Genomic DNA, 457681 nt, shown 5'->3' with positions numbered 1-457681 from the left:
ATAAATTACAAATTATATATTATATATTATAAACTTGTATAAACGTCTTTAACAGATTTGTGTGCGTGCGTGCGTGCGTGCGTGCGTGCGTGCGTGCGTGCGTGCGTGCGTGCGTGCGCGCGTGCGTGCGTGCGTGCGTGCGTGCGTGCGTGCGTGCGTGCGTGCGTGCGTGCGTGCGTGCGTGCGTGCGTGCGTGCGTGCGTGCGTGCGTGCGTGCGTGCGTGCGTGCGTGCGTGCGTGCGTGCGGTGCTGCTGCGTGCGTGCGTGCGTGCGTGCGTGCGTGTCGTGCGTGCGTGCGTGCGTGCGTGCGTGCGTGCGTGCGTGCGTGCGTGCGTGCGTGCGTGCGTGCGTGCGTGCGTGCGTATTGATAGAATAATTCACACTTTACATACCAACTAAACAAACATCAGTCCTGGATATCTCTGATCCTTTAATTTGGAAATGTTGTGAAAGAGCTATGCCTGCTACTAAACCTGCTTCTCCATAGAATAACAAACCTTCTATTAATCCCTCAGCTAAGCTAACTATTTCACCATTAGGGATTTTCTGCGATACCACATTAGCCAATCTCTGTTTACGAAAAATTGCATCTTAATTTTTCCATTTTTCCTTAAAATCATTATTATGATAAAATTAAGTGCGATTAATTGTAATTTTTAATTACATAAACTAACTTGTACAGCTCCGTGGAATACTGATGATTCATCAATCATCAGTTCCTTCTTTATTTGTTGTATATCTTCACTTAAGATATTATCGAGTAATACATGCCGATGACGGGCTGCAATGTCCAGAGAAAGAAGCATACAGTCTATTGCTAATGGTCTCAGTGCGAATTCAGTGTCCGCACACCAGCACAAAAGTCTTCCTACCAGTTTCCCGGCGTCCAACTTGCCACCTGGATATGTATATTTCAAAGAGTTATAATAAGACCTAAAAGAAAATACACATTATAAATATCTACATTATAATAAAATAAAAATAGATTGTAATAATTACTGGAGTACTGTGTGCATCACTAATAAAGTCGTTTTTCTCTCAACATTTGATTTGGATTGCATCCAGGGTAATAATATGTCGACTAAGTCAGCTAATGCATCCGCTGAATTGGATACAATTTCGCTGGATATATTGCCCAGCTCATTTATGACTAGTTGCATTACCTCTGGATGTAATTGCAGAGCAATCTAAAACAGAGATTAACTGATAAAAATTAATAAATATAATATTGCAATTTTAATTTTGGTACCTCTGAACTGGCACTAATTGTTTTATCCAGCACTGCACTGAGGAAAATCTCCCTTTCTTCATTATTTAGCTCTGGTGGTATACGTCTACAAAAATATTTGGAAATATTTAACTATTCATTCAATACATATATGTGAAGTTGTCATATCAACTTGATAGAAAATCAATTGAGAGCTCTAGCTTTACTTTCAATAACTTTATAATTGTCTATTAAATAAATAAATAGATCTAATCATTAATGTACAAAAACATCTTAATACAAACTGAGATCCTAAGTTCACACAATATTTCACTTTATTCAGCGCGAATTCCATTAATATTTATTACACGATTCCTAAAGATTTATAGTTCCACAAGAGTTCTAAAATTCTAATGAAAAATATCGCCTTTTTAATTTTGAAATAATCTTTATTATTCAAAAAAGAAGTCGCGTGCGCGTGTGTGCGTGTGAGTGCGAATGGGTGTGGAACGGAACAATTTTTGACAGTTCTATCAGTTTTGAATCCTGATGTCCTGATGTCTATCCTAACATTTTATAAAAAGGTCTGAATATAAATATTATTAGTTTATTTTATAAATAATTTTTATCACGCAAGAAAATCCTAAACGGACATATGAATCAGACACTGTTTGACTTTCAACAGTTCTATCAGTTTCAAAGCAGTTCTTGTGTAGCTCTGAATATATTATAACATTTTTCAAAGAGTTTTGAATTATAATTAAATTTTTTGAATTATAAAATTAGTAAAAATAAAGCCAGAATTCCCAATAATTCATGATTTTCCTAAAATATAGATGATAATCAAGTTCACGCATATCGATGCGTGATGTCAAACAAATGCATTGTTGAAACATACATTAAAGAATTTGCTGCTTTCAATATCGCCGCATAGAGTTGCAATGGTCTATATCCAGTCGATGACTGCAAGATTCCCAATAAAGTAGCCAAAGCAGTAGCCTTTATTCGTAAGCCTTTAGATTCAGGCAATCTGGTGGGATGAACAGCATTGGCTACCTACAAATTAAGATTTTATTACAACAAGTAGAAAACATTATATATTGAAATATATTGATTCGTTAAAAAGATTAAATTAAATTTCATTGAGTGAGGGATTAATCGATTTCAAAATTGATTATCGATTTATTAAGAAGAGGAGAAACCTAAGAACAGTTAGTGAGCTATGTTGTAAGTTCGATAATTTAATGACATGTGGTTCACGATATAAGCATTTGTTTTAAATATTTATATATATTCAATGAAGAAAAATTATTCGACACTAAAATCCTGTCTATCGATTAATAATCTGATCCATCTATGTTCTGATTGTTTATATTAAATTATTTAAATTAAATTACTTGTTCCAACACTGACAGTCCTGCTTCCTTTGTAGATAGCTCCTTGCATTCGTGTAATTGTTTAATGGTCCACGGCAACACGTGTTTTTCAAAGACTGAAAAAAATTTCTGCGGTTCCCCTTTCTGAGCAATTTCAGCATAAGATTGTAGTAAACCCGCTTTTGCAGCCTCAGCAGTAGCGGCAGCCTTCGTATCTTTCACAAAACCCAGCAATTTCACGGGGGCCTTCCTAGCATCCTCGACAATGCAAAACTCTTCCATTAATTTTAACACGATATTTAGATGTCGTTTAGCACAGATGCCAACCGCTCGTGCAAATTCTTTGATAGTGCCGTGAGAACGTGTGAGTTCAACAAGCAGAGTGATATGAGCGTTGTTATTGCATGTAGATGCCAAAAGCGGCGCTACACCCGGTGTGTTTGTTTTCAGAGCGAGTTCATCAGCGAGCTTTGCGCCCCATGACTCTCCTTCCAGCTTTACACTTTCTTCTAGCCATTCTATTATTTTTTTTTCCCAGATTAAATCTCTGTAGATTAAAAAAAGATTAAGAAAAGGTAGTCTTAATAATGCAAATCAAGTCCATTTATATGTATAAAAAGCGTTACTGTTGCGTGATGTCTTTAAGATTTTTTTGCGAGTTTCTTTGTTCGTCCTGCAAGAATTCTTGCAAAAGTTCCTGCAGTTTCTCATCCCAATAAGATTTCACTTGATGTCCTAGCAAAGGTGCTGCCGCTTTTAAGAAAGTCACTATTGCAATTCGATTAGCTGGGTTGCTTAACAATTCCAAGCATCTACCTAAGACTTTTGTACCAGGGAAATCCCTCTCATTTGTTGAGGAGTTTTCATCGCATATTATTTTTGTTGCTAATGGGGATAATGAACGTAACACAGACGTAACCTATGGATAGAAAAAAATAATTTAATAGAGATATTAACGTTAACATAATTGTAAAATTATTACTTACAGACGCTGTGCAAGTCGAGTCCAATAACGCATTTATCAGACAAGGCCATAGCCAAGACTCGACACCATCAACAGTTGTAGCAAGTAGATATAAAGCTTCGGAACATGCCTCCATGTCATCACTCTTCGCTTCACAGTGTGACACCTATAACAAGATAAAGTTAATTTCTCAGATATTTCTCTCTTATTAATCTTATTTTACGCATTGTTTGCATACCATATAACGAACAAATCTGACTCTCTGTGATGGTAAAAGAGGAAATGTTGGTCGTGCCACAAGTGCCACTATAGCACTAACCATCTGAAGCGCACCATTTTCTCCAAGCGACTCCTGCAAGCTAAGTGCGATTCTCTGCAGAGATCCATCGTCCTAACGAAACAGTATGCATATAAAAAAAGTTATGTATTTAATAAAGCTACACATTTTTGTACCTCTGATGGAAGAGTGTTTATGAGATGTCTCAGAACTACTAAAGCGCGAGCACGCTGATTTGTGACTGGTGACTTCAATTGCTGCAAAATTCTATGGAAAATAAAAAAAATGAACGACTAAATATTTCGCAATCTTATAATTTAAACCGAAGAAGACATAAGAACGTCGATTACCTATCAAGACCTTCTTCAGGATATAAGACAACTAATGATCTAGAACATTGTAGTACTTCATAATGTGTCAGAACAACATCCCGAGCTGCTTCAAAGGGACAAATACTAACAAATTCAAAGAGGACTTGATGGATATTCTCTATAAATGGGCGAATTGCCTCTTTGTCATTTTCATTCTCGACATAGCTTAAAATCACAGCTAAAACTCTAACAAAATAATAAATTTAAATTAAAAAAAATTGATATTCATTAAATTTATTAAAGTATGTAAAAAAGAGATAATATGAATAAGTGAATAATAAACTTATTTTTTGCTGGATGTTGAATTTACCTTACAGCAGCTAAACGTATATTTTGTTTCCTACAAAGATTTAAACATACAGGTATCAACTTTACAATTCTTTCACTATTCTGTTGTGCAGGCAGCAAAGATATCATAGGCACAAATGTTGTTAAAATAATTTCAGTTGATTTAGAATCTCGGGATGTCTTTAACCAATTATGCATCAGAAAATCAAAAATGGAACAAATTTCTTCCACAAATGTCTGTTTATTAATTTCCATAGTAGAATCTTCTCCGTTCATTATATAATCATTTATAGCTTCACAAAATTTGCAGATCACTAAAAATAAAGAATTCATTAAAACAGAACTTTATTAATCTTATCAAGAATATCATAAGGCATATGTACTTACTGAAGCAAATTGCTTGTTTGAGAACCTCTTCGCGTATCTGATTCAGTATCGGTAATGTAATAGTCAGTGTTATTTTGACAAAAGATAGCATCCCATATGGATTAGTTGCTGCCAGCTTCCCTATTGTGAAAACTATTGCAGGATTAGGAATGATTCCAGGTTCTAATCTATAAATATCATAATATATTATAGTGAATTAATATTATATTCAAATTTTCATAACATACTTATAAAAATAGATAAAATTTACAGCTAAAGTTTGTTAGCGCATACTTAGTTAAAAGTTCACCCGTGGCTTGCATGCAATGTATTTTACAAAGCTCGATCAACAATTCAGCTGCCTCATTCTCAGTTCCTCCTGTTAACTCGTTCACTGCTATCTCAGCAAGAGACGTCACTAAATTTACGCTCAAGCTTGTAGCTGAATGTCTACATATATTAGATATAACATTCAACAAAGATCCCATATGTTCCGTAGATATCTTTGAATAATAACAATCACATAATAATATAAAATACAGCAATAACCAAATTATCTAAATTATCAGATATTAACTTTTTTATGCATCTCCCAGAAATATATTGCAGCATGAATGACGATTTCTGGATTTTTCTTACTTATTCTTTCAATCGACTCGACCACAGACCACTTTACATCTGGATTCTTGTCATCTAAAGTGTCCAACAGGGCTCCAATCACGGCTAAAAATAAATATTTTAATCATCAGTACAAATATTTTATTAAATATTATCTTATTAAATGTTAACAAATTATTTTTAGCTCTCTCTTTTAATCCATAATATTTTAAGTTTACCTGATAATTCAGAGCTGTAAATGCTTTCTAGTTCCTCCTTCATGTTGATAAAGCGTTAAGATCAATAACAAGTGTTAAGATCCGGCAAAAAATCTTAAACTTGAAATTTTAAGCTTTTATTGACACTAGATTTGAAAAATCATTTGTTACACGTTATCTCACGCAATGGATAAACTGTTTAAAGTACACCGAGGAACAAACATGAGATCCTTTTTCGGAGTAAATAAGCATACCACCGACGAGATATTATTAAAGACCGACAACCGTGAGTAAATTTTCGTGACCACCAGAGAGAAACCTGGGGGGTGCCGTCCCATGGAGCGTATCGCGCGTATCAAAAATCTGATCAATCGCGAAATTTACAATAATGGATTCGACGAAACGGCTATGTATCGAAAATAGCGAACATCCGCAATTGGTCAGATTTTCGGGAGCGGCCGAGATGCACACATTTTTAATTGGACACACCACTCACATCAGCCGATGCCTAGGAATTTTCTAGTGAGCCACCTATCAAAAATTTTTTTATTTAATCGACCAATCGGTAATGTGTCCGATTGGACCTCACCTACATTTTCGATACGCGTGATCCGCGATATGCGCAATACGCTCCATAGGACGGCACCCTGAGGGTATGCGGCATAACTTGCGTAAGCGTAATCTGCGTATTTTAATATTTTATTAAAACACGTTACACCATTCTGAAAGCCTTCTTTCACATAGAGCATATTTCGCGGAATTTCGAGAAATGCGTAATTAATACAACCAATTGCTGATTAGGATTTCTGTTGTATTCTCTAACAGAAATGCTAAACTAATTTGTGATTGGTTTTTGTAATCTGCAAAAATACGTTTCATGGGGAACCAAGACTTTATGTACGAGTATATGTACGAACAAATCAAGTAGATGTAAATCTAATTTATAAGAATGTATTCAGAAGTCATTATGGACTCTGACCTATTGTTATTAATAATGTAGAAGCGATGGCAAAAGTGGAAGAAAATGAAACAATCTCAATAACAGAAAATTAGACGATAGAATATTTTAAAATTGTTTGGAATATAGAAACTGACGATATACCAACAGGGAAAAGCTCGTCATAGAATGTGGATGCGTCCGATATTCGCAAAAAAACGAAGATTATTACAGAGTGATAGTAACAATCTGGTCAAAGAAATGGAATTTGAAGATTGCGAAATGTTCTACAATTATTGTAGAATGTCCATAAAAATGTTTAATCAGTTGTTAGATATTGGACCACGCATTGAAAAACATTATAAATTAATTTATATATATATATATATATATATATATATAATTAATATAATATAATTATATAAAAATATAATTATATATATATATTTATTATTAATTAATTTGATATAATGATTTAATTAATCATTATTATATTAATTAATTAACTTATGATATTGATTTGATCTTTATTCATTTTGTCGAAAAGCTCTGATTATTCTGATTATTCACTGTGTGTGTATTTCTTCCGCAAAAATTAGATTTAGCGTAACAATAATAGCGTAAACAGTATAAAGTAACTAGGCGAAATTTGATTGATTAACATTGACATTAACATTGACAAAAATACATTTATCAATATATTAATTTTTTATACATTCACATACATATACATTTCGATTCGATGTTGATTCGATGTGTGTCGATTTCATTAACATTTCTCGCTCGGGATATTAGTTCATATTATTTTTTTTTTTTTGTAAAATTTCTGTTTGATATAACAAAAATAAATCGTGAAATTTATAAAATATGATATATCATATATTAATCAATACTTTAGTCTATAATAAAAGAAAAATTACACGAACGTGAATATATATATATATATATATATATATATATATAAAATTATATATACATTCTCATCTACAATTTGTCGATGTAGCATAGACTCGCACCACATTTACTTCACGAGACATGATTTTATCGGCAGTGTCACAAAATAGATGTGACTTGTAGTTCCACAGCTCAATTATAGACGTTGGTAGCGGTAGTGTACAGCAATTTTTACGATATTACGAAAAAGGCCGGCGTGACCGCTCTCAGATTCCTTTCTGGCACTACTCTCTATATCGGAACGCTATTCGTGGTATTGACAGTATTTGGAGCGAATAAAGGAACGTATCCCTAGTCAGTCGGTGTGATTAGTTCACTGATAATCAGTAGTTGACTTTTACAGTGAGTAATCTGATATGGGCTTTATACTGATTGCAATCAACTGCAATTGTGATTCATTTATTATTGATCACTGTTTTTTTTCTTTCTCTGGTAATTCAGTCTATCAAACCGAAATAATCAGCTGTATATATATATATATATATATATATATATATATATAGCATCATTTTCCTTCAATTCTTTACAGATTTTCTAAGTATTGTTTATTTTATTTTAGTAAAAAGAATTACATACAAATCAATTAATATATTATGTATGTATGACATATATTGTGTGATTATTTAAGTGAAGATTAAAGGCATTCATATTTTCACCCGATGAATATTAAAAAAATATAATTATTGTTTTTGCTTTAAAAAATATTTTTTTTTTTAAATGACACAGTAAAATTATATATATTAATAAATTATGTATATATATTTATTTATTCGTTTATTTAATAAACATATAAAATAATTGTTATTATATCTTATGCTTTTATTATAATAGATATATTCATGGCAACCAAGGAAGAAGTAAGTACAACTGAAGTGAAGATGGAAGAAACACCAGATAATTCAACCACTGAAGAGGTGCCAACTAGTCTAGAAACTATTCCCGAAGGGAATACAGCGCGAAATGGACTTCAAACAGCACCGAGAGACAAAACAAAGAGTATGATCTCATTATTATTACACATGCAATTTTACAAATGCACATAATGAAGTATATTTAAATTGGATGTATTTGATGTATTGGATGTAAATTTCATAGTTGATATACTGCTGAAAGCTACTGCCAATGCTCCAATCATGAAACAAAAGAAGTGGTCGGTCTCTCAAGACAATCCTATTGGACGAATCTCTGAATTCATAAAAAAGTATCTTAAATTGGATCCCAATGAAAGACTGGTATATTAAGTATCCCTTTTTCAAAATATTTTCTTCGATAGTAAAATAATGACAAATTTTTTGTCTTTCAGTTTCTCTATATTAATCAGACGTTTGCACCTGCTCCCGATCAAACAGTCAAGAACTTGTATGACTGCTATGGCGCTGATGGAAAGCTAGTCATACATTACTGTAAAAGTCAAGCATGGGGTTGAGATTCCTTGATGCTATTTTATTAAAATTAATTTTCCCTAATAATAATATATAAGTTAACATTGTGATATAATTCTATAACTTTTTGTATGTATAATATATAATTATTACACCTGATTTTTAGCTTATTTATAGGAGAAATCTTGAAGGAATTTTATATACTTCTGTTAGAAAAGTACAAAGATGTCATGGTTTTATTGTATATCATGTACATCATCATTCTTTCAATGTAGCGATATTGGAGTATAAATAAGTCAGCCTGATAAAATGATCATATATTATGTCTTTGATGTAATAAACTTTTTATTGTCCGAATCCGAAAATTCCTTCGGTTTTTCCGGCGTCTTCGCTTTATTGGATGATCCGTCGCTCTTTTTGTCCTTACATCGACATTTCGGTATACATGTGCTTAATTTGGAGTTCATTGAACTCAGCGACGCGCACTTGCAAACGGATATTCTTTCTTCATGAATTTCTTTTTTAGATCCTTTACTCTGATCGGAGACAGCAGACAACAGCTTTTGATCATCTGATGAATATTAATATTATATAATTTAATATTATTAAATAAACGTAAATTGCAATGTATCAAGCTTTGTCATATATTTGAAAATATGGTGTGCTCACTTAAACATGACGAAGTGGATGTTTTGGAGGATTGTACAGTCCGATTCACTATGACGCCTTCTTCATTTTCCGCTTTTTGTGAAGATAATTTATTTCTATCTCCACTAGGCAAGCTGTGTGCGGGACCAGATGCTTTTTCGTCTGCAGACTTGAAATCTTTCACTGACGGACATTTCCAAATCATAATCGCACCGTCAGCACTGGCCGTTACTATATAGTTGCCATCCGCGCTGAATTTACACGCTGTGATTATTGCGGCGTGCGAAGTACCGATATAGATGAGATCCGCATTGTCGTATTCCCAGATCTTGACAGTGCAATCGTTAGATCCAGTGACAAAGTATTGTCCGTCTGAGCTGATGTCGACGCAATTCATCGTTCCGATGCTGGAACCTTCAATTTCACGCACCAACGAGCCATCCAGAGTTTCCCAGTAGGCGATCTTTCGATCTGTACCACACGTCAAGATTTGAATGCCATCCGGTGTGAATTGCGCCGTCATGAACATCGTGTTCCCCATGAGAATATATTTCCTAATGCAGCGTCTATTACGAAAGAATTTTATTTACATCTAACAGTGATTTAATGCTTTACAGGCGTATACTTACGTTATATCCCAGATGACACACGTGCCGTCTGTACTCGAACTGATCAAGTTCTCATTGTTGCTCGAAATGTGTAAGGATGTTATCGGGCCACGATGTTCTTTCAGAATACTAATTAACCGTCGTACATTACATTTTATATCCCAAATACGCACCTAAAAATCGAATGCATCCTTACACTACTGGTGAACTAAATGAATAATGTGCGAATAATGCATTTGCACAGAGTCAAATTATTAAGGACCGTCTACATAGGACGCAAAACGCAAGTCGCGAATGCAGAAAAAACGCAGGACGCATTCGCGCGACGCAAATCTCACGTTGCAAGGGTCTATGAAAGATATTTATTAGATTCGAAAAAATAAACGGAAACCGACTGGATTTGAACTCGGAATCTCCCTCGCCTACTACCAAGACATTTAGTCTGCACGACCGCGACAGCTCCTCTCCGTTAACTGTTTATATTCCGAATCTCTAATGCTCGCTTACGGTCGTCTATTTCTTACATCTACATTGAACGCATCACGCAACTGATTGTAAGTTTGTCTTGTCTGTTTGTTTGTTTACTCTTATATACTATCAACCTTTGAAACATTGTGAACTCTGAGATAAAATGGATAAAGACAAACGTTTGCTATTATTTTTATTTTATAATGCCCGATTCTATCAACGTAGATTAACTTTAATCTCGGTTCAACTTATTCTTCATCTTTTTCTAGTTCTAAGAATCAACTTAGCACCATGCTTGATTCTAGTTCTAAGAATTATTCTACGTTGGTGGAATCGAGCATTAATAACAGAATTAAATTTACGTAAGCTTCTAATGAAAAGAAAAAAAAGAAAAAAAACGAAGGTGATGAATTCGCCCGATAAATAGAACACGTAAATTAAAAGGACACTACGATAATATGTTTATGTACATGAAAAATTACGATCATGAAGAACTCTTTGAATTTTTTTCTCTTTGCTGTGTTTCATCACATTTCACAAATTTTAAATGTAGGTTTTTTAGGTGGGTCCCCTTAGCGCACGTTAGTGCGATAGCACACATCGCTGTTATAAACGCTGATATACATAAAATTATTCAAATGTAAAAATATATAAATATTTCAAAACAATTATATAAATAGTCAACAATGAATTTCGTATTATTTAGCTAAATATGAAAATTATAAAATTAATAATTTATCAAAAAAATAATATTATGTTACTACATTAGATATTTTCTATATAGCAATCTTTAATGTGCATTAACCTAGAGTAGTGAATCGGCAATGAATCGAATTCGTTATTAAAGTTGGTTCAACTAGTCGCATATAAACTTGCGAAATCGTCATCTTGCATGCGCATTTGCGATCTGCGTTTTGCGTAGTCCTATGTAGACCAAAGAGCTTATTTATATATATATATATATATAGAGAGTAGAGAAGGCATAGGGATCCCTGTAAGTAGAAATGTTAGGCAATAGAAAGAAAAAAAATATAGAGAGGGCCATCTTTATCCTTATTTAATATTGCGCGCAACAAGGATGCTGATGGGCCTCTCATTTTTTGTCTTCTATCTGCTCACGCATTCTTAACTGGCTCCTTTACTCTATGTATATAAGTTCTTTGATGTAGATCCTTTAAGCTTCTAGGTGCAATGCTTTTGGTTTAATTTAGTATATGCATAGTACATAAAATTAATATTAATTTTCCATAGAATAGAGTAAATCTTATTCTTATTACTTCAAATTAAAATCCGATATTAAAAGATATACTTTGTGTAAAGCAAAATAAATCACCTGGCCATCGCAGCCACCACTAATCAACTTTGTGTCGTCGCTTGTGACTGCAATCGTCGACACTGCTTTCGTATGTGCGTTATGAATGGAAAAGTAGAATTCCCCGTTATGTGGCCTAAACGCTCTTATTATACCATCATTCCAAGCTGAAATATATAAACAATAAAAATTTTTGTGCAGTTTAGACATGAAAATAACTCGCGTTATTTTACACATATGCGATAAATCGCAATTGTGAGAAACTTTGAAGTGTGCGCGAAGAACTTTCGATGAATGAAAGATTATTATGTGCTGAAGTTAGGAATAGTAATCCTTATCAATTGTGCAGATAACAATAGAAAAATATTATAAAATTGTAACGTTATATGAAATTTTTGAAATATTAAAAATTTCGGTAACATATAAACTGAACTAGACATGCATACCGGAAAATAGCACTTGATCATTGCACGCAAATTGTAAACTAGAGCAAACGAAATTCGCTACGGTGATACGAATTATCTCCTTCTGCTTTTCCAATTGCCACAGCCTGATGTCGTTCTTACTGCCTGTTGCAAATATCTTCGAATGATTGCTACAATATTAGAATAATGTTAATCGAACTCAGTCAATCCGTTGTGAATTTGATATCTTTACCGTGGAAATGCAATGCTATATATACAACTAGTGTGAGAGGTGATGAGTAGACGCATGTGAAAATTTGACAGTTGAATTTGATAGATCTCGCACCAAGATGTCCCAATCAACACGAACTTGTTCATATACAGAATCATGGACATTACGGCACTGCATACATTCTCCGCTTGATGCTGATAAAAACAGATAACAATTACAATTCGGTCATTGTAAATACTCCGCAATTTATTTTTATGTTTAATGATTTTTGTCACTAATTTTTCCTTGCAATGCGATATTTTGTATCAATACTTTGATGAAAACCATTTTATGAAAATATATGATTTTTTCTAAAAATTAGATTTTTCATAGAATATAAAACATTTTTAAACTTTATCAAATATAAAAATAAATATAAAAATAGATAGAAATAAATATAAAAATAAATATAAAAATAAATATAAAAATAGACGAAATAATAAAATTTTCTTTTTTGTCTGTAATGAAATTCTGATAATGTATAAAAAAAACTTGAAATTTTCTATTTAAACATAAGATATTTTTTTTATCTATCTTATATCCTTTATACAATTTAAAGATTTTCATAAGTTTTTAATTTTTTTCTGAAAGAATACAAAATAAAACGCCTTAGGATAAAATTATAATTTTTCTGTTAATGATACATGTGTTCTCTAAACTTGTATTTTTAATGAATACTTCTACTGTTAAAATTATATACTTTTTAATATTTTTTTCAGAAAATGTTGAATAATACATATTTTTTCTGAAATAATTCCTCCTACAAAATATTTCACTGAAATTTTCAGAAACATTTTGTTGCACAATTTTACAAAAATTATTAAAAAAATATGATCAATGAATATGTCAATGAAAGTCAGAAATTCATATCTTGAACAATAATTCCAAGAAAAAAAGATAATATGATTAAAAATATTTAAATTTATCTATATTTGTTTCAATAAATTCTAATCATAGATGTTTCTCAGAAATTTTTAAATTTCTAAGAAATTTCTTTTACAAATATCTTTACAAAGAAAAAAAAACATTGCAGAAATAATTAGAAAATAAAAAATATTTTTAGAAAACTATAGTTTTTTCATTTTTATAAAATATAATACCTTTTTAACGTTTCCTACTTTTCTCTAGAAAATGCTTCAATTTATTCTTTTTCATATAATTTTATAATTTTATTATTTTATAATTTTTAAAAAAGATTCAGGAAAATATTTTCACCAGGAACTTTATGGATAAAATATTGCTAAAGTATCTAAAAATTTAGATATAGAAAGATCTGAAAATAATCTTATTGGGCTATTCAAATTATTATATATAACGTTTATATATAATGCTGTAAAGATTTTTTATATTCTGGAAATTAATTTGTACATTTTTCATAATTATTTAATATTTATCTTATTTAATTTATTATTTAATGATCTAATAAAATTATTTTCAGCTCTATATCTGCCAAATTTTTAGATATTTGTTTGTTTTTTATTTTTCTTCATTTCTATTAATTGCAAGGTTCGTTTTCTTTTTTTTCCTTGTGTGTGTGTGTGTGTGTGTGTGTGTGTGTGTGTGTGTGTGTGTGTGTGTGTGTGTGTGTGTGTGTGTGTGTGTAGGCGTATATTACAAAATGACTTAAATGACTTACTGTAAGTATCTGCGGTGTATTAGGAAACTTTGACGGCTTGTGCGTTTGATTCTTCTTTTTGTTTATTATCTGAATCAATTCGACGACACCGTCACCAGTACCAACCACCAATTTTCCATCTTTTAGAAGTAGTAGACTCCTCACTCCTCCTGCATACAAATCACCTTCACCTATCTTCATTTTTTTTGGATCACGCGTTATCTTCGAGTAGCAACCAACCATTACCGGCAAGCGCGCCGGTTCGCCACATTGCAAATCATCATGCAAGTTTAATCTGCAAAGGAAGAAGATGATTAAACGACGAGGACGAGTAAGTAAATAACATCACTACGAAGATGAAGCACAATATCACGATTAAAAGATAAATCTTAATTAAATAATAGACATTGCAAATATATGTTCTATGTGACCTTGCTTTAATAATATCACCGGAAGAAGTGCCGCAATAAACGATCTCATCTCTCTCGTCCACGGCGATACAGTTGATGATGCGCTTCAATTTGCCCACTTCCATGTCGATCCCGTGCATCTTGCGCTTCTCTGTCTCGATCCACCAGATCTTCAATGTCCTATCGCCTGAGGTAACGAAACATTTGTCGTGAAGATGCGTCCTTGCGATGTTATATGCATCGCCGCTTATGTCATTGCTGGCGAACGATCCTGTGTAGAAAATTGTTTTTTAATATTTGAAATTCACGTGTTGAATTTGTTATGTGCAGATTGAAAGAACCAATTGAAAGAAAAACATCTCGTGTTTCTTCATTCAAACATTCTAGATAGTAAAATTGTAGCAGTTTACTGACCGATTGGCAGCGAATTCGATTAGATTTTTATTACAGATCCATATGTTTACATTAATCTCAGGATCTGTCAAGATAAAGTTTGCTGACATGTTTTGCCAACAGATTGGCATTGCATATCAGCAGACTCTCTGGCGACAATTTACCGACATTGTTAGACGTTACAAATTTTGTGCAAAATTTGTTGTCTTTCTGCAAAACATTCATCAAACCATCGATAATCATCGTGATGGTATAATCATCGATAACGAGATCTATTCAAAATCTGTCTTTGTAAATTTAATTATCTACAAAAATCTCATATATGCGATTAAGATTTTCCGTGCAGATTGGCGTGGATTTGAAAGAACATTCTGAAGAAAAGAATACCGCAAATAAGAGAACTTTTCCGGACATCCCAGATGATTAAGTTGCCGTCGTCCTTGCCGCCGAGACTTATGAGGAAATCGCTGTTGCTGGTGAAACACAAATCCACGACGCTGACTTTGTGCGTCTCGTAACTGCTTTTTATCGTGCCTTCCTTATAATTCCATACGATTACCATAGCCTGTGAAGCGAAAAAATGCCACTCAATAAAAGTGAATATAATATCGGATATAATTAGATATGAGAATATTAAAGATGTACCTTGAAACCAAGATGATTGTTTTGACCAGAAGCAATATATTCGCCGCACGGAGAAACGCACAATGTCGAAACATTGTTCGTGTGACCGCTGAGGAATCGTTGTTTGCCAGTTTCGATGTTCTTTATAGCAACCTTAAGGCCCATCGGATAGAGGATGTGCTTTTCATCCGGATGCAAGTGTAGAGCGTTTTTCGTTATACCTTAGAAAGTGAACGTATGTATAATTATATGTACAATTCGAAAGAAACGTAACAAATACAGTAAATAATTATAAATAAATGTAAAATTAATTTAAAATATAAAATAGAAAGGTAACACGCCATATAAAATTTCATGTCGTCAAAGTATTGTTTTCAGATCTTTCAAAAATTTAAATCTCCTGCAATAAAAAATGTTTTTATCTGATTGATATTAATCAATATTATTTAATCAATCTTATTAATCATCCATTTCGCTTAATTCGCTTCCAATTCCGTCAATATATTTCGAAATTCACTTAATTTGTTAAGCTCGATAGAATTCTGCATTTCCCCATCTAAAATAAAATCATGAAAGATAAGATAAAAAAAATTGCTGCTTCTCGCACAAACCATCAAACGCGATTATTCCAATCGCTTCGAGATTCTGAGGCTCCATATCGCTTTGTTCAATGATACTATACAATAATATTATGCTGACACAACATAAATTCGTAGACTGTGTAATTGTGGAAACAACGACGGCGTCACCGTGGTGATAAATTGACTGTTTACACACCCCATACACTCTCATCAAAATGCAAAAATGATTATCCTTATATCAGACACAAATATAAGAAATAATCAATTTTTTAAATAATTTTAAATTGTCATATATTTGCGTGTGTCTTGCAACAAAATTAAGATATAAAATTAAAATTTTTTATTAAAAATACATCATATTATTGTGTCCAATATAATTAATAATTATAGAAATATATTATTTCTATGCACTTTATATAATAAAATTTAAAATATTATATATATATATATATATATATATATATATATAATATTTTATAATATCTATATCTATATCTATATAATTTTATATATATCTATATAATCTATGTAATTTTTGCAGTAATGAATGAAAAAATATAATCAATAAAAATTTGCGAATATACAAATTTCATCTAAAATACATCTCCTCTTTCAATAAGATTTCTCTCTTATATATTATATACTTTATTTACGATTTCTCTCTTATATATTATAGCACTTTATTTACGATTGTTAGTATCACAGTTCTCGTTCATACCGATTGATTATCTTTTCATTTTCAAAAAATACATAATTTTTCTACATAAATTTTTCAAATAATATAAATGTGTCATATGTTATACATTGATTAATATGATTAATATACTTAATTAATTTTGAATGAGATTTTTTTTTATTTAAATCAAATAATGAAATAATTGTGATAAAGAATCACAATATTATAACGCATATGGCTTTATCTTTGTTTAGAACGTGAACGTGAAGAAACATCGGCACACTATCTTTTTTGTTATCTCTATATAAAATAAAAATATAAGATATTTACAGAATTGTATAGGTTGTGATATATAATTTTTTAATTGAAATAAATTGCTTAAAGAACTTTGGATCGCTAACTTCTTGATATAAAGTGGCAAACAATTAAACTATCATTTTCATTGCACTGGAAAATGCATCGCATTGGATTCAGTAGCCTTGCTTCCTGCTCGAAACGAGATAATTAGCATTGATATCGCGATCAGCATCGGATGTCTGGGTGAAAAAAAGTCACATAAATCAGAATTTACGTACACGCGACCTGTCGGTGATGATGTCGCGGATGCGTCGCCATGAGATTGCACGTGAGGAGAATTTATCAAATCGGAGGAATCAATTACGAAGGACACGTAATTCCACTCTGAAAATAAAATTGAAGATGAATGTCTTATTTCGAGCACAGACGATTCAACAGACCGAGCTGATAACATTAAAAAAATCAATACTTTCAACAAGCGACAAAAAGAAGTAGAGATAGATATGCGAATTATTCGAATATGAATTGAGTTGAATCAGAAAAGATTTGATTTTATTTGGATTTGAATCTATGATTTGAATTCGAACTGTTCAAAAATTTTAGATTTTAGGAAGCTTAAATAAATCACATATGTATATTAACAATATTATATATTATGTTTCCCATTAAGAAAAACAATACAGCTATTTGTTTTTTTTTTTTTTTTAAGTAAAGTAACAGTGCATTCTATTTCACATATGCGCAAGTGATTTTACAACAATAATTATGTTGTTTATTAAAATTTATAATTGATTCAATTCAATTCCGAATGAAATTTTGTCAATCTGATTCAATTGAAATTCCACATTTCTTGATTGAGATTGAAAAAATTTCTCGAAATCTAAAAAATTTAGAAAATAAAAAAGATTTTATTTCGCAATTATTTCAGAACCGATCCAATTTTCAAACTTGTTTCGATCGTAATATTTACGTTTTTCCAGAAACATAGACAAATTTTATAATATCTTTACACGGAAAGAATAGTTTTGCTGAAGTATTTAAAAAGTTGATTCAGATATATATATATATATATATATAGGTCTAAAAATAATTTTGTTAGGTCACCAAAATAATTATGTAGAACGTTCAAATTAGCTCCTAAAATATTATATTTTTGTAATATTATTATCATGCTTATGCTTATGTATGATAATAATACTACATAATTATTTTTTAATTGATTTAATGATCCAACAAAATTACTTTCAATTTTATATTTAACAAATTTTTAGATACTTCAATAAAATTATTCTTTCTATTTTTAGAGCAACTTTTTAGATTTATAATTTGCTAAGTATAGATTCGTAACATATGTGAGATACATGTTCAACAAAAATTAAAAAAATTTTGTGCACAAAATTCGGAAAATTGGAAAGCGCATTTCTTTTAGAAGTATACGTATCGCGAAAAGTTTCCTCGCGGAAAAGAGATGTCAGAACGATTTCTCTTCACTGCCGATGCGCATAGTGTCATAAAATTCAATATTCGACATAAAGCTGTCCGGAAAAACTAGAGAGAGACAATCGACTCCCTCTATTTCTCTCAAAAACGTCGAAGCACGCGACCAATTCGCAGCCGTAGCTGAGTTTATCACCTCCTCGCCGCTCTTACCTGTTCCTCTGTCATTCCCCACCCTGGATAATGCGCGACGAGCACACATGCAGATATAAAGCGAACTTAACGAGGGTGCCGGATTCAGTCGCTCGTGACACGTGCGTACGATTCGCCGGGGACAGGATAGGAGCGGAGTCCATCCGCGTCGGTGTCTTTGCATTCAGGAAGCCCGGGAAGTCCTTGCAGCCTTCGAAAGGGCAATTTCGCCCAGAACGCCAACAGTTTTGGTTTTAACAATTTATTAAAAACGAAAAAAAAGGAATCATCGGCGCATTCGTGTTTCCCCGAGGATAATTCCCTTCAAAAATGATTTCCGCGTGGAAAGCATGCTGTAAGTATGATCTCGCGCTTATAGCTCCCTCCGTGAGAATTCGTTTGTTGGATAAACGCGCGTATCTGACCGATTTCTTATTCATCAATTCGCGGATTCCGAGTGATTTGATACTAATCAACAATTCTATCGATTGCGGTAAATCATTGCGCGCGCGCACGAATGAATGATTTGTTTCATCGATATCAGGAGTTCGTACCTATTGAATACTAGATCAATTGTAGCGGAGAGGAACGTCGGTATGTAGAACATACAAAAAAAAAACAGATTGACGTTGAATATTTTGCAATCTCTTAAGTGGGTGATATGACCGTGAAGCTATCGCGATGAATTAGCATGCGAAGATAGAATCGCGCATACCGCATAAGTTTTCTCGAAATTGTGTCTTTTCGATCAGCACGTGATTGAAGTTAGCACGCGCAGTCTTCGATATATTTTATATAGAAATAGAGTTTTTATCAAAATATACAAATCGATCGACATGTATCTAATATAACAAAAAAACGCTGATATTTTTGGCCATCAAACAGAACGCGTAATGTTTATGAATTTTATATGCTATATTTACGTTTTCGCGAGATTCAACTAAAGAGTAAAAAAATTGTATCTATCATTATATTGCAAAGTGCGACTTTGCCGCAAGTTAATCATCGATAAACCAGAAATCCTGATTTGTTAAAGCTGCATTTGCCTAAATAATCTATCAACTTTCACGCTCGCTCGATCACGGAAAATGCCTTGACATTAATTACAACCCGTTCGTTTGCTCAGCACTTCCTAACATTCAAGTAATCGCAAATGTATCCAGCAATCTAATCATATAATTAATCATTATTTAGTCAGTCATTAATCATTTCTCTTAGCTGAATCGGATCGGAAGGAGAATTAACGGAACCAATCGACTCGATTCTCGAGGCAAGGATCGGAAGCAAAAAGCTAGTGAAAGAAATAAAACAAAATCCCGGAAACTCCGATTCTTTCCTCTATTTGTCGACTATCGATCAAGCTTGATCTGAAACCAATCTCTCTCTCTCTTTCTCTCTCTCTCTCTCTCTCTCTCTCTCTCTCTCTCTCTCTCTCTTGTAATCTTTGATAGCGTAACGATCAACCTGCAGAAATCGATGCTCGTATCACATCTCCCTATCAAGATCACTTTTCTTTTACATTCTTTATATAGCAAAAATACGTGAGGTGCAAACGTCTCTTGCTTATGCGACATCCGTGAATCATGCGTTCGTTATGAGATTTTAATAAATGAATAATCGCAGAATTGTTGGAAGTGATTGTATATATTAAATTAAACAGAAAGTTTGTCATTTTTCCTTTCAGTAGAAAGATAATCGAAAATAATCAAAGATAAGTTCAATATCTTGATTAATAGAGTTTTGATTTTATTCATAACACTTTTCTTTTAATTTTCTTAAGAAAAAGAAATTATTATTTATAAAAAAATAAATTTTTAAAATACTTTATTCTGTCCGATATATTAAAAATAGCCTAGCATAAAAAATCGATTTCACGGGAAAAACTTAATAAAAAATCAGTTTATAAAAAAAACCGTTATGTTTTAAAGTTCAGCTTGATATAATTATATAATACTATAATTTCAAATAATCAGTCATTCAGAAACTTTGCATAATAAATAATACGATCATAATGAATTGCATTATGCTTATATTTTTAAAGTTGATTTGAACAGAGTACTCACAGAAAATCAATATTATTATATTTTAATCATAATTCAACATATGGTATTTATCTATATGCTCGACTTTGACATTTTTTCTCCCATAGGTTGCGTAATTAATTTTAAAAAATTGGGTAATTAATTTTGCCTTCGTATATTTTTTACATAGTTAATTTCTTCATTAAACAAAAAACCAATATCATATAAATTTACGTAAATTTTTTTCAAATTTTACAAATATATTATCAAAATATTTTTTACTTTTACATTTTACATTTTTTTACAAAAAGCACAGCACTTTTAAATGATTGTAATTAAAACAAATATCATAAATGCCAAATAAACTTTAATAAATTCATGTAAAAATTATTGTTAATTTTTTGGCAAAAATCACACGATTAACTGATTTCAAATGTCGACGACCCTTTCTTCGAAGTTGTAAATGAATTAAATGCTATAAGTCATGGTGATTTCAATGTGCAAGAATCCTTGCTCCATGATCTTCCTTATCGAAGTTTCGCGATCGATCATTTGACATTAACAATCTTGTGCTCGCGGCTCCTCGCGACGCTTAATAACACATAAATTAAATAATAAGCTACTTGCACCGCGTGCATTCGTTCGATCATTGTATGCTGCGTTTATTTACGAACATAATCACTGTCGTTCAGGGAATAGTTTAGATCGCGAGCCTAATTATAGAAATTAAATTGCAAGCGCACATTGATCCACTCCGCCATGGAAAACAACGTTCTTGTTACCATCTAGAATTTGTTGAAACAATCAGTAATTACAGTAGATTTAGAAAAAGAGAGAGAGAGAGAGAGAGAGAGAGAGAGAGAGAGACAGAGAGAAAGAATATTATCGGTTAATCTTCATTCTCTTTAGACATATACTTCCCGCAATACTTATCGCACGATAAGATAACGTCCGATAAGTAAGCAATCGGCATTCTTTATAAGAAGAAAAGCAATTGTTATATGCTGCTACCAGCGTTGTCAATTGTAATGTCAGTGACAAGTCGTTTTTACACGCTACATTGCACACCACCGTAGAACTTATTAATTGATGGCGGCAAGGCTATGGATATCGAGAATATCTAGAGAAACGCGCCTCTATTGTATAATCGTCGTTCACATTTAAAATCGAAGGTTTTGACCGGAAAAACAATCACTCATCGAAAAAAAAGGTAGCGAGATTCGCGACTTATTGCGCTTTATTGTATCCCATAATCAGTCTATTGCGACTCGTTAAGGATATTTTTTCTACAACTTTACCGAATAAATTTTATTGTAAATTAATAAAAGAAAAATTATCTGACCGATAAACTTGATTTGCTCGTCGTATTTAATCAATCAATAAGTTGTCTTTTTTTAGAGTCCTTATCAAAATATATAGATTTTTGTATTTATCGAAATTACAAGTGCTTTCAATACTAATAAGCATGATTCGATGTCGATCGAATTTACAACAATTGCTCTTAATGATATCATAAATTATTATTATTACTTTCGTGTGACATAATTGCAGGAAGTTTCGAAAGATAATGCGATAGATGCGATTCTGTTATGTCAAATCGACTTCCACGTTAATTATTCGGATTGATTGATGCAGATTAGTTTATGCCTTCTTCGATACATACGCGCTCTTTCACATGCACATGCGTATTTACATAAACTTGAGTCGCAAAGTTCGATCGCGCGTGTTTCGGCATTTTTATAAATTAAAGAAGGATTGCGTGCCGGATATACAAAGTATGTATTGCATTATTCCCAACATGATCGCGAATAAAATTCGGACGTAATATCGTGTAAATAGATTGAAACTGAACGGGATAGATTCGCGCGAACTTATTTGATTTTCCATAAACCACGATCGCATGAGAATTCATACAGCGCGTCACGCCATATCAGATTTTAGCAGAAGTTGACATGCGAAGAATATCGTTGCTTTTTAACGCGATCTTGCGATCGAGATTGATTGAATTTTGCACGGGCGTGATTCCCGCTCGCCAAAGCGTGAATGTTTATAAACGACGTATCTTGTAATATAAATTAAATAATCGATCGCAATTAAGTCGCAGGCGTGCGAGTGCGTATCTTTGTGGAACGCATTTTATCAAATTTTATATCGACACTTGATTAATAAGCAAACAAAAGATAAACGCAAGGCAAATGCAGTAGTTCGCAATTAAAGGTATCGTTTTTTTTTTTTTTTTTTTTTTTTACATAAATCGCATAATGATTATTGAAGAACGAATCGACGACAACGACTTGTCACCTTTCTCTTCGTTGATGACAGTGGAATGTTTTCGTAACTGTAATTAATAGCGTCGATTAATTCGCGCGCAGATTAAACTATCGAACAGACTTCTGGTGACTTAATCTGTAACAAGAAAGAACTGATAATATGATATATGCGCTCTGCATTCTTTTCTTTCCGTCAAATTCAGAGTGAAAAGTTGTATATTAAAGTTTGCGCAATTCGCGGCGCGAAAACCAAGTAATCGCGATTAACTTGCGTAATTGCACATCATCGCAATTTTTTCCCTTTCGTTGAAATGTCAAATATAATTCTGTGAGTCCGATGATGTTGCACCTATTTCACGATTTCTCCCTCGCCATTAAATGCAGCAAGCAATCTCGCGGATTTGCGCGTCTTACATATCACACAATTTCTAGAACCCTTGAGATCGTAAATCACATTGTTGTGTGTCGCAAGTTTATTTTTTACTAATTCCGCACCAAAGGCAGCCCGAGACGACGAGATATCGCACAGATATATCATATTCGATAATAATCTATTTTAGCTGCTTCAATTCATTTGAGCTCCGATAAGGAAAAAAAATTCGCATTAATCCTCAGAAATCGATTAACGATCGTCATTGTCATTGTTGCGCAAAAGCAATTGTCATTTTATCTCGTATCCATTCAATAGATTTAATTATTTCAAGTAATTAAAGTGTATTGCAACAAATCTATGACTTTCATAAAGTTTGATCATCAATGCTGTCATCAGTTTATCACTTGTTAATATATAAGGAATATTAAGGATTGTATTACATTCCTATTTTTTAAAATTTTTATATTTACAATGAAAACATTATGAAAAGTTTACAGATTAATCTAAATTACATTTAAAAATAATACGAAAAGGTTTAACAACTTGGGTTTAGAATTTGGATCAAAAATTATTTATATAAATAAGTAGAAGTGTGTAATTAAATTCATAATTTGTTCATTATATAAAATAGGTATAATATAATATATCTACACATCAATCTCTATTACACATCTCAATTCTCGTGTGTTTTAATAAAAATGTAATTAAAAAATAATTATAAAATAATCTCATTTTTTTATTTAAATACATACCTACCTACCTTATATTTAAATAATTTTTGATCCAAGTTCTAAACCGTCGCAAAATTTTGTGTATTACTTTTAAATGCGATCTAGAATAATCAATAATTTTTTCATAATTTATTCATTGTATAAAATAGGTATAATATAATATATCCACACATCAATCTTTATTACACATCTCAATTCTCGTGAGTTTCATAATAATAAAGAACAAAACTCCGTTTCATTTCCTGTCTATCGCTGTCTATCAAGGCTCTCTCAATCACATCTTCTCTTTCGGCCCGCTTCGCGTTTGTGTGAATGAATGCACGGGAATATTGAAAAAGAATAACGTGACATCTAATAAAAAGGAAAGAAAAAAATTAAAGTAAATGTATGAGACGCACGGCCACGCTTATCTGTGCTGCGCGAAAGCGGTAGCAATTATGATATCCCAATGATTGGATTGCGCCACGACGTCAAACAAGAGTACGTCACGCGCGCGAATGACGATTACATAACGTTTCATACCGATAATTGACGAATTTTTAATACCTAGTCTTATAATATGGGGCAAATGGAGGATCACTATCTCGCGACGTAATTGAGACGCTGCCGATCATATTGGCATCGATCAGCGCGCGCTTCTCTTTTTTCCTCCTTTCTCTTTCTTTTCTTCGGGTGAAGGCGAACCTTCCCGCAAGGAATTTTTCCTGTTCCTGAAACCCTTCTCGGAGGCTACCGGCTCACCTCCCGCAAAAATAGTTCCTACTGCCTGCCACGCGCGATAATTATTATCGATCAAGTCGGCACTTCATCGGCTTTCGCAAGACACGCAAAAAAACCGCGGCGTTTCTGCGGCGGTGAGATTTTTGCAAGATGCAGTATATTTCCACCGACCACTTTTTCCAAGGCAAAAGAAACACTTTTGCGGTTTTTCCTTTTGCGGTTTTTCGCGTACTCGAGAAAAGTTCAGGCGTGAAACTTTGCCACAAGATTAAGGAGAGGACAAATGAAATAAATCTAATCGTAAATGGAATCCTCGGAATTTTCGTTTATTTAACAATGATGAGCGATCAACGTTCGAGGAAACTTGATCTAAATAATTTTCTCTTATTCCTTCTTATTCACTTTTGCGAAAACGTTTTTGTAATTTTTGTAAAAGTGTTTCCGACATTGCAAATCAATTTATTCGCGAGCAGGATAATTCTGCTTGCAATTAAAGAATGTATGTATTGGAGATTGTATTGAATAGTAACATTCTATGTTTTTGTTACTATATTTTTGTTACTATTGTACAATCCATGTAAGATTGTACAGTAGTAACAAAAATTTATCAAAATTTGAAAAAACATATTGCTCATATCATTTGAAACATCAAATAAATATAAATTCGAATTATAAAAAATTAAACAAATCAACATGATGTTTAACATTTTTCTGAAAGAAAATATTCCTACTTAATATTTTTTTACTAAAAGACAAAAACTTTTAATTAACAATATTTTTAAAATCAACCGATAATAATAAGAAATAATAAAAATTAATAATTTTTTAAAAAGATTTGAGTTACTGTAGGACTGTATGAAATAATTTAACATATGTATAAAATATAAAAATAATTAATTATGCATATCACAATAATAATTTTAAAATAAAATATAAATTTTGAATATACTATTTAGTTCCAATATTAATGTTGCAATACTCGATTTCTTTGTACATAAATCAACGGAAATTTAAAAATTGTAATTTTCAAATATATCGTATGCTTGCCTATTTTCTACACAATATTCAGAAAAAATAGTAGAACACTAATTTTTATTAATAATTTATTAATATATATTGTATATTTATTAATATATATTATTAATATATTTTGATGTATTATACATATATTTTTATCAACAATATTGCCAATCATAGATTCGATATATAAATCTGATCGATTATTAATTTGTAAACACTATGTGACAAAATACACAAATATATACATGCGACAGAATAGAGGAATAAATATCTGAAAAAGTATCTGAAAATCAGTCGCATCACATATAAGAAAATAAAAATAAATAATGAAGCTTGTTTCTAATCGAGTTTGAGTAAAGCTTTAATAAAATCTAGAAGTTTAATTAGTAACTTAATAATAATAATAACTCATCTATTTTTGAGTCACACTCTGCATACATAATCTATTAGAAATATAAATGACTAAATTTCACGTTTAAGAAACTTGACGTAAGTGTCAAGTGTTCTCCATGTAAGTAATGAGGCTAACGGGATCTAAATAAAATTTTTACGCATGTGCCACTGCATCCTCGAGATGTCTCGTCGAAGGTACCGGCAAGGAAAGTCGAAGCCGCGTACGAGGAAGGAATAGCGATCAATTCGACAGCTGAACGGACGATGTTCAAGCTATTGCCATTATATAGATAAAAGTCAGGCAAGATGTACATTCCGTGGCTGAATGAATTTTAAGGGAGGATGTACTTCTTAAAGCGCAACCCTGAACGCGAAATCCTTGAAGAGACGGAAGGCCGCAATGCGATTGTTCCTCTTCGTTATAATGTGATCGAATCGCATAAGTAAGTTCACCGGAACACATTATGTATATCGGGACACGTACCATATGTACGGTACGTGCATGCGTGCGTGCGTGCGTGCGTGATCGTAGACGAACAGCCGTAGAATAGAAAACGCGCAGCCGAAGGTTCATTCACCAAATTGGGAAAAGAAACTGCCATGCAAAGGTTGACCGAGTTCAACGAAATCAAGAAGTCCCATCGCAAGCATCTTCGCCTCGCACATTGAAATTATTTTCCTCGTGATTTTCCTCGTGTTTCATAATATTAGATCTAAAAACACTTTCTTGTACAGTACAAATTTTACAGCTATTTCAATAATACTGCTGCAACATTGTAACGTTGCAACAATGTTGCTATAATATAGTTGCAAAGTTTATGTTGTATGAGTTTTATCAAATCTGAGAACCGTAGTTAAACCGAAAGTAACCTGACATATGTGTTTAGTTAACCAAATCTCGTCTTAATGCAAGTTGCCGTAATGTTTTGCCGAAGTCAAAAGTAGGACCCGTAGAATAGTGAAAGTACAGTTTCGTACAAACATTAACGCGTGAGCGATTTATTGGATAAAAAAGTTATAGAAAAAAAAAAAAAACATGTCTTTGATAACATCTTGAAACAAGCGACAAGTAATCGAATAACAAAATGTATACAACAGAGATAAGCACACAGTAATGTGATCAAAGTCCGATACGTGAATCTTTGCGATGGATGCACAAATAACTTCTGTGTGAGTAAATGGATTAACCCGTAATACCCAAAGATCTTTTCATTACATTGTATTGCTTTCTGATTACATTTAAATAACATTAAAAAAATAACACAATATAATAAGTAACACTCGACAGAATCTTAAGCACCTAATAATCTTTTTTTAGTTTTTTTTAATTTATATAATTTATATATACATTCAAGATAATGTATGCTTATGTTGCCCATCATGTGTCGTTATTTTTAACAAATTTACAACATGGCAGCTCAAAACTAGAGCTACATTTTTCTTTTAAATTGATAATCAAATATGATATCGATTACTCCCCTTCTTTCTCTCGAGAAATTCTTATTGCAAAATTCTTATTTGCAAACATTATCATCTTAGCTAGGATTTGAATTATTGGCCAGATGTAGTGATTCGATCACGTGATAATATTTATCGCAATAATATGTAGATACAAGATGTAGTGACAAGGACATTATTTTTTAGTCGACGTAAAAAATAATAAATTTAACATAATAAGCCGAGAATATGTCCAATGTTGACCAATGATGAAATCTTTTTAATAAAAAAATTTTGATGCGCAATGATATTTTTCATTATTTCTAAACTCTTGCAATCGGTGAGTGTTGCAGCAATTATTGCTTGTGTTTAAAATTACAAGTCATAGTGATTAAAGTTTGTCTCAGTTTGTTAAACACAACGAAATTAATCACGTAGAGTTTGCGAAATTATGATTGTAGGTGGTCGATTGCCGCAGCGATGGATATTCGCTATCATGGGATTTCTGGCGATTCTAAATGCCTATACCATGAGAGTCTGCCTCTCAATCACTATTACAGAAATGGTGATTCCCATAAATCATACTTACACAGACGATACTTGTCCCGCAAATTTATCAACGAATTCAAATAATGATTCAAACAATCAATATGATAATCGATATCACTGGGACGAACGTACACAGGTAACAAAGATTTTACACAAAATTTTAAATTTTTTAACTATCTTAACTAAATCTTTAACTATCAATAAAATGCATCATTTAAGATGCATCATTTTCATCATTTCATGCATCATTTTTATTTTCGCTGTTATCTTTATTCTTACATTTGCTCCTCTTTGTATTTATTTGTCTTTATTTTTATACCTTTTTTCCTCACTCCAGGGTCTTATCCTCTCATCTTTTTTCTGGGGCTACGTCCTCACGCATCTGCCAGGCGGAATGCTAGCTGAAAGGTTTGGTGGCAAGTACTCTCTCAGTCTCGGTATTCTTTCAACAGCGATATTTACTCTGTTGACGCCGGTGGTGGTTACGTGGGGTGAGTCAACTGGCCTGATCGTGCTTCGGATTCTCATGGGCTTCGGTGAGGGCACGACCTTTCCGGCATTGAACGCTATGTTGGCGCAATGGACTCCGCCGGAGGAAAGATCGATTATAGGTTCACTAGTGTTTGCTGGTGCCCAACTTGGTACAGTGTTCGCCAATGCGGTGTCTGGCGTAATTATACATAACTATGGTTGGCCTGCGGTCTTCTATGTGTTCGGCGGCATCGGCGTACTATGGTTCCTCATATGGGTATTGCTTTGTTACAACAATCCGTACGAGCATCCGTTCATCTCCGAACGCGAAGTCAAATATCTTCATGAACGTATGAACGAACATACTCATAGTAAACCACCACCGGTGCCCTGGCGGCATATGCTGTCTTCGTTGCCTGTCTGGGCTCTGATTACCGCCCAAATCGGCCACGATTGGGGTTTCTTTACTTTAGTCACTGATCTACCTAAGTACATGAGCAGCGTTCTGAAATATTCCATCAAGAGTAACGGCTTCGTCTCAGCATTGCCCTATCTCGTCATGTGGTTTAGCAGCATAGGATCATCCTGGCTGGCCGACTGGATGATCACTAAAGGCATCATGTCGCGTACTAACGTACGAAAACTCGGCACCACGATCGCCTCCGTAGGTCCAGGTGTCTTTATTATCGCCGCCTCATATGCCTCGTGCGACAAAACGCTAGTGGTGGCCATGTTCACTATCGGCATGGCTCTGATGGGTATGTAATGCAAATTTGTATCATTCCTTAAAATTTTATAATCTGCAGTTTGCGAGATAAACGCGAGATAAGGACCTTTTCTCATGTTTTTAACATTTGTCTATTTTCTGCAGGTACCTTCTATCCTGGGATGAAGGTCAATGGGTTGGATCTTAGTCCTAATTATTCTGGTACCCTGATGGCATTGGTAAATGGAATCGGCGCCTTCACTGGTATTATTACACCATACATCGTTGGCGAGTTGGCACACGAGCAAACGCTTACCCAATGGCGAACCGTCTTCTGGATCGTCCTGGGCGTTTTCATCGGTACGAATATAATTTTCGTTATATTCGCTAGTGGCGAGGTTCAATACTGGAACGATCCCGACTTTGTGATACGAGATCGGGAGGAAAGGCGGTTGAAGCTGGAAGGAACAAAGGCCGAAAAGAATAAGGAGGATAAGAAATCGGTGGAGAAATATTGAAAATTGAAGTATTGAAAGATGAAAAAATATTACCTCCAACATTCTTCCTCGCGATGCTACAGAAAGCGTTATTTCTTAACGAACGGGAAACAAATCGAACTCTCTTTCCCGTTAATAATCTCACGACCATCCGATTCCGAGACATCATCTTTCCTCGACAAGCTCATTCTCAAGGTCTGCCTGTTGTTTCGCCGCAACTTTCAATGAAGATCTCACATCCGCGTGAAGAGATGCCCGAGAAAGATGCGCATTGACATCTCTTGCGCATAATCCTTGAATAGTAATTTTATGCATTAATTTATAACATTAAGTCGCACAGTCGGAATGCATCTCGAATTCACGTCAACTCGTATCGCGAGCGCTCAACGTGCCGGCGACGTTTACGCAAGCGAGCCTTTTCGTTGTGAAAGGAGAAACTGTAAATTAAAGCCGATAGACCATTAACCATTGTACATATTACAAATTGTATAGAATTATAAGTAAGCTTATAGTGTGAATTTAATTTAATAATGTTCAAATTTTAAGTTTAAAGTACTAATCGCCCAAATCGTCAGTATATCGCTATTTCTAATAGAAGTATACATTCAGGCAATCGAGTTCTTCTCGAGAATTCGATTCGGCAAATCCTATTGCGAATTAGTAATATACTGACAAAATTATCGAACCATCCAGTCATGCTTAAACATAGCCATATTATCCAACGGCCCAAAATATAAATAAGCTTTAAGAAGTATCAACCTATCAATTCTTTATTTTTTATGCTTCGTAAATTTCGCTCAATATAGAATAGATATGCAATATATATGTTACTTAACAATATCATGAAATATTTGACATGAAATATCGTGTCAAATATTCGCGTTAATCGAATAAGTGACGCAATAATCGAGGCGACAGTTTCAGCTTATGATGGATTTTACGTAATACACGTGTCGTTCTCCGTCTTCACGATAATCGCATTATCATGCATCATACCTAATTATATATGTTCCATTCGTCGCGCTCTATCGCTATTATATCCGTAACTGCCGTTAAAAGTGCCTTAAATACGAAAGCGCGTCGTGGACGATTATACTCGCGTCTTTTCATAAACGTCGAGTTTAAGCGTGCTTTATCGAGAATCAAGCGGAAACATATACCATATACCAATTGCAAGAAACAGATAACTGATGTATTCTCCAACGAAAATTTTTTGAAATCTCTTTCTTGCTGCTTAACGCGATTCGCAGAACGCGTTGGTACACGCCGCGGAAATATTCAAATAATTCCGCGTCGTTTCTTGCACATTTCTTATCACTTTGCAAGAGCATACTTTATAACGAGCATATATTTTGTAAAAATATCGACAGATACGCAGTGTGCTGGCTCACAACTTATGTTAAATTAGTCTTTGTCGTATCCGGCTTATTAATTCGTTGATGATCCGCTGCTGATTCCACGAATCTGTTTCGCGAAATCCACCATCGATCGATCGAATTATTTTCTGTCATCGCTCAGGGATTAACAAACTTTTTCTATAAAAGACTGGATGGTAATAGATATTTTTAATAAATTTGCGAGTACAACAAGTAAAATCAAGGACATTATGTAGATATTTGTAGTAAACAAACTTTTTATTGATGAAATTCAAAATATAATTATAAAAAATTACATGGGTTGCTTTATATTATCATAGTTTTGTACTCAAACTGTCCGGACAATGCACCGAGATTACCTCAATCAAAGAGTTTCGACAAAACGTTTGAATACGGACGCGAGTGCAAATAAGGAATTTCGTAATCCAAAGTCCGCCAAAAATACGAAATCAAAATTTCTTTCTCGAGCAGCGAGCAGCCGATGTTTCGTGTGCAACGCGTTACATAATCAAGAGCGGAATTAGTGATAATATTAATATCGTCGATAATATCGTCGATAAATATTTAAAATCAGACGCGAATGAATGTACCGAATACATTGTACATCTTCGGTTCAACCTCCCACTACATTTTTTTTTTTATCGTTTATCGGAGACTGTTAAAAACAAGATCTAAACTTATACAAACAACTGGACATGACTGGATAATTCTAATCAAAGGACACTTGATCTATCTCATTATGAAGTTGAACATTATATAATTATATATAATTAAATATATATTTTTAATAAACTATATATTTTTAATAATTACTCAAACAGTATAAAATCCAAAATCTGGAATATAAAAATCTGGAATATAAAATCCAAAATCTGAAACATAAAATGTCTTAAAGACATTTAAAAGAGATCTAAAATATTTTAAGATATTTTACGTCCCGATTTTGGACTTTGTGCTGTTTGGGTATATAATTGAAATAATATATATATACAGTAAATAAGGAATAAATGATGGGAATGAAAGACAGATTAATGAGTCTCAAAGATGCTTACAAGTTCCATCGTGTGTTACTACTTATATCTACTTCATAATAATTTAAAAATAATTAAAAGAATGCATTATATATTAATCCTATACAATGGAATTCGTACAACTCATCATTGCATCATCTCTTTGGATCATCTCGTTGTACATCTGTCATTGATTTATCTCTAATAATATATAACAAATTCTGTTACATTACTCAAACAGCATAAAGTCTAAAATCAGGTCATAAAATGTCTTTAAAATGTCACAAAAATGTCTGAAAAATAACTAAACACACATTCGCGCACATTCGTGGAGCGTGTCGTTCCTTTGCGAGAGATACGCCGTGATCACGGGACGTACATCCACAATATCACGGACGATTAAATTCATCCCACAAAAATACGTGAACCTTACGAAGATATATTTCGCGAGGAATGCAATTCTTACGAGGATTGCACATAGACGCGGAAAATGCGATTCGGCAAAAAGACACATTTGCGTAACGTGCCTTGCTTTAGTTACATTTTTTACCCCGTGCACCTTCCATCTCCTCCTCCTCCGCCCTCACTTTCTCCTCCTTCTCTTTCTCCTCTCGAAATTAGAATGTACATTTTATAGATAATACATACGCTACTGACATAAATGCTTCGTTACAAATGCAACGAATAAAAGAACGAAATGCAACGAATAAAAGAACGATTAAAGTTCATTAAAAAAAAATATCAGGCAGCCACAATTTTATTTTTATATAAAATATTTTTATATAAAATATTTCAATATTTCTGAAGTGAAAGAACTACATCCAGATTGCATTTAAGTGCGTCTCTTGATGGTACTTCTATAAATCAATGATATTTTTATCTTGCTTGCTTTTAAGTATAGAGATAGGGAAGATAATGCACACTTCGCGTACACATTATATAATATGTGTGTGTGTGTGTGTGTGTGTGTGTGTGTGTGTGTGTGTGTGTGTGTGTAATATGTGTGTATATATATATATATATATATATATATATATATATATATAAAACACACATTCTATAAATGCGAACTATAATATTTGTAGCATGGAATTGCTACAGCAAATAACTTAAGCAAAGTTACCGCACACGTATCATTATCGTTCGATAATAGATAAGAAAAAAAGTTATATTGATTTATATTCATATTATGCAGGAATTCTCGGCAGTGTTTCTATCACGGCTGATAATTGCTGACACAAATTGGATCTCAATTTTTTTTCACCAATGTAATTCATTAATTCAAGCATCTCGTTGTATATATGTATATATGTACATATATGTGTTGTTGTGTGCTCTAAAATTATTTATTTCTTTTCATTGACTTGCAAACAAAAAAAAATTAATTAAAGAATAACAAAGACATAAAATTAATTACATTAGAGCAATTGTAGCCTTTGTTCAATAAAATGTATAATTTAATTAAATATTATTAAAAATATAAATTATATACAAAATTTATATAATTATGTGTAAAAATGCAGAAAGAGAGAGAGAGAGACAGAGAGAGAGAGAGAGAGAGAGAGAGAGAGAGAGAGAGAGAGAGAGAGTATGTGTGTGTTTTATTAGAAAAAAATGTGTATAGCAAAGTAAATGTGCATAGCAAAAGTATACTGTTGGAAAAAATGTGTTGAATTTAACATAAATCGCATGTCCCAAACGGTCCACTCAAAATTTTGTGTTAATTTAACATAATATGGATGTGTTAAGTAGTAACACCGACACTATGTTAATATTTCAACAAAAAAGAAATGTACTCTTGATCTTAATTTGAAGTTAATTGTGTGTTACAATTAACATAATAATTTTTATTGATAATATATAAAATAACATGTCGAGACGCGTCAAAATTCAAGATTGTGCCGAAACCACACAAAGAATAATAATAAGTCATCCCCACTCCTATTATAGAGTAAAACCAATATTTTTTTTTGTGTAAATTTTAACATATTGAATAAATACGTACGAATTGTATTATTAACACATTTCTTAAATCATTTTAATAATTTTACATTTTATATTTGTTAAGATCAGTTAACATAGTAGACATGTGTTAAATTTACATATAAATATGTAGGTTATTTAACACAAAAATTTGAAGGACCGATTTTAACACAAATCCAAAATGTTTTTACTGTGCATGTGTTAGGGCATACATATATACACACATATATACACACATGACATACGCATGCATGACATATAATAACATAACACACCACACACACGCATACATCACCTCTGATCATACAAAATAATTTATAATTATGCTTAATTATTATATAGGTTCAAATCAAATGCAAAGAATTTATTATTTATCGAATTTATTATTGTTTCGGGGCGATAATGATGTTTACGCATTGCAAATATTACAAATGTCAGTTAGGTATAACATTTGCAGAAATTTAATAGAGATGTGCGAAAAAGATCTTGCGATTTAATTTATGTACCAGAAATTTCGAAAATATATTAAACATGAATTATTAACAATCGCGAGCGCTTTATGAGAAATTTCATTAAGTTGATTGAAAATTAAATGTTTTAAAAAAATATATAAATGTACAGAATGTGTTCGCATGCGCACACATTGAAACGTTCAAAATGTGTGACAAACTTGTGCGTCATTGAGAATCCTGCCAGACTGGAAGTGGTGATTTGCGATTGCTGTGAATTCAATATAAAATCTTTCTCGCATGTCCACACTTCTCCTTTTAAAACCTAACCTAATGTAACTTATTCTAACCTTAATCCTGACTCGATTTCATCTGGTCTGTCGTGCTGAGCTCGCGCGATGCCAGGCATCTTGCCGAGAACATCGGCGATCCCCGCATCGCTTCGCTCCGTCATCTTTCACGTGACATTATCCCCCGTTGCTGATCATGAATGCAGGATACGACGAGGATCTGTCGGAGAATCATTTCCTGCGGGAGCTCAAAGATGAGCATAAGGCCACGTTCCAGCGGGCCGTCCAGGAAGGTTGGGTCGTCTGTGTTCCACGTAGCGGCAGCTTTGTCAGTCGCACGTTGCATGAGGATGAGATAAATGTTCATATCCTGGTCCCTGAACAAGACCTCTCTGTCACCCGATTCTGCAGCCTGAATGGCAGCAAGATCTTGCTCGAGGATCAAATTCTGCATGTTGAACACGATGACGCCGAACGGTATTCCTCGCGCTTACTCTTCGAGGAGATCTTCTACAACGATGATCTGCATAAATACAGTGTATGGTAAGCTGGCGTATGAACGTTGCAATTCCAGATATTGTCTATTATCATCCTTTGCAGGTGCATTGAGCGGCCTCTAAAAGCTAGCATGTATGTCTCGGACAACTGTATAAGTGTAATCACGAATCTTCAAGAAGCCATAAATTTTCTTCAGGTGGAATTGCTTAATGGACAACTACGCGATGACCTCGAAATCAAGATCAAGGATTTTCTATATATTAATAAAAATTTGCAACGCAAATCAATGCAGGAGCAGAAGGATCTGGTATACGAGTTGTATGCAGATTGTCTTGGAATGTTAATGGAGAATGCAACTTTGAAAAAAAAAATTACAAACAATAAGCAGTATCAGTGGAATATCAGAGTGTCATTGGAGACATACATCTTGTATGCTTTGAAAAACATCCTGATAAAATCATTGTCTGCCTGTACTGTTTCAGAGGATGCATATTTGAATAAGATCATCAGAAACTTAAATGGGATTCAATTGAACGATCTCCGAGTACGGTCAGACCTACAATCTCGCATCCATGGTGGAAAGATAGAACTGGCGCGGTTAGACAACTTTGTGACCGTACTGGGCAAGATCGAATGCCTCAGAAGAACTGTCAATTATATATCGCATGGAATATCGTCGTCTGTCACGTCGGATGATCTTTTGCCAGTACTTGTGTTTCTCGTCATCAATGTCGGTCTATCAAACTGGACGGCACAGCTGTATTTCATGAGACAATTTCGCCTCTCCTCAAACTCCACTTATGAAACGGACGAGATCAGTTTTCTGATAACATCTTTGGAGGCCGTGATCATGTACATCAAATCTGGAGTAATCTGCGGCGAGGACAAATGCGTGAATAACTCGGACAAATATGATCAATTGATGAATCAATCGGAACGCACGTCCATCTGTTATTTGTTCGCATGCATCAAAAATGGTAATTTGTCTGAGGTAAAAAGAATATTAACTTATGATAGATCCAGTCAAGTCAATGATGTTATGCTCTGTCATCCTTTGTGTACTTGCCCATCTTGCGAACGGAATTGGACGAAACAACGGGATCTGAATACATGTCCCAAGGACGACAAGGGTCTAACGCCGCTACACGTCGCCGTATTGCACGATCAAATCGTGATCGTGGACTTTCTCCTCGACCATGACACGGACATAAACGCCGTAGACTCCGACGGCATGACTGCCCTTCATCACACCTGCATTAAGGGCCATCAAAACATTTTGTTATTGATGCTGCATGCAAACGCAGATCCTACGGCGATAGACTCACGGGGAAACACGTCGTTGCATTTGGCAGTAGATCGTGGTCACGAGAGCTGCGTGAAGGCATTATTATACCTATCGGAACACATGAGAGCACCGATTGATGTAAACATCGCCAATGACAATGGTGACACACCGTTGCATCTCGCAGCCAGATGGGGATACCGCACGATCGTCGATATTCTCCTGGAATACGGCGCGAATTGCAAAACGACCAACAAGAAGGGTCAAACACCGTCGATGATAACGTATAGCGAAACCATTGCTGAGTTGATCAGATGTAACGCAGCATCGGGTAACATCTGCAACGATGTCGCCTTATTCCAGCGGCGTATTTTCGCGCAGCCTTGCCAGCCAATGCCTTTTCAGCAACAATGTCATCGAGCCCTGTTGGAGAACAAAAACCCATCGCACGTCAAAAACTATGTCAACGTGATGCAGCACCGTATGATGGACAAATTGCTCGCCGCTATAGTCGATGGCGATATATGTCTGGCGTGTTATTACCTGGGTCTAGAAGTCTATCGTGAACGGCCATCAAGTGCTCGCGCGAATCTGTGCCATCATCCACTATGCGACTGCGAGCGGTGTCCAGTGACGGATGAGGATAAGCTGGAGCGCAAACAAAGACAACGGGCACTCACGATCAACGCCTGCAATGATCTAGGTGAAACGGCGTTGCATTTGGCGAGCGCAACCGGTCGTACCAAGATGGTGCAGCTACTGCTCGACGCCGGTGCAAACGTGAATGTAATGACCAAGTCGGAAGGTCGTTCTCCATTACATCTAGCATGTCTCAACGATCATGTCGACGCGGCGAGATTGCTGCTCAATTGCGCGACTTGTAATATAGATGCCAAGGATCACGACGGCGACACACCATTGCACCTGGCGACCATGGCCGGCAATGTGAAACCTGTGAATTTGCTGATCAGACACGGCGCCTTTATTAATGCACGCAATTTGCAGAATAAGACTCCGTTGCAGCAGGTAGAAGAGAAGCTTTCTACCGCCTTTTCCACGAATCATGCTGGTATACTGAAGATTCTGAAACAAAATTCAATACAGCCGCCCGGTGATTGATTGACATGAACTATTTGAGTTTTCAGATAATTTGTTCTATCTTTTTTTACGTCTTTTCTATTTACCTTATAGATAACAGAAATAATATTTACTAGTATAATACTCACATATTTTCGTTTGTTATTCTACTCAATAGATAAACAAAGAAATGTCCACTCAAGCTACTAAAGATCTTAAGGCAAATATCTGCAAGAAAGAATGATCATTAATTTTTACTTCGTGAGATCGATTCTGCTTTATTTTTAAAATATATACCTCATAGTTAGTAGTATTTTCTAGCATAATTCTAACATAACGTTCTTCGTCCAAATGTGATTCAACTCTGGTCTATGCATCAAATCTAACATCAAATCTAACGAGTGCAATTATAAAATTAAATTTCACGCGTCTTGATATATTTCCCGAACTGAGATTTCTTCTTTAGAATTACTTGTGTAAATTACACAAATTATCATACTATTGTGTCATTCCAAGCGATACTAGTGAGATTAATAATATTAATAGATATGTGTGACAAATGAGTGTAATAAATCTAAACACAAATAGTTTTATATATAAACGAAAACTTTATAAAAATAATATATATATTTATGAAATAATATATATATTTATATAATTTAAGTTTTTTATTTGTATTTTTTAAATAATTTACCAAAAATGAAAATTATAAATTTATATTTTTACTGCTGTTACTTTTCGTGAAGTAGACTTATCCAGTTTAAAAATTACAAAATCCAAAATCGGAATGTAAGAGATTTTTAAATATTTTTTTATATATAAGAACATGTATATATTCTTATATATGAAAGATGTTTAAAATATCTGTTGTATGTTCTTATATTTATACTTTTCTTATAACTTTTATTAAAGAAATTTTGGAACTTTATTCTTAAGAAATAGAAAATAATATGCAAAATAAATCGTATGATGATCGATTATACGATTAATTAATTGCAAAATATAAAAATATAAAAATATATATTTTAGAATTTGGATAGCAATATAATTTTGATTAATTTGAAATTAATTATAACAATAATTAATTTTAACGATAACTGGCTAAAATTACTTTTTATATAAATCAAAAAAGAAACTTTTATCGATAATATATTAATATATAATATAATTATAATTATAATGTAATTATATAATATATAATACGAAATCAAATATTTAAATTTATTTTAATAAAGTTCGTTATAAATTTGAATTTATATATTGTAATATTTTTTGTACTAAACATTTCTTTCTGTGAAAATAATCTATTTCAAAGCTTGAAGTTATATTGAAAAAGTGCAAAGTTGCGCAAAGTTAATAAAAAAAACATCTTATTAAAAAATTGTTAAATAAAAAATTTTTTATTTAACAAGTGTTTATACTTCTTTATTTTATATTTCGTAAAATTATTTAATATTTCATATAAAAAAAATAAAGAGAGGATTACCTTTCAACAAAAATACTTTTATGCTTCGTTAATGATTAATCCGATCAATACTGAGACAGAGATCACTGATCCAGATTAGTCTAGGGAAATTTAGAGAGTTTATTGGTTGAGTACCAGTACTTTTTCCGATCAGAGATCTGATTATTTGTCGTAAACATTCGTTAAAACCTAGCTTTGCTTCGCTGCATGAAAAAGTAGCTTTAAAGATAAGTGATATGTAGGTACTATTTATGAACGCACTCCAGAATAATAAAATTTCATAGTCATTTTGATCACATGATCTAGTTTGCGCGCTGAACGTCGAGTATTAACATAAAAAGGCACCTTTAACGAAACATTGGAAACATTTCGTATAACATCACTATCAACTTTATTTCATAAATTGTGATTATTTTCCGTTTCTCATGTGTGTGTGTGTATGTGTGTGTGTGTGTGTGTGTGTGTGTGTGTGTGAAACAATAAAAAAAATATTTCAACAGCAACGACAAATAACGTGAGAATACATGAAAATAGTTCGTCTAACCTTTAAACACGTCAACTGTCAAATAAGAATCTGAGTAATCTAATCTTTTATTGTGAATTTTGCAAAAATCAAATTTCGAACTGTTTCAATAAACTGACGAATCGATAGGTAAGATTATTTTAACTTTTGTTAGATCTCTCTATCCTGATAATGCCGGCGTTTGCGTATATCTTGCGAATATTGCGTAAGACATTAAAAACGATCAAACTTTGATCAAATCTCAATTAATTTGATATAATAAATTGATAATTGACTTCTGCCAAACAATTTTTTGTTAACACAAACGAAATTATAAATTTTATTCTCGTTTGATGTGAGACTATTATATTTTCATATTTTTTTTTAAATATAATTGTGTTGATTAAATTCAAATCATTGTTTAAATCGGAATTTGATCAAAGCTACCCTAAAGATCATCTTGCAACCACTTCACTAATTGGCATTCCTAATTAATTTTTACAAATTTATCATTCTGAAATTTGTTATTAACATTTCCCTTCATGTAATACAAATTTCTTTTTTCTGATTGAATAAAATTATTTATCTTATTGAACAAAATTTTAAAGTGGAATGTCTGTTGGTGATTGTGTTTGTTGTAATCAAGCTTTAGTTTAAATCTGTTCATAATTATTCAAGAAAGATTGGTAAGTATTATTATATTTAAAATAATATTTATAGAATAAAATAACTTTCATATCTGCCTTTAATATAAGATTTATAATTCTAGATTATAAAATTGAATTGCTTTATTTTCAGATACAAGTTTTTCTTTAAATTGTGAAATTGAATCAAGATGTTCAGATTATTAAAATTTTCAAGGAACTTGCCTTTGAAAAGTACAGCTTTACAACAACACATCGCATATCGTACCTTCCAATCGTCAACGAGTATTAGATTCAATACGTTATATTCACAAAAAGAGCTGATGCAAGATGGACTAAGTAAATTTAAGAAGGGTGAAATTCTTCATGGGTTTATAGTAGACGAAATCGCGAACATAGATGAATTGTTCCTTACTGCAATTAGACTAACGCACTTGAGTACAGGGGCACAATACTTGCATGTGGCCCGAGACGACACCAACAATGTATTTTCTATTGGATTTCGTACAACTCCCATGGACTCTACAGGATTGCCTCATATATTGGAACATACCGCTCTGTGTGGCAGCGAGCGATATCCCTGCAGAGATCCGTTCTTCAAAATGCTAAGAAGATCTCTGGCTACGTTTATGAATGCCATGACCGGACCGGACTATACGATATATCCATTCTCAACGCAGAACTTGAAAGACTATCGCAATTTACAGTCGGTTTATTTGGACTCGGTTTTCATGCCGAATCTACGAGAACTGGACTTTCGACAGGAAGGATGGAGATTAGAGCATACAGATGTTAATGATAAAAACTCTCCTATCATATTCAAAGGCGTGGTCTTTAACGAAATGAAGGGTGTCTTCAATGACAATCAAGCTATTATGGCGGAACGTTTGCTGAATTCTATATTGCCGAGTCATACATATTCCGTAATTTCTGGCGGCGATCCCCTTGTCATACCTAATCTGCAATATATCGATCTCCTTAACTTTCACATGAAGTACTACCATCCCTCTAATTCGCGTTTCTATTCCTATGGAAATTTCCCACTGGAGGATCATTTGAAATTTATCAACGACCGATACCTTTTCTTGTCTGACAGAATAGATGCTTCCATGTCAAAAGTACCGGCAGAAAAACGATGGAATGTAGCTAGGAAGGAGCACATTGCATGTAAACATGATCCGCTTCTCGCGGATCCTAGTAGACATGGCACTATTGCCATCGCACATTTGTGCAATGATATAAATGATATACAGACGACTTTCGAGATGTATGTGCTCTCGCAATTGCTATTGAAAGGTCCGAATTCGGCATTTTATAAATCTTTGGTCGAATCGAATATAAGCACTGGTTTTGGACCATTTACAGGTTTTGATTCACAGTGCAGAGATACGATGTTTGTCGTGAGTCTACAAGGAGTGAAGCTTGAAGATTTTGAGAAAGTTGAAAATATTTTCAACGAGACTGTACAGAGAGTTATCAAGGAAGGATTTGAAAAAAATCACATCGAGGCTGTTTTGCATGGCATCGAATTACAAGTAAAACATCAAACATCGAACTTCGGATTGAACTTGCTCTTCAATCTAACATCTTTATGGAATCACGATGGTGACTTGATACAGTCATTGCGAATTAATGATGCGGTAAAAAAATTTACGTCGCGAATGAGAGAGAATCCCAAGTATTTGCAAAATCTGATTGAAACTTATCTCAGGGATAATAATCATAAATTGACGCTAACGATGTCACCTGACAAGAAATACGAAGAAAATAAAGCACTCGCTGAGCAAAAATTATTGAAGACAAAATTGGAAAAACTTTCTGCGGAGGAGAAAGACCAGGTATACCTCAATGGGAAGATCTTGCTTGCCGAGCAACAAAAGAAAGAGGATGTTGGAGTTTTACCAACGCTGAAGATAGAAGACTTGAAGGCCGACATAGAAAGATACAAGACTTCCGATCTGGAGATATGCGGAGTGCCCCTCCAATTGTCCGTGCAACCGACAAACGGGATTTCCTATTATCGAGGAATACTCAATACACAAGCTTTACCGAATGAATTGAAGCAGCTACTACCGCTGTTCAATTACGTTATTGCGAAAATGGGCACGCAGAATTACGATTACAGAAGTTTCGATCAGATGATGCAGCTAAAGACTGGCGGTCTAAATTTCATGAATCACATCGCCGAACATAAGGAGAGTGAGCTCAAATATGAAGAAGGAATCTTCATAAGCTCATATTGCTTGGATCGTAATTCTGGCGATATGTGGAAGTTGTGGACGGAGCTGTTTAACAACGTGAAACTGACCGACCTTCAGAGATTCGAAACACTCGTAAAGATGAACGCGGCTGATCTCATCAATGGTATCTCGCACGCTGGCCACATGTACGCGATGAGTAGCGCCGCTAGTCTGGTCTCTCCGATAGCTCGGATCAAAGAGAGCCTCTCGGGATTGCAGTACATCGCGAGGATGAAGAAAATAGCGCGGATACGTGACTTGACTTCCCTGCTGCATAATATGCAGGAAATAGTAAATTATGTTCTGAACAAGAAACACTTGCGGTCGGCCATTAATTTGTCCGAAGAGCATCGGGACGATGTTTTTCAGGGTATTCACGGGTTCTATGATTCATTGAAGGGTCACTCGAAGAATTCACGTATTATCACGAACGCTCAGAGCATCGAAGCGAGAGAATGCGGCTATCATCATGTACTGCCATACACGGTGAACTACTGCTCAAAGGCTATTCTGACCGTTCCTTATACGAATCCAGATTATGCCGTGTTACGCGTATTGTCCAAGTTGATCACCTCGGTATATCTGCATCCGGAAATTCGAGAGAAAGGCGGGGCTTACGGCGGAGGTGCGAAATTAACATCGGAGGGAATCTTCTCTTTTTATTCCTACAGAGACCCGAACTCTACACGCACCTTCGATCTGTTTGACAAAACGTATGATTTTCTAATCGAGTACTCGTTGCCTCAGAGTGACATAGACGAAGCAAAGTTAGGAGTCTTTCAACAAATCGATGGCCCTGTTCCTCCCAGTAATCGAGGTTTGACTAAATTCATAAACGATATCACAGACGATGATATTCAAAAGCAAAGAGAGCAGTTGAAAGCTGTAACTAAAGAGCAGCTTTTACACGTGGCAGAAAAATACCTAAAACCCGACCAAAATGGTGTCAGAATCGGTCGTTCGCTTATTGGACCTACAAATGTAGATATTTCGAATAGGTATAAAGAAAATTGGCTGGTGCTAAATCAAGAAGAAGCAGATCAAGCACGAGCCACTGAATAAATAGAAGTGAAAATATTAGTTTTATTTTTATAATAAAAAGTGTTTCATATTAAACTGCAAATATGTTGACATTGTTGTTTTCCATAAGTAATAGGAATTGGAAATTTAAGCGTATATTATTTAATAGTACGTAATGTTAAATATTATAATTTATGCTATTTTATACATTAAATATATCTCAATCAAGGGATGCAAAATAAATGTTTTGTTTAATTTATTCCTTCCATTTTTTTTATTCTTCATAAATGTATTGAATATATTTTGTAAACGTAAGAATATATTCACTTTTCTTTTTCAGTCAAATGGATATCGATGTTAAAAAGAAATATTTTTTTGAAGCATTATGCCTATTTCACGAAATACAATGGCTTCACAATACACGAGTAACCGAGATATTAACTAAAGCGTCCTTAGATGCAATTCCTAAAGAATGGGTAGAACATTTACAAATTTTAAAAAACGATGAATTTAATAATTTTGTAATGGGAAAATTAATAAAGGTTAGCCAGAAGTATCATATAAATATTATAGATTATTAAAATGATTAAGTGGATTAATTGTTTTAGTCTGAATGGCCTGATTCGTTAAAAACATATATTGTACGGTGCAAGAAAATTAATAGATTGCCGACTGTAGCCGTTTTGCCTTCTACCGTAGATTTACCGCGAAATTTTAAGACGGGTTTCAGCAAAAAAAAACAACATGAAATAATGCATTTGGCTCATTTAGTGGATATTCAATGCAAACAGCACGATATACGAACAATCATTGATTTGGGTGCGGGTTTGGTAAGAAGAGCATATATATAAAATAATAAGAAAAATATGCAAATCCAATCAGATTCATGCTACGTTATTTTTCTTCCAGGGATATGTATGTCAAATGTTACATTATTTATATAGCTATCAAGTTCTAGGATTGGAGAAAAACAAAGAAAATATTAGCAAAGCCTTTATTAGACAGAAAAAATTGTATTCTGATTCGTTGCATAAAGTTAAATATATTCTTTACGATGTAACCTGTGATTCTACTGATGTAATAGAATCCATTTTGCAACAAGAGTTCCCTGACGTTACAAATGTGTGTCTAATAGGCTTGCACGCCTGTGGAGATCTCAGTACAAGCGCATCGAAAATCTTTTGCAGAATGAACTCTGCTAAACTCCTCGTTTTAATCTCATGTTGTTATCATAAACTTTCGATTTCTAAAAGTGTACAGATTCCTATGCAGGAAAAACAATATTTTCACAATTTCCCTACATCTAACTGTCTGCGGGAAACGATTGCAGAATATAATTTTGATGTAGGACAGTTTTTAAGAATACCCTTTTTACGATTGGCATGTCAAGAATCGGCGGACAAGTGGCATAGCATGTCCAAAGAGAAGCACGACGAACATGCTTTTCATGTTCTTGCTAGAGCCGTGCTCGAATTGTATTCACGACAGCGTAAGTGTTTAATATTATATGATGTATATATATTCTAATAGCCAGGCTCCGGATATTCGTGCGATTTCTCGTGCCGCGCGCGGAGCACCGCTGCGTGCGAGTAAGTCGAGTGCTCGCTAAATTGAGATAGTAACATTTCTCAAAGAAACTCGAGTCGACATAATCTAAATTAATGATTTCGGCTAGCGCGCGGTCTATTGAACGTAAACAAAATACAGAAAATAATATGTTTGAATTTTATTAGAAGTACAAATTAAAACCATATTTTTTAAATCTTAAAATGTAACATAGATTAAATGAAACAAATACAATATATTAAAAGTAAATAATATAGTATCAAAAAAGATAAAGAGTAATATTTCACTTTAGCGAGCACTCAACTTACTCGCACGCAGTAGTGCTCCGCGCGCGGCACGAGAAATCGCACGAATATCCGGGGCTTGTTAATAGCATTTTCGACTAATAAACATAAATCGGCCTAAAATCGATTAAATTGGATGTGTAAACTCAAGTTTGATTAATAGCGTAAAATATAAAAATATAAAATATTAAATTATTAATACATTTACTGTAACATATTTTTATATAATTACATTTTCGATATATCTTTTGACGTATTAAGCATCTAACTATTTAAATATAATTATGATATTATATACATATATATAAGCAAATAGCAAAGCAAATCGTGACCTTATTAATCTTAGAGTGATCAAAACCTAGCAGTCGAAAACATTGTAAAGATTAACTAATCATAGACAATGTGTTATATAGATAATTATAGTCTTAATAAAAAAGTTCGAAAAGGTACGAGAAAATCGCAATGCTTGAATTTTCAAACTTACATCAAAGATTCATTGCTAAGGTATGATTTAATACCCTATAATTTAGCATTAGAGGATTACGCAACCCTAACAGGTAATTGTTAATATAAATCGATACTTATGAAGTTAATATACAATTTAATTAAAATGAAGTTTTCACATACAGACAGAATGATCATGCAAGATGAATTGGAGAAAGATATAACACAAATGTGGGAAAAACAGAGTAAAAGATTGAAAGATGTAGAAATTTATACTGGATTGCAAATGATGCTACAACTTCCAGCAGAATCATTGATTCTACAGGATCGATTATGTTGGTTGCACGAACACGGCTTGGAGGCTATTATAGTGCCTGTGATGAACAAGTGTGTTTCTCCCCGCTCGTATGCAATCGTATCCCACAAACACTAAAAAATTATTATAGTTTGATAAATATAAAGAACGATTTATATTGATCTTCAAGAATTTGTAATTAAGTAATTGTAATAATAATGTTTCAAATCATATTTAAAACATTTCTATAATAAAAAGTTATTTTTAATAATTATGTTTAATAATTATTTCATTATATTAATTATAGATGATTATACTAATTATAAATGTATATAATAAATATAAATATATATATAACATTGTGCGTGTGTGTGTGTGTGTGTGTGTGTATGTGTGTGTGTGTGTGTGTGCACATTTATATCGCACGCACGCACGCAGAGTGAGGAGAAAAGGTCCCGACTCATGAAATATCTCGATAACAAAACATTTTTGAGAAAATGTTTCATACAAAAGTTGTAGGATTTTAAGAGATGCCCGATAACAAGGTTAATCTTGAATAACGTTGTCAGTCACGTAAAAATCATGTTGAAATTTTTAGATAGAAATCTTTATTTTTTTATTGTATATTCTTGTAGTTTATTTCAAGAGCTTTCCAAAAAAAAAACATGTATATAATTTGCAAGGAAGTGCATATTTTTTTTTAAAGCAACTTGGGTTTTCTCTACACTACTTGAGTTATCTCATTATTTTGTGCATCAAAGTATTAAGGATTAACTCAAAAACTGAATATTTTACAAGATATTTTGTATTTTTTGTCAAAATACCGTAATATTCATGTCTCATAACTCGGAAAGTCTTAAACGAAAAAGTACTTAATTATAGTGTTTCGGAAAGCTCTCAGAAGAAGGTACAAGAATATGCATTAAAAAAATGAGGATTTTCATTTAAAAATTTCAAAGCGATTTTTACATGATCTAATGCTATTCAAGGTCACACTAATCTTGCTACACTGATGACTGATGTTTCTTAAAATTTTACAACTTTTGTATGAAACATTTTTTTCAAAAATACTTTGTTATTGAGAGATTTCAAGGATTTAGGATTTTTTCCTCACTCTATATGTACACATATATAAAATTATTTTATACTAAAATTAGAAACATAATTAGAAATGTACCAGTGTATGAGCTATCAATTATTATATAACATAGTTTAAATAATGGAAGTACTGTGTTATATTTTTATCTATACGGATGAATTTGCGATGCTGCTTTGATATTTGTCTTTATCGCACTTGGTGCTTTGTTCATTTGTCCCACTAGAAAGTAGTAATCCAAAATTATTATGAGTATATTATTATGAGTATATTATTATGAGAAAAATGGAAATCTTTGCAAAACTTACTTGGTGGATTACCTAATCCTTGTCCCGTCGTTTGCTGTTGATTGCCAGGTCTGCCTACCATCATGCTATTAGTTACAGGATTTACACCCGACTGTACCATTTGTATCGAATCAGACTGTAAACATTAAATAACATTAAATAACATTAAATAACAAAAACAACATGATATCTATAACGGATATATCAAAATGAAATTATTGATTGTTCTAGAAATTCAATTCTTTTTTTTTTTGTTATAACTTACTTTCAGACCTTTACCCATCCCTACAGCAGCCAGAAGAGCATGAGTGTCTGCAGCGCTACTGGTCTGTGTTTGTGTTGCTTTGGTGCTAACATCACTCTCCCATTCATCACGTATTTTATTCATTATGTCCCATACATGACTGATTACTTTTGTATACTGTGCCAGTTGTTTCTAAAACCCAAGAGAGATACACGAGAAACTTAATAAATATCAAAATTCACATGTTCCACTCGCTAAATGGACCATTCAAGAAAACTCTGTATAGCGAATGTTTATCTCAAACATCAAACATCTATAGCTATTTATGTAAGCTTGCATATATAACATCAATTTCAGCCCAAAGCGAATGGAACCAACAAAGCTGAAGCTATCTGATTTAGCAGCTTACATTGTAGTCCTAGTTGTTGTTTAGTTAGCACATTAACAGAAAGATAAAACATTTTCAGTTAGCTTTATATCTTAACAATATATCTTAACAGATATTACCTATATACTTAATAGTATATACTTAATAGTGATCAATTAATCTTAAAAATTTTTAGTCGTATTACAGTTATATTATATATTTAATCTTTAAATACTTTTGTTTTTGATCAATTTGAAAAAAAGTTTAATGATAAATTAAATGAGACGTTTGCAAAAAAATGCAGAATATAAAGAATTATGTCTCACGTGCGATGTATCGATGTTAACATTCGCGGCTTTGGCTTCCAACTGCATCATTTTCTGTTCAGCCTGGGGCTCTAATTTCGTCCTCAAGTAATCCGGAACTAGATCGTGTGCAAATGTAGGAATTCGATTTTCGGTCAGTCGAAGCAGCTCCTCGTCTTTTTCCGGACTCAGACGTAGCGGTAGAACCGTAAGATTTCTGAGATTTGGCGCTTTATCATGTCCGAGAATCTTCGAGAGGCTAGTCAACTGCACAAACGGCACGCTAGCCGTAACTTGATAATAGAAACACATGGTCGACACAAAATGTAGATAGGCGCTGAACCATGATTTTTTTAACAATTAGTTTAACAATTAATAAAACAGGACTTACATGACCTGAAATGAGGGCGAAATTGTCAAGGAAATTCGGCCAGTTTAAAGTTTCGTACTCGTGTTCCACCTTGAATATCATTGCAGCAATTGCAGTTTTTAGATCGTTCACTCGCATTATTATGGCCTCTAAAGCTGAATCCAATTGCTTCTCCTCCCTTTGCATCGTATAATTTTTATTGTAAAATACAATGGATGCCCTGCAACACGACTCCTCGTTGATGCAACTTCAACTAATTTCGACAAATTTGTCTATGCTCGCCCACACCTCTTCTTCGGCTGCGTTCCGATATTTATTGCCAGTAGTGAAAATCTATAATATACGTGACCTAAACTATATATTTTCAATACTGGCAGTGAATATCGGAACGCAGCCTAAAGTCGTAAGTCCCGGTCTACAATAGGTGATTTTAGTCTTAAGTTATAAGAAATGGACGAATCATAATCGAAAAATAGGAGAATAATCGACTATGATTGGTTAATTTTTTGTAGACAGAGACTAATCCAACAGGATCAACTACAGACTTCTATATATAATACTAGACCGCTAACGTGTATAAGAATTCGCGATAAAACGTGATGCGAGTAGCCATCTTTATTGTGGGTGAAAATATCATATACTTGGTGTTTAAGAAAAATAATATGTAATATTGGGCAGTCCACTTGGTGCTATAAATACTTCGAAGCATTTTTTGATTGGTCAATTCATAAAATTCTTTGTTCTGATTGGTTATCAAACGCTTCAAAACTTTTGTAGCGCTAAGTGGACCGTAGCTATTGTTTAATGTGCAGTAACTATAGAATAATACAGTTTAATTTAAATAAATAAGAAATAATATTGTTAATTTTAGAAATATTAAAAATGCCTATGACGTCGAATTAACATTTATAAAAAATAAAATATATAAGTTTAAAATTTTACACCATGTATATGACTTTTATCCCACAATCAATATGGTGATGCTTCATCATAAACACCGCCGTTAGCGGTTTAGTATTATATATAAAAGTCTGTGGGATCAACACTCAATGGTAATCGTAGAATAGGTGAGTTAAAAATTACGGTGCATAGATAAAGATGAAGAGCGCTACAGGCGAAAGAAAAGGGAAATAAACGAGGCGAGACCGAAAGGCATTATGGAGAGAAATTCGATTCTTTAAAAAGGATAGTAGAAGTCTGCAGAGAATAAGTGAGCAAGATCTCATTAAAGACTATAAATTATGAAAATAATTCGGAGAGAATAATTCTTCTTCAAAAAATGAAACAAATATCGAGCATTACAGCGAATGATGCTGTATTTGAATATCATGTAGTTAAGATCATATCTGGAGTTGCCGCACGGACACGACCTCAACCTGACAATATTTTTCCTAAACTAACTAAAATTAATTTTAAATAATTTTAAATTGTAGTGATTCCGAGTCTGTTGATTAGAACTGAGTTCTAGTTAAATTTAACGAACCAAAGTATGAGAATTTTGAAATTATTGTTGAATAAGGCTGGATCCTCATGCAGACATCGGCGCTTTAACAAAGCTAATTGATGAAAGATGAATGGTGAAAGTAAGTACTATTTACTTTCACTATTCATTTTTTACCAATTAGCGCTCTGTGTCAAAGCGCCGGTGTCTGTATGAAAATCCAGCCTAATAATAAAGTAAGCAACTTTGTCACTACGTGACATATGATTTGATAATAGAAGATTTAATAATTATTAATAATAAAAGTCACTAATTCTAAATAAATAAATTTATTAATTGTCCTTTCCTTATTTATACTACATTTTTAATATTGCGAGAAAAACGCTGATTGGCTAATATATTAATATGGCCGGCTATTTGTTCCATCCTCATTGGTTAAACATTTTTATGCGCAAGAACACATCTTGTTTTTTTATACCATGTGCTCGTCCTTTTCTCCGCTGGATCACAGTTTTTTATAGTTTAATATAGGGATGGCTTAAGGTGAATTGCCACTGAGCGCGTCACGCGTCGCGTCATTCATTGCGTTACGACGCGACGCGAGATAAACTTAAAGAGCGTCGTTTTTATTCACACTGAATGCGTCGCCGCCGTTGCATTGCCGCAAATCAATGCAACACATAACCTAATATCAAAGTAAAATCGTACGTAAACATAACCTCTCTATCTCTACACATATATTAATTTGTGCGAGATACTAATTTGTGCGAAATAAATATCAGGATTGGAAGCACCCTTAAAAAAAAAAATATATATATATATATATATATATACACAGAGGTGGGCAGTATTTGAAATATATGTATTTGAAATACGTATTTAAATAATTTTGTATTTTGTATTTAAATCCTTTTCTTAAGTGTATTTTGTATTTAAATACTTTTTTTAGAGTATTTTGTATTTTGAATTTTATTTATAAATACATTTAAATTTTGTAAAACGATCAACCAAACAGCATTGTGTCTACTGTCTTTGCAGTAGCTGAATTCTTCGAAATTATTACATATGAAGATAAGTCATGAAGATGAAGTCCGTTTCAACCAATCATGGCTTGAAAAGAAATAAATTTTGAAAAGAATATCGATGGCAGTCTGCTAATGTTGCATCATGCATAGAATGAGTGGTGTAGTGCATCCGGTTTTAGTGATCGCAAAACAATCATTTATTTACATATTCGCATCACAGCGAGTTAGCGTAATATTAGATTCGTCGTATAACAAATTTTTTAAGCGTATTGATTGGCTGCAGGATAGAGCAATTTTCCAGTTTTTAGAAACTTTTTTATCCTGCAGCCAATCAACACGCTTAAAAACATTTGTCATACGACAAATGTAATAGTATCCTTAGAGCCTATCCAGACAAACTTGCATAGCAGCATAATCATATACATAAGAAAAATTATCCAATCGCATTTTAGATGGTCTTTATGATAGAAATGTGATTGGGTAATTTTCCTTATGCGTATGGTTATGCTGCTATACAAGTTTGTCAGGATAGAACCTTACTTGAGTTTTTTTTACGCAGACGTAAATCTATCGGTGGTTTGATTTTTTTTAGACTGCCATTGACTGTCCCGAATGTGTGCATAAATAAATTCGATATCGTATATAACCTATATCAGACTAAAGATTAAGATTGAGAATTAGATTGAAATTTGATCAATCTAAACAAAGTTCACCAAACTTGAGATTGATTTTGTTGTTTTTCATTGATTAAATTCAAATCTAATCTCAATCTCAATCTCTAGTCTGATAAGTGTAATGATGAGGGCTTAAGTGTAATGATAAAATAATAGTGTAAGTGAAATGATGAAGCAATAGTGAAAGTGTAATGAAACATTTCCGTATAAACTAAAATCGCGTCGGTAAATATAATTAATATGTTAACCAAAGGTGGGCAGTATTTGAAATACATGTATTTGAAATACGTAAATACATTTTGTATTTTGTATTTAAATACTTTTTTTGAGTATTTTGTATTTAAATACTTTTTTTGAGTATTTTGTATTTAAATACCATATTTAATGTATTTTGCCCACCTCTGTATATATATATATATATATATATATATTATATATATATTTACATGTGCATATACAAATATATTATTTTAATTCAAGTGTTATTTTTTTGATTTGTGTTTATAGAATTATAAACGTGCACGATTTGGGATCCAGTTTCTCCTTCTTGTTGGAAATCCTTTGTCTAGAATGTCTCTAGAATATCTCGAGCAATCTAACCGATGCGTCGTGCAAGGAGTCGCGCGGCAAATGATGCAATAAAATGGGGTGTTTTGATTGGTCAATTCATGATGCGACGAATGACGCGACGCGTAACGCGCTCAGTGGGAATTCACCATTACTCCAGTATATGGGTCTGTTCTTTTTGGCTGAATTGGTTGTACTAATTCACAGTTTATCTTTCTTCTTCCAGTGTAATCGCATTGGTTAATTGGCCGAATTATTCAATTGGTTAATTCTCTTTCCGCAATAACGCAATTGGTTAATTCTCTTTCCGAGATCTCGAATCGATTTCTAGCATCGTGAAGGCATAAGAAAGAAAGATAAACTGTGAATTAAAATACAATCAGTTTAGCCAAAAAAAAAAACAGACCTAATATAGCTTATTGTGCCGCTATACTTCGTCGGTATGATAGATCCTAATCTGAATAATCGTCAACTTTAATGATTAATATCTCGATTTGCGGGGCAGAATGACACTTTTTTTGCTAGATTCTTTCGTTTTGTGCAAAAACGCGTCGAATGAGCCTAATTGAAATTGGAGATGAGGCTAAACAATTACTATTTGTATCAAGGAATAATACTGGGGAAGGAAAAATATTTATATAATAAATAAAGGATTAAATAATATTCAAAACAATTTTACTGATAATTATGTCCCAATATCAAGTATTTATATTTTTTATAAAATCATAGTGTTAATCTGTTGTATTATTTACTATCTATATCATCTATTTTGATTATATATGACGAATACAATAATGTATAACTAATTTTTTTATATTTTTAATCTTAATAAACATTTAATTTTTATACTTAATATTTTATTATGCAAAAGTGAATTTCTCTCGTAAAAATCTGAAATTATATTTAATTGTGCAGACAATAATAAATAAATTTAAATTTATTTATTCTAAATTTATCAATCCATTATAGAATCAGAAGAATTGAATTGATATTAAAGTTATAAAATAATTATATAATTAAAATTGTATTGTAAAAATAGATGAATTCTTTAATTTTGTGCCCAGAATATTTTTTTTTTAGAACCAACTTATAATTCCTCTATTATTATTCAAGCCACCGATCAGCTCAGCCATTGAGTCTCGAGTGGCAGTATAAGAATAGTACATGTCCCTTTCGAAATTGGATTGAAAAATTAATTTCAAGCCCTAGTTAATGGAAGACATGCACTTGTGGCTACCATTTCTGCTTCATCAAATTGTACATATATCATTATCATTGGATGTAGAGAAGTAAATCAGCATTGGTGTAATAATGAAGCTTGAATTACCAACATTCTAACATCCATAGATTATGACGATTAATTGTATGAATTAATATAAATCATAAAATTAAATGATGTTATAATTCAGAATTTGATTATATCTCTTTCAGATTTAAAGGATAGAGTCAGCCATATTTCATTTTCTTAAAGAAATAAAAAAAAATATATTATTTTTTCAACTATTTTCTATTTACTTTTCTTTAATAGAACAAATAAACAATAAAACAATTATCATAATCATGATAATCAGATTATATCGTGTTATAGAAATATTTCATATTTTGTCATAGAAGCATTACTTTAATTTAATAAATTGACATGTATATTGGTAAATATTCTCTGATCTACAAACTTACAATTGTTACAAAATTGAAATATTTAATTCATAAAATGTAGCTTTATATCATATAAATTAAATGCAAATAAGATTTATATTACTATTTTAATCTGTTTCCATGGCAACAGCTACTTGAGAATCCTGAGGACCTTCATCAGCAGGTGGATCTTGTGGTGGTCTGCTGTCATCCTGTACAACAGGTTCAGTAGGTCTTCCACGTTTTTCATCTCCTTCAATCTGGGATAAATAAGCAGCTGTCGTAGTTTCATCAAGAATAGCAAAATCATAATTCTTTCCCACTATTCCGATTGATACATTCTGAAATATATAAACGAAATTTAACGTTTTCTCAATCAAAATTAATTTGTAAATTAATTAATAAAATTGTATGTAGCGCGCGCGCGCGCGCACACACACACACACACACACACACACGCGCGCGCGCGCGCGCGCACACATAACACACACACACACAGTATATATTAGTGCTGTTAACAAAGGTGGCATACTTCATTATTTATCAAGTATTCTATAGAACATTCTCATTCTATTTACATCTCAATTTTCAAAAAATTGATTTGAAAATTTTTCAATTGAATACTTTATTTCGGAAAAATCAATATTTTATAGTAAATGAATAAATGAACGAAGCTGAATCAAATCTTACTTTAATTGATAGATCAACTTCATTAGGCAACGTGTCACGTAATGCTCTGAGACCATGTTTCACTAACTCATCAAGATCACATGACAAAAATTCATTTAAGTGCTTCTCTAAATATGTCCTTGCACTTTGGGATCGTGCTCCCACAGCCATCGCTTTACAATCGAAATAATTTGCCGAGGGACACGTCTGATATATATGTGGCCCTTGATCCTATCAAGCATAATTATTGTTAGAGAAATATATTTAGCATTTAATGAATTAGATGCTATAATTATTAATAAATTCTCACATCGCATCCAGCTACGAGTAAACCGACGCCGTACGGACGTCGATCATATCTTTGAGTACACATTTGCATCTTATTTCCCAGAGATGCAATTAGACGACCCACAGGCAATGTATCATCATGAGCAAATTTGTAGTTTAGACATTCAGTTCGCATGTAACGACTGAAAATAATAATTCATTATCCTAAATTAATCTATTTAAAGGTTGATACGAAGTAAATTGATCATTGTCCATTGATAATATAAGCTAGAATATATTCATGAATTAGACTGATCCATATGCTGAATTTCTTCTTTGTATGTATGTGTATGTGCATACACACATCTATTAATCACATCAAAGTTTATTAATTTCTTGTTTTAATTTATTATCTTTCTCTAATTCTTAAAAATAAAAAAATAAAAGATTAAACTGAAATTTACAATTAATGATAGTTAATTTACATGTTGACAGAAATGGACATCAGAATAATAAGTTAGATTTATTTTCCATGATTTAAACCAAAATATGCATCCATAAGCTATTCAAGAATTAGCACCTAGATATTCTTTTATTTACATATAACAGCAAATGTATGGAATTTTATGTATCAAATAAATTACATATCACATAAATAAATCATGTAGCATTAAACAGGTTAATATTGCAAACACAACATTAATATCGCAAAATATTAAGTAGCACATCTTTATCTATGGTAAACATGAAAAACTGCTGCTTCGGTAAATTAAAGATAACTGACACAAAAGCAAACATATACATTATAACATTTTCTAACATATACTTTTACACAATAAAAACATACAAAATAAAAAGTAGCATATAATATACCTTAATATTCTTGCATCAGCTGTTAAACCTGAGATACTAACTCCCATATGTTTATCTATTGGTATGATCTTCTTCTGATGAGCTGATAGCTCTGATGATGCTCTCTTTAATGCAATAAGAACAGCATGTGTTTTACTTTTAAGACCTACAGTAGCTGATCCAAGTTTCACAGCTTCCATAGCATATTCCACTTGATGCAATCGTCCTTGTGGACTCCATACTGTCACATCACTATCATACTGATTACGAAACTAAAAGATATATAATTGTAATAATAATCATTTATGCATTTTTATTCAATATAAATATTTTTGTTATGTTTTTGACTAAAGGCATTTGATTTAAATCTTACATATGTAGGACGATTCTAAATAAATACAAAAAAGGTTAGATTTAGATTTTTGTCAAAAATTAATGGAGATCTTTCATATAAACATACACTTCTACATCTCTGCTTGAGGAGGTATTCCATCAAAGGATGAAGTTAAAATTAGTTTATCTTTTTTTTTTTTTAAATTTTGGAGTTCAAGTTAAAAAGTAAAATTTGATAAACATTTTTCATTAATAAAAAGAATATTTAACTATATTCTTTTTAACCTTCCCGTATTGTTATAAAGAGATAAAACTAACAATCTCTATTAAATCTTTATTAGAATTTTCTAACAACCGGAATATAAGCATCTAAAAATATGAAAATTCGGTTCGTTTAGACTTTTTTTTAGAAAAGTGTAATTCCTCAAAATATAAAATGTATCTTTATATGAAAGACTTCCTTAATTTTTGAAAAAGCATAATCTAAAATTTTTCGCATTTATTTAAAATCACTCTGTACAGATTGCTATAAAGTTAATCTTAAAATAGACATTTAAGTTTTTAAACTTTTTAATCTCAAAAACTTCAAAACAATAACATTAACATACAAATATTGTTTTATTTTTAAGACAATATAGTTCTTTTTTTCAGACAGTTTTTATCATTATTTATTTATATTATATAATGATTAAGTTATTTACAGTTCTTGCATATTATCAACCACAAAACTGACCGGCATGATTTACGAATTCTCTTTATATCAAAATAGAAAAATCGTTTAAAAAATATAATCTACTTATAATCAATTATTCACCATTTTTATTAACAATTCCTTGTAATTAAACGAATGAATATTACTTGCAAAAATATTCGATAATTAACCACAATGCGAACGAACAACACGAATGAAAGTTTAGTAACACAGATTTCCTATCCTATAGAGTACAAAGGTGCCAATTCATGCTTAATGTTCAGCTTTGGTGTCAAACATGATGAGTAAGCCTGGATCCTCATGCAGCACCGGCGTTTTGACACCGAGCGCTGATTGGTGAAGAACGGATAATAGGGGTAAATAGTAAAGATTCATTCGCCGTTTTATCCCTACTACTCATTTTTCACCAATCAGCATCTGTGTCAAAGCGCTGATGTCTGCATGAGGATCTAGGTTAATGCTGGATTCAGACCAACACGATTACACGAAATGCGATATCCAATGAGCGTACAGCTTTTCCGAGAAAAAGATACAGGCTGCGTTCCGATATTCGTTGCCAGCATTGAAAATCTATAACATACGTGATATGAACTATGTATTTTCAGTACTGGCAGTAAATATTGGAACGCAGCCACAGCTTTTTCGGGAAAGCTGTACGCTTATTAAATATTACGCATCGCGTATCGCGTCATCGCGTTGGTCTGAATTAGGCTGCGTTTCAATATTCACTGCCAGTATTGAAAATCTATAATATACATGACATAAACTCACAGATTGTCGCGAACCAATCACAGCGAAAGAAACAGAACAAACAGAATGAATAAGTTTTCTTTTGGTTCTTTCGCTGTGATTGGTTCGCGCGTTCCTTTCCGCTGTGAATTTCCGCGCCATGAGATGCCAGCCTCACGGTATGCTGGTAGTGATTTTGGAATGGTGTCATAGTGCTGCCAGCGCTGACAATCAATTTTGAAACATAACCATTATAACCTCAGTAAACAATTTCATTATACTATTATCGCTAAAAATGTCTTATAATCCATATTTAGATATGGAAATTCGAAAATTGAGACCTGCTGAATTATATACTTTAGGAAATATATTAAGCATTTCTGATTCGTGGAAGAAATTGATGGCTATTGTGACTAAAGAAGGAAATGTACCTAAATTTAATAATGATCATATCAGGTAATTTATGAAACTAAAATAATTTTTAATTAATGCTAGTAATAATTCCTTTTTTGGTTATATAGAATCATTGAACAAATAGCACATAAAGATAAACGCAATGCAGCTCAAATATTTTTGGATGAGTGGTGTACTATGGGAAAAAAAAGACCAACATTAGAATTATTATTGGAACTTCTCATAAAAGCCGAATTATTTAGAGCTGCTGATTATTTGGCATGTGATATTTTAAAACGTAAGTTGATAATTATGTACACACCATATATGTGTATATATAATTTTTTATACATCACACACACACACACACCCATACATACACACACATATACACACACACACACACACACACACACACTGTACAATATAACTTTATCATTTTAACTCCCATATCTACTGGACCAATTTAAATTCTGTTTTTAATTTTTTTTATTTAAAAAAAATTTGATAGAAAAATTTATAAATAGATGTATCTTTTTTGTTTTCCAAGTTTTTTAACGAAATTTTTAAGATCACTTTAAATATTTTTAATGGAATCTTATAATCTTTTTTATATAATTTGATTTCTTTAATTATTTTAGATATAAAAGTATTGAGATAAAATTATAAAAAGTAGTAAGTCCAAAATGTATGATTCCACTAAAAATCACATTTTTTGTAACAATCATCAAATCATAAAAATATATATATATATATATATATATATATATATATATATATTTAAAATATATATGGATAAATTTTAAGGACGGAGCATAAGATTCTTTATTTAATTTAATTTAATTTAATTTAATCAGTCAATAAACAAAACAGTACTGATATTAGTTTTATATATATATTTATAAACATATTTTTTTATGAATTTTCCAGCAAAGTTGTAACTTTTACAGAATCTTTAAAATTTTAAATATGCTTTGACATTTTTGATATTTTTTAAAAATGCAACTTTAAAATTTATACATTTATATATGCTTTCAACAGATCAATAAAATCAACAAAATCAACATAGTCTAGTTGTATTATTATTTGTCTTTGTTTAGCATTCGATAAAGAATGATATTCGATAAAGGATAATAGATGATGTAAATTCGATAAAGGATAATAGATGATACTAGATGTAACTAGACACTAGGTTGTGTCTTGCTGAAAAGTACTTATATATTTTTATAGCTTGTTTTATTGTTATACTACAAAAAATGCAGTTTTTAGTGAAGTGGTACTTTCGAATAAAAAAACAATTTATAAAATATTTTATATTTTATTCTAGCATATTTTGACATGAAATATAAAGTGTAACTAATGTAAAATAACTAAAATGTAATAACTATTATTTTTTTATAATTGTATCTTGATATTTTTATGTACAAAATAAGGAGAAAAACATAAAGCATGTAATAGTTTTTCAATTGAAGTGTGTATTTGTTATATTACAAATTACATAATTTTTTAAGGATGACTACATCTTCTTTATACTGACTGATTCATCTCATTATTGAGCACATTAAAATATAGTTAACAAAATAAATAATTTATATTTTATATTTCATGTTAAAATAAGTCAGAATAAAGTATCTCGTAAATTATTGATTTTTTCATAATTTTATCTTGAAGCTTATCCAGAAGAGAAGAATCAAATTATGTATAAAAAATTATATAATTTTAAAATAAAAATAAAGTGAAAATTGAAAATCTTGAAAATTTTATTAAAAAAAGATTGCAAAACAAAGATATGTTTGTTTATAGATTCTTCTAAAATAAAATAATTAGTTAAAAGTATTTTAAAAAAATTTCATTTGGTCCAGAAATATTAAAGGTAACAAATAATTCATTTAAATGTCCACTTATATGGGTGTGCGCACGCGGACTTCTCTCCCCCTTTCTTCTCCCTTCCTCTTTCCCCTCTTTCTTTCCTCCTTCTGTTTGTATGTTGTGTATTATAAAAGTTTTAGTATATTTAAAAACTATTTATTATTTATTTTCTGTATAGAAGACAGACCAAAAAGACCAGATAATGGTCCAGCTGCTTCTATCGATATAAGTGATGCAGCCATAGATAAATTATTAGATAAACAACTTTCACAGCATGCATTTGCTAATTCTGTGATAGTAGGATCAATATCAGAACTCACTGAAGGGATTAATGAAATGTGCCCTTCTGCAGACATACAAAAAATGCAAAATGATGAAGAATTTAGTTATAATGAATCATTATCATCTCGAGATTTGCCAGTAGTTATAAATAACTTACAGAGAAGTTCTCAATAAAAAAAAAGTTTGTTTAATTTTCTATATAATATATATAATATATATAATCTGTAATCTAATTGTATAAAATAATGATTAATATCTAATATTACGATTATATTTTATATTAAAGTATGTAAAATATGTACAATATATAAATAATATCATAAAAAGTACTAACAATTTCCTGGATCGTTAAGTCTGACTTGAATAGATTTTGTAAAGTGTTTATTATAATATTATAGTATTATAATAAGATCCCATCTAATCTTTTAATGCATTCTACATTGCATCTTTTTGTTGACAAAATTTACAAATTTATAATAAATTATAATTATATAATAATTTATAAATTAATATATTAATTTTTACTTTGTTTCGAAATACACAAGCCACCTCCCGATAGCACACATTGGTTCAGTAGAGAATTGGTGTTCAGTAGAGAAAATAGCTTAGCGCTTTATGCTAATTGGACTTCTATCGGCCTACTGGATCCTTAGAAATTTTTCAATCAATCATTAATTAGAAAATTTTATATTTCCTTGGCAAATTATCGACACGGGTAAATGGATCCTACTTTTTAATGAACAGTTACAAAATTGAATGTATTAATTATCCCATATGATTTAACAACATTGCAGAAATAGGATCAGTTTTATTGTCTCTCATTAACTTAACTATCTGATTATTCCATTAGAATTGAATAATCAATTTAATTAATCGAAGATGATAAGATTGGCCCGTAGAGTAAAATTCAATATTCATATTCAGATTCTATTTAAGATAATTTTAAATATAAGAAAGCTGGCTCTATACGAATATCGTCTTATTAATATCTAATTAATTTTATTAGATTATAAATTATTTCGGTAAATATATCTTTTTTTAAAGCATTTTTAACAAGCATTAAGCATTTAACCGTTTAAATATAATTATAATCAGTTGGATCGTAACTCTAGTAACTCAAAACAGATCATATGTCATTAATTACTCTTGGAGCGATCAAAATTATGGGTCTGTTCTTTTTGAAGCTGAACTGGCTGCACTAGTTCAAAGTTTATCTTTCTTCTTCCAGTGTAAGAAAGAAAGATAAATTGTGAACTAGTACTACAACCAAAAAGCCAAAAAGAACAGGCCTTTTTTCGGCTTCAAGTGCAGAAAGTACGATATAGTGCAGGTACAAACAAGAGTTGTCATCATGGATCAGCTATTTATCAGCTGATCATCGTGATCGTTCGGAATGTGAAAATTATTATCATCGTGATTTACTTTTTTTTTTTTTTACAGGAAGACATTTATGCATAACGTTATGAAATCCTTCCGCGAGGTTCTCGCGAATGCTAATAATATTCTGATCCTAACTGGTAGCGGCATCTCCGCGGAATCCGGTGTACCGACTTTCCGAGGTGCCGGAGGATTTTGGCGTAAATACCAGGCGACGAGTCTCGCGACGCCGGAGGCCTTCGCAGCAAATCCCTCATTAGTCTGGGAGTTCTACGAGTATCGCAGGCAGTTAGTGAGCAAGGTCAAGTCAAATAAGGTAAGCTGTCGCTTGAAAAATTAAAGCGTATATAAAAACAAAAATCAAAGTTCAATGTTTACATTGATGACAACAGAGCTCTTCTACTATTTTAATTATTAATAGGATACGTCTAAATAATACACTAAATAATACACTGAGAGTTGCTTTATAATATTATATTGCAGGAGAAGAATTTTATAAAGAGAATACACTGATAGCACAAATTGAAGTATATCATATAAATGTTTTTTGAAAACAAAAAATAGATTAATCGAAATCAAACATTTGAGTTTGATTAATTATTACGTATTATGAGTAATTATTACGAGTAATTATTACGATGTTTAACAAAATCTTATTGTACTATATATTCATGACATTAACTTAAAAAGACAAATTAAAAGACAAATTTTCATGTATAGCGATCATTATTAAAGATTATTATTAAAGAAAATCTTCAACATATATTAAATATTAAAATAATATTAATAAAAATAATAATATTAAAAAAATATTGATCTCAAACAGTCTTGAAATGAGTTTTTTTTTTTATTCTTCTATCTCCTTTCCAGGCACATGAAGCTGTAGCAGAGTTTCAAAAGCGTAAGATAGTAGAGGGTAAAAGAGTATTGATCGTCACACAAAATATAGACGGTTTGCATCAGAAAGCTGGAGCGACGGATGTAGTGGAATTGCATGGCTCACTTTATAGGACGCGCTGTACTAGATGCGGTGATGTCGCTGTTAATAATAACATTCCAATCTGTCCAGCATTGGCAGAAAAAGGGTATGCAAAAACTTTTGTAACTATATCACTATGTATATAAGTGCAACATATCTCCTCTTGTCAATCTGATGACACTATGTCTAAGCAGATCTCCTGATCCAAGTATTATGTCCTCTGATATTCCGATAGAAGAATTGCCACGTTGCAAGATCAAGGATTGTGAAGCGTTATTGAGACCTGATATTGTATGGTTTGGAGAACAATTGAACCCAGATGTGCTACAGAAAGCTTGTGCGTTATTTTATTTTATAAATATAAAATCGTATACATTCCATTTATACTGTAAAAATAAAAGACTCATAAAAGAAATCAAACTAGTAGTACAAGGAATCAAATATTAGTACAGGATATAAATAGTTATAGGGAAGCCGCGATCATACAGACTAATAAGTATTGCGCGTAGTAAATGAAGAAGTTTGAACTTGGTGTTAAATCTTACGATTTCTTATAGTTTAAAAAATTACGTAAAATTTCACACAGGAGACTTCTATACATCTCAAAATGGATAAAGTAGATAACAATTTACTACGCAGCCGAAAAAGAATTTTCAAGGATATTACTGCACTAAGAATCCCTTGAAATTCCTTTAATTTCAGCTGCAAAGTAATGTGTTACGTATTAAATCCGTATTTTTTAAAAAATATAAAGACTTGTGTGTAAGTTTCTATTTTATTAAATTGTAAGAGACAGGAAATTACTATAATCGACTGGACTCGAATTCAGGATTTTTTATTTACATGACACTTATAACGAATTCGATTCACTGCACTATATTGGATTAATGCTTATTAAAGACTGCTATATATGAAATATCTAAATATAGTAATATTACTTCTTTGATAATGATATTATTAATTCATATTCAGCTGAATAATGCGATAAATTCATTGTTGACTATTTATATTTATTACAGAGTCCCCAAAAAATGGCCAAGCCGTCATATGCAGGTGAAGTGAACTAAACTGAGTTGAAAAATCCTGTTTTGCAATTTTCGCAATAGTTAATGAGTTAATTTATGAAAATAGTCAAATTGCAAGCGCGCGGTGAGATAGGACTGTCCAGTGAGACACGCGTTCGCCGTTGCTAGACACGTGAAGTTGTTTACAAGCGGCATTGACTACGCTTTCTTCTACGTTACGTGTTCTAGCGTGCTCCATATAGGCGCGTCAGGATATATGTATAGCATATAGCTATATATCCTCACGCGCCTATCAATTATGATCAGGCGGGAATATCTTGCCGGTGGGCCGGATTAATACAGTGATTTTTAATAATTAATAATTCGATAATTATCACGAAAATTGTAAAATAATAGAGGACTTTTCTACTCAGTTTTATCTGCTCTACCTGCACACGAAAGGTAATATGACCGGTGTGGTCATTTAAAATGTACAATGTATTAAAAATGTAAAACACACACACACACACACACACATACAGGGTGTCCTATAGCATGTGTAACACCGCTCATGAGAAGATAGACGGGAGCGAGATAAATGAAAATGTCTTATATCATTTTGCGATATTCACAATAATTTTCGAGTTATTAAATATTAAAGTTGCACAAATAAGATCGCGCGAGAAGAAAAGGCTCGTCTGCCTGAACCGTAGGACGGCCCAGCATGATGACAATGGCCATTCGGCGCTCGGCGATGAGCGGAGCGCGCGTGGCGAGGGGAAAAATAGTAGCCGTCATTCTCGCTTCCTATTTGTCCTACGGACAAATATAGCTATTTTATTGATTAAAATGTAATCTTAAGATAGTCTTAAATATAAAAGCTGATTATGAATATCGCTCCCTGCATTCGCCTTTTTTGTTCTAATTTTTTTCTAACGTTTTCATCCTATGTCCATCTTGTTTTAGTACAGGAAATATATTATGATGTCAATAATCGCCCTTGGAGCAATCAAAACTCATTGTAATTGAAAACATTTAGCCCCTACAACCGCGATGGTTTTCTTTTCTTTTCTTTTCTTTTCTTTTTTTTTTTTTCTTTTTTTTTTTTTTTTTTTTTTTTTTTATGATTAACTCATGATTGAACTAACTATAGATATCTTCTACTAATATTTAATTGATTGCTTATAATCTTTTAAAATATAAAAATATAATTTAAAAAAATCAAATGCGCGACTTTCTTGATTACAAATGCAATTTAGTGTTACGTAAAATATATACAACGAAGAAAGAAAACTAAAAAATATTTATCTTGATCGTTAATTTTTTTTTGTAGTTGACATTGTGGAAACATGCGACGCTTGCTTAGTAATTGGAACTTCGGCGATTGTATATCCAGCCGCGATGTTTGCACCGCAAGTAGCGCAACGTAATGTACCAGTTGCGGAGTTCAACATAGAGGAAACGCCAGCTACAAAACAAGTACAGTAAGTGTATCATTCCTCATCAATTAAAATCCTTTGATCATTATAAAAGTATTCGTTGAAATATAAGTTTAAGTTTGTATATTATAATTAGGAAGATAAAAAAATCTGTAGATACAGATATATAAATACAAATATCACAATATAAAATATAATGCTCGTTTTCCTTTTCTACACGCGCATGCAGTGTAATTTTTGAATTATGGTAAACGTGTCACAGTTCCTCATGCTTTCGCTTTTGTCCTTTAGAATGACTTGCGTTTGACTGTAACAAAAAAGATGTATTTGATCTGCATATATTATTTATATATAAATGATAATAAATCGATAATTTAAAAAAAAATGAATTATTTTACAGATATCATTTTCAAGGCCCTTCTACTATTACTGTGACAGAAGCATTGGCGCCTTAAAAGGTTAAAAGTGATTGAAGTAATAATAAAATAATAATCGAGCTTTTTCATAGCATAAAAATTATCACCTCGCAATAGCACACTTCTGTATTTAGACCAAGTCGATTCAAATAATCTAACCATAATTTTTGTTTGGTTGACAGAGAATCACCCGGACCTTTTACCTCCACAATCTTGTACTAAAAAAAGAAAGAAATTATATTAGGTTATAATTTGATATAATTTATGTTTGGTAAAAATATAAAATATATTCTTAAGTTTTTTTATATAAGCTCTTAAAATTATAGAAAACAAACTGATTTACCTGTTTTGTATGTACATTCCATACAATTAAATCTGGAAAACCAGCTGTCCAAAGTGGAAAATTATGGATAAGTCGTTCACAAATTCCAACAACACCTTCTACTCCTAAACAATACGTCACTTCCTGAAAACAAATTTACAATTATAAAAATTATCTTTCAATATAAACTTCATTGATTTGACTTGCCTGAAAGCTGTTACTATTATCAAAAATATTGCCTTGAAAGATAGATTTATATTCGCAGTGCAAATCGAATTCACGCTTCAAATGTCTACTCAATGTTTCCTCATCAAATTTTCGAACAATTTGAAGCTTCATGTCGATCTGTTTCTTTCTATTCTCGTAAAATTCCGAGGAATATAAATCCAGCGGCGCATCCTGATATAATGATACCCAAGCACCGGGAATATTCATATCATAAATCTCATCCCAGAACAATATAGTGAATAGGGTGATTGGAAAAGCACCTTCGCAATGCGTGCCCTTGATATAACCCTTGCATTTGTAGTGATATAACGCTAGACTTTCAACCGAGCCATATATTTGTTCGTCTACGTCATTGGTGATACACCAATTACTCTTCCTCTGTGAGGTATTTCTGAAATACAATATATATATGTGTGTGTGTGTGTGTGTGTGTGTGTGTGTGTGTGTGTGTGTGTGTGTGTGTGTGTGTGATTTATATATATATGATTTAAATATAAAAAATGATTTAAATGTAAAAAAATCGGTAAACTTTGATTTGTTAATATAAGCATAGGAATGAATTGGATATAGAATAGAATTTATTTGCACAGCTTTACAGCCAAGAAGAGGACGTGGTTTACAAAATTAATTATTTTAAACCATACTCATCCTCCCATATCTTATTATCTATCCTGTGTACACTATACCTGTTTTTACTATATCTTCTTTGCTTTATTCTTTTCGCTTACTTGTAACTTTTGCTCATCTTTCCTATTCAATCCTATTTGCCTACTATTTACTTGCTTATTCCTATCTATCATAGCCTCTCTTATCACAATCCTTTTTTTGCGAAAAACTTATTTTCTCCCCTTGTTTTTAATCTTGTTGTTTATTTTCTTCGCTTTTATTGTTAATTTCTTCGCTTTTTTTCTTTAATTCTCTTTCCCTTTCTTTCCACACTTTCCTTAAAACTTTCCCTTTTTCTCAATCTAACTTTTTCTCTCATAATCTTCCTATGATTACCTCTTTGTTCTTACCTAACACCATTCACTAACTTTAGTTCTCTGGCATTTTCTTACATAATGTTCTATTAGATCTAGCACTTCGAATTTTACTCTCTTCCCATTGCCTCTGTATATTTCTTTCTCTTCAAATTAATTCTTCACAATTCCTTTCCCCATTGTTAAATCCTTTTCTATAGCCTCTATGTTCCACTCGTATTCCTATTGTAACACTTTTCTCTTTTTTTTCTATATTGATCTCTCCACTTGTATACTCTCTTTTCCTCCTAACACATTTTAACATAGCTTTCTTCATTTTAATTTTTAATTTTTCCTTCATATCTTCTCGTCCTCAAATCCTATCCTTCATTTTATCCATAAATAACTCCCTATATCACATACCTCGGTGGAATGAATGGAATATAAAATTCTTTTGCAGGCTATTTATATTATATTTTTAATTGATGTGTAAGTTGAAATATTTTACTCTAAAAGAAACTATATCAAAACTTTAAATGCGATTTTTTTCAAATCATATGCAATCATATATAGTTTAACTGGCTTAATTTGAGAACGAATAAAGATATCACGATGTTCTTTTTTTTCGCTATGGCAGATTTTAATACGTAGCGCGCGTAATAAACAGCAAATGTTTGCGATCAACGCTATAAAGGGTAAAACTTTCCTGTAGCGTTCATTTTGCAGAGAAGCAATCATCAAGTATGGAACTGCATTATAATAAAAACATATATATGCTGAACAATGTTAATTAATAGAGTATTTAAAGGTGACAATAGCATCAAATGGTTAAATTTAGATACGAACAACACATACCGAACAAATTTTTAAAGCACCTTTAAATGCTAAACATGAAAGGATTAAAGAACATTATAATTTCTGACTATAGTCAATAAAGTGCTATTATTTATATTTCATAGCAATAAAAGTATTTTTTCAGCTTGTTTTGTCTACTTTGTCACTTATTATTAATTTATATTAGATTTTTTTATTATATAAATATGTTGGAAAGCTTCCAAAATACAATATCATTTGACTCAATTAAATATATAAAAAAATCATCTGTAATCTGTAAAACCATAGTTCTATATGATTTACACTGTGTTATGAGTGAAACTGCAGTAGCTTTGTATATCAATATTTTGTGAGTTTATAAATAAGTTTTTATTAGTAATATATAGCATAAATAATCCATGAAAGGATTTCATTTCAATTTATTTCTGTCCGTATTAACAAATCAAAATTTACCAAATTTTCATGCATATAACTTTTCTTTTTTCTCGCTCTTTCTTGCATACGCACGTGCGCGTATGCATAATAAAGGTTCAAAAGCATAAAATATCTTATTACCTTATTAATATTACTTTTCTTAAGAAACTGTAACATTTATTTTACAACTTACCCACACAAAATGCCTTTTATCGTAATAGAATTCTGGAATGTAAGCGTCTTGCTAGGTACATTGGCCAATATATATTTAATAGCATTTCTGGTCTGTTCGCTGATGTCGGATTTTTTCTTAGCAATCATCTCTGCTCTCTCGAATAAATCTAATCTGTCAACTTCCGTTAAGTTCTCATATGATATCGCGTCCAATAATATCTCGACACTCGCATCAAGATTCTTTCTGTGATACATTTCTATCTTGATTAACTCGTTGTACCATTGACCTTTTCTATTTTTCATATGACAATTCTGATTTATTAATATTTGCAAATATTCTATCGCTTGTGACATCGTTTCTTTAGTCTTTTTAAATGCGTCAATGCTTTTGGACAAGACTTTAAGCCACATATAACCCGGCATAAAACGCCTAATGTGGCGAGGCAGAGTAGAATCTCGAAGACTGTAATTAGATACACCTAAATCATTTTATAATGAAAATTTACTGTGAATAGATATATTTTATTAATTTTGCTTACCTTTCCGATTCAGCTTCTAAAAAAAGCGATAAATGTTGTGCAGCTATAGTTCCAAGACTTCGTACAGTTTCCCATTGTTTTTCCTCGATTGCACTTAATACATTAAATAATGTATTTTTAGCCTCGATATAACTATAAGATATAAGATTTAAAATTTAAGTATGAAAAAATTATAGAAATTCATAAAATAAAGTAATAATAATATCGCATACTTTAACAGATGTCCTTTACTAGCGAAAATAGGAAAGTCACTTATGGTTATTTCTGGAAATTTGATTTGATCAGTCGAAACTCTTAATAACATTAGGAATATGTCCGCTAATGTTTCAAAAGGATCTCGATCGGGTATCAGCAACGTAATTATTCTATCAACTATTTCTTTCACTCTAATATTCAATAATATACAATCTCCCAGGCGCTTATTCACTGATGCACGTAATTTAGTGGCGGGACTTGACATTCCAGGAAACAATGATTTCGTTTTGCGACAAAATGTTAGAATAGATTGTATATGATTCTCCTTCTTTCCACTACTGTTGATCTTTAATTCCTGACAAAGCTTGCGAACTTCATCGACTTGCAGCAAATTTAACAAAACGGATATATCTTCTTCTTCCATATTACTTTTAAAAATAGATCGTGATATAAGTTTATCAAAAATAGGCTTTAGATCACTAGCTATCTCATCATATTTAATATTGCTTATTCTGCGCCACATGCATTTTCTCTTTAGCATACGTATCAATAATGCTTGCTCGCGGCTTTGAAGGGTGATGAGCGAAAATATCAAATCTCTCTCGTCCTGATCGAAATATCCGCAGTTGATGGGATTGGAGAATACAGTAACAATGACTAAGAAAAAATGTAACGAATATGTGTCTACAGGTACAATCACATCATTAATTTCATATCTTGTCGAAGTTGTAGTATCTATAGAATTGTATTCTAAGTTAAATTTTCCACTTGAGTAAACTTTTTCCAAATTAATGTTATTGTCAGCAATGGCTCCTTCCTTGGCCAAGTTTAGATTTTTTATTGTTTTAGATATTAACTCATCAATTCTATCCTTAAATAACTTCTTTCGCACTATCTTTGCATGTTCTGATGAATTGTCTAATGCATTTTTTATTGTAGATGATTTCTTTGGTGTGAATTTTATGCCACTATGCATTATAGGAGTTTGTTGTTGACTTTTGATAGGGGAAGTATATTTAGCAATTGATGATGTTACTGTTGTACTTTCTATAACTCTAGTTGGACTATAATTTTCTATAGCTTTAGTTGGACTATTATAAGCTTCGCACAAATGAGACGTTTCATTGTGTGACAAGAGATTATTTTGCTTCTTTTGTTTCTCACTCATTTTGGATGTAGTTTGTTTATTCTTATATATAGAAGTTTTTAATTTGCTTGATAATCCTTCTTTCTATAACAAAAAGATAAAATAATCATTTTGTAACTTAAATTATTATTATGTATCAAGTGATAGACAGCTTATAACTCACCGTCTTGCCAATTATTGAGAATCTCGTATTAGATGATTTCTTATCAATACCTTTTTTTACACTTTCATATTTTCTATTGCTACTTGTAATTTTATAGAACTGATCTATTTTAGTTTGTGCCATTGCATCAGAGACATTCAGGCTGGCATTAATCAAACATTAGTCAAATCATCTACACGTAGCAAACTTGCAGTACAGATACAAGTGCATGATTTGCTACATGAACTACAAAAAAGAAATCCAATGCAGATCCGATTGCAGATGCATTCTTGAACATCTCAAGGAACGGTTCATTCTGTATTAAGCGTATTTGTTCTCAATTTTCTTTTATTTCGTTCGTACATTATCCTATCCTTAGAGAACTTAATCTAAACCATAACGGATCGACCAAAGAAATTACAATATTTACAGCAGTTCATACAAATCACTGGCGAATACAAATGTTGGCTTATTTGTCCAAACTTACGGACGCGGATCCACGATGAAATGCCACAATGAAATCTATGTAAATATCGACAGTGTAATACTTGTCGCTCGCGACATATCCATAAATCTCCAGCTACGCGAAGGATGTCGGGAGAGATGAAGCCTAAGTGAATCCAACTGATTCTCCTTACCTTGAAGACAAAAATCCAGAATCTCCCGCGTAAAAATGCCAGAGAAAAAATTAAAGGGAAGTCGAAAAGCCGCGGTCGGTGAACGTCTGTGTATGAAAATGAAAGAACAACTCGACGAGCAGCTCGAGGTCACGCCGCTCAGTGTCAAACCTGGCCGTTCTGCGCGCAGGCGCGCGGATCCACGTGGCGGGAAGTAAACCGCGTTTCCGCGAAACGTAAATATAACCTGCAAGGAAAAATTTTGGAAAAATAAGTCCGGCAATTATGCATTAAATTTGTTAATGTCATGATGCAATTGCAATCTAGCACGACGATTCGTATCTCCCAATATATAAAAATTATATATAAGATAACAGGAATTAATCTACAAACGCATATTTATCAGGATATTGCCATTAATATTTTTATCTTTTTCAGATTTAAATGTGATAGAAGTCCTTTTTGACGAGAAATTGATTTCTTTTCGTGCACGCCTTTGTATATTCCAGTAAACACAAAGTAACAATGATATTATATTGATATTACAATTTTCTACTCACCAATGTTACATATAACGTATGTTATATTATATTACATATTGCTGAGTAGGAAATTATAATATCGATGCAATGGTAGTTTGCTAGAATATATATGCACACACACTCGATAGCCAAAACTGTTGAAAACTGGTTCTATAAAGTATTTGTTATGAATTTTCTTAGTGAAAATATTATAGATCTGATATAGGATCTGACATATGCAGTAACATTGATAGTTTGTTAACAAACTAGGATGACACATTAATGACGAAAAGCTTTGGCATACTTGCTTTATAGTTTGATGTAAATTGGCTAAAGAAATCGAGCAGGATTTGATAAATAGAATATATATAATCAATAAGCTCTGCCGGCAAAGCATAAGTTTAATGCGGACAGAAATGATACTAAATCTGTTGGTTTACGAGCATCTATCAATTTGTTTATACTGCGGACAGTGTCTGTTCACTGGGTATATACATATATACGAAAAGTTATCAATACTAATATAATATTACCGCAAAACGTAAAAAAAATAAATTAAGAAAGAAAAGATTGTTTAACAGCTAGCACAATTGGGATTTATTTTGGCAGGTCCGCTTTGTCGAATTTTGTCGTCTGTTATATTTTCAAATAATTTTTTTTCAATCGACATGTGAGTGCAAGAGCAATCTTTTTTTTTGCTCAAGAGACAAGGAAATGTGGAATTCATACGCGACGCGTTTATTAAGAGTAACGTCTAATTGCCGCGTGACGCACGGTGAAAATGCAAACAGAACGGAATTTCAGGCTCTCGGAATTACTTTCAGCTCGCCGAGTTGCTCAGAGATACTGTATACAGCAAGTTGTAACCTAATTCTTCCTTTTTTATTTTATGTACCTATATATATATAAGTATAAGTACATAAAATATACATTTATATTTATGTATACATGTCGAGTTTGCATGTACAGAGCTGCATTATGTGTATATATACAAGTCCACTATATGTATATCCGTCGATTTCTTTTTTCCGTTTCCCTTCCCCCGCATTCTGTCCCTTTATGGTAATTAGAATATATTTAATAGCCAAAGAATGCAACCCGTAAATTGACTTATATACATGAGTCAATATAATATAATGTGTGCGTGTATATATATATATATATATATATATATATATATATATACATATACATACACACACACAATATATTTATATACATACACACCCAGTTAGTTACATCGTCCGCTACCTCTCGTGGGTCGTTAATCGCAATGATTACGAATAATTAATATTTAGGTCTTTATACATAAGTTGTGTGAGAAATGCTGACTCGTCAACCTGGTAACACCTCTTCTCTACCATGTGCTTGCAATAAATAAAGATCATATCTCTCGCGTTTGGAAAATTGAAATCGTTTTCTCGATAAGAGATTGCAATCGTGCGTTGTTTTGTAATCAACTGAAATGCAACTGCAAGCTTGACAGAAAAAACGTATAATTAATTTGGGAAGTAAATGAAAAGTTTAATAATAATAATAAATCTGACTGATTTCGATAAATAAGACACACGTTTCGTAGTATTGAGGGATGTTATCAGATGACGGAATTGAATTAACGACAATGTCTCGCGTCGAGGAACAGATCGAAGGGCTGTCCGGAGCGAATGTTCTACAGAGTGTTTCGTAAGTCCAACATTATGGAGGACTGTTGACGCATAAAATGTCATTATCCCTGACACCACATATATTTTCCTACCGGATAAAGTGTCTATAGATAAAAGTGTTTCGTTAATTCGTTTTAATTCTTTTTCCCGCAATACTGGAAACTTGTACAGGATATTCCGTATATATATATATATATATATATATATATATATATATATATATACACGTAATTGTATATAGAATTCCCTGCATCTCTCTCTTTTTCTCTCTCCTTCTCACCCCTGCGAGTCCTCCGACTGTACAATCATTCTCGTCAAGAGAGATTTGCTCATGCCCAAAGTTTCGTTTAAAGTTTCGTTTGGAGCTTTGGCTGAAGCGTCATCTTATCTCTCTTTTCGTTCCGACCGGATCTTCCTGTCGCACAGCGACGCGGAGAAGCCCTATATACCGTATTCACAGAACAAAATACACGTATATAAGTAGATAAGACATCGTGCCTCGACGCGTCGATCGATATTAAATCGTAAATCTGTTTTTACGCAGAAAAAAATGTCGTGGAGTCTTTCTCATTTAGATTACCTATTGACCAGTATTAAGCTCATTCTCGTCGTCTCTTATCCGCGAACAAGCGATCTAGTTTCTTTCCCATTCTTTCCTCGCTTAGAATATATATATATATATATATATATATATATATATATATATATATATATATATATATATTTGCATCAATCGGGCACTTAACTTCTACTTATGATGATACACTATTGTTTCTCGCAAATGCAACGAATTGGGTAAACACGAAGTCTCACCGTTCGAGGTACGACCGATCTCTCTGTTTCGCTTCTTCTTTTTTCGATCGATCAAATTTTCCGGGAATGCGTCTCTCGTGCTCTCGCACGAGAATCCGAAGCAAAGACGAACACTTCATCGGTCTTAGCCGTCAATGGAATTCGTGTTTGCCAAATCAGAGGAATGTAAAGCGAACTCAGTCTTTGGTTGGAACGATCTTCAAATCTTGATGATTCTCGACGTTTTATTTAACTTTAATGGCTATCGGATTATCTTTAACATTAATAAATTTTATATAAAAATCCATATACACCACTATACCTCGCTCTTACAGCGTTCCAACTAAAATATAAACAAATTACCTCTTTTACAATACAAATACATTCTCGCGAATCTTTGTATCTTTTCTTTTTTCTTCTTTTTGTTCACATAAAGTCGCTCGTTCTTCTCAAAGTCATGTTTGGCGGAAAAGTTATCTTTCATTTTCTTTGCTTTTTTCAAGGCATCGCTAGAAATCTCGATACATACATACATGTGTGTGTGTGTGTGTGTGTGTGTGTGTGTGTGTGTGTGTGTGTGTAATATATATATATATATATATGTATGTATCGAGATATATAACACATATAATGTCACTGTGTATTTGTATATATTTCACGACAAACAGTTAATGTTTATGAAAGCCAAATGCTTACGAAATATACGAAACCGAACAAGGTGGAAATAATACATAGGAGGAATTTCGGTTTCGCGCGCAATAGTGAATCTGAGAAAAACGAGATAAACGACGACGACGAGTATCTAAAGAGTATGTACAAACACGTGTCAGAAAAACGGATCTCCCAAGAAAAAAATGACAATATATAGGCGAAAAGTGTGAAGATCTTAACAAAATAATAAGTCCTATCCAGGATAAAATTTCTTTATTACTCCTCCTTTCTAAAATCGTCTTGAAATTCATAAATTTTCATACACATTTCGCTGTGCGCCTACCACAACAACGGTTTTTTTTTTTGTAATTACAGTTATTCAGTTAATTACCTAAAAGTAAGAGATACAATAAGCGTAATTATTTTATATGTACAATATATCTGTTTTTTTTTGTTTCATTTTATTACGAGTTCGAGAAGTCTACGATTTGTAACCACATTCGCACCTTTAATCTTTATTCCCTCCCATTCTCGCGTTACGGCTGGCGACAAATCGTTTCATGGCTCGCTACCGCGAGAGGTTTTCCTTTGAGACCAGGCGTTCACAGATAAAATCAGGAATCCCTTACACCGGTTATACTCAATGATCAGTGCCTACGTGTTTCAACTTGCAACAAATAACAATCAAGAGCTACATAATCTCAAATATCCATCGTTCACTCTTGTACGCGATTATTCGGCTTGCAGTAATAAGAAAACATACAACTATCAGTATGTCAAAGAAGAATAGAGTCAAGTGTAACTGTAAAAGGTACAAAAAAAGTGATCTGTTTTTTGTAAAGTATTTCAACAAAACAAAGCCGTTCTGATCTCTCCCTCTCTTCCTCTTTCTCGATGTAACCTGGAAAGATGTCGTTCATTTGTCGTCTTATCTACATCGTGTACGTTTTAAAAAATGAAATATACAATCGATAATGCGATCATATAAAGATATCTTTTCGTTTTTTCTATGTGTTTCTTATATTTTTTTACAGCTTGGCAAAAGGAGGAGCGTCCTATGGAAAGACTAAGAGAGGAAGAGAACCGTTATGTCACCCGTATTACACATGGGAAACCCAAGAGACACCGCTACAAGTGTTATTTTTTTATAATAATGAATCGAGTGTTCGTCAGCGACAGCGTACACATTTTGTTTATCTAGAGGAAGGTTGCGTCAATGAAACATATGAATATGATGAAACGTTCTGTTCGGATTAATTGTAGATACATCCAAGATAATTTGTTCAGTTGTATCAACAGACTATTACCTCTCGGACTTTTGCGAATTATACGTATCCCAATAAAGGGATCGACTGTCATTTATATATAATTTGCGACGCAAATATTGCGTTCTCGAGAAATAACGTTTGAGATATCTGTCCAAACAGAGCCTTAATAAATGGCACGCCACGAATCTTATTTGCATCCTCGAATCCCACAAACCTGTACGGTGTAACAACGCATGGCAAGATTCACACAGGTGTTTGAATTCTGATATCTCGTATCTAAGCCGTAAGAATTCTATTCTACAAATAAGAACACGTATCGAACGGCTCTTTTCGACGTTTACTTTTTTTACCTACGGTAATACCGAGTCTGTGAAAGGACAGATAAAAGTGTGATATGACGTGCAATAGAGTCGTAATAGCTTGCTTCGATCTTATCTCGTAGATTTGTTCATACGGGAAAAGTGTATGTATATATATATGTATATGCATTTTGTGTGTGTGTGTGTGTGTGTGTGTGTGTGTGTGTGTGTGTGTGTGTGTGTGTGTGTGGTGTAAATACACATGTATACATAATGTATATACATATAAAGAAAAAAATGAAAATCACGAAATAAAGAATCGCGCGTAGAACACATGTACAGTTAACGCGAATCCGCTTTTAGATACGATTAAATTTAACCGCTTATATATCAGTTTGCCAAATACTATTGCTCCAAATATTTCGTGTTCGGTATCCGTGTGTCGCTAGTAATAATTTCAGTCACTGATGGAAAGACATAAGTATTCTTATACGTCGCTCCCCGGTGAGCTTTGTAGATTCTAACACAGTATATATTATTATAAGTGATCTTTTCGCAGTGCGCATGCACACATAAACAAATTTTTCGTGAAACAAGCTTTCCAAACGCAACATTACAAAGTTATATTATGATTGCATTACAATCGCATATTAGTCGCATATAACATGTGGCGGCGGATATGCAGATATCAAAATGTACATTTTGGCGATTACTGGAGAGAAAGAGAGAAAAACAAAAGAAAATTCTTTTACGATTATGACTTAATGCTATCAAAGATTAATTAATAACAATAGCTTCAATATTTCACAGCCTGGAAGCCTTTAAACGTAGTATCATATATATATATATATATATATATATATATATATATAATATATATATGTATATATAAGGATTATTATATAAAGTTGTATAATACTCACGAACCGAATCTATATACAGTATTGAGAAAAATCGTACACTTTCGTAAGAAATTAATTAATCTACTTTCCTTTCCTGTAGTCTTACTTATCTGGAAAGCGACGAGATGTAATTCGAGCATACTATTGTACTTACAAGCAGATTACTGTACAATCCCTGTCATTGCTAATGTAATGTTTTGTATCTATTTCCCATGCACGGTTGTGAAAGAATCTTTAGGAAGTTATCCGAAATTATTTCTTTTCAAAAACATGATCATTTGTTTTTATAATAACTGAATAAGCTATGATAATCGATCGAATATGTCTACAATGCCTCTATATTCTTGGATGTCTACTCGAAAGATGAATGTTATGAGCGAAATTAAAGAACTTTTTTTCCAGAATTTCAATAATTCAGTAATCAATGCTGTGTCTGAGAAAGCTTGCTGCATTACTGTGCATCAAATCGTGTCGCGTGTAACTGAACAGTACTGAACTGATAAGTGAGGATTTTAATGTCAAGATAAACTTAATGGTTTACATCTCGAGTTTCCGATTACAATTTTCCTTGCACTGAACGAGTAGGATTGTTGTCATTCAAAATAATGAAGAAGTATTATATGCTATTTTTAGAATAATTTATTACACATATAATTTCATTATTTTTTCTTTATAGTTAATTTATTAGTTAAATTTGTATCTTTCGCGAGCCCCAGAACCCAATTTATGTAGATCACACATCATTTTTTATCCTCAGAAAAGACGGAGAACGAGCAATATCATTAACAACAAATTTAATCTCGAGTAATTGGATAATTTTGGAATCTTGTATCTACAAGAAATAAGGACAATATTTTTTACATAATTATATACCATTGTATTTAATGATAAATGACTATTAATCGTTCAATGAGCAAGGAAAAAGATAATTTAGAAAATATGGAGCAAATATCTCCCCAACGATAAGAAGAAAAAGAAACTTGGTACTTGCATTAGAATCCACGCTATTGCTGATTAGCATCGCCACGATAAAACAACCAATCAGAGGAGCAATTTTGCAATTGTACCTAGCCGTATCGCTCTTTCATTGTCAACGTAGCGCAATCTATCATCAGTACGCGTCCGATCTCCCGCCCGAAGCAAATATCGTAGGCAAGGTAAGAGAATTAGCGAAGCCCCCAGTGACGTATTGGCGGCAACAGGGGTGCCAATAGCAGGCATCATGTCACTTCCATCGCCAGTGAATTTGTTTTATTCGTTCGTACGAGCTGTTGTTGCTGCGATTTGCTGTCGCACGGCGAACCATCCACTCCATCCACTTCCATATCCAAACTTTCACTATAATCAAATGGAATGATAAATCAAGATAAAGTTAAAACTGTAAAACTCTATATATGATCATGCTACCGCAGTGGCATGGTTTCAGTTTACTAAACACTTTGTTACAATGCTCTTGCCAATTTTTAGTACCACAAGCATCCGCGAAGGAAGATTCGTCATTTCTACAAATCTTATATAATTATTGGGATTACATGCAAAAATAGATTACCTATTACTATTAAGCGTAATTTCCCCAGACGATGGGACCTGTGGAGCCTGATTTTGTGTCTGTTGTTGCTGCTGCCTCGCGAGGCTCGCCAATTTACTTTGCGTTATCAGGCCGGGTAGCAGATTGGACGGTGGATGCTTCTGTGGTAGAACTATAGTGGACTGTTGGTTGTTGACAATGTGAGTGCTATTTGTTAGATTGTTAGAGTTGTTTATGTGTGGCAGCGGGCCGTTCTGATGGCTATTACCAAAGTTTGTGATATTACTGCCATTACTGCCACTACCACCACCACTACTACTACCACCACCACATGTGGTATTTGCACTAAACACTCTAACGTTTGCACTACCACTGCTACTACCACCATTGCCGCAGCTGCCACCATTCCTATTATTTATCGGACTAGTCAAGGATTTCGAGAGAATGGAGGCAGCAGTACTGTTGTTTGGCAATTGTCTGTGTTGTTGTTTGGGCTGATGATTTGACTGCACATCAACCACAGCACTGAGACCAACAGTGCACTGTGTGGACACTGTATTCGATGTCACAGTGGCTTGATTGGTCGCACACGCGACGACGGAGGACGACGGAGGAATCGATAAAGAACTCATACAAGTATGTACAACACTAGATCCACCACTAAAACCACCACTGCAATGAGTAAGCCGAGTCTGTGTCGTGACGGGCGGCGCGAACAGATTATTCGCGAGCGGCGTCACCATAAAATGTGAACTGCCCAGCTCGCCGTCTGTCCGTGATTCGTTCACGCCGCTATCCGAGAGACCACTGATGCACGCACTACCCGTACTACCGAGGCTCGCGACCGCGAGCTCAAAGTCTGATACGGCATCCATCGCGAAATAATCCGCGATATTAAACTCCGATGTAAACGGTGATTCGTCACCCGCACGTTCCGGTTCCACCTCGATGCATATGGACGTCGCCTCGGGTGGAAATGGATATGGAAGCTTAGATCGAGACACTATTGGCTCTACATCCGAGTCCATATCATCGCTACTTTCCTCGCTTGGACTATGCATCGACACTGGAGGAGTCTTTGGTCGAAAATGTAACCTATCAAATTGCAACACAAATGTAATCATATAAAAATTATTCTTTCATAAAATTGTAAATGGCAATTTTTATATTTTATAGAATAATGTAGTTTAATGTAAACGTTATAAAAATATTACCACTCTTTCTTGATGGTTGTCATTGCTGTGGCGGTTGCGTTTGAATCTGTTGTCTCGCGCTTGGAGTCATGTATTGTGAAGTCTAAAGTAGACCATATATCATCCATATCGGATGCGCAGCGATCTAATATTACTCTGCAAATCATCAAGAAATAAAACAAATACAGTCAAACATCGTTCTATCTCATGTTTATCGCGTCGATAGATGTCGTACCTGCCACCACGACCAATTCTCCGTCGTGCGAGACCGATACACCTTGGCACTGGTTTGCTAATACTTGTCAATGCAAACCTGTATTTTTTATCAGCCGCACCACCTTCACTTTTATCACACCAAGGCCAATTTCCAAAACCACCTGATACAGGCTGTAAAACAAAATTAGTATTCTAAACAAAATTAGCATATCTAAAAAAATAAAATTTTTAAAAATAATTCAGATTATTCACATACTATCTTAATGGCCTAATTAGTTGCGGTAATATTTACAAAAAGAATTATAAATATAAAACATATGCAGTATTAATATTATCAATCTATTAATGAAATGCAAGATTGGCGATTAGTACAACTAATAGTTAGATAAATAGTACCATTCAAGGTCTAATAAAAAATTCTAAATAAATAGCATATTAATCACTCGACATAATTATTTGATTGTTTCGAAAATAAATCTAGATAAAATATTATAATGCAAAATTTTATGAATAGTATTTGACTTTTATATCTTTAATATTTTGCCAATATTTTAGGCATTTATATTGAATTAATGTCATCAATAATGTATCAATAACAAATTGAGTAAAATTATCTTGACATATGTAAACTGATTTACCGGTAAGTAAGAACTATTCCTATTTCGACGAAAGGCGAATTGACCCTCATCTGCGGTGTCTTCGTCATCACGATCGGAGGGTAACGAGGGCTGAGTGTGTGAATGAGATGGAAGCGAACTGTCGTCGTCCGAACTGATGAGCGTATCCAGTCCACTTCCAAGAACTCCTGGGCGATTTCCTCGGCCACCACCGCTACCCGTTCCACTACGGATACCAGTATCATCTAAACTTCCTCCTCTACTGTCCGTTTTATGTTTCCGTTTCTTATACTGTCTCTTTTCTTTCCTGGGTACTACTTCATCCTAAATTAAAAAAGAATTAAAATTAAAATTAAATAATAAATATGAAAACAATATTCCTTCGAAACATATAAAAATAAAATATCAAAGCTAAATAAATACTTTCTTTGATATCAATACATACTTTACAAACTTTGTTAGTCCAGTTTTGATGAACACCGAACTGATTAGTGAAGAGTGGAGCAAATGCTGGTCTCGGTGTCTTTAATGCTGATACCTCTGCCAATATTTGTCCACTGAAGTCTTGCGCTTGATATCTGTGGAATAGAATGTAAAAATCTCATGCAAAACACATAATATATGCAACAACAGTATCATTACAATTTTACACAAACCGTTTCTCATAAATCTCGATTGTAAGATGCAAGTGTTCCCGTTTCGTCTTTTCTCGTCGTTTAACCATCTCCAGAAGTGTGACTGCTCTACTAAGATCTCTACGAAGCTTCAGCATTTTCTCATAACTGGTTTCATCATTTTTGCGATTCTTACGCGTTTGCATTTTCTCCGTACGTCGCCTAAACGCGAGATATGGATTGTTGGCAGCCGAGCCGAATCGATTCTCTGTTTTAACCGTTAATAATAATGGATGTTGCTATAAAAAATAAATGATAATGTTAACATTGTCATAGTGTGTATATTCAAGAAACTGATATAGAAACTGATATAGAAATATTAGAAATTTGATCAGTTACAGAAAAAGAAATATAAAAAAAGTCTTTAGTATAAAATTTGTATGCATTTCTATTTCTTTTTAATAAACAATTTGAGAACATATAGAGAGTGACATAATCTCAAAATCTCAAAATTTACAAAAATGTGATACTTACAGTTTTAAGACGCTTATTGAGCCAATAATCGAACACTGCGATAATTAAATCATCGTCTTCTTTCAAAAGTGCCTTAGCTTCGTTGAGGGTAACTACAGTTTGTCCCGAACTCTTCTCCAAGCGATCCATCATTTCTTCAAATTGGAGAGGAGTCAATTCCATTTTGCGACTTTGTAGCGCAACCCATTTTTCATCTTCTGAATCCATATCGTAGTCAGGTATGTCTTGTTCCATAGCAAAGGCTATAAAAAGAAGATAAATTCTCTAACTTATTAGTTTTCTGGAAGTATCTTCCCAATATGGCAAGCAGTAAAGAAAAAAATATAATAAAATCAATATTCGACGTCATCTTACGTTGCATGTGTATCAATTGGCGAGGCAGCTTATAATCAGCAGGATATATCTTGTCATAAGCTTCCGCATCTGCCAGATCGGTTACTTCAGGAGTAGGAATGATTAAACCTGTACATATCGCTCGTTGAAGATGATGTTCCTGTGTAATAAACAGAACCATTTATAATTAAAATTGCATTCTGCATTCTCATCGATCAATAGAATTATTACTATACATTATTTTTGAAATACAATATAAAGACATTTTTGGGATTTAAATTTTGGCACTAAAATTTTATTATAGAAAACTCAATGTAAATACTTAAATAATTATTGAGTTTTATTCAATTGCAAACGTGTATTGTCAAATTATATGTACAAATCTACAACAATCTTATTAGACATATATGTTTCTGACAAGACACTTTAGTATTACATGTTATAAAAATTATACTTGATTTATCAATCTAGAAATTATCGAGATGAAATAAAACAGATTCAAAAAGTATGTCTTGCTTGTTTCAATGCTGCATGACTACAATGTTTTCACTACTTAAACAGTGCCTAATGGAATGCATATAATAAAATTGACAAATCAGTATATAATAATGTATTATATTAATATATTATAAATATATAATTGTAGAGGTGTAAAAAGATTTTAGTATTATGTTATTTGCAAACTACATGGTTCTGGCATCTAGGGAACATTGCAAGAATATCATGAAAGCGTCGGGAATAGAGACGCTTGACATTTTGACGCCAGAAACCAGAGCGACGTAGGGAGCGGCGCGAGAGTTCGCGATTAATGGCAAACCAGACGTTGACAGTTGTGGCGGAGAGTCGAGCCAGGATTAGGAAGATACGGAGAGAACGGTCGAGAATCACGGGCGAATTGGCAATTACGTTAAAGGCGGAAAATTCACAATTTTCCAGAGTGCACGATGACGGGCGGGCCGCCATCTGCCGGTTGTTTACGAAATTTTCCGCCGTGAGTAAGATGGCGGACGGGAAAAACATGCTGGAACGAGATGCTAGACGTTCCGACTTACACATTCCTCCTCCTTTTCCATGCCGCTGGGCATTTGGGGCACCGCGCGGTTAATGGCCGAATAATCTGGTAGATCCGGCAGCTCCTCGGCCATGTAGATCGGCATGGGCTTGGAGGCGTCCAGGGCACGCGCCCTGAACGACAGCTTGCTCATCCTGAGGGCGGCTGGCTCGCGCGTGTTGACAACCAAGGATGGCTGGCCGCACCGTAAGAGGCCAGTTGGGTCGGTTGGGGGGCCTCGGGCTCGCGGAACGCCGTAGACCTGGCTATTGAGGCCTGGCTGGGGGCCCTGGGGCCGAATTACCCGGCACAGAGAGCGCTCAGGGCCTCATCGTTCCCCGGCCATCGCGCTGGAACACGGTCACTCAGTCACCAAACGAGATATATCACTTTGAAAACATGTTTGCGTGACACGGTCCCTGCTCAAAGCCATCATGGCCGACGCACAGCCATTTAACACGTTCGGCCGCCGCCGTGCAGTTCCGCGGGCGGACGTGCGCCGCGCGGGAATCGCTGCGTCGCTGTCGCCGACGTTGTGACGCGGCTCACGCGCGCCTATTGGCTGCCGAGCTCCCGCCGTATGCCGAGTACACACCGTCGTCCTGCGCGCGCACCTCAAGTTCCGAGTTTGACGACTTCGCGTAAATTCGCGCCGCGTTCAAACGTCGTTTCGCGCTGATGAAATGTCGTTTCGCTCAATGCGCGATTTTAAGAAAAGATCATTGCTCATTGAAAACACATATTGAAAACACACTTTCACAATACACGTTTAATGTCCGTTTAATCTCATTCGTATTTGCGTGTTTGCCCACGCGTTCACATCCTCTTGTAGATCCGTATGTCAAATATCTAATTCTGTAATAAAATGTAAATATAAATACAATGTAGGATTCTTTTGTCCAGAAAAAATAGCTGTAAATTATTTTGCTCACGCGTGTCGTCACATAAATACACTTTCCTCAATAATTCTCATTACATTGTATTTTATTATTGTGTTACTAACAAGAATTTTATTAGGAAAAAAAAAAAATTAAGGCGCCCTAGACATGTTAGACAGTAGGAATGATTCAGAATCATTTCTGCGACTCCCGCGCATGCGTCGGCGCAGCGCGGCGAGCGCTTGAAGTTGGTCGCGATTTCATTCGCCGTCTCGAAATCATTCGAGATGCGCGCCAGATCCGAAATGAGAAGTGTCACACCATTTTACGAGATCTATCACTTTTCTGTACTTAGAATTAAAGCGTGCATGGTTTTAAACATAAAGAGAAAAGAATAAAAAAAAAGACTCGCAAGAAACAGCGAGTGTAAAATGTACAATTGAAGCAAATGATCCATCGCGTTCACCGACGAGGTGTTTGAAAATTGACCACGAATAACGTTCGACGTCAACGGCGCCAAAACATGCGTCGCGATAACACGTGACGACGTATTATCGCCTTCAGCTGCGAGATGAAAGCGGAAACAAACCGGAGTTAGGTCTCATGTTTGACTCACGTAGCCGTCCGTCACGGAAATCGTGCGGCGGAATCATGACAACTTTGGGCGTACAACATGACGCAGGTCATCGCGGTTCTGTCCACGATTCCTAGGTTATCTTACCACCTGCAGTCGCGGCTGCCGAATCTGCGCATTTCAGACGTGTCGCCAGGTAACAGTGCTTCGTACACGCACATCACGATACGTCCGCAACCAAAGACACAATTTCTATGTTCGCTAAACTATCCCGCGTATCGCTCCGTTTCGTCTTGCGATGATAACCCCCTCGCGACGAGCACGTGTCGAATTCCCACTGCCTCTACCTGAGATCTCTCGTTGTTTCCACAAGAGGGCACGCGCATCAAAGCGGAAAAATTCAACGATGTTATATCTCGCTGCGAATAATTCGATATCAAAGTATAAGAATCATATTGGCTATATAATATTAGTAAAAAGTCATAAAAATTTAAAAAGAACATATTTCTTATGTTTACATATTTACTTATAATATTAAATAAATCAATTTGAATGACGAAGAAGTTAAAATATAAACACAAATTACATAGTTTTCATGAAAGAAAATATTTGAAATTATTTTATATTATATATTTTATTATTATTATATATTTTATATTTTTTTAAAATAGAAAATATAATAACAAAAATTTTTAATTATGAATATCCCCTAAAATCAATTGCAAAAACAAAAATAATTAATAATTTATAAGAAGATTTTGAGTCATTATGGCATCACGTAATTTAAACATATCATATGAAATATACAAAATCGATTATGTATATTAAATTCATAATTTTTAAGTAAAATATTTAGTTTTCGTATTAATATTGTAATACATGATTTTTTCTTTATTTCTTTCAGTCAAAAAATTTAAAAGAGTTAAGATTAATATTGATAAACCAAGTCGGTTACCAATAAATTAGTAAATAAATAAATAAAGAAATCTAAATAGATACAATAAAAATTACAAAGACTGTATTCGGAAATACAAGCATTCACGAAATGTATAATAAAAATAATAAAAAACTACGCTTTTCTGAGATTGAAATAAAATATATATTTATTATAGTCATTACAATTTTCTTAATTCATTTCAGAGAAAAATTTATAAAAAATATGCATGTAAAATAAAGTTTATAAATAATCATATGATTAAATTATTATCTAAATAAATTTAAATGTACGTATTTTTATTAAATATATTTATTAAATATACTTTTTAATATTTTATTAAATATACTTTTGAATTATAGGACAATCAGATACTTTATCCAAGCTTAACACAGCGGAAATATTAGTGGCCGATTGCGATTTATTAATACCTTATGCAAACAAGTTGACATCGGTCAAATGGATACAGGCGACATGGGCTGGCTTGGACAAATTTATTCCACATATACAGAACACGCAAAGAGATTATATACTGACTCGTTTTTCCGACGAGTCATTTGGTCTAGCCATGTCTGAATACGTAATAGCGCAGATTGTTAATTATGAGCGCGATCAGAGACAACAATATGAGAATCAAAAACTTGCTGTGTGGAAACAAGATGGTAAACTGGGGGATCATAGATATATACATGATTTAACTGTAGGTATTCTAGGGGTAGGAACGATAGGAAAATCTGGTGAGTTATGAATACCAAGAGTTAAATTGTATATCAAAAAAATTTCTCTTTCAATTCTCTTTCATTTCTTAATATTTTTATAGTGGCAGAAAAACTAAAACTGTTTGGCGCGACTATTTGGGGAATGACACGTACCGTCCCAAAAGAGAAATTATCGTACCTTGATGAATACAGAACTGTAGAGGGTCTGTCAGACATTCTGAAAAATTGCGACTATGTCATCAATGTACTGCCCTCGACTCAGGATACAGTGGGTCTCTTAAACGGGAATGTTTTGCAGCATTGTAAAAATAAAGATTCAGTTTTTATTAACGTGGGACGTGGTTCTGTTATTCGAGAAGCAGATCTGATAAATGCTCTTGAGCAAAAATGGATTTCAGCTGCTATCTTAGACGTGTTTGAAGAAGAGCCGCTACCAGAAGAGAGTAAGCTATGGAAATTACCCCAAGTAATTGTCATTTGTTAACCAATAGATAAAAAAGCTTTCATCTAGAATTGATTAATATGACATTAATATCTGTTTAGGTAACTATTTCACCTCATAATTCGGCTCGGACGGTTCCACAAAACGTTGCAAAGCTATTTGCTACAAATTATACTAGATACATGAATGGAGAAAATATGATAAACGTATTTGATTTTAATAAAGGCTATTAATTTCACCAAATATCGTACGTCGGAACAATGAAACTTATATGCAATAAAATATAATGAGTAAAGATATATAGATCGAGATAAATAATTCTTGAGTATCTTGAGCTGTATATCACTTCTGATATCGGAATTTATAAGTTTTAATTTTACACTTTACAATTTTTTAAAGATTATAAAACATAAATAAGATTAACTTATATATTTTTTTTAATTCAAATTACATACATTACGTATATTTATAATTACGTATATTCGGAATTATATCAATAACTTAGCATTAATAATCTAAAATATAAAAATCTAAATAAAGAGCATATATTTTTATTATATATTATATATGAACACTGTGTATCTTTTTTTGCACATTGCACTCGTTATATTTATGGAGGTATATTAATGTAAAATATTGTGAAAAAATAAAAAAAAAAGAAATTATTCGATAGGCATTTCTTCAATAGGCCGGGGCGATGGTATCAAACCGCGAATGCACAAATCGTACACTACTTCTTCGATCTTCTTCACATCGTATTTAAGAGCATCAAATCGTTTCCTTAATATATCGTTCTTTAAATTTAATAGCCGAAATCCAGCATTTATTTTATTAACGAACGTCGCAATTTCCATCGGCCACTCATAATTACCATTCGTGACACTATTTACAGCGAAACGACTCTAAAAAGTACACATTGTTACAAAACCATTATGAAATAAAATTATAAATATACATACTAATTCGGCAGATAATTGCAGCAGGCCTAGTAAGTAATCTTCCAGATCTAGATGGAAACCATCTTCTCTATTATTTTTTACTGCAAGAATAATAAAAATTTTTCTTTTCTATTCAGGTATAATAAACAAATGTTATTTAAATATTCATGTACCTCCTAATATATCTGCAACAGTCTTTTTATCAACCAAAACTTTAATTTCAAAATATATTACTAGAGCAACTAGAAAGGACAACCTCTGGGTAACAAAACGCCATTGATCATGATAACGATAATATTGATTACTTGGTACCACTTCAGCTAGACTTGCATATTGGGTCCTTACATCATCAAATATTTCTCTTGCCTTTCTACAATATTTTGATACAACTGTAATTTACCAATATCAGGTGAATATTATTTATGATACATCTTATAATTATTATACAATATGTTATCCCTTCAAATTTAATCTTTTTAAATTTAAATTAAATTATATTTAAATTTATAATAATTAAACAAAAAAATAAGAGGAAATTAATAATATTATTTGTTTTACTTTTTCATCAATATTAGAATTTATTAAGAAAATTAAATATATCAATAAAAAAACATACTTATATTCTCCTCCATTGTGTGATCCACTGTATGAATATTTTGTAAGGTCATTAATATATCCCTGGAATTCTTCTCAATATTCTTAACAATAACACGGATTTGCTGCAACAAAAAAAGAAGGTTCATGAAATTTTGATATATTTCACTGTATATTACTTATAGCATTTTTGATTATAGTAGACTTTGAGTTATGCCATCATAGTGCACATCCTATACTTAAAGCAGATGGATATAGAATGCAACATTGAAAAAAGGAAAAACAAAAAAGCACATGTAAGAAATGCACTATGATAGCATTAATCGGAATCAAATCTTTTCCTTTTCTTCTTTTTTATGTGGCCATTGTCCTAAAGGTCAATATCAACTATAATACATACCAAATGCAAAAATTATAATAGTAATAAAAAATTAAAAATTAATTAAATTAGAAAGTAAAGATTGAAATGCGTGATTACGCAATACAAAAATTATATAAGGACATAACACAACGAAATCTGTAAACGACTTTGAATCAAAACCTATTGCAATTAAAAACACTATTAGATCAACTTTGAACAAAATTAAAGTAACAAATGATGACATCTTTAGCAACAAAAATTCTCGCATTCTCAAGAAAGAGTTTATCCCATGTTTATTTCGGAAAACGCTATGAAAATCCGGCTTTGAACAGTATCAAGAGGGTCACATCCCATGATGTAAACCATTCGCATGTTTACATGAATTACGAATATAACCCGCCAGGCAAGATTAAAAACGTAAATATAAACGTAAATGTTGATTCAGTCAGATTTCGTGATTTCTTCTTATCAGAACTGATTAAAATAATACGGATCGCGAGTTTGCCGCGAAAAGCGATCTGACGTAAAACATAACCTAACCTATTCGAGTTGCACTCTCGAAAAATGAATATACGCACCTCACGCACTTCTTGCTCATTGTTCAGACAGTCTTGAAACGAAATGAACATTTTCGTTATCGGAGAAGTCAGAGCGTCTTCCATTATTTTCAAGAAACAATAATTCTCGTGCAATATTGGACCGTCAATGAATTACGCACCGATCAATTTCGTTGGCTGATACGACATCTGTCATCTGTTTGTGGCTACGTTCAAAAACACCATTGAGTTCTATATTGGAGCCTTCAAGGAGTGGAGATGTCTCACTTACTAAAGAAAGACAACGTGCGAATTGGTATCGCTCTTTTTGTTAAGAGATTCTCGGATTGGTTAATGTTATTCTCCATAAGATTAACCAATAAGTACACTGTAGAAAAGAGATAGATTTCAACTTTAGGGGTGGGGCCCGTTTGACCACGTTGCAATTGATCCCTAGTCACTCATAGCGTTTAAAACAAAGGAAAATCTCTAGCCACCGGCCGCTGTGAGTGGCTATGGTCAATCGCAACATGGTCAAATGAGATGCTCCCCAACTTTAGTATGCCCGTCCTTTTCTCCGCTAGGTCGCGGTTTTCTATAGTTTAGTATAGAGAAGGCTATACAATAGCGCAACTCCCTTCAATATGGGTGCTTTCCATTTAGTGACACGAGTCGACACAAGTATCATTTTGTTCTTGTTATCATTGAAAGGTATCAAGAAAGATAGAACGATACTTGTGTCGACTTGTGTCACTAAATGGAAAGTACTCTACATGAAATCAAAATCGTAGCGCGCAAGTTGAGACTTTATACAATAACGCCATCTGAACTTCTCTCTTGCTTACTCTTTCACCTTGTCTTTATGCTCTCTTTTTAATTCATTGTTATATTAGAGAAATTGGATTTACAAATAAAAATTGTCATACAATACACATATATTTGTTGTAAAAGAACAATCTTAAAAAAATAGTATATATTACATTTTAAAAAATAAATATGTAGATAAAAGATATTTAATAATATAAATTTATAACATATTAAGGTATAATAGCTAAGTTTTATACTGTATTTAAAATAAAAAATACATGCTTTTATACATAAAATATATATATATCTCATTTTTTATTTTATTTCATATAAAATGTTTCATATTTTGTATTTAAAAATACATTTGTCTCTCTCTCACACACTCACACACACACACACACACACACGCGCGCGCACTATATATTTTATGTATAAAAGCGTGTATTCTTTATTTTAAATACAATACAAAACTTAGTTATTATATCTTAATTTGTTATAAATTTATATTATTACCTACATAACCTCCAGTGGACGTCTATTGGATCTCCATGACTCTATTAAACTCCCATCGAACGTCTGTCTCTACGATGGAAATCAGATAGACATTCATTAGAAGTCCACGATGGACGGTGCTCTAGGATTTCATCGTGGACGTCCATAAGCCGTCCAGCCAAACTTCATGGTGGACGATCTTCTAGGATTCTGAACGTCTATTAATCGTCCAGTGAACTTTCACGGTGGATGGTTCCACACTGAATATAACATTCATTAGAGGTCCACATAACCTCCACGGGTAAGGTTCAACGGACACATTGCCGATTAGTCGATTAAATAAAAAAATTTTTAATAGGAACTTACTAGAAAATTCCTAGGCATCGACTGATGTGAGTGGTGTGTCCGATTGAAAATGTGCGCATCCCTGGGACGCTTCCTGGAGCTCTAATGGAGCTCTACCAAACCTCCATTAAGGCCATATCAGACTAGCGGTTGCGCGGCTACGGTTGTCGATTGACGATTGATTCTATTTCAGCCAATCACAATGTAACAGATCCTGGTTATGATCAATGTGATTGGTAATAGTAGATTGTTCTACAATACGTCGCATGTTGGTGTCGCAAGCCGCAAGCCACAAGAATTGACCAATCATAGACAAATGTGGGGAGAATATTTGATTGTGATTGGCCCATTCTTACGGCCCACGATCCACGACATCGCACACGACGCATTGTAGAATAGGCTTAAGGCAGAGAAAAACGTACATGTAAGAAATTACACGTATCCGTGAAAAGTTATTGGATACGTATACGTTTTCTCTGCCTTAACCTACATCTACGTAAGCGCTTACGTCTCGTTCTCTGCCATCATCTATTTTTCAGCCTTCATCTATTTTTCCAGCCACTACGAAAGAAATACACAAACTAAAGCAACTAAGAGCCTCTTCCAATCTTCGGTTAAGCTAACCGACGGTTAACCGACTCGACCGTCACTATCGCCAACAACTGAGAAGTAAACTATTTATAGATAAGTATTAAAATTTTTGTTTAAGCAAATGATTGTTTAATCATTTTTATTTACATTAATTATCGGATATTACTTACAATTTCATCTACCTACCAAAATACCTACAACACGAAAAGAATATTAGATTAAAAAACACACTATTTTCTGAGCATTGAATTATAGTTGGCACTCCTGCGAGTTAACCGTCGATTAACTTAACCGAAGATTGGTGAAAGAAGGTCCTAAGATAATGACAATAAAAAACTTATTATAATTAAAACGTAATGAAAAATAATAGGAAAGTAATGTTTTAGAATTTAAAATTAATTAAAATAAGAATTAGAATATATAATAATAGAAATAAAAATAAACTGATTAATCGAATCTTTGATAATTTTTATATAATCGATATTTTTTTGATCTTTTTTATTTAGTCGATTTTTAAAACATCGATTTATTTTTAAGTATCGCTCATTCCTGAATCGACGTAATAGATGGCAACACCTCATCATTTTTGGGAACAATAATGCGATTGATTTCAATCAGGTGGCACATAATTAATTAATTGACACTTATCGTATGTATGTTTAAAAGAATTTGTGTGAGGAAAATACCTATGAAAAAAGAAAGGAGGAAAAGGAACGAGAAAGAAAAAAAGAAAAAAGAGAATTTTTGATATTTTTCTTATTTATTTGTCGTTTATAATTTACGTGCAAATTTAATAATGGAGAATTCAATTTACATATAATTGGTTAGAAAATTAAAAAAAATTAATAAACAGTAATATTGGCAAGATCTTACGTAATCTTATATTATATATATATATATATATATATATATATATATATATAAAATAATGTTAATTTATTTTATTGCATATGTATTATTCAAACGCAGGTAAAAGCATTTCATCGTAAAAAGTATAAAATAAATCCACTTTGATATTTTTATACAAACTATACATTCCTTTGTGGTAATCTATCATTTCGTTTGATAAATTTGAATTATTTCTGAATTGTTTCTGCGATTAATTATTAATATCTTACGCAACTCCGAATGGTCCGCCGCGCGTATACTATTTATTCATAATAACATGCAATTATGAATTTCCATGCTTATATTAAATTTTCGCTGGAAAAATATCGCTTCTTTATGATTACGTTTTCTCGATGTAACAAGTGTAAACAGCCTGGATCTTTCTCTGGTATCGGGAGTGCGGAGGGTCAATCACGCATGGGCGGCGGCGCGGCGTGGCAAATTCGAGTCGTGCACGGCGAGAGGTGCGCCGATGAGCGAGCCGCGTTCATTCGCAAGGTCTCGTGCTCCAAGTGTATAAATAGAAACCAGTAGGTCCTGCTGCGCGTGCGAAGTCGAGGAAGACGGCGGCGCGGCGGCGCATGGCTGCGGTGGCTTGGAATTCTGCATACATGCCGCCCGTCGCGCAGCCTAACGCACAGGAGGCTCTTCGGTGGTCGGACGGAGTGCATCCCTGCAAATGGGGGAGAGAATCTGCGGGCACACATGTCATTGATCCCGATACGCCGCGCCGACGACCGAGCAACATCCGCGGAGAATTGAGAGGGAGGGAAGAGGGGAGGGAAGGAGGGACTCGTTTTATGGAAAAATTCACGCGCCCACGTTCCACGGGGCGCGATCGTTCGTTCGTTCGAATTAACGCGGCGTACGAGGAGTCGCGAGATATTTCGAAGTGTCGACAGAAGTGCGCGGCGAATCATCTTCTTCGAAAACGCTAATGTTACCCGTCCCGGCGTAAATTCGACAAGATCGCATCGCATCGAGATCGTTCCCCGAGATATTTTTTCGCGTCTTTCGGACGAATTCTCTCGCTGGTATCACATCGAGTTTAGATCCGAGCTCTTCTTCTTTCCCTCTCCTTCCTCTCCTCACCGATATTTAGGTCGATAACAAAGTTATTTTCGGAGCGTCACGGTTAATGGGAGTTGCTCGCTGGATCTTGTTGAATTATCGCGCTCTCGTTACATGGCTCGGGCCCTCGTTCTGCCATCGGGGACGATGAAGAAACGATGAAGGCACTCGACCTTGCGGCGGCCTTCGTCGGGCCGCGCGGATCTCCTCGCGCTATACTTCGTTTTCGATAACTTCAAGAATCTTTTCGATGCATTTTTGTTGAAGCTTTCCCTCCGCGTTCCGCCAATAAAAATTCTCGCTTCCCGTTCCGCGACTAGAGCGGAAAAAACATTTACGCGGATCTGATGTGATGGCGCTGATAATATTCGTGAAAGCTTTTGCGGTATCTTTTCTCGTTATATAAAGCGGTCAACAGCCCGTATACACATACATGTACGCGATGAAGTTCGTCGTGTATGGCAGAACAAGGGGGACGGGAGGGAGAGATGATGGCATGGTAGGGCAACGGGGGGGCCCCGTTAAACTTCACATTCCTCTTCTCTTCGGGAGGCGTCGATCTCAATAAAATCCCGCCGGTGTGGGATATTGTCATAAATTTTTGGTACCTCGGGAACGATCTCGCTCCTCGCCGGTGCGCGCGCGCTATTTTTAGCGATGCCGATCTTATCTCAGAGAAAAAATAACGCGGGCGTACGTACGGCGGGCCTCACCGGCGTGTAAGGGGACCTCTCGGGACCCCCCTCCTCCCCCGCCGTCACTCTGCCGTCACCCCGCCGTGGCCCCGAGGCGTCTCGGTTAACATGTGGGGATACGCTCGCGCGATTCGCATGGGTAACACCTCGCGTGCTGTACGATCGCGATTCCCTGGAAAAGAGAAAATCCGCCATTCGTAGCTGTCGTTGCATAATTGGAGAGCGATGTTTTCAGGGTTTCCCAACTAATCGGGACAATAAGGACATTCATAAGGCTCTGTAATCTTGTCGTGTTTTTGCGCGACAAAGAATGATACGATTTGATAAACAAATTAGTAGTGATCGCTTATCTTACAAATAGATTCAAAATCCGTTTGCTTGAATATAAATGTAGTTTCAAATTCTCTATGAATACTTCAAAAAATAAAAGCAGCACTTTTAAGGAGACTCGAATCTGAACGAAATCAGTTCGACTCTCTGCGAGAACTTTGAAAAACGAGTGTTACTTTCAGCCTCGAACTTGGATTAAATATGCTCGAATTAAATATATTCTTTTATAAGTACTTAAGTATTTTTACGTAAATATTTTTTGAGTCAGAACGTTTGTATTATTATAATGTTTAACAATAAATAATAAATTACTCATCATGAAAATTAAATATAAAAATATAGAAAAGTTATTTAAAAGCTTTTCATATTACGCTTTTTAAATTTTAATGACTTTATTTTTAAAGTTTGACTACATGCTTGTAAAAGATTTCATTCTTACAAATTCTTACATTCTATTTATAAATACATTTCAAATTCTGCAGATATTTAGTCTAAATTTTCGAAAATAACTAGATGATTAATTATTTTACGTACAATATATGAAATATTTTTTTTATGAGTATTACTCAAATCCTAGAAAATGAGACTTGATTATTGAGTTTTTAAATATATATTGAACTTGAGTCCGTCTCTACATATTAGTTCGCGTGTCTTATAGTTCAATTTATTATCTTGTCTGAGCACTTTAGTAGTTAGGTAAATAATAGGTTTGAAAACTTATTTAACGTAATAAAATTGATGCTTATTAAAGAAAAATATCTAATATCTATTTCTACTAATGTGTTAATTTGAATCTCGGTTTTATTTTCTAATTCTTAGAAATAGAAATAAAAATTGACCAGCACGATTAAAATTTGTTCGCGCGTCCAGAAATAAACTTGATATAAGGTCTGTTCTTTTTAGCTGAACGGGCTGCACTTTTTTCTTCCAGTGTAAGAAAGAAAGATAAACTGTGAACTAGTACATTGTTTTACAATCACTTTCGCCGCGCAATTACTTTCAAATCGCGCAGACAAACAAAACGAAATACGAGTATGTCGAAGTGGTAACGACAGAATGGCGGAAGCGGTTTGTGAATCAATGTTTGCGCTTTAAATGAATTTACACAGGTATAAGCCTAACGCGTGCAAATGGCAAAGTAACAAATTGTATTTACACACATAAATATGAAAATGGAATGCTTGAAAGAATAACCTGAAAAAGCAGACTAACACGTAACTGTGCTCTTTGAGAATTTCGTCGAGTAACGCGCACGAAGATTACATTATTAACGTTCCTATGGTCATTATCTAGCTAATAATTTTTATCTGATTCAAGGTAAAAATAACATGATCATGTATTTCAATATTTTTATACATAATTATAAAGCTTCACTAATTAAGCATTACATTCTTGTATTTTTTATACTCCTCTCACTATTATATTCCAAAGGAAAAACGTTATTATTAGTTGAGAAACTTGTACAAGAGTTCTTCCGGAGTTTCATTTCGCGATGTATGTTTTCCGACGAAATCGAAACGAATCACTCGAGAGTCTCGACCACCAAAGACAAAGACGCAGATGACACGATTAATGGGAAGGAGTTAACACGCATAACACATGCAAAATGCAGCGACGTAAATGTCAGGGTCATCGAGTCGGCAGCCTACCAATTAAATACCAATGCCACCCCGGCAGATTTATATTCATAGAAATGGATATTTTCTCACGTGCCAATCGGATTAAAGATTGCGAAATGCGACGAATGGGGATATTAAGGATGTATTACACCTATATTTATAATTTTTATGTTTACAATGAAAAAATTATGAAAAACTTACAAATTATTCTAAATCATATTTAAAAATAATACAAAAAAGAGGTGTTTTAGAACATGAATTACAAATTATTAAAATAAATAAGTAGAAGTATGCTCTAATGGAAATGTAATTAAAAAATAATTACAAAAATCTCAATTTTTTTATATGAGAAAATTAAAAATTAGAAATTTAATTTTATTTGTATCAATATTCGTTTTGTTTGTACTCTTAATAAAAATTTAATTTTTATTTACAGCACAACTAATCTCTGTATCGCTGAAACTTTATATAAATCATCTTAAATACTTAAAATATTTATATAAAAAAATTGATATTTTTGTTATTATTTTTTTATTAATTTTTAAAGTATATTTTTATTTTATATTTAAATAATTTTTGATCTGGATTCTAAACCACTGCAAAATTTTTTGTATTACTTTTAAACGCGATCTAATATTTTTTTTGTACCTAAAGGACATCAGCAATCAGACTTTAACTATAAGCAGATTTCTTGAATGAGTTATGCGAGAAGTAGATAATTCTACGATTTCATATAGGATTCACCATCATTTAGTTCTAGGATGTGATATCTTTTTAGGTGGATGATTGTCCGAATATAAGGTTATTGCCAAGTGATTAGAATGGTTTGATAGCTTTTGACAATATTTTAGGTTTTTTGCCCTTATTTCTTGTTTGATTGTAGACATTTGGAGATACTCATGTACTTCTGTTTTTTGTCAACCATGGAGTCTGGGCTATGAGTTTTAATATACTATTTTGGTATCGTTGTAATATTTTTATATTTGAGTTGCTAGCAGTTCCCCACAACTCTATGCCACAGGTCCAGATCGGCTTTAGTATAGTTTTATATACTTTTAGTATAGTTTTATATATTAATAGCTTATTTTCGAGATTAAGCTTTCCTGCCAAGTAAGATCATAAGCTTTCGTGTTTTATTTGCCAACTCATTATTCTTGGCACGGATATGTTACTTCCAGGTCTGGTGGGAATCTAGGAGCATACCTAAGTATTTAACTGTTGTAACCTGTGGCAAAATTTCATTACCAATTTTAACTGGGCAACTTCCCCAATTCAAGGTAAAGGTTATATGATTCGATTTCTGTGGATAGACTCTAATTCTCCAATCCAGTAACCATTGTCATAGTTTGGACAATTGTATTTGTAGCTCCTAGATGCTAATTCTGGGTCACGATTTCTAGACATTACTGCTGTATCGTCTGCAAACGTCACTATTATCCCTTTGGTTACTCCTTTCTCAAGGAGTTTGGATAATATTGGTAAAAGATTGATGAGTCGATAGAACAAACACAATTTACCGGTTTTTCATATTTTTGGATCAATATAATCTGTGACACCTTCTATTTTTGAAAAGCAAGCGGTTCGAAGGACGCCATTGAACAATAATGCTAGGAAGATCACCCCTTTTTTGGATAATTGTCTTAAGACTTCTGCAGTTATGAGATCAAAGTCTAATGTCTTTTTGTCTGAATAGCATATTTTTTATTTCTGTTTTAATTTCATTTAATTTCATAATTTCATAATTTTGGACTGACAGATGTCAGTGATAAATACAACTGAAAGTCACTGTCCAAATATTTCTCAATTTTTTCCTCGTTGCTATCACATATACTGGCAGGGAATAAAAACGCCTTCCAGTAATTGAGCAAAAGCTTCTGCTTTTTCTCTATCATTACGAGCCCATTTGTTGTTTTCAAAGCTTCAAGCTTCAAAGGTGTCTTAACTGTAATAGATGCCCTAATATTTTTAATGATTCTCCAAAGTAATCCATTGATGCCATTTGGAGTTTGCGACTGCATTCTATGCGTCGTGGTGTCGTTATCTATTTTGTACAACATGGTTTTGAATTCCTGCTCTATTTAGTACTAGTTTGTCCTCCGGATATTTGTTTAATTGCAAACTCTTCGTAGTCTCCGCTTTTTCAGTACTTTTGCTCTTATTTCAAGAGGATAATTACATCCTTGATAGGTCCTACTCTTTCAGGTGTGCTCTTCCATGCCGCTGTTTGCCATGTCCATGTCTCAGTTTGATAATATTATAGATGGCAGCTTCTTCAGCATTCTCCTTGATTTTCAGATGAATTTGTAGGTTAATTTTTTTTTATCAAGTTGTTCTCTAAAAGCTTCCCAATCCGTTCTTTGGTTGCTTAGATGTAATTAGGGTTCCCGCTGAATAATTGCGGTACTCAGAGTCACTATGACGAGAGAGTGATCCAAGGAACCATCATAGCAATTCTTAATCTTGGTGTAAATTTCTCCTATTCCCTTAGTTATGAAGAAATCTATGATGTCTGGAATTTTACTACTGTCAGTTGGCTAATACGTAGGTTTCCCGGGTGACCAATATCCAAGTCCACTTTTGTCAATGCTATCCTCCAGGGCAACAGTCAGTCTAGAGCCCCAGCAAGTGTTTTTTGCATTCTAATCACCATCAATCACAAACCTATTGTCAAGAGTATTGAAGAATTCACTAAACATATTTTTCGTAATAATGTGCTTTGGACGATAATACACCGAGGTCACGATGAGTGGACTCTGCCAGTCGGCAACTACCACGCCTGAACACGCTTGAATATGCTCTGTCTTGAAGTCAGCCGATACGTGGTGTTTTATCGAACTTTTAATAATGATTGCAGATTTATCGTGGGCAGTATCGTCCGGATGGTTTATCGAGTAGACTTTGAAATCTTGCCAAGTAAAAATTTTGTTGTAAGTCGTGTGTGAGTCTCAGAGATTAATAATATATCAAGTTTATTCATAGCGATAAGAGCCTGGATCTCCTTCTTGCTAGGTAGTAGTTCATTGATATTCCGCGTTGCTATTCGAAAGGATCTTATTTTAGTTTCGAGGTTAGTGTCATTACAAGTCCTATTAGGGAACTGAGTTGGCTGACAAGCATATCAATTTTTTCTGCTTGTTTGTAGATTACGTTTTCCAGTGTGTTGTAATGTTGTCGATCCCCTTTTGAATTTCAGCGTGTGTAAGTATGTTGGATGGTGTGAACTGTGGTATCGGAGCTATTGCTTCATCTTTCTTTACGCTTTGACAGATTTTTGGTTGATCTTTTTAGGTTTGCGTTTGGTGATCACGATTCCTCTTCTTTTTTCAATTTCTCTGTAGACCTCACATCCTTTATAGTTTGCAGGATGACTGCCGAGGCACAGTGCACATTTGGGATATTATGGTTATTATGGTCTTTCTTTATACATTCAGCTGTTTTATATCCCTCTGCACATTTAACGCATCTATAGGGACGTAAGCAGTTATTTTTGGTATGACCGTATTATTAACATTTCTAACAATTGTGTACAATTGTCCTTTTTTTCTTTGGATCTTCAATTGATTATTCGTGTATTGAAGATGTACGTGATATCCTTCACTAGCTTGTTATTAGTCCAGGTTCTATATTTACAAAAAATGTGTTTAGAGACTTCTTTTTTGAACCAAATCTTGTATTTATGTGATTTCTCCTCTTATTTTATTGCTTGTACGTTTTATAATTTCTTTAATAGCTTCAGTAGGAGTTGTGAAGTGAAGATGTTTTACTACTCGATATGGCCTGTCGTCTTTCTAGGTAAAGGTACAACCAATTAATCCTTGTTCTCTAATCAATTCTATGATCTTCTTGTATTTTTTAACACGTGTGCTAGAGATCCTTAGTTGTTGTGGAGTCACTTTATACTTGTCATCTGCGAAGACTATTGTATTTAGCAGCGTCAGTTTCGTGATATCCTCTATGCCGTACAGCAATATCGGAAATAGTTTATTAACTGTTTTGCTAACTATATTGGAAGTGAGATTACTCCCATCATTGTTAAGCGTTGTAGAGCAAATCTATTGACATTTAAGATTTTGCCCTCAGGAGGTGAATCTGTTCTCTTTCTTTTATGTTGTCTCAGAACTGGAATCCTTTGCCATTCAACATTCTTCCGGATATTTCCATTTTGTTGAGCATCATTAACGTTTCCGCTAGTTTTTTTGATCTGGAGCTTGCCCAAGAGAGGAACTCCGAGGTCTGAATAGACTATCAGCTGATTTGTTTTTGTCGCTATTGTAATTGCGGCTATGGCTGTAGTTATCGACGTTGGTCTCGGCATCGAGTTATTCTTCCATAAAATATCAATAGTAGGCAATGGTTGGTCCCTCCCCGCCCAGAATTTATGGGGCCGACCTCCGCAGGTAGATTTTCCGAGCTTTTCAGACTGCCACTTGGGATAATCCTGTTTATCTGTTTTATCTATTGCTCATGTTGCTAGTTTTGGTCCACCCCGGGTATTTTATTTCCCCGGTGTCCTCCGGCATGCCGGCGAGCATTCCCCAATGTGCCACCAGGGAAGGCACCCAATGGGAGACTAGCAACCCTACATGGGCGATCTAATATAATCTATAATTTTTTTCATAATTTTTCATTGTAAGTAAAAATAGATGTAATAAATCCTTAAAACACAACCAGATTATTCTGGCAATATTTATGCCGTTATATTTTTCATGTTGCACTCGAGAAACGAATCTTCGATGTTTTAAAAATCAATCTACTTCCGTCGCCTTCCGCAAGTTTTCATTCCTTAAAGGCTTTTTTGTCTTTTTTCTCTCTGCCCGCTTGTCTTTTCAGGTATGTACGATCGAGCGGAGTTGCGCGATTGGAACTTCTCGAAATTAATCGTGCGTCTTTTGGTCGCAATCTCAATTTCAGATGTTCTCACGCGGATGAGGAGAAGACGCACATCGGCCGGAGAGAAGAACGAGAAGAAAAATTAAAGACAAAACCAGGTGAACAAGGATCGCGTCACATTGCGCCTCGCGCATCCATTAATTTTTCCTACCGGAAAACATCGCGTCGCATAAACAGTGATAGATCTTGGTACCCGGTTGATCACACGGACATCAACTGACAAGCAGCCGGTTGTCGACACGTGGCGAACGTCGCGACCGTTTGTTCGACGATGCGTTTCGGATCGCCGACGATTACGCGAAATGCGATTTAACGGGAAATTTTATCACATTATACTTGGTGGCATCCGGCGTGCAAATTCCCTCGCCCGTCCTTCCCATAAACTCCCGTAGACTCACGTCGCTCTAATCAAGATCTAACCGTTGGATTTGCCTCTAAAAGAAACAATGTGGATCGCGCACGCATTGGGCCCTGGAAGCGTGGAGACTGCGGGCCAGATCTCTCTCTTTCCCTGTCTCCCTCTCTCTCTCTCTTTTTCTCTTCTTTTTCTCCTCTCCTTTGGAGAACGCGTCTATAATTAAAATTGTAGACAGCCGGAAATTAAGGTATGTTCGTTCTAAGACTGAACCCGCACCGGAAACCGCAGACGTTACTCACATATTTTCTCGAGTTAAACGCGAGCGCATTTGCAGAACTATAATCTCGCTTGCTGACTAAATTATGCGTTAAACCTGCCACTTGGTTTGTTGAACGGAGGCATTAATGCTTTCATTGTATTACTTTATAATAAACTCTTTCTATTTTTAGTGACATAATTAATATAATACACGATTGGTATATACGATATATAAACTATATTTCGTAAGAAAATTGTCGAATATTTTGTTCTTTGTCAGAAAATAGAGTAGAGTTTTATTGATTTTTTTTTTATCGTAACACTATAAAAAGCATTAGTTGTAGCGGGTATAAAAATTGCAGTCCAATGCTATTGGTATTAATAGACATCTCGCGATAAAAAGTGTGTATTTTTTAATATTTAATATAAATAATATATTAATATAAATAATATAATATAATAATATAATCTCGAAACAAATCAGCGAGTGTATATTCGCGTTTCTTTATCTTACCATTTGCTTTACGAGCCACAGAAACTGTTTTTTTTCCTAGCTCGATACACGCAAGATTATCGTTCGCTCGCTTCTCTTCCCGACGTAGACTTCGCCGAGAAGAGATCGAGACAGGAAGAAGAGATAGTAGGATCCTCATCTCGCGGTGTACGCGACTAAATGTAATCCTGTATTGCCGGCGCCGCGCCGAAGAAACGTCCCCGGGGCGCTATAACTTTTTACGTCACAGCTCGAGAATTTCCTACTCGCCGTTGCTCGCCATCGTGAAACAGCCGTCATTGCTGGCGCAATGTCGAATCGTTAAGGGCCACGAGTGCGATCCGCGGTATCAAGAATCCAGGCGAATTACGGATTCCTTGGAAATGCACTCGTTATCGGGCGAAAATTGCATTGACACTTTTTTCCGCAAGGTCCAAAATTGTAACATAAAATAGCCTTAATGATATATTACATCTATTTTTATTTACAATGAAAAATTATGAAAAAGTTATAGATCACTTAAAAGTAATATAAAAAATTTTGCGGTTTAGAATCGATGGATAAAACATTAAATATAAAATAGAAATGTGCTTTAATAGAAATGTAATTAAAAATAATGATAAAAATTTCATTTTCTGTATATAAATATTTTAAATATTTAAGATTTTAATAAAGTTTTCATTGCAATGCAGGGATTAATTATTTTGTAAATAAAAATTAAATTTTTATTAAAAGTACAAACGAAACGAGTGATAATATAAATAAAGTTAAATTTTTATTTACAGAATAAACTACATTAATAATTTTGAATATTTAAATTTATTTAATACTTATATAAAATATTTAATATTTACATAAAAAAAATTAAGATTTTTGTCATTAGTTCTTAATTACATTTCCATTGCATTTTTAATTTATTTAAATAATTTGTAATCCAGATTTCGCCATTAAATTTTTTGTATTATTTTTAAGTGCAATTTAGAATAATCTTGTATTTTTTAATAATTTTTCTATTGTAAATATAAAAATTATAAAATTAAATGTAATACATCCATTGAGATGTCTTATGTCTTGATTTTGGATTTTGAGTCGTAATTGCTCCTTTACACGTCTTGCGAAAAATAAATTCGCAAATTTCTAATTAAGACAACCGATTGTTTAATTGGATGTTGAAGATTAAAAGATTTTCATTTCGGACTTTTGTATTTTTCTTTCATTTTTAACTTATCTATTTTTCCAAGAATTTAAGACAAGTGATACCCCGATGAGGGGTGTCGAGGCATTTCTGCACTACAATATGTCCTTGCATCTCTCGACCAACGTCAAGTCCATTGCGCGCATATAGTTACATAAAGGCCTAAGTATAGCGTATAAACGTCCAGACTGTGCAATTATGAATTTTATACATTCCATTACGTGGGATTACACTCGAAGAACATCGCTTGTCAGCAGCGTACATAGTTGCCAGGCACCACATCACGTCTCTCTCTCTCTCTCTCTCTCTCTCTCTCTCTCTCTCTCTTTTTCTCTTTGCATTTTGCTGAAGTCTCGCTGGACACACGCGGCTGAATCGCAGATGCAAAATGCACGTGAGATATGGGAGAGAATGATAAAAACTGGCTGATGTATTATGGATGCTGTGCGTTAGATTGCCTTGCGCGGATTTACCTTGCCGCACATCGTCAGTCTCTCTGATACGCATTGAAAAAAAAGTACCATTAAAACTCTTAAAAAACGAAAGATTATTATTCGTATAAAAATAAAGAAAAAAAGGCAATTTATGACTACAGATATATGCACAGCATCCTCTCTCTCTCTCTCTCTCTCTCTCTCTCTCTCTCTCTCTCTCTCTCTCTCTCTCTCTCAGTCATCTGTCAATTAGATAAATCGTTAAGTATTAGATAAATTCCGGAATTAAAAATAGGCAGTGTCTGTACGTACGAGGCCGTTTCTGTGACACGCGTATATTTACGTGCGGACACAAGTCCGAAGACCGTCGGTTAGGTAAAACGGTGGGGAACGCTGAACTTTGCTCTTTATCATACGCCATTGCCAGAGAGACGTTATTACGATCATTACTTGACTGTCGTTTTCCTTTGCCCCTCGTAACGCGCGAGAAGCGCGTGTATATACGCGGGAATTCCGGCGGGAGACCACCTTCTCGCGCTCCTCTCTTTGCGTTCTCTTTCGCTGCAAGAACTGGAATGCGAAGGAAGAGGCCCGGCGCTTCGACATGCGGATGATATCGGCTATCAACCTCAATTAGATAAATTAAGCCGCGCGCGAGAATGCGAGTCGGACTGTACCCGCTTGGGGGCGGGAGGAAGGGAAGGGAGACGAGCGGGTTTTCCGCTCGAGCGGAGGTACTTTCGCGTTTCGAGCCGGTCGACCGACGTCGGAGGCCGGTCGATCGGGGCCTTCCCAACAGGTCCAGCAGGCGCGGAACCGACCTGCCGGACTAGTTAATAAATTATCATAGTCCGCCATCTTCCGCGCGTGGACTCGCGTCGCCGCGGCAATTATAAAATGAAGCCCGCGATCGTCGCGGGCAGCGGCATGTAAATAAGAAAAAGAAAAAAAAGAAAAACGGGAGAGGATAGATATCGCGACTTCGCGTTCCGGGGAGCCGCGGGGGAGCCACGGCGTCGCCGTCGCGGATTGGCCTCCCTGTTAATGGAGCCGTCGCGCATCACCGCGATCGTATTTTAGATTCTGATATGTGCGTATGTAGCTGACGATAAAATCTATCAATACACATCTCCGCAAACGCGACCAAGGAGGATGTATTACACTTATTTTTATTTATAAGGAAAAAATTATAGATTCTTCTAGGTCGCGTTTAAAACTAATATATAAAGAATTTTACGGTGATTTGGATCAAAAATTATTTAAATATAAAGTAGAAATATAGAATAGCTTTAATAGAAATGTAGAATTAAGAAATAATGATAAAAATATCAATCATTTTATATAAATACTTTAAGTATTCAAGATATGATTTATATAAAGTTTAGAGATTAATTGCTTTATAAATAAAAAAATTAAATTTTTATTAAGAATATTAATGAAACAAGTGATGGTTCAAATAAAATAAAATATTTATTTACAGAACAACTGACTTTTGCATTGCAATGAAACTATATAATTAATCTTGAATACTTAAAGTACTTAAAAAAGAAATTTGATATTTTGACATTATTTCTTAATTCCATTAGAGCACTCTTCTATTTACTTATTTAAATAATTTTTTTATTCAGATTTTAAACTTTTTTGTATTTTGTATTTTAAATGCAATTAGAATAATACGTAAGTTTAGAATAATACGTAAGTTTTCTATAAGTTTCTTTGTAAATATAAAAATTATAAGAATAGGTATAATATATCCTTAATTAACCGTTGTTGGTTTTCAAAATTTCGAACGATCTGAGAGTTTCTCGGAATCGTCTACCCACGTTCGACGAAAACGAGAAAGAAAGAATGAGAGAGAGGGAGAGAGATCGAAAATTCGAATGGCCTTGGTAGCCTCGATCCTCGATCAGTGTTCGATCAGGATTGAGAATTCTGATGAACGGAACAGATGCACGGCATTCGTGAGGCGCTTTTAAAACGGTAGATGATGCTGCGCCGCAGATCCAGGAAGAGAGATTAAATGGAGAATCTTCCATCAAATTTTCTCAACGCTCAGAACGTCCTGTCACGTGGATGACATCTGTATTTTCCTGGGGAGTCACGGCGACGTATGGATGACGATTCCATCTCTCGTTTAGTCCGCTCTCTCGCCGACAGATAATGCGAATTGAAATGCGAAGTAAGACCTTCCGCGAGAGATATCCCGATGTCACAGTTCTCGAAAAAACGCAGACGCAGACGAATTACGCACGCTCGCTGCAGCGAAGAGATCAAAATAAATTATGATAATTTAATTGATGGATTCCACGTGGTGACGTCCACGCAGCCAGCGACATCAGCAGATCGCCGATCACGGACTTGATGGAATTATATCAGGATTATCCGTAAATGATTACAGATGAGTGATTACAGAAGCGATAAGTACAATTATCGCGGCATACACGTCGCGAAGAATGAATAAACGAACGTGCAAAAGGAGAATGTAATGTGACGCGCTAATACTTTCCCACTGAAGGCATTTCGGTCGATCAGGTATGAAGGTGTTGGCGTGCGCCGGCTTGCGGACAAAAAAGGCGACGAAACGGAATCCGGAGCTGGCGCCGAAAACACACGAGTCCATCGTACTTCCTCCTGCGAGAGAAGGTATCGCGCTTATTTACGCGGATTTCCACATATGGCTTCTGTCTCGACCATAAATGGGGCGCAACATGCGGACGATAACTTTTTACGGTACCCGGCTTTTGCCGATATTGGATGCCATTAGCACAGGGTGAACAGGGTCGAACGAACAGCGGTATATCGTAGCTAATCGCGGAAAAATTTCCAATTAATACAATTTATGAATGTAATATCGCTTGTTATATCGCGAGTCACCGCGGATCAGATTTGTTCTCCATCCGCGAACAATGTTTGCGCGAAGTAAACTCCATAAATCCGAGAAGACTTTATAATTCATAAAATTCACTTTAAAGGCGAACTTAAGGCGTTTCTGTATAAATTACAGACCTATTATGCGCTACATTTCTATATCACGTAATTTGCATTATATCGCGAACACATGTCTGAATGTATCTCGCGAATTACGCGCAGAAACCGTGAGTGGCGCGACGGCATGATGTATTATCGTACCCTGATTTCCGTATAATTTACATATTTCAAGCGATTATCGTTGAACTCTTTGCTAATAAGTGATACGAGAGAATACGTCAGATACACGAAAATAACGATTATAATGAAAGAGTCAAATGGACATTTCTTCTTTTGAAACGGAAATCAAAGTCGGAAATCAAAGTCGGCGCCACGCCAAGATAAGAAGCAGTGAGAAGAAAAATCCGTGATGGAAACCGAAATAAAACGGAAAATCTTTTTTTTCAATCTTGCGATAAAAAAGTAAAACTTCGCTTCGCAGGAATGAGCAAAAACAGAAATAAAAGCAAAGTCACTGCAAACGTTGCGTATATCGTGCGTATATTGCGTCGTATATCGCGAATATATAGATTATTCAGGAAGGTAATCTGCATACAGCTCAAGCGTGAATTATCAGACCGTAGACATTGTTATATTCAAGAGAATTAAATTTCTCGTAAACAAATCAAAATTTAGATTCAAATGCAATAAGAAGAATAAGGAATAATGAATTAAACGTAGGGAATTAGAAATTAAATTTCATATGGGAAACTATGTTTCAATATATATATATATATATAATCAAGGAGCGCTGTAAAAGATGGAAAATTAACTGAGTCGACCAAGTCTAAACTCACTCTTTGTTTGTTATTCAGAATACTTGCGATTAATCCGCATGATTTCTCTACAATAATTATTTCAATACCTAATTGGCTCTATAACCTTGATTTTACAATTCTAAAATTTTCATACTACCGCATACATACTACTGTTCCTTTGTCGAAAATAATTTTCTGTTCTTAATCCTTTATATTTAATTCCTTATTCGCTTAAGCATATGGCAAAGCATCAAAATTCTATGAACATCGATATAAGCTACGTTGATTCGCCCATTGAAGAGGAGAAAAAAATAGAGAGGACGATCTGAAGCTGAGCATATCTTAAAAGCTCCACGATTCCCGCGTACTCTTCGTTTCTCGCGACGTCGCGACGTGTAATCTTTCTCGTTATAATGCGTTATAGTCTGCTTGCGTGTGTACGTTTCGATTAATTTCGCGAGAGCAAAAGTCGGCCGAAAGTGGTTCAAAAAACCATCAGAGAGAGCCCGATCTCTCACCTCGAATCCGCGATTCGAGACGGAGGGGGAGGAGGAGGAAGAGGAGGAGAAGGAGGAGGAGGAGGAGGAGGAGGAGAGGATAAGAGGATGAGGTGTGTAGAACGAAGGAGAGAGAAGCAGACCGGCTCTTACGGGCGAAGTATACGACCTCTTCCCTTCTCCTCGAGTTCCCTCCACGGCAAAGATGCTGCTGCTAGCTGCTGTTGCCCACCGCCCGCCGCTCTCTCACGTAGCTAACGCATAAAGATACATATATTATCCTTCGTGAGCGAGCGAGCGAGCGAGCGAACGCGCACCTTAGCCTCCCGCGGTTAGTGGTTCGTGGGTGCGCATGCGGCTCGCCGGTGGGTCGCGCATACCGCACGTGTCATCGTCATCGTCGTCGTCATCGTCCTCGTCACCGTCGGGGTATTCCGCTTACGCGGCTGGATACACACGCACGCTGGCCACGTACACCGCTGGCACACCGCGTACGTGCCACTTTTTTTACGATTCCATCTTTACGCTCACGCGCGTAAATTAACTCTGTTGTTATCGGGGATGTTCGACGTGATAATTCGGGGGTGATTGGAATAATCGGAGTCGGAGCGGGAGCAGGAATGAGGTGACAAAAATGGATAGAAAAAATGCGAGCGGCATCGCCGCGCTCTCCCAGAGAAGGTAGATCGTCACGAAAGATTCCGCAAGGACGTCAGCGGGACCACCGTCGCCGCCGCCGCCGCCGTCGTCATCGTCGCGGTGGGGGTCAGTCACGATCTCGCGATCGGCTCGTAATCGCGCCGCCGACGGCGCGGTCGCGCGACGATTTTTCCGCAGTCACCGCGAGTGGTACCACGGGCAGGAGCTCTTCGTTTGTCATTACGTGAGGCAGTGGCGAAACAATGTGAGAATTTATCGCAACGCGATTTCCCTCCTCGCATTCCTCCCTCTCCTCTTTTGGATTTTTCGCGCGTGACGAGAGGACGGCGCCGGGAGGAAAGTGAGACGCCCGGAAATGGGTGCACGTCGCACCGGAGTGCTTCCGTTTACGTAATCGCGCCGCCGCCACCACCGTCGCCCGAGATACAGGAGATATCGCACGTGCGGGCATCGAAGTCTCCCCAACGCGTTGGTTCTCCGGGCGCGCCGTGCGATCCAGTGCCCGCCTCTCTTTGACCCTTACCTCTATCTACCTCTATGTCGCTAAGTGGATTCTCTTCGAGAGTGCGTGTCGCGTGTATGTATGTGTATGCGTATATGGTATACATATACCACGAAGGATTATTATCACGTAAATGCAAGATGGACTTTCGTCATCGACGAACGGCGATCGTAAACCGCAGCGTCCTGATAACGAAATCACGACTAGGAAGCTGATATTATTATTGCTGCCTCTGGGCGATTTAATATGTTGTTTGCGACTGCGAAAATTTCTGCATCGAGCACGTAGCATTTTGCTTATTCAGGCGGATGCTCTTCCATCTTCGTCTGATAGCTGTCGGCTGTTCGCAATTAAAAAAAAATATTCAAAATCATATTCACAGAATGTGTGAGGAGTACGCTTGTACACGGTTCCTTCCATCCCACTTTCAAATTACAAACTGGCATTTCGACATGTCGATACAATCGCGAAGCCATCGTAGCGGAGAAGGGACCTTGGACGCACTTAACCGAGGATAAGTCGGACGTTTATATAACGACGACGACTTTAGAAAGTATGAGGGAATATTCGAAGAATTTTCAGGAATACGATAACGCGAAGGAAGATAGGACGAGGAGCAAAAAAATACAAGGAACGAATATTAATAGATAAAATAAAAACGAGAGTAAGAGTGGTGTCCTGTACATCTATCTCTTATCTAGTAGATGCCTAGGAGAAATAATTTGTCAAAGTTCGACATAAATATTGCGAGTCAACATCGATTTCTCTTGTGTTCGTTTTACCTGGTTTCTCCCACGTTTCTCTCAGACTTTTCGGCTCAGACGGTCTTTTAGACTTCTGCGTCATTCGCATATCTACACACATGTATTTTATGTAATATTATATTCCACACACACACACACACACATACATACCCACCCACTCACCCATACACACACACACACACACACACACACACACACACACACACACACACACACTCTGAATATTTTGGTTATATTTAGTGCACGTCGGATTTACGAAAAACGAAGAGGTCCTCTGCGAGAAAGAAAAAGAGAGAGAGAGAGAGAGAGAGAGAGAGAGAGAGAGAGGGGGGAGGGAGGTGGGCGCGCGTCCGCCCGGTGATTTGAATACCAAATCGTTGTCTCTTGTGCAATTCCACTCTTGTTTATTTCTCTCCTTTTTCTTCTTCCCATATTCTGTCCCTACGACCTTTTCACGTCTACCTGCCTGTGTGCCTCGCGTATTTTTAGGCGTGACACGCTTTCTTTGTGCCGGACCATTGCCGTAAAAATGACTCCTGGCAAAAAAATACGCGCGATACTGTTAAATGTATTTCTTCGATGCTCCTTTTTATGTAATTTTCTCTATCTTCTTTTCTCCTTCAGCGTCTTTTATGCATGTCTAACGAACTCTCTTCTATTTTACAATGCTGTCAAGCTAAATGTTTAGTAAACTATTAATACTTAAGAAATTATATTCTTTTTCAGTTTGAAAGTAAAACGACAAAAACGTAAAGAATTTTAATTAATTTAAACTATCCTAACAATTATTATATTTTTTTTAGCATCGATTAATAATAGAAATAAGGGGGAAGGGGGAATTTAATTATATTTAATAATATCTAATGTCTAATTATATTTAAGTGTTTCATTCAGATTCTCTTCAAGATATTTGATAATTTTTCATTCCAGTTACTTCGTTACCAAGGTTTGTCTTTGTAATGTATGTACATATAATTCTGCAATTTAAATGTGACAGACACTGAGGGAATACGTAATGGATTTCATACGGCGGATTTTTTCTGGCGAACTTTCTTCAAAATTCTAATTCATTTTCGAATCTCGTATGCTACGAATGATAACAACTGCGTGACTCGAAATTATTAATTTGCGATGTTGGATAATAATATTAAGGCGGAAAATTGCGTAAAAGAATTCCTCGTTTATGTTAAAAATCTCTGCGCAGTTAGATTTATTAAAATTATCTATATAAGTTATATACTCAAGCATTATTTTATTTTGATTATTATACATAGTAAGGATAACTACAAGCAAGCGGAAACTATCGTGGGAAGGAGGCTGCAAAAAGAGTGGACCAGACGAAGACAAAAAAAAAGAGATGAGAAGAGAAGATTCAGAGGAAAGAGAACTGAGTGACTTGATTTAGCCTCTCCTAGGCTTTGTCTGTATGGGAGGACAGAGACATAGCCTAGAATAGGTTAGGTCAGGGCTCGTTCAATATGGATTATCCTCCGACGCATGATCCACGATGTGGGGGGAGAGTACTTTCAAGATCAAGCTCAAGGTTAGCACTCGGCGAGACCGAATTCAAGGGATGTCGCCTTGGAATTCGCTAAGAATTTTAATGTAAATTAATTGGCGTTACGTAGTCTAAAAGAATTTGTTAAAGTGATAAGGCATGATTGAGAGCGAGTGAAAATACAGATTATATGATTACCGAAGATTTGCACACGCATTTAAACAATATATTAAATAAATATTTATGTTATAATATTTATGTTATATGATTATATCATGTTATATTATATATGTATATATAGTTATGTATGTATATATAGTTAGAATTTAATATAATTTACATTTTCGTAATTCGAAATCGTGTCATATTTCGTAATCTTCAGTCAGAAGTGAAAGAGAAATATTCAAGTAAAGATTGTATACCTACGGTCATGTGTGTTATCGACACTTTATATTACCTACTATTGAATAAATAAATCGCTTCTCCGTCGATAAATTAGTTCTATATATTATGTGCTAAAGATCAATAAAATTTATTAATCAATGGCGTATCGTAAGAAAAAAATTAAATTTAAAATACTGTAAATAACAATTTGAAAATTTAGTATTTTTGACATAATTACAAACCATTTATTATAAAAACTCTAAATAGAAAACTCTTGAATCAAATTTTAAATTATAATTTCTTTTTTCTTTGTTAATGTAATAAAAATATATCCCAGAAATTAAGATAAATGATTACTCGAAACATTGGAGGGAAAGGAATAGATGTTTTTCGATTCAATAAAATTTTCATTAATGCCATTCGTACATTTCGTAGCGGAATCTTATCGATTTACCATCACAACTCACACTTCCCCATCGTGATTCCCCACCGAAAATTATACGTCGAGATCAAAGTGTATACAAATTTCTAAAACCATTCGCTATACTATCAATTTCGAAAAAATCGAAATTTATTTGCAAATACATAGTACATGCCATTCACAAAAATTTCAATTTTTTCGACACATTTCTCTTATTCCTGCGATCTTATTTCGATATCTTTTCATCAAACGATCTTGAAAGAATAGAATTTATAAAATGATCGCTATTATGTATCCATGGACTTGATTCTAAGAGCTTTCTAAGAGATAAAAACATGTGTAGCTCGAAAGTACATTGCGAGCAAAGCGCATCGTCGTACTGCTTTTCTCTGTCTTTCTTTCATCGAATATATATGTGTATTATATAATATTATATGTTTTATATATATATATATGTATATATATATATATATATATATATATATATATATATATATATACATATACATATACATATACAGGATCCGGCACCGGTCATATCACTTCTCGGTAACGGCAATAGCACGAGCCGTTTGAAATAAATTCCTCATGCATCTATCAACGATGATCCCCGAGCGGGAGTATCTTACCGTATGCTTGCATTTGCCGGGTTAATACGGTGATTTTTAATAATTAATAACTCAATAATTATCGCGAAAATTGCAAAATGATAGAGAACTTTTCTACTCAGTTTTACCAGCACACGAGAGGTGATATGACTGATGCCGGACACGCTATATACATACTTATATATATATATATATATATATATATATATATATATATATATATACATACAAATTTACATATAATATTAGATATAATAATATATATTCAAATGTTTGCAATTCTGCAGCCGTTCGATTTATTTATAAATCATATCCCGTTTACGCAGAAAATATCTACTTTTTCGCAGAAAAATGATATAATTTATACAGTTTATAAAAGTCATGAGCGCTGGACTTGCTGGCGAAATTATTACTTGAAATTATCGATTTCGTTTTTGCTCGATTTTTTCGGACACGTCAAGCAAAACGATTTCGACGTGCTATTTCATTAGTGGCTATGTATATACGTAGACACACACACACACGCGCGCGCACACACACACAGTATAGTATATGTATATATACTATATATATAGTATATATACTATACATAGTATATATATATATACTATATATAGCATATAGTATATATATATATATATATATATATATATGTATGTATGTATGTATGTATGTATATGTATATACACATAGCCACTTTATACGTAGGATATATATATATATATATATATATATATAGAGATAGATAGATATTATATTCGATCATCATTAAAATTATACTATAGTTACTACTATAAGAACTATATACAAGAGTTAACCAATGGATAATTGTAAATAGAACTCGCATTAAATTCGAATTTAATAATATAAATAAATAATTGCTGCTTTTCTATGTGATGTAACATGCTACATTTTTTTTAAGATATATTCTAAAATGATGTATACCCTTCCTTGGATTATTTTTCGAAATAAAATGGCCTGTTGCCAAAAAAATTTAATAAATTACGATTATTAAAAAATCTCTTAGTATTTTCAAAAGCTCAATATTTTATCATGCCAATGCCATGGACAAACATATTTTTCAAAGTTATAGCAAATTGCATAATTTCAAACATCAGCTAAAACGATTACGTAGCAAATGAGTCAAAATCAATGTTTTATCGTGTCAATGCCATGGACAAACATATTTTTCAAAGTTATAGCAAATTGCATAATTTACAAACATCAGCTAAAACGATTACGTAGCAAATCAGTCAAAAATGCAAAATTAATTTCGATTATATAAAAATTGTTTTGTGCTTCTAAAATTTCGACTATGGTTGAAAAATACGCTTGTCTATTGATCGCTTTCAAACATAATTTATGCAAAATGGAATTTTAATATAAACTGTACACAATCGCAGAGATATTTAAATGAGAAAATTCGAAAAGAAAAGGAATGCAGAATTAATTCTTATTTTATTATATGTAAAGTATATCGTATACGAAATAATGATAACGTATCGTATACTAAAATCTTTCTTTTTAAATTTGACCAACATAATGTCTCAGTAAGATCATATTTTATTAATGTAATGTCTCCTAATGTATTGTTGTAATTTCACATTTGTCAAAAATAATTGTATAAATTTTGGTAATTAAGTTCGATATAAGGATTGTACCAATATATAAGATATATCGAAATATAAGAATTTCGTAATAACAATTTTAAAAAATTTTTATCTCTCACTTATATATCCTACAAATCTCACGTAAAAATCTCATCTCAAAGTATCGTCTCTATTCCTGTATACGAATTAAAAACTATGCGATCAGTCGAATGTGTGACCAAACGTAAACTCTAAATTAGAAATGGTATATTTTATGATGCCGCTTGCAATATCGTAATCGTCGGCTACTTAAAAGATCTTAACTAATTAAATCCTTTTAACTTTAACAATAAGAAGCAGTCTCTCTCATAGGGACACAAGGATTACCAACTGATCGTGAATTCCAGTCTGAATCCAGCGTGATATGTATACGATATTCTCGGTATAATGACAATAATAAATATTTAATATTAGTAAAATCAGCGAGTAATTATATTTAGTATTAGTAAAATGCATGTTTGACCAGATTGTACGAGTATTGCATCCTCTTTCGATCACTTAATCAGTTGATAATCTCATCGTGTAAAACACAAATTGTATATACGTTGTACATCGGTTAAACATAATTCTAACGTAAGTTAGGAAAATAGTGCCTCGGCAGATCCTCTAATTTTGATCAGTCTACTTTACTCATCTCGCATGATCGGCTTTACGTATTTCTCCTACGTGTTTCTAATCAATAATTCGACTAAGGCCTACAAATCTAGAGTGCTTGCTCATAAATATGATATGTCGAGTAAAATGTAATATGTGTATGTGTACGTGTGTGTGTGTGTGTGTGTGTGTGTGTGTGTGTGTGTGTGTGTGTGTGAGCGCGCGCGTGTATATAAATATATCTATAGGTATGATGATAGACTTAAATGGTGTAGCAGAATTAATTACATAGAGTTGCATATGTGCCGGCATCGGTGTTGCTTCAATATTATATTACATTTTGACTAAGTTCCGATATGAAAAGAAGCTGATAGAAGCGTCGTATGTCCTGATGATGAATTTCGTAAACATACTTAAAATTTTGAATAAAAGTTCTTTGCTCGAACGTATTGTAATTCTCGTGTTTCATAGTTGCATGTATCGATATAGTCGCAATAACGGCACCGACACAGCTCATCAGACTTTATGATCAAGTTTACAACTAATTATAATTTCCTTAAACAGAAATGAAAGATTTCCTTTGGGATTTCCATCGAAAGAAGATGAAATCATTCCCTCTCGAGACAATCATTGGAATGTGTAATGGCATTCATGCGTTAGTAACGTAACGATCTTTTTCTATTTCTCTTTCTTCGATGATGTCCATAAATCTCGGCCCGGATATTAATCTCTTGTATACGGATAAATATATATCGATCGTCAACAGTCTGATATGAAAAATTCGCTAACCGTGATGGAACGCATAAATATTTATTCTATTAAGTTCATTTCTCTGTCGACATCTTCTCCAACTTGATAAAATGCCCGAAAACGTTCGTAAAGTGTAACTTCTAAATTCCGATGATCCTCGTCCCTCTCTTACATTCTTATTGCACTCTTTTACATTCTTATTGCCTAAAGATAAGTTGCCTCTCTTTCTTCCTCAAGGAACTCTTTTTACATTCATTCCAGTTTGACGATGTCATTCATTGTTTGTTGCCAACAATGATAAAACTTTAGCAAAGTTTTCTCAAGTAGATTATAGTGATATTACACTTTACATATGTTTACGTCAAGACATGTGAACTCTTGTAGAAAATAATGTTCTACATTTTAATATACATGTCACTATATAGAAAGTCAGACGCACACATGTTTATACATGTAATTTATCGTAAGCTTGAAGACGATTAACGTTAAAAATGATAATCTCTAGAGTTTTTATGTTGCAAAGCTGAATATCTTCCATATCTTTTCTCGTTCAAAAGTCTTTATTTAGGAATCGAGATTTCACACGGCAGCGTTTATGTTATATGAATCTTGCCCGACTTTTTATTTGTTGAATTAACAGCCTTCTAGCGTCTAATTAGCAGATGTAGTACATGTTAATAAATCGGCAAAAAGCGGAAGTACTCTGACTATACCATTACTTTTCCTTCATAGGGGAATGTTTTCCGCACGTGAAACCAACTTGTCATTTCTCTTCTCACCAAAACATAAAATTATTATATTATTATAATTTATTTGTATGTAATAAATATTTATTACTATAGTTTCTGGTGTGATCAAATTTGAATGAATATGTATCTTCCGCAAACTATATTCAAAGTTATATTCAAGTTTCACATTATGTATCGGTATTATTTAATCCATAGATCAAAAGAACAGCTATTCTATAAGCGTGATGTCTCTCTGGAATAATAATTGAGATATCAAATTGCGTTACCGATATATCTCTAATTAATGTTTCTTAATATATATCATATATCATTACGGATGATTGCACATCCTCATTAAAATTGACACGTTTCATGGCGTAAGCCTTATTAAAATAGTTGCACATATGTGTGTGTGTGTGTGTGTGTGTGTGTGTGTGTGTGTCCTTTGCTTAATACTTGCACAACGGTAAATATATCATCAAAGATAAGATAGTAGAGTAATTATATTAATTTCAGAATAACTTTGCGCATAAAAACATCTGTGTCAGCCAATCTTGAAATCTTCCATTTTGCTTCGTTCAAATATTAGCATCATTCGCATATAGCGTTATTCGACCACATTCTATAAAATAGGATACAAATATATTTTGATCCAATTCCAAGCTATATCTGCATTAGCAAATTATGAATGTTCTGTGCGTTTCAAATATGCAAGTGTTCCCAAAAGACAACAGTGCTTACCTTCGTTATTACTTAAGATATGTCACTTTGTACAAAGTCTCATTTTCTAAAAAATTTTCTCTTTTTGATCAATAAATTATTGACATGTCTTGAACATCATTTTTTTTATCGAATAATTCTAAGAATAAAGAATTAAATGATAGCATATTTCCTCTTTTATCTCACATTTGAGATTATTCTTTTTGAGAATTCAATCGTCAGACAACAAAGTACTATACAGTTTTCGTATGTAACTATAAATTTTTATCTTCAGATACGTGTTGCTAATACTTTTTTCTACCGATGAAAAGTTTACAAGAAGACAGTATGAGTATGAGGCAATTTTAAAGTTATAATGCTGGCGATCAATAATGCCAGTGCAGTCAACAGTGCAGGCGCAATTAACGGCGCACCCACTAATGTCTGATATGTTGTGGTTCCTATCAGACCTGATGTTCTTATAGCCGCTGCTATAAGCCCAAAACCGGTGCACCTATAGGAATACATTAATAAATGCTAGTTTCTTTTAAAATGATTTTCATCTTCTTTTTTTATAGTCTTAATAGAGATTTTTAGGTTTTTACCTTAAGTGTGTAGGGAAGCTCTCGACTGTCACCAAAGTTAATGATGTCCACCCAATAGCGAAAAGAGCTGTAAAGCCACCTTCGAAACCAAGAATTGCCGAACTGTTTTGACGAATGAATATCAGGGATAATGCAGTAACAGAAGAGAGGAAAAGTGAGAGATCTGATTACAAAAAAACAAGTCAGTTAATTAAAGTTATATTTTGAAATCTCCTCTACTTTCAATGAAACTACTCTTCAACTACTGACCAATTAATTTTGGCCGTTGGAGAACGGTAAGCGCCAATCCCGCTAGTGCGGCAGCAGGCACAAAAGCCAATTGAGCAACAAGGTGAGCATGCAATGCCTCTTCAATATAAATGTTATAATCCAAATCAAGAGTCGGACAGGGCCCACTTAAACTCAGCTCTGTGTTATTCTCCAATTTACATCTGGTGAAAACTTGTGCAGATAAATCTGTGTCAACAAATCTGTAACAAAATATATATGTATGTCCAATTATATTGATAAACATTTTTTATATCGTATCGTATAACTTTGTTGCTTACTTCGAATATACAATAATACTGTCTCTAAAATGGGTTTTGCTAGACTTAATACTACTAAATTCTACCGATTGGAAGGTACAATTGTCAAAATCAACGTGACTGAATACCATTTTAGTAAATCTGCAAAGAATTTAGAAATCATGTTAATACAAGAAAATAATTATCCATAGTCTCACTGATTTCATTTTCATATATCAAGTGAATATAGTGTCCATACCTGCAGTTCGAAAATGTACAGTTTTTATACTGACGATTTTCCCAAGAACCAGTAAATGTTGTACCATTGTGATCTTCTGTGTAAAAGTGTTCAGTGACAGCTTCATATTCTTTTGCTCGCAAAAGCTTCAGATATTCGGGACACCATATCATAAGACCGTAAAGACTGAATATAATATAAACAAAATATATTTGTGAAATCCTTAACTATTGGTATAATCATTTAAAAAATTAAATTAAAACTTACCTAAATGAAGCAGCGGTCCATATAATTAACAGGATTAAAGTCACGCGTAAATGAGGCGTTGCAAATAATTCGAGAAAAGAATTCCAGAACTGTGGGTAAAGAAATATATTAAATCCTAAAGTTTTTTAAGATATGCTCAAATGTTTAATCTTGGTGGAATATTTACCATTTCGATCGAATATATTATGTCTGCCAAAACACTAGTGTGATTACTAGGAGATGGCGGCGCCAAGCCGCGAGGTCTTTTAGTGGGAAGTTCAAGTTCAGAGAGCTGATATTGGGCACCTGTTGCACCTTTTCGGGCGTTATTCTTATATATCCTCTAAGACATTAAATTGTCATGACATATAAACATTCGGTATTAAGAAGCAAAGTTTATTATCGTTTACGTTATACATTTTTATTTCTTTACCTGATAAACCATCATTGCCTCTACATCTCGACCGGCCTCTATGAGATACCTTGGACTTTCCGGTAAGAAGATAAGACCAATCGTGGAGCACAACGCCGGCAGACAACATAATAACAAGAAACGATGCCAAGCGCTAAAGTGTTCCTTATTTTCTAAGACAACCATTTCTCCCGTCGTAGGTACCACTGCCCAGGCTAAGAGTGCTGCGTAGACGCCACCGAGTGCACACGCTGCCATTAGTATACCCGTCCAACGACCTCTACTTAATTGTGGACAGCATTCCGCGAGATATACAAATGCCAGTGGTACAGCTCCTCCCACTCTGTAACAGAACAAATTGAATAATATGAAATGATAACGATAACACGATTGATAATTCTTGTTCTCAGAAATACAAAATCGTGTATTTAAATTGATAATGAATAGAAGAGATTATAGTTACCCAAGAGCTGAGCAAAATCTAGCCGTCATAAAAGTGCCATAAGTGGGCATAAACGTTGCAACGCCACTGAACAGAGCATGCACAGACATGGCTGAGAGAAGGGCTCTGCGTCTTCCCAATCTGTCACCGAGACCACCCCAAAATAATCCACCCAGTGCAAGACCGACAAGGGTAATATTTCCTAGAAAGCACATTGTTTAATATTACAAGATACATTTTTGTAGAAAACATAATAACTCACCGAGCCATCCTTTTTCATTGTCTTCGATGCAAAGCTCAACTTCTGCACTTGGCAGTATATAAGGTACAACGAAAAACTCAACAGTGTCGGCCGCCAAACTCAAACCTGTGCAGAAAGCCGCAAATATTTGGAAATAGCCGACACCAGCCTGTAACATTACGTTCCATCTGTCAATACTTTTATACAAAAAAGTTTTGTATTGCAATAATGCAATATTATAAAATTAACATTTGTCAAATACTCACAAGTAGAAAATATAAAATATAAAACAAACGTAACATATAAAATGTAACATTTAGTTCAATTATTGTAATCAAAAAAGGAGATTTTTTTTTCATTATTTTAACACACGAATGAACAGATTAACGATAAAAATATCGATTTTAGTAATTATTGTTCAAACGTGTATCCGTCTTTCTTTGCTCCGCGGCGAGCTCCGAGCTGCAGTGTAACGTCAACTAAAGAATATTTACTGGGAAATCCTTCAAATAGTCTGGTACTTGACGCGGTACGTATTTTGCCTTCACGATCGACTCATCCAGGGCTTCATCCATTTTGTCAGGGAGAGAAAAAGGCTCCGGTTCGCTGGCACGAGAACAGAAGTCATTCACTTGGAGCCGACGAAATCTCGCCCGCGAACGACGCCATTTCGCCGAGGTTATGTTTTTGTTCCGCCCAGCATCCCGCGATCCCGCGATGCTTTTGATGCCTTTGTACGCATCTCGCGAGCTCGCGACAATCGACAGTCGCGACAATGGCGATTCTCGAATCCGATCGGTACGATCGATACGGGATACGATTGCCGTTCGCCAAGTTAATCGCGTTCGAAATGACTTACCGCGTAAATTTAGAATAAAGAGATAACGCTATTTTAATTATTTGAGAATTTGTGTTATCACAATTTATTCCACCTAATAGAGTAGGTAATTTATTTTCGTGTATCGAGTTTGTGTGAGTCCAAAAGCGGTTAATTCGAAGTCGTGACAATCTTCCATCTGCAATCTGAATCTTTTCGTCCAACTCAAATTTTTTTATTATTTTAGATTTTCAAAAAAAATTTGAAAAAATTCAGGATTATTTTTTAAATATTCCTATTATATTATAAAAAATAATTTCTTTAAAACTCAAATGTTAAAGTTTTTGTTTGACAGGAATTTCTTTATTTCGAAAGGAGAAGAAGAATTTTCGACACAGTATAAATTTTGCAGCAAGATTGCTGCATTGTTACAATATTGCAAGATTTATATTGTACGGTTGTACATTGAAATTTCACTTGTATCAAGAAAGATCCAGATCACAGAGGATTAATAAAGATTGATTTCAGATAGCAGTCTAATGTTAATTTGTAGAAATTGCGCGAAAGATCGGTCTTGGATTTGAAAGAAAGCGGAGGCAAACTCTTCTGAATTGGGATTTCCGTGAAGGGGGTGAAGCCTCACCTGTTTGATGGCGTCCTCGTGAAACTGCGCCAGAAGAGTCGCGTCCGCGGTGGAGTCGATGAGATCGTGCTCCGCGGAGTCGGCCGAGGCCGAGTTGACGCCGGCGGTGGCGACGCTCGCCGGCTGCGTCGTCATCTCCTCGGTGTAGAGACCGGACCTAGTGCTCGCCCCACGCTCGCCAGCCCCTGTTTTCGTCGCGCTGCCGCCGGAGGATGCGAGACCGCCCCCGCTGCCAACGAGCCACTGGCTTTCCTCCTCCGATGAGGGCATCACTGCCAGAAACCATCTGGAAATGAGATTATGGATAACGAGACAATGAGCCGGACGAGGCGAATATCTCGTTAATCTCATCCTCGTCTGACGACGATGGGATCCTCTATCCTACCGGTATTGCACGCTCGCGATAATTACACGTCCCGCGTCTCTTAGGATAAACGGCTAACGTGTCCCAGCCAATTCAATTCCGGATGCTCTTATGGCGGACTGAACTTGAAATCGCAGTGTCTACAACGATGGCAGAGAGATAGGGCTCTGCCTTTCTTGTTCTACGCTAGTGTAGATAAGATAAAATGAGCGAGCCGAGATAAAGGCGGGAGCGCTGAGTCAATATTGACATTTAGGAGACAAAGCCGGAAGTCGAAAAGAGGACGAAATGAGAATCGAGGCGAGAGCAATTTGCCGAGAGTAAGCTAATTTTCCACGATGGAGGCACAGAGATTGTATGGGTGAGGTATCTAACCGTCGCGCGTCATCTCGACTTTCGCGGCCGTCCTTGCAATTTTATTTGCTTTCGCGACGCTTCATTTCACTGACGATACTACATTAAACGGGTGACTTTGCGTCCCGAGCGGAGCGTGAAAAACGACCCCGGAGAAGATATATTTAATAATTATTATATAGTTATGATTCTTTTATCTTATTGGATCAAGCGTTGCTAAAAAAAAAATCTTGACGATGTCGAACAATACATAGACTAATTGTAAGACTAGACGACACCTGTACTACGTATCGCGGTATTCTAAGGTTTATCGCACGTTACACGTGTTTGGAAAGGCATGCGTCACGTCTTCGACTATAAGCGCGGTTCACTGACCAAGGTTCATTCTGTACGATATTCTGTTCGACATACGTCATAGCGACAAGTGAAATATTCAACATTCGCGACTTTATTTCATACTGGCGGATAACCGGCGATAAACAATGCGATAAACGAATGATTTGCATATTCAGGAGAAATTGAGAGAAATTTGCGAAAGAGAAATTTGTATTGCATTTACATATCGCAAAAGTAATCGCAGCTCCTGCACAAAGTTAACGTACGAAAAACATTTTATCTCTGTAGACAATTTTATGACGGCAATTTATTACGCGTCTTTTTCTTTTATAGATGATTTGTTCCCGACATGATTCCTCCATTTGATTCATGCATTTTACGGCGGATTTGCAATGTTACCGTTGGTCTTACTCGCCATCAGCCATCAGTCACGAACGAAATAGCTGGAGCAGTTTTCGCGTGCGTTTACATTTACTTTCGTGGCTATAATTCAACGTTTGCAAGCCCGAAACACGCGGAGGTCGCGCGTCCTACCAAGGCTGACTAATTCCCGCAATTGATGCAAGACCCGTCGACAATGCGCGTAGGTTTTCTCTTTCGCGTGTCTTTACATACTAATTTACGTTCGACCTGCATCGAACGTTATATGACTTTCAGTACGTGTATAGAGCTTGATGAAAATTCTAACATTATAGAAAGATTATGAAATGTGATATGTAATAAAAGATTTGAAATCTGCGAGATATGTAATGGAGCTTCTTTAAAGTTACAAAGTATAATCTAAGACGCAAAGTAGTATATAAAATTGTGGTAAAAAAATAATGCATGTTGCGGGAAGACCTTTGTTAACGTTTTATTGGCCGTGGAGCGACTAATGCTCGCCCTTATCAGCTTTATCTCTCGTGAAAAGGTGCGGTATTACGTCAACGGTTCCCAGCTGTGAAGAACAAAAAGACGGTGCTACATCAACGATCGCAAAAAAGGCGTTAAAATTACTCTTTGACCCTCGCGAAAGATAATGCCGGTCCTCCCGGACGCACGCGCACGTTAACACGTCATAACGTGATTCGATTTCCGCCAACTTTCCGCGGATGGTGTGCTTTACATTTCGTGAAACGCATCGGCGCTTTGTATACGGGCGCGACCGCACATGTATGCGATTTATCGATCCGAAACCGATTATATGGTTCCATAACGCGCGTAGACCTGTGTATACACTTTCCGGAACACGTGGTATATACATATGCGCACACATGAACACGTCGTGTGTGTGTGTGCGTGCGTGCGCCGCATGTATGCACGTGCACGTGTCACGTCACCTCGCGACCGCCAATGTCGCCGACAATCACGGCCGCGCGGCGACTCGCAGTTTTCGCAGTCCTCTATTTTCTCGCCGTTAGTTATTTTTGAAACGCGACCGCGCCACGCCGCACACTGTAGCGGCCGTCACTATCGGCAGGCACTAGCGTTTTGTCTTTACCCGCCTTTACTCCAAAAGCGCCTTTTATAGAAGAAATATTCTTATCTCCGGCGATTCTTAGACCGGGAGATGTAAGAATATTTCTCTGAATATATATACTTTTTTTTAGATGTGTTAAGTTTCTGTTGCATGTTGAGCTTAATCACATTCATATCTAATTTTCAATTAATTTTTGAATTAGTTTTTTACAGATAGAGTTTTTCGAAATCTCTTTCTTCAAGTAATAAAACACTTGACTATAATTATTTTAATTTTACATTTATTTTTTCAGATTAATTTTGGAATTTTGGCTTTTTTTTTAAAGAAGCATATTTCTAGAAAAATCTGTTTTTTCAATAATGAAATATTAGACTAATTACTTTGAAAATTTTATATCTGTTATAAACAGATAATTTTTAAATAGATTTTTTTTTCTTACATAAGATACATCTTTTAGATACGTCTTCTTCTTTTAGATTTCTAATGAAGTTTGTCGCGCAAATAACAAAACTTGCACCGTCTGCTTCATCTCGATAGAGTGAAATCTCATTTAAAATACCAACTTGTTAAAAGATGACGTTACAAATTGGGCAAGTCTCGACGAATGACGAATGACATCCTGCGTTTTTTGCTAAAGAGAGACTGGCTCCGAATCTCATGCCAGAAATTCGCCTGGGAAACAAATCACGCAATTGCACACACGCGATATTTTATTTTTTTTCTTTTTCACATTACACGAGCGACAACCTTCGAAGAGACCTTTGCCTTGGAGGAATCCAGGTAGCAATTTTAATTTCAATCAAAACGTCACGCCGAGATGCGAGAAACGACATTTCAATTTATACTTAAACAAGCTGATTTATCTCGCTCGGCGTCGATGAGGCGAGAAAAATAATATCCGACAGCTAATTAATGCGTGACGGCGCGTGATGTCTCGATGTCTATCTCTGGTAACGCGCGGTCGTCCGGGTAATGATTGCGAATGTACGATTGCGTGCTCATTATCGCCCGTATTCGACCGTATTTTGCACTGCCAACACATATGCGCCGCACGTGGGACTAACACGATACGCATAGATAAGTGCGAGCGACGAATACGAGCCAAATGACGACGCGACGCGACGCGTCGCGTACCGCGGAGGGAAGCGCGACACGCGATTTATAAAGCTTTATTCTTGGACCCGGCCGCGAGAGTTCATCTTCGCTTCGTGCGATTATCGCGCGGAACTGGTCTGCATGTGTCTGCGTAAATTAATAATAATTCGGTTCTTTCCGCTATAATTAACAACGCTCATTAACGGGAAACGAGATCGGAATTAGCAAAAATCTGCTTATAACCAAGACCCTTGCCTTCAAAACACTGGGCTGTATTAAAAATTTCTATCTTGCTTGTCAAACTTTGAATATATATGTATTTCGTTTTAAGTACAAGTGTGTACTAGTTTGGTTACAAAGATCAAATCTCAGGTGATTTTAAAGTGTTAAAAAATTTTAAAATATCTCGTAAATTTATTTTTTGATAATCATATTTTAATACTTTTGTGCACAAATCGATTAATGTGGAGAAAGCATATCGTCATTAAAAAAAAATGTTCATATTGCTAATTGCAAACTTTTTTAAAACAATTATGTATCTTCTTCGCGTCATTTGATTCATCTCATTATTTTATGCACAAAAAATATTAACATACGATTATCAAAAAATGAATAGTTTGAGATATTTTATGTCAAAAATGAATGAAGTATAAAATATCTCGTAAATTACTGACTTTTTGATTTGTATCCTTAATATTTTTATACCTTAATTTTTACCTTTAAATTTTTACATCTAGAATAACTAGAGCAATCATTATATTATGTAACAAAAATTGATTAAAAAAATTTTTTAAATCTTAATAATTGTATCATTTGTGCATGAAACGATATCATAATTATGTGATCCCTTCAAAACTCTACAATTTTTACGAAATATTTCCTTCTTTAGTGCTTGGTTGACTGATTTATTGCGTGATTTACAAATATTTAATTATTTAAAATAAAATGGGATAGGACATTTTTACCAATGTAGATCAACTTTAATCTCAATGTAATTTACTTTTTATTTTTTTTTAATTCAACGTCATTAGAGAAAGATAAAGAATACATTAAATCTGAATTAAAATTAATCCACGTTGATAGAAATAGATATATGTGTTCATTTTTATTATCTATTAATTTTAATCCCGATTAACTTATATTTTTCTTTTGTATTTTGTATTTTGTATATTTTGTATTTTCTCCAATTCTTAGGAAAAGAATGAAAAATAAATTCAATCAAGATTAATCTATATTGATATTAATGGAACAGCGAGAGAACTTTCCGAATCCAATATAACATTTCTTGTTCTTCTGGGCTTTCAATTAGTCAAACTCTCGTCAAGGTCGGCTTATCTTTTCGCGCGCCACTTTATTTGTTTGGGCTTTGCAGATAAAAGAGACCTTTGCAAAAAAAGCCGCGTGAAGAGATAGGTATATATAAAGCGCAATCGGGAGAAATAGATGCGTATGCATGTCGTCGCGATCGGGCGTGAATTAAGTCATTAGAGCCGCTTATCACGGCGTTCTTATCATGCCGCATATAAATCACCCACCTGGTTGATAGAGAGTCGCCGTGAAATACTGCACCTTCCCGACGATAATGCCGTTTCTCCCGTTTGCACCGATTTCACCGATGAGAATGGAGAAAGTCGTTCGCGCCAATTCTCGTCGATTAATTTTCGTGGATCACCGGGTTATCGATCGAGAGTATCGGCCACCGATTCGACACAATGAAGAGAGAGAGAGAGAGAGAGAGAGAGAGAGAGAGAGAGAGGGGGGGGGGGGGAGAAAGTTCGAGCGCTTGAAGTTCGAGGGTTGAAATAATAGTGGTGTTTTATTCAGCAGCACACCTCGCCAACACAGTCAGCGCACTTGCCGTCGATCGTCCGTCACAGAGTTCTCGCGGCACGAGTCAGCGGCAGCGCAAGTGCGAATGCAATCGAATAAATTTTACGTAACATCCACGGCGCGATTTCGCACGGGCGGACGGATGGACGAAAGGGTGACCCGTCCCACTCCAGCAAACTTTGACTCCTCGTCGGGAGGTTTAATCTCCCTCCCGTTATTTACATAACGGATGATACGGATGTTCGGAAAATACGAGGGATATGTTTAAAAGAGCATAGAGGAATGCGATCGCGTCTCTATCTTTTGGAAACAAATGGGATCTCCCTTCCCGTCGATGATTTTTTTCAGCACCGTCGTCGAGCGCCTTCCGCGAGGCGATCACCACCGTCACACTCGGTCGCGTCAGCGACCTCGTTACGAATGCACGCGGAATGTAACGGACTCTTCTCGCTGCTCCTTTTGGATGCGAAGGACGCAAGGAACATCACCACGTCCGGAGCTCGCCTCGTCCTGCCACGTTTCGCTGCGTCGCGTTCTCTCGTCGGGGATCGATTCTCGGCGGAGCGGGAGGCGGTGCCGCGCGGAAGAACGCGGTGAGATTGCTCGCGACGCGCCTTTCCGAATGGGAGAGGAATCGCGGGACTTCGACGTCGGAAACGATCGGAAGCGCGCGAGCTTATCTCGCGCGATCTCTATATCGCGACAGCACGCCACGGGCATGGCGGGCGTACCGATCGCTCCCGGCGGCAACCCGTGAAAAACACACGGCCCGGTGACATTTTCGTGATGACGAGGCAAACACACTGCCGCCGCAAAGACCGCCGTCGACACGCCGCCTGCGCCGCGTATCGATTTGCGTCGCGACGCCCGACGCGAGTCGTCGGTAGCGCCTTCGCCCCGCGCGCGCCACCGTTTCCCCCTGCGAATCACTAGCCTGATAATTATTAACGAGATGATTCCTAAACTCTCGAAGAGGCTTCACAAACGATAGAGTACTTTGTAGAGTTGTATAATATTTCTAACTACCGTTGAAAAAAGATAAGCAATATACTCCTGAAAATTGTGTATTTAATAAGAAAGGCAGTTTCATATATTTGTGGAAAAAATGGTTATTTGAATCATATATACTTGTATCAAGCTTTGCTTATTTCATACAAATAGGTAGAATTATCATGGAGGAAGAGGGGGGAGAGAAGTATGTGCTATTATAAAAATATACATATGTACACGTATATGTGTTTATACACATATCTTTATTGACTTGTAGATTCATACAAATCTGCATTTTAGTAGATATCTTTTGCTATTCAATAAATGCCCGGAAAAAGAACAATTTGGGATATTACAGATCGATTATTTACCAATTGTTTCAAGTGCTCAACATTTACAGATTAAAATCACTCACTTAGAGTATTATTTGTTACAAAATTTTGAGATTACAAAAAAATTTGTATTAATCTTCATCGGAGTCCTCACTTGCCACGGTTGTCTTCTCCTTATCTTCCAATTTAGTTCGTGCAATAAGTTCTTTTGCAGGATTAAAAGTACCGTTGGTCTGGGCATTGCAGATATAACATCGAGTACTTTTCCTATACTGTTCCAAAGCACATTTTTCACAAAAATAATGCTTGCATCTAAAAAACAAAGAAAATAATGGCTCAATCATCAAGAACATTTTAAAAGCATTGAACAAATTAGTAAGGATATAATTTAGTCTCGTACTTAGTAACGACTGGATCTGTGAAACTGTTTCTACAAATGAAACATTTAAACGGTAGATTTTCCTCATCACTGTCAATCTCATATTTCTTATCGTCTTCATCTCCGCTATTGTTATATTCGCCTGTGGCAGCTTCTCTTTCCAATTGCCATCCCAATTTATAATCCGACCTGTCGTGCAGGAATTTACAGCTGTCTATACAGAAAATAAACAATTTATATTAATATCAATTCAAAATTATACGATTATTCGGAGAAACTAATTATATAAAAATGTCACATGCCTCCAAAACCACAAAAACCGGTTTCCTTGTAATCCTTGCATATATCGGGTTGATAATCCCATCTCACTGTCGCTCTAAGATTGGATGGTGCTCGAATTGGTCCTTTCCGTACCATTCCGCTAGATGCATTTCCAGCAGCAGTATCCTTCTTCTTATAATATTGCGCATAATTATTTAATCCCCTATAAATCTTATCATCCTCTTTTCCTTCTAACGACTGAGAGTCGACATAGACACATATATAATTAATTTTTTTCTTTCCAGATAAGTTAATTGTAAACTTCAATATGATAAACCAAACTATACCTCGTTTATTTTTTGAGCCCTTTCAAATAGTGCTTGGGCATCTCTATCTTTTTCTGTTTCTGTTTGAAGAATAGCTGTTGCTCCTTGATCACTTGGGCCAGCTGGTAAAGCCGTTCTGCTACTTTTATATGATACAGTCACACTGTCATCCTCACTACTGTCGTCGACATTATAACTGGTCTTTTCCTGATGCCTTTTCACATTTGTCTATAGAAATGAAGTTCAAGCTGCATTTTATAACTTAACAATTTATTTGGAAGTTAATTTCAGCAATGAAGTGCAATCATAAATTTAAATGCTTCGGTGCCAATTTTCTGAAACTTTTAATTAAAAAGAATATAACATGAAGAAAGTTCAGAAAAAGATACAGAAAAGCAAAAAATCTTGAATAAATAATATATTGTAGAAAAGTTGCACAATAACGACACTGATTGTTCCAGTTATTGTCAGTATTAAAATATAATATGTATAATAATATATATTATATATAAATTATATATCTTTGATGACTGAATTTTTGAACATAATCATTGTTATTAATATTCATTTTTACAAATATCTATTAATTTTGATTTCGATTTATCCTTTATCTTTTTCTTTAATTCTTAGCAATAAAAGGAAAATAGAAAAATATATCAAAGATAATATATTATATATATTATTATATTACAATAGGCTGAAAATATGTTTAAATGAATAGTAATGATGGGCAATTTCAACAGATACCTAAAAGTTTCTTATTTTTTGAATATATATATATATATATATATATATATATATATATAGGTGCGTGTATATAAATAAATTCAAGAGATGATTATGTCGCTAATCATGTGATTATTTTTAATATACTTGCAATATAGCTAGCAATATAATTCAAAGAGCTAAATTTTATTCTTTAATAAATCAGCAATCAAATATGATAGTAATTATTTCTCTTCCTGTTGGAAAAAATTCTTATTGTGGAAAATATCAATCAGTCAATACAAGAGGCTTATTTTTTTAACTGAATTTTTTCTATCATTCATCTTTTTTTTCTCCAACATGGAAAGTTAAAGAAAAAAAATATGAATTGTGGAAGTTCAGCTAAAAAGAATAGGTCTTTTAATAGAAATTGATATAAGAATTACAGAATACAGAATATTGGCTCATATTAATGAGATCACGTATTTCCATTCGCGATGTGGAATACTCACACTTTGTATCATAGGATTGTGTTCATTCTGCTTTTTTTCCTTCTTGACTATCGTGGTCTCATCCTCGCTGCTATCTACATGATAATACAAATGTTTATCCACACATCTCTTTAGACATAACCTAAAATTTTTGATTCGGCTAGATTCATCTGACAGATAGGATAGAATTTAAATCAACTTTTTTATTATCGAGGACTTACTATCGCTACCGTCTGCTTCTTTCCGTTTTCTCGTAGCATTATTACGAATCTTGCGTTTCTTAAATAAAAAGGTGCAGTTTTTCTTCTCTGTCCCCTGTACTGCGTCATCCATGTTTGTTTCGTAAACACTGGACAATTTACCAGCAGTGGTAAACGTATGTACATACATACATAAACACCGTCCCTCTGTAACATTCACCGTAGCCGGATTGTTTTCTTTCCATTGTTCTCTCAGTGTTACTTCTTGCGTCAAAATAAGTGATCGAAATTTTTCGACTTAACAATTCGCGTAAGTTCATACAAAAAAAAATGCATCTTGTTGTCTCGTCTCCGCTCGTAACGAAACAGATGGTTATGTTCTCCGGACTCTGGACGCACCGATTACGCTATATTTATAAATGTTTGCGCCTTAAATTCAAATAAAATAAAAATAAAGGTTTTTAATTATTAGGTTTACGATGTGTAAAGTGATTATGATAAAGTGTGTGATGTTTAATTATTGTGAAAAATTGTGGGAAATTTATTATAGTAGATTATATATTAGTCTTTGTATATACACATATAGATACACATATGTGATAAGTTAATAATTAAATATTAATATATTTTCATATATATATTATATATTTTCATATATATTTTACTTACCATTTTATCTATGATATTACATCGCAAAGCATTGTAACAGTGTTTTTACTCCCGACTGCCAACCGAAGGTTGGCAAAAAGCAGGGAGTATGCATTTCATCGAGTTAATCGGTTATTATCAAAGATCTCAGTAATTACAATATATTTGTTTATCAACTTTTATTGAGTTTTGATCACTACAGGAGTTTTGATCACTACAGGAATAAATAATGATGTCATGATCTGTTTTGGATTACTAAAATTATTATCAAACTAATTATAATCATATTTAAATGATTAGATATTTAACTTCAAAAGTATATAACTTCAAAAATAATTATATAAATTATATATTTTAATCAAACTTGAGTTCATGACATATATCTTCAACTACATTCAAAAATGTTATAAGAATGTTGTACATTATTAACTGCTATATTATTATTGAATGCTGTATTATTATTAAACATTTTTTTGGATAATCATTTGATTATTTACAGGTCTTCCAATTTCCTCAAGTTGTTCAAAGTTAAGAGGAACAATGAGTAAGAAGAAAAATATGGCAATTGATTTCCAAGACAATATGATATTGCTCACCCGAAAGTATTTGAAGCGTAAAATAATGTGTCCTGAAACTAAATTTAGACATCATGTTAATGAACGATCACATATTTTGGATTTAGTAAAACGTACTGTTGAAATAGGTGAAAGCAATTCTGCTTTATTAGTTGGACCTAGAAGCAGCGGAAAAACGACGGTATATAATCTTTGAAAATATTAATATACTTATTGAAATTGATGATAACTTCCTTGTACAATTTCAGCTTATTAACAGCGTCTTGAAAGAATTATCAGCTTTAAAAAGTTTTAAGGATAATGTATTAATAGTGAATCTTCATGGATTAGTACACACTGACGATCGTTTAGCGTTAAAAGATCTGACTCGTCAAATGCAATTAGAAAATGCAGTTGGTGATAAGGTTTTCGGGACATTTGCGGAAAATCTAAGTTTTCTTTTAGATTGTCTGAAATCTGGTGATAAAAAACGTTCCAAACCAGTCATCTTTGTACTTGATGAATTTGATCTGTTCTGTGAACATCACAATCAGACGTTACTGTATAATTTATTCGATGTTGCTCAATCTGCACAGGTAAATATTTTTGTATTAAAATGAAAAATATGCCTGTGCATTACTCTCATATGTACACCACAGACATATGAGAATGAGGTAGAATAGGCCCTAAAAATCTACGAAAGTAGAAGAAGAAGAAAAAGAAAAATATTATGGAAGATTACATAAATTTTAATGCTAATGGGTATTTTTAGGTGCCGATATGCGTATTAGGTATAAGTTGTAGATTAGATGTTGTGGAATTATTAGAGAAGAGGGTTAAGTCGAGATTTTCGCATAGACAAATATTTCTATTTCCTGGCGATACATCATCTTCGGAACAGCCTATATCTGCGTTTGATGATCGCTTGGAACTTTTTCGGGATCTTCTTAGTTTACCTGATGACGAGAATGTAAATAAAATAGAACAACAGTATGATGACTGTATGATAGATCCGCAATTTGGCTCTATATGGAATAATTATATTAAGAGTTTAACTACTAACGTTACACTTGTGAACTTACTTAAGAGAATGTATCACATCGACGTGAGTGAGAGGAGCTTTAGAAATTTTCTCGCGGTAGCCGTCTCGACATTATCAGAAAAGCATCAAAAATTGGAAGTAAACGATTTTGTGGAAGCGAGTAAAATCTTTTCGGAGGATGATAAATTATTGATACTCGAAGGACTATCCGTTTTAGAAATGTGTTTGGTATGTTTTTTTACAATTATCTCCTGAAATTATCTTTAGTAATAAAAAAGAAATACTTAAATTTCATTTATATATATAAAATATATATATATATAAAATATATATATATATAAATATATATAAAATAATTGTCGCAGATAATAGCAATGAAACATGAGACGGAGATTTATGACGGCGAACCATTGAATTTCGAGGCAGTATACAATCGTTATATCAAGTTTACGAATCAGAATTCCTCTATACAATCTGTGCAGAAACCAGTCATCATGAAAGCTTTTGAACATATTAAGGTAAGAGATGTTTCATTATTGAAATTATTTTTCTTAAACTCTTGAAAAGGAGAGATGGATAAACACATATATGTTCTGTAGAATTTGGAGATCTTGCTACCGGTTGGAAATACAAACACGAAGTTTGAAAAGGAACATCAATATTACAAATTCACACTAACATCGCAGCAAGTTATTGAAGCTGTAAAAAATTATCCAAGTCTTCCTACAGAAGTTTCCCAGTGGGCATTGAGCAGTATATAATGATGATACAGTTTTATGCTCAATCTATTATGTTCTAAAAAAATTACACATTACGCGTAATTAATAAGTTTCTGTTCACAAGCGATGTGCTTGTAGATTAAATTTAGGCATTGCAAGACTTTACATCGTATTAGTAGAAGGAATACACTTGTGAAGTAGCATAGAAATTAATAATGTGTTAATCTTTTAGATACATTTTTATATGTTGAACATAATCATCTCCATATCCTTAATTAATGATTATCACAAAAAACAAAATACTACACGAGAAAAAAAACTATAAAGATATACGAATGTCATCTACATATTATGCCCTCCAAAAAATGTGATAGTCTAGTCTTGTGTGTGTGTGTGTGTGTGTGTGTGTACCACACACACACACACACACATCATTAAATTTTTTAAGAAATTTTTTTCAAATGTTTTTCAATCACTTAGAATAAAAAATCGAAAAAAATATCAGGAAAACGCAACGAAATTGTGAATATATAATATATATCCTCAGTATTAATATAAATATGAAACAGGTCGGAGAATAATATTTTGTGAATATATATTAAATATGGATTTCAGAAATAATTCCTGCCAATATATAAACAGAGAATTGATATGTTCATTTTCATATGAAATTAATAAGGAAGATACATAAATATTTATCGAAATATTTTATTTTCTACAGTAAGCATTAATGTAGATATCATTATATATATCGAGTGTCGTGGACAGTTAATTAAATACAGTTAATTAAATTTGACTGAAATCATATTTGTGCCATTATCTAAGCATCGTGTTTAAAATTCAGTTTTTCTGTGATCCCTCCATGATCATGTCCATATTTATCTTTATATCGTGTGTGTGCGCGCATACATGCCCGCGATCAATATTTATATGCGTGAATGTGTAAAAATTTAAGTATTTATTAAGAAACTATCTTTCTCTTTTGCACATTCAGACACATATTGCGCGAACGCATTGAAATGCGACAAAATTAGAATGTGCACATGTCTACGTTTATACATTTGTAATAAATTTACGTCTCTGACGAAGTATCGATATTTCATTGTGGATGTTTTTTAATTTAATCCACCCAAGCAAATTGCGGTTTTGCTTCTGCGGTCATCGCAACGTCTGCGATTGTTCTGATCTGGGAATTTCTCATCACTAACTTTTTTGACAATTGACGTTTCTCAAATTTCGCCAACTTTTCCAATTTCTTCTTTTTATGTTGCGCGATATATAAATCGTGACCTATGTACAAAAAATGCATGTTTATTACGTATTTCAACACAAGTTTTACATTATTTTGTCTTACCAGGATTCATGCCTACAGGAGGTACGTTTCTCAATTCTTTTTCCATACTAAATGGCCGAAGCGCTGACATGGCACGACTCACCCCTATCTACAAATAAAACGCAAGTCAAACGCGAACAGGCCACGAAAAATCCAAATTGCTCGAGAAATTAAGTTATTAAAGAAATTCGCACCTTTGAATGACGTATTCTGTGCTCTACAAGATCTGCTCCGAGTACTTCTTCATAAACTGACATTCTAATCGGTATTATTTTATTTATGATCTACAAAAGGGATAGTTGTTACTTATATCTTGTATTTCTTTGAAGAAATATAGTCAGACAATACCCAGAGCAATACGATTGAGATGCTAAAACTCCAAACACTTAAACAAAGCGCAGATAAACTTTGTACTCCCAACAGGTACCAGCCACCTCCTATAAAAATTCATGCAGACTGCACAGACTGTATGATTTAAAACAAAAAAGATATATGCGAGAAGATATGCGCGAAATGGTCATAAAATACGTACCTTTAAATAAGCCTTTCCTTCCATTTGTAGTATCAAGAGGATATGGATCATCGGCAAATAAGCCGATGGCGACAACTCCCCAGATACCGCTTGCGCCTGTACTTGAAACGAATGCAAATATTTGTTGAAAAAAAATTTAAATAAGTTTGTTAATGGAATTACATTAGACGCACCGTGAGTGGCGACAGCTCCAACGGGATCATCTATGTGAATTTTATCCAACGCTGGCATTGCGACACACGTGATAAAACCACCTATCATCCCGACTATCATCGCTTCCCAGCCTTTGTAAAGAAAACACCCACCTAACGCAAGATTCAATATAAAAAAACATTTGAAAAAAATCTGCTTCAGTCCTCCCGACGATTTCTATATTAATCAAGCATATACCGGTAACTGCTACTAATGCACCAAGAACACCATTTATCTGGCTAAGGATATCAATTCCATTTGGATTAGTCAAGCTGAAGCTCAAACCGACCAGACCACCTCCCATACTGGCTATCATCGTGGAGACGGCCGCTCGAGCGGCGAACTGCCACCGATCACCGGTTACCCCGTAAGTACTACCGCTGTTGAACGCTAACCAGCCCCACCTACATGGTTCACGGTATATATGGTTCACTTTTTATATTCGATTTACTATTCGTTACGTTATTTATTCGTCGTAGTAATCTACGACTGTCTTACCATAGCACGAACAGTCCCATAATTGCATTCACTGGGCATCCGAGTGGTAAAGGATCGATGCCATTGTCGTATCTACCTATCCTGGGGCCGAGCATGATAGCGCAAGCGAGCGCTATATAGCGAACAGGCAAATTAACGTATGAATTTTATCGTCTATCACTCGATCGAGAGTACACACTTGCATGTCTTTGATTACCCGAAATACCGCCGACAAGATGCACCGGGCCCGAGCCAGCGATATCAACGACTCCCATGCGATTCAGAAAACCATGATCGCCCCATACCCAGCCGGCCGGTAGGCAATATACAATAGTGTTCAAAAACGAGAAGAGGCAGTACGCCTTAAAGTTACATCTAGAAATGGAAAATGTGCAATCGACTACGCTCGTTACAGTATCGCATTTACAGAGATAAATACCGTTCCGCCATAGCACCGCTAACAATAGTCGTAGAGGTAGTGGCGAAGCTCAATTGAAATAAAAATGCAGCGCAGATCGAACCCATATATTCGTCATCGACAGGGGGATCTACGAATATACCTCCTATGCCGATGAAAGGATTGTTGGGCTTGTTTAAGCCAAAGCTAAATCCGAATCCAAACATCCAATAAGTTAGACCACCGAGAACTATATCAACTACATTTTTCATCATAATGTTGACTTCATTTTTCACGGATACACAACCGGATTCTAACATTCCGAAGCCTATTGCAAAGTACGAAAAGTTAATATAGAAGTTAGTACAACGAAAATAGTGCTAGTGATAAATAAATAATTTTATATCTTGATCGGTGTAAGAGAGGGCAATTTAAATTTTTGGAAAAGTGTTTCTTCGTATTACCGGTTTGCATTGTAAAAATCATAAAGGAACTTGTGACAATCCAGTTACTATCTTCTTGCGTAAGATTATACAATGCACTAACATATCTGTCAACAGTAACGTTTGTATTGTTTCTTTCATCACTCGATAGTTCCATGATGTTCAAATCGTTACTTCATTGCTGGAAGAAGACTGGCTACTGATGTTTTCATTCGCATATATGGAAATAGACGGAAGAAGACGGGACAAACAAATTAAAAATTGAAGCTGTACGGGCAAAACAAGTCTGATATTGGTATTGGTATTGAAAATAACGTCACGACTTCTGTCAGCAACCCGCATCTAGCGCATCTATTAAAAGGAGTGGATTGGTAGAATTAAACCAAAAAGAAATATCTAAGATCCCATAAAATTTTAACTTTTTTTTATTGGCCTTACATTTTTTCGAGATGTTACAGAAAATTTTTTTCTTCGCTCGTATATCCAACAATTTCTCTTCGTTCGTTCAATGATTAAATAACGTCAAAATCATGTATAATACAATAATACTAATCTAAATTGTTGAATATATCACGTATAGAATTCTGTTATCTATACCATACTTCGAATTTATAATGGTACGATAATTACTATTCTTGGAAAATATATTATGAATGTAATGTGCAGTGAAACATAATATGCGACAGCAAGTTAGCGATATTTGGCAATACAAAGATTTTTTTTGGTTTTTTTTTTCATCTCTTTTGTTCTTTTTTTTTTAATGGCCAGGCTAAACATTACATCACATAATTTTGCATAGATAGCTGTTTTTCACATTGTACGATGGAGCCAGTGGTAAAGAAAGAATGAAATCAATAAAAAGCGTTTTTTTATCATCCGAGGATAGAGTCGTGTAGTTTTTCGGGAGAAGCAAATGTGCAGCGAGATGTAAAATTCAAGATGTAAAATTTCACAAAGTGTCGATATATGTAATTTTGTATGCACGGTTTTCGAAAGCGGCTATGAAGACTACGTTGGGAGATGGTAAATTTTTGTCGCTGAATCCTTTTGTTGTTTTGGCAATTTGCTTGTTCCATGGGGCTTAGTGACCATACACATTCTCATCACTGTATGCTATATATAGGAAGAAATCTTCTTCATGATGTTCCTGATTAAAATTAACAGGAAAGAACACGTATATTAAAAAACTTAAAATATCTCTTTCGACATATTGCATTATTTGTAATAATATCCATATTAATTACCGCATAAAGAGAGCCCATTGTAGCGCTTGTCGGAGGAATGATGTTGTTGACGAAGAAGAATAAAGCATCTTCGGGACGTAAATGAATTCTCTTACGAATTAAAAAGTAAAATTGGCCGACAGTCAAGTCAGAAGGTACCAAATACTTTTGCTTGTCCAAATCACTGATTTTTGCTTTAGGCGCCTTCTCAACTATCACCTATAACAACATTTATTATATCTCCCTCAAATATGTTTTTCAAATACATAAAAACATAATAACGATTAACAACAATTACGAAAGTTTAAAATATTAATTAGTCATTGCAAATAAAAGTCAACTTCTATCTCCACTAGAACTAGGATTGCCATATTAAAATTTTCAAAACTAGGACTCACAAAAACCCCGAACCCCCCGCCAAAAACCCCGAACATTTCGGTTGCAACCGCGGACGCATACAAAAATGCGCTTAAATTAATAAAATTGATTGAGAACAGTAAATGAATCATTATTTCATATCTAATTGTTCGTTAGCGTTCAGAGCAAAGAGAAATTTGAATTGGAAAATACTATTTTGATTAAAAATATGTTTTATTATAGATTTAGTTTAAGTTTTATTTGGTATTAAAATTAAAAAATTTTAATTTTTTTATGCGATATCTGTGCTATTTGGTAATGCAGAGTAATGCAAGAGAAATCAAAACAAAACATTTAAAAGCTTTCCTGAAACCCCGGACGCTTTCAAAAAATTCTCCCGGACGTGCCCTAAAAAAGAGGATAGTGTTCCGGGGAAAAGAGAACGGATGGTAACCCTAACTAGAACCCACATTTACTTGATAAATTAGACAAATTTTAGTCTTGTTGATGAAATTTTCTAATTTTTAGTTCACTCGTTTTTTTTATAGATTTAAAAAAAAAACAAATTTCAAATATGCACATAACGCAACGTGAGTTTGAAACATGTCAAAATGTTGAGTAACAGGATTCGGATTCGAGTCCTCTCATTGGTCCCGGTGAATACACGCATATTGCAGCATAAGGGATAATTTCGCGTGAAACTCCGATCATGTGATCGCTGATTCATACACATAACAATGATAAACGCAATTATTCTTTCTTCTTAACGATCACGATTACATCCATGGCGCGAAATTCGTAACAAATTAAGGAGACACAGAGGTAAATTCTAACGAGTTGGATTTTTAATGTCTCTTGAAAAGTAATTAATCCGTTAAATGTTAATTAATACACGAAAGTAAAATAATTATCGACATTATTCTGTCAATTTTGATAATTATTTACTAATCAATACTTTTGCGAAAATGAAATGCTTTATAACGTGTTTTTTCCATGATTAGGATATAAAATTAAACGAACAGCAAATCTATTAGAGAACAATTTCAATTATTGGGAAGATCGTTGTAAGATCTGATTCAAAATATATATCGAAGGATAAAAATATATTCAAAAATATATAATGTAATCAAAATAAAATTCGTTAGGGCCTGCGCAATATTAAATTTAGGAAATAAAAAATTCGGAATAAAAATTAAAATGTAATGCACAATGAATATAAATAAGCATATAATCATATTTTATACTTACTTATGTTCATTGTGCGTTACGTTTAATTTTTATTTTAAACTTTTATTTCTAAAATTTAATATCTAAATTTAAAAAAATTTAATTTATTTCTAACATCTTCTCCATTGTGCAGAGCCTTAGTGATCTGTTGTGAATTCAGTTATTTATTAAAAAAAGAAAGATTAGATAAAATTAATTAACTATGAATTTGTAATATGTTCAAAATATCATTACGTATGAAATTATTACATGATCTTCTCAAGTTTGAAAACGGGAATAAAAATAACAACAGGATACTTGCACAGGCGATCTGTAACTTCAAATGTAAATCTAAGAGGATCTTTGATTCGACGCGTAATAACAAGATATTGACAATCATCGTTTGTCAATGGGACAAAAAGTTTCAAGAATGCGACACTTTGTGTCCCAAGTCTGTCACAAAAGGTGGTGCCGAGGGAATCTAAACCGAGCGAGTCATCTCGAATGCCATGTCGAATACAAGATTGATAAGTCCAAAGGTAATTTATGCTTTCCGAGCGTAAATTTCGGGATTCGTTCGGAAACTCGGTCGATTGCGCGTCGTGAAGCAGATCAATACGCGCGCGGGGGGAGGACGTAGGCGAGGAGCAGCCGGATTACACCGCGTAATAAGCGCGCAAAAAGAGGGCTCGTCTCGGGGGGAAAAAAAAAAATTGAGGACCGAATGCGACGCAAAATACGAGGACGACCTTGAGCTCGTCCGGGGGACCCGGATCGAGATACGATCGAACGTGTTGCGAAAGCGCCTCGTTCTCGTTCGCGGGTATCCCTCTTTCCGGAATTATTCGAGGAGGCGGAAGGATAATTCGAGACATCCTGTCAAAACGCGAGAATGGATTCGATACTTACGGGCACCCGATCGGGATATTTCCGTCGGATTTTCTCGCCCTCGGCCTTCCTCTTCTCAAACGGATGCTCCTCCTTGTACTGGAACTTCATCGTCCCCGTCGACAGGGGAGGACTGCGTGACACAACGACAACAATGACAATCGCAATGCTCTTGTCAATCTCACTCACGTCACCAATTCGCCCTTTCGTTTACGCACTCTCCCTCTCGCTGTCTGTTTCTGTCCGTCGAATTGACACGACGGAGATCCCTCGGCGACACTCGCGAAACAACAATCGCCGTGCGTCACTGCGTTTGTGCGCCTGCGCTATGCGATCGCCTTCGCGGCAAGAAAGTAGTCCCGCTTGTTCGATAAAACTCTTGTCGATAAAACAACGTCGGGAAGACCGCCAGTCGTTTACGTGAAATTGCTCGAAAAAATTGTCGCATATTTTTTAAAACAGGATTAATATGAAGACAATCAGTAAGATCAGACAATCAGAAGAATAATTCGGCATACGTGTAAAATGTGTATGCATGACGAACAAGTATACGATCGTGTATGAGATTTGCACTTCGCGATTGCACCTTCCACACCTTTTCTTTTCGACAATGTATAGTATACAGTATACATACAGTGTACAGTATCATACAATGCAATCGTATACGGACTGGATTCCAAAGCGCTCTTTTTACAATATATATATGACATGAATTATTAATAATATGTGCAATGCACTTTCCCGGAAGCACTTGACGAAAATTTTATTATGAAATGTATAATTTTTAAAAAATTTTTCAAAATATTTTTCAACTTTGTCATAGAGATAAACGAAATTTTTCTGAAATAATAAAATTTTTTTCATTTGTAGCGAAATTCTGAAAATAAATTCTATTTGAATATAAGAAACTTTTTTGTATTTATTTCTATACAATTAGAAAATTTCGTAAGTTTTAATCGTTTTTTTCCGAAATAATATAAAATAGAATGCCTTTTAGAATAAAATTATCATTTTTCTGTTAATATTACATGTCTTTTTTAATCTTAAATTTTTAATACAATAATGTGAGTATCTTATATTAAAATTATATTTTTAATATTTTTTCAAGAATTTATTGAATAATGCATACTTTTTTGAAATGATTATTTCTTCTGCAAAATATGATTTTCTTTGAAATTTTTAAAAGTATTTTACATAATTTTGCAAAAATCATTAAAGAAAGTATGCTCAATGTTATTAAAAGTCAGAGAAATTTATATCTATTGAATAGCAATTCTGAGAAAAAAGATAATATAATTAAAAATAATATTTGAATTTATCTATATTTGTCTTAATAAGTTCTATTCTAAATAGATGCTTCTCAGATATTTTTATAGAAAGTAGAGAGATATTTTTATACAGAGTATTTTCTAGAAAAAACATCCCTTACAGAAATTTATTATTATTATAAATTACTAAGAAATTTGCAGTAATTAAGTACTACTATATAATATTTCAGTAATTTTTTGGCCAGTATTAAACTATTGGTAACAACTAATACAAAAATTTATTACTGTGAAATTTATTACTAAGAAATTTGTAGTAATTAAATATTGCAGTATTTCAATAATTTTTAATCAGTATTAAATTATTGGTAATTACTATAATAGAAATAAAATACTGAATACGTTATTATTATTGGTTGCATTTATTGCACAAAAACAGAGAGAAGATTTACATTATTTTTATAATCTTAATAATAATTTTATACTCAGTTTCAAATAAAAAAAGGAACAATAAAACAATATTGCACGCACAAAAGGAAAAAAATATAATTTCCGTTATTATTTTAATATCTGTTTTTTTTTTAGTCTTAGTTATTTATATAATAAAAGTTAACATAATAATATAGTAAAGTTAATGTAAAATAATATAATATAGTAAATGTTAATATAAAATAATGTAAAAAATGTTATAATAAAAGTTAATGTAAAAATTGATTTAATAATATAAAATTTATGCAAGAAAATAAATATTTTTTTAACAAGTACCTAATATCAGATATAAATTTGAAAATGACTTAGGCCATCAAAATTACCATTTAGACCGATTAGATATACAATAATAAAGATAATAAATTACGAAAATTTTTAATATTTTAAAGATTAATTTGAATTTGTCTTATGTAAATATTTGGATCTAGCAAAATTATATATATATATATATATATATATATATATATATATAATTTACAATTATATATATATATATATATATATATATATATATATAATTTACATATATTTACACACACACACACACACACACACACACACACACACACATATAAAAGTAAATTTTTAATTAAATATATATAAATATATATATATATATATATATATATATATATATATAATTTTAACAAAAGTTCTTTTCGTCATTATCGAACATCAATTACTTACAAATAGAGAAAAGCTTGAGAAGCAAGTATGTCATTTTTATATAATCATTAAGCGATATGCTACATGATCATGTCATATTCACGAAATTATTCAAGAGGCAGTGATTTTCTGATCATATTCTTGAAATGCATGATACTGAATCAGAAAATTGTAGACGTAACGCGGAACATAACTGAAAAATCATGAACACAACACAGAACATCACAATAGAAGCTTGGACATAACTATTTTATTTCTCGAGTAGTTTCATATACATAACTACGTAGTTCAATATTCACAATTGTGGACGTGTGGCATACTCTTAGCAATTGCATCAAAACGATGACCATGATCACTCTCAAGCTTCTTCCTCATAGTTCATGGAGGAATTTTAACATCATCTATATAGGATCAAAATATATAAAACTAAAATAATCATGTATCACATTAAAACTTTATGCAAACGCACATATATTACATACTAAATGTCTTGGATAATTCTCACAGAAACAATATCTCAGATACTTCTTTCTTACAAAAACAATTTTTCATAAAACAAGAATAGTGGGATTTATCACTCTTTATTAAAAGAAATATGTACAGATACATCTGTAATTAAAAGAACACAAGAATTATTCTGCATCTTCTTCATCATCATCTTCCTGACTGTTAATCTGGAAATATCGTAATTCATATGTTTCTTTGTCTTTTGATACCACTCGCAGCCAATCACGCAACTTGTTCTTCTTCAAGTATTTCTTCGTCAAGTATTTAAGGTATCTATAGTAACAAAGTTTTCTAAATCAGTGCAAATATCGCTCTTTCTGTATCTTATGATAACAACGAGACATCTATTTTTCATTGCTGCACTAGATTACTCTAAAATTTTCATTTTTTTAAATTAAATCTCAAACATATATTTATTTTATTATAAATACAAGTGTACACTAGTGCAACTATAAAAAATAAACTTTTAATATCACTCTATATAAAGTTCTACATATTTTGTGACTAATAACTAAAAAAAATCAATCAAAGAACAACAAAAATTATCGTGTCCATTTCCAACAGAGTTATAAAACTAAATCACAATAAGTCAATGCACAATAATTATTATAAATATATGATATATGATTACAAAAATCTAATGCAATATGATTGATACATCATGCGTTTACAACAATTATTGTACATTGACTTGTAATTCTGTCAAAAATACATAGTTATGATATCTGAATCTTAATGATCTTAATAATCTCAAACTTCTTTATTCATCGCTTTCTATGATTATTGTAATTAAAAAAAAACACAACGTTACCCACCGCTTCGAGAAATCGATATCACTGTTGATGGTAAGTTTCATCTTGTTACGCTCTAGGACAACATTGTTGCCAAAATTATTAGTTTTACCACCAACTTTGATTTTCTCATGCAAATATTTTTCCTGAAAAATTACCATTCCATAATAATTCACGACGTAACACGGTCAAAATTTTAGTAAACATCTTGCGTTTTAAAATAATTTCAGATTCTATGTTTAGAGGTTAAGAATAAGCGAGCAATAAGTTAGGTTATATCAAGCTCGAGGTAATTTTGTATAACTTGTAAAAACTTCTTATTAGAAAAGAATAATATCATAAGAATAAAATAATTAAATAAATTAAAATAATTTCAAATAAACTTACAAAATTGCTGACATCCATAATATTATCCTCCACAGGATGCGTGCAGTCAATAGTGAACCTCAGGGACACCTTTTTCTTCTGACCCTTGCCCCGAAGGACTTGCTTCTTAACTGGGCCTTTCGATTTCTTCGCCGTCTGAAAATTCGCAACCAATAATCTTTAAATGACAATATTATCATAGTTGTGAGACACGTGCGGAAGCGGCGAAGCGTCAAAGTATGAACAGGATGTATGCGAATCGGACTCGAGTAAAGTGATCTTACGATTAAACGAAAAGCCGAAGCGTCGCGATTGATAAAGTAAATATGTTTTCTCAGTGCACGGCATTATTTCGAGAGGATTTTGCGATAATCACAAATAATTAACATATTTTTGTTGGAGCGCAGACCTACCGGAGCCATGTTAACGTCTATTCGAAGAATGAAAGAACCAAAAAATTGACCAAGATGTACAAGCTGAGACTGGAAACTGAGGTTTCAGTTTTAGTACCCCGCGAATCCTTGGTGGCGCTGCTATCACTGAAAAATGCAGCGGCAATTTTTTAAAATATAGACAAAGTCTATGCTGTTAGCTATCAATTACATCCGTTATTGCTATTAATCATTGTTACTTCAAGTGTTCACAATAGCAGTAAACGAAAATAAATTAAAATGGATTGAAGAGAATTCATTTCATCGTTCGCAAATATGTACTGAAAATCTGAAAATCCATTTGCGAACGATGAAATAAATTTTCTTCAATCCATTTTAATTTATTTTTGTTTACTGGACTTAATAAATTATATATGTAAAATATATAAAAACATATAGTACTTTGCATTTTTAAGTATTAGCATTATATACTATTTTAATCTATCTGCGTTAGGAGTATTTTTCTTATTTTATTTACACGTACTAATATTTATGCAATAATGTTATGTGACATAATTAAAATAAAAACATTCTTCTTTTAATTATGTCATCATTATACAATTGTGTGTAAATAAAATAAGAAATGTATTTTTTATATATAGTAATGTAGAGTAGATTATTATTTTATATAATATCAAAAACTATAAAGTAATAAAAGGGAAGGAAGTTATTAGAATAGGCATATTGTTTTATATTGCCCCCGCGAATCCCAGGTGGCGCTTTCTACGCTCTCTTGTGGCATTGCGATCGTCCCTCCGGCGGTGCCGGATTGGATCTTCCGACTTCGTCCACTCTTCTTCGTCCCTTTTTTTCTACGGGGCCTCCTGAGGATCAATCAACTATAACTTTACGTGAAAATTTTCACTTTTCATTTTCCACTTTTTACTTTTCATTTTTTACACCTTGACATTTCACGTGAAACTTTTCACGTACAGCGATTATGTATGTAGCTTGAATGCGTAGAAAATGAAATTATGAAACATAGTTTCATAGGTTTTATAGCTAATGAAAATTATTTTATTAGTACAATATTATATATATCTTTTAACCAATTGTATATGTACTACGTACACTTAATTCTAACGCAGCCCTAATCTTCTCTAATTCCGAAGCATATTTATTAATTCCCTAGATTTCCACCTTTCCGCCACCAAAGTACATGGCGAAAAAGTTCACGTGAAAAATTTCACATTTTCACGTTTGAGAGAATTACATGATCCCGCAAAATCATACATGATCGTAAATTCACGTGAAACTTTTCACTTTTCACGTTTCCGCCCTAGAGGAAAAGTTACATGATTGACCCCCTGTATAAATAAATGGGTCTGATAACGCTGGCAACTTGCGCTGACAACTTGCGCGCTAGCGCTTGGAATCTTACCAGCGCGGGTGACAGCGATGGTCAAGTTGGCAGCACTGATAATGGCGGAAGCGGACGTGTGTGCGCCACGGTGCGGGTATGGAAGGAACCGAGAGATTCATCTGAGGGATAACTCTTCTTGGAAAGCTGGTGTATGTCTTTTCGAAAAAGTGAATAAAAGTCTCGTACTGGAGATATCGAGAGAGGGACACATACAGGGTATTGCATTTATTATTTATTATTTGTTTTTTTATTATTAATTATTAATTATTTTTAGTTTATTAATTATTATATATATATATATATATATATATTATATTTAATATATATAATAAAATTATATTTTTTTTAATATTACATATGCCAGCCATTTTCAGTTGGAGTTTGAAAACATACTGCAACTGCGTTCCATTTTATAATCTTGAAGCAGTTAGAAAGTGCACGAAACTAAAACGGAACGATAGCCGCAGTACACTTCCATTACATTATAGCATGAGCACTCGGAGTGAATAAAGGAACGCACTCCGAGATAGCTGCACAGGTGAGCTACATACCTGCGTAAACGACAACGAACTGCGCTGTAATTCGCTGCAGTCACTTTCGCAGACGGAATAAACAAACGACATCTGCGATAGTAACTGCCTAAACGAATGCACCCAACTAGATTGTTAACTAGGACTTTGGACTTGTGTCACATGCGGTTTTCGGTTGTATGCGAGAAAATGATGGCAGTCCTGTGTATATGATGTGATACTTTGTTATTATTTGTTGTAGGTAGACCTACAACTAATAATAAAAATAGTCCGCATAGCAATAAAAGTAATCCGCATGAATCTCGGAAAAAGTCTTTCGAAAGACGACACAAATGCATGATCATCAAAATTGCGATCAATCTTTCGAAAGACTGCAGAAACGCATCGCGCGAGAATATTACGAAAAGCCTATTAGCAAATTCCTCAAATTGCTGATCGAACCGAGCGTGATATTGATCAATCAATATCACACGATCAATCGATGCAACCGATCAAAATGCTGATCGGGCATCGACCAGTCTATATATAATCGGCTACACAAGGCGGAGTCGAGAGAAGTTAAAAGTCGTTCGGAATCGAAATTATAAAAGTCGCGCGAGATATTACCGAATCCCGTCGCGAAGTTCACGCGGGCCGTATTATCAGCATCTCAGGTGTCACACTCGGTCGTCGGCCGCCAGAGTAACGCGAGACACGCCGAGCCGCTCGACGACGCTTATCGTCGCTTAATCGTGTGTGTAAAATATAACCGTTATAATATCAAGTATTTGTGCTCTTGTTTAAAATAAATCAATCAAAGTAAAAGTGTGTGTTAGTGATTTCAAGAGGACCCCTACATTCCTTTGATCCTGCTCGGAGTTCCAACTCCTTAGGCTTGGCGAATCCGACTATCCCGAATATTAACGTCGTCGTAGTCCATCCGGGGTACAACACTTGTTTGAATTTTATAGCGTCAGTGTATGTATGGCCATTAAATTTTTGTAAAAATGCCAGTATCTTGTTGCATTAAAAAGTGTCGTAATAAAAAAAAGATGGTGTTAGTCTATTTAAGTAAGTTTTACATTTATAATAAATATATAAATGTTTCATAAAACATAAATAGTGGTTAATGTAATTTTAGATTATGGTAAAAACGAAATTTTTAATATTTTAGATTTTTACTTAAAAAAAAAACTATTTAAAAAAATGGCTTCAAAATATTGGAATTTTCCTTTTAACAAAAGATAGCCATATGTTTTAAAAAGAAGTATATACAATAAAGTTGTTACTACAGTAACAAGAAAATTTGTATTAAATGTATTTCAATTAAGGCTGCGTTCCGATATTCACTGCAAGGACTGAAAATCTATAATATATAGGCAAAGCCTCTAATTTATTATCTTTATAATTATACTTGGTGATCTTAGTTTTATAAAAAGAGGATAAAAAAGGAAGGCGTGTGCCACGACAAAATCCGACCACGAAAAATTGTAAAAATTCGCAATTATTTTGCGAAAAATATCACCTTAGCCAGCAACCTGAATCTCCTGCTTATCGGGCAGGCATCTTATCCTTTCGACCACAAAGACATGTGATGATATTTATCGCAAATAACGTATTTAGAATAATACGTCAACAATTCAATGGTACACACATATATACATACATTAGTTTTGTTTTATAGTTATACCATTTACTAGATAGTAAGCAATAGGTAATTTTCAGGCTTGGTTTATACACATAACACAAAAAACTAATGCTTCTTTTGCAATTTTTGTTGTATCGCATTCCACAAGTATCATAATCTATATATCCTACGAATTTATCTTTATAATAATCGATATGCTGTTGTATTGCCATCTCATCAAATATCAATGCACCTATCAATTTATATAAAACGGATTTAGCGTACGCGTGATTTAATAGTTTCTATAATCTCATTGTTAATATTAGGCTCTCCATCTAATAAACGATACTATTGTGATAACATTTTTGGATGTGGTAACATTGTAAAATTTATGCTGAATATATTTATATGCTTTTGGTGAGTAATAATGCAATGACCCTAATAGCACTCATCTATTCTGAGAACGTTTCGGGATATTATACAAGTATATTCGAGATATTCTCCGAACATTCAAAATACGTACTGTGATATACTGTGGAATGTACTTAAATTGTTACTACCGCTCACTAACCTAATCCCTAATATGTACTGGAGAATATCCCGCAGTATGACCACAGGATGAAAATGGTTTAAAAACAGTATATCATGTAGGACATGCATAAGAGTATCCCAGACAGCCATATAGATCGTGAAAATTTATAATATACGTGACACTTTTTACGGAAAATAAGTGAAAAAAAAATAAAAAAAACTGAGAGAAAGTAATGAAACATTATTTATCTTGTATCATTGCATGTTTTTAAAACGGTCACCCATCCTATTCGGGATCCTGCTCGATGCCATTTAACTTCTACAATAGGATGAAACCTGCAACTGAAATGATGACATAAGTGAACACGGAATTTGATATAAAATATGACAGATCCGATTGATGAATGTTACTATATTGTCATATAAATAATCTTAATTTTAAAATCTCGAATGCATATGTAATTCTTGTGGATAAGTTAATTATATATAAATCCGTGAACCTATATTATGTTTAATGAGAGTCATTTATTATGAAAATTGTTTATAAAATGTTGAATATATTTTGTTTATTTGTTTATGAATTTATCAATAATTGTATTAAATATGGGAAATATTTTTCTTATTTATATATTATGGTTAATTAAAAAGATAGTAATTAGTAATGTTATTTCATTATTTATTTATTAAAAATGATTTAAAAATGACGATTAAATGACAATATATTTATGATAATATTTCGTGACAAATGTTACGTTTATTTTACGTTGTTTTTTAGTACACTGACAAAAAATGACCTTAAATCATCGTCATAATGACATCATCTTGCTACTTGGAATACATAGATTTTATACGAATAATCTTAGTATTCGGTTAGTATAATCACAGTACATTCAGTATAAATACAGAATATTCGGATGATATCATATGCTGCTAGGATATTCAGTATATTCTGAAGATGAGCTTAAGAATATACGAGAAATGATATATCATCAAGATGTCATATGAATGTTCTCTAGTGTATTAGGCAATAGTACGTATGACCAGTACTTTCAGTACGAGTGTAGAATATTCGAATGATATCATGTGCTATTAGAGGATAACGCAAATTGCTAGATTGATACACTAGATATAGGCAAATTTTTCCGCTTTCTTATTTCATGCTTTATTAATTCCCTTGTACCTTCGTTTAAATATTGCAATATGTCGCTTTCCTCTACTGTTAATAAATTCCGCTTCTGTAGACACGTTTTTTTTAACACATTTTGTAGAGTAATCAGTTTCTTTTGTATTCTTTTTTGTATTCATAATGACTTACAGATAAATTTCTTTTCACAGTTTTAATTTCACGTGTGTACATTTCTCGAATTTTAACTGTAGTTGGTGAATTTATGATTCTGTCAGGAGATATGAATGGAATGATTCACTAGTCGACTATTGACTATGATAAATCTGTATCTATGTTATCTTCTGTGATTGTTTCTGTATTTTCATTATTTTTGCGTGTAATAATATAAATTTATTGTAGTATTATTTTATGAATAGATATATTTATTTGTACTAACTAGTTTCATTATTAATGTTTTTTTCTATAGAAGTATTTTGTCCATCTATAAATTAATTTGAACTGCAGGTTGAATCTCCTCTTCGAGTAACTATAAAAGAAATTTGTTAGTTGTCACAATATGTTACAATTATTATATTCAATAATTGTAAAATATTTTTGTAATATATGGATATATATATATATATATATATATATATAATATATGTGATGTATATATGAATATAATGTAAATACATATGGAACAGCATCTTTTTTTAATTTGCGATTTGCATAATTTAATTCATAATCTGTATTTTTAAAATGAACAGAACAAACTGCCACTGATTTTGTTGGTTCATAATTTTCTAATTGTAAGCTTCAAGCCATTTTTTTGCGTCTCTCCATATTTTTGGGAAATCTAAAACAACATATATTGTATATAATATATAATTACTATATATATATATAGAGTTATATATATATAGTTATATATATATAATATATTATATAGTATATAATTATTATGTATATATATATATATATATATTATATAATATATTATATATATATATATATATATATATATATATATAATAATTTTACATATATAAACACACACACACACACACACACACGCGCGCACGCACAAATATGTACATCAAATAATAAATTAATTTAAATATTACAAATTTTTAATCCACATAATTTATATTTACAATACTTACAAATGAAACGAGATTTTTTATTTGTAATATTTTCCATCTCTAGCTGTTCCATATTTTTTTTTATTATGTTTCTGAAACAAAAAATAGGGTGTTCCATTTAAAAAAATCGATGTGACTTTGACCTGACCTTGGCGATGCCACCTAAGGTCAAATTGATAAGATCAGTAAATAGATCTTTTTAAGCTTTACAACTTTGTCTGAAACATTTTTCTATAAAATTTATATTTTCTGAGTTATTCAGAAGTACCGACCTTTTTTCCTCACCCTGTATATGTAACGCATACATGCACGCACGCATGCACGTATCACACACATATGTGCGCGCGCGCATACATACACCTTTCTGTTCCGTAAAATCTTGATTGCTCGTAGCTAAATTTTGTTGCAGGAGTCTCCAGTTTTACTGAGCTAAACATGAACGCCGTTCAATTTAGAGAGTAAAATAAATATAAAAATAATTAAACATTAAAGAGGAAAAAAGAGTGAAAAGTAGAAAAATATAAGTTGTAAAAAAAGAAACTATCAAAAATAGGCAAAAATAGGTCAAAACAAGTATGCAGTTTATATTGTAAATTAATTATTATAAAATAATTTCACACTTATTTCACACTTATTCATATATTTGTAATTATAATGCAAATGTATAAAATTAATATTACTATTTTCATTGTAAAAAAATGTTTATGATAAGAAAACATACATAGAACTGTTTTTTAAATGTTATTTATTGTAAGCCTAGTGTACAATAATATTTATAATATATAGTATTACTATTATATAATATATAGATCTATTTCTTTTTCAGTGAGATATACAGCTGAAGGAGTATTTTGTAATATAATTTCGGTATTCGTACGTAATAATATATCAACAGTCTAAGTGTCAAAGCGTCTTGCTATGATGCTATAATTACAAATCTATATTTAATTTATTATTAGTGTATAGACAAATTTATCGAATCTGTTATGATTTGATTATCAAGTGAAAGTAGTAACATAATGTTTTATTTGACAAAGAATATGATTAATACATTTCTTTTTTTTTTAAATAACTAGTTTTATATATCTTTTAATATATTGAAAATATATTGAAAATATATTGAAAATTTAATAGTAAGATATTTCACATAGACGAAAATAATAGAACAATAAGATTACGACAATAATATAAAAATGTACCACGCATTTAATATAGCGATTTTTTTCACTTTTTTAAAATAAAATAATATTACTAATGTATTAATATTTATATACATGTATATATATATATATATATATATATATATATGCATGTATATAAATATATATATATATTAATACATATATATTAATACATATATATGTAACATTGCTAAATTACATGCTAATATCTTTAGACATTCCAACTTTGCAAAGTTTAATTTAATATCGCATAAGGTTATTATCAATCACTATGTTAATGCTTGAAAATATAGGAATCAATAATTATCCTTTCTATGATTCGATTATTTTCTATGGTACATTTACAATCTAATTTTCTTCTTTTTAAAGGAACAAATTTTTTTATACATTTATATAACGGGTTCTAAGATGTGGCATATGTATGATATTTAAAAATCTAAACTATAATAAATAATAAATTCAAATATATAGTATCTAATATATAGTATCTAAAATACGATACAAAGTAAAACTAATTAAATCGTGCAAGGAATGTGTTTAAGTGATTTGTTTGCTAAAAAATTATATCGAAACTTTTTCAATAATTTTAATAATTTTTACAATAATGGCGATTCGCATTGTAATAACATTGATCGCAAAAAATAGAGATTAATATAATTAAAGAATTTGACGTAAATAAGTCTGTTCTGTCTCAGAAATTATATCGTCAGAAAAAACGTTTTATAAATGCACAAATAAATACAATAAATCATCACTTACATGAAAAAATATGTGATGTGCATACTCGACATTTTTACATTTTTCTTGATCGAAAGTAGGTTTGAAAGATCTGCGTTCTTCCAATTGTTATTTATAATTCTCCTTTATTATCGTCTCTTCTTGTATTTAATATATAAATAATTTATGTATTTATATATATGTACATAAAGCTAATCTTACATTAACAATTTGTAATAATATATGTACATATACATGTACATACGTCGATAGACGTGCCTATAGTTTCTTATGAATAAATTTCGCTTTTGTTGCATGTTTTTCGTAGCAATTAGCTGAGCGTAATATATAGACTTGTAAGATCTTTCGTTTAAGTATACTCTCATTGAACATACTCTTGCAAATAAAGCCTTTGTTGATTTCGTAATAAAATTGCCTAGAATATAAATCGCTTTTTTTTCTCGACTATCGAAAAGACCGGTCGATATGTCGCTTCCGTTTACAAACAACTTAAAATCACGATTAGATTAATAAAATGCGATGCAATCGAATAAAAATTAGTGAATAAAAATATGTGAAGATAATTTGCACTCTAAATATTATACATCTCGAGAAAAGTTGCGTAATACGTAATCATCACTAGAAGGACATAAAATTATTATTAATTATTACTTCATACTGAAAAAATAATTCAACGTTAAAATGACCATACGCGATAGTCAAAAGTAATTTGAGCAAAAATAACGATGTAAACCCATAACTTGGAAAATTTGTTAATGTTTCTATCATGTTTTGTTTCAATAATGATTCAAACGAATTAACCGTCAAAGCGAGTATGTCGACCAGTTATTTCTGCTGAGGATGAAGACGTCATTGTCAAGGTCAGTCATCTTCGTTTCTTTTTTCATTACTTCCATCTAGTGTCATCATCGTGTCGCATTTAGACGACGCTGTGTATACCGGTCTCCAATTTGCCGACAAACGCGGCTCCGGGAGTTTGTGGCGCGTTACCACCTGGTGCAGTGCCCGTCGCTCCTGAGCCACCCGTTGAAGGTGCACCGGGTGCTGGGGCCCCTTGCATATTAGGACCCGGCTGGTAGCCTGGCTGATAACCGTACGCTGGTGGCGGCGGATTTGATTCCGGCATGAACTTCACTGAAATGTTTGAATAAGAATCCTATTAGTTTCTGATATGTTTCCCGATACGTCAGAGCATCGTTCTACCACAATGTGGATTAACTGTAATCTCAGTTTAACTTACTTTTTATGCTCTGTTTTTAGTTCTAAGAATTAAAAAAATAAAAAGTAAATTAAATCGAGACTAAAATTAATCTGCATTAGTGGAAATAGACATTAAACTGACATACAATGCAAAACAATAATAAAGGTCGGTAAGAAATTCTCTGATACGCTGATATATTGCTTTTAATTAACGTAGTCTTTGCCCTACATGAAAGTTATGATACCAGTTCTCCATTGATGCACAGTTCCTTTGAAACTGTACTCTGCGTATTAATTCGAAAGAAGTAAGAAGGAATATGTTAATCCGAATCCAGGCCACGAAGGAAACGAACGAACACAAATAAACGCGAATAAATGTTTCAATGAGATGCATACATGATATGGGATTGTTCGTCTTCACTGAAACAAGGTGTTCACTTGTACTTATTCATGCTTGTTCGCTTGGATCCTATTTTAATTTGTTGTTTATTAATATTAAAGAATAAAATTAATATATTGATTGATTTTTTACTACTATCGTGTGCACAAAATATATTAAATATCAATAAGATATTATACATAATAGAGATGAATATAAATTTTGTTAATAATAAAAAAAGAATTCTTATTATCATATCTTTAAAAATGTGATTTTACATATATTTTCATTAAAAGATGTTTGATTAAACAATATAATAATTTCAACAAAAAAAATTGTAAAATGGATAAAATACAATTCTTAATCAAAGCTGAGAAATTGGTGAAAAAGTAATTTTGATTTCTTTGTCAACAATTCTCTATTCTCTAAATCATAGGATCTATCTTTTTATCTACGACATAAAAATAATATATCGTGTTTGATATCTTTTATTCCCACATTTTTATAACGATTAACACACAGAAACACATAATTTGGATAAATGAAAAATATATAGATTGTATGACTAGAACGCTGAAATATTCTTATTTGTTTTTACTTATTTTTTTAACAGTGTTGTATTATATTGTATTATATTACAGAATATTCTCTCTCTTTCTCTCACTCTCTCTCTCTCATTCATTCTTTCTTTCTTTCTCTCTTTTTCTTTCTTTCAAAATGAAAGTTTTTTTAGTTTGTTAATAGTGTATAGATATTGTCGCGTTTTACTTTAAATCTTGACACTCCTCATATCATTTACATATGAACTATACGTTAAAATTGTTGTAGGAATGAACAGCGAATTAAATAATTACAAAAACGGTAGTAATTAACCACGCACATATTATTACGTGTCTTCTACTGATAACACGATCACAGAAAACGTAAATTTATTGTATTGTATTGTATTTATTATAATTCATATTACTAACACAGCGGTATTCAAACGTGATGTGATAATTCTCTGAAATAATAACGTGTAAAATAATAATGAAATTGAATAATGGAATATATAATGATGAAAACATATTTTCTCTCTCAACACACACAAATACATATAAAACGAAAATTGTATGAGGAAACGCAGATAATAGAAAACCAAAAGTTGTAATTTAAAGATAAAAAGATGTATTTACAAATCTTTTTAACATTTTGCAAGTCTATCGGTGTCTTTTTAAATAAATAAAAGACTTTTTAAAGGCGGGAAACTTAATTATGAAAAAAATACAATTTACTAATAAATCAATAGTTGATAAAATAATCACATAATTTAAAAAATCTTTTTTAAATTAGAAATTTTATATATATATATATATATATATATATATATATATATATATATATTATTACAATATATAGATATTATTTATACATTAAATATTATATATTATTTAATGTGCCATTTCTAATGTACTATAAAATTATGCAATTATCATAAGACTAAAGAAAGTACAAATTGAAATCAAGTAAGAAAGGATATAAAAGTTTTATAAAAAAAATAGATAAATGTCAAGTAATATGCACACCGGCATATAATAGCAAGTTTATTGTTCTTACCTCCTGCATGGATTTAATGAATATTAGGCTTTATAATGATCCTCTTGCTGCAAGGCGTGTTGCGATACATATTCAATCGCTAATAGATAAAAATGATTATCACGTGACTTTTTTCCAATCGAGACCGAATAAAACTTCTCGGGAAAGAAGGGTTTTTTACATGCAGCATTAATGATACAAAATAAAAGAAAAAGAACTGAAACGCGCGGCATTTATTATTTATCGAGTAATAAAATACGCAGAGATATCAATACTTGCACGGAGAAATATATAAAATCTCTACGATTGAAGCGAAAGCACGATTTGATCCAAAAACTAAAAAAAAAAAATTATAATCAATCCCTTTCTCCGTTACTTCTTCATAACTTCAATTCAATACGCAGTGTATTTTTTATTCGATACTGTACAATTGTTTAAAGCGCAGCATCATATTCGTCATTAATAATTAAGGATACGTTGACACGGTTAAGATATGATGTATAGCTATGTGTTTATAAGTTTGTAAACATAGAGTGATCGTCTTTAAATATTATTAACTCGGGTTGTATGTGCGGCCACTTCGCGCGACAACTTTGAAGAATTTCTCATTCATCGATCGGCCCTTCGCTTTTCAATCCTTGCGATTTTCGCGGATTTAGGAAAGCGTATCGCGTTAACAATTCGTGTGGTCCCCAATCATCCCCATCATCCATATTATTTTTAACAATGTCACGAGACATTATGCTAAGGAGCAAACAATTTAAGGATAAGAAAAGAAAAAGAATACATGATTTTTTTTCCTTTCAATTACGATTGTGATACGCATGGCTAATCAGACCATTCAGATTGCAAGAAATTAATATGATACATCGATACTTTTTTCGCTTTTTATTTTGATAAATCTCGCTTATTAAAACTTTTCTTAAAATAAACGCCAGCACGAACCAAAGCAGAATCAATCCAGCATTCTGCCAATCGACACGATGAAAAGCTCTTCTCTCTTTTCCGGTGAACTTGATCGCATCCGGAAGTCGCGGCGGAATGGCGTCTGCAGACATATCCGCAAATATCGCGCGTCGGGACGGGATCGGAGGGAGGAACAATTGCGGAGGATCGCGGTCGGAAAAACGATCATTTCGTCTCTTAAGATTATTGCTGAATCAGCAGCAGCAGCAGCAGTAGCAACGAAATCAGGAAAAATTGAACGGAAAAAGGAAGGGGATTGGGAAGGATCGTCAAAAATCGACGATGATCTCGTCGGACTCGTCGACAAATAATCGGCGTGTCAGGCGCGATCTGTCCTCGTCGCTAATGTCTTATCTCGCGGATGGATGATAAGAGGATCAAGGATGAAGCATCCTGAGTTCACATCCTCAAATCGAAATAACAGTTCCTCTTTCTTTGATGCGATCGCATCCGCGAAGCGAAAAAGTCAACTCCCTCTCTCCATCGTCATTTATTATAATCATTATTAATGTTAGCGTTATTATCATCATCGTAATTATCATTATTATTAACATGTATACATAACATTTTATAAGTAATTCATCTTAAGCCTTATCATTAAAACGTTACTAGCTGCTGCGCCTCTTTACAACAAGGCGTTTCTTTCCCATTCCCTTCATTTCTTCTTTCATCCCTCTTTCTCTTCCTTCTTTTCCCCTTTTCTCTCCTTTTTATTATTTTTTAGATTCTCTGTATACAGGCTGCTCGAAAACATCACCGTCTTCGACGAAGGCAGGCGCAATCCGCTGCTGCAATCCGTTTTCTTCTTCTTCTCTTTTCTCGTCCTTCTATCCATCGGTTTGCTTTTCCTCTACAATTCGCGAAAAGCGAAAAGCAAGATGCAAGACAAGGGAACAAAGGACGTGTGTGACTCTCCTCGTATAATCGGAGCGAGTTGAATCCGATAAATGGCGCGTGAGAGACAAATGATATATTATTTACAGTTTGCATGATTTACATTTACATCTATAAAGTAAATGTCGATGATATACATTGCGAACGTGCACCACAGCAACTGCCTTCGTCGGAGAGATTTTACATATTAGTTTTCATGTACACCCTGTCTCTCTCTTTATCTTTCTTTCTTTCTATACACACACACACACACACACACACACACACACACACACATATATATATATTTCATTATACATGTATATATATATATATATTTCCTATATATTTAAGTATTATATATCGCTGCTACAATGAATCTTCCCTCTCTTTTTCGCGAATCTTCCCACTCCCTTTTTCGCCCCTTTGTATACAATAGCCATCTATTTCTCTATTTCTCATTTCTTCTAACTTCTCTCGGACAATCTTGATTAACGAAGATGGACGAAGGAAAGCGCGGTATTGGTATCACTCGCTTGATCAATTGGCCACGCTTAGTCGTGAAACTTTAATGATATTAATTTCAATGTTTCAATGTCGCTTGTCTGGCAAAATCTTTTTAGCTTTAGCAGCCACGTAGAAATTTATTTTGCGAAAATTCAGGAAGGAAACTAACGTTCCTTGCGAAACGATTCTGGTAACAACAAAATTACGAGACGATAACTAATAATCTATATATAATAAAACGAGACAAAGCAAAAATTAGTGGAATCTCGCGCGATTGTAAACTATCGTGCGCGATCTTCGTCCATGCTGCAAGATATGGAGATCGAATCGATTCAGCCGATCTATCGACTTCCTCCGCTCGATCTAAAAAGAAAGGAAAAAAATGCTACAAAGGGTAATAAGGAAAGTTCCGTAGTCGTCGCGACGACTCTCTTCATTATTCCCGCTCGGATCAATGTTCTCCGCTTCCGATCATTCGTTCTTCGCTTCTTCGATGAATCTCAAGGCCGACGATCGATCGATCGATTCCCGCACGCGATCGATCCGACGTTACGTCGCGGAGAACTCCGACAGAACTCATCAACGGCTCATCACAATTTCTATCTCGCGAGATCACCCTTTCTGTATCCTTCCTCTGAAAAATAACTCCACATCTTCATGAACCATTCTCTTCAGCTGCCATTTCTTCTTTCTCTTCTTCTCCCTTTTCTTCCGCCTCTCCTTTTACCTTCTTTTTTATTGTTGTTGTAGTTGCTGTTGCGTTATTTTACTTTAGCTCTTACTCTTGCACTCAATTTTGCGTATTGCTGCCGCCGGTGACGCTCGCTGAAAATAATAACAACATTTGTTCTCTTCCACTGAATGGACGACGATAATTCGCCCCGTGTTGCTCTTAGTTATTGTCTCTTCAAATTTTAATCTGTTTCTTTCCGCACTCCCCTTTTTACTATTTTTTTTCTCTTTGTCTCTACTATGTCCTCCTTTGCATGCGAGGACACGCGGCGGATCGCACTCGTCGTGGACAAATGTTTAAATTTAGCAATTCCAGAATCACAAGAAATGTAAACTCATATCTAATATTTTAAAAATATTTTCAATGAAAGATACTATTTTATTTACGCTCTTATATATCCATGACGAAGCGTCTCGTTAACTAAGTTCATTGACGTGCGCGCCTTCGCAGTTTGAAGCTACATGACAATTTGTTAGTCAGGAGGATAAGGAAGAGTTGCATGCAAGTAGATACGTAGGAAGCATAAATGCATATAGAGGCCACTTCATATACACAATACATAAACCTTCTTCTGCGAAAATGCATTAGCGTTGAGATAAATTTCCACTTTTTTGCCAGAAGTTCCATTTGTGATCCGTCTCTCTCTCTCTCTCTCTCTCTCTCTCTCTCTCTCTCTCTCTCTCTCTCTCTTTTTTTGCGACTCTTGGAAAAATTCACCGCAGCTCGTAGGAAGTTCTGGCTGAATTTCTGCTCAAAATTGTTTGCGTTACAAGCATTTTTTAGCGCATTCCATTAACGCATAACATATAAGCCATGCAACGCTACGCCGGCTTTCAATCAAGGAAGAAATAATTGAATCGAACATGCTCCGCAATAAGAGGTCGATGCGCGAAGATCGTCCCAGAAACGTTTGCTTGATTTGTCTTTATAATATTGGAATGCACGTTATTAAAGTATGCATATCCTGAGAATATATGGTGTATGAGTTTCGCGCTGTACTAAGAATGTTATTTAAGAGAAAAGAAAAGGATGAGTGACGAGAGAGAGAAAGAGAGAAAGAGAGAAAAACATGCAAAATGTAATATGCATGAATGTATCTTTAACGATAAATGCAAATAAAATAAATAAATTGATCGTTAAATATTAATAATCTTGTATCTAAAAGGAAAATTAAAAATTAAATAAATTATTAAATTTATAAACAATCAAATTATAATTATATATAATATATACAATCTTCAGATACAAGATAATTATAGAAAATAAAAAAGATGTTTTTCAAAATTTAATGCATATTGTGCATTTATGCGGAATTGTTCAATATGTAAAAATAAATAAATAAATAAGAAGTATATTGATACCAGCCGAGTACATGTTAAGAAACAACATCAAGTAACACAACCGTATCCCCGGCAAGCAAGATCTTGATTGCTAAATCTTTTTGTATGAAATAAATTCAAATCATAACACCAGCTACGTGCCACTTAAATTAGTAGACTTTCATAACGTAGTGATTCTATAATAATTCGATAATCAATATTTTGATATCGATTAAATCCCTATCATCTCCCCTACTAAAATTATATATTGCGAAAAATATTACCTCAATTAGAGATCGAACCTGGATCGCCTGCTCTTCGGGCAGGCATCTTATCCATTAGATCACTGAAGCTATGGCAATATTTATCGCAATATTTAGATAAATAATGTGTCAAACGACTTTTTCCGGCGCATGAGAATAAGAAATATATTGATACTAGCCGAATACATATTAAGAAACAACATCAAGTAACACAGCCGTATCCCCGGAAAGCAAGATCTTGCTAAATCTTTTTGTATGAAATAAATTCAAATAATCATATCACCAAATAAATAAATAAATAAATAAAAGAAACAAATATAAGAAAAAGTGCTTGAAGAAGATTTAAATTGCATTTTGGCATAAGAAGAGAGAAAAAGATAGAAAAGTCATATCGAGTGCAACAATAAAATTATAGCTTACCGTACCGAAGAGTAGAATAGGATTAAACAGAAACTTTTGTTGTAGTTGTAGTTGTTTAATAATTCTTATTGTTGTCGATATTGTGCTTGTTGTTGATGTTGTCATTTGTCGTTGTGGTGTTTTCATTTCTTGTGTTTTCATTTCTTGGTGGTATTTTGTATCGTTTCTTTATTTCTGCCGCAGTTTGCGTACACAATTTTTGAAGTTGTACGTTCAGTCTGTTTCACACTGTTTCTTTTTTTGGTTTTTTTTTCTTTGTTATTGACCACCAGAAAATTGAAAATCATTGCCTGGGACCAACTTCAGAAAGAGGATACTACCGAAAGTACAGACAGACACATAACAACGATTACAGTCGTAAAACACACACACACACACACACACACACACACACACACACACACACACACACACACACACACACACACACACACACACACACACACACACACACAAAGAGAGAGGTATGACTGTGTCACGTAAAACATTCCTTTTTAAAAATTCATCGACATTCGTGAATGAAACCAACAGTTTTTCCTTTTCAAAAAATTAATTCGCGTAATACATCTCTACTTTACAAGGTCTACTTTAAACGGTTTAAAATTCGTATCAGAATTCATGATATGCATTTTACTTGTGATTTTATGTGTCATGTAATATGAAAAAACAATTGAAGAATCAAAATACGCACATATATAAAATATGCTTGAACATACGCTTAAAATATACTTAAATATTTTGCTGCAGAAAAAGAATAAATAAAAACGCATAGAATTTTTATCCTAATCTGGAAAATCTGATGCGAATTGTAAATCATTTAAAATGGATTTTAGTCAACATCGAAATTGTGATAGATATCCGACGTTGAAATGATTAAAATCATCATAGCGATTTTCTCATGCGTCACTTTTTTTCCGTCTTGTGGACTTTAAAGAGACGGTCGGGACGTCAGACAAAGTGCTGAGAAAATCCCTAGCAGAAATATATGTATACGACGATAAGTAAAACTCGACGGTGATTTGAACCTTGTGTTGTGATAAGAGAAGAGAACAGGGGAGTATGTCGTCGAAAATTTATGAAGGCTCGCGGTATATTGACAGTATTTCTTAACTGGAGCACTTCCCAATTAAATCGGTGGTTCATAAATATGCAACGACACTGGGGCGGTGATGAAGAGTTCTTATGTAGGGAAAATACACGTAACAACAGATACAGCAATACCTACCTATCAGGCAGACATAATATAACACTGACTAGGAGCGCCAGTTTTATAAATATGCAGACATACTTGGATTTTTCTCGCGAGAATGTCTGTGTGTATTACCGATATTAGTCATAATAATAATAATAATAAAATACTATAGCACGATAATTCTTATAACAATGTTCGTTATGTCGTAGTTTGGACGCTTACGGTCCACAATATTTAGTGTATCGAAATCGCTATTATTCTTCGAATAAAGCATTCACGCTTTCTTCTTTATAAAACTTATAAATTCTTTATAAAACTGGCGGCATGATTGATACATGACATATTCAAATTAAGAACAGAAGCTTCGAAATATCTGAGTGAGGGGAGTTTTTACGTATCGGATAGTAAATAATGAGAACGTAAAATTGGAAAGACGGATTTAGGTATACATTTTCTACGACAAGTAAAAAAGAAGTACGAGAAACGGGGTGAGAAACAACAGCGATACGCAATGTCGCAATTGTTTAGCTTTCTCTACCTTCAGACTCACTCACACACAAATCTCTTCCACCAATCAGCGCGCCTACATGAAGTTCGCTAGACGGGAAAAGAGAAATACATACATTTCACACGTGTTAGATGATGAATGAACAAAGGGAAGACAGAGTGACGCCACTTTTTCAGACGGATCACGCTGCATAGCGATGTCTTTCTCGCACATTTCATGTCGTGCGCGATAAAGACATGTTATTGCAAATAAAAATGATATATACTCTCGTTTCGTTTCATAAAATGCACAAGAATGATGTTGTTAGAAAGTAGAGTTTTTTTCATAAAGCTCAAAGTGAGAAATATTCTGAAAATACAGAGAAAAGAAATGCTCGCGAGTAATGATATTTTCGGAAAAAATTTCGTGAAAGATCGAGGCCAAGTAATCGATGTAATTTTCAGGCCAAGCACGATAGATAGTTTATCTCGGCACATTTCTTCGACAAGTCTCGAGAGATCTCTCGGAGGGATTCTCTCAAAAGCTATGCAAACCCGTGGATAACATTTCGCTCGTCACATCGCGTCGTTTTTTGCATCGTGCAAACACAATCGCTTGTACGTAGACGTTTCCTTAGCACAAAGGGTATAGATCGGCAGAAAGACATTAGCTGGGAACGACTGATTCAGACGTAACATTGTCAAAGCTGTTAAATTAAGTTCACCAAATCGCGATAGAAATTCATATTCATCTCGCGTTGAAATATGCGATCTCAAAAGTGAATATAAATTTCCACAATTTATTTAGTATTAAATAGTCAGCATTTTTATAAACCATCGATATAAATACACGTTAAAAAAAAAAGTAACGTTGAATTAGTCGCTCGAAATCGGGACGAGATGTACAACGACGAGATGGCACAGAACATTTAAACAATTACAGTTGTGACAGCTGTTAAATGTCAGTGCGTCAGTGAAACACTTACCGACAATGATGGCCAGTACGATAAGTGCAATGACACCCATGATGATCATCATCTATCAAGAGAAAAACACACGGAACAATTTTTAATATTAAGATTTCGAGAGTACTTTTAGTTTGTAAAATCTAATGCTCACCTTTAGATTCTGTAGCCAGAACTTTCTCTTTAATTTTCCTGCTTGCTGTTCAAATTGTGACGCTCCCTGTTGGAGTGCATCTGCAAAAGCCAATTACGTCTAGTAATCCGATTAATTTCAAAAAACATCTTAAAGTACAATTTTGTTTAATTTTTATTATAAAAAGGATTTTTTTAGTAGAAATTGTCCTCTTGCTCTATTAACAGTCGGAAAAGACAATATAACTTTATTCGAGAGAAAAAAACGAATAAGAAAAATATTTAGTGAGAATAGGAATAACGCGATATATCACTGGAAAAATATATGTTTGCGCAAATAATAAATGTAACGTGCAGATTGCGTGAAAAAAGATCGACGTTCACCAGCCACATAACGTGGCATCGATTCGAGTGTGTCACAGTAATCGATATCAACGTGTAGTCAGACGCGCAGGGTCGAACTACTTTATTGCTACGGTGCCATGAATGGAAGGTGTAGTCTTCCCACGATATCATATTTTCTGTCTAGCCCTTCTACTCAGTAAAACGACAGACCAGTTCGTGAATAGCAATAATAATATTGCGTCGTGGTGGATGCGACATAAAATGCAATATAATTGGTAACATAACTCCCACTCGGGTTATAGTTATATCTTCTTAAAAGTTTGCGCGATATTCTCTTATACGACATACATTTTCACTCTTCTGAACTCGGCATTAATTAATCTCTCGACGTGCAACAAATGATATTCATTATGAATAAGTAAGTGTCTGACGTAGAAATAGTGAACAATGGACTGATGTATATAATAATTAATGAATATATCGATGTAATCATGCGCAAATACAATATACATAATAGAATACACACACGCACACACACGCACACACGCGCGCGCGCGCGCGCGCCCGTGTATATATATATATATATATATATATATATAAAATTACAAAATAAACTATATATAATTTAATAGAATAGAATCTAATTTAAAGGATTAATTATCGATTAAATTTTTAAATTTGGCCACGTCACTCAAGGTTTTGTCAAAAAGTTTTTTCAGTTGTATGAGACATATCGATCTCACCTGCTCGATCATCGAGCTCGGAGAGCTTCTGATCGCGCTCCAGGACTTTCTCGACGTTCGTCTTCATGATGTCGACGACCTCATCGACTTGCGCTTGCGTCGCCTGCAACCGCTTCTGCGAGGCGATCTGCTGGGGCGTCCTGGGACCACCGACGATGCCATCGGTGCCGGCGCCTGCACCTGCAGCTGCATCCGGTGCTAAACCGCCCTCCGTAGCCCTGGGAAAGAAGACGCGATTTCGAGAGGATGACAATTAACATATCGCAGTCGAATGTATCGTCATAATACACAACTGGGCGCTTCCATACAACACGATTTTTTACAAATATACTGATTCTCATAGAAATATTGTTGTTTTAATAAAATTTAAGGATGTATTACATTTATTTTATAATTTTAATATGTACATTGAAAAAGTTAGAAAAAATTTATAAATTATTTTAAATCGCATTTAAAATAATACAAAAATGTTTAATGGCAGTTTAGAACTTGGATTAAAAATTATTTAAATAGATAAGTAAAGATGTATTTTGGAAATATAATTAAAAAATAATAATAAAAATATAATAAGAATTTTTTATATAAATTCTTTAAACATTCAAGATTATTTATGTAAAACTTGATTACAATGCAGAGATTAGTTATTCTATAAATTTAATTTTATTTGTATTCTATATATATATATATATATATATCTATCATTTGTTTTCTTTGTACTTTTAATAAAAATTTAATTATTTTTACAGAATAATATCTCTGCATTACAATAAAATTTTATATAAATCATTTTGAATACGTAAAATATTTATATAAAAAATTGCGATTTTTGTCATTATTTCTTAATTACATTTTTATTAAAAGCATATTTGTACTTCATATTTAAATAATTTTTTATCTAAGTTCTAAACCATTGCAAAATTTTTTGTACTTTTAAATACAAATGTAGAATAATTTGTAATTTTTCATAATTTTCCTATCGTAAGTAGAAATAGGTGTAATATATTCTTAATGAGAAACAATCGAAAATAATGAAGAATGTAACAAAACAATTATGGTATACATTTTCGTAGGTATGAATGTAAGATAAATAAATAATAGCGCCGATGGATACACACGCGTGAATATGAAAATGCTCTTCCAGCTGCCGATATAATTTCGCTATCGAAAACCAACTATTTATCAAATATGTATTTATTATCGATACGTTTGCATTTGGCAGTTTGTGCATGGTTTATTTGTGCGTTCCGGTATGCGCGCGCATTTCTTTTTGGCTCTAAAAAGTAAAATAAACACGCAGGTGGGTGTCGCTTATTCCAGGACGCGCAAGCCGGGAAATTATAGCGTCGTCGCCCCATGGTAGTGGATGCTGCGTGAGGTTTTTCCCATATCGAGCCGCTGATGGAAACCGCTGCGAAAGGGCAAAGTTCGTGACACGATTTCGCCATTCGCGCCGTTTAATGGTAAAAACTTGATGCGTATTACCTCGACGCGTTTCCCTCCCACGCGTTTCTAAGGAGGATACGACGACACGACACGATAGGACATGATGATGAAGAGAACACACATCGCAATTAGAAAGGCGGTGAGTTGTTGAAGACAAGCGGATATGAAAAGAGGAAAGGTCGTTGGTAATGTTGCCTACTCGTGTGGCCCCAGGAGACTGTGCTCCAAAGAGCACGCACGTGCACGTACACGAAAATATAATATATGCGAAATATAACAATCGTGATCGTCTCTTATGGGACCCTATTATTTATCCTTGTTTTGCCGTTGGTAAACAATAAAAACGATAAGTGATGTAACTAGACTTGTGTCTGTTGGTGGAAAACATCCTTTGCAAGATCTTCACGAAGAAACTTGGATGAATCCATGCATTTATTTTTTTTATGAAAAAAGGATTATTCCTGAAACATTTAGGATACTTTTGATCATTTGTACTCGAAGATACTTAGACTTAGGTTGAGAAAATATACATGCTTTTTCTTGTGTATCATGTTTCTTTCAAACATAATCCTATATTTTGCCGCATATTCTTTATCGTGAAAAACTGTTTCAAATAGGATTAGACGCACAGATGGTTTTTCATCTATTATATATGAAAACACTCTGCGTAGGATTTGACATAAATATTATGGATATGCACGTCGTGGATTTCTTTCCTATGGGGTTTTCGACAAGCCATCTGACCTTTCGCAAAGAGACAGAGCGAGACCTTTTTGCGGTATCGCTGCGAGCAATGTCAATTTAATTACTCAACAACTTATGTACTGGGATAATTAGATTTTCCCGTTTCTTTCTCGACATAGCATTCTGTTCTTCATCATAAAATCTCCCCGTTCGTTAAATATATTCTCCGTATCATTAAGGAAGAAATTGTCAAGAAGAAAGCTACAATTACATCGGCCATACGATTAATGAAGGACAACAATTGTCATCAGTGTAATTTTTCAATGTAATTAGTCAACTAAAATTAGAAAAAAAGATTACATAATCGCATTGACGAAATACAATTGACCGATCGATCTATCTGTGGAGAATTAATCCAATTAATCGTTGCTAAAAAAAAAACCAGCTTGGCGTTTATCTATGTAAATGCCAAGTGAATGCCACATCGAATGGGGACGCGTGATGTAAATCACGAAAGTCACAAGTAGTACGTGTGCGTAGGTTAACGATATCGCGGTATCTGCGATTCGGAAAAACGCCGGCTACGCGCGATGGCGGATTAAATAGTGGTTGACGATGGGTTACGGGTTTTATTTTTGGCCTGGCGATCGAACGACCGAGTGGCAACAGCCGATCGATCGACTATTCGAATACCATTGGTGGAAATAGTTAAACATGGAGAGTTGTACGTGCCTTTCCTCCATATCGTTCTCATTGAGATGTCGGAATATTCGACCGCTGTCGTCCGGCATCTGCCACGAAATTTCGACGCAATTCCAGCTAATGCATTTTACAGAATGATCAATAAGAACAGCAGTTATCATGTCGGAGTAATCTACCGACTCAACTAAAATCTAGAAAATTGCGCAATTATAATTGAACAAAACGTTCAAATTGCTTATTAGAAATTTCCACAGTATTATCATCATTCTTAAATGTCCTACGTAACTATTTTAATAGCTTAATAATTGTTTATTGTATTATTTATCGTTCTAACGTATTTATTCATGAAATTGATTATTCATGAAAAGGATTCGTTTCATGAATAAACATTTTCATTTATTTAAATACTTTTTAATACTTTTAATACTTTTTCGATGTCATATAAAATTTCTTATTGCTGGTATTTATTTCATTGCAATGTAAATGTCTGATATTTAGATAAATACTTTCCAACCGCTATAGTTGTAGATCATGCGCGCAAAAGTCAAGAAATATTCATCCTGTGACGATATATAATGGGATTAATATATTGATCGTTGCTTCTCTTTTCGTTCTTATTATTAATGTAACTCGCGTCGAACAATAAATACTTATGGGATTTGTACTACATCGCGTAGAATAATGTTAAAACTTCCTTTTGTGCTCATTTTCTCACACATAGCGATTAATTTACATTAACTAAAAAGTTTATTAAGATCCTTTAGCTTCAACTGGCGTTGTTATTTGTATAAATAATATAAAACGAATAATAAAGTGCAAAACATATCAGATCAATACAACAAATTGGTATATCGAATTATTTGCCTAAAAAAATTGATCGAATTTTCTAATATAAATTATAATATAATTATTATTTAATAAAAATATAATAATTATTTAATATATAATAATTATAATTTATAATAAATTTCAATAATATAATAATATAATAATATAATCAATAATATAATCAATAATATAATAAATTTCATAAACCGTGTTAAAGAAAAGCTTTCGCAAAGGCAATTCTATTAAACTATCGGAGACTGTCAAGGACTAAATTGCAACCGGTATATCGTGGTTCGTCGCCGTCTCGAATATTCCATCATACATCGTCTTTGATCAACCCTTTTGAACAATCCGGTTCATTGTTCGCTACTCGCGGGTCGCAGCGCGTGTAAGTTACGTACAAACGCGAACCTTTCCGTCTAGCAAAGCCGTAGAACATTGCCGTAAATGTACTCATCATTGATTATCTAAATATAGAAACTGCGAGCCGACATGTAATAGCAGTGCATCGCGTTTCGTGCGATTGATCCTGATTATATGTGTAAGTGTGTGTGTGTGTGTGTGTGTGTGTGTGTGTGTGTGTGTGTGTGTGTGTGTGTGTGTGTGTGTGTGTGTGTGTGTGTGTGTGTGTGTGTGTGTGTGTGTGTGTGTGTGAGTGAGTGAGAGAGTGAGAGAGAGAGTGTGAGAGAGAGAGAGAGAGAGAGAGAGAGAGAGAGAGAGAGAGAGAGAGAGAGAGAGAGAGAGAGAGAGAGAGAGAGAGAGTGTGTGGAGTGTACATATAATCGCAATTAGGCCCGCGACAATTACATCGAACGCTGCAGCGAACTTTGCGCAAAACGCGCAAAGTAATCGCGATTGCGCTAATCGCGATTGCTCTAATCGCGATTGTTCGTAAACAAAGAGACGCAGAGTTCGGAGGAGGGGAAGAGGATCGCGCGGATCGATAATATTCAATATCGCTTTTTAATCTTTTTCGCGCTCCGCAACGCGATTGCAAGATAATCATATCCAAAATTATTATATGTTCTTTGGAAAGATCAAGCTCTATGGTGCCAATGTGTAGGTGTCTTAATGATGGACGACGCTTGAATCATCCTGCTTGAATTAGCCCACCATCGGGATTATCCAAAATCGCGAAATGCCCGAGCTAATAATAATGATATTATTTATAAATACGTCATCTCGATTGATCGAATGAATATAATTCGTGTAATCGAGCTGGTGGATGGAAAATGGATACAAAAGATCGTAATGAGGAAAATTAGAGAGTGAGAAATAGAGAATGGACTCTATCAGTCTGCATTAAAAAATGAGATTAATTAACGTAGTTATATATCGCATCGCGATCCGATTACCGCCCATATCTAATTCTCTCCAAACTTGTCGGTAACAAACTAATGAATAATTCGGATTCGTTAGAGTGATACAATAACCGACGTAACGTAGTGAAAGACAGCCAATGTTTCTGAAACGTGAAGGAACTTATAGCTGACGTACTGCTGAGGTATAGAAATTCTTACGCGATGTGCCCATTTCGTCGATATCTTTTCCGTGATCGACTCGTGCTGGTGCTACTTTGCGAATAAAAAATTCGGATCGAATGAGGTCGGTGCATTATCGTGCATGACGTGCATCCAAAGGCTCGAAGGGTCATGGCATTGTGGGCTGCCGATTAATTTTTCCGTGATTTTCCAAGGGGAATACGTCCAAGGGGAACTCCGTTGCACTCTATCGGAAATTTTGTCGTGTGCCGCGGACGGATGGGTCGTGCGAAGAGGATCGATTGGCGGCGACAAGCCTCGGCAATTGCGTCTTAAAACGCATCTTACTAACGCCGTGGCAGCGGAAACTCTCGCCCTCTTTGCCAACCGTAGCGGCTTCCTTACGCGATCCTTACGGTGATTTTTGCGCATTCATATCCGCAAAATTCATCGATCGCCGCACCTTCTCACTGGACTGCTTTCTCACGGCTAAATCGCGGCCGAAGCCAGAATAATGTATGAAATATGAATAATGTATGTAATCGCCAATTTACTCTAATCTGGTTGGTCTAGTTATGTCTCGCAAAATAAAATATAAATATATAAATAAATATATAAAAAAAGCATAATTAAGTCAATGTATTTTTCTTTTTTTTTTTTGAAAAGACATTTTTGAAAAGACACAACTTTAACGCGAGTTCCTTCGATTCGCTTATCGCCAGGAGAAGCCAAGAAATTTACTCTGGATGCAGTTTCACGAAACAATCGCCATTTGTATCATCGTTCGAGTGCGAAATGAAAGTTAAGAATATTTCGTTATCCCGATTTCGAATTTCTCGACGCGCTCGGTATCGGATACTTTTGATGATCGCGAGGTCTCGTTGACAAACGCGTTTCCGTAATACCCGGAAATATATCCGGAAACAACACATCGACATAGTCGCGAATCCGATCGTCCGGTATAATATGCATCCTCCTGCATTATCCTTTATTTAATACGATTTCACAGTTACCTCGTCCTTAGATATCGCTTCGCGACTACTTGTTCGTTAGAACTACCTGAAAGAATTCAATTCCGGGGATCATCCAAGATTTCCGCGACTGACATCACGGGTTGGAACGGTCAAAGTCGCGATGTCTTCGCGACGTCCTCACAACGTCCTCGCAACGTCCTCGCGGAGAACCTTCGAATTTTCATCGAGGCCTCTCGTTCGCGACTTCCTTTAGGAAGTTTCGCAGGCGTTCGGGGTGCGTTATTCTTGCAAGCGGCGTCAACGTTATTATCACGTACTCACATGCTGCTCGTAGTCGATCGCCTCGGGCTCTTTCTATTCCGGCAATCCTCGTCGATTTGTCAATCGGCTCGCTCGGCGGCACCTCCGGTCGATCGTTCGGCGTTCGGCGCGTAACTTTTCGCGAACGACTGCCAGCAAGACTAGATGGCCGCCACGGTATTGATAAAATTTCCACGGCACGCCGCCGTGCGATATCGTCGGATGCGCAAGCGTACGACTTACGCGATGTCTCGATAGTTCATCCTCGAATTTTAATTCTCTTTTCTGCGTTCGCTGTGGCGCGTTCTGCTCGCGCTCGTCTACCACCACCGCCCGAAACGGCCACCGGTCCTACCAAATTCGCGTGGAGATTACCTGAAATCGGCGAACGCACGGATCGCGCTTTCGAAAGCGAGAGTCGATCTCTCGAGGCTGCAGAATCGACGGATGACGTGCCAACGTGCGCACGTGCAAGACAGAGAGTTTGGTCGATAAACGCGATGCCGCGCCGCCTCGCAACCCCCATGCGCGAACACACCCTACGCGACTACCAGGAACGTTCTCGCGGATGCGGAGTGCCATGCGCGTTTCCCTCGATTCCATTTTACGTCGGACGACTTGAATTGTTTTACGTGTAAAATTAGATAGAAACTTGTCTGCTTAATTGTGCAATCCTGCTTGTGCAATTTTGCTTTCCGTACAGAAGTAACTTGAGATGGTCACGTTTCAACGAATGACATAGTCATCGTGGTAATTTTCACTTCGGCGAAATCGATTTAAAACGATGATTGACGATTCTCATTTGAGAATCGTTAATTTCCATTACAATGAGCAATTGGATTCATTTACAACAAAATTCTGTTTTAATCTTTAGCTTTTTTACTGCCTTAACGTATTCTTCTCATGTTCAAACTCGTTGGTTCATGCAGATTATTTAAGATTATATTGAATTTTTTAATTTGTTATGGGCGTTTAAACTCCGAATTTTTGTATTTGTTGGGGCATCGTTGAAGATGTTGCCTGGAAAAACGCGAAGAACATTTAATCGCGCCCTTCTCTTGGCAGGTCAGAACTTATACTTCGCGTACGTTCCTGCAACCGACGCGGTGCGCACGGGCATCCGCAAGATATTTTATTTATGCCACCGTTGCGAGTCACGTCGGCGTCACGATGAACGATGGCACGCTCCTCATCGGCGATGCTTCCGCGTTATTGCTCATACTCCCGATTATGGCAACTCGTAGCGGTAAGTGGTTCTTATTCATAAAACGAGAGCTCACTTCTTACGAGAGAGGTTGCTCATGTTATCATCGCGGCGCACATTTTAGCAGCATTGGTCTCTCCAAGATCGAGTTTGGCTGAATCCCATTTCCGCACCATTTTTCTCAACATTTATCATTAAGATCTATTTATTGGTCCGTAAAATTCCGAACTATCTTCCTCCATATTGTGATCAAATATTTTAATGTTTATTTCTATTATTAGTAGTAGATTAACTTTAATTTCGATTTAACTTACTTTTTATTTTTTTTTAGTTTAATTTTTTTTAGTTTTTTAGTTTTTATTTTTTTTTTAATTCTAAGAATTAAAAGAGATTAATCTACATAGAAATAAACTCGTTGATCCTAAATTTAATTGAAATCTCGTTGAAGCCTCCTTTATGCTCTTCTCAACTGTTTCGATCAGTCGCATGATTTATTATATTTTATTTCTCATAGTTTTATTATATACAATTTTTACAAATTCAATTACAAATATTAATTGAGCTTTTTTCATTTATGCTTTTTTGCTATTTTATTTCTTATATATTGTCTTACGACGAGATTATAATTATAATATCATTAATATCTCTCCTTTTGTTTGCATATCATTCTTGTAAAATATCAAAACATCCTTGCAAAATTATCATTATTATTAATTTTATTTTTCTATTTTTTACTTATATTTAAATATTATTTATTTTATTTATTGGTGAAAATGACATTGAAATGAAGGTAACATTCGGAATGGCTTAAATGCGATCAAGTAGACTTTCAGTAACGCAAAATTTAACTGCAATTCAATTAAACATAGTTAACTCTTTTGCTTCGGTTAAAAATCGATGATACGGTTCGAGGACTGTTCTTTATAGCAACATGCATTTATGCAATAACACTACGGCACCTTCTCAATTACGATTACCATTATAGTCTTATTAACTTTAAGGGCCAACTTTTTTTGAGAATTAAGACATGTCTTGTTTAATTATTTTTAAAAATTCTTGAGATTATTAAATACAAAAATAAGATCAAGATAAAAATTTAAAATAGCAGAGTCGATATAGTATGTAAGAAATAAAATAATGCCCGCGTATAGTAAAATTTTTACTCTAACCTATGTGGTAATAGTTTTAAGTCTTTAAAAAAATTATGTTATAACTCAAAAATTGTCATAACTCAATTCTAGTTGTGCTCAAGCTAAAAAATAAAATCTAAGTGCTAATCTAAACTATCTTTATGATTTTTGCATTTATTGAAGAGATTTTTTATTTATTTCTTCCTATTCTAACCCAAATGGCACTAGCTTTAATTAAAAAACAAAAAAATTTGTTTCCACATTGCCAACTCAACTCAAATATTATTTGTATAAAAGACTTGATATCAATAACTGGCGCCAAGTTATAATCCTACTATAAAAATTGCGTTACTCTATTAAAGTCAAGTGATATGTATTAAAAAATAAAATGTAACTGGCATCTGTTATATAATAATATTTTAAGAAAATAGAACCTAAGTGGTACGTATCTTTGTATCTTCATTGAAAAATCTTTTTACTCTAACCCACATGGTAGTAATCTTAATTCTTTAAAAAAAATTTGAATTTTTAATGAAGAATCTTCCTATTCTAGACTCAAAATGATACTAACCTTTATTTTTTAAAAAAAATTTTGTTTCCACATTGCCAACTCAAATGATTGTAATAATGTATAAAATTTGTATAAAAGATTTGATATTAATAATTCGGCGCCAAGTTATATAGACATTGAGCTACAAGTCTACCTTAAATTATGTATTTCAATTGTATAAAAGATTTGATATACCACGATTTAAAAAAAAATAAAATCCAAGTAATAGTATCTTTAATTTAAAAATAAAAATCAGATTATATGTATATCTTTCTATTCATTCAAGACTCTTCTTTTTCTAACCCAAGTGATAGTAATTATTTAGCTTTAAAATATTATTATATAAAAAAATTGCTTTACTCAATCTATCTATTTTTATCACAAAGAATTAAAGAGTAATAATACAAAATAAATGATAAAATTCCATTTAAAGAAAAAAAATTTTTATGTAAAAACACTTGACTTAAACAGCTATGAAAGCCTTGAAAATTACGCGTTTATATCATTGTATATAGTGTAAATATCATTAGGTATTTATACTATCAGTTTATATTTAAATAATAGTTATATGAAAATAATATATACTAGTAATAATATAGTATACTAACTAAACACTAAAACATACTAAACATACTAAAAAAAAATAAAGTAATATATCATATCGAATGTTCTTTCAGATTCTTTTGATTAGTTTGACCTTATTACGTAAATCATTTTTTTATACTTTGTAATTGTACTTATCACAACATTTTTTAAGTTAAAGTTTAAACGATTTTCTTAAAACAATAATTAACATAATAGTACTTACAAATATGATTTTTTTAAATATTTCAGGTCATTAAGGATTGGATTTTAAAAAGTTAAAAATATAATTTTTTGAGTGTAAAAAATGGAATACAATATACATAAAAAATTTATTTTCACGTTTCATTATTATAATATTTAATGAAAAAAATTAATGCATAAGAATTAGTATTCTTCTGTTCAATCTATTTATATGCATTCATTCGCTTTAATTGTATATTTTATTACATATAAGAACATAATATGTAATTGTAACTTATTATTTTTGGATAAGAAATGAAAGAATTGTAATAAAGCATCCATATAAAATAAAAAGTAACAGGATTTAAATTTTCAGGATTTGTTCTCTTATCTGAATATAAGCAGTAATAAAATATACATATTCAATATAATGTAAAAATTGCACATTCTTTTTTTATAAAATTGTTTTATTGCTCTTCGATAGAAATGCTCTTTTTGTATGTTACTTTAACAAATTTTATAACTTGGTATTTTTTAAATATATTTATCTTGACGTAAACTTTGATGAATATTGTGCTGAAATTCTCCCTCAATTGAAATTCTCTCTATTTCATTATTTCAAAATTTTTTATTACTTTTCAATAGTATACATTAACTTTCCTTATTTTTCACAGTATTACATATTAAATTTCGTAAAAAAAATTGTGATTTATTTTGAATTATTCAATAATTTTTTAATAACTTTTATTTTATTTTTCATTAATTTCATAATTTATTATCATATTTATGTAATTGATGAAAAATAAAATAAAAGTTGATGATCCTTATTTATTTATTTATTTACTTATTTATTTACTTATTTATTTATTTATGTCCTTATGAAATTCAATGTAATACTACAAATATAAAAAAAAGTTAAAGAATACTGTTCAAAATTTTTGAAATATTATGTATCATAAAATTTATTGAAAATTGCATATATTGAATTGAAATAATAATTAAATGAGGAGAATGCCAGCAAAATATTTTCATCAAGGAATACATACATAAATTTTGAAAGTCAGATTTGTCTTATCATCTCAAAATGACATCACAATAATGAGATTAAATAATGAGAATAATGAGAAAAAAAAATGTTTATGTAGAATATAAATTATCTCCAAATTATCACCAAGTTTCAAGTTTAATGGACTACCATTTTTACCGACCAAGTAAATCTGACGAAGTGAGTTGTTTTTAGATGGCGCAAGTAAATACTATTTTGACTTTATTGTCAATAAGTATGTTCTTTTCAACTGAATTTCTTGCACAGTTCATTTTTCTTTCTTTTTTCTGCATATTGAAGAAAAAAAGAAGAAAAAATGAAATTATGTGAAGTTTAGCAACAAAAAACAGACATAATATTAGATTTGCTTTCTGTTTCTGCACGGGATTGCACTAAAATCTTCTATCTCGCTTTTGTCAAACATTAAATTGATTAGATATATATCTATTTCATTTTAAATATGTATAACTAATGTGCATTAGTTCAGATATATGAAAAGCAAACTAATTGATTTATGACAACGATCTGCAATGTTTTATGACCAATAAATTACATCATTGGCATATATAGTTATATAAAATAAAAAAAATTTTGATTGAGTCGATTACGCATTCTTGCTATTTCTTTTTGATAAACACGTCATTATAATATCCATGACGTCATGATTATCGCCATCTTCTATCTGTGTCCTGTGGCCACTGTTGTATTGTAAACTTTAGTCACCAGCCGTCATCGCAATAATTTGTAAAGTATCATCGCATCTATATTTACAGATTTAATTGGCCCGTTTAGGTTCGTTCTTGTATTTGATCCTTTTAGATAAGTAAGAAACAATTCTATATACACAATATTGAAATTGTAAAATAATCGCGACAAATGTATATTGCGATTAAACTTTTGTCGTTCTATTACTTCCCATAATAGTATTTCCTCAAGTTTTTATCTTTATGTACGTGGAATCTTTTTACTTGTTAGCAAAATGAAACAGTGAATATATTGAGGATTGACAGATGCACAAATAAAATTTATGCAAAAACATATGTGTGACTTTTAAGGTTACGTTTGAGGGCGTGTACCTGTTAAAATAAGTTTGTTTATATTGCTTTTACTTTCTAGAGTTTTCAGTACTTAAAACAGGATAGAAATATTTACAGACGATGGAGAAAGAAGTGCAGACAAGAAACTTGAATACAAGAAATATAAGCAACGCGAACAAATCTTTTGTAACCTAATTTCTCTTTTGTAACCTAATTTCCTTCAAGTTATAAATAAACTAGTATTCTTTATATTATTTTATTTCTCCTAATTTAAAATTGTTTATATGATGACTGTGAATCAAAATGTGTTTTTGGTTCAAAGTTCAAAAATCAGTTGAAAGTTCTCTATTGATGTTTCAGAATTATGGAAGGTGGCAATGCAGGAGGAGAAATGGGCGGACCACACAATGCTCAGCAAGCAGGTGCCAGCAAAAAGCTACAACAAACACAAGCCACTGTAGACGAAGTCGTGGGTATAATGAAAGTTAACGTGGAGAAAGTATTGGAACGAGATCAGAAACTCTCGGAGCTGGAGAATCGTGCCGATGCCTTGCAACAGGGTGCAACACAATTCGAGCAGCATGCTGGCAAACTAAAGCGAAAATATTGGTGGAAGAATCTTAAAATGATGCTTATTATTGGTATCATATGTGTCATTATCTTAATTATTATTATTGGTAAGTACACGGACTTACACGTCTAATGGTACCATCTCTAATTTCGCATTGTTACATTTTTTTGTTCATTTTTGTTTATTTTTGTCATAGCTTCGGTTGTGCCAAGTTCGTCTTCGGACAACTCTTCCAATAATTCTCCAAAATGATAGCGCAAACCAAAGGAAAGACACGGTATCGTACCAATCAACCATTCTCTCTTTTAAGATAAGTTATGTATTTGGAGTACATACGAAGGGGACCGTAAAGTTAGATGAAGCATGAACATAGGATACATGTTTATCTGTAATGTCTGCACAAAAATTGGGAATAAGAAGAACATATTCTTGAGACTTATTATTGTATCGAAGCGCACATTATTAACTAACCAGTATTACGGGTGGCCTTCCTTTTTTTTTTAAAGAAACAAAAAACACTGGGATATTCTTATAATGTTAATCTTGTTACAGCAATGCTTATTATAAATTATATAATATATATAACGTTTGTATACTCTTCTTGATTGAATTTGTTAATATTTCAATTCTTCTCCAGCCTCCTGCGTTTGTTCCATCATACGTACATTGTAATTGAAAATACTCGTCGAGTGAAATTGCAATTTTTTTTTTTTTTGTAAAGTGATTATACTCTATATAATACGTAATTGGCATAATTTTCTTCACTGGCAATACCACGTCGAATTGTATTGAAGTCATTAGAAATAATATCGTATGAGTCATCTCTCATTTCTCGGCGTCATAAAAACGGATGCTTCGTTAAATGATGGTGATTCGCCAACCGCGTGTATTTTTACCGATATAGTATCCGCGAATATCCCTTCGGATTCTATATCGATTGTATGTTTAGGAAATGTCTGCTCATAAATATTTATACTTCGATGCTCTTCCACTTTATAGTATTGTTCTACAAATTTTTTATTTCATTCGGTCAAAAGTTGCCTATGTATATTCGCTAATAAGCAGCTTTTGCACTATTAAAGTTGAAAATTCAAGGCTGCCTTTCCGAAGGGTTTCGCTTAATCAAACGCTACGCGTTGTAAAATTGCATTTTAAAACAAAGCAAAAGAATCACGTGATAGATATACGTGATATAGATATACGATAAGCGCATGGTACGATTAGATCAATGGAAAAATCCTTTAACGAAGGTATTGTGAAGTTCGTATGAATAGCGCAGTTCGTATGAATATGAAGAAGCGCTCGACTATTTTTGGTATCGCGGCATAAATTATGCAAAAAACTTGCTATATGTTCTATGTAATACGCGATACTGATAAACGCTGTCACATTGAAATAAGAAGAAAACATATTTTCATTTTCAACGATGGTATATGTGTTTATGTGTCATAGGAGGAAATGTTCATACAGATATAGATAAAATAATTTGAGATAATTTTGCAACGAAGAAAGTAGCGCATGACTGATCACTATTGGGCATTAATACATTTTTGCTATCTCTTCGATCGTCCAAACGTGATTCAAACTCGGAGCATTACCGAGGTCGCCGGTAGGCGAAATTATCGTGTCTCTTTAATGGCCAATTAGTATCGTTCGCGACGGTCAAGGTTGATGGCTCTTAGTAACGCAGAAAAGCAAAAAATGTTTGTATAATAATATGATAGCTGCTCGTGTTGCATACTAGCAAAATGACTTTAGCATGTAGAAACGGAAAAGGAAAAGGTCGTCGCCCACACTCTGATTCATTAGACTCGCTGAAAATTTATCGCATTAGATAAAGTCAAGTTATGCGTTTCCGTCGTCGAACCTCTTATTCTTGAAGAAATGTCAATTCTCTTTAACATTTTTCCTATTCAATATTTAATTATTATTATCGTCGCTCGATCTAATCTTTCTAATCTTTCGACGTTATCAATCGTCATGATGATTGAAAAAAATGTTAAAAAACACAATTTACAGAGTATTATCTCGCGAAATAAAAGCAGTTAAAATATTAATTATTTTTTTTATGATTATTGTTTCTAATGTAAGAATCTAAGTAATCATTAACAGGCAAAACCGACAACGCTCGGTTCTACTAATTTTAGATTATCGCAATAAAATTTCTTTGTGCGTCGCACGAGTGCTTCGTTGATGGAACAAAAGTCTGCAAAATTCGCAAAATCCACACGCTTCTCTTTGTAAACAACCGAAGGAAATGTCGCGGCGAAATTTTACTCCGAAAGTGTGCGAAAGCACACGGTGGACGACTTGTGCGATTTTATGTCGGCGAGTGTCGCGCAAATCCGCAAATCGTGAGAAATCGATCGCAAGGAGCAGCACTACTCATTTTTGTCATCGTCGTCGTCGACGTGGGCTTTTGAATTTCCTGCAAAGACAGAGAGTGACTGAAATCTCGGCCGCTTCATTCATACACCTATCAGTTGGCTCACGACCGTCCAGCCGGGCAGTCAGAGGCGCTCGCGAAACGCGCGCTTGTCGTCGACGAGCGACGATCTTTGACTAAAAAATCCCGCACTCCGCGACGTAAATCACGTGGACGGATCCGAACGAATACGAATACGTTTCCGCGTACGAGCGACGAGCGAAACCGGCCTGGCGACGCCTCGGAAGATATAATTCCATTTTCTCTCGCGCTCGTTATCTCTTCCTTTTCCTTTTCGAGAATTTCGAAGAGGCGACGTCCCTTCCTTTTCCTATCCAGTAGCTCCATTTAACTTCAGCTCAGTGCGATCGTCTGAAAATTTTCACTTTTGAAGATCTTTATAATTTCGCGGGACAACTTGGGGAAAGTGAAGTGACCACAGGGGGATCTTACGGGATTTGATTCTGCTGTGCAGACTCGATCGGTTCCATCGGCGGAACGGTATCGCTCTCGCGCTGCAAAGCGCGATAGCACTGTCAAACGTTGCTCGCATACCGCTATCGTGACAGGGGCGTCATACTTGGCTCGCGGAACGTTCTCGACGTCACTATTTATTTACCAGCTCGAAAGTCCGCCTCGTGTGTTACGGAGACGACAACGGATCTCTCGGATCGATCGATTGTTGGACCGAGTTCGTCGCGATCGTCGGCCGATCGCGCTACTTAAGTACTCGCGGTGTTTGTACAGTGACTGGATGATATTTTCAGCCTTTCTTTATCTTTTGTTCGCGGCTGCGAAAAACTATCGACTAGTCCACGTGATCGTCGCAGCGCTTTTCGCGCGTACTCTTCGAAAGCGCGTCGTCTTTGCGATTTAAATCGCGAATGTGTCCGAGACCCTACCGGATTCGGCGCTCCTTGCCGTGCGATCGACGATTCAGAGATAGCTGCGCGAAGAATATTTTCGGTGGATTCAATAATTTGACGAAATATACGCGAGTGGCAAGGTCATTTCTGGAGTGCGGTCTTATCGGTGTGATAAATTCGGAGTAAGTCGTCGCGAAGCTACACGATATATCGATCGTAAGCTGTCCAAGTGAAGATATGTATAAGTAAGCTGCGATTGGCATCCTGACGACCTGTTTAGCCTGATTGTCCGTAAAAAACGGACAATCATTATATTCTGTGTGTAATAACAACGATTATTTTCATACTAAAAGATAATCGGCCTTTCCGTATATATCAGAGATTTCGCTTGACAGCGAACTGACTTCCCTTCGAGGAAGCACGCTGATCTCTCATTCGCGTGTTTCGTAATCGACTTATCGGCAAATCGTGACGATCATGTGAGACGATGTGAGACCGCTCCGCCGAAAGTCGGAGCTCCGAAATTCTTGAGACGCGCTGAACAACGCCGACTACGCTGACAACGACGCTGGTTATTATACATTCGAGATGAAGTGTATCATTGATGAATTGCTGCCACTGCGAGGAGAAGGAACGAGGAAGAAGAAGAAGATCCTGGCTCTGATAGCCACTCGTGGATCTGTCATTCTTTTTTTCTGAATTTCCGCCTTTTTCAGGAGCGCGGTATCAATTTTTCTGAAAAAAGAAGAAAAAGCTAAATTTGAATCCAGACTCATCTGCAAATTTTCTTTTTATTTATTGACTTCTTTTTTTTTCGACCATTCCTCTTCTGCCTCACTATTCTTCGTCGAAAGTAGCGATTAAAAGATTTTTCGACTTAGCCGCAAGATAAGAAATCAAAATGTCTTCTGGCCAAAGAGAAAACGAGGAGTATGGATTGGGATATCAGAATACTTTGGTGAGTATCTCGTTCAAATTTCACAAATTCTGCAAATTGATGCAAGATTAGTATTAGTATTAATATTAGTATTAATATTGATATTAATGCCAGATTTTTTATGTGCGATTTTAACTAACCGTCTGTGAGAAGTCAATAAAATTTTATTTTATTATCTGAATTCGATGAATTTTTTTGAAAACTAGTAGAAAATTACTATTTTATTATTAAAAGGTGAACAAAAGAGAGAGAACAGCTTGATAGCATATTGAGCCATGGATTTAAAAATTATCGGTAATGATAATCATTACATATAATTTTTATGTTCATGATTATGAATTTCTAGAAATAATTAATTTGATTATGTGAAGAAAAAATAACGTGGTCGTAATGCTATATTATTTTATTACATAAAGTTTGAATTAAATTGTCGGCTTGTGATGATTCAGTAAATTGAAGATAATTTTTTTTTCTGAGAACGACAGATATGATTATCAAGCCTCTCTATAATGTAAGATGTAGATCTAAATTATTAAATATTCGTAATGTAAATTTATTTTGTGGACAATGATATTCATTCAGACGAGAGATGACATTTAGGAAGATACAAAATTACTATCAGGAAATAATTATAAATTATTTATGAAGAAATGTTTTTCTAAAACTTGAATCTCTTTGTTTTCTCATTGTCTAAGCTTACCTAGAAAAGAATAGTGTTTTCTTCGTAATATTTAGACATATATTATAATTTATATAACTCTTCCAATCAATTTCTGCAATCATTTTTTACGTAAACGGAACTTGGCAAATAATTATATATCAAAAGTATTGATATTTTCGTAATATTATTAAAATCTGCAAAATGTCACGAGGCAACTTAAACAAGTTTTTATATTAACGTATTTAACATCATCAATTAATAGGTTTTATTGGTGAATAAAAATATTAAAAAATTTATTTTGAAAATTTTGCATTTAACTTGTAAGATAAGAGAATTAAACAATTGTTAAGAATGAATGATATTATTTTATCATTTTTTCTTTTTTGTAATATATTTTATTTTTTTCTCGATTTTAATTTTCTTTCTTATATATAAGGGAAAATATATATTTATGACACAACTTCTTCCAGCTATCGCAAAGATCGCGAATGCGCTTATATTTTTCAACGCAGCGTGTTAACATTATTCGTTTTGTCGATCTTTGGATGCTCATAAATTATTATTATCAATCATAACAAAGTTCGCGTTTTTATGACTTACGATTCATTGAGAAAAATAAATATCGATAAGAAATATTAGTAATGGAAGCGAAATGTGGGTAAGCGAAAAAAAATTGCAACTTGCTGTCAAGGCACGTTTCTGGCAAATAAGCTTTCGAACGCGTATCAAATCGTATAAACTTTTCGCTTTCATGACAGAGCTAAGCATATCTTTGTTGTTTTTGAATGGAAATATATTGTTGTAATATTTTTATTGCGAGGAAAAAGGGAGGAGAGAAAGAGAGAACGGTAAATCTTGCCAAAGATGACACAAGGTTGCAAGGGTTGAAAACCTATATCTTTGTCTATTTTCGGTTGTCTATTTCCGTTAGACACAAATAGTCCTCTCATGTTGCAAATCTCTTACCGAATGCCTTAAAATTCTTTATAACTTCTTCACTTGCAGATATTTTATCCAAGAATACAAGTAATTAAAGAAATATTTGCAGTCGCATCATAATTGCAATGAATTTGCAATCATAATTATAAAAAATTTATGAAATACTTTTAGCTATGTTTATAATTATATATCAAACTTGTAATTCTGCTATTTGTGTGTGTGTGTGTGTGTGTGTGTGTGTGTGTGTGTGTGTGTGTGTGTGTGTGTGTTTATAATTTCTACATTTATAATAGATATACAGATCATTATTTCCATTTAATCTTTTTTTACTTTCCATTAAATTTTTTTTAATTTTATTTTAGAACAGAATTAGAATATATTTTTATATCAATGATTGATCTATATCAATATTCTTCCCAAGTAAACTCTGATAAATGTATTCATTTTATCGATGTTCTTATTTCGTATTCAAATAAAGGCAATATTTTTTAAGTAGCAGATCTATAAATTTTTTGGATGAGTCATTTAATGTTTTACTCGTAGATGCATTCGCAAAATCGGTGAAATATATTTTGGACGAGCCTCTATGTAGCACGTGTTTGACTTTCTCGCGTGCTCATGCTTTCTTGCGATGCAATTGATTGCCAACTCGCACATTTGCAGCGGAAGTGCATGACCCAATGGAAATACATACTCGATAATAAAAAATCTGACCGACATGCATAACAAACCCACAATTATAATTAATAAAAAAAAAGATTTATTATTTTTCCACGATTAGATCGTATATAATTGTAATAAAATATATATGCATTTTCTTATTTGTATATAAATAATTATCATTCATAAATTTATAATATTTTATTGTTTTTAGGATATAAATTAGAATAAAGAAAGAGAGAAAGGGAATATATAAATTAATTATTTTCTTTTTGCATTTGCATATTTTTGTATTTGAATATATGCATAAATTTGTTATTATTACATGTTAGTCTTTTTTTACTAAATATGTAATTTTTTACTAAATATGTAATTATATAAATACATTAATACATGTAATAAATAATAACTTTGTGAAAAAAATTGGTAATATCTAGTAGCTGAAATATATGACATGAGCATTTCCAATTAGTTTGAGACCATCACGAACATGGTTTGGAACTGAACGCATATCATATGTCATTCTTTATCAAAGAATTCACAACTTCACTTTGCTACAAAATTGCTTATTGCTATAACATTTGTGAAATCACGAATTGCACATTGATGTTATTTACCTCGTCGATTATTCCAAAATGTGAAATTTTTTTTTGTTAAATTATTTTTGCAGAGATATATATTATTTATATCATTATAAATTGCAAATACTTTTTAATAATTTATATTACAAGTGTATCAATATATATAACAATGTATCAATATAAGTATATAAGTTATCTACAGCGTTTTTTCCGTGAACGTGTATAAATATTAATTTGTAGCGCTTCTAACACGGTAATGAAACTTTTCCCCGATGCGATCTAGATCGATCGAAATATAATTAAATTCAAACTGAAACAAAGTTTGTCCAGCTGTGCGAAAAGAGGTCGCGGATTCTAATGCCGCTCTCTATTTCCATCTGTTCTCTTCTCTATTTTGCAATGAGTCGTAGAGAAAATCCGCGAGATCACTTGTCACAACGTCTGCCAAGTCTGTGCCCGTGGAGATTTCAAGAGCTTTCCGCGTGCTTTCGAACGAGATGACAATGCGTTACGGCCTCGGCTAAAATGCGTCGCTATGCACCCTGTGCAATCGCGCAATACTAACCGGCATTCGTCATCCAACGTATGTGCCGGTGTACGTCACGTGCGAAATTTTTCACATATCCATGCTCTTCGCAAATTTGCAATCTCAGCCGCAGGTTATACTGCGACTGCGAATTCTCGATCATTCTCTTTTTCTCGTATGATTCCGTATTCCGATAAACCTCATATTTTGTAATCTTATATTTTGAATTATGAGTTGTGAAGAATGGAGAGAATAAAGAAAATCGCAAGGTTACAATTTTTCGATAGAAGAGACTTTGAAATCGCGCATATAATAAAGTTAAAATGTACTAAATAAAAATCTTTTAATGTCGAAATTATCTTGGACCAAACTTTTGAGGAATATGAATTGAATTATTATATAAATTATATGAAAATAACTAAAAAATACTATTATGATTCACCATAATCTATGTCGCTATTAAATAACGAGCACGTTCGCCATCTCGTCTCTTAATGTAAAGAACAATTTACTTTATTACGTTTGTTCAGGAAATAAAGTACTCGCATAAGATTAGGCGCGTACTTTTCGTGACACACGAACGGCGTGTTTAAGGAAATTTTATAACCTGCATTTAAGATAATCTTTCTATTTTCTTCTTTATATCTGTTGCGTCTCTCGAGATTCTATCTAGAATAGGACTAAAAAGATATTATAGGATTCTAGATGTAAAAATACCAAATTTTTTGAAATTAGCGGAAGCCAAAATGTTGCAAAAAGTTATATTCTTTTGAAAGGCTTGTCGGTTTCTTCTGTCATTTCTCATTTTTTTCTAAATATTTTTTAATCCCTTTTTTGATTCGTGATTAATAATTCCTATCTATCCTGCCAATTACGTGTTTCTGTCACGCTACTCCGCACGTGATCGACACTTGAGTAATTAAAAGTTGTTATTTGACTCGAAAATTTGACATCTCTAATTTATAGCTTAAAACATTTATTTTTGTTCGTATAATTTGCATAATTTATTCGATTAACGTCTTAAACAGCGCTTTTTGCAAAGCTTTTTTGAATTTTGGTAATTAAAAAAAGCTATAGCGTAAAAGCTCATATATCTATTTTATTCGCTTCTTTTGCAGTTTTTTAATATAAACCTACTCATCTTTTTTATATTTAATATAAAATAACAATTATAAAAGAGCGAAGAATATGTTTCTGATCGTAATTGTGAGATTTTCGCATTTTTCGTTAAGATTAATTTTCCAAACCGCTGTCGCAGAGTGTTTTCTCCCAACCGATTTATGGCTGTCGCTCGTTGGGTAACTCGTAATCGTGTTTATGAAATTAAATATTTATGATGTAATCTTGCAAATGTGTGTCGGTATATGAATCACTGGTAAACCTCGATTTGATTTTGACGTGAGATATGCACGTGTTGTATGTGCGACCGGCTGCTTCAGACGGTCTCTCACGGAAAATGCGTGTTGTAATCCCAAGTTATTCATGACGGCAGAGTGCCATTACAATTAAATAAATTGCTTATTAATAATTAAATTTGATATATTGTATTTCAATATGCGATACATAATACATAATTATATAATACTCTTCTATACACCATCATCAGAATCGATACGCTAACTAATCGTTAGAGATCTAATCGTCTTCTCGATTAGATCTCTAATTAAAATCTTCATATTGCACCTACTCCTTCCCAATTCGATTTGCTAATGTTATATAACAACGAGTTCACTTATTACTTATGGTTGTATAATATCATTTTGTTTTTAATGAATAAGATAAACATCCACAACCAATGTGAACGAAAAATAATAAGTCGATTATATCGCCGTTTGAATTTGCATGGTGAAGACTTCCTTGCACACATCTCTACAATGTCGATATGTTTATAAAAATCTCAAGATCTGGAATCGTGATCAATAAATCTCTTATGAACAATGAAGGGAAATTATCATTCGAAATCGTGCAGAAAGTTTTGCGATGAGGATGAGATGATTATCGTCTGCAAAAATTGCCAACAAATAGAGCAAAATTAACCGAGAAATCCTTTTTTTGTCTTGCTCGAACACTTTGCATTGTAAAAATGTGCCTGATTAAACCCACGATAATGTACTGCATTCTGGAATTCGCGCTTAATAAATTGCCTTTCTCAAAATGATTTTTGCGTATCAAAGATACTAAAAGCAATAAAAACTGCAATAAGGCATTTTCATCGAGTGTGAAAAGATCTTTATGTTATTATGAAATTTTTAAATCTTCCTACACAGCACAAATGACTATTTATCGATTAATTGTCGACTTTTTTCAGTTGACTTGAAATCGATTTGTAAAATCGACGTTTAGCTGTGACTATTTCTGTAAAAATCAACCTAGTCGCCATAATCAAGTAAAAAATATCGGCTTATAGTTGTCATAAAGTTGACCTTAAGTCGGCTGACTTATAGTTGGGACATTTGTCGACTATTAGTCGGCTATAAGTTGATATTCAGTCTAACTAAAGTTGATTTTAGACTTCTTCTGTCGACTTATAGTCGACTAATACGGTCGACTACGGTCGACTTTGTGCTGTTTAGGTTGTTCTTAAACAATCGCCTTTTTGTGAATTAAAGCTCTCGTTGTTCGCGATTAAAAAAAAAACTGTAACAAATTTTGCAGAAGGCTGCTGCTCGCGATCCTTTCTTTTCCAAGTTCTCGCAAGTTTTGCGTCGCGATTAAAATCGGAAAAAGCTGAACAGTTACATTGTAATAATAAGCGAGCGGTTTTACGAAATGTCGAAAGATCTAGATTTTGCCTTTTACTTAGTCGAAAAGATAATAAATTCTTGCAATTATCATGGGATCGATCTAGAAAAATCTCAGTCGTTCGCTCGATGTGCAATATAACGACTCCTATAGTTTTTTAATTGGAAGCTGGAATAAAAGAGTTGATGAAATCTTTACTGTCTCAAATTGATGATTAGAATTTTATGATTAAATTAAAAAGTTTAGATGAGTTTATGGGACGAGAAGACCCTGTAGAATTTTATTAAAATTTTTATTTATGAGTTTGTTTACAAATAAAATAAATATTTTAATTTAGTTGGGAGGATTATTATATTAATTAAACTATATAAATAAGATGATATTAATTTATAGATTTATGTGTATATGTTATTGATGCAGACAACGTTTGTCCGCGGATACGCGCACGCCGTTGTACACATCGTTTCAAGGTTTTTCCTCATATTGAAGTCCGCGAATCGATTTACAGGCGGATACAACTAAAAAGAACCGAAACGGACGCAACGGATCGATTGCGATGTCGCGTGACTCGCTCCGTTGAACTTGTTCTTTTTCTTATGTCCGATGTCATGGCGGTTGCATAAAACGACAATCCATGCATAATTGGGCCGCATGCGCGATCAACGTGGGTGTCGATCTTGCATGCATCTCATGAGAAGAATACGTGTCTTCGTTTATGTAATGCAACATCACGCTACTCCTTTTTGCATCTTGCTCGTGACGCGATTCATACACGTGGCCTAATTTTCCGAAGCCATCGATCGTGCGAAACGAATATCGCGGATGCGACAGCAATCGATTAGCAACACTCAAATGTCAAAATGTTCACGCGTTCTTAATGCCAATATGCTGTTGTTATAATCGCAGTTGTAATAATTGTTATTGTTCACGTTTGATTAATCTCTCGGAAGAGGGTAATATACAAAAAATATGTCATCTTTCTTTCAAATCTGTCAATGCTGGCATTGTGCTGTGAAATATCCGCGAGAGATTCATGTAAGTCTAGCATGTATGTAAAAAGTGCATATATTTGTATTATAATTGTTTGTTAGACGATAAATATTTCCTCATTTTATATATCAATTTCAAGGTTATATATTTTCTATATATGAGTTCTATAATATAAACGTAAAAATTGATGGTTATTTGCTCGCATAAATGTTGCTTAAACATATTTATTGCCGATAACTTATTTTAATAGTAATAACATTCAAAGCTCCCGCCAAAAGAGGCGTTATAGTTTGATTCCATTTTCCGATATTGGATAAGTCAACACTAATGTCGACGACAGTGTGATGAGCGAATTCAACACGTGGGACACGTTGTCAAAGAGTTTAAAACAATATATTTAAAACGATATTTAAAACAAACATATAGAATTCTTCTTCCTCACAACTTCTTCTTGAAAGAAACACTGACGTCACGTTTCTTCTACAAAGCGAGATCTGTATGCGAAAAGAAATCACTGTAAGTGAAGAAAATGAAATATCACTCGAGTCTGTAATTGCTGATACGTAACACTTTGGTCAACTATATAGCGTTAAGCACGTGATCTCTCTGGCTTGGCGCTAAATTTGAAACAAAGTAGAGAAATAGAGAAAATACACGGAATCCGAAAGAAAGAGAGAAAAAAAGAATTATTTTACTAAGTCAACGTGAAGGAAGCAAAAATTCCATCGTCTACAGCCATCGCTTCGTTCATCGATTTGTTATCGTTACACTAATGATATATTTTTATTCTTAACATCAAATTAAATCGAATCTTTGAAGAAGAATTCAATGGTCGTGCAATCGCGCATCTCTGATTTTTATCGTGATCGATAAGCGATAACGAAAGTAAATGAACTGTGACGTATTATAACAAATATACGCACAAGGTTTAATTCGATTTGATAGAGCGGATCAGCTACTCGTCCTCGATAAGGTGAACCGAGCGATAAAGCGAGGTCGTGCAAGTTAGTTGGCCGATTCGCGACTGACGACAGAAATAGAGAATCAGAAGCGAGATGCCGATCGTGGTTCATAGAGTGTCGTTCAATCGTTTCTTGAAACTTTTAACGAATACTTCGACGTTGCGTACCGTTACCAGAATGGCGTCTACAGGATGCCAGGATCACGATCAGAAGGTCGTCCCTAAGGACGAGGTCATCAGATTTATCGAGGAATGCATGTGTAAAGCTGGCACCACGGTGGAAGACGCGCGCATCGTCGGTCATCATCTGATGACAGCGGATTACAGAGGCCATTTCAGTCATGGAATGAACAGGATGCAAATGTACGTACAGGATATCGAAAATCGAATCACCGATCCCGCCGTCCGGCCACAGATTGTCACCGATTTTCAGGTGAATGCCTTCCTCAAGTTGCTGGTGGAATTTGCACATCGCGAAAAAAAAGTTCTGTGTTCATCACAGTGTCGTGCTCGTTTTGAAATCTAGTCTATATGTGCGAGTGCGTTCGTTATCAGTTGATTATAACCGCGAACATATCAGTGATGTAAATATTTTTCGAGTATTGAGTCAATTAAAAGAGGATTTACATGTATGATACCATAAAAAATGATATTTGCATTTCACAGTAATGATGACGCCGGGAGTCTCCCCTCTTCTTCCCGCTTCTCGTTGTGCGATTAGCCTTCGTATCTCAACAACTGATGACCCGATAAGATACGCGTCTCCCTGATTAATAGGCTTTGCTTTCTTCGCCGGCAAAAAGGCATTTGTTGCTGACTCGCGAACCCTACATATGTTTTTCTTATCGTATTTTCGATCAGCTATAAATATTAAGCGCCTGATAGTAATTGCCCACGATAACAACATTCTATTTTATTTTCGTGCTACTCACATTCCATTTTCGTTGAAACAGAACGGAAATTTTTCAAATGTAATTCCGTTGACAATTTGACGACTGGCAACAAAAGGCAAATGTTAATTAACCGTTAGCGTAATTACTTTTTAGAGTAGCGTCGCGAAAACCACTGGCACGATTGCAAGCACGCGCGTGGTAATTTATCGAATAGACGCGCCGGTAATTTGGCGATCGATAATAAACACGCAAGCGTTAATTAGCATGGCTCTAATTATTTTCTAATTCTAATTATTACCGCAGATCTAATTATTACCGCAGTATTATTAACCGCGAAAATTACAAGCTGTTAGGAACATATGCATCGCGTGTATGTTACCTTAGTCGAATATGACAAGCATGATACATATTACATATTTAGCAAATGCAATAAATGATCTCGATACTCGCGTATAAAAATTTTATTTTTAAAGAGATTAGTAATTTAAAAATAAAAGCTAACTCGAAATTAAATTATGACAAATTCCACCGGACGTATATATACGTATCTCTCTAAATTTCTTGAAGTGAAATTCCACTCGAAAAATGGAGTGATCACTGAATCACTCAAATTGGAGTAATTTTTCACTTATAAAGAGTGAATTTTTCCATTCTGTATCGTGAAGTGAATATTCTTTCATTTTTTTCAGTCTATGTTGTATGGTGAAAATATTTTAATTCTTAATTAAAGGACGAATTTAATACGCTTCACTAGATTTATATCTAGCGAGTGGTATGTGACATTTTCATCAGATGGACGCGGTGGAGTTTTATTTCTCGTAAATAAAAATTACACAAGATAGAATAAAAGATTTTATTAATATTATAATATCATTTTAACTTAATTTTTACTTTAATCATTTTTAATGACACAGGTTTTTTGAAGGTGAATCCCCCAAAATAGGATTTCACTCTATAAAGTTCTTCCAAATGAAAACTCGAAAATGAAAGTAAATTAAATATTATTTTAACAGTACAAATATGATTAAATCATATCAATAATGATAGATAAATCATTTACTCGAAATATTCAGTCTACAATTGAAATTAAACATTCACCCTTAAAAATAAAAAGTGAAATATCATTCCATTTAAATTGCAGTATCTTCATTATCCATTGAATGTTTACTTATGGATAACTATTTTGAGTGAAATTTCCAAGAAATTTAGAAAGAAATTTAGAAAGATCTTTTGCAATCACAATTTTCAGGCGATAGCTCTCGTGGACGGGAAGAACGCGTTGGGCCAGGTGGTTGGCAAGTATTGCATGGAGCTCGCCATAGAAAAGGCTAAAAAATTCGGCATCGGCATGATAGCGGCGCGCGGTTCCAATCATTACGGCATCTGCGGTTATTACACGATGATGGCAATGGAGCAGAGTTTGATCGGATTTACTTGCACCAATACGAGTCCGTTGATGGCGCCAACGCGCAGTATGAAGGCCGGCCTAGGAACGAATCCCTTGTCCATGGGTATGGTCGCCTGCAACGGTGACGAATTTGTTCTCGATATGGCGACCACTGCCGTCGCTCTCGGCAAGATCGAGTTGGCCATACGAAAAGGCGAGGACATCCCTGAGGGTTGGGCACTCGGACATGACGGAAAGGTCACCCGCAATGCCGAGGAGGCTTTTCGAGCGTCTCTATTGATGCCCCTAGGTGGCGCGGAACATAATTCCGGGTATAAAGGTTACGGTTTGGGTCTGATGGTCGAAATACTCTGCGGTATTTTGAGTGGGAGTCATTTCGGGCCGAACATTCGTCCCTGGAAGACCGGTGACAAGATCGCCAACCTCGGGCAATGCTTCATGGCCATTAATCCAGAGGCATTCGCACACGGATCGAAAGAAAGATTAACGATCTTACTCAAACAGTTGAGAGATCTGCCCGCTGCCGGCGAGAAACCGGTCCTGATCGCCGGTGATCCCGAAAGAGAGCACATGAAAAAAGTTGACAAGGAGGGCGGGATCACGTATCATCCAAATCAGCTGGAAGCTTCGGAAAAATTCGCTAAACATATGGGCGTGCGACCGATGAAACTCGTTTCTAAGTTTGCTTGATTCGTCCGTTTTTTTTTTTTTTTTCTTTTCTTTTTTTTTTTAATTACAAAGAGATCGATAAGAGAAAAAGATAAAGTAATTTCTTCAATTGTCGTTTTGTTTTTTTTTTTTATATTTTATTCTTGGTCAATTTTTATAAGTTTTAGTATAGAGATAACATATAAAAAATATAATCGATAAACTAATTAAATATTGATTTATATTTCTCGATCACACACCAATTATTGTGATGATAAAAACAGAAATAGATATTTCAATTCTGATTTACGTACCTTATATAATATTCTATTTGCACTGATTGAAAATGATTATGAATGCAATTTGTAGAACAATTGCTTCTTTAAATGATAACCTGAAAGCGTAATGAGATTGATGGTAAGACTTATAGAAATCGACGGGATGATTATATCAATCTGCGAGTTGTATGCGAGCAATGTTTGGTCTGAGGTAAATCAGTTCGCGTGTGCAATTCGATGATTTGATGTACACGCCATTCGCGTATGATGATATAACCAGCGATGCGATTTGATCGCCGGTCGATGATGATGATGACGGCCTTGGACTTGTCCGTACATTCTCGATTACAGTTGTTACGTCTTTGCGAGTGGGTGTTGCCGATAATATGGAACTTGGCATATTATCGGAAATAAATAAGTCGCAAAATACGTGAACAATCAAGATCATTGCTTTATAAATTTATAAGGATTATAAATTTTAATTGTTATCTGCGTATTGGTTATTCGTTTGAAAAAAATTTCATAAAAACGTATTCGAATCGGTATATATGTACATACAATAAGTAAAACGTATTATTTTTTATAAAAATTATATCGATTGTAATTTTATATATTATATACTTATATATTTTGTATATATTTTGATATATACAAAAATATATATTTTATAATATTGTAAACTATAATATTAAACTATTATACGAAAATACTGTAAATTTTTTCTATATTAATGTAACTTTTATAAGACCAATCTATTTCTATGTATAATTAGACTAGATTTTAGAACTTAAAAGATTAATTTGACAAGAACCTCTTCTTGCATTTTGCTCGCTTTTACATCAGAAACAGTAAGCAGGGTTATCAACGACTGTGTCATGTAGACACGGCGTCTGACTCGAGGTTGTGTTATCAGTCCTCGAGAAAGAACAAGATTACAAACACTGGTATTCGCCATTAATTTCTTGGAACTGAAAGTTAGTTATTAAAATGGATAAAGAAAAAAAATTAATTTACTTTACAAAGTTCAGATTTAAGATATTACAGGCTTATCATGACTCATCCTCACGAACAGTTTTGTTGGCAAATCTAAAAATTTGTCCAGATCTCAAAATAATTTTGTTCCTTCAAAATTATTATGTACAACGTTCAAATTGGTTGCTAGAAGATGAAAAATTTTTGCAGTATTCATTATATCTAAGCACCTTATATAATAATTTTGGTTTTACAAAATTATTTTCAGACATGTGTCAAATTTTTAGATTTGTCAACAAAACTGTTCTCTATGTTTGATATCAGAAACGAGAAAAAACACATAATGAAAATCCCTGTAAAATACATTAAAATAAAAATATTTTTTAATAAAACAACATTGCAGTTGATAAAACAAACTTGTAAAGTACGTTGAAAACTTTCCTTTTGCTTCAGTAAACAATAATTATATATCTAGAGTTAAATTATGTCAAGAATATTATGTTCTAATTGAATTATTTCTTATTTTTAAAAAAGTTTCACTATATGTTTTCTTGCTTTTAACGTCATCCAAGATAATTAAGACCAAGATAATTTTAAGGATAAATTAGTGTAATTATTTGTTGAAAAACTTTTATTATAAATCTTTTCTTTTCCTGTAACTGAATACCTGATTTCTTCACTATATTCCTTAGAAAGATTGATTTCTCTCTTAGATTTCATTGACAAAATTGGTATTCCATTCCGTCAAATGATCGAATAGATTACTTCGCGTGTATGCCGAATGTATGTCGCTTTCGAGATGTGAATTGAAATCACAACATTGCGTTCTCTCGGTCAATGTGTTAATAAATTTCGAAATGTACGTGACGTCTTTTGTAACCTCTTAATAGAATTGATTTATAATTATATCTCTCATGTGATCACTTTTAAAAACATCTTTTATAAAATTTTGTATTTTATCTATATTTTGTCTTTTTTATATTTTTTTTTATATGTTCCATCTTTTTCTTTATCTAAAAGAATCTCTTTCATTAATCGTTAATATTATGTTTCGATTACTATAAGATGATTGTGAAATCACAGTCGTTATTTCTTACATTAAATAATTGAAGCATTTCTATAATAATTGTTGTAAATTACATCGTCCGTTGCGTCCGATGCAGTTAGAACTCGCGGTGAAGGTCGGTTGCAATTATCACCATTGACTTTATTCCGAAAAGAGAATCTACGTAAGCTACTGTGTGTACAAAAAAAGAATCTTTAGAAAAGCGATTTTACGGAAAATCTGTCTTCGGAATATCGCAACGCGCTAATCGACTGTCGACTAGCGTTGTATCTTAGAATCTGTTGTTCTTGAAACTGTTTTGTTTAAACCTATTGTTTCATTATGCAATAGAATATCTTCTTCTTGAAAAATGTACTCATTAATTTTTAAAATAAATGCAGTTATATAGCAACACGATTATTTCGTTTTTTTTACCGATGACCGATCTGTATATTTTTCAGCTCGACGGAATCAATAGATGCACAGAGGTTCAAAAGTTATCGGCACACTTTGTTTGTTTTCGCATTATCGAGCAGACAGGAACGACACGCTGTTTCCATCTTTTTTCACTTGATAATACGACTCGTTGCACGATCCAAGGGCCGAGTGCCAATTGAATACTTAAATGAAAAATATGTTATTCTATAAAATCGGTATCGCTATTAACGATAAACTTGAAGATAGAAGGCACACTTCTAAAAATTTGCATAATTTATCCCCCGACACATATAATACAGCGATGATCGACGAGTTATAAAGCATAATTTGCTAACAGAGAAAACTGTATGAGTCATTAAAACGTTGACTAATCACAATCGACATTAATTAGACTTATCTCTTTTGTCGAATCTCTGTTTGAATACTCAATCATAATACTTCTTTACCAATATATCCTGGATTTAAGTTGTAGAAGGAATAAATAATAAAATATTTTGCAAGACCTCTACTAATGAGCATGCAAATAATCTCCACGGAAAAAAAAGATTTTGTAATTTTGAAAATATCTAAAAATTTGGCTAGCTGCAGATTTGAAAATAATTTTTTTGAGTTATCAAAATTATTATATAAAACTGTAATGATGATAATATTGCAGACAATTTTTATATTTTAACAGAATTAATTTAAGTACGTATTACATCTATTCTTATTTGCAATAAAAAAATTATTATAAAAGATTATACACTAGATTATTATAAAAGATTATTATACAGACTACACTACAGACTACAAAGTAATACAAAAAATTTGCGATAGTTTAGAATCTGGATTAAAAATTATTTAAAAGTAAATTAGAAATATGCTTTAATAAAGATGTAATTAAAAAATAATGACAAAGATTTCAATTTTTTTTATATAAGTATTTTAAGTATTCAAAATGATTTATGTACAGTTCCATTACGATGCAAAAATTAGTTGTTCTGTAAATAAAAATTAAATTTTTATTGATGAGTTTTTATACAAACGAGTGATGGCACAGATGAAATTAAATTTTTATTTACAGGACAACTAATCTCTGTATCGCAATGAAACGTAAGTATATAATATTATATATATATATATATATATATATATATATAATATTATATACTTACGTTTCATTGATATATATATATATATATATATATATATCAATGTATATATATACTCTTGAATGCTAAGTACTTATATAAAAAAAAAAAATAGAGATTTTTGTCATTATTTTTTAATTAGATGTCCATCAAAGCACACTTTTACTTATTTATTTAAATTTATTATTAATTTTTGAGATTTTCTCCAGGTTTCAAATTCCAGGTTTTAAATTGCCGCTAAATCTTTTTGTATTATTTTTAAATGCGATTTAGAATAATCCATAAGTTGTTCATAATTTTTCTGATGTAAATATTAAAAATAGATGCAATACATTTTTAAATATTCTACATAATTATTTTTATGACTCAATAAAATTATTTTCAGATTTGTATCTGGCTAAATTTTTAAATACTTGAGCACAACTTTTCTTCGTATTGTGTACTCATATTATTTATTAATCAAGATTGAAGTCGAATAAATGTCATTGCATTTAATAATTACCTTAATGTTACATATTGCCATAAGAGAAAATTGTCACAAGTACATTTCGTTTGTAAATCATGTGCGCGTACTCGAGATAAAAAAGACCGTGATGGAGATAGACAGAGCCGACGGGTGTGATTCATCTCTTCGCTGCGGCTAAACAGGAAGGAAGATTCAATAATTGGACAAACGATCCTGTCCAAAATGCAGTCGTCTGCAGTGTTGACACATCACGGGCACGATAATTCATCATCACTCGCATTAACTAATTCACTACGATCTAACTATATTGTCAGGGGGTCATGGAACTCATGGGACATCCGTGGCGTTCTGGGTCTTGCATTCCCATGGCGGTTTATGGTATAATATTAATCCGTATGAAATATTAAACTGCCTTTAATATTTTTTGAATAAAGCACGTGTATCTTATCTTTACAATATATTCAATAAGAAGTAAATATTTTTATTTCCTATTGTATATATTTTTATTTGCCATTTAAATATTTTTATTTACTATAATAAATATTTTTTATTTGTATGAAAATAAATAAGTTATAACGTTATATATAATATTATATAAGTGAAGTGCAAAAGATAAAATTTATTTAATGCAAATTATTAATCTTTTATTCATTTTTATGAATTCAGAAATGTCTTTTTATTATTTGAAAATAAAGATTTTATTATTCAGCAAGAATCGCGTGAAGATATCGCACATTTGTGAAATATATTGCATTTTCACAAATAATATTCGCCGCGTAGAAATTCGCGTCATTCGCAGTTGCGAGAGCAAGTATAATATGACATTCAAATCAAAGTATTCAATTACAATGTACAATAGTGCGATGATTGATGAACCTTTGCCACGCGCGGAAATGAGACCGTGGGGAAATTACGTGACAAATAATGGAAATACATGTTCGGATTTGTGGTCGCGGGCGTGCGCGCGCGCGCGCGCGCGAGAAGCAACCGCAAAGTGACGTGAAGAAACGTATTGCACGTCGCTGCACAATGATGTATGCTCGCGCGAATGCAAAATGCGCGTTGATCGCACGGAAATTATTGAGAGGTCAGCTGATTCTCGGAAGGAATTTATCTCGGGTTTAAACTGACAATGAGTCAATTTTTCAGGGATCTTCATAGCGATTAATTACCACCATTGCCAGGCGTTGCCGCTCGATATCCGTTATCAGCATTTGCGATCAGCAAAAACAGCATCTTATCCGCTCTCGAGCTTCGCGGTTTTTTTGCGTATCGCTTCACAACGATGCCTATCGCGAATGAGAGATCGTTGCAGTTTCGTGAATCTCTCGAGCTGTGTATAAACAAATTCATTGACATAATCATGAATATGCAAAACGGCGAAGTAGGAGAGTCTTCGCGGCAGCAAAGAAATTTGAACCGATATCTATCTTTTGACGTCTTTTGACTTAATGACGTCATAAAAGTGCCTAATTGCTGAATTACTAAAAAATGTGTCATGTATATATGAACTTATTTTATACTTTTATGAGTCTAGTCTTTGTGCATCCTGCTTTCAAGATATAGACGAGACTTGGTTATTTCTTAAAGAGGCAGGTAATGTTTGAAAATATATTACACGTATTTTTATATATATTGAAAAAATTATGAAAAATTATAGCTTATTCTAGATCACGTTTAATATAATATAAAAAATTTTGCGGTTTAAAATCTGGATCCAAAATTATTTAGTAGTAAATATAAAGTGGAAATGTGCTTTAATAGAAATATAATTAAGAAATAATGACAAAAATCTCAATAAATACTTTAATTCAAGATAAAGTAAAATTTTATTGCGACATTGCAGATTAATTGTTTTGTAAATAAAAAATAAGATTCTTGTCATTATTTCTTAATTACATTTCCATTAGAACACATTGCTACTTTGTTACTAATTCATTTAACATTAAACAATTTTTAAATTTTTAGATTTTAAATTGCTGCTAAATCTTTTTGTATTATTTTTAAATGTGTTTTAGAATAATTTATAAATTTTTCGTAATTGTAAATATAAAAATAGGTGTGACACAATGTCAATCAATCGCCGCTTCTTTCTTGCTACTATTTCTCACGATTGTATGGCAATTTTTTAAATTTCTCAAGACGCCAAGGAATAAGCGCAATAAAACATTTCGTAAATCTTATTAAACCGCGACGAAAGAGGCGTATCGGAAGTTACATTATAGCGTGGTACTAATTTGCTGGCGCAAATTTGCGCGCACGGCGGAGCTTTTGTGCACACGGCATTATCTCTTTACATTACGATGATGTCCAATGTAGAAATAAAGCGACGAATCAAACAAACAACTTTTACAACACGATCGGTCAACAATTAAAGACTTTGTTTATGCAGCCGAGCAGTCGAGATTATCCCTCTTGTTTAATTAATTTCCGTACTTTATTTTCGAAAATCATTCGACATTTGGCTATCGTGCGAGGAGGTACGTAACGATATCTCATCTTTAATATCGTGCGACTGTACGTTATTTCGGACGGTAGAAGACTAATATCGGCTATAAAATAATTAATTTTCTTCACATTTGATTGTTACGGATTGAGTGAGTGAGTTTATTGTCTTCGATAAGGTGAGACGGTTAGACATTAGCGGGACTGGTGCCCAAATACAAATATATAACGAAATATATAACGTTCGAGAGATCAGGAAATTAGAAATCCATTATTTAAAAATTATGCCGAGATATCGGAGAAGTCATCGATCGGAGCTGACAGCCGGCACTGGTTAAGACGACCATTCATCAAATTACGTGGTAATTTTGGTCAATGATAACTCATGACTTTGAAGGCAGCTTCCTACGAGCCCTCGTCGAGGGAAGTGGCCAATTGCCGTGCACGGCTTTCGTACAGTCGCTACTAGAAACGCCTCCAATAAGATTCCTCTCGTGATGATACCTTGATAGGATTATTTGCACTTCGGAGCGATTATTTTTATAAATTTCTATTATTCGCAACATCGAGTAAAAAAAATTCTTACGTATGTAAAATTTCGCGTTAAAACTCTTTTTTTTTAAGTTCCTCCATCCTTTTCCTCCCTTTTCTCTCTTTTTCCGTTTTTTTACAGTCAGGAATCGGATTGTTAGTGATTATGATATTTTGATTATCAGTTCACCGACGTGACGTTCTTTCAGGTACTGTCTTTGAAAAATGATGTTGCCTTGATAAGAAACGAATGTAGAATAATACATAAATGTTAGCTCTTATCGGCAAAACGGTGTATCTCCCGAATTGAATTAATACGTGCGAATTGAATTAAAATGTCGCATTAGATAGGAAGAGGGAGGGGGAGGGGGATGACAATTTCTTCCAACACCGCGACGTACGCGAGGTGTCCGTTGACAATAGGCAATTTGATCGGCTGTGAGGGGGAAAATCGCGCGTGTACGTACATACGTATGCGACGGTCGACGGCTGTCAGTGCGGTGCCTAATGAGTCTGTAAATTGGTTCAGGCTATAGGGCCTCCTATCTGAGAATTGCACAGTCGGCTCTCTCGTCTCGCTGTTAGTGTGACTCACTGGCTTCGTGTGCGTTCTCGCTCGTGATTCTCAAACTTTCGACATTTCTCCCTCATCGATCTGTCCCCGTGTGTATCCGTGTCAGTGTCACAGTGTACTCGTCGATTTCCCCATTCCGCCAGTCCGACGGAAAAGGAAAGGGTTCTGGGTCATCAGATTTTAGGTTTCACATTGACAACCATTTTGCAAAGGGAAGGAAATATAGCGGAACTCTACGAGTTCGATGTATCGCGCGCAGATCGGTTTGTCGCGAAAACGTCATTGGACATTGCGCAAAGCGAAAGAATCGGCTATCAATCGATCCTTTTCGAGGAACATGGAAACTGCATGTTTAATGTGCAGAGAAGAGAGAGAGAGATCATGAAGCATTAATGCATCGGAAGGAGATATCGGACGACTACGCGCGTGCGCGAGTGTATAATCCGTGAAATCGCGACGCGATCGAGCAAAGAGCGCAAAAATGGCAGGCCAAACCGTGAAGAAAGAACTTCTGGAGGAGACTCTACATCATCAACCGGAAGGTAGCGAGGAAGAAGTGGATAAAGAATGGGAGGAGTTTACGAGACTAATGGCGAAATTAAAAGAGAATCGCCGGAATCGTCCACACAGGTATATTCGCGTGCAACATTCCTCCTCGATTTTAATAAAGAGAAGTAAAAAGTAAAGAGAGAGAGACACCGAAATTTTGAAAAATCTATCTAGATATCTGAACAAATCTGAATGTAAAGCAAAACGAGGAGGAGAAATGAGAAAATAGAAGCAAATCAATAATTTATCGATCATTTTTTAATATTATATTAAAAATATTTTGTAAAATAGAAAAATAGAATTAATAATTAAGTAGCAAAAATCGAATCTAAAATCTTTTTTAGACCTTCTCAGGCGTTCTACCCATGTCCTCCGCCAAATGCGGACGAAGAGCAGCAGGAATTCGATCCTTTCGACTATATTAACACGATTGTAAGCAATTCTTTTTTGACAGTCGGTTAATTATTCGCTCTTCTGTTTTTTTAAACGATCGCAAATATTCCACGTAAATTTGCGCTATTTGTTTGAATATGCAGTTTAAAGGATATTAACCACATTTGCTTTATTAATTAATTATTATTAATTATTATTAACTTATTATTAATTTTCTAAAGGTTCCAAAATCTTACACTTTATTTTAAAGGCCGTTTTTAAATTCAAATTCTGAAGGCATTTATGATTATATATCATGCCATGATGAATTAATGCAATTTTTAATAAAATTAGTGACTACAGAAACAGTTTATAATTAAACCGTGACTATTGTTGCTAGACAAAGCCTAGACTAAGACGCTACTTGCCAACACTTTATTACGTTGTAATATAACGATTTGTTCAAGATTTTCTATAGTTCATAAATCATTTTGCAATACTGAATCCAATGGCGCGACCTTTGGACAATTGCCAAATGGGTGAGATTATATTTCAAATAAATGATTTTGCGACACGATTGTTGTCAAATTTAGAGAAACGTACAAGTTTTCTTCTCTTATTATTCAAATATCATGCCATGATGAGTTATTACAATTTTTAATAAAATTAATAATTGCAGAAACAATTTATAATTAAACCGTAATTATTGTTGCTAGACAAAGCCTAGACTAAGTCGCTACTTGCCAATACTTTATTGCGTACTAAATCTTCAACTATTTCTTCTAATGTATCTCTTTGTATTTTTTTATCTTTCTATCTTTTCTATTTTTTAAATATTTTTTAATTCATGATTTACAAAAATTATAAAAAAAAAGAATATGTGATAATCGTCAAAAGTTCATGTTCTGTTTTCAAGAGTCCGTACAGTCTTCAAATGTCTATAAATTTCATTTTTCTCAAATATTTCGCTATAATCCGCATCATTATCTTATCGACGTGATGCTCACAACGTATATGTCATTACAAAAATTGTGCGATTTGTCCGTGATACTTGGCAGGAGTGTACGTACATGTTAGACCTTGACTCGTCGCGTATCATACGAGAGAGTATCGAATATTTTGTCGTGTGACGTCTGGCTGCGAGTGTCGAAATCTTTTAATAAATTCAGAAATGCCGGCCGATATGGATCTTAATTTTCGCGCGAAACCGTATAGAGAAAAAAAATCTAAATTCACATTTCTCTCTTAGGTCTCTCGCGTGAATATAAGAATCTCAAAAAAATAATTTAATTGAATAAAATTCTACAAAATGTCTCGAGACATAAATTCACAAACGCAGAGACATCGCGAGAATATTATTTGTGCATATTTTTTCTTTTTATGTTTTTTGTGAGATATTTGCTGACAATTCACATACGGTGCTAAGAGTCTCTAATAAATATTTCTTACGTAATCCTGTGCTTGTTGCATTGCCTGTTCGCGTTATGAAATTTACGATTTACTTCTGACAAATAGATGGGGAATAGATGGGGAATTCGCGATTTATTGACAGTCTCGTACTTACTACTATATTAAAAAACCGTGGTAATCTATCAATTGGTGTGTTTAAGTTACGAATCTTCTTTTTTTTATATGATGTCGTGTTGCAAATTGTGACGTTCAGGCAGATTCTTATTTTGTGAAAACGTGTGTGTTTCGCGTCGCGACCGTATATTCCGCGACCGGTACAATTTAATAACGCGTGGTGAACAATTTACATCAGTCACTGCAATTAAGCACTTGATCAGCTGCCAACGAATCGCAAACGATTCTCGCGACTATTTCGCAATTTACGGCAATGTAAATGCGGAATTCTAATGACGTATGCTCTTCTAGATGTATATTAGTAAAGATGTGTAACGCAAAATCTTTTGTACGTGTTCAAACTGAACAAAAAAAAGTGCAAATTATTTTGCAAAATATTATCAAGCAAATTTAATTATTATTATTTAAATAGTTATAATAAATGTTTATTATTAATGCATAATATTATTATGTATTATATTATTATTTTATATGTCAAATTTTTAGAATTTCTGATATTTCAAAATCTTAAAAAATCTTGACATCGAAATGTCAAGACAAGTTTTTAAATGAAATGTATTTAAAATCACGTTATTATTCTAAATTCATGTTCTTATAATTAGACATGACACATCTCATAGTTATTAAAACTGAAAATATATAAATAAATAAAGTTTTCACATATCTTTATTAGTCAATCTGATATTAACAGTTATTATGCAAAGTCTGGAATTTGTTCATTAATTAGCGAGTTTGATTAATATTTTGTAATGCTTTGGTTCACGCCAGATAACTAAATTCTCTGCTGTCTAGCAGGAAGCTTTGATTTGCGTTTTTTATGCAAAGTATTCACGACAGATTTCAGGAAATACTCTAATAGTGCAAGTGTACTCGCGTATATCAATTCATAGAGTTTGATAATCTAAAGGAGTACGCGTGATCTTTGCCGCAACGCCTTTCCAAGCAACGCTTTTATGCGCGCGAATGAACTCTTAAGGACTCGTTATATTTATTGAATATGCGTGACCAGCATAAAGAGATCCTCGCGTTACCATCATGCATACATATATATATATATATATATATATATATATATATATATATATATATGCATATATTCCAGCATTTATACGCATATGTGTGTTTTATCATACATGAATATATGCATGTGATAACAGCACAAGCTGCATGAAGCTGCACTCTCGTACAATTTCTGGATGCATCTACACACTGCCTTAGCTTTTTTTTATTGCTAGCGTTTGCCACTTTTAAATATTACCAGCTTTTTGTAATGGTAAGCGATAATACCAATTATACGGCGAGATAACTAGCGTGGCCATAATAGGATGAATGAGCAATTCGAATAATTGGGAAATTTCTATACGCGCGAATGTTTATTTGAGAGGTCGTCTGTATCACCAATCAATTAGGCTTAAGATAATATATTACATTAACTTTTATTCACAATGAAAAAATTATAAAAAATTTATAGATTATTTTAGATCGCATTTAAAAATAATATAAAAAGACTTAGCGGCAGTTTAGAATTTGGATAAAAAATTATTTAAATGGAAGTGCGCTTTAAAAAATATAATTAAAAAATAATGATAGAAATCTCAATTTTTTTATATAATTAAATACTTCTATAAGTATTTAAGATTTTATATATATAAAGTTTCACTGCAATGTAGAGATTAATTGTGTTGTAAATAAAAATTGAATTTTTATTAAGAGTACAAATAAGCGACAGTATAAAATTAAAATTAAAATTTATTTTAATTACAGAATAATTTCATTCTATGCATGGCAATTTATAAACTTTATATAAATAATCTTGAATACTTAAAGTACTTATATAAAAAACATAAAGTTTTTATCATTATTTCTTAATTATATTTTTATTAAAACACATTTTTATTTTATATTTAAATAATTTTTAGTACGAGCTCTAAACCATCGCAAAATGTGATATAATTTGTAAGTAAATTTTATAGCTTTTTTATTATAAATAAAAATTATAAAAATTATAAAAATAAGTATGATAGTATGAAATATGATTTTTTCTTTCTTTCTTAATTACTAAAATTAGATTAGAGGCCGATTGCCCAGTAAAATATGGTCGTTGCTGATGCCACGTTCGTGCGTTCGTTTTTAGATATTGCTTGTATTTCTCTTGTATTAATCTAGATAACCGAATTTATTCTGATTTGATCTAATCTCGCGTTTTTACGACATCTTCATATTGAAATCGATCGTATCATGCACGATTAAAACGTGACTATTGAATATTTCATCGGCATTAGCTTCTTTGTACTATGTAGCAAAATGCCAAGAAGAAAAATGCAAATGACTAATGAATCTCTAAGTTGGCTATTAATATCAAGATATTTCGTCAAGTCGAACTCTACGATTCTTTATACGATCGTAACCGCTCAACAAAATCGCATCATGCATATTGCATACATATTTAATAACAAATATTTTATTTTATTTTTATATTTTATTAATAAATTTTGGCGATAATATTAAAATTATAGCATCATACCGAAAGAACAGTTTTGCTAATTTAAAAATGGCGAGATATAAATATGAATATAATTTTATTGAGCTAATCAAAATAATTATGCATGCACGATAATATTGCAAAAACTTTTATATATTTTAATAATTAATTTAAATGCCCTATAATTATTTTGATGGTCTACAAATTATTTTCAGATCTTTATCTGATTAAATGTTTAAAGACTCGAATAAAATTATTTTTTCTGTGTAATATTATGATCAAGATTATTGATGATCAAAACTGAAATCAATTAGCAATCTTGTTTTAAAATATTTTATATCTTTAAGATAACGTTTTGTGTATATTTCTTTAGAGAAAAGAGAGTGATTCGCAAAATTATGATAAAGAAACGTCACTCACACGTTAGATATTCATCGATGTTTTTCACTTGTCATAATATTATTTTTTGCTTGCTTAAAGAGATCTGCGTGATAACAAACGTGACTGATTATTAAGCGGTTGATTAGAGAATAATATAAATTTGTAGCAAACGAATAAATAGACCGCAGTATCGCGTGCCGAGTTTATAATTCGTGAGTGATCGAGAATATTAGATTTATCAAGAAAGCGTAAACAGAACATAAGTGGTAGCGAATAAATAACAAACGCGATGGTGTTTCATGCCAAGTATATTTTTGCGCGGATCTTGAGATGCACTATATAAAATAAAAAAATAGTTTTTGTATGTGCACTACATGCCTGCAATGCGATAAAATCTAGATTCGAAAATGTTTTTCGAAGAAAGTGACTCTATACTGATACGGATTTGTGATAAAGAAGAATGCATTTTGAAAACCAGAACGCACATCAGATGAATTTATATGGCATCAGGTGAAACGTCGCAGCTTATTTGACAATAAACAATAGGATTTCGCCCTGTTGATGCTGGCTGGGCAATGCTAAAAATAAGGATTTTGATCGTTGCCAAACTTCAACAAATATTGCTGAGGTTTGAAGCAGACATCCACGAGACGTCGCCGTTCAGTTTGCGTTCGTGTGCACATATGCACAGATGCATCGTATTATTTTTTTCAAAAATAAAGGAAGTTCTTCAAAATACTTGTGAAAATTAGTATAGACATTGCCGCAAGTTTATCGCTATCCGCATAAATCGCCAGGCTCACGAATACGAATAAATATATGACAGATAAACACACATAAACATTACACGCGGGGGACATAAGCAAAATTTTTATAAGAATTTCAAAGTTTTATGCAAGTGGATTAGTATTACAATAAAAGATAAGAAGTTTTTTTGTGTGATGTTTACGGAGAACGTAAACGAGATTCGTCTAGTGATGAAAGTTCTAAAGATCTGTTAACGTAAAAGCAATAAAGAATTTTAATATATATATATATATATTAAAAAATGTAAATGTAAACGCAAAATTTATGTAATGATTTGGAAACTCGTTAAGAAATTATTAAATAACAAGAAAAGTGAATGATATAAAATATTTACAGTATTTTTCGTTCAATTTCATTAATTTTTAATTTATTTATTAATTTATTTATTAATTTATTTATTATCCTCAAAGTGGATTATATAAGAATGCGCAAGAAACGAAGAATAAGACTCGTGCATCAATGCCAAAACTACAGATTTCGAGATTTAAGTTTCTAACATCTCCTTTAATGATTTCTGACGAACTCGATTACAACGATATCATACGATTACGACAATATCAGACGGCAATTTTTTGAGAGAGTAAAACATACTTTCTGATGAAATGTATGACGGAGAAACAGTTTTTTCCGAGATAAAATCGGGAATGTCCACACGGCGGAACTGTGGGACAAAAAAATAAGTGATGTACGATCGTGCTCTGATGATTTACGAAATGGTGGAGAAGTCGAGGACCAACGCATCCTTAGACTTGGATTCGAGCAATTCGAGTGACGCGTCCTCTACACAATCCAAACTCTTTGCCCAGTTCTCCTTGCCGGCCTTGATTTTGAACAGGGCGTACTATGTTTGTAACGACAACTACCTTGTAAGTGCATATGCTCGTATTCTAATCCTTTTGTTTTCCCGCGGTCGGATAAGTTTCCTGTTGAGACATCCTCGTGCACAGTTTTCGCCGGCATTATGACTATTACGAACAATTTCGTACAATTGTTTCTTGCGGCTCGCCGATGATAGCTCGTCGTTTATTGCCGCTCGTATGAAGACGATAATGTATCAACATGTAGACAATAGTGACGTATACGTCGACGAGACAACGCTTCATTAAAAAGCGTGATATATTTTTATCATGCGTGGCACTAAATGCCGCAGGCAATTATTTTTCACATAAAATTGATATTGAATTAACAAATTAATGAAACTTCGACTACTTAAAAAAAAAATAATACGAATCAGTTGTGAATCTTTTTTCAAACTGTCGATTATATTGCTGCGGTCTTTTGTCTGTCGAGAAATTTTTATCGTTCACGTGATCGAATACATTAATCAATTGCGGTTTTGTGGGTTAGATAAATGTTCGTTTTGATACATAGTACTTGCGCCGGATACGATATCAGATATGATTTTCAGTTTTGACACAATTATTTTAGTGTTAAATTAACAATAGAATGTCGGAGGCTTGCTCTTTCAATACTCTCATTCTCTCTCTCTCTCTCTCTCTCTCTCTCTCTCTCTCTCTCTCTCTCTCTCTCTCTCGATTAGGATTGTAGAAAGTTTTTAAAATCAACGTCTAATTTAAACAAATTGATGACAACTTTAAAGTAAATTTCTTTGAAAGCAAAGCCAAGCACTTTCATCAGATCACTGATTGATAGATACGTATGTGTGAAAAACACATAAATTGCATTTAAAATTTTATCGATAAGGCGATATCACGATATTTGAGACAGAGTCATCACGAAAGATATATCACTCCTTTTCTTGAAAAGATTGTAATCATTTTGAATATCATATAAATATCCCGATTAGATCAATGATACGTGAAAACACCTTTTTAATCGAATTAAATTTCTCATTCAATACGATTAGATTATACGGCATGAAACAAAGTGTGAAAATTATTATTACATTTGAATAATATTTATTGAATGCCGAATGCAACTGTTATTCTTAATTATACATAATTTTTTTATATTATTTTAGCATAAATTCTGCATGAAATTGTTGAATAATGCTTTTATAATTGCATAGAATTTATATATTTAAGTTCATATTTGCATAACTAATTTATCTAAAATATAATTGTTATTGAAATTTTTTTTATCTCGTTGTTTTGAAAGAGTTCTCTTGAGAATTTATCATTAATCTGAAAATATTTGCGTTTGTAATTACCATTCTTTCGTAAAGAAATTTAAATTTTTTAACAACGTAAATATGCTACTTTTATAAACAATAGATTTTTGGGATTTTTGTAAAATTGTGTCACATTACATTGCTTTGAGAGTGATGGAACTTTAGATTAAATTCCGGCATCAATATAAATAATATATGAAACGTTGTCGCATGCGATGAAAATGATATTTTACGATGTCGTATATCATAGCGAATTAAATTTCATGTCTAATTCTGTGAATTTGGGTTAAGCATTGTTCAAAACAGAAAATTTAAATTGCAAAATTTGGAAATTCTATCATCTTAGAGCGAATCTGTCGTTTCTCGTCTGCACATGAATTGATGAATTAGTAATCGAACGATTAGTAATCGAAATGACACGAAAAACCGGCTGCCTCTAGATGTATGGTCGCTACACGAAGGACTTGGGTGAGTACGCGAAGGAAGAGGCACGCAAGCTCAAGTATCACGAGAAAGCGAGACGCAAGTATGACAAGACAAGAGCTGAGGATCTGCGAAAATCCAGGCGAGGTCCACTGTGCCGGAAACTGCTGGCTCTGCTGGCATTTGCTTGGAAACACACTGGCGCTCGATTAGGGGAAGATTGGATCTTTCTTGCACTTCTTGGCATCATCATGGCGCTTATTAGTTATGCCATGGATCGTGGCATTTCCATATGCAATAACGGTCAGTCTGTTTTGCTTTTGATAATAAACTTCATTTCCGAGGAAAAAAATCTCAAATAATTATCATATTTATAATATTAACGTTTATTAATTTTTAATAATACTTTAATAATATTTAAAATTATTATTTTATTTTTAATTTTTATTATTAATTTGATAAACTTTGATAAATTTGTTAATACGGGCACAGGAATGAATTGGCTACCAAGTTCTTTTGTAAGCTATTTATACTGTATTTTTAATTAGTAATAATAGTTGTAGCAATAATAAAGCAGATAGGATTAAAGGAAGGAAGGAAGGAACTTAATGTTCTTAACGTCATCTAGATTTAAGAAATTTTTTTGTGACTTTCAGTCGGTTTTTGAAGTTAAATTGTCAGTTCCAGTCCAGTATTTTGTACCAGGTTTATGAAACTGCTCACCCAATTTTTCTCTAGATTTTTAAGCTCAAGAGAAATTGAACTCCAGGATTTTTAAGCTCAAGAGAAATTGAATCCCAGGATCTGTATTTTTTTCCGACTATGTTTGCATTAAAAATATTTCCATAACTATTTAGATTTTTAATAATGTTATTCATGAATGATTTTTAAATAAATTGTTGCAACTTAGATATGCTCTTGATTAAAATAATTGAGAAACTTTTGCTGTAATGCAAATTAATTTGTACTACTGGAATAATAAAGTTCGCCATTCTTTAGATAATCTATGTTATTCCTCTATAGTGATCTCTTCCTTATTCGCTCCACGTTTCTTATCAAACAGCTTTATAATAATCGAACTAACATATAAAAAAACTTGAATCTGCGTGTCTTTAGGGCTTCCAGAGAGAAGCTGCTGATCAAGACGATAAAATAGACTTTCTCTTGCTTTCTCTTACAATTCATTCTTCGATAGGTTCGCATTTTATCAAAGAGCTTGATAGTATTTTCAACAGCCAAATTTAGCTTTTTTACGTTCATCATATCGCTTGGACGGCTCATCAATTGATATCGAAAGTGTTTACAATTCTGATTTTGATAGATAGGTCTTATAATTAGTTCGCCATTTGTTTGTTAAAACGGTTAAAAATGAACATATACTTCCTGATCTTGTAGTCTCTCTGATCTGATGGTCTCTTGATCTTTCTCACTCTATCAATATACAGCTTCTGTTCAAGATAGCTCCCTGGAACAAGCTCATTCAAGCCAAGTCCTTGGTTATCTAGGCATATGATCTACGTAGATCAGTAATCCTAGACTTCTTGTTCCGATGATTATCTGGATGGATTAAAATATTGTGATTCGACTTAGTTTACTCTTGCAATTGACACACACACACACACACACACACACACACACACACACACACACACACACACACATCTTTGTCTCTCAAATGCGAATCCAACTATAAAAATAGGACTATGGGCTTTTTCAGTCAACTTTCCTCTATAAAGTTACTTTTCATATCGACTGTGCTGCTATAATGAACTCAAGTTAGTTGGACTCATTTTATCAGTATCAATCTGTTGTCGTTTCCTAAGGAAGTTGCGTCCTGAAGGATTTTATCTAGACTTTTATCGGTTAATTCTAATCTGAAGCAGTCGCATTATATTACTCGAGTAGAACCACGACTCGTAGCTCGTGGTCGGACTCGTACTCTTTGCTCTTTGCAGCTTACATCTTGACTCGGAAGATTTTTCTTCATTGATTGCACTTAATTATCCACTTGAGTGGAGTCCCTTAATACAACTATAAGTCATTCCATCACTTCAAGATGAAAATTCATTCGGAGGGATATTTTTAATTAATGTATGAGTTAAATATTTCATTCTGAAAAATTATATTAAAACTTGAAACGCGATTCCCTTAAAACTATGTTTTTCAATACTTTTGCAGAGCTAACTCAAATAAAGTATCGAAATATTTTTGTTTTAAATTAAAAAGTATTAAATTTTCTATGAAATTGATTATAATCTACATACTGTTATTTATTTACATTTTATTGCTATAAAAAGCAGTTTATTTTTTCATATTTTTGTCGCTATTTTGTTAATTTTTAACGACTTTTTTTATCGCAATTCATTCTGTAGTGGAATATTTCCTAAATATAATAGGCTCATTTATGTCAATTGAATCATCCATAATCTTTGCAAAGCTGATTTACATCGTGATAAATTAAGCTGTAGCAGCAAGGATTTTACATTCACTACATTTTTATGCCTGTATTACCGAGTTTCCATGAATTCAAACTTTTTTATTCTTCTTAATTTATATGTATTTATAAAATAAAAACGAGTGTTATGAATCTCACAAAATAGCAAAGCTGTAAATTGTAAAAATTGTAAACTTTAATACCGATAAGCTCAATTAAAAGGATAGGATTTTTGTAAAAGTAAAGATTGTCTTGAACGCCAAGTCTTTAATATCGATATACTGATATGACGCATTAACAACGATCTCATTTCACCAGCCAGGATATGGCTTTATCAGGACCTTACGAAGCATCCGGCCTTGCAATATCTGGCATGGGTGTCCATGCCCGTGTGTCTCATTCTGTTCAGCGCCGGCTTCACCGCAGAGCATAGGTTCTGGCATTCCGGAAATGAAGACTATTCTACGCGGCGTGGCGTTAAAGGAATATCTGACCTTACGTACCTTGATCGCCAAGGTTAGCTTGCAACAACTTGATCCATTCGTTAAAAGCTCGAGATAATCAGTCTTAAGATTGAGCGCGCACAAGTTTAAGTTGGATTACAACTTTTTTAAAATTCTTAAAAAAGAGCGCGTCGGAATCCTGTGAAACGGAGACGGGAATAATAAAGATCGTGATATGCCAAAGGTGATCGGCTTAACGGCGACCTTGGGCTCGGGGTTGCCGCTCGGCAAGGAAGGCCCGTTCGTGCACATTGCTAGCATCGTCGCAACGCTCCTCTCCAAATTGGTCACTAGCTTCCAGGGCATTTACGAGAACGAGAGCAGGAACTGTGAAATGCTGGCCGCAGCCTGCGCCGTGGGCGTCGCCTCCTGTTTCGCAGCTCCGATCGGCGGCGTTCTCTTCAGTATCGAGGTCACCACGGTATACTTCGCGGTCAGGAATTACTGGCGGGGCTTTTTCGCAGCGGTTTGTGGCGCCACGATGTTTCGTTTGCTGGCGATCTGGTTTCAGAGCGAGGAGACCATCACGGCGATGTTCGCCACTAGCTTTACCATGGAGTTTCCCTTCGATCCACAGGAGCTCCTTGTCTTCGCTCTAATCGGCGTCGGCAGCGGACTGCTCGGCGCCTTCTATGTTTGGTTGCATAGACAATACGTCATTTTCATGCGAAAGAACAAGAGCATGAACAGCTTTCTACAGAAGAAGTAAGTTACTCAAAATTGCATATTGATATTGCTTTCTGATAATCACCATGACGCTAATTTTTTTCATGGGGCTTTGATTAACAGACGATTAATCTTAATTTTAGTCGTTTTTTGTATCCCGGCATCGTGTCTCTGCTGGTCTCGTCCGTGTCGTTTCCGCTCGGACTCGGTCAATTCATGGCCGGCGATTTGAACACCCACGATCAGGTTTCTGGGCTTTTTACCAACTTTACTTGGACGAAGAAGAATCTCACTGTCGAGGAGATGAGTATCGTGAAGCACTGGTCGACATCATACACCGACGTCTTCAGCGGACTCCTTAGTTTCGTCTTAGTCACCGTAAGAAAATTACTTTTTTTTAAATAAATGCTCAATTTTGCGATTATCCTTAAATCATACAAGATGTAAAAACAAAAGAAATCAAAGAAGAACCTTCACTTTAATCTAAAATGAATTTCAGTTCATCTTCTCCATCATAAGTTCGACGGTACCGGTACCATCTGGAATTTTCATTCCTGTTTTCAAGATCGGTGCTGCGCTGGGTAGAGCAGTTGGTGAAGCTATGGCTCTCTGGTTTCCCACTGGTGTGCGTTATGGTGGAATAATTACGCCTATTATACCAGGTATTTTCGTCTATTTAATTGAACGTATCCATTGTAGATTTATATTATTTCGCATTACAATATTTAAAAAGTACTTATTACGAATAATTAATAAAAACTATGTTTCTGATACATAAGTACGATATCGAATATAAAAGAAGTATTGAATCGGTGTAATAACATCATGTAAATTTAGTTGGATTCAAAGAAGATGCAAAATTTGTTGAGGGAAAAATTAAATTTACTTCATGAAAATATATTATTTAGGTGGTTATGCCACGGTGGGAGCCGCTGCGTTCTCCGGCGCGGTGACGCATACGATATCCGTCAGTGTCATCATCTTCGAGATGACTGGTCAGATCACACACATTGTACCCATAATGATAGCGGTGCTCATCAGCAACGCCATCGCCGCGCTTCTGCAGCCCAGTATATACGACAGTATCATCCTCATCAAGAAATTGCCCTACTTGCCTGATCTGCTTCCATCCAGTTCAGGTAATTCTTCTCTCTGTTCATTTGACCCTTATCTTCTTTCATAACTTTTTCAATTAACTAAACTAATATTATGCATTGCTATTACTTCACAAAGCATTTTAACTGAGCGGAATAACTGAGAAGGTAATTTTGCACTCGTAGTTTTGCGTTCTCTTCAGATTTTTACGATCGAAAAAAGTAGTGGTGTTAAAAAATTATTGTAGGAATGTACAATGTTTACGTGGAGGATTTCATGGTTCGCGATGTAAAGTATATATGGCACGGCATCAGCTATCAAAAGTTGAAGGAGATACTGAAGGAGAATCGTAAACTTCGCGGGTTTCCGCTGGTGGATAATCCAGATTCTATGATTCTGCTTGGGTCGATCCAGAGATTAGCGTTGATTAAACTCATCGAAAAGCATATTGGCCGCGAGAGGAGGTTACAGGTAATGAGGAGGTTACGAATGTTTTGGAATTTCATTCGCGAGCGTTATTCTTCATTGCTGAGCGTTACCATAAACGTTTCAGGTTGCGCAAAAATGGCATAAGGAGGCGGAAGAGAGAGCGCGCGAGGAAATAGAACGACAACTGCGGGAACAGGAGAGGACAAGGAGGCCTTCAAGATTCGAAGTCATCCCGGCACCTGACATTCTCAAGATGCAGCGACAGAGCGTTAACGATCTAACGATGTCGCCAAACAACGGCGGCGGTCCCGATCATGTAAGCCACGCGTTCGTGTGGTTGACTTTGACGTCACTCGTGATTATTCCTCTCTGTTGCTCCTCATGTAGATTAATGTCCTTCGTGGGTTTTAGCATACATATCATTCGCCGGTGTTTGGCTCGCAACCGAAGAAGTCGATCTTAAAGAAGACCAATTCTTTCACTCTAAAAGGATTCAGCCCGTTAGTTAGTCCGGCAGTGACACCCTATACGACAGTCACAGGCGCGGAAAGCAGGCGGGCGAGTTCCTTTGTTGCTTACAATATTAGCAGTTTCTTACATAATGAAAAAAAAAAAATATTATATTCTATATTATATTCTATATTATGTTCTTCAATATTAATCTATTTTATCTTAAAATGTTTTATTAGAAAATATATATCTCCCATCCCTTTTGCTTTTATTTTTATGTAGGCTTGAAATATCGCAAGATTGAGTAGTAACTAGTATTTGAATAGTAACTTAAAAAGTTAAAAATTAACTAATAAAATTAAAAAGTTGACTTAATTTGATTAATTTTAAATAAATAATTAATCTATAACTTCAACTAGTTATTTTTAAAACGTAAACTTTAACTTATTAACTTTTTTCCCAAGTTAAAAATTTACCTATGTAAAAGAAAAAATTGTAAAAGGAAAAATGCATTTCTTAAGAAAAATCAAAATCAATCAAAATCTAAATCAAAATCAATCATATATATCATAAATACATTACAATATATAAAAACATTCTCTGTTATTTATATATTATATAAATTTAATTTACAAATAAAATATTGAATTTATTTGATAATTCGTATTGTAATTGCTTTGTTATTTAAAATACTAAAAAAATATTTAAAAATATTTATATTAAAAATATTTAAAAAAATTAATTAATTTAAATTTAAATTAACTTCTAATTTAATATAAATAATACTATTTTAAAATTAATTTTAAATTTAATTTAGATTAATTTAATTAACACAATTTATATTTGAGTTAATTTCTTGTTACTTTCATATTATTTTTAACGTAAGTAAGTTAATTTTATAAGCCATTAATACACATAACTTTAATTTAATTTAGTTAAAAATATTAATTTACCTGAAATTACGTAATGATATTGCGAAATTTATCCTGAAATGTCGTAGATATTAGAAATTAGAACATCTGCGAAATTATTAATAAATAAAACACACAATAATTATTAAAAAGAATAATTATTATTATAATTATTGTAGGATCCGTCTGGCCTTCGAAGCGATCTTTCGTAAATCCGCTACGTTACAAGATGTAGAGCCTGATCCGGAGTTAGGTACCAGACAAGAGAGTCAAGAAGTTATTAACGCGCAATCTCATACGCCCATGCTGGCCCCAAGTCCGGCAACATCGAAAAAAGTACAATTGGTAAGCAAACATTATTGACTCCATGAGATACAATATATGAATGACATTTGCTCGTGTTAATTTAGCCTCGCGAAAGGGTAATAGACATGTCAGCCGAGGATCAGAAGCGATGGGAAGAGAGCGAGATGGCACTCGAGGTTGATTTCTCGAGGTGTCACATCGATCCGGCTCCATTCCAGCTTGTCGAAAGAACGTCCTTGTTGAAAGTTCACAGTCTTTTCAGCATGGTCGGCGTGAATCACGCCTACGTAACAGCCATTGGCAGGCTGGTCGGAGTCGTTGCGTTGAAAGAGGTAAGATTTCTCCAGCTAAGACATCGAAAAATTGACGAATTCGAGACATTTTCTCGGTTGAGAGAAAATGAGGGGTAAAAATTAGAAAATTACAAAATTTACAAAATTTTACATGGATTTTATTTTGCAGCTGAGGAAAGCAATTGAGGACGCAAACGCCGGTATTCTTCCGATGCATCCCGAGTCGCATATCGCCGAATCAATCTCAAGTTTGACGAGAAGCGAGACGGACACGGAGAGCAACAAGAACATCAACGCGATGAACTCTATAGGCCCTCTGGATTGCGAAAAAGCGGACAAGATCTGAGGGCGTCGTGTCAAGAAAGATTATATTGTGATAGTCGCGTCGTCGTTGTCGCGTGACGCGGCCTAAATAACGCGAGAGAGCCGTTTGTTTTATCTAATCCTCATTTTCCCTCCCACCCTTCCTTCCCAATCGTTCGCGATGGAACCATTATGCGCGAATAACGCGTAACGATACTCTCAAACACTTCTCTCGTACTTAAGCTTAAGGTGAACGATATAATGAAAATTCCGAGGAAGGATGCGAGTGTGAGAGATTGTGATTAAGCGATGCAGCTCCGTTCTGGAATTTCCTATTCTATTCTAACGTAATATCTTACGATATTAAGTGACGCGATCGCTGATCATATTTGCGTTCGCGTGCGTAGAGTATTTTTACTGGATAGACGGATAGATTCTCGCGCATTGAGATTCGTTTCTCGGCGGACGATTTACGCAAGACGCAAAACGTTTCATCAGAAAATATCGTGGAGACAGAGAGAGAGAGAGAGAGAGAGAGAGAGAGAGAGAGAGAGAGAGAGAGAGAGAGAGAGAGAGAGAGAGAGAGAGAGAGAGACAGACAGAGACAGAGACAGAGACAGAGACAGAGACAGAGACAGAGACAGAGACAGAGACAGAGACAGAGACAGAGACAGAGACAGAGACAGAGACAGAGACAGAGACAGAGACAGAGACAGAGACAGAGACAGAGACAGAGACAGAGACAGAGACAGAGACAGAGACAGAGACAGAGACAGAGACAGAGACAGAGACAGAGACAGAGACAGAGACAGAGACAGAGAGCGAGAGAGAGAGAGAGAGAGAGAGAGAGAGAGAGAGAGAGAGAGAGAGAGAGAGAGAGAGAGAGAGAGAGAGAGAGAGAGAGAGAGAGAGAGAGAGAGAGAGAGAGAGAGAGAGAAAGTACATTTTGTATATTTAGTTACGATAATGCACATTATACCTGCGTTCGTTTACAACGCGCGCGAGGTCTGGATCAAATTGCGAATTTCAAGTTTTAGGCGAGAAAGACGACTAAGATTTGAAATTTAACCCAAGAATGCGTTTGCGAAAAATATGTTGTGAATCGCGAGCCTATCGTCAATGTCGCAAACGAAGATAAATGTTTTTAAACGATCGAATGGAGTGAAAAAGTGATTTGTAGTGCCAAAAGTAGCGACACTGCAGCTTCCCACGTGATAAAATGTGCATAGTCGATTATTCTATGTACGAAGTCATTCGGGACTCCTATGCAGGTGCTTGTCTAGTTAGTAAGTATATCTGACCATGGTTGTGCCAGACTATTATTTATTATTTTAATTTGTTAATTATTGTTACTCAAATATGCGAAAAGATCACTAAGATGTTGTACATTGAACTTAGCGAGGAAATGCAGATAATTCTCTTTCATTCTCTACACGATACTTAATTTAGGTCGAAGAAAAATACTTCGAATATCCGTTCGATTTCTTCTAAGAATAATTCTAACTCGCATTTATTTCCATAAACAGAACAGAAACATTCAGAAATTATTCAATTTGAAAGTGCGACTTTTACTTTTCATTAAATATCCAGTTTGCGCGAAAGAAATGTGTCCTAGCAATCACAAGTCGTACTCCAGATGTATCAGAATGAAGAGTATTTCCTTGTAATTCACTATTAGATGAATGATTAGAATGTAGAAGCAAAGAATAATGTATATCGCAATTATTATTCCGATTATTTATACCAAACTGTGCATTATTATTATCGCAATCCAAAGAAAGGCTCTAACATCGTTTTATTATTCTGCCATTTGACCAACCGTAAAAATTGCTGACGATATATATTTAAGGTACATTTTACATTCCACTCAACTAAATTCTTAACTCGTTAGATTGTACATTTATTACGTCAAATATATTGTCGCATTATGTGCGATAATGCTATCCGATTGTAAATACGCACTGCGTGGAAAGATATTAAATAATTTATTATATTCGTTTATTCAACGATACGATATTTATCAACATAATTAGGAAAAAAATATAAAGAATATAGTTAAACCTGAGCAGATTGTTTTCGATTATTTAAATTACTTTATCATCTATGATTCATTATTAAATCTCAGTAATCAGTAGAATCCAGACGGAAAGAAGAGAGATAATTGATAAAACAGTTAGATTAATTGTTACATTCAAATTCCCGAAAGAAAGGATTTAAAAAATATTTGAAATTAAATAAAAGAACGCTTCGCGAGATGTTTTGTGAGTGATCGTTCGCGGGTGTTACATAAGTTCAAGGAAGTTAGAATCATATGAAGAGAAATTTAATATTAAATTTAATATTAAAATAAAAGATTCCGTCTAGAGATAATAAGATAATAATAAGTACAATACAGGAAGAAACAAACAAACTAACTATATAATATGTGTGACTATGTTAAAAAGAAAAAGGAAAGATGGGTTAGATAGTTTATTCTGTGACGAAAGAGACAAAAAAAAAAGAAATTCTACCGAGAATATGGAATTCGCGGGAGATGTATATTGTTATATATAATAATAAGGAGAAGAAAGTAGATCGAATAATAGAGAGAATTTAGATACTCACTTAGATGAGTAGATGGAAAATGTTAAATGAAGAATCTCATTAGTGAGGAGGATGGAAGAATAATTGGATTCAGGAAAATAGCAGAGAAAAAGGAATTTCGCGAATTGTTTGAAAAGAAGAAATTGGCGGATAACTTGTGGAGCTGGTCTAGATAATTTTTATAAACTGCGTATGTTTTCTTGAAGTCGCGTGATAATAAAAGAAGGCATCTAATAAGAAATAAGAGAGATCTATGTTAAATCTGATGATCATGTGATATTTTTATTGCTATGGCTCTTCTGACAAGTCTAGCCGTTCAATTTCCTATAAAAATTTTCCGTAGACGTTGAACGAATTCCAAGTGGGCGAATTACAAGTGGAAACTGTAGGAGTAACAATGTTATTCCTTAAAATAAAATAATAAACAAAAAGAAAGAAAGGCAGAATGAATAATGAAATTGTGACTTGCTTTCTTGAATGAATCTGCTATTGATACTATCAAAAATGATCCAGAACGATCTCATTCAATAAGTAAACAATATGGATGACAGCGTAATTGATCGTAAGTGACAGATTCTAATTTGAGGATTACATCTATTTTTATACTTTTTACAATAAAAAAATTATTAAAAACTTATTAAAAACTAAAAATTATTAAAAAAAATATCTTAAATCACATTTAAACATAGTACAAAAAAGTTTAGTCGCGATCTAAAATGCAGTTTTAAAAATTATAAAAACAGAATCAAAAATTATATAAATAAATGTATAAGAAATGGAATGTGCTCTAATTAAAATGTAATTAAGAAATAATAACAAAAATTTCAATTTTTTAATATAAGTATTTTAAATATTTACGATTATTTATGTAAAGTTTCGTTGAAATGTTGTAGAGATTAGTTGATCTGTAAATAAAAATTTAATTTTATCACTTTGAATCACTACTTGTTTTATTTGTACTCTTAATAAAAATTTAATTTTTTTACAGAACAATTTGTCTCTGCATTATAATAAAATTTTATATAAATTATTTTAAAATACTTGTATAAAAAATTGAAATTTTTGTCATTATTTCTTAATTACATTTCTATTAAAAGCGTATTTGTACTTTATATTTCATATTTAAATAACTTTTATTCAAATTCTAAAACGCCGTAAAATTTTTTTGTGTTAACTTTAAATACGATGTAGAATAATCTATAATTTTTCACAATTTTTTTATTGTAAATAAAAATAGATATATATCCTTAACTAACTGATTGAACCGAATGATTTGATTCAATTTACTAAACTGAGTAGAACTGAATTGAGTTAAATCATGAGCTCTCACTCGAATTAGTTCTTTATCAAAATCTTTTAGAAGAGTGAATCTTTGATTTTAAGAGTTAAATTGTTTAATTCTTAACGAATTAAAGTTAGTTGTTGTTCCAAGTTGTTAGGAATTCCGTCTATCCTGCATAAAGTTCTCTTATAGAAAGTTTCTAATAATAAGACTAATGATAATTTGATGTCATCCTAAATCTTAAAAAGGTGGAAAGATTTATTAGCGTATTGTATACACAAAAATCTATCGCTAAATTTTACAATTTTTCGCATAGATTTTTTTAACTCGAGAGATCCTGTTAGCAGATATGTCTGCGATGTCATGTTACGGATTCTAAAAGTCCATTTGTCCGTTTGCATAGATTGCAACATGCAAAACGTAGTTCGCATTAGAGAATGCAGAAAATATATTGACATATCTATATGAATACGTGAATATGCCGCACCTAATCGCATCGTCAACGTTACTAGACGTAACGTAACATATAACATGGTTATATTAAATTTATTTTAAAAAGCTTGCTCTAAAAAGAGCAAGAAAAGAAAAATGTTTTCTTCAAAAATTTCTTTAAAAAAATAATTTATATAAAGAAATAATTTATATATAGTTAAAAATAATTCGCTAATGTGTCACGAATTTTAACATTTTTATAGCGATGATAAATCTAATCCTTAATTCTAGTTAAATATTATTTAATATTTACTTCTATCAATGTATTATAGATTAACTTTAATCTTGGTTAATTTACTTTTTATTTTTTCTAATTTTTAAAATTAAAAGGAGATAAAAAAATAAGTTAAATCGCAACAAAGAGATTAAACTGGATTAATAGTCTTTCTCCGCTCAATTAGAAAATACTATATGTTTGTTTAATAGTTTCTTTCGCATTCGATTATTTATCCAGACTGAACCAGCCGTGCAAACATTTAGGCACTGGTCCGGGTGTGTCAAAAGTAGCCCTCGTGATTTCTGTAAATGTCACAGCGTCCAAGATTAACAGGCCGACTTGGGTCTCTCTTTCCGTCCAGACAAGCGAACTCACGACTACGCCATCGTCCTCGTTCTAGACATTAAAAGAGCGAATATAATTTGACATACTCTTATTTTTCGCAATTTTGTTAATACCTTTCCATTGGGATCCGGCACGAAAATTGGCTCGCTAGGGTAAACACCTTTTTCCGACCACATTTTCTTAGTCTTTCGAAGTGTATCGACTTTGATGAGCTACAAATAAAATTTAATTTTATTTATACCGAATGAAACGCTTCAAAAGACTTCTTATGGCATTAAATTAGATGACATGTGCGCAGATTTTGCGTGCTATTTTAAAAGTTCGTAAAATAAACTGACCGTCCCGGGATTATCGAGATCCATGTCGCAGGAGATTGCATAAAAGTATCGATATTCTCTACCGAGGTAGGAGTCCGTGTTTATCCGTGGAGTCTCGCAACCGACATCACAGAGAAGCTCGGGTTTCACTAAGATCCTGCCGTCGGGTAGTCGATGAGTAGACGATTTCTTCTGTAGAACGCTTCTGTGCTCCTTTCGCCAGTACTCGGCTTTGTCATTATATTTAACGTCGTCTTCATTGTCGTTGATCTCGTAATCCGTTTTACAATCAGATCCGCCGTCGATATCACGGAACACTTTCAAGCTCTGATGCACCATCTTAATCGTGATGAGATCGCATTTTGGTGATGTGTTCGGGTTCGGCTTTCCCATTGGAAGTACAAAACGCAGCGGCCTGGCGCGGAACAGCCTCGAATAATCTGCATCCCCGTGCATATTCTGCGTTAACATAAATGTATCGTTAAAGTCGTTATAGGAAGATCATGCTTCAGTGCGATGACACTTTCCTATGAATATCTTACCTTCATCGCATTGATGTACATACACTCCAACATCTTCGGATTTCGATAACAACATATATCCAGCACGATGTACTCCCTATCACGAGTCTCAAACTGATTGATGATGTGGAGATAGAAAAAAGTCTCCGCAACGAATGTCGTCACCATCTGACCCGTCTCCCTTGAGATCACGTGGATAAGTGTCTGATAATAAAAGCATTGATTATAATTTATTAATAGGTGATTTAGGTTAATTAGCAATTTAATTTTATTAACAAATACCTACGTTTTCATCTTCATACCATTTGAATGTGTTTATCATCGGTTCTTGCTTGAAGTGGTTCATAGTCATCCTTGCGAAGGAGATCGCTAGTGGTTGTTCAACAATGATAAAGAAATTCTCGGTGATGCCGAAAGTGTGCATGTACGATGGATTCAATAACCACCTGCTAGGCACGCCGCCTACTATTGTCGCTTGATCAAACATGGAGAGTTCTTTTTCTTCTCCGGAATCATCTAAAATAATCACGTTCGAATTTACTAAAGTGCTCAATGTAAACATTTGAATTTATAATGATCTAAGGTATTGAATATGTACAATTTTTTTACGGGATTATAATGTCAAAAAAGGCTATGTTTTATTATATTTACTGAAAGTATATATATTTCTATGTTTAAAAATTTTTACATTAAAGTTCCAAAAAATTCTAGATTATTACAACAAATAATATCAATCAGTGCACGAAGACAAAATGAATTATAAACCCCATGTAATTCCGCTATGTGAATGTTTAGATACACATTCTGACTAGTAGCATTGATTTTTTTATTATGTTTTATTTATTAATACAAGATGCTACAAGATGTTTGAATGAATTCAAAATATGTATAAAGATTTAATATGTATAAAGAGAAACAACAATATGTGAAAAATAGCTCTCAAAATAATGTGTAGCGTAATCGAAATTGTGGCTTATTTGGCAATAACAATAGTAGTCATGATATAATAATGGAATTTGTTGCAAATATCAATCGGGCAAAGATCTCTAACGAAAAGGATAAATAACCGTATTTATAACGCCAATATTGACGCACAGAAACGTTTAAAAAAAGCTATTAGAAAACAGGACAAAAGAAAATTGAAGAAAATATATCTTGGAAATTTGTTTCCACAATCCAGGCAATTTCTATAAATAGATACTATAAATATAAATGATTGATATGTAGACATCGTATTAAATCTTTAACAGCGTTTTTTTCAAAACTTGATTTTCCATTTTTTTGCAATAATATTTTAAAAACTATGCATTATATCGATTTAGAATTTAAATATTGTCTATACACTGATTTTATCATCATTATATCACTTAATAGATAACTCTTTTAGATAACTTCTTTCATTCTAAAATATTAATATTTTTAATATAAAAAAATCAATTTTTAATGATAACACATGCTATTTTATTTAATTTTTACTTGCTTTGCAGAAGTTCAAGTATCCTGTACAAGTAATTTTATATCGAGCAAAAGAAAGTTAGAAAAAGAGTAAAACGACGATTATATTTAAAATACGGCTTGATCAATTTTATGATACAAAAATATTTTTTTATTCTCCATATAGTAAAAATAAATATTATTAAAAAATTTTCTTTGATATTAGACTAGAATATTTATTCTATTTTTTAAGAAAAATTGATAAAAATAAATATAAAATTCATATAACTAGATTCTAGATACTAGTCTAGTTTAAGAAACGTAATTTATTTTTGTTTCAAAATTAATATTTTCAAATTAATTTTTGTCGATTTTACTGTCTAATTTCTTATTTGTTTTTAAATAATTGCCCAAAATATTTTACAACTTTTAAAAAACTTAATTTATTTCTTTTACTGCAAAATAATTTTTTTTAATTTATAGCAATTAAATTAACTTTTTACTAACTTTGGATTTATTTTTTTATTTCAAATATTTTTTATTATATTATATTATTTTATTATATTATTTTTTTATTATAAAAAAGGAAAGAACGCTGCGCAAGCCACAGAAAAAATTTGTCATGTTTATGGAGAGGATGCTCTAACTAGACAAACAGCAGCGAATTGGTTTCATCGATTTCGAGATGGAAATTTCGATATCAAAGATACACATCGTTCTGGTCGACCTGGAAAATGTCGAGGAAATCCTCTAAAAATTGAAGAAAATCATCATGTGAGCAGTTATAACATAGCTAAGGAATTAAACGTTGATCATAAAATCGTTTTGCAGCATTTGCGTAAGGCTGGATACATAAAGAAGCTCAATGTTTGGATGCCACATGATTTGATGGTAAAAAATTTAATAGATCGAATTTCCATTTGCGAATTGCTGTTGAAACGAAACGAAATTGAACTTTTTCTGAAAAAAAAAACTGATAACGGGATAACGAGATGAAAAGTGGATAACAATGTTCGATAATAATGTTCGAATGTATGATAATAATGTTCGAAAAAGATCGTGGTCGAAACGAGGTACCACAAACAATCGCAAAACCTAGATTGACATCAAAGAAGATGATACTGTGTATCTGGTGGGGCTGGAAAGGAATCATCCATTACGAACTATTGCCGCCAGGCAAAACAATTGATTCTGATCTTTACTGTCAACAACTAATGCAATTGGAGCAATCCATTCAGAAAAAGCGGCCAGAATTGATCAATGGAAAAAGCGTTGTATTCCATCATGACGCTAGACCACACACAATTTTTATCTTTGATAACTCGACAAAAATTGAGAGAGAGCTTGGCTGGGAAATTTTGATGTATCCACCGTATAATCCTAATCTTGCACCGTCCGATTACCATTTGTTTCGGTCTTTGCAGAACTCCTGACTTCAAAAGAAGTCTGTGAATATCATTTATCTCGGTTCTTTGCCGAGAAATCACAGAAGTTCTACACCGATGAAATAATGGTTCTACCCGAAAAATAGCAAAAGATCAAATGTCGATCAAAATGGCACATATTTGATTTAATAAAAAGTTTGTAAATAATTTAAAAAATATGTTTCAAAATATGTTTAATTATGCTTCAACTTGTAAAAAGACTTTTTCCCTAATTCAATATATCACGAATATTTTAGGTTATTACAAAAAAATATGTATGTATATATATATATATATATATATATATATATATATATATATATATATATATATTACCAATGGTCACGCGGCTAGGATAGAAGCACACAATATTATATCGAGGTCCCATCGGCGTTATACTTAGGCCCACATTGTAAACCGTACCGTCGGTCATAACATGAGGATGTGAAGTGTGATTTACAATGTTGACATATTTTGACACATTTATCTGCAAAACACGAATGGAAAAATAATTTTAACAACTAGAATTTATTATTAATATAGCAACAAACTATTATTAGACTTTACAATTGGTATCAGAAAATGATAGTTAAAGTGTTTATTTAAATTTAAATCTAAAGTAAGAGATATTTAAAAAAAAAGCGTTTACCCTGCCCATCGTCTCTAAATTCTTCGGATCGATTCTATGCATCACTGGTGCTTCCGTGAACGTGTAATATTCGTCACCGAAGGGATATATCGAAATCATGGAATTGTCTGAGAGCGTTTGATTCGGATTGAATATCGCGGCAACTCTGAGAAATCAATTAGAAAATAATTTGAAAAAGAAAGAAAGATTTGCAAATATTGGAAATTCCATTAATCAGCCAAGATTATCTTTATTTTGTGTGTTATAATTATCTCTGCTCTCTTTTTTCTTCTGTTTACCTGCGAAATATAGTATGACAAGGATCCGGCGTTGCAGAGGTACCGAATTCATTGAAAACTATTCTCTGAGCTGCCATGTTTCTCTTGTACACTTCGGTCTCGACGAATCGTCGCTGATAGGTGACTTTTCCGTCTGCGATACCAAATCTACGCAGTTTATATTCACATTAATAAAAAGGAGTCGTCAGATTTTGTTAAATTTCCTGTAAAACACACTTATGCAGCAAGGCGGAGCTGTCGAAGAGATGCTGAAAGCGATATTCGCCCACTTTTAGATTGCCTGGACCGTTTCGCAGCAGAGTGCCCTTTAACCACTTGGGAATGTTACCGGTGATCTCTGTCGATTGTACAGGTTCGATTACCTCTTTCTCGCAACTCCTCATCCATACCGAGGAGTCGCAATTGGTATAGTAATTCGCTTCGTGGTCGCCTCCCATATTATTCGGTATTTCATTTTTGTTTTTATCATGCTACAAAATAATAATATTAACAATATTAATTTTTAATAATTTTTAATATTAATATAATCATAATTTTAATATTAATTTTTTAAATAATTAATATTAATAGGCGAATTAACTTTGAGTAAATTATCTTTTGCATTGCAAGATATAATATTTGTTATTTAAATAAAGGACCATGCGAGGAGACTTACGTAAAATTCCGATTTCAACAACTTCCCACATTTTGCGTGTTCGAAATTATCTAAAACGTTTAATGTACGAGGTAACGAATTATCAAACGATGTTACGAGATACTTAACGCACTCCATAATCTATTTTCGTAGATATTTCGTAGATATTTTCGTAGAGATTAGTTCATTATTTAATTAATTCATTATTTAATGTGAATAATACGATTGTCACATGTGATATTTTAAATATTATCTTATGTTTATATAAAACACATTTACTTTTTTAAATCAATATATTTTATTATTTAAAAAACTGAAACTTTCAATTTCACCCAAGAATCTCCTATATCCAACACCGATCATGCCAATCGCTCGCAATGAGATACTCGAATAACCACAATTAAGTGTTTGGACAACTTTTACAATTAACTTTTACAATTAAAATTAAATTTATAATCGCGAGATTATAACTTTTACATATTTTTTAAAATTTTCATATAATGAAAAATATATTTTGATTATGCGTTCTCCTCTTCCTCTACTTCTTCCTCGTCGACGACAACGTTATCTTCAATTGCTGATTCCGACACGAGCGGTCTTAAGATCGAGAAGAGTATCTGATGTACTCTTACGTGGGTAAAATCCATCATTCGTGGTATACGTTCTAACAACGAGTGGCCTCGTGACGCATAGTTCTCCTGACCTTAAAAGCAACAATAGCCTTTGATGCTTTAATCCAATTTAACAAGCGACACCAGTTGATCGAAGCCTCTGTTCGGCATCCGCCTGTTGTATCGTGTTCACGTGAAAAATGTGACACGTGAATGTAAATCGGGCACGTGATCCACTTTCCGATTAGATTTAAAAATAATATTCAAAAATATTCAGATTTTCAAGGAAAAAAATTAGCTGATGCTTTACATAAAATATTATAAACTATATTGTAGAATAAAGATAGCAATAAAGTTCTTTTTGAATATTTGAAAATTCATTATGTATGTGAGACCCTATACAAGTTGAATTGAAGGGCGCTCATTTTACGATAAACCATTTTACATTTACAATAAATATGACATGACTAATAGATAAATACGGACACACACATATATGCTTTACACACATATACGAATCTAGTCATAATATACAGGGTGCGTCAAAAGTATGAATACAGTTAAATATTTTGTAAACAATGCATATTTGAAAAAAATTCAAATAAAAGTAGTAAAATCATTAATTTTTAATTGATAAAATATTTTTCATCTTTGTAAGATTTTTTTTTTAATTCATAAGATTAAAAGTTGGCACCTCTTTTTGATATCATACTTTTTATAATACATAAATGCTTTACATAAAATATTATAAACTATATTGTAGAAATTTAGAGATAGCGATAAAGTTCTTTTCGGATATTTGAAAATTCATTATGTATGTGAGGCCTCTTATACAGGCTGAATTGAAGAGCGCTTACTTTTTACATAAATTCAAAATGGGTTATTTTCTGATATGGATATTTTTTAATGAAATAAACTTTTTGTATATAGAAATGAGAGTGTGAAGAAATTTTCTTATCAACAATATTTATTTATATTAATCATGCAGATAGATTATATCTATAAAAAAAAATATTCTATACACAATTTGCAATTATAATGTTGTTTAATTAACTCAATCTTTTTCTTTATTCTTTTTTCTTTGTAACATAATAATATATTCAAATTTTAAAAATAATATTATATATTAATAATACTAATTGGCTAATATATTTGCAACACGTAATTTTATGATAATGAATACACGTGAACACGAATATATATGTTTTATCTGTTCAAACGCTTGCAATTACAGACAAAACTGAATAATTAAAAAATAATCAATTAGTACAAATCAATTAGTACTTTTTAGCACAATAATTATTTTTAAAGAAGACCTTTCTACACACACACACACACACACACACACACACACACACACATATACACACGCGCGCGCGCATACACGCACGCACGCACGCACGCACGCACAAAACACTTTACTCGCGAGTAAAATGCTTTTATTTCTTAAGGGAGAGAAAAACAGAATAGATAGAGTCTGACCGTGTTCCAATACACATGTATAAGAAGGCAAGATATGCGTTACGGCGGGGCCAGACCACGAACCACTAGTCGTGAAAATTTGTAATTACTATTTTTGCGAAAAATATCATCTCAGCCAGGAATCGAACCTGAATCTCCTGCTTATTGGGCAAGCATCTTATTCTTTCGACTATAGAGACATATGATGATATTTATCGCAATAATGTGTTTAAAATAACATGTCACACTCCACTGACACACATATATTACATATTCATATATATATACATGTATATTCTCGAATCCCCACAACCGATATTCCAGAGAGATGATGATCTTATTCTCTCGAAATCTAAAATCTGTAATATACATAATGTAAACTATAGGATTTTCAGTATTGGCATTTTTAATCTTGCATTTTCAATAGATATCTATTATTTATTCTTTTTTTGTTTTTTCTCTGTTTCCGAGATAAATGATAGACTCTATCGTCTATCTTTTGTTTATTTCCTTTGTTTATTTTCTTTTTGGCTCCTTCAGCGAGATGGAAGAGTGGAAACATTTAACTCGAGCAAAGTGTTAGACAGATCCGAAATAAGAAAATGACACATGTATAGATCTTTCTATGTTTACAAGACTCACTATTTTTTATGTTGGCCAAACAAAGAAATTTTTAAAAATAAGAATAAAAGAACATATGAACAACATCAAATACGACTGCACTAAACATACGGTCATCTCGGAACATATTGCTTCATTAAAACATGAATTCGATTGGAAGAATATACGGGTTCTTAATCGTGAACCGAACTATCAAAAAAGATTGGTATCTAAGATGATTTTTATTAAAGAGCAGAGAGAGGGTATTAATTTAAATAAAGACACGGAATTATTCAACAAATCATATTTTGACATCCTTAGACAATTATCCATAACATAAATGTTTTATTTACCCTCTTCTCACTAACTCCTTGTTATATATTTTATGAACGTTTCCTTCGTTTGGCCACAATGTCAAACTCAGTTCATTGTTAGTTTTTATTTTGTACACGGTCTTTGTCTTATTCCCTCGTAGAGTTCCGTTCTGTAACTAACATATATTGTGATGATATTATATTGTAATTTCCGACTTTTTCAACTTGCAACATTGGCGGTCTCCAAGGTATTGTAATTGTTTGTCATAATTTTGATCATTTTTATTATTACATCTCTTCTTATTTTTATATGTTGCCATTCTTGTCAATTATTTTCTTGATGTTGGTCAACTTTCACAAGTCATTATTTTCAATTGATTATTCAGGACCAATAATCGATCTCTTAATTATGACGTCGCATTGCATTATGATATAATATTATTTGCCTGGAGACTTTCCACGATGCAGTTACACAAGGTTTCTGATACAATATCGACTTCAGCGTCAATTTGTCGTATCACGAGTCAGAAATTTGGTTTTTCCGACTCTTATTTTATCATCGATGACTCCGCCAAATAATGTTTTATGTCCACATACAATTTTAATTTGTAACTATTTTTTAATTTTATTTTTAATTTTATTTATACAATTTTTACCAACGGAATATCTTGTCCGAAAAAAATTTACGGAACATTTCTTACTTATTGACGCGTATTTGTTAAGATCGTTATGTTTCTTCAAGTCTTGTTTTTGATTAATTTTAATTTACATTGAAGATGACCTAATATAAGATCAAAACGACGTATGTTGTTTATTAATTATGTATTTATTTTTCACTAATTATAAACACTATTTGCGTGAACATACTGTATTCGCTTACATATATGCTCCTGATCATTTATTTTTGAATTTAATAAGCGCCTTCTAGTATGAATTATAGATTTTTGATTTTATATATTATAAACGTAATAAATATCACCGTTATTTGATCTTGCCAACAAGATCACATCTATTCTCTTAAAAATTTTTACATAATTCAACAATAAATAATAATATAAATAAATAAAAGAAACCTAGATATTTATGTATAATCTTGTATGAACATTTTTTACATATAATAAATACAAAAATATAATTTAGAAAAATTTATCATATAAGTATACTTTTGCAGAAATAAATGTGAGCCTAATGAATCTCTTACACATAATCAACAATGTATCGAGTTTTTTTTCTTTCCACTTTCTCTTTTTTTTTTCTCTCATTTACTTACCGGAAACAAATTCTCGATATCATTTGAAGGTAGCATCTTAGTGTCTCTCATGTAGCAATTCTTGAACATTATGCAGAATACATGCGACGAACAACATACTTAGAACTGACGATGTTTTCCTTAGATCAAATTTATAACAGAATGTTGACTGAATTAACAAAGTCGTGGAAGCCTGCGCAGTAACGATCCGATTTACTCGCAATTTTGGATGCTAGCCAAAATTATTCACATTTTATTCTGCAATATTATGTATGTCTTATTACTGTCACGTACAAACTGCAGTCCGTATTTCTTTTTGAATAAAAATTAATCAATTTAATTCTCGATTTAATAACAATACTAATTAAATGGTTTTTAGTTTTTTTAATAACAATGCTAATTAAAAGCTGTTAAGAGCGAAGACAATGAAGAATATTGACTAGGACGTTTTAGAAACGTGGGATTAGTGAAGGAAAGAAAAATGATATATGTGTAGTGAGTGAATGAATGAGTGAGTGAGTGAGTGAGTGAGTGTGAGTGAGAGAGAGGGGAGAGAGGGAGGGAGGGAGGGAGGGAGGGAGGGAGGGAGGGAGAGGGGAGAGAGAGAGAGAGAGAGAGAGAGAGAGTGTGTGTGTGTGTGTGTGTGTGTGTGTGTGTGTGTGTCACTATGTTTGATTGTTACCGTGTCCGATTGCAGCCGTGTGTCCATTTCCTATTGTGACCGATTTCAACCACCTTGTGTCCGTTTCTTATTGTGTCCGTTTTTAAACCTATGTCCCATCCATTCAATCTGCTGTGTCCAATTTATTCTGTGTACAACTGGGACTCACTCTTATTTATTCACCTGTCCTTGGTTTATCCCTTCTCCTATTGTCCAGAAGATTCTGAGTCAGGATTTGTTTAGGCGGTTTGTCATTAGGTTTCTTGTATACATGGCTGACCCATCTCAGCCTGGCAAGTTTAATGTACTTGACTATGTTTATATTCTTCATATAACTCATCTTTATATCTTCTTCTCCATTCACCATTTTCGTGTTTTGGACTACAGATTTTCCTTTGAATTTTTCTCTCAAAAATGAGGAGCATTTCTTCTTCGACTTTTGTGAGCGTCTCATATGTAAGGACAGGTCTAATTAATGTCTTGTGTAAATATTGCACTTAATTTTTCTGGACAGGACTCTGGATCGAAGTTGTTTAGTCAGTCCATAGTAGCATCGATTTGTTGTCATAATGCATCTCCTGATTTCATCTTTTATGATGTTGTAGCTATTCACTAGAGTATCCAGATAAACAAATTTCTTGACCACCTCGAAAATATGGTCATCGTGATATTCTGACCTATTCTTTTGATGATGCTATGCTTTAATGCTTATTGTCATTTTTGTCTTCTGTTGACTGTTAGTCCTAGTTCCTTAGCAGGTTTCTCTATTTTAAAGAAAGTTTTCCTGACTTCAGGTATCAAGCGACCAATTATATCTACGTCATCTGCATAACCTAAAATTTGAATAGATCTGTTCAAGATAGTTCCTTTGTCCGTTGCCAGCAGTTCTTATGACCTTCTCAAGCGCTATATTAAACAGGATACACGATAGGTCATCACTCTGCTTGAAACCATCCCAAATTTTAAAGTCTTGTGAGACTTCTCCATCTACCTTCATCATTCTTCGAACACAACGCATTGTCACCCTGGTCATACGTACCAATTTCCTTGGTATTCCAAGTTCATTCATTGCCGCGTATAATTCGTCTCTTTTAATCGAATCACATGCAAATTTAAAATCGACGAATAGATGGAAGGTGATATTATACTTTTGAGTTTTCTCTAATATGTCTTATTATGAACATCTGATCGACTGTGGACTTTCCCTTCATGAAACCGCACTGATAGTTACCAATAATTTTCTCGAGATATAATTGGATCCTGTCACAGATTATGTTCGATAGTACTTTTGCCCGTATTTAATAACGTTATACCTCTATAATTGTCACACTTTAAGATGTCACTTTTCTTATGTAATGGACATATCGCGCCCGTTTCTTGCATCTTCTCCTGAATATGTTCTTAATTAATTCGTGCAGCAAGTTGATCAAGTGTCCATCTCCATATCTAAAATGGAGTAAAAAGTAAAACAATTTACTTGATATTCTATTCTGTCTCGGCGCTTTATTGTTTTTTAATTTGTTCAGAGCTCTCTTAATTTCTTCATAAGATCCTGAGGTTTTTTAGGAGAGTTGCTCTAGTATAGTTCTAAGCTTTCCAGATTCTGATTCTCCGTTCCATTTACGATTTTCTCGAAATGTTGTCTCCACTTCTCTAGTATTCTTTGCTTATCTATTAGTGTTCTATTTTTGTCTCTGCATGCGACACATCTAAAGGGTTTAAAGATTTTTCGAGATTTATTTACTCTTTGATAATACTTTCGTATGTTCTTTGCTTGTTGGAGCTGCTCTATCTCCTCGAGATTTGCTCTTATCCACACCCTCTTTTTCCTATTGTATGTATCTTCCTTTCTTCTCTTCTTAACTCCCTGCAAGTTTCCCTGCAAACCTCCATAACACTTCACGTTCTATGCTTTTGGAACGCCAGTCTATATGCGAAATTTTTCCTGTTATTTCTTCGCATTCAGAGTCAAACCAAACATTCTTCCTCCCTGCAGTTCTCAAATTCCAGGGATGTTTCGACAACCCGGAATACGAACTGTTTACATTTTTCCCATTTTTTGTCCACGTTTTTCACCTGAGTTGCACACAAATTCTCTTAAAAATTCGTCACGTACATCTCCTCTACGCTCGCTATTTTAAGGCGTTCAACATTATACAGTTTAGCCATAACGGCCCGCATTTAGTGATAGATATCCTTGTCCGTAGTTTTGTCCCGACTAAAAAGTGAATCAATAGCTCCTCTATATGATCTAACATCGAGCAGACTCGATATGTAACGATTGTCTATTAATGATCGATTTAATTTCCTGCATCTCTGTTAAATCCCGTTCATGTAATTTTGTGTATCTTCTTGTGTTCGAATTTAGTACTCCCTACAAACATAATACAAACATAATAACATATGCCTTGATGTTGCAAAATCCATGAGTCTTTCCATTGTCATTAATTCGCTCGTGGACACTGTGCCTGCCCGCGCACTCCTAAGTAAATTTGCTCTTGTCCAATCTGTGCATTAAGATCTCCTATTAAGATTTCTAGGTCGTTGGAGTATGCCATTCCCGATCCACCAAATTTCCTGGATTGCTTATATGAGCCCTATATTTCTTCAGTTCTTCGACTAGCATTCTCAGGATTCCTGGTCGATATAGGAGAGTACATTCCAAGTAAAAAGGTTTATGTCGTGTTTTCTAAATCGTTTGTCCTTCTTCTTGCCATTTCGTTGCCATACAGACTGTCCGGTTATTTCTTTTTTGACCTTCTCAATAATGGGGTTTTTGCAGGATCGAGGTGTTAACCCAGCGCTCAACCTTCTTCCTTTATCCGGGCTTGGGATCGGCAGGGAGATTTATCCATGACAAGCCGCCCGAGCGGAGTTATAATATAAATATAATAAATATAAATTAGCGACGTATGATGGAAATAGAGATTTGGAGAAAGAGAGAATATAGCGTTTAGAATAAATTAAATATATATAAGAATATAAGTAAAGTATAGTACACACACACACACACACACACACACACACACACACACACACACACACACACACAAAAGATAAAGTCGGAAGCGCTGAAATATTTCGAAAACGATCAACTATAGTGAAAAATATGTAAGATGCAAAGTTGTAGAAAAAAATATACCTAAAAAAAATATACCTAATGATGATAAGAGTTTGACATCGAATAAAGTCTACAAGGTCATATAAAGATCTAATTAAATTTTTTAAATGAAATCTTTTGGTTTTTATTGCATGGTCTTGTAGCTTATTTTCAAAAGCTTCCTAAAACATTATATTAAAGTATTTTTTATTAAATATTAAGTTATTTAGTAATTAATTATATAATTTTGAGTTATGAGGCTTGAAATGTATCATTGGCATTAGCATTACCTAAGGTGCATTAAAAAAAAATTTTAATATACATAATATAAAAACAACAAGCTTAAAAACTAATCAATTATTTAAATATATAATAAAAATATAATAAAGTTAAATATATAATAAATAAAATAAAAATATATTAAATTACCAATCAATATTTTGAATCTGCTCCTCGATTATTGCCGCGCATGGGAAGCATGGATTTTGTCACAGATATAGAAGTTGCAACGCTTTTTTTATCGATTTTAGGAAGGCGCAATTAAATTGAGGATATTATCTGCTCATGCGTGATGATTGTGATACTATTAAACTTTTATACATAATATGTAACATAAATTTAAATGATAAATATTATATTTAAATGCTCGAACATTTTTGAAATATCGGTTCATATGCATCTGTTTGAAAAGTCATTTGACTCTTTATTTAAAATTTAATTATGTTAAATAAAAAATATTTTGTAAGAGCTTAGGAGGGAGAGAATCATAAAAATTCGGCCCTGAACTTTGCTTTGTTTTTGAGGTTTGAGTATGTTGCTATGAATGCGAGCGGGACAGTGTGTAATGAGATAGAATGGTGGATGGATGCGGCTTGCATAATTGAGAGTAAAAATAATAGTTATAATAATAAAAATTATAGTTTACAATTTAGAGTGAGACATAGAAGAGACAAACATGCAATTTTATGTTATAATTTGATTTTATCTTAAATTTATCTTAAAAAATATAAATATTATTATTTTTTGTAATGATACATTTAATACATCTTTAGCATTATCAAAATACTTATATATTAGAGACACATTTTATTAGTTTATATTATCGACATAACGATGATAGAGATGAAATTATGCAAAAGATCATGATGAAGAGATTATATTGCGAAATGGATGGTAAATTCGATATTGTCATTCAAAATTTATTAAATATATTTTTACGTGCTAATAGATAAAAATGATAAAGCAAATAAAAATTCTGACTATTCAACTAATTCATGTAATTATGGAGTAAATATTCAATAGTAAACTATTACTTGTATTTATTCTCAGTAAAGCAAGTAATTATTCATGTATACACGCACTCACATAAAGTGATGTAAATCCGTTTATCTGAATTGTCACAACTCATAATTTTGCAATAGAAAAGAACTAAATAAATTTCATAATTTTTAAAATATCTTAATGTTAACTATAAAAATATAAGTATATAATGTTATATATAAAAATATAGGCTTTATCTAAAAAAACTAAAATTTTTAAATGATTTTCTTTAGATTTCACCCAAAAGTATTTTCTAATAGAATTTTTAAATTTTGCAATTTTTATGTGAAACATTTTTTTCACAATCCAATATTTTATTTTTGAAATATTTTAATCTCAAAATATTTGAAGATTTTCAAGATATACTGTATAATAGTACATAATAGTATATATTCTACGCATGTGTCCGTTTACATATGCATAGGATAAAATCATTGTTTTGTAACACTTTATTTGTATTTATCGAGAAACAATATTATTATTCACGCTCGAACGTTCATTAACGAATTTTAAAATTGTTATCGTTCAATGATCGAGCTTTTGTTCAAACCGTAATAATCTTAATTGCTTTCGTAGTAAAAAACAAGAAATAAAATATAATAAAGCAAGGCTGATCCACGATAAATGGATCGGCCTTGTTGTATAGTTATAGACGAAATCACGATAAGAGGAGCAATAGTGATCTTGACAATTAATTTGTCAAATATTAAACTGTTTAAACGTAAACGTTTAAACGAAAGTCTTTATTCACGTTCAAATTCTTAATTTACTTAGTCAATTTTTATGAATATATTTTGCTTTTTCTACGTATTATCTATTGTCATCTTTTCTTTTTTACAAAAAGCCAAAGCAATGGCCACAAGCGTAACACGTCAAAAAGCGTACTTCTGTATCGCTTTACATTTTGGAATTAACTAAATTATTACACAATTTAATTAAGAATTATAAAAAAGAACATTAATAATTGTACGATATTGTAGAAGACAGAAAAATGAGTAAAACCGACTAAACGTTAAATTGCTGGATCGGCCTTTTACGAGCCTAAATTTTTTACAACATAATTATATAATATTACATAGATAGATTTAATAAGAATGCATCAAGTTTAAAAAACATTAAAAAACATTAAAGAGGTAATTGACATTTGAAAGAAAGGAAAATTTATGAATTTCAATAATGCGTGTCCGCATGTGCGGATGCTCAAAAATCAGGCGAGCGCAAGCGAGCGCGAACAAGCGCAAATGAATAACTTGCTTCGAGAAACAGTCGTTTACATTCGTTGAAGTAAGTTGTGCTTGTTTGCCGTCGCTCGTTAAGTCCCGGTCTGTCTTGGCAGATCTGTCTTGTGCTTCGCTTGGCGCGGAATGCAGTAACGCTCGTCGACCATTCTTAAAAGTGCGAAACGCACATGCTCACGCCACGTGTTATCCACGTGCTCGCGAGGCAAGAGGCATATCACGTGAACACACACATCAATAAAGTTAAATTAGTGTCGCTATGTACCCGATGAACAAAAAACAATGCGGTCTTTTTCTCATTCCAAGTACCGTTAGCGTGGAGCGCCTCGTTAGTGAATATTCTGTTGTTCCATGATTTACGTTTATGTAACGAGCGAATTACGTGATTGTACCGAATAGAAAAGTACACACACACACATGAACACACACACGCGCGCGCGCGCGCGCGCGCGCACACGCACTACGCACGCACTACGCACGCACGCACGCACGCACGCACGCACGCACTTGTCCACTTCATCCTATTATTTATCTTTTAAGCTTGAAAAGCTTATATGAGCTTATATGAGGTTTACACAAGAGGGGGGGGGAATAATTTTGACTTTATGAACTTGATAGATATGACTTGATAGGTTATTTATTAAAAAATTGTTATTTTGTTACAATATAAGTTAATATTATTCATGTAATTTTTTTATTTACTGTTTTATCATTAAGCATGCTTACGATAATCATAGTAAATATTGAAATTTATTATTTTATTATTCGTTTCATTATTTTCACATCATCATTAGCTGAAAATTTTCAAAAAACTCTAGGAGTAGGGTGAAAATTAAATCAATATCTCAAAATTTAAAGAATCAAACAAAGGTGCCTTGTTTTAATTATTCATAATATAAAATTATTATGCTTACGGAAATTGATCATTTGAGAGTCTATTCGAATATATTTTTTATGCTTGAAAGGCAAGAAATGAAGACAGAGAAAACGGAGAATATATTTTATATAAGTGAATCAATCGTAGTACAATGAAAACAAGTTATCATTTTCGATGACTGACAATTGAACTTTGATTAATTATCCAAGTAAATTATCCGAGCACATTATATTGAAAAAGTCAACTCATGTGCTGCTCACAGCTTACACCCGGTATATCGAGATATCGTATATTCCGGGGATACATGCTTGTTTTCCACTGTTTCATTTGTCATATTTGTCTCGCGGTGGCCGGCTTTGCTGTAAGTAACGAAGCTCCATCGCATTCCTGAGTAACATACACGCGCATCAATTTCAATACTTTTATCGAACTGTTTACTCATCTCGTTAACAAGATTATTCGAGACGATTAATTAATGGTGGGCATTCATGGTAGGGCATGAATACCCTCCATACGCGCATCAATTCACAATGGGAAGAAAAGAACAGATAGAGTAGTGCCGAATTCTTTGTTTCCTTTTTAGATTTTGCACTGCACAAATACCTAGTAAAAGTTTAACGTGAAAATAATTGCAAACATCCAATATAAAAAATAAATTTATCGAAAATTCATGGCAGTTCTACTAAATAATTTTTTTTAATTATTCTTTTATCTTTTAGAAATTCTTAATTCTAGATAATGCTATAATTTAATCGCATAAAATTATTTTCTCTGCGCTTTTTTATTTTTGCTTTTTAAACGTATTAATATTTCCTAAATTGCTGTACATATTTATTTTCCATTGCTACCAGCCGGCAACTTTCTCTGTTTTCTTCTAGCTTAATAAGTATCAATTATCTTTAATTAAACATCTGTCTATACACGACAATACTTATGTGTTTTATCCGAATAGCCAATTAATATTTTGTCATATAAAATTGTCATATAAAATTTGTATATAACTTTAAATAACGATTAATTTTCACAACTGAAATTACTTATCTAAGAACCGACAGTGCAAACTTAATTTAAATTTAAATGATCAAATTATATTATTACATCCGTCAATTTTACACGTCCGCGAGTTCTCACAGATATCTGCATTCATGGAAAGGTTTACTTATGAAATAAGCGAAACCATTTTAAAGGCAACATTGAACCTTATTGCACTTTATTATAAAAAAATTGGAAACTTCAGAAGCGTTTCTCAAGAAAACCATCAAAAAATCGCTGCTGTAGTTTAAAAGATGGCATCAGTAAAGATCAATCTTCTTTTCTTCTTTTATATGAAAAACAATGACTCATTCAACTAACTTCATTCAATAAGTGAATCTCCGCTTGATCATAATCATATTACTTATTTTATCTATTCAAATTCTATCAAATTTTTTTTCCTCTTCTGCTTTCTAAATATAAATCTTTTTTCACATTTTTCCATTTTTTTCTAATTAACTAAATCGTATCTATCATCTATCATCTATTATAGATCTATTATAGATAAATAAGTTATTTATTTTATTTATTTTAGCAAATTAATTGAAAAATTAGCAAAATGTTTTCTGTTTTCAATTTATATATTTTTGTATTAATATTATGTTTAATATTTAATACAATTTGGCGTTTTATGTTTTCCCGTATGCATTATCGTCAGCAATTCCGACTATATCCAATCTCAACGTAACTCTGCAAAAAATATAATTAATGACTCGCTTGTAAGAAAAATTAGAAATAATCTCTTGATTAGTAACATGATAATAAAAATTTATTTATTATTTTAATTGCTAATCGATATTTATTCGACTATCGCATTTACGAGTCTTATGAGATAGATCTTTGATTATATTACTTAATCGTCCGATTATACGGAATAATAAAAAATCACCGCTATGGTGCAAATATTAAGATGAACAATTATTTTTAATATACAAAATATAAAGAATTGTCTTTCCAATTTACGTCCGATAAGTTTACGAAGCATACTAATTTTACAGATTAACAGTAATTTTTTTACAATGGATAATATGATATAATATGAACTATATTATAATGGAATTAGTATCTGACCAAAATATTCAAATTGTGCTATACCAAAAGAGTTAAAAGAGAGTTAAAAATTAAAAAATTTTTATTTTAATTTGATCTTTATTTAGAAATATAAATCAATCAATTGACAACATTTGCTCCATAATATTTACAAAAGAAGTGAATCAATTTTTATCTTATAAAGATCCATTTTGCGCATCTATTATAATAATGATAATTTCTTTTTAAAAAATAAATTTAAAAAAAATAATAAATTATAATTAATCGAAAATATGTTTAAAAAAACAGAATCTTAGGCGTCTAATAATTTTATTTTTAATATTTTTAATTTTTTTTTAATGTGTGAGTATGAGTGTGTGCATGCATGCGCGCGCGCGCGTTTGCGTGCGTGCGTGCATGCGCGTGTGCGTGTGTGCGTGTGTGTGTCGAGAATTCGAATGTGAATTTCTCAACTATACTTGTCGGATGTCTTTATTAATTCGACTACTGAGTCAGGTGGTGATTTGTTTTAATAATTAAATAATATATAAGTCCTTTTCCAATTAACATAAAAAATAAACAAGTCGACGTAATAAGCCGAAAATATATTAAAAAAACAGAACATAAAATAATTAGCATTACTCTCGGTAAACAGGTATTTTATAATCTTAGATGTCTGATAATCTCACAATATTAATTTTTTAAATTTATATATATATATATATATATAATTTTATATATATAGAGAATATATATATATATATTCTATATATATATATAAATTCTATATATATATATATATATATATTCTTATATATATATATATATATATTCTTATATCTATATATATATATATATATATATATATATTCTTTTGAGGAAATATAAATATAAAAATATAAAAATATAAAAATATAAAAATTTATTTTATTTTGCGACATAAGCAATTATCTTGAATTCTTATTTTTTAATGAATGTAATTTTATTTTCGTAATATTGAAGTGTTTTAAAAAATACTTATAATTAATTTATTCAAAATCCTTTAAACAATTACACAAGCATTATGATATTTACTACTGAGCTAATAGCATTTAATTGAAATTTTTAATTGCCCTTTTTAATTCACCTTTGATAACCTCTAATTTTTTTTTTCTTTGTTTAATTTTTTTTCTCAATCTTCAATTACGTATCTGTGTTAATCTCGTCTTATCGTTAAATATTATGATTTATTATCTGTGCTGACATCTTTGATAAACAATTACCAAATTTATAGACTGATGTGAGAAAAATAATTTCTTCTTTGTCCAATTTTAGAATCATTCTTGTTAGCAATACGTCACTAAGAGAGCTACTAATTTACGAAGAAAATGTCGGATCGCTTACCATATGTTATTATGTTGAAAATAAATAAAGTCGCCACTTTTATTTTCGTCTGCTTGGCTATATAGCCAATTGTCAGAGATTAAAATTCTATTAAAATAAAGATATGATTGAAAAAAAAAAAACAAATCTCGTTGTTTAAATTCTCTTCCGAAATTCTCTTTTTGTTCGCCAGAGGCGTTTCGCTATTTTTCATAATATTTTTATGCGAAAAATTCGACCCGGAATTAATGTAAAAAATCTGTGACGAACAAAACATCCTCTTCGAGGACATCTATATTAAGAACAAATATAGATTCGCGAGTGCGTGTCAATTTAATTCAACATCGGTACAAATCTCTAAGCAAGCCCACAGCGTCCTGTGAACTCGCCGTACTGATGTAGATCCGTCCGCACGCTCAATTACTTCATGTCCGCAAATAACCGATCGATATTGACACATAGCAGATTGCACGAACGCATTGGTGAATTTCCACCCAGCTATGCTGCTCTTGCTGTCGACACCTGCGGTCGAAAATAAAAAAAAAAAATATTTGTCAAAATCAACTTTCGTGCCGGCGGTACCAGCAACTTGACAAATGAAATCTTCTCTTCCTTTCTCTCTCTCTCTCTCTCTCTCTCTCTCTCTCTCTCTCTCTCTCTCTCTCTCTCTCTCTCTCTCTCTCTCTCTCTCTCTCAAAATCCCTGTCAAAATCCTTGTCATAAAGGAAATTTCTTAGATCTTCAAATATAATATTTACACGTAAAATAAACATATCAAAACATATAATACTTATTTATGATAGCCATGACAATATAAAATTGTGATGAATGGTAACAAGAACAATGGTAACAAAAATTCAGAAAAGAAATTTCTTCTTAAAAAAAAAATAAATAAAAGTATGCATTCCAATTGTTACTTATCAAAAAAATTCAGAAAAGAAATTCCTTCTTTAAAAAAAAAAAAAATAAAAATATCCCTTCCGATTGTCACTTATACCGCCATAAAATCGCAATTTATAGACAGAAAGAAATAAACAAATAATTAAAATAAAATTTAAATTACAGAGTAGAGAAAGACAACAAAGCATTAATGCATATTATCTCTAGTAGAAGAGATATTAATAATCTTTAAAACAACTGATAATTTTTGTAATCTCTAACGACTCTTTTATTGATCTATCTTATCGAATGTGACCTAAAATTTTAACATCCATAAAACTGGAAAAGAACTAAAGAAGACATTGCAAAGATTGTAAAATAATAATAATTTTATTAACATTGAAGGTATGAGCTTGTTTTTTTATTTATTTGATACGTACATGTTTTAGCATTTACATCATAAACTCATAAAGCTCTTTACTTTTTTATTGTTTTTAAATAATTATGTAAATATTGTTTGATTTTCATTCATCGTCTCTTCGATGTTTGGGGAAGCTATTAAGATAATTATTGTTTCGTATATGTTCTATGTGTAAAGTGACAAAATGCATAAAAAAAATTCCAAAGTTATTATTTGTCGTTTAAATATTTATCTAGAAACCAACCAAATTTACGTGATATCGACAAAATAAATGTTTCCTAAATTTGTTCTAAAACTGTTTCCTTATTCTTATGTGTTTGGGTACGTCTCATTGAGTCAGATTGTGTATCACATGGCACGTGATACGATGTCGAATTGTCACGAGGGGACATTAACTATTGTTATCGAATCTCGTGACTCGTTTGGTTTATTAGTAGTTCAGACAAGAGAAAAACAAGCGTGACGGTATCACTCCTCATAATGTTTTAATCATAAGTAAATACTTGACTTGTTATCTCGATTTATCATACCGACTATCTGTATATTCATCAATGCGAGAGAGTTATTCAGCAAAAATAGTACGATTAAAAATAATATGAATCTTGCATCGACAATTATAGAAATTGTGACTAATATCGCTCATTACATTTCGCAAGCTGAAAGCACGTCATGTTAAATTCGCGATCTGATATACTCGTAGATTCGCACTACAGCGAGAGAGGACGGATGAAGAAGTGACCTAAAATAGTAAATAACGTATCGGTTTATCGACGAGCGATGTGTAATTGCGTTCAATCGATGAGCGACATTCAAATCATTTCGTTAAAGCGAATTATCATTAAGAGGATGCTGGATCATCTCATCTGTTTTACCGACTGAATATATATTTAGTATTTTTCCATTTTCTTCGCTTTCCTTACATAGATTAAAAAATTCTTTTGCAAAATGAGAAAAAATATCCAACTAAATATGGAAAGGTATTAAATAATATAAAAAAGCAAAAAAAATTTTTGTATCACAATTTTCTAGGTTACTTATTCTCTTGATATAAATAATACCAAGTAACTGTTGAACTTGAAACTTACTTATCCATATTTGTACAATATCTAAAAATATTTTCTTCAAAGATCTTCAAAATATGATTTGGAAGCTTATAAGAGAAGTAAATGGAAAAGTACGAAAGTATTAGCGAAGTTTAGGCAGTTAGGTTCATGGGCATGGTATGTATGCATGTATATATATATATATATATATATATATGATGAGTGTATGTATGTATACATAAAAATGTATCTATATATATTTAAATGTGCATATGTGTAAACGTCAGAGTCGCTCGTCAGTCCAGCATCCTCTTAAATAAATGCGCATTGTTTATCCAGGTCCGTTGCATTTCCTTCTTGCGATCGATTGACCGTTCTCCTATATTTTGCCGTCATATTTATGCATGATTCATTATTTAAAAATGGAAAGGCGGAATTTACCGTATTGCGAGCCGCTCCTGGTTCGAAGCCAAAGTTATGAGCCAGCGCGGCGTCGGTCGATCATTCCGTTCGGTTGGAAAATGACAACGGTGCGCGCTTAGATCGCGATCGACTCGCTTTGCTCCTTACGATCGATCCGGTATCCGCTCTTACGCGTGTATATCGCCACGCATACAATACGTGATCTCGTTCCTGCCAAGCGGACAAACAGCGAAGGGCCGTTGACCGCATGGTTGGCCGTCTCGATTCCTCTTAACAACGACCGAGAGATAAAAGTCTTTGTCTAAAAATAAATGCGGTATAGAAAAAAGAAAAAAATGGCATGTTCACTCAGGCTTGTCCTATTCTTGCCCTTTGTCTTGCCTTTGTTAAAAATATTCAGATATGTCAAAAATTTAAAAAATGACATGTACACAATTACTATAATATTTTGCTATTATGCTCATTAATTCATTTTGTTTATGAATTTGTTTGTGTATGAATTCTTAAGCCAATATACTATATCATTTTTGAGATAATAACTATGATATATACATGTTCATAAAACGCGAAGAGTGCACTGGTCATTTGTCTATTACGATATTTCTTATATTAATAAAACTGAGATAAAGGATATTAATAAAAATTAGAATTTTCAACAAAACATACACACACACACACACACACACACACACACACACACACACACACACACACACACACACACACACACACACACACAGATAGACAGACACAGAAGTAGATTTTTAATAATTTAGGAAAATATTGATCTCAAATCTGAAGATCTGAATTTTGAAAAAATATTAATTCTATTAATATGCATTTTTTTTAAATTTGATAACAACGCATAACACGTATAAATCGCGCGTAATAATAAAGGTAAAATCATTATGTCAAAATCATAAATCAATATGGCGATCATAAGCTAAGGTGACTTCATTTCATGTAATGTTGCCAAATTTCACTTAATATAATTTGGTTTTAGCAACAATAAAACTTTTCTTTTAAGAAACCAGTGTTTATTAATATTATTTAAAAAGTAATATAAAAAACATACAGAATATCTTTAATATTGCTGATAAAAAAAATTGTCCAAAATATAAATTTTATATTTTATAGATAGGTCATAAGATAAGGAAGCTTCTGTGCCTTTATAAATTACTTTATAAATTGCTTCCTCTAATCTACTAATTTATTTATTTAAATAAATAATAAAATTAAAATTAGACGATATTTGAAAAAAATCTTACTTAAAAATCCTTTTGTAATTTAATAATGATTAATTTTATTATCTTAAATTTTTTCAAGTAGAAATGGTCATTTGATTGGTGAAGTGCTATCATATATTTTTAATTGCGTGTCGTTAGTATTATGTCAGAGAGATGTTAAAAATTATAACAAGGTATCTGATGCTGTTTTTATTTTCAACCCATGTCAAAATTTTTTTCTACTTTTGATTTTATTTGGGATTTTTACATTTATTTTGATAGTTCATTTAATTAGAGAGGCCGTTTTCTTTTGATATTAATTATCTAATACAATTCCCTTTTATAACCACTTCTATTGAAGACAAGTGAAAATTTTCTTTTGAATTTTGAAAACTGAAAGTAAGAAATTATTTGTTTATTTTAGAAGTAGAAGTTCAATTTATATAAAATAAATTTTATACAATAATCTTCTAGAACCTAACTCTGTAAATCTTAAAATTAAAGTCAAAAGTAGATCCGAGTAGAAATTGGAACTCATATGTATCTAGTTATGACACAAAAAAGCTATGTCTCACATAGTATATTTAGTTTTTTTAGTTAAGTGTTAGCCAGAAATGTAACGCTCACTTCTTCTAGTGGTAATACAAAATAAATTGGCTAATAATTAGACATAAAAAACTAGTAGCTATCTAGCCTAGACTAGACAGTGACTAAACAGGAAATAAAACAAAAAATGTATTTCCTTCCGTTTATAATTATTTATCTTCTCTCTATCAGAGGTACTTTCCTAATCCCTCAACAATATCATCCTTAACTCAGAATTCTGTATCAGGGATACCTAAGTACTAGATAATTTTTTTAATCACAATTGTTTTCTATAAATACTTTTTTGTGTTTCTTCTTAAGAAGAAGGAATGCCAATTCTTTCTGTTCCTAAAAATCTTAATTATAATTTCATTTAAAATGTATTTAGAAAAAAATCGCTTACAATTACTAGGACTTGAACGTTGGGACCCGTAGTGTTATGGTCGCTCATCTTACTGTGCCACTATAGCATTGTGATACGCATCTTTTGATTGTCTACATATTTTATACTTAATACAGCTATATAATTTTCTAATAATATATTTTAATTTTACAAAAGAAATGAGCAATGTTTTTAATTATAAATTATATTTTTCTGTACTATTGTTTATATTTATTATTTATTTATTTATTTTTTATTTTATATTTGAATTGAGGTGACAAATGTAATTGTCAAAAAAGAGGATATAAATATTAATATAAAAAAATTCAAAAAGTTTAAAGTTATTTTTAAACTTTAATATTTATAACTCTTGCTAATTAAAAGATAATTTTTTAAAATGTTGATTAATATGTTAATTAATATTTCTTTAATTAGTACCTATATTATTAGTATCTATATTAGTACTTATATTAGTAACTAATTAGTACTATATACTTGCTAAAGAATAAGAATATGAAGTAACATTTGTCAATGCAAATTGAATGCGCTAATGTTTTCGTACAGGTTCACGTGTTTTTTCTTTTTTATCCATTTTTTATTCTTTTTATCACAATATTATAAGCTAAATGATGTTATTAAAAGTTAATAATAAAAATTCAAATTATATTTATTATGAATAATTTGCTGTTCACGCACTCTTTTAATGTAGTAAGTCCAATCGTGTATTATTTTATTATATATTTCAAAAAAGCTGCGCCATCTATTACTATTTTTTTATATAGTGACTAGACAGGTGCATTACAAAAACTGATTATAAATATGCACCCAGTAACTAATTAATGACGAGCTAAAAAATCTAATAAATACTATCTAGTGATTATCTTATAGTTAACACATGACTTACAAGAGAAATTCTTTGCAAATTCAAAGATTCTAACTTTAACGAAACTTTGTATACATATAAAAAGAAAGAATAAATAGATGAATTTACAAATTATTAATTAATATCAAAAAAGAATTCTATGGAGTAAAGCCACTTTTTATTCGTAGAATGACTTTTGACCTTTTTCAATATCTCAAAAATTGTTCACAACATATAAATAAATATTTTATCAAATTTCGTTAGCACTAACTCCAATAAGTCCTGCATTCATTTATCTGTTTCCATATGTAAAATTTCATTAAAATCAAAATCTTTAAATTTGCTAAATTCCTTGTAAGTCTCATGTCAACTACTAGGCGTATTTTTTACATACATTTTTTATGAAATGAGATAACCTCAATATGATTTTAATTAATTTAAAATTGCTAGTGATTAGATATTACTATTTTTTTATATAGTGACTAGACAGCAGGTGCATTACAAAAAATGATTATAAATATGCAGCCAGCTAATTAATGACGAGCTAAAAAACTTAATCTAATAAATAAAATTTACCTTTTTAATTTAAATTCGACACAAAGTAAATTGAATTTCTTCAGAAAAGTCAATATATAATGTAAGTTATACATATATAACGCTATTTATTAATTATTAATTATTAATTATTATTATTCATAAATAGACTTGCGTGAAGGGATGACATCACGCACACAAAATCGTAACGAGTAACACAATAAAAAGCAGATTGTAGAATTTGCTAGATTATAGAATCTATTTTCGTTGTCAAGTTCATTCTAATTGAAGAACGCAAAGTCCGGCTGCAAATGCACTTTGCTCGATCAAACGTGCGGATCAATATGCCCATGTCACACTACGCATTGCGAATCGGATTGGGATCGCGGATCGCGGATCGAAATTCAGCCAATCAAGGCGAAGCAGCTTCGGATCCGGATTGTAGATTGCAGAATAGATGACTCTCTATTTTCGCGATCCATAATTCTGATCTAAGCCAATAAAATACTAAGTTTTAATCATGTCATCCGTTTATAAATTGACAAACAAAAATATTCGTCTGCTGTAATTATTTATGATACAATACCTCAAAAAAATAATCTTTTTACGAGAGATATAGAATGTACCATGATACAAATGATAAGAGAATGTTCTCTGCTCTGGGACATAACAACAGAACCATATCGCCGAACTGATGTAAAACGAATGCATTGGGATCGAATAGCGCAAGCTCTAGGTCCCAAATTTACAGATATTTATTTTATCTATTGAATTTATTAAATTTATTTATTGAATTTACGTTATTGTTTGAAATAAAAATACGAATAATTAGATTATTTGTAACTTTAAAAAAATGAATAGTGAATATATATAATACATACATACATAATACATACATACATAATTAGTTACTGAATGAGGTTATGTAAAAATTGAATTCGTAGTGTGAACAAAGAATCCAAATTCACTGATTCGCAATCCCAATCCGATCCGCATCCGTAGTGTAACTAATACGTAGTGTGACATGGGGTTAAAGTCGTAAGTCGTAAAATTAAAGTTGTATTACAGACGCGGATTGGATTGGGATTACGGATTGCGGATCGGAATTTAGCCAATCAAGGCGACGCTGCCTCACCTTGATTGGCTGAATTCCGATCCGCGTCTGTAATGTGTAGTGTGATAACAGCTTAAGACGTGGAGAACGATATTTTTTGCTTATGCCAAATGGTCACGGCTCCGTTCTATGAATATCATTTTATAACGAGCGGATTGTGATTGGACTTGAATGCGCGCGATCGATTACGCGAATTTATTATCAATGCTTTTCCACTCGGAGGAAAACCTGTCGAACGAGTATTCTTATTCATATATGTATAATTAATCGTGTTGGCGATCGTTCAGACTCGAACGCTGTGACTTTTATTTATTCGATTGCGTATCTAATGAGATCTGCTATTCGCACTTCCATGCATCTCCAGCAGATTGCAAAATCGTATCTTGTGAAAGTAGACGCGTGTGGAGCGAAGAATCATGCGCTTTTATTTTTTAAGCAGGAACAATGTCGTGAGAAGATATGGTATATGTAAAAAGAATTTATAGAATATTTTAAGGATGTATTACATTTATTTTTATATTTACAATGAAAAAAATTTATAATGAAATATTTATATATTTATAATGAAAAGTTTACAAATTATTCGAAATTACATTTAAAAATAATACAAAAAAGTTCAGGGTTAGAATCTGGAAAAATAAAAAATTATTTAAATAAATAATTAGAAGTGTGATCTGAAATTAAAAAATGATAAAAATCTCAAATTTTTAAAATGTACTTTAAATACTCAAGATTATTTATGTAAAGTTTCATTGTGCATAGATTTAATTTATGCAAAAATGCTATACAGAAATTTAATTTTTATTTACAGAACAACTCTGCATTATAATGAAACTTTACATAAATAATATTGACTACTTAAAGTAATAATATTAAAAAAATAAAAATTTTTGTCATTATTTGTTAATTATATTTTTATTAAAACTTATTTCTATTTTTCTATTTTTATTTATACTTAAATAATTTTTGATCCAGAAACCGTCTAAACCGTCTAAACCGTCGTAAATTTATTGTATTACTTTAAATTGTAGGATAATCTATAATTTTTTTATAATTTTTTTATTATAAATAAAAATAAATGTAATATTTTTAATTAGTATTGTTTATTTTATTATCTATTTATTAAAAAGAAGATTTAGCTTTGGGCCACTACATTTTAAATCCTTTAAAAATAATGTTGATACATAGTTGCCATAAGCAATTATTTTGAATGTATATATATATATGTAAATTCAGAGAATAAAAAGATTATTAAGTTCTGAAGATTCTATTTTTCTGAGTATTGTTTATATTTTAATCTTGTTTTTTGAACAAAGCGTATCTGTACCTCTAATGAATATCGAGTTATTATTATTATTATTATCGTCATCATCATCATGATCATCATCATCATCATCATCATCATCATCATCATCATTATTGTTATTGTTGTTGTTGTTGTTGTTGTTGTTGTTGTTGTTGTTGTTGTTATATTGTGTCGACAACGCAACGGCACATTTTCCAAGAGAAATAAGAATCAAAAAGTGCAAATGATGAAGCATGATTGATATAAAGCATGATTGAGGTACGTGTACGCGAGCATGGACACCAACTCAAGTTAACTCAAAGCACGCGACAACAAGCTTCTCAATTGATTAATTCGCTCATCAATCCGCGATATCAATCGGCATTGCTCCAAAGTCTTTTTAACCTCCTTTCGCTTCTTGGAATCAAATATTCTCGAAGCCGTCGAGTCATTCGAAAAGATATGTATACTCTTATTGTTTCCGAAGAGTATATCTCCATATCTGCAAACTCATTACATCTCATTTCTGAATACCGATTATTTTACATCAGCATCAGCAAAGATATTACAATTAAATGTTATGTAAGTCATTAATAGAAAAACGAGATAAACGTGGAATATTTGCAACTATATTCGCAGAATCGAATGTATCTCAGCACACATTCTCGAGTGCATTGTTAATTAATGGATGATTCATCATTGACTTGATTGAATTGAGAATCATTCACCTCGATTTGTTAGCGAATAAATTAGATGAGATATATCAGTTCGCTATCTATAACATTCAAATTCTTATAGTATCTTTTTTCTTTGCATTTTTTTTTAAAATTCGTCTTAAATGATTTAGGCTTTAATATTAGTGTCATACATTTTATTGCCTTAGAAATGACTTTAACTCTATAAATTTTTCCAAATTATTAACATATTTTCGACATCTTATCTAATTGCACTGTTTTTCTACTTTTCAATATTTATTATCTTTATTGTTTATTTTACATATTTGTTTATCTTAAATTGTAAGCAAAGTGTGGCTTCTATGACGAACGCTATATTAAAGAAATATTTTTTGTGTATAACTTATCAACGTTTATTTATGGAAAACCGAAACGATGAGTCAGAGAACGAAAATTAAATTTGTCTGTCTTTTGCTAGTGAGAACAAATCATTTTATTATAAAAAAAAGTTATAAAATTCTATTCGTCGTTATTCAACGAGCGTATGCAAATTATGACTTGCGTAACATGTCTTAATCTATTGCCGACAGTCACATGCTGTCTGTAATCGTATTGCTGATAAAAGTACAGCCGCAATGTTACACTGATGAGCGCTGGCAAGCAAATAAATATCAATAAATCATTTATATTTGTCTATCATTCTTTTGCTTTCTCTAACATTTTCTGTGACACGTTCTATGCTATATTTTTCTTTGTTGTATTTTATTTACGAAAAAATTATGAAAAAAATCATAAATTATTCGCATTTAAAAATAATATTTAAAATTGTGTTATAGTTTAGAACTGTATCACAGTTAGAACTGTATCAAAAATTATTTAAATATAAAGCAGAAATATTTTAATTTAATTTAAATTTAAGTTTAATAAAAATATAATTGAGAAATAACAAAATGACAAAAAATTTAATTTTTTTTTTTACATAAGTCCTTTATATCAACATGACTTACATAAGTTTCATTGCGATGCAGAGTCGTTTTGTAAATAAATACTTAATTTTATTTTGAATACTTGAAATACTTCTGTAAAAAAATTAAGATTTCTGTCATTATTTTTTAATTATTTCTTAATTATTTTTGTCATTATTTCTATTAAAATATGTTTCTATTTTATATTTAAATAATTTTTAATTCAAATTCTAAACCGCCGCAAAATTTTTATATTTTTAAATGCTTTTAAATGCAATCTCAAATAACATATAACAAATTAATCTAAAATAATCTAATTTTTTCATTCTTTATTCAAATAAAAATAAGTATAATAATCCTTACTCACACGCGTGCATTGTCAATCATGTATATAAGTATAAAATTTTGCGGAGAATATTTACAGTCAGAAGCGTAACTAGATACTGTCCGATTTTATTATTCAATATTCCTTTTATGTTCTCTCGCGACTGAGAAGAGCAAACAGTTTCAAAAAACTTCAAAAAACATCATTTTTCATAACTTAATTTTAAATTCAATCAATTTAAACATAATTAAAATAAATAAATATAATTAAAAAGCTTCTTAAAAAGGATAAAAGTCTGAAGAAAGATCAATTTTAAAACAGTCACGTTGCACATAACTATTGCTGATGTTGGAAGCCAGATTTCCCTGGATTTTTTTTTTGAGTTTTAAGGACTCCGCGGACAATCGGAAAATCACGTACGTAAAGAACGGATTTATGATACCGATTTGTCCTCCTTCCTTATGCGCGAAACGCGACACGCGGTCTGCTCTGTGCCCTGACGGAGTGCAACGAACGTGAACGCCGGCATGAAAATAAGCGGAATTGAAGAAAACAAGACGAACGCGGAGGAGCACATGACTGCTCGGGTTGATAGCAGTAAACTCGTGACCACGATAAATTACTGAAAACAATTTCATTCGCGACCACGACTGGCCACGTACGTGTTCAGTCCTTTGCCGGCATGTCCAGGAACAGGAATTACGAGACGTTCATCAGTTGCGCGGCAGACGTGTCGTCGCCGTCGCCGCGACCCGAGTGAGTTATTCAATCTCAAACATCGTTGCTTTTGCCTGAGCTTGTTATGCTTATCGCCGTTATCAACATCGTCGTCGTCATCGTGATGTACACATCCTTATCCTTGTCGATCTGAAATAAAAATTGTGCGCGTACGTGTACTGTACGTGATACTAGTAATTTTCAATGTGCCTTCGATTCAAATAAGAAGGCTATGCCTGTCGATAAGTGGTGTCAAATGTTATTCTGTATACTACATGATCCCACAGAGTTAGCGATTTGTCTTTATGCATTCTACCGCATACATAATACATTCCGAATGTGTGCACACACCCGATGTAGGAATTGTTTTTCAACGATTTGGAGTTTAACAATCTCCTTAAAAAAAGGGAAAGGGCAGAAATTAATCAATTAAAATTTACTATCGATTTATGTCTGACTTAATATTTTAATTAAAAAAATAAGGGCATGTAATCAATAGAAAGCAATTATTCTTGAGTCCATTTTAAAAAGATCGCACAGGAGATTTCATCGTTGCGATTGATTTCCTCGTTTTGCTCATTTCGTGCGAAGGGTAATTATCAGCATCAGAAAATCGTCCGTTTTTGAGAGTTACTATATAAAGAGGTTATATAAGTTATATAAAAATATTTTATTTTGTATTTTCTTTAGTGCATTAACTAATTTAATGTTGAAAATGATAATGTTAATAATTATAATTATACATTTAAGACTCGGTTCTCTCGCGGCGCGATATGAGTTGTGTGATGTCAGAGGCGAGAAATGACATGTAAAAAGTTTCTTGCGTCGTATAGCTTTATCTCGTACTTTTCCCTTAAAGACATTTTAAAAATATTTTCGTATTCTTAAAACTTCTTAAAACTTGTAAAAAATAAAAAAAAAGAAAGTAATATCTGTCCAGTAAATCACGTAAAAGTGTAAAATAATTCTTGAAATAATAGTCATTGCTCAACTATTAGAAACAACTAGATCTGGTAATTTCTATATAGCTAAGCAGTGTACCATTTTTCAAGATTTATTTTACACTTTTACGTGATTTATTGGACAGATACTTACTTTCTGGTATTTTTTACAAATTTTAAGAATACGAAAATATCATGTTTTTAAGGGAAAAATACAAGACAAAGCTATACGATGCAAGAAACTTTTTACATGTCATTTCTCGCCTCTGACGTCATAATTCAATATGCTGCGGAGAGACAACCGAGCCTTAAGTATAATCAGTTTAACAATAGTTTTAATAATAGTAATAAAAATAATTTTCTTCATGTCACACGACAGCTGCTGATAATTGCAATATAAATTGTAGAATTGATCTGAATTTTATATTTAATTGAAAAATATAATGCTAGAAAATGAATAGCGTACTTCTATAATGTCTAATGTTTATACAAAATTCCAAAATAAATTATTAGACGTTAGAGATCCTGCCTGAATAGAAAATGTCGTTTATACTTCAGTTGTATTATCTACAAAATGTCCTGTCATTATCATTTTTTTCTAAGAGTCCTGTTCATTGGAGCCATACTTAAATTATGATATTAAAAGGCGAGAAAACACATGATGGAAATTCTTACAAGATTAGTATTAAGTATTAAGTTAAACATTTTCCGATAAAATAACATTTTCGTTCGATAGAATTATAAAATATATTGAAAATTTTTCTTTCGTTCCATTAATCAATAAAGAATTGTTTAGAATTGAATTGTGATTCTCTTTTTGATTAAGCACATGGTCGATCATGCACATAGTTAAAAACTCAATTTGTAATTATTAAAAATAAAAAATTCTTGAAAATTCGAAACTATATGAATGTAGTTAAAATATAAATTCTTTTTAAATAATTTTTTTTTACAAAACAGCAATGGTTTGAAAAAAAATTCAAAATTTTATTAGATTTTAACATCTTTAAAAATTCTTCTTTTCAGAAATTAAGAATTAACAAAAATCCCTAAGCTGAAAATATTTAAACAATACATAGGTATAAGCCAAGTACATGTTAACAAACTACAATGCAAGACATGGCATTTTTTTCGGCAAGCAGGATCTTGGTTGCTAAAGTCTTTATAATATGAAAATAAAGTCAATTAATTTTTATATTACCAACTATGTGCCGCTTCTTTAGCAGACTTCAACGTAGTGGTTCTATAATAATTCGATGATCAATATTATTAATATCGATTAAGATCCCTTTTATTATCCTCCCCATCAGAAATATATATTGCGAAAAATATCACCTCAGCCAGGGATCGAACCTGGATCGCCCGCTTTCCGGGCAGGCATCTTATCCACTAGACCACTGAGGCTATGATAATATTTGTCGCAATATTCAGAAAAAACCTTAGAATAAAGGATGTAAGATCATTGTAATGATAAATTATATGGTTGACAGAATTTTTGTGCCAAAATGAGGCTAGATAGGGCTTGAATTAGACTAAAAGTTACTTTAAGATGATTGACCAGGTATACACATTTTTGTCATAATTTATACAACTCGAGAAATATTTCGAATTTCATTAAACATTTTAGGAACATAGTAAATCTCGAAAAATGTTAGACGCCAAAATTTTTTACAATCGTTTCTTATATCAAAGTATGAAGAAATCTGTTAGTAATTTAATTTAAATTGATTTTTTAATTATGGAAAAAATTTTCTGAAAATATTAAAACAATATAAAATATTTGAAAATATATAAAAGATAAAAATATGAAAAAACATAAAAAAAAAGTAAGATAGATTAATTTTTCTGCTGCGTAATAGCAATTTAGTTAGAGATTCTTTGATTTTTTTGGTTAAGATAATTAAGATAAGGTTATTTAGATAATTCAGATCAACCTTCCTGCTGTATTTCTGAAAAAAGTTTTTTTACAAGTGGAATCGTTTTTTAACTGTCATTTTGGTGTGTGTGTGTGTGGGGGGGGGGGAGGGTGCGTGTGTGCGTGCGTGCGTGCGTGCGTGTGTGCGTGTGTCGTTATAAAAAATAGGATATAGATTTATTCTCAAGAAATATTATTTTAAACGTATGTAAAGTCGTATATTTGTATAAAAAATTAAACAATTTTTACTTTTTTTTTTTAAAACTTAATTAAGCTAAAATTGATTTCTTCATATTTTGACATAAGAAATAACTATAATAACAATAAAAAATTTGAAAAAAAAATTTAAGTTTGACATTCCTCGATACTTGTAAGACATCATTCTTTCAAAAAAAAAAATAGTTTTCTGAAAATGTAATGTACTCCCTTAAAAGATTATGTTTCTAATGATGTTTTTTAATTATTAAATGCATTGAACATAAACATACTGTATGTGATATAAGCAATCGTGTTTTTTCTACACTCTTGCAGTTCCGTCGAAAGAATCTTGTGTTGCTCACGCGGTCTAATCAAATGTCACGTACGCGACGATTATACTGTTTGCGTGATCGAATATTGCTCGCAGTCCGAGGTTATCTCGTCGTGTCTGCTAGATTTCATTTACCGTAGCGCGCGACTCGTCATGCTCGAATTTACGACAGTGACCGTCGAAGACAGCAATACCGACACATGGAGGAAACGCAATCAAAAAACGAATCAGCCCGCTTTCAAATGATGTTGGTTTTCGCATTCGGGTTCCTCGATAATTTAATATCACTTTGAATAATTTATTCATTATTAAATAAAGTCATAAAATTATATTTTATTATATATACAAAATACAATACTTTATGAATATGAATATATATTTATATCATTTAAAATATGTTACATAAAAAATTTGATTTATGTAAAAAGAATCTTACTCAAATTAAAGAACTATTAACTTATTTAAATAAAATTATATTAATATTTAAATAAATATTATATAAATTTTGTTGATACCCATACGCATGGTACGATCATCTTGATATTTTTATCATTCTATTTTTTTTTATTGTTAATCCGAACTTGGAAGTATTGATTCTTTCACGTTGCAGAAGAACATGAAGAGTGATGTGTCAAAACACTGAGTAAATATTAGATCATCTCCGTGGTTCCGATGCGAGAAATCTTCCGACATTATAATTATCTTTCATTCGACCTTATCGCACACTTATAAGTGCTTACGTTACATCGTTATTTCTTTTTATCGCATTCGTTCGCGCATTTTTACACGGAAATCGTCATAAAATAAATTTCCGTGCGTATTTCAATTTATTTTATTAAATTGACTGCTATATCTACACGCTCTCGGAATATATTTCTGATAATAGATGCTCTTCTTTTAATAGAATTTTTTTATTCGTTGAATAGATCCTTTGTAAGATCTATTACCGATAATATACGACGAAGCGTATAATAAATTTTGTAAACATAAAAGAATGAATATAACACATCTCGTACAGATCCCTTGTGTCCTTTTGTTATTTTTACTTTTTGTACTTTTTCTCCATTTTTATTTTTTTGTGCCTTTATTTCTGATTTTTTTCAAAAAAGTCAGAATTTTGTAAACATAAAAGATATCGCACAAAGATCATATTTCTATTGTATTACATATATTATATTTTCTATTGTATTACATATATTATATTTTCTATTGTATTACATTTATATACAACTATAAATTAAACTAATTTCCTTATACTATTTCACTAGAATATGATAGTTATAATACAACTCGAATAAAATAATATAATATTAATATCCAATGTTATTAAATGCGATTAAATGTGATTATATTTTTCAGTTGCATTTTTGTTCCTGAGACGCTACAAAACTATTATGCTACTAATTGCGAGTATTTAAATTTTAGAATTGTCACATTATAGATCTATTTTTTTTCGAGTGCGACTATACGTTGCTTTTCACCGCTTAAACATTCTAAACCCGCTAGACTGGATTTATCGCATTTTACGTAAATGCGAAGGAAACGTTTCACGAACAACAATCGTGAACAATTTCATGTCTCGGGCACCACGAGATACGGTACTATTTTTCTTAGATAAAGAGATGTGTGATCGTGCGTCCCGTGGTCGCGAGGTTCTTATCGATGTCCAAAGTAGATTACGTCTCACGTAAATAACTGAATCTTTCGAAACGTAACAAATTCAATTTGGACTGCAATTTACGACGGTAATAACGTTATCACGATGGTAAAAAAAAATGTATTCGAAACTGTTCTATCGTCAAGTATCACTGTTATCGCCGCATAATCACATGTTGGCGTATCGGAAATGCTGTTTCACTCGCAAGATGGTTATTGTTAGCGCGAAATATTTACAGAGTACGTTTGCAAATATTTCAATGTCTATATTACTGCTGCGTTTTATAAAAATATTCCTTACTCATATCCATTTTACCTTATCGATGTCTTTACATTTAATTTTTCTATATATAAATTATATATATATATCACAGACATTGTTCGCCTGGCTAAGGCATTATTATCGCCAATAAAACGAAAAAGGAAACGACGATGATTCCACAATGACAAATAGCGAGAGAAAATTTAATGAATATTGTCAATTCCTTCTTGTTATTTAAAGATGTATCACACTTGTTTTTATAATTTTTATATTTACAATAAAAAAATTATGAAAAACTTGCAGATTATTCTAAATCGCATTTAAAAATAATACAAAAATGTTTAGGAGCGGTTTAAAATAATCTATAATTTTTTCATAATTTTTTTATTGTAAATAAAAATAAGTATAATACATACATTCTTAATTATTCAATCGTTCGAATCATGTGTTTCTCTCTTTTTTTTTTTTGTTATACGTGTCACGGTCTCAACCTTCTTCCGTTGGACGAAATTTACTTCTATTCGCATGCGCCTTGCTGTTCTCGCAGGCCGGCCTGACAGCTCTCTCTCTCTCTCTACCTCTTTCTCTTCTAGCGAGCGGCGATCGCTTCGCATATAAAGCTTTCGGGACCTGTTGCCGTCAGTACATTCGCTTCGCGCGAACCGTAACGTAAACGGTAGATTTTCGCGTCAGCTGTTCGACTTTGGTCTGGACACACGCGGCAGTATTCACCGAAAGAGCTACGCGATCGAGGAAGGGTAGAGACGCAGAGGAGGAGTATCGACAGGAAATTAACACGGGTGCGAAAGCGACGGGAAAAACGGCGGGGACCAGGCAGATGCATCGCACGTGGAGGAGGACCCTCGTGGGCTTTTACGAAATCGGTCGTACGATTGGTTTGCTGACTAGCCTCTGAGAGTAAAATTCTCGAGGATCCTCTCCGATCCTCGAATAGCAATTCCGTGGCTCGTAGACGACAATCCGGATCGGCGATGAGCCGCGTATCGTCTAGTGATACAATACTGTGATTCAACGGATTGTGATATATATATATATATATATATATATATATACATATATATATTCCAGTAATACATTATACATTACATACATATTGCACATCTCATCGGGGGGGGGAGATCGACCGACAACAACGTGCACAATGGCGGAGTAAGTAGACATAAAAAAAAAAAACGCATCTCATGCGTTTCTGCAAAACGCTCTCCGGTTGTTTAGTGTCGAAATCTCAGAATTTTGAAGCCACGCAGCGAGTAACGTAGCTACGCGGTTAAAAGAAGCGGGACGTTTATTTCGATACGTGATCGCAGTTTCAGACCAACAGCACGTGGCCGTTCTTCGGAGTTAAACTCTGCGCACAACGGAGAAACAGGAATAAATATTAAGTTTTGGAAATAAAAATTAGGAGTAAAGATTAAACGTAACATACAATGGACACAAGTACAAGGTAGCTACATCTTACTATTTACTTGTGCGTTACATTTAATTTTTAGTCCTAATTTTTATTTCTAAAATTTAATATTTATATTTAGCCTTAATTCCTATTCCTGTTCTTTCATTGTATACAGACCCTTAAGAAATATAGAAGCTCCGTAGATATTCCGGATGAAAATTTAGAGAGATTTCGTATAATAGGTGAATCTTGCGAGTTCAATCATTGTTACATTGTCATTACGTCATGTTTCGTTGTGTCACAATCGTTAAATTGGTAGTTAATAATTCAATATAACATTGTCACTTTGATTTCAGACAATTTTCTTTCTCAAAAATAGATTATTACATTTAAACATTTTTACGTTAATAAGCATGTTCTCTTTACGCATTGCGTTCGCGATCGTTGCAGTTTCATGTGAATCATTTATGATCAAGTGTGACTCCAAAATGAGGTAAGAAAACGAGGTTGTAAAGTCGACACAAACACGCGATCAACAAATGATTCTATTTCCAAGCTCTTTCAAAATTCAGATCTCGGAATATTACAACAATGAAAATCTTCAGTATTTGTTCTGAAATCACGTTTCTCTTTCTTCTGCAATAAATTGTAATGTTTACTTCAACGTAGAATAATTTTAATCTTGGTTTAATTTACTTCTTCATGAAAAAAAATAAAAAGTTAAACTGAGATTAAAGTTTATCTATATTAAAATGTGTGGACATAAGATGTGCGCTTAATCAAATGCCCGATTTATTAAGCAGTTAAGTATTTTTCAAAGAATATATGATTTTCAAACTACATTACAATTGAATTGACGCTGAAAAATTGTTTCTCGAATGGCATACTTAATTTTTAATTTTCATTTTCGTAACAATTGTGTCATAGTCATTGAATTTTCATATGACTATACACGATTGTTATGAAAATTAAAAACGTTGCTTCTCATAAGTATAACCTTGTCAGTCCTCATTAATATTTCCGAAATATTTAGGAAAAATATCTATTTCATAATAAATTCAATATCGATGTCAAGTTTGTTTTTTGACATGGAACATTTTGAAATGCAAAACTTAGGTGAAAAGTTGCAGATTTTATATTTTTGCTTATAACTTTTTAATAAAGCATTTTAAGACAACATTTTATATTTTTTATGTAACATTTTTTTCTTATTTGAATATACTCGTAGAACATATTGTTAAAGTTTGTACGAAAAACTTGGAGACACTCTGTGTAGACAATTCTACAAAATCTAACAATCGAAATTGAAAAGGGATATGTAGTAAAGAAAAAACGAAATTAATTAAATTTATCCAAATTCAGTTAAATTCTCTAAAGAGATGCTCGAGGTGAAGATGTTGCTTTTAATTCAGCTCTATACACGAACGTCTAATTTTAAACTTTTAGCCTATTTAACATGAAGAATGTGTTCAATGTTATCAGAGCTTCGCCTTATGCTTTTCCAAGTGGAACATGGCACGCGTGGACTATAATCGAATATAAAAAAGATGTGTCATTCCATTGCCGTCCTCATTGTGTTGTTGAGAAGTGTTTTGAGTTGAGAGGTGCGCTGTGAAAGCATCATAATATATTTAGCATTGCGATATTTATCGGCGGAATAGAACAACAAGATGCCTCTTTGACATTTGATAAATTTGTCAGTCAGAAGTGTAGCAGCCGAGGAATAATATTGTTAATAGCCGATAACATGGGCATCTACACATCTGACGTTACTGATGCAATTAATCTATTAATATTGCATCGGTTAGCACTGGCAATGCGTGACACCAGCTGTCGATCTGCAGACACCGTATCGCAATTACGGCAATCTGTATCGCAATTCTCGTCATCATTGAACCGACTACGTCATTAATCTGTTAATTGTCTTTTAATGACGCGAAGCGGCCTAACATTTCTCCTTCATCACTCGTGCATTATTGTAAATTAAAAGTCACTATAACTGTGCGAACAATGTATCGTCTTGCGATATTTAATTTAATATCAATTTATTTAACTGCAGTGTCATTGTCCAAGGCTACAACTAGTCGGGATAATTATTAATGATTTATTCATAACGTGTTACTTCATTGATATTACTTAGAGAGCGCTTATTCTTTTCCTTTTACTTTTGCGGAGACGCGAATCGCGCAATTACGATAAATTGATGCTCGTCGGAGGATGAGCGGGAGATGCGCTATTTTTACACCGGTAAAGAACGCGCTCGTAAAAGTTGTCGTCATCGAGTTTTTTGCACGCGATGATCGATCGTGGCCTTGCGAGAAAAGGATTAGTCGACGGCGGAATCGAGATAATATCGACGTAAATGAAGCGGAAAAATGAGTCGCGAACAATGACAATGACGATAATGACGTTATCATCAGCTTTCCAGCTCTCTCTCGTGAGAAATAACACTTGTCCTCCCCTTATGAGTCTCATGAGCGTAAATTAGTAATAATATAATAATTAGACGATAATGTACCAAGATCCGCGTCGGCATTACACGCAGATGCGTGACCCGGTGTTTCATATAAGAATGAAGAAACACACTGTTAGAATGGGAGTTTACATTGTCACGTTGATTGTCAACAGACCCAAAAATACCTAAAAAAAAAAAAAAAAAAAAAGAATGATGTCGAGGTCAAAGTTTTCAGTTTGTTAATTTTTCAAACTTGCTTTCAACTCTGCTTTCTCTTCTCTGCACTGCATTTTTACGTCGCCGTGATTCAGAATTATCTCCGAACGCTGACGCAATCCCGTTTCCCAGTGTGTGCAACGACATTGAACTTCAACAAAGCGAATCAATGGATAAAGAGAAAAGATAGTCTATGCAATTTTAGAGCACCGTCACGTGCACGAATCGCGATGACCGGAAAAAACTACTCACATTCGCCGGGATAGTTCCTCGCATGAGATATTCGTGCGATCGTATGCGTCTCATCGACGCGTCGAATGATCGGTGCCTCGGAGACTCGCGAAGCTGATTGATGCAAACATTTCGTATTTCGCAACACATCACAATGTTGTTAGTGCTTTTCGAGACAATTTACAGTCGCTGTCTCCTCGCTATTTAACTGCGTTGAAGCGGCATGATGTAATTAGACTATTAATATCAGAGACACACACATTCCTTCGTTCATTCGTTCGTTCGTTCGTTTGTTCGTTTGTTCGTTTGTTCGTTTGTTCGTTTGTTCGTTCATTCAAGCGCAACAGAGAAATGCAGTATGTGCATTACACTTAAACTTTTGTGTATGTATAGATCGGTGCACACGAAAATATCGCGCGAGCGATTCCACTGTATCGTGCCCAAAATTCGCGAATCCATTTGGCATCGTCTCGTAAAATTGTTAAGGATGTATTACGTCCATTTTTATTTATTACAATAAAAAAATTATGAAAAAATTATAGAATATATCGTACTTAAAACTAATACAACAAAATTTTTCGACCTGAATAAAAAATTATGTAAATAAATAATAGAAGTGTATTTTAATGGAAATGTAATTAAGAAACAATAACAATAATCTTTTTATATAAATATTTTAAATATTTAAGATGATTTATGTAAAGTTTTATTGCAATTCAGACATTAGATAAAAATTTGTATTTTATTTGTACCATTACTTGTTTCATTTGTTTGTACTCTTAATAAAAATAAACATTGAATTTTATAGAACAATTATTTATAGAACAATTAATCTTTGCATCTCTGCAATCTTGCAATGAAACTTTACATAAATCATCTTGAATACTTAAAATACTTATATAAAAAAAAAATAGAGATTTTTTGTTTCTTAATTATACTTAAAGGACAATTATATTTAAATTATATTATTTATTTAAATAATTTTTTATCCGGATTATTTCTAAACCGCTACTAACTTTATTATTTTTAAATGCGATTTAAAATAATGCATTTTTTATTAATATAATTTTAATAATCTAATTTTTTATTATAAATACGCAAATTATAAAAATAGACGTAATACATTCTTAAGCTAGATTAGATATCTCGAGTCAATTGATCAAATCCTATTTACATTACATTCGATTCTGTGTATTTATTCAAGGTCTTAGATAATATCACTAATATCACTTTATACGCTAATCTGGATACTTTTTCTGAGTAAAGTGTTTCGCTAATATTTAATACTGCGGCTTTCGAACGATATAATTTGTGAATCGATATTTGCGCATTTGACAAGAGTTGAAAAAGCATTTTAAATCCCTCTCAAACCCACGTATTCGCGAACAGTCGATATCTGCCATGGCAAGATAGAGTAATCGCGTGGAACAATGTGGCGCGTTTCCTTGATTATGCTGAAGCCGAAAATACGACCGAGTCTCGCGCAGCATTTGTCTCCTATGTTTCGTATATAACGTCATGCAACGTATTTTTTGCATAATCATTTATTGTTTCTTTCTGTCTGTCATCGTGTCTATTATCCATTTCCAGTTGAGCTATTGATACCTCGCGCGTAATTTTACTGAAAAAAAAATATATTTCTGACATTCTCCTTTCCTTTCCGTCTTCGCTTATTAGCATGTAAATATGAAAAATTTCTATAACATTTATTTTTGTAGCATTTGAAAAATATCTGAAATGTGTCGAGTCAAACGACAGCCAGAATTGGATTTTATTATTTATGTGCCGCTTTGGCACGATCCGCCGTTTTCGCTTTCTGAAAACACAGGCGAAGGCTATCTTCAGTTGTCGTTTTGTTCGCCTCTGTCGGATAAAGAACGTTTAAGACTCCGCGGAAAATTCCGTTGACGCGACCAGAGGGTAGTCGCGCGCACGAAACCAGTATCCGATGGAAAATCTTACGAAATCTCCTTGCGTTCTAATTCGGTTGTGCGAGCGAACGAGACCCTCGAAGTGCCATCGCCGCACGACCTTCGTGCGCAAAGTCAAGGTGCACACAAAGAAGGATATTGCTCAACACATATTGAATCATCTCGAGTTCGCTTTGTCTATCGAGAAGGTACCGTTCTTTGTCGACAAGAACATCAGTCTGACATCTGGAAAATATTCTTCCGTAGCTCGGTAAACATTGAAAATCGTCGAAAACTTGATCCACCGTCGTCGACGATGTTGCGAAAAAGCTATTGTCGCTAATTATGTTTTCTAATAAAAGAAAATCTAAAAGTATACTATCTCGCATAAAAAAAGAGATATATATATATATATATATATATATATATATATATATAAAATACTATGCTAATTTTTGCGTATTTAGCGGAGATATTTATTATATATTTTAACTTTGATCATTACGCTGAAGATGATAAAAATCGAAATATTTCTAACTTTATATGTAACTTTTACAATGTTAATGTTTTCTCTTATTTATAAACATTTTTAACATGAACAACGAACTTGGATTATATGCTTTTATTTTAATACTTTTAATTTAAAAAAAAATCAAAATTTTATTTAATATTTAAAATACCACGTTTTGTAAATAAATATGTATTTGAATGTAGATTTCTCTTTTATGTATGTGTGTTTGGAAAATCGGACAATATTCTCTATGTGAAAACACCAAAAACATCTTTCCAAGGGAAAGATCTATGCCTGTACATTTCTATTGATTCGGGCTATATTTCAAATAGCTTCATTTCAATAACGTTCATTTTCGAGAAAAAATTTTACTTGTTGATTGTTCCTTTACAAATGTTTTTGTGGTTGATCCCTCGTCCATCTCAAAGATTCATCGAATAAAATTTTCCTCGAAGAAAAGGTTTTCGAATAAAGCCTTAGTTTACTGATAAATTAAATATGAAATCGATATAGATAAAAAAAAAATTGAAAATTTAATTTGTAAATGCAATAAAAGTAGATATATAACTTTCATTACTTAATTCGCCACGTATATATATCTGCAAGTGACAAATTAATACGCTATCAGTCGATGATAATTATTGATACAGGTGTGAGTAAAAACATCAAACTTCGGAGGCCGATATATAAAATTGCATAACACGACGAACGGTTCTCCAATTGCTTGATCTTTTCTATAATTACAATAGATAATTTCATGTATGATTTTCTCAACGAAATCTCTTTCTCCGATAAAGAGATTCTCGCGCGTGAAATTACTGCTCGTAACTTCACATTCCCAATAAAGAAAGCGAAAAGATAAACGGAAATATATTGCTATTATTACAAATTTTTTTTATTACACAAAATTTACATAATTTACATAATAAATTTTTTTATTACACAAAATTTACATAATGCTTGCATAGCAAAAATGATTAGCAAACATGATTACAGTTTTCTATTGTTTTATATCTGTTTTTTCTTAATGTGTATAGATTATGAAAATTTTCAGAAGATATCGTACAAAAGCAAATTCTATTTATTCTTTACATATTTGAAATATACTTTATAAATTGTATTGAAAAGTTTGTATGTACAAGTTTTTTAATTTTCGAGGAATATATCTATATATTTATATTTAATATGACTACATGGAAAAAAAATAATATAATATTGAATGAAATAATATTGAATCAACAGCATCAAGTGTAATTGAATCTTGTTGATTTAATAATAGTATTAATAAAATAATGTTATTATTAAATCAATTTATATATTTCTTTCATTAATGTACCTATTGATCGAATATTAAGATTATTTTCAATTTCATTTGATGCTATTGATTCAATATAATTTTTTTCCATGTAAAAATATACATAGATTTATATATATTTTTTACAAATGTATTAATTACAGGATGGACTTAAATACATGGTAACCGGGAAGGAGGTGATTTAAGTAAATCAGAATAATAGAATTTTTTCGAATAAGGCCTCGTTTTTCGAGAAAAAGGATTTTGACAGTTAGTCAAAATAAAAAAATTATTTTTATATTTGAAAAATTAAGAGGGTAAAATACATTCAGAAATGTATAGAAAACGTATAGAAAACGTATGGAAAACGTATAGAAACAGCCCATTCTAATTTAATTCTTAGAATACAACTCTTTGAATACAACTTTGTAGGCAACAAAACGATCAACATGTAACAATACCACAATGATCAACATTTAACAATATTTCTATTAAATATGTAGCAGTATAATTATTTTTTGTCTCGAATTTATTCATTTATCTTAAATATCAACTGATTGAACTAATTAATTCTGATAAACAAACACACACACACACACACACACACACACACACAATATATATATAGCGAAAACCGTTACATTAAATATCAATCAAGTGCATGCGTACTTGATTAACTTTTAAAAGTCTTTTCTTCGAAAGTGAGGCCTTATTCGAAAAATATTTATTATTTTAACTTATTTATGTCGTAGAATAATCCTTTTTCCGATTGTATCGTGTATTTGAGTTCATTCTGTAAACATATTTGAGAAATATAAATTTCGGTCCTTTCTTCTTCCCATACATACATCTTGTTAAAAAAAACAATTGAACATACACCGTATATTTTTTGCATAATATAGAGTATATCTTGAATAGGAAGGAAAAATATAATATGTAAGCTACTTCGATATTTTATGAACTCTCAGAATCTACATGTGCTGTTAAGAAAGCTGTGGTTCGTACTGTGGTTCGAAGGCAAAAATTACTTAGCAAACTATTTATTAAATAATCTTGTAAATATTTATTAATATTTATTAAATAATATTTATAACATCAAAAGCTCGTTATTTTTTATAAATATTAAATAATATTTATAAAAAATAACGAGCTTTTTTGTCGAGGAGATCAATGTGAATGTAATATATATTCGAATCAATTCCCTATGATACAAAAGTTTTCTTCCATTCTAAAGGTCACGATACGTGGTGATTATGCTATTCTGGTGCGCAACTGCTCGCGAACTGTAAGAAACCTAACGACTCGATTTTTTTTTCTTGCAGAATTTTTCTCTCGCATTTCTCGTAAAGCAGACGCGCACTGTCCTTTCAACAGTAACGCTATTGTATAGCTTTCGCATATACAGAATACTTTAAATGTGACATGTTGTATTCGATGTTAGAATACTGTAAACATGTTTTCTTTTCACAAAAGAAAATGACTAGATCGATCATTAACAATTTGTTGCGCATCATATTACCAGTATTTTTTACCCGATTTTGATGTCAAATGTTATTCACATAAATTTTTCTATTATATATATATATTATTCTAAAATTATTATTAACTCTGTTGTGTATGTATTGTAGATTTATACATTCATATTACAAAAATGTTTTATGTTCAATTCAAATTCGTCGTTTTTATTATTCTCACTTAAGCAGCGATTTGAAATGATTAAAACAATTATTTTTTTTTTTAAATCAATGCATAATATTCCTAAATCAAATGTGGAGTATTTAAGGTTGAATTTAATATTATTTTATTAAATCCGAGCTAAATGTATCCAAAAACGGATTGAGCTTATACACGCAGGTGTTTAAAGCTTATTACAACTATTATTATTGATTAATGAAATGATGTTTTTTCATCTGCTGATTAGTGGAAAGTTTTCCATATATTATACTTGATGGCGTTTGACGTCTGCTGCGTTATCTATAACGAAAATAATTGTTATCACCGCACCGATAAATAGTAAATGTATTTATATCGTCCTTGCGTCGATGCTCGTTTCTTTCGAAAAAGTTCACCGCGAACTTGCATATTCTTCGACGAATGACGAACGCTGAAAGTTTCTTGTTATTATCTATTCGAGTTTCGAGCTGATTTCCGTCAGTTCGCATATAATTCATCATACATATCATACATAGATACGTATGATTTGCCGTCGTGTGCTTAAAGATTGCAGTAATACATTGCTATCGCCTGATATATCTCCGTTGATATTTTAACGAGAATTAATCAATAAAAGATACGATACTTGCATAATAAAACGTTCTTAATCACCGCGTAATTTGCATGGAAACGTAACCTTGCGTTTTAAAATTTTTCCTTGCTCCGTTCGAGCGATAATCAATAGCGCAAAAATTTTGCTCGTAACTCCACCGTTAATATATATATATTATATATAATATATATATATATATATATATATGCGGTGCTTAGCTGTCGTACAGATAACAGCGCGTTATTATTAATAATCTTTCCATTGCAGGAAAAATAGCAGCGTGCAAGATCCGGAGAAGACCTCGTTGGTGGACTCGACTGTGCTCCCGAAAATTCAATCATCCGCCCTGCTCAATGACGAGAAGACGGGTCTGGCCGCGAACGGCACCACTACGAAAGACACCGTGAACGACGATCCTGAGGATGACCGAATGCCCAGAGGTAGTGCCGTCAGGCAAGTCCTGGCCGCTCTGGTTGCCCAGCTTGGTACCATCAACACGGGCATGGCATTCGGTTTTTCTGCCATCGCCCTACCGCAACTCCAAGAGCCCGACAGTATCATTCCCATCAAGGAAGGATCGACGGAGGAATCGTGGATCGGTAGGTAGTCGAGAAGAAATAAAATCTACAACCTTTTCTTTTTCCTTCTTTTTCTACGATTCTTTTTTTCCATAGATAAATGATTTTCTTTCAAAATTGTATAGTTGTTCTGCAAAATTGTAAAATTGCAGAATTTATATATAGTTATATAGTTTACGAATCACCATGATATCATGTTACGTTATCATGAACCACTGTTAATACCAATGTTTCATGAACATTGCATTAACTTCATCAGAGCGAAGAGCAAACCCATACTTTCACAACAGCAAACTTTCTACCTATATTGCAGCATCATTGCTGCGATATTGCTGCAATATAGTTGCAAAGTTTGTGCTGTATGGGAATTGATATTGAATTGCTTCTGCAAAACATTGACAATTTTGAAAGAAATACTCGTGAAAATCTAAAAAATATCATTGATTTTCTCTTCTTCTTTGCAGCTAGCATGTCCTCCATCGGCACACCGATCGGTTGTTTGACGTCCGGCTATATGATGGACATGTTCGGCAGGAAGCGCTCGCTCATCATTACGGAAATCCCGGCGCTACTCGGATGGATGCTGATCACATTTGCAACCGACATACGCATGATGTACGCCGGGCGTTTCTTCGTCGGTTTGGGATCGGGCATGGTGGGCGCGCCAGCTCGCGTCTATACGAGCGAAGTTACGCAGCCGCATCTACGAGGGATGCTGACCGCATTTGCGAGCGTTGGCGTCAGCACCGGGGTGCTGATCGAGTATGCTCTAGGAAGCATGCTCACGTGGAACTTGTGCGCCGCGATCAGCGGTATCCTGCCGCTCACCGCATTACTATTGATGTTCTTCTTCCCGGAGACCCCCTCCTACCTCATATCGCGCAGCAAGCAGGACCAGGCGAAGCAGGCGTTGCAAAAGTTCCGCGGCAGTACTTATAACGTGAATCGGGAAATGGAGACATTGGTGGAGTTCTCCAACAAGAATAATATCAAGCGACTCACCGGTTTCCGCGAGATCGTATGTGCTCTACTGAAGCCTAGCGCGCTTAAGCCATTCACTCTACTGTTTCTGTACTTCCTGATATACCAGTGGTCAGGCACCAATGTTATAACTTTCTACGCTGTTGAGATTTTCAAGGATTCAGGGGCGAGCATGAACAAGTACTTAGCGGCGGTCATCCTGGGGATAGTTAGGCTTAGTTCCACGATCGTTGCTTGCGTCCTATGCAGAAGATGCGGCAGGAGACCGCTTACAATGGTATCCTCCATCGGCTGCGGATTTTCCATGATAGGATTAGGCGGATACATGTGGTTGAAGAATTACTGGGTGGCGAATGATCTCCCACTCATTGCCACGTGGATTCCGGTCGTGTGTATATTCTCATACACCGTCACTTGCACCCTGGGCTTCCTGGTGATCCCGTGGGTAATGATAGGCGAGGTTTATCCTGTGCAAGTACGCGGTATTATCGGCGGTCTGACTACCATGTGCGCGCATACGTTCGTCTTCATGGTGGTTAAAACTTATCCATTTCTGGCCAGCGCGCTCACTCGTCATGGTACATTTATTCTTTACGGTTGTATATCTTTGTTCGGCACGATATACTTCTACATATGTCTCCCGGAAACTAAGGGTAGAACGTTACAAGAGATCGAGGATTATTTCTCTGGTCGGAATAATGCTTTGACGACTGGCAGAATAAGTAACAAGCCAAAGGTTTTAGAAATTAAGAAAGGCCAAATATTACCGTGAAAAGAAGGATCATTTTTAATTGTATAATTTTTGCAATGTCACCTATTTAAAAAAAAAATTTATTTTAGTTAGAAGAAAAAAGCATTTGCTTATAAGTAGTAAGAATATTACCTAAAAATATTTGTTTAAAACAATGAAATAAGCAAGTATTCAAAAACTTTGACGTTTGCTTTGTGACAAATATATACTTTAAACAATAAGATTATATATTTTTAGATAAACGATGAGATATAATAAGACAGAGAAACATATATATATATATATATATATATATATATATATATATACATATATACATATATATATATTATAGTTTAAAATTTTATCAAAATAAGTTATTAAAGAGAAAATGTTATATATTTTTGCAGCATATATATATTTGTTCACAAAGCATGAAATGATTGACTATGAGCAATTAGTAGATGTTAATGCGTTTTTATATCTTCAATCATACATGGGATACTGTTTAAAAACAAAATAGCAAAAATATATAAATTTTAATTAAAAAATCTCGATTTTTTTAACGATGTAGAAAAAAAACAACGAAAGATCAATTATGCCTTAATTTAATTAATATGCGTAAATAAAAAATGGTGCTCTATTTATTATATCATAGTATTAACTATACTGTAATGGGTGTTACATGTAATGATATTAAGATATAGATTTATAGACCTAGGACAAAATATGAAATTATAAAAATCATCACATAGGAATTACTTTTTTTAAATTGAATTTATGAAAAATATTTTGCATGTCAAAACTATTATTTTATAGAATTAAAAAAATTTTAAGCATATATTTATAAAACACAAGTAGTTCAAATGTCATTAATATTATACATGTATTTTAAAATTAGAATTAATATTAATTATAATAATAGATAAAGGTAAAATTTCATATATTGATACAAATGTGATAAATGCGATAAACTTTAATGAATGAATGACTTTAATAAGTGACTTATTTTTTTATAAGAAAGTAAAAAGTAAATACATTATTCATTTAATCTCATTTCTCTTGATCACCCTTCCTTTTAAATTCTAATCTGTTTTAATTTCTAAATTAGAAAAAAAGACCATTAAATTACCAATAAAATAATCAATTCCATAAATTACCAATTTCAATAGAATTTTATTATTTATTATGACTTTATACATGAATTACAGAGTTAGACGAGGTTTATTACGTTTAGCTTCCTTTTTTGCTTTTTTCTCATTCAAAAATTGCCTGATCATCTCAGTAGGCAAAATCTCTCCTCTATAAGTCCTTGGTAATCTTTCCTTATTCAGGATATTTAATCTCTCTTTGACATATTCCTTAGCATCAAATGCTTCAGCTTCTTTAATTTTGCTGACTAATTCAGCTTGAAACAGTTTTTCTTTCTTTTGATTTCTTTTAAATCTTGTTTTTTCCCATATAAATTTCATCTTTTTGCGTAACTTTCTTCGCTTATGTTTTTTTATTTTCTTATGTCTGATCCTTATCATACGTACTGCTTGTTTTTCTACGATTTTTTCATTTGTAGGTAAATCTATGGATTTTTCTAGTATAGGAAAGTCATATTTAATAGGCAAATAGTTCACAGGTCTGTATAATGGTAGAATCTTGACAACAGGCATTTTAATATTTTTATGTATAGATATTCCAGAGTCTATGTTCAATGTTCCTGGCATAAACTTAATTCTGTGTGTCGGCTCTGTCCCATATGGCATACCATAATTGTCAGGTAAATAGGAAAGTATAGTCATAGTACCTGATCTTTGTGTCGAATATTTTGCAACAGCAGCAGTATCTAATATAACAAAAAAAATTAAATATATCATAAATTATCTCATATGTATAAACATATAATTTAAATAAATGTTTATTATTATGTTTACTGTTTATCAATATAGATTAACTTCAATCTTGTTTAATTTACTCTTTATCTTTTTCTAATTTTTATACTTGAAGAAAAGATAAATTAAATTGAGATTACGATTATCATTAAAATCTACATTGGTAGAAATGACATTAAATATCTTTATAAAACAGACAGGTTATGATTACTTTACACTTAATTATATAAATGGTTACTGAACATACTTAGTTTGCTGATTGCGATTTTGCGAAATGCAGCGTATAACATATTGATCGACATTGCGATAGTAACTTTGTCGCCAATAATTTAATAAATATATTTTACTTAGTCACACATACATTCACACGTTCCATTTTTTCCTTTCTGAACTTTGGCGACATTAATGTCGGTCCACAATAGATGATTTAAGCTTTAAGAAGTAAGAAATTATCCAATCATAATCGAATATGAGAAAAATAATCGACTATAATTGACCAATTATAATCGAATATGAAAAGAATAATCGACTATGATTGGTCAATTTCTTACGATTTAAAGATTAAATACTTATTAGTGTCGGTCCACAATAAGTATTTAATCTTTAAGTCGTAAGAAATTGACCAATCATAGTCGATTATTCTTTTCATATTCGATTATAATTGGTCAATTTCTTACTTCTTAAAGCTTAAATCACCTATTGTGGACCGACACTTATGGACCGAGATTTAGGCTCCTAGTACATAAAAAAAACTTAACCAATAAATCCCAGTCTACAATAGGTAATTTAAGCCTTAAGCCATAAGAAATGGACGAATTATAGAAGAACAGGAGAATAATCGACTATGATTGGTCAATTTCTTAAGGGATTTAGGTTTAATGTTACACATAGTATCGCTGTTCATAGAGTTTGCATTTGCTAACGCTATTTTGGCTCCGTAAATAAAGTTGATACACAGAAGTGAAACTGGTATCATGGTTTCCTGCAACACAAGAAAAACGGGGGCACCAAAAAAAAACTCATTTATTCTGTTCGTTTTTTTGCTGTGATTGATTCGCGCGTTCCGTCCCGCTGTGGATTTCCGCGCCATGGGACACCAATCTAACTTCCACTGCAGAAGTTCCGATCGTTCTAGCAACTTTTATAAGTATTTTATGTAAAAATAGTTTAAATAGTTGATCAACCAGTAATAGCGCAGTAATTAATTAATTTAATAAATAAGAGATACAACAAACTGATTTAATTTATCTATATTTATTATATTAATATATTTATTATATTAATATATATCAATATTACTATTAATTTGTATTCATATTTTCAAGCCTTTGTGATAATATAACTTCAACGTAAATTTGCATTTTTTATTCTTATAATCGTAGAGACGAAAAAAATTAATAATTTTTTAAACAGAGTTTAAAGAAAGAAAAATTATATTAATATAAATTTTATTTCAGATTATTTTGTTGATCCAGCAATATGGATTATTGGATATGAAACGTGTCTGCAAATATCAGTAAAAGATAATCAAATTTATAAATTTATATATTCTAATCGAGAAATCTTGTATTATAATTTTTTATATTTTATTTTTCCAGAACATACTGTTGTAGCCAGACCTACAATAATACTTACTAATAATAAAAGTAGTCCGCATGGTAACAAAAGTAGTTCGCATGAATCTCGGAAAAAGTCTTTCGAAAGATGACACAAATGTGTGATCGCCGAAATTGCGATCGCAGAAACGCATTGCGCGAGAATATTGCGAAAAGCCTATCAGCAAATTCCTAAATTTGATGATCGAGCCGAGCGTGATATTAATCAATCAATATCACGCAATCAATCGATACAACCGATCGGAATGCTGATCGGGCATCGATCAGTCTATATATAATCGGTTACATAAGGTGGAATAAGAGGAATCGAAAATTACAAGTCGTTCGGAAACAATATTATAAAAATCGCGCAAGATATTACGGAATCTCGTCGCGAAGTTCACGCGAGCCGTAGTATCAGCTCAGGTGTCACACTCGGTCGTCGGCCGCCAGAATAACGCGAGACGCGCCGAGCCGCCCGACAACGTTCAATTGTGTGTGTAAAATATAATCATTATAATATCAAGTATTTGTGCACTTGTTAAAATAAATCAATTAAAGTAAAGAAAGCGTGTGTTATTTCAATTTCAAGAGGATCCCTACAGTCCTTTGATCCTGCTCAGAGTTCCAACTCCTTAGGCTTGACGAATCCAACTATCCCGAATATTAATGTCGTAGCCCATCTGGGGTACAACAATATATTATAGAACTTATATGGAATTATATATGGAATTACATAGAACATCCAATGTATATGAGAAACTCAATTATATAAACAAGTAATATGCTAATATATAATACAACATACAGTATGTAAGATAATTTCTGTGATATTATGTAATGCATATATTGTGATACATATACGAAGCATGGTATTTCTATTCATAGGTACATGTAAATATTGGTGCAAATATATTGTATTTGTGAAGTTATTTATAAGTTTATTTTGTAATAAATCTATTTTGTATATAGTGTTTATTTTTGTCTTTATTAATTTTACATACCTATTTAATCATCTAATTATTATTTAATATCTATTTCAAATTATTTAATATCTATTTCGATTTGAAAAATTATATGTATATATGAGACGAACCTCTACAATTTACTTTAGTTCGCATTCCACCACCAGATGACAGTGTCTCATCTTGTGTTGCCCATTTTATATACAGAGCTTTCATTTCTCTTAGTATATGTTCAGTGGTTGATAGCACGGTAACGAGCTCTCCGAATGCACTGTATGTCAACGTCATTTACAACTCATGGTCGTGACTCGCATTTCGACGCGATCTATCTGTAATCAACATTATAAGGTGTCAAATATTTACTGAAGTGAAAAATGGTGAGTGTTCATCATGAGTGTTCTGTAAAAAACTTGTCTTCTGCTTCATAATGTTATCTTGCAAAAACATTAATTTTTTAAATGCAATATAAATTTCACGAAACTACTGAGATTTTTTTTTGTTACGTTCCCTTCGGGATTGTTTAACGTGGCTTCCGTCAGGCCCTTCGACGATATACCAAAACTATCTGAGATTAATCTACGGAAATTACGTTATTGTCAATGTGATTGTATCAATTCCTTCATAACGAATTACACTATGTATATATTTCTATCAATGTAAATTAATTTAAATCTCGATTAAATATATTTTAAAATTTATTTTTTATCTTTCATTAGTTTTAAAAATTAGAAAAAGATAGTAAAAATTAAATCAAGATTAAAATTAATCCATATTCCCTAATAAAAAGAGAAGGTATGCGTCACAGTGGGGTCCGACCACGAACCAGTGTGAAAATTTGTAATTATTAATTATAATTATTATTTTTGCGAAAAATATCTTAGCCAGGAATCGAACCTGGATCTTCTGCTCACTGGGCAGACATCTTAATCTTTTGACTACCGAGCATATGATAATATTTATTACAATAACATGCTTGGAACAATAGTTAAACAATACAATGTCATTCATACATACACACATACACATACACATACACCTTACAATGTACATATATGTATATTCTCGAAATGAGAATAGAATAGAATGGGATAGAAATAGGCAATAATTTTCATGTATATTTTTTCATGTACTTTTTTTAATTTTCATATTTAATTTTTTTCCTAGAGCATCCTCACGTACAATGGAGGCGCTGTGATAGCCATGAAGGGTAAGAACTGTGTAGCGATAGCGGCTGATCGTAGATTCGGCATCCAGGCGCAAACAATAACATGCGACTTCCAGAAGATTTATGAGATGGGACCGCATCTATATGTCAGTCTGCCTGGTCTTGCCACTGATACTCAAACTGTTATGGAGAGGCTACGCTTTCGCCTAAACTTATATGAACTGAAGGAGAACCGAAGAATTCATCCCAAAACGTTTACTGCCATGATTTCTAATTTGTTGTATGAGAAGCGATTTGGACCATATTTTGTGGAGCCCATAGTTGCTGGTCTTGATCCTGTTACATTTGAACCATTCATTTGTAATATGGACCTGATTGGATCTAGAAATATGGCAGAGGACTTTGTGGTGGGTGGAACATGTACGGAGCAACTTTATGGCATGTGCGAGTCACTTTATGAGCCAAATTTAGGACCCGAGGAACTATTCGAGACTGTTAGCCAAGCTTTAATTAATGCATTTGATCGAGATGCAATATCTGGATGGGGTGCCGTGGTGTATATCATGTAAGAATTATAAAATTAGTATAAAATTAATGTGACAATGTAATTAGTATTTATATAAAGTCAATGGAAATACTGCAGATTTTAGATATGTATATATTTGTTTTTCAGAGAAAAGGATAAGGTCACAAAAAGAACTGTCAAAACGCGAATGGACTAAATGCTTTTATATCGATATATGCAATAAAGTTTTCATAATTATTGTAATTAAATTTAAAATATGTAAACAAAAAGAGATGGTTGTTAATTAAATTCCAGATATCCTATCTTTCTATTAAAATTGACTTATTTAAAGGTCGGCAAGAATAGAGCTAATTTTGATTTCATTATGTTATTAGTCACTTTTGGAGCGATTAATACCCACTGCAATCAAAAATGTTAAAAAAAATTGACAATTAAGTTATTTTCTCTCTTTACAACATCGAATTATATTAACCGCTTTAATTGTTCCTTTTATTTATTCAATCATATTATGATGCTATAATAGAATACGTTTATTTTGATGTAATGTTGAGTATAATATAGTTGAAAGTATTACAAAAAGTATTACATTTTGCTAGCAAAGGAAAACTATACTCTACCAATTTTATATACAAATAAAATTTGTAATGACATTATCAAGAGTTGTCAAATTAATATTTGTAAAACTATTAAAATTAGCTTTTTGAATAAATCGAATTATAAAAAAAAAAAAAAATACAATTATCAATTCAAATTGTTTCTTATGCAATTCAGAACTTCGATTACTGATAATGAATTATGATAATTCATTACTAATAATCTTTTCCTAATAATATGTATCTAATGCTAATATTGTGTGTGTGTGTGTGTGTGTGTGTGTGTGTGTTGTGCGCGCGTGTGTTTCGACAGGTATAAAAACTATGCATATATACAAATACAGATGTTTTTTAATTATAATTTTTTGCGTAAATGCATTATTTTTATTTTATAATTTTTTTTTGTTTATAAATATGTCTATGGACGCAGCATAGTTGTTTGTATTTTGTTACAAAGAAAAAAATTAACAGATAGATGGATTTTCTGAAATGCTAAAATGATCCTGAAATTAAAAAGATAACACTACATATAAAATGGCGTTAGACATTTCTAACGTTAGATATGTCTAACGTATAATATAAATATAATTATAAATATAATTTATTCAGAAAATAAAAAATTTTATTATAAAAATATAAAAAAGGATTAATAACAATCTAACGCAGATGATAATACACAAAGATATTATATAAATTCAATTCTTATTTTTATTTCTAATTTTTCTATAAATCAATTGTATATTATACAACACACACATATGTTGTTTTGACTAATTAAATATGTATTTGTTGTATATTTATGAAAAGAGTTATATTAAATAATAAGTAGATGCAATAGATAAAATGCAATGTAAAACATATGCTACAATAGTGTGTGTATGAATGTTATGTATGCCGTAGATAACATAACTGGTGCAAATAAAATATATTTTGTATGGACGCAAGTGTGTGTAATATGCATAACGTATATGTAATATATTTGCAATGTTTTATATATATTTAGATGACAAAAAATAAATTTGTTTTTGTTAAATTCGAATTAATATTTTTATAATTGTTCCATATGTGTTGTAATATCATAATACAATAAGTGAAAACAAAAAAGGATAAAACGGTGAAGCTATATGTCTATTATACATATAGCTTACTGTATTATGATATTACAATACATATGAAACAATTATAAAAATATTAATTCGAATTTAACAAAAACAAATTTATTTTTTTTATAACTCAATTTAAAAGACCTATTAAAAAAAAAGATTCTACAGATATCAATTTGATTAGTATTAAGTTCCTATAACGTTGTTGTAAATTTTATTAAAATCAATGAGCTATTGCTCGATCTTATTTTACTAGCAAAATTTTTATTATTTCTGATTACGTTAATATGTGTTCTGTTGTAATACCATATATCTTAAAAGAAAAAAAACATGATTATCGATTTTTGTCCAAGCTTTTTAAGATGACGCATCAGTAATGATTGATAATGTTTTATGTATAAAGATACACAACCATATATATATATATATATATATATATATATAAAAACGGAGATTTTATTATTTGAAATTAGCAGCACTGATTTCATTTTTGTGCTTCCATCATTATTGAAGACATCCCCAAAATTAATTCAAAATTGGCCCATTATCTTTTTTAGCTTTTAATTAAATACTATAAATATGTGTGCGTGTATTAAAAAACGATTGATGCTTCTGAATTCACTCAAATGAAGAATTTATATATATAAAAGAGAATGACCAATAAATTTAAAATGCTTCGTTTTATCTATCTCACTGAATACAAAGATTGATTTTTTTTTTTAATTCACAGTTGAATCAGTAGTATTAATTTAACAAAAATTAATAATTTATTTCTATGTGAATTTATTTATAGCAAATTTATTTATACAAAGATTAGAAGGCCATTTGCATTTAACAATTTAAAGGGAGAAAGATTCTCCTTTAAATTGTTATGTATTGTATTATATACAGTAATAACAATAAGATATTTTCGGAGAAATAATATACTTATCTATTTTTTTTTCACTAACACAAGAACAGAATTATTTTATATTTTTTTACATTTAGTGCACGCATATGTATATATGTATATATATTTTTTTATGTATATTATGGTACATAAACTGTCACCTGTATATTGCTTCCTAAATTTTATATCTCCGTTTATTACTAGATATTTAATATAAATATAAAATATGCTACTCTTTTTATCAGTGATTGTAAGCAACTCTTCCTTATTATTTTACTTATTTGTTAGTAATATTTATCATGGCATAAAAATATAAGCAATAGAATTTCTACTCAAGCTTAAATATTAATCTTAACAATTTTGTCTGTTCAAAAGTTCTGTAAGAAGCTAAATATTGCGCAATCATATTAAAAAATTAATTTAATTATTTAATGTATAATAGTATGCATGATAATAATATACAATTTACATTTATCTAAACCATCTCATATCTTTGATTTTATCATCATTTTTAATATCACTTTACGATGCCCATGCTTCTAACTCTTTCAAGTCATCGTCTTCTTCAGGTTTAGCTTCTATAAATAAGATTTGAAAAATAATTATTTTATTACTGTGAGTTAAATAATAATGTTAAATAAATAATGTTCATAAAATTAATGTATAAAATTAATAATAAAATTAATAAATAATAGTAAATGCTTTTTGATATGCTTTGATATGCTTGATAATAATATATTATAATGCAACTTATAGCAAATTATTCAATATATTTTTAAAATACAAATTTATGGTATTATAATTTACTTGTGCGAGTCTTGCTTGGTGCAACAGGAACTGAAACTGGTACCGACGGTAGTTCATCTGTTGTTGTGTCGATACCAAGTAATTCTTTATCAAGCTGTTCTTGTTGAAGTTCTTCTAATTCTTTCTCTAGCTCATCCTCATCAGCATCCTGGCCAAATGCTACTGGATTAGAAATAGCATCTGAAATTTCTCTGGCTACATCTTGTTGTTCCGCTATATCATCCATCATATCATGTACTTGGTCAACGTCCCTGTAGTATAAATATAAATTATATATCTTTTCAGTATAAACAAAATTATTTAATAAATTATTATACATAACATGTGTAAACCTCAGATAAATTTATATTCACATTTAAGGAGTCAATTTTTTTTCTAATATATTAGATTTTTCTAACATATTTTTTTTTTTCTAACATATTCATGTTATATAGTTCTTACATAATTTACATAGTACATAATTTAAAAATTAACTTAAAAAATAATCAAGAAATTAATAGCAATTACAAAAATATAAAAATCTTACATGTGTTGATGTGCAGCTTTCATTGCATCTGCAGCACCTTTCATGGTAGTAAGAACGGCAGTGTTTGTGTTAGCACTTTCCAGTGCTTCTCTTTGCATTTCAATGGTAGACAGTGTACCATCAATCTGTTGTAATTGCTTTTCATATCGTTTTTTTCTTTTTAATGCTTGGATGGCAGCTAAAAAATATGTAATATTTTTAATGCATAATTAAATTATATCTAATAAGGAAAGCATTAGTAATATACTAGCCAATTTTTTGATATCAATCACATCTAGATTGAATTGATGTACTACTAGCACAAATATAATTTTACAATGGATTATAAATAAAAATAAATTAAAATATGTTATTTTCGTGACTACATTTAAATATATATATAGACTACATTTAAATATATAAAATATATATAGTAATGGAATATTATTTAAATATTCATTTAAATATAAAAAAGACTTGATAATTTTGGTAACTGTAATAAATTTGTCTAAATTATATTACATTTCTACTGATATTTTGTCAATAAAATTAGCAAATGCTTTGTAAAACTTTTTTTAGCAGATTTAATAATGTCACATATATTTTTTTTATAAAATACTAAATTTGATTAAGCTATATACACGCACATACACATATACATACACATATACACACATACATATATACATACATACACACACACATACACACACACATACATACACACATACATACAAAATACAGAAGGATTGCTATATACTTGATGCTATAAATGTTGAATGTTAAAGCATTAAATTAGTTAATTGATAGAATTCTTTGCCTGGTTATATTAATATTATTTTAGCTTTAAGCAAAATTTAAATATACATATATAATATCTTTATTTATTTAAAAAGAAAGACAAAGACAGATATGTGTTTAAGTCTTACTTAAAAATGTTAGTGTAACTGAACCTTAACCTAATTAAATGTTATTAAATTAATTAAATATTTTATAGCATTTATAGCACAGAATATATGACAATTATAAATAATTAATTAATGAACATAGAGATACATAAGATTAATATTTCATGTTCATAAATTTATTGAATGTATTAATTAGCTAAAGATAAAGTTCTCAATTATTTAGAATTTCTAAAAAGTTAAAAATATTGTTATTCTTTAGCTAATCAAATTTGTTTGATAAATTTGTTATATGACACATATAATATTAGATTAAGATAAATTACAACAATTCAATAGTGGATTACAAATGATGTAAGAGATATAAATAGAGATATAAAAGAATTTTCTTTTTTCTTTTTAACCAAAGTTCTTATATCTTTCATTTTTTCTTATCTTTATGTTAGAAAAAAAAGGAAAATAGATAAACTATGCAAATTCAGCTAAAAACAGTCCTAAATTTTGTTCTTTGCAGTTAAACTTTGCTATACATTTTTTCTCTTTTTCTCTCTTAAACCTTCAATTAGGCATCTACTTCATTTTAAATATGATAAGAAACACGATACAATACAGCTACAAAGAACAGATCTAATCAAGATTACAGATGCATTTGACAAATTGTCGAATTAAAGAGATACGAAGATACGCGGAAAATGTGCGTACCTCTCTTGTTCTTCGAGGCATTTTTCTTTGCTACTAATATCTCATTGTCTATTTTACTCTCCAGGAATTCCTGCTTCTTTATCAACATATCCTCTGTTTCGCGCAGCTTTTGTATCGCCTCGGCTGTCGAAGGAGGAGCTGGCTCCTTCTTGCCGCCAAACACCTTGCTGAAGAAACTCATCACGTCACGTTTTTCTTCAACTTGCTGGATGTCTAAAAATCACTCTCGATTGTGTGATGACGAACGACGAGTTGTACCTTAAAAAGTTAAAATAAGAAGCACATCCACTGCTACAAAATAATTGCCGCCATGTTCTTCCGCGTTTAGGACCTATTCATGATGTAAGAATACAAGGGCTGTGTTCATAAATTCACTGTCAGTACTAAAAATCTATAGAATACGTCACGTAGATTATATGTTTTCAGTAGTACTGGCAGTGAATTTACGAACACAGCCAAAGTGAGGCATTCCCAAGGATGCGCAGGGGTGCGTTCAGAAATAACAGTCGAGTGCACCCAGGTATCGTTTTGTCCTTGTTTAATATTCGACGAAAAATACGGATAAAATAATACATTTAGTGCTTCTGAACTCAGCTCACTGATTCAAAGTAGCGTCTGCTTTTCAACCAGTCAGAGTTTGCCCACAAATGATAAAAAGCAATATGGCTTCTTCCATAATATAAGAAAACAAGGTTGTGATAAATAGGTTGTTATAATCATAGACTTAGTTTACCCAATCGTTCAATCCCGATTCACTTCGGAATGAAGTAATATTTCTTAAGCGGATTAATTTCGATCCACTTTAATCCTCTTTTCTTAGCGGAATAAGATCAATTCGGTGTAAACGCTTTCTAAATCCACTTCATTTTGAATCGGGATTGGACGGTTAAGTGTAAACTAAGTCATAGACATATGAAATATATAGACCGAGCCTTAGTACGAGGGGTATTTGCAGTAAGGGGGGCACTTGTCTGACTTCGATTATTTTCGTAAGTTCTCGAATATATTCGGCTTCTCATGTGACTGTCATATTGTACTTAGTGATTTTTAATCTAACTATGATATATAAAAATATTTTTGAGTATTACCCTTATGGGTAAACGTAGAGAGCAGTCGTGTTTTGGGTGTCGGAAAGGTTTACGAAAGGAAAACAATTAAAATCAGTTCTTGTTAGAGCTAGAGTAGAGAAGGGATTTAGTAGTTAGACTTAGTGCATAATATAAGCAGAAGAAAAGAGAGTACGAAGCCCCCCGGGGACGAGCTAAATTTTGTGTTAAAGTCAGGAAGGAGCAAAGGGGAGGATAAGAAACTCTTGAGTCTCATACAGAAGCTCAGAGCCAGAATGAGCAATAAAATGAACTGCGATAGAGAAAATATGGCTTCAAAAAGAGCGACTACGGAGGAATTCCTGAATGTAGCTCACGAACAAAGTCGGATGGGACAAAAGGATCAAGAACAATGAACAACGGTTAGTAGTAAGAAGAAAAAACTAGGAAACAGTAAAAAAGATAAGGAGAGAAAATGTGAAAAGAGCGCGCAAGAAGAAAAAAATTTAGTGATGAAATTACTGCGCAAATCGACTAACCAATCACTTTTCAGATGGAAGACATAGAAACAAGCGAGGTGACGACCACTCACAACGCTTGAACAGTGGAAAAATTCTAGACGCTGGCCCCTGTGAGCTAGTGATCAATCGGGACGTGGTCAAACGGGTGTCACTCAACAAGCGTACAGGTAAACGGTAAAGAAAGTGTGACACATGTGGCGCAGGAGAAAGCGGTTAACATGGCGAAAAATGATGCAAGAAGTGATGAGGAATTATAGGAGGCTAAGAGAGGCTTATGTTAACGAAAACAGAGTATTAAAGCATGTTAATGAGATCGACTTTTCACAAGAAAATCCGCAGAAAATCCACTTTGACGAAAATTGGACGGACAATTTTAAGGTTACAGTGAAGATTTCAGACGGTCATAACATCACAAAGAAAAATAGTAATTTCTATAAGATTCTGTACATCTTAAAAAAGAAGAATATTAAACTGCGAAAAAGCATGATGTTAAACTTTAGATCAGGAATGATACAATTTTTAAATGCTACAGAGGCGAATGCAGCGATTAGCAAACTGAATGAAGACTCGCCAACGACAAGAATCTTAGCTATTATAGAGGAAAGGAATACTTTTTTCAAGGGAGTGATACCGATGTATGCAGAGAATTTGGTGGATTTGTTCGAAAATATTATGTATCCCGAAGATATTATAAGAATGGAAAGATTGACAAGAAAAAGATGGGATGAAGTCAATAAGATTGAGACATCGGTTGATCAGCTTATAATTACTTTTAAAGGCAATCAACCAAGAACAAAATTAGAGGGAACACTTCTCAGTGCCAGTGAGACCATTTGTGACGCCGATATTATAATGTTACAAGTGCTTTAGATTTGTCCATAGAAAGAGTAATTGCAAGAATGAAGAGCGCTGCATTATATGCGGCAGACAGGACAGATGTAGAAACTGTCAAAGAGAGCATAGATCCACGAACAAAAAATGCTATGCACATGAGAGGAACCAGAATCTACATATTATTATGGTTCATCATAATGTATCCTTCAGAGAGACTGTACAAATACTAGAAGTAGAGGAAGATAGACCGGCGCAAGTGTACGATAGATACGCTAGACCGGATAATTGGCCGTCTATATAGAAGCAAGGAAAAAGGAAAAGAGGAGAGCTCCACTCCAATACAGAAAAGGGATCCGAGAAGAATAAATTCGATACCAAGTCGAGAAGAAACAAGGGAAAGAGATCTGGACGGAGGAAGTAGAGTGAACTTCGTATCATTCTTCGAATAATTCGGGATTCTTACAGATAATATCAAAGTCAAAAGCAAAGAAACGGATAAACGGATAGAAGAAATAAAAATATTGAATACTACAATCATTTTAATTTGAGAGAAGGAGACATCCTTCAGTAAGGACAGTAAGAACAAGAGAGGCATGGCAATACAGAAAGTAAATTGGGAAACAGAAAACAACAAAGAAGAAAGAAGTGCCTCATTAATAGGAAAAGAACTACAGCAAAACTTGAAAAAACAAAAGAATCTTATAGCCGCTCTCCTGGTTGCAATGGATAGAGAAAGCTCCATAAAAGATAGAAAAATCGGAGAGAGCAACGCATAGAAAGGATGTTAGGGACAGAGCATTAAAGGAAAAAGAAAAGAGATATAGAGAGAGAAGAATTACAGAGAGAGAATTACAGAGAGGAGTAGACAACAGTTCTGAGAGAATGTGAAGAAGGACGAGTCAGATAAGAAATAAATAAAAAATAAATAGCATAAAGACATATTCAAGTAGATAACAGAACAAGAAAATTTATAATGAAAGAGATTCTTATTTAGCTTCAACGTTATTTGTTTTTGAGTTTACATATATTGTTGGTCTCATACAATAAAGTTTTATTATTACGTTAATTTTTTATTTTTGAGTTTATACGCTTATATTGAAGACAATTTTATTAATTTTTAATTATTCAAGTCCTATTGAGTCTATTTGGTTAATTTTATTCATATTTAAGACAGATTGAGCTTTAATTAACATACTAACAGACTTCATAGGTAGAATATAAGTAGTAATATTACTAGTTTAATTAGGCTAATTAGTTTTTTATTTTCGCAATTTTCGCCTAGTTTCCATTTGCATTTTTATTTTTATTATTGATCTCAGAACTGTGATGTATAAAGGTACAAATAATAGATAAGTTAAAGTTAAAATAAGAATCAGACTTTTAAGTTTCTTTAGGATCTCCCGACGAATAGTTTTAATATAACAATATTTAATAATTTGATTAGTAATTAATAATTAATATAGTAAAATTCACTATCAAAATGTTAATTTGGAATTGTAGAGGCTTTAAAATTAAGAAGGAGGAACTAATTAAAAGAATATATGCATATAATATAATTGTCATTACAGAGTTGAAATCTACGAGAAATGTGAGAGTTTATTTATCAGGATATAAGACATATAGAACGGATGAGAATAGAAATAGTGGGGGCGCTGTGATCATTGTCAAAAATGTGATAGAATTTAACATCATGAAGCTCAGGAATCTTAGACATCTAAGTGTGGATAGGATAGGGGTGAACGCTGAAAAATACAAGTCAAAGGATAAATGTCGCGGTATAAAAACAACCGGGGAATAACCTATCGAACGAGAATGGAAAAACCTGTTTGATAACGGCGAGATACTTAAATACTATCGGTTAGAAGATACGTGGGGTTCAGACCACTTTCCCATTGTTTTTGAATGGGATGACATAGTATAAAATACTACAAGAGATCCAATAGGATTACAAGTAAAAGAACGAGATGGGAAGAATTTCTTTAGGAGGCAAGAAGATTATGGGAGGAAAGAAGATGAGGAGAGATCCACATTTGGACGAATACACAAGGTTTTGTGATACTATTAGACAGGCTGGAAATATTAGAGAAGAAAGGATCTAAGGAATAGAGATGGCCGAACCGGGAATAACTCTAATAGTAGGAAACAACAGGTGAAATGGTGGGATCAAGAATGCGAGGAGGCAATAAAGAACAGGAAAGAGTCTCTCAAAAGATTCATGAGTACTAAGACTACGTCTTCATTGAAATACAAGAGATGCAGGGCAGTAGCCAGGAAAACAATTAGGGAGAAGAAACGTAAAGAATTTGAAGAATTCTGTGTCATTGAACAAACACAATAATATGAAATATGTGAATAAAATGAGGATATTCAAGTCTGCCGAGAGAAAAATGAAATGGAACAAATGGTTTACTAAAAAGAGAAGATTGCATAAAAGCAATAGAAGTGTTGGCTCCGAGTACGGAATATCCTCCGATAATGAAGTTCAGTACTGATTTTCCCCAGGACCATTATAGAAAACTAAATGAAAGTATTGAAGTATCGGAACTGAATAGAGCTCTTGCTATGGTCAAGAGAAATTGGCCTCAGGGAGAGATGGCACAGGGTATTCCAAATAAAACAACTACAAGAAGAAATGAAAGGAGTGCTTTTCAGTATTTTTAATAACATCTGGATGACGGGATACCCCAAAGAGTGGCAAGAATACCAAGTATGTTTCGATAAGCAGGAGCAGGAGAAAGTAAGACCGATAGCTTTGGCATCGTGCGTATGTAAGGTCATGGAACGAATAATCAAGAGAGGTTAATATGGTGGACGGAAAAGGAAAATATATTGTCATCCGATCAGAATGGCTTTAGGAGCTCTCTCATATATATATATATATATATATATATAAATATATATATATACATATATATATATATATATATATATATATACATAAAATACATTTATAATATATATATAATAATTTCACACACACACACACACACACACACACACACACACACACACACACATATGTACAGAACATATCTGGCAGAAAAACGTGACAGTCTGCCTCGTGAATCGAGATATTAAGCATTAAAGTTGACCATTTTTTAGGAAATCTGTCATACCGACATAATACAGTGAACTCAGTATGCGCAGTGGTCACGTTTGCATGTTCAATGACCACACACGCATACTGTGCAATCAGATGCGCACGAAATTTAAACTTAATAATATAAAAAAAGAGAACTTATTATTATTGCGAGACGCAACAGTTATTATTGCGAGACGTAAAATTATACACATTGGTGAGAAAAAATTATTTATTATTATTAATTATTTTTATTATTATTATCATTAATATTAATATTATTAATTTTTTATTATTAATTATTTTATATATATAATATTTAATATATATAATAAAATTATATATTTTTTTAATATTAGATATATCAGCCATTATTTCAGTTGGAACTTCAGAAAACATATTGCAACTGCGTTTCGTTTTATAATCTTGAAGCAGTTAGAAAGCGCACAAAACTAAGGGTGCGTCTCCGTGAAGAAGAAATAACGGAACGAAATAGTAATGGAAAGGAAACATAGTGAGGGGCTAACTAATCAGAATGATTCCGTTCCGTTTTTTCATAGTCGGGTTCTCCATGGCAAACATTTAACGGATTTATTACGGAATACGTGAATTTAACCAGTTATCGAATATATCATTGGATGGTCCGACGTAAAGCCACTTTAATCGTTCTCTTCATCCAAGAAGACATCCAAAAAAAAAGCAATTTTCGCACTAAACCGGAAGTAGATTCTTACAATCACGCTTTAGAGCCTTAAGCCTTATGTTATGTCATTGTAGACTAGACTTAACACTACAAATGCTTCGAAGCGTTTGATTGTCCAATCAAAACAAAGAATTTTACTAATGCACCAAAAAATGTTTCAAAGAATTTATAGTAAGTAATTTATACTTTTGACCAAATTAATAGACTAGACTAGTTTCAAAGAATCTATAGTAAGTAATTTATACTTTTGACCATATTAATAGACTAGACTGCTGATGGCAGTGGCGGGGGTAGGAAGATGCGTAGAATGAGAGGCAGATGAATGGATGAACTTCTTTCTCTGTTTATTAAAACTGGATTAGTTGCCAGAGCAACAACAACCAATCTAGTTTTAGTAAAGAGAAGGAAGTTCCATTTATCTGCCTCTCATTCTACGCGTCTTCCTATCCCCATCACTGCCATCAGCAGTCCAGTCTATGGCTACGGTCAATGCAGGGCCAGCAAACTCAAATGGCAGTCGCGAATTCTTCATTATGCGCACCCGGCTCTACCAGAGTGCGCCAGTATCAATGAAAAATGATGTTTTCTCTCATCAGTATAGAAAAATTATATGGTTTTATTGGTTTATCATCAATATTATTATATTTAACACAAATATATTATTGTTAAAATTTTTAAAGAGTTTGTACAGTGAAAGATATCTATTAGATTCGGAAAAAATTAACGGAGACCGACTGGATTTGAACTCGGGATCCCTCGTCTACCAATCCGACACTTAGTCTGTACGACCACGGCTCCTCTCTGTTAGCTGTTTATATTCCGAATCTCTTTCATGACCGCTTACGGTCGTCTAATTCTTACAACAGATTGTCCACCGACTTATATTTCAGTCCCAGGAGACCCTGCAGCTGAGCAATTATTATAATGACCGTTCCGACATAAAACCCGAAATAACTGGGATCGATATAAAATTCACCATAAACCCTGCGGGAATAATCACATTTATCAATTCTACATCGGCGTATAATTATGATTGATACAATGGAAAAAACGACGAAAAACATGGCAAAAGAATAAGTAAAGATAATTGAAACTTATATCGATTTCTACCAATATAGACTAATTTAGACCAATATAAACTAATTTTAATCTTAATTTAACTTATTTTTTATCTTTTTCAGTTCTTAGAATAAATTAAAAAGATCATAGTCATCTATAATTGTATTAAAAATTATATAAATTATATGAATCTTATCTATATTGATAGAAATGGACATTGATTCGTTAGATAATTTTAAGATACGAGCTTAAATTTAACACGCCCATTAATAGTTATATGCATCCTGCCTAAAAAACAGAAGAGCACTACGAAATCTTGCGGCATGTCCCGCGTGTATTGTAATGTCAGGAGGGCCATTAAAGACGATGGACCAATTGAGACTTCCTTGATAGTCCCGAAAATAATGTACAGGAAACCACCCACGAAACAAGAATACAAGCCATACTGTAAACATTATTTACAATGTGATATCTCTAAAAATAGTAAAAAGAAATAGTATAATAAAACAGTAGTAAACCTAAAAATAGCTTAAAAAGATTTGATACGTATATAAAAAGATAACAGAATTCGGGAGCATATTCTTTGAAATTCAAACATCACAGATTTAGAGATCTAAAAAAATATCTATTTACAAAAACTCCTCAACTCTCTCTTGCTATATATACGTTTCTAATTAATCTTATAAATAAATATCCATTTATTCACGTAATCTTAAGTAAATGAGTTGTAATATCTGAAGAGTCAGTTCGGCTAATGCTGCGTAGGCCATACTCTGTGGAATCATAGTCAGACCTAGAGTGATGCCTGCTATAAGATCAGACACGGCCTTAAACTGGGTGTATCATGGTAGCTAGTCGAGAATCGGTACGTATTTCGCCACTTTGAAACGCGGTTTCCGTTCCGAGGTCGGAATTGGCGAACACTCTTCATCAGACACGTTCCTCGCGTGCGATTAATGCTATTCGACGTGGGTATTCTGCTCTCGCGACCACGAGCGTGTTTAAACGCCGAATCTCCTGGCGCTCTTACCGTCGGCCGCCGAGCTCTTGTCATTTGTCATGTGTCTATCTCTAAAAACTCTTGCAAAGAAAATCCTATTAATTGCGCCGATTAATTGTAACGTGCGCGCTGTTGATAATTTGATAAATGCTCGCAGGAACACGGCGTCAGGTGCTTTGACAAAGAATTAATAACAGCTGTCAGCTGAATTAATGAACAGCCACTGCGTTTTATCTCTAATTCTCTCGCGATAAGACTCGCAGCTTCTTTTTCTTTTTCTTCCTTTTCTCTTTTCAGCTTTCCTGAAATTGACAGGGAAAATAGTCGAGTTCTCAGAAAGAGAAAGTCGTTTTCGTTTTGCCAAAATTTTATTGCGTTTTCGCGCGATGCTGTGCGAAGAACAGAATTATAATCGGTAGGCTGATTAATTGCACGCAATTACTCGATACAACTAATAATTCGGAGATTTTGCCATATTCGGAATCTAACAGAAATTTTTAATCGGAAGATAGTCGCGCACATGGCAGAGAGAGGCAGTGCGTCATTGCGTTACATTGCGTTTCTGCGTTTCTTTTCTATTTTTCACCGCTCTGTGTTAGAAACGGCATTGCTAACTACAATTATCTACAAAAACAAAAGGTGCGCTGTCGAATAAAAAAGTGAAAAGTGAAACGTGGCGTCTCGACGCCTCGCGATGCTCTAATAATCAATTATATAATAATATACAATAATAATAATAATAATTGTAATAATATTATTAAAATGACAACAATAATTAATCTAATAATATTATTAAAATGACAACAATAATTTATAAATAATAATAATAATATTAATAATAAACGTGACTATAACTCGATAGAATCTCTAAGTAAAAATCCATTTTGAACATAGTGGAAGCGTATTTGGTTTCATCGCACACTTGGAACACGATATTTTTGTAGACAGATATTTTGGCGGACATTTAACACAGTTTTTTGTTAACTTGATCGATCTGCTCGTCGACAGATTCTCTGGGAGGTCCCCTTAAATTTATTCGGTTCGGACCCGATCATCTGTATGAGCTGCAGTACCTCCTGGTCGCTGATGTGTGTGAAACATGTCAATGACTTCATGCACGTATACAATTGCTCTTTTGCGGGAGTGAAGTAGCCGTTGAAGTATTGCGGCAACACCATTGTCAGCTCCACTGCGACATCATCGGACACCTATAATATACATATACGTAAAGACATTTGGAAATACGTCGCGCCTTTCTTGTACAAATAAAAAAAAATGCAAATGAAGATATTATGATTGCACGAGACACACAAGAATTGTCAAAATATGATATAAATTGCGCTCGCGAAATATTTAAAACTCTAAAACTCCATTTTATGTTTATTTCGAAATTGATTTAATTGAATTAATTTTTTTTATCATAATAATAAAAGAAACAATTACATTCAGTTTCTTCTTTTGCACACAAAACAGACAGAGAAGTTATATTAAATGTATTAAACTTGAAAGACGTCTGTATAAATATTTTGCCTGTAGTTTTAACAATCGTTAATATGTGTATATTACCAAACGCATGTGTGTTGATATTGAGAACTCGATCTCAATTTGCCGTGCACATCGTGTTATTACATCTCGCGCGTATACTCGCAGGACACCGATAATAATTGACGACTTACCGCTGCGCAAGATTCGATCTAACATGGAGATTTAGATAGGTACTTTAGAAATGCTGTCTTTCGGTCTAAAAGTCGCCGTAGATTTTTGCTTTTGTTCATTTTCTGCAAAAACAGTATCCGATTTCTGGAGAGATATCTGTTATCACGCTACCCGCTCCCTGCCGCGATTAAGAGAGCTTCACCATATACTCGTTTGCGCGCATACAAACGAACATATGGTGAGTCATGTATCCTTTGTGCCGTTTTTTTTATTAATGGTAAATATGAATATTCTCTATTTTTTTTTGTTTGCTCGTTCATTGAGTTACCAGGCGGGACGTTCATGTCGACGTTTGCGTTTAGCATTGATAGATTTACAGAGCTAATATATTTCTTTTTTCTTTATTAATAAAGACAGCATTCTTTCTTAAGGCATGATGCGAGCTTGTTTCTCTTACGACATCGGCAAGCACGCGAAAGCGACGTCACAAATTGTGCATCGAAGAACCGATCTAACTTCAGATTCAATTTCGATTTGTATCTTTTCCTTTATGTTCCTGTAATTTATATAAATAAAATAAATAAAACAAGCAAAGTCTACGAAATATGTCTTGTAAGAAAGAAATTTGTGCAGAAAAAAATTTGTACGTTAAAACTGAATGATAATCTTTACAGAATTATAGTCTTCAGTAAGATGTCTTCGATACGCGAAGCACTTGCAATGATGAGTTACGAGAAAATGAAAGCGAGAATCGGCGAGAGATGAGAATGTTAATTGGACAGGAAGGATACAGGACTACAGTTACAGAATACAGACTTTTTACCTCCTTGCAAACAAGGTTATGAATGATGGCCGCGCCACGGATCTGCAGAGCTTCCGAATTTGAGAGCAACGAGTGTACCGCGACTTTGATTGTCATCCTTATGTTGTTAATGTTGCTACTGATGTTCTGATCTTGATGCTGCCATTCTAGATATATAGAGTAGTCATTCCGAGCTGCTAAGATTCTCGAACATATTCGCCAACTATTTGAAGTTAAAATATTGACATCACAGATTTTTAATAAAATTCGAAAATACTACAGTAAGTAGTGTATATTCTTTTTATTATTTTATAAAATCGAAAAATTCCAGTATAAAGCAATAGTAAATTGCGAGACATTATTAAATGATTATTATTTTAATAATTCCGTTTGCGCTTACAAATTGTGCTAATGTAAGTTGTTCCTCTAGTGGATGCCGATCGATATCAAAGGCATAAGTCATGATGATGTGCTCTATCTTGATGCAACAAGATCATATCATCTTTCAGTGCGGCGACGGACAGCACATTCAACAATTTTACTCGTACATCGCTGCCTAATGATTTATCGTAGAGGACTCGATATGAAACCATTTATATTTTATATAATTTATAATTTATAAATAATTTATATTTTAACAATGTGTTTTTAGAAGCAAATATTAAAAACTTATCTTAAAATCAATTTTTAATAAATTATTCAACTTAAAAATCCTTTTAAAATTCAGAGTTTGATAAATTAAGCATAATTCCAGAAATATTGAAAACCCTGCATCCCTGTACTCTTTGATAACTCACCTACGAAGGAAATTATCGCCTAAAGCCCAAAAACCTTCATTCTCCAAGACACAGTTCGTCCAAGCACGTTTGTTCTTCGTCGTTCAATTTTTCCTTGAGAGCGTCTACCAGACCATCGTATTCCGCTTGTACATCTATCAAGTCTTTGAATACAGTTGGCGGATCACGGTAGCGTTTCTTCTCTTCTTGTTCACGCTTTTCGTCTTCCTCCATCTGCATTACTCGCTCAGATGGCAACATTTCCGCATTTTCTCCATCAGACGCCTGTTGTTGCGTTTCATCGATTGCACCTTTGACAAACAATAAACATTATTCTTATAATTATAAAAATTTCTTAGATTAGCCACGTGGCTATGTCGCTCAATTTTTGCATTTAAAAATATAAAATTATAAGATATAGAAATATAGAATTATAATACATCTTTATTATGAAATATAAAAAGAAAACGAAAAAATAATTATAAAGTTGTAATAAAATAAAATAATCACAGATATAAAATTCTATGTACTTTCGTTTTCCGCCATATCCATGCAGCAATTGCTCGGTCCGGTATTGTTGCTGTCGCTGCCAGTGACCTCCTTGCTATCCTTTTCTTTCGTTTCCTTCTCCTTCTTCTTCTTCTTCTTCTTCTTTCGCTCTTTCTTCGCTAAGTTTTCGTTTATAATGTTTCTCCGCTCCTCTAACGCGATTGAATTCAATCTGCAAATATGTGCAAAATTTCAAATGAAATACTCATAAAAGTTTAAATAATAATCACGCATGAAGTTGTACCTTGCTTCCTCGATGACTGTATTTAGAAGTTGATATTCCGGCGAAGCTTCTCTCTGAATTCTCGCTTCGATAAATCTCTGGTCGACCGTGAACCCTGTAACAGAGCATCCGAAAGATGCTCTGTTACTAACGCGCGCAAATGCGGCCCGCGCCATCCGAGGCCGCCCGAACATTCCCGACCGCGACCGACCGACACACGCGCGCCGACGAGCTGTCACGCAGCGACAACGTGACAGCTATTGTTACATTAACAAACGCTAACAAACTAAACGGTGACACATGGCGCGGATAGGGGTATAAATATCCGACGAATTTTAAGACGAGAGACCAGTCCTATCCGCTCCTCCGACCTGTCCAACACCGACAACCGTTCCGACCAGAACAGCGAGAGAAGATTCTCTCAGCGAATACCGAGCGTTCTCCGTATTCCTGTTCTATCCTTTCTCGAGAATTCGGAGTGTTCTCAGCTTTCTCGCCCTCGCAACGAATACCGAGCGTTCTCGATATTCTTGCATCTCCCGTCTGGGGAAAATCAGAGGTTCTCAGATTTTCCTCCTCCCGACAATACCGAGAGTTCTCAGTATTGTCACTCCATCTCATCTCGAAAGTCGGAGCGTTCTCGGACTTTCCCGCGACGTCCGCCCCACGTGTCACGGCGAGCGTCAACGGTTGCCTAGCAACGCACACGCGCAGGCCCGGTTGCCTGGCAACGCGCATACCGATACGAACCCGGCATCCGACGAGCGAACACCGAGCGCACGTCCCCGCGTCCGTGCCTAGCGACAAAAATCCGAGCGCGCAGGGACGATCCGTTACATGGCGCCCGAACAGGGACCGTTTTAAGGAATAAATAAGAAGAAGGGGATAGCCGATACCAGCCTGGGTACAAACTCTCTCAAAACCAGACGCCCTTCGTGTAGCACAGGCATTCGGTATCGACACAATCGCGACTCTCGAAGACCTCCGCCGCCGATTACGAACGTACGCGAACACTCATTCACACATTATGCCTACCGTAAAAGCCGGAACATCCACCGACACCGAAACCTCCCCAGTCACCCCATCGCTTTCCGGTTTACCCTCGGCAGAAATGGGTCACGCAAAAATCATGAATCAAATCCGGAAATGGGGGTGCCACTTCGACGGCCGCGACCCTCTCTCCTTTCTGGAAAGACTTACCGAATTACAGAGACAATATAGATATTCCAACGAGACTATGCTAGAAGGGCTGCCCGAGTTACTTAAAGGCAATGCACTGTCCTGGTATCGCAATAACGAGAACGAATGGTCGGGCTGGGAAGATTTCTTAACCGATTTCCGTCACTTCCTACCGCGTCGCTATCAGATAAAATTGGCACAAGAAATTCGCGACCGGAGGCAACACCCCGACGAAACATTCTCGCAGTACGTTACGCATATGCTCACATTAATGCGCCGCGCGGGAAATCACTCGACACCCGAAAAAATAGACCGACTCTACGAGAACATGAGGGCCGAGTATAAAATGTTCGTCCGAATTAACGAAAGAACCACGTTACACGATCTTACAGACCAAGCCACCGAATACGAAGAAATACAAAAAGCTCGCGTAATAGAGAATAAAGAAGGACGAGAATGTCGACGCGTGAATACGGCCACGCCATCGCAACCAATCCCCTACGATCGCCAGAATACGTGCTGGAGATGCAAGCAATGAGGTCACGATCGTTTCTCGTGCAAACGACCTCCCCGGAAATTTTGCTCGCAATGCGACAAAGACGGGGTACTGACGAAAGAATGCCATCCCCGTCCGGGAAACGCCCCGACGGCCGGGGCCGCCAACAACACACCCCGGCCGGAAAACTCGCGGACGTAGAATACACCACGTCCACACATCCGCGTTCGAATCGGCACGCGCAACTTTTCCGCACTCATAGACACGGGGTCCGAAATCTCAATGATAAATTCTGAGACCGCGCGCTACGCTCAAGAAATCGGTTGCGAAATTACCCCCGCCAAAAGCCAGATCCATTTAGCCGATGGGGCACTCGCCCATATTAACGGAAAGATTACGCTACCTCTAACCACCCACCACCAAGATATCAGCCACCCCTTCTAGATCCTACCGACTCTAGACAGTACGATCCTGATCGGTATAGACCTATGGGCCCGCCTCCGCTTGACACTACTCCCTCCCTCCGCAACCACCGGACAATATCACCCCTCCTATGCCGTCACCGCCGTTTTGGCACGCCGCACGCCCCGAGAAGAACGCGAATTAACAGACTTCCTGAATGTCGAACTGGCCAAATTCGAGGGCGTGAAAGGGCCCACCGACCGCATTACACATGTCATCCGAGTAAAAACCCCCGTACCGATCAAACAGCGATATCGCCCCCGAAATCCCGCGATGCAAAAGATCATAGACGAAGAAGTGCAACAGATGGAGGATGAAGGCATCATCGAGCCCTCCTCCAGCGCGTGGAGTTCCCCCGTCGTGATCGTCCGGAAAAAAGACGGCAAGCGACGGTTTTGCATCGATTTCCGCAAGGTAAACGAAGTAACCGAACGAGACGCGTATCCGCTGCCCTACATCGCCGCTACACTAGACAAACTCCGCGGCGCGCGCTATTTGTCTACCCTCGATCTCAAACAGGGATATTGGCAGGTACCCCTCGCCCCCGAAAGCCGACCGGTAACCGCGTTCACAGTGCCCGGACGAGGGCTGATGCAATTCAAAGTCATGCCGTTCGGGCTACACTCTGCACCAGCCACGTTTCAACGCCTCCTCGATAGCATACTCGGTCCCGAACTCGAACCGAACGTATTCGTATATCTAGACGACATCGTCGTCGCCAGCCCGTCTTTCGAATCACATCTAATACATCTCGCAGAAGTTTTCCGCCGACTGCGTGACGCCCGCCTCCGGTTAAATCCCGAAAAGTGCCATTTCTGCCTTACCGAGCTTAAATACCTCGGTCATGTAATTAACCGCCGCGGCATCCAGACCGATCTCGACAAAATTAGCCATCGCCCAATGGTCCGCACCTACCAATGTCAAACAGATTCGACAATTCGTGGGAGTGGCCTCTTAGTACAGAAGGTTCATACCGAACTTTTCCACCACCGCCGCCCCACTGACCACATTAACAAAAAAGGGCGTCAAATGGCAATGGGGAGCAGAGGAAGAGAAATCATTCCGCGAACTAAAAAAGGCATTCACTACCGCCCCGGTCCTCGCCTGCCCAGATTTTAATCGGCGGTTCATACTACAGACCGACGCAAGCACTCACGGACTCGGGGCGGTCTTGACACAACACCTGGAGGAGGGCGAACGCGTAGTCGCATACGCTAGTCGAGCGCTCAACGGGGCCGAGCGAAATTACAGCGCGACCGAGCTCGAATGTTTAGCGGTCGTGTGGGGAATCCGACATCTGCGCGGCTATCTGGAGGGCTATGAATTTACGGTGATAACCGATCACCAGGCCCTCCGATGGCTGCAACGCCTAGAGTCTCCGACGGGGCGATTAGGCCGCTGGGCGCTCGAGCTCCAGCAATACACCTTCGATATCAAATATCGGAGGGGGCAGTTGAACCGCGTGGCCGACGCACTTTCCCGACAGACGCCCGTGCATTCCACGCGCCAAGGAAGCCCATGCCCTTGGTATAAGCGGCAATTCCACCGGGTGAAGGAAAGACCTGCCGATTTCCCCGAATATCGGATCGAGAACGGGAAGCTGTACCGCCATTTCCTACATTCGACCGACTTTCGCGAGGTTCCGGCCGACGAACAATGGAAGGAATGCATGCCGCGAGAAAAACGTACCGAAATACTGCGGCGGTTGCATGATGAACCGACAGCCGGCCACCTTGGTATCGCCAAAATGATCGCTCGTGCTGCGCGATTATACTACTGGCCTGGCATGTTTTCTGACACCGCCCGGTACGTTCGAAATTGCCAAAATTGCCTCGCGCATAAATCCTTGCAAAACCGACCCGCCGATTTTTTACACACGGCCCCCGTGTCTTATCCGTGGGAACAAATAACGATCGATCTAATAGGACCGTTACCCCGCTCGGTAAATGGACATTCGTGGCTACTAGTGATGCAGGACCGTTTCATAAAATGGGTGGAATTACAACCACTCCGCCGTGCCACCGCCGCCGCCGTCGCGCAAGCCGTCGAAAGTCGCATCATATACCGACACGGATGTCCACGCACCCTCGTCTCCGACAACGGGCGACAATTTATCTCCGGCCAATTTAGAAAGATGTTAGAAACGTTTAATATTTCGCACCGCACCTCCCCCCTGTACACGCCCCAATGCAACCCGGTGGAACGAACAAACAAAACCGTCAAAACCATGATCCGCCAATATGAATCGCGATCATCGTCGTTGGGACCGAAACCTTGAGGCGTTGCAGTTCGCCTATAACACGGCGTGGCATGAAGCCACCAGGTATAGCCCGGCGTTTTTAAATTATGGGCGAGAGATAAACAGCCCCCTCCCCGCGGATCAACGCGACATCACCGTATCGCCACCCGAGACGAATTGCCGCATCCTCCGGGAAGCATATGAAGTCGTCCGCGCCAACCTCGCGCAGGCATTTCAGAGGCAGGCGAAATATTACGACATGCGACACCGCGCATGGAAACCCGTCGTCGGAGACAAGGTGTGGAGGCGCGTGCACATCCTATCTAATAAAAACGAGGCCGTTGCGGCAAAATTAGCGCCGACATACACCGGACTGTTAACCGTACGCAAAATAATATCGCCGATAGTTTTTGACTTGCGCGACAACCGGGGAAAGTGGCATCGACATATACACATACATGACTTAAAGCCGACTCCGGACAACGACGTAAACAAAACCGACGAAACCGACAACAACTAAGACCGTTTAAACAAAGCGAGTTTACCAGATAACTTGAAAATCTGACAAATCACGCGAAGCCACGAATTGCTCCGGCTCCGCGCGGGGTAGATTTTTTTATACCATGAAAGGGGTATAAATATGCGGGATTTCCGATCCGAGGAAAAGTCCGCATCAGCAAGCATAGCAGATCAACGGCATATTACATCGCGCTACGATCCCGAGTTCGAGATCCTATGGGAACGACTCGCGACCACCGCCGAGGAATCCGGACCTCGCTACCAACCCGCCACCACGACGGTCAAACCAGCCGCCAAACCAACCATTCGGAGCGTCACCACCGTCCGCCACCCGATACGAATAGTGCCGGCTGTGGGCACGAGGGTGCAGCGATCCACCGCGAGCAATGAGCGGAAGCTTCAAGGTCTGCTCCAGACGCCGCCACCGCCACCGCCCAGAGGAGGTAAAAAATATACCGTCTCTCCGGCCAACCGGTGCGTGGCAAAATTAGCCGAACTCTTCGGCAGCCTATCGGACCTGTCCGATGACGAAGGAGGATTTCCGTCGGCGCGGCCCAGTGTCAAAACCACCACCGATACCAAGCCGACCGTATCCACCGCCATGGTCGCAGCGCGGGACCACCGTTCCAACGCCTGCAAAAATCCGACCGTATCCACCGCCACGGTCGCAGCGCGGGACCACCATTCCAACGCCTGTGAAAATCCGACCGTATCCACCGCCACGGTCGCAGCGCGAGACCACCGCTTCATACCAGCCAGCTCATCCGCAGACAAACGACCGAGATCCATACTCGCGGCCACCGAGAGCGGCGGCATTCCTCTCGTCCCGGCCGAGGCAGCATCACCGCCCACCGACCGACCGACGATGCCCTCGTTCGGACCAGCAGGACCGCCGCCGATCGAGGTGATTGTAGCCGACGGGATCTGTATAAGAGTGCCCTATTTCGCGGCTCACATCTCCCGCTTGTACAAGGCGTGCGTAGGAGCGCGTAAATTTGTACTGCGTTTCAACAGGCAGGGTGAGTGCCATTACAAGCGGGAGGTGTGATGCCCGAAATAGGAACATTTAAGTTAACGAAGGGGGGAGATGTAATAGAGCATCCGAAAGATGCTCTGTTACTAGCGCGCGCAAATGCGGCCCGCGCCATCCGAGGCCGCCCGAACACTCCCGACCGCGACCGACCGACACACGCGCGCCGACGAGCTGTCACGCAGCGACAACGTGACAGCTATTGTTACATTAACAAACGCTAACAAACTAAACGGTGACACGTGGCGCGGATAGGGGTATAAATACCCGACGAATTTTAAAACGAGAGACCAGTCCTATCCGCTCCTCCGACCTGTCCAACCTCCACCGATAACCGTTCCGACCAGAATAGCGAGAGAAGATTCTCTCAGCGAATACCGAGCGTTCTCCGTATTCCTGTTCTATCCTTTCTCGAGAATTCGGAGTGTTCTCAGCTTTCTCGCCCTCGCAACGAATACCGAGCGTTCTCGATATTCTTGCATCTCCCGTCTGGGGAAAATGAGAGGGTCCTCAGATTTTCCTCCTCCCGACAATACCGAGAGTTCTCAGTATTGTCACTCCATCTCATCTCGAAAGTCGGAGCGTTCTCGGACTTTCCCGCGACGTCCGCCCCACGTGTCACGGCGAGCGTCAACGGTTGCCTAGCAACGCACACGCGCGGGCCCGGTTGCCTGGCAACGCGCATACCGATACGAATCCGGCATCCGACGAGCGAACACCGAGCGCACGTCCCCGCGTCCGTGCCTAGCGACAAAAATCCGAGCGCGCAGGGACGATCCGTTACAACCCAACACTTACCCAGTACTATTGCTTAATGTTTCTATTAACGGGCCTAAGGCCTGGCCAATGGGCCTAGAAATAAATATACTTTGTATTGTTGGTACAAAATAAATTAAATAGATATTTGTATGGTAATTTAAAATATTTATAATAAACATACGTTTGTAATATTTCTCTCGGTAGATCAAGAATAAACTTGGGAATGCCCTTGTTCACCAGAAAGTTGCTAACCTCCTGAGTAAAGGAATTATAATTATGCTTGAAAATACGTGCCTGGTCTGGAAGAATGAAAATCATTTATCATTAAAAAATTGGATAACTCTCGAGTATTAAAATTTATTCTTAAATCATAAAAAAAAAATAAAAAATTCTTGGATGATAAAAAAAAACAATAAAATTAAATCGGATGTGTAATTTTCAAATAAAGAAATGTCGAGTATTTCTCTAATAAGTTCAAGAGGATCTCATGTAACAAAATCGAATTTCTTCAAGAAAAAAAATTATAGAAGCAATTCTCGATTTCTTTGATAAGTTAAAAAGTAAATTTATTATACATAAAAAGAGATGTGACACAAGTTAGGGATGGTCAGTTAAAGATGGAAAAAGAAGAGATGAGAGTAGCGGTCGGGACTCTCGACAATTTATGTGGTCACATGTTATCGCATCAGCTGGCGATACTCACGCGAACGTGGAGGTTCCCAGGCCGTTTATGTACTCCAGGAAGACCGTGTAGGGCAAGTAAGTCTCGCCCAGCTTCTCGACTCGCTGCGGATCCCTTAACTCCCACCCTGAAACACGAAGTGCCGGCGGACGGTCGCCATTAAAATCACGTCCGGGAAAACCGCAATGTCAATTTCGCGGCAGCTGCGCGGCCAGTTTTGTTCACCAGAGAGTCGAGAGGAGAGAAGAGAAAAAGAGAGCGAAAGAGAGAATGAGAAAGGTGGTGAACACCCGCCTCCTCCTGGCATTAGTGGCAACGTAATTTTAAAACTATGACAAATCTCGCGCTTCCCTGCGAGAAATCGCCGAAAATAGACGCCCGCGGCATGCATTCGAGCCGCGGCCTCTTCTAGAATGCAAAAGAAAGACGCGCCCCGACGGAAGTGAAGAGCAGAGAGAGATGAAGAAGCGGGAAGAAGGCGTTTCTCATGTGTTTTGAAAACTGAATCTTCCGAGGGAACGTGGTGATAGTGTGGTAGGCAAATTCTTACCTCGAAAAATAGTGAAATCGATGCGATTCGTGAGACAAAAGCGAGGAGAAGAGAGATTACGGCTAAAAAATATATAGGAAAATGTAATTAGTCCATATCAAGATATAAATGAAGAGATTATTCGGGGAAATTTCGAAGATATGTGATTAGGATTTAATAGATGTTATATATAAATGTATTATCTAATTAGTGCATCAAATTCGTTAAATTTTCTAGCCAAAACCCCAATTTAGAAGTTGGAGCCTCTTCCGAATGATTGATGGCGATATTTTAACGTAGATTTATATTAGAAATCACAGTCACAGAACTATTATTTCACAAATGTGTAGAATTATTATTTCACAAATATAATAATTTTCCAAAATTTTCCTTCCGTCTTCCACACTCAAGTCTCTCTCTTGTTACTTGGTACCGGAGAGCTTCACTTCCGGCTGCATCGGAAACCGGAAACGTTCTCGCGCGAGCACTCACGTATCAAAAAGAGCGGTGTCAGCACTGCTCAAGGAGAATGGATGAAAAGCAAGAGGGAAAAGAGGGAAGTTGACTTTCCTTCTTCGCTCTCTTCGAGAGCGCTCTCGGGAGCGGAAAACGACTCGCACGCGGACTGCCGGTGCTCGGAGAATGAGACATCGACGTTGAAGGATGATCAGAGCCCGCGTAGCGTGCGCGCACTTCCGAAATTGATCGCGCTCCTGAAACCGCCGGTCGAAAAAAGGGGTAATCGCTGGAAAAAGAGCGCCTCGAGCGAGTTTATTATTGGACAAGATGTGAATCGGCGATGTTCACGAGCGTGACCAGTCGAGATACTGATGGGACCGGAGAAAAGAGAGTATTTTTTCACTTTTTTGTTATGCCAAAAAAATAGTCGTTGCGCAGGTCATAATATACTTCTCATTGGAAGAGTGAATCGCAATGTGATCCAAAAATAATCACATTTATAGTTTGTATAATTAAATGGACAATCAATTAAGAATTCTCTAATCGGTTCGCGAATAATAGTTTACCGATTATTTTCTTTGCGTCAATCAACGATCGCGAAGTGATGCCAATTGTAGATTCGCTGAGAAGATCATGTGTGGGTGTATCACAGATTCCTCGGAAGAATATCTTTGATGTGTATTTTAGAGCGCATAATCACGCGTAATCACGCCGAGTTCTCGTGGGCAAGAAATGAGCGTGTCGGTTGATTTCGCGATGTCGCAAAGCGAGACCGCGTGCATTACAATTACACCGCGCGTTAGTCACGTGCGTATTTTAGTCAACGCGGATACGGTAATGCGAAGGGTCGTAATGATTTCATCGCGTTGCTTTTAGACGCACGTCGGTGTCGCGATTATTACTTCCGCGACACCGTTTGACACCGTTTGACGTGATGGCGGCCATGTCAGCTCTCACGGAGGAATCACCAGGGAGATATTCGGTAAAGTTTTAATGCGATTCCAGGAATACCAAGCGGCTGGCGCCCTTGCCTCCGGTCGCTGCTCCGCTGCCTCGCGCGCTCGCCGCCGAGCGCCACCGTCCACCGAGGAAGCAGACGTTGGTGTCACGACTAGAGTGGTGACTTCCGCTTTCTTCCCCGTCGGCCATTACGCGCATTGTGTCGAGCGGACTTGTCGTGGCATTCATCGGACACGCAGCGGCCACACGTCTGGCAGGGAGAGGGAGGAGAAAGACTCCGGCATCAACGTCGTCAACGTGTCACCGTGTCGTGACCGGTGCGTGACCGCGCCTGTGCAGTGTGAAGTGCCGTGTACGCGTCGAAGTCTGTCCAGTGTCGCGAGTTCCGTCCCGCCGGCTCCGTGCGACCATGTGCGACGCGCCGCACCTGTTGCGCCGGGTGCCCTCTGCCTTTCTCACATTCTGCGCGCCTCCACCTCTCTCGCTCGCGCGCGAGATGCGTGCGCTCGTTCTCTCTCGCTCGCGCGTGACCGGTTGCCATCTCGCTCTCTTTCTCACGTGTGACGTGTCTCTCTCTCTCTTGTGCTCGCCGTGTGTGTCGCTCCTCCTCTCACTCGTGAGCGATCAATCGAGTGTTTCTCTCTCGCTCGTGAGTGACGTCTCTGCACGCGTTTTCCGCTGCGTCTCCGCGCCCTGCGTTTTCCCGCATCGCCTAGTTTCGTCGCTTTTATTCACGCTTACAATTGTCATCGATTTCCGCGTGCGTTTCGTTTTACCCGCGCCCGCGTTCCGTTTCGTTAGCAAACGTGTGCCGTCTCGTTTTCCGTTCGTGTCGCGTTTCGTTCTAGTCTGCGTTTTCCCAGCGTTTCGCGAGCGTCTTGCGTGCACACGCACCGTGCGTTTCAGGCGCTTCGCCTTTCTTTTGCGAGCGACATATATTTTAGTGCGTTCTTTATTCTTTGTGCTATCTCGTCTCTAGTATTTAGTTCTCGAACGTTCCTCCGTGTCCGCGGTGCCCTTGCTGGCATTGTACGTTTCGATCTCTTTGTTCTGTGTTATTAGTTTTTAAGCGTTGTAAATATCGCGTCTTTGTTCGGTTAACATTGTGACTTTGACGTTCTAGATCTGTCGGTTGTGTACTCAATAATAAAAGTGACCCAGTCAGAACTTCGCGAGACGTTGCTGGCGACGATCGGATATCAAAATAGCGCGTCTTAGTCTCTCTGCCTACTTCTGTCTTTTAGACCTCCTACGGACTCGAGCCTGCCTTTCTCAGCAGGGCAGTGCCTGCATAGCCTCACTGGCAGAGCACTAAATCTGCTACATGTCCATACGGCCAGCCCAACATCACCAACCGGTAAAGACAGCCAATCACTGGACACCCCTCGACTTCCAAGGTTACGCTCACAACCTCACTGTTGATGTCCAAATGGCTAGCCCACGCAACGGAGAAACAACTGGCGCACAACAGAGTCGCAGCGGCAACGTGCCCTCCTCACATCGCGCATCTCATATTTCCCTGGGCAGACACACCAGACAACAGGCAAACAGAAAAATCGGAGCTTGTCCACTAAGGGGGGAGTCCTGTGGCGGTTCCCCGCTCACACAACTAATAGCAAAAACATTCACGAGAAAGAACCATGGCCCGCATGGCGCAGTGGTAGCGCGCCAAGTCTTAAACACCTGAGAACCTAAGTTCGAATCCCACCGCGGCCAACATCTTTTTTCCGTCATCAAATTCATGACATCGTGGACAACGCTCCTCCACCAAACGCCACAAATTGGTGACCCCGAGCGTCCGATCCTCGCCAGCGCTCGTCCTCTTCTCTAGTGTACCTCTCGTGGCGCAATCTTCTGTAACGTAGTCTTTTTGTGTTTCGCGCGTCTTGCAGTCGACTAGTTTTCCTGTGCAACCGTGTTTTCAATCCGGGTTTTCAATCAGTGCGTTCAATTCCGTGTGCTCAGTGTCCGCGTTCGTGTGCTCGTATCGAAGATGATGGACCGCTCTCCGCCGCGCTCAGCTCTGCGCGACGACAGCTCGGCTCTTCAGCTTCCGTCTCAACGCTCTCACCATCCGGGAAGCCCTCCTAACGAGGCATCTTCGGTCTTTCGGCCTCCGCTGCGGAGCAGCCCGCACACGCCCAACCTGGATCTGCACGACACCGATGTCGAATCCATCAACAACTGCAGGCTGCCACCCTTCTGGAAGACCAATCCTGACCTCTGGTTCTCCCAGATAGAATCGGTCTTTGCCTCGAGCCACATTCGCTCAGACGACTCGAAGTATCATCTAGTTATCAGCGCCCTGGATCCAGAATCTCTGGCGGAAGTTTCCGATATAATTCGTGCTCCGCCTTCTTCGAACAAATACACCTTCCTCAAAGAGAGCATAACTCGTCGCTTCACAGATTCCGCTGATCGCCAGCTGCAAAAACTCTTCAACGAGCTCGAACTGGGTGACAAAAAGCCCTCACAGCTCCTGCGCTAGATGCGCAGCCTCTCCGGGAACAAAGCTTCAGAGGAAATTCTCAGAGTCAAATGGCTCTCTCTCCTACCGCCCAACGCTCAGCGCTTCCTAAAAATTTTCAGCGCTCCAAATTTGGATGGGCTCGCAGTGGCAGCGGACCATCTCTTGGAGGGTTGTAACAGCTCATACGTGATGTCCATGTCACTTCTCACTCGTGCCTCGGTCCCAGCAGTACGCAGCCAGGCACATCAAGCCAATCTCGACAACCTAACAGGTCATCTTTTGGAGATCAAGAGCTCCCTGGCGCAGCTCATCTCGTTAATTCGTGAGCTCCACTCCAGACCGGGCCCACCAGCCTCGTTTTTCAATAGATCTCGCTCACGCTCGCGGTCGAGAACCTCTTCACCTGCGCCGCAAGGCGCGTGCTACTACCATCGGCGATTCGGCACTTCAGCTCAACGGTGCACCACACCCTGCTCGTTTAAGGTCAACCAGCCGCCAGAACAGCCTTTAAATTAAGCCGGCTGTCGGCGTCTGAGGCAGTCACCGGCAGCAGCAGCAGCAGCAACAACAACGCAATCGCCTTGCCGTCGGAAGAACTCCGATTTCACGTTCATGACCGGACGTCAAACATTAGATTCTTGGTAGACTCGGGTTCTACCGTCTCTTTGATACCGAAACGCCTCATCGCAAGACTGCTCAAGCCAACCGACACACGCCTGCATGCTGCAAACGGCACGTCTATCGTCACCTACGGTGAAAAATTCCTAACCGTCGACTTTGGCCTTCGCCGAGCCTTCAGGTGGATCTTTATGATCGCCGATGTTCAATCGGCCATCATCGGAGCAGACTTCCTCCATCGCTACGGCCTGATTCTGGATCTGAAGAAGCGAGCACTGTTGGATGCCCTCACCTCGCTCTCCACCAAAGGCGATCTCGCCGTAGCCGCTGTCTTTGGAATCTCCTTTTGTCCGCCCGGCCTGCCGCCGGATCCGATCTCATCAAGCTACCAGGCTCTCATTAAGGAATTCGGGGATCTCGGTCTAGCCAAGCCTCGCCTTTCAGCAGTCTCCGCATACGTCGATCAACGAACACCACATCGTAACGTCTGGGCCTCCGGTGGTGGAATGAAACGAACACGCAGACTCGCGGGCGAGAAACTTAAAGCCGCACGCGAAGACTTTGAACGGATGCTGCATCATGGGATCATCCGCCCGTCGAACAGTCAATGGGCCAGCCCACTCCACATGATTGGCAAAAAGCGGGGTGGCTGGCGTGCTACAGGCGACTACCGTCGATTGAACGCTCAGACAGTACCCGACAGATATCCGATTCCCCGCATTGATGATATCTTTCAACGGCTCTATGGTAAAAACATCTTCTTCACGCTGGATCTCGAGCGAGCCTATTTCCAAATCCTTGTCGCTCAAACTGACATTGCAAAGACGGCCGTCACCACACCTTTCGCCTCTTCGAGTATTTGGGCATGCCTCTACGGAATGCCACGCAGACCTTCCAGAGGCATATGGACAACATATTCAGAGGGCACGACTTTGTTAGCTACTACATCGACGCCGTCATCATCGCCTCCAGCTCACATGAGGAACACCTACGACATCTCAGAACGGTGTTCGAGCTGCTGCGCTCCATCAGCTAACTTTAAACTGGAGTAAGTGTCAGATCGGCTAGAAGGAATTAGTTATCTTGGCTACACGCTCAACGTTCACGGATTCAGACCACCGACCGAGCGTGTCGAAGCCATTCTGGCTTATCCAAGACCAGAAACCATATCAGATCTCCGGCGATTCCTGGGGTTGATCAACTTTTACAGACGGACTGTGCCGCACGCTGCCCAGCTACAAATCCCTCTCTGCGTCTTCCTACAAGGAGCAAAGAAAAGGGACAAGCGCAAAATCTCATGGACAACCGAGTCTGAAGCAGCATTTCAAGCCTGCAAATCCAGCCTGGCCTCAGCTACATTGTCGTTATACCTCTCGCCATCAGCTCCGCTACGGCTAACCACCGACGTCTCGGACTCCGCCATCGGCGCTTCTCTCGAGCAACTTGCAGAGAATTCCTGGAAACTTCTCGATTTCTTCTCGAGAAAGCTCAGCCGTGCGGAAAAAAATTACAATACGTATGACAAAGAGCTACTTATGATCTTCGCTTCGATTAAATTTTTCCAGCACATCCTCGAAGGCAGACAATTTGCAATTCGGACCGACCATCGCCCTCTTATCTACGCCTTCTCACAAAGAGAAAGCCTCACCTCGCCAGTGCCGTCAGCTTGATTATATCGGCCAGTTCAGTACCTCCATCTCTCATGTGAAGGGTGATGAAAATACAGTTGCCGATGCGCTCTCCCGGGTCAACGCAATCATCATGCCTACCGCTCTGAATGCTTCCATGCTTCATGAAGCTCAAGCCGAGGACAACGAGCTGCCCTCTCTGCAGGAGAACACCTCACTCAATCTCTTCAGAATCATCATCGAGGGTTTCGACATCCATTGCGACGTTTCTTCTGGTTGGGTGAGACCTTACATCCCAAAAGTTCTCAGACGCCAAGCATTCGCGGTGGTGCACAATCTCTCTCACCCCAGCGGAAGGGCCACCACTCGCACGCTGAGAGAGAGATTCATTTGGCCAGGAATCAAGAAAGACGCTCTCCGTTAGGCTCGAGAATGCCTTTCGTGCCAACGAGCGAAGGTCCACCAACACAATCGAAGCGAGCCCGCCAAGATCACTGTTCTGGATGGACGCTTCAACCATGTCCACCTGAACAAAATCGTGCTGCCTCAGATAAACGATTTCAAATATTGTCTCACCATAATCGATCGTTTCACCAGATAGCCAGCTGCGATTCCGCTCAAAGACATCCAAGCGAGCACAGTGGCCAGGGCATTCTATGGTAGCTAGATCTGCCAGTACGGCACCCCGCTCACCATAACCATAGACCAAGGCACTCAGTTCGAATCGGCTCTCTTCTCAGTTCGAATCGGCTCTCTTCTCAGCCCTGGCAAAAATGGTCGGAGCACGGAGGACCCACTCTACTCCTACGTACCATCCCCCCAGTCGAACGGGATCATTGAGCGCTGGCACAGGACTCTGAAAGCAGCTCTGATGTGCAACCCGGACATACTATGGCCACAACTGTTGCCGACTGTCCTGCTTGGCCTGCGCACCGCAATCAAAGACGATCTACAGGCTTCCCCGGCGGACCTTCTTTATGGCACGTCTCTCCGCATTCCGGGTGTTTTTTGTCACTCAAGATCTCCCGTCTAATCCGCAGGAATTTTTTCCAACTCTCAGGGACCACATCCGATCTGTCAGGCCCACGCCGATGGCCCACCACTCCAGACCGCGTCACTTCTTCATCCAGGATCTAGCCACGTGCACCCACATATTCAAACGGGTGGACTCGGTAAAGAAGTCCCTGGAGCCTTACACCGGCCCGCATCAGTTCATCCGAAGGCTCAACAACAAGATCTTTGTCATTTGCATCAACGGAACAGAGAGGACGATCTCGGTCGACTGTCTCAAGCCAGCCTACCTGGCAGCTTCAACAGAGCCTGTGCATCTCCACGGTCAGCGGCTAGAACCGGTTCATCGGCCGGCTTCCTCGGGTCCTATTAAGAGGGCATTTATCGTATCCCTCGCCACCAGCGAAGGTCACTGAGGGGGGAGTGGCTGTGGCGCCCTTGCCTTCGGTTACTGCTCCGCTGCCTCGCGCGCTCGCCGCCGAGCGCCACCGTCCACCGAGGAAGCAGACGTTGGTGCCACGACTAGAGTGGTGACTTCCGCTTTCTTCCCCGTCGGCCATTACGCGCATTATGTCGAGCGGACTTGTCGTGGCATTCATCGGACACGCAGCGGCCACACGTCTGGCAGGGAGAGGGAGGAGAGAGACTCCGGCATCAACGTCGTTAACGTGTCACCGTGTCGTGACCGGTGCGTGACCGCGCCTGTGCAGTGTGAAGTGCCGTGTACGCGTCGAAGTCTGTCCAGTGTCGCGAGTTTCGTCCCGCCGGCTCCGTGCGACGCGCCGCACATGTTGCCCTCTGCCTTTTTCACATTCTGCGCGCCTCCACCTCTCTCGCTCGCGCGCGAGATGCGCTCGTTCTCTCTCGCTCGCGCGTGACCGGTTGCCATCTCGCTCTCTTTCTCGCGTGTGACGTGTCTCTCTCTATCTCTTGTGCTCGCCGTGTGCGTCGCTCCTCCTCTCGCTCGTGAGCGATCAATCGAGTGTTTCTCTCTCGCTCGTGAGTGACGTCTCTGCACGCGTTTTCCGCTGCGTCTCCGCGCCCTGCGTTTTCCCGCATCGCCTAGTTTCGTTGTTTTTATTCGCGCTTACAATTGTGTCGTCATTAATTTCCGCGTGCGCTCCGTTTTACCCGCGCCCGCGTTCCGTCTCGTTTTCCGTCCGTATCGCGTCTCTTTCTATTCCGCGTTTTTCCGAGCGTTTCGCGAACATCTTGCGTGCACACGCAGCGTGCGTTTCAGGCGCTCCGCCTTTCTCTTGCGAGCGATATATATTTCGAGTGCGTTCTTTTCTTCGTTCTTTGCGATTTCTCGTTTCTAGTGTTTTAGTTCTCGAACGTTCTTTCGTGTCCATGGTGCCCTTGCTGGCATTGTACGTTTCGTGAAAATAATATTGTCACGCGCTGTTCTCGTGTTCGCGGTGCCCTTGCTGGCATTGTACGTCTTCGATCTCTTTGTCCTGTGATGTTAGTTTTAATTGTCGTAAATATCGCGCTTTTGTTCTGTTGACCCTGCGACTTTGATACGTTTTAGAATTAACGATTGTGTGTTCAAGAATAAACGTGACCGAGAACTTCGCGAGTCGTTGCTGGCGACGGTCGGATAACAAAATCGTAGCGTGAACTCAGTCATCCTGCCTACTCCTGTCTATCAGACCTTTCAGAGCCTCGAGCCTGCCTTCCTCGGCAAGACAGTTCCAGCATAGCAATACTTCGGCAGAGCTGGCAGAGCAATAATTCGCTACACCTCTTCATCATTCGAAGAGAAGTTGCGTGGAACACATTAACTATTTTTATATTTCGTTAAAATACAAGGAAAATGCGAGGAGACATTTGTTTGCAAAAAAGTGATCAGAGAGAGAGAGAGAGAGAGAGAGAGAGAGAGAGAGAGAGAGAGAGAGAGAGAGAGAGAGAGAGAGAGAGAGAGTGGGGGTGGGGAGGGAGAGGGAGTGGGAGAGAGATAGAGGGAGGGCGGATGTGTACGTAGCATCCATGTACTCGTGTGCGTGCAGCGGGGATTATTTTTGGATTAAACCGCACCAAATTTAATTCTCGCTCGTGTCTAGTACATCGTATGGCCCGCCGAGCGATTCCGCCGCTCTACGACTAAGCCTTCCGACGATCGGCCGCGACTTCGTGCCGCGAATGCCCGTGAGATGCATCGGCACGTCTGATAGGCTCTTCATAGGTGCTACCGAGGGCGAACGGGAAGCGCGGCGGAACCATTAGTTCTCTCGACTTGTTGATAGCGCCGGTTATTTATATCGCACTTGGTACTCCGCCGATGTTGCGCGATGATCCCCTTGGGTGACGACGAACGGCGGGTATCATTAACGGCTCGGAGTTGTTAATATTGCAGCGACGTATGCGGATGAAAAAGAGAAACATGACGGCCGCGTGGGAGTAAAACTCGACAACGGGGGAGAATAAATCTATGGTGTTTACTCAGTAAATAGAAATTTTGTCTCGAGAGCTTCGCCGCGGCCGGAACGCGGTGCCTACTAATGCGTTGTTGATACTGACTGTGGTGTTTCGCCAATGATGAGTTTCTAAATGCTCGTGGATACTCACGAGGAGGAAAGAAACCACTCGGGTGGAGTATCGGATACAGCACAACGGGGACCATCTGCGTGACTGAACGAAAAGACCGCCTTGTATTTTAGCGTGTTCGCTCGGCGATACAGGTAGCGCTACCGAGACGATCGTGAATCTCCGAGAGGCGGAGAGGATACTTACGGGTCGCACGCTCTGGCCGGCAGGACCGAAGAAATACTCCCTTCCATATGCGACTATCGCCGTGTGCCATATCCCGTTCAACTGGCGACTTGCGAGCAAAAGTCGGGAATTAACCACCGTTTAATGACAGACAGAATGCGATAAATATAGTATTTTATTTCTATATATACATTCTGGAATATATTATTTATATAATTTCCTTAACGACAGAGCAGCTTTTTTTATTAATATAAAACTCAGGTAAAGTTGAAGTGAATATTTTATCTATACATACTCGAATATTTATGTAATTTCTTTGATAATTATAGATTAACTCCATTTATTAAGTCTTTAGGTAGCAAAAGCTGGTTCTGTATTCTGTATTCTGATTGTAGCTTGTTTTGAATTTTCAGATTTAAAAAAAACTCGGAATTATATGAAAACTAAGTTCTATTTCTAACTTCGGCGTGTGGTCCAACAAAGTAGCCTCGAGATGGGCTTAAACTCAGGCTCGCGGTATTTGTTCAAGTACCGACAATTAATAATTGTCACGGCTTATCCTCGCGTAAATTCACCAGCTAGATCAGAGATTTAGCGAAACGCGAGAGTAGTAAGTGGGTAGTCATGGCGCGTCAAAACAAACTCCCATCTTTCTACTGGCGCCAGGGGCGTGACCTCCGACCGTCAAAAATTAGCAACCACGTGGAAATGGAGCGTTCTGATTGGTCGGTGGGCGCGTGATTGGCTCTACTCATAGTGCCCCATGTGTACGATTGGTTGTCGAAATGCTAGATGAAAAAGTAGGGGAAAGGGGAGAAAGTGTCTGAGACTGATCGGGGTTCAAAAACAAAATGGCGTCTGCGAAAAGAAATATGGCGGGTCTGTAAAAGGAATATACTTGTCGAGAATGGAATGCGATTTTTTGTGACACGGGATGGAGCGAAGAGAAGAAAACTAATTTTTTGCGAGTTTTTATCGCATGTATATGGAATATTATAAATCGGGTTTTCTTAGAACGAAAGCTTTCTCGGCGCCTAGCGAATTTAAATAAATTTCTCAAGTCGTTTGACATTTTTTGTATGGAGGAAATGTATAAACGTTTTGAAAACGCGAGGTTTGGTGGAGTGTAATATTTGTTAGAGTTATTTACCGAATCGTATGATATTTGGGGGAGGAAAACAGGAACGGTCAGGTTCGCACTAGAAGCTTGGAGTTATACGAGGCTTTTATCCTATGCCAAATACGCTGGTTGAAAAGATTTTCTAAATATAAAACTCCAGATTTTTCTAACATTGGAATTTATACACTAGCGAGGTTATTTTCCTTAATTTTATGGTAAGCAAGCGAAAATATTTGAAAAATGATTGAATATTTTTAGCTTGGAATTATGTAGCTAAGATTGATTTTAGGCCGGCGGGAAAGGAGAGTAAGACAGACAAAGACTGGAATTTATGTTACAAAAAATTAAGTTTATTGTTATATCATTATACATATTATATCAATTTATAATAGTGTTTCTTTATTATTTAATTATTCTTAAAAGTACAAGTTTGTATATGACAGCACGTTACATGAGATTTTTCACATTTCTTTTTTCCGTGAAGAAAGATTTTACGAAATAATGTACGATTAGCTTATCATTATCTTCGTAATCTTCGCTGAATATTTTAAAAGATTGTTTAAGCTTATAACCGCGAGATAAATAATAAAGAAATACGCAATAATATTGTCCACAGGTCTGAGAAAATGTGTCTTGTAATCGCACGATGTTCCATTTATGAGTAGTAGAGTTTTGTCGAAGTCATAGATTGAATCTGGAATCTAGGGGTGATAGTCCGTAGCTATCGAAATACGCCTTCTCGTGCTTGTCTAAGTAGAAAGCAACCCAGTGTTGTCCAGGACGATCGTGATTATCTATGTTCGCGACGATGGCCGTCGACTTCATCCACACCCTCAGGATTCTGTCGGCAGGATACACACCCGCATGTCCGACACTGAGATGATGCAACGCTCGTAAGATTTCGAGCGAATTCATCTTTCACAGAGAATGATGTTTAAGTTGTTTCTTGGCTCGCCGGTATCGTTATATTTTTATCCTCTTGCGAAGATTGTACGATAGAAGCTTCCTTTTTTTCATGCTCGAGTTTCGATAGATCTTCTTTCTCCGCTTTTATTTGTTCGCACCTCGCTTGTTCTGTTTTTAATCTCTTATTTCTCCACGTAACGAGATTCGGGAAATTTCGTTTTATTGTAAAAACCTCGCTTTCTGTATCACTGTCATCGGAACTTTTATTGGTAAAAGAATTAGCGCTGCTTATGTCGCAGTTCTCTTCTTGAGATCGCATCCAGTATCTCAATTTGCATGCATTGCGTAATGCGCAATAAAATTTGTCGGAATTTCGATGAAACCCTTGACGGCCACAGCACAATTCATGCTCTTCGCCTTCCGACAGGTTTTTGAAAGCAGGAGAGATTCCTTCTAGATTATATACGTTTCTTGCGAGTGTGTTTTCCAAATAATGTATCTTCTCCTGATCTCGGGTGTATATGTAATGCGCTTGCCGTGCAATTTCACGTAGTTCCGTCATGAAATGTTTGGAATTGACTGTTCCGTCAAACCATTCGATCCCGTGGAAGTTTCGAGAGAGCCAATTGTTTTCTTGTCTGTATTTTTCGGGTTTGACAAATGGATATGGAGGCATCATAATGCAGTGACTTATGAATGCTTCGTTAATGGCGACAACCGCTACTTCTTTCGGTATAAACTTCCCCTCAGCGTCGCGGAAATCTTGTATATCGATAACTATATCCATGATGCGTAGAATATATACTTTCAATATACTTTCAATCTGTTTTGCACGAAGTGACGCCGTTCGCGTCTAAAGCAAAACTACGGTTATTTTTTGTAAGCTTTCGAAGAAATAGAAATGAAAAGTAGATAACGGAGGGGAGAAATTTGAGTATGTCTCATTCGCTAAAATCAACGATAATTTGACGCGAGGAATCGATCTCTAACACGTTATCGAATTCTGCGTAAACGATACAATTAATCGTTGAGGTAATAGCTTTTTCAAATCGCACCTCTAATCGTAAACTTCCATATCTGACAAGATTCCAATGTCCAGTGCAATTTGCCGATAGATCGGGAGTGAGGTCGAAAGCGAAAAGCGTGAAACCTTTCGCATTCTCTGCTTATAGAATTCTCCTCGTTTAGAAAATGGATGCCTGTTCCTGAAAAGAGGATGTTATAAGTCGACGTAGAGTGGATGATCTTTTGAGAAATTCGGTTGCAGCGGTCTGCTCGGAATTTGCACGCCATCGGCATATAGCGAGAAGAAATTTATGCCGTAATTTTTGAAATTAAATGGATTTAACTTTCTGTCGCCATTAAACGCTTTATCGACGACTCCGACTATTACTCGCTTCGGAAGTTGCCCGAGTATCGCCTTATCAATCGATTCTCCTATCACTCCGGCGTGAGTCGTGAATGATTTAACTTCCACCCGCGTCAGAGGATTGGCGGTTGTTTTACTCAGCATTTTCGCATATCGAGTAACACTGCAGGACTTATTTTTGCTCTTTTTATGAGTAAACTAGCATCTAGAAAACGTATTTTCGACGTTGAGTTGCCTTCCATGAGGCAAAACGCAAGCGAATGAGTCTCATTCTAATCTCCACTTCGTTAATTAAAAATTTATTCTGATTAAAGACGTCGCAATGAAGATGACCTATTAGATCTACCGAACGTTCTCCTTGGATGTATCGAGCGCGTCTCACGAGAGCTTGATTGGGGTTGTTCGATTCTAATAGCGCGTCCATATAACCGGGTTCGTCCATGTCCCATAGACAGGAAGTCAGATGGGAAGTTTTTGCCGGTGAAGAATAATTTAACAATGCTTCGATGTACGCGCAGTACGCGTAGGCGTTGTTTGGGGGTGATACGAGTTTTTGAAGTACACGTTGATCTGGTTGAACATCGAATGTAGTAGATGATTCACAGGCCTACTGTTTCCTCCTCCTCTTCTTCCTCCTCCTGTCGATTTCAGGACCGGGTAAACTTTCCACTCGTACGCGAAGGCTTAGCATGGTATGAGATCTAGGTAATCTTCTCCGTGTCCGGATACAATCAATTCTATAGGTGCGTCGCTCCGCGAGCGAGGTTATCGGTTTGTAATAAATCCATTGTGAACTCGCGATATTGATTTGAGTAGGAGATAAACTGAAAAGATCGAGCTCACTCTTTAAACACTCGCTCGAGTGGGTATGAAGAAAGGACTTATCTCTCAAATTTACGAAGCGCGTCGATTAAGCAAATATATCGAATACGGTGCGCTTTTTCCCACTATTTTGTCGATGTTTTGCTGCCTTTTTAATTTTGCTCGCTTTCCTCTTCGATGATTTTTTTAAATCGTTTTTTTTGACGCCGATTTTCGACGATTTCTTTTTTTTACCGACTTGTCTGCGTTTACGAATCGTGCTTCTCCCGGATTTAGCGGTGCGTGCGTCGTGCCCTTCGAAGAGAAACTGACCCGCTCGTATTTTCGCGGATGTTTTATATTCCGAGCCCTTCAACAAGTTACTTATATTTTCTTTGGCTTTTCTCTTAAGATTTCCGCCCGATTTTTTGAGCCGCGTTTTGACTGCTTCCTTGAACGGAATGTTATTTTCAACATCTTCTATCACGCCAATTCCGGCGCGTAAAGCTTCTTTCCCGACTGCGCGCATTCCCCTGCTTAGATAAGGAAGTACTCTTCTAAATAATCCTCCGAGGAAACTATCGATCCCATGATGCTGATAGGTTGAACCGATGAAAATTCGTGGAATTCCGTCTCCCTTGCCTCCACTGTTTTGCATTTCGTAATATTCGTCGTATTCCATAGAGGTTTAGTTTTTCTCAAAGCTTCGTAGACTTTCCACCACGAATGGTAATTAACGGACACGTCTAAAGTGTAATGTTACTATCAACGTTTTGGATACGAATGGTATTTTTTCTCTACGCTTATCTTTTATATCTATTTCAATTTTATGGAATTTCGTTTGACGCAACGGAGTATATTGCAAAGTGGGGAAATATTTTACTAGATTCGTCCCGTACGTGTAATTACATGCGGGTATTTCGGTTGGAACGATTTGAAGAAGCGGACTCCGCGTATCGCCGGTTATGTAAGGCTCGCAAAGGTCGCAATAAACGTATTAGATGTACAAAAAAGTTCTGAGCTTTAGATTTCATACAACCGAAATAATAATTTAAATTTTATATATCTTCCCGCTCTTTTGCGGTTTTAAAGCGTTGACATTTGGCCTTCTAAAATGCCATACAGTTTGGCGTTTGATGCACATAACCTCAAAAATCAGTAGTGTTCACGATGGCAATAACAAAAGAGCATATTTGATTTTCCATTCACTTCGCGTTTCATCTGAAGAAAAATGCTGCTGAAGCCACTGCAATGATTTGTGCTGCATATGGAGAGAACGCTATAAGTCGTACTACACGTAAAAGATGGTATCAAAAATTTCGTCAAGGAGATTTCAGTCTTGAAGGTGAACCGCGTGCTGGACGCCCTCAAAAGATTGAAACGGACGAATTGCAAGTACTGCTGGATATAAACTCTGCGCAAACTGAAAAAGAGCTTGCAAAATAGCTTGGCGTTATGCAGCAAACCATTTCCGTACGTTTATATACGATGGGAAAGATTCAGAAGGAAGGCAGATGGGTTCCACATGAATTGTCCAAAGACAACAAAAATCGTCGGCGTGACACTGCACTCATTTTGCTTTCAAAGTTCCGGAAAAAAGATTTTCTGCACAAAATCATTACAGGCGATGAAAAGTGGATTCTTTATGATAACCCTAAATGTAGAAAATCATGGGTTGACCCTGGTCAACCTTCGACATCGACGCCAAAGTCCAATATCCACGCCAAGAAGGTTTTTCTCTGTATCTGGTGGGATTGGAAAGGTGTGTTGTATTACGAGTTGTTACAACCGGGTGAAACAATCACGGCAGACCACTACCAACAACAATTGACCAATTTGAGCGATGCATTAGAAGAAAAGAGGCCATTTACTGGCCAAGGACGTCGTAAAGTGATCTTGCTTCATGACAATGCTCGACCACATGTTGCGAAAGCGACTTAGGACCATATCTTTGCGTTAGGCTGGGAACTTCTCCCGCACGCGGCGTATAGTCCAGACATGGCGCCTTCCAATTACTATCTATTCCGGTCGCTGCAGCATCATTTGGCTGATATGACATTTCGTGAGATTTGAAGAGATACGAAAATGCATTGATGACTTTATCACTTCGAAGCCGGTGAGCTTCTATCATCAAGGAATTCGCAAGCTACCCGAAAGATAGCAAAAGGTCATTGATGCAAACGGGGAATATTTCGCTGATTAATATTTTTTTGTTTGTTTTGTTGAATAAAGATTGAATTTTCCAAAAAGAGTTCAGAACTTTTTTGTATACCTAAAACATTTTATCAGGGATACCGTGCCATAGGCTACAAGGTTCTACAGTCCAGAAAGATACAGCGCGTTCAGTACCGATGCCATAATACCGAGTTTCGGCGTTAATTCGTTGGAATTAGGTAACTTGTGACAATAAATTGTGTCTGTATCATCGATTGATCCTCAATATTTGAAAAATATTAGCTGGCAGATTTATATAATGAACGAGAGTAGAGTTGTTGTCACAATCGATGCGTATACGGACATTACTACCCGAGCCTTTTTGTAGTTCGAAAGTAAAATGCGAATCGCTGCGTCTACACTCTTTATTAATCGCGTAGATAAGATCCTCTGTATTTTCATAAACCCCTGCCTGTAAGTGCAATTCTTTCACCGTAAACTTATCAGCATTCTTCTCATCCTTTACGCTCTTCAAATCAACAAATCTAATTTTATTATCGTTTCGACGTACGTGAAAAAGACTGGAGGGAAATTGAATCTCGCTAAGCGCGACTTCCCATTCCCCGAATAAATGTACGCCGTGAGGCAATTGCGTGGTGAAAGAAGAGCATGTATTTCCCGGGACATACTTCTTACTGCTATCGCTCGGAAGAACCACAAAAAATTGCTCCTCCTCCAGCTTAGAGAAAAGTTAAACTCGAAGCGGGAATCCAACTGTCGAATTTACTGGAATATCCTTGCTAACTAGCAGCTGTTTATTAGCATCGCGTCCTCTGCTTTTTATTACGCGCTCGATAAACTCTTCCTCCCTCAAATTTTTACTGACCCGTGCTAATTCTTGTTTATAAAAAATCCCATCGATGTGTTCACCCGATAAGTCACACAATTTGTACACGCGGGGTCTTCGCCAATGAAGAACGCGACAAACTCGAAATATTTCCTCGCTCCATCGCGCTTCGTATTCTTTCTCAAAAGTGGCTTTTGCTCTACTGACACGAACGAGATCGTTAACATCGAATTTAGCCTTTTGTTCTACTACTTTCGACGCCCCCTTCTCTCTCTCCCCTCTCGCCGCTCCATATTTTCACGTGTGATGCGAGCATTTTCTCTCGTAATGGTCGCATTTTGATGGACAAGTGACGAGTGTGATTGTAAGCGCGCACGATATGTTGCAGCACTTCGATGTAACGCCGCGTATTTTTATGTGTAAAATAGCGCCACATTCGCTCCTTCAACGTTCTATTGAAGCGTTCAACGACGGCGGCTTTGACGTCCGGATTGCGAGTTACTCGATAACGTATGCCTCTTTCTTTTAAAAAATCTTGCATCAGTCGCGATAAATTCTTTACCCTTGTCGGTTTGTAAGTACACGGGTACTCGACCATCACTTCTCGAGAGAATATTTTGGAAGGCTCTTGTCACGCAATTGCTCGTTTTATCTCGCAATGATTCTACCCAGACAAATTTACTAAGTACGTCGATAATTACGAGAAGATAAGTAAATCCGTCGTTGTAACTTTTGAGATTACGGAGTTCGATCAAATCGGCCTCCCACAGATCATCGATATTCGTCACGTTGTAACGTAATCGCGGAAATTTTCGTCTTGACGGACGGTGCAGCGTGTACGCGTCTTGCGATTCGAGCCAGCGAGCTACTTCTTTACGAAAGAAATTCGATTTAGCGGCACGCAACAAGTTATCCGTTGCCAAATACCCTGCATAGTGCACTGGATCGTAATACAAATTTTCAAGCCTGGTCATTTCAATTCACTCCAATCGAGTAAGCGTCTCTTTCTTGCCTGTCGAGAATCTTTCGTGAAGGTTATAGAGATATCGTCTTTATGAAAACACGGCGAAAGAAACAATGCGCACTTCGTTCGCTCTTCTTTTTCGGTCTTGCGTTTTTGTCCCTTTCTCGTGCGTCGTACCCTTTTCCTCGTCGTCGCCGTCGACGTCGTCGTCGTTGACGTTGAAAGTTTTCTCGGTATTTTCGGAGTGGAACTCGCTCGTGGTGATAATATCTTGACAAATGTGGTTGCTAACAATTCCTTATTTCCTACGAGTACAGCCGGGATGTTTATCGTACGTAGTAATCGCGCAAACTGACCTCTTCCTATTGCTTTCACGGTTTTTCTTTCGCGCATTGCGTCGTTTATCAGTTCCGCGATATTCGAATCTTTTATAACGTCACCATCGATAGTCGCGATTCCTTCCTCATCCCAAGTAATTCTCGCGGATACTGCTTTATCGATCAAATGTTTCAAAAATAAACGCGCCTTGGCGCGAAAACTTTTCGACACCTTTTCTAATATTTTTTCGACGCTTTGCCGTTCGCGCTTACGCAGAGATTCGGCACGTAGTATATTACTTACTTGCTCATCAAGATGAGAAAGTTTGCTCAATAGTTGTGATTCGCGCGCTGGTTCCAGCATGTCCCTCTCCTGCGCATCTGAATTGTTCTCATCAGCGGCGTTACGCGTCGAATTTTCCTTTTGCGCTTTATCAAATGAAGATATCAAAGTACTTCTTTATACAATTTCCATTTCTCACCTACATCGCGCGGGGTGGGAGAATTAAGAATTCTGCTCATATCAGAATCGAGCCGTGACAAAGTTCTGGGTGTTTGTACGGAATTTAAATTTTCTCCATGTATCATCTCCGAATTCCGCATGGAGTTTTTATCGATGCCTATTTCCGATTGCTGATGTTGTTGGAGACAATGCTGCATTCTTTCGAGATTTTCCGTGGAAATCAAGACCATCTTCTTTGCCCTTTCTATAATTAGATTTACTCGATCTCTCTCTCGCTCTCTCTCTCTGACTATTCTCTGATAATTTTCGAAAATAGGAACGAAAGTATAGGCCCTATGAGATACGGTAAAAATCCGCCTCGCTGTAGTAATAGCCTTTTCTTACTTTTCCAATTACCGTCTTTTTTCGCTATGCGACGCAAAGATGCTTTATATTTACCGAAACGATTTTTTTCAGAACGTTCGAGTGGGACGTTATCCTTGAGAGTATTGAAAACGCACTCGCAGATACAACGAATAAATTTTTCATCCGCCTGATGTAAGAAAGAGCGCGTTGATTTTTGTTCAAATAACACAGCGCTTTGAGAAGACAGATATTTTTCTTACCGATCGAACATTCTGCGATTTTTCTCGCATTAACCGAAGACGTTCTCTTTTTCGTCGCGAGGAAATTGCGCGAGAGAATGCAAGTACGATACTTTTATACGAAACTTCCGGAAAAGGATCTGCGCGATACGTAAACGTAGTTCAGCGTATCATCGGGAAATATGCACGTGCGAAAACGATACTTGTCGGGAGTCGATTGTTTCAGATTGAGCAATAAATATCCGTGGAGTTGAGACGTGGCGTCGTGATACGCTTCCTCGAGGAACTTTGGATCGTTGGGATAGACTTGTCGAGCGAGATGACGAATTTGCGCGCGATCTCGTGGATTTTTGAAAACCATAAAGCGTTGAGAGATATATCGCGTTGTCCACGTCCCTGATGAAAGAGATTTTGCATGATGAGAATTACGCTGAGATTCTTATGACGGCTTCCCTTGGTAAACAGATCCACGATCGCTTCGCTCGAGGACGATTCCCTCATAAAATCGTCAATTATTATCAATTTCGCGCGTGATGGATCGTTAGAATAATTTTCCGGACGTGGTAATCCCTCGTGAAATTCGATTGCGGAATCTCGAGTTTCGTATTGAAGTTGCTGATAAGCATCCTATCATTCGGCGTAATAAAACAAAATTCTCTCAAAGTAGACATCTGCCGTAACGGATAAATGACGAAGAAATCTCTTTACAAAGATTGTTTTTCTACATCCTGTCGGTCCGCACACGATCGACGTTCACGGATGTTTCCAGTGCACATCCATTTCGCGAAATGAACGTCTTGCGCGTCGTACTTAGATTAATAAACAAAGGGATGGGACACTTGAGGTTCTTGATTTTTTTCTCAGAGAGATTTTTGAGATTTTTGAGATTAGCTTACTCGCGGAAGAGCCTCACCGCGGCGGAGGTATGCTCGCGCCAGCATCTTTACGTAACGAGCTCATACTCGTCCGCGACAAGCTTCGGTCGTACGCTCGTGCGAGGAGCACCATCACTTACGAGCTTGTACGCGATGCTCCTCGAAAACTAATTCAAACCGGAGAAACTTACTTGCGGAAAAAATAATTGAATACTTATTATTGTGGACGTAAAAATTTATAACGTTTTCTTTTACAAAGTATTTTATTCCTCAACGAGAATTCAACATTTTTTTCTGTATAAAAATTAATTTGAGAGAAAGTTATTAATTATTTTAAAAGAAAGTTGTAGGAATGGTGGGGGAAAAATTGAGTGTTTAAAAAAATTTAATTTTACAAAAGATTTATTATATTTTTTCTTATAATTAGAAAAATAAACATTTTTATTACATTTTTTTCTTAATAGCTAAAAGTAAATACAAATTCGCATTTATATTAGGTGTACAAAAAAGTTCTGAGCTTTTTTTTGTAAAATTCAATCTTTATTCAAAAACAAAAAAATATTAATCAGCGAAATATTCCCCGTTTGCATCAACGACCTTTTGTCATTCGGGTAGCTTGCGAATTTCTTGCTGATAGAAGCTTACCGGCTTCGAAGCGATAAAGTCATCAATGCATTTTCGTATCTCTTCAAATCTCACGAAATGTGTATCAGCCAAATGATGCTGCAGCGACCGGAATAGATAGTAATTGGAAGGCGCCATGTCTGGACCATTCGCCACGTGCGGGAGAAGTTGTCAGCCTAACGCAAAGATATGGTCCTGAGTCGCTTTCGCAACATGTGGTCGAGCATTGTCATGAAACAAGATCACTTTACGACGTTCTTGGCTAGTAAATGGCCTCTTTTCTTCTAATGCATCGCTCAAATTGGTCAATTGTTGTTGGTAGCGGTCTGCCGTGATTGTTTCACCCGCTTGTAACAACTCGTAATACAACACACCTTTTCAATCCCACCAGATACAGAGCAAAACCTTCTTGGATATTGGGCTTTGGCATCGATGTCGAAGGTTGACCAGGGTCAACCCATGATTTTCTACGTTTATGGTTATCATAAAGAATCACTTTTCATCGCCTGTAATGATTTTGTGCAGAAAATCTTTTTTCCGGAACTTTGAAAGTAAAGTGAGTGCAGTGTCACGCTGATTTTTGTTGTCTTCGGACAATTCATGCGGAACCCATCTGCCTTTCTTCTGAACCTTTCCCATCGTATGTAAACGTACGGAAATGGTTTGCTGCGTAACGCCAAGCTGTTCTGCAAGCTCCTTTTCAGTTTGCGCAGAGTTTATATCTAGCAGTGCTTGCAATTCGTCCGTTTCAATCTTTTGAGGGCGTCCAGCACGCGGTTCATCTTCAAGACTGAAATCTCCTTGGCGAAATTTTTGATACTATCTTTTACGTGTAGTATGACTTACAACGTTCTCTCCATATGCAGCACAAATCATTGCAGTGGCTTCTGCAGCATTTTTCTTCAAATGAAACGCGAAGTGGATGGAAAATCGAATATACTGTTTTGTTATTGCCATCGTGAATACTACTGATTTTTGAGATTATGTGCATCAAATGCCAAACCGTATGGCATTTTAGAAGGCCAAATGTCAACGCTTTAAAACCGCAAAAGGGCGGGAAGATATATAAAATTTAAATTGTTATTTCGGTTGTATGAAATCTAAAGCTCAGAACTTTTTTGTACACTTAATTTTACAAAGCGTTTTCTATTCGAAACCTCAAATAATAAATACCTTTTTTAAATTTAATAAAATAAAATAAACTTAATTTTTACAAGCATATTTATTTGATATACATATTTACATTTGCACGAGGACGGGGAAAATTCACGCCTTAATCTAACTTAATTTTAAGTAAAATATTACGTCATGTAAAATCGTACGGATAAGAAAGATGATTATCGATAAATCTGCGTTTTAATAAAACCGGAGCACATATTTTTATTCAGTTCGGATTATTACCTCGTGAAACGCGGTGCGACGAATTGTTTTAAATCGCAGATTTATCTTTTCTCTTTTCTCTCTTTCCCTATTTAATAATAAATTATAAATACTGATAAAATTAAGCAGCCGCGAGTTTTCAAAATTTAATTTAATCCTCTTTATTTTACATGTTTCATATTTGCGCCCGTCTGGCGTACATACCTCGTACGCATAAAATTTCGGTCCGCCAGATACAAACCTCGATGAAGCTACCACATCCGTATATTAGGATACAGATTCCTGTATATATGCGAGCAGGTGGTCCCAATGAGTACGAACCGCGTACAGGTAATTTTTTGAGCGACATGACTGACGAACTCTCGAGTTCCTCTCACGAATTCGATATACGAGTTACTTTTATAGAAATAATAGAGAACCGCTTACCATTATGGAGATGAAAGAGGAGATTTTGGATGTGTCCACTTACATCCTCCTCCACGTGTCCAACCGCACGTTGCGTTTCAATTACTTCTCCGGCAATCCAGAGTAAACGCTCGTCGGTAGCGAAATATCCTAATTGATACAGCACCCCTAATATTATATTCGAACATTCGCACGAAAAACGCGTAGATAATTAGCATCGAGCGAAACATTGGATATTTTAGACAAAAATTTGTCCGCGTTTATGCGGATATCCAACCTCGATGCTAACTATACGATTTTTCTAATAATTACACTAGCCATTTTTCACACAAAATATCGCGAACACAAACTTTTAAATCTTACACGACAAAACCGAAGTGAAACACAGAAGAGTTCAACTCGGAAATAGATTTCCAATAGCGCAAGACGTACTATTTACAGAGAAAATCTTTTCCAAAAGAGATTTATAAAAAATTATAGAATTATCCCGTAATTTCGAGGAGAACGAGAAGGTAAGAATGCTATCTCAGCCCAAGTAATAAATCATTTTTCTTGAAAAATTTATATTACTTGTAGCTTGACCCTTCGATTTCACTTTTTTTTATTTACTAACGGCGTATAAACGGCGCCATATATATAGCACATCTAAATAAATAGTTATTTAAATTTAAGGAAAGTTCTCGCTTCTTCAAATTTTGAAACATTTAACAAATTAAACATTAATAAATTTTAAACATTTATAAAATATTTCTTACTTGTACTTCTATTGTATATTTCGATACCTTCTTCTTCTTTTTGAAATAGTTTCTGCATGAGTTTACGATGATTTTTTTCAATTTTCTCATCTAATACCGTGACACGTTCGAATGTAATCGAACCTGTAATATTCGCTTTATTCGAGAAAATTCTTTTCTTGTTGAAAAAAAAAAGCGTAAAATTATAGTTTACTCGAATGTTCAATAATTTATTTATTTAAAATTTTTCTCATCTAACATCCAAGACTCACGCGTGTTCGAACATGATCGAATCTGTAATAATTCTATTATTCGAGAAAAGTTTTTCATTGAAAAAAGCAGAAACAAAGCAAAAAGACGCGTTTCTTCTAAAATCTTCTTTAACTGTATATTATTTATAAAACATATTTTTTTTTGTTTATTTCAAAGGGAGGGGGAGATGCGATATAAGTAGGTAATGTTGTACCGCTGCACTGCTTCATTCGAGTATCGACTTTGAAAATATCCCTCCGAGTTTTCGTTTGTTAAAAATGGACATTTGTTCAAAATTTTCTCATCGAGTAATATGGCTGGACAACAAAAAGCTGCGAATCCCGCTGAACTATTAGGTGTACAAAAAAGTTCTGAGCTTTTTTTGTAAAATTCAATCTTTATTCAAAAACAAACAAAAAAAATATTAATCAGCGAAATATTCCCCGTTTGCATCAACGACCTTTTGTCATCTTTCGGATAGCTTGCGAATTTCTTGATGATAGAAGCTTACCGGTTTCGAAGCGATAAAGTCATCAATGCATTTTCGTATCTCTTCAAATTTCACGAAATGTGTATCAGCCAAATAATGCTGCAGCGACCGAAATAGGTAGTAATCGGAAGGCGCCATATCTGGACTATACGACGCGTGCGGAAGAAGTTCCCAGCCTAACGCAAAGATATGGTCCTGAGTCGCTTTCGCAACATGTGGTTGAGCATTGTCATGAAGCAAGATCACTTTACGACGTCCTTGGCCAGTAAATGGCCTCTTTTCTTCTGCATCGCTCAAATTGATCAATTGTTGTTGGTAGCGGTCTGCCGTGATTGTTTCACCCGATTGTAACAACTCGTAATACAACACATCTTTCCAATCCCACCAGATACAGAGCAAAACCTTCTTGGCGTAGATATTGAGCTTTAGCGTCGATGTCGAAGGTTGACCAGGGTCAATCCATGATTTTCTACGTTTAGGGTTATCATAAAGAATCTACTTTTCATCGCCTGTAATGATTTTGTGTAGAAAATCTTTTTTGCGGAACTTTGAAAGCAAAGTGAGTGCAGTGTCACGCCGACGATTTTTGTTGTCTTCGAACAATTCATGCGGAACCCATCTGCCTTCCTTCTGAACCTTTCCCATCGTATGTAAACGTACGAAAATGGTTTGCTGCGTAACGTCAAGCTGTTCTGCAAGCTCCTTTTCAGTTTGCGCAGAGTTTATATCTAGCAGTGCTTGCAATTCGTCCGTTTCAATCTTTTGAGGGCGTCCAGCACGCGGTTCATCTTCAAGACTGAAATCTCCTTGGCGAAATTTTTGATACTATCTTTTACGTGTAGTATGACTTACAACGTTCTCTCCATATGCAGCACAAATCATTGCAGTGGCTTCTGCAGCATTTTTCTTCAAATGAAACGCGAAGTGGATGGAAAATCGAATATACTGTTTTGTTATTGCCATCGTGAATACTACTGATTTTTGAGATTATGTGCATCAAATGCCAAACCGTATGGCATTTTAGAAGGCCAAATGTCAACGCTTTAAAACCGCAAAAGGGCGGGAAGATATATAAAATTTAAATTGTTATTTCGGTTGTATGAAATCTAAAGCTCAGAACTTTTTTGTACACTTAATTTTACAAAGCGTTTTCTATTCGAAACCTCAAATAATAAATACCTTTTTTAAATTTAATAAAATAAAATAAACTTAATTTTTACAAGCATATTTATTTGATATACATATTTACATTTGCACGAGGACGGGGAAAATTCACGCCTTAATCTAACTTAATTTTAAGTAAAATATTATGTCATGTAAAATCGTACGGATAAGAAAGATGATTATCGATAAATCTGCGTTTTAATAAAACCGGAGCACATATTTTTATTCAGTTCGGATTATTACCTCGTGAAACGCGGTGCGACGAATTGTTTTAAATCGCAGATTTATCTTTTCTCTTTTCTCTCTTTCCCTATTTAATAATAAATTATAAATACTGATAAAATTAAGCAGCCGCGAGTTTTCAAAATTTAATTTAATCCTCTTTATTTTACATGTTTCATATTTGCGCCCGTCTGGCGTACATACCTCGTACGCATAAAATTTCGGTCCGCCAGATACAAACCTCGATGAAGCTACCACATCCGTATATTAGGATACAGATTCCTGTATATATGCGAGCAGGTGGTCCCAATGAGTACGAACCGCGTACAGGTAATTTTTTGAGCGACATGACTGACGAACTCTCGAGTTCCTCTCACGAATTCGATATACGAGTTACTTTTATAGAAATAATAGAGAACCGCTTACCATTATGGAGATGAAAGAGGAGATTTTGGATGTGTCCACTTACATCCTCCTCCACGTGTCCAACCGCACGTTGCGTTTCAATTACTTCTCCGGCAATCCAGAGTAAACGCTCGTCGGTAGCGAAATATCCTAATTGATACAGCACCCCTAATATTATATTCGAACATTCGCACGAAAAACGCGTAGATAATTAGCATCGAGCGAAACATTGGATATTTTAGACAAAAATTTGTCCGCGTTTATGCGGATATCCAACCTCGATGCTAACTATACGATTTTTCTAATAATTACACTAGCCATTTTTCACACAAAATATCGCGAACACAAACTTTTAAATCTTACACGACAAAACCGAAGTGAAACACAGAAGAGTTCAACTCGGAAATAGATTTCCAATAGCGCAAGACGTACTATTTACAGAGAAAATCTTTTCCAAAAGAGATTTATAAAAAATTATAGAATTATCCCGTAATTTCGAGGAGAACGAGAAGGTAAGAATGCTATCTCAGCCCAAGTAATAAATCATTTTTCTTGAAAAATTTATATTACTTGTAGCTTGACCCTTCGATTTCACTTTTTTTTATTTACTAACGGCGTATAAACGGCGCCATATATATAGCACATCTAAATAAATAGTTATTTAAATTTAAGGAAAGTTCTCGCTTCTTCAAATTTTGAAACATTTAACAAATTAAACATTAATAAATTTTAAACATTTATAAAATATTTCTTACTTGTACTTCTATTGTATATTTCGATACCTTCTTCTTCTTTTTGAAATAGTTTCTGCATGAGTTTACGATGATTTTTTTCAATTTTCTCATCTAATACCGTGACACGTTCGAATGTAATCGAACCTGTAATATTCGCTTTATTCGAGAAAATTCTTTTCTTGTTGAAAAAAAAAAGCGTAAAATTATAGTTTACTCGAATGTTCAATAATTTATTTATTTAAAATTTTTCTCATCTAACATCCAAGACTCACGCGTGTTCGAACATGATCGAATCTGTAATAATTCTATTATTCGAGAAAAGTTTTTCATTGAAAAAAGCAGAAACAAAGCAAAAAGACGCGTTTCTTCTAAAATCTTCTTTAACTGTATATTATTTATAAAACATATTTTTTTTTGTTTATTTCAAAGGGAGGGGGAGATGCGATATAAGTAGGTAATGTTGTACCGCTGCACTGCTTCATTCGAGTATCGACTTTGAAAATATCCCTCCGAGTTTTCGTTTGTTAAAAATGGACATTTGTTCAAAATTTTCTCATCGAGTAATATGGCTGGACAACAAAAAGCTGCGAATCCCGCTGAACTATTAGGTGTACAAAAAAGTTCTGAGCTTTTTTTGTAAAATTCAATCTTTATTCAAAAACAAACAAAAAAAATATTAATCAGCGAAATATTCCCCGTTTGCATCAACGACCTTTTGTCATCTTTCGGATAGCTTGCGAATTTCTTGATGATAGAAGCTTACCGGTTTCGAAGCGATAAAGTCATCAATGCATTTTCGTATCTCTTCAAATTTCACGAAATGTGTATCAGCCAAATAATGCTGCAGCGACCGAAATAGGTAGTAATCGGAAGGCGCCATATCTGGACTATACGACGCGTGCGGAAGAAGTTCCCAGCCTAACGCAAAGATATGGTCCTGAGTCGCTTTCGCAACATGTGGTTGAGCATTGTCATGAAGCAAGATCACTTTACGACGTCCTTGGCCAGTAAATGGCCTCTTTTCTTCTGCATCGCTCAAATTGATCAATTGTTGTTGGTAGCGGTCTGCCGTGATTGTTTCACCCGATTGTAACAACTCGTAATACAACACATCTTTCCAATCCCACCAGATACAGAGCAAAACCTTCTTGGCGTAGATATTGAGCTTTAGCGTCGATGTCGAAGGTTGACCAGGGTCAATCCATGATTTTCTACGTTTAGGGTTATCATAAAGAATCTACTTTTCATCGCCTGTAATGATTTTGTGTAGAAAATCTTTTTTGCGGAACTTTGAAAGCAAAGTGAGTGCAGTGTCACGCCGACGATTTTTGTTGTCTTCGAACAATTCATGCGGAACCCATCTGCCTTCCTTCTGAACCTTTCCCATCGTATGTAAACGTACGAAAATGGTTTGCTGCGTAACGTCAAGCTGTTCTGCAAGCTCCTTTTCAGTTTACGCAGAGTTTATATCCAGCAATACTTGCAATTCGTTCGTTTCAATCTTTTGAGGACGTCCAGCACGCGGTTCATCTTCAAAACTGAAATCTCCTTGGCGAAATTTTTGATATCATCTTTTACATGTAGTATGACTTACAGCGTTCTCTCCATATGCAGCACAAATCATTGCAGTGACTTCAGCCGCATTTTTCTTCAGATGAAACGCGAAGTAGATGGAAAATCGAATATGCTCTTTTGTTATTGCCGTCGTGAACACTACTGATTTTTGAGGTTGTGTGCATCAAACGCCAAACCATATGGCATTTTAGAAAGCCAAATATCAACGCTTTAAAACCGCAAAAGGGCGGGAAGATATATAAAATTTAAATTGTTATTTCGGTTGTATGAAATCTAAAGCTCAGAACTTTTTTGTACACTTAATATAATAATAAAAAAAAAGAAAACTATTTTCGAAAAGAATTAGAAAGAACAGAAGGAATAATTTCATAATTCTTTCGCATATCGTCGTCATTAAGATAATTCGTCTGCAAGATAATTCCGGAGTTTCACATGACATTTATTCGGTTTAGAACGACTGCCAATTCATCCAGATCGAAATTTTCTCAGAGCGTTGGAACAAACGCTGCACTCGACGCACTCAGAAACAGACGGCCGAGATTGCGGGAACATGCAGCTGAGACACGTGGTAGGCACGATCTGCGTCTCGCTATCCGTTTTACGCCATCACATGGAATTTCGTACGGATTACGGAGAACCCCTTCTGGTCACTTCTGCGTTGGACCCGTTCTCTCTGCACACGCGATTCTCTAAATTATTGTCGCGCATATTACGCGTCGCCTCTTCTTATGACACTCTTCACCCCGCCCCTTTCAAATCGTTCATTCCTAAATTCCTAAGAATTGTCCAGCGAATAAATTTCAGCGGATAAATGCACTATTTTTATTTTATGATTTTTTTTCTTATTATTCTTCAATTTATATATGATTATTTTTATGTATAATTAATATTATTTGTACATAATTATTATTTGCTTATAATTAATATTAACGTGCATCTATAATCGCGCCGAATTTGTTAGTCCTTTGGTTTTTCTGAATACATGAAAAGAACAGTTTTGCTAAAATATCTAAAAATTTGACAAGATGCAGAAAATAGTTTTCTTGGACCACCAAAAAAATTATAACGTTCAAATTGATTAGTGAATGTTAAAGAATTTGTAGTATTAAGTATCCTATATAATAATTTTAATGATTCGAGGTTACTTTCAGGTCTATATTTGGTCAAATTTTTAGATATTTCAATAAAAACCGTTCTCTCCGTATATTTCTTTTTAATTTTTAGAATTCCTATTTATTTATTTTTTCCTATATATTTATTTTTTCTTTTCTATTTAATTCTTGTATTACGAAATACGCATTATGAATCAATCCTATGATTTCGGCACGGTTTGCTTCTTAGTGAAATGGATTCGATGATAAATTTGTCACATAGCTGGCTGATAACAACGACAATAACGACGTTGCCGTTTTGTCAATCATCGTCGTCCAAAGTGTCACCTATTCTCGACGACTTTATCTATATTTGAATCGCTTTAATCCAAAATCGTCTATACGATATAGCATGAGACGCCAAGAGAGAAGTTGCGGCGATCGCGATAACCCGCGGAATATGAGTCTGCATGACTGGCAGAATAGAAGAGAACGAGTCAAGAAACCAATCGATCGCGTCAGCTTTTTTCTTGCAAATTAGGCATTGCAACTTTCGCGAAATATTCCAACATTATAGATGTATATTTGAAATAAAAATGGTTTTCTATCAGCTGTTACGTCTGAGGTTCTACCTCGGGGAAAGGTAATACTTTCCGTCAGGAGGAGGAGAACTCGGGTGGATGCACCGAACCTTTGTTGCTCTCACAGATCGACGTCGTGAGGTCGATCCGCAAGTCGAACGTGCGTTAAGGGGACAGGAATCGGGTCAGCGTCGGTGACGTTATAACCCTTACCTGCGCCAGCGCTATCGATGGTCCATTTTAGGTCAGAGAACCGAATCTCTTTTACCAGGGATGGACCTCGTGCCCAAATAAGAAGGGAGGGTGTGCGTCACGGCGGGGCCCGACCACGAACCAGTCGTGAAAACTCGTAATTATTTTGCGAAAAAATACCACCTCAGCCAGGAATCGAACCTGGATCTCCTGCTTACCGGGCAGGTATCTTATCCTTTCGACTACCGAGGCATGTGATGATATTTATCGCAAATAAATGTGTTTAGAATAACACGTCAACAATACAATGATACATATATATATATATATTACAATATACATATATACATGTATTCTTTCGAATCCCCACGACCGGTACTCCAGAGAGATGATGGTCCTATTCTCTCGATGGATACAGGTCGTGCGATCCTCAGGGAGCCGTGAACGGTTCGGGGTCAAGTTTTTGGTAAATAAATCGAGACGGAATTCGAGTTAACTATGATTTAATAATAATAAAAAAAAAAGAAAATACAATATGTTAATTCGCAAATTTTGCTGTGTACATTTGAATGTAGAAGTACTGGTTACAAAAAATTTTATACATAAAATTTCAAATGATAATTAACAAAACAAAAAAATCTGGTATTTATATATTGTTCCAATTGGGGCAAAAAATTGGTGATCGCGAGCATATCGATGGGATCGGATTGCAGGTGTGGCGGGGGATTAGGGTAAGTGCTGCGGAAAGCCTTTATTGGAACAAGGTAGGAAGAGGGTCACGGGAAATGTACATGGGGATGGTATCGTTATCTTGATGTCTTGAGATTTGATCCCAAAACTGGCTGTCGGGTTTAAATTTTCTTTTAATAAAAAAGATTCCAGGAGGTGGATGGGTGGGAGAGCGGGGAAATTGACGGACGAGATCATAGAACTTCTCCACGTCGAAGTTCTCTGGAGTACATTGCTTCTCGAAATCTGCCACGGAGCGGAGGGCGGTGGCGTATTGTTGTAAAGAGATGTTAGCGAGTCTCGGTTCTATGTCTATTAACTGCTCCGCAAATTCCTCGGCGTGTCCGGTTTCGCGACGAATCCGTTTATTCAGCTTCTTCCGACGGTGTCGCAATGTTTCGTTGGGTTGTTTGGGATGGCTTTCGTTTGGTTCACTATGTAAATATAAGAGTTAGATGAGAGGGAGTGTGAGGTGAGAGTAGAACGAAAAAAAAAATATTTGAGGAATCGTGATAAGGCAGCTTCACCGAATCAATCGGCGGCTTGCCAGGTTGGAATGTTGTGGAATCGGGGGAGGCAACTTCACCGAGTCAATCGGCGGCTTGCCAATTTAGAATGTTGGAGTGTTTTAAGAAAACAATTATGTCGAGATCGCGAACCAAACAGCCAGTCTACCGCGGGAAAGAGTGATAAAAATGGACTTATTTTTGTTGTGGCGCTGGTGATGGACGAGAGGTGTGGTGCCTAGGCTGGATCGTGGATTGAATCACACGAAATTGAAAGAATCGCGCACAGATTCTAACTGAGAAAATAAATTTTTGCGATAAGCTCGGATGGTCCCGTCCGTGAAGGCGTGGAGTGATACAGCCAGTTCAGCTAGTTAGTACAGCCAGTCTCATTAGTACAGCCAGTTCAGCCAAAATAACAGACCTAAGGTCTTTTTACTGATCGTTATTTGATCATCATGCACGTTATATACTTTACAAGCGTAAAAATTATTAGTAACAGAGTTGCAAATAGAATAAGAACAATTTCTTCAAATATGTTCCAAAAATAAGAGAGAATTGTGTAATATATCGTCGATATCACTAATAATAAATTTGTAATCTATAAAATTGTTTTATCACTTAATACAAATGATTTGACCAATGCTATAATTGCACAAGATATTTTGATTAATTTATTGATAATATGATAACGGTTAGTTTCCTCAAGAAAATTAGTATTCACGATTTTTCGAATTTTGCGACCGTTACAACGTTCTTTTTGAGTAAAAGAAAGTCAGTAAATTTCAAACCGTTTGTTTGCGATGTTTAACGAAAGAAGTAATATTCAGCAAATGAAGTAATATTTAGCAAATTGAACATTATTGAACGAGTATATTTTAGTATTTTATGGATTATAAATTTTATCATAAGTAGCAGTCAGTTAATATCAGTCAAAATGTCAGATAATAACATTCAGTTTACATATTCATGATATTAACATATTCAGTAAAAAATGCTTTCTATTATACATAAAAAATATTTCTACTAAAGATAGATATGGATCATAATTTCTTTCAAAATTTTTTATGCAGAATAGAAAACTAAGAAATGAGTGAAGAGAAAAAATCAATAATGCGAAGAGCATATTGTTTTAACTGAGCTTTGCTTGCGTAAATTTTGTTCTTTCATTACAAACAAAGTTTATATAAATATGAACACCTATTTAATGTACTTTCACATTTCAATAGTTTTATTGAACAAAATATTACATCTACATATAGAGCAATATAATGAATTGTTCATTTGTACAGGCGTACAGAGTTGTTCATAACTGTACAGGTTTCAGCAGCGTAATCGCTTACCTATTAATTGTATTACAACTAAGGCGCTATGAAATTTATTGAGAAGAGTATACAAGTAATTAATGTCGAAACCTATGTAGTTGTGCGCGCCTGTATGAGTACGCTATATAGCCTATCGTACTGTTCTATATGTAGATGTAACATCCATGAAATTATTGAAATGTAAAAGTGCATAAATAATTTCAAATGGCTCCATGTATAACCATATAAATGGGAGTAACTATGACTCTCTTAAGGTGTCGGAGAGTCGTCTCCCGGCCTGATCGTCGCTGTCGTAACGGAGCAGGCATTGTCTGGGGTTATTCTGGACTGTGTACAATAGACCGACAACTCAGTCGGGGCAGGGGTTAACTGGAGTCCTCCGACTTATCCTGAGCTCTCATTGTAGGCGTACGAGACCTTCAGGATATCTCTATTGCGTCTATACTGCAAGTAGCCCGAGGGAGGCTGATGTAGCCTGAGAGTAAGCATGTACTCTCGCCATCCTGAGGAGATGTGCTCTTGCAGCGAAGCTTTGACAGCTGTCCTGGCTTTACGAAGTCCAGTGTAGCGGGCTGAGTATTGTCGTTTGGAATCGTGAATCCTCGCGGCCTGGAAACCGCGTTTACAGATGTCTGTGAGGAGGTTTGACAGATTGGCGTGAAGGTTGGAGGAGAAATAGTTTGGGATTGTGATGCGAATATAGACCTCTAGCTAGGTCCCTAGCCTCTCACATCCAAGTTACACATCTACCTCCTCGTGGTACTCCTGGGTGCTCTGCGCTTGCGTAGAGTAGCTGAATGGTGTTGTGGCGAGCCGGAATTAGTGAGCAGACCATCCGCTTCGGCCCGGTCTATATGCGGGAGTAACCGGACTATCCTAGTGGGTTTAGCGGCCTAGGGAGTCAGGCTCTCTCAGTGCTCTTATTTCCCTTCGGGCGACTTTGGGCCTGGGGTCGGAGTCGGTTACTTGGACTCGGCATGCGGCATACAGCCTCTGCCAGTCAAGTCATGCACCCACCACATTAGTGATCCCGCCTAAGTGGTGTCATGGCGATTGTGCGCCCTAAAGGGCTTGCTTGTGAGCCCATGTGCCCAGCCCATGGTAGGTTGTGGGACCAAGAAAGGGCGGGTTTTCGGGAAGCTCTCGGTTGCCAAGTCGTTTGCATCCCCACACGCAGTCAAAAATGAAGTGAAGAATGAAGAATGAGGTATGAAAATGGATCCTCACGCCCGGGTTCTCGGATGGGCACTGCGTGTTAGTTTGCGAGCGAGTGGTGCCCCCGTGAGTGCCGGGGAGTCTAGCGGCGCCATTAGGCGCACGCCGGACACTGCACCAGCGACTGGATTGGTCACCCAAACCATATATATATATATATATATATATATGAGACCATATTCCATATAGTTATACATGGAGCCATTTGAAATTATTTATGCACTTTTACATTTCAATAATTTTATATATATATATATATATATATATATATATATATATATAGTATTCGTTGGTCATTAATGTATTTTTTGCTAAATAATGTGATGACCCTCACTACGGGTTGCTCTCTCTCTCTCTCTCTCTCTCTCTCTCTATATATATATATATATATATATATATATATATATATATAGAGAGAGAGAGAGAGAGAGAGAGAGAGAGAGCAACCCGTAGTGAGGGTCATCACATTATTTAGCAAAAAATACATTAATGACCAACGAATACTTTATTATTTAATTATATTCTACGGTATCTATATATTTCATACATTTATACATTTCAGCACTTAAAGTGCACTAATTCCAAAATTGCACCCATTAACTGCATAAATTTGCATTTTCTATATTTCATGTTTCTATTACATTCGTTATAAATTTAATTAATTTTTTATTAGTTTCTCCATTTCTGTCTTTTATATTAGGCAACAAAGAAAGACAGAAAATTATTGGACTCCTTAGACGAAGAGGAAATTACATATTTAACACGGATCCTTCATATAATAACGAAGAATTGTTAGTTTGTAGAAGACCGACTAAATCTAGGAAAAGGACTGCATGTGATTTTATATGTTGTGCTGCATGTAAAGGATTTTTCACCAAAAATAACATACGTCATCATTTTAAAGAGTGCACACACACAAGACAGTCGGCCGATCTGTCAAAGTACTTGGGAGAAAAGTTCAAGGTCGAATTCATGAATGTGCAAATTTCATTTTAAGAAATATTGTATTTCCAGTATTAAGAGAAAATGATATAATTAGATTGATTAGATATGATGAACTATTAATCATTTACGGAAATAAAATCTCGTTTGAGATTACTAGGACGATTTCTACCCTACGAAAAGTTAATAAAAATATGATAGATTTTTTCAATCTTTATCATCCATCAAAATATGATGATTGTATTACAGCTGTAAATGAAGTAGCAGGTTTTAAATCAAATACAAAAATCTACACAGCTCCTTCTATTGTTTCAAGACTTGGTACTCTTTTAAAGCAGATAGGAAATTTAAATATTGCTGAATGCATCAAACGAAATAATTGGGATGAAAGGAAGAATACAGAAAATTTTCTAAAATTACTGCAAGAAGATTTTAGTGTAACTGTAAATAAAAGAAAAATGTACATGTAATACATGTTGAAGAATCGATATTACAAGCTAAACGTTATCAATTACAAGAGTTACCATTATTAGACGATATTAAATTATTACATAACTTTTTGCAAACCAATAGACGTTCAGCGTTTCAACGACTCAGTGATGAATTTACGTATGGTGCCTGGCGACAGTTAGCACAATTTACTTTAATATCCGTTCAAGTATTTAATAGACGAAGAGCCGGGGAAATAGAACAAATATCTATTAATGATTACAGACATCAAAAAGAAGATATAAATGAGAAAACAAATCAGAAAAGAAAACAGATTTATACACGTTTTTATCTGATGAAGCTCGAGAAGTATGTACCTAACTTTATGTATATGTTTACATATAATTCGTATATTTTGTATAAAAAATTATAAAAGATTCAAAGTTATTAACGTTAGTTATTAGCGTTAGTTATTAGCATTATTAAGGATAAGACAAATATAACTAATCGCAAATAATACAAATTTCTAAATATATATCACAGGGTGGCATAAAAACAGTATAATTAATGATTATCCACGATATAAATGAAAATAATTACAAATAAATTTAAAATAAAGTGAGTGATTTAAAACATTATTGTAAGATTGATTTTAATATAAGATTTTCGATATTACGATTTTGAATTCTTAGTTAAATACAATACAGTAATCATGGCACAATAAAAGATATTATTCGTTAAAAATATTGATGTTGAAAGCTATTTTTTCAAAATAATGTTTTGTGTGATATAATTTTATAAATAATTTATAATATACATATAGACCTCTTGTTTTTATTTACTAAATCATGATTCATACTTAATGCCAATATGTATTTAGACAACGCACAATTTAACAATTGTTTATTAAAATTAAAATTAATACTATTATTAAATTTAATTATTATCTAAAAGCAAATTTAGAAAAGTCGTTTTGCCGGCTTTATTAATGTATACTAATGTATACTAATGTATATTAATATACATTAATATTTTCAAGGTGTACATATTATAAAATTAAAAAATAACGTATTATAAAAATTTATATAAATAATAAACTCTATTAAATATTTCAGATAGCTAAGAAATACGTAAGATTTCTCATTAGAGGAAAGCTTGGGAGATCTGTACCCGTCCTTCTAGATTGTGAAATGAAGAAATGTATAGATTTACTTTTACGATATCGCAAAGAAGAAGAATATACCCGATAAAAATCCATATATTTTTGCTTTATCGGGTTATGATAAAAAACGTTTCAAATATATAAGGGCATGTGATTTATTGCGTCATTATTCTTTAGAATGTGGAGCAAAACTGCCACTCAGATTACGGGGTACAAAACTCCGTAAACATATCGCAACACGGTGCATTACGCTAAATTTATATGACCATGACGTAACAAACTTGGCAAGTTATCTAGGTCATGATAAAAGTATTCATCTGCAACATTACCGTCAGTCTATCACAAATTGAAATTATTAAAATGTCAAAATTACTCAAAATAGCACAAGGCGAAGATCAAGATATTGAACAAGATATTGTAGATGATAATCTGCAGAATAATGCAGAAGACAATAATTTTACACAAAATGAAGAGCTTCGAATGGAAACTCACGATGATGAAAACAATACTGATGATTCTGATACAACTTGTGGAGCAGTGTATGGAAAAAAAAAGGCGTAGTAGTTAGTATATATACTTGTATATTTCTACATACCAAATCTTACAATTATGATTATTATACTATATTATATTATTATTTACGAAATCTCTTGTAATAAATTTTAACTTTTTATAGCATCTCCACATGGTATGACTAAGCGTATAAGATGGACAGAGGAGGAATGTAATATAATAACTACGTCATTTCAACAAGAAATGAAAGAGCGACGTTTATCTTCGGGTAGACAAATGGTTGAAATCAAAATGAAGAACAAATATTTAAACCGCCACACCATTCCTCAAATTCAAAGTTGGATACATAATTAAATTTTTAAAAAATCGAAATCAAAATAATAATGATTAATAGTTTACGGGAAATAATATACGTTCATGACATACATTTTATGTTATGTTTGTGTTAATTTTATACGATTATTAGTTTTTTATAAATTTTATATTAATAATTTTATTTTACACGTTTATTTTATGTTTTTTTTGAATAGTTGTCATATTTATTTTGAATATGTACTCTGGTATAAAAAACATTTTGTATTAATAATATAAAGCATTTTTATTTAAATTTATTAATAATAAATATATAAATTTGAAAATGTTGTTTTCAACCTTATCTATCACAATATTTATTTAATTACATTGTAGTATTTATATATTTACATGTCTTATAGTCCTATTTTTGAAACCACTTGCTTTTCAATTATCAACAATATCTTTATTAGACAACATTATAGCTTCAATTATATTTTTGTTTTTATTTTTATACATATTTTTATAGATTCAGATTACAAATACAGCTCAGATTAAATACAAATATCGGATCTTTTACTCTTTATTTTCCGAAAGTGTACAGAAAAAGAGGACATAAGACTGCTTTCTCGCTCTATCAATTCGAAACTCGATTTTAGTCAGAAGGCATATCTAATAGATAATATATCCAGTAGAAGGTATATCCTTATAAGATCTATAATATCACCTATGTATAAATTATAGTCTTGTTTTTTATGAAATTATCAAAATAATTGATTTTGATTGATGACGTTTATAGAAAATCTTTTCCAAAGACATCATGAATGAATTATAAGACGTTTTAAAAATGTCAAAACAATATCTTTCTAATAGTTTTTTAAGTGAATAAAATTCTGTATAGATGCATAAAGTGATATCATAAATCTTATAATACTGGGTATACCTTCTGACCAAAATTAAGTTTCGAATTGATAGAGCAAGAGAGCAGTGTCTTATGTCTTCTTTTTCTGTACACTTCCAGAAAATGAAGAGTAGAAAATACGACGCGATAGCCAAACCTGGAAAGACAAATTATGCGCAGTCTGCTATAAATTTCTGATGCTAGAAAGGCAAGAGATTGTAAACGAACTTTGTAATATCTGACAATGTCACCAAATTGCTGTTAGAAACTTGACAGAATCTGTTAACATTCTATGTCAACAGATTGGCAGCAGAAAACGAGCAAACCATGCAATTTGTCAGATTGTCGATAGAAAGCGAGTAGGACCTGTGCACAATAGGGTGTGCTCGACTTTTGCTGCCAGTTGGCACAGAATATCAACAGAATGTAAACAAGAACACAGTCTGCTAACATTTTCTAATCAAATCTGTTAATTTGTCAACATTTTGCTAACATTTTGTTGACTGGGGATACATCTATCTCTTTAAGGGAAAAGTTTCTATATATTACAAGATATATGCATGTCTTGAACTTATCTATGAAATATGTTTATTAAAAAAGCAAAAGATTTATATCTCATATACATTTGTATTTAATCTGAACAGTATTTGTAATCTGAATATCTATAAAAGAACAAAAATACAATTAAAGCTATATTATTGTGTAATAAAAATATTATTGACAAAACGCAAATGATTTCAATACAAAAGAATCAAAAGAGACATGTGAAAATATTGAAAGATATAGATTCGGAAAAAATTAACGGAGACCGACTGGATTTGAACTCGGGATCCCTCGTCTACCAATCCGACACTTAGTCTGCACGACCACGACGGCTCCTCTCTGTTAGCTGTTTATATTCCGAATCTCTTTCATGACCTTACGGTCGTCTAATTCTTACAGCTCGGCCATTCTGGTATTACATTCGTCCCGAATGTATCGAGTCTTCCTCTATCGGACTTTTATCCGAAACTTGGAGCTTCTGCTCCCGACTTCGATCACTTCTTGAACGACCGACACGACTTTGGAGTACTACTCCGCGACTTTTTCCGTTCACTTTTGAACGACCGACACGACATTGGAGTACTACTCCCCGACTTTTTCCGTTCACTTTTGAACGATCGACCTGTCAGGTAACATAGGCTGTATCTCTTCTCTGAGATAATATAGGCTGAATCCCACTTCTGAGATTGAAAGATATCTATTAGATTCGGAAAAAATTAACGGAGATCGACTGGATTTGAACTCGAGATCCTTCGTCTACCAATCCGACACTTAGTCTGCACGACCACGACGGCTCCTCTCTGTTAGCTGTTTATATTCCAAATCTCTTTCATGACCGCTTACGGTCGTCTAATTCTTACAATATATAAATACTATAATGTTATTATATAAATATTATAACAGGTGAAGTTGAAAATAATAATACTTTCAAACTTATATACTTATTATAAATTTATTATTTATAAATTATAATATAAATGCAAAATGCTTTTTATACCTGAGTACATATGCAAAAGATATTTAAAATACAAAGTATTCAAAATACAAAGAAAAAGTAAAACGTATAAAATAAAACTATTAATATAGAATTCGTATAAAATTAATAATCATTTAAACTTAATACAAATATAACACAAAATGTAATTATGAATATAAATTATTTCTCCCAAAATTTGAATAATGTTTATTTCGTGATTTCAATTTTTTAAAAATTTGGTTAAGTATCTAAGTAACATCGAATTTGAAGAACAAAACAGCGATTTAAACATTCCTCCTCCATTTTGATTTCGAGAAAATTCTTTTCTTGTTGAAAAAAAACAGCGTAAAATTATAGTTTACTCGAATGTTCAATAATTTATTTATTTAAAATTTTTCTCATCTAACATCCAAGACTCACGCGTGTTCGAACATGATCGAATCTGTAATAATTCTATTATTCGAGAAAAGTTTTTCATTGAAAAAAGCAGAAACAAAGCAAAAAGACGATCACTGTTATTCGAAGAAACATCGTTCTTAGACGATTCGTTTACCCGAAAGAATGTCGATCTTTTATTTCATGTTGAAGTGACGCGTAATATTATTACATTATATTCTTCCTTTGTCCACGTTATATGCTTGGTCGTGCTATATGGAGATGCTATAAAAAGTTAAATTTATTACAAGAAGTTTTGTAAATAATATAAAGTATAATAATCATAATTGTAAGATTTGATATGTAGAAATATACAAATACATATATTAACTACTATGTTTTTTTTTTACCATACATGTTTTCTACTGCTCCATAAGTTGTATTAAAATCATGAGTATTGTTTCCATTATCGTAATCTTCCATTCGAAGCTCTTTTGTGTAAAATTACTGTTCTCTACATTAACTTGCAGATTATCATCTGCAACGTCTTGTTCAATATTTTGATCTTCGTTTTGTGCTATTTTGAATAGTTGCGACATTTTAATAATTTCAATTTGTGGACTGGACTGGCAATAATGATGCAAATGGATACTCTTATCATGATCTAGACAACTTGCAAATTCTGTTACATCATGGTCAAAAAAATTTAGCGTAACGCATCGTATCGCGGCATGCTTACGGAGTTTTTTTGTGTCCCGTAATCTGAGTAACAATTTTGATACACATTCTAAAGAATAATGGCGCAATAAATCACATGCCCTTATATACTTGAAATGTTTTTTATTATAATCTGGTAAAGCAAAAATATATGGATTTTTCTTGGATATATTTGCTTTGTGATATCATAGAAATAAATCTATACAGTTCTTCGTTTCACAATCTAAAAAGACGGCTACAGATCTTCCAAGCATAATTTAAACATAATTTATTTCCGTAAATGATTAATAGTTCATTAATCTAATTATATCATCTTCTCTTAATACTGGAAATACAATATTTTTTAAAATGAAATTTGCATATTCGTGAATGCGACCTTGAACTTTTCTCCTAACTACTTCGACAAATTCGCCGATTGTCTTGTATGTGCATTCTTTAAAATGATGACGTATGTTATTTTTAGTAAAAAATCCAGCACAACATATAAAATCACATACAGTCCTTTTCCTAGATTCAGTTAGTCTTCTGCAAACTAACAATTCTCCGTTATTGTATGAAGAATCCGTGTTATGTAATTTCTACTATTAAGAGATGACAATATAACTAGATTGATTATATACGATGAACTATTAATCATTACGTAAACAAATTTTGTGTGAAATAACCATCAACATTAACAAAGTACAGATACAATGTAACCATTTGAAATTAATGTACTTTCACATTTTAATAATTTCATGATACATCTACACATAGAGCAGTATGCTCTAACGTAGCTGTATAGCCTATTCATACAGACGCGCACAACTGCATAGGTTTCATTAATTGTATATCCTTTTTTCAATAAACTTCATAGCGCCTCAAGTTGTAATACAATTAATAGGTAAGTGATTATGCTGCTGATGCCTGTGCAATTATAAACAATTCTATATGCCTGTACAAATGAACAATTCGTCATATTGTTCTATATGTATATATAATATTTTGTCCATAAAACTATTGAAATGTGAAAGTACATTAAATACAAGTGTTGATATTCATATAAACTTTGTTTGTAATAATAGATAAAGAACAAAATCTTTGTAATAATCTTTATAATAATAGATCTTTATAATAATAGATAAAGAACGCAAGCAAAACACAGTTAAAATAATAATAGCTCTTTGCATTATCAATTTTTTCTCTTCACTCATTCCTTAGTTTTTTCAATCTGCATAAAAAACTTTATAAGGAATTATGATCTATATCTATTTCTATATCTGATATAGAAAATATTTCTACTGAATATCATGATTATGTAAATGAAACTAAATATTGTTAATTAAAATTGCTACTTATGATAAAAATTATAATCCATAAAAACTAAAATATACTCATTCAATAATTATTTATATATTTATGTATTTGTTTAATAATGTGCGTGTATATGCGTGTGTGCGTGGATGTGTATCTGTGTATTTGTGTGTGTGTGTGTGTGTGTGTGTGTGCGCGCGTGTGTGTGCGCGCGCGCGCGCGCGTGTGTGTGCGAGTGTGCGTGTGCGCGCGCCTGTGTGCGTCAATAGTATAAATACTTTTTGATAATAAAAGAAATTTTTTTATCTTCTTCCTTATTTTTATCCTTATTTTTATGCACGAGATTCCTAGTTATTTTTGTTTGCATTTTTTTACAATAATAATAGACGTTTCTTTTCTTTCCACCTTTAGATTTTGCTCTTTCTACATGTAAATTCATGTCAACACATATTTTTTGTCCAAACACATTTAAAGGTATCTCTGAACTATTTGTGGTATTATGAGATGAGATATTTTTCAAATGTAATTGAGCAAGGTTTTTTTCTTCAGAACTGTCTTCACTGTAGTAATAATGTGTATCTTCATTGTAGTAATAATCAGAATTCGTGTTTAGATCGTCATCACTATTATAAGTAGCATATGATTCTATATCATTATTATCACAATTATCGTTATTTTCTTCCGTATTTAAATTGTTATTTGAAAAGACATCATTTAATTCTTCAAATGGGAACGAAATTGTTGGACAATCTATGTCAAGGTTATTATTTATCATATCAGATTGATCTTCTTGTAGATTGTATTCCGGCAGTGCATTGTTGGACAGAAACTATATTAAAGTGACGCTTTCAATCCATACATGTCTATTTATGTTATCAATATTCACATCTTCAGGAGCAATTTGTAAATTCTTTATTCATTTCGATCATAAAATTGTCAGCATTATTATCAACTGAAAGAAAAGAACTATTATAATGTTACGTCCGTGTTCTGAACGAAAGATAATATCTCTCGTCAGGAGGAGGAGAACTCGGGTGGACGCACGGAACCTCTCCTTTTCTCGCGGAACGACGTCGTGATGCCGATCCGCGAGTTGAACGCGCGTTAAGGGGGACAGGGATCGGGTCAGCGTCGGCGACGTTATTACCCTTACCGGCGCCCGCGCTATTCGGCGGTCCGTTTTAGGTCAGAGAACCGAATCTCTTTGACCAGGGATGGACCTAGTGCGATCCTCAGGGAGCCGGGAACGGCGCGGGGTCAAGTTTAGGAGAGAAAAAAAATGTTTACTACCGAATTTTGATCAATTAATTTAATAAGAAATAATAAAAGTGAGCTACAATTTCCTGTTCGTGTACATAAAAAGGTTGAAGTATTGGTAACAAAGAGAAGTCTTATATATAAAAAATATAAAAAAAACAAACGACCGCGGGGAAGGAAAATCTCTTATATACCCAATTGCTCAAGTTGGGGTAAAAAGTTGGTGATCGCGAACATGTCTATAGGATCGGGTTGCAGATGTGGAGGAGGATTAGGGTGCGCGGTGCGGAATGCCTTGATTGGGACGAGGTAGGGAAGAGGATCACGGGAAATATACATAGGGACAGTATCGGTAATTGCATGCCTGGAGATTTGGTCCCAGAATTGTTTGTCAGGTTTACATTTTCTTGGGATGAAGAAGGTGCCAGGAGGTGGATGGGCGGGAGAGCGAGGGAATTGACGGACGAGGTGAAAAAACTTCTCCACGTCGAAATTTTCCGGAGTACACTGCCTCTCGAATTCGGCTGCGGAACGGAGGGCGGAGGCGTATTGGTGGAGCGATAGGTTGGCTAGTTCCGGCTCTACTTCTACTAAGCGCTCCGCGAGTTCTTCGGCGTGGCAGGTTTCGCGACGAATCCGCTTATTTGCCTTCTCGCGACGATGTCGCAATGCCCGTTTCGTTCGTCCGTTCCGAATGGCATTTGTTTGGTTCACTATATAAATGAGAGTCAGATAAGAGAGAAGTTGACGAATCGAAATAAGGCAGCTTCACCGAGTTAATCGGCGGCTTGCCCGGTTAGAAGGTTGTGGAAATGAATATTGTGAAGTCAGGGAAGGCAGCTTCACCGAGTTAATCGGCGGCTTGCCAATTTGGAATGTTGGGGTGGTTTTAAGATAAATAAATTGAGAGAAATAAGTAAATAAGAGGTCGCGAACCAAACTGCCAGTTACCGCGAAAAAAAAATGAAAATGATAAGCTTGGACTTACTTTTGTTGTAGCGGCCGGTGGCGATGGTTGAGGAATGCAATTGCCCAGGCTGGATCGTTGAATTGTTCGAGAATAATAAAGTCGCGCACAGATTCTAACTGTAATAGTTACGGAAGGTGTCGACCTCGAATGTATCAGGAAGAAGAGAGCGATCCGCTCCGAGTCGCGGTTTTTAAAGGGTTCCGGAGGGGTGGAAATATCTGAGGGCGTGACGGATTTCCGTGTTGGTTTGTCAAATGATAGTTTAGGAAAATTATGAATATAGAGGAAGGAGGGGAGCGGTGTCCTATGATTTGTGGTCGTTTTTCCATTTCCAGATTTCCCAGCGAATGATAGAATTAGTTTTTAGATAGATAGAATTTATTAATAAAAATTCTCCCGCTAGTTCACACTCTTAATCACTCATTGGTGTGCCAGCCAACGGCCACTAATTAGTTCTTCTTGATTGGTGCTTTTTGTGTTTTCCCACCAATGTGGGGAGTGTCATCCCCGAACGATCCAACGCGTTTCTTATCCGTTAGGAATTTGCTTTTGTTAATATTAATTTTTTATTGGTAAGTCGTAAACTTGTCGCCGCCGACAAGGCTGTTTACTAAGGATTTTTTGATAATGAGACATATCTCGGGAGAACGATTGTTTATTTAGAGTTTTTTTTTTTTTTTGTTTGATCGGGTTATTTTTGTTTGATCGTTCGAAGTGCCCGTTTATGGATTAGTAGCCATTAAATTTTTCCTTCCCGAAAGAGAAGAATTTGTGAAGTCCCCCGGACGTAACAATAATAAGTATGCTATCTCGTACAGCACAATATTTGCAATAACATTGCTGCAATGTTACCACAAAGTTTGTGCCGTAATATTGTTTACTACATTGAATAAAAATTACAATTCTCAAATCAATCAATATTTTTATTTAATCAGTGGTATTTCTAAATTCAAGTTTTTTGTAGTATTATTAAGAATTTCGCGATTACCTGTGTACACAAAAAGCATTAAATGTCTTCCTGGCAAAAATAAAAATTAGAACATAAGAAAAGCATCGAACATAAAGAGAGAGTAACAGAAATATAAACAAAACTTTTAGAAACATAGATTGAAACATCGGAAAATAAAATATGCGTTTTAAGGAATAATCATCTGTCTTATGTTTTGCTATTCCAATTTATGCTTTATAAAAATTTTATTTGTACTTCTGTCGCTGTCCCGTTAAATTCGCCTTACGTTGCATTTATTCTCGTCAAGAAAGTTACTTAAAAGCGACATTTATATCATTTATAATGTAATTGGAAAGGATGCATTGTATTAAATTCATAAAACATTTGCATAAGTCTGTATTTGCAGAATTAAATCACTTAGAATAAATTATTAAGCTTAGTTGTGATTTTTAGCATTTTAAAATAATGTTAAATTAATTAAATTTAAATTATAAAACTTCTACAACTCACCATTCCGTATGATTATATTTTTCTGACCTTTGCTTCGAATTTGGGACACAAAATATCTTTTTTGATATTTATACAAGCCGTACATATTAAAATAAATATATGCTGTTGGTATCCTGAATTTTTTTTTGAAATTATTTCGTAATTTTTTTTATTGATAGTTATCGCATACGATGAAACGTATATATATATATATATATATATATATAAACGTTTAATAATTTAACATCATGCAATTTCAAATAAATATACAATTAGTTACTATTATGTGTTATACGTGCATATGTATACATACATTGAAAATCACATAATGATAATAAATTATTAATAATATAAATACAATCGGCAATATGTTGGATGTTTCTCGCGTGATACTTCGATACTTCGCCTATGAAATAGAAATGTGTTCTGAACGTGTTATAAAAGAACATATATTATATCTACCGTCATTTTTTTTATTTCTCATGCCATTATACTTGATCTATAAGCGTAAAAATTACTAGCATTATATAAACATATATGTAAAGTAAAGGCGGCCCTCTCAAAAATGCCTAATGAAAACTTGAATAGAATTATATTGTACGATATTTCTGATGATTAAATTAAGGCTGGCGTGTCATGGCGTGGAAATCCCATGGAGCGGAACGGAACGCGCAAATCAATCACAGTATGAGAACGAAACAGAATGAATGAGTTTTCTTTTGGTTCTTTCGCTGTGATTGGTTCGCATTCCATTTCGCTGTGGATTTCCGCGCCATGAGACACCAGCATTACGCCTTCAATACTATTTTGTAAAAATTTTAGTTATGTATTATAACTGCAAATATACAAGAGAATATTATCATTATTATTTCAAAAAACAAATCCTTATTCAATTTTAAGACTTGAATATTTGTGAAATAGAAATGATACAACGACATTTCCATATAGAATTTTTAGGACTAACTCAAAAAGTGCTATTGCATAATAAGTGCATGATATAATTTTGATATGATTTATATTATATAAAAATTACATTAATCTCAAATTTAAGTGGTATAATTAAATAGTTTAATCTGTACATATAAATTGTTTTATTCTTGAAATCAACTTAAACACACTAACATGTATCACATTATACAACTACGCAATTTTTCGAATCGATGAAAATTTCATCTATATCCTGTTGATTCAATGATGATTCAATTTTGCTGAATATTATCTCTTTAAACATCGCGAAGACGTTTGAAGTTCACTGACTTTCTCTCATTCAAAAAGAATGTTGTACTAGCGGTCGCAAAATTTGAAAAACCATGGATACTAATTTTCTTCGAAAAAACTAATCGTTACCATATTACCAATAAATTAATCAAAATATCTTTTGCAATTATAGCATTTGATTAAATCATTCGTATAAAATGGTAAAACAATTTTATAGATTACAAATTTATTATTAGTGATATCATCCATAATACACAATTCTCTCTTATTTTTGGAACATATTTGAGGAAATTGTTCTTATTCTATTTGCAATTCTATTACTAATAATTTTTACGATTATAAGGAATATAACGTGCATGATGATCAAATAACGATCAGTAAAAAAACCTTAGATTTGTTTTTTTGACTGAACTGGCTGTAGTTCATAGTTTATCCTTCTTTCTTATACTGGAAGAAGAAAGATAAAGTCTGAACTAGTGCAGCCAGTTCAGCTAAAAAGAACAGATCGAGAAATTAACATATTAGACCTTGTGCAGGATTCACATTGCAACCGATAGCTGACATACGACGACCGATATTCAATACAAAAACATATTTTCTGGAGGTATTGATATGTAGAAACCTTAAAAAATGAAATCTTTTATTAGATATCGGATTTCGAACGCAGTGTGAATCTGGTATTAGCTGTTCTTCAATACGTCGCTGTCGGATGTCAGAACACACACGTTGATTCGATGAGAGAATTTATTTTTCATAGGCGAGCATCTCCTCATTGGACCAGGATAGTTGCGTTCCGACATCCGATAGCCTATTAAGATCTGTTTTATAATGCGTCGTCTGTGGTGAGCTGTGGACTGTAAGACAATCACAATCAAGTATTCTCTTCACATTCGTCTGTGATTGGTCCATTCTTGCGGTTTATGACACTGACATGCGACGTATTGTAAAACAAGCTTGACAATAAGCTATTAGTAATAGATCATAAGATTGTAGCTAAGAATTGACCAATCATAGATTAAATATAATAAGAATACTCAACTATGATTGATCAATTCTTATTTTCTGACTTATGATTTATTACTAATAGCTTATTGTAGGAAACCTATTACAGAATGGCTCTAATATGATATCATAATTATGTTGTTATATATGATACGTCTCCGCTTCATTAGAATAATGAACAATGCAAATAATTACGTATAAGATTATATTATGTTCGTCTCTTAGTCGGCAATAATATTAAAACTTATGAAATTATATATATTTTCAAAATACACATGATTTTTAAACTTTAAACTAAAAATAGAATGTTACAGATAACATGGAAAGCTAATAATGATCTTCTATCTAAATATATTATATTCCAGTATATGAATTTAAATATATATATTTGTATAAATGTATATATTTATAGAGTAATACAGTTTCGAGGTTAGGTTAGGTTCGATACATTTTGTTTTGTGGCGGTCACTGCTTCGCGAACACACCATCGACACACCGTCGCGCGCAGTCCCGCGCCGGATGGTGGTTCGTGCGCCCGTCACTAGATGGCAAGTCGAGAAATCATTTTCTCGTGTTTGAAACGCTACAGTGGACACTATATAAGAGCGGTACTCGGCATCGCTCTTGGCCTCAGTCGCCTCGAACCAAGTAACTGGTAAGAGCTGCACTGCGACGCCCTCCGAGCTCTGGAGGCCAGCCTTGGCCTCATTGCTCGCTAAACGGCAGTTTTTTCTGCTGGCAATTACCGACCTATATTCGGTCGTACTCACCGCGGCAGTTAACGCCGCGGTTACCTCTCCGGGCTTAAGTCTGACGGCCGTGAACGCCGCCAAACCGGCCTTGCCTTTGACGGCCGTGAACGCCGCCACTTCTTTCTGGTCCACGTCTGACGGCCGTGAACGCCGCCAAACCGGCCACACCTCTGACGGCCGTGAACGCCGCCACCTTCCTGGCCTTGCCTCTGACGGCCGTGAACGCCGCCAGCTTCCCAGCCGTGCCTCTGACGGCCATGAACGCCGCCATATCCATCTCGCCTCTCTCCTACGGACGTGGTCCTACCAGCTGTGAACACCACAGCCTCATCCCGGAAGGTCTCTCGCGGCCAGCGACGCCGCCCAATCCGCCCGTGTCCGGGCGACCTGCTACAGGCCGCAGTCGCGGCCCGCCGTTCTCCATCAGCTCGGGGAGCCGCTGTTCATCCGGAGGGCCTCCGCCGGCGCACCTCATCTCCAGGGGCCGCCCACGACGCCTCGTCATCTCCGAGGCCACCGTCGCTGTCCACCATCCAGGAGGCGCCAGCACCACAACGCTCGCCGCCGTTGACTGCGCTGCCACTCACGCCGCAGCCAGGACACACACCTCCCTCACCGGCCAGGGACGAGTCACCGAGTGACGAGCCAGGAGCTCACCCGATCGCAGGCAGCAACTCCTGGACCTGTTCGGCTCGGCTTCCTCCTCCGAGGACAGCCTGCCTCGGCCGCCGACTCCGCCCGCAGGGGACGCAACCAGTCCCTCGGCTTCCTCGAGCGTCTCCACACCAGAGCGACCACCGACGCCTGGCCGTTCATTGGGGCTCGGCGCGCAACCAGACAGGCCGTGGCAGCTCTGCGCGATAGAGCTCGGCCACGTGCAGCATCGGCCACCGCGCCGTGACACTCGCCGGTTTTTCGCCGAGGCCGCCACGCAGACCACAGGATTGCCTCCGGCACCGGTCAAGCCCGCAACGCTCACCCCCCGACCGCGCCGAGGAGGAGCCGGAGCTCGAGAGAGACGTAGGGAGAGGCTGCAAGAACTGGCGCGCGCACGCGCAGAGACAGACGCGACCGACTCGCCTACGCGCTTTTCCCGCGGGACCCAGACTGAGTCCCGCCTGCCCATGTAGCATTTTTTGTTTCCTTTTCTAAAATATAATGGCTTTTATTTAACTCAGCATTCCATGATTGTTAGCGTGCATGCAACCTTCTATATCCTTCAGCTTGCGCTCCTATTATCCAACGCATCGCGATACTTGGCTGTTACCCTTCCGCATTGATTGGTGCTGACACTCACATCGCTGGCCCGCCACACCGCTGGTCGAGGACAAATACCCTCCACGGACCGAGAACCAGTTTCCGCGGCCGATTGCGAGCGTCGCAGTGCAGCAGGCCACACTCAAGCGCGAGACGCGCCACACGCACACGCAATCGCCATCCACGCCACCAGTGTCACACCACACCACAAATTCGCGACAATAACTGGCGACACATGCAGTGCCGCCACTATAGTCTTAAAGATGTAATACAATTCTTGATAAATTAAATAAAACAAATTTCCTTGCTCAATAAATGGTTGACGTGTCGGGAAATATATAGACTTATAACATAACCTACATAATCTAATCTATAGATGTAAGATTATTATCAGCTCTATTCTTTTTTCGTATTTTCGAAATATACAGTATAATAGAAATCAATGTTTGTATCATATTATTCTAAATATACTACTATACTATACTATATAAATTTTTTAGATTTATGTCACAAGTTCTAAAACTATTATGAACATTCGTTTATAGCTGATTGTATCTTGATACAATCAACAATTTATGTTGCTGTAAATTATTGTAAATGGACTTATTCCATAATTTGGCCGTGATGATTTAATTAAGAACATGTCTTCAGTTCGTCAAGAATTAATTTTCACCTTTTGCATAAAGTGTTTGAAGTCTATGTGTCATTTTGAAAATACATATATATATTTATGAATTATAATTGTTTAGCATTTTAATGCTAATTCAGAGATGTAGTTACATATAATAATAACATATATTAAATTATATGTTATCATTAAATATAGATACGTCTCTGTGTCCTTAAAATGCTATCGAATATAAATACTTATCAATACATGATACTTATCAATACATACATGATTATATCACTTTTTATTAGTCACAATAATGTTATGGCATATGAATTTATATGTATTTTCAGATTTATACAATCTTTAAACAGTATTTTAAAGAAGTGTTCAAAATGATGTATTAAAGAAAATACTGCTAATAATAATCTTGAGTTTATTAGCATTTTATCTCAGCGACGTATTTAGATGTAACGATAGCAATTTAAATTGTATATATATTTTAATATATGTCTGAGCCTCTAAGTCGTTAAAATGCCAAACAATGCCAAAATGTATCTATATATACAAGATTGTTATTAGTCGTTTCATCTATATCATATTTCAATAATCTAAATCAGTATTCAGGAATATATTAGGTGTACAAAAAAGTTCTGAGCTTTAGATTTCATACAACCGAAATAACAATTTAAATTTTATATATCTTCCCGCCCTTTTGTGGTTTTAAAGCGTTGACATTTGGCCTTCTAAAATGCCATACGATTTGGCGTTTGATGCACATAACCTCAAAAATCAGTAGTCACGATGGCAATAACAAAAGAGCATATTCGATTTTCCATCCACTTCGCATTTCATCTGAAGAAAATTGCTGCTGAAGTCGCTGCAATGATTTGTGCTGCATATGGAGAGAACGCTGTAAGTCATACTACATGTAAAAGATGGTATCAAAAATTTCGCCAAGGAGATTTCAATCTTGAAGATGAACTGCGTGCTGGACGCCCTCAAAAGATTGAAACGGACGAATTGCAAGCACTGCTGGATATAAATTCTGCGCAAACTGAAAAGGAGCTTGCAGAACAACTTGGCGTTACGCAGCAAACCATTTCCGTACGTTTGCATACGATGGGAAAAGTTTAGAAGGAAGGCAGATGGGTTCCGCATGAATTGTCTGAAGACAATAAAAATCGTCGGCGTGACACTGCACTCACTTTACTTTCAAAGTTCCGGAAAAAAGATTTTCTGCACAAAATCATTATAAGCGAAAAGTGGATTCTTTATGATAACCCTAAACGTAGAAAATCATAGGCCCTGGTCAACCTTCGACATCGACGCCAAAGCCCAATATCCACGCCAAGAAGGTTTTGCTCTGTATCTGATGGGATTGGAAAGGTGTATTGTATTACGAGTTGTTACAACCGGGTGAAACAATTACGGCAGACCGCTACCAACAACAATTGATCAATTTGAGCGATGCATTAGAAGAAAAGAGGCCATTTACTGGTCAAGGATGTCATAAAGTGATCTTGCTTCATGACAATGCTCGACCACATGTTGCGAAAGCGACTCAGGATCATATCTTTGCGTTAGACTGGGAATTTCTCCCGCACGTGGCGTATAGCCCAGACATAGCGCCTTCCGATTACTACTTATTCCGGTCGCTGCAGCATCATTTGGCTGATACACATTTCATGAGATTTGAAGAAATACGAAAATGCATTGATGACTTTATCGCTTCGAAGCCGGTGAGCTTCTATCGTCAAGGAATTCGCAAGCTACCCGAAAGATGACAAAAGGTCGTTGATGCAAACGGGGAATATTTCGCTGATTAATACTTTTTTGTTTGTTTTTGAATAAAGATTGAATTTTACAAAAAAAAAACTCAGAACTTTTTTGTACACCTAATATATTTAAGTGTTCAAATTATTTAACAAATTTAATAAAATATTTATATATGCATTTCATTTTAATTGTTTTACGCATATATCTCGAAAAATATAGAAAATATAAAAAAATGACGAAACCATACATTTGTCTGAAACATTTTTTCGTATCTTCCATATTTTTCTAGATATTTACAATTAAAATGAAACACTCGGTATATTGCAACTTATAAAGCTATTACATTAACAGTCTTATAGTTGATTTATTATGCTTTTATGTGAGTTGCAATAAATTCTTGAGCTTATTTCATAGTTTGATACAGAATATTTTTCTTTTTTAAGTCATCAAAGATCAATTTTCCTCTTTAGTATAAAGTGTTTGGAAATTGTATATTATTTTGTAAATACATTTAAATTCAGTTGCTTCAATAGTATTATCGAAAAAAAGTATGTTATATTCAAATAATCTTTTCAATTTTATAAAGTTTAATGATTTGGATATTTTTGAACATTGATATAAATTATTAAAATATAGAAAAAGATAAGACAGTTAAGAATAAGTTTTCTGTAGATGTATATTTATACACTTTAACATTCTGGTAAGTTAGTCATGTATTCATACATAATATTTAGCATAATTTAAGATATGCTGCCATTATATATAAATACATCTTTAAATCATTAAATTCTAAACTTTTAACAGTTTTATAAGTTGCTACTTATATATTTATAGATACAAAATTATATATTATATATTAATTTTTTATGTTATTTTCTTGTATATTATTAGTTGTTTTTTTATATTTTTCTTATATACTACAAACGACATATCATTTTTAGCCTTGTATTTTTAGTACAAAGTTTGAAAGCATATGTCACTCTGAAAATACTTATTAAATTCATATACTTTAATATTATTCTTGAAAAAAGGCGTAATTATATATCTATAAAAAAGTTAGCATTATTGGGCAATTTAGTGTCTTAAGAATGTATTTACATGATAGTATACTTTAAATTATGCTAACATTTAAATAATATGTCCTTATTTTAATTGATAATATTCTTGAAGCATATAAATCTAAATGTGTTTACTTACAGAATGACACACAATTTCGAAACACATAGTTTTGTGTCTTGTCACATTTAGTGTCTTAAGAATGTAGATTAATCCTTGATGAATTGAAGGAAAAAAATATTCTTTCTCAAGATATCACTGATATACCGTAAAATAAATTATAAGGTATAGAATATAAAACATAATCTATAGAAATAAGATATTTTCAGCTACGTTATTCTTTACTATAATTTAATAATCAAAATCAATGTTTTCAAATATGTCTAATATTATACAATTTTAAATATAAATTTAAATTTAAATTTGATAAAATTATGAGATTTGAACTGGAAATTATAGAATTATTAACATTTGTTTATGGTTGATTAATTATTTATGTAATTTATGTTGCAGTACATCATTGAAAGTAAACTTATTTTAAAGTATCATTGAAAATAAATTTATTTTGTAATTTGTTGATATATTGAAATAGATCATTTTTGTTTATCAATATTCATCAAGAATTAATTTGCATTATATTATAAAGTATTTGAAAATAATATCTGAAAATACACACACATATATATATATATATATATATATATATATATATATATATCTAGATAAGTATTGTTGTAGCCAGACCTACAACTAATAATAAAAGTAGTCCGCATAGCAACAAAAGTAGTCTGCATGAATTTCGGAAAAAAGTCTTTCAAAAGACTATACAAATGTGTGATCGCCGAAATTGCGATTAGTCTTTCGAAAAACCACAGAAACGCATCGCGCGAGAATATTGCGAAAAGCCTATCAGCAAATTCCTAAATTTGATGATCGAACCGAGCGTGATATTGATCAATCAATATCATACAATCAATTGAAACAACTGATCGGAATGCTGATTGGGCATCGATCAGTTTATATAATCGGTTACACAGCGGAATGACGAGAGTCGAAATTATAAGTCGTGCGGAATCAATATTATAAAAGTCGCGCAAGATATTACGGAATCCCGTCGCGAAGTCTACGCGAGCCATATTATCAGCATCTTAGGTGTCACACTCGGCCGCCAGAGTAACGCGAGACGCGCCGATCCGCCCGATGACGCTAAATCGTATGTGTAAAATATAATCAATATAATATAGTATTTGTGCACTCGTTAAAATAAATCAATTAAAGTAAAGAAAGTGTGTGTTAGTGATTTCAAGAGGACTCCTACATTCCTTTGATCCTGCTCAGAGTTCCAACTCCTTAGGTTTGACGAATCCAACTATCCCGAATATTAACATTGTAACCCATCTGGGGGTACAACAATATCAGAATTGTTTAGCATTTATGAATTTAAACTTATAGATGTATTTACATGTAATAATAACAGACATTAAATTATGTTAACATTATATGTGAATACATCTCCGAGTTTCCGTTAAAGTACTAAAAGATGTTAATATTTATTTATAGGTAGAATATTATTATTAATTGAGTTAATAATCTCTAATACATTATCTTTAATATTGCAAGTTTATTACAAAGTGCTTCAAAACTATATGTCAATCTGAAAATATATCCATTTAAATTTATTTGTTTTAATATCATTATTGATTATAGAAAAGAATGTTATAATTATGTATCTGTAGATGAATATTAGCATTATTTAGTATTTTCACTCAGATATATTTTGACATATAATACAAGCATTATTTAAAATATACTATCGTATGTCTATACATACTATACATATATTTCTGTATTGGCAAAATGTCAAATAGTACTAACACATCTACAAATATAGATCAGTTGCTTCAATAATATTATCAATGAAAAATGTAACGGAGCGCATCCTTCCGCTCCATTCCTCCTCCGAATTTCCCCCGACCGACCATCCGTCGGGGACCGCCGAACATCAGGCGGAGTGCGGCAGTGGCCGCAAAGAGGCAGCAATGCCTCCTTTTTAATACATTTATACGCGAACTCCGAAGCGTCGGAGAATACCACGAAAACACGTATGTTTTCGTGGTATTTCCCCGCACCGCGCCAAGCGTCGCGCCAACAAGCGCGAACGCACTCCGCACCGCGCCACGCACCGTAGCACCGAGCGCGAACGCGTCCAGCGCCGCACCGACGCCGCGCCACGCAACCGAGCGAGCGTCCCGCACCGCGTCACGACCGCGTCCACAAGCGCGCAACCACCCCGCATCGCGCCGCTACCTTCCCACCGAATTCCTTCCCTACCAAAAAACCAATCATCCCTCGATCCTTTTTTTCCGCTCCTGGGGAGAGGGATGCTAACTCCGAGATCGACCAATCCGACCGATCCGACCGAAAATACCGAGGTCGATCTCGGATATAAAAAGGCATCGCTCTCCACAGGAAATCACTCCTCGTTTACTCCTGTTCCTAGCTCGTTTTCCGAGAGCCCATCTCAAGGAAGCGAGCATCCGTAACCGGTAGCAAGCCTGAGATTTGTTGGGGTTCTTCCCAACGCGCCAAGTTCGCTTGGCCTGGCCGAAAGCCGTCTGCGTAGCTCGCACGGCAAGCCGAGAGTTGCTGGGGTCTCCCCAGCGTCGAGTTCGCTCGACCCGACTCCGCCGTTCCCGAGATTTCACCGCCGAGTATAGGGGTTCTCCCCGATACTACCTCTCCGAGCACCAGGGTACACCCTGATCGGCCGAGTACACTCGGCACCGCCACTTTCTTCTCCGCACACAGCTGGGGCCCTTCCCAGCTGGCCGAGTTCACTCGGCATTCAGACAGACAGACGAGGGGCGCACCCCCCGTCAGCCGAGCCCTCTCGGCAGGGAACTGGCCCACCCGTTCTTCGATCTAAACGATCCGCCGACCTCGCGAAATATCCACCCTCGCGACAACACCCGCGATCCGCGTGCACGTTTAAATCCACGCCGATTTAAAGGCCCGCGACGAACACGTGCGACACCGCAGCCGCCGCGCGCGCCCCGCGCCCAGGGATGCCATTTCATGTACGATTGCAGCCACGCTGCAGCACGTAGAGGGAATAGACTGACACACACACTAGCGCGAGCGCTCGTCCGTGTACGCTCCGCGCTTCGGCCAAGTTCGAGTGGTAGAGAAGGAGTACCGACAACTGCTGTCTTCTTCTTTCTCGAGAAACGCTGTATCGCTGATTTGAAGCTGGCGTCTCATGACATGACACGAATTAATCATGCGATGTCATTGTCGATTATTTTTACATATACTTTTATACATATATTTTATTAAGTTAATAACATTATATTATTACAATATATTTTTTTCATACATAAATAAAAATTAAAATTTGTAAATACAAAAATCCACTCTTTGCCAATATATATGCTTTTTATTTGCAAAAAGTAATTATAATTATAATTATTATATTAAAAAAAATTTATTGTGGTCTTATAAAGATATTTATATATAATTATTAAAAACTTAGCGTTTGTATATTGTATTCCTTGTACTTTTATTGTATTTATTTTCTATAAATATAAAAACGTATATATTGTTGCTCGACGGAAACCGCGAGAAGGTGGTGTCTCTTCCGTCAGGAGGGAAATGTAAAAAATTATTTATTTAAATTATTAATAAAAAATAATTTAAATAATTTAATTATTGTAATATTAAAAATTAATTTTTTAATATTGCAAAATTGATTTTTTACATTTCCCTGTGTGTGTGTGTGTGTGTGTGTGTGTGTGTGTGTGTGTGTGTGTGTGTGTGTGTGTATGTATAACTATACGCATACATATTATTGATACAAATTCGCTTTTTTTTCTCATAATATCTCCCGCAAACAAGATTTTTTACACGCTTATTCTCTTTAAGCGTGATGTCTGCTATGGACAAGATTTTTTACACGCTTATTCTCTTTAAGCGTGATGTCTGCTATAGACAAGATTTTTTACACGCTTATCCTCTTTAAGCGTGATGTCTGCTATGGACAAGATTTTTTACACGCTTATTCTCTTTAAGCGTGATGTCTGCTATGGACAAGATTCTAATAATATTTAACATTTTTAACCTGCCCATGAGGGACCAGCAATTTCATTGTCATTCGCGGCATGTAGCCTTAAAGTACTGCGTTTTTTTTTAGCAATATTAGCATATAATTTATCTGTTGACATAAGAGACAAATACTTTTCTTCAATCATCATGTTTAAACATGTTTCTCCTCTCGCCCTTAATCCTGATTTTAAAACGCACGTGGCATTAATGGAAGCCGACGATAATCTATTTCGATTTTTTGTTTTTAAATTACTTAAAGAGGAAAACATTCTCTCTGGGTCGGCATTTGAATTTGGAAGTGATCGAACAGCATTCAGAACATTTGTTAAATTTGGATACTTAGTAATATTATTTGGATGTTTTGGATGTAAAATTTCCTTCCACATATTATCAAAATTTAATTTGGAAAGATTTTGCTTCTCTTCCATTGTAAAATCTAATGGCAATGCAATCCATTCTTTCTTTAAAGCATTTTCATCAACACTACCGATAGTTTTAGCTATAAAAGAAACATCATTAAATGAAGTTTCTCTATCAGTATTGAATAAGCTTACAAAAGGTCTAAAAACTTGTAATTTTAATAAAAATTTATTATTTATCGGTAATCTTTTACGAATTTCTTCTGCAGCAGTTACATAAAACATCAAGCAATTTGTTCGAACAGTTGTAACTGCGTCTTCGTGTCCTTGCATCAGTAATTCGTAAAGATATTCTTCGCATTCTGTACCTAAATTAATTTTATGAAGAATTTTGTGATTCTCTGATAAAGAGAAAACTGTGTTTACAGAAAAAGGTTTTAAATATTCATCTTTTAAAAAGTTTCGGCAAATTTGAAAAAGAAACTGTAAAGATTTTGGCTGCAATAAATGAATTCGTGTTTCTGATGCTTGAAAAAATGCATTGAATGCGTTAAAGAAATTTAAAACGTATTTTAAAAAAAGAAAATAGGCTTTTGTTTCAATATTACCCATTATAGACAACAGATATTCTTCACGTTGTGTTTTTTCACTTACAACTATTTCGTTCAAAAAATATTTAATTGTTTTCCAAGATTCCAGAAGTCTTTCTACACATAAGTAATGAGAAAGCCAGCGTGTATCACATAATTTTAACAATTTGTGATTTGTTTCTTGGAAACACTCAGAAAATTCATTGTAAACAGATAATCGTTTGGGGCTATTGTTAATAAAACTAGAAGTTTTTCGTAAAAATTCTAATTTCTGCTAACTTTTTACGCTCATCAAACGACAAAAGTGATTCATTATCTTCCGTTTGCAAATTTTGATTTGATTTATTTATCTCAATGAAATTTTTATATTTATCTAAATGTGTTTTGGATTCTGCGTGATGATATATTTGTGCTAAACCACCAGTAATAGTTTTATTGCAAATTGAACAAAAAGATAAATGTGCATTGTTAGGAACTTCTCGTAACCAACATTTGAATTCTTCGATATCTAACCATTTCTGTTGAAAAACTGGTTGAGATATTTTTTTTGATTTTTCATCATTGTTAGATAATGATGATCCTTTTTTAAGATTATTTTTATGACATGCAGAATCTGCATGGCGAGAAATTAATGAACTACATGAAAAATTCTTATTGCAAATGCTACAATGATACTGACTATTATTATTTGATACCTCGCGTATCCATGATTGATATCTATTATCAGTAAGCCAAGCTTTTATAAAGCTTCGTTTACGTTTTTTGATTGATTCGTCACACATTTCCATATCAATTTTAAAAGGACAAAAAATCGAAAAAGATAAAAAGAGAAATAGAATATGAATATAATATGAAAATTATATGTATGCGTGTGTCACGGAAAGAGATCAGGATTCTGTTATTTGTTAAAATATTTTACGATCCTAAATCTCTCTCCGTATACGTATATGTGAATATATTTATATATATATATACACACACACACACACACACACACACACACACACACACACACACGTGTGTGTGTGTGTGTGTGTGTGTGTGTGTGTGTGTGTGTGTGTGTGTATAAATGTATATATGGAAAGTTATACCTTTTAATCTCGAATATATTCTTCAATATTAAAAAGTTAAGATGGAGATACACGATACACGATGTGATCGAAAGATGGTACACGAAGTCACCGAAAGACAAATGAAATCGTCGCGCATCGTGAGATAAACAATGGAAAATCGAGATCATTGTTTCTTTCGGCGATATAGTGAGCAGCATATTTGACGACGCAATGGCAGGTTAGTTACAATTTATTATTATTTCAGAAATATAAATCACATTTTCAATGTAATTTAATATGCTTCATTATCGTATGTGTGTGCCTGCATGTGCATGTGCCTGCGTGTGCCTGCGTGTACGTGTGCCTGTGTGTATGTGTGCTTGCGTGTACGTGTGCTTGCGTGTACGTGTGCCTGCGTGTACGTGTGCCTGCGTGTGCTGCGTGTGCCTGCATGTGCGTGTGCTGTGTGCGTACGCATGTACGTATGTATTAAACTTTATCATTATCTGATATCAGTAGTATAATCAGTAGTATAATAATGTTACTATTATACTATTATAATGTTACTATATATAGTTTATGTATTTTACAGAGCAAACGAAAAAATTTGCGGACATACTGCAACAGCAACAAAAACAACACGAGCTGCAAATGCAGCAGTTGAGAGAGCAGCATGAGCTGCAGTTACAACAGCTGCGGGAGCAGATAAATTTGCTGGTAAGAAAAAGAACGCTTTTGCTGACAAATATAACAATTTGGACAGATATGTAAATAATTTTATTGGATCTTTAAAATGATTATCTGTGAAATCTTATATTCAAATCGGTTGCTAGATCAGAAATTTATGAACATTATTATTATATTTAAGTGTCCTACGTAATAATATTGATGGTCCAATAAAATTATTTCCAGATCTGTATTTGGTTAATTTGTAATTTTTAGATTTTTCAAAAGTTTTTTTTATACAGAAACAACAACCGCAGCAGCAGCAGCAGCCGCAGCAGCAGCAGCAGCAGCAGCAGCAGCCGCAGCAGCAGCCGCAGCAGCAGCAGCAGCAGCAGCAGCAGCAGCAGCCGCAGCAGCCGCAGCAGCAGCAGCAGCAGCAGCAGCAGCAGCAGCAGCAGCAGCAGCAGCAACAGCAGCAGCAACAGCAGCAGCAGCAGCAAGATAGTCGTATTATTTATTGAAATAATTATATGTATATAAATACACACATATATGTCATGTATAATACATATATATGTAAACATATTAATTGACATTTAATTATTTTCAGTGCCTCATAGACGAAATGGTGGACGTTCCCGTGCTAGGTGGGCCTTGCAAAGGGGGGGCCGGATGTTGTATAGTTGGAGGGGGGGCCGGAGGGGGAGAGATGAAAGAGATAGAGGAGGAAAAAATGTAATTATAAAAAAATATTACTTCAAATAAAAAATATAAAAATAAATTTAAATGGATTCATTATTATTAATTATTATTAATTATTAATTTAAGTAGATTAAATTTTTATTAAAATAAGTATTAATTATTCTTTTTAGTAATAATTTTATTTATTTTATTTTATATTATTTTAGTAATAATTATTCTTTTTAGTAATAATCAAAGAAGCATTAAACATTTAAAAACTAATAACAATAATGAAAAGATAAGAGTGTTAACATAATTTGAATTTCTTTTTGCAATTGATATATTCATATCAGTTATTAATTTTATTATTATCTATTATTTATTAATATCATAAAAGCTATATAGCCTTTTTATATTCAGTTCCCTTTTATATAATAATATATCTAATATTTATTTTATATATTTATTGGTATATATATATATGTATATATATATATATATATATATATTATAATATATATATAATATATATATATATTGTTTATTTATATATTTATTTATATATTTATTCAGTTTTTAATAGCTATATCTAAATATCTTTATAAGACCACAATAAATTTTTTTTAATATAATAATTACTTTTTGCAAATAAAAAGCGTATATATTGGCAAAGAGTGGATTTTTGTATTTACAAATTTTAATTTTTATTTATGTATGAAAAAAATATATTGTTTAATTATAAAAATATATGTAATAATAATAATAATGTTATTAACTTAATAAAATATATGTATAAAAGTATATGTAAAAATAATCGACAATGACATCGCATGATTAATTCGTGTCATGTCATGAGACGCCAGCTTCAAATCAGCGATACAGCGTTTCTCGAGAAAGAAGAAGACAGCAGTTGTCGGTACTCCTTCTCTACCGCTCGAACTTGGCCGAAGCGCGGAGCGTACACGGACGAGCGCTCGCGCTAGTGTGTGTGTCAGTCTATCCCCTCTACGTGCTGCAGCGTGGCTGCAATCGTGAACATGAAATGGCATCCCTGCCCGCGCCACCGAACTGCGCGCCGCGATCAGTATCGCCCCGACCGCCCGAGCGATATCTTATTTTATATTCACGCGTTATCCGCGCGCCGATCGCCGTCTCGCCCGTCCACGGCCACGAACATTAACGCGAAGATTCGGTGCATTCCATCGCACCACTATTAGTCAAATAAACATCATTATTTGTTATAATTATCGCCTAACAATTTAATCACACCTTTCTGTCTCCAACGTCCTCGCTTCCCCTCCTGGTAACCGACTGATCGCTCTCCGCGCGGGAAAGCGAGACCGTTTTAAATGGTTATATTCAAGGTTGTATTCAAGTAATCTTGTCAAATTTATAAAGATTCTATGATTTGGACATATTTTTGAACATTGATATAATTATTAAAATATAGAAAAAGATAAGACAGTTAAGAATAAACTTAATGTGGCTGATGTAGTAATGTGGAAGAAAAGAAATATTCTAACTCAAGATATTGACATTGACAAGTCCTCCGTGAAATAAATCCGTTTTCAATATACTACTACATAATTTATATGAGAATATACTGAATTAATTGCAAACAAATGTTAATGGTTTAGGAAATTGCAATATAAATAGAACAAATTTAAAAAATTATTTGATTTGGACATATTTTTGTACATAGACAAATTCGATATTTGTAGAAATGGGGAACGGCATATATAAGGCCCATATAACTATAGTATACTGTAATATCGTATAGATAATGATTATATATAGATATACATATAAAGAAATTATTTCTGAATATATCTATATTAGTTTATTCGTTATCTACGCTCATTATAAAATAACAACACTTCTATAAATTATAGATAGAATTGTTCAACATAAAGGTTGTATTAAGAACTTTCTACATAAATAGATAGATAGGCAGAATTGAAGGCAGTCCTGAAAACTGGCATTTCGTAGGTAGGGTTTTCAGGACTATCCCGATAACTGCTAAAATTCCTTAAAACTGCCTTTTCATATACATATATATATATATATTCTTAACTTTTCTATAAAAAGTATCGTTTTTATTAAAAAAACAGAGTATGCGAGGGAAGGAAATTAAAGAGATCAAATTTTTCTGTGCATGTAAATACTTTATTTTTTAAAATGGCGGAAGGAAGGCAGAAAGGAGTTACGATAAAAAACATGTTTTAAGAAATATAATTTTTATAGATTTATTTAAAATAAATCGAAAATCAATTTTATAAAAATAAAACTTCTTAATTTTAAAATTATAATATTTACTTAAGATATAAATTAATATTAGCACAATTTTCTCTGAAAAATATATTTTACAAAAATTTCTTACAATCTTTGACTAGGGGCGGAAAACTCGATTATTTAAGAAAAATTAGGACGAGAAAATTTATTCCGATGCATAATCGTACGGAACCGAATAACGATTATTAATAAATCTACCTTTCAGCAATACCGGTGCGCATATCTTTGTTTCATCTCGTAACAACGTCGTAAAACGCTGTGCGTCGAATTGCACTGAAATGTAGATTTATCGACGAACCAGCTTCGTCTTGTTTTGTTCTTTCCTTTTCTATTAACATATATTCTTAGTACTGCTAAAACTTATTAAACTGCTATTCGATGAATTTAAAGTAATACTCTTAATTTTATATATTTCATGTGTGCACTTTGACGGAGTACGAACAATGTACGCGTAGAATTTCGGACCACCGGAAACGAATGATTCGATATATAATAGCTATCGCGGCCGTAGCCGCAGCTCTCGAGCTCGTCTGTCATATCGCCCAGGAAATTCCCCGTACGCGGTTCATACTCATTTGGATCGCCGGTACTAACATATACACGAATCCGTGTCGTAATATAAAACCCGTTTATCTAATAATTCTAAGTAACTGTACAATTTTAATCGTGCTTGCGCTGTTGTGTATGCCATGATTACAACGTTCGTAAACGGAGAATGTACGACCGCCTCTTTTCGGAGTCGCTACGAAACATATATTACCTCGTCGTTTACGGGTATACCGATTATCTCGTGCTCAGGACTCGTAAGCAAAGTCATTGGCATAAATTGGTGATGAGATTTTATAATTTCGGTATTCTGTAAATTGGATCGTTGGCCGAATTTTCCCCAAAATGAATTTAAACAAAGCTTAGCAACCGAATATAAACCGGGATTGCGTGCGATGTTTCGCCTATCGAGTATGATAGGTAATATGAGGAAACCCTCGGTTTCCTCATATTCCCGAAGGTAACGCTCCTTAGCATCATTGTCAGCGTCTTCCCTGCATTCGCTCGGCCAGCCGCTCGCTTCTTGTTTTAATTGCAAAAAGGTATTAATATATTCGGCAAACAGCCTTGACGAGTATCGCTATCGTATCGCGCGACTTTATATTCCCAAATCTCGCTCATATGTGTCATAAGATAACCCTTCTCGACAGTTTTGCGTAATTCACAAGATACCCAGATACTTCGAATTCTCGATCCGCCGGGCTCTTATGAGTACACTCAACTTGTGAGAAACTTATTTCGCAGCAACTCCGACATAACGCAAACAATAATTTACCTTGTACGCGATAGTACCGGATGAAAGAGATCACGTGGTGGGAGTACTTTACATCGCACGAGACCTTCGATCGAATTGAAATTATAATTTGGTGATACCCCGATTAACGAAGAACACTCTTGCCCTACATAAATTTTAGGATGTCCGATCGGGAAAACGCCGATCGGGAAAAGTTTTCAATACGAAAGGATACAGAGAACATACGTCGACGTAACGTATTTTTTCCGTACCTGAAACTTCATATCGCATAACGATATTTCCCGTGCGTCCACCATAAAACGCTTCGCGAGGATCGAGAGGAGTGTTCTTTATCAATGAATGATCCTTAAGAAAATTCTGCATTTCTCTATTATTCGAAATTTTTCGGTCGAAGGAGCACTCCCATTTCTCCATCACGTGGTAACCGCGTTTACGAAGGCGCCATGACATCGCGAGCGTTCGTAGCGCGCGTCGATCGTATCCTCGCAGACGAAAGCGTACTATCGCGATTTACTTTAAAACACGAAAGGCACCCATGCCAGAAACAACCGTGAAATTGTAGCACCCAGCGTTGTGACTCATTTTCCGTAACCGTTTCGTAATATCCATCAACGGGCGTGCCATCGACTTTATATTCGCAGCCTCGCCCCGCGTGGATAATGAAATGTCCGAATTCGCGTTCCATCCACATCAACCACTGCAGAGCTTTGTGCGATTGCCTGTCAACGTTTCTGTAATCACCCGACGGAATGACTTCTATTTCCTCTTCACGCAAAAAGTTTTTACGAAAAACTTTCATGCATGTAGAAGCGATAGTCGTACATTCCTCAAACGGACACACGTTTCCACGTTCTAAAAATATTTTTTTAAAACTGATGCACGCTCGTCGAAGGATATCTACGTCGTTTCGAAAATATCTGATAATTTCGCGTTGAAAGTCAAAAATATAATTTTCACGAATCATTTCCGCGTGCCATGCATGGAACTTTTTGCATTCTTTCGGTGATATGTGATCGGGAGAATAATATCTAGCATCGGAAATTGACCCTATATACGATTGGTTATCGAGAATATTAAATAAATGCAGGAAACATCCTTTATTCGACGTATCGCTCAGATACTCATCAAAGGCCTTAGGTAAATCAGATAAACGCATCGGCGTATAATTAATGCTATCGATAAACTTCGTATGTCCGACCGTCATTACGACGATTTTTGTTTCGTTCAAAATAACGCGCGGTTCATGGGTGCTCTCGGATTTTCAACCAAATATTTTAAGATAAATTGCACGTCGAACGCTTTCGCATTATGCGCGATAATTTGTTTGAAACATTTCGTTCGCGTTGCGAAATCGACAAATTGTTTCACGGGGTCGAGACGGAATACGAACTCGCGCATTCCGCACCATTGGCAGTGAACCGTCATGTCGTCTTCGTTTGCACATGCTACGCAAATTTGTTGCGCTACACAAAGAGTCAGCACATGGATTCTCACGTTTTCGGTATCTACGAGCGTCTCGTCTTGCCGCGTTTCAAAATCGTAAAATATAAACGCGACACAATCGTTTGTTTGTTCGTTCATCGCAACGTTATCATTTTCATTTTCACACCTTTTTTTCTGCTCGCATTATCATGGTACTTGTATCCTTGCCGGGGGGGTCACTAGCTTTACGAGCAAGAGGTCGCATGAAACATAGATGATTCGACGGCTGTAACGAACGACATATTTTACAAAAGACCGTGTCGCATTTATGTACCGTGCACGTATTTGCACGTATAAATCACCCGCAATCGCTACAAATTTTAACGGAATTATACATATGCTCGCGCGAGATTTCCCGTTATATGAGTTTTCCGCTCGATAACGCTCGAAACAAGAATTACCAAAAAACGTACGGTTATACACTTCACACCTAATTATTTCTCTATCACGATTTACGCACGGGGATGAGGCACAAACAACGAGGGCATTTTTTTGCGCAATAATGTCCCCTATCGAAAGCCCTTGCACGTTTCGCAGTAACCGCCACGCGAACCGACTGCAGCTCTTAAATTTAATATAGGGTTATAATGACGCGAATCTTCATAATACACTATATTTAATGTATACGAAGGTTCGCGTCCGAGAGAGGCGAGTAATGCGCGACCGTCGTACTTCGGTTTTTCACCTCAGCCAAAACTACTAAAATTATAAACTATTATAGCGATATTTTTCGCGGCGAGAAACCGTTGAAAACGCTCAATTTCATTATATCTGCAACCTTCCTCGGGGATCGCGATACTCCTCGTTAACTCAACCGCCAACTCACGCTGTAACGAAGAACTCGCGTTGTATCTTACGGATTTCCACCGCTCGTGCAACTCTCCCGTGCGCAGAGTATCACGTTCGCAGTAAATCCTCGCCGCTACGAGGGAGTGAGGCACAGATTGTCGGAATTTTTTATTTGTAAAATCGAGCGTTTCGCGACGCTTTCTCGCGTTAATTTATTTGATCCCTCTCGCCTCAAAGATACCGCTACGTTAAAAACGCGTATGGTGAAATCCATCGCAATATCGAAACCCCCGGCGCTTTGCGCTATCGAACTCACGAGTTTCCATGTGTCCTCGTGAGTCAAGTCTCGCGGACGAAACGAAAGGCCTGCTGGGCCATGCGATAAATTTGTCGAATCGAAGGATAATCCCACGTAATCCCCCGGTCCGCTCAAACGTATTGCATACGCGTGGATTTCGCGAAACGCGTTTTCTAAATAATTCACGATATCGCTAGCACCTTCCGCGAGAGGACGTATCGCGAATGTCGCCTCCCTACCTAATACTTCAAATTTTTGAAATTTTCGAGAGTTTTCCACCCGTAATTCAATATAAGTGAAATTTTCACTGACCGTGGATCCTGTCATCGACCGCGCCATCCTCGTCGGTTAACCGGTGCTGCTGCTGCTGCTGTTGTTGCTGTTGTTCTTGCTGATGCTGCTGCTGATGATGCTATTGAATGATGAAGATCCATCGAATGGTTCTAAAGCCGGTGTAAATAACGATCTTCTTGTTCTTTTTCGCGTGAAATACCTCCTCCTGTTTGTACTGAAAATGGGAAACAAAAAATATTAATGATAAATATTTTAATTATACTCGATTTTTATGTTACCGAATAGATTCTAGCATACCGAAGGTATCTCTTACCTTGAGCAGCTTTCCTCTTCGCTTTTACAGAGCTTTTATAGAGCGTATTAATCTAGCAAAAAATATTTAATTATAAATTTATCGGAAAGAATAAATTATCTTAAAATTTAAAAATAATATTAAATTTACTTTCATAATTTTCCAGAGAATAACCTATCCGTGTTTCGCATTGATGGAAAACCTCGATCTCTTCTTCTAAAAGCTCATCGCACATTTGCTTAAAGACTCTTCTCCTGTTTTCATTTTCTTCCTCGCCATCAGCTTTTTCTTCGTCATCGTCATCGTCATCTTCTTCTTCTCCTTCTCTATCTTCTTGTCTTTCTTCGTCAACTTCTTCTCCTTCTTCGCTGGGAAAACAACCACAATTCACAGAACACCGCTCCCCTCCTTCCTCTATATTCACAATTTTCCTAAACTATCATTCGACAAGCCAACACGGAAATCCATCACGCCCTCAGATATTCTCACCCCTTCGGAACCCTTTAAAAACTGCGACTTGGAGCGGATCGCTCTCTTCTTCCTGCTTCTCATCGCTCCATTCACGGTCGGGACCGAAATTGTCAGTTAGAATCTGTGCGCAATCCTTATATTTTCGTGTGATTCAACGATCCAGCCTGGCCATTGCATTTCTTGACCATCACCAGCGGCCGCTACAATAAAAGTAAGTCCAACTTTATCATTTTTTCCCGCAGTAACGGGCAGTTTGGTTCGTGACCTCTACATATTTATCTCATTAAACACTCCAACATTCCAAATTGGCAAGCCGCCGATTAACTCGGTGAAGCTGTCTTCCCCGATTTTTTCACACTCCGAGTTGGCAAGCCGCCGATTAACTCGGTAAAGCTGCCTCCCCCGATTCCACAACATTCTGTTCCACAACCTTCTAACTTGGCAAGCCGCCGATTAACTCAGTGAAGCTGCCTCCCCCGATTCCACAACATTCCAACCTGGCAAGCCGCCGATTGATTCGGTGAAGCTGCCTTATCTCGATTCCTCAATTTCTCTTTCATCTGACCCTCTTTTACATAGTGAACCAAACGAACGCCATCCCGAATGGACGAACGAAACGGGCATTGCGACACCGTCGGGAGAAGTCGAATAAGCGGAAACCTGCCACGCCGAAGAACTCGCGGAGCAATTAATAGAAGTAGAGCCGGGGCTAGCCAACATCTCGCTACATCAATACGCCTCCGCCCTCCGCTCCGCGGCCGAATTCAAAAAACAGTGCACTCCGGAGAACTTCGACGTGGAGAAGTTCTTTAATCTCGTCCACCAATTTCCTCATTCTCCCACCCATCCATCTCCTGGCACCTTCTTCATCAAAAGAAGGTTCAAACCCGACAGTCAATTTTGGATCTCAAAACACAAAATCACTGATACCGTCCCTATATATATTTCCCGTGATCCTCTTCCCTACCTCGTCCCAATCAAGGCTTTCCGCACCGCGCACCCTAATCCCCCGCCATACCTGCAACCCGATCCCATCGACATGCTCGCGATCACCAATTTTTTACCCCAATTAGAACAATTGGGTATATAAATCCAGATTTTCCTTTGTTTGCTGTCATTTTCAATATTTCAAATTTTTATGTATAAAATTTTACCTTTTTTTGTAACTAATATCTCAACCCTTTTTGATGTACACAAACATTGTACTTCATTTATTATTATTATTAGTAAATTAGTTAACCAGAATTCCGTCTTAAATTTTTTTTTCCCTCAAACTTGACCCCACGCCGTTCCCGGCTCCCTGAAGATCGCACTAGGTCCATCTCTGGTAAAAGAGATTCGGTTCTCTGACCTAAAAACGGACCACCGATAGCGCGGGCGCAGGCAAGGGTAATAACGTCACCGATGCTGACCCGATCCCTGCCCCCTTAACGCGCGTTCGACTCGCGGATCGACCTCACGACGTCGTTCCGCGAGAACAGGAGAGGTTCCGTGCGTCCACCCGAGTTCTCTTCCTCCTGACGAGAGATATTATCTTTCGTCCAGAACACGGACGTAACACATACAAACAAATTCCCATATATACAAAGTAACAAATTCCTACTTTCGGGGCGTTCTGCGTATCGTACCACAAAAAAAATCTTTTTTCATTAACGCCAGGGTCGAGCATATTCCCTTTAGACGTTCGTCATCCTTCTTATCATTGGCGCCATTTTGTCGGATCCACGAGCGGCCTCGGAGTAATGCAAAGAATCAATTTCCTTCCTTCGCACCCTTCGCGCTTCCTGTCTATCATACTATAAAAATCGCATTCCATTCTCCACTGATCAGATATTCCCCTTCAACACTCCATCATCCTTCTTGTCGCCATTTTATCACACTCTCGATCAGACCCTGGAACAAATTCTCCTCAGATGTAAATCAAATTCCTCCGCCATCTTTGCACACGTCATTTTGTCGGACTCCGAACGGCCCTAGACACTTTCACTCCCTCCCTCTATCTTTTCCAGCATTTCAACAATCAATCACATTCCAAGAAGCTTTGAGAGTATCCAATCACGCGCGTGGGCAACTATGAGAGAATCCAATCAGAACCCATTAATTATCTAATTATCTCCGGCCATCTAAAGTTATGTAGATGATAGAAAGATACTAAAATTTCTTTTATATTTGTATGGCTATTAGAATAGAGTGAAGCTTTTTCGTCTGCGAGGCTATTTGTTTAATGATAATGCTTATCTTTCTGAATAGCACATACACGTACATTGATTATTTGAAGCTTACGCTTTATGCTCTTTTGATTTTAAAATTCAAAATTTTTTTCTTGAGCACTGTTCAGAAACATAAATATTATCGCTAGATGGAAAGTTCCGTGGATAAAAAACCTCACTCTATCTTATGTGATATAACAATATCCATGTTTAATCATGGAAATCCATGAATCAAATATTCACGTGGAAATCCAGTAAAATATCTATATATTTATTAGGATATTTCAAGAAAATTCTTAGAATTATTGATTCAAAATATCGATTAGATTTCAACATAGATTCTAGTACCGTTTTTGAGAGAATCATCCATTCGATTGGAAACGTGGATTCCACCTGGATAATCCACGTAATAAAAACGTAAATTCTACGTACTTGTTCTCATCGAGTAATAGGCAATGACTTCAAAAGATGATATATATATATAAACAGGAAAGGATATCACTCAATTAATACTTTGTAACGGAGCGCATCCCTCCGTTCCATTCCTCCTCCGACTTTTCTCCGACCGATCATCCGTCGGAGACCGCTGAACATCAGTGCAGCAGTGGCCGCAAGAGGCGTTCATGCCTCCTTTTCAATCTGTTATATTCGCAAACTCCGAAGCGTCGGAGCAGAACATGAGAATACCGCGTAAATATGATTATTTTCGTGGTATTTCCCCCGCGCCGCATCACACGTCGCGCCATTAAGCGTTAGCGTGCTCCGCTCCGCATCACGCGCGGTATCACTTGCTCGCTTGCGTGGCGGTGTCGGTGCGGCGTGGAGCGTTAAGGCGCTCCGCGCTGCACCGACACCGCCACGCAAGCGAGCAAGCGTCCCGCACCGCGCCATGATCACGTCGTAACCGACCCCGCACCGCGCCGTTACCTTACTACCGAATTCCGTTCCTACTCTTTCCCAACCCCCGCTCCGATTCCTTATCATCCCAAAAAACCAATTATGTCCGATCTTTTTCTTCGCTCCTAAGGAGAGGGATGCTAACCCCGAGATCGATCAGTCCGACCGAAAAATACCGAGATCGATCTTGGATATAAAAAGGCATTGCTCTCCACAGGAAATCATCCTGTTCCACGTTCGCCTCTGAGAGCACGTCTCAAAGAAGCGAGTATCCGAATCGAAGTCTGGTGAAAGCTGAGTTCTGTTGGAGTCCTCCCCAACGCGCCAAATTCACTTGGCCTGGCCGAAAATCGTCTCCGAAACCTTTCACGGCAAGCCGAGAGCTGCTGGGGTCTCCTTACTCCGCTCGATCTGACTCCGCCGTCTCCGAACTCTATCGCTAGGTATCAGGGTTCTCTTCGATACCACCGATCAATCCAAGCACCGGGGTACATCTCGGTCGATCGAGTTTACTCGGCACCGACATCTCCATCTCCCGTCATAGCTGGGACTCTCCCCGGCTGGCCGAGTTCACTCGGCATTCACAAGATAGACGAGGGGTACATCCCCCGTCCGCCGAGCTCTCTCGGCAGGGAACGGGCCTACCCGTTCCTCAACCTGCACGGTCCAAATCCACATCTCGCGAAAACTTCACCCTCACGACAACGCTCACGCTCGTATCACACGTGAGCAACTCTGGAGATTTAAAGATCCGCGACGAACACGTGCGACACCGTCGCTGCTCCGCGCCACCGAATTCGCGCAGTGACCAGTATCGCGTCGACCGCCGGAGCGATACCTCATTTGTGTCAAAACAGTAAAATACGCGTCGATCGCCGTCTCTCTCGTTCACGGCCAGTTCTGTTCGCGAAGATTTGGTGCATTCCATCGCACTAATCACTGTTAATCTTTCTTTGACTGAATAAACCATTGTTATCATATAATTATCGCCTCAAGCAGCTCAATCAAATTGATAACTAAATTTCTTCGTTTCCCCCCCTGGTAACCGACTGACCGCTATTCGCGTGGGAAAGCGAGACCGTTTTAACTTAATTAGTAATAATAATTTTAATATTATTTATTATGTTTAATATATATTCAATAAATTATTTCAATTTTTTAAATCTTGTAAATGTATATTGCAGTTATATATTCATTACAGCATTTCATTACAGATTTGTGATTGGCGTCTAAAAATTATGAATACAAACGCTCATTATCTTGATAGTACTCATGATGCTTATATTTGAAATAATTCCAATGTAAAGAATACGATGATCCATCTATAGCAATACCCGAACAATAATTTCCACTTAGTAGGTAAGTATTTCACTTAGTATGTATAATTTAGTAATATTTACTATAATGTAGTATAAAGACAAAGTATACCTAGACAGTATAGAGAGTTTAAAAAGAATTCATTTTTTTATCATCAAGGAATTCACTTTCTGATGCAAAAAGAATTTCTTTAGATACAAAGAATGCTTTTTGCATCTGAAAAAAATCGCAAAGGGCTATTAGTACTGTCAAGTCTAGAGACCTCGGTGGCCATCGCATAGGGCTATTAGTACTTATCCAATAATTAGAGAATTTATCATTTAAAAAGTTAACAGCACGTTTATTGTGTGCTGAAGCACCAATATTTCGGCGGCTCCTCCGCCGCGCCACCGCCGAATCCGTCGCGAGAATCATCGCGGAAGCGATCATATTTCGACACGGCTGCCCGACCGAGATATTAAATGACAACACAAACAGCACACAATTCAAGGCGAAAGAAGTCGAGCGACTCCTCAGCGCCTTCGGGATCAAGCATCGATTCACCTCCGCTTACGCCCCCCACTAGTAGTGATACTAATCCGGTTCTAACCCAGGAGCTCCGAGCGGGGTGCGGGTGTGCGGGGTAACTCGGGGACGCTGGGGTAAAGAAGAGGGGATAACTGGTAGGCACGGGGAAGGGGGAATACTTTGTCGATGATCCTTTGGAATGTACTTTTGAGGGGGAAGGGGGAGGGGGTCTTTTTTTGTCTAGGAAGAGCTGCTAGAAAAGATATTTTTTGTAGAAATTGACGTAGGAAAAAAAGGAAAAAAAAAGCGCCGATATTCCGGCTGCTATGTACCTAAACAAATTGCTATTTGGAAGATTTATAATGATGTCCCGATTTAGAAAAAATATTGACGACTGTACGTGTCACAGCATGTTAAGAGAAGCGCCAATAATCCGGCTGCTATAAACAAATGTATATGTTGCAACGAGTTAATTTCGAACAATCTCGAAAAATCCGTTATTTAATGAAAATAATGTACGTAAACAAATTCGAAAGATTTATAATGATGTCCCGATATAGAAAAAATATCATTGACGATTGTACGTGTCGCAGCATAGTAAGAGAAGCACCAATAATCCGGCTGCTATAAACAAATGTGTATGTTGCAACGAGTTAATTTCGAACAATCTCGAAAAATCCGTTATTTAATGAAAATAATGTACCTAAACAAATTGCGATTTGAAAGATTTATAATGATGTCTCGACTTAGAAAAATAGCATTGACGACTATATGTGTCATAGCATGATAAGAAAAGTGCCGATACTCCGGCTGCAATAAACAAATGTACATGTCACAACGTGTTAATTTCGAACAATCTCAAAAAATCTGTTATTTAATGAAAATAATGTACCTAAACAAATTCGAAAGATTTATAATGATATCCCGATTTAGAAAATATAGCATTGACAATTGTACGTGTCACAGCATGGTAAGAGAAGCGCCAATAATTCGGCTGCTAAACAAATGTACATGTTGTAACGAGTTAATTTCGAACAATCTCGAAAAATTCATTATTCAATAAAAATAAATCGGTAAATGGACACTTCTTCTCTTTTAATTTTTTCCTAATAATAAATATTGAAACATGCTCGTTCCTATTTGATCAAGTCCAAGTATTCACGTAAGAGCCAAATAAATTTTGACAGTGACACGGAACGGAAACTATAAAACTGAATACGATTTTTTATCGATGTTACACCGATAAATAATATTCCATCATAAATACCAAGTTTCTTTTTATGTTGAAAAAAACTATTTCCGGATATCGATTGATATTATTCCAACTGTTACTTTCAAGTTATGCTGTCTTTAAAAAAAAGTCATCAAATCTTTTCTATCGAATCTTCTTATCGGAGAAAAAATTGGGGGTAAAAAAACGGGAAAACTTGGGCTGCTATAAAAATCCAAATTGCAACTCGGAAAACCTATGACCATGCTTCGAGTTTGACAAAGGGACAGCGAAATTACAGACGATATACAATAGATCATTGGGTATGCGAGATCACAGCAGATTTTCGGAAGTCTCGAAGTGAATATCGACTGCGATACTGTGTGTGTGTGTGTGTGTGTGTGTGTGTGTGTGTGTAAGAAAAATAGTTGACGATGAATAATGTGTTAAATAGAAAATGTGTTTAATATAAACATGGAAAACCTCAGGAATATAGTGGATGAAGAGTTTGGAGATGAACAGAAATGGAGATTAACAATATTGACAATATTAACATTGACATTGAAGACGAAGATGAACATGCGTTGTCAGTGACTGCATAAGTGATATGAGTGATGAACTTATGGATTATTCAGAAAAAATTGTTACGCGTTCGGAACTCCTTGTACTGAATAGTAATAGAAAACATTGCACAATACAATTTTATTATTCGACGGATGGTGCTCTAATTGTATGTGCTGAATGCATAGTTCGTCTGACGGACACTGACATTGGAATAATGTATGCCGTTAGGAAGCATGAAATAAATACTCTTGATGCGTTAAACGGTCGATTTTGCTCCAATTGCAGTCAGTCCGTATATATAACAATGTCATGTAACATGTGCCCAATTTGCACCGCGTAAAAAAGACGATATTGTGGACAAATCATGTGCAAGTGCAAGTGCTTCGTGGGACGTATAAAAAAAAAATGGAACATCTCGAGCGAGTGGAACGCGAGCTGCTAGAACAATGCAGCCAGGTCGCTACTTTGGTGGAGTGTTTCGCGTAGCTGCAACAATGCGACGAGTGCATCAAACAACTCAAAGAACTTAGTCGTGTTAAGCGTCCTCGACTCACCGTTGCAAATAGACAATCTGTGGTGGCGAGGATCGCACGACTCGCGGGTGCAAAGGTACAATTAGAAAGACGTTTCGTGCACGTTGGTGGCGAGTACGCGAGCACCAGTAGAGACAATGGATCTCTCGTTTGGCGCGAGATTGATACGGCGTTTGAAAGTCGTATATTGGTGCGGTGATCAACGTGAACTATATCGAGCCGCGACGATTTTTGGAAGATGCCGGTGATGTAGTGCTCGAACGAGTGCGAGACATTATAGAAAGACACGATGTAAAAGTGAACACCGCGTTCAACGGCGAGTTTGTGACGGGCGATAAACGCGCCAATAAAAGTATAAACACTAAAAATAGTGAACTCTTTCGAGTGTCAAATGTGGATGAGCGATACGAGCAGCACGTCATCGAATCTACGTTGGCATCGCTCGAAGAATTTCAAGAACGCGACAGTGGATGGGCGCTATCACGTATACTAAATTTAACAATTAATGTTAATAAATATAATCCCATGCACGTGGGGTGTTACATCGAGTTACCGCGGGAAATTATGTTAAAGAGAGCGATAATTAACGTGCAGTCAACGGACAATGTGTTTCGCATGGTCGCGGCCTTGCATCCGGTCGAAAGGCATACAAATCGGGAATCATCGTATCCACATTATACGACGGTGTTAAATCTCCAAGACATTACGTTTCCGATGACGTTGAATCAAATTAAAAAGTTCGAACATCTCAACGAAATCTCTATCAACGTCTACGGTATCAAGGAAAAGGAGATTCTCCCAATACATCTGATAACAAAGAAGATGGAGAAACATGCAAATTTGTTGTACGTGCAGGATCCGCGCGACGGGCACTTCGCGTACATCAAAAACTTATCTCGTCTTGTGAGCTTGCAACTGAATAAAAAAGAACACAAGAAATACTTTTGTGATCGGTACGTATGCACATTTTTTAATAAAATATGTAAAATATTTTATAATTGTTAATTTAAATGCTAAAAATACTAAAAAATCATGTTTTCCGTTTGCAGATGTTTACATTATTTTAATTCATCCGAGAAATTGGAATCGCTTACGGTGGATTGCGAACGGATGAACGATTGCGCCATCCGACTGCCGAATGAGGACGACAAGTGACTCGACTTCAAGAACTACTGCAACAAAGAACGACTTCCATTCATCGTCTACGCAGATCTTGTGCATACTGCGAAGGATGGAGCCGGAAAGAGAAAACACGTCGTATACATGTCAACAATAGCACAAGGTATTTAGCGTAGGATATTATGTGCGATGCTCGTACGACGATGCGTTATCGGCGTATCAATTTCGTCGCGGCGAAGACTGCGTTGCATAGTTCGTTCGGCAACTCGAAAATTTGGCGCATCAAATAAAAATTTTGTTATCCACGAATGTCCCTATGGAAACATTATCGAGAGATCAGTGGGAGACATACCGTAGCGCGACGCGTTGTCACATTTGTGAGAAATTATTTGCGTCGGACGACACGCGGGTACGTGATCATTGCCATCTTACAGTCGTTACCGCGGACCCGCACATTCGAATTGCTAAACTATAAAAAATCATATTACATTCCTGTTCTTTTCACAATTTATTCGGTTATGACGCGCACTTTGTTATCACAGAAATAGCTACGGCGTACGAAGGCAAAATTGACGCAAATTGCTGCCGATAACAAAAAATATATTTCATTCACTAAACATATCAAAAATAGATCAAAATTGTGATTCGCAAAATTGTGTACAATTACGATTCATCGATTCGAACACAAATTTTTGAGTATCAGTCTCGATAAATTGACATCTTTTTTAAGTAGAGAGAAATTGAAAATTTTACATTCCGAATTTTCCACGTTATCGAACGAGGATTTTGATTTGTTGACGCGTAAAGGTGTCTTTCCTTATGAATACGTGGATCGCGCGGACAAGCTGCAGGACATGCGCCTACCATCGCGCGAATCATTTTATAGCTCGTTGACCGGTAACACAGTGTCGGAGAATGATTACGCGCACGCCGTGAACATCTGGCAGCGGTTCTCTATTGAAACCTTAGGCGAATATAGCGATCTATATTTGAAGACTGATGTCTTGTTATTGGCCGACGTTTTTGAAAATTTCCGTGAAAGTTGTATCAAAAGTTACAGTCTCGATCCCGCTCATTACTACATATTGCCAAGTTTCACGTGAGACGCCATGCTGAAACATACGCGTGTAAAATTTGAGTTGCTCACCGACATCGATATGGTTATGTTTACCGAGCGCGGTATACGCGGCGGCTTCAGTCAATGTTCCAACAGATACACGCAGGCCAATAACAATGTGTTCATACGACCCGTCGAAACCGTCGTCGTATTTGATGTACTACGACGTGAACAATTTATACGGATGTAGCGATGTGTCAACTGCTGCCCTATGCTAAATTTCGATGGGTTGAAGACATCGCGAACTTTGACGCGAGCGCGATCGCTCCGAATTCGCCTACTGGTTATATTCTCAAAGTCGATCTCGAGTATCCGCATCATCTGCACGACCGACACACTGACTTACCTTTCTGTCCGACGCACGATAAATCACCCGGCACGCGGCAGAATAAACTTCTCGCGACGCTATATGACAAAAAGCGATATGTCATCCACTATCGTAACCTGCAGCAATGTACGCGCCACGGTCTTCGTATCGCAAAGATACACCGCGTACTACAATTCGCTCAATCCACCTGGCTCCGCGATTACATCGAACTTAATACACAGCTTAGAATGTGCGCGAAAAACGATTTCGAAAAAAATTTATACAAATTGATAATTGATAATGAACAACGCGGTATTCGGTAAAACGATGGAAAATGTCCGGAATCACGTGGAAAAATTGATAACGAAATGGGACGGACGATACGGTGCGGAGGCAATGATCGCGAAACCAAATTTCCACAGCCGCAGCGTCTTTGCGGAAAATTTAATCGCCGTCGAACTGCGTAAACTCGAGGTAAAATTCAACAAGCCGATTTATGTGGGTATGTATATACTCGATATATCAAAAATCTGCTTGTATGAATTTCACCACGAATATATGTTACCGTTGTATCGCGACAAATGTAAAATCATGTACACCGACACAGACAGTCTTGTATATCACATTGAATGCGATGATGTGTACGAGACGATGAAACGCGATATCGCTAGATTCGATACGAGCGATTATCCGATGGACAACGCATATGATATGTCTCTCGTAAATAAAAAAGTACCTGGCCTAATGAAGGACGAAAATAACGGTGCGATTATGACGGAATTTGTCGGACTCAGAGCGAAAATGTATGCGATGAGAGTGGATGATAAAAAGGACACCAAAAAGGCGAAAGGTGTAAAGAATAACGTCGTAGCGCGAACAATAACGTTCGATGATTATACACGGTGTTTGAATGAAGAGATCGAAATGACTCGTCGCCAGTCATGTATAAGATCCGAGTTACACCAAGTATATACGGTATCCGAGTCAAAAATTGCTCTGAGTCCATACGATGACAAACGATACACCATACCGGATTCGACGGAAACGTTACCATGAGGACATTGGCGAATACCTTTGTAATATACATGTATTTTTTTTTATATAGTTTTATACATATATATGTACATATGCACGTATTTCTTATAGTTTATATATACGTATGTACATATGTACAGTATGTAATGTACGTACGTATATATGTATAAAACGTATATGTATGTATGTATATACATATTTGTAATTTATGTACATATGTATGTATGTATGTATGTATGTATGTATGTATGTACATATGTATTTATGTACGTGTGTACGTATGTATATACATACTTGTAGTTTATACACATATGTATGTATGCATATATATATGTATGTATTTTTTATAGTTTATATGTACTTGTAGTTTATATGTACATATGTACATATGTACGTATTTCCCGTAGTTTTATACATTTTATATATTATCTTAAGTTCATCGTAGTTAGTCCATCTGTATAGTTTCTTTACGAAAATGTAATGGAAGAAAAAATAAGACTTATTGTATATATTTTTATATAAATATTTTTTTATTTGTTTTTACAATAAAATAAATGAATTTAAAATTTTTTATATAAATATTTTTATATTTGTTTACAATAAATGAATTAAATCACATTATTTTTGTGTATCCAAGAATTATGTGACCCATCGAGTCCTAGCCACTTGACGTAAACCTTATCTCCTTTCCTACGCAGTACTTTCTCCACGAGATACACGTCCTGAGTCGCGCGATGCAACTCGTGCTCGTAGAACGCTCCAGCAATAAATTCTACGCGATAGTCTTCGAGTAGATAGGTTACGAGATTAGTACGCTGCACTTTAACGATCTTAAACACCTCGGTGGTCCAATTTGGCGTGTAACCTTTTTCGAAAACTGTCTTGTACTTGCTCACGCATACCGATTCGCCTACTTTGAATTTTGCTGGACCTGCGATCGTTATCGCGCTGTACACTGTGCCCAAGAGTTTTTTAGTGATCACGGGAGTTATGTCAATAGGTCGCATGCCAATAGTACGATGTTTGCGCGCGTAATCTAACACGAGACACGGCAGCGCGTCGACCCACTTGTAAGTACTGTTAAATGTAAACATCTTCCACATGTCGTTTTTAAGCGTGCGATTGAACCGTTCGATGATCGATGCTTTCAATATCGAATACGTGGAATAACGCTATGTTTTTTTAAGAGTTTCTGCACATCGGCGTTGTAAAACTCCTTCCTCATATCCGTTTGCAAATTTCTCGGGCATCTTCCGCTCTCTCGAATTATCTCGGCGATAGCGTTAGCCGTCTCGCTTCCGATCTTGCTCTTGAGCGGTACGGCCCAGGTATATTTGCTCAACGCATCGATAACGATGAGTATGTAATGATGACCTCTGTTGAAATTCGAATATGAGCGCATCTCAACGATATCAGCTTGCCACAGATCGTCGTATCCCCGAATTATGACACGTCTTTGTGGAAAATTTCTTCTGGCTGGAGCGTGCAATTTCTCGACGAGTCGTCGCCTTACGGAGTTAATATTTTTTTCACGTCCATCGGATTTTGACGATCTCATGTTTCGACGATGTTTGATATTAATGCGTGTAAATAAGATATATTACAATTAAAGTTTTTTTCCTCACTGACGTCAATCGACTGGCTCGTTTCGTCGACACGCGATTTAATTTATAATAATGCCGGCTTCGCGAAGTTCCTCGATGATTGACAGCATCTCGTTGTCGTGAGCGTTGTGACCAACTCGGTGCGAAGCGTCGAGTAATCGAAGTCGATCCACCAGTTCGTTGGGATCGTCCCAATGCACGTAATCGATCTTGTTGTCATTTAACTTCATGATGGATGGTATATTATTCATGCCTGCACCCTTTTTACTGCTTCTTTTATATGTAGATACGAGCGGAGCGATGATATTAATGTAAAACTCCAAAATACATTAAAAAATTGAAGAATACGAACACTAGACTCCAAAAATACTTAAATTCACAGAAACTAAACTGATATGCGGAGTGCCACGCTGACACATCTGCACGCCACGGCGACCCGGCCTGATCTAAGGATTATGACATCTTAAGATTGTACTTGAGATGGCCTTAAATATAAAAATATACATGTAAGAATCGAGTTATATAACGTTATATAAAAAACAATTCAACAACAGTGTTTTGCAAAAATTGTGAAAACTTTTATTTATTATGTATGCTATATAGTATTTGGATCAAATCCTCTTAAAAAAAACGCTATTGCTCTATTTTTTAATCTCGTAATTTTAGCACATTCTAATAACTCATCATTATTTTTGTCAAGACATTATAATTTCTTCATAACTGTGTTTCAATAGTGTTGAATATATGCAATTTATAATAAAGACATAGAATTTACAATTGAATTTACAACAATCAATAAGAACAATAATAATTTATTATAAGATGGTAAAATTACGAGAATACAACGTTTACAAGGCAAAGATGCTAAATATTATGATATATATTTATATTTATATTTATTATGTATATTTTATTTTTGTATTAGATACTTATAAAAATATTAGCTGAATGCATTACTCTGTATACGAAAAATTCTAATATTAAATTATATATGCTGTTATTTTTATCAACATTATTTCAGATATGGAATATTATACTGCAGATTATACATTCATAAATTATATAACCTCAATCTTTTTGTATCTAAAGTAATATTGATAAAAATAGAAAACATATATGAAAAAGCTATATAAAAAAGGCAACATATTCTATGCACTTTTGTCAAATCATTGTAAATTCTTCATAACTATATTCCAATAGTTCAGTACTGAATATATGCAATTCATAATAAATGTGAAGAACTTACAATCGAATAATCGATAAGAATAATAGTAATTTATTATAAATGAAGTCACAAGAGATAGGGAAATGTCATAACAATAATGTTTGCAAGGCAAGGATGCTGGATATTATATTTATTATGTACATTGCATAGAATTTTTGGATCAGTTCATGAAAATATTAATTTGATATATTCTATTTAAAATTCTATTTTGCAAGTTATACATAAAATATGTTACCCTTAACTTCTTTACGTTTTATATTTTTGTGAATATTATTTTAGATATAAGAAAATTGAGGAGGCTATATAATCTATGAATGTGTATCTATGAAGAATTGCTGAATAATATCCTATATATGTAATAATTTTAATAAAAAATAACGAAACAGTATACATAATGTAACTAATAATAATGTAGCATACATAATATACTAGAATTTTTTTATATACAGAGTAATGCACTCAATTAAAATTTTCATATGTATCTGATACAAAAATAGAATACATAACAAATATATCATAGTATTCGGTATTTTTGCCTTGCAAACGCTATTGTTATATCTTTTTTAACTACTCGTAGGATAGCATCTATAGTCAGTTTTTATATTTAAGATCGTCTTAACATCACGTTTCATCCAATAAAGTAGCAGTATAAATTTATTTAAGATGATTTTAAAGATAAGAGCAGACTATGAATATTGGCCGTAATTTAATCGTCTTATAATTATTATTATTGTTGAAGTTATTATAAATTCTTCGATTTTATCATGAACTGCATATATTCAATACTGAACTGTTGAAACACAGCTATAAAGAATTTACAAAAATAATTTGACAAAAATAATGAACTATTAAGATGTAACATTACGAGATTAAAAATAAATCATAACAACAATGCCTTTTTAAAAGAATTTGAGTCAAATACTATATATAGCAATACTATATATAGCATACATAACAAACATACTATGCTGTCAGCATTTTTGCAAACACTGTTGTTATGACATATTTTTTATATAACCTTGCAATTTTAACACATCTTAATTCACATTCTAATTCATTATTTTTGTCAAGTTATTGTAAATTTTTCATAGCTGTGTTTCAACAAATCAGTATTAAATATACGCAATTCATGATAAAGAATTTACAATTTCATAAGAATAATATCTATTTTTTTATTTTAAGATGATAAAATTACGAGAAATTAAAAAATGTAGTAACAACAGCGTTTGCAAAGCAAAGATACTGAATGATATTAATTATTACTATGATATTAATTATGTATGTTCTACTTTTTTATCAAATACTTGAAACTTGGAGTGCATTACTCTGTATAAAAAAGATTCTAATATTACATTATGTATGCCCTTACACCATTTTTATCAACGTTGTTATATATATAAGATATTATTCTGTAGACTACACATTCGTAGGTTATATAACCCTTAAACTTTTTATATTTAAAATAAAATTCACAAGAATATAGAACATACATACAAAAGTCAAGAGGCATATATTCTATGCATATGTAATTTATAAACAGAATCCTATATCTGAAATTAATAAATATAACATAATAGCATACATATAATATTAAAATTTTATGTATAGGGTTTATCCAATTAATACTTTCATAGATAACTGATCCAAAAATTTCATACAATATACATAATAAGTACATCATAGTATTCATTTTTGTCTTACAAACACTGTTGTTATGACATATCTTCTAATCTCTCGTGATTTCTCCACCTTATAGTAAATTATTATTATTTTTACTAAGTTATTATAAATGCTTAGACTTTATCATGAATTGCATATATTTAATACTGATCTGTTGAAACACAGCTATGAAAAATTTATAGAGATAATTAAGAGACTTTATGGAGTTTCAAAATGCATTAAATATCCAATAGAAAAATTTATGGAGATAATTAGAAGACTTTATGGAGATAATTAGGAAAGGAATTCTGTAATTGAATATTTATTGCATTCTAAAACTCAAAAAATAAAAATGTTGCTATTATTCTGTCCATTACTATACTTACTATGTATATTCTGTTTTTATATCAAATACTTATGAAAACATTAATTGAGTGCACTTTGTATATGAAAAATTCTAATATTATATTATGCATATTATGTTATTTTTATCATATCTTTATTTTGGATATAAAATATACAATCGGATATATTAGAAGTTAGGTTATATTAAAAGTTTCTTTTTAGTTTTAATTTCATATTTTGTGTGATCTTACGCCCCCCTGCTCCCGCATCCCCCTCTCACCCCGTGGGGCTTAGGATCCTCTGGGGATCCTACGATCCCTCCTCTCTTTCATCTCCCTCTCATCCCATGGGGCTTAGGACCCCCCTTGCTTATCTACTCTTGCAGACAATATTGCTGCGTATTTCTTTATTATTTGTCTCGCGGTGTTATAAACTTAAACAGTTTCTCAAAATATTCAGCGAAGATTACAAAGATAATGATAGGCTAATCGTATAATTATTTCATAAAATCTTTTTTCATGAAAAAAGGAAATGCGAAAAATCTCATGTAACGTGTTGTCATATACAAACTTGTACTTTTAAGAATAATTAAATATTAAAGAAACACTTATGAATTGATATATGTATAATGATATAACAATAAACTTAATTTTTTTGTAACATAAATTCCAGTCTTTGTCCATCTTACTTTCCTTTCCCCCGACTAAAAATCAATCTTAATCATATAACTTCAAGCTAGAAATAATCATTTTTCAGATATTTTTCGTTTGTTTGCCATAGAATTAAGGAAAATAACCTCGCTAGTATATAACTCCAAATGTTAGAAAAATCTAGAGTTTTACATCTAGAAAATTTTTTCAACCTACGTGTTTGTCATAGAATAAAAGTCTCGTATAACTCTAAATTCATCGTCGTCAGAAACTTCTAGTGCGAATCTGTCCGTTTTTGTTTTCCTCCTCCAAATACCATACGACTCGATAAATAACTCTAACGGTTATTACACTCGAAAACCTCTCGTCTTCAAAACGTTTATATATTTTCTCCATACAAAAATGTCAAACAACTCGAGAAATTTATTTAAATTCGCTAACTACAAGATAACCTTCCTGAATAACCTTCCGTCCTAAGAAAACGTGATTTATCATATCCCATATATACGTAATAAAAACCTGCCAAAAATCGCTTTCTTTCTCCTTATTTTATCCCTCGTGTCATAAAAATCGCATTCCATTTCCGTCAAGCATATTCCTTTTACACATCCGCCTTCTTTCTTTTTCGCAAACGCCATTTTGTTTTCGGACTCCGAGCGGTCTCAGACACTTTCTCCCCCTTTCCCTACTTTTTCGTCTGGCATTTCGACAATCAATTACACACATGGGGCACTATGAGCAGAATCAATCACGGGGCAGCTTTCAGCCAATCAGAACGCTCCCACTAATTACCTAATTATCATTTTCCACACTCACCGACCAATCAGAACGCTCCATTAACATGTGACTGACAGTTTTTGACAGCGGGAGGCCATGTCCCTGGCGCCAGTAGGAAAGTGGTGGGGATTGATTTTGATGGGCCATGATTACCCATATGCTATTGATGGTGGAGGTCGTTCGCCGCCGTGAACGGCCTCCACTGTCTTTTCCTTCGAGAATCAATCCGCGCCCGCGACGCTTCAATTCAATCGCACCCGACGTTTCGATTCTCGACCGTGCTCGCGATTCTCGACCACGCCCCCTATAAATAATTGCATAAATTCTGCTATAAAATAACCGCGCCGCTTAACAATTTATTGTAAATCGCTGCTGTACATAGTCGCATAAATCTCCGCTGTAAATACTCGCGAGCTAAACTATTGTAATTCTTGCATGAAATATTACGCATAAATCAAATGCGCTAACCACTAGAGGTTCACGCTAACCATCTTTGTTTTTGTAAAATATGCTGCAATCGTGATCATCACGATTAGATCTCAATTGTTCACCTAAATTATTTATCTAAATAAATAATTAATAATTAAGAACATTATATTCATCTTGCCATTTTTTGCATCCTGAATCCGGATAAACCAACGAGCGTATCCGCGTATATAAAACTTAATAAATCACGCGCCGGCAAACAAGCGGTCCGTTTTAGAATAAATGATTTGCTTGATCCATCCTTGAGCCTCTTTATGCATATACTACGAATGGAGAAACGTATGTTGTGCTTAATTATAGTATTTAGAAAAAATTTTATCATTATGAACTAGTTGTTTCATAACGGAAGTATTATTTTGGACAACTAATCAAATGTAACAAATCATATTCGTTTTCGATACTAATACATTTGTTGTTACTATATTTACAAATCAAATTTGTTATAAGGTACTGGTGGCTTGTTAAATCAACAAAATCTTTTCTCTCAGTGTGTTTCAAGAAAGGTTGCTATAAAAAGACGAACATGAGAGTAAAAGACAGAAACGTCACAACGAAAAACTGCTTGTACAGGAAAACTAGTCGACACTTTTACACAATTTTTAAATAATATGATATCTTTATACTTTCTTTTTAATATTTGTTTAAAAATAATATGATTTTTATAATATATTAATTTTATTTTATAGATTTATAGATATTAATATCACTTTTATATTTTAAAAACTGAATGTCAATTCGTTTGAATTTTATATTCAATTATATTCAATTGTATTTAATTATATTCGTTATATTTAATTGGAATAAACTGTTGATACGATTTTAAAAGTCATATAATTCGCTATTATTGTCAATATAATATTATTAAAAGCCGCTGGAGCTTGTTAATGTACAATTATTGATAATCTTGCTTTCGATAGGCCTGCCACCTTAAATATAACTGACGAAACATAATATTTCTTATTACAACTGCTCGATATGAAACAAACACTGTTTAAATTTTCAAAGCAGGAAGCAGTATGTTGAATGTGGAGAAAATTCCACTAAATTCCACAAAATTTCAAAGTTATGTTTAGACGAGAGGCGACAACTCATCTTGTAAAAGCTGCATTAGAACATGTAACTTTTTCCAAGGGAGAGTAGCAGAGCCCACTGCTCGTCTCAATTAAGCTCCCCAGACACGGGAAACAGTACGCTGAATATGGAAAAAATTCCAAAGCTATATTTAGACGAGGAATGTCAACTCATCTTGTAAAAGCTGCATTAGAACATGTAATTTTTTTCCAAGGGAGAGTAATAAAGCTCATTATTCGTTTCAATTAAGCTCCCCAGACACGGGGGGGAGTAGTACGCTGACTGTGGAGAAAATTTCAAAGTTGTATTTAGACGAGAGGCGTCAATTCATCTTGTAAAAGCTGCATTAGAACATGTAACTTTTTCCAAGAGAGAACAGCAAAGCCCACTACTCGTCTCAGAGTCTGTTCACTGCGAGATTGCTTCTTTGTATATTCGCAGTTGACTTTTATATCTAGATATAGGCCACTCGATAGCAGTTCCACTTCAACAATAATATATCCTACCTTACAGCGACCTCAATCCACAATAAATGAAGTTTCTTAAGAATCCGATAAAAAAATTTTTATGCATGAACATAAAATAAATAAATATATATATTAAATATGTATAAATATATAAAAATATACAGAAATATATATATTATAACATTATATGAATATATATGTTATAACATTATATGAAATATGTTCATATAGTTTCTCCTTTTTTATGAATATTTTTTTCATTTACATGGAAAGTAGAAATTGCAATATTTCAATAGAATTTCTAATTATTGTGATTTTATTCATTATATTTTTTCGAATAAATGTTATTTCACAAGTGTTATTATCACAAGAATCTTTTTACATTGTTGCACAGAATTAATTGATCATAGAATATTAATTAGTCCAAAAAATATTTATTTAATTCTTCGCCAAAGAATTTTCATAAAGAAAATAGTAATAAAAGAAAATAAAAATAATTATTAAAAATTAATTAAAAGGATAATTTTTGCTTGTTTTATAAAAGATAAAATCTTAAGTTATGAAGAAATCAAATAAAAGTGTCCATATGTAATCACATATATTTTTGATCATAAATATATATAATTATATAATTATATATTTTTATTCAATTTTTTTCTCAATTTATCTCAACTTTTTGTAAAAGAATATTAATGCGAAACTTATTCTTTTAATTATTTTTTATGTTTCTCTCATTATTACTGTTATTTTTCTTGTACCAAAGTTTTATACAAAAATTTTACAAAAGAAAGAAATTAATATAAATATATATGGGCATTTCGTAATTATATGTTTCTGCATAAAAATTTTTATTAATAGAAAATTAAATATAAAACTCCGTATAAAGTATAAAACTCCGTTTTAAGCTGAAAATTTGTATTAAGATCTTTTACTTTGATAAAGAGTTTGGATAGATAATGAAATGCATATTTAACAATAATAGTGGCAGAATAATTACCGATCTTTTAGAATTAAGCATATCAAACATTTCCTTCTCATTTGAACCAAACATAATGAATATAAAATTCAAAGGTGATATTTTTTGCAACATTGCGAAGCGTGGTTTTGAGTTAAAAGATGAATTAATTTTGCATTAATAAAAAATATTAATTGTTTGTTGGACTTATACATTTTTATTGAGAAATCGCAAATTCTGAAAAAAATTTTGGTCCAGGATACACTCTTTGTTGAGATGTAACCATTGCATCGCGTGAAATTACAGAACTAAACTAGAAAGGAAAAATGTAAAACAATATTGTTTCATCAAAAACTGAAAAATTTCTAAATATATATTCCGCATATTTGTTTATAAAGAATTATCTCGCTATGATTTTATGAAGTTTAAGATTATTAATATTTGTACTGTAACAGAGCATATGTAACGCTCCGTTATTAAGCGCGGCCCACACCGTCAGAGGTCGTCCGAACATCCCCGACTGCGACCGAGTGACGCGCGCCGCTGATCTGTCACGCGCCGACGTTTTGTACAATTTAAATCGCGTGTTGACAAGTGCAAGAATGGGTACATAAACCCAACAAATTTTGCAAAGAACAACCAGACCTGTCCGATCATCCGATCTGTCCGTTTCTAAAATACTTTTCCGATCCGAACGATATATACGAGAATTTTCTTGTTCAGAATACTGAGTATTCTTAGAATTCACATTCTCTTCCTATCCAAAAAGTCGAAGTGTTCTCGGGCTTTTCTTCTGTGGAATACCGAGCGTTCTCAGTATTCTCACTTTCCTCCTATTCGAAAAGTCGGAGTGTTCTCGGACTTTTCTCCTGCGGAATACCGGGCGCTCGCGGTGTTCTCATTTCCTCCTGTTCGAAAAGTCGGAATGTTTTTGAATTTTTCATCTTTCCACAAGAATATCGAACGCTCTCGTTGCCTCACACACGAAAAGTCGGAGCGATCTCGAACTTTTCCTTCGACGTGCGCGAAAACACGTCATGAAAGCATCTGTTGTTGCCTAGCAATCCGTACGTCCGAACACGCGGGTCCGTTTGCCTAGCAACGCGCTGCGTATCCGACCCACGCACTATCCCGCGAGTATACGCATTCGTATTCACTATCCGATCAGGTTACGAATCTCTCAAATATAATCAAATATATCTCTCGAACAGATGCGAAACGGTGTCACATTCTAAAGAACTCGTAATTGTCTACGCGAGTCACACCTTGAATGGAGCTGAGCGCAATTATTTGAGCGCACGGAGCTTGAATGTCTAGTTGTATGGGGGATCCGCCACATGCGGAGTTATTTGGAGGGATATAAATTCACAGTTGTCACTGACCAAGCTTTCCGATGACTCCAGCGGGTGGAATCCCCGAGCGGACGGCTCGAACGTTAGGTACTCGAGCTCCAGCAATACACATTTGACGTAAAATCGTCAGCTCATAGCAGATGCTCTTTCAAGGCGTCAATATCATCTGTCTCCGCATCACCTGCCTATGGTATCGCCGACAATTTAAAAAGATCCGCGAGAGATCGGGCGAATTTAAAAATTACAGCATCCGCCAGAATCGGCTGTATATATTTATTCTTCCCTCCTATTTTCAACAGATTTCCATGAAACGCCAGTCGCGGACTAATGGAAAAAGTGCGTGTCACGCGAGCGCCGATCCAAAGTGCTACACCGAATGCGCAACGAATCGACCGCAGAGCATTTAGGGATAGCAAAAACGATCGCGCAAACGGCCGCCTCTATTAATGGTTCGGAATGTTTGTCGATATTGCATGCTATGTACAAAACTACGAAAATTGTCTTATACACAAAGTAACGCAGGAACGCCCGGCCGGATTTCTCCATCCGTCATATATATGTCAGTTCCATGGAAAAAGATCAATCTCGTAGGACCACTACTCCGCTCGACCAATTGCCATTCGTGACTACTAATCATACAAGACCGATTTACTAGATGGAATTACGACCTTTACTAAGCGACCGTAATACAAGGGCTGATGAAACAGATAATCTTCCGCCACGAGTGCCCCTGCGACGTAATGTCTGACAACGGTCGCCAGTTTATAGCGGGGCATTCAAAAGCGTGCTGCGAACGGCATTAAGTTACCGACTCGTCTACGCCCCTTATTGCAATCCGATGGAACGAACTAACCGAACGATCGAAATTGTGATCAAGTAATTCATACAGAAAAATTACCGGCGATGAGATCATCACATCTCCGCATTCCAATTTGCATACAATATCGCGTGGCACGAGGTCATCGGATATACACCTGCCTACTTAAATCACGGCCGCGAATTAAATAGCCCTCACCACGAGGACTGACAACCAGCGAATACGTCATCGCCCGATGTTAATGATAGCTAAACATTGAAAGAAGCCTACAAAGTCATACACGTAAATCTTGTCCACGCTTTCCAAAGACAGGAAAAATATAATTTGCAATACCGACAGCTCGTACTTGGCGACAAGGTCTGGAAGCCACTCCATCTATTACCCAATAAAACAAATGCCGTCGCTGCGAAATTATTTTCTAAGTTCATCGGACTGTTAAGAGTACGCAAAATAATATCGCCTGTTATTTTCAACCTATGCGACGGCAGGGGAAATGGTAGCGGCATATAGACATGACAGGGGAAATGGTACCGACATGTACCGACATGTACCGACATGTACACATACAAAATCTTAAACCCGCGTCATCCGAAAACAATAATAAAAACGTTAATGACAATGATTCTGAAATCAAAAACCGGTGTTGCCAACCCGATGATTTTCTCACTAGATTTGATGATTTTGAAAAACTTTTGGTGGCTAAATTTACAAATTAACGATAACGGGAAATTCGATTATTTCAAGACAATTTTAGTAAGAAATTGGTGATTTTAGTTGATGATTGGTGACTATAGTTTAATGATTTTATGGTAATTTAATATTTTAGGAGTAAAGGACTCCGCACAAAGCCACATGTTTTTGGCTCTCTGTAAAATTGGCTGAAATTTTAGTACGTTATAGTTCTTAACTTACTGATCAAGTTTCCTTAGGCACAAAGCTTAAAAATGGCTGCTTTGCTATAGTCATGCTATATTCATTGCTATAGTCTTGAAATGTCGTATTTTATCATTATTCTTATAACGTTCCAAATCGGTTTTTTAATAAATCGATAAATTTTAGGTAACTCCTTTTTTTAATAATAATAAAATTTAATAATAAATATAACATCATAAATATATACATTTTAAGAAAAAGATGTAGTTTTATTAGAAGAAGAAGATATTGGTTTTTGATGGAAAAGCATACATCATTAGTGGTTTCTGGTGAAAAAAACAAAAAAAAAATGGCAAAAAAGTTTAGTGATTTTTAGCGAGATTTACAAAGCTTTATAGTGGAATAACAACAAAGTTATGACATTGAAATATGTATTCTTTATAATTTTATAATTAAATATTAAATATATTACAATTATATATATATATATAATTAAATATTAAATATATTACAATTATATATATATATATATATAATTGTAATATATCTAATATTTAATTATAAAATTATAAAGAATACATATTTCAGTGTCATAACTTTGTTGTTATTCCACTATAAAGCTTTGTAAATCTCGCTAAAAATCACTAAACTTTTTTGCCATTTTTTATATATATATATATATTTATTAAATATTTATATATATATATATATATATATATATATATATATATATAATTATATTACTACAACTATATTACAACTATATTACGATTAAACTACATATACATATAAACTACATATCTCTCTACTTACAACTATTTCACTTTATAAGTGCAGTAATTTTGTTTTTAATTATTTGTTGAAGTTAATCTGTGTATTCAAAATAAAGTAAATTTAAAGTAAATATTATATTATAATTTCTATTTTTAAGAAAAAGCAGAGTTGCTTTTTGTTTTTAAAATGAAGTCTGTAATTATTTTGTAATAATAAAATGATTTTTTATGAATAATGGTATGATTCATATAAAACTAGCACAATCCATCTTCACTTCGCAGGAGAGCAATTTTGAATACACCTATACATTTAATAGTGCAAAATCCGTTCAGTGATTTTCAAAATTATGTAAATCTTCCAAGGATTTTAATTTTAAAAATAAAAGAATACGGAAGTGTTAAAAAGAAAAGTATTATCCAATCATATGGGTAACGTCATAAAGAAAGGAATACCTGTATTAATATTTATAACATATATATTTTTGTTCTTAATTATCCATCCCTGGAAGACCCTATCCAATATAAAAAATATTCCCAAAAATGCTCGAAATTGGAGCAAATTATTAGCTCTATGAAATTCATACATACTGGTATATTTTCATTATGTAACCAAGCCTTGTACTTTGTTTGTGTTATTGGAGGATTTATATCTTCGTCATTTATATATTCCATATTAATATATTCCATAGCATTTAGTCCGATATCGACCGTTCTAATTAAAACTTTTCGTGAAACAATTGTTACACGAATACAACTAACAACGGTTAAATTTGTAAGATGTACTTTAAAAAATGCTACTATTATTTTAAGGCTTGTGTCCACTGTAAAAATTAATCACTGTAAAAATTAACCGAGATCTTGGACAGAGAAAGAATTAACTATCGCATTAATCGCATTTAAACAATACGGTCAATTGATTAATGCGATTAGTTAATTTATTCTTTGTTCGAGATCTCGGCCTGATTTTTACCATTGTACACAAGACTTTAATGTTGTGACTTTTAATGTGTGTGATTTAACCTCTTCATATGCTACGGCTACGTTTGGTTCAAGGTTCATAACGTTTATAAGCATCATTTTGTGCATCATGTTTCTTCTTAAATGCATTGAAGATGAATCTTACTACATCGTTGATAATGAAGCAGTAATTTACGAAAATTCTGTTAAAAAAAAGATAAAATGATCTTTTTTTACAATAAAAAGAAATGAAGGACAGATTATAATATATTCAGGTAATATAAAAATTAAAATTTGTTTGTGATAAAAAGTGAAAGCATAATTAAGAAAAATTCAAGTGGGATACAATAAACGTATACTGAGACATGTCACCTAAACCTTACATAAAAGCATTTATTTCAGGAATCTCATAAAAATCTAACCTCACTTTGAAAAAGAAGCTTATGTGTATGAATTTCATGCGCACACATCCCCCCCCCCCCACACACACACACACACGTATATATGTATATGTATATATTGTTGTACCCCGGATGGGCTACAACGTTAATATTAGGAATAGTCGGGTTCGTTAAGCCTAAGGAATTGGGGGATAAGGGATTCCGAGCAGGATCAAAAGAATGTAGGGATCTTCTTGAATTCATTAACACACACTTTCTTTATTTTAACTGATTTATTCTCACAAGTGCACAGATGCTTGATATATTAACAATTATATTTTACACACGGTTAAACGTCGTCGGGTGACTCGGTGCGTATCGCGTTACTCTGGCGGCCGATGACCGAATATGTCACCTGAGATGCTGATAGTACGGCTCGCGGGAACTTCGCTACGAGATTCGGTAATATCTCGTGCGATTATTATAAGTCCGATTCCGGACGACACGTAGTATTTGACTCTCCCGACTCTGGCTTGTACGGTCAATTATATAGACTGGTCGATGCCCGATCAGCATTCTAATCGGTTGCGTCGATTGATCGCGTGATATTGATTGCTCAATATCACGCCTGGTTCGATCAGCAAATTGAGGAATTTGCTGATAGACTTTTCGCGAATGTTCGCAATGTTCTCGCGCGATGCATTTCTGCGGTCTTTCGAAAGACTGATCGCAATTTTGGCGCATTTATGTCGTCTTTCGAAAGACTTTTTCCGATTTCATGCAGATTAAATTTGTTGCCATGCGGACTACTTTTATTATTAGTTGTAGGTCTGGCTACAACATCATATATAATATATATATATATATATTATATATATATATATATGTGTGTGTGTAACACGCACGCACGCACGCACGCACGCACGCACGCACACATAAACACACATCGAACTATGTAAAAAGGACACAGTATTGAATGTCAACTATAAGTTTATTATTATTATTATAATCATTCTTACCCGAGTGTAAATTTTATTTGATTACAATATACTTGTTTACCCGAATGTAATTTTTTATTTGATTTCGATATATTTGTTTATTATGTTACATTAAATTTAGTGTTAAAATTAAAATTCGTATACTTCATTTAGAAAAACCTCGTCCATTCCCCCGCTCCAAGGATTGCGCGAAGTCCTGTCCCGGATTAAAGAGATTTGATTCTCTGACCCAAAAACGGTCCACCGACCGTGCTTACGCAGGCACGAGTTATAGCGTCATCGACGTTGGCTCGTTACTCTGTGCTTAAAAGGTTCGACGCTCGACTCACAGCGACGATCTGAGAGAATAAACCTAGTTCCGTCCACCCGAGCTCACTTTTTTTCTTAACAAATTTGTCCTTTCCTTTCCTCCGGAGCTCGGACGTAACATATATAATTGTTCGTAATTTCTTTATTTTATTTTTAATTTTTTCATTTTATTACTATTATAGGAAATAATAATATAGAAAATAATAGAAAAATTGTCCCTTTCTATTCTTCGACGTGTCGGATTATGAAGATCATTTTACACCACAATCATTTAATACTAAAAGTAAGATAAAAGGATTGAAATGTAGTGCCATACCAATCTCATTTAATTCTGTAACGGAGCGTTTTTTAAAGCTCCGTTACTAGACATCCGCTATACGGCCCGCATCGTCTGGGGCTGTCCAAATATCCCCGAACACAACCGAGCGATACACGCGCGCCGCTGATCTGTCACGCATCGACGGCGATCAGCTATTTTGCTAAATAATTTTAACAAATCACGCGTTGATACGTAGCGCAAAAATGAGTATATAAATCCAGTAAATCTCGACAAAAAGATCTCAGTCCCATCCGACCATCCGACTCGTCCACTCCGATATTCCAATCCGATACGAGGGTAATACCGAGCGTTTTCAGTACTCTTTTCTTCTTTCCTTCCGAAAAGTCGGAATGTTCTCGGACTTTTCACCCTCCTTCGGCGAAATACCGAGCGTTCTCGGTATTCTCCGTTCCTCACGCACGAAAAGTCAGAACGTTCTCGGACTTTTCCCTCGACATACGCGGAAACACGTGTCGCGAAAGCATCAAGGGTTGCTTAGCGATCCATGCGTGCGATCGCTCGATAACACGCGGGCCCGGTTGCCTAGCAACGCGCTGCGTCTCAGATCCTCGCGTTATACCGCAAGTGTACACGTATACATTCAATATCCGACCGCCTCACTAATCAAACTCAAACATCACGGATTCTTCTATAAACCGAACCCCGGCATCCGATGAACATATCCGTACAATACGACCGAATCACGCTTCCGTATCTCTCATCTACTGACCGTGCAGAGACGTACTGTTACAATTCAAATATTCAAAACATATCCTGAAAAACTTAAACGACAAAATTTAAATAAACATACGCCTTGCATCGAAGAAAATACTGCAGGACTATCCCAATGCGTTGAAAAAAATCTTGATATCTGTATGCCTGCTTCCAATATAATAGATACGCAATTTCCTCCATCAAAAACTTATAAGCCATCACGTTTATGTTTGTTTTAGCAGAAGAAAAAAATATTATGGAATGGGTGCATCTTGATCCGCCTACACATGAAACAATCTCGATAGTGATTTTACATAATAATGCAAATAAAGAAAATAAAGAAAATAATGATAAAGACAATAATAATAAAATAGAAGACAACAATGATAAAGGAAATAATGATGAAAATAATACAACAAAGAAAATAAAAGATTTAAAAATTGAGATTAATTTTTTAAAATCTGAAAATATTCGACTACGAGATATGATAAAACGTTTAAAATATCGTTTACATACAACACGAAAATTTGAAAAGCTAAAAGGACAAAAACAAAAGAAGAAAATATTTAAAAATTTAATACATAAGCAAGATCTGCATCCTGTTGCAAAAGCTATGGTTAACCTACAACTACATATACCACATGCAGCGTACATAGAAAAAAAAATCTGTCAAGACAGTTATATTATTATTCACCCATTACATTTTGTCAATTAAGAAAAGCAGGTTGCAATTTCCCCGGACAATGTACTATTAGAAGATGGCTGGAAGAATATGACATGAAACCCGGATTTTGTAATTTTATATTTCAAAAATTAAAAGAAAAAATTTCTCATACACCATTGGAGGAAAGAGTGTGCTTTAAAATAAGACGAAATATCTATTGAAAGTTATGAAGAATATTCGTTGAAATTTGATGAAATAGAAAGTCTTGTTGATCTTGGACTTTTAGGAAGAGGATCTGAAAAAACTAAATGTGTTTTTGTTTAGATAGTTTAAATACGCATCACTCATGGCGGCAATCCTTAGCATATTTCCTACTGGGAAAATGTATAAAAGCTGAAGAAATAGTTACATTATTGAAAGAATGTGTAACGGAGCAAGATTGCTAGTGCGCGCTATGCGGCCCGCACCATCCGAGGCCACCCGAACACTCCCGGCCGCAACCGAACAACACACGCGCGCCTCTGAGCTGTCACGCGTCGACGACATGATCAGCTGTTATTTAACAACGGTTAACAAACGAAACGTTGACACGTGGCGTGGAAATGGGTATAAATACCCGACGAATTTCACGTAAAAGAGAGTCCTATCCGTTCCTCCGACCTGTCCGTTCCGAAAAACAGAAGATTCTCTCAAAGAATACCGAGCGTTCTCTGTATTCTTGTTCTTTCCTTCTCGAAGAATCGGAGTGTTCTCGGATTTTTCTCCCCACGACAATACCGAGCGTTCTCAGTATTTTCGTTCCATCTCATTCCGAAAGTCGGAGTGTTCTCGGACTTTCCCGCGACATCCGTCACGCGGGTCACGACCAGCGTTGACTGTTGCCTACCCACGCGTCCGAACATTCAGCCACGCGCGGACCCGGTTGCTTAGCAACGCGTCACCGATACGACTACGATCGCCGTCATCCGTCGCATCATCAATCGTGTTACGAACATCGCAAAGCGACAAGCGAGAGACAACGAGCGACCGCGCTGCGAGAGGCGTTATTTATATAAATCATTATAAAGTAATTAAAACCCGGCGACTGCAAGCCTCTCCCAAACCCGGCATCCGACGGGCATACTCCCGAGCATACTCTGAGCGCATGTCCCCGCGTCCGTAGAATAAACCGAGCGCAGGGAAGTACCGTTACAAATGTTTAGACAGATTGAGTGAAACAAGTGCTGATATACAACTTTTAACATGTGATCAAGGCACATGTAACCAAAGCACTTATGTTCAACCAGATATTAATTCAGAAAATCCATTCTTTATATATAATGGAAAGAAATATAATGCTTCATATGATTTTCCACATTTAATAAAAAGATTGGCAAGTTTCTTGAAGACGCATAAAGACATTTACTGTGATGGAAAAATAATTGCCTCCTATACAGATTTTGAAGCGACATGGTGTATTGACAATGCCACAAAAGGAGACTCAAATTTATTATCTTATATAATGGAAGCGTACATTCATCCGAATATTTTTGAAGCAATGAATGTTAAAAGAGCTTTCCAGTTCCACCCTCTTGACAAAAGATATTAAACTCTCCTCTCCTCTCGAATCTCGGACGTAACAGTACAGAGTGTCCTATTTTATTTTAATTGCTTATTTAGAATATCTTTTAAATTATACATTACATGAAAAATGTATGTTATTATTTATTAACTCATGCTTTTTATATTCTTGAATGTTCGGGCTGCGTTCAAGAAGCGCGCTATTAGACATTAGAAAGGCGCATCAGACTGCGCGCCATTCTATTATCCTTTATTTATATTTAATGAACGATACAGATATATGAACGATAAAGATACAATGATGTGATAGCGCTAATAGATATATGATCCTTTCTATTTATATTTCAGTGTGGTCACGTTTTCTTTCATTACTTTATTGGAAAGCAAGTTGAGTCAATTAAGAAACATGCTCCTTGAACGCAGATGCTTTCCGATAAAATAATACGAAATAGAAGACACGCCCACACTGAAATATAGATAGAAGAAATCATACATCTACATAATATATCAAAAAGAAATTATTTAATATTTATATAGCATTCAAGTATTTTCAGACAGTAAAGAAGAATAGATGAGATCTTATTTCTTTCTATTGCATATATGATTTCGTATCAGCTCTAGTGGCTCGAGTGATTCAAATGTTTGAATTTGTTTTATACATAAACAATGTCATATATAATATTTACAAATAATAAAATAAAAATAAATAAATTAAATAAAAATAAATATAACAGAAATGATAATAATTTTTTTAATAATATAAAGAAAATGTACAATTTTCCCATTTTTGTAACTGATATTTTCTCACTTTCGTACTGTAGAACTTATACGCAATAACAGTAATATATAATCATTCTGCTCTGAAAAATTGTACTATAAATAATAATATAAATTATATTGATTTCTATCATAATCTTGTTTAAAAAAATATCTATAAAATTGTTTATAAAAATAAGAATGTTTTTGATAAAGGAGAAATATAATTCCCCAATCAACACGCTTGTCTAAAAGACTTCTTTCGGACGTTCTAAAACAGATGTCTTTAAGACATTACCGAAAAGATATTTTCAAGACAATTTTTTGGACAATCTTAAAGACGTCCTATTTTAAGACGTCTTAAAACAGACGTCTTTAAGACAATACCAAAAAGACACTTTTAAGACAACTTTTGGACATCCTTTTTCAGAAAGTCATATAATAGAATATATCAAAAAAGATAAAAATTTTTGAAAAAAAAAAAAATATATATATATATATTTAATATATGTTTAATTTGTTTATTACATATTAACTATTTCATAATTGTCGCGATATTCCGGCTTCTATAATCAATCCCGACATTTCCAGAATTACGTTTCTCTTTCCATTGGTGGATTTGTGACAAAGGTGCGTGTTGCTGGTTATATCGGCACGACTTTAATCCACGTAATCTTCTATTTTTAAACAAAAATATTATATTAAACATATAAGTAATTAATATAGATACATTTTTGTATATACTTATGTTATATTGTGTGAATATTTTTCACTTTTTAGAGTAAAATATACAGATAAGTTTCTAACCAAAGATCGTAAAATTGACCCTTGATGATCTGATTTAATATTAATAAAAATTATCTTGATAAAGGCTTTAAATATAACATACAATATGTAATATACAAAATAAAATTATTATACGTTTTCAAAATAATAAAAATCATGTTTATGTACAACAGTTGATTCTGTTTTGCAAAAACGACGGACACGTGCAAGAAACTATGATGCAAAAATATTCTCGCACGCACGAACGTTTGCCAAAGCAAAGCAAAGCAAAAAGTATTCACGATTTGAAAGGAAGTTTCAAACAGAGCTATGAATTTCAACAAGACGATGGATACTACGATAATACATCATGCTTAAAGGAAAACACCTTTAGTTTGAAATCTTTTTTTGACTTGAAGAAGTTGAATTGTATATATAAAATATATATTGAATATATATATATATATATATATATATATATATATATATTGTATATATATTTTATATATATATAACGACACCCGACTCACCCCCCTCAATTACTAACAATTTAATATTATTTGAACAATTGTTAACAGTATTAAATCGGTCCCCGATCGATCAACCGTCGGGGCGCCGACACGGCGATCCTTCCGCGATCCCACCGTCGAGAAAAGCCCGTCGAACAGCGGACGCGGCAAACCGATGATCACGCGGCTTCACGTGCGCGCCGCGTGAGACAATAGACACACGGTAAGGCCACTACCGCCGGCCCCGCTACCGACCGCGCCACCGAACATCCTCGTGGAATTCCCGAGCGCGTTCAGCGAATTATCGCGGGGATTCCGACGAGACATCCCCCGGAAACTACCCCGACCCGAGTCCGGCCGACCCGTTCTCGACGAAACCCCCCGACCGATGGCCGGCTTGGGTATATTAAGCGAGTCCGGGAGATAAACGAGATCGATTCCCAGCGAGACAGTTACCAGTCCGACACTGCTCTCGATCTTCCGAATCCTCTCCAGAAAAAGCGATCTAGGTGCTACCTATCGTGCCAGGAGCTTCTGGCCGATCGCTCCTCTAAATATCCACCAGCGCACAAGTACTCACAGGTTGAGGAGCTTCTCAACCTGAGTTCCACAAAGAAAGCCCTTGTGCACATATTCTTTTGAAGATCGAGAATCAGGGAGCTTCCTGCATTCAAGCCGTCATAAGCCTCACACACAGCTGATCCGTCATATCAACACTCGCAGCTGATCCATCAAAACAAGCCGGCCGAAATCACCGCGCACCGTCGCGCCCGCGCCGCGCCTATCGAAGAACGCGACGAAATTCGGAGAACCGACCGCGAGCAAAAATGATTGTATATAATACGTGGAAATCGCACGTCTTTTCGCCGTACCAACGGCGAAATACCTGTAAATACTGTAAATATAAAAACAGCCAGTCGGCATTGTAAATATAAACCTAGACATACCAAAAGACACGATATTTTATTTCTCGTACCGAATCCTGACAAAACCGATCGACGCTATCCTGTAAAACCGAGCGACGCGGAGATAGAGACGTTTTATATATATTGTATATATATATATATATATATATATATATATATATTGTATATATATTGTTTATATATTGTATATATATTGTATATATTTATTGTATATATAAAATATTGTTTATGAAATAAACTAAAATTCATCTTTTTTATTTTAAACGTGTTAAAATTATTGTCAATAAAACATCTAGAGAATGTCATAAAGAATGTCTAAAAGTTGTCTTATCAGACGTCTAAAATCGGGGGGACATAAGACGTCTTTTAGTCGTCTTTAAGACATCTTAATGTTTACTGGGTTGTTCTTGTCATGCAATTAATAAATATGAATAATGAGCAAAAGCTGTATCAATTAGACAATTTTTAATATAACTATAAGATAATAGTATTATATCTAGTATAAATATATTGACATAACCTAGCCTCTTTCAATCATGAATTTTAGAATTTTACATAAAATAAATTTACATAAAATCAATTAATACTCTAACTAGCAAAATAAAATAAAAATTGCATAAAAATATTTAATATAATATGAATAAATTTTTTAACATCATAAAGAAAGCATTTATTTCTTATTTTGATATTATAACAGATCAAAATAAACAAAAGCTTTAAATATAATTATGTGCAATACTAATAAGATGTATTAAATACTTTTCAATTTAACTTACAAAGAAAGCGTTTCGCCTTTGCTTCACCGATTTTGCCGAAATTTTGTTATAACATCATATAAGTATACAAGTAACAAATATTCGGAAACAATGCACTTTTCAATTATTAACGAAAAATTTCGATTTAAATTTTATGCTCCATTATTACTAGCACAGTAAAACATTTGTCAATCGTCGGTATAGTAGATGCTCTCTTAGAAATCCGGAGGTTGCGAATTTATGCCCCGATACATTACAATTTTTTTTCTTTTTATTCACAGCTTTTTTATAATTACGAAGAAAAATATAATATATAATGATACGCGAACTTTTTTATACATTTAAACTTTTTTTATTCTTCTTTTTGAATAAAACTGAATTGCTGGTATAATAAGTTTATACATATTTATATTTATATAGATAAAAAGATATTTATATAATGTAAAGAAATATATTACATGCACATATATTTCTCTACATTATATAAATAACTTCTATATAAATATAAATATGTATACTTATTATACCAGCAATATCCATTTTTATTCAAAATAAAGAAAAATAAAAAAAGTTTGAATATATAAAAAAGTGTGTTTGCATTTATTATATATTATATTATATTTTTCTTCGTAATTATAAAAAAGCTGTGTAAAAAAAAAAGAAAAAAAAATTATAATGCATCGAGGCACGAACTTGCATCGTTGGGATTTCTAACGGAGCACCTAACATATTACGCTACATCAATTCTTGATGAACATTTTATTGTACCAGTACTAATGCAGTGTGCTAAAATTCATAAAATTTAGAATTTTACATAATTAAAATCCGCATATACTTTCATCAAATATTTAACTCAGCTCTTGTATTTACATATTTAGTCACATTTATCACTTGTATTGTTTTATTTCTAAAGGCGACTATAAACGGTAGGGACGAAAGACAGAACCGGCTAAGATTCTCGTGAATTATATTTTATTCGAAAGCACAAAAGAAACACAACAAAATAAAGCGTGTAAATCGCGTGTATTGGTCATATGTAGGCACGCATGTGTCTTTCATGCGGTAAGAAAAATAATCAATATGATACACTCGAAGAAATCTGCCATGCATGTATGTAGCGGTCTGCGGGGCAATCGCTACGTAGATAATCAAAGCAGCGCATGTCGCGCAAGAGGGCGCTGACTGGTGCGATCTAACAGTTTCAATAACAACATAATCTTTGTATCTATATATTAAATTATATTTATATTTCTAAAGAACACTCATTCATATGTACATTATAATGTTCGTTCATTTTTGAACGGTATTTTTGAGAAGTGCTACAGTTATGACAAGTTCAATGATACAATATTATCACTGCAAATGAGAAAAAAATCAGAAAAAGTTGAATTTCGAATAAAATATGAATGTATGGAAAAAATAATATTAAAAAATACGATTACTGCTGAATGTCATTGCATGATTATATTTAAAATCCTCAATTGCTTTTACTCGTTTTTAACTCATTACTCCTTTGAAAAATTTAAAATTGTATAGTAAATTCGTAAAATGATATTTTAATCGCATCTCGACAAACACTTTTTAAAAATATGTATATACATCCTTCGAAAATGAACTTCGTCATAAATATAAATATAATTGAATATGTGAATATATAAATTGAATTGGAATTGTATCCCTATGTAGCTGATAAAGGCCAATAACGTTTTCAATTTGTTAACTCGACTCGAATCGATCCTAGTTCTATTTCTTTATATTTCATGCTTTTTCTCTATTACTATTAGGTGTACAAAAAAGATCTGAGCTTTTTTTTGTAAAATTCAATCTTTATTCAAAAACAAACAAAAAAATATTAATCAATGAAATATTTCCCGTTTGCATCAATGACCTTTTGCCATCTTTCGGGTAGCTTGCGAATTCCTTGACGATAGAAGCTCACCGGCTTCGAAGCGATAAAGTCATCAATGCATTTTCATATCTCTTCAAATCTCACGAAATGTGTAGCCAAATGATGCTGCAGCGACCGGAATAGATAGTAATCGGAAGGCGTCATGTCTGGGCTATACGCCGTGTGCGGGAGAAGTTCCCAGCCTAACGCAAAGATATGAGTCCTGAGTCGCTTTCGCAACATGTGATCGAGTATTGTCATGAAGCAATATCACTTTACGACGTCCTTGGCTAGTAAATGGCCTCTTTTCTTCTAATGCATCGCTCAAATTGGTCAATTATTGTTGGTAGCGGTCTGCCGTGATTGTTTCACCCGGTTGTAACAACTCGTAATACAACACTCCTTTCCAATCCCAACAGAGCAAAATCTTCTTGGCATGGATATTGGGCTTTGTCGTCGATGTCGAAGGTTGACCAGGGTCAACCCATGATTTTCTACGTTCAGGGTTATCATAAAGAATCCATTTTTCATCGCCTGTAATGATTTTGTGCAGAAAATCTTTTTTCCGGAACTTTGAAAGCAAAGTGAGTGCAGTGTCACGCCGACGATTTTTGTTGTCTTCGGACAATTCATGCGGAACCCATCTTCCAGCCTTCCTTCTGAACCTTTCCCATCATATGTAAACGTACGGAATGGTTTGCTGCGTAACACCAAGCTGTTCTGCAAGCTCCTTTTCAGTTTGCGCAGAGTTTATATCCAACAGTGCTTGCAATTCGTTCGTTTCAATGTTTTGAGGGCGTCCAGCACGCGATTCATCTTCAAGACTGAAATCTCCTTGGCAAAATTTTTGATATTATCTTTTACATGTAATATGACTTACAGCGTTCTCTCCATATGCAGCACAAATCATTGCAGTGGCTTCAGCAGCATTTTTCTTCAGATGAAACGCGAAGTGGAAAATCGAATATGCTCTTTTGTTATTGCCATCGTGAATACTACTGATTTTTGAGGTTATGTACATCAAACGCCAAACCGTATGGCATTTTAGAAGGCCAAATGTCAACGCTTTAAAACCGCAAAAGGATGGGAAAATATATAAAATTTAAATTGTTATTTCGGTTGTATGAAATCTAAAGCTCAGAACTTTTTTGTACACCTAATTATTTTCTTTATATCCGATTCGACTCGGAGTCAGTAAATTGAAAACGTCAAGTTTGATTAAAATGTATTCAGTATATTTAATATTATTATTGCATGATTATATTTAAAATCCTCAATTGCTTTACTTGTTTTTAGCTCATTATGCTGTCAAAATAATAAGTAAATATAATCAGTGATATATGATTTCGAACCTGAGTACACAAACAGTTTTCCCTCTCATTTACGCATAGAAACGCTGTATCTATCTCATCAGACAGAAACAAAGTGTGCGTAAATAGAGGAGAAAAAATGCGTTCTCGGCTCGATCACGAGCCTTTTTGATACGACTCGTTGACCAGAAACAATGAAAACAATCAATAGTCAAGCCATAAACCCACGCGCGCCAGACGGAACATTTTTGTGTGCGTAATTAGAGGGGAGAAAAACTGGTGTGCTCAGGCTAGAATTCTATCCACTGAGTCAAGCGGTCACAATATTTTGTTTATCATCGCACCATGAGCTAAAATAAAGTATAAATATATAGAAATATATTTACTTTTCTTTTTGTTATAAATTTTTATATAATTTAATAATTTTATATAATTTTATATAATTTTTATGTAATTTTTATGTAATGAGTGACATATGGATGATTAGTATATGATATAATCAGAAAATAAAATTGTTTATTAATTTATAAAAATATTTATTTAATCGCGTCGTTTTAGTACACAAGATCGTAAACTTTGCGATTGATTGTTAATCATTTTTCTTTGAGATTTTTTTTCGATTTTATATATTTTACGAATAATATGACTATGTGATTAGAATAACATTCTGCATTTGTTGTAACATATAAATTAAAATTACACACATGTATTAATTAAATTTATGATATAGGTCAGAACACGATCAAAATATACGCGAACGAAAAGAGGAAGGAGATAAAAGAAAAAAGAGAGTAGAAGAGAAAGAAGAGGGCGAATTGGAAGAAAGTGGAGATATGAAGAAAGAAAAGAATGGAAAGGAGAAGAAAAAAGGAAAGAGTAAGAGACAAAAAGATGAACAAAACGTAAGTTGAACGCGTTTAAATTTTTTATAATGCATATTATTTTTATCATAAATGTGAATAAAATTTTTATAAGCATTGTTTGCAATATTTGTGTAAAATATACAGGGTGTCCCGCAGTGTGTGTAACACCGCCCGTGAGAAGGTAGATGGGAACGAGATAAATGAAAATGTCTTATATCATTTTGCGCTATTCGCAATAATTTTTGAGTTATTAAAGTTGCACAAATAAGAGCGCGCGGGGAAAAAGTGCTCGTCCGCCTGATTCGTAAAACGAATAGGAAGTATGAGCGACGGCTACTATCCTTCCCCTCGCCGCGCGCACTCCGCTCATCGTCGAGCGCCAGATGGCCATTGTCATCACGCTGGGTCTTACGGATCAGGCGAGCGAGCGCTTTCTCCCCGCACGCTCTTATTGGTGCAACTTTAATAACTCGAAAATTATTATGAATATCGCAAAATGATATAAGACATTTTTATTTATCTCGCTCCCGTCTACCTTTTCACGAGCGGTGCTACCGGGTTCTGTGCTGTGTCGCGATCGTATCCGTGTCGTGCGACCACGTGCGGCGTTCCGCCTATTGCGCCGGGTGCTCGCCGCCCCTTTCGCTCTCCGTGCGCCTCCACCTCTCTCGCCTGCGCGCGAGACGCTGGTGCGCTCGTTCTTTCTCTCTCGCTCGCGTGTGATCGGCGTGTGATCGCGGCTGGTTCTTCTCTCTTTCTCGCTCGCGTATATGCTGCCTCTCCTTCTCGCTGTCTTTCTCGCTCGCGTGTGATTCGTCGCTCTTTCTCTCGCTCGCGCGCAGTCGGCCATTTGAGTCTCTCTTGCTCGCGAGCGGTTGTTTTATCCGCGATCAACGTGCGTCCGTGTCTGTTCCGTTCCGTCCCGTTTTATTCTGTGTTTTATCCGCGTTCTGCGCTATTATCAAGGTTCCGCGTCTCGCTCTCTGTGTTTCTCTTTCGCGTGCGCTCTGTTTTACCCGCGTCCGCGTTGCGTTTCCTTCTCATTTGCGTTTCATACTCGTCTGCGTTATGTCTATCAATCGTCTGCGTCGCGTCTTTTCAATTTTTTTAATCAACATTCGGCGTGCGGCAGCTGCCCGCGATCTCCTGCGTTTCGCGAGCGTTCCGCGTAGCTACGCAGTGTGCGTTTTCAGGTTTTCCGCTATTTCTTTCACGAGCGATATTTTCAGCGTTCTTTTTCCTGTTTTCTCTTTGTTTCAACGCTTCTAGTCTCGAACGTTCCTTCGCGTCCGCGATGTCCTTGCTGGCATTGTATGTTCGGCAAAATAACATTTTGTCACGCGCATTCCTCGTGTTCGCGGTGCCCTTGTTGACATTGTACGTTTTCGAATTCCTTTTGTCTTGTGATATTAGCTGTAAGTCGTGTAAATATCGCGTTCGCATTTTTGTTTGTCAAATAATTGATTGTTCTAGAAATTATTATCCGTTATCTGTCGAAATAAACGAGACCGAGTCAGAACTTCGCGAAACGTTGTTGGCGACGGTCGAACCTCAAATCGTGGTGGTAATACTTAGTTGTCTTGCAATCTTCCTGCTTCTCCGACTTTTCAGGGATCAGCCTAAATCATAGACCGGCAACGCAATTGTCCACTACAAATTGATGACCTCGACGTTCGACCTTCGTCAGCATGTTACTCTGCCTCGTGTGTATCTCTTGGCGCGAATCTTCTTATTCTTATCTTTGCGTTTCGTGCGTTTTTTGCGATCAGTGATTCTGTGCAACCGTGTCCGGTCTTCAAGTCAGTGTGTGTTCTGTATCATCAGTGCCGTTCGTGTCCAAAATGATGGACCGCTCTCCGCCACGCCCAGCGCGACGACAACTCCGCACTCCAGCCTCCGCCGCAACGCTCTCTCCGCTCGGGAAATCCACCCAACGAGGCATCCTCGGTCTTCTGGCTTGCTGCGAAGCAACTCGCACACGCCTGATCTTCAAAACAGCGACGTGGAGTCTATTAACAGCTGTAGGCTGCTGTTTTTCTGGAAGACCAACCCAGATCTCTGGTTCTTCCAGATCGAGTCGATTTTCGCCTCGAATCACATCCACTCAGACGACTCCAAGTATCACCTGGTCATCAGCTCTGAACACGGAATCTCTGGCGGAAGTCTCCAACATAATTCGTGCTCCGCCTGCTTCGGACAAATATACCTTTCTCAAAGAAAGCATCACTTGCCGTTTCACCGATTCTGCTGACCGCCAGCTGCAGAAACTACTCAACGAGCTCGAGCTAGGTGACAAAAAATCCTCGCAGCTCCTGCGCCAGATGCACAATCTCTCCAGGAACAAGGAAGAGATTCTCAGAGTCAAGTGGCTCTCTCTCCTGCCACTCAACGCTCAGCGCTTCTTGAAAATATTCAGCGCTCTTAACTTAGAGCTTGCCGTCGCAGCGGATCATTTATTGAAGGGCAGCAGCAGCTCTTATGTGAAGTTCACGTCGTATCCTTGTTCTTCGTCGCCAGCCAGACGCACTCAGGCACAGTCAATCAATCTCGACAGCCTGGTCACTATTGTTGGAAATCAAGAGTTCCTTGGCGCAGCTCATTTCACTGATTCGCGAACTCCATTCCAGACCGGTCTCTCCAGCACTTCAGCAGCATCTTGCTCACGCTCGCGGTCAAGAGCCTCCTCGCCTGCGCAAGGCATCTGCTACTATCATCGGCGATTCGGTTGCAGCTCAGCAATGCATCACACCCTGCTCTTTCAAAGCCAATCAGCCGTCAGAACAGCCGTTAAATTAAGCTGGCTGTCGGCATCTGAGGCGGCCGTCGACAGCAGCAATAACAGCGCAATCGCCTTGCCTTCCAACTCCGGCTTGGAACTCCGGCTTCATGTCTATGACCGGACAACATCAAATTCCTGATTGATTCTGATTCCGCTGTCTCTTTGGTGCCGAAATGTCTCATCGCCAAACCACTCAGGCCATCTGACGCACGTTTGTACGCCGCAAACTCGCCTATCAACACGTTCGGCGAGAAGATTCTAACCGTTGACTTTGGCTTTCGTCGAGCTTTCAAATGGATTTTTGTAATAATCAACATTCAATCGGCCATCATTGGAGCAGATTTCCTCCATCATTATGGTCTAATCCTAGATTTAAAAAAGTGAGTTCTACGGGATGCCTTTACCTCGCTCTCCAACAAAGGCAATCTCGCCGTGGCTTTTGTTTTTGGGATCTCTTCTGATCTGCCCGGCCTGCCTCCGGACCCAATCGCATCAAACTATCAGGCTGTCGTCAAGGAATTCGAGGATCTCGGCAGAGCCAAATCTCACTTTCCATCAGCCTCCGCTCACGTCGAACACCACATCGTGACGTCTGGGCCTCCGGTTGCCGAACGAACTCGCAGACTTGCAGGCGAAAAACTCAAAGTTGCACGCAAGGATTTTGAATTGATGCTGCACCATGGAATCATCCGCCCTTCGAGCAATCAATGGGCCAGCCCACTACACATGGTCGGCAAAAAGAAGGATGATTGGCGTGCCATGGGCGATTACAGACAATTGAATGCCGAGACAGTGCCTGACAGGTACCCGATTCTTCGCATAGATGACATATTTCAACATCTTCATAGCAAAAGCATCTTTTCAACTCTGGATCTTGAGCGAGCCTACTTCCAGATTCCGGTCGCTCAAGCTGACATACCCAAGACAGCCGTCACTTTTCGATCTCTTCGAGTATCTGGGCATGCCTCTTGGTCTACGAAATGCCACGCAGACATTCCAAAGGCACATGGACAACATCTTTAGAGGGTATTCGTCAGCTGTTATATTGATGATGTCATTATCGCCTCCAGCTCGAGGAACATCTGCAACATCTCAGGACGGTGTTCGAGTTGTTGCGCTCCTATCAACTAATTGTCAACTAGAGCAAGTGCCAAATCAGACAGGAAGAGCTGAACTACCTTGGCTATACGCTCAGCTCTCAAGGAGCTGATCAGGCCTCTAATTGAGTGTATTGAGGCGTACCCGAATCCTCTATCTCAGACCTTCGTCGCTTCTTGGGGCTGATCAACTACTACAGACGAATCGTTCTAAACGCTCAGCTACAATCTCCACTCTGTATCTTTTTGCAAGGCGCAAAGAAGAAAGACAAGCGCGAGATTCCTTAGACAACGGAGTCTGAAACAGTGTTTCAAGCCTGCAGATGAGCCTTATTTCGGCTACGTGCTCTTCATATCTCTCGCCTTCAGTTCCGCTACGGTTCACCACCGACGCCTTGGACTCTGCCATCGCGCTTCTCTTGAACAACTTTCAAAGGATTCCTGGAGACCTCTTGGTTTTTTCTCGAAAAAGCTCAGCCGCTCGGAGAGGAATTACAGCATGTACGACCGAGAACTTCTTGCGATTTTCCTCGATCAAGTTCTTCCAGCACATCCTCGAATGTTTTTGATATAAAGCTGACATTTAAAATGGTTTCTTATTAATATTTGATTAATTGACTGATTGATATTGTTGTACCCCAAATGGGCTACGACGTTATTATTAGGGATAGTTGGATTCGCCAAGCCTAAGGAGTTGGAACTCCGAGCAGGATCAAAAGAATGTAAGGATTCTCTTGAAATCACTAACATACACTTTCTTTACTTTAATTGATTTATTTAAATGCACAAATTCTTGATATTATTACGATTATGTTTTATACACACGATTAAGCATCCTTGGGCGGCGCGTTACTCTGGCGGCCGACGACCGAGTATGTCACTTGAGTTGCTGATAATACGACTCGCGTGAACTTTGCAACGGGATTCCATAATATCTTGCGCGACTTTTATAATATTGATTCCGAATGACTTGTAATTACGACTCTCTCGTCTCCGCCTTGTGTAATCGGTTATATAGATTGATCGATGCCCGATCAGTATTCTGATCGATTGCGTCGATTGGTCGCGCGATATTGATTGATCAATATCTCGCCCGGTTCGATCAGCAAAGGAATTTATTATTTTAGGAATTTGCTGATAGGTTTTTCGTAATATTCTCGCGCGATGTGTTTCTGCAGTCTTTCAAAAGATTGATCGCAATTTTGGCGATCACGTATTTGTGCCATCTTTCGAAAGACTTCTTCCGAAATTCATGCGAACTACTTTTGTTACAATGCGAACTACTTTATTATTAGTTGTAGGTCTGGCTACAACAATATTTTATATTGTTCCATTTCTTTCAAAAAGATGTCATAATTCTGTGACGGATGTGCATACAAGTACCTTAGTTAAAATTTGTATATGTCTATCCACTAATTGCGGATTTAATTTTTCGTTTTTCATTTGTTTTTTTACGGTGTTCCATTTCTGTCTGTCTTCTGGTGTCATAAATTGTTCGTATAATTGCACATCTTTAAAAATTTTTATATTTCTTTTAAAATTTTCCGGAAAAAGTTGTTGACAGAATGTATGTTTTATTATATCAATATATTTTTGAACAATTAATACGTAATTCGATCGCATTAATTGTTCATTTTAATTTTTTTTCCTGTATTGTTACATATTTAGAATTTTTATTGTTCCATTTCGAAAAATATAATTTTGTAAAGTAATTTTGTAAGCTTGTTGAAATTAATGTTGATATTATATTTCATAAAATAATAACATATTTCTCAAAATTACGTAAAGAGTATACATCTCTTAAAATCTCTGGTATGTACAAAACTAAAATTCAGTTTTTATAAAAACGCAATAGATACTTATGACCAATAATCATCTTACAATGTCTAAAGAGGCTGTAACGAAGTAATTGAATTGTCTTTAGACTTCAAATCATACAAGATGATATCATGGTATCTCATTACCCCGTATCTATCTCACAACCGTTCTCTTTTTTCTAATTATTTCATTTTAAATATGAGTAAACACAAGATTACTTATAAAACAGGTTTATAATACTGTTAAAAAATATATAGTTGAGAACAAATATGCACACACATACGTACATACAAATATTTGTATGTGTATACGCATATGTGTTTGAGCGTATATTTATCATGATTTATAATTTTTAATCGAACAATTGACATATTATGCACAGACCTCTATCTAAACATGTACTAATTAGATTAATGATTTCAATTATTTATTACACATATGATAAAAAGAGACAGAATTAAAACCATCGCCGTTATTTGATGGATACATGGTACATACATACACAAGAAGAATATTTTTGCTAACAAAAATTTAGCACCTAAAAATTTAGCCAGATATAAATCTGAAAATAATTTTGTTAGATCATTAAAATTATAATGTAGGATGCTTAAACATGATAATTTAATAATATTGCAAAAATTTGTGATCTTCTAGTAATCAATTTTAACATCGTATACAATAATTTTGAAGGCCCAACAAAATTATTTTTCAGATCTATATCCGGCCAAATTTCTAGATTTGCCAACAAAAGTGTTCTTTCTGTGTACATATGTACATATGTCTATCAAACAACGACGACCGCGATATGGTTTTAATTTTGTCTCTTTTTATCATATATGTAATAAATAATTGAAATTTTTAGAATTTAGTCTAATTAGTACATGTTAGAAATCTATTTGTATATGCTATTACGTCCGGAGGATTTCACGAATTCTTCTCTTTAGAAGGAGAAAGATAACGGCTGTTAATCGGGAAACGAAGCGCCTCGAACGATCTAGAAAGATCCTAAACAAATATATAAAAATTCCTCTCGAAACATGTTGCGATTAAAAAAATAATTCTTTGTGAAAGACAGCTTTGTCGACGCCGAAAGATTTATAACATACTAATTTATAACATACTAATAAAATTCGAAATATTAACAAAATCAAATACTTGACGGATGAGAAACGCGTCGGATCGTTCGAGAACGACATTTTCTAAACTGGTGGGGAAATTAAGGAAACCAATCAAAAAGAAGCGATTAGCAGCCGCGGGTGCACCAATGAATAATTGAGGGTGTGGAATGGCGGATGAAATTTTCATTAACTAATTCCGTCATTCACTAGGAAATCCGGAAACATAAAAACAATCACAATCCACAGAACACCGCTCCCCTCCTTCCTCTATACTCGCAATTTTTCTAAACTATCATTCGACAGCCAACGCGGAAATCCATCACGCCCTCAGATATTCCCACCCCTCCGGAACCCTTTAAAAACCGCGACTTGGAGCGGATCGCTCTCTCTTCTCTTCGCTCCACACCTTCAAGAACGGGACCGTTCGAAGCTGTTATCGAAAAATTTCCAATTAGAATCTGTGCGCAAATTTCATTTTTTTCGTATAATTCACGATCCAGTCAAGGGACCACAGCTCTTGTCTATCACTTGCGCCCCACCACAGCAAAAGTAAGTCCACCTTTATCATTCTTTTCCGCGGTTGACTGGCTATTTGATTCGCGATTTTGACTTAATTGTTTCCTTAAAACACTCCAACATTCCAAATTGGCAAGCCGCCGATTGACTCGGTGAAGCTGCTATCACGATTCTTCAATTCTTTTACTACCCTCAACTCATTCACTCTCTCTCTCCTAACTCTTATATTTATATAGTGAACCAAACGAAAACCATCCCGAACAAGCAAACGAAGCGAGCATTGCGACATCGTCAGGAGAAGCTAAACAAACGGATTCGTCGCGAAACCGAACACGCCGGAGGAAACTCGCTGAGCGGTTAATCGAGATAGAACCGAGACTCGCTAACATCTCTTTGCCAGAATACTGCCCTCCGCTCCGCGGCTGAATTCGAACAGCAATGCACTCTAGAGAACTTCGACGTGGAGAAGTTCTATCTCGTCCGCCAATTCCCTCGCTTTCCCACTCATCCACCACCGGGAGCCTTTAAAAAGAAAATTTGAGCCCGACAACCAATTTTGGGAGCAAATCTCAAAACATCAATCCTACGATACTATCCCGATGTACATTTCCCGCGATCCTCTTCCCTCTCGTGAAAGCTTTTCGCAGCGCTCACCCTAATCCTCCGCTACACCTTCAACCCGATCCCATCGACATGCTCGCAATAACCAACCGCAATAACCTTTTGCCCCAATTAGAGCAATTGGAAATTTAGAGATCGGCTTTTCAATCATATAAGTTTTTTATAAATGACAGTTTGTACCGAATTTTCAATTATATAAGTTTTTTATAAATGACAGTTTGTACTGGATTTTCAATTATACCATGTTGTCTCGTCCGGATGGATAACTAAGTAGTCGTCTTCCTCTCCCTACTTTATCAACAGTGTTCACAATTCAAAAAGCGCGCGCCCATCCTTCATCGCCTCACGTATAGCACTGCGCGCGCCTCCATCTTCATTCGTGTTTTCTGTTCCCGAAAATCAACAGAGTTCCTTGTAGATAATTCAATTTTTCTAGTTTAGTTTTTCGTTGATTTCCTTTTTATTGTTAATAGGACAAAGCACAAGAGGATCCAATCACCAGATTCTAAAGCTTCGAGGAGAAGCAGGCGTAAACAGGAGAAATCCCGAAAGAGAAGATCGCGTTCGAGATCTAACCTATCTCGCCGTTCTTCAACGTTCTTCAGGTCCTCACGCAGATCCTCAGCGGAATCTTTGGTACGATTATATGTGGGGCAAAATTTGTTGCAATCAGTTTCGATACAAAGAAACATATAGTCGCAAATTGCTATAATTTATATCTTACTAATTACGTTTAGTGTTTCAAGCTTATCGCATCTGCCAAAAGATTGATAGCGATTAATGCCTCTCGCAAGCGAAACGCTCTCGAAGGTACCTATATAATTGTAAAACACATTCGCCATCTCATGAGAGACTGGTGCAAACGTTAAGTGAATTCCTCGATTACTTAAAGCGTCGCAAACCTTCGACACTCGGCGAGGTGTCGGAGGATATTCAAAGACCTGCGAGTCTTGTCTCATCGGAGGACACTGCAACTTTCCTGGAGAAGCCCGGCGAGGCCTCCTCCATTGAGGAAATACAAATGAGTGAACAGGAGGCATGTAGCGGCCGGGGCCTAGGCATATTTCCCCATTTCATAAGGTCGCTTTTGCTGATCCATGATTGCAACCGTCGCTAGGGAACCTAGTGAGCCGAGACTCAAGTCGGATTTATTTTGTCTGAGCTATTTGGAGAGCAGACTCATCTGCCCGCCGTATCACCATGGCTTCCGCTTATTCGTGATACCACTAAACTGCAAGTGCGCTCAGGCCTCAGAGAGGATATAAAAGGTAATTTACTCACCAAGCATGAACCGAAGGAGGATCTCGAGTTCCTTGGTCCACCAAAAATTAATAAGGAAATTCTTCCTAACCTGGGTGCCACAGTCCTTGCTCGAGACAAGCATCAAATGTCTGCTCAGCTTCAGGTAGGAACCTCACTAAATGCTCTGACTTCCGGAATTTCCGATTTATCGAAACTCGAGTGCCTTCGGGTGTCAATGGAAGGTAAGACTACTATCAGCAAAATTGCAGAAGGCATTCACTTATTAGCCGACCACCATTTTCGGCTATCTCAAACGAGGTGGGCTTTCATTGTTCCATCGCTGAATTTTCTCGGAAAGAGCGTGTCCGACTCAGCTCCTATCGACGATTGCTTATTTGGCAGCCACTTTGCAGAGGAAATCAGTGCGACTCAATCTATTGAGAAGGTGGCTCGGCATAATGGCCAGGAAGACTTCTCAGCCACAAAATCAGCAAGTACGGCAACCGCAGACGAAGCAGTACACTAGGCAGACCAATTTACCTTCTCGACAGGTATCAGAGGCAGGAAAACTCCGGATCCTCTCTTCGCAAAGCTCCGTTGGCTCACTATGCGAGGAGAGGCTTTCAGATTCCGAGCCGCAACAGGAGGTCAGCTTCCCGGTCCAGAACACGGACCAGACATTGATTACATCCGGATCAGCAGGTCGCCTAGCCCTCTTTGCGGATCATTAGAGAATGATAACAAATTCCATTGTATTGGAAGCAATAACGGGCTATAAGATTCCTTTCTTCAAACTACCTCTGCCTAGACCTGTCTTGAATAATCCAACTTTGTCCTCGACAGAGGCGAAATTTTGTACAATCGAAATTAATCGTTTGCTCGAAAGAGGAGCACTAGTTATTGTAGAGCCTTCAGAGAATCAATTTTTGTCATCCTTCTTCTTAATTCCTAAATCGTCTGGCGGGATGCGCTTTATCTTGAACTTGAAGGATCTAAACTCGTATATAACTCCTCCACATTTTAAGATGGAGGACTGGCGTACTGTGGTTCGCCTCATGACCTCAAACTGCAAAATGGCCACGATAGATTTCGAGGATGCATATTTATTGGTACCTGTACATCCTTCTCATAGAAGATTTCTTCGATTTCAGTGGAAAAATACATTTTACGAATTTACATCTTTACCCTTTGGCTTGGCGACGGCTCCTTATATTTTTACTAAAATCATCCGCCCCGTAGTCAGAGATTTACGGGAGAAGGGTTTTCAATCGATCGTATATTTAGATGATTTCTTACTTCTAGGTATCATAAAAGAAGAATGTCAGAAGAATATTAATGCATCTCTAGACCTGCTTACATCTCTAGGTTTTCTCATAAACTATATAACAAATCCCAGCTCAGACTTTCCTCTAGATGCAAGTATCTGGGATTTATTTTCGATTCAACTCAACAATCGATTACTGTTCCATCCGAGAAGAGGAGCAGACGTATTCTTGTGCAGAACATCTTTCAAAGATCAGAGTGTTCAATCAGACAATTTGCAAGCATGATTAGCTCGCTTATTTCGATTTGTCCAGCAGTACAATATGGCCTGCTGTATACTAAAGGATTTGAAGGAGAGAAATTCTCAGCCCTTGCAGCCCATTCTGGGAATTATCATGCGAAGATGTTGATTCCTTCCTATTTGAAGGAGGACTTCGAGTGGTGGATTAAAATACTCTCCAATTTCATCCAATGCAATATCATTTATTCAGGTCTCTATGCTTGTGAAATTTTCTCAGATGCTTCCTTAACAGGTTGGGGAGCCTCATACAGAAATCAACGCACGCATGTTGGTGGACAGCTGAGGATAGATTGCTGCATATTAATGCTCTGGAGTTAAAAGCGGCATTCTATGCTCTAAAAGGTTTTGCAGCAGGACTTAAAGACTGCAATGTTCTCCTTCGTCTGGACAATCTCACGGCTCTTTCTTACATAAATAAGTTTGATTCAATCCAATATCCTCTTTTATCCAATATTGCTAGAGATATATGGAAATGGTGTGAGGAATTGAACATCCACCTTTTTTGCATCCTACATTGCCTCGATTGACAATGTCATTGCAGATTCAGAAGTCAACACCCGGAATAAAAAAGCTTTCCCTGGCAGCAGGCAAGTTATCAGGAAAGTTTTCGAATTACAGGCAGTACCATCGGCAGCACTAGATACTATGTTTGCTTCACTTTCATGGGCTACAATCAAGCAATATACTCGCCCGCTACTAAATTGGTGGGTTTTTTGTCCGAAGCATCAAGTTTCCCCGTTTGCTCCTGAGATTAGCCAGATTTTTGAGTTTTTAACTCAGGAACTTCACCAAATTGACTCATATTCAATGCTTAATACTATGCGTTCGGCAATCTCTCTTATTACGGATAAGGAGGTTGGAAATCATCCCCTCATTAAGCGGTTTGGTAGAAATGCCAGTTTTAATAAACTGCAGAAGCCTCGTTATGACTTCATCTGGGATCCAGCGTCTATGATTACAAAACTGGCAAACATATTTCCATATAGGACTTTACTATTAAGCTTTATCACAAAGAATCTAGTGCTTCTCTTGGCTTTGGGATCCGGATAACGCGCTCAAACTCTTGCGGCTATTAAAATATCAAATATTTCGTTCTCTAATGATAAGCGTGCGTGAAACCTCATAAAGCAGTAGGAGTCCAAACAATATGGAACGAATCGCTAGAAAGAAACCAGTTACTGTCCAATCAGCAATTTGGCTTTAGGAGCGGTCGATCCACCATTGACGCCATTAAAAAAGTGACAGACATAATACATAGTGCAAATTCGGGAAAATGCTACACCGTCATAGTTAGTCTGGACATAAAAAATGCCTTCAATTCCATCGATTGGCGGGAGATTGTAAGGGCTGTTGAACAAAAAGGGCTCCCTGGCTATATGTGCCTAATCATTAGGGCATACTTGAGCAAACGTTATGCTGTATTCGTGGATAGGACTGGCCAAGAAGAAGTGACAACGCGGACCATACTCTGCTTGAATGCAGAGCATGGTTTTGGAAGAGATACGAATTATTTGACTCGTTGGGTTTTGAACTGGGGGACATTGACCCACCCGACTTGAGAAAGATACTGGGGGCTATCATCCAAGGACAACAGAAATGGTCCGCGTTTAGCAAATTTGCGGGGGAGGTTATGTCCATCAAGGAGCAAGCGGAGAGGGACCGACAGGGCATAGGGTAAGCACTGATACCGGTGGTGGTAGCATGTTCATGTGTGTAATTGTAAACATGTAATGTAATCATTATTTATTCCTCCTCTTTATTTAACATTATTTATTATTTATTATAAAAGTCCTATTTATTTACCCTCTATTTATTATACTATCTGTCGTGCATGTATGCTAACTTGTACATACTCAATAGTCGCACTGTCATCGTTTCGTTCATGGTACACTGTGTTTGAGTGAAGTGTGTGTGTCCTTTGTATCACCTATCTTTATGACGCGTTTTCATGTTTGTTGCCATCAATTGGCCAAGACCAGGGGGGAGAGTCCGTGATGAGTTGTTCCGTCAACGTTCCAGGACTCTCTCCCAATTGGTCGGTCAGACTATAGAGGAAGTTTAGTGGGTAGGCGAGGCTGGGTGGCTTTTCGTTCGACGTGCCACCCACTCGAATCCCACACTCCCCACCTGTCGTCCGGTGGGGGTCTTGTGAAGATTCCTCCTCTCTAAACAAAAAAAAACTCTCAAAAAAATTTTCACTTTTAAGTGGAATGGAAAAAATTATAAGTAAAATGAAAATGTAATATAAAAAAAATATAATATAAAATAAAATATGTTATTATATGTAATATAAAATAAAATTATATAAAATAAAACACTGTATGATGCACCATAAATGAACATATATTTATTACAAAATGGAACACATTGTAACTGTATAACAGACGTAAATGATATACTGTCCTCTTTTAATAAGTAGTCAACACTTAATGTAATATAAATAGAAAATAATATTTATAATGATAACATATGCAAGAATTTAATGTAACAGAAACTAAAATGTATAAATAATACATATATATATAAAACGCATGATACAAGAGAACATGTTTACGGTTTGATAACATAACAAACTTATTTAAGAGTTTCTGTTCTTGTATCGATTAATAACAGAAGGTTGGATATAAACAGAAGGTTGGATATAATTTTGTGAATAAATCTCCAGGATTTTCATCGTAAAAATTAAGTTTTTAAAGAATCTTTTAACAATCAGAATATATTTTTTATTATTGATTTACAAATTGATTGCATTCCGTAATGCGATTGCTAAATCAAGCTAACTCTTATGGTTTTTACTCATGCATGTACAAACACAAGTTTCGGCAAGATCAATTATCTGATTGATGCATGCCGTATAGATTTTTATTGATGAATGCCGCATTCGAAAAACAACCGCATTACGCGTCGTTGTCTCTTTTGATATTTCTTCAGATCTCTTCCGTTCTCACATATATTAGCATACATCCACACTTATTATTCTCCTATATACTCGTACGTAAGAAAGGTTTTCATTTGTTTTAGCATCTTGGACAAAGTATCTTGACAAAATTCATCGTCAGTTCTTGAAGAGGTTTCGTAAAGAATAATTCAGCTGTGGTAAAAGAGTAGATACGAAACTAAGAATATAACTTTAAAGAATTGATTTATTTATAGTGTATGTAAATCCTTTTCTTTTATAATTTGACTTGTTATTGTTTTTATTGTAATTACTAAAAATGTTGTATTTTTTAACTTAAGACGGTCTCGCGCGGAAAGCGGTCAGTCGGTTACCAGGAGGGGAAGCGAGGACATTGGAGACAGAAAGGTGTTATTAAATGGTTAGGCGATAATTATAACAAATAACGATGTTTTATTTAACTAATAGTGCGATGGAATGCACCGAATCTTCGCGTTAATGTTCGTGGCCGGGCGAGATGGCGATCGGCGCGTGGATAGCACGTGAATATAAAATAAGATATCACTCGGGCGGTCGGCGCGATACTGATCGCGGCGCGCAGTTCGGTGACGCGGGGCGCGCGCGGCGGCGGTGTCGCACGTGTTCGTCGAGGGCCTTTAAATCGGCGTGGATTTAAACGTGCACGCGTGTCACGGGTATTGTCGCGAGGGTGGATATTTCGCGAGGTCGTCGGATCGGTTAGATCGGAGAACGGGTGTGCCCGTTCCCTGCCGAGAGGGCTCGGCTGACGAGGGGTGCGCCCCTCGTCTGTTTGCGTGAATGCCGAGTGAACTCGGCCAGCCGAGGAGGGCCCCGGCTGCGTGCGGAGAAGAGAGAGTGGCGGTGCCGAGTGTACTCGGCCGACCAGGGTGTACCCTGGTGCTCGGAGAGGTAGTATCGGGGAGAACCCTGATACTCGGCGGTGAAATCTCGGGAACGGCGGAGTCGGGTCGAGCGAACTCGACGCGCTGGGGAGACCCCAGCAACTCTCGGCTTGCCGTGCGAGATACGGAGAGACGGCTTTCGGCCAGGCCAAGCGAACTTGGCGCGTTGGGAAGAACCCCAACAAATCTCAGGCTTGCTACCGATTTCGGAGGCTCGCTTCCTTGAGACGGGCTCTCGGAAAACGAGCTAGGAACAGGAGTAAACGAGGAGTGAATTTCTGTGAAGAGCGATGCCTCTTTATACCCGAGATCGACCTCGGTATTTTCGGTCGGATCGGTCGGATTGGTCGATCTCGGGGTTAGCATCCCTCTCCCCAGGAACGGGAAAAAAAAGGATCGGGGGATGATTGCTTTTTTGGTAGGGAAGGAATTCGGTGGGAAGGTAACGGCGCGGTGCGGGGATGGTTGCGCGCTTGTGGACGCGGTCGTGGCGCGGTACGGGACGCTCGCTCGGTTGCGTGGCGCGGCGTCGGTGCGGAGTGCGTTAGCGCTTGTCGGCGCGACGCTTGGCGCGGTGCAGGGGAATACCACGAAAACATACATGTTTTCGTGGTATTCTCCGATGCTTCGGAGTTCGCGTATGGATAAATTAAAAAGGAGGCATTACTGCCTCTTTGCGGCCACTGCCACTCCGCCTGGTGTTCGGCGGATGGCCCCGACGGATGGTCGGTCGGGGGAAATTCGGAGGAGGAATGGAGCGGAGGGATGCGCTCCGTTACAAACTCATAGGTATGTATATTCATTACTTTAATAACTTCATCAAAACAAAGATGTATGATATAGAAAAATTACAAACTTTACTTACAAGTATAAAATATAGAACTGTGAATGAAAACGGTCAATGTTTTCCACCATCTAATGATGTTTACAATCGCATTTCAATTACTATGGTTGGAAATCCTTCTAGTAAACATATATATATATATACAATCGTTAAAAACAATAGAAATAGTTTATATAAAGCTGTAGTGGACGCTTTTGAAATTAGAAATATGTCAATAGAAGTAAACGCAGACAAAAGTTTTGATCCAAATGCGTCAACAATTACAGGCACAGATAAATTTGAGATTGCATTAATATTTAACGAATGGAAGAAAATTAAATCTATAGAAACTACTTATGAAGATGGTCGAAATTATCTTGTATTACAATCTAGTTGGATAGATCTTCTTGCAGAAAAAATTTTGATACAACATCGAATACCATATCTTGGACATTTAGAATACTAAAAAAGCAACAACGGCATATAAAAGTCAAATATAAAATTATAATCAAATTATAAAAGTCAAATATTCGGAATGTAATGCGAAATTATATTGTACTCTAGTTGAGAAAGCTTCTAAAAAAAAAGATGTTATTTTGAAACGCATTATTAAAAATGCTAATTTTGAATATATTTATAGTAAACGTAGACAACTCAGAGGACATAGACGTGTTCAAATAGCTAATACTATCTATTAATAAAATAGATGCAATTTCTTATGTTCGGAATGAAAGTAAGAAGCTTATTAATTTTATTAACGGACGTATACCCACCAATACTTTCAACAACAAATGTTTTGCGGAAAGCTGTAAATGAAATCCAAGATGAACGAATAGGACTGGATCCAAAGTACTTAATAATTTAGCGATGCATACAACATACATAGGCCTTATTCATAAAATTGGTTTATATCCATTTTGTTGTTATTACTAGACAGAAGAACAAAAACTCTCATATAAAATTAATTGTAACGACGATTATTCTTTTATAACTATTAATGCTACAGATTCTATATGCAAACGAATTAAATATGAACATAATAAGTCAAACCACATATTTTTATATCAATGTAGGATTATAACATCAAATAGAAATATGCCAATATTCCAAATGCTTTCAGCAAATCAGGATATAGCTGCGATTACAACTTTTAAAAATTGTAAGTTACAATATTTCGCCACCTTGAATGGTAGTATGATTTTAGTCAAATTATTTTAAGTTCTATATCTAAAGTATTTGCTGATAAACGCAATTTATGTGAATACATGCAAACGTGTTACAATGTATTAAAAGAAAATTTTAATGTTCTTCCATCTACATATATCAGACTTGATTAGTCATATAGTAGTCATAGTTTGTCAATGGGAATGCCCAAAATGTTTCTCTTGTAAAAGTACAATTTTTTTATACGTTCTATTTGCCATGGTTACAAATGCAAAATCTGCAACAGTTAGAATACTTCCTAGAATGTATTTTAACAGTGGATTTAAGTCAAACTTTGGGTTCATCATTCAAACAAGAATTACAATCTCAAATTAGCTTTAATTTTGTGAATGATGTTATTAAAGGTATTGCAGATTTTTCAGAAATGACCAATGCTCATCATTAGATGAAATATAAATTCTTGACACAGAATGTTATACAGGATGGAGTGGAGTCAAGCTATATATAATAGAGCTTCTTTAAAAGCAGAAATGTGTATTTAAAGAGATATATTAAATGCATGTTTCAATATAGACGTTGCTGAAAAATACGAAAAATGTTACATTATACTCCAATATTAACTTCTATAATGTTACCATTTTACAAAACCGGTCCTATAATTGCCACTTCATCTCGTGTAGAAACTGAATTTTCTAATATAAAAAATCGAATATTTAAAAATGAGTTGCCGTTAAGAATGGATAAGTTTATATCTCGTCATCTCGATTACTTAGATGGTCATATTAAGGAAGCAATGGCAAAATGTTAGCAATAGCAAAATACATTAACATTAAAAACAAAACAAAACAAAAACAAATTATAAATACTCAAGAAGATGACATTACTAAAAAATCGGTTCAATGAGTTAATTTTATAAACAACATAGCAACTAAAGATAAAATACATAACAAAATTGAAAGTACAGTTACAGTTACAGTTAATTGTCAAGAATATAATACAGAAATGAGCTCTATCGATAGTAATACAATTACAAATGAAAATATAAAACAAATTGACATTTCTCTTTCTCAATCAGATAATATTTCGAAACTTAATTTTGTTGACAATACAATAAATAAAGATATAGATAGTCAAGATAATACGGATAATTCTCTCAATCAACGAGAAAATTGGGTCGATTTGAGTGATGAACGCAAAAAGGCGGAAACCAACATATTTAAATGCTTGCCCTGAATGAAATACCGTTCAATCTCATAATACAAAAACTATACTTCTCTTAAAGAATGGAAATTTATGCAATAGTGTGCACTAAATAATAAATACATATCAGTAAAGGACACTTGTGCATTTGATACACTTGTCCAGCTAATTATGCACGCATGTGGTAAAGAATTTACGTACAAAGAGGAATTGCAAACCTTAGAACATTTGTTCGTAAGATTATGTATAAATATACTTAATCGTGAAAAAATTGTTAACGCGGATTATATTACACGTGCATTAATATTAAAAGACACAAATATATGTCAATATTCTGCGACTAGACATATAGAATTCATAAATACCAATTGCAATGTCAGCCATTTAATAGATATTTTTACAAACACAATGTTAAGTATTATACGTAAAAACTCGTGCTATCAATGTAATTATTTTAAACATCAAAATTTTGCCTCGTTGTATATTAATATTGATATGTTAATAATTGGCGGCCTTGGAAAAATAGGAAACGATTAATGATATGACAGTATTTCAAAAACGTAAATTCTGTCCTAAACTGTAATAACATTTTAACAGAAAAGTATGAATGCGGTTCACACATAATATTAGATACTTTATTAATGACAGATCCAAATTATAAAACTGAATATCGCGAATTATCTAACTTAGACAACATCAGTAAATCAATAATATATATATATATATATATATATATATATATATTATTATGTGGTATCATTAATTACATATCTTATAATTCTAATAAATCAAAAGTCACATAACTGGTTATTACGTAGCCATTACTTACAGGATTATATTGGTGATGAATATGATGATCTAGCAAAAATACTTGCTTTGTCTCCTGAGAAAACAATAACACCTTACCCAATTATATATGTTATCAAACCGTAAACATGTTCTTTCATACGATATTTATATTTTAACACACACACACACACACACACACACACACACCACACACACACACACACACACACACACACCACGCACGCACGCACGCGCGCGCGCGCGCGCGTTTAGTTCCTATTATATTAAATTCTTGTATACGTTACGATTATAAATATTATTTTCTGTTTATATTATATTAATTATAAATGTTAAATTAAATTACTTACTTACCAAAATAAGACAATATTATTTACGTTTGTGATACAATAGTTAGATTATGATGTGTTCCATTTTTGATAAATATATGTTTATTTAAGATGCATCGTACAGTTTCATTTCATTTTATTTTATCTTATATTTTCATTTTACTTAAAGCTCTCTTCTAAAAGTGAAGATTTTTTGAGAGTTCCGAGTAATTCTCATTGCAGTTCTGTGCAATTCTCGACCAATTCTAATGAAAAGTCTTATGGCTCAAAGCGATCGGACCAACCGTTTGCAAGATATAACAGACATTGAAATTTTTCCATGTTTTGTGGGTGAAAATTTTTTCGGAGTAGTTCTGATTGGAGTTTTGAACAATTCTCGACGAGTTCTAACGAAAAGTCTTAGAGTTCAATGCGATCGGATAGCTGGTGAAGGAGATGCGTGTAATTTTTTTCACTAATTTTTAAAAATATGTTTTATATTTATAATTATTTTATTTTTAGATGTAAATTTTTTTTAATTATTGAGAACTCTTTGAAATAGATATAAATAACAATAGAAATGTCTCAGAACTATCGTATCCTGAAATTAATTTTTCAAAAATTTTTTATTATTTTTTGGTCGAAAAAAATTCTTTTTTATATATCGAGAATTCTAGGTATTTGCTATTGAGCTGCTCAGAACTATTCGATCTCAAATTTCGATGAGAAGTTAGCACTCCATTTTTAAAATTCGATTTCCGGTCATTTAGCAGAATTCTTTTTATAAATTGTACAGAATTCTTAGTCTCTTCAAAATGAAATGGAAACTCTAATCGGAACTATAGAATTTGCATGTTGGAGTGCTAACTTAATACATGCCAAGTGAAAAAATAAGAAAATTTTAATTACAGTTTAGCATGTAGCAATAAGAAATAATGCACTCAGAAAAAAGTTATACCACTAAAAACTAGAAATTTGAGAATAAATAATGCCTCAACTATTATTATAAAGTTGTAATAAAAATAATAAACAAATGATATAAATTAAAAAAATTATAAAAAATGATATAAATAAAAAAATATATTAACTATTTATAATAAATCATTGATAAATTAATATAGGAAATTCAGAAAAATAAACGAAATCAGAGATTTAAACTTGGGATCCTTTGTTTACGAATCATGAATTTACTCATTCCATGACCTCAACGGCTTCATAATTATTTTTATCTTATTAACTGTATCATCTACAGCTTTTATATATCTACACATATATTGTATAACGTTGTCAAAATGTATTTTTTAAAATTATCTTGATAATATTATGGCATTTGTAAAAGACTTATTTCAAAAAAATATTTGTCTAAACTGTAAGAATATAATTGCCATATCTTCTTTGTTGAAGTTTATATAATTGTGTAATTATAATTAAGTTGTTATTTCACTATCAATTAATAGTTCACATATATTGTTGCCGTTATTATACTTTTATAATATTCAGTAATACTTTGGTTCTTATTACTTTGTAACACTTGTAGGAACTTAAATTTCAGAAATATATAATTATAATTATTAGAACTATTTCATTTTCTCTCAATGTGCTTTATGTATATGTTAGATTTATTATTTTGATCTTTTTTATGCGTTCAAATTGCAAGCAGAACTATTATCTCGTGGTGTCAATGCAACTGTTATTTTCAACATTTGAAACTAAAAATTCATTCACTCTTAAAATGACATATTGCATATATTTATCCAGTATATATTTTGACAGAATACTTATAATCAATACATAGATATAGGCCGAGTACATGTAACTACATGCAACTAACAAACTATAACGCGAAACGCGAACATGGCATTTCCTCGGCAAGCAGGATCTTAGTTGCTAAAGTCTTTAATATAAAATAAATGCAATTAACTATATTACCAACGTGCCGCTTTGATTTAGCAGATTTTCAACGTAGTGGTTCTATAATAATTCGAATATCAATATTATTGATATCGATTAAAATCCCTATTATCCCCCCCCACTCCCCCCGATGATTGTATGCAAAAGTTGATGTTTTTAAAAAACTCCGCACTAATTATACGAAAAGACACTAGTGAAATGAATTAATTTTTATGTATTATAATGTGGTGAATAAAAAATATAAATTATAGACACAAAGTTCAATAATGGATAGTTTTTTAGCTATAAGATATTAAAAGTATAAAAATTGTGTTCTATAATATACAAGTAACAAGTTTCGACATGTGTTGAAAATCCTTTAAAATGTGTATTTTATTCAATCATATTATTTTTTAATTTGAAAGAGAATAATATAAATACAAAATAATATTAATATAAAAAGTAATTATTTTGTTATACCTACTTTCAGCATTATCCACAGTGAACGACGTGGATGGTAGGAATGATTTCATCCCGCGAATGCATATGCGCGCGCGCGTATACATGTGTATGTGTGTTATAATGACAAATCCTAATTAATCCATAATATTAATTTTAATATGCGGATGTTGTTGAAACGTTCAATGAACAGAATCTAATACTGATTGCTAATAATGATGATAAAGTATAAGAAACATAACAAGTCTGATATCAAGCATATCCTACTTTATCCTTATTTTTATGTTATAATATTTAATACATTTAATTGTACATATACAAGTAAAGAAATCATAACACGCTATAATGTCTAAGAAATATTCAGTGCTGAGCACACGTTTTACTTCTAATATCGTGTAAGCTCAAAAACTATTCATTATTGAACCTTGTGTATAATATTTTTTGTTCACATTATAAGCTACAACGTAAATAAAAATTAACTCATTTCACTGGCATCTGATTTTCCTTATAATAATTATAGTATATATTAACAGAGAGAAACCTTCTCTCTGAAGTTTTTCTCTGATATTAATATATATAGTATACATATATATTGTATGGAATTCTTTGTGTGATATTTTCTGGCAAATTATGAAAGAAAAATTTATAAATTGAGCACGCATATATTTTCACAAAATAATAAAATAATCTTGTACAAAAAAATAATCAAGAATAATATATAATTATATGCAAAAAATCTAATTGGGCATTTGAGAGATTTCATAAAAATAAGAAAGATAATCGTACATTATCTTAATTTTTTTCATACATAATAAAATTCATTTTTTTCTTCATTATTTTTTCATCAAACGATATTAGAATTCCTAGAATATTGTTTAAAACAAAACATAACAGAACATTTTTATTTCGATACCATTACTTTTTAAAGAAACTCTCTTTTTCTGTAAATAATCGCTAGATGTATATGTACATTGGTATATATATTGATAAATATGTATACCGATGTTAATGTTTATCAACATATTTTATAATAAGAAATTGCGCAAACGTAAATAAATGTGTAATTATACAAGTATATTCTTGTTCCTTTCGAATTGTGGAATAATGGTAATACTCGAATTATCCGGATATCTGCATTGACAACTCTAATATCTTTTCATAAATTGTTTTATTATTTTCAGAACATTCTCTGTCATTCTGATGATATTGTGGCCGATGTCATCAGTGTTACAACCTTATTTAAAAGGTAAGTTGAAGTTGCATGTTGAGGCTCGATCAAAAATTTTTCATATATAATTATATACAATTATATAAGATTTTATCGAAATGTATAAAATATATAAAATTATACGTAATTTGTTATATAATTATATATAATTTTGTACAATGTTGAGACTTTTATATATAATTATATATAAGCTTCTTTTCATATACAGTGTGATCGAAAACGAAACAGGCTGAATAATTTTGTTACATCCGTGTTCTGGACGAAAGATAATATCTCTCGTCAGGAGGAGGAGAACTCGGGTGGACGCACGGAACCTCTCCTTTTCTCGCGGAACGACGTCGTGATGCCGATCCGCGAGTTGAACGCGCGTTAAGGGGGACAGGGATCGGGTCAGCGTCGGCGACGTTATTACCCTTACCTGCGCCCGCGCTATTCGGCGGTCCGTTTTAGGTCAGAGAACCGAATCTCTTTGACCAGGGATGGACCTAGTGCGATCCTCAGGGAGCCGGGAACGGCGCGGGGTCAAGTTTAGGAGAGAAAAAAAATGTTTACTACCGAATTTTGATCAATTAATTTAATAAGAAATAATAAAAGTGAGCTACAATTTTCTGTTCGTGTACATAAAAAGGTTGAAGTATTGGTAACAAAGAGAAGTCTTATACATAAAAAATATAAAAAAAACAAACGACCGCGGGCAAGGAAAATCTCTTATATACCCAATTGCTCAAGTTGGGGTAAAAAGTTGGTGATCGCGAACATGTCTATAGGATCGGGTTGAAGGTGTGGAGGAGGATTAGGATGCGCGGTGCGGAATGCCTTGATTGGGACGAGGTAGGGAAGAGGATCACGGGAAATATACATAGGGACGGTATCGGTAATTGCATGCCTGGAGATTTGGTCCCAGAATTGTTTGTCAGGTTTAAATTTTCTCGGGATGAAGAAGGTGCCAGGAGGTGGATGGGCGGGAGAGCGAGGGAATTGACGGACGAGGTGAAAAAACTTCTCCACGTCGAAATTTTCCGGAGTACATTGCCTCTCGAATTCGGCTGCGGAACGGAGGGCGGAGGCGTATTGGTGGAGCGATATGTTGGCTAGTTCCGGCTCTACTTCTACTAAGCGCTCCGCGAGTTCTTCGGCGTGGCAGGTTTCGCGACGAATCCGCTTATTTGCCTTCTCGCGACGGTGTCGCAATGCCTGTTTCGTTCGTCCGTTCCGAATGGCATTTGTTTGGTTCACTATATAAATGAGAGTCAGATAAGAGAGAAGTTGACGAATCGAAATAAGGCAGCTTCACCGAATCAATCGGCGGCTTGCCCGGTTGGAATGTTGTGGAAGCGGAGGAGGCAGCTTCACCGAATTAATCGGCGGCTTGCCCGGTTAGAAGGTTGTGGAAATGAATATTGTGAAGTCAGGGAAGGCAGCTTCACCGAGTTAATCGGCGGCTTGCCAATTTGGAATGTTGGGGTGGTTTTTAGATAAATAAATTGAGAGAAATAAGTAAATAAGAGGTCGCGAACCAAACTGCCAGTTACCGCGAAAAAAAAATGAAAATGATAAGCTTGGACTTACTTTTGTTGTAGCGGCCGGTGGCGATGGTCGAGGAATGCAATTGCCCAGGCTGGATCGTTGAATTGTTCGAGAATAATAAAGTCGCGCACAGATTCTAACTGTAATAGTTACGGAAGGTGTCGACCTCGAATGTATCAGGAAGAAGAGAGCGATCCGCTCCGAGTCGCGGTTTTTAAAGGGTTCCGGAGGGGTGGGAATATCTGAGGGCGTGATGGATTTCCGTGTTGGCTTGTCAAATGATAGTTTAGGAAAATTATGAATATAGAGGAAGGAGGAGAGCGGTGTCCTATGATTTGTGGTCGTTTTTCCATTTCCAGATTTCCCAGCGAATGATAGAATTAGTTTTTAGATAGATAGAATTTATTAATAAAAATTCTCCCGCTAGTTCACACTCTTAATCGCTCATTGGTGTGCCAGCCAACGGCCACTAATCAGTTCTTCTTGATTGGTGCTTTTTGTGTTTTCCCACCAATGTGGGGAGTGTCATCCCCGAACGATCCAACGCGTTTCTTATCCGTTAGGAATTTGCTTTTGTTAATATTAATTTTTTATTGGTAAGTCGTAAACTTGTCGGCGCCGACAAGGCTGTTTACCAAGGATTTTTTGATAATGAGACACATCTCGGGAGAACGATTGTTTATTTAGAGTTTTTTTTTGTTTGATCGGGTTATTTTTGTTTGATCGTTCGAAGTGCCCGTTTATGGATTAGCAGCCGTTAAATTTTTCCTTCCCGAAAGAGAAGAATTTGTGAAGTCCCCCGGACGTAACAATTTCCACAAAAATGATTTTTCGAAAAAATACAAAAACAGGCCGATTTTTATTCGAACAAGGACATGTTTTGACATAAAATTCTCATCCCCATCTTCTCCCTAGGCGGGGTCAACCTTTCAAAAATTTCAAATGAGAAGGGGGATATTTCAAATGATACATCATTAAGAAAATCTTTCAATTCTCTGTATTTCTACGTTCGATTTTTTAAATTCGAGTAATTCGTTTAGAAGATACAGTACATTAAATAAAAAATAAATCTTCATCTTCATATATCATCATCATCATTATCATCATACATTTTGTAACCATCTTTCTATGTTATGTGAAAAGCGCATCTTGACACTTTTACTTCACATTTTTTTTCTATAATACACACAACGGAAAAAGAGCGATAAACATATTATCTCACTCACTCTTTCGTTTTTTACTTTCTTATTCTCGTTATGCATATTTATTAATAATCAGTCAATCAGAATCGACATAAGGAGCAAAGACTATAGTTAGAGATTATGAAATATATGTTTATATGGATGTTTATATGGATGGAAAAATCGATACGAACAAACAATGTAATGATGAAGATATATAATTTATATATATAATTATATATATAATTTATACATTTCTTTATAAATTAGACAAAAAAAAAGATAGAACAAATAAAAAGAATTAATGTGTTTATTAGATATATTACTAATGTGTCCGTTTCGATGTACACGTATTTATTACATTATCAATCTTATCGACCCTCCAGATAAATCAGGTCAGAGTCACTGCAAGATCAAGATTGAACATTGATTAATGTCAAAGGAGGTACAACAAAATATTAGTACATAAAAATGTGATAATATTTGCGGCGTTTGAATACTTTTGTTATCCGATACGTTATTCATGACGTACGTACTTGTAATAAATATCTTGTAAATCCTATATACATGGTTGAACTATTTTTTAATTTTACTAACACAATCTCTGAATTTCTCTCTTGCTATAAACGCCAAATTGTTTCAGAAATTTCTGTTTAACATAAATATTTGATGTACTAAAAATCATAAATGTAAATGTTCGAGTACTTTCATTAGTTACTGTAGTTTATTCGTTACATACGATTTTAATCAATTGGAAAATAGCAGAAAATAGTTAAAAAACAAATAAATGAGGTTTATAATAACATATATCAGACATCACAATTAAAATTATACGGAACTGATATATGTTGAATCTATTACATTTAGACCTTCGGCAAATACCTGATTTAAACGTATAATATATCATCATGTATTTATTGGGATCAATAAGCAATATACAAGTATTCATCTAGGGCAGTCAAGAATAGCATAATGAGACCATAGCTATCCGGCGCTCGTAAAACAAATTTTTCAAAAGAAATAATAATAAATAAATATAATGGAATAGAGAAAGAAAATAAAATGAGCATTAATGAGTATAGTAATAAGAAGGCATAAGTGAAAATTGCGTTGAATCAGTTAAATCAAAATGAATTAAATCAGAATAGAGTAATGTTAAATTAAATTAAGACTGATATACAGAAGAGTTCAAATCTAACTTTACTTATTAATACTAAGCAGAAATAATTAAAGTTAAGAGAATTGAATAATTATAGTTACATCTACATATTAAATTAACACTTACAATAATACAAGTAAATAGTATAGAGATAAAAAAGTATAACTTAATTAAAAATTGAGTTATATTTAAATTAAAAAAATTGAGTTAAATTAGAATAAATTAAGTTAAATTAGATTAAATTAAGTTTGATTGAATTAGAAGTTGAAACAGAAGTTAAATTAAATAGAAATAAGAATATAACAAATGTAGAAAGTATATAGGTGTGAAAGTATATAGTGTGTAAATATATTTATCTCTAGGTGAAAATAAATAAAAAGATTGTATAAATGTAAATAAAGGCAAATAGTGTGTGTGAAGTTGGCATCTCATTTCGCGGAAACTCACAAATTATTGAGAGTTCTGACTTCTTTTCGAATAGTTCTAGAGTTCCTAATAAATTAAACAAATAGTTCTGCTCATTAAAGCGAAAAAATCGGTTCGGACAAAGTGAGACGCCAAGTTCACGCCGCGTCTCACTTTGTCCTAAATAAGTTCCGATGTCCGCCGATGCAAGATTTTAAAATATTTATAGTTCTACAAGAGTTCTATAAAGAGTTCTGTCAAATTAAAGCAAAAAAAATTATTTAAACATAAATACAGAGTAATTAATAATGTAATAACAGATCGAGCTAAACTACAAACAAATAACTCGGAGTTCTCGGAAAAATTCTATTTTTCGTATAGTTCTCAATATGAAGAAGCATTTTCTAAAGAGTTCCGAGCAATTGCGATAACGTACAATTGTTAAATAAACAAATATCACCCGAGCGTCACGTACTTAGACATATAGGTATGAGACGCTGGCCGCTATTTCGGAGTTCTGGCTTAAAAATTATACTTTTCGTATAGTTCTCAACATGCAGAAGCATTTTCTAAAGAGTTCCGGGCAATTGCGATAACGTACAATTGTTAAATAAATAAATACCATCCGAGCGTCACGTACTTAGACGCATAGGTATGAGACGCTGGCCGCTATTTCGGAGTTCTGGCTTAAAAATTATACTTTTCGTATAGTTCTCAACATGCAGAAGCATTTTCTAAAGAGTTCCGGCAATTATAATAACGTACAATTGTTAAATAAACAAATATCACCCGAGCGTCACGTACTTAGACACATAGGTATGAGACGCTAGCCGTTATTTCAGAGTTCTGGCTTAAAAATTATACTTTTCATATAGTTCTCAACATGCAGAAGCATTTTCTAAAGAGTTCCGTGCAATTGCGATAACGTACAATTGTTAAATAAATAAATACCGTCCGAGCGTCAAGTACTTAGACACATAGGTATGAGACGCTAGCCGTTATTTCAGAGTTCTGGTTTAAAAATTATACTTTTCGTATAGTTTTCAATATGAAGAAGCATTTTCTAAAGTGTTCCGGGCAATTATAATAACGTACGATTGTTAAATAAATAAATACCGTCCGAGCGTCACGTACTTAGACACATAGGTATGAGACGCTGGCCGCTATTTCGGAGTTCTGATTTAACCCGGTATATTGTTCGTATGGTCCGTATGAATATATTAAAGCATTTTGTAAAGAGTTCTGAGCATTACAATATATTATGATGATATAATTTCTAAACAAATAAACAAATATCGCCCGAACTTTTTACAGAGAATTAACTGAAATCTTGTCTGTGATTTCGTTGTTAATGTATTTTGAAATTTCTAGTTTGTATTATTAACTCGTTGAAAATGTGCTAAATTAAATAAAAAATAAGTGTTACGTCCTGGGGACTTCACGAATTCTTCTCTTTCGGGAAGAAAAAAATTAACGGCTGCTAACCCATAAACGGAGCACTTCGAACGATCTAAAGAAACCCTAAATAAACAAACTTTCTCTCGAGATGTCTCACTATCAAAAAAAATTCTTGGTAAACAGCCTTGTCGGCGCCGACAAGTTTATGACTTACCAATAAAAATTAATATTAACAAAAGCAAATTCCTAACGGATAAGAAACGCGTTGGATCGTTCGGGGGTGACACTCCCCAAATTGGTGGGAAAACACAAAAAAAACGCCAGTCAAGAAGAAACGATTAGTGGCCGTTGGCGGGCACACCAATGAACGAATTGAGGGTGTGAACTAGCGGGAAAATTTTTATTAACTAATTCTATCATTCGCTGGAAAATCTGGAAATATAAAAACAACCACAATTCACAGAACACCGCTCCCCTCCTTCCTCTATACTCACAATTTTCTTAAACTATCATTCGACAAGCACGGAAATCCATCACGCCCTCAGATATTCCCCTCCGGAACCCTTTAAAAACCGCGACTTGGAGCGGATCGCTGTCTTCTTCCTGCTTCTCATCGCTACATTCACGGTCGGGACCATTCGAAATTGTCAGTTAGAATCTGTGCGCGATTCTTATATTTTGTGTGATTCAACGATCCAGCCTGGCCATTGCATTTCTTGACCATCACCAGCGGCCGTTACAACAAAAGTAAGTCCAACTTTATCATTTTTTCCCCGCGGTAACTGGCAGTTTGGTTCGCGACCTCTACTTATTTATCTCATTAAAACACTCCAACATTCCAAATTGGCAAGCCGCCGATTAACTCGGTGAAGCTGCCTTCTCCGATTTCTTCACACTCCGACTTGGCAAGCCGCCGATTAACTCGGTGAAGCTGCCTCCCCCGATTCCACAATATTCTATTCCACAACCTTCTAACCTGGCAAGCCGCCGATTAACTCGGTGAAGCTGCCTCCCCCGATTCCACAATATTCTATTCCACAACCTTCTAACCTGGCAAGCCGCCGATTAACTCGGTGAAGCTGCCTCCCCCGATTCCACAACATTCTATTCCACAACCTTCTAACCTGGCAAGCCGCCGATTGATTCAGTGAAGCTGCCTTATCTCGATTCCTCAATTTCTCTTTCATCTGACTCTCTTTTATATAGTGAACCAAACAAATGCCATCCGGAATGGGCGAACGAAACGGGCATTGCAACACCGTCGGGAGAAATCGAATAAGCGGATTTGTCGCAAAACCTGCCACGCCGAAGAACTCGCGGAGCAATTAATAGAAGTAGAGCCGGGGCTAGCCAACATCTCGCTGCATCAATACGCCTCCGCCCTCCGCCCCGCGGCCGAATTCGAAAACCAGTGTACTCCAGAGAACTTCGACGTGGAGAAGTTCTTTAATCTCGTCCGCCAATTTCCTCGCTCTCCCACCCATCCATCTCCTGGCACCTTCTTCATCCAAAGAAAGTTTAAACCCGACAAGCAATTTTGGGACCAGATCTCCAAACACAAAATCACTGATACCGTCCCTATGTATATTTCCCGTGATCCTCTTCCCTACCTCATCCCAATCAAGGCTTTCCGCACCGCGCACCCTAATCCCCCGCCACACCTGCAACCCTATCCCATAGACATGCTCGCGACCATCAACTTTTTGCCCCAATTAGAACAATTGGGTATATAAATCCAGATTTTCCTTTTCCGCGGCCATTTTCTATATTTCAAATTTTTATGTATTAAATTTTTCTTTTGTAACAAATACCTCAACCCTTTTTGATGTACACACACACACACACAGAACATTGTAATTCATTTTTATTTATTATTATTAAATTAGTTAATCAGAATTCCGTCTTAAATTTTTTTTCTCCCCTAAAACTTGACTCCGCGCTGTTCCCGGCTCCCTGAGGATCGCACTAGGTCCATCCCTGGTCAAAGAGATTCGGTTCTCTGACCTAAAACGGACCACCGATAGCGCGGGCGCAGGCAAGAGTAATAACGTCGCCGACGCTGACCCGATCCCTGCCCCCTTAACGCGCGTTCGACTCGCGGATCGGCATCACGACGTCGTTCCGCGAGAACAGGAGAGATTCCGTGCGTCCATCCGAGTTTTCCTCCTCCTGACGAGAGATATTATCTTTCGTCCAGAACACGGACGTAACATAAGTATGTGATAAATTTTAAAAATAAATTTTTTTTTTCATTCTTACCATATAACTAAAAGTAAAGGATACATAAACGTAATAGAAATATGTTGATGCACATTATTTTCAAATAACGTATTTCTTTTTGCATTATATTTTTATATTTTTTTATATGTTTATATATATGAAAATTACTGTATCTTATTAAGTACATGCGACAGAGCTGGAATAGCAGAGGACTCCCCACCATGAGATCTCCCCACCGTCCAAGACAGTACAATGATGGAAGCGCGTACACTTCTGTGGCTGCGTCATTGTACTGTCTTGAACGGTGAAGAGATCTCATGGTGGGCAGATCTCATGGTGGGGAGTCCTCCGCTATTCCAGCTCTGTCGCATGTACTTTCGCTTCATGCATTCGCTACTGGCAAATTTCCGAAATCAAGAGAAACGCTAACGTTTCGAGCTTAGTTTAGAGATATTCGATATTTAGATATATATTTGATATATATTCGAAATTTTTTTCTTTTAAGAGCTTATTTGTTTTTTCTTAATTAGTATTATATATATAAAACATTGATATATACATATTTTATATATTATATTATAATCTTAATATCCATTGGCCCTGTCTATATATAAATACTTATTTTATTCAACATGTATGACCAAAATCAATTGCTTCGAATATTAACGTCTACAGAGTATAGATGTTTAGATGCAGATGGAAAATGTTTTCCACCGTCTAATCCAATGTATGAAGAAATTAGCAAAAAAATGACTGAATTAGGTTCGTATATAAGCCCAAAGCATATATATACTATGTTAAACAGCGATAGACGAGGTATATATACTGCCGTATTACAATCATTTGGCATTAAAAAAAATAATATTGAGAATGAGTCACGAAATGAGTCAGGTGATATGAACATCCTTCAGCATTCATCAGAAGACAATAAAATTTTCCGATTAATAATTTCGGAAAAAAATTGGAATAAAGTAAAACCTATATCAAAGAACTACGGTAATCGCCGATACTTAAAGTTAAAACCGAGAGAATGGTCTAACATCTTTGCTACAAAAATATGGGAACAAACAAAAATTCCTTGCCCATTTACATTCAAAAACGCAACAGTATTTCCAAGTCATAATGCTAAATGTTTTGCAAAATTTAATGCTATATGTAAAGAATGCAAAGGAATTTTGCGAGGCACGATGTTGAGAAAGCCCAAAAACAGGACGCAATATTTGATTGCACTTTGTTCGGTTTTAATAATGAAATAATACATACGAAAAAAAGACAATTAAGAGGTTTTCTACGTCAAAAAATTGCTGGACATTTAGTGGACACGAAGAAAGCAGCAACAATCTGGCGTATAGAAGAAGCGAATAGAATTATGGAGTTTGGTGATAAAAGTCCACCAATTTTATATTCGCAACGTGTTCTGCGTAAAGCCAAGCAGAATGAAATAGACAATCGTCTGGGCATTGACGATTATGATGCTATACGAAATATTCAAGTATTGAAATATATCACAAAGCAAGGTATGATACATGGGATAAGTCTAGATCCTTTTTATATAATGTATTGATCTAAAGAACAATTGACTATGTACAAGACAATAAATCGCAGTAAGGATTCATATTTTACCATGGATGCTACTGGTAACCTAGTAACAAAACTTACGTTACCTGATGGATCTAAATCTCCTCATCTTTTCTTGTATCAATGCTTGATTGTTCCTAAGAACAACCGAGGTATTCCGGTGTTCCAAATGATATCCGCGAAACAAGATGCAGCACTATTGACGTATTTCCTGCATGAGATTCGTAGAGCAGGTGCCACGATTCCATCGATTGTTGTAATCGATCATAGCCGAGCAATGCTAGCAGCATTAGCGCGCGCATTTGCAAGTTGTACTGATCTACAACATTATTTACAATGTTGTTACGATATTATAAAGAGTAAAGATACATTTGTGCCTACTTCGTACTTGAGGCTGGATGTTAGCCACGTCATAAGAATCATAAGCAATTGGGAATGTTTGCGCCATTTGCCTAAAAAGGTAAGACAAATGTATCTCAGAAGCATATGCCAAGCATATAAAATGCAGTCTATGAAGGAATTAGAATCCTTTTTATTATCTTTGCTCGTTATAGTTTTAAGTGAAGATGTCGGTTACATAAAGATTCTGTTGAAGCAGAAATGTGCCTTCAAAATATTAATGACTGCATCAAAGAAGAATGTGTCGAAGAAAATAACATTCAATCTGAAACATCTTCAGATGATTTGAATGCAAGAAAAGTTCCACCATCTTGGCAGAAATGGAGCGATGATGTATATAATAAAGCTAACGATTTAGCATTAAAATCAATAAATGGAAACACTGTCAACGCTTTCTATAATCCAGAAGTTGCTAAGAAGATCAAACAATTGATGCAAATCTTATCGCTATGGACCGGTGTAATGCGTCCTTATTTTAAATATGGAACAGAGATAGCGACATCTTCTGCCGTAGAGTCACTTTTTGCTGAATACAAATCAAGGTTTTTCAAAGGAAATATTCCTATAAGAGTAGACAAATTTGTTATTAATCATTTCAATTATCTTGACGGCAGAATGCGTATAGATTTTGCGGCAAATGATACTTTATCTCAAAAATTACATTACGACATACCATCGAAGTACGACAAGACAGATACACTTATAACTGATTCTTCAGCTGACATATCGCTACCAAATTCAACAAGTTCCAATTTAATTCATTCAAGTTTAACTTCTGAACATAATAAAGATCCTCGTTTAAATGATTCTAGCATAATTAATGATAGCTCGCATGTATGTGATACTAATAATGCTAGTACTTCTTTCGCAATGTCCGAATCACTAAATGAAAGCGATAATAATATAAAATCCTTAAATTTCGAAGAAAACTAGATGGGTTTAACTAACAAAAACTCAAAAAAAGTTTGTAGCGTAAAACGAAACATGTATTTAGATAAATGTCCCGAATGGGATAGCGTGAATTCTAAGGACACAGTTTTTATTCCTACCTATAAAGAATGGTAATTTGTCAACCTGTCAAAGCACAAAATAAAACTATAATGTTACGAAATACATGCGCTTTTGACTCCCTTCTGCTTATTACAGCTCACATTATAGGTACACATACTAATTATAAACATATTATAGATATTATTGATGATGATCCCTTTTTATGACTCGCTAAAACGATAGCAACTCGAGGAAAAATTACTCGAAATGAATATATTGAAAGAGCGTCGTTTTTAATTAATACATCATTATTTCAAAATTACAAAAATACGAGACGTTTTAATTCGTTGGATGCAATGTGTAATGCTGCTCATCTGGCAGAACACACTTTTGTTAACTTACCTAGTCTTCAACGAACTAAAATCTGTAAAATGTGTAATTATCAAAATGACAGAAAGTACATATTTATCAGTATCAACGTAAATATACTTTTTCAGAAAGGACTTCTAAATATATGAGGAAGCAATTGATGACACAACTGTAATAAAACACAGTTGTATTCAATGTAAGAGTGCGTGCGATATAAAGGAAAATTACGGGCCACAAATTATGATAGACACCACCATTTTTACGGATTCTAATAACATAAAAAATAATGGATTCCAATTAAAAGCTAATTGTTTAGATATTGCAAAAACGATCACAGTAGGCGGTAATAAATATTCGCTCAGAGGAGTTGTTAATTATATTACAAATATGCGACACTATATTGGCATAATATATAATAATATATCTTGGTTTGAATATAATTCGAAGACAAAAAGAATTGAAGTATCACCAGCAAAATATGAGATTGTACCGCATGTCTTGTTATACGTACAGGCAAAATAAAATATATTAATGGATATTTAAAGATTTTTCGTGTGATTAATAGGATATACATTATAATATGATATACTTTATTTTCCAATTGAATGGAAGCACATAAAATACAAAGAAAAAATATAACAAGAACAAAAATATAATATATATGATAATAAAAAACAGAGTAATAAATATATATAATAAAATATATATTAATAAAAAAATATAATAAAAAAAATAATAAAAATATATATAATAATTACAAAAAAACATTTACAAAAACAATAAATACAAAAAAAGTACAAAAACAGAAAAAAATATAAAAAAACGATATATTAATTAGATTAATAAGATACAGTAATTACCATACAGTAATTTTCATATATATAAACATATAAAAAAATATAAAAATATAATGTAAAAAGAAATACGTTATTTGAAAATAATGTGCATCAACATATTTCTATTACGTTTATGTATCCTTTACTTTTAGTTATATGGTAAGAATGAAGAAAAGAAATTTATTTTTAAAATTTATCACATACTTATTTTTTATTTAATTTAGCACATTTTCAACGAGTTAATAACACAAACTAGAAATTTCAAAATACATTAACAACGAAATCACAGACAGGATTTCAGTTAATTCTCTGTAAAAAGTTCGGGCGATATTTGTTTATTTGTTTAGAAATTATATCATCATAATATATCGTAATGCTCAGAACTCTTTACAAAATGCTTTAATATATTCATAACCATACGAACAATATACCGGGTTAAATCAGAACTCCGAAATAGCGGCCAGCGTCTCATACCTATGTGTCTAAGTACGTGACGCTCGGACGGTATTTATTTATTTAACAATCATACGTTATCGCAATCGCCCGGAACTCTTTAGAAAATGCTTCTTCATATTGAGAACTATACGAAAAGTATAATTTTTAAGCCAGAACTCTGAAATAACGGCTAGCGTCTCATATATATGTGTCTAAGTACGTGACGCTCGGGTGATATTTATTTATTTAACAATTGTACGTTATCGCAATCGCCCGGAACTCTTTAGAAAATGCTTCTGCATGTTCAGAACTATACGAAAAATATAATTTTTAAGCCAGAACTCTGAAATAACGGCTAGCGTCTCATACCTATGTGTCTAAGTACGTGACGCTCGGACGGTATTTATTTATTTAACAATTGTACGTTATTATAATTGCCCGGAACTCTTTAGAAAATGCTTCTTCATACTGAGAACTGTACGAAAAATATAATTTTTAAGCCAGAACTCTGAAATAACGGCTAGCGTCTCATACCTATGTGTCTAAGTACGTGACGCTCGGACGGTATTTATTTATTTAACAATTGTACGTTATTATAATTGCCGGAACTCTTTAGAAAATGCTTTTTCATATTGAGAACTATACGAAAAGTATAATTTTTAAGCCAGAACTCCGAAATAGCGGCCAGCGTCTCATACCTATATGTCTAAGTACGTGACGCTCGGGTGATATTTGTTTATTTAACAATTGTACGTTATCGCAATCGCCCGGAACTCTTTAGAAAATGCTTCTGCATGTTGAGAACTATATGAGAAGTATAATTTTTAAGCCAGAACTCCGAAATAACGGCCAGCGTCTCATACCTATGTGTCTAAATACGTGATGCTCGGGTGATATTTGTTTATTTAACAATTGTACGTTATCGCAATCGCCCGGAACTCTTTAGAAAATGCTTCTTCATATTGAGAACTATACGAAAAGTAGAAAGTAGAATTTTTGAGCCAGAACTCCGAGTTATTTGTTTGTAGTTTAGCTGGATCTGTTATTACATTATTAATTACTCTGTATTTATGTTTAAATAATTTTTTTTTGCTTTAATTTGACAGAACTCTTTATAGAACTCTTATAGAACTATAAATATTTCAAAATCTTGCATCGGTGGACATCGGAACTTATTTAGGCGTGAACTTGGCGTCTCACTTTGTCCGAACCGATTTTTTTCGCTTTAATGAGCAGAACTATTTGTTTAATTTATCAGGAACTCTAGAACTATTCGAAAGGAAGTTAGAACTCTCAATAATTTGTGAGTTTCCGCGAAATGAGACGCCAACTTCACACACACAGGCAAATAAGATAATAAATATACTAAATTATTAGGCAGTATGATAAGTAAGCAGAAACAATTTGTTAAAGTACAATGAATATATAACTAAGCGAAGATCAAATTAAGTAGATATAAATGTACATTCCAAATAATACATTTCAAACATAAAGAATAATATATAAAGATAAGTAAATAAATAAAGAAAGAGAAGTAAAAATAACTGAATAAATAGGTAAATAAAATCAAATAAAGCAAGTGATGTGAGTCAGGTTATGAAAGCAAGATATAAGAAGTTTTATAACTGATACATAAAATTAAATATAACAGTGATGCCGTATGATAAAAAAATTAAATAGAGAGAAAATTAGAAGATGTATCATCAATGAAGCTAATAAACTTAAAAGGAATAATCTATATGGAAAGTTATTATTAACTGACTAATGAATAAAGTTATAAGATTATGATAGTATTATTGTAAAGTATTATTATTGAGTAAATAACTAGAGTCAATGAGTTCCAAGAAAAAGTATAATTAAATTAATAAATATACTCTTAGATTCACTATTATAAGCATAATATACCGCATCAAGGTAAAGTAAAGTGAATAAAATACATACCAGATCTCAATTAAATCAAAATCATATGCACAATTTAATAAATACCAGAGCTCCAATAGATCCAAGGCAATTTAAGAATAAATCTAATATGTACGTATATGTCCGCAGAGAAATTATATGTGTATCCAGGAGCTCGAACTCCAAATCGCTCCACCGCCAGATCGATAAAGTATTGATAGAATGATTCGCTGAATTCGTCACAATATATTACAGATAATATCCGGAGGATCGCGACCTATCAAAGACCTAGCAATAAAAAAAATTATATAAAATACAAAATTTATACAAAATCATTGTATTACTAAATTAAAATAAATAATTCTAATGCAGAATTAAATATAGATAATTTATTATATACCATATTACCATTATTGCATACATTCCATGCAAATAATAAATTAAATATTATCAAAACATATTGGTATTATCAATTCATAAATGAACATAGATTGTTATAGAATAAGAAATTGTAGTATTATAAGAAACAGAATAAGAATTAAAAAAGTTCAGACTGATATAATATGAAATATACATATGTTATATATTACAATTTAATATTCTAAGATATTTTTTATGAATAAATATATTTACATTTTAAATATATATATATATTCCCATTTTTATTTGTTTGTAACAGAGAGTTCTTTTCGCAATACAGATTTCTTTTAGTATTTAGAAAGGAAGGTTGAAATTCAAGTTGATACTATAAGGCAAATAAAATATTTTCATATTTTCATATAAAGTTCACCGTTTATAATTTTATCCTACAAAGCATTAACATCGTGAATATTTAGTAAAAATTATATTTATATATTGATACTATTATTTGCTTAAAATATTAGAAAATATATTAGACTGATTCATACGACTCTAATTATATTTTATTATTTATTCTATTGAAGTTTTCTATTGAAATATTCATATATATATATATATATATATATATATATATATATATATATATATAAAATGAGAAATTAATTTTTTTATGTATAGTACAGTAATTGTAATCGATAATATATTCACATCAATAATATATAATTGTAATCATATATAATTGTAAACAATAATATATGTATGAATTATAAAATATAATTTATTCATTATGCATACAATCAGCGGTCGAGGAGAGCGGTATGCTGTCGTTAGTTTCAATTAAAAAAAAAAAAAGTACAATGCGATTCACGCACGACACAATGGAACTCCTCTCACGGAAACAACGGAAATCTTTGGGAATGCGGCAACGACGGAAATCTTGATGATAGCTCGCTTCGTGATTCTACGTAATAGCTCGCTTCAAGTTATGATTTTTTGGTCGGCCTTCGTACATACTTCACACGAGGTCACTCCACTTCTTATGACAAATGCGGCACCGATAACGAATTTTGATCCGGATACAAGAAGGTGGTAAAAGCGAAGACAGAACGTATAATTATGTCTAAAGATCCGCATCGATCGGGAGCGAGAAGCGAACTCGCCCGTCATGCGCGACGAACAATGCTCATTGGTCCTAATTTCGAAGATTATACAGATGAGCCGCGGATTCCACAGAATATGTGTTGATTACCCCTTGCCATGTACGCATAGGATTGCCATATTAATTATAAAATTTTCAAAATTAGCAACTTACAAACCAAAAATCCCGAACATTACTTGAATTATCCTATTTCCAAACACATATAATAAATCTATTATTTTGCTTTAAATATATCATTTATTACAATTATTTTTATAAATAAAAAATATATATTTTGTACAAAATCATTTTATTACTAAAATAAAATAAATAATTTTAATGCAGAATTAAATATGGATAATTTATTAAATACATGTTACCATTACAAATCTTCCATGCAAATAATAAATTAAATATTATCATAAAATATTAGTTTAATTCATGAATAAACATAGATTGTCAGAGTAAGATATTGTAGTATATAAGAAATAAAACAAGAATTGAAAAAGTTAAAATTAAAATGATGGAATACATACATGTATTACAATTCAACTCTAAGATATTCTTTTATGACTAAATATATTTATGTTTTAAACTTTAACATACATATCCTCCTTCATTTATAACAGAAATTTCTCTTTGTAATACAGATTTCTTTCAATATTCAGAGAACAAAAATAAAATTAGAAAAACACATACGTCTACGTATGTACGTATGTATATATATAAAATTTTTTTTACAAATACATATATTTAGATTATAAATGCACTTCCTTATTTCTTTTGTAACATATATATTTTTTTGTAACATATTTCCTTAAGGTTTCTTGTGGCGTATGGATTAAGTGTTGTCGGAGGCGAGAAATGACATGTAAAAAGTTTCTTGCGTCGTATAACATTATTTTGTATTTTTCTCTTAAAAGTATGATATTTTCATATTCTTAAAACTTGTAAAAAATACCAGAAAGTAAAGTATTTGTCCAATAAATCATGAAAAAATATAAAATAATTCTTGAAATAATGATATATTACTTAAATATTGCGGGGGCTCGAGCCATGCTTGATGCAATCTCTCCTGTTGCGCTCCAGGAGGATTATTTGTATATTTGCCAATGGCGTTGGAGGGTGTCGTCGCTGCAGTCCGATCTGCATCGAGAGAATAGGACCATCATCTCTCTGGAGTACCGGTCGTGGAGATTTGAGAGAATACATGTATATATGTATATTGTAATATATGTATATATGTGTATCATTGTATTGTTGACGTGTTATTCTAAACACGTTATTTGCGATAAATATCATCACATGTCTCGGTAGTCGAAGGGATAAGATGCCCGGTAAGCAGGAGATCTAGATTCGATTTCTGGCTGAAGTGGTATTTTTTCGCAAAATAATTACGAGTTTTCACGACTGGTTCGTGGTCGGGCCCTATCGTGACGCACACCCTCTCTTCTTATATTCGCAATATTACAATTAGCTATCAGAAATCATCAGATCACTAGATCTAGTTGTTCCTGATAGCTGAGCAGTGATCATTATTTTAAACCTGTGTAAAGATAGCCCCCCAACATTGAAAAACATAAAGTTTCTATAGCTCATTCGATTGCTCATCGTTTGCACATGTATGCACATTTCGAATTTTCGTTTGCACACTTCTAGTAAAAAAGTTATTAACAAAACAAATTTCGGGGGGCCATCTTCACACTAGCCCCCCAACTATGAGTAAATTAAATAAAAAATAGCTCAATTGATAGATATTCGTTTGCACATTGCCAAACAAGTCGATTTTTCGTTTGCACACCTCTAGTTAAAAAGTTATTAACAATTAAAGTTTCAGAAACGAGCGAGTTCGACAGATGAGGTGAAAACAAGAATATTGTGCTTAAAATGATATCAATCGAAAAGTTGTGACGTTTTCATTCATATTCGGTTCTTGTTTATTTTTCATAAATCTATTGCATGTTCTCGCTCATCTTTAATATCTGTACCTAAACGTTATATCTTGTAATAACTGATAAATTTAGCATTGATATGCTTATTATGGTCTGCACAACGGATTGCAAAAATCTTTAAATATATTTTTCAATAAAGAAGTATTGTGTAAAACCTGTGGTAATAAAATACTGAATGATATAAATCCAGAAGCACATTTGCTAATAGATGTCGAACATGCATATCACAGTACATTCTTAGCTAAAATGGGATTTTTAAATTCACGCAAGCATATAGCCCTGTCGGAAATACCAACACATTTATATATAAAAAATGAGAAATATCAATTAATAGGATTGATTTCTTATAACGGTTCTGCCGAACAAACATTAGGACATTACATTGGTTACTGTTATAGAGTTACACATGCAGACTTATGGGAAGAAGACCTATGAAATAAATGCGTATCATTACAGGCAACAACAGCAACTACTAAACATGTAAGACCATCCGTTATAGCATACATAAGATTAACGCAATAACTGTGTTTTTGCTTTAATGCATTTCAAGATGAAAGAAATATATTATAAACAATATCAATCAGATTATTACATAAATATGTCAAATGATTATACTCGCATTTACCTACACCAAAATTTTTTTTATATACATACATAACACACACACACACACACACACACACACACACACACACACACACACAAAGAAACATAAAACCAACCGAGCAACCTCCACGTGGTACGCTTTGGATAATGCTAATGCCGGCGGTATTTATATACTATTGCACTAAATTACAAATTCTTGATTCAAAAAGTCATCAATCAAAAATTTTATTTATGCTATTATATTAAAACAAATAATAAGCATTTCAATGCTAAACTTATCAGTTATTACAAGATATAACGTTTAGATACAGATATTAAAGATGAGCGAGAATATGCAATAGATTTATGAGAAATAAACAAGAACCGAATATGAATGAAAACGCCACAACTTTTCGATTGATATCATTTTAAGCACAATATTCTTGTTTTCACCTCATCGAACTCGCTCGTTTCTGAAACTTTAATTGTTAATGACTTTTTAACTACAGGTGTGCAAACGAAAAATCGACCTGTTTGGCAATGTGCAAACGAATATCTATCAATTAAGCTATTTTTTATTTAATTTACTCATAGTTGGAAGGCTAATGTGAAGATGGCCGAAACTTGTTTTGTTAATAACTTTTTTACTAGAAGTGTGCAAATGAAAATTCGAAATGTGCATACATGTGCAAACGATGAGCAATCGAATGAGCTATAGAAACTTTATGTTTTTCAATGTTGGGGGGCTATCTTCACACAGATTTATTTTAAGAATTATTTTAATGTAATATTAATAAAATAATAAAATAATTATTTTAATATATCTTGTGAAAATTTGTATTTTGTTTTCTCTTTTAATGTCATAAGTCAAAATAATTACGATAAATAGCTATGACTAACAATTTTTTAAGCAAAATGATTATCTATAATGACGTATATTTTATAAAACTTTATTCATAATACTTAATTTTTCACTAACAGGATTTAATGAGGAATTTATTATAATGTCGAAAATTAAGAAATTTCGAGATTTATCTCATAGGGAATAAAATCGTCGCGTGTGCTTATTGTTAGCTACGCAAAATGAAAGAAGTGATTTCATGAATTCTTTCAATGAAAATAAGTAACATAATAATATGACATCTGTTTTAAAAAATGAATCAGCCGGTGAAATAAATTTATTTTTTAAAATAGATAACATACAAAATTTATAATCTGACGACAATATTGAATCTATACAAGATTTTAATTTATCTAATATAGGCAAACAAAATAAATCTTTAAAACAACGATTACATGAGTTATACAATGTAATGTAAAATTAAAATCCTTAACAGCTTTGTTACATATTTTGCACGAAAGGTCACAGTGACTTGCTCACTGATGCTAGAACTCTATTAGGAATATCAAAAAGTATGATAATTCGAGAATGTCAAATGGAAAATTATTTTTACTGTGGTTTACAAAGAGCATTAGAAGGAAAGATTAGAATATTGCAAAGATATAAATGATGTTATAGAAATTAATATAAATATAAATATTGATGGATTGCCTCTTGCAAAGAGTTCACAAAGTTAATTATGATCTATTCTTGGTTAAATTCATAATAGTCATATCACAGATCCTCTTTTGATTGCTTATCACAATCATAAAAAACCAATAAATGCACAAAATTTATTATTTCATTTTGATGAATATCACATTTTACAAGAGCAGAGGTCATTTTCTTCAATAATAAAGGCAATTTAAGCAAAGTAGTTTCAAACAAATTGACAGCAGCATGAGGGCAACTTGATATCTGAATATGTGTACATAAATTATCTTAAATTTATTATTTCTGAGATAAATAAAGAAATCGTAATAATAATAAATATATTTTGGATTTTCCTATATTTTTTGAAAAGAATATCAACTCTTAATATTAATATAAGGATAGTTTTATTAATTTTCTAAGTTTAAATTTTTTAATTTATTTACTTTTATTTTAAAAATATGTATTTTACAGATAACAGATACCGAAAAAAAATTTGAAAAAGAATCTAGTGATTTGCAAAAATCGATTAATTTAGGATCTGTTTAGATAAAAATGAAGTTATTATTAAATCTTTAGTAAATATGTTAAAAAAGTTTATAACAGCACAAATCGCAATGAAATTTATAAGTTTTAAGAAAGTTAATAATAAGTTTCTTTTGTACAATACATTTTTTTAATTGCATGAAGAGTGAGAATGTTTTTAATATCTTTATATAATATCGTTATAAATCATATTTTATTCAATTTATATTGAATTTGTTTCGATTTTTATTTTTATCAATTTTGTTTTTTATATTATAAATGTGATACTACTTAACAAAAGTATTGCAGAGTTGTCTGTATCAGAAAAGGAAATTTTGAGTTTCTTAGGAAAAGTGTTATCAAATGCTTGAGATTGGGATGGTGAAAGAAAACAAGTTAATAATTTGACCTGCACCTACTTCAAATTTAACATATAATATGCCAGAAGATAAAAGTAGAACGGAACAGACTCTTCTTTATTAATGAGAAAAATAAAATAGAATTTGTTCAATATAACAAATATGTATGAAACAAATATAAAATAGAAAAATATGAGATATACTCACCATCACTGTAGAATAGCTGTTCGCCAATCAGTTTGCACGCACTCTACATAGTTCGTACAAATTGAGCGATCACGTGATGAGAAAATGTCCACAACGGGTTAAGAGAATGTTCATAAGTTCTTGCATGCTGATTGAACTTTATGAATGATTACGTGCCGCTTCGTTAATTTGAGATACGCGCACTTATAACCGAGAATTTGCTCTTGAAAACACTCGCATAACTATTCCTGTCGAATTCGAAGATCGAATCACAACATGGCGATAGAGAACGTCACTTTGAATCGAGCCCTGAATCGAGTAAGATTCAGGGCTTTAACGCGGTCGTGTGAACGGATTCACTACGATTCGGAATGCTTCACCGAAAAGTCTCTCGCAACAACGACTAAAATGAAATGTTATCACGAAGCGAGTGAGATTGACAAGCACAAATTACGACACGAGCCTCACTACCAAGTAGTACGACAAGTAGTACGACAAGAGCGATAGATTTAACGATACAAGCACAATTTACTTCCCACGAGGAAAGCTCATGGTCGACTGACTGAGAATTTTGGTAACGAGAGTTTTGCGAAGAACTTGCAGGATCATCCGATCGATTTCATCCTATCAGCGATTGACATGACGAATCATGTGATTTTCGGCCAATCAACAGCTTACATTTACATTTCATCGATTGCGAAACAATGTCACCCTTAGAGGTGGTTGATAAGCATAATTACTTCCACGTGGTAAGTATCAACGGGCTACCTGGTGCGATTGGATAATTTAGGATATTCGATCGTCGCAAATTGTCACGCGCGCTTTGCGTGTACACGCACCGGCAGGAATGGTGTCCTGCGCCCGGCGCGTGGCTGCTATACACACATACGAAGCGCGTATGCCGTGTCGCGAAGGAGATCGCGGAGCGGGGGGAAAAAATAATAAGGGTAATTCGATGTTGCATCTTTAACGCGCGATCGAGAGAGAAAGCATAATCAGACATGATACTGATTTCGGTGCCCTTCGCTGTCTCACACATTCGACGCTAGTGCGAGTGAGAGACCGCGATGTCTCTATACGTCGCGTTTTTCTTTCATCTTCCATCTCGTTCTGATTAATTATTGATTATTTAATAATTATTTATTTATTTAATTGATTGTTTTAATATGATTATTAATTGTTTAATTATCGCGTAATAATTCTTTTATTATATATTTTAAAAAAAGTTATGTGTAAAATTATAACTATCATTGCGGGTTTTTTGACATTGAATGTCTTACATCTATCTGAAAGGGACTAAACATCGATGATTTTAAAAAATATAATAAATAATATATGAAATAAACACAGTCTCTCTCTCTCTCTCTCTCTCTCTCTCTCTCTCTCTCTAATCACTTTCAAATATATGATAACAATTGATTGGTCATAAATATTAATAGTACAGAGTGTCCTATTTTAATTCAAACAATGGAATAAAGCAATTGACAAAAGAAATGACAGAAATTGTAAAGTTTCAAGGAAGTCACTTAATTATGATTACGATTTATTTGCACATGGAATTAATGTTAAGATAATTGTTCTACAATTGTTATTATTTTTATTAGTATATATTCTTTATAATATTCTAGTACTTTTTGGCATAAAATATTTCATAAGTTATTAATTTCTTAATAATTAAATCTTAGCACACTTTTATATTCAGAAATTATATAATAAAATATTATATAATAAAACGTATATGTATATACAGGGTGTCTAATTTAAAATAATATGCTTGTATGCAAGTAAAGCCAGTCAAACAGAAAAGTTCTCTATCATTTTGCAATTTTCGCAATTAATGATAAGTTATTAATTATTAAAAATGGTTTGAATATCTGCATGGGCCAAATATCGAATAAGAGCGCAGTGAGTTGTAATCGCCTAGCACACATTTGTGGTTGCTAGAGTACGCTGAAATATTTAATGAATGTGTGATTTACAAATGATAAAACATCTGATTATAGTGCCAACCATGAATGCGCTGAGAGATAAATGATAGCATGTCGCTGTACTTGCATTTGCCAGTGAACGCTTATTCAGTGATTTTTAATAATTAACAACTCATTACTAATTGTGAAAATTACAAAAAAGTAGAGAATTTTTCTACTTAGTTTAAGTTTTACCTGCACACAAGCGATGTATGATTAAGGATCAGAAATATTGTGTGTGTGTGTGTGTGTGTGTGTGTGTGTGTGTGTGTGTGTGTGGAGGGGGGGGTGTTTTGTTTCTAATGATCAAATTTATAAACTAAAATCGTATATGTATAATAAATATTTAAAGTATTTTATAAAAATCAAGTTGTACTTAGTATTACAACTGATCAACAAATGATAATGTATTCTTATAACCAAAATCACAATCTTTCTGCTTTGACAGTTTGCTGCAAAATAAAATAATTGTGATAACAAACATCGATGATCATATGGATGATTACGGTACGATATAATAATAAGTAATATAAAATATATAAACATAACATATCACTGCTTTAAACATATAGTAATAATCAATTAAATATGAAGGTTACACAGATTTATGTAATATTTATGTAATATTATATAATAAATTGACTTGTATAATTTATTATTCTATTTGTAGCAGGCATTGCTGTAAGATAGACGCAGCAAAATTTTATTTCTCTCGTAAATAAAACTATATAGAGGATAAACTACACAGGATAAAATAAAAAATTGTATTATGAGAGCAATGTTATGAGATTATTTCGGCAATGAAATGGTTTTTTGAAGGCAAATCTCCAAAATGGGACTCCCTAAATGTAACTCCTTTAAATGGAAAGCTGTAAAATGAAAATAAACTAAATATTATTTTGATAGTACAATTATTAATTAAGATTATCTTTATAAAAATTTAAATATTTTTTTAGTCATCTTTTAGACAAGTGCAGTCTAGGATATCAATGTTTAGCGATCATTTAATATGCATATAAGATTGTTAATATGCATATTAAATAAATCGATGTAAATTAAGCTATTATTATTAGAAAATTTCTCTTAGATACGATTAACTATCATAATAATCTCTAATATATTTTTTAAATATATTTAATATTCCTGCGATATACATTCAAAATTTTAATAAGAGCAGTAATAATAAATATTTCAGGGATAACATAAAAATATATTTAATTAAAATTAGTTATACATTTTTTCTACATTTTCTTAAATGTGGACAATAGTATATTTTATTGATATTTTTCATACATCCAAACTTTTTATTGAATATCTCTGATATATTATTATATTCCAACATAGAAAATTCCTCAAATTTTCTTTTGCTAAGACAATTGTAAATAATAATAAATAAGAATATTCATTTAGTATAAAATCATTTTTTTTACAATTACATAATATCCAGTAATTCTTTCAGAAATTTGAAAAACTTTGTTTTGAGTAAATTACAAATTCGTCATGTTTGTTATGCAACACGAAATATCAATTATAGTTAATTACAAAATTAAGGTAATGTTGAATAGATGAGCAAACTCCGACAAAAATGTATACATCCGTGCAAATATCGGCTTAAATTCTAAGCATTTCTTTATAAAATAGTATCAAAGGAAGTAAACAAATTGGTCAAAAAATCTTTAATAATTGAAACATTATTTGATACATGTATTTTGTAAACATTCTAATAAACTTTGAGACAAAATTAAACGTCTTAAGAGTTCAAAATACCAATGATAAATATATTATTTACTTTTACAATACATTAGTGCTGTTTATATCACGATTATTGAATATTTTTTAAAAATTTGACTTATGTAGATTTTATTCTTCTCTTCATAATACATTTTCATAATATTAATAAAACTTGTTGGCTAAGAAATGATAATGATTGTTTGAAATAAAAATAAAAACTGTATTATTAAGTGTCACTTTGTAATATTTTAAAACAATTAAAGAAAAATATATTAAAAGCACACATCTGATAATCAAAACTTCTATCAACACACCATTGATCCGAATTAATGACAATAGGAAGAAGAAGAAGATCTATGATAAAATCTCTTATAATTACAATTGAAATGATTGAAAGGATGAATTTTCGTACATAATAACGTTTGCAATTAATAAAATAAACTTAATCAAAGATAAGATATATCATAATACAACCAGTAATATATAGTTATTTATCGATTAACAACAATCACTTTTCTTATTAAAAGATATCTATTCTAATGTTTAATTAAGATATATTACATATTTTCTCATTTTTGACATCATAATTTGAGATTGCAAGAGATTACCAAAAAAATTATCAAAAAGATTATGATTAATTTAGATATTAGATATAAAAACGTTAACGTACAAATGTTAACATTAAATTTAAATATAAGTAAAGCTAATAATGTTTATCAATAATGAAAAGTTTAAATACAAACAGAAATACATATAAATAAAAATTAGTGTACAACTTGTCTAAAAGATCACTTTTTGATCACTTTTTGAAATTTATATTATACGTATTTAACTAAATTTTATTTAATTAAAAAAATTTAACTAAATTTAATTAAGTTTAAAAATGATATGTATAAACATTTTAAATAATTTATAACGTTTTGTAAGACGTTTATTATATTCAATTAGTTTTGATTTAATAGATTACAAATATATTAATAAAAAATAATTTTTAATTTACTGTAAAATTTTATTATTTTTTTTTACAATAATGTTAATAGAAATCTAATTTTATAAATAAATAATTAATTTTTAAAAATTTTGAAACTCCAAATAAATTAATTTTTTAAGAGATATTTATAAAGGAACAATTTCTCTTTTTGTTTCTATTTATAAAGAAATATATATTTGTAGTTTATGTTTTTACTTGCTCAAGATTATTTCTTATGTTAAGGGGATCCTAAAGCGAAGGACGAATTCCGATGGCCGTCCGTTAATGC

General features: G+C 34.6%; 34 protein-coding genes, 10 long non-coding RNA genes, 1 other non-coding gene and 5 pseudogenes across 89 annotated transcripts; 25 read left to right on the top strand and 25 right to left on the bottom strand.

Annotated features, from left to right (window-relative positions):
• Nucleotides 1-322: 322 nt before the first annotated feature.
• LOC105429668 (maestro heat-like repeat-containing protein family member 1) lies at nt 323-6061 on the bottom strand. Of its 6 annotated transcripts, none has more exons than XM_089077505.1 (16): nt 5686-6061; nt 5427-5572; nt 5144-5299; nt 4871-5037; nt 4506-4797; nt 4175-4381; nt 4001-4091; nt 3786-3938; nt 3570-3713; nt 3210-3502; nt 2605-3130; nt 2106-2263; nt 1250-1334; nt 1000-1187; nt 665-933; nt 323-590 (listed from the first exon to the last, which is right to left on the bottom strand). In XM_089077505.1, exons 2-16 carry the CDS (start codon nt 5459-5461, stop codon nt 385-387), a joined length of 2970 nt encoding a protein of 989 aa, XP_088933631.1. In that variant the 5' UTR covers nt 5462-5572; nt 5686-6061; the 3' UTR covers nt 323-384. The 6 variants fall into 6 exon arrangements, with proteins under 6 accessions (XP_088933631.1, XP_088933628.1, XP_088933632.1 ...); XM_089077502.1 differs by having other exon boundaries at nt 324-590; nt 5144-5352; nt 5686-6059; XM_089077503.1 differs by having other exon boundaries at nt 327-570; nt 675-933; nt 5144-5352; nt 5686-6057.
• Nucleotides 6062-7656: 1595 nt separating this feature from the next.
• Atg12 (Autophagy-related 12) lies at nt 7657-9302 on the top strand. Of its 2 annotated transcripts, none has more exons than XM_089077514.1 (4): nt 7657-7897; nt 8389-8551; nt 8651-8787; nt 8859-9302. In XM_089077514.1, exons 2-4 carry the CDS (start codon nt 8395-8397, stop codon nt 8979-8981), a joined length of 417 nt encoding a protein of 138 aa, XP_088933640.1. In that variant the 5' UTR covers nt 7657-7897; nt 8389-8394; the 3' UTR covers nt 8982-9302. The 2 variants fall into 2 exon arrangements, with proteins under 2 accessions (XP_088933640.1, XP_088933639.1); XM_089077513.1 differs by having other exon boundaries at nt 7657-7987; nt 8387-8551.
• Nucleotides 9156-35360, bottom strand: LOC105429681 (cilia- and flagella-associated protein 52). Of its 3 annotated transcripts, XM_089077510.1 has the most exons (12): nt 35230-35360; nt 17523-17628; nt 15712-15911; nt 15454-15631; nt 14695-14944; nt 14285-14558; nt 12631-12803; nt 12420-12568; nt 11995-12140; nt 10215-10366; nt 9607-10151; nt 9156-9508 (listed from the first exon to the last, which is right to left on the bottom strand). In XM_089077510.1, the coding sequence occupies exons 2-12, from the start codon at nt 17560-17562 to the stop codon at nt 9258-9260; spliced, it is 2358 nt and encodes a 785-aa protein (XP_088933636.1). In that variant the 5' UTR covers nt 17563-17628; nt 35230-35360; the 3' UTR covers nt 9156-9257. The 3 variants fall into 3 exon arrangements, with proteins under 3 accessions (XP_088933636.1, XP_088933638.1, XP_088933637.1); XM_089077512.1 differs by lacking the exon at nt 17523-17628 and having other exon boundaries at nt 35230-35352; XM_089077511.1 differs by lacking the exons at nt 17523-17628; nt 35230-35360 and adding an exon at nt 28707-28814.
• LOC105429666 (dietary and metabolic glutamate transporter) lies at nt 18957-31732 on the top strand. 2 transcript variants are annotated; one of them, XM_025218901.2, is made up of 4 exons: nt 18957-19228; nt 28300-28523; nt 28725-29616; nt 29730-31732. In XM_025218901.2, exons 1-4 carry the CDS (start codon nt 19204-19206, stop codon nt 30080-30082), a joined length of 1494 nt encoding a protein of 497 aa, XP_025074686.2. In that variant the 5' UTR covers nt 18957-19203; the 3' UTR covers nt 30083-31732. The 2 variants fall into 2 exon arrangements, with proteins under 2 accessions (XP_025074686.2, XP_025074687.2); XM_025218902.2 differs by lacking the exon at nt 18957-19228 and adding an exon at nt 25490-27571.
• A 5-nt stretch (nt 35361-35365) lies between the features above and the next one.
• On the top strand, nt 35366-39957 carry LOC105429667 (ankyrin repeat domain-containing protein 27-like). Its single transcript, XM_011642801.3, has 2 exons — nt 35366-35712; nt 35770-39957. The coding sequence occupies exons 1-2, from the start codon at nt 35366-35368 to the stop codon at nt 38066-38068; spliced, it is 2646 nt and encodes an 881-aa protein (XP_011641103.2). The 3' UTR covers nt 38069-39957.
• Nucleotides 39958-40002: 45 nt separating this feature from the next.
• Nucleotides 40003-44140, top strand: LOC105429662 (presequence protease, mitochondrial). 2 transcript variants are annotated; one of them, XM_011642795.3, is made up of 2 exons: nt 40003-40143; nt 40792-43939. In XM_011642795.3, exon 2 carries the CDS (start codon nt 40829-40831, stop codon nt 43937-43939), a length of 3111 nt encoding a protein of 1036 aa, XP_011641097.2. In that variant the 5' UTR covers nt 40003-40143; nt 40792-40828. The 2 variants fall into 2 exon arrangements, with proteins under 2 accessions (XP_011641097.2, XP_088933634.1); XM_089077508.1 differs by lacking the exon at nt 40003-40143 and adding an exon at nt 40150-40679 and having other exon boundaries at nt 40792-44140.
• A 101-nt stretch (nt 44141-44241) lies between these two features.
• LOC105429663 (methyltransferase-like protein 25B) lies at nt 44242-46757 on the top strand. Its single transcript, XM_011642796.2, has 5 exons — nt 44242-44439; nt 44506-44727; nt 44807-45386; nt 46161-46304; nt 46377-46757. The coding sequence occupies exons 1-5, from the start codon at nt 44242-44244 to the stop codon at nt 46622-46624; spliced, it is 1392 nt and encodes a 463-aa protein (XP_011641098.2). The 3' UTR covers nt 46625-46757.
• Nucleotides 44878-49450, bottom strand: MED8 (mediator complex subunit 8). 2 transcript variants are annotated; one of them, XR_016139394.1, is made up of 6 exons: nt 49177-49450; nt 48807-49052; nt 48135-48305; nt 47891-48005; nt 47664-47804; nt 44878-46620 (listed from the first exon to the last, which is right to left on the bottom strand). XR_016139394.1 is itself a non-coding variant. In XM_025218904.2 (5 exons), the coding sequence occupies exons 1-5, from the start codon at nt 49339-49341 to the stop codon at nt 47728-47730; spliced, it is 774 nt and encodes a 257-aa protein (XP_025074689.1). In that variant the 5' UTR covers nt 49342-49450; the 3' UTR covers nt 44878-47727. The 2 variants fall into 2 exon arrangements, 1 of the variants encoding a protein (XP_025074689.1); XM_025218904.2 differs by having other exon boundaries at nt 44878-47804.
• A 1642-nt stretch (nt 49451-51092) lies between these two features.
• Nucleotides 51093-54879, top strand: LOC148936864 (uncharacterized). Its single transcript, XR_016139388.1, has 2 exons — nt 51093-52520; nt 52803-54879. It is a non-coding gene; the product is annotated as an uncharacterized LOC148936864 (long non-coding RNA).
• On the bottom strand, nt 54351-57591 carry Prosalpha6 (Proteasome alpha6 subunit). The gene is made up of 5 exons (XM_011642794.3): nt 57433-57591; nt 56307-56557; nt 55477-55636; nt 55188-55397; nt 54351-54838 (listed from the first exon to the last, which is right to left on the bottom strand). The coding sequence occupies exons 1-5, from the start codon at nt 57433-57435 to the stop codon at nt 54626-54628; spliced, it is 837 nt and encodes a 278-aa protein (XP_011641096.1). The 5' UTR covers nt 57436-57591; the 3' UTR covers nt 54351-54625.
• Nucleotides 57592-58206: 615 nt separating this feature from the next.
• Nucleotides 58207-61109, top strand: tub (interleukin 1 receptor associated kinase 4 tube). Of its 2 annotated transcripts, none has more exons than XM_011642791.3 (3): nt 58207-58515; nt 58581-58750; nt 60500-61109. In XM_011642791.3, exons 1-3 carry the CDS (start codon nt 58355-58357, stop codon nt 60775-60777), a joined length of 609 nt encoding a protein of 202 aa, XP_011641093.2. In that variant the 5' UTR covers nt 58207-58354; the 3' UTR covers nt 60778-61109. The 2 variants fall into 2 exon arrangements, with proteins under 2 accessions (XP_011641093.2, XP_088933573.1); XM_089077447.1 differs by lacking the exon at nt 60500-61109 and adding an exon at nt 59553-59759 and having other exon boundaries at nt 58208-58515.
• Nucleotides 61110-61801: 692 nt separating this feature from the next.
• LOC105429657 (NAD-dependent protein deacylase sirtuin-5, mitochondrial) lies at nt 61802-76470 on the top strand. Of its 5 annotated transcripts, none has more exons than XM_089077442.1 (6): nt 61802-61917; nt 62044-62296; nt 62851-63065; nt 63154-63296; nt 65297-65447; nt 76052-76470. In XM_089077442.1, exons 2-6 carry the CDS (start codon nt 62054-62056, stop codon nt 76272-76274), a joined length of 975 nt encoding a protein of 324 aa, XP_088933568.1. In that variant the 5' UTR covers nt 61802-61917; nt 62044-62053; the 3' UTR covers nt 76275-76470. The 5 variants fall into 5 exon arrangements, with proteins under 5 accessions (XP_088933568.1, XP_088933567.1, XP_011641091.2 ...); XM_089077441.1 differs by having other exon boundaries at nt 61805-61933; XM_011642789.2 differs by lacking the exons at nt 61802-61917; nt 76052-76470 and adding exons at nt 65803-65860; nt 66001-66222 and having other exon boundaries at nt 61940-62296.
• LOC105429658 (fanconi-associated nuclease 1) lies at nt 65726-72971 on the bottom strand. Its single transcript, XM_089077439.1, is given in 8 exon segments — nt 65726-65919; nt 65921-66036; nt 66162-66280; nt 66344-66759; nt 68769-69212; nt 69289-69420; nt 69501-70714; nt 70794-72971. Coding segments are annotated over 8 exon segments (2622 nt in total). The 5' UTR covers nt 70917-72971; the 3' UTR covers nt 65726-65861.
• Nucleotides 75276-85315, bottom strand: E(Pc) (Enhancer of Polycomb). 2 transcript variants are annotated; one of them, XM_089077438.1, is made up of 11 exons: nt 85175-85315; nt 83574-84427; nt 82543-82681; nt 82189-82430; nt 81697-81953; nt 81486-81618; nt 81062-81364; nt 80443-80594; nt 80229-80363; nt 79036-80109; nt 75276-78824 (listed from the first exon to the last, which is right to left on the bottom strand). In XM_089077438.1, the coding sequence occupies exons 2-11, from the start codon at nt 83724-83726 to the stop codon at nt 78707-78709; spliced, it is 2706 nt and encodes a 901-aa protein (XP_088933564.1). In that variant the 5' UTR covers nt 83727-84427; nt 85175-85315; the 3' UTR covers nt 75276-78706. The 2 variants fall into 2 exon arrangements, with proteins under 2 accessions (XP_088933564.1, XP_011641095.2); XM_011642793.2 differs by having other exon boundaries at nt 85172-85313.
• On the top strand, nt 85060-87781 carry LOC105429654 (uncharacterized). Of its 2 annotated transcripts, none has more exons than XM_089077445.1 (4): nt 85060-85220; nt 86321-86695; nt 86779-87120; nt 87221-87781. In XM_089077445.1, exons 1-4 carry the CDS (start codon nt 85124-85126, stop codon nt 87238-87240), a joined length of 834 nt encoding a protein of 277 aa, XP_088933571.1. In that variant the 5' UTR covers nt 85060-85123; the 3' UTR covers nt 87241-87781. The 2 variants fall into 2 exon arrangements, with proteins under 2 accessions (XP_088933571.1, XP_011641081.2); XM_011642779.3 differs by having other exon boundaries at nt 86779-87143.
• On the bottom strand, nt 87534-91136 carry trsn (translin). Of its 6 annotated transcripts, none has more exons than XM_011642784.3 (6): nt 90869-91136; nt 89731-89936; nt 88674-88776; nt 88231-88446; nt 88079-88158; nt 87534-88021 (listed from the first exon to the last, which is right to left on the bottom strand). In XM_011642784.3, exons 3-6 carry the CDS (start codon nt 88723-88725, stop codon nt 87782-87784), a joined length of 588 nt encoding a protein of 195 aa, XP_011641086.2. In that variant the 5' UTR covers nt 88726-88776; nt 89731-89936; nt 90869-91136; the 3' UTR covers nt 87534-87781. The 6 variants fall into 6 exon arrangements, with proteins under 6 accessions (XP_011641086.2, XP_088933572.1, XP_011641082.2 ...); XM_089077446.1 differs by having other exon boundaries at nt 89731-89839; XM_011642780.3 differs by having other exon boundaries at nt 89591-89936; nt 90869-91134.
• A 17254-nt stretch (nt 91137-108390) lies between these two features.
• On the top strand, nt 108391-112963 carry LOC148936863 (uncharacterized). Its single transcript, XR_016139418.1, has 2 exons — nt 108391-109140; nt 111437-112963. It is a non-coding gene; the product is annotated as an uncharacterized LOC148936863 (long non-coding RNA).
• On the bottom strand, nt 112912-127923 carry LOC105429651 (synaptic vesicle glycoprotein 2B). Of its 4 annotated transcripts, XR_968120.2 has the most exons (13): nt 126787-127923; nt 121644-121929; nt 120205-120352; nt 119964-120144; nt 119522-119843; nt 119276-119431; nt 119110-119198; nt 118864-119028; nt 118647-118766; nt 118348-118568; nt 118099-118261; nt 117536-118007; nt 112912-117416 (listed from the first exon to the last, which is right to left on the bottom strand). XR_968120.2 is itself a non-coding variant. In XM_011642776.2 (12 exons), the coding sequence occupies exons 2-12, from the start codon at nt 121911-121913 to the stop codon at nt 117827-117829; spliced, it is 2016 nt and encodes a 671-aa protein (XP_011641078.2). In that variant the 5' UTR covers nt 121914-121929; nt 126787-127923; the 3' UTR covers nt 112912-117826. The 4 variants fall into 4 exon arrangements, 3 of the variants coding, with proteins under 3 accessions (XP_011641078.2, XP_011641079.2, XP_011641080.1); XM_011642776.2 differs by having other exon boundaries at nt 112912-118007; XM_011642777.3 differs by lacking the exon at nt 126787-127923 and adding an exon at nt 124720-125521 and having other exon boundaries at nt 112912-118007.
• Nucleotides 121929-123442, top strand: LOC105429652 (uncharacterized). The gene is made up of 2 exons (XR_016139417.1): nt 121929-122959; nt 123031-123442. It is a non-coding gene; the product is annotated as an uncharacterized LOC105429652 (long non-coding RNA).
• Nucleotides 127924-128315: 392 nt separating the features above from the next.
• On the bottom strand, nt 128316-130955 carry mdlc (RING finger protein mdlc). 2 transcript variants are annotated; one of them, XM_089077641.1, is made up of 6 exons: nt 130787-130955; nt 130587-130660; nt 129391-129597; nt 129081-129301; nt 128804-128992; nt 128316-128715 (listed from the first exon to the last, which is right to left on the bottom strand). In XM_089077641.1, exons 1-6 carry the CDS (start codon nt 130953-130955, stop codon nt 128535-128537), a joined length of 1041 nt encoding a protein of 346 aa, XP_088933767.1. In that variant the 3' UTR covers nt 128316-128534. The 2 variants fall into 2 exon arrangements, with proteins under 2 accessions (XP_088933767.1, XP_088933768.1); XM_089077642.1 differs by having other exon boundaries at nt 130587-130694; nt 130787-130910.
• Nucleotides 130935-134825, top strand: Orc4 (origin recognition complex subunit 4). 2 transcript variants are annotated; one of them, XM_011642772.3, is made up of 6 exons: nt 130935-131075; nt 131913-132169; nt 132237-132563; nt 132740-133237; nt 133375-133527; nt 133609-134825. In XM_011642772.3, the coding sequence occupies exons 2-6, from the start codon at nt 131954-131956 to the stop codon at nt 133768-133770; spliced, it is 1356 nt and encodes a 451-aa protein (XP_011641074.2). In that variant the 5' UTR covers nt 130935-131075; nt 131913-131953; the 3' UTR covers nt 133771-134825. The 2 variants fall into 2 exon arrangements, with proteins under 2 accessions (XP_011641074.2, XP_088933766.1); XM_089077640.1 differs by lacking the exon at nt 130935-131075 and adding an exon at nt 131127-131267.
• Amt (Ammonium transporter) lies at nt 134423-137382 on the bottom strand. The gene is made up of 11 exons (XM_011642773.2): nt 137124-137382; nt 136702-136987; nt 136480-136637; nt 136284-136395; nt 135984-136189; nt 135767-135898; nt 135594-135689; nt 135410-135498; nt 135256-135345; nt 135083-135170; nt 134423-135018 (listed from the first exon to the last, which is right to left on the bottom strand). The coding sequence occupies exons 1-11, from the start codon at nt 137257-137259 to the stop codon at nt 134849-134851; spliced, it is 1563 nt and encodes a 520-aa protein (XP_011641075.2). The 5' UTR covers nt 137260-137382; the 3' UTR covers nt 134423-134848.
• Nucleotides 137383-137509: 127 nt separating this feature from the next.
• On the bottom strand, nt 137510-141097 carry Atg8a (GABA type A receptor-associated protein autophagy-related 8a). The gene is made up of 3 exons (XM_011642775.3): nt 140798-141097; nt 138347-138544; nt 137510-138249 (listed from the first exon to the last, which is right to left on the bottom strand). Exons 1-3 carry the CDS (start codon nt 140885-140887, stop codon nt 138184-138186), a joined length of 354 nt encoding a protein of 117 aa, XP_011641077.2. The 5' UTR covers nt 140888-141097; the 3' UTR covers nt 137510-138183.
• A 2664-nt stretch (nt 141098-143761) lies between these two features.
• Nucleotides 143762-145384, bottom strand: LOC105429644 (large ribosomal subunit protein eL22). The gene is made up of 4 exons (XM_011642763.3): nt 145274-145384; nt 144882-145016; nt 144519-144640; nt 143762-143976 (listed from the first exon to the last, which is right to left on the bottom strand). The coding sequence occupies exons 1-4, from the start codon at nt 145280-145282 to the stop codon at nt 143829-143831; spliced, it is 414 nt and encodes a 137-aa protein (XP_011641065.2). The 5' UTR covers nt 145283-145384; the 3' UTR covers nt 143762-143828.
• Nucleotides 145385-146081: 697 nt separating this feature from the next.
• Nucleotides 146082-147988, top strand: LOC148936862 (uncharacterized). The gene is made up of 2 exons (XR_016139307.1): nt 146082-146870; nt 147019-147988. It is a non-coding gene; the product is annotated as an uncharacterized LOC148936862 (long non-coding RNA).
• Nucleotides 147989-150580: 2592 nt separating this feature from the next.
• On the bottom strand, nt 150581-151856 carry LOC148936861 (uncharacterized; annotated as a pseudogene). Its single transcript, XR_016139193.1, has 3 exons — nt 151590-151856; nt 151120-151282; nt 150581-150738 (listed from the first exon to the last, which is right to left on the bottom strand). The product of XR_016139193.1 is annotated as an uncharacterized LOC148936861 (transcript).
• Nucleotides 151857-152296: 440 nt separating this feature from the next.
• On the bottom strand, nt 152297-172384 carry nSyb (neuronal Synaptobrevin). Its single transcript, XM_011642765.3, has 5 exons — nt 172019-172384; nt 165586-165803; nt 164520-164599; nt 164387-164438; nt 152297-154621 (listed from the first exon to the last, which is right to left on the bottom strand). Coding segments are annotated over exons 1-5 (567 nt in total). The 5' UTR covers nt 172021-172384; the 3' UTR covers nt 152297-154406.
• Nucleotides 155539-163446, bottom strand: LOC148936860 (uncharacterized). The gene is made up of 2 exons (XR_016139308.1): nt 161723-163446; nt 155539-159812 (listed from the first exon to the last, which is right to left on the bottom strand). It is a non-coding gene; the product is annotated as an uncharacterized LOC148936860 (long non-coding RNA).
• On the top strand, nt 164845-166065 carry LOC148936859 (uncharacterized). Its single transcript, XR_016139309.1, has 2 exons — nt 164845-165260; nt 165553-166065. It is a non-coding gene; the product is annotated as an uncharacterized LOC148936859 (long non-coding RNA).
• Nucleotides 172385-173084: 700 nt separating the features above from the next.
• On the top strand, nt 173085-178899 carry Syb (Vesicle-associated membrane protein synaptobrevin). Of its 3 annotated transcripts, none has more exons than XM_011642761.3 (3): nt 173085-173243; nt 178089-178405; nt 178496-178899. In XM_011642761.3, the coding sequence occupies exons 2-3, from the start codon at nt 178093-178095 to the stop codon at nt 178549-178551; spliced, it is 369 nt and encodes a 122-aa protein (XP_011641063.1). In that variant the 5' UTR covers nt 173085-173243; nt 178089-178092; the 3' UTR covers nt 178552-178899. The 3 variants fall into 3 exon arrangements, with proteins under 3 accessions (XP_011641063.1, XP_011641061.1, XP_011641062.1); XM_011642759.2 differs by lacking the exon at nt 173085-173243 and adding an exon at nt 177328-177483; XM_011642760.3 differs by lacking the exon at nt 173085-173243 and adding an exon at nt 177358-177514.
• Nucleotides 178900-179710: 811 nt separating this feature from the next.
• On the bottom strand, nt 179711-181319 carry LOC105429641 (uncharacterized). The gene is made up of 2 exons (XR_968118.2): nt 181178-181319; nt 179711-181096 (listed from the first exon to the last, which is right to left on the bottom strand). It is a non-coding gene; the product is annotated as an uncharacterized LOC105429641 (long non-coding RNA).
• On the top strand, nt 181092-196243 carry LOC105429639 (uncharacterized). 2 transcript variants are annotated; one of them, XM_089077002.1, is made up of 2 exons: nt 181092-182548; nt 192730-196243. In XM_089077002.1, the coding sequence occupies exons 1-2, from the start codon at nt 182492-182494 to the stop codon at nt 193576-193578; spliced, it is 906 nt and encodes a 301-aa protein (XP_088933128.1). In that variant the 5' UTR covers nt 181092-182491; the 3' UTR covers nt 193579-196243. The 2 variants fall into 2 exon arrangements, with proteins under 2 accessions (XP_088933128.1, XP_011641057.2); XM_011642755.3 differs by lacking the exon at nt 181092-182548 and adding an exon at nt 182568-191020.
• A 3659-nt stretch (nt 196244-199902) lies between these two features.
• ClC-a (chloride channel protein 2) lies at nt 199903-219599 on the top strand. The gene is given in 15 exon segments (XM_011642756.3): nt 199903-202045; nt 202309-202396; nt 210162-210447; nt 212897-212996; nt 212998-213094; nt 213266-213786; nt 213891-214125; nt 214247-214409; nt 214656-214886; nt 215090-215313; nt 215396-215587; nt 215683-215825; nt 216812-216977; nt 217043-217270; nt 217401-219599. Coding segments are annotated over 15 exon segments (3000 nt in total). The 5' UTR covers nt 199903-201896; the 3' UTR covers nt 217578-219599.
• Nucleotides 219600-221620: 2021 nt separating this feature from the next.
• On the bottom strand, nt 221621-232157 carry ninaB (neither inactivation nor afterpotential B). Of its 2 annotated transcripts, none has more exons than XM_011642753.3 (10): nt 231967-232157; nt 227293-227546; nt 227077-227223; nt 226799-226943; nt 226486-226636; nt 223578-223807; nt 223313-223495; nt 222792-223229; nt 222567-222665; nt 221621-222504 (listed from the first exon to the last, which is right to left on the bottom strand). In XM_011642753.3, the coding sequence occupies exons 1-10, from the start codon at nt 232033-232035 to the stop codon at nt 222334-222336; spliced, it is 1887 nt and encodes a 628-aa protein (XP_011641055.2). In that variant the 5' UTR covers nt 232036-232157; the 3' UTR covers nt 221621-222333. The 2 variants fall into 2 exon arrangements, with proteins under 2 accessions (XP_011641055.2, XP_088933127.1); XM_089077001.1 differs by lacking the exon at nt 231967-232157 and adding an exon at nt 227732-228396.
• Nucleotides 232158-242216: 10059 nt separating this feature from the next.
• Nucleotides 242217-246242, bottom strand: LOC148936858 (uncharacterized). The gene is made up of 2 exons (XR_016139310.1): nt 245349-246242; nt 242217-243086 (listed from the first exon to the last, which is right to left on the bottom strand). It is a non-coding gene; the product is annotated as an uncharacterized LOC148936858 (long non-coding RNA).
• Nucleotides 246243-248423: 2181 nt separating this feature from the next.
• LOC148936857 (uncharacterized) lies at nt 248424-249943 on the bottom strand. The gene is made up of 2 exons (XR_016139311.1): nt 249506-249943; nt 248424-249410 (listed from the first exon to the last, which is right to left on the bottom strand). It is a non-coding gene; the product is annotated as an uncharacterized LOC148936857 (long non-coding RNA).
• Nucleotides 249944-253884: 3941 nt separating this feature from the next.
• Nucleotides 253885-272936, top strand: LOC105429680 (facilitated trehalose transporter Tret1). Of its 3 annotated transcripts, none has more exons than XM_089076095.1 (3): nt 253885-254038; nt 269864-270195; nt 270639-272936. In XM_089076095.1, the coding sequence occupies exons 1-3, from the start codon at nt 253965-253967 to the stop codon at nt 271925-271927; spliced, it is 1695 nt and encodes a 564-aa protein (XP_088932221.1). In that variant the 5' UTR covers nt 253885-253964; the 3' UTR covers nt 271928-272936. The 3 variants fall into 3 exon arrangements, with proteins under 3 accessions (XP_088932221.1, XP_088932223.1, XP_088932222.1); XM_089076097.1 differs by lacking the exon at nt 253885-254038 and adding an exon at nt 259931-260472; XM_089076096.1 differs by lacking the exon at nt 253885-254038 and adding an exon at nt 260491-260767.
• TRNAS-GGA (transfer RNA serine (anticodon GGA)) lies at nt 256273-256344 on the bottom strand. The gene has a single exon. It is a non-coding gene; the product is annotated as a tRNA-Ser (tRNA).
• Nucleotides 272937-273041: 105 nt separating the features above from the next.
• Nucleotides 273042-274194, bottom strand: LOC105429635 (uncharacterized). 2 transcript variants are annotated; one of them, XM_011642749.2, is made up of 2 exons: nt 274016-274194; nt 273042-273722 (listed from the first exon to the last, which is right to left on the bottom strand). In XM_011642749.2, exons 1-2 carry the CDS (start codon nt 274068-274070, stop codon nt 273091-273093), a joined length of 687 nt encoding a protein of 228 aa, XP_011641051.2. In that variant the 5' UTR covers nt 274071-274194; the 3' UTR covers nt 273042-273090. The 2 variants fall into 2 exon arrangements, with proteins under 2 accessions (XP_011641051.2, XP_011641052.2); XM_011642750.2 differs by lacking the exon at nt 274016-274194 and adding an exon at nt 273811-274009.
• A 2350-nt stretch (nt 274195-276544) lies between these two features.
• On the top strand, nt 276545-278288 carry Prosbeta3 (proteasome subunit beta type-3). Its single transcript, XM_011642747.3, has 3 exons — nt 276545-276705; nt 277493-278058; nt 278167-278288. Exons 1-3 carry the CDS (start codon nt 276703-276705, stop codon nt 278213-278215), a joined length of 618 nt encoding a protein of 205 aa, XP_011641049.1. The 5' UTR covers nt 276545-276702; the 3' UTR covers nt 278216-278288.
• Nucleotides 278289-280481: 2193 nt separating this feature from the next.
• shrb (charged multivesicular body protein shrub) lies at nt 280482-283866 on the bottom strand. Its single transcript, XM_011642745.2, has 4 exons — nt 283524-283866; nt 281938-282115; nt 281412-281662; nt 280482-281182 (listed from the first exon to the last, which is right to left on the bottom strand). Exons 1-4 carry the CDS (start codon nt 283702-283704, stop codon nt 281127-281129), a joined length of 666 nt encoding a protein of 221 aa, XP_011641047.2. The 5' UTR covers nt 283705-283866; the 3' UTR covers nt 280482-281126.
• Nucleotides 283867-284061: 195 nt separating this feature from the next.
• LOC105429632 (uncharacterized) lies at nt 284062-294785 on the top strand. Of its 8 annotated transcripts, none has more exons than XM_089077179.1 (4): nt 284062-284991; nt 285123-285257; nt 289027-289220; nt 289363-292204. In XM_089077179.1, the coding sequence occupies exons 1-3, from the start codon at nt 284982-284984 to the stop codon at nt 289149-289151; spliced, it is 270 nt and encodes an 89-aa protein (XP_088933305.1). In that variant the 5' UTR covers nt 284062-284981; the 3' UTR covers nt 289152-289220; nt 289363-292204. The 8 variants fall into 8 exon arrangements, 2 of the variants coding, with proteins under 2 accessions (XP_088933305.1, XP_011641046.2); XR_016139343.1 differs by lacking the exons at nt 284062-284991; nt 285123-285257 and adding an exon at nt 294654-294785 and having other exon boundaries at nt 286223-289220; nt 289363-289877; nt 290597-294504; XR_016139342.1 differs by lacking the exons at nt 284062-284991; nt 285123-285257 and adding an exon at nt 294654-294785 and having other exon boundaries at nt 286223-289220; nt 289363-289877; nt 290202-294504.
• Nucleotides 292115-294373, bottom strand: LOC148936856 (uncharacterized). Its single transcript, XM_089077181.1, has 2 exons — nt 294245-294373; nt 292115-292973 (listed from the first exon to the last, which is right to left on the bottom strand). Exons 1-2 carry the CDS (start codon nt 294338-294340, stop codon nt 292746-292748), a joined length of 324 nt encoding a protein of 107 aa, XP_088933307.1. The 5' UTR covers nt 294341-294373; the 3' UTR covers nt 292115-292745.
• A 231-nt stretch (nt 294786-295016) lies between the features above and the next one.
• On the bottom strand, nt 295017-303325 carry LOC105429630 (uncharacterized; annotated as a pseudogene). Its single transcript, XR_016139192.1, has 6 exons — nt 303159-303325; nt 302637-302754; nt 302495-302548; nt 295793-295912; nt 295530-295720; nt 295017-295310 (listed from the first exon to the last, which is right to left on the bottom strand). The product of XR_016139192.1 is annotated as an uncharacterized LOC105429630 (transcript).
• Nucleotides 303326-338157: 34832 nt separating this feature from the next.
• Nucleotides 338158-339300, top strand: LOC148936855 (uncharacterized; annotated as a pseudogene).
• Nucleotides 339301-340088: 788 nt separating this feature from the next.
• On the top strand, nt 340089-341802 carry LOC148936854 (uncharacterized; annotated as a pseudogene).
• A 16302-nt stretch (nt 341803-358104) lies between these two features.
• On the top strand, nt 358105-409941 carry LOC148936850 (uncharacterized). The gene is made up of 3 exons (XR_016139074.1): nt 358105-358242; nt 376018-376162; nt 409107-409941. It is a non-coding gene; the product is annotated as an uncharacterized LOC148936850 (long non-coding RNA).
• Nucleotides 363049-364638, top strand: LOC148936853 (uncharacterized). Its single transcript, XM_089076513.1, has 2 exons — nt 363049-363848; nt 364100-364638. Exons 1-2 carry the CDS (start codon nt 363711-363713, stop codon nt 364316-364318), a joined length of 357 nt encoding a protein of 118 aa, XP_088932639.1. The 5' UTR covers nt 363049-363710; the 3' UTR covers nt 364319-364638.
• On the top strand, nt 380712-382671 carry LOC148936852 (uncharacterized; annotated as a pseudogene).
• On the bottom strand, nt 382839-395137 carry LOC148936851 (uncharacterized). Its single transcript, XM_089076515.1, has one exon. The coding sequence runs from the start codon at nt 383613-383615 to the stop codon at nt 383121-383123; it is 495 nt and encodes a 164-aa protein (XP_088932641.1). The 5' UTR covers nt 383616-395137; the 3' UTR covers nt 382839-383120.
• Nucleotides 409942-457681: the final 47740 nt, after the last annotated feature.

The sequence above is a fragment of the Pogonomyrmex barbatus genome, unplaced genomic scaffold (assembly GCF_055798465.1).
Source record: "Pogonomyrmex barbatus isolate J1 unplaced genomic scaffold, ASM5579846v1 scaffold2, whole genome shotgun sequence".
Taxonomy (NCBI): domain Eukaryota; kingdom Metazoa; phylum Arthropoda; class Insecta; order Hymenoptera; family Formicidae; genus Pogonomyrmex; species Pogonomyrmex barbatus.
Note: the sequence above shows the minus strand (reverse complement) of the source record. Positions and strands in the feature narration are given on the sequence as shown.

Excerpts from the sequence above, each read along its gene's own strand:
- LOC105429680 (XM_089076095.1), top strand. The coding sequence starts at position 253,965 with ATGTCCAGGAACAGGAATTACGAGACGTTCATCAGTTGCGCGGCAGAC. Across the intron at positions 254,039-269,863 it reads TCGCCGTCGCCGCGACCCGA|GAAAAATAGCAGCGTGCAAG; the intron begins GTGAGTTATTCA and ends TTTCCATTGCAG. Across the intron at positions 270,196-270,638 it reads GACGGAGGAATCGTGGATCG|CTAGCATGTCCTCCATCGGC; the intron begins GTAGGTAGTCGA and ends TCTTCTTTGCAG.
- LOC105429663 (XM_011642796.2), top strand. The coding sequence starts at position 44,242 with ATGGATATCGATGTTAAAAAGAAATATTTTTTTGAAGCATTATGCCTA. Across the intron at positions 44,728-44,806 it reads TTGATTTGGGTGCGGGTTTG|GGATATGTATGTCAAATGTT; the intron begins GTAAGAAGAGCA and ends TTTTTCTTCCAG. Across the intron at positions 45,387-46,160 it reads CGAATTGTATTCACGACAGC|ATAATTATAGTCTTAATAAA; the intron begins GTAAGTGTTTAA and ends TGTGTTATATAG.
- Prosbeta3 (XM_011642747.3), top strand. Across the intron at positions 278,059-278,166 it reads GGTGCCGTGGTGTATATCAT|AGAAAAGGATAAGGTCACAA; the intron begins GTAAGAATTATA and ends TTTGTTTTTCAG.
- LOC105429666 (XM_025218901.2), top strand. The coding sequence starts at position 19,204 with ATGATTTCCGCGTGGAAAGCATGCT. Across the intron at positions 19,229-28,299 it reads TTCCGCGTGGAAAGCATGCT|GTGGTCGATTGCCGCAGCGA; the intron begins GTAAGTATGATC and ends TTATGATTGTAG. Across the intron at positions 29,617-29,729 it reads TATCGGCATGGCTCTGATGG|GTACCTTCTATCCTGGGATG; the intron begins GTATGTAATGCA and ends TATTTTCTGCAG.
- LOC105429651 (XM_011642776.2), bottom strand. The coding sequence starts at position 121,913 with ATGCCCTCATCGGAGGAGGAAAGCCAGTGGCTCGTTGGCAGCGGGGGC. Across the intron at positions 119,199-119,275 it reads TAATATATTCGATCGAAATG|TTCTGGAATTCTTTTCTCGA; the intron begins GTAAATATTCCA and ends CTTTACCCACAG. Across the intron at positions 118,569-118,646 it reads AGTATTATTGTATATTCGAA|ATTTGTTGACACAGATTTAT; the intron begins GTAAGCAACAAA and ends ATTTTGTTACAG.
- LOC105429632 (XM_011642744.2), top strand. The coding sequence starts at position 285,283 with ATGTGGCGCAGGAGAAAGCGGTTAACATGGCGAAAAATGATGCAAGAA.
- Syb (XM_011642761.3), top strand. The coding sequence starts at position 178,093 with ATGGAAGGTGGCAATGCAGGAGGAGAAATGGGCGGACCACACAATGCT. Across the intron at positions 178,406-178,495 it reads TATCTTAATTATTATTATTG|CTTCGGTTGTGCCAAGTTCG; the intron begins GTAAGTACACGG and ends TTTTTGTCATAG.
- nSyb (XM_011642765.3), bottom strand. Across the intron at positions 164,600-165,585 it reads CGAGCTCGATGATCGAGCAG|ATGCACTCCAACAGGGAGCG; the intron begins GTGAGATCGATA and ends TGGCTTTTGCAG. Across the intron at positions 154,622-164,386 it reads CGTACTGGCCATCATTGTCG|TGAAGTTCATGCCGGAATCA; the intron begins GTAAGTGTTTCA and ends CAAACATTTCAG.
- LOC105429681 (XM_089077510.1), bottom strand. The coding sequence starts at position 17,562 with ATGGCGACGCATCCGCGACATCATCACCGACAGGTCGCGT. Across the intron at positions 12,141-12,419 it reads TGATCAAGTGCTATTTTCCG|CTTGGAATGATGGTATAATA; the intron begins GTATGCATGTCT and ends TATATATTTCAG. Across the intron at positions 10,367-11,994 it reads GTGGTGGCTGCGATGGCCAG|GTGCGTATTTGGGATATAAA; the intron begins GTGATTTATTTT and ends TTCGATTTTTAG.
- mdlc (XM_089077641.1), bottom strand. The coding sequence starts at position 130,955 with ATGTATGTACATACGTTTACCACTGCTGGTAAATTGTCCAGTGTTTAC. Across the intron at positions 130,661-130,786 it reads AGAAGCAGACGGTAGCGATA|ATAGCAGCGAGGATGAGACC; the intron begins GTAAGTCCTCGA and ends ATTATCATGTAG. Across the intron at positions 128,993-129,080 it reads TTTTGTGGTTTTGGAGGCAT|CTGTAAATTCCTGCACGACA; the intron begins GTGACATTTTTA and ends CTGTATAGACAG.
- LOC105429639 (XM_011642755.3), top strand. The coding sequence starts at position 190,682 with ATGCCGATCGTGGTTCATAGAGTGTCGTTCAATCGTTTCTTGAAACTT. Across the intron at positions 191,021-192,729 it reads AGATTGTCACCGATTTTCAG|GCGATAGCTCTCGTGGACGG; the intron begins GTGAATGCCTTC and ends CACAATTTTCAG.
- Amt (XM_011642773.2), bottom strand. The coding sequence starts at position 137,259 with ATGGAACTATCGAGTGATGAAAGAAACAATACAAACGTTACTGTTGAC. Across the intron at positions 135,899-135,983 it reads TGCATTAGTAGCAGTTACCG|GTGGGTGTTTTCTTTACAAA; the intron begins GTATATGCTTGA and ends ATCTTGCGTTAG. Across the intron at positions 135,171-135,255 it reads ACAGAATACGTCATTCAAAG|ATAGGGGTGAGTCGTGCCAT; the intron begins GTGCGAATTTCT and ends TTTTATTTGTAG.
- LOC105429668 (XM_089077502.1), bottom strand. The coding sequence starts at position 5,728 with ATGAAGGAGGAACTAGAAAGCATTTACAGCTCTGAATTATCAG. Across the intron at positions 3,131-3,209 it reads CTTAAAGACATCACGCAACA|AGATTTAATCTGGGAAAAAA; the intron begins GTAACGCTTTTT and ends TTTAATCTACAG. Across the intron at positions 1,335-2,105 it reads AAAGCAGCAAATTCTTTAAT|ACGTATACCACCAGAGCTAA; the intron begins GTATGTTTCAAC and ends ATATTTTTGTAG.
- LOC105429657 (XM_089077442.1), top strand. The coding sequence starts at position 62,054 with ATGCATAACGTTATGAAATCCTTCCGCGAGGTTCTCGCGAATGCTAAT. Across the intron at positions 62,297-62,850 it reads GCAAGGTCAAGTCAAATAAG|GCACATGAAGCTGTAGCAGA; the intron begins GTAAGCTGTCGC and ends TCTCCTTTCCAG. Across the intron at positions 65,448-76,051 it reads CCAGCTACAAAACAAGTACA|CTTGGCAAAAGGAGGAGCGT; the intron begins GTAAGTGTATCA and ends ATTTTTTTACAG.
- Prosalpha6 (XM_011642794.3), bottom strand. Across the intron at positions 55,637-56,306 it reads GCTGATGCAAGAATATTAAG|TCGTTACATGCGAACTGAAT; the intron begins GTATATTATATG and ends TATTATTTTCAG. Across the intron at positions 54,839-55,187 it reads AAGTTGATCTATCAATTAAA|AATGTATCAATCGGAATAGT; the intron begins GTAAGATTTGAT and ends TATATATTTCAG.
- tub (XM_011642791.3), top strand. The coding sequence starts at position 58,355 with ATGTCTTATAATCCATATTTAGATATGGAAATTCGAAAATTGAGACCT. Across the intron at positions 58,516-58,580 it reads TTTAATAATGATCATATCAG|AATCATTGAACAAATAGCAC; the intron begins GTAATTTATGAA and ends TTGGTTATATAG. Across the intron at positions 58,751-60,499 it reads GGCATGTGATATTTTAAAAC|AAGACAGACCAAAAAGACCA; the intron begins GTAAGTTGATAA and ends TTTTCTGTATAG.
- Atg12 (XM_089077513.1), top strand. The coding sequence starts at position 7,912 with ATGGGCTTTATACTGATTGCAATCAACTGCAATTGTGATTCATTTATT. Across the intron at positions 7,988-8,386 it reads CTGTTTTTTTTCTTTCTCTG|ATATATTCATGGCAACCAAG; the intron begins GTAATTCAGTCT and ends TTATTATAATAG. Across the intron at positions 8,552-8,650 it reads ACCGAGAGACAAAACAAAGA|TTGATATACTGCTGAAAGCT; the intron begins GTATGATCTCAT and ends TAAATTTCATAG.
- trsn (XM_011642780.3), bottom strand. The coding sequence starts at position 89,674 with ATGGAAGACGCTCTGACTTCTCCGATAACGAAAATGTTCATTTCGTTT. Across the intron at positions 88,447-88,673 it reads CACAATGGAGGAGAATATAA|TTGTATCAAAATATTGTAGA; the intron begins GTATGTTTTTTT and ends GGTAAATTACAG. Across the intron at positions 88,022-88,078 it reads TGCAATTATCTGCCGAATTA|AGTCGTTTCGCTGTAAATAG; the intron begins GTATGTATATTT and ends TGTACTTTTTAG.
- LOC148936851 (XM_089076515.1), bottom strand. The coding sequence starts at position 383,615 with ATGTGGAAGATGTTTACATTTAACAGTACTTACAAGTGGGTCGACGCG.
- shrb (XM_011642745.2), bottom strand. The coding sequence starts at position 283,704 with ATGAGTTTCTTCAGCAAGGTGTTTGGCGGCAAGAAGGAGCCAGCTCCT. Across the intron at positions 282,116-283,523 it reads TGCCTCGAAGAACAAGAGAG|CTGCCATCCAAGCATTAAAA; the intron begins GTACGCACATTT and ends CATATTTTTTAG. Across the intron at positions 281,183-281,411 it reads ACCAAGCAAGACTCGCACAA|AAGCTAAACCTGAAGAAGAC; the intron begins GTAAATTATAAT and ends TCTTATTTATAG.
- LOC105429654 (XM_011642779.3), top strand. The coding sequence starts at position 85,124 with ATGACGCAGGTCATCGCGGTTCTGTCCACGATTCCTAGGTTATCTTAC. Across the intron at positions 85,221-86,320 it reads CATTTCAGACGTGTCGCCAG|GACAATCAGATACTTTATCC; the intron begins GTAACAGTGCTT and ends TTTGAATTATAG. Across the intron at positions 87,144-87,220 it reads AGCTATGGAAATTACCCCAA|GTAACTATTTCACCTCATAA; the intron begins GTAATTGTCATT and ends ATATCTGTTTAG.
- MED8 (XM_025218904.2), bottom strand. The coding sequence starts at position 49,341 with ATGCAAAGGGAGGAGAAGCAATTGGATTCAGCTTTAGAGGCCATAATA. Across the intron at positions 49,053-49,176 it reads TCGCCCTCATTTCAGGTCAT|TTGACTAGCCTCTCGAAGAT; the intron begins GTAAGTCCTGTT and ends CCGTTTGTGCAG. Across the intron at positions 48,306-48,806 it reads TTAACATCGATACATCGCAC|AAACAACTGGCACAGTATAC; the intron begins GTGAGACATAAT and ends CTTGGGTTTTAG.
- Atg8a (XM_011642775.3), bottom strand. The coding sequence starts at position 140,887 with ATGAAGTTCCAGTACAAGGAGGAGCATCCGTTTGAGAAGAGGAAGGCC. Across the intron at positions 138,545-140,797 it reads AATATCCCGATCGGGTGCCC|GTGATAGTTGAGAAGGCGCC; the intron begins GTAAGTATCGAA and ends ATGTTGTTATAG. Across the intron at positions 138,250-138,346 it reads CAATGGGCTCTCTTTATGCG|GAACATCATGAAGAAGATTT; the intron begins GTAATTAATATG and ends AATTTTAATCAG.
- LOC105429635 (XM_011642749.2), bottom strand. The coding sequence starts at position 274,070 with ATGTCGATCAATATGTTATACGCTGCATTTCGCAAAATCGCAATCAGC. Across the intron at positions 273,723-274,015 it reads AATCGCAATCAGCAAACTAA|ATACTGCTGCTGTTGCAAAA; the intron begins GTATGTTCAGTA and ends TTGTTATATTAG.
- LOC148936856 (XM_089077181.1), bottom strand. The coding sequence starts at position 294,340 with ATGACAATCAAAGTCGCGGTACACTCGTTGCTCTCAAATTCGGAAGCT. Across the intron at positions 292,974-294,244 it reads ATAACCTTGTTTGCAAGGAG|GTGTCCGATGATGTCGCAGT; the intron begins GTAAAAAGTCTG and ends TGTATATTATAG.
- ninaB (XM_089077001.1), bottom strand. The coding sequence starts at position 227,848 with ATGGAGTGCGTTAAGTATCTCGTAACATCGTTTGATAATTCGTTACCT. Across the intron at positions 227,547-227,731 it reads TGTTGAAATCGGAATTTTAC|CATGATAAAAACAAAAATGA; the intron begins GTAAGTCTCCTC and ends ATTATTTTGTAG. Across the intron at positions 223,496-223,577 it reads AATGGTATGAAGATGAAAAC|ACACTTATCCACGTGATCTC; the intron begins GTAGGTATTTGT and ends TTTTATTATCAG.
- LOC105429644 (XM_011642763.3), bottom strand. Across the intron at positions 144,641-144,881 it reads TTATGGATGTCAGCAATTTT|GAAAAATATTTGCATGAGAA; the intron begins GTAAGTTTATTT and ends GTAATTTTTCAG. Across the intron at positions 143,977-144,518 it reads GATATCGATTTCTCGAAGCG|ATACCTTAAATACTTGACGA; the intron begins GTGGGTAACGTT and ends TTGTTACTATAG.
- LOC105429667 (XM_011642801.3), top strand. The coding sequence starts at position 35,366 with ATGAATGCAGGATACGACGAGGATCTGTCGGAGAATCATTTCCTGCGG. Across the intron at positions 35,713-35,769 it reads CTGCATAAATACAGTGTATG|GTGCATTGAGCGGCCTCTAA; the intron begins GTAAGCTGGCGT and ends CATCCTTTGCAG.
- LOC148936853 (XM_089076513.1), top strand. The coding sequence starts at position 363,711 with ATGTATTTTACAGAGCAAACGAAAAAATTTGCGGACATACTGCAACAG. Across the intron at positions 363,849-364,099 it reads GGGAGCAGATAAATTTGCTG|AAACAACAACCGCAGCAGCA; the intron begins GTAAGAAAAAGA and ends TTTTTTATACAG.
- LOC105429662 (XM_089077508.1), top strand. The coding sequence starts at position 40,829 with ATGTTCAGATTATTAAAATTTTCAAGGAACTTGCCTTTGAAAAGTACA.
- Orc4 (XM_011642772.3), top strand. The coding sequence starts at position 131,954 with ATGAGTAAGAAGAAAAATATGGCAATTGATTTCCAAGACAATATGATA. Across the intron at positions 132,170-132,236 it reads GAAGCAGCGGAAAAACGACG|CTTATTAACAGCGTCTTGAA; the intron begins GTATATAATCTT and ends GTACAATTTCAG. Across the intron at positions 133,528-133,608 it reads AAGCTTTTGAACATATTAAG|AATTTGGAGATCTTGCTACC; the intron begins GTAAGAGATGTT and ends TATGTTCTGTAG.